Below are 576,716 nucleotides of genomic sequence, written 5' to 3' on the forward strand. Positions count from 1 at the left end.
ACAAACAACAGCAATTAAATTATACAGCTGATCAAAACGTAAACAATTATGTTCTTCATAAGGATAATATGGGAACTTTCAAAGCCACTGGGGCAGAGCCCAAGGGATTTTTTTAAAAATGTAAGGCCAGTTTGCAAATCTACGCGACACGCTCTTTCCAATGAGACGTCAATGGATAAAATCGGTTAAGAAATGGCGGAGGAGTTCAACCGACAAAGTTTCGTGTAGCGTATTAATTATATAGATATATATATGAATTGGGACAGATGGTGTTTTTGGCCTCTGGGTACCTCAAAACGAAAAAGTAAATCGGTCCCGGGTCTAGGTCTTACCATGAGACCTACGGTAATAGCTTATTCCCTATATGGGAAATTCGCTAAAATTAAGCTGCTTGCAAATTACTTTTGTTTCTAAAATCATTGGACAACATTAATATGTTATTTTTCTATAATAAATGTTTTTAGGGATAGCAGGGAAAATGCTTTTACGCACTCAGGTAGCCAACCTGTAGTGTGAGGATTCCTGAATTTATCAGACTACTCACTAAAATCAATATCAATAGTGTTTCTATAATCAATAGCAAGAGTGTAAATTTAAAGGTCTTGAATTTTGGAACGGTCAAAGTGACACTTACTTGCTGTAAGATTTGCCAATTTTAACAAACTCTTTGTAAGTTATTTGTGGATGAAATATTAACAAATTGTGTAGTAATTAACAACAAGGATATATTTGATAAGCTAAACAGGAAAAATATCATAATAAGTTTCATAGAGCAGGCTCGTTTAAAAAAAAGAAGAATGCAAGAAGCATTTCATGTAACAATTGGTAAAAAAAAAGTTGTAGGGTATTTTGAAATACCCTAAAACTAGTGTACCTGTTGCTCGAATTCGAGCAATTGCGAAGCATTACAGGCGACTCAAAGATTATGGAAATACTCACGATCTACACAACAGTTAGATATAATCAAAATCTGTTGTAAATATCTTATCTCTTTTTGTAAAAGTTAATCTTGTTTTTTGAGCGTTTTTAGTGTGAAAAAAACATTATTTCTATTTCTACTACTTGGTTGTGTTCTATGACTTTTTCTATTCTTCCATTGTTTGCAAATCGGTTATTTCAATGATTGCTCAAGAAATGTAGCACAGTGTTAATTGAGTTTAATTTTTAGCCTATATCAAATTGTCCAGGATTTCTCGCTCTTTTCCATTGTAATAATTACACCAACCAAAGTTTCGTCTACAGATACAATATGCCAAAGAATATCACCTACGTACAATCTCCAAGAAGTGGTAAAAAGGCAGAAACCAACCCATACAATAGATATAAGTTAACTCCATAAGAAATAATTTCAAAATCTACTGTGATATTAGGATTTTCCACTGATTTGGTAAAAGAACATTGTATTGCAAAACATGACACGATGCAGAAGAAAATCAATTTTAAAATCAGAAAAATCCATTGCAAATACTGTACTTCATTTTGACAAAGTCAATAAATCACAATTTAAATATTAACAGCTGTTGCATTAAAAGGTAGTGTAGAATTATGCATATGGTCGTAATGTAAACAAATCTGAAGAGGCAACTTTAAAGGCTTCTGGGGCAGAGCCCCAAGGGAATTGACCTCTTTCCTCTTTGTATGGCTCATCTACAGACCAAGACCTTTCTTTAGAGACCCCTACCAAGTTTCTGCGCCCAGTCGTTCTCTCAAATTAGCTGTGACAAAAACCCCGTTTCCCTCCATAAGAATAACATGGGATGGGAATTTAAAGGCCACAGGGGCAGAGCCCCAAGGGAATTCACCATGTTTCTCTTTTGATGGCTCATCTAAAGACCAAGACCTTTCTTTAGACACCTCTACCGAGTTTCTACGCCCAGCCGTTCTCTCAAAATAGCTGTGACAAAGAAAAACAGTTTCAAATTAATATATAGATTGTTGTTTCCGCAATTGTTACACGAAATGATTCTTGCACTTTATACAAGTGGATTTCATAATTATGGACCTGTTCTATCAGGGAAAGAGGCCTTACTACGTATAATCAAAGCATTTGGGTTATTTGTATCTTTTTTTATGTGATATTTAACAATCGGCAATAATTTTTTATTCACCACATTACCCTTAGTTTTAGGATTTGTTTTACCTAACAATTGACATCAAAAATGTTTGTTTCAAAGTAAATATACTTATTAGTAAGCATATTTTTAAAACAATAGGTCTACATGTAATATTTTTATGTGGGCATCGGCACCACTCTTACACCACCCTAGGTAGCTTAAATAAGTGGTTACAGTCTGAGTTAACACAAACGGACTGTTATCAAGTTAAGTGGTAGGCTACAGTTGAATTTCGTTTTCAAATTAAATGGAGGAAAAAACAACCATTTTACGGCATTTTCAAGGAACCAAAATTGTCTCTTCTACATCTTGACCCCGTTGCAAGGCACAGGTATAGCAGCTAGTATACTTATATGTTGTTTGATATTTTGTTATTGTTTTGTAAGACATAAACTGGCTGTACAAACAAGACCACATAACCTTCACTCATTTCCAAGTGTGATGTTTAAAACTACATTATGTTTTGTTTGTTATATTTAATCAGCTTTAGTAATACCCAATGGTATTTGTATTACTACGAGTTATTTAAATGCAATATTTAGAATGATACAATAATATAACGGGGGTTTGTATTATTGTGTACTTATAAAAAGTATTTAAATTTAATTTAAAAAGTATTTAAATTTAATTTCAAAAATCGATGCTGTTGTTTGTATTTTTTTACCATCTAGAAAATATTTTGCTGCACTGCAAGGTATAATAATAATCATCCAACCAAGTTGCATTTATATTATTCTAACATTAACAATGTAATGAAATATATTTATTATTTTACCTAACCCGCCATGTTAAACTTCCCTAAGCGTGATGTATACAACTTCCTTACTTCTCGAGTGATGTAAAGTTGAAAAAAACTCACTCGGTGATGTAATGAAACCCATTTAAATAACATTGAGTGCTTAACTTAAAAAAATATACCTCTATGGAGGCATCGACGTTCAACGCCAGAAATCAGCTGTGCGCTTGAATGTTATTGTTATGCTTTAAAGTTTTTTCCTAACCTAGCTTTTGTTTGTAAAAGAACGTTACTGTTAGACGATAAGTGAAATAGATAATGAAGCATATTGCTCGTAACCTCCTGTATATTGTCGAGTCAGGTAAAATCTTGTACGTTACACGTTGCGCAAGAGCGTGTTTACATCTCTCAGGTGAATTATGCAACTCGCTTCCGCTCGTTGCACAACATTCACCTGCGTGATGTAAAAACGCTCTTACTACACTTGTAATGTAAATAGCTATAAGCATACCATGTGCATTTTGTTGGGAGTTGTAGGAAGAAAATATAAATTAACTTGAAATAATTTGTATATTTTAAATAAACACAATGCGTTGCATAGTTCCTTGTAAAAAATGTACATAAATATTTTTTTACACAAGTCACCTTAAAAATATAATAGATGTGTAAATCACATATCACAAGATTTATAGAAAAGTGCTAAAAATATAAATGTAACAATACTTATAATGGATATATATCTTAGACTATATTACAAGATGACACATTTAACACACAAAACTACTACATATGGTTAGGCTACTTGACACTATATGATGGCAGTAGATTGTTATTTTTACATTTTTACAACGTTGGTAGCATTATTTATACCCATTAAAAACCGTCTAACAATACTTTTTTCAAAAATATCCTCCAAACTTACTTTATACGCTTGATAAAATCTTTTTCCTGTTGACAACAGTTTGTTGAAATGTGTTTTTGAGAGGTGCAAAATGTATTGAATCAGAACGTCAAGTATGAAACAGATCAGGTTGGATGACTACAAAATGTACACCAGTAATAAAACAAAAGTACTGTGTCAGGGAATATACTTGATGTAAAAATAGATAACATCACTCTACTCAACAAACTAAAATTGTAAATTAGTGTGAAAGATCAGTGTTTTTGTGATCTTACCAGACATACACCAACCTTACTGAGCCAATACATTTACATGATACAAAATATTACACGTAAAATAGAATTGATAAGTACAAAACTTGTGGATATCATGAAAAATATGATAAAGACAGTTTTATACAACAAAAACTGAAAACGGAGGAAGTTTGTATGTTATCAACAGGAATACATTTTCTTCATCAAAGTCGCTAAAAAATCAGTCAAAAGTCAGTCTTTTGAATGGACATTCACTCAATTAGGTAAGACCACTTGCGGTGTGCCAAGACAATCACACAACAAGATCACACACAAGCAAATTTACTGCAGAATTTACAAGTTGGATAATTCTATCAATAAGTTATTTTGTTTTGTTTATATTATAGAATACACTCCAATGTAGAACCTCTATTATGAGTTGTTCTTAAAATGTTTTTCATAACTTGATATTTAATCAATTTGGATATAATGTCTGAAGAAAAGAAAAAAAACAAGGCCAGAGAATTATTTAATATTATTTTTTTAATATTGCCTTATGAATTATGTAGATACAGGATACTCACATAACTGTGGATCGTATCAGAGCTTTGTGTACAAATAAATAACTCTTAATAGCATCAGCATGTTTCCATGAATATTGAAAATGGTACCATACCCTATGATTTGATAAAATAGACAAGATTTGCAAATTATATGGTATAAAATTGAATTAAATTAAGTAGTACCATACTTATAGGAAAATCATATTTTAGTCTTGGATTGAGAATTATTTGTTAAAATAATGTTAAAAAGATGTTACCTTAAACCATAAGGAGGATTTTAATGTCTTTTAAAACTAAGAATTTAAACAATTTACTATAAAAATTGTTTTAAAACAAGAAATCAAACAAACTTAATTGACATTAGTATCATACAACCTACTGCTGTTGTAGTAGTAGTTAAATATGTGGTATGAGATCTTTTATTAAATCTAATATTTAGTCAATTTGTATTTTAAGGATAGCTCAGACATCAAAAATCAAAACCTTACATTTTGGTGTAAACTTTAAACAAAATTATCATCTTTGTATACCAGTACTTAAACATAATGATAATAGGCCCTAAAAATAAGTATAAAACATAAATTATATACAACTTTATATTTGATATTAACTTCCAATTGTTTATTTCATAAGACCCTACAAATCACATTGGGCAGTGAATAGGTGCATACACATTGCACTGCTTTCAAAAAAGTAACTGGTTTTAAAAGTTGCTTTTGTAAGTACAAATTTACATTTACATATAACTTAGTATAATGTGATATAGTAAAGCTGTAATACAAAAATTAATAAATAAAGCTAACTTATTAACATATTTCACCTTGGAAGTAGGTGGTAAAATAATATAACAGCACACAAGTAGATATTGAAAGACAAGAAAGAAGCCTTGGAAGAATAGGGACTGTTTTCACCTTTTTGTGTTGTTTCATGCCACTTTTTGCCCCAGAATTTGGGCAGTTTAGTGGGATTCATATCTAGGGTGAAATTTGGACAACCAAACCAAAACGGAGCAGAAGGAATTGGTTGTTCGCTTTCAGCTCGCATTCTTATGTCGTTCAGTCGCCAAAAACCCTTTCCTTTGAAGAAGTATGTTTTTCCTGGTAAAAAAAAGAACAAGACTAGTAAATGTTGTTACAGTTGTTGAATCATATCAAAACAGATAAGATTGAGAATGACTGTCTTGAGTTTCAATGGAGCTAGTTTACTTCTAAAAACTACAGGCTAAACAATTTTCACCGAATATTTGCTTTTGCGCGCAAATAATGCAATTAGTGTCTTTCAACTGCAATCTTCAAAATAATTGATTCACAATCATGAGGAATCTAACTGTTGGAATGTTGGAAGAGAATGTGATGAAAAAAAAAAACAATTTCATGATAGGAATGTTCTAATTCCCCTACGGAACAGCAATGAATCCTGATTATTGATAATGTATCCAAACGTCAATATCAAAACCAATTGAATGTAGTTTCGTGTTGATTTTAATTAATCAAAAGCAGATTTCAGTCGTAGGTTCAAAAGTAGTGTTCTTTAATTCTTTGTTTTAGTTTGACCAATAACATTTATAAAGCTTAAACACCCATAGTGGATCAAATTAACTTTACATCAGAATTTTAACCTAAAAATGAACTTTAATTTGACTATAACTGCAAACTTACCATCTTTCCATTGGAATACTGCATCGAAATGTGAGCCCATCCCCTTCCACATTGTGGTTATTTCTCTTGGGTAGTCCAGCTCTATGTGCTTCTCTTCCTCATCAAACCTAAAACAAAAAAGTATTAATTAAATGCATTTTTAATTGAGCGCAGCGAGAGAACCTCTTACTCGTAGACTATTATGCGTTTTGTAGTACACTAAAGAATAATATCAATTATTATAATATTAATTCCTAGACGACTGAAGCAATCATTTTCAAATTTTGCATGGTGATAATGACTATACCAGTGATATCAAATATCTATATGGCACAACAAAATTCTCCCAGGAATCCGCCCCACGGGGTCTCAAAGTTTCAATGCAATCCTTGTGGAAGCAGTATTTGACACATAAATGACTTTGAACATAAATGAATTTGGCATCAGATAGCTGCTGACTCGAATACAGCTCATCAGGAAATAGGTGATAGAACTATTCTTAACTGTCAACAACTGATATTAGAAGTGAAATGGTGTGGATCATAAACATAAACAAATTATTTCACTAGCTCGAACTTTAAACAAATAACATTAACATAATAGATTGGGTGTTTTTTAAAGTTCCATTTAATTAATAATACAAAAATTACCATACAATAACAAAAATCTGCTAAAAATCTCATCTAAAAATATTGAGGTATTAGGTTATCATTACATCACATCATCCTCTTTTAACTAGCCTTGGTACATCGACCTATAGTTGTCTTGATATAACCACTGGTCGACGTAACCACCCATGGCCACGCCCAATATTGTGTAAAACAACATATTATGAAGTTCTAATGATGTCTGCTTGTATGCAACTACTAGAGACAACCTGGCAGACGACTAGCTTAGATTGTGCCACTAAGACACAGCTTCAGACAGTGACGATGACGATGCATAATGCCATAAGGTTATGTCCAGTGTTTTATAAACCTGATTTTCATTTGATTCAAATTCATTTTTGTTTATTTATGGTATTGAAACCCGAATTTGGTTTAGGTACCACCTATGAACATGGTTTGTGTGCCTTCTAAAAACATCATAATTTTAAAAAGCTTGAAAAATCAGTAAATAATTTGTTGGAGTAAAGGTGGATATTTCTAGTTTGTTATGCTAGATCTTTAGAATAAATTAGAGTTTACTCTAATGTATTTATAATGCCTAACCTCCAGTAGATGTTTCCGCTGTAGAAGTAGGTACGACTGTTGTATCCCCAGACCATCGCAGCATCTATGTGATCCACTGTGGAAGGTAAACCTAGGGACTGCAGTGGACGAGGGTATCCCGTCTCCAGGCGGTTACCATCAAAAACGTACATCTCTCGTCCTGCAGGACAAGTTTTCATGATAAAAATGTAAACCCAAATCCAATTTTGATCAAGTAGTGCTATATAGTCCTCTAACTCGAAACAAAATGGTACAACCCTTGTCGCAGTAAAAAATATGGTTCTTAAGTTATTGCTACCATTGTGTTTTTGGGGAAAAAATTGTATGGGGATAAAATATCATATTTACTTCCACCGCTTACCTATGTTGTTGTTAACAAGCTATTGGGAGAAAGTGTGCCAGATTGATGATAAGTTACCGTTTATTTAAAAAACTATGAATACTTTGTAACCAACCATCTTATAAAATTGTTTTGTGTACAGCTTTGAGGTATGTTGTTTTTGTATTAGATTAATAAACACTATTTTATGATTTTTTGTAGGATAATCTGGAAGTAACCTTGTTCTAAAAATTAAAGCTTTAGAGTATTATTTTTTTATAAATTTGTCTATGTTATGAGGGATTCAGGCAATTTCTCTTACCAACAAAGAAGACGATTTTCTTGTCAAGACGTTCGTAGACGGCATCCACATGAGTCAGGTTCCGAGGCAGTTCCTTCCACAGGTGAGTGATTGGAGCTGGGTATCCTTCCATCAGCCCCTTGTCACCTAGCCTCCACATGTACTGCCACAACAACAACAATTAATATAATATCATACTTCTCACACACACACACACACACACTATCAAATAGTTGAATAAATCAAATGATCCTGCTTAAAAAACCAGCTGATCTTAGCTCATCCTTCACTCGCCTTCGCTTTAAAATATGTGCAGACTAGACCTTGTTTATTTGATTTAGGTGAATCAGGAAATGTTGGTGGCTGTTGTGTTTCCACAAGAAGGATTGGTTAACAAACTAGAAAAGACATAGGATTTCAGATTTTTCAAAGTTTGTTTTTGAGTTTGTTTGGAAGCTGATCCAAGTCAACAATGTTATTATTATGGCAGTGTACAGTTTCATTATTAAAAAAATAGGACTTTTAACAATAGCTTGAATATATTTACACTAAGCTTTTAGCATTTACACACGTTTTCCAAGACTACTAGACAATATTCAATGAGTTTGTTTAAACGTTGATCGATTCGCTAGAACAAAACAATATCACAACCATTAACAATTAGGAGCAATATACAACTTTTATTTGGCCATGGCCATAGGATAAGGTATTATCAAATAGCCCAAAAGAGATTCAGACTAAAAATTAAAACAATAAACTTGAATCCAATTAATATCAGGTTTGTGTTACAGTAGTAGTGCGTTCTCACCCTCTTATTTCAATGTGTCTTATGTTGTCTTGTTTGATTGTTAGAATTTGTAGTGAGCTTGAGAAATAACTAAATAAACAAACTGATCAAACGTACTTCTCCTTTGAAGAAAAAGGTCTCTTTTCTGATAACAGCGACTGCGTCAAAGCTGGTGTCGCAAGTATCAGGTTTGCCAGGTGCAGTGGAGGTAGGGTGGTGGTGTCTGTGGTGCGGTCGGTGTGTCGTAGTGGTACTACTGATTTTGAAGGTTGGTACCGCTGAAGCTGGAGTGGTGGCAGCAGTGTTGGGGGTTTTGGTAGGTCTGTACGGTGGTCTGAAGGGTTGCTGGCCTTCCATATTTGGCTTGTATGTAGGAATTTTAGCCCATCGGTTTTTGGCTCCTGAAAAACATGTCACATTTTCAGAAGTAAATACACTGTGCTGTCATAAATTCTTATTTTGAAACAGGAGTGAATTAGAGAACTTTTGAAAATGGCTACCGGCTTAAACTAACTGGAGTTAAATATAACTTCCAATAAGTTTTGACTACATAAAGATGATACTTACCATAGAGTTGTTGGATGCCTCGTCGATCATCATCAGGTAAGGTGAATGTTCCAACGCTGCTGAGAGTCTGGTACCAAGGGAACATGAGAGAAGTCGGATCACTTGAGTGAGACAAGCCAAGTGAGTGGCCAAACTCATGCACAGCCACCATGAACACATGGGTGCCATCCACTGTAACAATCATCAATGTTCAAAACTGTATTTTGAAAAGTAAAAAGTAGATTTAAAGACATAAGGTTTGCCTAACGACAACCTGAAATTGATTTCATTAAATTCGTTTTGACTGGCCCAACTAGTATCAGAGGAAAACAGATAAAACAATCAGACTGATACTTCCCCTGATAAAAGATAAGTCCACAGACAATTCCACCCACAACATGGTTGGGATAGGATGCTGACTGAGCTTAGCTTTAATTGATAATTAATAAGCTGGATTACAATGATTGCAAAACTCAGAGCCCTGATGTAAAGGAATTAGCCTATTAAAAATTAAAAGATTATTAAATGTATCGCAGATATTAATATCATGAACATCATGATGAAATATTTACCAATCATGCTGAAAGCCACTACTTACACAGTGTTTCTAGCCAAGAAAAATGCATAAAGAATAAATATTTGAGTTTTAAGAGATCATTTACGAAAAAAAAAGATAATGTCATAAAGAGAGTAAAATAATCAGTAGACTCCTTGTGATCATTGGAGAAGGAAATAAATATGTCAACTAATCAAGAAGCAGAAGCAATTCTTATAAACAATTAAAGGCTTTTACACTGTGTGTCTTAGATAAACTATTTTAAGCAACAAATCTTCTTTAACGTTAGAACTAAAAATACTGATGTGGTAACTTTCAATTTTAGTAATTTATCAGATTCACTACCCATAATCGATGTGACTTAGAACGCTTAACAATTAAGGTAAGGACAACTCTAAATGAGTTTTGAGATAACTAAACAAGCACTCTTAATAAAAGGACATATCCATATTTCTGAAGCAAATTCCGGCAATCAATAAGAGAAAATGTAATAGTCAGGTTGGGTAGCAGGAAAATATTTCAGTTCTGGCAGAGAGGCTGCAATTTTAGGTGGTTATAGTATACAAGTTTCTGAACCTAAAACCGCCCAGACCCCAATTTTTAAGGACCTCGGTCGTCCGTAATGACGTCATCAAAATGGCGGCCGTAAGAGGATGCTGGGTCCCCATGAATTGGCTATAACGACCGAATGCCTGAACCGATTTTCATGAAATTTGGCACACAAGTGCTTGAATACATTATGTCGGCCTGGGTTGAAAATGGTCAAGTTTCATCAAGTCATTTCAAAATGGCGGCCATTCAAAACTAAAAAAATTATGAGAAAAATAATTGTGAATTGTTTTATACAGGGTGAGTTTTAAATGAGTTCCCCCCTACTTTTTTATACTTTTCTTAAGATATCAACTCCGAACCACGTCAGATAATTGTAGAGTAGCGATTCCTTCATTTCGACTAGTTTTTATTTTATCCGTTTTTAGTTATCAAGCTTTCTTGATAAAATATAACAATTATTTTGATTTAAAATGTCAATATTTCAAAAACCAAACATGACAATGTAAAACGGATTGCGGCATTGAATTCAACATAAAAAAGTAGTTCAAAATGATGGGTCACAACACCACCTTCATATTTAAAATAATTTATCACATTTCAAAATGGCGGATTCAAGATGGTGGCTGAAAAAAATACATCCGTCATAACCGAGTAAAAATAGGTCAACAATGAATGGTGGTGTCCACTTATCTTTATCTAGCACTATTTTGAGATTATGGCCTTAGTTTGTAAATGCACAATGTTATAATGGACTAAAAATAAAGTTATAAAAAGTTCTCATAACTTTAGAATGGATCAACATTTTTTTAAACGGATTGCAGCATCGTATTCAGCGTAAAGGTTTTGTTTGAAACGGTGGGTCACAATCCCTATCTTTACATTTGAAAAAATAACTTTGTATCCAAAATGGCGGATCCAAGATGGCGGCCAAAAATGTAAACCCAGTCAAAATGAAGTACTTGCTACTCGACAATGATCTGACATGGTTCAAAGTTGATATCTTAAGAAATGTATAAAAAAGTAGGGGGGGAACTCTTTTAAAACTCACCCTGTATAAAACAATTCACAATTATTTTCCTCATAATTTTTTTTAGTTTTGAACAGCCGCCATTTTGAAATGACTTGATGAAACTTGACCATTTTCAACCCAGGCCGACATAATGTATCCAAGCACTTGTGTGCCAAATTTCATGAAAATCGGTCGTTATAGCCAATTCATGGGGACCCAGCATCCTCTTACGGCCGCCATTTTGATGACGTCATTACGGACGACCGAGGTCCTTAAAAATTGGGGTCTGGGCGGTTTTAGGTTCAGAAACTTTTATACTATAACCACCTAAAATTGCAGCCTCTCTGCCAGAACTGAAATATTCTGCCACTATATGCAGCTATACGACCCCACTAGACTGTGTGCTATAACGAAATATAAACAAAATATCTCGAGCTAGGATAAAGCAGGTGGCTGTTGAGGATTCATTTAGAAGTGTCAAAAATTATAACCCTGCTCTACCACACAGGCCGTCAAAGATCCAGTCATTTTCTAATGGAAGTATTGCTACAGTCTTTGTATAAGCTGTTTTAAATGTACCAGCTGATGTAAACATTGCGTATTTGGTTGTTTATTGATTTTAAGGTTCTGTTTTTAGATTAGAATGGTAAAGCAGTGTTGAAACGTATGGTGTTAGGGGAAAACCGCGACTACGAAGGAGAGTATTTAAGAATGGTGCAAAACATTGGGAATGGTTAAGAACTGGAGGTAGTTTCTACGTTTCTTTAGGTTTCTTAAAACTAACAAAAAATATGTGTGTCAATGCTGATGAAAAGATTGAACCCTAACCAGTGACAACGGATTCGATTTTTTAACCCCATATATATATATATATACACGTATTATATATATAGATATATTAAAAACACAACATGATATGTTATCAATTGAATGACAAAAGCAATACCGTTAACAATTTTACCTACAACCGTTTTTTAAAGTAGCCATTTCAGTTCAGTTCTTAGAATTGAAAAGTTTCTCATAACAGCAATGTTTACTTTCATAACAGCACAGTTTTACTCATAACAACACAAGTAACGGACCAATGAGGTTCAAGGATTGAGAGAGAAGAAGTAAAATTGTAATGATTCAAACTTCAACTAATCAGCTGTTCAGGCCAATTTAATTGTTGAGTGGTGCAGTTAGTGTTTGGTACAATGTTTCACAATGTTGTATCACTGTCAGTGGCAATGAGAGGTTTTAAATGAAAACATAACCTGTCTTAGAAGTTATGAGTATTGATTTTTAGTAATTAAAACACTGTTGTAGGTAAAGTAATGTACATAACTTGCGTAAATAGTGTTAATGACACTACACTCGTAGAAGTTTTTAAGGCACTCACCAAGGCTCGTACCTACTCGTGTCGTTAACACTATCTTTACGCTATCAAACTACTATAATACTTTAAAATGTGGATGAAGAAGCAAATGAATACTTCAGTGTGATCAAAACCATCATCGATGAACCCTCTGAACATTTAGGCGCCTTGGAATGTCAATAACACCCTCAGGAGGAATACTACCTTGGGGTGTTCATGAGTTCATCAGAAACATAAATCTAGGGTTAGGTTTGGAGGGGTGCTTTTGTACACTAATTTTGTTGGACTTAACAAAAGGAGTATGAAATGATAAAGAATAACTGGGTGACTATGCTAATGTGGTTGTTATTAGTAATAACCAAGCTCGTCTCAACAGACTCTTGTATGTCTTTTCATATTTTACGAAGAAAATGTTTAGAATTCTAATCAGGTAAGCATTTTTTATCATCATTACCACAAGACCAAAGCTACTTATTTAGTAAACAAGTATTTACTTACAAATAATTATATGTTTGTTGCCTTTAGCAGAGATAAAATTTTGGAATAAATTAAATTATTTTTTGAAAATAACAAGAAAACAATTTTTTTACTTAAGATGTGTTGTACAGAGGCATCTATAGTGACCCAACCAATGACTATCTAAGGTCATTTAATTCTTATAGTTTGTTTATATAATTTTGTTTATAAAATAATATTACAAGAATTTGTTTACATTTGAGCTTTTTAGGGACTTCTGTCCCTGCAAGCCACTAGTGTATGATATAATGTATGTTAGTTGTAAAAAAAAAAAAACTGACATGTCATATGTTTACTGGTGATTTATCACATGAAGGCGATTTCGACAAAACACTACTCCTCCGTTAATAATGGACGGATTTTTACAAATGATGTGTCAAAATTAAGTATTTTTTGTGTAAAAAAACCCGATTCCTGTAAAAAAAGTCCTCAGGCTTTGCGCCACAGGCTATCAAAATCCCAATGTATTCTTATGAAGAAAAGATTTTGTTTAACAGACGAATAATTTTTATTAATTGCATACTAAAACAGCTGTTCATAGTAAACACATGATACACAAAAGAGCGTTCGCTTTCGGTTTCGATAACTGGAGTGGAGTTGATTGATTAAATTTTCTTTGAGTTGACTCTTTTAAGTCATCGGAAATTATGACTGTTATTCGTTTTTAAATATGCCTGTAATACTTCGCAATTGCTCAAATTCGAGCAACAGGTGCACTAGTAATGTAAATTCTGTCTGACAAATAAACATTTCATTTCATAATAGACATTAAAACCATTCACTGTTTTTGAAGCAAGTCAAAGTGATGGATAAAAGAGTTTGAACAAGGACATAGACGGGTGATGCATGCTGTATCTTTAGCTGCTTTACACAACAGACTTGTTTACATTCCACTACAGCCACATGTATTGGAGAACTGCCCCAGTTTGTCTTTGTTCATTTCTGTTACCAACAAATCAAATGAAAGTTATTAGGGCCTTTAAAACTTACTCATGGTAAAAGTCTGTCAGATTATCATTGGAAATCCCAACGTTTTATAAATCAATAATAGTATGAGACTTAATTTTGTATTTTTCCTCAGTTTGAAAATTACGTGATGTTTCTGAAAATAGTTCTGTTTTTCTTATGTTATTCGTGAGAACATACATTGTACAGAGTTCCATAGTAAATAAATAGATACCCGCCCAACAATAGGGGTGTATTATAAGGGTTAGATTAAAATAGAATGATCAATACAATCATACAACAGTCCAGGCAAGTATCAACATACCGTAACACACTACTGCATGGTACATCAAAATAAAAACATGATTCTACAATCATCTTTTCATTTTGATTTACAATGGATTTAGATTATCTTCAAATGTTGGATTTTAGTGGAGGAAATTCACCAACACAGACGATGGTCCAAGCTGGGTTTCGAGATTGGTGGACCTAAATTTTGAGTCCAAAATTATATTTTGGACAGTGCCGTAACAAAAATTTAAATTTTTTCAGTCTCCAAATGGGTTCTGACATAGTAGGTATAGATATTGCATTTATTTCACTCTAAATTACTTCTTGCTTTTCTGGACATTGTTTTTTATTTTTTCCTAACCTTTCCCAAACGGAATTACAGTATAAGGTTCTACTAGACACTTTGTGCCACATTCTTACATTGATGAATCATTTTTCTTGTACAGATATATTTTAACACTTGCCATCCTCTTTGTTCTCATACTCCAGAAGCCAAGTTTCCTCCTCGTCAAAATGGACATCTCCACCCCTCTCCTCCCCAGGGAAGAATGCGTGTGCCAGTATGCGGCCTGGACCATCAAAAGCGTAGCCATCCCCATGCTCTCCCCTGGTCATATGCAAATACATCTGTTACTTGAGATAAGATCAAATAGCCAATACACTGGACGCATGTGACTAACACAAGCAAAAGTCAACGTATAACTGTGTTTGCAAATATAACTCAACAGAACGAGCTGAACACCTGACATGGTCTGCAAACTACGAGTTAAGTTTAGATCTGATACAATTAGGCTTACATGTGACCAATGTTGCCTTATAATAGGGATTGGGAAACAGGACTGTAGATTGGTGGTTCGTATACCTAGTGTAGTGTACAAGCATAGCCTTTTCTATTATATTTTTAAAATAGATAATCAGAACAAGTTTCTGAGAATTGTTCTATCATTAGAATTTCATCAATTTCATTTTAATTTCCTTTATGCATAATTCCCCCTACCTATAGTTACCGTTTTATTATTTCAATTTTCATTAAATATTGTGTAACTATGTACTGTGTGATCATGATATCCTTTGACGTTTAAAGAAGACTTCTTGAAAGTTGAAACTAGTTGCAGCATTATAGCAACATTTGGATTACACTGAAGCAGTTATTTACACAATAAACATATTCTTGTGCCAGCCCACCAAGAATTGCGGCCACCAGTTCATAACTTTTAAAACTAAATAAGGTTGATAAAACCAAGGGATTTTGCTGTATAAATTGGATAGTAATAATATAATTTGTATCATTCAAAGAAGAAAAACATTATCACAAAGCTGCGAGGCTCTGCTCACGAGTCTCCAAAATAAAGCCTATCTATATAATTAATACGCTACATGAAACTTTGTCGGTTGAACTCTTCCGCCATTTCTTAACCGATTTTATCTATTGACGTCTCATTGGAAAGAGTGTGTCGCGTAGATTTGCAAACTGGCCTTACATTTTTGAAAATGCCCCTTGGGCTCTGCCCCAGTGGCTTTGAAAGTTCCCATGTTATCCTTATGAAGAACATAATTGTTTACATTTTGATCAGCTGTATAATTGAATTGCTGTTATTTATGTTTCAATTCAATGAAACGCATTGAGTACATTTATTTACTATTTGAGTTTGTGTAAACATAACCCCCAAGACTGATCGTGTTAGTATGGTTGTATGGGTTGTATCTTAAATTTGTGTATTTATCGTTGTTTTGTGTCGGTATGACGGATCGTGTTAGTATGATTGTAACTTAAATTTGTTCATTTGTGTAGCTATAATTTGTTTATTTGTTGTTTTTTTTTAATGACTCCGACGCGGCGACGCGACGACAACGAAACATAGTCAGGAGGCGTAATCGTGATAACGACCGCAGTTGCAGAACAGTGGCGTAGGCTTGACTCATCACAGTCAGTACCTGACCCTGGACAATCTCAACCACAGACAATATAATACTTTAATGCTTTAATGGTTTATTCCATTGTCTGTGATCTCATCCAACTATTAGGTTACAAATGCGCCCTAACACTACCTCAAAACGACTTTTCGTTCTCAACTGGCCCTATATCAATGACCTGTGTTGTGTACAGCGAGGCATTTTGAGAAGGGGAAAACCGGCCGGAATGCTTTAGGTTTATCAATAACGAAGGTAAACCATCGATGTATAATAAATCTACATTATTATACATCGATAAGTTAAACAGTTATTATATCGAGTTATTATACATCGGTGAGGTAAACATGGTCATGGTCTGAGTTACACACCGGTAATCTTTGAGTGTTGACTCTTTCAAACTCATTGTAAACGTGACCGTTATTCGTTTTAAAAACACGTTTATATTACTTTGCAATTGCTCGAATTCGAGCAACATGTACACTAGTGCAAATTATTTTACTGCTTAACATTTTGAGGAAAGGGTAGGAGAATCTGGAGAATAACAAATCGTTCAAATCAAATTAAATCGTTTATAGAGCCAGAATTAACAATGCACTTCTCAATTGACTATACTCTCTCTACTGTACTTGTAATCTATTAGAAACTGTTTTTCTTTGTCACAGCTATTTTGAGAGAACGGCCGTGCGTAGAAACTCGGTAGAGTTGTCTAAAGAAAAGTCTTGGTCTGCAGATGAGCCATCAAAAGAGAAACATGGTGAATTCCCTTGGGGCTCTGCCCCAGTGGCCTTTGAATTCCCATCCCATGTTATTCTTATGGAGGAAAACAGGGGTTTTGTCACAACTAATTTGAGAGAACGGCTGGGCGTAAAAACTTGGTAGGGGTCTCCAAAGAAAGGTCTTGGTCTGTAGATGAGCCATCAAAAGAGGAACGAGGTAAATTCCCTTGGGGCTCTGTCCCAGAAGCCTTTAAAGTTGCCTCTTCAGATTTGTTTACATTACGGCCATATGCATAATTCCACACTACTTTTTAATGAAACAGCTGTTAATATTTAAATTGTAATTTATTGAATGTTTCAAAATGAAATACAGTATTTGCCATGGGTTTTTCTGATTTTAAAATGGATTTTCTCCTGCACCGTGTCATGTTTTGCAATATAATGTTCTATTACCAAATCAGTGGAAAGTCCTAATATCACAGTAACTCTTAAAATTATTTCTTTTGGAGTTAACTTATATCTATTGTATGGGTTGGTTTCTGCCTTTTAGCGAATTTCCCTACAGGGAAGTAGCTATTACCGTAGGTCTCATGGTAAGACTTAGGCCCGGGACCGATTTACTTTTTCATTTTGATGTCCCCAGAGGCCAAAAACACCATTCGTTCAAATTTTTATATATGTATATATATATATATATACATTATATATATATATATATATATATACATTATATATATAAGTTATATACTTATATATATTTATATACTTATATAAATATATACTTATATATATATATACTTATATATATTTAAATATATATAAGATTTATATATATAAATCTTATATATATATAAGATTTATATATATATGTGTCCGTGAACACGATAACTTGAGTAATTTTGATGAAATTTGGTTTGAAGTTGTAAGGCGGGATAAACTTGAATGAGTTCGCGATCCAGCATGATCGGACGAGTCGCAGTCAGATTGGCACCACGACAGATTGGCACCATGGTGTTTTAGCACCCGGCGTCACATTGGAACCTCGTTGACATGAGGCCATGAAATATCACCCCACGTCAGCTTGGCACCACGACAGATTGGCACCACCCCTTTCTAGAGGTTCCAATCTGTCGTGTACTGTTACGACTGATTGGCACCTCTGCGACCGCCGTCAGCTTGGCACCGCGACAGATTGGCACCACCCCTTTCTCCAGGTTCCAATCTGTCGTGTACTGTTACGACTGATTGGCACCTCTGCGGCCGCCGTCAGCTTGGCACCGCGACAGATTGGCACCACCCCTTTCTTGAATGAGGTTTGAAAATACAACAATGCAGTTTTCTGCGTGCAATATTGAGTGGAGCTGGAATATTAATCCAATCCTTCCCAATGAGTAGTTAAATCTCATTCACGAGGAACAGGTGTAGTATTGACTTTTAGATCAATAGTACACCTGTTCCTCGTGAATGAGATTTAACTACTTGCAGTATTCAAGTAGAGACGGTAAATGTACAAAAAAGATGGTAAGTGGTAACCATTTACCATCTTTTTTGTGTATTTACCGTCTTGTAACAGTATAATCGTAAATATATGTTTTTAATGTTATAAGACGTTTCTTTTATTTACTTTCCATCTAACTAACGTACATAAATTAAACGTTTTATTTTCATTTTAACTAAATCATAATATACAAAAATAAAATAAAACGTTAAAATGTAGTTCTTTAATTTTAAGTCAATCACTTCAACAGTCATTCTGTAGATTCTTGTGTAAACCATATTAATAATACCGCAAAGGGCAAACGTATCAAACTGTTACGACTTCCCGAAAAAAATAATCAAATTTTAAGTTCATTCTAAAAATATTTTAAGTTTTGGAACGGTCAGAGTGAGGCAGAGAATCTGTCAACTATCACTATTCGTCTTGTTTTCCGGGTCTGACTCCTATTGTTGGGGCGTACGTACATCCACGGAAACAAGAGACACTGACTCATAATAAATGTGTTCAGTATAAATATGTATCTTGTACAACTTTTGATGATTTACAAAAACAAATATCATTACGTTCTTAGTCATGATTTTTTGACATTTTACATTAAATTTCTAGCAAATCGGTTGACGTCTGCCTTGACAAGTAAATACTACAGGTAATGTAGTAAACATATTTTAATAACTAACAAACATACATGTTATTACGTTTTCTACAATGAGATTCTGTGAATTTTGATATAAAATTACAAACAAATCTGTTTACTTTTGCAAGTAACAACTAACTACTGATTGATGTTAACAAATCCGGACAGTTATTATTTCTTGTGAAATTATAATTATAGGTTAAAAATAAGAACAAATAATGTTGCTTTTTAAACAATTTTTGTTGTTTGGTTGGAATACTAGAATACTGGAGTGCGGCAAAAGGAAGTAAATGCAGCAATTAGCAACTGTCTGTACTATAATCATAATTTGTTAATTGTACAAACAATTGTAGTGATTTTATTTAACTAATCCTGATTAAAAAAATTGTATTTAACATTCTTTTATGGTTAACTAGCAGTCATACCCGTTCTTCGCAACGGGAAGAGAACGCTAAAGAGAATAATTATGTTCCATAGATTTGTCGTATGTAGATACACTTTTAGAGGTCCGAAAAGTATTAACTGATTAAAGTATCAAAATTGATTTCTTAAATTAATAACCTAAACATACCTCAGGAAAAAAATCCTACTTTGACAGTTCTCATTTTGTATCACAGTTTTTTGTTGCTGCTTGGTTAAAGTTAGCTGTTGTCATCAATTTAAACAATTAATAGTACTGCACCCTGTTGGTAAACCTTATATCTTTTTAATGTTATTTAATATCATAGAACCAACTTGTGTAGTTGAAACAGGTGGCAATAGTTATTTGTGCAACTAGTGAGAAAAGTGAGCAATTGACTCACTCGAGAGAAATCCTTACTCACGAGCCGTAGGCGAGTGAGGAATGGTTTCTCGAGTGAGGCAATTGCACTTTGCACTCGAGTTGCATATTATATTTTTCCTACAGTTACCATGAAACAAATAAATTGGCAAACAAACGTAACATATTTTTACACAGAAGTGATCTTTTAATATGACATTTAATGTGAAGTGACAAAAACAACAGTAGGCTACAACAGCTGACCAGCTGATTTACAGCCAGTGCTGCCAACGTATTTCGCGCACATACGACCTTGTCTGCATGTTGCGCTCACTATTTCGTCCCTTCACGTTGCAAATCTGGAGTGAGACAAAGTAATTAGAGTGAGACAATGTTAACATTGTCTCACTGATGAGTGAATTGGCCACTTTGCTTTATCAAATCAGTGAGAGAACATGAACATTGTTAGGTGACTGTAGGAAAAACTATTTTATTCCTGATTAACTATAGAAACTAGTGTACCTGTTGCTCGAATTCGAGCAATTGCGAAGCATTACAGTCGACTCACAAAGATTATGGAAATACTCACGATCTACACAACAGTTAGATATAATCAAAATCTTTTGTAAATGTCTTATCTTTTCTCAAAAAGCTGATCTTGTTTTTTTAGTGTTTTCTACAAATTTTTCCCTCTCATAGCCGCATTAGGTTGTCTATGATAACGATTATAAATGAAAAAAAACATTATTTATATTTCTTCTGCTTGGTTGTGTTCTATGACTTTTTCTATGTTTCCATTGTTTGCAAATCGGTTGTTTCAATGATTGCTCAAGAAATGTAGAGCAGTGTTAATTCAGTTTTATTTTTAGCCTATATCAAATTGTCCAGGATTTCTCGCTTTTTTCCATTGTAATAATTTCACCAACCCAAGTTTCGTCGACAGATGCAATACGCCAAAGAATATCACCAAGAAGTGGCAGACGATTTACAATCTCCAATTGGTATTTACAATCTCCAAGAAGTGGTAAAAAAAACAGAAACCAAGCCATACAACAGATATAAGTTAACCCCTTAAATTTTAAGAGTTACTGTGATATTAGGATTTTCCACTGATTTGGTAATAGAACATTATATTGCAAAACATGACGCGATGCAGAATAAAATCGATTTTAAAATCAGAAAAAACCCATTGCAAATACTGTACTTCATTTTGAAAAATTCAATAAATCACAATTTAAATATTAACAGCTGTTTCATTAAAAAGTAGTGTAGAATTATGCATATGGTAAACAAATTTGAAGAGGCAACTTTAAAGGCTTCTGGGGCAGAGCCCCAAGGGAATTTACCTCGTTCCTCTTTTGATGGCTCATCTATAGACCAAGACCTTTCTTTAGAGACCCCTACCAAGTTTCTACGCCCAGCCGTTCTCTTAAATTAGCTGGGACAAAAACCCAGTTTTCCTCCATAAGAATAACATGGGATGGGAATTCAAAGGCCACTGGGGCAGAGCCCCAAAGGAATTTACCACGTTCCTCTTTTGATGGCTCATCTACAGACCAAGACCTTTTTTTTAGACACCTCTACCGAGTTTCTACGCCCAGCCGTTCTCTCAATTTAGCTATGACAAAGAAAAACAGTTTCAAATTAATATATAGAATATTTCCTGCTCGTAAAAATTCAAACAAATCCCTTTTCGTAGGGAAGAAATCACAACTACTTCTTGAGTGCAAAAACCGCCAAACATCTGCAAGAAACTCGCCGAATGTGTAATGGCCCTTTTAGACTGATTTTTTCACTACGCTTTTGCTACCAGATAGCATGTTTATAGAATGATTTAACTTATTAAGCATTGTACTTTGAATCAGATGTGGCATTAGTGAATAAGGATTCTTTCATTTCGTACTTCGTGGAATATACCAAATATCACAGTCAGGGCCCACAGTAAAATATGTAACAATTGCTACTAAAGATTTTTGCGTAAGACGAACGTACTATTTGTGGTAATCAACAGCTTGAGCGAACAACTGTTAGTAAGAATAATGTTGCTACCTGGTTGCTACTTACTACTGCACTAAAAGAAAGAATCTTAACTTTTCACGTTAATTTTCGCGGTTTTAATAGCTTAATTGTTATTATACTTTTCCGATGAGCTCGGTTATCTACGGAGGCTTGATCAATTGGGGCTCAGATTATCGTGAGTCTGCATATGCTGTATTGGAGAAACCTAACCTCATGTTCAAATTTAATGTTAGAAAATTCATTATAACACGTACCATACCATATTAACTCAGTGTGTTACTTACAAAAAAAATTATTTCCATATTAAAGTTAATTAAAATCATTGAACCCCCTTTATTGACAGTACAGTGTACAGTACACTTAATACGAGTCCCGTATATCAATTCACTACTGACATAATGTGTGTGCAGCACATTTAATCTAAATCTGGCCTGATGGTTTACCGTAGCTATTATTTCCCTCGTGGTTCAATAACCTGGCTTTAAAGTCGGGGTGTCCTCCCCCCATAACAGGTAGACGGGCAATCCTAATCCCTTGTTGACAAACAACAGTGTCTTTGTTACGGGCGACCACCAGGGACTGCTGGCATCCTCACGCTATTCAAATTACGGGGATTTCTATATTTGAGTCTGCAAGTTATGTGGCATTTCCAACTGTCAATTTGGTCTTCAACATAAACGTTGACATTGACAAACGAGCGGACGTACAGAGAATTTGAGGAAGCCGGAAAACTCCACGCTGGGAGGGTTTCGAATATTTTTTCAAGCACCTTTTATAAGATGATCCTTTTTTGAAATAGGACAAGGCCATAAATAAAAACTAGCGTCAGTGCTGTGACCCTTGAGGCATTTAGGGATCGTTTTTTAATTAATGACAGTTCAGTTAACTACACCACACCATCTGTTTCTCAATCCTAATATTTGTAAAGTATGCCTACTGTTAGGACCAAGCCTTGCTCAGTAGTATTTTGATTTCGACTAGTTTTTGTTATTACTGTTGATCAAGATTCCTTAAATAAAGCGTAGGCCTACTAGGAAAACACATGCGAATTGTTAATGTTAACACGAAAAACAATTAATATAAAACGTATTTTATTGTTATGTTTACAGAAACATTGAGCGAACTGTACATTACAAACTAGATGACCCGGCGAACTTTGTACCCCATAAAAGTAAAAAAAAACCAAATCAACCGGCCACCTTTATAAGTCTTTTAAAAACAATCACAGACAACATAAAACCGCTGAAAATGACATTCAATTACATTACCTGTCAAATGTTTAATCAGCTGTTTCTAAAATATATTAAATTAATCTATGCATATGGTCAAAAACCATCATATTTTTCTTCATACGCATAACATACATATGTGGGGCTTAGTTCTAAATTTGGTACTGAACTGAAGATACATGTGTTAATCGGATTAAAGACGAATCCAACAAATCATAAATCATTAAAAAGATCCAGCCGGTCTCGAGTTACAAACTGTAACACGACATCATGGCATGTAGCCTATATCTAGATGCATACTAAGAAAGTGTTTAAAAGTACAGTATTTTCTCTCAAAGTCCTGATATGAGGCAGAAAATCCATCATAGCGACCACTTTCAATTTCCATAGCTATATATATCTTAATCCACGTAAATTTCACGCCTAAATAACCCCATTTCAGAAGATTTGCATATTCAGTGTAACCATACCTCGAGTTATACATTACCTGATTTTAGAGTTTTGGTTAGGGCAAGCCTACTTGCGTGCAACCGCATCTTGTTTAAAAAAAGGTAAATTAAGTAATAAATTACAGCATCTCAAATATATCACAATTTATCACTCTATAATGCATAAAAAATATCATTTCATTGAAATAATATTAGTTAACTGAATGATAAATTGTCATATCTTAGACAAGCTGTAACTTCTGAATGAAAAAAACCTTTTTTAACCAGGTTAACGCACACCCAACTTCCGAAAAATGACTGCAAGGTTTCATTCAATTGTGCCAAATACTTTAGTAGGTATCAGACGTTTTCCAAATTATAAACTTGAGTTTAATGGCATAATATTAAAAGCCTTGAGGAACTGTAACTTTGATTAGATGGACCATTTACGAAGCGGTTTGTGCTGTTAAAGTTAATGTTATTATCAACGTGTATGCATTAATTGACATTAATTGCATCAAGTATTGACAAGTTTCTGTTTTCAAACATCAGACTAGTAAGTAAAACGAACAGGTGGGCCTATTGAGGGCAGCGGTGCCAATCTGTCGTATACTGCTACGACTGATTGGCACCTCTGCGGCCACCGTCAGCTTGTCACCACGACAGATTGGCACCACTCATTTCTTGAGGTTCCAATCTGTCGTGTACTGTTACGACTGATTGGCACCTCTGCGGCAGCCGTCAGCTTGGCACCACGACAGATTGGCACCACCCCTTTCTCCAGGTTCCAATCTGTCGTGTACTGTTACGACTGATTGGCACCTCTAGGAGCGGTGCCAATCTGTCGCGGTGCCAATCTGACGTGGTGCCAATTAGACGCGTACCCGATCGGACCATGGGAACAGGATTTTATGGGGGGTTTTATGGGGTAAAAATTGGTTTTTCTCACTTTTGACCCTCAAAACACAAAATTTTCCAATTTTTCTCTAAACCTTCTTAAAGAGCTTAAAAAAACAAACAATTCAGTATATCAAAGTGTTTTTGTACGGCTATTGGTTACGGAGAAAACTAAAAAAAATTTAAATTTAAAATTCCCATGTTATTCTTATGGAGAATATTGTAAAATGTTGTAGTTTGTTTGTTTATGGATATCTTTTGATCAAACTTGGCAAATATATTCATTTTATAGCCTACTAAGCAATAATTATTTTACTTAAATATTCATTTTATACTAAGCAATAATTATTTTACTTAAAACACACTATTTATTAGTTTCCTTGTAGCAGCAAACCTAGGTACTCGTTAAACCTAATGTTATTTAAATAGATCAATTGAAAATCAATTCGGCCAAATGGAAATTCGCTTAGACGGCAGGTTTGCCGCGGCGGGGGTATATTTTACCACTTCTTGGAGATTGTACGTAGGTGATATTCGTTGGCATATTGCATCTGTAGACGAAACTTGGGTTGGTGTAATCATTAGAATGGAAAAGGGCGAGAAATCCTAGACAATTTGATATAGGCTAAAAATAAAACTGAATTAACTGTTCTACATTTCTTGAGCTATCATTGAAATAACCGATTTGCAAACAATGGAAACATAGAAAAAGTCATAGAACACAACCAAGTAGAAGAAATAGAAATAATGTGTTTTTTTTTTTTCATTTATAATCGTTATCATAGACAATTCAATGCGGCTATGAGAGGGAAATATTTGTAGAAAACACTAAAAAAACAAGATCAGCTTTTTGAAAAAATATAAGATATTTACAAAAGATTTTGATTATATCTAACTGTTGTTTAGATTGTGAATATTTCCATAATATTTGAGTAGCCTGTAATGCTTCGCAATTGCTTGAATTCGAGCAACAGGTACACTTGTCAATGTGTGAATTGGCCGCAAATCTCACTTCAAGGCTTTTTACATAGACTCAATATTGCTGTTTTAGCGAATTTCCCTACAGGGAAGTAGCTATTACCGTAGGTCTCATGGTAAGACTTAGGCCCGGGACCGATTTACTTTTTCATTTTGGTGTCTCCAGAGGCCAAAAACACCATTCGTTCAAATTTTTATATATGTATATATATATATATATATATATATATATATATATATATATATATATATATATGTGTCCGTGAACACGATAACTTGAGTAATTTTTATCCGATTTTGATGAAATTTGGTTTGAAGGTGTAAGGCAGGATAAACTTGAATGAGTTCGCGTTCCAGCATGATCGGACCATGGGAACAGGGTTTTATGGGGGGTTTTATGGGGTAAAAATTGGTTTTTCTCACTTTTGACCCTCAAAACACAAAATTTCCCAAATTTTCTCTAAACCTTCTTAAAGAGCTTTAAAAAACAAACAATTCAGTATATCAAAGGGTTTTTTACGGTTATTGGTTACGGAGAAAACTAAAAAAAATTGTAAATTTAAAATTCCCATGTTATTCTTATGGAGAATAACACTACTAGAGTTGCTTGTTGTAGTTTGCTTGTTTATGGATATCTTTTGATCAAACTTGGCAAATATATTCATTTTATACTAAGCAATAATTATTTTACTTAAAACACACACTTTATTATTTTCCTTGTAGCAGCAAACCTAGGTACTCGTTAAACCTAATGTTATTTAAATAGATCAATTTAAAATCAATTCAGCCAAATGGAAATTCGCTTAGACGTCAGGTTTGCTGCGGCGGGGGTATTTTGTAACATTATCGGAATGTTAAATTAAAATGCATACCGTATATGTGCATATAAAGGGTGTTCATTTGAAAACTTTCCATATCTGTTGTGTGCAAAGGTAAGGCTTTTTACCCTTGTTTGTTCTCATTTCCCCCTAATTTGGACATGCCAAATCCAATAAAATTATTTTCAATTCCGAAAAATGCCCCAAAAGGGCCCAATTTGGGGGGTAGGGGTGCTTTTTGAGAAATTTTCAAATGTAAACATGGGTTGTGTGATACATCAATTTAAAGGTCTAATCACCCCAACTATTTTGGTGCAATAAAAATTTAATTATCTTTAACCGTATTTACAGGGTGGGTCAAAATGTTTTAAAAAAGGACTTTGAAGTTAAGTACCGTATTACCCGAACTACTGAACGGAACAGCGCCAAATTTCTTTCCAAGCTTATTCTTGATTTACTCTTTAAGATAACTTGTAATAAGGGCATTTTCAGTGTTATTTTCTTTTTTTTTATCTCAAAGTTGAAGAATAAAAGAAAGCTGAAAACTCAAAATTCTTAAATAGCAAGGTATAGCAAATTTCATACCACGTGAAAGGTCCTTTTTTAACAAACATTTTACGTATTTAAGTTTTCTTTCTATCTCTTACCGTTTAAAAATTGCAGTAGAAAAAGTGAATTTTCCATAGTAATATTGTAACTAGTTTTCTAATAAAACAGCCAAAATTCGTCTCTAGACACATTTAATGGTGCATTAACTGAAGGAAACAATTCATAATTATTGATACCCTGATTGACAAACAAGTCATCACGTTTTACTTTGTGAAAAACAAGTCTTATAGCTGATGAGGACAACCTACATGTGGGCCGCTTTCTGTAGTACCATTGACTAGTCAATGGTAGTACTAATTTAAAAAAGTACTATTTTCTGTAGTATCTAATCGAATATGGTGTACACTTAAAAAAAAAAAACTTTAAGTCCCGATAAGACCGGGCTTGGGTTAATAGCCCGGGCTCATTCATAAACCCGGTTTGGTCGGGGTAACAAAAGAGCCCGTTCTGGTTGGGCTAGGATTTTACTTATTGGACAGAACAAAAGTGTTTCAGGATAACTGCAAAGTGTTTAACAATAAATATCCAGGTAAGACCTTAAGTCATAAAGCTGTAAATGATTTAGTTAAGAAATTTCTGAAACTGGCTCAGTTACCAATGAGAAAAGAACAGGATGAAGAGTCCAAGATGAACTGCCACAAGTAAAAGTAGTTGATCAATTTGTAATTAATCATAATACATCGTTGAGCAAAGTGCAATGTGTTTTGTTAGAAAACTAGTTACAATTTTACCATAGGAAATTCAGTTTTTCTACTGCAATTTTTAAACGGTAAGAGATAGAAAGAAAACTTAAATACGTAAAATGTTTGTTAAAAAAGGACCTTTCACGTGGTATGAAATTTGCTATACCTTGCTTTTTAAGAATTTTGAGTTTTCAGCTTTCTTTTATTCTTCAAATTTGAGATTTTTAAAAAATTAGAAAATAACATGGAAAATGCCCTTATTACAAGTTATCTTAAAGAGTAGATCAAGAATAAGCTTGGAAAGAAATTTGGCGCTGTTCCGTTCAGTAGTTCGGGTAATACGGTACTTAACTTCAAAGTCCTTTTTTAAAACATTTTGACCCACCCTGTAAATACGGTTAAAGATAATTAAAGTTTTATTGCACCAAAATAGTCGGGGTGATTAGACCTTTAAATTGATGTATCACACAACCCATGTTTACATTTGAAAATTTCTCAAAAAGCACCCCTACCCCCCAAATTGGGCCCTTTTGGGGTATTTTTCGAAATTGAAAATAATTTTATTGGATTTGGCATGTCCAAATTAGGGGGAAATGAGAACAAACAAGTGTTAAAAGCTTTACCTTTGCACACAACAGATATGGAAAGTTTTCTAATGAACACCCTGTATAGGCCTATAATAAGATTAAAACATATTTAGTCACGCAAAATTTGTTTATTTTTTTCATTAAAACTGCAATGAAATTTGTTTTTATCCGTGTAAACTTGCTGTTCAGAAATATACACAGTTTAACTGACTACCTACTCGATCCCCGTACTTAGGACGGGCTAACACCTTGTTAAAAATAAAGTCATGTTTGAATTATTAAATTTTCATTAAATAACTTTAATTATTTAAAATACCCCCGCTGCTGCAAACCTGCCGACTAAGCGAATATCCATTTATCTAAATTGATTTTCAATTGAATCTATTTAAATAACATTAGGCTTAACGAGTACTTAGGTTTGCTGCTACAGCGAGACAAATAAAGTGTGTTTTTTAGTAAATTATTAATAACTATAGTGTCCCTGTTGCTCGAATTCGAGCAATTGCTAAGTATTACAGGTGTTATTTTAAGATGAATAACAGTCATCATTTCTGATGATTTAAAAAGATTCGAGTCAAAGATTATGGAAATACTCAAGATGTAGGCCTACATAACAGATTATATCATTTTTTCTAGGCTCTCTCGCTTTTTTCCATTGTAATATTGACGCCAACCCAAATTCAAGTAGTAAATATTTCATTTCAAACAAGTCAGTAAATGTTTGTAGCAAACTTATTGACTGTTTACAATTAACATGTGTTCTTCTTCTCACTTTTAATTTCTGTCAACAGCTGGAGTTTCATAAACATTTTTGTTTCCCATGTTAATCTTATGGAGAAATACAAAACTTTAAAGGGCCCCAGGGTCTCACTCTCTAATTATTTACATAAAAAGAAACTTTCCTGCACAACTTCACGTTACGCTCTTTCCAATGACACCAAAAACATGTCAATCGGTTCAGTAGTTTCGGCAGAGTAATTGTCACAAAAAACCTGCTTGCGTATTAAATAAATACTAGAGGTCGTCCAGTGGTCAAAACTCGACCAAAAATATGTAATGTAGACTTCTCTATTTTCACCCCACACTGTAAATAAAACATGTGATTGGAGTTTCTTACATTTGTTTTGATTTTCTGTTTATATTTTGTTGTTATTTCGTCACCAGCATGGCAACCCATAAGATCCATGTTAATTTTTTCAAATTTTTAAACTCATTTTTTGTGCTTATCTTTGAGCCTATTTAAATTTATAAAGGGATTCTGCACACCTACAGGAAAATAGCTTTCCAACGGTATGCGTAGATTTTCCCTACGATTCACACGAGCTGAGAAAAAAGGTTTTAAAGAAACATGCTTGCCTATTAATATATAGATAGATAGATAGATAGATAGATAGATAGAATATAGATATATAGATTTGGTATAAAATAAATAAATTTGCCAAGTTTGATAAAAATATACTGCAATATAAACAAGCAAACTACCAAATTTTACAATATTCTCCATAAAAATAATATGGGAATTTTAAATTTACAATTTTTTGAATTTTCTCCGTTACCAATAACCGTCGAGTTCACGGACGTATATATATATATACATATACAAATTTGAACGAATAGTGTTTTTGGCCTCTGGAGACATAAAAATGAAAAAGTAAATCGGTCCCGGGCCTAGGTCTTACTGTGCCACCTAGCGTAATAGCTTCTTCCCTATAGAGAAATTCGCTAACAAATTGTTTGGAAATGAAGAATGAAGCAACAGTTAAAAATAGCAGTGAGTATAGCACATTACCTGACACCCTCCCCCACATCAAGGTCAAATTAAATAAATTCTAACCCCCTTATGGTTCAACAATAGAAAAGTTGGAAGCACTGTTGGTTTTTAAACTAAACCTGACCCAGATGTTCTCATTCATTTTGGGTTCTAAATTAAAAGTCTCAGCTATATATGTGAGTAAACATGTCTGGAGAACAATTTTTCTATTTTAATAAATCTCTGTACCAATTCATTCAACAGTAAATAAAACTATTGACAAATTTGGTTACCTGTGAAACTTAACAAGGATATCTGCATGGTCTGAGTTGACTTCTCGGAAGGTGAGGTTGGAGTCTCTGGACCACACTGCCAATGCCTGGTGGAGTTCCCGCCTCAACTGACCATGGTCCAGCTCAACATGGCGAGTTCTCAGGCTGAAGTCATACACATGAATATCAGTACAGTAGCTACATAGGCTTGAACCACCATTGCCACTTCAGTGAGGCAAGTTGTATGGTTGTTTTAAGCTGATGAGTACAGAATGAAGGAGTTAGATTGAAGGGAGATGACCTGCAAAACTTTGTTACTATAACTAAGATTAATTGTGTTTTAAGCCAAGACCATTTCACAAAGCCCAATTAACAAGAACTGCCATTTTCTTAACACGAGAACATGAGTCGTACATTTTGTACGTTTAAAAACTAGTTGAAAAAAGGAGTTAGAAGTCAAAGTTTTGATTCTATTTATCAAAAATAACATGCCATTATCGACTCCATAGTGTTCTCATACTTTTTTTAAGGATTATATTATCATAAACTATTCATCTAAACTATTATTTTCTTCAATATAAATTTAATACTTTCTTATTAAATGGCGACCATACAAAGTAGGTATTTTAAGCCAAGTATGAATGGAGAAGAGTGGCGCGATCTTGTAGTCTTGTTAGTGACTAAGGCGACATTCCTTAGACACAGCTGTTAATTAATAGCCCATACAGCTAATGGCAACTTAGGAACCTACAGTTTATAGTGGAATCCGAACCACATTTTTTGCCTTGGTATATAGGAATTGGTCTTTTTAACACGTAGAAATCTAAAGGACAAAAGGATCAACACTAATAATATATAAATACTAAGATTAAACATTGAGATTTTTGTTTGTTAAAATTGTTGGGATACTCCAATGCCAATGGGTTTTTGCACTAATGTGTATAGGGCTTTTACACTAAAACAGAAGATCCTACAGTATTCACAGGCTATGCCATAATAAGACTAATAAACGGTATCAACAATCTGATACATACTTTCTTCCATTTATTTTCTTAACAACCCTTATCATGGGTATGCTAGGAGTAACTATGATATTTTGTGAGCAAATCACAAAAGTTGCAATTACTTTAGAACCATAATTTTTACAACAATGGGGTCTATGATTTTGTTTAGAACTAAAAGTACTACAACATACTAAATTTTTAATTAAAATCAGTTGAGAGTTTATGTTTTTGTTTTTTAATATCCAATTTTCTTGTCAATTTATGGGTTTTTATCGTAAAACCATATACGTTGCAATAGCTTCTGAAACGTTATTTTTTAAGCAATAGGTGTTGTACCCTTTTAGCGAATTTCCTATATAGGGAATAAGCTATTAGACCACAGTACTCATGGTAAGACCTAGACCCGGGGACCGATTTACTTTTTAGTTTTAAGGTCCCTAGAGCCCAAAAACACCATCCGTTCTAATTCATATATACTTATATAATTTGTACAATTTATTTCCAAACCATTTTGTAGAGCTCAAAAAAACAAATAATTTAGTATATTGAAGCGTTGTTATGCGCCTTAATGGTTACGCAGAGAATTACAAATAGATGTAAATTTTAAAATAACATGTTATTCTTATGGAGAATAAATAAACTGTTGTAGTTTGCTTGTTTATGGACATATTTTGATTAAATTGGAAAATGCATTTTTTTAACTATTAACATTTTACAAAACAAAGACTTTTACCCTCTCTGTTGCAGCAAACCTAAGTACGGTACTAGTTAAACTAACGCTATTTAAATATAGGAAATAAATGTGATAATTTTAAGGAGATGTTCTAGTGTAAATCCAATCAGGCAAATGAAAATTCGCTTACTACATTAAACAAAAATGTTTGAACCGTTTTTTTTTTTGTAATTTGATTTTCAGTTGTTTTATTAAACCCTGCCGCAGCATACCTGCAAACTAAGCGAATGTCCATTTATCTGGCTGGATTTCGACTATAATATTCTCTAAAAATTGTCAGAATTACAGTATTTCCTATTTAAATAACATTTGCTGCTACAGGGAAGATATTGAGGTGTGTTTTTTTATTGCGAATGTTGATAGCATAGTATTAAATAAACAACATTTCCAAATTTGGTTAAAATATATCCTTAACCAAGCAAACTACCTACAACAGTTTATTTATTCTCCATAAGAATACCATGGGACTTTAAAATTTAAAAGGTTTTTAATTTTCTACGAAACCGTTGGTTATACAACAACGCTTCAATATACAAAATGATTTAATTTTTTAAGCTCTACAAAATGGTTTGGAGAGAAATTATGAAATTTTGTGTTTTTAGGCTCAAAAAAGTAAACCCCCCCTAAATCCCCATTCCCAGAGTCCGATTATGCTGGTTCGCGAACTCATTTGAATGAACTTAGGTTTACACGTTTGTACCAAATTTAATCAAAATTGGATAATTTTAGCTTGAGTTTTCACGCTAACGGACACACACACACATATTTTATATATATATATATATGTGTGTGTGTGTATGTGTGTGTGTGAATTTGAATGGATCGTTTTTTGGCCTCTGGGGACCTTAAAACGAAAGAGTAAATCGGTCCCAGGTTTCGGTCTTACCATGAGACCTACGATAATAGCTTATTCCCTATATGAGAAATTAGCTAAAAAAATAGGCCTACCATTTAAAATAAAAATTTTAAACAGTGAGAAAATACTGCAGTACCATGGTACCCATGTACCAAATGTGGACTGTACCGTAGCTCTGTAAACATCCGCACACACATATACAGACATTACATCAAAAACCACTTTTATAGGTTAAGGGGGCCCAAAAGGGATAAATCTACCCAAAAACTCAAACTCAACAGTTTTGACGAGAAAAAATACTTTCTCCATATCTACAACTCCTTATTTAATAGGATGTACATGTGAACTTCATGTACATGTTACAGTAAGAAAGCAAACATTTTCATGAAAGGAAAGAAAGTGAATTTAATCTGTTGGATATTATATGTTGCTAGATTTTCTTAGTATATCTTGAGGTAAATCAATCCTTCCTTAGTTATTGTTTTATATTAAATCACAGTTCTGTATATTTATTTTATTTGATAGATAGGCGAAAATTACGTATTATTAAATGTATTAAACTTGTTGAATCTGAAATGATCAAAATCAATAAAGTAGTGTGGTGTTTAAGGATGCTTAAGTCTTTTAGTCTATGCAAGGGGAGTTTTGAAGTTTTATTTTCATTACCAAATGGAAAGTTAATAGGAGACCACACCCTTCCCATATTGATTCCACTATTTTCACTGGTGTATTCTTTAAAATGTCCTTCCATTTCATCTTTTAGAAAAAATTCCTTTATAAATGCATGAATTTGTTGTTTGTTGAAAGTATTTTGGTGAGTGCAAAATATAAAATAAAATCCAAACAGTCAATAATATTTTAATTGAAAAAAAAACACATAACTACAAGTTTATATAACTTTACATCAAGGTATGACAAGTTTATTATAAACAGATATTTAAAAAAGTTGTATTTACATTGTAGGAATTTTAGTGATATTTAATAAGAGGGTTATGTTTTTAACAAATGGTAAGTAAGTAACATAGTTTTATTAAATTTTGCTGATCGTTTAACGTGAAACTTTTAAAGCCACAGTGTGATAATTACCACACTATAATATTTTAACACCCGCCCCAACTGCATCAGTGCCAACACCGCTCTAGGTAGTTCACAACCCCAACTGCATCAGTGCCAACACCGCTCTAGGTAGTTCACAACCCCAACTGCATCAGTGCCAACACCGCACTAGGTAGTTCACAACCCCAACTGCATCAGTGCCAACACCGCTCTAGGTAGTTCACAACCCCAACTGCATCAGTGCCAACACCGCTCTAGGTAGTTCACAACCCCAACTGCATAAGTGCCAACACCGCTCTAGGTAGTTCACAACCCCAACTGCATCAGTGCCAACACCGCTCTAGGTAGTTCACAACCCCAACTGCATAAGTGCCAACACCGCTCTAGGTAGTTCACAACCCCAACTGCATCAGTGCCAACACCACTCTAGGTAGTTCACAACCCCAACTGCATAAGTGCCAACACCGCACTAGGTAGTTCACAACCCCAACTGCATCAGTGCCAACACCGCACTAGGTAGTTCACAACCCCAACTGCATCAGTGCCAACACCGCTCTAGGTAGTTCACAACCCCAACTGCATCAGTGCCAACACCGCTCTAGGTAGTTCACAACCCCAACTGCATCAGTGCCAACACCGCTCTAGGTAGTTCACAACCCCAACTGCATCAGTGCCAACACCGCTCTAGGTAGTTCACAACCCCAACTGCATCAGTGCCAACACCGCTCTAGGTAGTTCACAACCCCAACTGCATCAGTGCCAACACCGCTCTAGGTAGTTCACAACCCCAACTGCATCAGTGCCAACACCGCTCTAGGTAGTTCACAACCCCAACTGCATCAGTGCCAACACCGCTCTAGGTAGTTCACAACCCCAACTGCATCAGTGCCAACACCGCTCTAGGTAGTTCACAACCCCAACTGCATCAGTGCCAACACCGCTCTAGGTAGTTCACAACCCCAACTGCATCAGTGCCAACACCGCTCTAGGTAGTTCACAACCCCAACTGCATCAGTGCCAACACCGCTCTAGGTAGTTCACAACCCCAACTGCATCAGTGCCAACACCGCTCTAGGTAGTTCACAACCCCAACTGCATCAGTGCCAACACCGCTCTAGGTAGTTCACAACCCCAACTGCATCAGTGCCAACACCGCACTAGGTAGTTCACAACCCCAACTGCATCAGTGCCAACACCGCTCTAGGTAGTTCACAACCCCAACTGCATCAGTGCCAACACCGCTCTAGGTAGTTCACAACCCCAACTGCATCAGTGCCAACACCGCTCTAGGTAGTTCACAACCCCAACTGCATCAGTGCCAACACCGCTCTAGGTAGTTCACAACCCCAACTGCATCAGTGCCAACACCGCTCTAGGTAGTTCACAACCCTAAGGAAAGAATTTGATCACACTAAGCGGTCAATTTTGATTCTATAATGAACATGAAGGATGAGTAACTATTTCATACAGCAGATTTAGAGAACAGCATTATCATCCATGTCCTCTTACCTTACCATTGCGAAGCATGAGCAGCTGGTAAAAATAATCTTAAAATACACTTAAAACAACAACACTTAAAATACAGTTTTTAAAATTATGGATACCTTGCAATTATTTGAAACTAATCCATATATAAATCCCAAAGTACCCATGAACTTTTGAGAAAACTAAAAGTCACATCCCCATAAACCATATACTTAACATGTTCGTCATGACGAGAAACCTTGCGCAAAACTATCCATTATTTCATAAATTGCCCTTTAAGGTCGTAATTGCTTTCTAAAGGGAACTTTCCATATACCTAATATTAAAAATACCTCAGCTGTACTTATAAGTTTGTTATTATTTCAATCTATTACCTTATTAAAATCTGGTGTAATTATTTGTTTGTATTACCGTACTGTATTCTGTTTTGTTTATTTTAGTTTAGTTTATTTTAGTCCTGTAATCCAGCTACTAGGAGGTTACGAATTGTGGATGTTTATAGGCATGCACTGTGGATGCGATACTCCCTGGTGTGGATTAACGTCCGCACGAGTGAGTACTACTACTGTCCGCAGTACTATCCTGAAAATTAGACCAATTCGTATATACAAAAATGTGATCTGGATTCCACTATAAACTGTAGGTCCCTTAATTGCCATTAGCTGTATGGGCTATTAATTAACAGCTGTGTCTAAGGAATAAGTCGGCCTTAGTCACTAACAACAACAAGATCGCGCCACTCATCCTACACTCATCTCCATTCATACTTGGCTTAAAATACCTACTTTGTATGGTCACCATTTCATTGAAAAGTATTAAAGTAAAGTAAACGTATTAAAGGGAACTTTCCATATACCTAATGCTAAAAATACTTCAGCTGTACTTATTTGTATGTAATTATTTCAATTTATTACCTTATTAAAATCAGGTGTGATTATTTGTTTGTGTTACTATATTCCACTTTGTTTATTTCAGCTTAACTTAATCGATCAATAGTTTTATCATTGACTAGGTTTTATTAATACTTATGAAGTCAATGGGATGAAGCCCCCTGGATTTCAAACAAATGTCATTTAAAATTGGGAATAGTCTTAAATTTTTAAGGAGATTTTTTAGTGAAACTCCACCCAGGTGGAGGTTCCTTTAATCTGCAGGTTTGTTGAGGCGGGGGTATTTCTAATTTTCTTCTAAGGGAATGTCTAAAACTCTGGTCCTGTAACATCATCATTAAGAAAGAGCTATCTTTCCTGAAATCATTATGAATTAATCATTGAGAAATAGCGATTGAGTCCAGAAACAATTACGGTATTCTCATGATCAACCAGCGATCTTTGGATTTTAACCTGGTCTCTTTATCATTGTCATTAATTATAATATGAAAACACAATGCAGCGTTGCAATCCATTCTGGTTTATATAAGACCGTTTGAAAATCTTGCATTTAAAATTATTAAAACTTTAGATACATGAAGATTGTAATTGTTTATTTAATACAACATTGTTATCAATTTCTTGAAATTACATGCACTAATATTGTGGCAAATTAATGGATAAAGAAAAAAACACTTATTTCTTTACAATATATTTTAAAATTAGCAAGCAGTAAATTTATATAAACATTATGCCTGTATAGAATTATTATTTTACGTCATAGGTTGAGTGATCTAATAATTTCTTGGATTAAGGGTACTTTCCTGTTAAAGGGAACATTCATTATTATCAATAATTGTTTTTTTTCGATATAGCCTATCGATATTTTTTATCCGATATATCAGTACTGTATTAACGAATTGAAACCTATCAGCTGGCAACTACGATAAATAAATATTGTTCAGTATCAGCATACAATTTAAAAAATTATACATATTGAAATAAAATAACTTTTCTAAACTAACTTAACTAACCAAACTAGATGCATCATTTCATTTCAAAATTCCATTTGATATTCCCCATGACCCCACATGTGTTTTCTGCTGTCAATTGGAATTTTGAAATGGTACAGCAAGTTTGGTTAGTTATGTAGTTAGTTTAGAATAGGTTAATTTCTTAATCAATATAATTTTTGCTTAAATCTCTTTTTTATCATTATCTCCCTAACCATTAGGCATACAACAACAGTTCAATATACAAAATTATTAAGCTCTAAAAATTGTCTAGAAAGAAATTGTGAAATTTTATGTTTTTGAGTCAAAAATGGGAAAACCCAATTTTTATCCCGTAAAACCCCCCATAAATCCCTGTTCCTATGGCCCGATTATGCTGGTTCGCGAACTCGTTTGAATAAATGTAGGTTTACACGTTTCTACCAAATTTCATCAAAATCTGATCATTTTTGCTCTAGTTATCTCGCTAACGGACATACCGTATATATATTTATATTATGAATTTGAACGGAGTGTGTTTTTGGCCTCTGGGGATCTCAAAACGAAAAAAGTAAATCGGTCCCGGGTCCAGGGCTTACCATGAGTACTACGGTAATAGCTTATTTCCTATATGGGAAATTCGTCAAAATTATATTGGTGAGAAGTCAATAGCCAATTTTATTCAAAAAGTCAACTTAGGTTGTTTATAAATGCTTAAATCATTTGTTTTTAACAGAGGAAGAAGAATAAGATGATAATTAAATTTAGCAATCAAACCCATTTGATTGGGTTGACCTAACTTATTTATAATTTTTATAGTTGGGAGAATGTTTATAATTTATGGTCTTTATATTAAACTAGCTGGCCCGACAGACGTCGTCCTGTCCTATTGTGGTTTTATGTCACATGCTCGTTCATTTTCAAGATGAGCTCGTTCGCATGGCTCAATCACGTCCTGGTTGAAGTTCGTTCGCTACGCTCACTCACCTTTAGGTTGGAGCTCGTTCGCTGCGCTCACTTGCCTTCAGGTTAGCTCGTTCGCTACGCTAACTCGCCTCCAGGTTGAAGTTCGTTCGCTACGCTCACTCACCTTTTGGTTGCAAATTAGCTGTTCTCATAAATTAAAAATAAATATAGTGCTGCACCCTGTTGGTAAACCTATTAACTTTTTAATGCTATTGAAATTGAACATCACAGAATCAAATTGTTTACTTGCACCAGCTGTTAAGATTCTTTAATTCCATTTAAATATGAGTACTCATAAGGTTAACATGGGAAACTCCAGAGCCACTGGGGCGGAGCCCTATTGACGGATCTGCACCAAACTTCACACAAACCATCCTTGAATAATACTTAATAATGCCTGAAAGTTTCATTACAATCTGTCGAGCGGTTTTGGAGTCCATAAAGGACAAACATACAAATATACAAACATACATTGGATTTTATATATATAGATTAAATTGTTCTCTCCAGGATAAAATGGTTCTGAAAAAAAGGTTACTCATCCACCTGTGTAGCATAATCCAAAGGTTAATTAAGGAACAAGTAAACAAACAAAACTATATGAAAAAATTGTAATAGCTAAATTAAGGCTCCTTCCCTTAGCAGAGGGTTTACAAACAACCAATATCTTCGGGGAAGTTTCTCATCGAGACCTTTTATTTAACATTCATGTATGAAAAGTCTGTGGCTTAAGAGCAACTCAACAGTTCTTGATCCTCATTAGCTTCATATACTGTCTATACTGTAGATGGATAATTTCTTGTAAATCATTGCTCCATTGCATGCACTAATAGTAATAATACTGTTATAATACTGTAACTATAATAGAGGATGGTTCCTAATTGATCGTTGTTCCAGTTTAAGTCATGGTGGAAGGAAAAAACATAGGTGTACTATTTCAAGGCCTCACTAGAAAAAACAGGCCATGCTGCAGGATCCATGACGTCACACTAGTGGATAGATTTCATTGATAAATTCATTGCCATCGCCATTCCCTTGAGGTATATAAACAAGCTGGCTGTTTGTAAGATTTTAATGGTAAGAGTTTAGTACAACTATCCACCACTGTGACGTAGTGTTGCGCTGCCCGTGCTGCAGCATGGCCTGTTTTTTCTAGTGGGGCCTTGGCTATTCCCGTCATATAATGACGTCACTCAGATTGCAAACACCATTTAGGAAAAATTATAAAAACAATAACAATCAAACAAAACAAATATTATGGCAATACAATCAGGTGATTTTTTGTTTGCAATCTGGGTGTCAGCATATGATGGGAATAGCACACCTATGTTTTTCCTTCCACCATGAGTTTAAGTGGTTTAATTCAATGTTCAAATGGTATTGATATGCAACATAAATATCCACCGCGTTTTAAACTGGTACAAGCCAGGTCTACAAATTAGGATTGCCAGTCGATTGAAAATGCACTCATCTGGACAAAAACCAGATGCCATGAAGCTCTCGACGTATACAAAAACGGGCGGGAGCTGCCAACCTAACTTGACAAAAACAGAGAAGCCCCTCATATCAGCTGAACGGGCGCGCCATGCCATGCGATAGCAGTGTTACCACACATACAACATCAACATAACGGGTCAACCTCTCGTCGTGTGTAATACAGTACGTCTTTCTTTTTTTCGTAAAATAAAAATATTTTAGAAAGCGTACATTCCTGATGATTTCAGGATCAGATCCGTAAAACATCACTTCAATAAACTGAGTCATTTTTGTAAGCTCTACTGTACAAGTGGTGTAGTAAGAAATTGCGAAAATCGTTCCTATAGTCCGATCATGCTGGTTTGCGAAATCGTTCGAACCAACAAGTGTTACTAAAAATGTAATAGAATCAGAATCATTTCTTGATCAGCATCGTATCATGCGTTACTACCTGAAAGTACAAAAAAGTCTATAATATTTCAAAAATACGCACAAATATTTATTGTACTTTCAGGGAAATTTAACCAAAATCGGACCATTTTTACTTACGTCACCGTGTCAACGGACACACACGCATAATGTGTAATAGGTATTTCTAAATTTTAACTCGTGGTGTTTTTTGCCTCTGGAGGCATCAAAACGAAAAAGTAAATCGGTTCCGGGTCATACCACCATGAGACCTACGGATTAACGTATAGTCCTACAAAGGAAATTCGCCAGAACTAAAACTTATTTTATTAAGTTACGAATATTTTAGTACTACAGTATATAGTGATGGTGACAAAATGTATAAAAGTTGTAATGCAAGTATGTGAAGCAGAAATAAAATAATGTACGATAATCATATATATTAAAACACTTTTACAAAACTTATGACCACACTACTGTACCGAATTACACGCGGGTAGTACCAATAGAAAGGTTATCTATATGTGCCAGTTTTATTTGTATTTTGAAAATATTTATGTTAATTGGGCCAAAATTTTAAATTAAACTTTTCTTATGGAGATTTAACATGAGGCCAAGTTTTAAGCTTACGACAGCCCTGACCATACTACTAGACGATTAACACGCGGGTTGTACCAAAAGAAAGGTTATCGGTCATATGTGCAGGTTGTATGTATTTGTATTTTCACAATATTTATGTTAATTGGATCAAAAACGGAAATTCAACTTTCTTATAGAGATGTAACATGGGGCCAATTTTATATATTATTATTACAATTTTTTTATACAAGCATTTTTATAGAAATTAGTTTTTTCAGCTCCCACATAACAATTTGGTTTTTTGAACCATTTGGATTTTTTGTGCTCCTCTGCATTGCAGGTAAAATCTATGCATATACTGTTAGAAAGATATTTGTCTGTAGATGTGTAGAATCCCTTTATGAATTAAAATAGGCTCAAAAATAAGCACAAAAAATGAATTTAAATTTTACAAAAATTAACATGGGCCTTATGAGTTGCCATGTTGATAACGAAATAAAACCAAAATAAAAAAAATTAAAACAAAGCTGAAAATAGAGAAGTTTGCACATTGCATACTTTAGGTCGAGTTTTCCACCTCGGGGCGATCTCTAGTATAACGAGTATAACACTGTAGTACTCATAAACGGAATGCACTAATTTTAATGGAAGTTTATAGTTATTTATATAAATAGTTTCTTGTAATTTAATAAAATTCTAAAACTACAGTAACTGGCACAGAGCAGAAAATCCCACGGAGGAGCCAATACGCCTATCTTCACATTCTCTATACCTCTAAAAAAATTCAAAATCATTCGGGAAAACAGACAAAACCATAACAACTAACCCTGGAATCCGTTGTAATGTAAATTTAAATACCAATACGGTTTGTGAGACTATTCGTACAATTCAATTCCTCTCAAATGTAAGACTATCCCAAGTGTGACCCCACCACTATACAGTATTTGGGAGTAGTAGTAGCCCGGTAGGGGACCAAGTCGCCCTAATGCACTTCTTAATTAGTTTAATGACCGCGGCGCCATAGCGCTCTACCGTCGCTCCCGCTCATAGCGGTCGTTTTGGTAATTAATTGCGTGTTTTGTACGTCATATCGCTCTGAGATGACATCCCTGTCAGTCAATTTGAATTTATGACCGTCATTTCGATAAAGACGTATTTCCTTTCGGATCATAACTCAATACTTTGTGAGGCTCGTGTTGCACGACACCATTCACAACAGATTTAGAATCAATGTAGTAGGTTATTGTTAATTAATATTGTTGTAGGTTGAAAGGAGGGTTATTGGGAAACTATTAAATCCTCCAATGGTGAATATTAGTGTGATTCCATAAAGAAAAGGAGCAAAGAATCAAGATTGATGAATCGTACGAGTTTGAACGGATTTCCCTACAGGGTGGCAAAGCAAGACCTAGACCCGGGACCGACTTCCATATTCTGATGTCCCCACAGGTCAGAAACACTATCCGTTAATATCTATATTGTGTGTCTGTGTGTTACTCTTAAAACATGGAAATGCCCAATTTACACTGAAATCAGAGTGTAAAGCTTAAATAACAAATCAATAACATTTTGTATATTGTGGCGTTATTGTAGGTTGTTATGGAAAATATTCCAAAGAATTGTACGTTTGAAATTCTGATGTTATTCTTGTGGAGAAAAAGTAAACTGTATAGGTAGTTTTCTTGTTTATAAGTATACTAGCTGAACCCGGCAGACGTTGTCTTGCCTTTGACTATTTATAATCCCGCGGGCATTGCCCCGTTTAACTTCTTAATTTTCAAGATGATCTCGTTCGCATGGCTCAATCACGTCCTGGTTGAAGTTCGTTCGCTACGCTCACTCACCTTTTGGTTGCAAATTAGCTGTTGTCATAAATGTAAAAGAAATAATAGTGCTGCACCCTGTTGGTAATCCTTGTAACTTTAATGCTATTGAACATCATAGAACAGAACCAACTTGTTTAATTGAAACAGCTGTTAAGATTCATTAATTCCATTTCTCATAAGGTTAACATGGGAAACTCCAGAGCCACTGGGGCGGAGCCGATTGGACGGATCACGAAATTGATGGTGTATAAACCTATTCCATGAAATTCTACACGTATGTACCAAGTTTCGTGGCAATCGGTTCAGCGGTGTCTGAGTTTATCACTGCCAAACAAACAAATATATATATATATATATATATATATATATATATATATATACAAACATCCTCTTTTATACTTATAGATTTTGATCAAATTTTGCAAATTTATTTATTTCATACGATCCCCATTACAATAAATCTATATCTATAAAAGAGGAACTATGTATGTGTGTGTGTATGTATATACGTTATGGACTCCGAAACCGCTCGACAGATTGTAATGAAAATTTCAGGCATTATTAAGCATCTTTCAAGGATGGTTCGAGTAAAGTTTGGTGCAGATCTGTCAAAAGGGCTCTGCCCCAGAGGGTTTTAAGTGGGTCAATGTCAGACTTTTTGATCTACAATGTTTACAAATAAATATAATTTAAAAGCAGATGTTTACTTTCACCAACTGTTTTGTAGGTTTGAATGATTACAACATTCTGTATTAGCATTAGTCATGATTTGAAATAGTGCCACAGTGTTTCTATAGAGTGCAGCACAGAAAACTATTTTACTTTTGAACACGTACAAATGTATTAAACCCCAATCGCAGCACACCTTTGCACTTAACAACGTTTAAATTCTCTAATGTTAAATATTAAAACATAAAAACCTTTATCAAAGTATTATAAACAATAAAAGGGATGACTTTTTAAAATTTATGACAACAGCTAATTTGCAAACAAAAGGTGAGTGAGCGTAGCGAACGAACATCAGCCTGGAGGCGAGTTAGCGTAGCGAACGAGCTAACCTGAAAACAAGTGAGCGCAGCGAACGAGCTCCAACCTAAAGGTGAGTGAGCGAAGCGAACGAACATCAACCGGGACGTGATTGAGCCATGCGAATACTTATGAAGTTAAACGGGGCAAAGCCCGTGGGTACAGCTAGTAATAAGATAAAACAATAAGTAATAAGATTAAATAAATAACAATAAATAATAAATAATAAGATACAATAATAATTGACAATAAATAATTAAATTTAATAATACACTAAATAAATACATTATTTGTAGTACTGTTAACATTTTACAAAAATAAATTTTTGGTAAGGAAATCCTAAGTAGAATACTCATTAAATTTTATTTTATTTTAATATGAGAAAAGTCTGACAATTTAAAGAAAATCATCATTTTAGTAAAAATCCAATGAGTGAAATAATCAAAATCCGCTTATTCTGCAGGTTTGCTGTGGCATGTGGCAGTTGTATCAGTTCGTGCAGGAAGTTGGAATAAAAATTATCAAGTTCTATTCACCTCGGGACCTCGAAGAAGTGATATTATATAACATAATGTGATTTTGTTACTGAGCTTCTTGTTGTAATCTGTAATAACCCCGCCGCAGCAAACCTGCAGACTAAGCGAATTTTAACTTGTCTGATTACATTTTTACTAAAATATTTCCATACATAAGACATATTTATTCCCAATTTAAATAACATTAGATTTAGCGAGTGATTAGGTTTGCTGCTACGGGGAAGGTAAACAGTGTTTTTGACCGAACGTCAATAGTATAGGATGAAATAAATAAATTTGCCAAATTTGATCAAAATATATCCATAAACAAGTCAACTACAACAGTTAGTTTTCATTATCTCCATAAGAATAACATGGGAATTTTAAATTTGCCTTTTTTTGAATTTTCTCCGTAACCCTTAGGCATACAACAATGCTTCAATATACTAAATTAATTCTTATTTTAAGCTCTACAAAATGGTTGGGAAAGAAATTCAAAGATTTTATCTTTTTAGGGTCAAAAAAGGGAAAACCCCATTTTTACCTCATAAAACCCCCCACAAACCTCCGTTCCCATGGTCCGATCATGCTGGTTCGCGAACTCGTTCGAATAAATGTAGGTTTACACGTTTATACCAAATTTCATAAAAATCGGATGATTTTTGTTCGAGTTATCGTGCTAACGGACACACACACACACACACACACACACACACACATATATATATATATATATATATACATATACTAGATGTAACCCGCGGGCTTTGCCCCGTTAAACTTCTTAATTTTCAAGATTATCTCGTTCGCATGGCTCAATCACGTCCTGGTTGAAGTTTGTTCGCTACGCTCACTCACCTTTAGGTTGGAGCTCGTTCGCTGCGCTCACTTGCCTTCAGGTTAGCTCGTTCGCTACGCTAACTCACCTCCAGGTTGAAGTTCGTTCGCTACGCTCACTCACCTTTTGGTTGCAAATTAGCTGTTGTCATAAATGTAAAAGAAATAATAGTGCTGCACCCTGTTGGTAATCCTTGTAACTTTAATGCTATTTGAACATCATAGAACAGAACCAACTTGTTTAATTGAAACAGCTGTTAAGATTCAATAATTCCATTTCTCATAAGGTTAACATGGGAAACTCCAGAGCCACTGGGGCGGAGCCCGAAAGAATTTTTGAAATAAGAATATGCCTATATGTTAATCGGGAATGTGAGCTATCATCATGCCAAATTTCAGCCCAATCCAACCAGTATCTTTCGCGTTCACTTGTCACAAACATACATCCATACATCCAAACTTTCTCATTTATAATATTAGTAGGATATATATATATATATATATATAAAAGATCCTGAAAACATACTTAATACAATGCAAATTCAAAAAGAAAACATAATATTATTATGAAAAAATCTTATATAATAAATCAAAAGAAAAGAACACCTAAACCAACCTATATACTAGATAAAATTCCAAAATCATATGATAATTTACTTATTTATTATTTACATTTCTATTTATTTACTATTTGTTCATAACTTTGATCATGGCCTAAGAGCTGAAACATGTAAGTTTATTCAATAAATTAATAACTTAAAGGGTACTAAATGTTCAATTATTTATCTCATTTATTAATAATATAAATATATACAAACATAAATATATAAAAATATATATATATATATATATATATATATGAATTTGAACGGATGGTGTTTTTGGCCTTCGGGGACCTTAAAACAAAAAAGGAAATCGGTCCCGGGTCCAGGTATTACCATGAGACCTACGGTAATAGCTTATTCCCTATAATAATGGGAAATTCGCTAAAAACTAGACGACATGAACAAATAGGCCTACTATTCACAAATAAACGATGAAATCTTAGTTGAGGACGAAGATCGTGAATCAAGAGTAGTAGGTTGCATAACTTATGCCCAGTTGTATTTATAACTGTGTTTGTACTTAACTATAACACATTCGGTACATTTTCAAGCTTTTACATACGTATAGTAATCTTACTCTATTATAACTTAAAATAACAAACGACTAGAGGCTAAGAGAGTTTGTATTTGTATAGGTCTACATATTTTAATAACAATGTAAGTAAGTTTTCCAAGAATTTTCGCGTGGTATCTTAAAGTTATTCACAGAGATTTTGAGTGTTTCTTCATAATTTCACGCAGATCACCCACAACGATCGCTCAGTTTCCTGGATGGTGTCACCTCGCTATCGAGATCGATTGGTAGCTCACAAAAGGAGGTTGTGATGGAAGGAATTAACACATCACACCCAGATACAACGATCCCTCAGTTTCCTGGACGGTGTCACCTCGCTGTCGAGATCGATTGGTCGCTCACTCAAGGAGGTTGTGATGGAAGGAATTACACATCACACCCAGATACAACGATCGCTCAGTTTCCTGGACGGTGTCTCCTCGCTGTCGAGATCGATTGGTCGCTCACTCAAGGAGGTTGTGATGGAAGGAATTACACATCACACCCAGATACAACGATCGCTCAGTTTCCTGGACGGTGTCTCCTCGCTGTCGAGATCGATTGGTCGCTCACTCAAGGAGGTTGTGATGGAAGGAATTAACACATCACACCCAGATACAACGATCGCTCAGTTTCCTGGACGGTGTCTCCTCGCTGTCGAGATCGATTGGTCGCTCACTCAAGGAGGTTGTGATGGAAGGAATTACACATCACACCAAGATACAACGATCGCTCAGTTTCCTGGACGGTGTCTCCTCGCTGTCGAGATCGATTGGTCGCTCACTCAAGGAGGTTGTGATGGAAGGAATTAACACATCACACCCAGATACAACGATCGCTCAGTTTCCTGGACGGTGTCTCCTCGCTGTCGAGATCGATTGGTCGCTCACTCAAGGAGGTTGTGATGGAAGGAATTACACATCACACCAAGATACAACGATCGCTCAGTTTCCTGGACGGTGTCTCCTCGCTGTCGAGATCGATTGGTCGCTCACTCAAGGAGGTTGTGATGGAAGGAATTAACACATCACACCCAGATACAACGATCGCTCAGTTTCCTGGACGGTGTGTCCTCGCTGTCGAGATCGATTGGTCGCTCACTCAAGGAGGTTGTGATGGAAGGAATTAACACATCACACCCAGATTGAGTGAGTAACCACTTCGTCTCTGTCGTTACAATCTCTCCACTCTTCACTTTCTTCGACCACCACCCCACATGACTACTGTACAAAGTTATCTTATACATGAAAATTGATTACCTGGTTACATAGATAATAATTCACAAAAAAAGTTTACAAACTCCCCCTTTTCAAATTTTAATGGATACAAAGTCTTGTAAAAAATGTAGACTACAACTTAAAGCATAGTTAAGTCTTACTATGATAACAAGTTTTACAGTCAGCATTCTTATTGTGATTGAACATCAAATTGACAACCTAACTATTCGATTATTGAAAATACATTTCAAACACCTAATATTATTAGAAACCCCTATTACGATTTTTGTGTTTACAAAATATCACATTCCTTTCTAAGACATCAATTAAGTAAAAGCTGAAGACTCCGATTAACATTTTTACTTATGGCATACTCAATGCGTGATATACTTACTTAAGTGACAATAGAGTTAACCAATAATATTGAGTGATTACTAATAATGCACAACAACATTTTCACACAGTATACAACTTCAGTTTACAAATATTGCAATTATTTAAGCTTAATTATATAGTGATTGAATGCTTGAACACGGTAAATTATTGATGGTATAGGAATATTACAAGTTGGATGGATCTTAACTCTTACATAAACACGCCATTCAACATGGAAAATGTATTCAAAACAACACAACACATTTTATACATTGAGAAATACAAACCATGTAAAAAATGTATTTGATACATAATAATTTGTACATTAATGTAAGCAACCTCATTGGATTGATTCGAAATAAATTATACAAGTTTGAACAGCTCGGAAGCCACAGTGATCTTGTAAATCTCGTTAATGGAATCTAATGTCTTTCAAAAAGAATTTAAACAACTGACGAATTAGAAAGCTTTCAAGGTCACGCGAATATTCGACGTGTAAATTTTAATTAAGTAATTTGTTTAACATCTGTGAATCTACTGTAAACATCTGTATAATAAAATTGGCTTTAAAAATAATGTAAAGCAAGCACAGCTCCAAACTAGTATAGCTACAGCTATACGTGATTGAAAACAAATTAAAAGCTTGAGGTCAGAACCGAATTCTTACAAGAGCAATGGTACTGCCACAACAGTCTATTTCTAGCGCCAATCTTAACGCAAAACTGAGGGTGGAACAGCGAACCACTGGGGCGTTATTTTTGTCCAACTGTTCAGAAGTCTTCTGACCACGGGCACGGCACAATGAAACAACAGTTGGCTGCATTTGGACCAGCTGAAAGTACCTGATTGTTATATCCGGCAACAATACTTAAAAAATAAGTAAATGTTAGCAATATTTTTATTTATTGTAATTAATTAATAATAATAATTAATTGTTTAAATTATTTAAATTATTATTTATAAAGTTATTTATTGTTAGCAATATTGATTAATTTTTCAAAAATGTTTTAGTAGTGGCTATATTTATAAGGTTTCGACATAGAATTTCAGTTGGGATTAAACTCAAATTTAAAAATACCTCAGAAGAATATCTATCTATCACATTAACATGATGAGCATACATGCATTTCACTCTTATACACAAGTTATAACAGCTAAAATTTGTCTACTTTTCCCCATAACGGTGTAAGCGACTCTAGCAGTTTGTCTCCTGATAAGATGGGTAAACTATTCATAATTTTATCTCCATGGCTAAATTAGTTTACTCCGCCGTGTGTGGAGTATCAACACAGAACCTTAACATGCTTTACAGCTTTCCTTGAAAAGTAGATACGATCCGTGTTCGAAATAAACACACGAGTGAGATTTGTAAATCTATGGAGTACAAATCTTTTAACCATAAACCGAATGGCAATGTGTACATTTAAACCTTTTGAATACCTACTGTACTGGTGTGAGGAAATAAATGGTAACTTGAGCGTTAAAACCTAGTTGTTTTACCCAATGATTAGGCCTAATGATTTAACCTTAGATTTGGTTCTAAACGTATCACATGTTCACAGTTTTATAAGTTTAAGTCTTTACAAACTGTTAATTGCACGAAGGTATTTATTTTGTACGGTATGTAGATAATACTTCGTCGGTAAACAATCAGAAAATTTTATTTTATTTGTTAATTATTCCATCCAATGCCTGGTATTCATTGTTTAAATGAAACAGTACGCCTAAAACATAAAAAATGCTAAGTTTAGGAACTACCTATTTTTTGTAAATGGCAATAGAAGCACCTTTGTCGGGAACCATAAAGATGGAGTTCTGTCTTCATGAAACATTTTACGAACGATAAGAGAAATACTGTATGTAAACAAGGATTGTTCGTAGCAATGCAACTAAAAAACGACCAAAACTTTGGTTAAGGACGCCACTGCACTGTAAGGTTTTGGATTTTTTTTTACCAGAGCGACAACAAAATCTTTGAAATATGATTCTTGAGTGTGGCAAGTATCGTGAAGATACCAGTATATAAAAATATATTTAGTGCTTACCGTCTTCGCAATTAATAGTGGGGAGGCAAATTTAGTAAAATATGTAAAATAACAAAGTTGGCTCACCCCGAAAGGTAACCGGTGAACACTATGCTAGATGATATTGTATAGTAGTAGAGATGATATTTTGACCGGTGTTCACTCTGTATGAGTGGGACTCTATTTTCTGGACGCCATTTTCCAAAATGGCGGATGTCAATGTTTGATCTTTGTATAACTCGAGCAAAAATTATCCGATTTTGATGAAATTTGGTATAAACGTTTAAAATGACAATTATTCAAACGAGTTCGGGAACCAGCATGATCGGACCATGGAAGCGGGGGTTTATGGGGGGTTTATGGGGGATTTTATGGGGTCAAAATGGGATTTTCTTATTTTTTGCACCCAAAGCAAAAAATTTTCCATTTCTCTCTAAACCATTTTAAAGAACTTAAAAAAACAAATAATTAAGTATATTAAAGTTTTTTTGTACCCTTATTGGTTACGGAGAAAATTCAAAAATTGTTAATTTTAAATTCCCATGTTATTCATATGAAGGATATTGTCAACTCTTGTAGTTTGCTTGTTTATGGATATATATTTTGGTCAAACTTGGCAAACCTATTTATTTATACTAAGCTATTAATGTTCTATTAACATTCACACTTCATTAGCCTCCCTGTAGCAGCAAACCTAGGTACTCGTTCAATCTAATGTTAGTTAAATTGAATTAATTTAAAAACCAATCAGGCTAACTGAAATACGCTTAGTCTGCATGTTTGCTGTGACAGGGGTATTTATTCTTGACATTTCTTCCTTATCCTAGTGGTTCAGGAGATATAAGCAGTTAAAGTTGGGGTTTTCCTCCATGATAAATAAATTAATCCGTTTTAACTGCCACCCTAATGTATCCCGTTGGGTCGTTGTACTTTTCTATAATATAAAATTTATCGTCTATTTTTAAATAATGGACCCCAATACAATGTGACATTAAATATATTTTCTTAAATTATAATTTATTATTTACAAATTAAATTATAATTATTAAATATACTTTTTTTTAAATTATAATTAGTTATTTACAATAATATTTCTTTAAACATAGATAATGACATTTCTTCTTATTAAACATGAAAAACACTAGTAAAAGGTTCTTTGTGCACGGTCTAACTCACCTTTTAGTATACATTCAAGAGAATATATATTCAAGAGTTATACTGTTACCTCCTCATCGTCCTTGTTTGAATATATGTTCTTACATTTCTCAAGAGATCATCCACACACTTTGCAGGGTGTCCACAGAAAATTTGTCATTCATTTCCATGACTATCCATGACTATTTACCATCAATTTCCATAACTCACGAACTTTACTTGAAAATTATAATATTCATACACACACGAATAATACTGACTAAACAAGCTATTTCACAGAATATACTGAAATATGTATTAACAGAAAGCAATGGAGTAATACATTTTGCTAAAATATGGCCTTCAAAGTATGGAAGGAAAAAAGAAAGCCCATACTCCGCCGTCCCCATAGCTGGCCAAGTTCTCTATCCTTTGTCATTTTTCAAAAAGCATAAACTAATACAACTGTAATAAATATAATTGTCATACATTTGTGAGAAATCCTGAAAAATGCTTAAATAGTTGGGGTTACGGCCGACAGGAGCATTGAAAAGTTCCCTCAAATCCATCCATCATTGGGGATTTCCCTGACTTTCCATGACCTTTTGCCTATTTCCATTACTTTCAATGACCAGATTTTTTTTCCATGACTTTCCATGACTATCCCTGACTTTCCAGAATGTGGTCACCCTGCTTTGAGAAATGGTAGCTTGTTTACTGTACACACAATTAGATCGAGAACAATCTGTAGTACATCCGCACTGCACGAGCTGTTTGTATGTGGATGTAAACGGATCTTTTAGGTGTAAACGGAAGGGTTTAGTTCATGTCATGTGTAGTTCAATGAAGCATTTGTAGGGGGGAGCATTTCTGGTGTTTTCTTTCCAAACTGTAATTTTCTAAGTTCATTGATTGATTTAAAAGTTTCTGTATTATGGAGAGGACGTGAGTAAATTTGAATAAACAAATCTTCAGCCGATCTGATTGTCAATTGATCTTAACATTAATAACATCAATTAACATCAATTGATTAATAACATTATATTATCTGATAATGTTCCAACTCCATTTTCTGCAAGCAATTTAGGATTTTTCAGATAAACCTCTCATGCAGTCTTCTTGCCTATGCCGTTTGGCTGACTGGTTTTGTTACAACCAGTAGTTATCGAGTGAAAACCAATAATAGATTCTCGCACATCAGTTGGAGAATATTGTATGCACAGGGACAAATATTAGATGATGTTCCTTGTGACATCCATATTTATTTCATCTACGTTAAATTCTTGAAACATGCTCACTAGCAAAACTAGCGAACCTGTATCTTTGAATTGTACAACTATCCGACTGTACCATTATTATTAGCGGCATCTTTTTCATAGAGCAAGATCCTCGTATCTGCTTTTTCGTGGTTTGAAATTAACGGAACCCCAGATGTGGAAGTAGCCTTGTCACATTGTTCGTAGCCACCAGCTGTCACTACAATCTTGCTTGGGTTTACTTTCTTAGAGGATACATCCAGCAAATTTATTTGAGAGGAAGTTAGTTAAAGATTTTTTATTCTCAAGAAGATTTAATAAATCCATTCCAGTTCTGTGGCAAGGGTACGTTTCTATCTCGTATGTCACGTCTTATAAGGGGGTGCTCTTGATTTTGTGTTTGGTCCTAGTCGCAGATTTAATTGAATTATTTTTATAGCTATCAAAAACAACATCAATTCTGATTTGTTTTTAAATTAATTCAATTTAAATGACATTAGGTTTAACGAGTACTTAGGTTTGCTGCTACAGGGAGGCTAATAAAGTGTGAATGTTAGTGGAATATTATTAGTTTAGTATAAATAAAAAAGTTTACCAAGTTTGATCAAAATATATCCATAAACAAACAGACTACAAGAGTTGACAATATCCTCCATAAGAATAACATGGGAATTTTAAATTAACACTTTTTGAATTTTCTCCGTAACCAATAAGGGTACAAAAAAACTTTGACATACTTAATTATTTGTTTTTTTAAGTTCTTTAAAATGGTTTAGAGAGAAATGGAAAATTTTTTGCTGTGGGTGCAAAAAATAAGAAAATCCCATTTTGACCCCATAAAACCCCCCATAAACACTCCATAAACCCCCGCTTCCATGGTCCGATCATGCTGGTTCCCGAACTAGTTCCAATAATTGTCATTTTAAACGTTTATACCAAATTTAATCAAAATCGGATCATTTTTGCTCGAGTTATACAAAGATCAAACATTGACATCCGCCATTTTGGAAAATGGCGTCCAGAAAAGAGGGTCCCACTCACACATAGTGAACACCGGCCAAAATATCATCTCTACTACTATACAATACCATCTAGCATAGTGTTCACCGGTTACCTTTCGGGGTGAGCCAACTTTGGAATTTTGGCCATTCGCCTCCCCACTATAAAGGTGATACTGCACAACAGCCGTTACTAAGATTACTCGATATTCGAAAATGCATCCTGCATCGCTTATTTTTAACCTCGCAAAATGACGTAGGTTCACAATTCGTCCCCACAACACTCATCAGAATGAGGATTTCAGTTTCACACATCCATACACCCCATCGGCCCTGTTTGTCAAGACGGTCGCATAGTGTTTACCGGCCATATAAACAGTCTACCCCACTATAAACAGCACTACGGCCATATGTTTGGTCGCCCATCCATTTATATATTTCCTTAGCACCAGTTCGACAGTTCAGTCTAGACTCACACAAGGCTCTTCTGTGTGAGAGAAGCTGTTTGAAAACTCCGAGGCACTTCTGTTTGAAACGCCGAGCCCTCGAGATCGGAATGATAATAACGGGTGACATTTGGATGGTCGTAGTGATAAGTGATGTGGTGATAAGCTATACAACACTTGGTCACTTGGAGTTATGTCAGGAAACAATATGATGGTAAATAATCTAAAGTTAATTGACTAATTGTCTACGTATACAAAATGAAATAGCCTATACCAAACTGTGATACATCTACGCCATGTTTGCCATTCTGATCCTCATTGCAGAATAATGCAATTATTATTTCAAACTATCGATTTGACAAATAATGTTGTTCTGTAAATACTGTACAACATAGATTTGATAGGTAAAATTGATTTCGGATACTAAAGAATATGTCTTATAGCTTCTCTTAATGTGCGTTACTATTTAAGATAGATTTCTGTTTTTGTTTTTCATAGTAACTTATAGTGGAGAGTAACATAAAAATAAAAATGATGCAATTGTTAACAATAGGTTGGCCTTGCAACATAGAGAAGTTGGACAGTTGGGATGTAAGAATGAAAACTGCGCTATCCTGTTTTCATCAGCATACTCTGTCATCTCTTCAGTGGTTCATTGAACAAAACTATTATAAAACTGCTATTAATAAACGCCTTTATCATGGGAATGGAATGTCTAAAAACTAAAAAAACTAAATGGGAAATTGGGAAAGCTAATTTGTTCCAGATTTAGAAAATCGGAGCTGGAAACTGAAGGGAGGTGTCGTCAGCGAACAGAGATAACTTTGAGGAAGTTATTCGGGAAGAGAGATTGTTAATAAAAAGAAGGAGTTTGTTTGTAATTCTAAATAAAATAACTTCATTTTAAACGCATTGGCCTTTAAACTTCTTAAGAAGGTAAATAAATTACTTTGCTTGTAATATTTAAGGTAGTACAGAGATATATTGTCATATATTGTCAGCAAGACTCCAGATGTGATTTTATACTTCAATGTTTCCTTATGGAGGTTTGTACTCTTTAGGCTAAAGTGAAAATTAAAATGATTAATAAAATAAGTCATCTAAATATTAAATATTATTGCAATCATGGTGTTACATTTATATAGTTTTACACAACCAAATATACTTTTAGAGCTTGCAATATTTGCAAACAATGCAATTTAAATCGTATACAGTGTATTTGTTATATTTTAAGATAAAACACGTCAACACGTTCTATAAAGCTTTACAATCAGTTTCAAGAACTATGGAAACCGGAGTGAAATATAAATGTAAAGCTTGATCGCCATATTGTGAAATCAGGCAACAAAAAGGCTGTTTAAATACGCGGCGAGTTTGAAATATGCACGGGCCCTGAGGTCGGGCTTCAATAATCGAACACTTCTATTGTAGAGAGACTGCCTCATACCGTACCCACAGCGCTGGCATTGCTCTGTTGTAAAATACAGGTATTATGGGCAACAGGCGGTCTACTTTGGACATTACCACAATGCGTTTGATCAACATTATTATTTAATAAATAGGCGCCCACAAGAGAAAAATAATTTAAACAGGCGATACAACAATGTGATGTATAAAAGCTGATGGAACCAATTATTTTCTAGAGTGTACACAGGTTTGCTGCTACCGTACAAGGAAACTAATAAAGCGTTTTTTAGTAAAATATTAATAGCTTAGAATAAAATAAATAAATTTTCCAAGTTTGATCAAAATATATATCCACAAACAAGCAAACTACAACATTTTACAATATTCTCCATAAGAATAACATGGGAATTTTAAATTTAATTTTATTTCCTCCGTTACCAATAACGGGTGTGTTGTACAAAAACACTTTCATATACTAAACTTTATAAAATGTCTAGAGAGAAATTTGGAAATTTTGTGTTTTGAGGGTCAAAAATGAGACCCCGTCCGATCATGCTGGTTCGCGAACTCATTTAAGTTTATCCCGCCTTACACTTTTAATTAAACAAAATTTAATCAAAATCCGACAAAAAATACTAAAGTAATCGCGTTCACGGACATTATATATATACATATATACAAATGTTAAAGAAGTGTGTGATTTTAGCCTCTAGGGACATTAAAATTAAAAAGCAAATCGGTCCCGGGCTAGGTCTTACCGTGCCACCTACGGTAATAGTTGCTTCTCTATAGGGAAATTCACTAAAACAGCCATGTGATTGAACAAAAACTTTGCAATTCAAACAGCCAATCACAGTAATGCAACAATAACATGTACAACTAATCCAACAAATATGCAAACATTGAAACAGATGATAAATCACAAATGTTCTGATAATGGCTATACACATACCTCTGTATTTAAAATTATGCTCATGGACTTTAACTTGGTTAACATACTATTTTAAACAAACGTTGAAAATCCAAAGCTGCGATTTAAACAACATAACTCTTTGTTATGTTTTACTCTTTGCGATTTGTTATAAACTCTTTGAGTTTATAACAAACTGAGTACCCGTCCTTCGTCCGGGGTTGATGTACAGTATGTTTAAATGGTGATTTTTGAAATCTTAAATGAAAAACAGTGTAAAATAAGATTCAATGCCAATAAATGTACACATCAAAAACTTTTAACTTACTAATTTCATAAAAAAAACATTTTCAAACAATAAAACAAATAAAAAACTCAAAGCTTTTACTTACTTTTAAATGATAAAATCAAACATAGACAAACAATAATTTACAACATCTGGATAATAAATATTACGATTTGAATGAAAAGAAACATGTGATCTTGCTTTTAAAAAGCATTACTCACTTAGCATTGATTATAAACATATCTCATTATATACTATGTGAACAAAAACATTAACACTCTTACTACTAAAACAAACAGCAATATACTTAGCCCTACTATTTATAGCTCCTACTAGTACTATTCATGCACCAAAGGCAAGTGCATATACAACTTAGTTTTTTATTGTTGTTTTTAAATTGAAATATATGTATATCAGCTTTGAATTAGAAAATTTAACGTCATTCAAACAATGTTTATGTCGAGGGTAGGTTAAGTTAAGAGGAACTTGGTTGAAAATATACATTTAATGACCATGAAACGCTCGTAAAAAGTTATACATTATTAGAATAGAATGTGAAATCTACAGGAAGTGTCAAAAGTTATAATATAGATAGGTAGTAGCTAGGCCTACCTCTGAATTAGAAAACATTATAACTAATCTATGGGTAGTAATATGAAATTATGATATAAAATTTATGAAAAGGCAAATGGTGTGAACAATATTTCTCTCAAAATGGCAAAAATATACAATTAATTATATCATTGAGATAAAAGTTTCAATTTTTAAGGTGTGTGCCCTACTCTAAACACATGTTAATTGTTCAAAAATGTTAAAATGATTCAAGTAAAAAATTTGAACTTCATAATTTCACTATTTTTTACACCAAAATCTTTCAATACAATTATTTACACTAGCGACATTTTAAATAATTAATTAGGGTTGGATACTGCAACAGATATACAATCTCACTTATTTCATAAAACCAATAATCAATGTTCAACTATAAGAATAAATAACCATGTCACATGATTGTAGAGAATAATATTATATGCCTATTTATAAACCAGCTGTGGAATTGTGAATTAATGTGGCTTGACAGTTCAGCTTGTTAACATTTGGGTGGCATAGCAAATTGCAAACATTGTATGTGTTCTCATGGCAGCCATGGAGACCGATCAATATTTACTTTTAAAATCCTCACCTCAGAACTTTTAAAGCGAAAGGGGCAAAGCCCACGGTCAGTATCGAAGTGTGAATAGTCCTATAAAGGTCCTTGGTATGGTAGCTATATTTTTGTTTTAATTTAAGCCCAGTCAGTTCAGTAGTTTATGCGCCTATTAGTAACAAACATACAGACAGACACCACTAGATTGTTATATAATAGTATAGATAAAGGAGCAAATACTAAGTACACACAAATATTAATCAAACCAAAAAATCGCATTACACAATTAATGCAAATTTGAAACAGTTTAGTTGTCTGTAAAGCTGTAACGTTCAAACGTTTGAGTTTCCTTACGAAAGCATTGGAAGTACTCAAGGTCAATAGCAAGGTGTTGTGAGGAAAGCTATATCATAATACTGTGATTGTGAACCATTCCCCATTACAAGCGTTTAACTACTAGCCTATTGTTTAGCCAAGTGATTTGTGGAACGTGCATTAATGTGTGAGGGCTTGAGATCACCACCATCCAGGACCAGGGCAAGAGAAGGTTGAGAGGATCAAGTGGAAAGCCTGAACTGGGTAGATAGCTTTTTCAGACATGCTGACTTCTAGACAAGGGGCAATACTTGGCTTAACATCTTCGTATGGTCGGCATTATAACTATATAGATAGTATAAAAAAGTATTAATTTTGTATGCTGGGAAACTCTTTTTATGAACAAAAATCTACTAGGAGGAGTTTGAAATATCGACTTTAAACTGGGTGAAAAACTTATCTGTGTCACCATTGGTATCTCAAAATTTCATAAATTGTCGGCATTTTTGAAAATGGCTGACATTTTCTAAAATTGTGGCTAGTTATGATTTCTTATAGAACACATTTTACTCGAATTTCGGACTCAAGGGACCCAAAACCGATACAGTATATCCACCTAAAATTCAAACTCGAAAATATTCACGAAAACAACACCTTCTCCATAATTTTCTATGCGGAGAAAGTAATTATTTTTTTCAAACAATAATGTAGAGCAAAGGCAAAACAATTTTATTTCCCCTTGTTCTAAATTCACTTTCCCTTGCTCTCAATCAGCTCTTTATTTACCCACCACGCGCACATTTCTTTCTAACCATTTATTTGTATACAATTAAAATCTGCTGTTTTCAGTTTTGAACAATCTAAATGCAAGCAATAGGCATCACTGGTCGTAATGAAACGTCTCGTTTATAACTTCAACCAAAAGTGATTTCCCGGCACTTGCTCCTATTATTCCTGTACTCGTCTTCGCCTCGCTAGGCGTTTCCTCACACATAACCTTATCACACATTTTGAAAATTCCACTTTTGGTATTTGTAATTTAAAAAACTATTCTATATGTTTTAACCCTCACACTAGTTAAAATCAAGGTTCCGTAAAGTTGGATTAGTAAAGGATCGCAGGCGAAGGCGTTTTATGTAAACACATTTCGCGCGTTTCTCAAATCCTGTCAAAAATCCGATTTTAATTTAAAACACTTGAAATAAAGGACGGGGTTTATTTGAATCGTCGAGAGGTGAGCATGGAGCGTGGTTGGCGGTAATCAGTTAGAATTGGACTGATTAACTCGCCGGGAAATCAGCGAGCTGCCTAGCGTGACGACTACCGCTTTTCCCCATCAATTCTCCTCAAAACAAAACTACCCCAGTCTGAGCTCTGTTGATATGTTTGAATATCAGAATATACCCACTGACCTTGGACACTAGAAGTAAACTTATCATACTACTGTAAGATCCGGAACATAACTTTTATGGGTTGTATTTCCTTTTGAGATTGATTGCGCTGGTGTCGACTAAAAATGTGTTTGATGTTATTTCAGCAAAACCTCGTTGGAATTTCATTGGTATTCTCGTTGATTGAAATACTAGAGAGAATGTAACCTGTAACTTTTTAAAACTTGCTCTCTTCATTCTGCAATAAAATTATGTAAAATCTGATAAAATGACTAGAAAAAGTAACATTAAGTCGAACTTTACATACTGACGGAAAAGTTTCATAAAGTTCTGTTCTACTGTTGGCAGATCTATGTGAGAATGCGATAAATATTTTGTTCTACCTTTCAGCAATAATATTTTGGTTTTCTAATAGACTAACTGGAATTAGAACTGAGCTGAAAATGTTAACGAGTACAATTAAACTTGTACTATAAAATTTTCTATTAAATCAGAATTGTATCCATGATAAACATCATGAAACCATGTAACAAATAATTGTGAAATCATCAGCCAAACCAGGGGATATGAAAACAATTCATTGCCAATAGGCTATCGAGCATTGAGAATCATCATTCCATAACACTGGCACCAGCGAAGTCAGGAAATTAGTTCGTACAATATCGTATAGATGTTTTGAGCACCGGTACGTAAACCTAAAATTAATAGATTTTTTTTTAATTTAGGATGATTTATACTAAAGGCCAATCTCATTAAATTCACTACATCATGTTGCTACCGTATTTGCAAATGACGTCAAATAAACAAAAAATTTATGTTCTCAAAGTGAACCGAAGCTATTCGAAACCGGAGGTATTGGCGGTAGGCACAATGGGAGGGGGTGAGGGGGTTTGTGATGATGTAATTTGGCCGCATCTGAGGGGGTTCCGAAGCCTACGCGGGGTCCGGCCGGGGAAATTTGATATGAAGCCGCGCCTTGCCATGGAGCATGCTAGAGAGCGTGCTGCATCAACTACAGCGCGAGCCAAAAACTAACCTGTCCCGCTTGCACGGTGGTAGGCTAAAGATGATTACAAGATTATGCAATGGCAATACAGTAGTTAGTTTCTAGTATCAAGAATATTTAACTGTTGATAAAAAACTAACACAATCTTAATCACACTCACTGTACAACATTAACAGAACTTTAAAATGTTTTAAAGGCTTATTTTGTTGTAGGAAGGAGTTGAAGCAAAATAATTTATTTTACAAGTAGGTTGTTAACTAATGTATCAGAATATTCAACTATTGATAGAAATCCATTCGTTCAAATTTATATAAATTTGTGTGTGTGTGTGTCCGTTAGAACGATACATCGAGAAATAATTAATGTTATTTCTACTTGAAATCTTTTGAGTTCTTATTTGTTCGCATTAATTTCTTTTACATTGCGTTCAAACAGCCGTGGCACCTACAGGATTAGGAGACCCCAAGGGTTTCCATGGGGTCTCCTAATCCGTCAGGTGCCACGGCTGTTTGAACGCACTGTAATTTTGAATCAGCAACATACCAACTAAAATAAGACAAACATTACTAAAGATTTACACCAGTATAATATATTTAACATGCATTAGCTTATCAACGAAATTGCATAAATAACAGATGAGTGTAGTCAAAGAAGATGGAGAGAACGTGTGTTTTACGAGAGTTCAAACTGGGTCATACGAGGCGCATGCCTAGAGCATGATGTCATTCATACACAAAACACATGTTACTGCTGCAACATGCGTTTTTAATAATCCGATCGCAATAAAATCTCTGTTCTGGCATCAGGGTGAACGACTGACCCTTGGGAAATGGAAGTCTGTGGCATTTAACAGTCCACTTTTGTTTATAGTTAAACATACCTTTGAACAAATCAAATAATGTTTATTTCAAATTATGTTTATTTCATGAGTTCATAACCAAATCCATTCTTAGCGGTTAACGATTTAAATTTAAATGATACTAGCTGTTACCCACGGGCTACACCCCGTTGACTTCATAAGTATTAATAAAACTATCGATTGGTTAAGTTAAGCTGAAATAAACTAAACAGAATACAGTAATACAAACAAATAATCAAACCTGATTTTAATAAGGTAATAAATTGAAAGAGGTCTAACATACAAATAAGTACAGCTGGGGTATTTTTAACATTATACCGGTATATGGAAAGTTCCCTTTCGAAAGGAATTACGACCTTAAAGGGCAATTTATGAAATAATGGATAGTTTTGCGCAAGGTTTCTCTTCATGACGAACATTTGAAGTATATGGTTCATGGGGGTGTACTTGTAGTCTTCTCAAAAGTTCATGGGTACTTTGGGACTTGTATATATGGATTTTCCTTAATTAACTAACTGATAAATATTTTAATCGCCAATATTTAAATAAAAAATAGTCGAATGAAAATTATTGCAAAATAAGTAAATAAATACACAGCTAGAGACTTTACTTTATCTCCATACCTAAAATTTTGAAATCTATAATCTGACCAATTATGCTCGATTATCGTAAGGTTTCTTCGTAATGTATAACATTTCATTCCAAGACGTCATTATTTTTCTTTCGCCATAACTGTATAAAACACAACAAGTCAATTTCATAATAAAGGGTAACAATTTACCTGAAAATAAAAAGTCTATCCTTGAGCCCAACTCAATCCAAGATGGAACATCGATCTTCCTCAATCCAGAATCTCCTTTTCCTTATGGTCGGGGGAGGGGAGGGGGGGTAGATGTCTGACAGGGCCAATTTTGACCAAACATTCAACATGTGGCAATTCGAACACAGGGGACAGCTGGGAGTGTTTTTTATTCAAACATTTAATACTCAATATTCACTATATAAAGGTGATTCTTTACTTTGCCACAACGAAATAGATATTGTACATTAATGAAATAAATTCTGCAGATTTTATTATTTATTCCAAATAGGTAGACAGCAAAACTTACATTGGTTGTATTAAATAAAAATCAACCACCAAACAAATATTAGTGTATGTTGTGCACATCAGCGGTCAGTTTATCAACTTTGTAAAGTCGGCCTGCCTATTTTAGAATCAAAATACTATCCTCTAAAATATGTTGGAATAACTAAAATGGGAGAACGTTGTTAAATACACAGATATGATTTACATTCCCCACACAGAGATTCGTCGATTTGTCAATTTTTAATTATCAAATGCTTCAAATTGTAAGTAAACTATAGAACAGAACAATTGACTTTTTAGACATGAACGATGGGTTTCATGAACGAAAGGTTAATGAAAATACAAAATTATCCTGAAATTTACTGGACATTGAATTGGATGTACTGTACTTTTTACAATCACACGACGTTGGTATAAAACACATGGTTTAATTTGTATTTAGTAGGCTTACTTCAGCATTAGTCTACTTAGAAAATGTTTTCTGATCAAGCCTATTGTTGTATTAGTTGTATGTTACACTTCAAACTATAAGTGGAACCAAACAAATTGATTTAATGTGATAAAATGTCTGCAATACCTTAATAATATGAAACGTGATAACAGGAAATTATCATCGCAGTAAGATAAATTGGATCTTAACTTATTTAGCCCGAAGAAGATGCCACTCCAAGTCAATAAAAACACAACTATAAGGCAAGTTCGCCAATATCAGATTAAACGAGATCTAATACCCCTTATCTACTTAGTGAACTAAGTATTCACTCAGGTTAAAGCAATAAAATAAAGTAAAATATTTGGAAACAAAATGTTGATATACATGTATTATTTGAATGTGTACGCTTTGTTACAACTCTGTTCTTTGATTTCATATCATATTGTTTAACTAAAAAAAATATATTTTCAAAGAGTGGCGATAGCTTGATATTTATGGAGGGTCAGGTATCATTTCCTGGGTGGAACCCGTCTTTACCTGGCATCACTATCTTGTGATTTATGACTAAGGGTAGGACTTCTTAATCGATTTGGAAGAACTCAGATAGTAATGATCAATACGCCAGAAAAGTAGTTTGTACACCCAATCCGAGTTTCGAAACTCATGTACATTGATATACCTTACCATTCATTTAACAGCTCCGCACTCGTATAGTGTTTGCGTTTAAAATAGTACAAAATCTCTATCTGTAAATATTTATAAATTTACTTATGGCGAAGCACTCTCAGAATGTATAGTACCATTTACCACTGTATCTCGTCTGAATAACCAGTAGTTTGGTGAAACGTAATTCCTACAATTAACAGCAAGATAAATATTTACAGATTTGTATTAGATATGTTGTCTGATATATGACGCCAAAAACAGGCGTTCCCGATAACCTTGCATACAAACATCACAGAACAGAACACACCATGGAACAGTATGTTTATAATCACGAACGCGGTTATACAAATGTCTAGATGGGTCTGGCAGTCCTGTCGACAAAATGTACATCAGAAACATGATAGGCTCATTAAGTAACAACTAAAATTAATCAATCTAATGCGTGATATGCGTATGATTTCACGTAGCCTCTAACACGATAGAATCCTTTTCAACAGTTATAAGATATTTTACATAGTATCTGATTAATTATTTAGTTTTCAAATGTTGGCAACAGCGCTGTGTAAGGCAGTCGGCACCACTGCGGGCCAAACCAAGATGGCGGCCGAGTGACATGTGCTCAGCAGTTTATGATGCGGGCTGGAATATCGTGGTCAATTGTTTTGACCCCAATCACAACATTCTAGAGCTCATCTTCACTCTACAATACTTCCAAGGTTGTATTTCGAGTCCTAAATCCCCCACTTGTACTAATGACAACAATATGTTCGCTTGCTGTAGAGAGTCAGTAGAGGGTTGAATATTGGGAAATGGTCTTATTATGTCTTTAAATATTTTATTTGTATCCCTTGTATGCGATTCAGGTGCAAAGACAACTAATACAAATAGCATTAGTAAAAGCAGCAACAGCAACAAAAGACAAATTCACCGTTTATTATTGGGACAAATTTCCAAATATACCCAAACTCATACACCGGTTGTTTAAGTTATTTGCCTTTCCTACATTTCTGTGTTATTTCAATCTCTTCCATTGTGATTATTACAGACTAAATAATAACCTAAGAGTAACCAACACACTTCCACATAAATAAAACAAAAAATATTGTTCTTGTGGCAATTTTCGGACCATAAAATTAAATATTTGAAAACCACTATTACGATGCGTACAACAAACCTCTTTGTATTCATGTTTGGGATTGGGCTGATTACATTTGGATTGCTCTGTGTACATATACCAACAATTCCGTTGCTTACTCAATGCATTGGGTGTGTTCCCCTTGTGTGTTCTGTGTATAGTATACTGTAGCATGCCGCGTATGTAAACAAAGATTACTTTACTTTGGGGTCTCTCATTTCTTTGATAACTGTGATTATCTTGACTCAGTGTGTGTGTGTGTAAGGTAATTCTTTGTTTATTCTTTACCAACCCGGCAACCCATACAAGAGAAGAATCGTTGTAAACGTTCTCATGGATAAAGGCTGAGAAAACAGCTTCAGTAAGCCAAAAATACAAAATTTAATGAAAATTAATGGAATGATTATATTTCTCGAGTGTAAATTGTTTGACACATAGTTCGTTTATGGTGTAGGGTAAAATTGTTTAATATATCTGAAGGAGATTTAGACTTTACAAAGTTGATAAACTGTCCGCTCATGTGCACAACATACACTAATATTTGTTTAATGGTTGATTTATTTAATACAACCAATGTAAGTTTTCCTGTCTACCTATTTACAATTAAATAATAAAATCTGCAGAATTTATTTCATTAATGTACAATATCTAGTTCGTCGTGGCAAAGTAAAGAATTGCCTTTATGTAGTGAATATTGAACATAAAATTAATAATATGATATTTCAATGAAATGAAATGAAATGAAAAAGTCTTTATTTAAGAGGCGAAGTTAGGACTAGCAAGTCCGCTCTACCACTTAACCTCTAAAACATAAATAAATTATCCACTTTATAAATAAAATTAAATAATCTAAGGTACCATGTTATAAAAATGTTGAAATTAAATTTAAACCCAAAAAGTCCATTCACACAAGCCGCCAACAACCCGCCACACCAGCGCCAGAGACTCATTTACGCCTGCTACTCAAAATCATAGATTTTATCTCTGCCCCATACCTTGCACGGTTCTCTATGGATTTTATATGGTCAGGAAGAAAATTCCACATTCGAATTGCAGATACTAAGAAAGATTTATTAAAAACTGTTGACCGGTGAATTGGTATAGATAAAAGAAGAGAGCCTCACGAGTGGAACGAGTACTGATGTCAGAAATGAAATGGAAGTTATCTGATAAATACTTAGGAATTTTACTGTTGATAATGGAGTGTAGAAGACGGAGGGTGTGAAATTCCTGAAGTTCATTTAGCCTCATTAATGAAAGCAGGTTGAAATATGGAGTCACATGGTCATATCGTCTAAGGCCAAATATGAATCTGATACAGGAATTCTGCGCTCGCTGAAGTCTGCTAGAAACCTCATTAGTCATGTCATTGATCACCACATCACAGTAGTTGAAATGAGTCAAGATGAGAGTTTTTACTAACATGATTTTCAAGTTCAGTGGAAGGTATTCTGCGAAACGTTTGATGGTGTGAATAGCCCCAAAAACCCTGTTACAAGTGGAATTTGCTTGGTCAGACCAATTCAAATGTTTGTTCATTATGAGTCCTAAGTTTCTCACTTTGTCGCAGTAGGTAAGGTCTTTTCCGTCAAAGCTAAGTCGTGGTGCAGTGAGTAAGTTTATTTTAGTCATTAATCTGGGGTAGCCAACAATCATTGCTTGAGTTTTGTCAATGTTGAATTTAAGTCCGTTGTTTGTGGCCCAGTGAGTTATTGATTCAATGTCAATGTTCATGAGTCGCACAGCAGTATCCATCTCGTCTACATTAAAGTGAGAGTAAATCTGTAAGTCGTCAGCATACAGATGGTAGTGTGAGTTAGTGATATGTTCTGTGATGTCATTGATGTAAATTGAGAACAGTAGTGGGCCAAGAACAGATCCTTGAGGAACACCTCTAGTAATCTGCTCCCAAGTAGAACATTTGTCACCAGCTTTGACACACTGCTGACGATCAGATAAATAGGACTCAATCCAGTCAACACAGTTGTCAGAGAAACCAGCCAAGCGCAGTTTCAGGAGTAAAAGAGGATGGTATACGCAGTCGAACGCCTTTGAAAAGTCAAAGAGGGTTAAAATAGTGGCCTGTCTGTTATCCATTGCACGGCGGATGTCATCAGTAATTTTCAACAAAGCAGTGGTAGTGCTATATTTCGCGCGAAACCCAGATTGAAAATCCGATAAGACTTTGTTCTCTTAAAAAAAAAAAAAAAAAACTGAGAATTTATTATGCACTATTCTTTCAAGGCATTTAGAAAGGGCAGGAAGAATGCTGATTGGTCTATAATCAGAAGGGGTATTGGGAGATGAAATTTTCTGAAGTGGGCGAACAATTACTGATTTCCAGATGGAGGGGAAGGGGTTGTGTCCTGATTGCGAACAGTCCAGATTGCGAACAAGGGTAAAATCGTCCAGACTGCGAACACCTCAAAAATGCTGTGGACTACCTGAACATGAGTCGTCCAGACTGCGAACATATATTTTGGAATCTGTAAAGATGGTTTAGTAGCTGTTGTTGAACGTGAGTTTTAATTGCTTGTTGAGTTGGGAATGTGATTGAATGATTGATGTCGTAATGTGTAATGCATATACATGTTATTTCGGATGTAAGATGTATGTAAGTATGGTATTTATTTTAGTTGCTATTTAAATTGCTCGTTGACGATGTTTTTTTAGGTAATTATTGAGTTTGGAATGTGATATTGGCAAATGCATGATATTTCGGCTAATTATGTTAAACTATAGTCAGTTTCTCTTATCTTAATATGTGAGGCTATTTTTGTGAACAAAACTTCTCCGTTATTTCTGGACCGATTTTAACGTTTGAGGTGTCAAATAATTTGTCTCAATTTGTAGTACTGTATTGCATAAAGGTTTTATAACTAAAAAACTCTTACCCTTAAGGGCACGAGACGCTATCAAAGGTCGCATCTTCCCCATAAGAATTACATTGAAAACAAATTTTAAAACAAAAAACAACTGTATATAAAAAGAAACTCACCAGCTTTTTGGGAGTAAATATTGATGTTTGTAATATTTATGAGGTAATAGACAAATCTAAACAGTCAATCAGTTTTGTTGGAAGAACAGACAATTTCTTGAGTTTAAAGGAGAAATGTTGAAAATAGGAGGAGGAGACAATTAATAGGAAATCTTATACGAATAAGAAGAGTAGAGGAGAGGCCTGGTCTCGAAGTAAGGAATCCAGGTACACACTCACTTGGGGAGATGAATCATTTTTGTCAGTTATGCTAAGCAACTTAAAAACATGAAGAATATACAACAGATGTTGTCACAGTGATAAAGTAAACCTACCTAAAGTCCGATCAAATAAATACATGCAAGAAATGTTTACTGGTTAAAAGCTTTAAGTCGGGAAACATTTGTAGAAAACACTAAAAATTAAAGGCCGGGTCCAAAAAAATGCTAAAATACAAGAAGCGTTTATTATTTCAAAGAGCTATTTAATAGCGTGAGTATTACAATTAGTCACATAAGTATTTAGTCGGGTCTTTTAAACTCATCGAAAATTATTACTGTTATTACTGTAGTTTTAAAATAACTTCTGTACCTATAATTCCGGCACCTGACAGTTGCTCGATTTCGAGCAACAGGTACCCTAGTTCATATGAAATGATTGTTTTATTTCTTTTACTCTGAGATTGTTTAGTAGTTGCTTGTTCAAGTCAAACATATTATAGTTAATTTTAAATAAACAGCCAGTAAATACCTATTATCAGAACGAATTTGTGAGTCTGGAAGAATCTGTCTGTTAATAAGGGGCTTTACCTATAATTATACTACGTCTCATAAAGATATGTGTCTTCAAGAACATTCATCCTTTCCATTATGTATATTACCAGTCTTAAGTTGTGATTTAAGCTAAATCATTCTGTTAAGGGTTTCTATGAAAGGGTTGAAAACCCCGACCACTCAAAATGTGTTCGCAATCAGGAATCCTCCCCACCCCACGGACGACCCCCTCCACCTCGTAGACCCAAACATGTTCGCAGTCTGGACTGTTCGCAATCAGGACTGTTCGCAATCAGGAGGACACCGGGGAGGGTAGAGGTTGCTAATGATCTGTTAAATATAATTTAAGGTAGGCTATATAGTCAATGATAATACACATTCGACGAATATCCCTATTTTACGCAACTTATTTTATTATTTTAATTCAACTTATTTTACGCAAACAGACATTTTGAAAAAGTTTATTTTTCCATAATTGTATAAACCTTGTATTTTACATAAATCAATTTTCAATTCATTCAAACTGTAGGAACTGTGCATTTTTGAAATAAATGCGGAGTAAAACGTTTAGTGTGACTCAATAGATTATTACTTCATACTTTATATCACTTCGATGTGCTGGACGTGAAGTAAGTTCTATAAATAGGTTTAGTTGATGCATTTACATATTTTGTTTTTCAATCGCAACGCAGTTGAACAATTTAAATTATTGACATGTAATAAACTGTATTTGTTAGTAAATTGGTTAGTTTCTTAGCCAATATTTTTTTTAACGATTTTATGTACTACCTCCTGGATTGTTGGTAGGTTTTTATTTTTTTTCATGAGTTTAGTTTGCCAATTACTCTACGTTGTAATAGTTAGTAAGAGAACCGACTTTAATGTTGGTAACAAAGATTGTTATCCTTCATTACTTCACAGTTCAACATTGCATTGAGTGTGAAATTTATGTTTGATACTAGTTGTTTAATAACATACGCTTTGCAAGCGTTTCAAAATAATTTCAGTTTTTGGGACCTGCAAATTATATTCTTCTTTTTTTATAAGACGTTAATTAAAAAAGACTACTTTAGGATGTTAACCACAACCGATATGTAGTACAGCTCTTGTGCTTGATTGATATTTATGTTGTTTGATACAACTTTACGGATTAGTGTAGTTCGAATAGTTAAGCAACTGAACTACAATTGTTTGTTGTTCTAACACATTAATGGACGACTTCGGATTACGACATTACGCCTTGGCATTATCAAGAAATAATCCCAATCTAGAACTTTCACTTTTATAATATTCAAATTCGCCAATTAATTATTTGGATTAATTAGGCACTATATACACATTTTAAGGCAAAAACATATCGGAAAGTCTAGAGGAAAAAGCATTTTTTGTTTTGAACAAATCTACGGAAGTAGGAAGTACGAAATTAATAACCACAAAGTAATCAATAGTTATACTTTACACAAACTAAATATAAGTTACATCTGCTTTCTCTTTTTGGACATACTTCATCAACTTTTGTTCGAGTATCACAACAACGGCGTTTTAAACTAAAATAACCCAATGTTCATTAAACAATCTATTTGAATAAATAATTTAGTTTGTTTCAAACTAAACTCCAAGCCGCATCACCACGTAAAATATATTAATGGAACCGAGAGGAAAAAATATTTTCCATTAAGTTTTACATTCTGGCTTCATTGAGAGTACCTGCACGGTGATGAGCAGAAACCCTTTGGTATAACAATCATAAACACGTCGCTTGGTTTCCTAGTTACATGCTTTGGGTTGATTAATGTATTATGTATGTATTTACGTAGGAAAAGCTTATCTAAACACCCTATAAAGCCTTAAAATATATCTCAATATTAATAGTCAATTCGAGTCATAAAATATAACAGACAATTATCTGTTAAACCCCACTAAAATAAAACTCAAACTAAAACTCGTATTGCGATAACAAACTTTAAATTATTAATACTTTTGTTCAACATATATGAGTTAGTATCGTCAAAACATCAAATGTTTCTGGTTAAAATCAATAATTCAATCAACACTACTGTATTTGATGAAATAATTATAAAACCATAATATTTTATGAAATCACCCCTCTCATGGTAGATAAATACATCCTCTTTCCTCTCTACAGTAATTTTAAATCCACAAAATAAAACCAAAGACCGTAATATTGATTCACCCTAAACGCACTTCCTGGAGTGTGAAATTGTGTGAAAGTAAATATAATGAATTTCTAGAGGCTAATAAATAGCGGAAAAGCGATTTAAGTCCCAATAGTTGACTTTCCGTAATATGAACCTTTATCATATTTATGACATATTATCAGCAACAATTTGAATTTTGCTACTTTGATAAAACTAAAACATAAACAGCATTTTTCCCAGTACTAAAAAAACAGTGGATTCCTATATTCTCCCAAAAAATAGTTAGCCTAACTTCACACTAACAAAAATTATAATGATCTGAATACCGTAAGTTCAAACAATTAGGTATGTACCAAACAAGTTTTCCGAAATCATCCCTTTGATAACAATTTACAGAAACAAATCGACATTATTAATTTCACAAAGAGAAAATAAATAAAGTTAAAGTAGAGACTTGCCTAAGGGGCGTGTGAGCTGAGGAGTTAACACGACCGGGTCAACACTTGGTCACCAACTTGCTGTAAACTAGGCGCGCTTCGTGCTATATGGCTGTCAGACATGCGCACTGGGTCTGCGCAACCCCCTCCTCCTACAGCCCCCCTCTAGCCACAGTAAAACCGACATTAAAACCCCCTAAAACCTAAAACCGACACGTTTATGTCATAGTCGCACTTCGTGAACGTATGGGTTTCCGGGGAATTGATTGGCTGGAGGGAATTTGAAATATTTGGTACGAAGACATTTTTTCACTGACAAAAGTGTAGACGTTTTTTTAACTAGAGTAATAAACTTAAGTGTTTTTCATTGCCAATTAATTACAGAGCACTCAAGAAAGGTTAAGGGATGTTTCTCTAGAAAAAAATAGGATTGTGATTATTTTTTACAAAACTACCATTAAAATTACCTGACGAAAATTGGGTGAATATTTAGTATAGACACTGATATACTTCTACTCTGCATATAGTTTATATGCGTGTTAAAAAAAGGTATACCTCACGGAAACGTTTCCATTTGTTAATAGGCCTATGTTGTGTTATTGATTTAGTCATTATTTTACATTTGTATTTCATTGACACATCAGAAGCAACTAATATACGACTCCAACGGAAGGTAAACCAAGATATAAAACAAGAAACACTGTTAATTTTAAGTAACATAAAACTGATAACTTTAAAAACATATTTCGAATATTTGTCTTTTTATATATGTTTTTTATTGTAGTCTAAATTAGGGGCTACGGCCCCTACAGGCCACTAGTTGATGGATAATGCAGCAAGCCAGTTTAAGCAAACCACATGATGTGTATGGGTCAAAGTGTGTTTTTCACCAACCGTGATGTAATTTTTGCTTGTTTTTACCCAAGAAAATCTCAGAGACATACTTTTTTCTTATACAACTTATTACAGTATTATCATTAAATGGAAGTTTTTTTAAGCAAGTAATTATTACAACAAACAGCTTAATTGATTATATTGTTTATACATTATACTAACCTAACCTAACAATTTTCCACGGGGGCAAGACGGGGAAGGTTTATTTGAAGGAGAAGAGTAATTTTAGTTATGAATGTTATTTCATAAATTTTTTAACTGCAGACATTTTTATTTTAAGGAGAAGAATCATTTTTGTTTGTAATGTTTTTTTTTTTGTAACTGCAATACTTTTTATTACATAGTAAAGTGTCAATAATATAAATTGGAGTAATTTGTAATTGTTTATAGGAGTAATTTCTATGTTTTCTGCTAAAACGTAATATAACTATTGACAACTTTATACTTTTTATATTAAAACAAATGTTTTTAAGTTTGTATAGTGTTTATTTGTTTATTTGCCTTCATTTGTAATCGTACCCCATCTTGCCCTCACTGTTGGGAAAGATGGGGTACTTGGTAAACTATACAAAAAAAGGTTTTTTATATATAAGTTTTTAATTGAGACGAGTAAAAATATTTATATAAACTCTATAAATACTGAAGTTTAAGTTGCAATAGCAATTATTTTTATTAATCAATTGGGGAGCTTTCCAAAAATTATTATATGCTTAAGTACCCCATCTTGCCCCACCTTCCCCTAAAAAGAAATGAAAACTTGCAAAAGGATTTGTCATTTGGATTGACAAGTAACTATCGAATTGCTATACTCATTAGAATTACAGTATATTTTAAATACATGGCGTGACCAACGATACAACAACTATATCGTTGGTCGTGACTCATTCAAATGTTGTATATAAATCATGGTTCCATCCCACAGGCCCTCAAAGATTCCAAGCAAATTTTATGCCCAAGACAAAAGCAAATTCTTAGATGACCATTCAAAATAAAAATAAATCTGTTCACATAATAGCACATAAGACTATTACAGGTTTCTTTCAATCGGGGTGCTGTGGCGGATAGTTTAGAACTACAGTATCTTAAACACACGTAATTATTTACAATTCGTCATTTATTGTTTTAAAATCAAAGCTTTTAACTAGCAGACACTTTCCACACCCCCAAAGTAAAATAATCACACACATATTATAAACAACAGAGACGTCGTCTTCAGAAAAGAAAAAATATATAAATTTATACAGAACACAAATTAAATCAAAATTATTCCGTCATCCTAAATACAATACTCGTACATAAATACAATGAGTGTTTGCACGGGAAAATAGTTTGCTAAGTATTTTCCCTTCAAGTATTATTTTTAAAACACGCCCATGTTTGGAAACGGACCGCTGTCAACGGTCAATAGACAGGTAAAACATCCAGGAGCACTCGTGGCCGGTGTTATAAATTTAACATAAATTTAACGTGTGACATTATAAATTTAATCTGTCTCCAAACGCATAAAGGGTTAAGAATTTAATTTAAGTCAATTAATTTAGTTAGATATTAACATTTGACCAAATTCCACTTTATTTCCCTCCTCGTAACATCAAACCTAATAGATAAACTTCATGTTTTTTTTACGGAATCAATCTGACAGGTTCAAGGAAATATTTAAATCCAATCAAGTACATGGAAATTTGCTTAGTCTGCAGGTTTGAGCCAATTCTTTTGAATCTTTGAGCATATTCGTATTCATAAATGATTGTGAAAGTAACATTGTTATTATTGCCCGAGCGTCTCTACTATTCATTTCAAATACGATACTAACGTTTAATAATTCATAATTAAATATTACAGTAATGAATGTTTTCATGCAATACTTTTACAGCTCTTACAGTAAATTATTTGTTGTAAGATACAGAAAAGTATGAACCACAACTCAACAAGGTCCCCTGATAGGCGAGGGTAAACTCCTCTAGTGTAAAGTTAGTACAGAAATAGTGATGATGTTGATGTTGTTTTGATGCTGTATTTACTGCAGCAGCTGATGTTATTTTGATGTTGATTCGACATTGTTTTGTAAACGTTTCACTCAGCTCGCAGTTCTGTTTTAGGACATTTCAAGACGAAAATTTTCAATTTTGTCATCTCCTATTTTAGGATTACTAATCAAAACTCATTATCGTTGATGTTTTATTAAATAAAACATGTGATATAATAAATACTAGTGTCCCTGTTGCTCAAATTCGAGCAATTGCTAAGTAAATATTGGTAGCAAACTGTTATAAATATTATATCTAACTTGATCTTGAATTCATTTATATTTCATTAATCTGCTAGTTAATAAGACCGTAATTGCAGTACCGGTTTGGGTGGCATTTCGAAAGGCTTTTCATAGTTACTTTGAAGAACAACATTGGACTTAATAAGCTGTCATGACAGAATCCTAGGAGAGTATTAAGATATAAGATGACTATGTTTATTAAGCCTGTGGTTATATTGGCTCTATTCATGGAAAAAATAAGCACAATCGGTCAAGTAGTTTTCATGTTGTTGACAAACATTCATATCTATAATATTATTAGTTCCTTCCATCCAAGTCATTAACTTGTAGGAGGATTAGTGATGAGTGAGTCAGTGAGGGCTTTGCATTTTACAGGTACATTATATATATTTTATCATAGATTTTAGCTATAGTTGCAATAATGCAATTTTCGTGTACTTGTAAAATAGATAATCATACTCTTTTGAATATTGAAATACGCCTGTTATTTATATTTCATTTTAACTCTATTAAACAACTGCAGTATGGGAATGGAGTGTCCACCACACTGTAGTCTATTCTCAAAGCTGTTAATTAAAGCTGGATCATTGCAAGAACTGTACAGTGTACACGTGCAGTGCGAGAGGCCGTTGCTCTGTTGTATACAGTATCAGCATATGTAGCTCAGCTGTATACAAGCATGTGTGTGACTTGGTACTTCGGAGAATCACTGACGTATCAGGTCTGCAGCAGTGCTGTAGGCGTCAGAATCCTCCCCTGTAGTGATAAGGGACGCCCAACGCCCAACAGGCGGGCATTCCACTGATAACAGGCTGCTTTGTGATAAGACAATGTGGTTGAGTTGATGAACGACGCCCTAACATGTGTGACATGTCCGTCATATACAAACTTATCACTGTAACATACACAAACCAGTTCATCGTCGAGTGTATGTCAGCAATATATTTGGGCGTAGGGTGAAGTTTAGACTTCACAATGACGAGTTGTTTGTGTTTAGGTGTTAAGAGCTATGTCCTAAGTCCCTGGGTGGCCAAATCAGACGTTCAAGACAAATAAACGTATAAATCACGTAGGTTATCATAGTACGGTTTTCAGTGGAGGGTATTCCATAACAGATAATAATCTTCTCTCCTCGGAACCCTGTCCTATTTTGTTTCCCACATAAGTGGGCATACAACTCAATGCTTGCTAAGTACCACTGGTCACCCTATCACGTAGCTAAACACAATTGGTGAATTACGTGAATTGAACCCGGGGTTCCAGTCCCGCACTCTAACCACTCAACCAGTTCAGTTCTTTTGCACGAATCCCCAGAGTCTTTAGAAAGAATGGGTGTCAAAAGAAAGTTAATTTGGATAATGGTAAAAGTATAAACGATACTGAAGGAGCTGTAGGACGGACACTTAAATACAATATTGAATTCGTGTGACTAAGAAGTGTTGCCCTAAGAAATCAGAAATCTTATAGTATTGTCATGAAAATAGTCTTCATATGACTGAAAAACATTTAGGAAAAAAAGTTTGAACAAAATTATTTAATGAAGTGAATATTTTCTTGAGCTGAAATTCAAACGAAATTCTAATAAAACTAAGTAAATGCGTCTAAAATTTTGTAATTCGACTAATTTCATACCAATCTATTAGCAGAAAACCTGAGTACTCACTACACCTAATGCAATTTAGATGTGGAATAAATCTTCTATCATGTTTAAGGTATAGTTCAGTGGAAATCCGACCTGGCAAATGTAAATTCGCTAAGTCAGTAGGTTTGCTGCGCAGGGGTGTTTTGCTGTTGTCTATCGAAAGCTGTAACTTTTAATGTTTCCAGTTATGAGTTCCCCCATTCGTTAACTAATCTGTTAATGTCTACGTTCTTTCCCATATGAAAAATTTGCCATATCTAAATCCCGAAACATCGTTATTGTTACAAATTTACAATAACGATTCCTTAAAAAATGCCTTTACCGTCCCAAACTTGGCACACAACCTTTACTCAAGTACTTCTGTTCACAACACCATTATTGTTCAGCACGTGCTGCCACAATAGCATGCAGCTATGATATGAATCATACTAGCAGTGTCTGAATCATAAAACGTGTCGTATCGACAGCCAGTCATTTAGATATTCGCTTACTGAGCTAAGACCGCGATAATTACGACTGTTCATAAGTACAGCAAGAGTCTCGATTGAGACAAGGTCAAATAACTTGAAAATAACGTAAACTATTGTATAAAATTAAAATATTGTACCCAAAAAACGTTTATTTAACAATTTCATAATAAACACATTAAGCTCAATAGTATATTTCGTACCTAGGGCCAAAAATGAGGTTTTGCCCGCTCGAGATAGTTTACGACTGTTCATAAGTACAGCAAGAGTCTCGATTGAGACAAGGTCAAATAACTTGAAAATAACGTAAACTATTGTATAAAATTAAAATATTGTACCCAAAAAACGTTTATTTAACAATTTCATAATAAACACATTAAGCTCAATAGTATATTTCGTACCTAGGGCCAAAAATGAGGTTTTGCCCGCTCGAGATAGTTTACGACTGTTCATAAGTACAGCAAGAGTCTCGATTGAGACAAGGTCAAATAACTTGAAAATAACGTAAACTATTGTATAAAATTAAAATATTGTACCCAAAAAACGTTTATTTAACAATTTCATAATAAACACATTAAGCTCAATAGTATATTTCGTACCTAGGGCCAAAAATGAGGTTTTGCCCGCTCGAGATAGTTTTTAAGTTCGAGACGAAGTCGAGCAGAGAGGTATGTATAGGTACAATCACAACAGAGAGGTGTGTATGACGAGTTGACGGACTGTTGTATTTGTTGCACCTGCAGCAAGGCTAGATGGCCGAAGATAAACAACTCCCAACTGTACTTGGATAGCAACCGAGAAGAGTGTGGAGATGAAAATACACAACACAAATTAGCAACTTAACAATCCCTGATATAAAATTGTAGTCATTAATAGAGGAGGAAATATGGAATTCAAGTTTAAGGCTTGATTTCATACTGTTTCAATTTTATATTCACATTCATGTCTATATATCCTATGGTTATGGTCAGGATTGATCGAAGAATAAAAGTGGCCGCTGTCTTTATTCTTTGATATTACGAGAACTATATAATTATTATAACTATTAAATGATAAAGTACCAATTAGTAATAAGTACATTCGTGCTTTTAAACTACAGTACACTCAAACTCGATACGAAATAATGTTAAGCGTTTAAATAAAGTAGCAAGACAAATAAACACGAATTACAGTAATACCAGAATTTGACAGTAGAAAAAATGGTTGTTTTTTAGGTGCTTATATCTAATATTTAAGTTGTTTAATACATTCCTGTAATGCAAAGGTTTAATGTGAGGTTTTAATGTTATTGTTTGAGGATTTTAACGTATGGTTGTTTTAATCAAATTCCTTATTTATGAAAATAAATCCAGCCATTTATTGAGATTGGACGAGTAAACAGGGAAATAAAATGGAACGTTCAGTAAGCGGTTGAAGCTATAACACTTTTCTCGTATAGGGTGTGAGCTCTCAAAGGCATAGATGACATCGATGAAGGTACGACGATTGACACATTACATACAGAAGGTGAAGATATATAACCAAACCGGCGCCGAGCGTCATAAAACTTTAACATACGCAATCTCTTAACCAAATTGGCCTGTTAACCAACGCTTAACACACTGAAAATTCTCATGGTTACATCCGTCATAAAATGTTCAATTCTATTGACTTTTTATGGTTTTCAGAAGTGAGAAAACCCAAATAAAGTCAGCTTTATAGATTTTGAAGTAAAACACCCTGACACCAGTTATGATGCCTTTAAGATATGAGCTTTGGATCATTTGAATATTCAATGTTTTGATTGGAAGTAGCCGTAAACGCCAACGATTACAAACTAAAATTAAATAACTAAACACCCTTGATGTTTTCACTATAATAATAAGGATATTTATATTTTATTAATCAAATCTGCTCAGCTGTCATTGATCATGTGATTATATGTGTAGAATATGTGTTGGTTAAAATATGTTTCGTTCGATTTTATTCAACTCTTTACCACAGCGACCGAAGGGACGTACATTGGTGCGTCCTATAATCTGAATGTGAATATAGGAAGAGTGTGGAATGTTATAAGATTATCTGTGTAGCCTTAGTACTAATAACAGCTCAATTGATGAAAATACGAAATTCATGTAACAAGATAGTTCAGTAATGGCCAAATCAGTTTCCGTACATGAAAATAACTACGGTACTGCGTTCAATAACGATTCTAAAACACCACCTGATGGTACCATTAGTCTGTGCTCGTGGTTGTAACAGCTGTCGTGTGGATGCGGGGAGGTGAGGGGGCTCTTTTCTAAAAACATTAGTTAGTTTTGCTGTCACATAAAATCGCTGTCAGTGTTTATTTGTTTGTTTACCTTTTTAATTGTAAACAGTTCAATGTTTTGTTTGTGATATTCTTAACCTTTTTTCACGTTTCGTTTTTTTTTCTTAATTTAATATACACACACATTTTTCTAATTTTGTACCTTTCATTATCATTATTAGGTGTACAATTTGAGAATCCTTCTAATTATGTTACAAGATGAACATAATAACATAGCATAACAACAACATAATTTAAACAAAAAATCGGAACCTCAAGTCGCAATTGGAAGGCCAAGTTAATAAAGGTGACTATCCTTCTTAGGGATTAGAAGAATGTGACTGCTCCCACCGAGGGAAAACGTGTGAAAACAAACAAAATACCCATAAAATTGCTGAAAAAGACAAAGATTTCACGTCAGTTCTAAACTACACCACAAAAAGGTATGACCTAAGGGCCTAAATTAGTATTTGACGTTAAAATACTGAAATATGAGAAATGTGAAAGAATGAGAATATGTGAGTTGGATCACTTCATGCTGATCGCTCATTTGCTGAAGTAAAGTGATAAGAAGATCGGGATCTTGGATTAGAGGAGAAAATAAGAACACGAGAACGATTTATTTATTAACCACGACCACAGGCCTACTGTCTCGTTGAAATGTGGAGTTCTATCGCTTATGGGTTACTCGTTGACGAGGACGGTTGTAAAATGAGTGGACTTTCCTAATTTACTGATTGTTGCTAAATTTATAACCTTTGTTGTTTGGTTATTTTCACAAGGTCTTAGTATAAATATGTTTGTATACTTAATTAAAGTCTATAATCATCTTATTAACTGGATACTTTATTAATTCATTTACCCATATCCAAATATAACTGAAGGATTATTTGTTGTTCAGATTTCAAAAATATAAACCACTTTGACAAATCTTGTAAAATTGACGACTACTAAAAGACTTCTTTAAGCTTATGACTGATTTTTATCTAACCGTGGCTGTATTATCATAAGCATATAATATCAAACTGAAAATAAATATAAAACACCAGTAAAAGCAAATGTAGGCCTAAATAGTTGAATGATAAAAGTTGATTAACACATTTTAGTTTATTAACTATTTACAAGGTAAGGCCTGTAGGCTATATATTTTAAACGAGGTCTTCAATGTCACTCATATCATCGTCTTCTTCGTCACTGCTGTCGCTGTTTCCTACTGATATGACCATTGATTCCACGAGGTCGTCGATCCGCGGCTCAGCTGAAGCATAATTATTTTCAATAGTTTTTACATGGTCGCACTTGTTTTTCCACTCTGTTGCACCAATAATATCAAATTTTTCCTGTGCCAATGAACGGATGCTCTCGAAGCTACAATTTACGTTTCTGCTAGCTACATAACCTTTTACTTCAGCCCAAATAAGTTCTATTGGGTTTAGATCTGGGTGGTAGGGGGGGAGACGAAGAATAAAATGGTCAGTACCCGTGAGTAGTTCATCAATTTCATATCGAATGAATCTTGGTTTGTTCAGCAGTACAAGCTTGTACAACTCGGGAACCAGCATTTCGTTTGAATATTGTATTCCATGTTTGGTTAGCCAGTCCTTCATTTCTTGTTTACTACTATTTGATGTGGGTGCTTTGTCTAATTACGCATTGTGATAAGGTGCGTTATCTACAACTATCACGGACTTCGGTGGTATGTTCGGCAGAAGTTTCTCTTTCATCCACTTGATCATGGTTTCCTTCCTGACATTGTCGTGATAATCACCCGTGGTGCTCGATGCCTTCCACATCGTCAATGCGTTAGGGACAAAACCAGCTTCACTTCCTGCATGAATCATTATTAGGCGTTGTCCTTTAGAAATGGGTACACGCATTCCCTTGGTTGAGTTGTCAGACCACGATAGACTTGAAACATGGCTTGTTAAAATATATGATTCGTCCATGAAAATAATAGTAAGACCCTCATTTCTGAAACGTTTGACTGCTCTCAAATAAGAAATTCTCTTTTCCCGGATTTCGTTTGTCTCAATCAGCATTTTTCGGTTGTTCTGCGTTTTCCTCCATCTGAATCCAAGCTCCTTCAGAATTCTCCTAAGGCTTGATTTTGATCCTTTGAAATCTATCCGTTTTTTTAGTTCCTCGTGTAGTAAAGAAACTGTTGGTAGTATTTTATGTTGAATGTGGAACTCATACACCAAGCGTCTTATCAAAACCTTATCAAAATCATCCACTCCAGTGACGGGCCTTTTTCTGCTTTCTTTTAACTTACTAGGAGTACAAAAACTTTTGTTGCTATCATCGTCATCATGTATTAGTAGTGCTTTAAGTTCGCCATTAATCTTCGTTATAACTCGCTCCGAGACCCCTGTTGCCACTGCTGTTCGGGCGCGAGCTTTTGCCAAGGGAATGCTTACAGCTTTATCGTCAGCCTCTTTTTTCATAAACTGGTAAACATTGCTTACTATTTCCCGACTCTGTCCGTTCAGCGTCCTACCCTTCAACTTACTTTTCACTCTGTCACACATAATTCTATGTATGCCGAATACGTTAAAACACAGTATTAAACAAAAAACACAGTTAAACTAAACTAATCTTTCCGTTAAACACACTCTGCTATAATAATATTTAGAAAAGAATATAAATATTTACTTTTTTCAATCAGGTGATTCAATTTGAAATTCGATTATTCCAGCTAGAAATTTTATAGACCACTATTGGTGTGAGTGAGACCATAATGGAGTGAGTGAGCCCAAGTTTTATAGAATGGCTAGTAGCGTCAGATCCGCGCGCACAGACTAATGACACTGTCTTACAATGAAGGGAAACTAAAGAGAAAATAATATTGGAACATCTGAGCTAATATTATAAACTGCTGTAAAACTATATTTACAAAAATATTTGCATCGAATTTTAACACGTATGCATATTTTATTAGTATTCTCGGAGAATGATTGAAGGGAATGATTGAAAGTAAATCCCAAGAGAGTGGAAGTGCTAACCAGATTAGAACAGTAAGGATTCAGCAGGGACGCTGAGTCAGGTGCAGGGGCGTCAGCAGCGAGCAGCCCCAGCACACATCTGCTCCACTCAGCACTCAGCAGCTCGTCATGGTGGTTTATGGCGAGTAATATGGGGTAATATGGAATACCAACGTGACCTATTTATATGTATAATGTACAGAAACTATCAGTTAATTTGTCTACCTGTCAATTAAATAATTGTTTATAAACACTCAGCTATCCTTGATCTTTTCTTTAAATAAATGATTCTATATAGACATAAATGATCTTAGAGAAAACTACAGAAGGCACTTCAACTCCAACAAACCCTCTCACCTTGCAACAATTTAAAGATGAAAATACGTTAACAAAAAAATGCGTCGATGGTAATAAAGTAAAAACCTTCTGTAGAATCATTACATTTTTGAACTAACCAAGCGGGCGACAAAGTTAGGTAAGAGTCAATTTTATAAACTGCTTAGCATTTTGTTTAAAGCTTTTATGGATAACCCACAATCCAATGGATAAATAGTGGATATTTCATCACTAGAGGCTAATGTGGATCTTGTAGACCAAGCTCAAGTTTTGCGATCGAGGCGAAGCCGAGGTCGGAAAACGAGTGAGGGTTAATAAGTCAATAAAAATACTTTTTGCCCATGTGATGAAAGATTTTTTCGTAATATTGCATCATTAATTAACAAACTAAGCTAGATAACGAAATAGTATATTTCATTACTAGGACCGAAAGTGGCATTTTCCGTCGCGCGCTCAAGTTTTTGTGTGAGGCGAAGCCGAACACAGGGAACTCCAATTTCACGTGCGAGGCGAAGCCGAGTATGTGAGAGCTATTTTCACGTACGAGGCGAAGCCGAGGACGGGAATAATGGAGCAAGTGCCGGATAATAACTTTCGGTACGAGTTATGAACGATACTTTTCATCACGACGCAAAAATACACAAACACAGATTAACAGACCTCAGTAATATTACAACTATTTTATTTCTTAATTCATTCGATTGAACATCAAAATAAAATAAAATCTTCTAAACGAAAACCTACGTATATTTCTCAATAAATTTGGTTTAAACATGAAAATAAAAGAATAAAACTTCTTTTAACAATACATACAGCTGATTCAAATCATTAAATTAAACCATAACAAAAGACTAGCGCGCGTAGAGAATAAATGGAGAACTAATTGAGAGCGAGGGAAAGTAAATTTAGAGCGAGGGAAAATCAGCTGATCGATTTTCCCTCGCTCTAAATTAGAGCTTGGGAAACGACTACTTTCATTGATGTCAGCTGTTATCGAAAAATAGTTACTTTCGTTACTAAATAAGCAGCTGTTTAGTAAGTGATTGAATACTTTCGATTGTGTTTCTGTACATTACACCATCGATACGACGAACTAAGTGACAAGATTTCAACAATAAGCTAAGACTATAATTCCATAAAAACCATAAACTATAATTAATTTAGATCCATGCGATTGCTACAATTGAAATTTACAACTGTTTACAGTAGTTGATTTTTACTTCCTCGGGACTAAAAGGGTCATTTTTCTCCCTAGGGAGTAAAAATACTACTTGAGACCCTCAACGGATATAAACAAAGCGGCTGTTTTTACTGCAATATGACGGAAATATTTTTTAGGTCATTACATGGGTAGGCTTGAACATTCGCCGGAAACAAAAATGTAATCATCGGGCCATAGAAAAGGGATGTTATATGGTTTTAATCTTTTTCAAAAAATTGTTTTTTCAATGTTTACCCTTAAAACATAAAAATATCAAATTTCCATTGAAACTATCGTGTAGAGCTTGAAGCAATTTACTACAATGAAGCGTTGTAAGATCACACGGGGAAAAATCTTTTAAAAACTGTGGCTTTTGACTTTCCAGCCCTTAAGACATAATCCCAGAATGAAATTATCACCAAGTGAAAACGTTTTTAGCGTTAACTCATAACGCTCACATTGTAATTTTAAATCTTCCAGAGATGGACTTCCCCGAATGTTGCACTCTGCCCACGTATTTCGTGGTTACAGAGCACGGGCTCGGTTACGGATACGGTAAGGTTACGGTTACACTTTTAAAAACATTCTTAGAACTACAACAGAGGAAGCCCGAAAGTTAAACTTGTTAGTGGGTTATCCCAACCGCTAAAGAATGTAACGATCATGTGTAATTTGTCTCATTGACTTCATTGTAATACTAATTTTCGAGAACAGTTTGCACCTAGCCTAGAATAGTTTCTCAGAATTGTCGATACTATGTTAATAAATTAAAACTTTATAAAAAACTCAAAGCGATGGAATGATTAGTAGGTCAATTTGAATATCCACTCATAAGTTGCTTCCAACACGTATTAGCGAGAGATTTTAAAATACAATACAGTTTTAGAAATGAACGCTTCGCAGACTTCACAGAAATTGTAGTTGTGGTAAACTGGCAAAAATATTAACGACATGGTTTTAAAAGTCGTGTTGTGGGTTTCATGTAGAATGGCATATGAAAATTATAGCATCCTAAAACAATACAGGGTTGAAGGAGACCACCGTTTAAATCTCAGAAAATGACTTTGCAGCTTACTAAGTTAGGACAATACAACAGAAAATATGTACAGTGCAGTAGTTGACATTACAATATCAGTTCGTTATTTTTCAAAATGAATTAACTGTCGTTAAAATATCAATAAAGTTGTAAGATGAAAATAAAAACAGGCAAGGAGACAACAAGTCATATTCTTATGCGGTTTGAGACATTATTATCATTGACATTAAGGACTTATATTATTATATTATGGACTACATCCAAAACCAAGCAAAGAGCGATTGCTCAAATCTATCTAGCTATGTAGGGTTATGATTTTACTATAGAATAAACAAACTCCCTACGTCTATTATCCGTATGAATCATGTCAGGACAATTTTAAGGTATGTACCTGTCCGAGGCCTATTTTTAGAGTGCGTTTTCAAGTCGACTATTTATTCCAGGGATGTTTTCGATCCTATAGTTCAGTGGTACTGAGACGATATTTTTAGGGAGAGTCGGGCCAATTTTGGTCGTATTAACCGCCCAAGTAGCTCAGCTTAATTGCGTAATTACAGTACCTCAGCCAGTCCCAATGTAATAGCTGCAAACCAGCCTCACTCTACCTCGCCCTCTAACTCTCTCACGCGATAAACTTGCGTTTTAAACACTAAGAAACGAGTACTTTCTTGCTAATTTTAGTATTCTATCTAGTTTTATTTTCACTGCAATTATTTGGTGAGTTGTATTACGTAATAGGCTTAATTTTAACAGTTGAAGTAATCATAGCTCATAACATGATTATTGGTATGTAATTTAAGTTTGAATAATTTGTTTTTATGTAATCGTTCTGTATATACGGTTACAGTATGCGGTTACACTCTTCTAAATATGTGTAGAACGATGCCAGAATGGTATGAAACGACGAGTATCTTATTGACAACATAATATAGAACCAACAATTCGTACGGGGTTAGAAATTATGAAGATTAATTTGAATAATAATAAATAATTATTTTATCAGCAATTTTTATTTTGTATCGGCAATCGGTATTTGTTTACTTTAGGGGTATCTAACAAATTTTGAAAAAAAATAATGGGGTTTTCTCATCATTTGGCCTATTTTGAACACTTTTTACATTTGGCACTTTTGGGGTAAACGCCTATTTCACCCTGAAAATCACCAAAAAAAGTGCTAAAATCGGAACCGAACTTTTTATACTTTTAATGTGTTTTACTATTATTTACGACATTTTTAACACTTCCCCTCTGGCACATTCTTAGCAACTGCCGTTTTTACTCAGAAAATCAGGATTGAAAAAACATAAAAAACTGCAAAGTGCAGAAAATGCCTGGCCCAACCTCTACCAAACTAAATATAATATAATCTAACCTAATCTAACTTAACCTAACACAACACGACCTATCCTAACATAATCTAACCTTGGTTCAACAAAAAATCCACCATTTTCGGCATATTGCTAACCTAGGGTTAGGGTATGTTAGGTTAGTTAGGTTAGGTTTATATTTAGTTTGATTACTACACTCTACCAAACTAAATATAATCTAACCTGACCCGACGTAACCCATGCTTAGGTTAGCAATATGCCAAAAATGACGGATTTTTTTTAAAAACAAGGTTAGGTTAGGTTAGGTTAGGTTAGATCATATTATATTTAGTTTGGTAGATGAGTGGGCCGGGCATTTTCGGCACTTTGCAGTTTTTTTATTATTTTTCAAACCTGATGTTCTGGGTAAAAACGGCGGTTGCCGAAAAAGTGCCAGATGGTGTTTAAAATGTCCTAAATAATAGTAAAAACACATTACAAGTATAAAAAATGCCGATTATTTTGTACTTTTTGCGATTTTCAAGCGTGATTTTCAGGGTGAAACAGGCGTTTGCCCCAAAAGCGCCAAATGTAAAAAGTATTCAAAATAGGCCAAATAATGAAAAAAAAACCATTTTTTTTTTAATTCTTTAGAAGCTCCTAAAGTAAACAAATATCCAGCAATCTATGTCAAATACCCATTAGCTTGTCAACAACCTCTATCATGGGTAAGCGATGAGAGTAACTATGATATTTAATAGGTAAAATCACAAAAGTTGCATTCACTTTTTAACCGTAATTTTTACAAGAACAGGTCTGATTTTAAATCAAAAACAGATTTGTTCAAAAATCAGATTTTTTCTTATTTTATGGCTTTTTATGGAAAAATGACATAAGTTACAATAACTTTTGAACTGTAATTTTTACAGGAATGGGAAATCTACCAATTTGTTCAGAATTTAAAGGGCTACAACGTAGCCTACTTAATCTTTATCAACATCGTTCGGGCCACTTTCGAGAGAATTCGATTCTTCAGTTATTTTATTACAGACAAATGACGCAGTACCCAAATATCTGCTGAACACTGTCACTTATTGGCTGTGTATAAACGATTTTGAGTAATAAAACATGTTATTTTGCCGAAGGAGATTTTTAAAATCCAATTGGCTGAGGAGCTGTAGGTGGTGGAGGGGGTTGAGGACCCTTTAAACACGAAACAATAGCCGTGAACACCACAAGAGTGCTCCAGCGTCTTTGAAACCCCCGAGGACTTGCCACAGCATCTGATAGTACCTGGGGGAACACTGTTATAGATTTACGCACGGGTGGATTAAACACTTTCAGCTTACAAACCTTCAAGGAAAACGTTTATAGTCAATCATATTAGAAGACACATTTTGATCTATAGAACCCCTTAATTTATTCTTTCCCATCAGCGGATTTTTCTATAGGCAAGTAGCTATCGCCGTATTCTTCTAGTATTTTGGTACGACTGAGCGTGTTTGTGTTAAAGCTCTCATAGGAACCGCCTTAAATCTTTGTTCCAGTGTTATCTATGTTCTAACATTCTTGAATAGGTTTTAGGAGCAGCCCGATGTAATCTTTGAAAGATTTGTGGAAGGGGGTTTGTACATCAAAACTAGTTTTGGGCGTTTTCGCCCAAATTTTAAAAACTAAAAGTTGTTTCTATACTCAAATTAGAATTTAATAATATTTTTATAAATGCTATTTTTTCTAATTTAAACATCATAAAAGGCTCATTAGAGCGGCTAGGTGCTTTGGTTATAGCGTAGCCTGTTCTTTACGGAAACGATTTTGCCCAACGCTGAATCTATTCAAATATAATGATATTATAGCTAATAGCTAGCAATAAATTTAAAATTTGATTTTTTTAACTGTGAAGAAATGTTTATGTTAAAATAACCTACTTGTTTTTTAAAGAATAAATTGAAATCATTGCAATGTCGTTTTCGTAGACATAAAAGCTATATGTAAATGCAGTTTGGGTGGTTTTCCAGGCGTCGGCTCGCCTATAAACCAGTGATGGCTTGTTGTGCGAAGGGGAGGGGGGTTGGCGCCCCAAAGGAGATGACATTTTCAAAATATCACGGGGGGTAATAGACCGGGGGCTTCAGAAAGTTCACGTGGCCGCCCTAACATTTAGCCGTACAATTAATCCACATCGACAGTTTAACCTGGTCTACCCTGCAATGTCCTCGACCTTCCGTATCCAGGTATATTAGTCAGCATAATCCTTCTACCTTCCTCCTCACAATCCACAATTATGCTAAATGTCAACCTTGCTATGTCATGTTACTCCTCTCCTCAGCTTACACATATCTATTAGTGTGTAAATTAATTTTTCAAACAAGCAATGCAAGTTTTGAGTACAATAAAAAATGGTAATAGTGCGTTACCTTCACTCTGTACTATAAAGCTTTATTTTATTAACCGATGATTAATACTTGCAGTATATTACACAACTAAAAAGGTTAAACATCCTTAAAAGTAAATATATTTAAATCTGTTTTTTTTAGTGTCTAGTTGTGGTCACAACTCTGGAGATTAGTACAGTACATTCGTTTTTCAGACTGTCTGTCTGTGATAGAACTTTGTAGATTCCTTATTTCATACCACGTTACCATGAACATTTATACAATCTACCAACGTCTGAATCACCACAGTGTGCTTTGGACATCTTGCTAATCTTGTCGCAAAACACTCTTGTTACATGTTACCGACGGGATGTGTTCTAGACGAAAAGCTCACCGTCTGCGTCTCTCTTGCTTCAAAACAGCCGCTCAATTTTAGGAACTCCGACTACTGTCCGACTACTGATAAGCAAGTTTTGAAGTTATGCCGTCATTGAGTCCTAAGTGTCCACCGGATATTCATATCTCACCACTGTCAGCTATGTGGATGTCAGCACACAGCCGGAAACAGTTATCTAGGAGCTGCAACTCACGGTATGTTGTCTGCTAGTTTCTCCAAACTGTGGGTGAATCGGGTGATACAGTAATGAGCAATGGATGAGTGAAGCATGCTCTTTGCTCAACTGCCTATGCTCGCCGTGCACCATACCATAGTCCGTGGTCTGGTGAATTGATTCCAAGTTAATGCCGTAGTAGCGTACTGTACACAGTTGGTAAAACTCGGCAATCTCATGTATATATATATATATCAGAACAGTTTCGAATTTTAATTTGAAAAGTAAAAGTGTAGTTTAAAATATTTTAAATCCACCAACCACGGTTTTTGCATATTTTTCTTTTTGATTTCCAACTTAAAATCCACACCTGTTTTGTTACAAATGCAGACACTTTTCACACAAGATTTATAAAAAGAAACTGCATAATCAAAACATTAATAATTAAAAAGAAGTTTTACTCAAGAATAGTTATTTGTGTAACTAGTGGTGAAAGTGGCACTTTGCTGCACACGAGAGCAATGTTTACGCACGAGCCGCAGGCGAGTGTGGAATGATCTCGAGTGCTGCAAAGGCCTTTTTCACTCGTGTTACACATTATATTTTTCCTACAGTCACTATAAAGCATATAAATAATTAGTCTTTCAAACACTATGCAACACGTTTTTAGGTTCAGCTGGCAACACAAATGGTGCCCTAGAGAAAGTAGTACCCGCGGTCCATATCACTCCGCTATTTTTCCTCGGCAAGATGTGTGCTCCGCGTTTAAGGAATATAGTTCCGTATCTTTTTGTAATTTGAAGTGGTTTCCGCGCCTAAAAAAATGCTTAAAAGGTATTTTCTTGTTTATTAAGATCGTAGGAAGGTTTTAAAAACGTTTAAAAGAAAAGTCCAGAAAGTTCAGAAATACCGAAACTATAAACACGAAATGACAGGTTAAATCGTAGTTATAATAGTCAATCAGCTGCTCATAGTATAATTATCTTTAAGTGTTGCCAACCTATTTCCAAGAGTACACGGATTACGTGCATAATGGAACCACGCTGTTTTGTGTTGTTTCGTTGGAATCCTGATGTGCGGCAAAGTATAAACCGTACGGCAAAGTATAAACCGTACGGCAAAGTATAAATATGCAGCAATTAGCAGCTTTCTGCACTATAAACAGTACAAGGAAGCCAACTTTGTCGGGTGACTGTAGGAAAAATTATTTTCAAATCTGTTGTTAGACAAAAAAAATCTTAAAAACAATAATAGCACAACATCCTTTACAAAAATAATCTTGATAACGTAATACAGTACTGTAGTATTTTACGCAACGATTGCGTTAAGTTGGTCTCACTTCTACGAGTGTCGTAAAGACTATTAACGCGAGTTGCGTACACTACTTTACCTACGACAGTTTTTTTTATTACTAACAATCTGGTTTTTAGTTACTAACAATCACTACTCATATAATTAACTTCTTAGAGAGGTTATGTTTTCGTTTATTGTCAGTGCCACTGAAAGTGATGCAACGACTTATTGTATAATCAGCTGATTTCATGTAATCACGTATTTGTAAAATTTCGTTAAATAATAAGTTACCTTTTTCAGGGAATAGGTTCTGCTAGCAGCATTCTTACCATAAATAGTGTATCAGGTACAATTAGGGAAATATTGCATTTAATTTTTTTTTGTTTGGACAACTGAATGATTATAGTGAAAGAGTTAATTTGCAGTTAGATCTCAGCATCAAATATTATAGAATATTATAAGCAGTTTGTGCTCTCATTTCCATCTCGTCAACTTCACTTTCACTAAATGACATTTTTAAAACAGTTTAGTCTACCTTCCTTTAACTTCCACCAACTTAGGTTAAGAATTCGCGAGTATCAACAGGAACAAGTAAGATCAACAATTAAAATTGTCAACTGATCAGCTGATCAGCTGATTAGTTGACGTTCGAAGCATTACAATTTTAATTCTTTTCTCTCAATACTTGAACCTCATTGGTCCGTTACCTGTGTTGATATGAGAAAAACTATGCTGATATGAAATGAAACTATGCTGATATGAAAGTAAACAGCTGTTAAGTGAAACTTTTCAATTCTAAGAACTGAACTGACTTAAGTTCAGTTCTTAGAATTGAAAAGTATAAATTTAGTCTAGTAGTAAATAAATAGTAGTAAATAAATCAAGTCTAGTATAAATTTGATATTCATTCAAGTTGTAAACTCTGTTAATAAAAATTGTATTTAAATAAATCAATTTTCTGTTATGTATTTTTAATTAAAACCCAATGGTGCTCGCTCCTTTTGAGCTAACCGGGAACTGCAATTGTACCTTTTTTGATGTCAGGAAATAGTTATTTGTGTAACTAGTGAGCAAAGTGGCACTTTGCTGCACATGAGAGCAACGAATGATCTCGAGTGCAGCAAAGGCCTTTTGCACTCGTGTTACACATTATATTTTTCCTACAGTCATTATAAAGCATATAAATAATTAGCCTTTCAAACACTATACAACACGTTATTAGGTTCAGCTGGCAACACAAATAGGTGACCTAGAGAAAGTAGTACCCGGTCCGTATCACTCCGCTATTTTTCCTCGGCAAGAAATGTGCTCCGCGTTTTGAGAATATAGTTCTTTATGTTTTTGTAATTTGAAGTGGTTTTCGCGCCTAAAAAATGCTTTAAAGGTATTTTCTTGTTTATTAAGATCGTAGGAATGTTTTAAAAACGTTTAAAAGAAAAGTCCAGAAAGTTCAGAAATACTGAAACTATAAACACGAAATGACAGGTTAAATCGTAGTTATAATAGTCAATCAGCTGCTCATAGTTTCATTATCTTTAAGTGTTGCCAACCTATTTCCAAGCGTACACGGATTACGTGCATAATAGAACCACGCTGTTTTTTGTTGTTTCGTTGGAATCCTGATGTGCGGCAAAGTATAAACCGTACGACAAAGTATAAACCGTACGGCAAAGTATAAATATGCAGCAATTAACAGCTTTCTGTACTATAAACAGTACAATGAAGCCAGCTTTGTCGGTTGACTGTAGGATAAAGGTATTTTCTTGTTTATTAAGATCGTAGGAATGTTTAAAAACGTTTAAAAGAAAAGTCCAGAAAGATAGAAATACCAAAAAGAGAACATAAACTATAAACAAGAAATGGCAGGTTAAATGGTAGTTTTAATAGTCAATCAGCTGCTCATAGTATTATTATCTTTAAGTGTTGCCAACCTATTTCCAAGCGTACACGGATTACGTGCATAAGAACCACGCTGTTTTGTGTTATTTCGTTGGAATCCTGATGTGCGCCAAAGTATAAACCGTACGACAAAGTATAAATATGCAGCAATTAGCAGCTTTCTGTACTATAAACGGTACAAGGAAGCCAACTTTGTCGGGTGACCGTAGGAAAAATATTGTTTGTGTAGCGAAAGTAGGCTAATGTTTTTGCCTGGAAAAATCAGCTGATCACTACAGTATTTGTTTTTGGTGTATGGAAATTGACGATTTTCGAAAATATCAGCTGTATGGAAATTGACTATTCTCGAATACAGATTGATGAAAAATCAATTTCTATGCGTTTTGACGGATAAATTCACTTCGTAGAACAAACGAAAAGTCAAAAGTAAGTGGATACACACGGCTCGAAACTTAACTATGTGTACTTAACTATGTGTAGTATGGACATGTAGTTTGTAATCAAAGGTGCTACCATCCTTGAATAATCAAACAGCAAGTACCATAGAAAGTATTTCCAAACACTAACGAATTATTTATTGACATATACTATCAGGTTCAGGTTAAATTAATATTGTTTTACTCATAGCTAATAATGAGACAACAAAAAACGTCGTTGAACTCTCGCTCAATTTCGTACAAATTACAACTAATTCCTAAAACTCTTTTACTTGACCCCGATGTCACACAATAGATATTTAATGTTATTCTAACGCGTTTCAAGTTAGCTATTCATTATTTATTCAGCATCACAATCTTGTGTAATGAAGTTACCCTATCGAGGAGTGAAGCTCGATAAGGGAGGTTTCACAGCGTTAAGGGATGGGATGATGGGGTTGGTAGGGCTGTTAGGTAATGTGTTATTCTTGTATGTGTGATGTCAGGGTGTGGCACTAGTTATAATTATCCAACATGTACATCTTCTTTGTAATCTACAGTCATATACCCTACAAGTTTGTGTGCGCCTGGAAACTTGAAACAAAACATAAACAATTAAACCTTTCGTTATTTATTCAGACAGAACTTTGTCTTTTACTGCCTTTGCTTATCAACTTACAAGTTACATACATCCAATGCAAATACAATGTTTTGTGCAGATTTTTTCAACTAAAATAATTCAATTTAGTAAAATTAGTTCTGATTGGTCAGTGAAGAGATTTTAATTTAATGTAATTTATTGATTTTTTTGATGACTTTTCAACTATATTAACCTAAACGGTTTATATGCTCTTACTCTCTCCATGATTGTATTTTGTGAAAAGTTAATGATAGCTTTTGGGAAATGTGCTATTGAGATTGCCCACTCGTTATATCAGGTTTATTTTACAACAATGCATGCTGTTACACAACGAAATATTCACTTCGTTCAAATTTGCTTTAAATTTGAGCGAATTATTCAATACTTTTACTCCGAAATATTAATGCTAGATTGTGTCGGAGTAACGCCTTGCCGGAACAACGCGAGTGATGTTAAGTGTGAGCCTGTCGGGTCTTGTTACACATTTTTCACCACAATTGACACTGAGTTAGACAAACAAGATGGCGGCGAGATTATTGACATGTCGTTTGTGAGGAGTGATGACGTCGAATCAACAAGTCTACAGTATGTGATGACCGCCCCCGCTCAACACAGTGGTCACATGGCTGTCCGCTGTCCGTGCTTATAATAACTGGTTATTGTATTCACTGAACTGGTAACAAGTTACCATGAATTAATATGTATAATGTGAGACATATTAATTATACTATGCGGAAACCTTTGCCCGAACATTGGAACGAAAGAAGTTATTTTGAAAACTAATTAATTATAGCGTCAGCACTGAATATAGACAAAACTTAGTTGTTATAACCACTTCTGTCTCTAGAGAATAATTGAACGTGCATGGATTTACAAGTTGTCTAATACAAATTGTATTTGGAATCAGGTGTTTGAATATGCTAATTTGATAATTTTTGATTTTTTAGAAGCACCAATAACGCAAATATAGGAATTATTGTCTTCAGCTTTTTCCATAAGTCCAACCAATATATTTACTTACAAAAGAAGGGCACGAATCCCTGCCTTAGATGTGCTACGTGGATCAGTTAATTTTCCAATTAGGTATATCAGCTTTAAGATAATGCAGGTGCTTGTTGTATGTGTTTAAAAAGTTTCCATATAACGCATTGCACCTTGAGGTAGAGACAGCATGTTTCTGCGGCTTGTAGGTGCAAAGTATTGCATCTAGCGATCTAGCCCCCCCGCAACGACATGCGGCGGCCGTCGCATAGCTCTCAACACAGAGTCGCAGGTATCAGCGGCGTACGGCGCATAGCTCTCAACACAGAGTCGCAGGTATCAGCGGCGTACGGCGCATAGCTCTCAACACAGAGTCGCAGGTATCAGCGGCGTACGGCGCATAGCTCTCAACACAGAGTCGCAGGTATCAGCGGCGTACGGCGCATAGCTCTCAACACAGAGTCGCAGGTATCAGCGGCGTACGGCGCATAGCTCTCAACACAGAGTCGCAGGTATCAGCGGCGTACGGCGCATAGCTCTCAACACAGAGTCGCAGGTATCAGCGGCGTACGGCGCATAGCTCTCAACACAGAGTCGCAGGTATCAGCGGCGTACGGCGCATAGCTCTCAACACAGAGTCGCAGGTATCAGCGGCGTACGGCGCATAGCTCTCAACACAGAGTCGCAGGTATCAGCGGCGTACGGCGCATAGCTCTCAACACAGAGTCGCAGGTATCAGCGGCGTACGGCTCCGCACCTACAAAATTGATCGTCTTTGCCATTTAAAAGCGAAATAAAAAACAAGTCCTAGGAATCAAACGGCCATCTTGGATTTATCCATCGATATATTTTCCATGGGCAATGTTAATTTCAAACATTGCTTCGTACGATTAAGTGTCTGCAAAAGATCGTTCCACCTACTTTTGAAATTATATCTGATATTGAAAAGCTAATAATAACAAATATGGTTGGTTTCAAATAATTGTTACCGAAGTTACACATATCCATCATGGAGTTTTACGGCTTCACTCCAAATAATATAGTAAACGGAAAACTACGGAGATAATGAAAATTACCCCAGGATTGCATTAAGTTATCTTTTTATGTCTAACATTTTCGTTCGCCTCGTTCAGCGGGTTAAGTGTCGGTTAACAAATCAATTTGGTTAAGAGATTGTGTATGTTCAAGTTTTATGACGGTCGGCGCCGACCGGACTATATCGTCACCCCCTGTATGTATATCCTGTGTACTGTCCTAGTACCTTTACCAATCTTGTCTTTAAGGCCCTTCTTAAAACCTGACACTCAATAAAAATAAAAATAAAATAAATAAAAAAATAAAAATAATATTTATGTGAGAGTTTTGATAAATGTCAATATACCGATCACAACCGAATGGCTAAACGGAATTGGACGATATTCGTCACAGGGATACATTATTGTTTGGACCCGAGAAACATTTATTAGCTTCCGTTTACCTAAGGGTTTCCTTTTTTTGTTACAAAGCAAAATCATGTTTTATACAGTAGTTCAAAATGGGGTGGGGTTACCCATCTTGGCTTTATAAAATAAATATTATGGTGAAAGTTCAAGAACTAAATAGCTAAATGACAAAATCTTTTGGTATTTGCGTCGCATTGTGTGAAATATATTAATGATCATTATATTTAAATAAACATGTGAGTATTTTAAGGGATCAAAGAAGACATCCCATAAGCAGAGTGTAAGATGTCTACTACTGATTTCTGACAAAACGTTGGTCCTACAGTGATGTAATGAAAAAAATCTCTTCTAAGCCAAACTCAAGGAATGACTTAAATATAGTTTAAATGTTTTTTGAATACAGGATATACAAAAACCAGAGGTTCAATAGTTCAAATCTCACAATTGTCAAATAAAAACGTGTCATATTATATATAATTTCAAAGCTAAATATTTTCGTGGAATCAGAGTTTGACTATTTTTATTAGTTTAAAATTGGCGGCTCGTTATAGGGAAAATGTCTTACTACATGTTATGAATACCCTATTTTTTCTCTTTACAATGCCGATGTCCCTACTATGATTGAAAATTTGCATTGCTTATGGGCTTGAATAGTTACACTGTCAAAACAAAAAAATCTCAAATCGCATCATGTGTCAATCAGCTTATCATTTTAAAGGCATGGCGATTCCAAGTAACTTTCAAATATAAAAATTATCTGAAACTCCTTTATTTTTCGGGGTTTCAACAAAAAAATGTATTCCCCATTTAAAACGCATATTAATTGCTTGCAGTAACGTTTGAATCTCTTTAGGGATTTTGGCACAATCTGTTGAATAATTAAAATAGGTTATAAATGGGAGAACATGTTTTTAGTTGATAACTTGGTAACTTAAAAAATACGGATAACGTTTAAGTTAGCAAGTTGATTGGAATTGCAATACAGTACCATTAAAATGATATGCTTACTATTTTTGAAATGTTTTAGTTTTGTATAATATGTAACAATTTTCAGAAAATAATCTTTTTGGACCTTGTTTGTTATTGTGATATAGCGATATTGAATATCAAAGTGAACCTTAGTTCATAAGGAAAACAAAATTTCAACCAAAGAGTATAGATATTTATTTTTAAGATAAATATACTTACTCTTACTTACTCATGTGTAGCACATTTTGTGTGCTATATTTATAACGCTAGAGTTATAATGGGTCATTCATCAGTGGAGTATTAGCAGCATGTACAGAATTATGAAACAGTATTTTCCTAGCTAATTCGCCTACGCAGCCATATGCCAGCTTACAGTGAGACTGCGGCGTTATCACGTACGAATGTGCTTGTGTACGTATTACGTGTTATTCTGTACGTAAACGTCACGTACGCAACTCCATAGTGTAAACAGTCCGTAGTTTGTACTTCCGACAGGTCATAAATTAAAAAACTTACGTAATTTCACGAACTTGTAAGTTGTTTGAATGAGAATGTGATCAAATGTGTTCTTTGAGTAGGCATCGTGTTTTAACGAAAAGTGTTTCTTTTCACGGGCTAAAATGTGCTGACTTCTCATTCTATTATGGAATATGAAGCCTTTTTTATGTGTGTTAAAAAACTAATTATTATTTATTTCTCGTGTGTAAGGCATTGGCATATTTGTAACAAAATAAAGCCAAACTCCTTTAAGGAAAAGTGGACCAATCCCATTAAATGTTTTTTTTTCATTTTCATAATGTTGTGTTTTTACGGTGTTTTTGCCTAACTCTGAGGCATGTTTTACTATGTGTGCTTTACTCTCTGATTATAATGCCAAGGACTTTGTCTTCTCTTGTGTTACAACCAAAGAGTAGATCGCAGACTGTGATAAACGTATCAGATAGAAACACAGAGTCGACACCAGAGAACTCAAACGTTGCCGGACGTGATACACACGTTTTGTTGCTTTAAATTGTATAATAGGATATTGTCTAGAGGCAGATTAGGTACTTTCCTGTTAAAAGAAACATTCATTATTATCGATGATTTTTCTCGATATATCGATATTTTTATTTTCCGATACATTAAAAATTGACAACAACTAACTGATCTTGTTTAGACTAAAATAGTTTATTATATCATAGATAAAAGGAGATATGGATTAAGAAATGAAACTGTTCTAAGCTAACCTAACATAACCAACCAAACTTGCTGGACCATTTAAAAATTCCGTTTAGGTTTGATAATAGAAAAGGCACAATAAATAAAACACGGAATTTTTAAATGTTATAGCAAGTTTGGTTGGTTATATTATTGTAGGTTATTTTTTTTAGAACAGTTTCATTTCATTATTGTTTGTTGATACTGAACAATATTTATCGCGTAGTTGTCAGCTGATATGTTTCAATTTGTTAATGTTCCCTTCAACAGGAAAGTACCGCAGATTATTACCTGTGCATTTATTTACAACACATTACAGTATCACCAGAGGTAAATCAAAGGGGGGGGGGGCTGGAAGACCACCCCCCTCCCAAAGACGGGGTTTTTGTCAAAATATATTGACATTTATAATTTAAATAAAATAAATGACTTTTAGTTGAACAGTAACAACGTTTTATTTGTTCATATTTCAATATAACGAAATATTGCCGACGCCATGCCAAGTTATTGTTTATTTGGATGTGTATTCTTGTTGCGATTTGAATATTCAACGTAAATATGGCAAGTTTAATTAACTAATTTTTGTGCCTATAAAAATGCCTACCTCAATAATATACGTATACGATCATTTCAAAATCTAAAGCTAAAAACTAGTGGCTGCGCTGCTTGAAAATAATAACCTATCCTAAAATCTTGACATGTTCCGGCGTCTGCTGTTTCCCGCAGTCAGATGCCATAATACTGTAGGCCTACTGCAGTCAGTCAGTGTTACCATTTTATTATACAGGGGAGATGATATAAAAGTAATTAGTTGAATTTAATTACATGTAACTAGATTATTCGTGTTATCAACATTTCAATATTCATTAAGCTTCTTTATAATAATGTGGAATTCTCATAATGCAAAAATACCCCCGCCGCAGCAAAACCCGCAGACAGCGAATTTCCATTTGCCTGATTGAATTTACAATGAAATATCTCCTAAAAAATATCAAATTATTCCCTATCTAAATAGCATTAGATTAACAAGTTCTTAGGTTTGCTGCAACAGGGAGGGTAAACGTGTTTTTTTTGTGTGAAATATAACTTAAAAGTTTAGTAAGAAATAAATGGGTTTTTTTCAAATTTGATCAAAATATGTCCATAAACAGTCGATCTACAACAGTTTATTTATTCTACATATAAATAACATGGGAATATTAATTTTTTCAATTTCCTCAGTAACCATTAGGCGAATAATAACGCTTCAATATTAGTCCAGTCATTGAGTAGTGGAGGTTCAACAAAATTGTTTCAAACGGTTTTTCAACGGATTTCATTACTATTATACCCCCACACAACACAAAAAAAGTCTACCAAAATCTGACTTGGGGAAGTACCTAATATTAGGGTATTTAAATGCATTAAATTAACACATTTTTTTCGGTTTAATTTATATTAAAACGTGTTACCATTGAATTAAATTTATTATATACTATGTAAAAAATAATCCATGTGCTCCGGTATCCCATCTTAAGGGTACGTCCACAATGCACGCTGGTTTTCTGAGTCTGACTGTCGGCGCCGGTAAGTCAGACTCGGCGCGCTTATCATCCCATGCTAGTAAACGTAAGCGGCCATAGTGCACCTGCGCGCCGATGTTCTGCACGCAGGTAGTCTGACTCAGATTTTTACCGGAATGCATTGTTCATTCTGGTTTCAGACAACCTGCTTATATCGGACTGTTGATTTTTGTTTTTGTGTTGAGTGTATAAGTTTTTCATTACATTAACCATGGATATCGACAAATTGCTATCAAACGTTCAACACGTTCCAGCAAATTGCAATAAGCGTATCAAAGTGCATAACTTTTAACAAATATAGTAACATTGTACCTTAAACTTATCTGCAGTTTGAATTAAATTGTTTGTAATATTGAATTTTTACAAAATAAGCAATTTAACTTACGGAAATAAATTTAGTTACTTCAACGGGACATGCTATTTCAAGGTTTTGTGATATTTTCCCCAGTTTTTGGCAAGCTTGTGCTCATTTTTAAGAAGGTGTTCAAGCTCATTCTTAAATATTTAAAAAAAACCTGTTGTCGTCTGCAAGAAGTTAATAATATGTATAAAACCTGTATAAAATATGTATATAATATGTATGTATCAATGTACAGTATCCCTTAAATAGGTCTCAACACAGACAGGTCCGGCTGACAACCTGCTTGCATTATGGCCACCTCATCTGAGTCAGACACTCGGCACCGAAAATCTGAATCTGACTTCCTGCTTACCAGCGTGCATTGTGGCACAGCCACCTCTAATACATACTCTAATGTATTAGAGGTGGCTGTGATTGTGGACGTACCCTTAACGCGACTTTCAAGTTGTATATTTAGTTTTCTGGCCTTTGTAAAATTTAAAATCGACATACCACAACCTATTTCTTAAGGTAAGTTTTTTTTTTAACTTTTCCCTCCATGTAGCGTATTTTGGTGACTTCCATCTTATGACCTTAAATTAGATACAATCATATTTTAAGTTGCATTTTTGGTTTTGCCACCCTTGTAAACATTGAATTCAATATACTATACCCTATATCCAAAGGTAAGTTTTATTTTAGTTTTCTTTTCCATTAATATAGTTTGTCGGCCATTTTGTGGGGTAAAACGAGGTCAAATCATATTTTAAGTTGCAGATTTAGTTTCCCCACCCTTGTAAACATTAAAAACTATATACTACACACTATATCTAGCAAAAATGTTTTAACTATATTTTTTTTAGCAATTATTATTTTTATTTAAATACCCTAATATTAGGTACTTCCCCAAGTCAGATTTTGGTAGACTTTTTTTGTTTAGTGTGGAGGTATAAAAGTAATGAAATCCGTTGAAAAACCTTTTGAAACAATTTTGTTGAACCTCCGCTATATATTTATCTTTAATTGCCGGACTTATATTGTAGATACAAGTAAAAACGTGTATATTCAATGGAAATAGATTCAATTGTTACAATCATTGTTGGAGAGGAAGTGAAGCTAATGCTACCTAGCGGAGTCACGGATAACTAACAGTACAACATCGGTTGGTGGCTGGTGCTGCGCTCTGGAGGGGATTACGTGAACTTCATGTACGTAATAGAAACTAAGAACACTGTGTGAAGTATTTCTAGTCTTACAACAATAATAGAAAATCAAATAAAAATTGTAGGCCTACAATATTTTATAATATGTCTTTAATTCCTTGACCAAAGTCCTGCAATTATAATTGAAGTTATATTTATATATTTTACTAGCTGTGTACCCGTTCTACGCACGGGGATCTTATAATATTCAGTTGAAACCTTCTTATATAACGAACAGCAGTTGGTTTGCATATTTTAAGATATGCTGGCCAAACTATTATACATAGCTTCATTTTATGTTGTTTTTTGTTGTTCCGGATCGGTATGACAATCAATAAAAGGTTAAATTACCTCTGTGTCTGCCGGTCGATCCTATAACGGTAGGCTTACTTTTATTTTTACTATCTGATCTCGTTTGCATGGCTCAATCACGTCCTGGTTGAAGTTCGTTCGCTACGCTCACTCACCTGTATGTTGGAGCTCGTTCGCTGCGCTCACTTTCCTTCAGGTTAGCTCGTTCGCTACGCTCACTTGCCTTCAGGTTAGCTCGTTCGCTACGCTCACTCGCCTCCAGGTTGCAAATTAGCTGTTGTCATAAATGTAAAAGAAATAATAGTGCTAGTGCTGCACCCTGTTGGTAATCCTTGTAACTTTAATGCTATTGAACATCACAGAACAGAACCAACTTGTTTAATTGAAACAGCTGTTAAGATTCAATAATTTCATTTCTCATAAGGTTAACATGGGCTTCCAGAAATTCCACGTCAAAAATCGACAAAAACTTGATTTTCAAGGGTTTACTGTTAAATATCTAACTGTCTCATATTCGATGAAATACGTCTAAAACCATCTCATATATGTATAGTATTTGGAAAATAAGTTTCAGGCGGGACAGTGCTATAGTTATTGAGGAGTAGTTGTAATAAAGTGCGTATTTTAGCGTTACCAAGAGAATGACAGATAGACAGACAGACAGACAGACAGACAGACAGACAGAAATTGAGATAAGGTTTGATTCGGTTTCTCTGACCTATGAAATGTAAAAATAACCAAAAAGTTCATTATTCTAAGCAATGTACAGACAAAACTCTAATTTTATTTATATAGATTAAATTCAATAATTGCATTCCTGTTTCTAATCAATTTTAAAAACCTTAGCAATTTTATTTAAACTAAACGGTTGTAAGTAAATAATTGATGAGTAAGTACTGTAATAACGTAATAAGTTGAATTAATTTTTGGAATAATCTTTTGTCTTGTGATTTTATAATTATTTATTTTAAATTAATTTTCATATACAATGTAAAACAACATCTGTATTAAATACTATTATTAAAAACTACTACTGTACTATCATCCCTAGTATAACATAACGCCCGATGCTTTTCAATCTAGCAATTAAACGTTTACATAAGTATATTCTTCAACAATTTAAAGATTGTTTGTCTTGAAAAGGAAAACATTTAGAATCGTCGACTTTACACGTTAAGAGTCATGTCGAAATGATCTCAGGTAGTTGGAATTTTTACCCTAATTCAGCTTTGTGTATTGGAAACCAAACTACAGTTAACTACAGCCAAATATGTATGTGTCCATTGGATTCCAACATCTGCCAGTTCAGGAAACTGCTGATTACAGCTATTGGGCTGGAAAGAAATTATTTCTGCATTGTCCAATACAGTATAACTTAAGATTCAAACTATTCTATAGTAAATATATATATACCTCCGCCGCAACAAACCTGCAGACTAAGCAACTTGTCTGATTACATTTTTACTAAGATATTTCAACAAATAATAACATTAGATTTAACGAGTGCTTAGGTTTGCTGCTACGGAGAGGGTGAAAAGTGTTTTTTGGCCAAAAGTTAATAGCATAGGATGAAACAAATCAATTACCCAAATTTGATTAACATATATCCATAAATAAGTAAACTACAACAGTTTTAATTTTCCCCTTATGAATAACACAGGAATTTAAAAAATATTTTTTTTTTAATTTTTTCTGTAACCAATCGACATAAAACAGCGCTTCAAGATACTAAATTATTTCTTTTTTTAAGCTCTACAAAATAGTTTGAAAATAAATTGAAAAATGTTATGTTTTAGGGTAAAAAATGGGGAAACCCCATTTTAACACCATAAAGCCCCCTATAAACCCCCATTCGCATGGTCCAATCATGCTGGTTCGCGAACTCGTTTGAATAATGTAGGTTTACACTTTTAAACCAAATTTTATGAAAATCGGACCATTTTTGCGCAAGTTATCGTGCTAACGGACACATATATAATAAATATATATAAATCTTATCTTACTAATATTAATTTGAAAGTTTGTGTGTTTGTTTGTTTGTTTGAAGTTCAATCAAGAATTAACTACTGGACGTATTGGGCTGAAATTTGGCATGATGATAGCTCACATTCCCGATTAACATACAGGCATATTCTTATCTCAAAAATGCTTTTGGGCTCCACCGCTCCGCCCCAGTGGCTCTGTAGTTCCCCATGTTAACATTATTAGTATTCATATTTAAAGGGAATTTAGTCAGCTGTTTCAATGTAAATCTGTATAGAGGCTGAACATCTTATGCGGAGAACTTCAACAAATTTGTTATGGCATTAAATAGTTATTTGTGTAACTAGTGAGCAAAGTGGCACTTTGCTGCACATGAGAGCAACGAATGATCTCGAGTGCAGCAAAGGCCTTTTTCACTCGTGTTACACATTATATTTTTCCTACAGTCACTATAAAGCATTTAAATAATTAGTCTTCCAAACACTATACAACACGTTTTTAGGTTCAGCTGGCAACACAAATGGTGCCCTAGAAAAAGTAGTACCCGCGGTCCGTATCACTCCGCTATTTTTCCTCGGCAAGAAATGTGCTATGTGCTCCGCGTTTTGAGAATATAGTTCCGTATTTGTTTGTAATTTGAAGTGGTTTCCGCGCCTAAAAAAATGCTTTAAATGTATTTTTTTGTTTATTAAGATCGTAGGAATGTTTTAAAAACGTTTAAAAGAAAAGTCCAGAAAGTTCAGAAATACCGAAACTATAAACACGAAATGACAGGTTAAATCGTAGTTATAATAGTCAATCAGCTGCTCGTAGAATTTTTATCTTTAAGTGTTGCCAACCTATTTCCAAGCGTACACGGATTACGTGCGTAATAGAACCACGCTGTTTTGTGTTGTTTCGTTGGAATCCTGATGTGCGGCAAAGTATAAACCGTACGGCAAATTATAAACCGTACGGCAAAGTATAAATATGCAGCAATTAGCAGCTTTCTGTACTATAAACAGTACAAAGAAAGCCAACTTTGTCGGGTGACTGTAGGAAAAAATTGTTGTAGTTTTCTATTTAATGATTTCTCGAAATAACCTAAATAAAATGGGGTGAATAGAAACAACAGGGTGAATAGAAACAAAACTTCAATGAATGATTCACATTTTTATAACTTTGTTATACATTGACTTTATATAAGGGAATTATTTCCCCCCATTATAACCATATCCTATCTACCTGGGAAAAATTAGTTTAGCATATTGGTATCACTGCTTCGGATGTTGGATGATGCGAAACATCATTTGAAAATTTTGGCGAAAAACATTCTTTTCAACACTTTCTCTCTAAGTATGAACCTATTACATGTATTTATGTTAATAACCATTTTTTATATTGTCTTAGGTATCTTAAAACCAAGTGTGTTAATAGATTAGCCTTAGAATAAACTATATTTTTTTACTTTATTTTTAATTTAGGTTATGTCATGATTTTGCAAAACCAGGGTGAATAGAAACACTTTTTTTTTAACCAGTGGTGCAAATAAAGGTTGACCTGAAAACCCCCCAAAAAAGAAAAAAAAATACCAGAGATGAAGATGATTCTACATCAGTCACACTGGATGAAAGTGACAAAGACGAATAATTTGATGAAGAAGAACCAGCATACTTAGCTCAAGACATCAGTGAGTCTTCAAAGTTGTCCCTTCATGATCATGTAATTGTCAAAGTAATGGGGAAAAACAAAACTTGCTATCGTTTATATGTTGCAAAAGTTATTGAATTTGACGAGGAAGGATAAATCGGAAGATTCATCAAGAAAATTGCGCAAACCAACAAGTTCTGAGAGACAGATTAAGAGGCCCTCTTCAAAGTCGATGACGTAGTACGATCGGCTTCCAACTCCCAAGCCGTGTACAAGGGAGTGTTGTATTTTGAGGAAGATTTGTCTGGTTTTACTCTTCATTTAGTTGGTTTCTATGTAAGAGTTTGTTACTCTGATTTCACCCATTGTCATTTATGTTCTCCGATTTGTTTGGATAAGGGTTTATGAAAACGACGTTTTTATACTTCGTACTTATAAATAAATGTGTTAATTAACTTTAAATATTTTTATTTACAACAACCTAAGCTAACAAGCATAAATTTCATGTTTCTATTGCCCCTGGTAAGTGAGGAAAAGCAACAATCATCAATTTAACACAGTGTTTCTATTCACCCCAAAGTGCGGGGTGAATAGAAACAGCCATATTTTATTTGTTTTCTGCTTAATGATTAAAAAGAAAAAAAAATTGAAAACTGGTTTGAGTAGAGGAGTTCAAGACCGAAAATATGAGCTAGTGTTGAAAATTTAAAAATTAAAAATATCGGTTTTACAGAAGCTTAAAAGTCAAAAAGTGTTTCTATTCACCCCATTCTACTACAATCGTTTCTGAGCACAGTTAAGCTATTCACCATGTATACATCTTATATACCGAAAAAAGTTGTATTGTCTAATCCCGAAAATAAACATTTAAAGAAGCATACAGCCATTTGCCGATTTACTAAAAGACAGACACGTTCTTTAGTACGATCGCGTTCATCGTACAATATACAATTTTTCACGCAAATAGAGAATTATAATTAGAAGAGCTTTTTTTAAAAGAAAGCTAAAATATTAGTGCTAGCAGCATATTAACTAAAAGTTCAATATTTAAACATGTTATTCGTGTATTTGACTGCCACATACCTCCAGGTAAGGTCGGTATGGTCCCACCGCGGTCCTGTGTGTATGGCGAACCTTCTCTTCCTTGAACCAGGGTCAGGCAGATCGCTGACTCCACATCGTCGCCTCCTCATCAATCCCCGGGTGGCATTGTCAACCTCCCCCGTCACTGTGATGTTAGCGAACATCTGTAACATGACAGACATTAGTCCAGGGTCCGGAAAATCACTGACTCCACTACCTCCCCATCAATCCCAAGTTGGCATTGTCAACCTCCCCCGTCACTGTGATGTTAGCGAACATCTGTAACATGACAGACACAAGTCCAGGGTCCAACAGATCATAGCCTCCGCCGCCTCCTCATCAACTTGTGGGTGTCATAGTCCACCTCCCTTGTTACTGTGAGGTTAGCGAACGTCTATAACCTGACAGACACAAGTCCAGGGTCCGGAACATCATAGACTTCGCCGCCTCCTAATCAACTTTCGGTGGCATTCTCTGCCTACCTTATTACTGTAATGTTAGAGAACATCTGCATGACAGACCCAAGTCCAGGGTCCCGCATAAAGATTTAGTATGTTGTAGTCCTTTGAATGTTGAACAAAATGGCACAAAACCCATTTTCGTAAAAAGTATGGTTCATAGGTTATTGTAACTTATGTTATTTTCCCATTAAAACCCCCCATTAAATACAAAAAAATCGGATTTTAGAAAAAAACTGGTTTGATTAGTATGTTGTGGTTCATAAAATTCTGAACAAAATTGTACAAATCCCATTTTTGTAAAAATTATGATCCAAAGGTTTTTGTAACTCATGTTATTTTCCCACGCAAACCCCATAAAATAACAAAAATCTGATTTTTTAGGAAAAAAGCCGGTTTTGTTTGAAGTTTATGTATTGTGGTCCTTATAGCTCTAAACAAAATAATGTATCCCCTTCCCCCCATTTCTGTAAAAATTACGGTTCAAAGGTTTTTAGTTACTTTCACTGATTACCCATGATAAAATTTGTTGACAAGCTCATTGAAGAAATTATGTGTCAGATTGCATTATTTAAAATTAACTGTGACACACATTTTTTTCTATAACTATCACATCTTAAAAAAAGTATGCGGACTGGGTGGAAATTGTTAAATAAAGACCTCCGGGTAATGTCGTCGTTTAGAGGCTGACTACAAGGGGTGAGGGGGTGAGCTGGAATTTCCAGATTACCTTCGATTTGCAGGGAATGGAATGCGTAATTTGTTTTTTGCTCCTTTGTGGAAAAGACCGAAATACGTATTTCCGGTTGTTTCTATGTATTTTAAATGTACTTTAAAGAAGTACGTAATTTAGTATACCGTCGTCGTATGAATTCCGTAAAAACTACTTTCAAAGTAACACAAATGTTAAAGAAACTATATTATAAATGGTTGGTAAAAATAATTTATTTCTTTGTCAGAAAATTCTTTTGTATCCATTTTACATGATTCAGAATTGTTAAGGCCTTATCTTTCCAGTATGATTTCTATCATATAATTGCGTAAAGAAATGGAATCAGCAATCTGACACATACTTTGTTTGAACAGTACTTGGTTCCATTACCGGTCATGGTCCAGTATGAAGTGGTATTAATTAACTCTTTAAATTATAACAATTCTGTTTAAATCTTCGAATAAATACTAGGCTTGGCTAATCAAAATCCGTATGGCTCTTTGAAGAGCGATATCTCTAATAAACAGACAGTTTTTATTGTTATGAGAGTCTTTTCTTACTTGATATGTGGACACACAGTTTAAGGTGATCGTCGACAATCGCGACAAGATTATCACATAACTGTTTCTGATAGATGAGATTCATATTCATATTCAGGTCTCAGACCAGGTGGGCCTACCGCTCCTAGAACATGTTACTGAATATACATGTATTTGTAATACATCGACGCTTGTATACTTTATTGAAGATTGGTTAACAAACCACTGAGCAATGGCGGAGTTAATATAGTTGAACGTATGTGCAACCATCGGATCATCATGCACCAAACTCATTCTCCAAAAAAATTAACAAGAAATGTTTTTTATTAACTAAGAAATGTCTGACTTTTGATGCGAAAGTTGCCTCCCTTATGAATTATTTAGCACAATGTTTAGACGCCATTGCTGCTTACATAATTAATACACTTTTCGTGCAAGGACTGTTAATACTTCAAAATAACTCTTTATAATTCGCAGACTTAGGCTTGTTAATAATCTAAATTTCCAATTTCTCTACTTTAAAGTACCGTTACAAATTTCTAAGTGTTATGCTCCACTGCAATACATTGCAATACTCAGCGAAGGCAGGGTGCCTTCAGTGAGTCGTATGTTATACCCGCACTACTGTGATGTACCTGTATTGCGTCTAGTGCCGTTACAAATTTCTAAGTGTTATGCTCCACTGCAATACATTGCAATACTCAGCGAAGGCAGGGTGCCTTCAGTGAGTCGTATGTTATACCCGCACTACTGTGATGTACCTGTATTGCGTCTAGTACCGTTACAAATTTCTAAGTGTTATGCTCCACTGCAATACATTGCAATACTCAGCGAAGGCAGGGTGCCTTCAGTGAGTCGTATGTTATACCCGCACTACTGTGATGTACCTGTATTGCGTCTAGTACCGTTACAAATACTGCAATACATTGCAATACTCAGCGAAGGCAGGGTGCCTTCAGTGAGTCGTATGTTATACCCGCACTACTGCGATGTACCTGTATTGCGTCTTAGTTTACACGGCACTACGAGATATTATTTATCTTTAGAAAAGAGACTATTCAAAAATAATAATTTCATATTAACGACAGCATTTATTTTATATAGCCCTTAGTATTTAAAATTTATTAATTTAAATTAGTTGAATAAACTAATTTCGTATTTCATAATTATACATATAGAGCTTTTGATTATTTTACTTTCGTTTGACACTCGATAATCCACCTAATTAAAGCAAGATGTTTTAAGATGATTAATTGAATTCCAAGGTAATCAAAAAATACTTAAACTAAAATTTCTAATTTGAAAAATTGAATAGACTGCAAAAATAACCTACGATCGAACTTTTGTCCTTACAGAATTGCATGTACTGTCACAACTGGACTAACGCTACGATTCGCTACTTAAGTAGACGAAGTACCATTAAAAAGCCTGCCATTCATTAAAAGCTTATTTAATGAGTTACACTCATAAGATTTATATTGTGTTGGTGTCGACGACAGATTGCCAGAAATCAATTAACAAATCCTATTAGAGGAAAAGTAAATAATCTTCATTTATGCGATTTAATCTTAATTGATATCAGTACAACCTGTAAATTTGTCGCTTGAGAATCGCTCTAAGCTGCAGTGCAGTGCATTTGCCAGGAAATATTTGATAATTCATAAAACGAAAATAAACCAATGCAAAAAAATAGAACCGTAAACATTTTAGTGCTGAAAAACAAATATAACTATGTATTTAAAAAAATGTTCTACCCTATTACAGTTTACTGAATTATGAGAGGTAGGTCTATTACTTTTTAAATTCAATACATGTCTCTTTCGCTCTGATTCAAGTCACTCAGTCGGAGTTGGGAGTCTAGCGAATAAGAACCTACTAGAGGTCGTCCAGTGGTCGATACTCGACCAAAAATATAATGTACAGACATCTTTATTTTCATTCCACACTTTGAATAGAACATGTGATTGGAGTTTCCTTCATTTGTTTTGATTTTCTGTTTATATTTCGTTGTTATTTCGTCACCAGCATGGCAACTCTTAATATTCATGTTAAATTTTTCAAAATTTTAAATTCATTTTTTGTGCTTATTTTTGAGCCTATTTTAATTTATAAAGGGATTCTGCACACCCACAGGAAAATAGCTTTCTAACAGTATGCGTAGATTTTCCCTACGATGCACACCAGCTGAGAAAAAAGGTTTTAAAGAAACATGCTTGCCTATTAATATATAGATAGATACTGTATAATTAAATTGCGTAGACATTATCAGCTATATTGACACAAGCTCAAGTATATCAATGTTCCATGTCCACTCACCTGTAGGTTGCGTATCGCCTCCTTGAGTTGGTCGTCCGTCCTCAGGTTGCCGGTCTCCATGTCCGAGGCGGGCAGATACCCGAAGTTCATCAGGTACCTTAGCTGAAACAAAACAAAACCTCATGAAAAGGCATACAGGGTTAAACAATTAATCCATCAACACAAAATAGAAAATATGATTGTAAGTTTGCAAGTTTGCTCTTGTAAGATTAATCCAAACCGTCCATCTTTACTGGAAGGTCTTTGATTTCTTCGATCTTACTTAGCAGGCTGTCCAGCGGGTTTTCAAATTTACGTGTTTGATCATTGCTTTGCTGGTTTTCAGTAGAGTTGTATTTCGCATGGGCAACAAGAACGATGATGATGTATGGCGATGAGATTAATGTAACTAATGCTACCTCTAGTTGATTTGATCTGACACACAGCATTGAAACAATCTTGTGTAGTTTTCTAGAATCAATAGTGATAGTGACGTGTTTTCACAGTGGTTTTAAAGTTTTCCCCTGGATTTATACCGTCGCAAAGCATGGGCGACCTTGCTGGCAATAATAATAATAATAAATAAATAAATACAGTACAGCACTGTAAAGTGTTGAGTCAGTTGGAATTATCTTAGTATTAGCAATAATCAATGGTATTAGTATATAGACTTTCTTTAATATAGTCGTCTTGCTATACTTTATTTATATATAAGGAAAATTATACAAACTAGACCCAATAATTGGTTACCAGTATATGACGAGCTCTCTCTTTACGTTTGAGTGTGTTTTAGAGAATTTCCCTATAGGGAAGTAGCTATTACCGTAGGTAGCACGGTAAGACCTAGGCCCGGGACCGATTCACTTTTTTTTCATTTTGATGTCCCCAGAGGCCAAAAACACCATTCGTTCAAACTTTTATACATGTATATATGCAATACCATGAACGCGATTACTTGAGTAATTTTTGTCCGATTTTGATGAAATTTTGTTTAAAGTAAGTTGGGATAAACTTGAATGGGTTCGCGAACCAGCATGATCGGTCCATGGAAGCGGGGTTTTATGGGAGTTGTTCTAATTTTAACCCTCAAAACAAAAGATTTCCCAATTTCTCTCTACACCTTTTTAAAGAGCGTAAAAAATAATTCAGTTAAAATTTTTTTTTAAATTGTAAATTTAAAACCCCCATGTTATTCTTATGGAGAATTTGGTCAAATGTTGTAGTTTGCTTGTTTATGGAGATATTTTGATCAAACTAGGCAAATTTATTTATTTTATACTAAGCTATTAATAATTTACTAAAAAACACACTTAATTAGTTTCATTGCAGCAGAAAACCTAGGTACTTGTTAAACCTAATGTTATTTAAATAGATTTAATTGAAAATCAATTCAGACTAATGGAAATTCACTTAGTCGGCAGGTTTGCTGTGGCTGGGGTATTCCTTCTGAAAGCATGAGCTACGCTTTATCAAAATTTAAGTACATTAAAAACAAATAATTACATACAATTAGTTTGCTTAGCAAGCATGAGAAAAGTTAAGATATTTTTATGATTTAGTTGATGTTTAATTGCAAATTATTGTCAGTTTCAAATGTAGTTATAATTGTTGAACAGTTTCATGAAAAGACACTTTCGTCTCATTTTTAAGAAAGCTAACTGAAATTATTAAAAACGTGTGTGTGAGACTAGAATATAGTGTGAATCTACGTAAGGAACATACGTTTTTAGGATTATGAAACAAATACTGTAATAATGTTTAAGTTGCAGCAGTTCATTCTTCGGATGTTATATAGTAAATTATCATATTTATTGAAAATGTATGCCAAAGAGAGCAAGGTACCATAATACAGTATCAATCATATACCGATATACATCAAATAAAGAATTGTTTTGTCTATATGTGGGGTATATCTTTGCTGGGTAATTCTTTTCGGGGTATTTTCATATTCCCTCGCTTCCGTTGGCACCACTGATTCCGGGGAGACGCGCACTGCATATTCATGTGTAGCGGCCAGCCTGATGCGTCTATTGTTGTAGTTTCCGGTGTCACAGGCAGCATTGTTACACGTGATGTCCTAATTTCGCTGTATTGATAAAATAAAAACAACTTTGATACATAAATACTAACTTTCACGTTTTGCATAAGGTTTATTAATAAACCTTTTTGCATTTTTGTCTAAATGATTTCAACCACAAATTTATATTGTTGGTTTAATTTGAAAATGTACGATATTATGGCTCAATTTATGGTAAAAAGAAACATTATCATTTTACAAACATAAACTTTGTTTTTCTATGGTTCTGAAAACTGGTCTACTCTTATTAGTTATTATTCAGTTTTAAAAAGTCTTTGGACAACTAAATCTACTGGACCGATTGTATTAATTGATGGGTCGTTGGAAAGCTCACTCCCTGTAGATTTGCAAATAATTATAAAAGTTTTTTTTTTAGGATTTATGTAAAAAAGTTTAAAAATACAGGTGTTACATACAAAAATATTGATAACAGGGCTTTTCAGATTTTTTATTTGGAGGCAACTTGTAGGAAATGTTATTCTCTTTCAGCATATCACCTTCCAATTTGGTCGATTTCCTCGCCATTTGAAAGCTATTATTTACAAAAAGGTTAAGCTACCTCCGAATTTATAGTGGTGAGAAAATACTGGGTTAGAGACTTTATTCAAGCTTTGTACAACTTAATCTATAGTTCTAATGGACGAGTTAATTTTTTGTCGTTGGGAGCTTAATTCGTGTAGATTTGTAAATAATTATGAAATTTCTACGTTTTTTGTTAGGATTTATGGTGAAAATATAAAAAATACATGTTTTCCATAAAAAAATATAGGTATTGAAAACGGGAGTTTTGGGATCTTTTATTTAGAGGCAACTTTTGGTAGCCTTTATTGAGTATTTTCAAGAAATGCATCATAGTAATTTGTAGGAAATTGTATTCTCTTTCAGAATATCACCTTCCACCATGGTCGATTTCCTCGCCATTTAAAAGTTATTTGCAAAACAGCTAGGCAATCTCCGAATTTATAGTGGTGAGAAAATGTACTGAGTTAGAGATATTTTTGTTAAATTTTGAACAACTGCACCTAAAGTTCTACTGGATCGATTTTGGTAATTAATGGGACGTTTAAATTTGTGTAGATATGCAAATAATTAGGCTATTAAGTTTTATTTTACCCCTATTAAAGATTTACTGTAAAAAGTTCAATCACAAGAATACGTTGTAGGAAATGTTATTCTCCTTCAGAGTATCACCAATATTAAAGGGGTATATTTATTCACTAAAAAAAATATAGAAGTATTGACAGGTGTTAGATTTGTCCTTATTCACTGTCTGTTTGCTTACTTTTTTCCGGAGTTAATCTATTAGTCACATTAACTTCATATTGTTTGTCATTATAGATGTTTACATAACGACAAAGTAATTAGTTTTTATTCTGCCACACAGTTTAATGCAAATATCTGAGAGATTTTCATTAAAATATTTAATAAGTACGATTGAAATTCGCCTACAAAATCCATGGTAAGTGTGGGTAACTGGGTTTTACAGTAGATTTACAGACCCGCATTGTATTCGTGCCGCGTTGCGAAGCATGGGCAGAACAACTAGTCTAATGCCTGTATTATGAGTCTGCTGATTTATTACTTAACTAACCGAAATATAACACAAACATTTTAAAGATCATAATTAATTGTTATAACCATTTTCATAACGTGTTGCAAAATAATTCGAATACATTTGATATTACAGTTTAAAGTAGTTTCGAAACCCTTATACATATAATAAAAAATTTAAAATGCTATTGTAAATGCCTATTTGAAACTTCTTTCATCTATCCAATGTTGGCCTTGAGTTGAATTACAACCGATTAAATATTACAACATTCTAGACTGAAGTTTCTCGCCCGCTTATACAAAGTTGATGAGTCTACACCTCTGCCTGTTTGGTATTAATAGAATTCAGATTGGTAGGTAGAGTAGAGTAGAGTAGTGAGTGATGTCACAACATTGGACGTTATGACCAGGTCCACAATGTTATATAGAGCCTGCGTTTATTTAAACATTACTCTTCTAGCTACGCGATAAGATATATGCATGGCTAGATTCTTTATAGAAGTGACTGATTTGTGTGATAACCATTTACAAAAGATTATCTATAGGACATATAGGTTTAGGAGTGCGAAAATACAATTTGACGGTTTACAGCCTTTATATTTACACAACTGTTCTTCATGTTAAACGTAATATTTCAACATTTACTTGAAACGTAGATAATCATAATTACAACACAAGAAACCGATATAATTTCTGAATAAATAAGCATAAAAATGTACTGTATTAAAAAAATCATCATTCATTGGAATACAATTTTTTAGCAATTACCAATAAAAAATAAAAGATGAAACGAATGACAACAGATGACAATATATTTAAAAATGCTCTAAAATTACATTTAACACAAAATGTTCTTTATAAATTCAATGATTTCTGGGCTAAGCAATAAAATGACTTGGAATTATTTACGCCTTTTAATTGCTATTTCACTGATGTATATTTTTGTTTTATCCTTGAGATGACTGTATTATTTTGTTGTTCTGTTCTTGTGTATCGTATTTGTATTTTTTTGTGTTTATATTTTATGTAATGATGAATTTGATACTATTCTTGTATATACAATATATACTACCTAATGAATAAAGATGTTTTAAATTTAATTTGATGTAATTGAAATATTAATTAATGAAATTCCATTAAGTTGACCATGAAATTACTTTACATATTGATATTGTGTACAGTTAAAACAACATTTACTATTGGCTTAGTCGTTCTAAAATAGCTTGACCTGTAGAATGTTTCTGGATATTACCAAAACAAACATAAAATATTAATAGTATAATACCTTTAAAAGGTGATTAGCCTGGCAATTTGATAACACACATAACAGAACAAAGACATAACAGACATATACACATAACATTCAACAACACACATAACATATCAGTATAAAGAGTAGGCAGTTTGTACAGTTAGGCCTACAGTGTAGGTTGAAACCTATTTTATTATCATAATATTTTTGTTATATTGCATAGAGTACTTGTAGCTACATCATCGGTTACACACTCATCTTTAGCCTTAAGTAGAATATAGTTCCAAATTGAGATTATATTCACCTAAAACATCTATTTATCGTTTAAATATAATTTATTTGTATTCCGTCTTGAAATGAATTGGAAATAAAACAGTATATAGGCAACACAAAAATTAGATAACTAATTATCTTGCTCAATAATTGGGCGTACATTTAATAACACCATATTCCTAAATGAGACAAGAGTTTACTAGGGTGATTCAATGGCTATTTTGGCCACTCCATGGCCCCCTATGACACAACAATATTAATATTAATGACACACCAATTGAAAAACTCTTTAGCATGTGGCGCTGGTGGCGCTTTTCAACTGGTTTCTGCGAACTGCAACAATTGAAGCTACAAAGATGGCGCCTGGTCATCTTCGGCGCCACCTCCGTTTCCGGTTGCTCACCGTTCAAATATAATTGTTTGTCGATAGGTTTTCCCGCACTTGAACGGGGCATTAGAGCTTCCGGTCTAGAGGTGAGGGAATAGAGAGGGGACGTGAGTAACGTGAATTGCTCTATGTTTGCGCTCCGTTGAGCATAACAAACACGAGTAACGTTTAGTGGCTGCTGAGCATAACATTAGGTTATTAATGGGTTTTGACTATTTCATTTTTGAAAAGGTTCATGTTTTTTTCTTATGCTAACATATCCCTGGACTCTTGGTTTTTAAAGTTCATTATTGGTGTTGGTATAATTGTATTTTTCTAAAACCAAGATAACAAGGATAGCTCGGTACACACTGAGCATGATATAAATAATGAAGATGTTGAAGAAATAATCAGTTAGGCGTTGATGACAGTCATAAAATCAGTAATCTCGACATTTGCTATACGTTTTAAATCATTACTACCCTCTACAAAATCTGAAAAGAAAATTGAGCCAAGGGGATTTTTGACATAGAGTTTTTTATTTACATTAAGCCATAATAGCAGCCAGCGCCACTTCGTGTCTTCAAAATCTGTGATATATTTGAATTATTTTCAATTTCCTATTGCTCTGAGTTAAGTTGAAAATTATCTATTTTTTACGTGATAATCACTCATTACTGACTTGTAATTTTTGTTAAGCAACCCCTGAACATAACTTTGTAATTAGTTTTTCCACATACTAATGAAATATACTATGGAAACACAAAATTTAACGTAAGCCATTTTTTTCTTTGCATTTTAAACAAATAAATCCAAGAAATTCTCTTAATAATATAGATTGAAACAATCACAAAGTACAATTTTCTCAATTAAGGTGAATAAATTAATATGCAAACAATTAAAATGCAGTGTCGCAAAACGTATAGCAATGGTATTGCTCAATAAATAAATAAGAAAATTGCTGGAGAAGTAATACTGTCTTCATACCCATATAAAACTTCACATTGTTTCAAAACTAGTTAATTCATTTTGAAATGAATTATAAGAAAAACAGAAGTGTGAATGTTTTGTAATCCATGACATTATTTCTCCATTTTCATCAACCCACAAATCATTAGGGTGGTTGGGGCACACAATAATAATTTGTCTTGCGACAATTGTACAGATTTGAGCTTTCAAATCTCCAAGACAAGTTAAGGCAAATAGAGATTGCTATAGTAGGTCTGTGATTGGAGGAAAATACCACACACGTCACCCCAATGTGTGAGGTATGAAGTAACAATGCTAGATGGTCAAACTTTTTTTGTACTGTATTAGCTTCTAATCACATTTTTATGGCTATGATTTCGATTTGTAAATGAAAACAAGACAGTGTTTTGTGGTATTCATAGCGTTGTGAGTTTTGCTATTGTGTGCGGTCACCCAGATTGACATTAATACTCAAAATCTGGCCATTGCTGTATTGGATAACACATCGAATAAAGTCACTAAAATCTAACTTATTTTAGTATTGTTTATTAGTTAGTGTTGGATAAGTAATAAAATCAATCACTAGCCTGTCCCTATAAAAGGTGCCGTGCTAGCTACAACTGTACAGGCTGCTTTCCACATCACATTAAATAATCAATAATAATTAAACATAATATTTGTTGCTGAGTTTTAAGACCAGAGTATAATTTACACAGAGTATAACTCACAGCGTAGCTCTGTGAGGGATAAGTTACGTACCCTTTTGCAAGAATGAAATCACTGTATCACCCAGTAATAACACATATGGAGGATTTAGTCAACTTAGTGCTTGACAATACATATAATTAGGATCACATAATTATGTAATGTTATATAATTACTACTGAAAATAACATTCAGCAAACGTAAAATGATTTACGTAACAATCATATCGATATATGATCGGCGATTCAGTTCAAATATAGTTAAAATAACTTAATTAAAATCAAATAAATACCCCGGATATTTAACAGTGGGCGACAGCGACTGATGAGTTTTTGGACATTTCTCTATTAGACAATCTAGCTTTCGGCAGCAAATCACAAAAGACAATGTTGTTAATGGGTTGTATTTTGACAATTATGAAAACTTAGTGAGTCAACTATTCAACTTTCAGCTTTCACTGCCATCGCTCTGTTGACAACCAAATGTGTGTTTTGGAATAGCACTAGAAATATGTTTTTTTTTTTTCACAAATGAGTACATCCATCTATTTTGTCTTTGCACCAATATTATTCATATTACATATGACCAACGATTAACTCTTTGTTATAGATTTATCTCCTTATATTATAATATATGGTAGATGAAGTATCATAAATGGTATTCAAAAACACATGGTGGAAGGAAAAAACTGGTGTGCTAAAACCCGTCAGGCTGTCACCCAGATTGCGAACAGAAAATCACCTGATTGTAACCGATTGTAACTACCATATAAGTATATATTTGTTTTGATTTGATTGTTATTGGTTTTTTTTCTGGATACTCGATGGTAAAATGGCGTTTGCAATCTGGGTCAGCATATGACCGGAATAGCACACCACCTATGTTTTTCCTTCCACCAAGCCAAAAACGTATTTTCCATTTCTTGGCAGCTCACAAGACAACTACTGCACTGCTGTACCATAGGAGGGGTAGTGTGTCTTTGTTTGAACATACGTCATACGACGGATCAAACACTAATGAACTACTCAGACAAACAGACAGACAGGCGGACGGACAGTCACAAAGAAAGCGGCCTTGACGGTTTTATCAACAGATGTCTGTCAATTGATGATGTGCATCTCCCGCCAAAAAGTGTTTAGTGTGGCGGGATATACATGCAGCCGACATAGAGAACCACCGATGGGAAATTTGTTGAAAATCAACCCTTAACTTTTTTAAAGTTGGGTACATTAGATATTTTGATAGATATTTTTCCCTATATTCTTTGACTGGGCTAGCTGTTTGCCCTGCTCCTCGCTCGAGTAAATGTTTGCTAAGAACGCTCTGAACGGTCGGGACAGCACGGACAGAAAGTGCGTAGGGGAGTTATAAATATAAATATTTAGCATTGATTTTCGTTCGTGTGCGCGCACTAGGCCGTCAAGGTCGGGACAGGACCATCCGCACCTTCTGCCATCCGAAAGAAAGTTCGGAAAAATATTTTTAGGACATCCCCGATGTGCCGTACCGATGTGTCATCCGCCGATACGGCGCCGTCTGCAGTGGGCGCACGTGTTACGGTTCAGGGTACGGACTTTTTGCCTTTTCATAATGTAATTTTCAGCGCAAATAACTAGGCTGAGACTATGGAGGTATTTATCGTACGTCCGTTCCGCACCGACCGATCCAGTGCACACGGTACACCCTACTAAAAGTGAGGAACGTCCGTATTGGCCGTAAAACCCATGCCATCCCGACCCAGTGCGCGCTTAGCTTAAAATAAATAAAATTATAATCTTTGAAATTTAATATAGCCGATAAAATTGACAATCATTGGATGATGGAAATTAAAAACCAATAAATTGTATACCCTCCCACCCCCTCCTGCCGAGAACATATAAACTCATACTATATATGTATTTCATGCGTATTCATGAAGATCAAAGATGCCATTTTGAAGGCACTGTTGTATTTCATTTAGGTACAGTAAATGTTTAAACAAATTTCACCAATTGGTATTTTGTAATAGCTGATATCACTCTCGTGGTGATAACCGACAGGGAGGAGAACGTTTTTACAAATTAGATTTTCCGTTATTTTACTATGTTTCATGGATGAATCACCAGAAAAAATCATAATAATTCTTTTTGTTAAAACCTGGATATACCATAGGTTAATACATACATACCAAGTTTAATCCAAATCAAACCACAGGTGTGGTCCGTAGCTCTCTATACATATTCATACACACAAACATCACTTCGAAAGCATTTTGTCCAGGAAATCCTTATATATAATTCTGTAAGACAAAATCTTTACCAGAAAATTTTGGACGTCTGGTAAGGCGCAGAAAAGTGGGAGGGGTATTAAATTAAAGGTCTTGACCCCAGGGACTCGGGAAAAATAGCAGAATTTCCATAAAGTTACCAGAAAACGAGATATAACGTAAAATGTTCTCCATAAGAATAGCATTAGAAGCCATTTTCTGCTAATTTTTGTTTACATCATACAGCTGATCGTGATTTATCATCAAGCCAGTACGCAATGATAACATTTGCATTATACTTATTTGCCAGTAAGTTCAGCAATGTACTATATAAAACCAGGGATAACGTTACCTATAATAATTAAGACTTTTTAGTTACGTTATATAGAATATGGAAATATATTATTTTACTGTGAAACTTTTCAAACTTGTGTTTAACAAGAAATAACCACATTGAATAAACTATTAACGAGCTACCTTAATAAACCAGTATTTTTTCACAACCAATTATATGTTTGCTGCCTTTATAGTGTAGCCTTGCTTTAGCAGAGTTAAATCTATGTAGTGATTCGAATGATTTATTGAAAATAACATCAACAAAGACAAACAACAAACTGTTTTTTACACAAAAGATATGGCATATATACAGGGATATCAATTCTGACACATAGATAATATATTTCTTTGTTTGTTTAAATATTAGAATAATTTGTTTTATATTATTGAGCATTTTAGGGACTTATGTCCCTACAAGCCACTAGTAGTATATAATAAACAAATGGTAAAAAAATTATGACCTTAAGAATGGAGACTGGAAGGGTGCAATCCTTTGGTAAAATCATTATGGAAACCGTTTAGCTTACCTTTTTGTAACTGAAATAATGAGTATACTAAATTTCAGCCCTCTAGCTAGTCGGGAGGTTTGAGAATTAGTGATGAATCCATGAATGAGGACTTTCACATGTTTATATGTCTATCAATAACATCGAGTGTGACAAATACTTCAATAGAATCAATAGTGCTAGTATGTCGACGGTCAAGGGTGCAGACTAAACACCAAAATAAACTCTACAATCTTGCCATTGCACCGGAAATTAAGATAAAAGGTCACGCGCAAGCTTGGGTCATTTCGGGTCATTGTTGTTATCACTTCTTATCAAAGTGATAAACCCTTCCTCTCCCCCTGTCTGCTGCTTATCTTTGTTTAATTGACTTTTAGTTCTTGTAAACGCGTCTGCCATTGAAAATACTGTATGTATACATCATGTTTATACAGGAACATTATTTATCAATAAAGTAGAGGAATAACCGTGTTTGTAAGTTCACTTATTGCTATAGCATCGTGCAAAAAGTTTTAAACAGTTGTTTATTAGATAATAATACAACATACCATCAGTGCCTACAAAGCAAAGCTCATCAGCTTCAGCTTCAGTAGCCTTCACAAGAGAATCACGTCAATAAATAAATATCTGATGCTGATGACAGATATTCATTGTGCCAGGGACATGTGACATGATGTATATAGTATAGTCGTTGGTATTTACCACAGTATATGGTATAGTAAAGGCTTTAAACAGTTGTTTATTAGATAATAATACAACATACCATCAGTGCCTACAAAGCAAAGCTCATCAGCTTCAGCTTCAGTAGCCTTCACAAGAGAATCACGTCAATAGATAAATGTGACATGGTGTATATAGTATAGTCGTTGGTATTTACTACAGTCTATGGTATAGCAAAGGCTTTAACAAATATCATATGGAATTTGATTGTGATTCTATGAGTTGTACTGTTTCATTATATCATTTCTATTTCAGTGATTTGAAAGTTTAGTGACAGTTTATCACATTTCTCTTCCTGAATTATCTTACGGAAGACAAGAGTTGCTATAAAAATCAATTGCATTACCTCATGTCGAACATTCAAAAACTAAATTAAAGAGATATTAATATTGTATACCAAAACTGAAATTTGAACACACTACACACTTTCCAATCAAATTCATTTCCTTCAACACACATCCGATAATAGATTATTGTTTTTTTTTTATATTTAACAAAATTTGGAACCGGTTGTAATTTTTCCCATCGGCTCTTCAACATTCATGACCCACCCGCATCACTCCAGACAAACCCCTCTTTCAGTAAAATATCCCGACACCCAATCCTTGTTTTCATTCTGCCCAACTGTCCATCACTCGATGCTGAAGAGCGAAAGATAAGGCAGACAAGGAAGTCCCTCCCAAACATAGTCAAGAATAGACAACAGCTCGAACGACTAAAACATTCCAGATGGCTGGAATCACCTAGCTATTACACTGTTTGAACCGTTCTACCGAGATTGAAATCTTGAGAAGCACGTGGTTTAATGTCTCTTAAAGAAGAGTGATATTGCTGAGGAGTGTGGCTTAGTATCAACAACAAGTGACCAACTACCAAGTAAATCAATCTATACAGGAGAAAATAGTTTCCCTATATGAGTGATTTTTACCATCGACTGTAAATTAAAATGATGTGTTATGGGTTGCCAGGTTAAATTTTCCATCATAATACAATGCAATTCCACTAAAACTTGAATAACTATTTCCAAAACTAGTTGTAAATGAGACTAGAGTTTCCTTTATATTGCTTTTACAATCAAAATCGAACCAGAGTCCGCAACACCTATTTTATTCTCCTTATTCAATGACATAAAAATTAAAGACAGTTTTTTCTCCGTAACTTAATAAGTTACGGAGAAAATAAAAAATAACAATATAATATAATATACATATAATATAATATACAACAACGTGATGACATACCAAATTATTTCTTTTATAAGCTCTACATAGAAATTGCAAAGTTTTATGTTTTGGGGGTTAACATGGTAAAAGCCAATTTGTACCCCATGAATCCCCATTCCAATAGAACGATCATGCTGGTTCGCGAATTAGTTCTATAACATATGTAGGCTTATGCGTTTTTACCAAATTTCATAAAACATCAAATTACTTTTAATTGAGTCTTCGTAGGTACACGCACAGGGTCCGTAAAAACCATTTGTAAATAAACTCACATTACATGTTAAAGGGGATATGGAAGTGAAAATGATAACTTCCTTAACTATCACTAGATCTTTCAAACTCATACCATGTGTTTTATACGCATAAGAATAGGTATAAACCTAGTTAAAAGTAAATCTTTTTGTTAAGTACACCCTTAATATACTGTATATATTTTGTTCAGGTAATTAACTAAACTTCAGTTCTAATTATTGTATTTTAATAATTAAACCATCAGTTTGCAGGGAATAATGCCCTCTAAATATTTAGGTAGAATTATAACTGTATCTTGATTCATTACTTTTTAATGGGTCATTTTGTAATTATAAAAAAAAAATTGGTTTTCTGTGGAAGTAAAACAATCTTTTACTCCATGGTGATACTTATGGTTGAGTTCTGGATCATTTTTTTGTTTATGCAAGCATTTTATTATTATTTATTATATTATTATGTAATTATTACTTCATTATTATATTATTAATATTTATAATAATTATTATTATTGTTATTATTACTGAAATAAGTCAATAACCGGATTTTTCAAAACTATATTTCAGTATTTTTTTTATATAACCTTAACACTAAACAAAAATTTGTTGTTATTTTTGACAAATTTTTCTTATTTTTAGCAATATAAATAATAAATATTAGCCAAATTTAAAAAATCACTTTTTTGAAAAATTCATTATTTTTCACTGCGATATCCTCTTAATCTAAAAATAACAAAATAAAATAGCAGCATTTTAAAATAACATACCAATAGAAATTTGTGAAGTGGCTGTCTAAAATCGATTTAGCTTTAAATTTCTACGTCGATGACGTAAAAAAATTTTAAATTAAAACTTATATTTACTAAGCCATTTATGCCGTAAATTTAATTTAATTTAGTGTTTTAAATTGAAAGTTATTTTCGACACTTGGCCATTGGGTTTGAATTTACATCAAATTTGTAATACGGTTTCCACGTAAAACTGATTTAAACTATACATAAGTATTATTAAATTATAATGGTCCTTGAAGGTATCCTACTGTCATTCTAGTTTTGAAATTACTTAGTAATTTTTACTCGCTGCCAATCTTAAGTTTGATTTATTATAATAATTTAAAACGTTTTTATTAGCTCGCTTTCTTGTCCGGTACAAATTTTGCAATCAATTTTAAACTAACTTCCTGATGAGCTAGAGACTTGAAACTTGAAACATAGCTCACAAATGGATGACAATGCAATATTATATCACTTAATTTTCATATTTCCCTTGGGCTACGCCCCATGGGCTTGTTTTTATTAGCTCGCTTTCCTACAAATTTTAATATCAATTTTAAACAAAGTTACCGATGAGCTAGGGACTTGAAATTTGAAACATGGCTCACAAATGGATGACAATGCAATATTAAATCATTTAATATTCATATTTCCCTTGGGCTACGCCCCATGGGCTTCCAAATTTTACATGTTTACATTTTGAAAGAATGTAGATATATCAATTAATTTAAGTCAGCTGTAAATACTTAAATTTTACAGTTCGAAGAACAGAGGTTAAGAGGTACAGTTTATTCTCCCAAGAGATTCTTTATACAAACACACATTTCAAAATAAAGATAAACAATCTGATTGCAGATTGAAAGGTGTTTGTTAATAATGCCAATTGTTATTTATTTAGTATTCTATAAAGTAAACAATAAATTAAATAGATTGATATATTTATAGTTAGTAGGTAGGCCATACATTAAATCTAATACATAATTATATGAAAAGAAACTCAAATTAACCTTAGATTTCCCACATGCCCCTGTCTTAATCTGATATAGATGCTTGAAATAGATTTAACATCCACACACATTAAAAACTAGAAAATAGAAGATAATTGAAATAAATGAAAACAAAACGTTTTTAAACGCACTAAAAAGTAGAAAATAATTTATAAATATGTGGCGAGTATAAATAATTGTAAGATTTAAAACTAAAAACGTGGGGTGCATGCAATTAAGAATAATACATTAGTTCAATAGGTGAAGGTAATTGTAAATGATCTATTGCATGCACCCCACGTTTTTCGTTTTAAATCTTAAAAGTATTTATACTCTCCACATATTTATAAATTATTTTCTACTTTTTAGTGCGTTTAAAAAGTTTTGTTTTTAAAAAGTTTTTTATTTATGAATTATTTTTTGATGTTTTGGTCCTTCATTATTCCTCAATATAATCAAAATGATAGACAATGTGAGAACTAAGGGCTCTAACGGGTTATGATCAGTAACTAACACATACGTGTTACAATACATGTATGGAATGAATCTCTCGAGACCAACTGGAATTGGATTCTTACTAGTTTTAAAATCTCGAGAATTATTTTGAAGTTTCGCAACTCAACAGCTTTCATCGGGGATACACGAGAGGCTTAAACAAAAGTGTAACAGTAATGTCAGCACCAACTACGGCTGTAAGTTGGAACTTGTACCATTTAACCAACCCGTTCTACAGACCAACAACTACAGTCCGGACCGACGCGACGGTCACTCCATCTTGGGACGGTTTTTGTCCTCATTTGACGTTTACGGACCTCAGTCCAGTCCGATTAGAGTGAAGGAATCCAAAAGAAAGGAGTGTTACTAGACCTATTGTTTCAAATGTCCTTGAATCTAGCGGGCTTTGAACTGTTGCGATAGTGTCATGGCGCAAACTAAAATAAAACCGGTGGACATCTATCTCGTCTTCACCAATACATAAATGTACACAATTTTCACGCTTGTCCATATCGTCATTTACGATAGTATTGCTCTCCATATTCAATTCGATTGGTAAGTATATATACACACAATCGACATTTTACAACAAACTGTAGAGTGTAAAAAAAAATAATAACACAATCTCACAAGCTTTTAATGGAGTTTCTTCTATTTTTATCTTTCAGCTCTACACAAATAAGAAGTTAATAATAAGTAAATATTGAGTACATATATTTGAAGATCTATGTAGCCCTTAAAGCCTCTTAAAAATATTATTGTTCCAATGAAAAAAACAATAGCGTAAGACAAAATAAAATATTAATGTTTTTAATTAATGGACTTGTAACATTGAAAGATTAGTGCCACGCCACAATCATTTGTGAGGACGAATTTATGCTGGAATCCATAGATTGTCAACGTCATCACGTCATCAGATGACATTCCCTTGTGAAGAGTGGAACGCCTGGTGGAGTTCATCTAACTGATTTTGCTGGAATTATATTTACGGATTCTGACATTTTCAGTCAACATCCAGGTTTGGAACCAATATTATCTTGGTTAAAACTGACTTTTACCAAGCAATTACTGGAGGCAATGTTTAAACTAATCCAAGAATTAGTATGGCATACGATAAATTGCTTTACTGTTATTTGTATTTTATTTTACCATAGATTAAAGGAGTAGACACTACTATTTACTGTCTACCCCTAATCGATTATTTTACAGTAAAAATTAAAACAAATCTACAAGGAATATAAGAAACTCCACAATCGTTAACATTGTTTGGCACTTGTAATGTTATCCTATTATAATACTAAAATGCTACAAACTTTAGATACTGCAAGTAGATATCAATTTTATTGTAAAATGTATATTTTTAGCGAATTTCCCTATAGGGAAGTAGCTATTACCGTAGGTCTCATGGTAAGACCTAAGCCCGGGACCGATTTACTTTTTCATTTTGATGTCCCCAGAGGCCAAAAACACCATTCGTTCAAATTTTTATATATCTATATATATATATATATATATATATATATATATATATATATGTGTCCATCCGCACGATAACTTGAGTAATTTTTGTCCGATTTTGATAAAATTTGGTTTGAAGGTGTAAGGCGGGATAAACTTGAATGAGTTCGCGAACCAGCATGATCGGACTATGGGAACGGGGGTTTATGGGGGGTTTTATGGGGTAAAAATAGGTTTTTCCCATTTTTGCCCCTAAAAACACAAAATTTCACAATTTCTTTTTAAACCATTTTGTAGAGCTTAAAAAAACAAATAATTAAGTATATTGAAGCGTTATTATGCGCCTAATTGTTACGGAGAAAATTCAAAAAAATTGTAATTTTAAAATTCCCATGTTATTCTTATGGAGAATAAGTCGACTGTTGTAGTTTGCTTGTTTATGAACATATTTTGATCGATTTTGGAAAATACTTTTATTTCTTACTAAACTATTATCATTTTATAAAAAAATCTTTTTTACCCTCCCTGTTGCAGCAAACCTAAGGTACTTGTTAAACTTATTCTATTTAAATAGGAAATAAATGTGCTATTTTTATGGAGGCATTTTAGTGTAAATCCAATCAGGTCCATGGAAATTCGCTTAGTCTGCAGGTTTGCTGCGGCGGGGGTATTGTATGTATATTTTTTATATTTATCCAGTTATATTTGAGAGCAACATGTTTGTTTCTTCATTTAGGGTAAATTTAACAACGTGTGCCTACTAGGGTAATAGCCAAGGACAAGCAATTATTTCAAACATTTTTGTTGTATTTAGATAACATAGGTTTGAAGTTTGTCAAATAACAATAAATAAACTTTGACAGTTAATTGTGGTCTGTATACACAGAAAAAACATACTACGGTCTTGAACTTGTATTTAGCTGATCCCAAAGTAACACGTATTTATAAGGAAAGTATGTCTAAGCTTTGATTTCCGTTCTGAAGCAGTTCTGACGGTTAATTCAACTATCTTCATGACTGGTCCGTGTTTTGCAAGTGTGTTGCAACAAAATCGCAAAACGCTTGCTACAGGATAGTAACCCGCACCATTGAAGATCGAAATTATTTTCTAGAGATTATTTTGTCAGTGGTCGAACACAGGACTTTTTTCAAGTCAAGACTAGAACAACTATCTATAAAAAAAAACAGTGGAGAGTTTATGACCATTTGTTGACATCGAGTATAGAGAGGAGAGGGGGAAAATTGTGATGCGCCCCTCTATAAAGTTAATTGTCCCAACAGGCGCTACGAGGCGCCACTGAAGTGACCTTTGACCCGCCACGTGGAGGTCATAAAGGTCATTTGGCGCCATTATATTGCAGTTTAGTACTAGTCTTCGACACAGGATTTTCTCTATACTCCCTAGGTGGAAAGTCTAGAGAGTCTGTATACATCTAGGAACACCTACGAGCGGTACCTTTACCGCTAATAATTGAATTATGATTTATATATCTGAAATCAAGAAATAACATTCTGAAAATTACTTATGAATGAAAAACGTACCGTAGTCTGCCTCTTAAAATAATCTATGTTGAAACATTCCAGACCAAGCGAATTTAAGGCTGAAATTTTCATCCAATGAGGTTCATTGTAGAACTTATTTACAAATCAAAGTGCAGTGAAAGCAGGTTCGTTTATATATCTTATTACGACATTTTCCCTGATTTACTATAGAGGGGTTTCGAGTAGGCCCAGCAGCTCATCAACATACTGTACTAAGTTGATTTTAGTTTCATTATATTTGTTATGACATAGTCTACAACTGTTATTTAGCTTTAGGTTAGCATTTTTCATTATTCTGGTTAAAAACATATAAATCCACTTCATTTTGAACTTTTTCACTCGAAAAAAATAAACAGGTTATAGGCATTGAATTAGTTGGCACACCTTGGCGTATGGACGTCTCAGAAACTAATATCGATATAAAGTGAATGCTAATATAGACGCTGTACGCTGTAAACACAAGATGGCTTTTATAACAAATACCCTGAACACATCTTTAATAAGTAGCTCGAATGAGCAAGAAAAGAAGTCGGAAGTAGAGCGAGACCCTTTTGGGCGAAGCTCCAAGGTCCAGAGATCGCCAACATTGAAAGGCGTGAAGACGTCCCCTCCACCTGCATCTTTCAGGTGTACAAAAGACTTGACTTTGGGATCTCCCTGGACAAGTGGAGAAGGAAACGGTGGACCACCCTCTAAGTCTGGTGAAGGGATGCCGGAGGAATCCCTAACAGCAGCGTTAGATTTGGAAGTGTCGGGAATGGTACTTCTGCGTCAGCAATATCTCGACGCAGAAAATGACATTGAAAACCGGCTTCGAAACATGGAGCAGACCATAAAGGCAATGCTTGAAACCTTTAAGACGCAGAGAGGAGTTAACCAAGTGGTTAAAAATGGTATGGCTAAGCTCGAGGACGACCTTGGTTTTGTCTTCGCATGCCGGCTGGTGAGCAAGGCGGCCATGGAAAGGATCGCCGAGAAGGTGGTGTCCCTACCTGACGACAATGCGCGACCTTCCAAGAAACGCAGGAGGCCTACATCAGAAAGCCCTCCAAAAAGAGAAGAGGTTGTTCAGACAGCAAAGCCTAAAGTTAAGGTCAAGGCGACCCAGACTTCTAGGTCCTTCTCTGACGTAGTTGCCGCTCCAGCGAAACCTCAACAGCCACAGCAACCTGCGACACCCATTGAGGGTAGCTCCCGAAAGGGGTCAGTCGTAGAAACACCAATTGGGACTGTGTGGGAAAAGCGCCTTACGAAAAAGGAGAAGAGGAAATTGAGGCACGCGGAAGTCGGCTCCAAGACATATGTGGCAGTGAGGGCGCAGTCGACCGGCGTGGCCCAAGCTGTGCCTGGCTCGGCACTCGCTAAAAAGTCGCGGCCCAAAAAGCCCAGGACTGAGGCAATTTTGGTCAAGCCTCTGGAGGGAAGATCATTCGCCGAAGTCTTGAGTGTTATCAAGGCCAAGGCTAAGCCAGAGCAAACCGACACGGTTGTACGGTCGATTAGACAAACCCGGGACGGGGACGTCCTCCTCGAACTGGGTAAGTCTAAAGATAAAGCCGAATTTGCTGCCGAACTAAAGGCAGCTGTGGAAGGTCAGGGCACCGTTCGTGCTCTCGAACCCAAGACGTCCGTCGAGGTCCGGGATATGGATTGTGTGTCAACGGAGGATGACGTCATTGATGTCCTAAAAAAAGCTGTCCCCGAGCTTGCCGGACAAACGGCTAGTCTGAGGGTGTGGCTCACGAAACCAAACCGGAGTCAACAGCGGATGGCGGTCGCCGAAATGGCAGACGCAAACGCCAGTAAGGTTTTGGCACTCCAGCATTTGAGGGTTGGATGGGAATTGCAGGTTGGGACGGAGGGTGGAAGTAACGAGGGGAATTGCAGGTTGAGACGGAGGGTGGAAGTAACGAGGTGTTTTAAATGCCTTGATTTCGGCCATTCCTCCCGAAACTGCGAAGGGCCCGACCGAGGCAAGAACTGCCTTCGATGCGGGGAGGTGGGTCACACTCGTAGGGACTGTAAAGTTGAGACCTGTTTCCTCTGTAAGGAGAAAGGCCTCAATGATAAGACGCTAAACATATAGCTGGGTCTGGGCAGTGCAGTGCATTTAAAGGCGCACTACAACAAGCGAAAGCCCAACCACGAAGATAAGGATCCTCCAGTGCAATGTAGATCGATCCAGGACGGCTGACGCGCTTCTCAGTCAGCTTGCCCTCGAACACGGTGTTGACGCGCTCTTGGTCAGCGAACAGTACCAGTACCGGGACAGGGACCCATCTCTTTGGTTTCCCGATACACTTGGTACTGCTGCGTTCTGGGTTCGTAATACAGCTAAAGTGCAGGTAAGGAGTCACGCGAAGGGCCGAGGATTCGTTTGGGTCCGGTGCGGGGATGTCACTTACTTTAGTGTATACCTCACCCCCAACGAGGCTATCCGTGACTTTCGTGGAAAGATAGACCGCCTGGAAGAGAGCGTGCGCGATACCGCCGGGCACGTTGTCGTGGCGGGGGATTTCAATGCTTGGGCTGTCGAGTGGGGAATGACTCTCACTAATTCCCGGGGGAAGTACATCCTGGACTTTGCTGCCAGGGCTGGACTTGTTGTCATAAACGAGGGCAACACGCCAACTTTCCAGCGTCCCGGAATGAGGGGAACGATCCCAGACATCACGCTTGCATCTGAGTCCCTCTTGCCGAGGATAAGAGCCTGGAGAGAGGATTATACGGCCAGTGACCACCAGTACATCATTTTTGATGTCATGGATAGTCATCAGAGACAAGCTACCGTGTCTCGGCAGGTGCCCGTTCGGTGGAACACCAAAAAGCTGGACGTGGCCAAATTCACTGAAGTCATACTACGGGGAGAGCCAGTGGTACCTGCTGCATCTGGCGTGGCTCACGCAGAGACATCAGTTACATCATTGATGAGGCTGATAGTCTCGGCCTGCGAAGAGTCAATGCCTTGCAGGAGATCCCGGTGCGATAAGCGACCTGTGTACTGGTGGACAACCGAGATCGCAGAACTACGACGGGCAGCATTGAGAGCCAGACGTCTTGCTACCAGGGCCAGAGAACCTGAAGATAGACGTCTTAAGTCTGACGCTTACAAGGTGGCTAGGAAGTCTCTTCGCCGGGCCATTAACCGGAGCAAACGCAGTTGCTGGGAGAAATTAAGGGACGAGGTCGATTCCGATCCGTGGGGCCTTGGTTACAAGATAGTAACCAAGAAGCTTGGCACCCGCTCTCCACCTTCCGTTAGTCCAGGTCCAGGTGTATATGGCTGTGGCGACTAGCGCCACGTCTTGGGAAGCTCCTGCTCGCTAGGAGCATATACTTCTCGTCTGCTGTGGGTCCAAGCCCTGGTAGCTCAGCTACCTGTAGACGTCAACGTCGTTCTGGGAGTTAGTCGTCGATCCGGGGGCGAAGCTGGGGAACATCCTCAGCGACCAGGTCCCTGATGTGTTCCCACGGAGAAACATCCGCCGTCTCTTCAAGTCTCGCTCGAAGGCCGTCGACGAAGTCTCGGAGAGTTGTCACTGCTGTGGAGTCCCTGATGACGGAGTTCCTCACGTACCAGGGTGAATCTGTCGCCTGCCGAAGAGCCTTGCTCTGGACGACGAGCAGCCTCCGTCTAGCGGTTCTGCAGGTGAGGTGGTACCATGCAGGGGCTGCGTACGTGAGGACAGGCCGAAGCAGGGCCGTGTAGAGTCGGACTCTTGCAGCCGTTGACAACTTCCGTGACCTGAGCAGCGGGCGGATGGCGCCAAGACCTTTCCTGGCGAGGTCGCAGACCCTCTCGACGTGGGGAGTCAGGGTGAGTCGCTGATCCAGCAGGACGCCGAGGTACTTCACCCGGCGCTTCCATGGGATGTCGGCCCCGTCTAGGTGGAGGTGTTGACCATCGTCCTGCCTCCTCGACCTCGTGAAGGAGATGGCCTCACTCTTGTCAGCGTTGACTTTGACTCGCCACTTCGTCAGCCACGGCAGCAACAGGTCCAGCTGTCGCTGGACATACACCCTGGACATCCTCAGGTTGGCGGAGGTGGCAGTGAAGAGCGCATCATCTGCGTAGAGCGATAGCTGCACTCTCGGCGCCAGGGGTATGTCATTGGTGTACCACAGGTAGAGTATCGGCCCGAGAACCGACCCCTGTGGCACACCCGAAGAGACTGGCCGTGGTGTGGAGGTCGCCCGTCCAACGGAGACCCTGAAGCGGCGAGCGGTCAGGTAGCTCTTGATGAGCCTGTAGATCGAGCCGGGTAGAGGGGAGGACGCCAGCTTGTAGAGAAGCCCCTCGTGCCAAACCCGGTCGAAGGCTTTGCTCACGTCGATCAGGACTGAGGTCGAGTGGTGCTTCCGTTCCATCGCTCCAGCGATGGTGTTTAGGACCCGCCGCAGCTGGAGGGTGGTGGAGTGGCCCCGCCTGAAGCCGTACTGCTCAGTCCTGATCGAAGAGAAGAACTCCTCGGGGAATCTCGCCAGGATGATCCGCTCCAGCATCTTGGAGAGCACAGGCAGGAGGGAGATCGGCCTGTGGTTCTCGGGGAAGATGTGGTCCTTGCCGGGCTTGGGGATGAGGATGACGTTCGCCAACTTCCAGGTGTCAGGGAAGTGGGCCAGCCTCACGCAGGAGTTGAAGAGGCAGGTGATCACGACAATCACCCAAGCCGGCAGGTTCTTCAGTGCTGGAGTCCCGAGGGAGTCCGGTCCAGGGGCCTTCTTCGGACGGAGTCGAGCGATGTGGCCCTTCACCTCGCTGACGGTCACGAGGGGGATGTCTTCTTCGTCGGAGTCCGGCTCGTAGGTCTCTACGAAGTCGTCCACAACCTCACAGAAGTCCTCGTCGTAGATGTCTGGGTGTGGGGAAAATTGGTCTTCTAGCGAGTCTGCGAAGGTCTCTGCACGGTCTTCGGGCGAGTAGACGAGCCCGCGTCCCCCATGCAGCGGCCTGTTGTGGGTCTTCGTGCCGCGCAGAGCCTTGGCGATCTTCCAGATGCCGTCATTGGTGTCTGCCTGGCCCTCGACGAAGTCCTCCCACTCCTGGGACCGATGCTCAGCCAGCAGTCGGGAGCACCTCCTGGCCTGCCGGTTGAAGTCCGCCTTCGCTCGAGGGCAGCGGGACTGTTGGTACGCCCTCCTCAGGCGACGTCGCAGGGCGATCTCCTCCCGCAGCCCCTGGGGAAGTGGTGGGGGGGCCCTCGGGTCAACGTCAGAGCTGGCGGCAACCACAGTGTCCTGCAGCAGCGTTGACAGGTCCAGGACTTGCTGGTCGAGCTCCTCTGCCGTCTCAGGTGGCGGGGGAGGCGGTCGAGGGGCGTTGGCCAGGAGGTTGGCGAACTTCGCCCAGTTCACCCTCTTCCTGCGGACCGGAGGGCGGTCGGGGACTCCTCCCTGCGGCAGATCGAAGATCACCGGGACGTGGTCAGAAGAGAGGTCGGAGACGACGAAGACTTCAATCGGGCCATCGAACGAGCCAGCCAGTCCGATGTCCAGGATGTCGGGCGGGTGTCCAGCACGGGAGTAGTGTGTGGGGTCGGCCGGGGCAACCACGTTGATGTGAGGGTGGGCGGTGAGGTAGCGCCTGAGAGCAGCTCCAGTGAAGTTTCCTCTCCTGCAACCCCAGTCCAGGTGTTTGGCATTGAGGTCGCCTGCCAGAAGCGCCGGGGTGTCGGGGGGCAGCAGTTGGTCCAGGAGTCCGGGATCAAGGCGTCTCCCTGGGGGGTTGTAGGCAGAGGAGATTTCCAGCTCTGCACCGTCGTGCTGGAGGGCGATGGTCGTCACCTCGATGCCAGGCGGGAGGTTCCTGACGATCGGTCTGTGGGTGACCCGACGATGAACCAGTATCGCCGAGCCACCACTGGCACGTTGTTGCAGAGGCCTGTCTGTCCGGTGAGTGTAGTAGTTTCGGACGTTGAACCTGTCCCCACCGCGCAGATGCGTCTCCTGGATGAGGGCAACGTCAACGTCCATGTCAGTGAGGAGTTGTGTCAGTTCATGGCGTCTGTCGGCAAGCCCGTCGGCGTTCCACGTGAGGATGCGAAGTCTACGCATGATGTTGGGTCAACTGGTCAACAAGTCGCTCGACGACGACCAACATGCTCCTCAGCGTGGAGATGAGTTGAGCCAGCTCAGACTGCTGCGACGGGCTCTTGGACGACTGGGCCGGGGTTGAGGCCGGCTCGATAGGCTGGGCAGGGCGGCTGGGCTGCGGGGCAGGGCTGCTGGGCTGCGGGGCTGGGCTGCTGGGCTGCCGGGCAGGGCCGCTGGGCTGGCGAGGAGGGACTTCCAGGCGAGGGCGGGGAGTTCGCCTTACTCGAGGGTTCGGGGTCTCAGCCGGGGCGGCGGACCGCTCCACAGGAGGGGTGGGTGTTCGGGGTCTCGGGCCGGGAGCTCTGCCGCGGTTGTCCGGGTTTCGAGGAGCTCGACGACGTCTTCTCCGCTGAGTCCGGAAACCCTCGTCATCGACCTCGGGAGCCCCAGGCGCCTCTTCGTCCACTGGGTCAGGTCTCGGAGTCGGTGGGTCGACCCGGCGCGGTTGACCGCCCGACGGTGCCGTGGACGATTTCGCCGCAGCCGCGTACGAAGCCCGTTGCAGATTCTTGTAGCAAGTGCAGCCCCTGTAGTTGGCAGTGTGGGCCTCACCACAGTTGCAGCACTTCGCCTGGGCTGCTGGCTCCTTGGGGCACTCGGTCGCTGGATGGGTGTCACCGCAGCGGACACAGCGGACCTGGCGGTGGCACTGGCCCGATCCGTGGCCGAAGCCCTGGCAACGGTGGCATTGAATGGGTCCGTTGGGCCGCTTGTACTGCCGTACTTCCACCTTGCAGTAAAAGGCTCGCCTTATTTCATAAACAGTGGACGGCAGGGAGTATCCTTCCGTCCTGCGGATCGTGAGGAGCCAGAGACCAGTCGGCATTCCTCGACGAGTCTTCATCATTTTCACTTCGGATATGTCGAAGTCGTGAAATTCCGCCATAATCTCATCTGGTGCTAGCGTCGGCGGCAGGCCCTTTACCACCACCTTGAGCAGCCGTTCGGTGCGTAGGGCGAAGGTGTGGAACGGTACTCGCTCTTGCTGCAGATACCGCTGGACTGCGCGGAAGTGGGGTACAGTGTCAACCCTGATCCGCAGATTCTTCCCCGTGCATGAGGCATCGAATTGGCCACCAACCAGTTGTCCGATGGCGACGGCGTGGGCAGGCCAGCTCCGCGGCATGTCCAGGAGGATAGGCGGAGGCCGTGGCTCGTTCCGCGCCGGGGCCGGATCATCCTCCATGTCCGAGTCAGCGGTGGTCTGGAAGGTGTCTTGACCGGTTTTGCGGGCCTTCCGCTCGGCAGGAGGAGTCGGAGACGCTCGCCTCTTGTTGGTGGTCTGGTGGCCTTGACAAACGCCGTTTTCTCCAGACGACGGGCAGGGGTTCGCCTGGCAACTGTTCCCCTCGCCGCCAGTGAAGACGAACGGGCCTCCGCCAGGGGTGGCAGTGGCGCACCGTTGGTCGACACCCGCTCGGGTCACCGCAGCAGCGGTCTTCCCCCAGGCACTGATCTCCGTCCCCGTGAGGGGAAGTCCCGGGGGGGTGGAGTTGCTGGGCCGGGCGGCGACAGAGTTAGAGGGCCGGGCGGCGGCTAGGCCGGGGTGAGCTCCGCCGGCGGCTTGAGACATCTGGTGGCCTTTACTAAGGCCGTTTTTCTGGTCCGCGGGTGGTTGTGAATCGAAGCTCCACACAGAAGCTGGGGGTCGGTCCGTGTCCGAAGTCGAGTCCGTGGGCGATTGCAGGGTCGTAGTCGGGCCCGACGCGCGAGGCAGGGCTGCAGAGCCAGAAGGCAAAGCAGCGGGCGCATCGGGGTGGCCTTGTAAAAGGCCGTTTTGCGGCAGGTCGCAGCTCACAGTGAGAAACGTCACCGGAGGGGTCCCTGAAGTTCCGCATGTATCCTCTTCTTCCATCACGAGTTAGAGATGTCCAATCTGTGCTGCGCTCCGAGGTGTTGCTCCTTCGAAGGTTGGCGATCGAATGTGTGTCGTGACCTTCCGTTATGGACGGGGCCTCTATGGAGAGGATCGTAAAGTCCCTTTTCCCGACTCACACACTGCGCCCATTGCGGGAGTTCGGAAGGGTGGACGACGTACCGCTTTTCAGTCTCGAGGAGTTGGAGGCGGCCGTTCTGTCCCTGAAGAACATCAAGGCTCCTGGACCGGATGGGGTACCTGGTGAGGCCCTGAAGAAAGTCTTTTCAATAAATCCACAAATCCTTTTGAGCACGTACAATGCCTGTCTGGCCGAGGGGAAGTTTCCCTTCTGCTGGAAAACAGCTAGGCTTGTGCTCGTGGGGAAGGGAAAAGGAAACCCAGACCTACCCTCCTCTTACAGACCTCTCTGTATGTTGGACACTGCTGGGAAAGTCTTGGAAAAGTTGATCCGTTCCCGACTGAATTCAGCCGTGGTTGCTGCAGGGAATCTATCCCCTCGTCAATACGGCTTCAGGAAGGGACGGTCAACGGTTGACGCTATTGAGGAGGTAAAGCGAGCCGTAATGAGAGCTGAGGAGTTTAACAACTATTCTCGTCGGGTTGTGCTGCTTGTAACACTTGATGTGCGAAACGCATTTAATTCCGCGAGGTGGTGCGATATGCTCGACGCACTGGAGAACACTTTCCACGTCCCGGCATACCTCATGCGCATGATAGAGGACTACCTCCGGTACCGCCTCATCATTTACGACACTACAGAAGGCTCCAGGACGATGGATGTAACTTCTGGTGCTGCTCAAGGATCCATACTGGGCCCGGACCTCTGGAACGTCGCCTACGACAGCCTCTTGAGATCCGAGATGCCTGAGGAAACTGTCCTAGTTGGGTATGCAGATGACGTTGCGGCTTTAATAGCTGCACGTAGCATTGAGCTTGCCCAGCTGAAACTAAATCGAGTCATGCGAACTATTAACGCATGGATGGCAAAACATGGTCTCTCGCTCGCTCTGAGCAAAACTGAGATTGTAATTCTGACTAAAAAGAGGATTGACACCATCGTGCCTTTGATGGTGGGGAACGTTGAAGTCCAAACCACTCGTGCCGCAAAGTACCTTGGGGTCATGGTGGACAGCAAGCTCAGCTGGCGAGACCAGATCACCCGTACGGCGGACAAGGCCGCTAAAATGGTTTCTTCCCTTTGTCGGTTAATGGCCAATGTCGGAGGTCCACGGTCCAGCCGCAGAAGGCTGTTGATGTCCGCGGTCCAGTCCGTGCTCCTGTACGGTGCGGAAGTCTGGGCAGACGCTCTCAATAAGGAGGTATATAGGATGCGGCTCGCCCGAGTGCAGCGTCAAGCAGCACTAAGGGTAGCATCTGCCTATCGAACAGTGTCCGAACCCGCCGTCCTGGTGGTTGCTGGAGTCATCCCCGTCAAACTTTTGGCGGCGGAGAGGAAGGCAATTTATCAGCGCCGTGGGGAGGACCAGGCAAAAATTGAGGAACGCACCCGGACCTTCCAGCTGTGGCAGGAGAGCTGGGAACAGGAGACAAGGGGGCTCTGGACCAGGCGACTGATACAACAGGTCCAACCTTGGGTTAATCGGCGGTGCGGAGAGGTGAACTTCTACCTCACCCAATTTCTGACGGGTCACGGCTTTTTCCGGTCGTACTTGTTCAGGATGGGCAAAGCCGTGTCACCCGATGTTTAATCCGTGTGGGATGTTTAATCCCAAACATGAGCGAATAATTATGAGTAAATGGAGATTAAGACGCCGCGTGAAACACATTTATTTAATTATCAACTTAGGAACAACCGAATAACAGTAAACAACTGTCTCAGAATTTTAATGTGCGATAAAGAGTATTTTGACTACGTTTCGGTCCCGTGTTAAGTCCTTCACTAAACATGGACTTTAAAAAACAATAAAACTGCTGTGCCTATATTTTAAAATGCCTTTTAAAATCTAATAAATCAGTATACTTGCCGAATTATATTTTGTTAAGTGTTAGATGACTGAAGTCTCCTATTATAATTTCAACACATTTTGTAGAGTATTGTATTTCAATTGAGGTGTCAGTAGTGCCACTTTGACACATGAGGAAAAATATCCCCGTCAAAATTGACTGTCCCGAGGCCGTCAATAATGTCCCCAGACCCTGGGGAGGTTTGATTTATTGACAGAGGGAATGACCCCACAGACAAGAAAGGATTTCTTTCATCCCTCACGAAAAATAATCCTAGACGGGTTGACGTTGAAAGGTCTGGAAGGGGTTCATTTGTCTGATTTAAAAAGCACAATATGAGTAATCTATTCTTGATAGCTTAGGTACTTAATCTTGCACATTTAAAATCCTAAATGCATTGCTTGAAATTTTGATTTTTAGCGAATTTCCCATATAGGGAATAAGCTATTACCGTAGTACTCATGGTAAGACCTGGACGCGGGACCGATTTACTTTTTCGTTTTGAGGTCCCTAGAGGCCAAAAAAACCATCCGTTCAAATTCATATATATATATATATATATATATATGTGTCCGTTAGCACGATAACTCTAGCAAAACTCATCCGATTTTGATGAAATTTGGTACAAACGTGTAAACCTACGTTTATTCGAACGAGTTCGCAAACCAGCATGATCGGACTATAGGAACAGGTGTTTATGGGGGGTTTTATGGGGTAAAAATTGGTTTTTCCCATTTTTAACCCTAAAAACTTAAAATTTAACATTTTCTTTTCAAACCATTTTGTAGAGCTTAAAAAACAAATAATTTAGTATATCGAAGCGTTATTATGCGCCTAATGGTTACGGGGAAAATTCCAAAAAACTGTAAATTTAAAATTCCCATGTTATTCTTATGGAGAATAAGTAAACTGTTGTAGTTTGCTTGTTTATGAACATATTTTGATCAAATTTGGAAAATGCATTCATTTCATTCTAAACTATTAACAAAAAAAAACACATTTTTACCCTCCCTGTTGCAGCAAACCTAAGTACTCGTTAAATTAATGTTATTTAAATAGGGAATATGTGATATTTTTAAGGAGACATTTTTGTTTAAATCCAATCAAGCAAATGGAAAATCGCTTAGTATGCAGGTTTGCTGCGGCGGGGTATTGATATATTTTTAGAATAATTTTATAAAATCAAAATAGCTCACACACCGAGAAGAATAAGCGTTAAACAAAATAAGAACTGAGTTTACACTCGAGTTGGGTTGACAAAAACTTGTTATCAATTATAACAACTGTATTAAATGTATCATTTGTGTTTTTAAACTATCCCAGGTATTAAAGTGGTGGAATAGATAAAGTTACATGCAACTTGCCAATATGAGAAAGTAAACAGCAAACTCCAACAGAATCTTCATTCGCTTGAAGCTTCTCACTACCTTTTTTAAGGAGCTGGGCCATAATTGTAGCGCAAGGATATACTTGTGATTTTCGTGTTCTACACTTCCTAAATTGTCAGTTAGGCACACCATTTGCATCATAGCAATATCTAAATACATTAAAACCTGGTAAAACTTTCTTTTGGACTAAATGCTCAAGTTAGTATGGTTACAGGTAACTAACTGAACATCAGGTCACACAACCAGTGATTGCATTTCTCCATTAATTTAATCAGGCTACTAACAGAGAAATATAAACTTAAGGATTTGAAACGATCAATGTTTCCGACTAATACCTTTGGCTGTAAGTTTCCGCCAATTAGAGCCATGTTCGAGTCGTGATCGTTCCCGCCAGTTCGCGGGCTAACAGCTGTTTCGCACATTACTGCCTTCTTGATTATGTGCGTGACCAAGACACCTGCAACCCCTTCCCCAGACTTTGTCTTGCAAAAAGAGGCGTGTTTTAAGAACGAAGAATAAAGCTCTTTTCGGCAAATTCGATTACACAAGTCCTCCGACAATGCCTTGAAAATTATTGGTAGTTTTGTTCACCACCCAAACATATTAAGAGGAATGAGTTTACAGCTTAAATATGCACCCTATTACATGCATTTGTAGTGGTGTCAGTATTTGTGTTTTTAATGGCATATAACATGGGTGTATCAATGGTTAGTTGTACTGTATATAATTCTGTGTTGTAAAAATAGTTGACGAAAGATAAAATCTATTGAATTACATTTTGCGTTTTGCGAAAAATAGTTGTGCTTTTTTATGAATGAACGTTTAATAGGTTTATGTTTATATTACCTACGTTGTTTTGTGTAGTCTATGACAGTGATATGTAATCTTCAATTGAGTTGTACAAAGTAATATTTAATAAATATAAACAAACCGCGTACAATTGATTGAGTTGATCAAATTAAACATCTCAAACAGACTACGATACTGTATTAGACTTTTTGTTTGTAAATAATTTGTATAAGGTCTGGAATTAATGTGTGTCAAATATGAACACGAAAGTATTATTTAGAGTTTTAACCTTCCCAATATCACCTCTCCATCGATGGCAATGTCAGAAGTTAGGCTTCAAGGTCATTGCCAATGCTGTTGGAAAAAGCATGGGTCAAAAATGGATTCTTACGGTGCACCACATATCGAGATGAGGTACTTTAAATTTAATTTTGAAACCGTTTAAGCATCGTATATACAAATTGTAGATACATCTAGAAATTAATATAATTTACATCGATTAACTTTAAGAGCGAAATATTGAAAACCAAGTTATGAACTATAATTTATATCCATGATTTCGATAATACAGTTTTAACTCTCCATGAAAATATGCGTAAGTTTTGTAATTTTGTAATATTCAGAGTAAGTATCAATTTCATTTGTTTGGGTGGGTAAAAATTTGAACCTTGATAACAAGTCTCTCATGGCGATTATCAGATAAGACTTGTTATCAAGGTTTACTTATACAGTAATAGAGGTTTGCAATAACGGTAATGTAAATTTAAGACTGTTTTAGATTGAGACTTGTTATCTAGGGTATTGTTATCATGGTTCCACTGTAGCAACATGATAAATTTGGAACTAATGTTACATTTACTGACAATTTTAGGGGAAATAGTATCAACCATACCAATAAACACACCTACACAGAGCTATCTATACTCTGGATTTCCAAGTATGTAATTTATGCACATCAAAATGTAAAAAAAAATATGAAATGAATAATGGAAAGGTCACAACCACTATGTGTTTCTGTGACGAGAATCTGTTGCAAAATTAAACGTTCCACATGTCTGCAGGAGTTATTGCAAAAGTGATTCATTATGACATATCTCTGATATCGTCAAATTGGGATTTATCGCCGATCGTTAAGTTCATGCTGTACCCTGGTATTAGCGAATTGCCAATAAGGTATTTACCGTAGGTCGGGTCGTTTTGATGTACCCAGAGGCCAAAAACTCAAACATTTCAAATATTCATATACATTTACATCATAAATATAGGTACACAGGGTTGGTGAAAGATCCCGGAACGGACGAATATTAAAAAAAAATAATAGAAATAGAGCTACAAAACTTGGTACAAAGTCATTGAGTATAAGAAACATTTTAAAACATTATTCAGTGATACGCGCTACCTCAAGGGATGCGGCCAACTAGGGGTTAATATTTAATGTAAGCATAGGTTGATAAGCACTAAAATTAAGTTTTTGTTAATAAAATACAACACCGCAATCCTAAACTCAAACGGACAACCTAGTCAAAATGGCAGCTATTCAAAGATAACTTGTGTTTGAACTTTTTAAACTCTTTGAATAGCTGGCATTGATAGCTCACGTAAAAATAATCAATTAAAATAATATATTGGCACAACGTCAACGTATAAACATGCATTAAACGAACTATAAAAAAAACGAACTATAGTTCGCGAGCGGGTGAGGTTCATAACTCCAAGTTTTCATAACTCCAAGTACTTTTAAATACAACATTTCATAACTCCAAGTAAAATTATGTCCAAGTAAATTAAAACCAAAATATCATAAGACCAAGTTTCATAACTCCAAGCGTTCATAACTCCAAGATTCATAAGTCCAAGTTAAAATAAAACCAAGTAAATTAAAATGCAAAATTTCATAACTCCAAACGTACAGATTTGCAAGGACCACAAGTCAAAGTTTCATAACTACAAGGGTTCATAACACCAAGTTTCATAACTCCAAGTGACAATGGGTACAGTCCGTGCAGGAAGCGATAACGTACGCACACACACGCACCCATTACACACACACATGCTGGAAGAGAGTTTCCGATGTTGGCGAGATTATTCGAAGTGGTGCGTTCCCTGTCGCTTTGCACGTTCGTCTAAATTGTAATACAAATAGTGAGAGGATGAAATTTACATATTTAAATTCTGCGTAAACTGATGTTTAATACTATATAAATACAATTTAGTTCGTGCAGATGATTAATGTTTAATAATGGAAAATATGAAAAGGTTGTTCAATGTAAACATGAAAAAGTAAGTGAGCGAGGATTTTTTTTATTTTTTGGTCAGATGAAAACTTTCAGCGAGAAAAGTATAGATAATAAGATGTTCTTCAATTTTTGTTCCAAACATTTTTTCGTAAGACTTTTAGTTTGTCCAATAATCGACTTAGATGACCACCACGAGGTATGAATGAATTAGTTTACGCGCACAGTATTTTAGCAATTGCCGTCTTCCAACAACAATATTAAGGAAATACAGTATAAGTTCACGTTTTAAAATTTCTAAACTATGAAAAATATTTAGTCTTAACTTCTTCAGCTGTATGTACGAAATTTCTAAATTTTTTCTACATAATATTCGTGGTGCACAACGCAAATAAGTCGTAGTGCCTTTTTTCCCACTATTTTTCATCTCCTATTTTCGGAAAAAATTTAAACAGTATTAATCCAGGTTAAGGTTTCATCTTGTAGCATTCATTTGTAAATATAAAATTTGATTATAGTTACAATTACTTGTTCCCTCATAAATCTTTATTCCGTAACAAATATGAGAGTGTATGTTTAGTTAGCAAAGTAAATTGTACGCAAAATGTCTGTAGTGCATAATGGGTTTAATAAAAAAATACCATATTTAAAATTTTAAAAATACTATCTAGATTTGTATGATCCAAACAAGCGGATATAATCTATAGATAGGTCTAAACATTTGGATTTCGAGACTAAATTATCATAGAAATAGGTTTTTGAGTAAATACATCTATACCTAATACCAGATTGTTTTATTTGAGTTAAATAGAAGGTATTTATCATTTAGGTATTATTGAAGTACCTTAATGAGTTAAGTACTTTAATATAAGAATTGATGTCGTCCAGTGGTCAAAACTCGACCACAATCCAAATAAAATATGAACTTATCTATATTCATCCCACGCTGAAAATCAAACATGTGATGATTGTGTACCAGTCTTCAATTTGTTTTGATTTTCTGTATATTTATCGTTGTTATTGCGTCACCAGAATTTTAACTCATAATCCAAATGTTAGTTTTTTGTTTGTGTTAAATTCGTTTTCGTACTTATTTTTCATCAAATTGTCTGTCACAATTATATTTGTTCAATTGGTGTATTTTTTGTTTAGTTGCAATAACGTTAATTATATTTACCTGAGAAAATGCAGAGTTAAAGACCTTCTGTTGTTCAGATGATTTTTGTTTCCCTTAGCATTATATGAATAATAATTAAAAGCCTTCAGGTAAGGGGCTCTTGGATATTTTCATAGGCTATTATTAAAATTGCTTGACTTTTATGAAAACATAGATTAATGTCATTGACGTACCAGATTTATTTGGATTTAGAGGGCTTTCCTCTGCAATGATCACAAAGTTAAGTCCATGTTTCCTAATAAAATTTATAGCACTTCGGCTAACATCCTCGTTCATAGTTTGTAGGAATCTGAATCTTGTAGGTGTTCTTCATTATACAGGCTAATGACGATAGTTAATTCTTTAAAAAAATATTATCTCTATTTCTTCTACTAGGGGGCGTTCTATGACTTTTAATGTTTCAATAATTTGCAAATGGGTTCTTTCAATGATTTATTTTTCAAAGATTTAATTTTTGTAGGACGCTTTTCTTTGAAATGCAGTTTAAATATTGACAGCAATTAAATTATACAGCTGATCAAAATTTAAACAATTATGATCTTCATAAGGATAACATGGGAACCTTCAAAGCCACTGGGGTAGAGCCCAAGAGACTTTTTCAAATCCAGTTCAAGGCCAGTTTGCAAATCTACGCGACAAGCTCTTTCCAATGATACGTCAATGGATAAAATCAGTTAAGAAATGACGGAGGAGTTCAACCGACAAACTTCGTGTTCGCGTATTAATTATATAGATATACGTATCACGTTTCGTTTAGCCTACAGGTAGGAAATGTCGCTCATTACGAAAATCTATATTATTAATACGCTACATGAAACTTTGTCGGTTGAACTCCTCCACCATTTCTTAACCGATTTTATCCATTGAGATCTCATTGGAAAGAGCGTGTCGCGTAGATTTGCAAACTGGCCTTACATTTTTGAAAAAGTCCCTTGGGCTCTGCCCCAGTGGCTTTGAAAGTTCCCATGTTATCCTTATGAAGAACATAATTGTTTACATTTTGGTCAGCTGTTTAATTTAATTGCTGTTATTTATTTTTCAATTCAATGAAACCCATCGAGTACATTTATTTACTATTTGAGTTTGTGTAAACATAACCTCCAAGACGGATTTTGTTAGTATGGTTGTACAGTATCTTAAATTTGTGTATTTATTTATCGTTGTTTTGTGTAGCTATGACGGATCGTGTTAGCACGATTGTAACATTTATCGTTGTTTTGTGTAGCTATCATTTGTTTATTTGTTGTTTTTTTTTTATAACAACACATATAGACATGAGGCGTAATCGTGATAACGACCGCAGCTCACAGAACAGTGGCGAGTATTAGGCTTAACTCATCACAGTCAGCACCTGACCCTGGACAATCTCAACTATTAGGTTACAAATGCCCCCTAACACTACCCCAAAACGACTTTTCGTTCTCAATTGGCCCTCTATAAATGACCTGTGTTGCCTGTACAGCGAGGCATTTTGAGAAGGAGAAAACCGGCCCGAATGCTTTAGGTTTATCAATAACGAAGATAAACATAGTCTGAGTTACACACCGGTAATCTTTGAGTTGACTCTTTTAAATTCGTTGTAAATATGACTGTTATTCGTATTGAAATATCTTCTGTAATATTTGCAATTGCTCGAATTCGAGCAACATGTACACTAGTATATATTAATTCTTTTAATAATGACTCTAGAGAGGAGTTAGAAAATTAAAAGGTGTAGAACAATACAGCTAACAAAAGTGGTCCTGTAACATTTGGTCATAACTTGAACCCATATGACATTATGGATCCTTTCATGTTCTGGAATTGATGGAGAGTTGCGTGGAGGGGCGAGCAGGGGCGTGTGGGACTTTTTTAGTATCCATACTGGCAACCTGCCTGCCGCTTACTTCGAATTGTCAATGTTACCAACATGACGTGGCTTCCGTGCCCCGTCTTCTGAACTGCCCGTTTAAAAAATGTAAATTTAAGTAAGAAAGGCCTATAAATATAAATATAATAAAAAAAATATTAATATAAATATAAATTAAAATATAAATATTGCATATAAATACAATCAAATTAAATGTAAACGGTTATGGCAGTTTACCAAATAAAAATATAGGCATACAGCACATCAAACTTGAGCTTAGAATGTGTTTATCTAAAACACATAGATTTGATAATTTCTACATATACATCTTCAGCACCTAGAGCTTTTAATTTTATCGAGTTTATTGGCAATGTCCTAACACCTAGGTGTGTTTGGGTAATAATCGTATTATTTAAGTTAGAATCATATATAATATCAAGAATCAAGAAGATTTATTGTCATTGAAACACAAAAATACAGTGTATTTACAATCGTCACAACTTAGATCTAAAACATTCAATATGCAATTATGTCATGTGAAATACATTTACAAATATACATACATTGTTATATAAGACTGTTAGAAAAAAATTGTTTAATAGATAATCAAACTTTTTACAGGACCCCAAGTCAGGATATATAATCTGGATATATTATATATACCCAAGTACAAAAATGATATAAGAACAAAACCTCTTACCTCTCTGACCTCATATTGGATTTAGAAAACTGCAAATGTATGAAGTTAGAGCCAGAACACACTAACAGGGGCACAAATATATTTTCTTTATGTTGTTGCAAGGGGAAGGTAAAATTAGCTCCTTATCAACATTCTGAGTTCATGAAAAATCAATAAGCAGTTTAAGTATTAAAAAGGCTTAAATATGATATACACCTTATATTAATTTACACACATGCGTTTCAATATTTCAACATAACTCAAAATAAAGGTCATTGTCATTTATTTACATAAATTTTTATGAAGTACAAATTTTTTCTGTGGACACCTGCATTCCATCTTTTCCACTCATATTGGTTATTCATCGTTTAAAAAGCGTCCTCAGCAATTACTGTTTTGTCGTTTGGCATTCACCCAGCCACAGATGTGTAATTATTATTAATTAATTATTGTCCAATGTTTCACTACATTTAAAAACTTTCTTGGCAATTTATAAAGAGTTTTCGAATATCCATTTATATATGACACAAAACCAATAACAAGGATACAACTGGAAAAAGAATATACATATCTATTTAATATTTATATGTATATATGCGACATTTTCTTTTTGCCACCCTACACAGTGGTGAACACAACGTTGTAGGCTACCAGTTTTTCTTGTCAATGTTGGAAGAAAACCAGTGGCTCTCTAAAGTGATAATCTAACTATTATAATTAATTGTAAGAAAATTGCAATATAATAATAACATCTTAAATATAGTATTACTTTTCAAAATTAATCCAAAGAAAATCAAAATTACTGTGGCAAGTGTCATTTATCTGAATTAACCAGCTGTACATTATTTCAACAATGGACATGGACTTCCAGAACTTCAACCCTTGCCTCTCCACGGATCCTGCCAACTCTTTGCAGTGTTAACATCACTTTATAGGACATTGTGCTTGACTTAAATTAAATTCATCCCAAAGTGTAATCTAAATTTTAAATTGTTTTAAATCAAAAGTATTAGGGACAAGTGCCTTGAAAAGTACCAAATTTTAACCAACCCCTATTTTATTTATTGCATGTGGTACAAAGGTGAAGACAGAGACTCCAAATTGGTAACCATCATCCATCTCGTTTAAATCACTAACTAAGGACAAATCGTCATTGGACATTTTGAATCAGCATAGCCTAATAGGCCCAATTATAACTTAAACTCGTCAAGATCTACATATTTCAAATTTAACCTTTATTCCAAATTTACACACACATATATTATATACAGTACAGCATATGAGTTTGAACGAAGTGTGTATTGTCCTCTGGGGCTCTTAAAATGAAGATAAAAATCGGTTCCGTTCCGGGTTTAGGTCTTACCATGTGATCTACGGTAATAGATTATTCCCTATTATGGGAATTTCGTTAAAAGTCTCAATTAGAGGTGACGGTATCCCTGGTTTTATGTAGTAGTACCTGGGAACCAAGCCATGACAGGGTAGTGGTATTAGTTTATTTCCATTGAACCCCTACATTGAGTAATCTTCAGTGTAATCTTTGCTCAATAGTAACAACTGGTGTTTTCCCCTTTGTACTGCATTCGTTAATTTGCTCGTAAAACCTTGGTGAACATAACAACACACTACAACTTAAAATAGTTCTATTAGTCTATGGTCATGGTTACTTGGAAACCAATGAGGCCAATGTTAAAAATTATGGACTTTCAATTCAATTTTGTTGCGTAGTTAGTTTTTTGCTAGCAGTTTTAACTGCAGTAAACACGTTTTTAGGCCAGATATAAATTATTTATCAAATTAGAAGGAAATCGTATTAGCCGTTTTCGATATATAGAGGATTAACAACCATTAGTAATTGAACGGCGCAAAGCGAAGCTCTTATACTACTCTCCTCTTTTTGTTTTACAAATACCTCCTGAACGGCTGAAGCGATCTACACGAAATTTAGCACGATCATAGTAACCAACCATGGAAATGTATAAATCTTAAATGGTACAAATTGGACCACAGGGCTTTTCCCTACGTGAATTTATTTTTTATTTTTTGAAATTTAACATGGGCCTTATGGGTTCATTGGTTGCTATGACTTTATTTGCAAAATAACACTAAAAAGATAAACAAGAGTTGCCACATATGTTAGTCAAAGAATCGTTTAAAAAGTACATTACCGTATAGGACACAGAAAAAGGGAAGAACAATAAGATTAATATCATTGAGCATAATTTACTACAAAATGAAAACAACCAATAATTATGGTCGCCGGAATAAGGCTGAAACACCTTTGACTTTAAGTAATCTAAATATCCATTACATTTTAACCAAATATAAGCCTACCATTGAGTTATATTTCCATTTAACTTGCAATTCCAAGTAGGCTTTCCATTTCAGTGAACTAGACTTACAATTAAATAATGCAGACTTTGAATAGGTACTGCAATAATTAGGACTTCCATTAATATGAACCGAAGATACCACTGAGTTTAGATGCTGCAAGTAGACATTCCATTGTGTCGTCCCCATCTTAATGATTGATTATTGATTATTGATTGATTATTGATTATTGACGTGAACCAGACGTAACATTGACTTAATATACTGCGAATCGGCACTCCGTTTATGGGAATCAAATTAACCATTTCTTTGGATCCTGCAAGTAGACAATTTATTTATGTGAACGATATGTACCATTGAGTTTGTATACTTCAAGTAAACAATTCGTTTAAGTGAACCCGACGTATCATTGACTTTGAATGCTGCAAATAGGCATCTTATTTATGTGAACCAAATGGACCATTGAAATTGGATACTGCAAGTAAATTTCTCATTTTTGTGAAGCTGGCGTACTATTGATTTAGGATACTGCTACTGCAAATAGACATTTAATTTATGAGAACCAGATGACACATATATACTTTGAGGTAGACAATACATTTAATTGAACCAGACTTGTAATTGACTTTGAATAACGAAATTAGACATTGCATTTATTTGAAACAAAATATATACTAATGAGATTGGATACTGCAAGTATACATTTCATTTACGAGAAACATATGTAACATTGACTTTAGAAATTATTTGATTATTATGTCTGCTATCTGCTCAATGTTGCAAGCAGACAACTGCATTGTACACTTAGTGTAAATTACCTGAAATGTAAAGTTAAAACTGTGAAACACAGGAACGTTTCTCATCCAAAGTCCCCGTGCGATCTATAGTGTTCACTTGGTAATACATGTGTATTACAAAGTATAGGGTGTTTTCAACTCCCCACGTGAGTGTTAACGTTTCGTAAAAAGTACAAGTTCCTGTATAAGGTAATGTTGTTCTTTTTGCGAAAGACTCTAAAAGTAATGAAAGGACATTTTTTATTTTCATTTATTTCGATAACAAACAAGTGTTTTTGACATATAACTAAATTTGTTTGCACAAAACTTGTGTGTATTACGACCCCCCCCCCCCCCTAAAAACTGTTTTTTTAGTAGTACATTTTAGGGAAAAATAATACCTTTACCATTCACAGACATAATATAATCTTTTAAAAATTATATATTTTCCGGGTAGTACATATGCTAGTTATTCAATATCAAACAGTTCAATGACAAAATACATATTTTTTAATACAACAAATGGTTTATATGCAAAACTTGACCAAATACACACACAAACTGCAGTTGGTAAAAGAAATATATTATTTACATTGTATAACTTAAAATAAATAACTCTTTCATATTGGAAACAGTATACAGTAAAATAAAAACAAGCCCATGGGGCGTAGCCCAAGGGAAATATGAAAATTAAATGATATTACATTGCATTGTCTTCCATTTGTGGGCTATGTTTCAAGTTTCAAGTCTCTAGCTCATCGGGAAGTTAGTATAAAATTGATTGCAAAATTTGTACCGGACAAGAAAGCGAGCTAATAAAAACGTTTTAATAAACTTAAATAAAAAAAAATGTTATTTACCAATTATTAGTGTTAATACAATTATAACAAATATGTAATAACGGGGTGTCAAAAACACCCCACGCGAGTACATACGTTAGTAAAACCCGCGCGAGTAGTTAAAGGTTAAAGTACCTTTAGCATAGAAGTAAGAAGTATAGCAATTAATTAATCTGTAAGTATATAACAAAATTACATAATCGTTTGACAGGCGACGGTAGGTATATGGATACAATGATGCGGCAAAGGCTGCTGACAGTATTACAGCGGAGCGGACAGCGCAGGAACTTGTGGCGCTGACTGTACTACACATTCCACTTGGAGATATGAGACTCCACTCAACTTTTGGAGTTATGACACTCTGGTTTAATTTTTACTTGGACTTATGAAACTTTGGAGTTATGATATCTTGGACTTATGAAACTTTGGAGTTATGATCACTTGCACTTATATTTTTCTTGGAGTAATGAAATTATCCCTTTTCGGGTACTTGTAGTTTTGAAACTTTGGATTAAATATAATTTGGAGTTATGATCTCTTGGACTTATGAAACTTTGGAGTTATGATCACTTGGAGTTATGAAACCTTGGAGTTATGAGATGATCCCTATGAGATGATCCCTTCGCGAGCAAGCATGATCGGACTATGGGAACGGATTTGTATGGAATAAAATTGGGGTTTTCTCATTTTTCACAATCAAAACATGAAAGTAAACAATTTATTTCTAAACTATTTTGTAGAGATTGAAAAACATAACATTTATTAAACTGAAGCATTGTTTTAGGTTTAACGATTACGGAAAACATTCCATAAAACTATAAATTTAAAACTTCTAATGTATTCTTATTGAGAATAAAGTAGACTATTTGATTTTGCATGTTCATGAATAGATTCTGATACTGTATATTTTGTTTACTGCTTTATTTCATCCTAACTGTTAACATTTCACTAAAAAAACACATCTTATTACCTTACCTGTAGTAGCAAACCTACTTACTAATTTATTCTAATCTTATTTGAGTAGGGAATAAATATGGAATTTTTAAGGAGATATTCCAAGGGAAATCCAATCAGGCAAATAGATATTTACTAAGTCTGCAGGTTTGCTTCAGCGGGGGTATTTATATTCAAAGGGGATAGCATTTTTGCACTGAAATTAATTTACTGGACTGTAGGCTAGTTTACAAAATGTTAACAGTTTGATAAACTAAGTGTGTAATAAGGTTTTTATTTTGTAAAAATCGGGGTTTTTACTTGTTTTACCCCCAAAACATAAAGTTTTGCTGTTTCTTTCAAAACAGTTTTGTAGAGCTTAAAAAACAATTACAGTATTTTGTATTCTAAAGAGTTTTTGTACGTCTAATGGTTACGTGGAAAAAACTGTAAATTTAAATTCCTCATGTTATTATAATGCATAACCAGTATAAAGCTTAATGGTCTTACCCTTATTTTGCGACAAAATGAGAACTCAGAAGAGAAGGAAGTAGTTCGTTAAGCTACTCACAGAGAAGTTATATAAATTAATTATTTATATCACTTCTCTGTGAGCTACTGTAAAAACAGTTGCACTACCGTACCATTAATTAAAATGAATTGTGTAGAATTACTTGGAATCAAAAATTTTTTTGTTTAGCTCAATCAAATGTGTGGAACAATAAAATTAACGATAGTAATTTTCACAGAAGTAATAATAATACATAAATAAACTTCAATATTGTAAAAATTCGGGGGTTTCTTTTAGTCGCCAGTCGTCATAGAAGCAAACTATTAGCTTTCAAAAACCTCACCTTGAAAAGTGCAATGATGATTTAACAGTGATTTTTAATATGATGTATTGGAATTTATCATTTGTAACATCGTAAGTAAAGTCAGTTGCGTTCTGGTTGTTCAACACTGAGTATATCATTAGGCTTTATATTGACATGACATGGCAAACTACTACTAGCTGATGGATGATAGATATACCCTCAGCTACTAGCTGATCTTAGCAGCCTCGCCCATCTAACATACACAATGTTTCACTTCATACGCGCCCTGGTGTGTTGGCGACGTATTAATTCAATACAACCTTTATCAGCAGCCTATTATTGGACCAAATACGCATTCTTATTGTACTAATATTCATAGATATTTTAATAGTTTAACTTGTTATGTTGTACAACCTGTGTTCACGTGTCACATGACTGACGACCCTGTTCTCCCGGCTACGCTCGTGTTTATCTGTCGTCTGCTGCTGCTCTGTGTTATGTCTACAATTTTAGACTGACAAACAGCCAATTCAAATATTTGGTGTCTTCGGTGATAACAATGGTAAAAAAATTATGTTGAAGCAATCTTGTAGTAGAAGTTATGTTTTTCGGTAATCATATAACTAAATCATATTTTAATGATATGATTCGAAATATTTATCCAGTTGAACATGTTAAATAAACATTACTGTTATTTATATTGAGGTTGCCACTGACTCTTGACACTAAGTTAGACATCCCTTCTACATCGACTATATTTTGCCAATTTTTTAATAGTTCAATTGTCTCTTTTGAGAAACCCCAAGATAGGTACGATATTTTCCAGCAGCACACTTTGTCACAACCTGGATGAAGAATGAAATGTCCTAATATGCGTATCTCAAGTCATGGTGGCACTAAATAAGAAGAGTGGGGAATTGATTTTAACGTCAACTCATCTTGTAGAGAAACCTTTTAAAACTACTACCATAGAAGAAAAACCACTGGTTACAGATATTTTAAACGTCGTCCTCGTAAACAGAGGGGAGATGCATTTCACTTTGTTGCTGCCAATCAGCTGCTAATAAGAGGGTCTAATAGAGTCTAATTTGGTTCGGTGTGGCCAGACCATTCACCCTCCTTCGTTGACTAAAACATCCCTTCACAATTTCGGCCAACGTAGGTGCGCCACTGGTACTTTATGGGTCACCTTAGTTGAAAAAGTGTCAAAGTATTACTTTTTAAAATCCAAGATCAAAAAATAAAAAATGCCCTTTCGTAGGTTTGTAATTAAGCTATTAAACATCTCAGCGGATAGAGCAAACATTTTAAACTAATACGAGACAAATTATAGTGGCATTATTAACGCACAAGAGGCTCGCCAAAAAAACGCAAAACGGTTTCCAATAGGATGATGATAAGTCTACATATATTTACAGCATTAAAGTTAATTGTCTTACTTTTAATTTAAAACTAAATTAAATCAATGCATTTCCAAACAACTTTAGAAAGAATTAGGCCAATTCTCGAACAGCGTCAGCTTATTTATTTTGTGATTTATTAATTCGGAAAAAAATTAAGGTACGCACATAATTAAGGTAATATTATTGATGAAGTAAGGGAATAATAGACACAACAAACGGTTAAATACTCGTAACATAGTGCTAAACGTTTAATTATTTTGCCATGGAGTCTATAACATGCACAAACCAAGTTATATCCCGTACTTCACTTCAATACTCACTACTCAGTAGTTAGCGGTTGTAACTGGCTTGTAAAATACCCAACTCTTGGCAATGACATCACAGGAGACGCGATTTTGAAGGCCGTGACACTTCCGGTCGGGTCAATGTCCTTCCGGCCACAACACGCCATCACAGCTGATATCAGCTTTGTTTATCTCTTGTGTTTCAACCTCTTGACCATTGTTTAATGTAAACAAAAAGAACTATTAGGAAAAGACTATAAATTAAGTAAGTTTAAATAGTCGTTCTTATGGTCTTGTTGGTACGAGAAGTAGTTTATTTCTGATGATGCAGCTGAAATCGTTAGCGACAATAGAATAAGATCAAGACCCAAATAAATCAAGGGTACGCGTACGCTAGAATGTACTGGCTGTATTCCAAAATTCTAATGTAGTACTTCGGGAATTCTCACACCACTGCAGCGTTCAACCAGCATTTTGAAGATCAAGCAAGGTTTCAAATTCCAAAACCTGCACCTTTCAGTAACTTTTACTCTCGAAGACCTTCTTTCAATTACGATTCTCATACAACAGATAAAATTTTTAGAAAATTGGTTAAAACAGTGACAGCTATAAAAAATGACCCCCTCTTTAGACATCAAACTAAAACAAAACAGTTGTAACAAATCAAGGAATCTTGCGTAATCAATCACAGTGTTTCGAAGAGATATGGGTTCGAATATTCTACATTGTACAAACACACACAAATGATTTGGCGCGGTATAGTAGCATAGATAAAAGGAGTAAGAAAGTGTATATAAGATACAGTATGACTATAATGTGTCTTGGATAACATTGAGAACCCCCAACGCGTTTGTGATTAATTACAGAGAATTAATACATTACTTCTGATCTATACATTACTAATAGTACGATATTATTAATGAACGATAATATTATATAGATTTACATTATAATGTTTTATAATGTAAACGATTATAATGATTTACATTATATAAACGATATTATTAATGATTAATGTGTTAATAATTGATTACGTGAAATCCCCTCTCAAACCTACTTAATGGGACACTCGGTATATTTTCAGTGAAGTAAATAAGATCTTATAAATGGTATCAAACATGTAAAATAAATGGCAAATATGATTTCAAACTGCTCAGACAAACTGTATAAAGAGACAAAACCTGCTACTCATTCCCTGTTGTGCGTGTTGGCCCCATCGAAGTACATAACACAACGTTGGCCCGAGTATGACGCAAGCCTTCGGGGTTTCAATCTCATAAGGTTTTGGAATCCATGCCAAATGTTTTGGAGTTTCTTTTTGGTTTTGCAGATTTTTCGTCCCACGTTTCTATATTGCCTATAATAACTCAAGCCAATCCGTGCGTGGTTCCGAGCCCAAGGCCATTCGACAGAATGATATGGTTGTCACCTCAGCTGTAAAATATTGTATTTGGGCTAAATTTATGTATTTTGTGTGTTTGTTACTTCTTTGAGTTTCAAAAATCCTCTAATCTATCATTTATCAAAATTTTATGATCACAATTTCATTCTTTATGACGCAAAAATGTGGCTTTTGTTATCGTTATAAATAGTTGACAGTGATTTATAAACTACTAGTAACAGTACATAACACAAAGGTTGTCGTGGTTAAATACAAAGGTCTCTAGTAAAATAATGGTTATGAAATCCATACACCACTTTAGTCACTAATATTAATGGTACAGTTTAAGCACATAACATTAGAATCACATACTTAACATAATGAACACACTTTAAATACAAATGCAAATTGTTAACAACAAAATTTAATCAAAGAAAAATTAATTAGATAACAATATAACAAAAAGCTGTTGAATTATTAACACATGTTTCGTATGATTAGATTATACATACTAACTGGTAAACCAATTATTACCATCTATAAAAATAATTGGGTTTTCTTTTCCGAGTCGGGTTAGCTCTTCTACCCGACCGATTTTCATAATTTTGGCCAACTAAAGGTATGGACGTACCGCAGATTTACCTTCAAGCATCGGCATTCATTTTGACGTATATTATTAGAATTATTAGAAAAATCTGTATTGTTTCAATATAACATAGAACTGTACAATACAGAAATATTACAGTACACGAAACAATAACCACCAAGATTAATCAACCTGATTTAGTGGAGTTATGCAAAAACTGCCTCACTGTACATTTCTTATGGGAGTTAAATTTGGTTTTTTCGAGTTCCAATGTTTCGCAGGCGGGCGATGGTTTACAGAAGGGCTCTTCTACCCGCCCGATTTTCATAATTTTGGTCTTGAACTTGAAATAAAGATATGCAAGCACATATTTGTCATCAAGCATCATCATTAATTTATCTAATGTATTACTCGACGAAAGCATTTTTTTTTTTCACTTCAATTAAAGATGTATTCCAGCAGTTCTAATTACATTATACATTTTGGTCTAAAAACCTTAAGTGAAATACCAGCTTTCATTTGAGCTATTGATTATTAAGATCGGACTACCTAAAGCACACTGCTGAATCACGAATCAACAATAATTACAATCGTTTTAGTACCTATCTGCAATCAGTGATACGTAACTCTATTTTTATTTAAGCTATTTTATATGTCTTGGTCTTAAATACTACAAAAGCTTTCACTTGAGATATTGATAGTTTTAATCAGTTAAGTTCAAGATACTGTATCGCTCAATCAGAAAATATAAATTGTATTATATCTTGGATATGGAATTTAGTTTTAGATATATTTACTTAATTCTAATTAGGCCTACGTTATTCTATTTGTTTTGACCTAAGAACCTTATAGCCAAACGATCTTGCTTGCAATCTCAACCGTACTTTAATAATTATTTAAAAATCTACACAAATTAGACTATCCAATGACCTATTAATTCGGTTCAGTAGAACTGTAGATTTAATTGTACAAAGCTTAAGAAACAACATTTTTAATTCAGTATTTTCTCACTACTATAAATTTGGAGGTTGCTTAACGTTTTTGCAAATAACTTTGAAATGGCGAGGAAATCGACCAAAGTGGAAGGTGATATTCTGAAAGAGAATAAAATTTCCTACAGATTACCATTATGTATTTCTTGAAATTACTAAATAAAGGCAGCCTAAAGATTGCTACAAATATAAAATTGGAAATATAAACTTGGAAAAAAGGAGTTTTAAATGTATTACTTTTTATTTTTAATTTTTTCACCTCAAATATCTAATATAATAAAACTTTCATAATTATTTGCAAATCTAAACAAATTAGGCTTTTCAACGACCCATTAAGTAACAAAATCAGTCCGGTAGAAGTCTAGATTTAGTTGTACAAAGTTTAACAAAAATATATCTAATTCAGTATTTTCTCGCCACTATAAATTTGGAGATCACTTAGATTATTGCCAATATCTTTTAAATGGAGGGGAAATCGACTAAAGTAAATGTGATATTCTGAAAGAGAATAACATTTTCTACAAATAACTACTATGCATTTCTTGAAAATACTTAATAAAGGCAGCCAAAAGCTATCTACAAATAGAATCTTGAAAACATAAACTTGAAAAAAGCAGTTTTTAATGTATTTTTGTTATTTTTACTTTTTTACCACAAATATTTAATATAATCACAATTTTATAACTATTTGCAAATCTACATGAGTTAGGCTTTCTAATTACCCATTAATTAACAAAATCGGTCCAGTAGAAGTCTAGATTTAGTTGTACAAAGTTTAACCAAAATATCCCAAACTCAATATTTTCTCATTACTATAAATTCGGAGGTTGCTTAGCTTTTTTGCAAATAACTTTTAAATGGTAAGGAAATCGACCTAAGTGGAAGCTGATATTCTGAAAGAGAATAAAATTTCCTACAAATTGATACCATGCACTTCTTGTAAATATTAAAAAATGGCAGCTAAAATTCGCACCCAAATAAAAAGTGTGAAAAACACAGTTTTCAATGTATTTCTTATGGAAAACATGTTTTTTTTAAATTTTGCACCATAAATCATAATTAATAAAATCGGTCCAGTAGAACTCTAGATTTAGTTGTACAAAGATTTTTAAAACTGAATTATATATAGAATAGATGAAGCTTCACAAGTAACATATTGAGCTATTTATTACAAGTTAACAAAAAAGATTTACTTTGGCACCTTTAAAATTTGAGCAGAAATAATATGAATACGGACCATATGAGCCATTAATGATCGGTATGTTTAGTTTCGATATTTCGAAAGATTATAAAGATTTTTGGGTGAAAAGTTTGTTCGGCACGTGCTTGACCATTATATGCTAAACCCTTAAGTTATATTAGGCTAAGTAAACTAAACATTAGGAGAGTCGGTACAAGATTTATCAACAAGTTTCTATACAATTAATGTAGCCTACAGTAGATAGAATACATCAATATCTTAAACAATTACAAAACACCTCTTTAAAAAACTGATACAGTAGAGTAATCATCCGACCTTTCTTATACCATGTGTTTTCTTATCTACCATTTTATCCTACCTTTTCGCTTATCCGACTTTGCCGAAGCCCGTTTAGGTCGTATAATCGAGACTATACCGTAATTACTTTGCTACACAGAATAAACGAACAGGGACAAAAGGGGTTTAGGGCTTGGATGATGATAATCCTATTTGTTGGACAGAGAGCCCCACCCTACCTCATCTTATTACTAACCTTTGCACGAACTTCTAACGTTGAACATCTGATGATGGAATCAACAGGGCGAGAGTTTGTAGTGGTAAGATGTAATAATTTTCATGTTTACATGTGTCTAATACGGACGGATACAATTGGATTGACCTATTGTACTTCAAATTTCAAAATTCAAATTACTATATACATGCCAACTCTATGTAATACATAATCGATGAGTTTATATGAATAATTCTAAACCAGCAAAAGCGGTTATTTTACAGAAAAGCTCTTTACTAATCGAATCATTGTTAAGAAATGTTTCAGTATTTCTTACCATATGCAGCATTATTTTTTTACCATCAATATATTGTTTCATGAATTTTTAAGGAGAGTACTTATGTTTTGAGTGAGTTTATTTTAACTGTAAAGTTTCGTGAGCGAGGTTCAGTTTTACCAAAATATTTCTTATTTATCTGGCTTTTGAAGATTTTATAATCTTATGGGAGAAAAATAAATTATTATAAAGAGGATGATGGTTTTTCCTGAAGTTTTTATTAAACGAGAACGTTTTTTCTTTTGAGGATAACAGATTTTTGTCTAGTTAAAAGTCTCCAGAAGAAACTGGGAGTTTAATGATCATTAGTGTGTTATTTAAACTCCTTGACGTCAAGTTGTCTCATAAAAGTTGGTAAGTTTACTTAAAAAAAAACTAAATTTGTTTGATATACCTCAAATTAAATACATAATCTTATCTTACTAATATTATAAATCTGAAAGTTTGTGAGTTTGTGTGTATGTTTGTGTGTTGCTCAATCACGCATAAACTACTGGACGGATTGGGCTGAAATTTGGCATGATGATAGCTCACATTCCCTAATAACATTTAGGCATATTCTTATCTCAAAAATCCTTTCGGGCTCCGCCCCAGTGGGTCTGTAGTTCCCCATGTTGACCTTATGAGTATCCATTTAATGGGAATTAAAGAATTTAGTCAGCTGTTTCAACTTTACAAGTTGGTTCTAATATGCAATAGCATTAAAAAGTTATAAGGTTTCCCAACAGGGTGCAGCACTATTATTATTTTGTTTGTGCATATATGACAATAGCTAATTTGAACTGAGCAGCAACAAAAAGCTGCGATACACAATGAGAACTGTCAAAGTAGGATTGTTTACAGTTTGTTTTGAGTTTTTAATTTAATGAATAATTTGTGATATTGTGCTAATGTTTGATAGTTTATTTGTTTCTATTGTTTAGGTGCAATGGTAGAACATTATGGCAATGGTAGATGTGTTATACTATATCATACCGTAAATTTATGAACCAAATTTTATCAAACTGTGTCCTCCCCCCATTGCAAACGCAAAGCTTGAGTATAACTGCAATAAGCATTTTATACTTTTATGCCAACCCCGTACGAAGGACGGGTGCTTTGCTAGTTATTCTAAGTAATATTCTATGAATGGTTGATCTTTCAAAGATGCATTACAGTTTATTAGGAAAAATACATATGACATTGTTTAATTTCATTGCCTGAGAGACTGCATGTAATAAAACACGTATTATATATATATATATAGATGTATAACATTTTATAACTTGAACTTGAAGCTGAAGTCGTGTATTAATTAATTTTAAAATCCATTCTTAACATGTTCAATGAATTGAGATAATGTAATTACAGTCTGTAACATATATAACCCGTGTTCAGTAAGTAACAGATATATTTTAGGACCTGTTCGCAAAAAGCCAGCCCCAAAGTTTATCAGGGGTATCGTTTACGCCCTAGGGGATCGCAGGAGGGTCGTTCCGAAATAGACTTATCTCCCTTGTCCTCTGTTGTTTCTCAAAATACCTTTTGGTTTAGTTAGTATCTGGCGAAAAAACTTCAAAAACTACTCAATTTCAGTTGTATGTACTTATAATTAATCAAGCATTGGAAGTAATACACTTTTTTGAAATTGAAATGTCTTTGCACATTTTGCAATGTATGACACTTAAGGTTAACTTAAATTTAAATTTTATTTTTCTGTCCTGCAGAAGTTTATTTTAAATGTGATATGTATGCGGGTTTTATAAGGTTATTAATCGAATTAGTACATTTCGGACTTTTGGGCTTATTAAGCACTTAAACTAGCTCTCCGGTAAGTCCGTAATTTAACTATTCAATCCTGAAAACGTTGAATTCTAAACCTCCATTTTCATCGGGATGTAACTCATCCAACAATAGGTCTACGTAGGATAGAGACCAAATCAGGATATGGGCAGTTTTAAAATACGTACAGAATTTTAGTTGAGGTAAACACACGAAAATGCAGCTTTTAACAAAATACAAATCACTTGAAGTGAGGGAGGTGAGTTTGCCATTTGGTCTTCTGCCAGTATTTGACAAACTGACTGAATTCGGCATACTCCTTGTCAGTCTGGAGCCCACCACATCTATATATATATATATATAAAACGTAAAATATAATACGGTAATACTGTACCCCTTGACAACCAATTGCAAATTGCAAAACAATAGAGCAGGCTGGGAAAACATAGTCCCTTGAATCATAAGTAATCACACTTTTGTATAAAAATACAAAAATTAACCTTATAATGAGTCATAACAGAGTTTCTGGAATAGTGATATAAACATACGGACTTAAAATCCCTAGATCATTCTAAAGGATTGTAATAAACAATCACCATTAAAACTTTAAAATGACAATTTTAGTAGTGTTTCCCTTTGTTTCCATACGAAACTTTTCATCTTGACCCAATAAAACGGAGCTAATGAACAAAGTTTTGACTCGACAGTTTAATTTAAATATCGGTGGGAGCTCTAAAATGTGAAATACAAAATAGTTGTTCTACTTTAAAGTGGCTCGTACTTTTTGATTTCTAAGTAGAATAACCAATGATAATTAGTAAAAACCAAAAGGTTCGGGTGTTGATCGCTCACCAAGTACTTTCATAAGTTACGTAAAAGATTGAGGTGTATATTGTTTGTTTGACTGTCTTCTTATCACCACTTGGATTATCTGAAACTTTACACATATATCACATACTTCCCCAGGATTACTTAACTATTAATCGTTCTAAGGGCTTTAAGTCCGGGGGTCTACAATTCATAAATAGGGCTTTGGGAAGTAAATATTCTGTTTTCGCGGCATACAGAATAACCTCAAATGTGTAATTACTATGTTTTCGTTTCAAAGAAGTTATGCATTTAATTCGCACCGTTATCCGATTAAAATGAAGCAACATGAGTATTCATTTTAACATTGGTGAGTCAATATTTCTTCCGTGGTAAATAGAGATTTAAAATATAAATATAAATAAGAATTAAGCCAAGAATAAAATAATAACACGCAAAACAAAATTAATGTAAGTAAGGTATGGCCAAAGCTAATATTGTATAATAAATTTATTGGTTTTGCTGAATTATATGTTCCTGTTCTATTAGGAAGTAAATAGCTTACGAAGTTTTCGTTTGTGTGTCCATTTAAAAACCTTAAATTTAAACATAATCTTTAATCTAAAACACATGTTCTACAGTAGAAGCCAGGTGATCATACACTACAGCACAGCACTCTACCCAGTGTTTGAACTTCCGTGTTTGATTGACCCATCCCACTCTACACTATATGCCAATTTATGGCCAATTCCGTTGATTGATCATGAATTAGGCGGTCAAAATTGACTGTAACTCCTCATCAGGGCGTCGTGCGTCAATCCGGTCCACTGCTTCACGTGCCGCATTAACTCGTCCTGTGATGGTCGTGACACGTATACGTATGTCATCTGTTTTTCTCTTATCATCACCTCCCCCTCTCCGAGTTTACTTGAGCACAGTGTATTCCACCATTGACTGTTTGTTGTATTAATAGTCAAAGATTCCACATAGTTGCTATAGTTGGCGAATTTTAATAGTTATAGAATATTCTCCCTTATTCATTAAGAAAAATATTAATATTAATTTGCCAGGGTCTTTTAACGCAACCCGAATCAAAAGTAAAGAGAGTCACTTCACTGGTGACTTTTCACTGTTTACAGACAAGAGAAGCTTATAAGTTGGCAAAAAATCCACTACTTCCCCTACTTTATTATGGATCAGCTGATATGCATTGTTACCTTCATGTTTTAGTGTTACAGTGTTGGGTATTTATTGTGAATAAGATTCAACATGTGTTCCTCTATATGTCACCAACATATAGGCATAGAATAACCAACACAAGTAGACTTCTCATCCCATTGTAAATTTTGAAGCTCGTTTTTCATGTCTAGTTCATGTACGCCACACTGGGCGCTAGTGTCGACGAAACTTTGTTTCTATTATTTTAGGGTTAATTTCTTGATTTGTGCTTTACTTTTTGGCTAAATAACTAGGGGACAAGTTATTGTTTATGATTAGATCGTATTATTTGGTTAAACGAGGTTTTAAATGGCTGTAATAACGGGAAACAAATTGTAAACAAAACACGACCTCTACATAAACCGTACATGAACTAACAATAAAATTGTCTTCAGCTGTTCCATAAGGATGAGAAATCTACTAAGGGAGTATGTTTTATCTATGATATAGGTTTTACATTGGCGATGCACATATGCAAAAAATAATCAAATTAATAATATTTACAGTTTATACAATTAGTAGTTTATTAAGGTTATTAGGTACTGGCATCGCACCTGAAAACCTTATTGCAAACATTTCTTTGCTACAAGACAGTATTCTGTTTGAGCTTGCGAAAATGCCATATTGGGTCTCTTCAAGGCCCCACTAGAAAAAAACAGGCCATGCTGCGGCACGGGCAGCGCAACACTACGTCACAGTGGTGGATAGTTGTACTAAAATCTTACCATTGAAATCTTACAAACAGCCAGCTTGTTTATTTACCTAAAACATATGGAAATGGTGGTGGCAATGAAATTCATCCACTAGTGTGACGTCATGAATCCTGCAGCATGGCCTTGTTTTTCTAGTGGGGCCTTGGTCTCATTCCCGATAAATGGCCAATAACACTAAACCATGTATAAAACAATGCTAAAATGTATATCAGCTGATCGGTATGAGTAAAAGTAGTAGAACTGCCAGCTTATGAGCTCGTTTTGTTCCTAAATAGTGAATCTGTACGTGTAATTGAAGTTGCGTTAAAAAACATCCTGTATTTCTGTCCGGTTTCGAATAGTGATTTTTGTTGTTTTGTTAACTATTTATTTCGTGCTATTTCATCGACTTTGTATTTTTAGTTTCTATTTTTGTAAATATTCTTGTAAAATATTGTCCTCTGCTATATTAACCTCAGTAGGTACAAAATGTTAAGTTTAGAGGACACCATCTATTATCAGCATCATCAGCGGACTCAATGGTAAACATTAGGCCTAAACGCAAAATAGGTTTCAGCTGTTACGATAGTATTGGATGGGTGTTTTCACTATTTAAGGACAATAGTTGAAACCTCACATGGATATTGCGGGGTGTTTTATATGAAGACGGATGAAATATCAATCTCAAAAATGCAATTACTGTATACAAAATATTTGGGCGATGTATGAAACGGAAAAGCTTAGCATAAAGCCGAATCGTCTTACATCGGGAATATTTCTAATCAGTGAGTAATCCTTCCCATGAGCCATTGGGAGTTTCCACATCGGCGATGAGCTGGGACTGCACATAAAAATAAAGGTTTAACTGGTGTTTATACGAAGACGGATAAACAAATCAATCTGGAAATGTCGACGGTCTGGATGTATAAAACCATGAGTAGCGCGGTAGCATCATCGCTATGTCCAAGTCAGACCTCCAAGTCACAATAATCAATCTTTTCTCTCTATTCCTCTCACTCTGACACACTGACACACGGGTCTACGAAAGCCAAGGAATGTCCGGTTGAGAGAGATGCAAGATAAAACACACAACTGTTGCATTTAGCTCCCTACTGTCCGTTGCGTATTTAGTTGAATCGTTGGCTAATCATATACCGTAAAGCAGGCCTAGATAAACAGCCAATGCATGCATATATGGTTACTTTTGTTTAACATATCTAAACTGATACTGCATACACAGTTTTAGAACGCACGATTTACATGATCCTTTTCAGTTACAAAATGTTTGGTAAAAAATACTATTTTGATCTTATTATAGTACGTATAATATAGATATAAAATTTAAATTATGCTAAATGAATTTGTAGCAAAGTGTGTTTTTAAACATAAATACAAACCACGAGTTTCTACTGCGGATAAATAATTAAGCCTTCATCGATTTTTGTGTATTTTTTAAAATTCAAAATCTAAGTGAAGCTGTGGATATTTCCTTCTCAAAGCAGACATTTATTCCTGTTTTACATTAAAATAAATGTACACGATAGTGTGTTTCGTAACGAATGCAGTTTGGACATGACGTAATTAAACCAAACATCTCAGTTTGTGTGTCACGTACTGCGGCTGTAGTGCCAATGTGTGAACAACTACTCGCAGGTTTACCTGTATTTAGTTTGATTTGGATTGCACTCAAAAGTTTCAAAATTTTCAGGACTAATAATGAAGTTTCTATTTTTTAGTAAGCATATAAATAATAAAACAAAGTTTAGGTTTTTAATCAATCTAGTATTGAATGAAGTATTAGGTGCAGCTCGTAACGCCTATAACATTTGTACAATGAGTGGTAAGCTGGGTGGTTTTTTAAAGTGCTCGCCTAACAATCAAAAGGCCGCCGGTCCGATCCTGAGAAAAGTCAATAGCTTTTAGAGGGTTCGAAACTGGACCAAGCTATTCATGATCAGAGGGCTTTACATAAATGCTCCTGATAAATGCAACAATTGATCTTAATGTCAGTAACAAAGCTACACAGATCATCCAACACCATTCTACACTTATTCTTCACTCATATTTGGGTTCAAATACGCACCTAGGTGGCATCCCCCATCTCTTTGATTGAATTGTTTAATTGATAATTGATAATTTTACAAAGCTTCAAGACGTAAGAGTCAGATATGAATGTCTTTGACCGTTTGATGGTTAATATAATTTCGGTTAGGCCATTATCTTTGAAAAATAATTTTGAAATTTACCCTCCCCTTTAGATAGTACGCTAAATACTAATTTAACATTCTCAAATATTAGTAATTTGCGTTTAAATTTTATTCTACCAAATCCCGACGCTGCGCTGATGAGTATCCGCGGGTTAAATTGAAAATGGTTAATCGCTTAACCTTCTTAGTTCAACGTTCCGTGTATTGCTCCACTTTAAACCCGTTTAGACATGTTCCAGGCTGCAATGCTTTACATTAATCTATATGTATGTACACTGAAATCAACGCGATACCGTATCTTGAAGTAGTGTGATAACAAACTAACGCTTAACGATTAAAATGAACTGATAACTAAGTGAACTGTTCTTAAAATCTAATCTAATCAAAATAAATAAAGACGATGGGGTAAAATTATTCGTAATTCATCGTTTCGTGTTGAATAATGAATGTAGGTATACTTTGTCTTTCTGTAAAAAATAAAGCTTCAAAGAGTATACATATAGTCACCCTGATCTGATTTAATATTGTATTGAATATATTCCAATTGGTAAACAGCTTATAACATCTAGTTCATAACTAAGAACTACTTACGACTATTACAATGTAAACAGCGGGTCTACGAGTCTAGATAGTATTCCATTATGTTTAGAACACTTAACTGAAAAACTGAACAAAAAGGTATATTTTAATAAACTCTCATTGTTGTAGAGGTGTGATTATTGTAACAAATTCTGTTATAACAATCACACATCTACAACAATAGGTTGATAATATTGTCGGACACAGCGAACACTCGGACAACGCTGATGTAACTGGTTTCAGCTCAATAAATACCAAATTGTTTTAATAATTCACTTTTGATTTTAGTTTAGAGAAATTGAAAGTTTATTAATTTTTGGCTAAGTCATGTCAATTTATAAATGGATAAATAAAAGTCGATTGAGTTTTATTCCGAGTACCGGTAAGTATGCTGATGTGTCATGGTCCTTGGAAAAAACTTAACAGTGACATGTCTACGTTAGCAGTCATAATATTGCCAATATACAACCCTAACAAATTAACCATGATGAGCCAAAATCCACCAGACTATTTAGTTTACTTCGTTAATTTCATTGTAATAATATGGGTCATTGTTATAATTTCACCGGTGGCCGTTAATTTATAATATATTAATCATAATCTACTTAGTTACCTCTGTTCGTACATTGATGACTCAACTTCGTATATAAATTGTATTTCCGATATTTTATTACAATTATTTGTTTTAAAATATACGTAAAAAGTTATTTAAAGTGTAAAAAAGCCGACTAAAAGCAACGCCGCGCTGGCTTCAGAGCTTATTAGAGAGTTGATGGTCAATTCAAGTACTATCAGTGCAATTGGGCCCAAATGGATCCAACAGCCTTGCATTACCTACACGTGTCCAACAATGTCACAACAGAGCGGCATGGGTAAACGTTATGCCTGCCATTTTTACTAATAAAAATTAAACTATTGAACTGAGTCTTTTAACGACTTGGTTTATTATGACAGCTTGCAAAGAGTACGAATTCGAAATTCGTTTGTAATCCATGCTATCAGTACCTTTATGTGGGATTTAAATAGTTGGTTTAGTAACATTAAATTGGCATAGTTCATCGATTTATTGATTGCAAGCAGATTAAAATTATTTTATCTTCTATATACAAAATGTGGGTGTTTGTTTGTGTGAGCTCGATATTAAATTAACTTACATGATACAAAACTAACTTTCGGAAGTGAGTCTTTGGTACAAGAAAAGTTCTTAAAATTGTAGTATTCGTTAGGGACCTACGTCATAAACCACCTAGTCAATTCATAACCACATAGCTATATTGATGATTGGCGGGATTTTAACTCCGCGTCCTATAACACGTTGTTCCTAGGTTGTGCAATAATAAAAACTAGTACAGAGCAAGTAGTAAATATTTACGCAGAACAAACATTGTCCTGTAGCAAACTGCACCGAAAAAATAATTTTAAAAAATACCTTAAGTGTGGCGGGACGAAGCAACAGGCGAAAGCGTCATAGTCTCCATGGCAACGGGAAAAATGAAACTTGTTTGCGCACAATTTAATAAGAGAGCGCCACCGTGCACGTCGAGACGGCGCCGTCCCCCGCGACACCCCCATACGGGGATCGATGCCCCAAACTGTTGCCCTTCTCTCCTTTTTGGGCCCTTAATAATCCCATGATTTTTTCAGTGATGTTCCCTGGCCGTGCTTCCATTTTTTAAGCTGCGTAATTCGACGTATCAATATTTTAAAACTATAAAAAATCAACTGTCCCTCCGTCAGAGTAAGACTATTTATTTTATCTTGTTAAAGGGATGTGGGCGTGGGACATGTTTGATTTGTACTTAAAAAAAAATATCAAGTTTATAACTTGGCGGTCTGAGAGAAAAACACAAATTTGGAACAATTGTGTAAAGATTGAAAACCACGGTGTGATTTTGTAAGATACTGTATGATAGTAGTTTAAAAGTATGGACTACTAAATACCCAAATTTTCCAATAGTAATATTCGCAGCCTAAATGTAGGGAAGCTTCACGCCCAGGCTTTACTGGCCGGCTGTTGGTTACTAACAGAGAGTACATAATATAAATTCATATTATGTGCTCGATGGTTACTACTGAGTAGTTTTCCATACACAGCCTATGTCCAGGTGTATCAATTATCAGAGCAGTGTGTGCAAAAAAATTCAAAAAGTGTTCTTAGAGCTCCTCTCTTCATTTTATGGTAAGGGTCAAACATAAATTATATAATAAAATATATTGTGGAGAAGAAACTGTTTCTGTAGGTATGTGAATATTGTAAGTTTAATGAATTGCGTTTAATGTGTCTGTATGTGTGTTTGTTCTGAGTGGACGCAATAACAACTATTGAACCGACTATTGGTATATGTAAAATTTGTCAAAACAGGAAATCATTTACCTTTGAGAGGACCTTAAATCATTTGTGATACAACGGTAGTTGTTTTACTATAACTTCTTCTACAGTATATTACGAACCGCGTTTTTCTTTGCTGCGTCAGCGTCATCCCATCACGAAACACGTGTAAAACAAATACAAATCAATAAAAAGTCAAATAAATGATCGCTTCAGTGCAATACCTTACTAATTACAGTGAAACATTAAATACGTTTCAACTTATGTAGATTTTGGTAGGCCTACTCCGAAATTGACAAACCTAAAGTTTAAAACTTACCTTGAATCAAATCAGTTTTGGCCAAACTAAGTAAAAGTGATTTACTAGGGATGTCGAGTGTAAGGGATGAGGGTGTGGCCGTTATACGTTACGTGTACAATGTCCTGCGTGTTTTGTACATGGACCTGTGTGAGTGTGAGTGTGGCCACTGACCAGACATCACCATGTCGTCATGAGGTCAGGAAAACCTAGGCTATCAAGTTTTTTTTTTTTAATTTCAACTGTTTTAAAAGAAAAATTATTTGTATAGTAGTATCTAAATCATACTTGTAAACCATAAATAAGTTAAGTAAAAATAAAGTTTGAACTACGTACTTTGTGTTCAAGTACATAGAAACAGTTGCAGTAAGTTATAAAAAAAAATTACCACTCTTAAGGTTGGCTATAAAAGACTTTGTATAACTAACTCATACAGGGTAAAAGTAAATCCCCCCCTCCCTAAATTTTTTAACCATTTGAGATATTTGAAATCAGGTTGCTTTAGATATGAGGGACTACAATAATGATTGTTGGTTTTGAAAATGTTGCCCCTACATTAGGAAAATTCTCATAGGAGTTAGTGGGTGTTGGGGTTAGCTCAAAGTGTTCATATGGGAATTGTATAGCATCACAACAACATGTGATACCTAAGCTGACTTAGGTATCATTTTACTTGTCACAAGGAAACTAAACAGTTGACATAAAGAAAACAAATATCGAACCACTAATAACAAAATGGCACCCTAAAACGATTAAAATCCAACTATCGATGGTGGTAGCTAAAAAGTAACTTGCAACCCTGTGATAACGTTTACACATTTACTGATGAAAATTTGTGCCAAAATCTTAACGAAAATGCAAAATAAATCATGACCTCTTAAATGTATTGCAACTTCAATTCACTAACATCATAAATTAACAACTCCATTGAGCTGAAACAAATAAGAAACATGTGGGGTATTCGTTAACTTCACTAATTTGAGTTTGTGTGGAAAGTTACATGAATGATTACTGGTTTATGCATTATGGTATTTTCAATGTAGAAAGATGGATGTAAATACTCTATTTGCAGGCACCACACAGCGATCTCCCCACGTCTACATGGATATCGGTTTAGCAAAATGTTCGTACATTACGGTTATAATGGCCTCTTGAACAGGAACAATACCGTATCAACAGCAAAACCAATATAGATAAAATTATCATACTGTATTTTACCAACAACAATTTTTAAACAAACAGCCAAGTTGCATTATACATGCGCTAATTACGCATTACCAACACGGTTCCAACAAATAATTCCAAGGTAAAAATTAATAATGCAAGATTTAGTTTTCAATGGCCAAGATCTACCTACACTATAAATTCTGAAGAGTGATTTGCCATAGATTAGGAAACAATACTTGTTTCCAACTTTTGTTTCCTTAGTCTATGGATTTACCTACATCAATCAGGTTAAAATAATCAAAACAGTAGATTATTTAAAATCCATTTTCAATATATATAACCGTTTTGTCTGCCCCTTGTTTACAATCTGACTGTGGTAAGACAATTAATTTATACATGAATAAAGAAAGTTGGTGAGCAACACTGTATCTTTGGAAATGAACTTTAGAAATAATTAAATCGCTAGGGGGCGTAGTTCTTGAGGAAAATACTTTCTTCGTTACCATTCGTAAGTGTACTGGATTATAAGCTTTAAATCACAATAAACTTACAGACATATTTTTAAAGTACTATTAGCAGCAGTAAACATTGAGAATTTTTCATGTTAACTAAGGAACACTTATTGAAGTAAAATAGATAATGTAAAACGATGATAATCATAACCAATTTGAATAACGATACTATTAATCACAGACATGTTAAAATATACCTTTCCCCCATATTGGAACTGTTTTAAATCAAAATATGTTTTCAAAGAGAAAAATTGTCAGCTAATGTCCTCAACTTCAGCTGGTTTTACAACAACTTCTTTAGCCAAGCAATCTGGGTAAATATTATACCAGATAAGCTTTTAACATTATACACGTGTCGGAGATAATATGATGAGTGAAGGCGAGTTCACAGTTCTCTCTCCAGTCTAGACTACACGAGGATTCTTGTGAACTGGATTCATATGCATTATGGAATACATTTAAAATTACGTTTTATAACGGGTGGAAAAAATGTGTGTACAAAATTAATTAGTCAAAAAAGGTATTAGTACTGATGATGGTGATATCATTTGCCGAAATGCATCTCCTGTCAAGGATTACAAGAGGATCGACCGGCGGACACAGGTAATTTAACTTTTTTTGATTGTCTACACCGATCCGGAACAACAACAAAACAACAAAAAATAGTTAGATGAACGAAAATTTTATTTTTGCAAACGCTGCTTCTTATACTCAATGAATTTAAAACGTTAGAATTATATGGACGTTAACGTTCTCTATTATATGGAAAAAGAATTATTAATGGAAATATGTAAGCCTAATAAATAATACAAGCGTTTAACATGTCTGCAAACTAAAACTTCAATACGTAATTAACGCAATTAAAAGATACTTTAATACAAGTTAACATTTCCCTTTTAATTACAGATGATTTAATCAAATTTTAGTATGTTTAGGTGTTTTCAACACAGCGCTACCATTGACAAAAAAATTACAGTCACTGACGATGGCTACTGGACGACACGTGTAGGCCTACTATGTAGATACAATAATCACTATTCTAGAATTCTCTGACAAGTGTGATCTGAACAGTCGGAGTCGGGAGAAGCTGCTGCACCCATACAGTGTAAGATGGCGCCCAAGTGATGTTTATGGTACAGTAATGTCAATAGGTCATTTTTATATTAAACAAACTAAACAGTTTTAATGGGTTTTCGGGGTTATGGTACATTAGATATTGTTCAAAGAAGAACCTCCTGGTTTTTGGATTTGTTAGATTCATAGGTGTATTGGCATTTGAACACTTTTAAACATATTGTAATTTAATGAAAAATAGATTAAATGTTTACTATTTCGACAGACAAAATTTAATTTATCATAAATGTTGTTTTTAATGGTATGTAAGTCTTATTTTAAACAAAATCCGTACGAAGGACGGGTACAATAGCTAGTGTTTACTATTTACACATTTGTTACGTTTCATAAATTCAACAACCGAAATAAAAACCATTGTTTCTTCTGAACACCAACATTATTATAAGAATCTCCAACAAGTAACCCATAAATAGGGTTTAATTACTGCCGTTTTTAAAATAGCCTTTTTAGTTCAGTTCTTAAGAATTGAAAAGATTTAACTTACTTTTCAGTATTGTTTTTGTTTTGTCATTTTACAGTACATGTTTGCACCAATGAATGAGCTCCATGGGTTGAGAGAAAATAAGTAAAATTGTAAAACTTCAAACCTCAACTCATCAGCTGTTAAGGCCTGTTAAGGTCCTTATTTACTTCTTTTACTACGTAAATGACCTACTACAATACAATACCATTAGACTCATTATTGATCTGTTGGGCACATATGTGTAAATCTCATTTCCTTAGCAGGTTTAGAGTTTTGTATTGTTCCGTACCCAGACACAACGTGTATCAGTTATATTATGTACTCTGTGTGGATTATAACTATGTAGAATTTGACTGGATACGGACATCACATGGAAGCGCATCGATATCTAGTGTATTCAGCAATTCTGCAAAGATCTACTTGGCCACCCTTGTTAAGGAAGTTCAGGAGGTTCAGACAATTCCCTCGATCGATTACCAAACTCATCGTAACATTTAATCAATCAACACTCGGTTACATCTACAATGACGTAATACGCTATGTCATATATGTTGCATGGTTATGCACGGACCTGTCATGTGCTTACTTCATACTTCATGTAGAACTAACAAGCGAGGCTAGGGTCACGGAGACAGTTATATGATAGATTTATACATCTCATACACTTCCTGTTGATTCAGAGATAATTTTACAGTTATTTATACGTATATGTGATTTATCTCCATGACTTATTCGTTATCTCTGTTTACTTATCTGTATTTTCATGTACATGCATAAATAAGATTTACCTTCTTAAAACTTATTTCATTTTAATTTAATAACTTATTCCTGCTTGTTAACCAGTTCAGTATGTTTTGTCTGCAAGGTACATTGCATTACGCAAGGACAACCTACTTTATAAGCTATTTAATGCTATATATCACAAAGCATTCATACTATTAACTATTTAAATAAGTAATACGAGCTGTTGGCCCGTTCTACGTACGGGAATCGAGTAGTCCATTAAACTTTATTTAGTTATATCAATATTTATATTCCTAATTCAAGCATAGACAAGCAGTTCAAAATTTATTACAAAGAAAAATCTGCCAAGATGAATCAAAACATGAGATCATTGTAATTTCACAACATTTCCTAAAAAAAATTGAGTAGCAAAAAGAAATTGTCATAAGCTTTCTTTTAAAACCTCGCGAGCTTCGATTCGTATACAGCAATGGTTATAGAATCTTGCTTATTTCCTATAATCAATGACAAAAAACAGAGTAAATAAACTAACCACAATGTTCAATAGAATATGGAATAGTTTTATATTCAACCCAGCTGTGAGTTATAACAAATAACAAATTGTATTGCCCTAAAACAAACTAAGTTTTTGAAGAAGACTGCTCAAAAAACATCTAGTATTTTACTAAGTATATTTAAATAATGTGTCATCCTCTTACCAAATAAATTAACGTATCAGTGATTATAACTTTACACATAATATGAATAAGTCAACCCAACGTATGTAATTTCATTTTTATCAAAATTCTGAATTTGTGTCGCAAACGCTGAATGTTTACAGCTGTTACGTTAAGAAAATGGTATTATAACAAAAGCTAGTCTAAAATGTTTACTTCGGCTGCTAGACTTTTTTTAAATTAAAACTTATTTACTAAAAAACTGAACACCTGAACTAAAATTATGGCTTCAAAATTCCCTAGTTCTCAAAATTATCTTTCTTTTAACACAAAAATTGTGAAAATCCATCAAGTGGTTGATTCAGAATCGTGAAATAAAAAAACCCTGTCACGTTTTAATATACAGGGTGTCCGGTCATAAGTGTTAAATAAAATTTTTCATCAAACTACATGATAATGGCGACATAATGACGCATATTTGAGGTTAGTGCAATTAGTGCATTTTTAACAGAGTAATATAACCTTTTTCATAACAACTACAATAATTTTTGGAAAACTTTAATTTAGTTCCCTAACGGTTGAGGTTGGGAACCTCGAATGTGCGTCATTATGTCGCCATTACCATGTAGTTTGATGCAAAATTTTATTTAACACTTATGACCGGACACCCTGTATATGATAATGATAATGATAATTTTTTATCGATCAAAGGATTTATTATGGTCAGATGTTTTGTTAAATTGTGATTATTGTTGAATTATACATTTTCTCTCATATAGGTTATGGATGTTTCAACATCATGGGTTAGCGGGAAGTGTTCCTGAACGGTAAGTTGTGTGATTTACTTTAAAAATACATACATTTCTTAAATATAAATATAATATATTTCTTATGCCTATATATATTTCTTAAATATTTATATTCTATAAATATATTTCTTAAATATAAGCACATTTCTTATTATTTTAAAGATTTAATATCTTTATCAAAATTCAACTATGTATTTGTGACTATAATTTGTCTTTTGGTATTACTGTATAACCTAAAAGTAAATCACAAGTGTAAAATTTATAAAAAAAAAGAAAACAATTAGTCGGCACAAGCGTTCAAGGCTTACCGGTCATGAGCTACTCATTACACATATTTAAAATTCTAGTGCATTACCAGATGCCTAGCCCTAATAGCCATAGTGAATGGTACCAGAATCTTATTTTAGTATACAAGTCTATCATCTCAAACTTCAATTTTAAAGATTTGGTGATGGTAAAGTGACTTAATTAAATGAAATCTAATATGACGAGAGCTCTAACGAAGTCAAGTAGCCACTGGGTAGTGGGTAGTGGGCAGTGGCTGAAGTGGCATATTGAATATCAAGGGTCGGATAGCCGAAGCTATTATAATTAAGTAGTTTAATCATAAGCGTGGGAACCATATAGTTATCTATTTGATATAAGCTGGATTGAAATGCAATTAATTGTGGTTTCTTGAATCTACTGAAATTTAGACAGGCAAAATATCCATTTATAATTTTAACTAACTCTTTGTTACTTAAAGACCACAATCTAGAGTTGAATATTCTTTGCACATTGCGTTGTATTATATTGCGTTAAAATTAATATAAACATGTTAACAAATATGTGATCTGTGGAGCATATCTCAAACTACCGATACAATTGAAACCTTTGCGTATATATATGTTATAAAGAGGTAAATTAATTGACGGAAAAGGTCCGAAAACTCTCGTCATTTTAAAGTAGGATATGCAATTGAGTAATAACAATTAGTCATTTCATCGTAATTTGTTCACCATTTCTTAGCCTACATCACCGACCACCAGCGACAATGCGAGGCCATCAACTATCATATAAGCATTGTTGACTAACTGTGATCAGTACAACAGTGACCAATGCTGCCAACCTTGCAACTGACATTTCCCTCCAGCGGTGCAGTGGTGCCACCTGTTGCTACAGCTGATCTTTATTTACATCTAAGGTCAGGTCAACGTCAACACCTGGTGTATGACGTCATTCCGTTTATAGCGTAACGTTTTTAGAACTCAGGACAGGACCGATGTTAAAAAGTCCTTATTAATATGGTTAAACAATAAGTAGTTTTTTTTCTATTATTATTTGTTTACAATGGAGTCAATTTAATTTGGTATTTGTGATTTGTTATAATTATTGATTGATTTGTCTGCTTTGTCACGAAATTCATTCTACTGTACTTTTTCAATTTCAATGAGAATTAAGACAGAGTGAAAAATACTTTCCAGTCTTATACTAATCAGGATACGTTTGGTTACGAACAGTCTTAGTTCTATTCTAGTAATTGTGTTTTTTATACATTGAAACGACAACAACACGATAATGTATCCAGGGCAGAGACTACAGTTTTTAGAATTAAAATTAACAAGTATGTAGTAGTAAACCACTAATTTGTATTGTTAATATTCTGATTTATAACGAGTGCCAAAAGTATGAACAAATATACTTCCCATAAGGTATTTTGATTCTTGTTCAATTTGTGTACGGTTAGTTCATAATGTGCTTTTAAAAGGAATTTTTTATATTGTTTCTCTTCTTGGAAAACATTAGCAAACTTTATATGTTATTTACTAACGTTCTTGAGGGGAACCACACACTTGTTTTATGGCAGCATTATGTTAAGGTTGGGTTTCTTAACTTAACTACGAACATCAACATTTATTAAATTAGCTTATTTGCTCAAGTATTTAGTGTGACATCTACCTAGCTTTTTACTTAAAGATCCCTAAATTGCAATACATTTTCAATTTTCAAATGAGCATTAAAACAAATTAAATATTTAAAATATTCTACACACAACAAAATTCAACATTGATGTCCCATCAACGTAGCTGTCATCCCAACCCCTTCGCAGACGTGCTTCCCCCCCCTCACTGGTTTACGGTTATGCTAGACAGATTATTTGTCTAATTAAAACAGACAGTTAAATAAACCGCCATATTTTACTGTGGATATTTACGACGGCGCCCGGGTGTTTGGTCTATAGCGTCAGAGCTGGGGTCGTGCTAGGAGGGTGGGTGGGGTTCGAACTAGCGTACTCACGCGATTTCTATATTTTGAGTTACGACTTTGGCCCAAAGATGGGAAGGGCGGGTGTAACGGTGAGGTCACTGTAGTCGGTGGAGGGGGGGGGGGGGTGATGTATCATGTATATATTATGTCAAACATCACGCTAACAAGTACACTGATGAGGCAAACACCGCGCGTTTGATTATTTAATGCCTCATTTCTATACATATTGTTGCCTTGATACACGCTAGTTCCACCTTTGGGTATTGATTGGTGTTGACATTCCGTTCTGATGTCAAAGCTTTAACCGATGTTATTCAATAAATGGGCGTAGTTGATTTAAGTCGACTGCGCTGATTACTGGTTTTATTGAATCCGCAAACTTTTAAACCAATAAAGGACAACTTATTGGAAGCTAGTATAGCACTTCTTCTAATTTAATAGGTTCTTATTAAACTATATTCAAATTATATATTTTAAAACTGTTATTTCCTGTTTTAGTGTGATGGCCACTGGTTTAAGATCAATTTGTCTGAGCCAAGCGGTAATATGTATTAATTAGGGTCCCTCAAGTGACCTACGTAGTCCAGAGTATACACACAAATCAGCCGCTCTGGTGACTGACCCACGTAGTCCAAGTTATACACACTAATTGATGTACCACGCTATAGCAAATATGTAGTAGACAACACCAGTAGCCTATATACACTATCAATAACACGCTGTCCAGGAACAATGAACATTTTCCATTATCGATCTTCTATTAGTTACCACTTCCCACCCGCACTTCCTGGGCCGGCGATGGAGATGGGGTACAATGTCAAGTCCATTACACACAGATGGCGTCTCCCGCGGTGTGAGTTACATAGAGAGGGTGGCATAACTACGAGGCTTCATAACTACCTAGGTGCCTAGGAGAAATCATGACTGTACGATACCTGTCTGGTATCAGGGTGTTATAGTAGTCGAAACTATGACGTCAATCTTCATAAATCTCAGGTTTGATTCATACGAAGCTGGCATTCTGATAAGATGTAATAATTTAGGAGGCTCATAACTAATAGCACGCATGGAAAACTATAACTTCTTAGCTACGGGGGTTTTCGTAACTATGAGGCTTTAAAACAACATTTCGTGAGTATTATGTTTCTTACGGAAATCACTTCATAGCTATTCAAATAGCTGTGACAGGTAAACAGAAAAATTAAAACCCCCGAATTATAGTGGTGGCTTCAAAACTACGGTTACGAAGTTATCATAACTAAGAGCAACGTAAGTGAACACTACTGTATTAGCATCTGATGATACTTCAAAACCATAAAAAAAGTCTAAACACAAGACCCAATAGTCAACGATTGGTTTTAAGTAAGTTCGTGGATTAAATTTCAATTATTCTATGACCAAAACAATGTTTAAAAGAGTGACGAAGGCCTATGCCAATATTATCTGGTTTAAAAATATTGCATAAGTTTTAATAGAATCTAAGACTTAACTAATAAGCTAAAAATATAATCTAGAAAATACAATTGTTTTCTGTATCTTTGTGAGTGAGTATACAAATGGAAAAGATAAAACACTTAACAAAACTACTCCCTAGAACGCTTTTAGACTTGAACGTTCGCCAAATGAGGTTCTGCGATGCACCTGAGCTCGAGTTCTGTGTAAATCTAATAAAGGTATTAGCAAACGACTTCAATCTAATTTATTAAAAAAAGTCCACAGACGAACATACCCGACAGTAAAAATTTACGGGGTTGGTATGTATACAGTAGCATTTGCTGAAAAGTAACAATATCAGATGCATTCGCAACAAAGTTTTATCGTTGATGTTGGTTCGATCACAAGCGGGAATGACTGTGAACCCAGACGCCTTTATTTGTCACTGGGCTATCAATTAATGATACTATCAAACAAAAGATGGACGTTATATAGCCAGAACTATTGGTTGCATGGTTTGAAAGATCTCTTTAAAACGCAGGAAAATAATACTGGTATTAAAACACACAAAATAAAATAAATTAAGAACTAGTCTAACCTCTATAGTGACATTCAACCTCCTAGACCCAGAACGTGCAGATCACTGACCTACCTAACTAACTAAGCAAGGGCAAAACCTGAATTGTTCATCCCGTGGACCAGCATCAGACAAAAAGGGCGGAAATATACGACGCGTCCCGCATATGTGACGCTTGTATGGTAATTTGGCACCATTGTTGGGAAAAAACTGTGACCAAAATATCACCGCCCCACGGACAGACTGTGTTATTGTTTGGTTTTTTTGTGACTTCGACCTCAACATCAGTAAAGATGAATCATGAAAGGGCTAATCTTCAAGTGGGAAAGATAAAATAGGAATATGTGGGAAAGTTTAAAAAAATATTTAGTTGCAGCATATCCTGTGTTGTCCATGTGTGTTAGTTCATTTTTTGTAAATCATCCTCATTTATTTATTAAATTACTGTCTATATAACATAATACACAACATAAGTTTCATGCTTATTAATACATAACTAGTGTCCCTGTTGCTCGAAATCGAGCAATGGCTAAGTGTTACAGGCATTATTTTAAAACGAATAACATTCTTAATTTTTAATGACTTTAAAAGATGTGACTTAAAGATTATGGAATACTCAAGATGTACATAAACGATCGATAGAATCAACATTTATAAAAGCTGATCTTGTTTTTTTAGTGTTTTCTACAAATAGCCTTACTCATAGCCGCATTAGGTTGTCCATATTAACTATTATAAATATAAAAAAAACACATTATTTATATTTCTTTTCCTTGGTGGTGTTCTTTGACTTTCCTATGTTTCTATAGTTTGCAAATCGGCTCGTTCAACGATTACTAAGAATGCAGCACAGTGTTAATTCAGTTTTCGCTTTAGTATATCAATTTATCCAGGCTCTAGTTTTTTCCATTTCAATATTTACGCCAACCCAAATTCAACTAGTAAATATTTAATTTCAACCAAGTAAGTGCAAAATAACGGTTTCATTAGTAAACTTATTGATTGTTACATATGTTCTTCTTCTCACTTTTAATTCCTGACAACGGCTGGAGTTTCATGACAATATTTGTTTCTCATGTTAATCTTATGGAGAAATACGAATCTTTAAAGGGCCCCAGGGCCTCACCCTCTAATTATTTCCCTAAAAAGAAAGTTTCCTGCACAATTCACGTTGCGCTCTTTCCAATGACACCAAGAACAGCATTTAAATCGGTTCGGTAGTTTCGGAGGAGTAATTGTCACAAAAAACCTGCTTGCGTATTAAATAAGTACTAGTGTCCCTGTAGCTCGAATTCGAGCAATTGCTGAGTATTGCAGAAGACGTTATTTTAAAACGAATAACAGTCATAATTTCTGATGACTTTAAAAGATTCTACTCAAAGATTATGGTAATATTCAAGATGTGCATAACAGATCGATATAACCAAAATTTCTTGTAAATATCTTATCATTTTTCAAAAGCTGATCTTATTTTTCAGTGTTTTCTACAGTTAGCCTTACTCATAGCCGCATTAGGTTGTCCATAATAACGATTATAAATAAAAAAAAAACCATTATGTCTATTACTTCTCCTTGGTGGTGTTCTATGAGTTTCCTGTGTTTCCATGATTTGCAAATTGACTCTTTCAATGATTACTAAGAAATGCAGCACAGTGTTAATTCTGTTTTCTTTTTAGTATATCAATTTATCCAGGCTCTCGCTTTTTTCCATTGTAATATTTACGCCAACCCAAATTCAAATGGTAAATATTTCTTTTTAACCAAGTCAGTAAATCTTTGTAGCAAACTGTTAAATTAGCAAACTTATTGACTGTTACAATTAACATATGTTCTTCTTCTCAATTTTAATTTCTGACAACAGCTAGAGTTTTATAACAATTTTTGTTTCCCATTTTAATCTTATGGAGAAATACGAAACTTTAAAGGGTCCCAGGGCCTCACTCTCTAATTATTTCCCTAAAAAGAAAGTTTCCTGCATAACTTCACGTTACGCTCTTTCCAATGACGCCAAACACATATCAATCGGTTCAGTAGTTTCGGAGGAGTAATTGTCACAAAAACCTTTCTTGCGTATTAAATAACTATAGATAGATATAGATATAGATATAGATAATATAAAAAGCCGACGTATAAAATAAATCCCTTATATGAAGTTACACAAATTCATACGCAAAGCTGAACTGATCACAGTTCTAGAAATTCGCTCAACAAAGAAAATTCAATGAAAGCTATTGGTCAATGATCTTGACCTCTGAAATATATCAAGTCGATCAAATCCAAGAAAAATACTACCAAACATAAACAGTTAAAGTAAATCTGTTATCATATGCAATTTCCGGGTAATCAACACTGATAAGTATGTTCAGCAGAAAACTGCGCTGCAAGTGCATCAAGTGACCTTAGGCAATTATTATCCTTCGGAGCACATGAAAAGAGCCCGAAATTTTAATCCCCAAAAAGGTTCACTAATCTTAAGCATGGAAAGAGCCCGGGTCTCCACAGGTACCTGAGGAGGAGGACGCTTAACTCGTGTTCTGCAATTGTGTTGTGTTTGGTTGGGTTAGGTTAGGTTAGGTTAGGTTAGTTTAGTTTAGGTTAGGTTAGGTAAACAGACTATATCTTTTAGTAATGTAAATATCTTTTAATAATCTATATTTTAATAATGTATCTTTTAACAGTGTATCTTTTAATATCTATATAATTAATACGCTACATGAAACTTTGTCGGTTGAACTCCTCCGCCATTTCTTAACCGATTTTATCCATTGACGTCTCATTGGAAAGAGCGTGTCGCGTAGATTTGCAAACTGACCTTACATTTTTGAAAAAGTCCCTTGGGCTCTGCCCCAGTGGCTGTTAAAGTTCCCATGTTATCCTTATGAAGAATATGATTGTTTACATTTTGATCAGCTGTATATTTTAATTGCTGTTATTTTTCATTTCAAAGTCTTTTAACCTCATCGGAAATTATGGTGACTTTTATTTGTTTATTTCTTAACCGATTTTATCCATTGACGTCTCATTGGAAAGAGCGTATCGCGTAGATTTGCAAACTGGTCTTACATTTTTGAAAAAAGTTGGGCTCTGCCCCAGAGGCTTTGAAAGTTCCCATGTTATCCTTATGAAGAACATAATTGTTTACATTTTGATCAGCTGTAAATTGCTGTTATTTATTTATCAATTCAATAAAACGCATTGCGTACATTTATTTATACTAGTTGCTCTACCCGTGCTTCGCTACGGGGTGAGAATACAGAAAAGAATAATTCGGTTTTACTTTGAGATACTATAATATACTATAAGAAACAGTTACAACACACTTACCAGGAAACATATAGGCAAAGGCTCAATCCTGCTTATTGATTATTTAAATGAAGATCTCTCAATGTATTACAATACTATCATTTTATATAGTGTATAGCATTTAAAATATATATGCTAAAGTATAATTCATTAACCACATGGCACCAAGAAACTATTCTCCTTGTAAACAAAATTAAATTAAATAACAGAACAGCATTTCTGACAACAGCTGGAGTTTCATAACAATGTTTGTTTCCCATGTTAATCTTATGGAGGAATATGAAACTTTAAAGGGCCCCAGGGCCTCATTCTTTAATTATTTAGCTAAAAAGAAAGTTTCCTGCACAACTTCATGTTACGCTCTTTCCAATGACACCAAAATCATGTCAATCGGTTCAGTAGTTTCGGAGGAGTAATTGTCACAAAAAACTTGCTTGCGTATTAAATAAGTATAGATTTGAGTTTGTGTAAACATAATCCCCAAGACGGATCGTGTTTGTATCTTAAATGTGTGTATTTATCGTTGTTTTGTGTCGGTAAGACGGATCGTGTTAGCACAATTGTAACTTAAATTTGTGCATTTAGCGTTGTTTTGTGTAGCTATAATTTGTTTATTTGTTGTTTTTTTTCTTTTAAATGCCTCCGACGCGTCGACAACGAAACATAGAGAGGAGGCGTAATCGTGAGAACGACCGCAGCTACAGAACAGTGACGCGTAATAGGCTTACCTCATCACAGTCAGCACCTGACCCTGGACAATCTCAACTACAGTATTAGATTACAAATGCGCCCTAACACTACCCCAAAACGACTTTTCGTTCTCAATTGGCCCTCTATCAATGACCTGTGTTGCCTGTACAGCGAGGCATTTTGAGAAGGAGAAAACCGGCCAGAATGCTTTAGGGTTATCAATAACGAAGATAAACATGGTCTGAGTTAACACACCTGTAATCTTTGAGTTGACTCTTTTAAACTCATTGTAAATATGACTGTTATTCGTTTTGAAATAACTCATGTAATACTTTGCAATTGCTCGAATTCGAGCAACATGTACACTAGTTGTAAATAAATTCATGTATTTCAACTGTGTTATTGGTTCTTTCTCCTTTGAAGACTCGTTTTGAAAGTTCTAGGAAGAGCCCGGACTCTTTTCGCACCGTCCTGGGAGGGACCTTGGAGGTCCGGGCGCTTTTCAAGCGTCTGCCTGAGTTTTTGGGCTCTTTTCATGTGCGCCCTTATCCTTTGTGTCAGAAAAGGAAAAGCAGGGTTACATGATAGAGTCACGGCCAGGCAACGTCCAGAAACAGCTTGGAAACGGACAAAGGCAACGAAAAGAAACGGGTCATTAATTGAAAAAGAACCATTTATGCTTATTTTCATGCCGATTTGATTGTATTTTGAATGCACACTTTTCGTTCAATTTATGTTATTCTGGACTATAACTTAATTTTACGATGCGTGTTTCCAAAAAATGTCCATCCTTCAGTGTGTGTGTGTAAGGTAAAGTTTTGGAGGGAGGTGCAGCAACAGGTAGAGTGTAAGTAAGGTACGGGATCAATACTAGGGTCTGAGTCACACAATTACAGTGTTTATATCCCTCAGTGTGTGTGTAAGGTAAAGTTTTGGAGGGAGGTGTAGCAACAGGTAGAGTGTAAGTAAGGTACGGGATCAATACTAGGGTCTGAGTCACACAGTTACAGTGTTTATATGCATCAGTGTGTGTGTGTAAGGTAAAGTTTTGGAGGGAGGTACAGCAACAGGTAGAGTGTAAGTAAGGTACGGGATCAATACTAGGGTCTGAGTCACACAATTACCGTGTTTATATGCATCAGTGTGTGTGTGTAAGGTAAAGTTTTGGAGGGAGGTGCAGCAACAGGTAGAGTGTAAGTAAGGTACGGGATCAATACTAGGGTCTGAGTCACACAATTACAGTGTTTATATCCCTCAGTGTGTGTGTGTGTAAGGTAAAGTTTTGGAGGGAGGTGCAGCAACAGGTAGAGTGTAAGTAAGGTACGGGATCAATACTAGGGTATGAGTCACACAATTACAGTGTTTATATCCCTCAGTGTGTGTGTAAGGTAAAGTTTTGGAGGGAGGTGCAGCAACAGGTAGAGTGTAAGTAAGGTACGGGATCAATACTAGGGTCTGAGTCACACAATTACAGTGTTTATATCCCTCAGGGTGTGTGTGTAAGGTAAAGTTTTGGAGGGAGGTGCAGCAACAGGTAGAGTGTAAGTAAGGTACGGGATCAATACTAGGGTCTGAGTCACACAATTACAGTGTTTATATCCCTCAGGGTGTGTGTGTAAGGTAAAGTTTTGGAGGGAGGTGCAGCAACATGTAGAGTGTAAGTAAGGTACGGGATCAATACTAGGGTCTGAGTCACACAATTACAGTGTTTATATCCCTCAGTGTGTGTGTGTAAGGTAAAGTTTTGGAGGGAGGTGCAGCAACAGGTAGAGTGTAAGTAAGGTACGCTATCAATACTAGGGTCTGAGTCACACAATTACAGTGTTTATATCCCTCAGGGTGTGTGTGTAAGGTAAAGTTTTGGAGGGAGGTACAGCAACAGGTAGAGTGTAAGTAAGGTACGGGATCAATACTAGGGTCTGAGTCACACGATTACAGTGTTTATATCCCTCAGTGTGTGTGTGTAAGGTAAAGTTTTGGAGGGAGGTGCAGCAACAGGTAGAGTGTAAGTAAGGTACGGGATCAATACTAGGGTATGAGTCACACAATTACAGTGTTTATATCCCTCAGTGTGTGTGTAAGGTAAAGTTTTGGAGGGAGGTGCAGCAACAGGTAGAGTGTAAGTAAGGTACGGGATCAATACTAGGGTCTGAGTCACACAATTACAGTGTTTATATCCCTCAGGGTGTGTGTGTGTAAGGTAAAGTTTTGGAGGGAGGTGCAACAACAGGTAGAGTGTAAGTAAGGTACGGGATCAATACTAGGGTCTGAGTCACACAATTACAGTGTTTATATCCCTCAGGGTGTGTGTGTGTAAGGTAAAGTTTTGGAGGGAGGTGCAGCAACAGGTAGAGTGTAAGTAAGGTACGGGATCAATACTAGGGTATGAGTCACACAATTACAATGTTTATATCCCTCAGGGTGTGTGTAAGGTAAAGTTTTGGAGGGAGGTGCAGCAACAGGTAGAGTGTAAGTAAGGTACGGGATCAATACTAGGGTCTGAGTCACACAATTACAGTGTTTATATCCCTCAGGGTGTGTGTGTGTAAGGTAAAGTTTTGGAGGGAGGTGCAACAACAGGTAGAGTGTAAGTAAGGTACGGGATCAATACTAGGGTCTGAGTCACACAATTACAGTGTTTATATCCCTCAGGGTGTGTGTGTGTAAGGTAAAGTTTTGGAGGGAGGTGCAGCAACAGGTAGAGTGTAAGTAAGGTACGGGATCAATACTAGGGTATGAGTCACACAATTACAATGTTTATATCCCTCAGGGTGTGTGTAAGGTAAAGTTTTGGAGGGAGGTGCAGCAACAGGTAGAGTGTAAGTAAGGTACGGGATCAATACTAGGGTCTGAGTCACACAATTACAGTGTTTATATCCCTCAGTGTGTGTGTGTAAGGTAAAGTTTTGGAGGGAGGTGCAGCAACAGGTAGAGTGTAAGTAAGGTACGGGATCAATACTAGGGTCTGAGTCACACAATTACAGTGTTTATATCCCTCAGGGTGTGTGTGTAAGGTAAAGTTTTGGAGGGAGGTGCAGCAACAGGTAGAGTGTAAGTAAGGTACGGGATCAATACTAGGGTCTGAGTCACACCATTACAGTGTTTATATCCCTCAGGGTGTGTGTAAGGTAAAGTTTTGGAGGGAGGTGCAGCAACAGGTAGAGTGTAAGTAAGATACGGGATCAATACTAGGGTCTGAGTCACACAATTACAGTGTTTATATCCCTCAGTGTGTGTGTGTAAGGTAAAGTTTTGGAGGGAGGTGCAGCAACAGGTAGAGTGTAAGTAAGGTACGGGATCAATACTAGGGTCTGAGTCACACAATTACAGTGTTTATATCCCTCAGGGTGTGTGTGTAAGGTAAAGTTTTGGAGGGAGGTGGAGCAACAGGTAGAGTGTAAGTAAGGTACGGGATCAATACTAGGGTCTGAGTCACACAATTACAGTGTTTATATCCCTCAGGGTGTGTGTAAGGTAAAGTTTTGGAGGGAGGTGCAGCAACAGGTAGAGTGTAAGTAAGGTACGGGATCAATACTAGGGTCTGAGTCACACAATTACAGTGTTTATATCCCTCAGTGTGTGTGTGTAAGGTAAAGTTTTGGAGGGAGGTGCAGCAACAGGTAGAGTGTAAGTAAGGTACGGGATCAATACTAGGGTCTGAGTCACACAATTACAGTGTTTATATCCCTCAGGGTGTGTGTGTAAGGTAAAGTTTTGGAGGGAGGTGCAACAACAGGTAGAGTGTAAGTAAGGTACGGGATCAATACTAGGGTCTGAGTCACACAATTACAGTGTTTATATCCCTCAGGGTGTGTGTAAGGTAAAGTTTTGGAGGGAGGTGCAGCAACAGGTAGAGTGTAAGTAAGGTACGGGATCAATACTAGGGTCTGAGTCACACAATTACAGTGTTTATATCCCTCAGTGTGTGTGTAAGGTAAAGTTTTGGAGGGAGGTGCAGCAACAGGTAGAGTGTAAGTAAGGTACGGGATCAATACTAGGGTCTGAGTCACACAATTACCGTGTTTATATCCCTCAGTGTGTGTGTAAGGTAAAGTTTTGGAGGGAGGTGCAGCAACAGGTAGAGTGTAAGTAAGGTACGGGATCAATACTAGGGTCTGAGTCACACAATTACAGTGTTTATATCCCTCAGGGTGTGTGTGTAAGGTAAAGTTTTGGAGGGAGGTGCAGCAACAGGTAGAATGTAAGTAAGGTACGGGATCAATACTAGGGTCTGAGTCACACAATTACAGTGTTTATCCTGTTAGACTGATGACTGATGACTAATGACTCAATGTGGTGTCTTGCGTGAGAAAATACAAAATAAATAATAACATGATTTTATGAAAATTGCTGATACTTTTTACACTCAATTTAACAATAACTTATTTTCGTTGACCATCTGAAACGGAGACAGAGTATGTTTCGTATGTAAAATTACCAAGGGAATACAAAATAGTAGCCTAGAAAAAAGCCAGAGCGAAAGTAGCTTACACACACTTAATGATGTAAAATAAAAATAAAAAATAAAAACTTAACATTTTGTTTTACCAAGAATTATGACTTTTGAGTTTTTACCTTAGGTCCATGATTTATTGCGTTGTAAGGTTATAAATATGTAGTCATGTCTACAAAGTTTTCATGAATTGAAGCAATTTCACGTTATAGAGCTTATTTATGCGTTTAAAATCTTCAGCTTAGCTTTGCTATTGGTTTGATAGATTTTAAAATTGCACTATGATAGAAATGTAAAACTTGTAATAATGTTTACGTTGACGCATAATGTTCTTTATTATTAAACAAATTATTTTGAGGTAGTTCGAGCCTGATGGATGGCATCTTCAGAAAGTGACTGGTTCGATCCCCGTCACATCCACAAAAATGTGAAGGGTTTACCTTACTTACACTGTATTTTCTTTCAACTTCTGGTTCTTTTGTACATAATGAGACTGGCACATGCACTACAGCATATAATAAACGTTAAACTAAAAAATATTTAAAATTGTTTTGACGAACTTTTTATTTGTTGTTATTTAGTTCTAATAAAAGTAAAAACAATAAAATATAATTAGTTTACAGTAAAGGCTGCTGATACAGTACTACGAATTATAAGTACATAAATAAAATAGAGAACACAACAACTGACAATGCAACTACAACAACTCAACCTTATTTCATACAAAGCTTTCGACAAGTAATCTTTGCCAACGGAGTCTGGCTTAACTTTAACAAATTACATTAAATTGACTAAAGTTAGAAAATTAATAAACTACATTACTTTCCAATGTATCGCCGTAGAATGATTACATGTATGTATGAGAGGCCGGTTTCCCTATTAGGTTATGGCTTTTAGAAAGTCACAGATGGTTGTGCAAAATATCACATTACTAGGCATTGGTGTGAACGATTAAAACAGCTGGTTAGCAAAACAAATATTTTGTAAGCTATTTAAATTTGATTTCTTATACAGTTCACTTACAACTTGTTTCAAAGTTTGGGTATTCTGTGTTCTTTTATCAGGGAAATTTGTCAGATCCGGCGTAGAAAAATCTCAAATAATCTTAAAATAAGTTAAATCAAGTTTACAAGTATTACAGAATATCTTAGTGGGGAGTTATCGAGTTATTTTTAAGTTTTAATCCAATAATAATAACTGTAAAGAGCATAAACATTTGACATACAAATTAATAAGTAAAATGAAGGAACCGTTATAAATTGAGCATTTGTCCATGGTTTTTTGTATGAAACAATAGGGTGTCTCAACATGATGCTCATTATATGATTGTGTCAAATATAATCTAATCAAATTCATAAGATGCCCAATTTAAATAAACCTGAACAGAAAAATCCTGATTTACTGTAATGAATTACACGTTTTGGCAAATTAAATTTCCACAATCTGATTTGGGACGAGAACATTTTATTTCCCTAGTTGTAACCTTTTATTTGAACATAATACTTGTTTTTCAATTTAAAGACATAGATTGGAAATGTATGCCATAACAAAATGTTCGTCGTGGCAAAACTGAAATTAATAACGTTACTGCAATTAATATACCAACAGTAATTTATACGTTTTAAAGTACAAAATGAAGTAAAATAAAATTATTTTCCTACAGTTAACTGACAAAGTAACACAGCTCATTGCTGCATTTACTTACTTTTGTCGCACTCATTTTACTTTACCACACTCATTTCTAGCCTCACTCCAGTATTCCAACAAAACAACACAAAACAGTGCGCTTTCATTAGGCACGAAATACGAGTATGCTTGAAAATTATTTCGCAACACTAGAAGATAGTACGACTACGATCAGCTGGTGCAGTGTTTCCCATTTCGTTCTACGCTTGGATTTAACCTAACCTAAAACGTGTTAGTGCTTGAAAGTCTAATTTTTATGCTTTGTAGTAACTGTACAATATAATAAGTAAAGCGAGTGCAAAGTGCAAATTTGCTCACTATTTACACAAATCACTATTTACTGGAGTAAACCTAAGAGAAATATTCCAAACAGAAACTCTCCTCCCATGTTTCTTGTTAGCCGCATTAATTTCTCGATCCTCCCCTCTAAAACTGTCCCTAATTGGGCCCTCCACCACAAATAGGCTTCGTATTGTACTCGGGACAATTTAAATAACCAAGAGACAAATTACCGCGTAATACGCTTGTCGGAATTCGAATTGCAAATCAGCTGGAACTAGAACTACAGTATGACAAACGTGAACGTGAGGGCCGAGCGGGGCAAACGGAGTACTCGGATCTTGTGGATAGCTACATAGGTTTCGCTAAAATGTGTATAATTAATTATTGTAGTTTGTTTTATATACAATTGAAGTTAAAGATAAAATGTTTTCCTTAATTTCCTAAAATTATCAATAAGACCCAATTTTGAAAAGAACTATAGTTTAGAGAGGAAAATGTTTAAATCATATATTTTTACGTGTTTAAAATCCATAAACTACAGTGTACACAAATAATATAATTGATGCCCATTTAATAATAAAACATGGTTGCCGCTTTAAAATTGTTTCATATTCAACAACAAATCCAACAGGAAAGATTCAAATCCATAATCTACACATATAATGAATGATGTGTCAAATATCATGTAACTAATGTAGTCATATATCATGTGTCAGACGCTTATTTATAAGCAGGACTACAGGACTGAATACGATGGATAGGTGTATTTGTGTACTTATGTTTACGATAAACGGCAATTCCATATATCTACGTGCAATCCAAGACGAGCTCAAAAATTTAGACCAATGCTATTTGGCGGTAAACTTCACGTGTCTAGACAGTTCTGTACTTCCGGCGACTCTAAGGTCAAGGTCAAGTTAACAGATGTTCTTTACTCTAACATCTTTTTGAAATTGAAATGTTCCTTCCCATCCACTAAACACTTCTTTTGTGTAGTGACCTCTTGGTGACCTTTACAGATGTTACAACAATAGTTTCAAAATCAGCTGATAACACAGTAGCCGACGCCTCTTATCGTTATCACTACCGTACTTCCGCAGCTCAGTTCATTCATAAAGATCCAGTGGCAACGAGGAAATTGTAACTATATGCATTTCTTCATATTTTTTTCATAATAATTTAGGTTAATAGTTTATTAAATGGGTTTTCTTAGACGTAAACAGGTATTTTGCTTGATTGCACTGCATGTATATACACAAGTATACACAATTGCTCCACTGACCAGAACATCTTCTTAATGATGAGCAAAGGATTTTTTTTGTAACTACAATAAACTTTTCCAAAAACTTTTCCAGTATACTTAAAATATGGCCAAAAAGAAATATATTTTTGACATAAACAATCAAACAAGAATTGAAACTTAAAACTCTCAAGGAGTTACAAGATAAATAAAACACATAAAAGAACAGTCAATAATAAGGCAAATTGTTTTTCATTCATTAACTAGCTTGTAGCCGTGAGGGTAAAGACATAAATATCCTACAACATGAGAAATACACATTGAATTGCAATGTAAACGAAAATGTGACACAACTGTATGCTTGGCTGTTTCCTAATATTTCAATCTCCTCATTTATTGCTGACTATGCGTTTAGTTTTGTTAGCGATTTTCTTACCGTTATCCATAGTCCAGAAATTACCCTAAACCGCTTTCTTTTCAGCGTCTACAACAGTTAGTTTATAGGCCTACTTTGAAAATTCAAACAAACAAATAATAGTGCTGCTTTTATTTCCCTATTTTTACTTCATCGATGTTACCTACTGTGTCAGTATCAGTACGTAATCTACTGTAGACATGTGGATAGCGGAGCGTTCAGAATACAATACAGTATTGAAATCATATATTTTTAACTCACCTAAGGAATGGCATATTTTACCAAATAAACCATTTAAATACTCGCACAACACTTCCGTGTAGTTCATCACGGAGAATCTGACTCAGGTCATAATTATAGCGAAAAGGCCGAGTCACATGAAAACCCGCGTGACCGGGGCTGCATGTGAATCAACCTGTGTGTAAATATGTGTTGACGGCAGTCATAACAGTTTTGGTTTAAAAACTGAAGGAAGGAAATAACTCTGCATTGTGAAATTTGCTGTGTAGCAATTATGCTGTGTGGTTTCATTCGCCATGTAAAAATATTTTACAAATTTGTTAATTCTCTTAACCTCAATGTGCCCATTTTTACATTCCATAGTATAAGGAGAAAGTGGCCTAGTGTTTCCGTAAAAACTTCCGAGTTTTAGTTTTTGGTGGAAATATTTGTTTTGGATCGCCCTGAACCTAAAAAAGTTATCTTTGAAGTAATGACTGTGTGTGTACATATCTGTGTCTGAATGTGCACAGAGCAGCAAACTACACATTAGTCCGGTTTTGTAGAAATTTGGTATGTGGGTACTAATCCATGGTATCTCTAGGAACTGTTACATTTTAATTTTTGACGGTTGCTGTGAAAATACGGTTTAAAGGCTATTGCAATTTTCGTGATTTTACCCATAAAATGCTATAGTTACTGAAAAGGATTAGGCTACCTGTTATAAGGGTTGTTCACAAGCTAATGGGAGAAAATATGAGTGAGTTTGATGATACATTTATTTTTATATTTTTTATTACACCATATCAAGTCATAAAATAACAATTTTATAGGTATATCAGGATAACCCTTTTATTTAGTATATGTACCCTTCCCTAAAAACACAATTCCCTAATTAATTAACCCCGACATATAATAATGTGACAACGATAAGTAATTGAACAAAGATGCATATAATCAACTTTCAAGAGGTGTAAGTCTGCAAAGACCACTCTTAAAGTTTTTATTCCCGTTAATAAAATGTGGTTCTCGCAAGAACGAGTGCTATCCCATATAGTACCACGGCTCTACTGATTGTATTGTAGGGGACATGTGCTGCTAGTTTGTCGGTAGTCAAAAACCAAACTACTCTGTGCTATTCAACACAGCTGACCCTGATAATTTAATTAGGTATTTAATAAAGACTCTGAATAAAGAAACAGCTGATTTAAGTCATTAAAAAAACTACACATGGCATCTCACGTTATGCTTCATTCTACACGCATCCTCAACCTTTACTTATTTTAAGGTTGATTAATTAACTATGCCAAATTGCATCCCCATCTCGATTGGTAATGTATGTGTAACATAGTGTAATTGTTGTTTAATCTATAAATACTTTTAGTACACAAGCAGGTTTTTTGTGACAATTACTCCTCCGAAACTACTTAACTGATTGACATGTTTTTGGTGTCATTGGAAAGAGCGTAACGTGAAGTTGTGCAGGAAACACTTTCTTGGTTGAAATAAAATATTTACTATTTGAATTTGGGTTGGTGTAAATATTACAATGTAAAAAATCGAGAGAGCCTGGATAAATTGATATACTAAAAAGAAAACTAAATTAACACTGTGCTGCATTTCTTAGTAATCATTTGAAAGAGCAGATTTGCTAACAATGGAAACATAGGAAAGTCATAGAATACCACCAAGGAGAAGAAATAGAAATAATGTTTTTTTAGAATTTATAATCGTTATTATGGAAGAATCAATCTGTTATGTACATCTTGAGTATTTCCATAATCTCTGAGTTGAATCTTTTAAAGTCATTAGAAGTTATGACTGTTATTCGTTTTAAAATAACGCCTGCAATACAAAGCAATTGCTCGAGTTCGAGCAACAGGTCCACTAGTATGATTTATCGAGCCTCGGATATAAGATTGACACAGTATTCTTATCTCGAGTTCCCTGACTGACAGACGGTCAAGCAAGATAGGTCCATAGGGAGGGGTCACTAAAAAACAATACGTCGGGGCGCCCGGAAATGGGGCTCACACACGAGTGACGAGGGCTCCACGTGGGCTCACTTGGACCCCAACATTATCAACACTGATTATACAAAGACGCTTTAACCAATATTTTTGTCATTATTTCAACATTTAAGATTTTCATTTCCAAAGTAGTGAAAGATTAATTACACTACGAGGATTAACCAATACTAATTGGTTTAAATTTTGAGATGTATAACATTTTGTACTAGTTTAAAAAGATGCCTATAACTTTAGTTTTGATTAATTTTTATGTGCAGGCTAGCCTAAATATAAAATGCGATTTTCAACGAGTGCTGACATTTGAAATGTTTGGCTAGTTCGTAAATGTATACATTCTTTAAAAGCTTAATTTTATAGTTCATGTTAAGTTTTGTTAACTCTGCCTCTGACAAAAAGTATTTAAACCGTCCGGAACAACTACACTGCAGAAGATACACTGCAGTTTATATCGTCACTGGCGAATCAAGCTGATTATTAATAGACCATTATTTCTAAAAGTTGTATGCTATAAGACAGATTTGTAATCTTAATTCACTGACCAGTCAGAAGTGATAAGAAGTAGGCCTATACTGCTACTGACCTTGCAGTTTATAGGGAATATTGCAGCACGGTCAGCATTAGAGTCAAGGGCTTGAAAGCTTGAAACAATGATTATAAATCCAAATCAGGAACAAAGAAAACGTTGTAAGCTGTGTTTGGGCATTGGTTGCAATATCTTAACTGACACAATGTTATTATATTTTATGTCTTCCTGAAAGTGATTTTAATGTAATTATTTTTTTCGCAACACTACTTTATTTTAATGGACTTTCCCCGCATGGAATTAGTCCAGGAAATCGTTGTTTGCCGCCTTCTTCAAAAGGTATTTCATTACGTACTACCAATACTAGCATTGATTTTTTGATACTCAAAGGTACTCTTGCTGCTACTATACGATAATCTAATGCATTTTTATGACAGCTGATTATGATTAGCATATTTTTGGTTAATAAGCATCTTAGCTATTTCTTAAACATAACTATTATTATCAACGTAACCAAATTTACAAACTAAATCACAAGAAATAAAATTTCCTTTGGCATATAAATATCCTATCCGTAACATAAAATAGGGAAATAATCTAATTAAAAAACGCTTGAACGATTTGATTACAAGTTTGTTATAGTACTTTCGACTCTAAATAAAACGGCACAACCGTATCTTTTGCCGTAAAAATTACGGTTCAAAAGATATTGATTTTTTGTGATTTTCCCCATAGTACATCATAGATAATTCCACCATTGACTATGTGTGTAGTCAAAGTAGTCTATCTAGTAAAGGTCTATAGTCAATGCTTCCTCCGCTTACAATGTAAGGGTTGATGACAAGGTGGGAGAAAATATCTGTCTGATTGTTGATACCGTTGATTTTATTGCCAGGTTGGGTTTTAGTAGCAAAGGCGAAAAATATCGTACGTCGCTCGTCGTAAGTGTTTGCCGTAGCCTACTCGTATACTGTAGTAAGTAAATAAAGTAATCCCGCACTCGTTCGGTACCTGTTTCCCGTACTAGTAACCCTTAAGAGTCTACACTAAGTTTGTTTTTAATTGATTTAACATATCTTACACGTATAATAGAATTTCTACCTCATTAGTTTATTGAGTAAAATACAGAAAAATAACATTCAAAATGGTCAAAATAGAAATATGCACCTAATGAAATTTTAAGCTATTTAAGATTTTCCGCAAGAATATTCTAACGTGTTATTTGTTTTGAAAACCTTAGATTCTCCACATATATGTAGTAAAGACAAGTTGGAGTTTTCTTTGTATTACCACACTACATATCATTAAAGTGGATTTGTGATAGTAGGGAGTCTACCTTTAATAATATAAATATGAATGTACTGTATACAAATCGTGTTTGTGCTGAATATGTAGTATTTTTAAAAGCCGTATCTGTAGATATCCGACGTGAGTTCGGGCTGTCTTCCTAGTTACCTTGATATCCCAGAGGTGCTCAGTTTTCTTTAATATTCCAGAAGTCGGGTTTTCTTCTCCCTAACACTCTCTTGATATACCAAAGGTCAGCTCATGCTCTTCCGCAACGTGTCTATGGTATTGATTTGTGCGGTTACCCCATATTCCTATACCTACATATAAAGGTGAGATGGTTTAGTTCTCTCTGGATAACCTAATATATTTCCTGTATAACCCAAGGTGAATTTGTGTTCCCTCTCCGTATTTCTCAGTGGTAAGCTTGTGTTATTCCCCGTTACCAAGAAGATTTGTGTTGTTTTTCCTGTTCCTCTGGTGTGCGTTTCCCCAGACTCCCGACACTCAGAAGGTTTGCGTTTCCCAATTTCCCCCAAACTGATAAGATTTGCATTCCCCCCATATCCCCTGTACTCAGAAGGTTGGTTTAGGTTGTTTCCCCAGTTCCAGCGGGGGCGACGGCCGCTTCACTTTGTTCTATTTCCGCATCCTAGTCGCTGCCAAATCCATCTTCCAGCATCCGCAATAAACCCATATGTTTGTCTCCTTGGTTAACTGCTCATCAGCCAACCCCGTACCATTTCGCAACAGGCGCTCAGCGCTCGTCAAGAATTCAAGGTTTTGATCCTATTGGTGTGTTTATGCCTGGGCATTATTGTTAACCCAAGCGCAAACCTTCACTGAATACATATTTTGTTTATCAATCAATGCATATTAACTTAAGTACGGTAGTTAGTCCTGTTTCGTTTGGTTTGCAATCAACACATTCTAGAATCTACACAATATATATAACTAATAATACATAGGCTTCCCGTACTCAACAAGGTTGACATTGTACCTTTTTTCTAATCAAACGTTGTACGGGATGTTCGCTATAACACTGTGGAAGTCAATCTATAAATGGACATTTTAAATGATAGCAAATTCCAAGCAATGAAAAGTATTTTGTGTTTTAACTAGAAGATGAAATTGAAAAGTTGAAACATTCAAGTTGAATTGATTTCTACAGACTGGAAGCCATTTTAATCCACTTGAGTATAATAATAGGATTAAAATCAGGAAGCCTTACGCTGATTATTGCGAACTGCGCTTCAATCTTCTTGGAATGTTTTGCATGTCTAATTTATTACAGTATTAAATACAATGATTAATATGAATAAGAACGCAGCGACACATCGCAGTGCTAAAATGGGCTTATTTATATCTTCGACTATATATGTAGCCTATATACAATTATATATACATGAATTTTACTTGTTGACTACTTACATATGTCAGAAACATCAATCCAATCTGACCCAGTGAGCATTTAGTTTAATGTTGTGTCTAACATGTCATGTAACATGACGTTATTTTGTGTTAAATTTGTGTGGACGACTCATGGTGATTCTCAGATACCCTAATTAAGTAAAACAACATACACCACATAATAATTTTTGTGAACTATAGAAAGATAACAAGGTTAATGTGGTTTTATAAAACTCTGATTTAATTTTAAAGAAATTAAAAACATAACACCGGGTACCGCTTCCATTACTTTGACAATTTCTAGTAGATGCTAGAAAAAATGCATTATACTTGTGAGAGAAATGGAAGCATGACTACTTTGTAAACTGTGAGAAAAATTACACATTTCCCGTTTTGGCGTTATTTTGTATAAGTCCAATCACAGAAAACGTAGAGTAGTACGTTTTCTGTGGTCCAATGTCCAAAAGCGAACCCATTGATTTAGCAGTTTACCCTACATCACTTAAATAAAATCCATTAACTATATAATGTGTATGTTAAACATTATACAAAACACTTACCGTATTATCTGAAAATGGTATCCTTCTTCTACTAGGGGCAGCTACCACTCCACAAAAACAAACCACCACCACCAACCACCCTGTCCTATATTTCGTCTGCATCCTCGACCTTTTGGCAGCACTGATTCCGTTAAAGCGTTACTTCCGCTAATACTACCGGAACTCGGAAACACACCTAGGGATTTCCATGTTACATCCAAGTTGTCGCGTCATGGGGTTTACCGAAAATAATGCATCATTCAAAGAGTATATTTTTTACAATTTAAAGAGTTTGAAACATTAAAAATAAATTATAAATTACAGTAGAAAGTATATAAGTTTGTTTCCAACCAGACAGTACGAACACATGGGTCGAGACCACTGCGGACGGTCGGGCGTAGTTGTCTCTGCGACCGCCCAAGTGATACTAACCGTCAGCCGTCAACGGCGTCAACCGATCGCGCAGTGATGCCAGAGAATTACACCGCGGGACAACACGAAACGACTCTCGCACCGCCCAGTGCGTAGAGAAGAGATTAGGTACCTACACTTTTTCTAGTTCTTCTGAGTCACTGACTTACCAAAATCGCTTATCTTCTTTACTTAGGAAAGATTTAATACACAGTATTATCTTTTGGCTCTTTGTTAAACTAAAGTAAGAGAGTTTTATTAGGTCAATATTATGTTAAGCTGAAAAAAGAAAGGATATTGTTGAAATGCCAATAAATTAAATGTGCTTCAGGTTTTGTGCTTATTAAATCCTACAGCTTATTTTTATTGTTAAAATAGGTATGCCATTTTAACCGCTTTTAAAATAATTATAGTTTGTGCCGGCATAGAATTTGTATTCTTATAGCTCAAAATAGTGTGATGTAATGGTAGTACAACAGGTACAACAAGCATAGACGAAAGAACAATTATTTTTTTTAATTTCAGATTTTTAATGATAACCTGTGTGATAGTCTGCATCTTCAAGTGGCCACCAAACAACCACCGGGTCGTGGGATTTCCATATGTCAAATTCCATAGGTCATTCGTGGTATTGAACTTAAGAAGTTTTTTGCCACCCTTAGCTCTAGCCACTGCAACAGCCGCCTAGTGATCATAATATGCTCATAATATTGCTTGAAAGGTACAAACTGATATAAAAGTAATACCGTATAGTGATTGATGGATCACTAGTCTACAGATTTCACTTCGTATTAGTATTATTTATGTAAGAGGAATAAATTTATGAAGGAAATCGTTTTTACAAAATGTTGAAAAAAGTCAGTTGAAGTATAATAAAACACTAAGCTATGATTACAAGATGATTTTAATTACTCTAATAATGTTGAATTCAAAATGATTAATTTACAGTAGTATGGAATTCAACATTTAGAATACATTTCATTCCTAACGATCTAGTCACAGTTTAAGGATTCTCCAGCATCTAGAGGCCTGGAATCCCGAGTAGATTTAACACCTTCTTTAATTAGAGAATGGTGGAATTTCACCGAATTGAAGAGTAAGAACAGCTGAAGTAAACTGGACGCCATGAAGATCATCAAGTATGCCAATGCTTCTACTCCAGAAACATTGGTGAATAGTGTGTGAACATTGCTCAGACCGATAGGAATATTCTCAATCAAATCCATGGATATCCATCCTAAAGCCAATGTTACCAATGCTACAGTCACTAGATTCACACGGTTAGTACGTTCAGGATCTCCGTCGGTGAATTTATCTTTCTGCGCGTTCCCTTTTCCCTGCAAGGCGTTGATAACAATAGCAGTAAGAAGGCTGATGGAGGCAATGCCTGACAGTATGTGGGACCAGCGATCAGGATTCACGTCCATCAGGATTACAGCAGCCATCACGTTTATTTCGCTGTACTTGTAATGATCCCTGACTCTTCCGAAAGGACGTTTGCTTGAAGTTGACCCATCCGTTCTCACCACCATTTGGCTGTGTGCTAAATTGTAGTAGATGAAACAAAGACACAACCTAAACATACTCAAGAGCAACACTTTCCAAGGAAATTTTGATTCTTTTTCTTCGAGGATGGGTTGGAATTTTGACGGGGTGTCTCCGATTTCAAGTTGAGGTTTGGTTTCCATCACTAGTTCGTTCATTTGGCCACAAAATCACTAAAATATTTTAAGTATATTGCTAGAATTTAAAAATGAAAATATAGGCTATAATTATTTTTGTTATCACATGATGTATTTTTACCGTATATATTATGACAGTATATGACAGCTGATAAATAGTTTGAAAAATTGAAGATTTCCACAGTCTTAAAAAAATGAACTATAGATACAATCATTGACTAATCTATAAAATACTATGACCTTTAACCATCAATACAACTTATTTCAGTATCCAATAGTCAATGCTATGACGTTCAATGTCAGCCCAATTTCAGAATAAAAATAGCTTCAGTCAACAACAAATGGAGCTGTTCAATAATATTGAACTATTCCTAACTGGAAGGGTAATGTTTAGGTAACTAAAAATTCGTGTATGTAACCACTAAAGTCGTAGCATGAAAACCTAAAAAGAAAATATAACTTGTGTAGTATATTTCCAGCCAGAGAGCCAGGAGAGGCTCTCTCTTCTAGGTTCTCTTTGAGTTTACTACTGGCTACAGCAGGCCAACCAACAACAGAGGGTTGCCATACTGTACTTTTAAATTCAAAGTTTAAAAACTAGGCTGAAGAGAGCTATAGGTACCTCAGTGTGGGCTCTCCGCCAACTGACATTTCACGATACCGGTACCTACTAGGAATAGCTTGTAATCACTAATACATCGAGGAAAGCACTTTAATTCTCAATTTATTGTATATTTTAAAGGGTTAAAACAGCCATTTTACAATGAAATTAGTTTTCGTTTTTAACCTCTTACACTTAGCGTTAAAGATGTTCTGTTATTCGACATAAGCTATAACGCTTCGTCTGAGAATTGCATATACTGTGCGATAAATAACTGAACTACCAGCAGCTTTGTATACCCTTTATATGTCAGCTAAGATATAAGTGAAAAGTGGTTTACTGTAATATTATCCTTATACATAGTACTGTTTTATACAAAACTCAGAGTTAACTTGTTTACATCCTGCTCTTATGACCTGCTCAAACTATAATTTTCAGTTGAAATTCCTTGTTAGTGTCAAATATATTTTAGTTTCCCTCCATTAGAAATGGCTTAAGTTATTAGTGTAACAATGACAAAAGAAAAATTACTTGCTCTTTGGCGCTATAATTTGTAATACACACATAATATGTACAAGTACAACGGATTTTATCCGGCATTCTACCTATAAATGTTTTTCAAACCCTTGTAGACTTAAGCCTAATAGGAAAATAGAAATAGAGTCACAGTCGATACAATGGCGGGTTTCTTTCATTCGAGCAACACTCGGAGAATATATAGGGAAGATACAATCACCAGTGGTGTAGTCGTAAATGTTCCAGTGCGGTAAGACTTGCCTTTTAGTATAAAATACCCTCGCCACAGCAAACCTATACGCGAAATTTCCATTTACCAGTATTGGCTTTTAAATTAAATATATTTAAATAACATTAAATTATACAAGTACCTAGGTTTGCTGCTACAGGGAGGGTAATAAAGTGTGTCTTTAGTGAAATATAAATAGCTTAGTAAAAATAAATAAATTTGCCAATTTTGATAAAAATATATCCATAAACAAGCAAACTACAACAGATTAATTATTCTCCATAACAATGACATGGGAATTTTAAATTTTTTACAATTTATTCAATTTTCTCCGTAACCAAAAAACGCGGAAAAACAATTAAATTTACTAAATTATTAGTTTTTTAATGCTCTTTGAAATGGTGTAAAGAGAAATTGGGTATTTTTATGTTTTGAGGGCCTAAAAATAAGAACCCCCAATTTTTCCCCCATAAAACCCCCTATAACGTTCCCATTGTCCGATCATGAGTTTTTAGGTAAGTTCATATTTAGCGTTCGTAGAGTGTTCCTTCATATTTTTAGTATTAATTTCATGTTGTTTACCAAATAATAGGATCCATTGATACATATTATGTAAACCTAACTACCAAATCTAACCTAAAATATGAAGTCATATTTAGTCGACATTGGCGTACTTAATTGTGACAAGACTTGAAACACACACCAAAATCAGATTCAGATTAAATAATATGAAAAGACTAGACTACTAGTATTGTTACTCATATAATCTAAAGTCAATGGCAACGTCATGTTTCTACGACGATGAACAGCTTCGGTTTGTTCATCGATGGTTACACATCAATCATACTAATATTATAAATGTGAAAGATTGTGTGTTTGTTTGTTTGTTTGTTTGAAGTTCAATCACGCATTTACTACTGGTCGGATTGTGTTGAAATTTGGTATGATGATAGCTCACATTCCGGATTAATATATAGACATATTCTTACCTCAAAAATCCTTTCGGGCTCCGCCCCAGCGGCTCTAGAGTTTCCCATGTTAACCTTATGAGTATTCATATTTAAAAGGAATTAAATGATTTGGCCAGCTGTTTCAACTACACAATTTGTTTCTATGATATTCAATAGCATTAAAAGGTATACCTTTAATGCGTATACGGTTTACCAACAGGGTGCAGCACCATTAGTTCTTTATACATTTATTTTTTGACAACAGCTAATATGAACCAAGCAGCAACAAAAACCTGATTGTGAGAACTTTACTTCTTTCTATTGTTTTGGTGAAGTGGTAGAACATTATGGCTATGGTAGATGTTCTATATACTATAGTATACCGTAGATTATACTAAACCAAATTTTCTCAAACCGTGTCCTCTCTCATTGCAAATGCAATGCACGAGTATTTAACTACAATAAGCATTGTATACCAACCCCGTACGAAGGACGGGTACTCAGCTAGTACGTCATATACCTTAGATTAATTGATCAACAGCCTACCCCAATGCCACCATTGATATTGAATAGTCCAACTTGTTCTGATGTGTTTTATGTAGGTGTTATTTGAGTGCTCTAATGTCGACTTGCTGTTTCTTTCTTATTTCCAAGTGGATGTTGTGGCTTGTGAATTTTTTTCTATAATAATACACGTCAAATACTACGTTGCTTAAAAGTATATTAGGTTAGAGTGGTTTTAATGTTGATTGAATAGCAAGAAACAAAATATTAGATGTTAAACGCCCTATATCTAACCGGTCGGGACTAACCTTATTTAATTTCCTTCATCCAACCCATTAAGACAATACATCTTTAAGCAAGTATGTTTAACCTATGGTGCTATCAAGTCCCAACACTTGTACAGATGTCAACATTGAGCTGTTGTGACTTGGTGTAAGTATAAAGTACAATGTTACAATGGACAATGAAGTGGGCAGGTCAGTGTCAAATGAGTCAGTCAGTCAATTGCCCAATGCCCCCCCCCCCCTTAACATTTGTGTGGTCCAAAGTGACCAGTGAGTTTGATACTTTTACTCTTAGTAAAGAAATAAAATTCAGTTAACTACAGTTAAAACTGCCTCTTTTTACTCTGTATTATTGAGAAGCAACGTAAAGATTATGTGAGTACGCTTACACTCCTCTTCATATGACAAAAACATCTAAGAAGTTTCCCAACAATTTTCCACACAATGTATTTTGAACGTTACAAATCGTCAATGGTTACAATTGGAACTACTGTGTGTGCGTAGTGATTCCTGTTTAACAAAGCCATACCACAATTCCTGAGAAAACTGGTATAAACATTATTGTTATGGTTAAAGTTGTTGTGGTTGGATGAGTTTTCGTAGTAGGTAAAGCTGTTGCGGTTGGATTAGTTGTCGTGGTAGGTAAAGTTGATGCGCTTGGATGAGTTGTCGTGGTGATAAAGTTGTTGCGGTTTGATTAGTTGTTGTCGTAGGTGAAGCTGTTGCGGTTGAGAAGGTTTTGTGGTTGGTAAAGTTGTTGCGGTTGGTTGAGTTTTCGTGGTAAGTAAAGTTGTTGCGGTTGGATGTGATCTCGTGGTGGGTAAAGCTGTTTGTTGGCTGTTGTGGTTGGATGAGTTGGTGTGGTAAGACATTCTCCCTTTACCTGTGTCTTATATTTAGCTCAGGTAGCCCAAGTCCCACCAGCTCATGTCAGACGTCAACGAAAGGTGTCTTATCGTCACCTGCTTATCACTTCTTATCAGAGAGCTGCAGGTGTGTTATCACGTCCTTCCATTGTAAACATCCTGTTGATGACGCGGTCGTTTAGTAAACTAGTTCATCAACTCTAGATCGGGCTAGGTACTATCATAGATAAAAGGAGTATAGACATGAGTATGTCTACTTCTTTTAATCTATGGTACTATGTTGGACTTTTAAGAGTAGACCTACCTAATAATAAATGAGTGAAAGATGAAAATGTTGTATACCGATTGGTGCCTGTAAAAAATTTGGTTTAGTAACCAATTCAACTATTCAAAATGTCTACTCCTTTAATCTATGTCAAAACTAACAACCCACCAGTATAACAGCACCCAATTTTCGCTTGAATTATAATCCTACAGTATTCACGTAGCATAAATCCAAAGATATGAAACCCAGTGAAAGGTTTGAAATTCCGTGACAGTAACCTACTATCAGAAGGATGATCGGGAAATTCCACAGCAAAATGAAACGAACCGATTATTTTTTGTGAAAGGCTGCGTAATCGGATATAACTCATGTTTTGGTATCATAGTCATAACTGATTCACTATATTCAGTGAGTACTAGACGAATGATTCATTTAATTGAGGGGAATCCTTGTTAGAACTGGTTTCACTCGATGAATACTAGCGCCACCTTGCGTTGCCGGAAGAAATGACCTCGTTCCTTATACGACGAATGGTTTGGAATGAATTGATATTATATAGTGGCACTGAGTTATATAGCAGGGTAAGTTAGTGATTACACTGTTCTTAATAAAAAAAGTCACTGGTTCGCTCCTGAGTAGTCAGCAGCTGTTCAATGTTTCTAAAATTGATTCATCCTTATATACAGGGTGTTTCCGAATTGTCTGGACATATTTTGTGGACTTGTTCCCTGGGCTAACACAAACATAAAACACCATATAACTATGGGTCTAAAGTGCCTAGATTTCTGTCTGTCGGTCTGTTTGTGATTTTTATACATTATTTTATATCTTGGGCATTTTTCAAGATAGAGATTTAAAATTCGTTATGAATGTGTAGTTCTGAAAGTAAAAAGAACTATGAAAATTTCGTTCCAATATCTCAAGCTGTTTCAATATGGCGGCCATTTAAAATCTTTAATTTCATGAAACCCGTAAATATTAAGAACACCTTTTACCTTACCGAAAAGATAGACAATTTTAATACATATCAAATATGGTAGTCCTATTAAATTGCTTAACCAAATGTAGAAAAAAAACTGACAACTCAGTTATTTTTCATCCGATTTTAACAAACAAGGCCTCATTTGATTTGTATTAAAATTTTCTATCTTTTCGGTAAGGTAAAAGATTTTCTTAATATTTACGGTTTTCATGAAATTAAAGAATTTAAATGGCCGCCATATTGAAACAGCTTGAGATATTGAAACGAAATTTTCATAATTCTTTTTACTTTCAGAACTACACATTCATAACGAATTTTAAATCTCTATCTTGAAAAATGTCCAAGATATAACATAATGTATAAAAATCACAAACAGACCGACAGACAGAAATCTAGGCACTTTAGACCCATACTTTATGGTATTTTATGTTTGTCTTAGCCCAGGGAACAAGTCCACAAAATATGTCTCTGATGAATAACTCCTTACTAAGTCATTCTTGATATAAATTTCCTTAGCTAAGCAACACAGTTAAGTGTACAAGATGTTTGGCTACAGAATTGAATTGTATAAACAATCAAATGTTTAGTGGTGTCCTTGAAATATTATCAATAGTTCACGAGCTGAGTAAAATTATCGTATAGCAGTAGATTTTCGCCTCTTACAGTGAGTGCTGATGTTGGTTACGGATTTCTATCATAAGTACAATTTTTAACGAAGCCCAACGGAGTGAAAACACAAATGATAAGAAAGCATCATTTTACTTTACATCCATCATAGTATTGACAAATTAATAAAGAAAATATAATTTTGACAGTAGCATACTTTGTAAGTACCTACCTCATTTGACTGTTTTAATAAAAATTAAAATTTTTACAGTCAGACAGTAAATGCCTAAACATTAATATTTAGTAATTTATAAAACGATCCCATAGGAAAATAACTGTATGCAAATTCACATTTCATCAATCTAACATTGCTCACGAAACAACAGTTCAAGATCTCTTCCGGTGATGAAGATTTGTAACAAATCAAATGCCGATGATTCACAAACAGCTGTTCAACAATGGAAAGCTGTTTCATCGTGTTATAGTAACAGCTGTTTGAGCTCATTAGTATAAGATATGATTATTTATGGAAATACAAGAAGTGCGTTGTGCAGCGGATGATTTGCAAGACAGTTTGTATTTCTAGAGTTCTGTGGCGTAAATAATAACACGGCTTCCGCATTCGTGTTCGTGTTTGTATCGCTATTGGTCACAGTTTTTATTTATAAATCGGCTTATGAAGCGCTTTGTGGATAAAATATGGAAGTAAATAATATCTTTAACAGGGAAATGTCATACTAAATTGTACGAGAGTGTACGTGTCGAATAACCTTTGCTGTTGTATAGGTTATAGTGGAAATTCATCCAACATAACATCTTACATTTACATCTTACATATTACAAAAGAACTTAGGAATATTACTACATATACGTTCAGTAATATTGAAGAGCTCAATAAGCTCTAGCTAAATCGTAACAATCCTGTTTACATTTCTTCTAATTCAAATAAGAATTATCAGCAAACTTTAATTTGTAATGTCTTCTTTTTTGTTGGGCCTCTAACAATATTCATCCTACATCATGTTAAATAACAAACTGCGCTTAACAACGCATGTCACGACATGAAAAATGTTGAGTCTTGAGTAAAATTAGTATGTACGTAAATTTTTGCAGTTTGTGGGTAAATTTAAAATACAGTATCCAACTTGATTACGTACAAGCTAGAGAACCATGATACATGAGAATATAACACTTATCAATTATCAATCATTGAGATGGGGACGCTCATATTTTTTTAGAAATCTTATACAGTAGACGGTCCATTTTTTTCCGAGATGATGGTTTAAACATTCCCGCACTGGAAATTTATGACTACTCCACTTTTTATGGAAAAATTTCCATTCAAATCAAAATATCAACAAATTGAAGAATTTATAGGGGGAGAAAGTAAAAATGGATGTACAGTAATGAAGTTGAATTGCACAGTACTGTAGAGTGGGATGATGTAAATGATGAATTGTCATACTTTTAACCAACCTAAAATAATTATAAGACGATCTATTGTAAAATATAGTTTCTTTTATCAAAAGTCACCGAGCAAAAAACTAAAGGAGAAAAACTAATTTTCACAACAAAGTATTCTGCGGATGGCTGTTTCAACTATGTTTTATTTCAAACAAAAAAAGGTCACAGCTGTAAAGCTCGGGTGTTTACTTCAGTATACAAAACTCAGTGCTAGTGATATATGATATACAGGATTGTGAGACTATTATTAGCAGATTGAGCAACTGAAGCACCCCAGATTGAGGTGCAGTCAGCTAACCACACTAAAAAAAGGCCTATCTCTCGAGTATATTGGATTTTCTGGGGGTTTTACACAGGTAGCCAAAGAAACGGCGTACAGACGTTTTACAGCGGAACAGACTAGTGCCGATTATGGCAAAGAGACGCATTAACTGAAATTGAGTATTGTAGAGATTGAGTAGAGATTTCCCGATTGCTGGACTAATTTTCAATTAGTTAAATGCCAGGAGCTGGGGGCTGAGGGTACAGTTGCCCCCTGCTGGGGAGACGTCAGCACCACCCTCTGGAGCTTTGTGTGTCTGTCTATCTGCATATCGTTCCTTGATTAAAGCCCCTGGAGTGAACCCTGCTGTTACTGTATTTCCTGGTTTGGATCCAGACAAATGCAAAATACCCCTTCCTGGATCCTGAATTCATTTCATTGCCAATTTCCTTTAGGTTAGGTTCCTAGATGATTCAACAGCTTTTGAGGGTAAACCCTCAGTTTTGTACTAAATAAAAGAATATGAGAAATATTTTGAAGGGAATTTTAATTCAATTTGTATATTGAAGTATACTTCCAAGAATGATTGTTCGAATTCAAATACAGAATTTTAATGACATTTTCTTTTTTATCAACTTATCTCACAGAAGTATTTTTTAAAATTCTTAACATAAAAAAATTGTTTAATTTTATTCGAATGACGAACGTGTCATTTCAGTCACAAAAAATGCATTGATCTAATGTGGTAAGTAATTTAATAATTAACAAAGGGAGTACACACAAAATTAGCAGTCCTACAGTCTCCACCTTAGAGTGGAATCCTATACTCTAATACGAGCAATGTTTGCTTGTATGTATGTATGCTTGCTTGCTTGCTTGCAAACAAGATCTCGAAAACGGCTCCGACGATTTTCTTCAAATGTTGTAAATAGTTTATTTCTGGCCTAAAAACGAGTTTACTGCAGTTAGAACTGCCAACAAAAATCTAATTACGTAGAAAAATGAAACTGAAAATCACATTTTTTTTACATTAGTCTTATGGGTTGCTAGGTAACCGTGTTGGCTGAATTAAATAACAAGAAAAAGTAAACAAAAGACTTGAAGTTGTAGCATGTGTTCATAATAAGCCAACTACCCACAGTATACTAGCAAATTACAAATACAGTACAAAAGGAAAAACATCACTTGTTAATATTTATCAAAGATTATACTAAAGATTACTCGATACATTGTAGTCAAGGGTAGCAGTGCGAAGTCTGGAATCTGTTTATGAATAATAGATTAAGATAAGTAGTTATGGAAGGAGATGATTTTATGGAGAATTGAAATGAAATTGAAAATTTTCATATATGTGTATTTGTGATTGTATATGTATGTGTTATTGAAAGTTGAGGGTTGATGTTTGTTATTGTTATTGAAAGTGTAAGAGAGAAATGAAAGTGAGAGAGAGATCTGCAATCCTAAATAGCTATGGGAAGGGAAGGAAACAGGTCCACGACGTAGGAAGTGGTGAAGGAAGTAGTAAAGGCAATCATAAAATAATATGGGAATGGAGGGAAACAGGTCCGTGGCGTAGGAAGTGATGAAGGAAGTAGTAAAGGCGTGCAGTCCGGAGTGTGGGGACTGTTTATGACGATAAGATTAGGGTATCTGCAATCCTAAAATGCCATGGGAAGGGAGGGAAACGGGTCCGCGACGTAGGATGTGGTAAAGGAAGTAGTCAAGGCGAGTAGCCCGGAGTGTGGGAACTGTTTATGTTGATTAGATTAAGGTATCTGCAATCCTAAAAATGCTATGGGAAGGAAGGAAAACAGGTCCGCGACGTAGGAAGTGGTGAAGGAAGTAGTCAAAGCGAGCTGTCCGGAGTGTGGGAACTGTTTATGACGATTAGATAAGGGTATGGGCAATCCTAAAATGTTATGGGAAGGGAGGGAAACAGGTCCGTGACGTAGGAAGTGGTGAAGGAAGTAGTTAAGGCGAGCTGTCTGGAGCGTGGGAACTGTTTATGATGATTAGATTAAGGTATTTGCAACCCTAAAATGCTATGGGAAGGGAGGAAAACAGGTCCACGACGTAGGAAGTGGTGAAGGAAGTAGTCAAGGCGAGTAGTCCGGAGTGTGGGAACTGTTTATGACGATTAGATTAAGGTATTTGCAATCCTAAAATGCTACGGGAAGGGAGGGAAAGAGGTCCGCGACGTAGGAAGTGGTGAAGGAAGTAGTCAAGGCGAGTAGTCCGGAGTGTGGGAACTGTTTATGACGATTAGATTAAGGTATTTGCAATCCTAAAATGCTACGGGAAGGGAGGGAAAGAGGTCCGCGACGTAGGAAGTGGTGAAGGAAGTAGTCAAGGCGAGTAGTCCGGAGTGTGGGAACTGTTTATGACGATTAGATTAAGGTATTTGCAATCCTTAAATGCTACGGGAAGGGAGGAAAACAGGTCCACTACGTTGGAAGTGGTGAAGGAAGTAGTTAAGGCGAGCTGTCCGGAGTGTGGGATCTGTTAATAACGATTAGTTTAAGGTATCTACAATCCTAAAGTGCTATGGGAATGCAGGGAAACAGGTCCATGACGTAGGAAATGGTGTAGGACGTAGTAAAGGTGAACCGTGTGGAGTTTGGGAATGGATTTATGTATCACTAGACTGCTTTCAGAGTGAACTAATGATTTTCCCCGAGCAAAGCTCGGTCCCCAGGTACTTTGATTAAATTACTTACGTTTTATTTTAGCAAGCCAACGTGGGGAATTCATTAATTTATTATCCAGTGATTAATCTATTTAGGAAGCAGAGGTTGGTATCACTGGTTATCACGACGTGGGTGGGTTTCCTGGGAACTAGCAGGACTGCAGCATGCAGGGAGATAACACTTATCACTCTGTATCTCTTCCCCATCTACTGTAGTATAAGTCGCGGACCTGGGAAAACTGCAAAAGAATCAAAAGATATTACAAAGTTTAAAGTTATCAATTTCGGTTTACATCTCGTTTTACTGTTGTCAGCACTGCAGCATGCAGGGAGATAACACTTATCACTCTGTATCTCTTCCCCACCTACGCTAGTATTAGTCGCGGACCTGGGAAAACTGCAAAAGATACTACAATGTTATCAATTTCGGTTTACATCTCGTTTTACTGTTGTCAGCACTGCAGCATGCAGGGAGACAACACTTATCACTCTGTATCTCTTCCCCACCTACGCTAGTATTAGTCGCGGACCTGGGAAAACTGCAAAAGATACTACAATGTTATCAATTTCGGTTTACATCTCGTTTTACTGTTGTCAGCACTGCAGCATGCAGGGAGATAACACTTATCACTCTGTATCTCTTCCCCACCTACGCTAGTATTAGTCGCGGACCTGGAAAAACTGCAAAAGATACTACAATGTTATCAATTTCGGTTTACATCTCGTTTTACTGTTGTCAGCACTGCAGCATGCAGGGAGACAACACTTATCACTCTGTATCTCTTCCCCACCTACGCTAGTATTAGTCGCGGACCTGGAAAAACTGCAAAAGATACTACAATGTTATCAATTTCGGTTTACATCTCGTTTTACTGTTGTCAGCACTGCAGCATGCAGGGAGACAACACTTATCACTCTGTATCTCTTCCCCACCTACGCTAGTATTAGTCGCGGACCTGGAAAAACTGCAAAAGATACTACAATGTTATCAATTTTGGTTTACATATCGTTTTACTGTTGGCAGCACTGCAGCATGCAGGGAGATAACACTTATCACTCTGTATCTCTTCCCCACCTACGCTAGTATTAGTCGCGGACCTGGAAAAACTGCAAAAGATACTACAATGTTATCAATGTTGGTTTACATATCGTTTTACTGTTGGCAGCACTGCAGCATGCAGGGAGACAACACTTATCACTCTGTATCTCTTCCCCACCTACGCTAGTATTAGTCGCGGACCTGGGAAAACTGCAAAAGATACTACAATGTTATCAATTTCGGTTTACATATCGTTTTACTGTTGTCAGCACTGCAGCATGCAGGGAGATAACACTTATCACTCTGTATCTCTTCCCCACCTACGCTAGTATTAGTCGCGGACCTGGGAAAACTGCAAAAGATACTACAATGTTATCAATTTCGGTTTACATATCGTTTTACTGTTGTCAGCACTGCAGCATGCAGGGAGATAACACTTATCACTCTGTATCTCTTCCCCACCTACGCTAGTATTAGTCGCGGACCTGGGAAAACTGCAAAAGATACTACAATGTTATCAATTTCGGTTTACATATCGTTTTACTGTTGGCAGCACTGCAGTATGGAGCACAACAATTATCACTCTGTATCTCTTCCCCACCTACGCTAGTATTAGTCGCGGACCTGGAAAAACTGCAAAAGATACTACAATGTTATCAATTTTGGTTTACATATCGTTTTACTGTTGTCAGCACTGCAGCATGCAGGGAGACAACACTTATCACTCTGTATCTCTTCCCCACCTACGCTAGTATTAGTCGCGGACCTGGAAAAACTGCAAAAGATACTACAATGTTATCAATTTTGGTTTACATCTCGTTTTACTGTTGTCAGCACTGCAGCATGCAGGGAGACAACAATTATCAATATGCATATCTTCCCCTTCCTACTGCAGGTTACAGCCATCGAGATAGTTGTGTTATATACTTCGATGTTTAAAGCGGTCCAAGCACATTTAAGTTTTTTGGATATGCCGGTATGCGAACTCGTCTCTCCCTCATCAGGCAGTGAGTCAACATGCAGATCGTAATGTTCTACGACATCAAGCACTGCGAGTTCAACCTATTCAAGATGTTTTTTATTCACATTTATTCTAAATGGATATTAACTGAGGAGAAAAGGATTCGTTGAGTGTGTTTCAGTCTGTTTTTAGATCGCTGCCGTGGATAGAATTGGTTTTGAGCATTTTCAATGGCAGCGAAATGTCAGAATAGAAAAATGTAACTAGTTCGGCAGATATTAGTGTGTAATTTCAAAATGGTTTGTAAAAATTTGTAAGTTTGCTGGAACATATTTATTCGCATTAAAAATATTGAATGTATATTACTGTATTTGTGCACATCACTGAAACGTACGAGATACTAGTATTTAAAACAATAATAGACATACGAATATTTTTTTTCTCATCAAATCATCACAGTCTTGAATTTGAATTTAATTTTGGTACATTTAAGTTTTTTTTTAATTGATTAAGACTGTCTTATAGATATAAAATCAAAATATTATTTCAGATTTAAGTTTATATTAAATAAAACTATTGCCTAATTTTGGGCTGCACTTTAGTTTACGTCCTCCTACACTCATTCCTATGAATAAATTGATCAATATATCGATTATTTCATTCGATATATCAAATTTGGTTACTTAGGTTAACCTAACCTAACTAACCGATTGAAATAATCGATGTATCGAATAATCTATATATCGACATTTTTCATTCGAATGAGTGTAGGACGTAAACTAAAGTGCAGCCAAACACTGACTTTCAAGTATAAAATCAAATCATTATTGCAGATTCGAAGGAGTATAATGCAAATGCTAAGAAAAAAACCTACGTTTAGTAAGTTTAAATTACTAAATATCAAGTGTTAATTTTTCACAAGCATAAGTATCATAAATTTGATCAATACAGTAACTTTTGAAATATAGATCCAACGTATTAATTTATGGCAACAATGCTGTGTTTTTCGTGAACATTATTACTCATAAAACGAAGTTGTGAATTTCTGCTTTAAAATATCCGCGGTGTTCTATGGCTTGTGAGGTAGCTGATTATTGTACAATTAAAGTTTGTTTTTCTCGTCACATTCCATAATAAAACGAGCCAATAAAAGACCGGAAGAACACACGCCACGTGATCATCGTTTTAAACACTGAAGTGACCACTTCCGGCAAACGAAATCTCACATGCATCTACATGTTCATTGTTCATGGTGTACTTATGGTTGCTTTGCGCAGTTAAGAAATTCGTCAAATATAATCTATGACAGTTTACACTTAACACTAATCTCTTACAATTATTAACTATAAACTATTAACATTTTACAGTTTGTTATATATATCTAAACACTTATTTAAAAAAATTAAATGTTAAGACCCCCTCTTTGAAGCAAACATTCAGGCTATGCAAAGGACTCTACCTTCTTGTAGCCAAAACATTGAGCTCGTGGCCTCGTGTAGTAGTTTGAAAAAAGCATGACCAAAAGAGGCACTGTTCAATATACTTCAAAATAGATTTAAAAAAACCAATAGGATTTCGGGAAGACAGATAAAGTGCCGAGATATCAAGTATGTTATTTTGTAATTAAAAATTGCTGCTGTTGGTCCAAATAGGTGAGATTGAGATATATACTTATAATCTACAGATATACTTACATCACTATCCGGAATTTAATGCCATGACACTAGAGAAAATACATGCATAATCATTATCACAGATTAAAAAGTAGACAGAAATAATATACTATACAGAATACACATAATCATGACTGTTCTGCCAGGTGTGCACCATGTGTACTGGAGGCTTCAGCTGATATTGACCCATAGGTTGTGTGGCAATTACGTATATGATAAAAATATCAAGTTATGGTATACGTGTGTGAATTATCGTATAGTATATTTATAAGCACATTATTATTGTATAAGGTGGACATTTTACGAAAAGGTTATAACTAGAGTTCACAAATACTAGAACAGACACGGTATGGATAAAAAAAATATTAAAACATAATGTTAAAGGCCCGATGGTAAAAACTATTTTACATAGAACTGACTAAATTATATGGTTTTAGGTACACACCCTTATATGTTTAGTCATATTGCAACATTATTTAACAAACTAAATTAATCTTAAGAATAATTCAAATACTGTTCATGTAAAGATAACCTCTAAAAACTACTTCCAGCTTGTTTTCAATTTTGCTAATGCAAATAAGCAGCCGTTGAGTAAGTTATTCGATCATTCCGTCTGTTACGATTGTCTTACTTTATATTATACTATCGATATGTTGAACTTGCCCTTGGTATGGTACAGCGATTGCAGCACATAGTGGTGAGTAGAAACAGAAAGTGACACTTTGGAAATAAAGTATCCAAGCATCCCTAAACCTCTGTTACTAACACAACAAAATCTAAACGATCTTCCGACATAGCAGCAACATCCATCATCACCCACTGCAGATGTGATTATTTGGCGGCAGTATTTTTTTTTAATCAATACGTATTTAATACTAGTGTTTTTTATACCTATGCACTTAGCCCTTCTCCGGTTAAATTTTATTTCTTGTTATGAAATTAGCTTTACTGTGATATGCTACAAGTGACGGTTTTTTATTCCATAAAAATTTATTTTTGAAAATGTGCAAATGCCCATTGTTTAAAATTTTCAAACAGCAACAACAACATATGTCAAGTGGCACATCATTTTATAGGTCTTTTAATTATTAACAAATTTGTAGTTTACATTTACTTCGTATCTCTTTTAGTTTTTGTAGTAGTTTACAAATTTTCAAAAATATATTTTTTTAATTTTATTGTTTCAAAAAACTGTTAAAAAAACCACAACCCACAAACAACACAGTAACACAACAGAGTAAAGCTAATTTCTTAACAAGTAATACAATTCAACCGGAGAAGGTCTAAGTGGATTTGTATAGGAAACACAGAGTATTAAAACAATATTGATTTTTCCCAAAAACACTGCCGCCATTTTGAAACGGAAAAAGATAAATAATTTCGGTTTTTGCCAAAATGTTTTTCTATAGGCCCTACAATACCTTTAAAATATGTATATTTGAAATTTCGTGATTCGAACTAGCGACCCTCAGTTTTTGGCACACTCTGTATCGGAAAAAACGGTTATTTATATGTCAGCTTCTCATATACAATCAGCTTGTCATATACAATATTTTTACGTTATTTTCCTTGGGGTGAATTTAGCATTTCATCCTCGTGCGTTAAGCAGTTTTTCCGCAATCAATTTGAGACATTTTACTTGGGACACCCTGTATTGTAATAGTAAAATTTAAATACACACGCTTAAGTACATATAGACTACATACACTGGTTAAGGCTAAATCCAATGACAAAAATAATTATAACGTACACCAAAATATATTTCAACTAGGTATTTCAAAATCTTGGAAGGAAGCTACTTTTCTAAAAAAAAATTGGCTTGAGAATTCTATTTCTACGAATTATTTTGAAACAACGATATTTCAACTATTGTAATAGCAATCCTTTACCGGCTAAAATTGCAATGACATGTTACTCAATATTAAATTAATGTTATTGAATAATAATTATTAATGAATAGATCAAGTAACATGTACAGTATTGGTTGAAGTATTTGAAATGCTAATTATAATTACTGTGCTTAAACATTGATAGTTATAGTTTATGCAGCATCAAGTTTAATTTAATAAACTGTATTATGTATTTTAATTTTTCATTATACTTCGTACATTTTAGCAAATTGCTAAATATTTTGTTATAAAGACTTTCTACATCGCCTGAATTCAGTACCGATGGCAATACATGGGAATAACAGAGCTGCGGTTTGCCTAGACCTTTCATGCAGGAGTCACCTATATCTAACATTATATCTGTAACCGTGCAAATCATTGATCTTCTGCAAGCCTTCTTAAACAACTCAAATTTGATACGAGATTGTCAAAAATGTAATCCATAAATATAATTTTGAACACGCAAAACAATACAAGTAGTCATGTATGTCTACGGTTTGGTGATAGAAAATTGTACCTTACTTCATAGCCCATTAATACCGTACCACAGGCAATAGCCCATTAATTGTTCTATATTCTGTGTATTTGTGTCCGTTTTAGGTGGTTATAGTATACAAGTTTCTGAACCTAAAACCGCCCAGACCCTAGTTTTTAAGGACCTCGGTCATCCGTAATGACGTCATCAAGATGGCAGCCGTAAGAGGATGCTGGGCCGCTATGAATTGGCCATAATGACCGAATGCCTGAACCGATTTTTAGTTTAATTGAATTAGTTTTAGTTTACTTGAATGTAAAAATGAAAAAAAATGTTTTTTCCGAGCATAATTTTGGTAACTAATTTTGGATTAAATTTGAACACGTTATAATAATAAAATACTCCCACCTTATCAAATCTGCAGACTTAGCGAATTTCCATTTACCAGATTGGGTTTTTAATACAATATACTGTAACCTTAAACATATCACATTTTCCCTGTTTAAATAAAACCATATAAGACTTGCGAACTTGGCGTACGTAATTTAGCGCAATCCAGACACAGGAGAAGAAGGACTTTTTATCGATCTTTTTATATCTGCCACTGCCGGGTATTTTAGTTTTGTTGATAAAACGGTAAAAGTGATTGTTTGTGATTCGGTTAGTGATTCTTCTTTGACTAATCGAATTTAACCTAAACTAGCTGTTACCCACGGGCTTCACCCCGTTTCTATTGATTGGTTAAGTTAAGCTGAAATAAACAAAACAGAATACAGTAATACAAACAAATAATCACACCTGAGTTGTTGTAATAAATTGAAAGAATAACAAACAAATAAGTACAGCTGAGGTTTTTAACATTAGGTACATGAAAAGTTCCCTTTAGAAAGGAATTACGGCCTTAAAGGGCAATTTATGAAATAATGGAGTTTTGCGCTAGGTTACTCGTCATGACGAACATTTTAAGTATGTGGTTTATGGGGTGTGACTTGTAGTTTTCTCTAAAGTTTACGGGTACTTTTGGATTTATATATGGATGACCCTTTCGGATTCAAATTGATTTTCGATATAGGCTAGTAAAATATTGATTTTGGTTGATTTTAAAATATGGCACCACGTGTGGGTATCAAAGTGAACGTGAGCCAGGAGTATCCAGGTGTGCTATAGTGTATCCCTGCATTAACATTTAACGAAAACATCACTATTTTAAAACAGTAATACATCATCAAGAATAATCACAAAAAAACAGGTCCATTAATAACGTTTGTAAGAGAATGCCTAAAAAATGTAGCCTAAATTCTACCAGAGAGCACAGAATTCCGATGTTTACTCTTCTTTAATTAAATTAGAAAGAACATTTACTCGTCATCAAGGCACTCTATGGTAACCGGACAGTAAACTCAACCAAAAACAAGCTTGAAATTAATCAACAGTGAAACAAAACAAGTACTGTAGTATAGAAGTCATAGGTTGGTGCTAACCTACACACACCTATCACGTACTGTAGTAGTTTATGCAACCCAACGTGCGATTGTGATTTTAATTACTGTAGGCTAGTTCAGTAGTTGCAAACGTAACGCCAGTTTCATATATGCTTTTCCTACAACAGGTGTACAGGCTAAAAATCCCAGTGTGTATTTCATTGTACAGTTTTAAGCCCTTGTAGAGCACGACCGCCAATACTCTACCAAGCATTTGGTCAGGCGAATAGTGGTTATATTTAAATGTAATTTTAATCACAATACAGTTCTAGGCTAGAGGGGTACCTCAGCCAATCGTCAGTGTCAGAAGGATGTCGGGAAAGCTGCAACTTGTTGCAAAACACGATTATTGGTTGTAAAGCACACTTGTTCTACAAAGTATTTTATTGTTTTCCATGTCATTTTTTAACATGAACAAACCAATTAGTAGAATTTGTTATATAACACAAGTTTATAAATCAAGTTGTACAGTGTTAACGCGACTGTAGTAATCTGACTTTTTTGGTAAGCCAAAAAGGAAAGAGCTGAGCTGAGCTTAACACAGTAGGTACCGGTAGTTAAAATATTACACTAAACTATAACTAAAAGGGTACTATCAAGGTTTATACAATTTCCTCGTTGTTTCGACCAAAATTCCGTTCCCAGATTTCCCGGTTGTGGCAAGGCTAGATAACATCAACAATTAGCAAGCAATAAACAAGTTGTTGAACTATGTAAATGTAGCAGATAACATCACAACAGACAAGATGTATACGTCCTGCTTCGGTGAACGACTCTGAATCCCTCCTCTCTCAGCAAACCTAGGTATTTGGAGGATTGATATTATTCCGACTCGAATTCTTAGTATTCTTAGTTGAACTGCAGTATCTCAGACCCTACATCAACACTAACCAAATGCCAGTTTCTTCTGAAGTACGAGTCTTTGTTAGGGGTTGGCTATGATTTAATATGGCGATTTTATGATTGTAAACAACTGTTAACTTAATTGAAAACAAACAAAATTTAACCGTAAAATGTAATCTAAACTAAAGAGAACCATTCGATTGACATGAGTTTGATATCAGTTCATGAGACATCAAAACAAGTTATAGATTTGATAATAGGATGCCAAATATTCTTGTTGGAGTATAATCGTATAATTCAATCCAACTATTAAACCTACTTGTTTGGTTTAAAACAATGCTTCAGAGTAACTATATCTAGACCCCCACAAAGACTTTCAAATGACAAAATTGTTAGAGTCATGCCCATGGTCACAGACTGGAGAGTAAAAGGTGTACTCTCCAATCTGTGTCCATAGTTAAAAGTGTTGACACATTGATTGTAAGGATATTCCTCTTTTATTTTTAATCTCAGTAAGTATAAAACCAGATAAAACTCAGAGGAAAACAACTTGAGAAAAGAACATTTTATTCTGTGATGTAAGTAAAGCTTCACTATTCTCTGTTTACTTCTTTCTGTGTAGGCTGGTGCCGATCGACCAATAGATGAGCAAAATATTTTTTTTTTGTCAAAAAGACTTTGAAAATTATTGCCTGATTGTATAGGACTAGTCAGCCTTTTTGTTTAAGTTTTCAAACTAACAAAGAAAATGTATGCCCTTTTTATTAGTTCTTTTGACGTTCTTCAGCACAAAGCTAGTTGCTTTAGTGTTTAGGTATCATTTTTTGGCAAAATGTAAAGAACATACCTAGGGTTAGGATAGAGAGATAAAATATAGAAGAGCACAAGCACGCATGGGCGTCCATCGATATAGGCAAGAGGGGGTCGTTCCCCGCCCTCTTTGAGACCTACCAGGGTGGCTGCCATACAGATAGAGAATTCCGGGAAGTTTGCGTAAATTGATTGGATCAGGAACGTGTGGAAATTTTGAACTCGCACTGGTAAACTCTAATTTAGTCACGGTGAAATTGTGATCGTCATCCGTGGGCACCGTGAATTAGTATACAGTGTTTAATAAACACCTTCCGATTTTGCGGCAAAATAAAGAAGATCTTTCTTGGTCACGGTAAGATCGAGAACATCTTCCGTGGTCATGGTAAGTTCGAAAACATCTTCCGTGGTCACGACAAGATCAAGAACATTATCCGTGGTCAAGGCAAGATTGAGAACCTCTTCCGTAGTCATGGCAAAATCGAGAACATCTTCCGTGGTCACGACAAGATCAAGAACATTATCCGTGGTCAAGGCAAGATCAAGAACATTATCCGTGGTCACGACAAGATCAAGAACATTATCCGTGGTCAAGGCAAGATCGAGAACCTCTTCCGTGGTCATGGCAAGATCGAGAACATCTTCCGTGGTCATGGCAAGATCGAGAACATCTTCCGTGGTCACGACAAGATCAAGAACATTATCCGTGGTCAAGACAAGATCGATAACCTCTTCCGTGGTCATGGCAAGATCGAGAACATCTTCCGTGGTCATGGCAAGATCGAGAACATTATCCGTGGTCAAGGCAAGATCGAGAACCTGTTCCGTGGTCATGGAAAGATCGATAACCTCTTCCGTGGCGTGGCAAGATCGAGAACCTCTTTCGTGGTCACGACAAGATCAAGAACATTATCCGTGGTCACGACAAGATCAAGAACATTATCCGTGGTCAAGGCAAAATCGAGAACCTCTTCCGTGGTCATGGCAAGATCGAGAACATCTTCCGTGGTCATGGCAAGATCGAGAACATCTTCCGTGGTCATGGCAAGATCGAGAACATCTTCCGTGGTCATGGCAAGATCGAGAACCTCTTCCGTGGTCATGGCAAGATCGAGAAAATCTTCCGTGGTCATGACAAGATCAAGAACATTATCCGTGGTCAAGGCAAGATCGAGAACCTCTTCCGTGGTCATGGCAAGATCGAGAACATCTTCCGTGGTCACGACAAGATCAAGAACATTATCCGTGGTCATGGCAAAATCAAAAACCTCTTCCGTGGCCATGGCAAGTTCGAGAACATCTTCCGTGGTCACGACAAGATCAAGAACATTATCCGTGGTCAAGGCAAGATCGAGAACCTCTTCCGTGGTCATGGTAAGATCGAGAACCTCTTCCGCGGTCATGGCAAGATCGAGAACATCTTCCGTGGTCATGGCTAGATCAAGAACATCTTCCGTGGTCATGGCAAGATCGAGAACCTCTTCCGCGGTCATGGCAAGATCGAGAACCTCTTCCGTGGTCACGGCAAGATCGAGAACATCTTCCGTGGTCATGGCAAGATCGAGAACATCTTCCGTGGTCAAGGCAAGATCGAGAACACCTTCCGCGGTCATGGCAAGATCGAGAACCTCTTCCGTGGCCATGGCAAAATCGAGTACATCTTCCGTGGTCTCGATTGAGAAGAAGAAATTCAATTCAAGAAATTGATTGGATCAGGAACGTGTGGAAATTTTGAACTCGCACTGGTAAACCCTAATTTAGTCACGGTGAAATTGTGATCGTCATCCGTGGGCACCGTGAATTAGTATACAGTGTTTAATAAACACCTTCCGATTTTGCGGCAAAATAAAGAAGATCTTTCTTGGTCACGGCAAGATCGAGAACATCTTCCGTGGTCATGGTAAGTTCGAAAACATCTTCCGTGGTCACGACAAGATCAAGAACATTATACGTGGTCATGGCAAGATCGAGAATATCTTCCGTGGTCATGGCAAGATCGAGAACATCTTCCGTGGTCATGGCAAAATCGAGAACATCTTCCGTGGTTATGGCAAGATCAAGAACATCTTCCGTGGTCATGGTAAAATCGACAACATCTTCCGTGGTCATGGCAAAATCGACAACATCTTCCGTGGTCATGGCAAGATCGAAGATCGAGAACATCTTCCGTGGTCATGGCAAGATCGAGAATATCTTCCGTAGTCATGGTCATAAATCATGAATATAATCCGCGATATCGGCTAAATCGTAAACATCTTCGACGGTCACGGTAAAACCAAGAACATCTTCCGCGATCACGACAAACTTGATAACATCCTCAGTAGTCACCGTAGTCACGGCGAAATCATGAACGTCTTCCCCGGACCCCCGGTAAGTTTGAAATCAAGAACATCGTCCATGATCACGGTGAATCGTTAAAATCTTCCGCGATCAAGGCAAAATTTAGAATATCTTTAAAAGCCACGACGAAATCATTATCGTCTTCCGCAGCCACGGTAAAATCCAGAACATCATCCGCGGTCTTGCAAAAATCACGCACATCTTCCAAGGTAAAAAAATCTTGGATATCTTCCGCAGTCACGGGACATCATCGTCGCCCACGATCACGATCAAATCTTAAATTTTAGATTGCGCATCTTCGTAAATGCTCTCTACGATCGCGAAAATTTGCTCTCGGTTCGGCCCGACTTCATTCAAGCTTCGCTTAATAATCATTTTCTGCTCGTACGGATCTCACGTGCCAACCATTCATTGGTCCAACCATGGTGGAAGTCCAACCACACCCGAAAATATGGAGTTCCCGGACCCTCAGATGCGGAGCCATGGCATAAGGTGTATTATAAGATACACTTGGGGACTAGGAATCACGAACGGGAAAACCAGGTTTTTCTGTCGGAAAATCTGGAAAATTACTGAACTTTGTCTAGGAGTTCTACAAAACATAACCTTATTTTTTCAGATTGTGGAGTAAAAAACAAAAAAGTTAAACAATTTAGACTATGCTAGTGTCCACAGTAGTAAGTATTCCAATTTTAAAAACAATGCAACAAAAATATAAATTGACAAAGCATATTTTGGATTAATTGAGTGAAGAACCAAAAATTTGGATCGATATTTTAATCATTTTCCAAACTACCCCAAGACCAGAATTTTACCGGGGTTTATTCCGTACCCCACCCCCATGCAAACACGATTAACTAAAATAACAATTAATAATAGTACAAAAAAAAATGAAAAATAGATTTAATGTGCATTGTTGAAATAATACGTTGTACTGTTAAAAATATTGCAAAATGTTAAACATTGTTCTCTACAAGCCGTGAAACCGGAGTTAGAGTAGTGTGCTCGATCAGTTAAGTGATTTATCACTCCAAGGGCAATAACATTGATGTATTTCCTGTGTTTTATACAAAACCAAAATAATAAATGTCGCCTCAGTCTTCTTTACATTCCAAATAGATATAATACAGTAGTTATTTTTTGTAGTAGTTATTGTACTTTTAATAGTACTAGAGGTCATCCAGTGGTCGAAAACTCGACCGAAAATATGTAATGTAATAAATATTATCAGCAATCTGACACATACTTTCTCCCATTAGCTTGTCAACAGCTTTTTTTGGGTAAGTGATGGGAGTCTATGATATTTTATAGGGAAAATCACAAAGGCTACAATAACTTTTGAACCGTAATTTTTACGGAAAGGGGGGTTATACCATTTTGTTAAGAATTAAAGGTCTATAACATACTTAAGTCTTATCAAAATCGTTAGGGCCATTTTTGAGAAAATTCGATTTTTTTGCTAATTTTTAGGTTTTATGAAAAAATCACTATTAAAAATAAAAATTGAAAAAAAATGAAAAAAAACACCTGGAGATACCATAGATTAGTACCTAGATACAAAATTTTATTAAAATCGGACCACATGTGTGGTCTGTAGCTATGTACACATCCACACATACAGACACACACACGCAGACATCACTTCGATGTTCGATACTCACTTTTTTGGTCCAGGAGGGGGCCCAAAACGTGCCAAAATGGATATATCCACTCAAAACTCAAACACGAAAATTTTGACAAAAACAATACTTTCTCTATATACTATTATGGGGAGGAAGTAAAAAATAATTCTCTATTTTCACCCCACGCTGTAAATAAAGCATGTGATCGGAATTCGTTTTGCTTTTCCGATTACATATGGCCGATATTAACTTTAGAAATTTTCAATTTTTATTTTATTTTGTGTCTTTTTACTCCAGTGGCATTTTTAACGTTTTGAAAGGGAACGGTCCAAACCCTGGTCTTGTTACTATCTAACGTCGACCTTTTTGTTAGATAGCATCATTAATTCATAGCCCAATGACAAATGGCATCTGGGTCTGGAAACCCTTTCGAATGGATTCGAACCAGCGACCTTCTGATTTGAAGGTGAGCACTATAACCACTCGGTTGCCCAGACAATCAAACAAATTTTTTGTGCTCTTCTTTTAGCCTATTTTAATTTATAAAGGAATTTTGCACATCTACAGGAAAATATATCTCTAACAGTATGCGTAGATTTACCTTGCGATGCACACGAGCTGAGAAAAAAGGCTAAAGAAACGTGCTTGCCCATTAATATATAGATTATAAGTAAATTTTATAATTATTTGCAATTTTCCATTGATTATTTTGCAATTTTTACACAAAACTTTTCCAAACAAAATACAATAAATTAAACATTAATAGTTGTTGTTTTTAAATTAATTATTTTAAATTATCATTAAGTTCTTGTGAATCTTATTTTATTTTGACCTGGGCAATGCCGGGTTTCGCTTATGGTAGAATAGATAAATTAATATTCAACTAATTATTCGCACAAAGCATAACGGAAAAGCAACGAAATTGCAATACTGTAATTAGCCTACTATTCTCAGTTGAAAGTAGGTAAATTTAATTTGGGAATGTTGGTAAGACAGCGGCTGGGTTGGTAGCCCTGTTTAACCGCGGCACGGGCACAGACAGCCGACGTGAGCCGAGCCGTCACTTCAACAGCTGATTTCGGCGCCAACACAAAGAGTTCACCCCCGGTGAGTAAACAACGATCATTACATTTAATTACCATAAGTTAGTAATCATCGCCATGACAATATTGTACATTTTAAGTATTCGTTCTGTAACATCTTGTTAACAAATTACTGTAGTATACTATACAAGTAGGTTATATTTTCAAAAGGTTTTGTACCTAAAATTGTACAAAAGAAATATTCAAACACTACTGTAAACTTTAGTGAAGCAGTCTACAGTATATTCTTCTACATAACCTAGCCTTCGTCTTCGTGTTAACTACACTGCAATGTGTTAGTGCCATAACTCGTCTCTAAGAACGGTGACACTACAAGTGCATTAGCCTACTTTTTATTAAAATATGTTGATTCGATTTCGACCAATATAATTATTCATGATGCCTCAACATTTTGATTCAACCCTAAAAAATCCCTAGCAAGGGAATCTAATAAAAAATTGAATTCTTAATAAATCCACTACTAACTACTAAGTCGTGGCTCAGTGATTTACGAGTCAAATTTCTTTCTCAGTAGATAAATCGAACTTTTGAACAGGATTTTGGCATTCTAATTTTGGCTAGGAGGGTGCTTTATCAGAACGATGAAGTTTTATTTACTTTTGTACGAACACAAACACTAGAAATGTAATTAAGTTACTATAATAAATTTTGTACCGATATGTTAGGGAAAGACACGACTTTATTATTCAAATCAAATCAGAGTTTCTTTCTTCAAAACTCGAACTGTGGATCACATTTAGTGATTTAGTTAAAAAAAACTAATTTCTATATTTTTGTTGTTGTACTAGGAGTAGAATCATTAAGCATCATCATCCAGTCCTCTGGAGATCAAATAATGCACCCTCGTCATTGCATTGATTATAGCGACACAACTGTTTACCTCACAGTCTTTCTAGTAATTAATTTCAAATATGAATGGTATACCTTAGTTGATAAATTTAGTTTGGTTCAGTAGTTTTTGAATTCTCTCGGAACAGTTATAGGACTACAGACTGAAACCACCAGCGATATTTTACGTATATTATTAGACATACACATTTCGGGAGTATTGTAGATAACCAACTAACCATTGTCTTTATGTCCTGTGTCAGGTTCATATTTTGCGCTGGTAAGTTTATGTCCCTCGATAGATTTTTGCTGACATTTCTATCACGATTGGTAAAAAATAAGTTTCCACATCGTGATTCCAAGTTGTGAAACTCTTGTGTAGGCCTAATATTCGTGAAGGGCTTGAGTTGGGAAGAACTATAAATCACCAAAATATCTGCAACAATCCTTCAAATGGCAAACACTTATCTTCACCAACAATGAACATCAAACAGGATATGATGATAATGCTACATAGTAGAAAATGCACTGCTGCCTAAAAATAAAAATATAAAACTACCATTACCTTTGTGGTTGATAGAAAAAGATGCAATGGTAGGCTAATGATTTAGCATCAACTTTCATAATGTTTTAGAAACAACACTTATTTTTGTGAGGCATATTCTGCCGATAGCTCAACGATGGGTTCGTTCCTATCCTAAACTGGCTAAACATTGAAAAGGGAAATATGATTTTCACTTCACAGTACCTATCTCGATATTCCAAAATGCTACTAATAATAAGTGGATTTCTGCTTGTAGGTCTAAGCGTTATGTTACAGAGGAGCCGATTGAAAAAATAATTAAAAAATAAGTAATCGCAGGTTTCTGAATTAGTTGTGTGGATTGTTTTACAACTGGCATGAAAGTACGATTTAAAAAGTCTAAAATTTATATTAGGCTACAAAATGTTAACTGGTTGATACACTTGTATTCAAAGGCATGACCTTCAGCATCAATGACGTATACATTACTACTAGGCCTATACTCAGCCATATGTGTGTATTTTACAGTTGTTTCTACGTTATCACATTTTAAACCAGAGGTATATCGTTGAATTTGCAAAGCTATCCAACGAATATCAGTAGGCCTAAATTAATTTTTAATACACGTCAAAAATGTAATCAAATTAGCCTAGACTTTTTCGCCAATATAAACTACAATTTCTGTTTAACTCAAATTAATAAATGGTTAACTTGTTTTATTTTATAATCCTATATAACTTTACCGGTACAAACAGTTGAAGAACTGCGTAGCTTTCCCCTCGCCGTCTTCATCTTTATCTCTGTGTATTCCAATTTAAAACCCTTGGCGTCGGACGGACTAGACTAGACTGGAAGGACTTAAGAAGTAGGGAGAACAGTAAAAGTTCATTCCAGTAATTGCCCAGCTGTTATTGTGCAGACATCAACAATCAACAGGGTTACCAACATAAGTTTTTTCCTAAATCTTCAATAATTCAATAACCTAACCAACCAAACTTGCTGATGGTGAAAAAATCGCATGAACGTTTACTAATCGAATCGATAGTTACAATCGATATTGGCGTGGCCCAGTTAAGAAACTGTACCCATCCTTTATTCTAGATTATAATTAAATAATAGGATAATTCAATGATAGGAAATATCATAATACAGACTCTGATTATTACCTAGTAGCGGATTACCCAAATATCAATTTAATTTTAAACCATTCTGTAGAGCTTAAAACAAATAATTTGGTAAATTGAACCGTACTTGTAGACTACTTTGTGGTTAAGGGTAAAATAAAAAAAAACTAAATTTAAAACCCCTTTGTTATTTTTAAGGAGAATAAGTAAACTGTTGTAGTTAGCTTGTTTATGGATATATTTTAATCACATTTTGTAAAATTATTTTTTTTCTATGCTAAGATTTTACTTATAAACACACTTTATTACCTCCCCTGTAGCAGAAAACCTAACTACTCAGTTACCGTAACCTAAATTTAAAAATTAAATAGGGAATAAATCTTACATTATTAAGGAAGTATTTGAGTAAAAATCCAAAGCATATGGAATTTGCTCAGTCTGCAGATTTGCTGCGATCGGGTTATGTTTCAATCAATTTCATTTCTTAGCAATAAAATAATTAATTGTTGTCAAAAAATTATTCAGGACAAGAATAATCAACAAAATATAAATATAACATAAATAATTCAAACATTTTATATTTTCATCATACGAAAGATTACACATTTTTTTTTTTTAACTTTATTTAATTTACAATCTGTTCAAGTTGAACAATAAGCAAATGATATAAATAGTAATACAAAAATAACTTGAAGAACATGAGCTAGTGATTGACCACCGTCAACACTAGCAAACAAAGAGAATTTTGATAACACTTAGCCGAATCTGAATGGTAGGTCCAATATCGTATGTCGCTTCAGTCTGTAAATGGTGTTGTGATTGTCCAATAAATTAAGTGCAAGATGATTTGAATGATTTTCCAATTTTATAATGTATTTTTCACTATATTTTGTAATTTCTTCTTTTACTGTTCGAATTTGAAGATCATTGTGAAGTGTTCTGTTGGTAACAAACCAAGGAGCGTTGACAATTTTACGTAATAATTTTGATTGGTAACGTTGAATAATTTCAATGTTTGAGGTACTTGCTGATCCCCAAAGCTGAATACCATAAGTCCAAATTGGTTTTAAAACTGTTTTGTACAGTAACAATTTATTTTGTGTACTGAGTTTTGATTTAGATCCAAGAAGCCAATTAAGTTTAGTTGTTTTTAAATTTAGTTGTTGCCTTTTAGTCCAGATATGTGCCTTCCAATTAAGCTTTGCATCTAAGTGCATGCCCAAGTATTTTATTTCCGTTACTTGAGGGAGGTGAATATTGTTCATGGATACTGGAGGACATGTAGCCTGATTTAAGGTAAAAGTAATGTGTGCTGATTTATTTTCATTAATTTTGAACCTCCATGTTTTAAACCAATGAGAAATTTCATCCAAGTTTAGCTGTAAATTTGCTGTAGCTTGAGCTGGATTGTCGTGGACAGATAAAATCGCCGTGTCATCCGCAAATGTAGCAACCATAGTGTTTACACTTTCTGGTAGGTCCGATGTATAGAGAATATACAAGTATGGTCCAAGCACGCTTCCTTGGGGGATTCCTGATTCTATAGGGTAAAGGTCAGTTAAGTAATTTTGATGTTTAATTTGGAAAGTTCTGTTGGTAAGATATGATTTTAAAATAGGAAAAACTGAATGGGGTAGTAACTTCTTAATTTTGAATAGTAAGCCAGAGTGCCATACTTTGTCAAATGCCTGACTGACATCAAGGAAAGCAGCAGAACAAAATTGTTTGTTTTCCAAACAGTTTCGAATTGTATGAACAACCCTATGGACCTGCTCCACGGTGCCATGTCTCCGTCTAAACCCGAATTGGTGTCCTGGAATGACGTCGTCTTCTTCAAAAAGAGCTTGTAGTCTTTTGAGGAACAATTTCTCAAACAACTTGGACACTATTGGCAAGAGACTTATAGGTCTGTAGGAAGTGATTTCATGAGGAGGTTTTCCTGGTTTTGGTATAACAATTAATTGGGCTTTCTTAAATTGAGTTGGTATGTGGTCTAGTCTCAATATAGAATTAAAGAGAAATGCAATAAAAATCATCCCTTTCCTTGGCAGTTCTTTTAACATTTTCCCAGTGATAGAATCGTAACCAGGAGATTTTTTCGGATTTAGCGATTTGTCAATGGTTGCCTTAATTTCTGTAGGTCTGAATTTTTCCAGAGGACATTACATGTATGTGTAATCTTTGATCATGCTATGCTGTAACTACAGCTGTACCCAGCAACAGTTTGTGGTCGCCCTAGGAACTGCATGTTTGTTTGCCTATGAAGAGTTCATCACCCAGCTGGGATAACATATATTTTTAAAAATGTCGATAACCTTTGTTGTTGATATATTTATAAATTGACTTGAGTAGTTTGTATATGATATTTAAATAGCATGCTATTAATGTATTAGCCCCATCTCCATGTTTAAAGATGTGAAACAACACGGATAAGTTGAATCTAATTATATCTGAACATATCGACTTAAACTAACCATTCTTTCTTGCTTATACCTAATACAGTAGGCTCTCATGTTATCAACTCGCAGGAGTGTGGTCGCTGCATCTGACACTGACAGCTTACAGGATTGTTTGCCCTTTTCTCACACATTCTGTGTCCGTTTGGGACAATAACAACACTTAAACTAAGAGACTATTCGCGCTAAAAAGAGCCATCAGATTAATTTTAAATCATAATTACAGACAGTCTTGAGGATCTGTATTCCGTTCTGATAATATCCTGACATTTCCATGGATTTTTATTTTAGAACATTGGTACCTTTTAAAAATATTTACAGTGAGTTTTGTCCTGTATACATTGGTTGGTAATGGAACTCTGAATCTAATTTCAAGGCTATGTATTTTGTAGAATTTGCAAGATATATAAGAAACTACGTATAGACACTTCAACCAAGAACTGGATTTTTACTAGTATCAACTATAAATTATTCTAATTTAACCATGGTGGTTCAAATTAAGCCACCGGACCAACAGTCTAAAGTAGACTAGACTCATTTTAGTTCTTCAATCAATCTTATTGTCACTTCCTTGTTCTGATGTCGGATCAGTCCAGGTCTAGCACAGTTAACAACACTGCAGCAGCAGCAGTCTGGTTTAGTCCTGTAACGGTTGGGCAGCGTTCAGAGGAGAGGTCAACTTGAGCTCAGCAACAGAAACAAGGAAGGAGTCTTTATCTGTTTCAGGACACCCACAAATGTCTAGAATCAAGATATGAACATAAAATACAATAGCACAGTTTTACTAACGGTACTCATTAGAACAGAAAACTACATTTAACATAAACAAATGACCACTGTCAGAAGGAAAACCTGTTGTAATCACAGTATATTTATATGGAACTCACAAAACGTCCAACAAGATGTTACGGTTATTTGAGTTTATGACCTTTGACAATTGATACAACGAGACATATTCCATTTCCATATTAAAGTTGTGGCTAATTTTTAATCAAAGACCATCAATCTAGAGTGTGTGGTGAACAGATTTTTTAATTTACATTAATGCATTTACTTTTTCATACATGGCTACTAAACAATATACATTTCTCTTATACAATTTCTATCCGTCGTTGATTATAATTTTTCACACTGAACTTAATTATAAAAATAAAATCACAAGCAGAGTTTAATAATAACTAGACATAAAATACAGGGTGGTCATAAATTATTGGACACATTTTAAGATTAAATAAACAAATAACGAAGCAACTTAGAAACATGGGAATTGTTTCATAAAATAGAAAATTCAAAACAGTTTTATACAGCAACTTCAAAACAATAATTATAAAAATTAGTGCACCTGTTTCTCGAATTCGAGCAATTGCAAACTATTGCAGGTTGTTATTTCAAAACGAATTACAGTCATAATTTATGATGACTTAAAAGAGTAAACTGAAAGAAAATGTAATCAATCCAGTTATCGAAACTGAAAGCGAACTCACTCTGAAAACAAACGCTCTTGTGTGTATCATGTGTTTACTATAAACAGCTGTAATTAATACAAATTATTCGTCTGTTTGAGTACACAAAATATTTTCTTCATAATAAAGAAATACACTGGGATTTTGATAGCCTGAGGGGCAAAGTCCGAGGACTTTTATTACAGGAGTAGTGACAATAGAAGAATATGACGGCACTTGGGGCATGTTTTCCCATAAGAAATAACATGGGATCATTTTTTGGCCACTAAAACCAAAAATCCTGATCCCATGTTATTCTTATGGGAAAAAACATGGGGATCATTTTTTGGCCACTAAAACCAAAAATCCTGATCTTTGCCTAAATATCCCTATATAATTGTCAAACCTTATTTCTTACTTATTCCCTATAAATATATTCTATATTAAGCTAAAAAAGCTATTTCTTATATTTATTGACCCTTACAAGTGTAAATGTAGAGTAGTGACAATAGAAGAATATGACGGCACTTGGGGCACGTTTTTCCCATGTTATTCTTATGGGGATTATTTTTGGCCACTTTTTTTAAGACCCTGATCTTTGCCTATACAAGCCTATATAAATGTTCAATACCATTGTACAACTCTATTACTATTTCAAATCCACATCCATTCACAAAATCATCAACTTGACAGTGCGAGGTTTGTACGCGAACTCGGGCGCGCTCCCGGCTCATGGTGCGCTCCCCTGGACATCCTTAGTGGAAATCCATGAGTTCTGGCTACTTGGGAACCCAAGCCATTTGACATACAACGAATCACCCTTTCTCCTAATTACCTTCTCTATCAAATACATGTCCTTATACTTGGTCTTTAACAACTCCTCTGTATAGAAGCCTCCCCTGATTATATTATCATTTTCATCTTTCAAGATATAAGTCACAGGCTTTGTATTCTTAACTTCTGCTATTGTAAATAGTTCCCCTGTCCAATTTGGAGTATAACCTTTACTAAAAACATGTTTATACTTGGAAATCCTCACACTATCACCTACCTTATATCTTGGCTTTTTAACTTGCACTACTTTAGAAGTCAACCTTTCATGCACATATTTACTATTCTTAATATTCACTTGGTTAGGCTTCATTCCTATAGATCTATGCACTTTATTATTATATTTTCGAATTAACTTTGGAAGTAAATCTAACCATTTATAACTTCCCTGAGCACTAAATTCCCTATATAACCAATTCTTTAAAGTTCTCTGGAACCTCTCCACAATTGCAGCCTTAGTTGTAGAAAAAGTGTGATAGTGATTAATATTTAAGTTGTTCATTAGTTTGCTAAAATATTGATTAAAAAATTCTTTTCCATTGTCAGATTGAATGTTTTTAACCCCCTTTGGTAGAATGGTTTTAATGGCTTCTGTAACCACTAACCCTGTCTTATTCTTTAGTGGAGCAGCATAAGCTTTTTTAGAAAATGTATCTATTAAAGTTAAAATATATTTATTGCCAGAATTTTCTCTAGCATAGTTTTGCATATCAATTAAATCTATTTGTATGGTTTCGTTTATACCCAATACTTTAAAAGACCTTCTAATGAAATTCTTTCTTGCAGGCTTATGAAGTTCGTATGCAATTTCATTCATTTTTTATAACATCATCCTTTCCTGTAACTCTAAATACATCACCATTAGCCCCAATCAATAGATTATCTTCCATTCTTTTAAATACATAGTTTTCTGGTATATATGGTCTATTATCTATATACTTAAATCCACTCAAAGATGTGGGGTCAGCAACTAATAAATCAGGATTATATTCCATCAAATTAAAAATTTTTTCTCCATATACAAATTTTGATCCATCGTAATGCATAGCTTGTGACATTAGACAAATATCATCTGAATGTTCCCCCTCTGGTAGATTCCTTATAAATTGTTTTTTGGCATCCCAACATTTTTCTTTTTTATCAAAAGTTATAGTCTGTTCTTTTATAACACAGTCAGTTTCATCAATGGCAGGTTTAACACGTACTAACCTTTTATTATAAAAACTCCAATAGCCTGCTTCCATTTTTGGAACTTGTGAAACATTCACAGCATCTTTACTATCTGTACCTTCCATCAAATTGCTAAGTTTCTGTTTCTTAGCATTCCAAACGCCATTCTCTGATTCTAAAAATTCATAATTATTATCATCTTGTATAAATTTACCATCTTCTTTTCGTATTAAAGTCTGTCGTAAAGTGGGCACATCATCCAAACTTTCACCCTTTTCTACATTAGTAATTTTCCGTTTCTTAGCATTCCAAACACCATTCTCTGATTCTAAAAATTCATAATTATTATTGTCTTGTACAAATGTACCACCATCTGTTCGTATTAAAGTATGTTGTAAAGTGGGCACATCATCTAAACTTTCACCCTTTTCCACATTAGTAATTTTCTGTTTTTTAGCATTCCAATTTTTATTCTTAGATTCTAAAAACTCATATTTAGTTTTACCTTGTAAAAAGACATCACCTTTTCTAGTTAATGTCTGTCCCAAAGTTGATACATCATCTACAAACTCCCCATCACATTACCAATTTTACGGTTTAAACCATTCCAACTATCGTCTTGTAAATTTAAAGTAGGTTCACTACTAGCCCTGGGTTCTGCAGGCTTATTATATGGATTATATAAACGATAAAATTTGTCTATAAACATATTTTTATTTAATAAATAATACCACTTTCTCTCAATTCCTCAACAATGGAATCTATTTCATTATCCACTCCTGAGTTACCAGCTTGGCGACTTAGCCAAAGGAGTCTTAACCTATCTACAAGCTCATTAGGATCATCCCAATAAATATAGTCTATTTTATTACCAGTCACTTGTCTCAAACCTTCACCAACAGATTTAAATAGAGGTTTAATTATATTAAGATATTTAGTATGTCTATTACTTGAAATTGGTACACCATCTTTGTAACTCTTTAAATGTCCATTTGTAGCTTCCAAAATCTCTTTATAATTTTGCAAATCAGCCTGAGTATAGTTCTCAGGTTCTTTTAAAGTTAACAATTCCCATAAACCTTTTGTCCCCTTGTAGGTTTTATTTGCAACTGTAACATCATCATTGGCAATATCAACTTCCTTATTTCCAATAAAAAATGTATTTGCTTCTCGTCTAATACCATATGTAGTGTCTGTCATACTACTTTTACTGAGGTAATTTCCTAAATAGTCTGACGCTAAAAGACCAAAATCTAATTTCTGTGGAGTGGATGGTTGTAATGGTTGTAATGGCTGTAATCTTGGTATCATTGATATTCTAGATGGAGTCATTGGGAGTATCTCCATTTGAGGCCTCTCTGTTTTACCAATAGATGTGATTTTTTTTTAATTCTTGTAATGGCTCTATTAAAGGTTGGAATGTTTGGAACCTCTCTTCAGCCTCTAGAAACTTGCCACGTTTTAAAGCTCTATATTTCTCTCGTATTTGATTTGCAGAGTCAACCAATTCTTGTTGAATGTTTTTCATCTTTTATTTACATTTTATTTATCTCATTTGACAAAGGATTGTACTTAAACACTTTATCATGTATTATCAAACAATATGCAGATGTATTTGCTGGCACATTTTCTGCAGTTTCAATCTCTAATTTAATATCAACAATTCCTTCCTTCACTGTTTCGTTCTGTCTAGAACAGTCTATTACAATTAGTGGATATTTCTTCATAAACTCAGCCCTACTAATCATAGGATCTGGGATAGTATTATAGTAAGTCTCTCTAAACCTCATAAACATCTCATAAGCTTTAGAGACATCTTCATTTTCAAAGTCGAGATTTAAATCACTATAAGGATAATATTCAGAGTTTAGAAATACTTTGAGATTTTTTAATTTACAGTGATCAAATTCATCAGTTCTTTTTCGTGCACTATTATCCCTAGCTGTTTGGAAACCAAATATAATATACCTAGGCTTCTCCAAACTTGAAGATGTCTTTACTGACCATGTATGTCTTGTAGTATTGGGATATGATGGAAGTTCATGCAGCTCTAAACTTCTAAATGCAATTTGCAAATTTTTATTTTGCAATAACATCTTTTGTAATTGTAACTTCTCTCCATCTGATGGTATCATATGTGGCATTACCCATTGAATTGAATTAAGTGTAATTTTGGGAATCGTATCAGCAGTGCCACTGGCTGGGGCACTAGTGGTTGTTAATATACAATTTAAATCATTTTTCGATCTTTTCAACACCAATTCTTGTTTGACATTTACTAATACCTTATTAAAATCCTCGAATACACCCATTAACAGCTCTAATGGCAAACATGTACTAAACTTGCCACCTTTATGGAACTCTTTTAAATTCGTGTCAGAATCAAATGCTACATTTGACAATTTAGTAGTTTTATTGTAAGAGCTCAATATTTTCATAAGACTAGAAATTCCTGGGTTTCTTACAATGTCTATTTCTTTACCTGCAACTTCGTATCTAATTTCATCAGATAAGAACGCAAATGCATTATTTATAAAATGACCTTTATCATGATTTTCAATTTCTCCCTTAATATACAGATAACTCCTACATGGCAGAGTTAGCAAATCTTGATTATTAATACATATTCGAATTTCATCAGAATTATTTATTGGCAAAGTATTGTGGGGAACATAGGAGTGATTTGTAATTTTAACCACACTATCGTTGAATTGGGATTTCCCTGTAACGTCTAGAAAATCTTCCATTTTTATTAATAGAAAATTTTAACTTTAGTCCTATTGATTTTAGGAACCTAGCATTTTGTACACTTATGGATAAATTCTTATAAATTCTCATATCTTTTTTATATGACAAGTAATTGTAGTTTCTTCTCCGTTAAAGTCAATTGCCTTGTCGTGCTGATCGGCAAATGTAATACTGACAACATCTAAACTTCTCTTATTTACAGGAAAATATATAATATTTCTTGGAACTTCGATAATTTTGTAGCCAGGAGGAGCTTCTGGATAAAAGCTATGTATGGTGTGTGATTTGTTTCCGTTTAAATAGGACCCGTTTGCAATATTACATTTTACTCTAATCACATTTACATTATTAATGTTTATTTTATTTGTAGATTCAAACTGAACACCAGGAGTAGAAACACCTTTAAATCCCAATAAAACAGATCCTAAACATGGTTTTGTAAAATCAAATACATGGCTAGAAAGTAATGTTGCTTTCATAGTTTTATTATTAGCTGTAAGGAAAAAGTCTGGAATTTGTTTTTGAATTTCCTTTGCAAGCTCAACCACCTCATATGTCCCTTCAGAAATTTCTATTGTAACTGGAGCTTTGTGGTCATAATAGAAAACATCATCACCTTCTCCAATGGTTAATTTGTTGCCTTTAAGTTGATTTAATTTTGGAATAAGCCCTTTGAATAAAAGTTTAACTTTAGTATTAATTAATGCTTCTCCATTTTTATGTATTATAACTTTAAGTTTACCATCTAATAACTGGTTTAAATCATCAACTAAGATCTCTCCCTTTGGTAATGTTTTTTTCTCTACTTTGTAATATGTTAAAGTATTTAGTGGTTTTTTAACATTAAATATAGAATTATAACTTTGAAAATCTACTAATCCAATTACATAATCATCATTTAATTCTATGGGAGGAAAGAACACTGACTTTAGCTCTGGCTCTGTACCCGAAAATGTTATAGTAAATGAATCCATTTTTATAAACAAAAATTTTTTATGAATGATAAACATAAAATTCCACAAATAGAACTATTTAAATCTTGTATTTGATCGGTTGTATAGAATATTTTATATCCCTCAAAATATTTAATTACTTCTTTTGGAGGTTGGATTCCAAATGGGTCAAAATAAATTACAATATCTTTATTTTTACGATATGCTGTCCAATGTGTGCCAGATGAACTGTCTAAATTAACTATTCCGCACTCTTTTACTCTTGGTGTTAGATTTTTTAGCTCGTTTTTTAGGTACACCCCCCTGAAGTGAGGCACGTCTTTTGCGGCCTCTAACAGCTGGTAGTTGTCCATCTTTTTTATTAAATTTTAATCCCATTCCCATTTTTGCTTTTGCCTTCATTAAATTTGTCACCGCGTAAGCAGCAGCTCTTTCAGCAAGACTTGCGTCATTCGCCGTTACTCTAGTCCAAGCTAAGTCTGCTAATCTCATGTCTGATTTGTTCCGAGCAGCAGTATCGGGATTATTCATGTAGAATATGTCATGCTCTTTACAGTAAGAGTCTAGTTTATTTTTTGGAGGTACATTTTTAGCTAAATTCTCACGAATATTCGTTCCAGGTCCACAGTATTGATATGATGGTATGTGAAGTGGAAATGGAAGGTTATTTATAAGAGTATTCAATAACCCTCGACCCCTATAAGGCTTTAGGAATAAACCTTTGCCCTTTTTACATGTTTTCTTATTATCATTTTTTACCATTTTTATTATATAAAAAATGTCTTTTATTCAACAAAAACATAAATTTAAAATAGTACATACTAAGGAAAATATACCAAAGAAGTTGGGTCTATTTCCTACCAATATTCGATGTGTTATTTGTGGTCCAAGTGGAAGTGGGAAGACGGTTGTAATTTACAATTTAATTGTAAGAAAGGAAGGATTAAAATTTACAAACTTATATTTAATATCTAAATCTTTAGAACAAGAAAAATATAAAAAATAATTGAAATATTTAATTTGTGTGACGAAGTGAAATTACACACGTTTACTGACTGTGAAATCACACCAAATGATGTAAAATCACAGTCAGTTGTTGTATTTGATGACATAAATAGTCCAAATATTACACAATTTTTCTCAATGGGTCGACATAAAAATATTAACTGTTTTTACTTGTGTCAATCTTACAGCAAAGTACACAAACATTTACGTGATAATGTTAATTTCCTAATATTATTCAAACAAGATGATTTAAATTTAAAACATGTATATCGCAACCATGTTGGCAATGACTTTTCATTTGACCAATTTAAAAATCTCTGCCACCAATGTTGGGATAAAACTAAATATGGCTTTTTCGTAATAGACAAAGAAAGGTCAAAGAATAATGGCAAATATAGATTTATGTTTGACCAATTCTATCAAGAGGATAGTAAGGGTAAATAAATAAAAGACTTTTTTTATCATTTGTATTTAATTTATATCTACACATACAATTTATGTTTGATCAATTTTATAATGACCAAGAGCAAGAGTATTCATGTTCATATTTTATAGAGTGTGGTAGATATTTTTTTACAGTGTTCATAACATATTAAAATCATGAATTAAACAATAATGTGATTTAGGACCTTCTTGTAATAATAATAAATCTATATGAGTATTACTACTATCTAGCTTGGTTGTTTTTAATGGATATATACATTTCTGGTCTTCAACTCCAAATACATTGACACTTATATTATTCTGTCTTTCGAATTTATCTATGTCAGATATTTTTACGGGATATTTTATATTTGTCATATTTAACTGTGTTTCATAGGGTGTATAGTTAGATACTCGTTCAGCATGTTCGTTAAAGTTCCTTGGATATAAAGCTGCTAAAACTGACCAAAGGAAGAATTTATTATCTGTGTTTTTTATATTTAGAACTGCTTTTGTCAACTTAATACTTTTTGGTGTGGGGATATATGACTTTGGAGTTAAGGGCTTATACTTGTAAACATGCAACTGCCAATATTTAGTATGGTCATATATCCATCCACTGCCTTGGGCTTGATATTTATGAATCGATGTGTCAATCTTTAAAAGTGCATTTTCAATTTGAGATTTTAAATCTCGCTTCTCAATAGTTAAGGTAGTAAGGCTTCTGAAATCCGCTATACATTCTTTTTCATTAACTAATTTTCCATTTTGATCCATTGAATATTTAAAAATTTAATTCTCCTTACTAAAGTCCATTTTATTGGGAGAGAACAAGACTTAAGAGTATTTTCAAGGTCAGCTCTAATCGACTCACCAATAAATTTAATCACTGTGTATATGGACAATTATTGCAAAAATTTCTATGTCTTCTAAAATGACCGACAACATTTTTCTTACAAAAACTACAACTCTTGTGATTTTGTAATATATGTGATTTTAGAGCCATGTGGCTATCACATATAAAATCACAAACTTCACACAGTTTCACCTTCATTTGATGCATTACCTTATAGTGGCGAATCAGGTTGCTTTTGTTGGAGAGCGACACGGAGCAGTGTTGACATGACGGCTTCATGTTTAGGAATGAGGTCTCGGGCTAATGCCACCACTATATATAGACTTTTAGAAATTTTCAATTTTTTTTTTTAATTTATAAAATTTTAGAAACTACTTCAACAAATCCAGGACTCGATCAAGAGCTACCACTAGAGACAAGAAGAGAGACCCATAGGAGCAGCATTTCACAGCCCCACCACTAGAGGCAAGAAGCAGGAGCGCGCCGTGAGTTGGGAGCATGCCCACGCCATGAGCCGGGAGCGCGCCCGAGTTCGCGTACAAACCTCGACTGTCAAGTTGATGATTTTGCGAATGGATGTGGATTTGAAATAGTAATGGAGTTGTACAATGGTATTGAACATTTATATAGGCTTGTATAGGCAAAGATCAGGGTCTTAAAAAAAGTGGCCAAAAATAATCCCCATAAGAATAACATGGGAAAAATGTGCCCCAAGTGCCGTCATATTCTTCTATTGTCACTACTCTACATTTACACTTGTAAGGGTCAATAAATATAAGAAATAGCTTTTTTAGCTTAATATAGAATATATTTATAGGGAATAAGTAAGAAATAAGGTTTGACAATTATATAGGGATATTTAGGCAAAGATCAGGATTTTTGGTTTTAGTGGCCAAAAAATGATCCCCATGTTTTTTCCCATAAGAATAACATGGGATCAGGATTTTTTGGTTTTAGTGGCCAAAAAATGATCCCATGTTATTTCTTATGGGAAAACGTGCCCCAAGTGCCGTCATATTCTTCTATTGACACTACTTACAGGAATTAGTGAAAGGGGGCGTCTACACAACAAATACTTAATTTTGACACGTCGTTTGTAAAAATCCGTCCATTATTAACGGAGGAGTAGTGTTTCGTAGAAATCACCTTCACGTATTATATATAAGGATAGTCTATTATATTTTAAAGGCAGCGAGTAGTTTAAAACGAAAATCTAACCTCTCAGAGAAGTTGTAAGTAGAGATTGTTATAAGCAAGTCCTATAGTCGGTTTGAAAATATAGTGGATTGTGACCGTTTTCTTACTGTTGGGTTAGTTTAGGGTAGTAATGACGAAATATATAGTACACGCCACTCGCCCAAAATGTATTTACCGGACTAGGTACCGGTAATCCTGTCCAGCCATACTCGTCCGGTAAACACCTTTTTCCGAACTATACTCCGTTCACAAAATTTAGCCGGATTAAGGTGAAGAAATCTATCCCCTCTACTTTATCGTAACTTAAAAATAATAGCTCATCAGCTGAGGTTTGCCCACGATTACTAGAAAGGTTTGCCATAACGTCAATAAGCTGCAGCATAAATTAGCAAAAAATCAGTGTGGGAACTTACCCTAGAACCGCCTAAATATTGTGGATATTACCTAAGGGAGTATGTTTTATCTATGATATTACACACCCATAATTGATTATGGAAGCAAATCTCAGATTTACCTTACTGCTTACTGTTAATGAATATCACTTTGGTTCATGAATTTACAATCAACTGTGTGACAGAATCAAAATGTTAATTCAGGACAGATAATATAAACGGTATCAGTAAACTGACACATACTTTCTCCCATAGGCCTTAGCTTGTAAACGACCTTTATCATGGGTAAGCAGTGGGAGTATATGATATTCTATAAGGATAAAATCACAAAAGTTGCAATAACTTTTGAACCGTTAATTGTTACAGCAATGGGAGGTTGCATTATTTTTCATTGGAAATATAAGTACCACAACACATTATTTTAATCAAAACCGGCTTTTTTCCTAAAATCCGATATTTTGTTATTTTATGGGGTTTTTGTGGGAAACAACATAACATAAGTTACAATAACTTTTGAACCGTACTTTTTACGGAAATGAGATTTGTACAATTATGCTCAAAATATTAAGGACCATAACATACTAATTTTAATCATAACCGGCCTTTTTCTAAAATCAATTTTTTTGTTTTTATGGGATTTCTAAGGGAAAATAACATAAGTTACAATAACTTTAGAACCGTAATTTTTACGCAAATGAAATTTGTACCATTTTGTTCAGAATTTAAAGGACTAAAACATACTAATTTTTTTTCAAAATCGTTCGGGATATTTTCGAAACAAATTTTCCAGTTATTTTATGGGTTTTATGGAAAATACCATCAAAATAAAAAATTGGAAAAAATAAAAAACCTTGGGATATAAATGGATTAGTACCTACCAAATTTCATTGAAATCGTAAACCACTTTTTGGATTAAGGGGGACCCAAAACGAATATATCCACTCAAACTTAAAAATTTTAACGAAACCAATACTTTCTCCATATAGAGGGTAAAAGTGATCGAAAACGACCCCCCCCCCCACAAATTAATATGCATTAATACCCACTCAAAACTCAAACTCGAAAATTTTCACGAAAACAATATTTTTTCCATATAGAAAGTAAAAATTGTGTTTATTTTATTTTATAGTTTGTTAGTTTTTACACATTGTATTTTAAATTAATAGGTACTGCAGAGGAAGATATTGTCCTTTATTGTCAATTTAGTAAAACTTATAACCAGTTCCTTGGTAAGGAATGAGTAGGCCTATGTTTCCAAACACATCCAGCTGATTGTTAAACATAAACAATTGTTAAACATCTGTTGTAACCATAGCGTGCCAACTAACGGACACATAATAACTTCAAGGTTACCGGTACTGTGATTAATATCTTCTTGGTTAGATAACTTAAGATAATTTCCAATCTCATATAACTTACTGTTCAGATAGAAGATTGAATCAAAGGAATTGGTTGTATTTTTTTAGTGGTATGTTTGTAAATGAAAGAATACTAGTAATACTCTCTCTATAAAGGAAAAAACAACCTGCCAAGATAGTTTAGGAAACTGATAAACATTTGATGGAATCGTAAAATATCAATTTTACCTTTTTAAATAACTAGTTTAATGAGAAGGCCTACTTAGGTTTGCAGCTACAGAGTAGGTAGTAGAGTCATTTTTAAGCGAGTAGGATTTTAGCGAATTGTTTGTATTTTTACATTTAATTACCAATTGACATTACCAAATGACATGGGGAGAATAACTTTAAATGAACAGTTTTTAAAATTTTCTTCCAAACAACGCTTCAATGATCACTATTTGTTTTTTAAGCTGTACAAAATGGTTTGGAAATAAATAGCAAAATGTAATGTGTTTAAAATCGAAACAAAAAATTAACCCAATTTGTTCCGACCTTAGTTTCTACGCATTGCATTTTGTTTCATTATATTGATTATCTTGACGTTTATTACACAATGTAAAATTGTCAAAAATCAATACATAAATTATTATTAGTATTATGCTGTTCCACAAACTAATCCAAATAAACACAGTTTACTACTTACCGAATATCGTCAAAAATCAGATTATTTTTGCTCGATTTATCGTGAAAAATTAATATACATTAATCCAAACAGATGCTGTTTTGGCCACTAGGGACCTAAGTACACCAGCCGCAGCAAACCTGCAGACTAAGCGAATTTCAACTTGTCTGATTACATATTTACTAAAATATTTCCATAAATAAGACATATTTATTCCCAATTTAAATAACATTAGATTTAACGAGTGCTTAGGTTTGCTGCTACGGGGAAGGTAAACAGTGTTTTTTGACCAAACATCAATAGTATAGGATGAAATAAATAAATTTGTCATATTTGATCAACATATTATATCCTTAAACAAGCAAACTACAACAATTTTAATTTTATCCATAAGAATAACATAAGAATTTTAAATTTGCAATTTTTGAATTTTCTCCCTAACCATTAGGCATACAACAATGCTACAATATACTAAATTATTTCTTTTTTTAAGCTCTAAAAAATAGTTCTGAAAGAAATTCCAAAATTTTATGATTTATATTTATATATATATATATATATATAAATACAACATATATATATATATATAAATATAAATATATATATATATATATATATTTATACATGAATTTGAACGGATGGTGTTTTTAGCCTCTGGGGACCTTAAAACGAGAAAGTAAATCTGTCCCGGGTCTAGTTCTTACCATGAGACCTGCGGTAATATTCCCTATATGGGAAATACGCTATAAAACTGAATTTGAGGACGACAGAACCTGCAGAGTTGTGGGAATCTAAGTTGTTATGGTTATAGGACCAGTGGAGTTGACATGGCAAGACCAGGTCATTGAAGTAACAGTACCAGAATCAGAAATCTGCTAGGATTCAACCACTAGTGACTTATAGATCAAGTTACCATAAATAATTCTACAGAACTACTGTTAAATCTCAACAAATTCTAAATCTAAGACACACTTTATTTGAAAGTGATTGAGATTTCTAATTACAGTATGACCACAATTTTTTTGCAAATTATTCGAGTCACATTTTTCACTTTCTCCTCCTATACATAGTTTGAGGGTTGTTAATTAAATAAGGATTGTTTGTCCATAGCTTCTTAGTTCGAGAAGATTCAAAACTACTTACTATTTAATTTAAACAATCAAATGCTATTAGGTGCATCAATCCTCTTCATTGAAGGATTTGTGAATTGATTTGAAGAGTCTTCAGATCAATTCACAAATCCTTCAATCTTCACACACAAACATCAGCTGTTACAAACTTTATAAGTATCGCTGTGCCTAATCAATCAACTAACAGTGCTTTGAAATATTAAAGAAATGATATCCATACAGTACTAATGTTGGAAATTATTAATTTAGCTCATAAGTAATAATGCCAATAAGGCAATAATGTAATAATGCAAATGAAATAATAAAGAAATCTTTCTTTGTAGTATCTTTAATACATATATTTGATTTACAAATTAAATTAGCCATTAAAAGAGACAAACAAAACTATAATATGATTATCAAAACATCAAGGATAAAAAATTAATAGTAAATACAGTATATGTTATATTACATCTCTGCTTATTGTACACTACATAACATCAACACACAACATAATACAGTATATGTTATATTACATCTCTGCTTATTGTACACTACAAAAACATCAACACACAACATAATACAGTATATGTTATATTACATCTCTGCTTATTGTACACTACATAACATCAACACACAACATAATACAGTATATGTGAACCAGTTCAAGACACCATGGACCATTTTTAGAAACAAAAGCAAAATTTGTACAACTTAGTTCAATGATTTTTCCTTGGTTCAATTTAATCATTGGTGTAGCAAAACAAAAACACTAAATTCATTGAAATGTAATAAAGTAAATGTGTACTGCAAGCTATGTTAAGGTTAAATAAGAATATTTACAAACATCAGGGCAACTAGTATAATTAAGTTCAAAGTAAAGCTTTAACGCATGAATGTTCTCTAGAATAATTTTAGTAAAAAAATCGTCTATTTTTCTAGAAAAATATTCAGGTAGGCAAATGTAACTTAAGAGTATAATTTTTCCAGTTAAAATGCGGTGGGTTTGGCTGCTATGTGCGTTTCTTGTCTCTGCAGAAGGAGCACATGCCCAGACACTCACATTTGAGGGTGACTTTGAGATGGAACCGGAGAACAACACTACAGAGACAAGTCAAGGAGCTGTGAAAAGCAACGAGAGTGTAGATGAAACATCAACGGCGCGAACAGAAAGGACTCCAATCAAACTGCCCACAGGAGGGGTTCTATATCCTAGAGCATCCGAGAACAGAGATGTCAAGTCTCTCGATGGATTTTGGCACTTCAAACTGGACTCGATGGATCAAGAAGGCCTCAAGGAGCAGTGGTTTGACAAGGATATAAGCCAGGTGAGTGTATGATACTGGACCTAGAACCTAGCAGCTATTGGTATAAGCCATCTAAAATTCCGCCTGCGAACAAACTTGAAAGCACTCAGGTTGCTACGTCATAGTGAAGTCTGTTTTGCTCTCTGCTAAAATTCCATCAACATGATATTCACACTAGGTTAAATATCTGGGTTGAATCATGGTTGCCAAAGTAATCCTCGGTCTTGAAGTTGTCGCTTCTATATAAGAGGTTGTCATAAAATCTTCAAAACATAAAAACCAAAAACAAACACAACACTTCATAGTTGTTTTGTAAAAATGTTTGTTTTTGTGTGGGTTTTACAATAGGACATGAAACTTACTTGCAGTATCTAAAGTCAAAGACATTTAGTCAATATTATTTTCTGACAGATCAAAGCTAGGTAACTAACTAGTTTGTATGATGATGAGAGACATAAAAGCTGTTGTAAATGTTTCATTGACTTAACCATCAAGCTTAAGCTACGGTACTGTATTTGATAATATCTGGCTATGACAGCATTTGCTTCTGTGTAGCAAGCCATGTAGATGTCACGAAACAAAATGTTCTGAAGGTTGTTCTGTATTTGACTTGCTAATCAGTGAAAAACGATTCATTACTAACGATTGTTGAAAGTGCAATGTTACAAAGTTGCTTGAGTTATGATAATGATATCAAACTTTTAACGCATATTGTCACCAAATCATATTTTAGATTTTGGTACTGTTTCAGCACTACAATAAAAGTGAAACTGAAACATTTATATGTCGATTTTAGCATTTCCTACTGCCTCTGCCCTATTTTTTTGCAATGAAAAAGTATTAAAAATTTTGTCCTAGGCCTATATACATTTTTGGATTTGGAAAATGGTTTGAATTGCCACAATAAATGACAAAAGAAAGAAATTTTCCACCCTCAGATTTTGATTGTATCAAAGAATTAAAGCTTATATCTTTTAAAACTCATATTAAAAAACACATTCAACTTTTTCAGACCAGAACTTTGTCACTTTAGTAATTGGGCTAGTAATTACTGTACTCATAGATAAATTTACAACAATATAGTTCATTAGTAAGTCAAGCAAAGCAAACTATTATACTGTGATATCTCTAAATTGATCTTGCTTCTATTGTTTTGTCTCAGTTAGCAGGAATTAAAAGCTCAGGAGTTCCACAATTAAAGCGTTAGCTTACTGCTGATCACATTATAAAAATAAAAACAACAAAAAAGATGAATGTTAACTTATAGACAAGTAAACCCTATAGTCCAGTAAATATGTCAGAAAATACGGGGTTGCTGTGCCAAAGGTCGGGTAGTTTTGATTTTTGCATATGTTGTTAGTGTTGGGCCCATAACATAAAATCCAAGTTTTCCATGGCGGGCCACGGGACGCCCCACTTGTTAACAAAATGCCAAAAATTTGACCATCTATTGTTTTTCATTCTATCTTGCATTCAGTTGGTTTTGCTGAAAATATTACTTTATTAAATTAAAGGAGGATAAATTTGTGACAGTTTATAAGCACAACACCAAGTATATGTAGTGTAAATAATGGCCGAAATACAGATCTTAAAACTAAACTAACTAAAATCAATTTAGTCCAAGCAAATTAAAAACAGACACAGGGATCATTACAAAAATTTCAAGAAAATATTTTATCGTTGTATTTTGTAGTGTTGGGTGTGCATAGTTACATACTAAATGTTGGCCAAAACCCCATAAAATATTATATAAATTAGCGTATTTTCTCAATATTGGGCCAATTTTCAAAACAGGTTACCACATGCATATTTATAGGCTGCACTTTACTTTAGGTTCTACATTCATTCGAATAAAAATATCGATTATTCGATTGTTTCATTCGATATATCGTTTGGTTAGTTAGGTTAGGTTAACCTTACCTAACTAACCAAACGATATATCGAATGAAACAATCGATTAATCGATATATCGATCGATATTTTCATTTGAATGAGTGTAGGACCTAAAGTAAAGTGCAGCCCTTTATTTCAATAGGGGACCTGTTTTTGGCCGCCATATTGAATATAAATAAATTTTTTAAATAATGTATAGTAGTGATAGTTTTGTAATGCATCTTTATAAACTCTAGATTCTCACTCTGATTTCAATGCCAAAGCCTGTTTTTAAATACGGTACATAGTATTTTCTTTTGTTTTAAAGATATATTTCAGCAAAATCTCTCTCCCATACATTTCTTAAGGGCATTCCCGTACTTTGAAAATTGTTTAATTTTGTTTTTTATATCTCCAGTTCTTATTAATGCTTGCAGTTTGTTCTAGCCATATCAATAGGAATAAAATAAACGAGGTGTTAGCCCGTCCTACGTACGGGAATTCAGTAGTCAGTTAAAACCGTGTACAATTCAGATCAGCTAGTTTACACATATAAAGACGTTTCTTGCAGTTTTAATGTGAAAAATTATCTTGTAAACAAATGTTGTGTGACCAAATTTGTTTTTATTCCATCATAGAAAAAATTATCGGATTAAAATGCATATCGTATAGGCGATATGCATTTTAATCCGATAATTTTACAATAAAACAGCAATTCTGCAATTTTTACAATGTGAAAAGCGTTGAAGTGCGATTTGCAGCCAATTCGCACAGACGCACACTGATTATAATAGTAGTCCTGATTATTCTTGATCTTATTTTTATGACATCAATATTTCCGGGCCTAATACAAACAAAGTTAAAGCAGACAAACATTAATTGTAAACAAAAAGCTACCATGAAGAATTAAAACATGTAAACATTATTGTTATTTTTCTAATCTTTCCTTGAAAAGTGGAGCAGTCAAATAATTTACGCCACACTACATTATTTTGACGAACTTCCCACGCAAGGATTTAGTCCAGAAAACAGCTGTTTGCCGCCAGCTTATTCAAATGGGGTTTCATTGCGTACTACTGTACTGTAATGAGTTTTACCGGACACCAATCAGCTTATTATACTGTATTTAGGTGGCAATGAATGGTTATAAACAAAAACATAACCTCTCTTAGAGGTTATGACTAGTGATTTTTAGTCCTTTAGTTGGTGGAAATATATAAGGATTTGTACAGATTTATTAGTATGGCGTAAACTATCGTACGTAACTCGTCCAAAATGTGTTTACCGGTAAACACTTATTTTCAGGACTAGTAACGTTATATACTATTGCATTTATCCTTTTTTATTAAGACTCGTGTACAGAGCCTGGATTTGTACTGTGGTTTAATTAATTTTGGTCAAAACTATTTTAAACTGTGGTCTAATTATCTCTACTAATCTTAATTATTTCCTATAATCAATGACAAAATAAGAGTAAATAAAATAACATCATAGTTCCATAGTTTATATTTAACCAGCTGTAGTTAAAACAAATTATATTGCTCTAAAACAAATCGAAGATTACAAAGATCGCTTTAAAAAATAATTTGAACATCCTAGTATTTTACTATGTATATTTAATTAATCTGTCATCCTCTTACAGAAGAATTGAACGTACAATGATTAGCATTACACTTAGTATAAATAAGTCAACCCTAAGTATGTCTTTACATTTTTATCCAAATGCTGAATTTGTGACACAAAAGCTGAATGTTTACAGCTGTTATGTTAAGCAAATTTATTATTATTATTACGAGCTGTTGGCCCGTCCTACGTACGGGAATTGAGTGTTCAACTAAAACTGAAGTTATATCAATGTTTCCATTTTAGCGAATTTCCCTATAGGGAAGTAGCTATTACCGTAGGTGGCACGGTAAGACCTAGACCCGGGACCGATTTACTTTTTCATTTTGATGTCCCCAGAGGCCAAAAACACCATTCGTTCAAATTTTTATATATGTATATATATATAGACTTATGAATGGTTATAAACAAAAACATATAGTGATTTTTAGTCCTTTAGTTGGTGGAAATATATAAGGATTTGTACAGATTTATTAGTATGGCGTAAACTATCAAGGAACATCTACAAGCATTGAAATCAAAAAATCAGACATCAATGAAGTCGAACTTCGCCGACCATATAATGAACACAGACCACAGTTATAAAAACATGAAAGACAATCTAACTATTTTAGAATTTGAAAAAGAACGTGAGAAACTTAATGTGAAAGAAGAGCTAAATATTTATATACACAACAAAAAGGACCCCAACAACATACTCAACACAATGATTCCAAAATTAAACCAACCTATCTACGATAAAATTGAAAAACTAAGGAAAGAAAGAAAAACATTCATATAGTATAATGAAAAAAATTAATACCAAAATGTATTAAGATTTAGTTAACATATTTTATTATTTTTACATATGATTATATTTTTAATTTTGTTAGTTTAAAGAATGAGGTTATGGTAAAAATGACTTGACAATGGACTTAGTTCCGAAACATGTCGTCATGAAAAATAAAATAATTACTAAAAGGGTACTTTGTTATATATGTTTTAATTTTAATATATATATATATATATATATACGTCCGTGAACGCGATAACTTGAGTAATTTTTGTCCGATTTTGATGAAATTTGGTTTAAAGGTGTAAAGCGGGATAAACTTGAATGAGTTCGCGAACCAGCATGATCGGACCATGGGAACGGGGCTTTACGGGGGGTTTTATGGGGTAAAAATTGGTTTTTCTCACTTTTGACCCTCAAAACACAAAATTTCCCAATTTCTTGTTAGACCTTTTTAAAGAGCTTAAAAAAACAAATAATTTAGTATATAAAAGAATTTTTGTTCGATTATTAGTAACGGAGAAAATTAAAAAAATTGTAAATTTAAAATTCCCATGTTATTCTTATGGGGAATATTGTCAAATGTTGTAGTTTGCTTGTTAATGGATATATTTTGATCAAACTTGGCAAATTTATTTATTTTGTACTATGCTATCAATATTTTACTCAAAAACACACTTTATTAGTTTCCTTGTAGCAGCAAACCTAGGTACTCGTTAAACCTAAATGTTATTAAAATATATTTAACTGAAAATCAATTCAGACAAATGGAAATTCGCTTAGTCGGCAGGTTTGCTGCGGCGGGGGTATTTAATCCAACAAAGTTCAAGTGGTTAAACATTTACTGAAAACAAAAAAGCTGCCAAGATGAATTAAAACATGTAAACATTATTATTTTCCTATTCTTTCCTCAAATAGTCGAACAGACAAATAATTTGCATAACCTTTCCTTTCAAAACACTTTGTATACATCAGTGGTTATAGAATCTTACTTATTTCCTATAAACAATGGCAAAATCACAGAATTATAAACTAACCTGATAGAAGAATATTTTTATATTCAACCAGCTGTTAGTTAAAACAAATTATATTGCACTAAAACAAATCAAAGATCTCTTTACAAGATAATTTGAACGTCCTAGTATTTTACTGTGTATATTTAATAAATCTGTCATCCTTTTACCGAAGAATTTAACGTATCAATGATCAGCATTACACATAGTATAAATAAGTCAACCCTTAGTATGTCTTTTAATTTGTTCCAAATGCTGAATTTGTGTTTCAAAAACTGTATGTTTACAGCTGTTATGTTAAGCAACTTATTTTATGCCAAAAGCTAGTTTAGAATCTTAGCGTTGGCTGCTAGACTTTTTAAAAATTAAAACTTAATTTCTAAAAAACTGGGATCCTAAACTAAAATTATATGGCTTCGACATTCCCTAGTTCTCAAAATTATCTTTCTTTCAACACAAAAATCATGAAAATCCGTCGAGTGGTTGATTCAGAATCGTGAAATAAAAAAACACTGTTTCGTTTTAATATTATAGATTATTTATTTTATGCCAAAAGCTAGTTTAGAATCTTAGCGTCGGCTGCTAGACTTTTTAAAAATCAAAAATTAATTTCTAAAAAACTGGGAGCTGGGACCCTAAACTAAAATTATGGCTTCGACATTCCCTAGTTCTCAAAATTATCTTTCTTTCAACACAAAAATCATGAAAATCCGTCAAGTGGTTGCTTCAGAATCGTGAAATAAAAAAAACACTGTTTCGTTTCAATATTATAGATAGATGTAATAAAATAAATGAAATAAATGTATTGACTGGTTAATGCATTGAGTTGCATTGACCAGAGCAGTTACACCTGAGCATGCTGGACTAAAGCCCATTTTAATCACTGGAAGAAGTTTTCCATTCCTTATAAAACCCATCTCCAATTAGTTGGACCCATGTAATGGTGTCGGAGGTAGTCTTTCGCGCTTTACAAACATATTCAGTGATTTAAGGGCTTATATTTGAGCTATTGATAATTGAAATCAGACAAGCTAGAGACCAGCTACTGTCATAAAAATGATGTAAAAAGTTGGAAGAAATTATTTTTTATTTAATTGTTAGCTAATGGTACAAACAATAATAGTAAAAGTTGACAAAAACGGGACAATATTAGAGGCAATAACACTATATATCTAAGAGTTCTATTTAGACGTTCGCTACTGGAGTACAAAATTTGTTCATTCTTATGGACCAGCTACGCACATATTATGTGACGGCTGGTTTCTACCCTTAGACTGCCGTCGCTTATAATCAACAGCTTGTCACATTAAAATAGACCGATATCGCATGTTTGCGTCGGTGTTCCAATGTTATCAAAACGCTTATATCTTTGTAAGGGTCTATTTGAAGGCACTGAATTCTCTGCAGTGGTATACAGGCATGTGTGACGCACAACTGCGTCGCTTGGTTTGTGGATATGATGATTGGTAACATCATATGATAGTTGGAAAAACTGGTCTTTACTTTGCTGCATCACTGTATGTATGTATGCTGCATTATCCCATGTAGCTTTCATATTTGTTCAATTTTAAACAGTTCTTCAAAAATCTTTTTTTTTATTTACTTTCACATAAAACATATAAACAAAAATGAACTGTCATTGTAAATGAAACTACTTTTAAAATTATTAGTAAATTATTCGTATTACGCTGATTGTATAGTTACAATGGACACAGTTTTCCCTTTAGATGTCAATTTTAAAGGGAGTTTTCCTGGTTTTCTTCATCTGAAACCAGCTCTATAGTTGTATTTTCACAGTTATCAATCTGACATTGACATTTTCCACAAGCTCAGGTGCACTCGAGTCCAAGTCTTTACAGCTGCATCGCATTGAGTTGCATTGACCAGAGCAGTTACACCTGAGCATGCTGGACTAAAGCCCATTTTAATCACTGGAAGAAGTTTTCCATTCCTTAAAAAACCCATCTCCAATTATCAATTATCAATTATCAATTATCAATCTTTGAGATGGGGACGCCACCTAGGTGGAATTAGTTGGACCCATGTAATGGTGTCGGAGGCATTCTTTCGCGCTTTACAAATGTATCTGCAGTTGATACTTTTCTGCAGAGGATGTCATGTTATAGTGACAAAAATACTCAGTTTGTCCTCAGTAAACTGACTTTCTATTAGCTGTTTGAGAAACAATGGAAATTTCACACACTTCAACATTCAACTTAATTAATTCAATAAATTCAGCTGTAAAAGCATACAGGGTGAATAAAAAGTCAAGACCCCCCCATCTAATATTTTTCCAAGTAAATATATAGAGATATCCTTTTGGGGGTCGTGCAATCTTAGCAGGAAGTTTCATTTTGTGATTTTGAAATTCATGAGTGTCCCCCCAAAAGGGGGTCTAGGGGGGTAACTCAAATATTTTAAATGTAAACCCCCTTCAAGTGACACCTCATTTTAAAGTGTTTACACAAACTTAAAGAATGGTAAAAACTAGAGGTCGCTATCTCTTCTCTATCCAAAATGGTAGCCCGTCAAATGTTGTGGAAAATCAATGGTAAAATTAGTTCGTAATGGTAATATTGGCTACCATTTTGGATAGAGAAGAGATAGCGAACTCTGGTTTTCACCATTCTTTAAGTTTTTGTAAACACTTCAAAATGAGGTGTCACTAAATGGGGGTTTACATTTAAAATTTTTGAGTGTCCCCCCCCCCCAAAAGGAGGGATTGGGGGGCAACTAAAAATTTTTAATGTAAACCCCCATTTAGTGACACCTCATTTTGAAGTGTTTACAAAAACTTAAAGAATGGTGAAAACCAGAGTTCGCTATCTCTTCTCTATCCAAAATGGTAGCCAATATTACCATTACGAACTAATTTTACCATTGATTTTCCACAACATTTGACGGGCTACCATTTTGGATAGAGAAGAGATAGCGACCTCTAGTTTTTACCATTCTTTAAGTTTGTGTAAACACTTTAAAATGAGGTGTCACTTGAAGGGGGTTTACATTTAAAATATTTGAGTTACCCCCCTAGACCCCCTTTTGGGGGGACACTCATGAATTTCAAAATCACAAAATGAAACTTCCTGCTAAGATTGCACGACCCCCAAAAGGATATCTCTATATATTTACTTGGAAAAATATTAGATGGGGGGGTCTTGACTTTTTATTCACCCTGTATAGACCAGCTGCAACAAACATAGTAGTTATCATTGACAGTTTAGAATATTTTTTGTAAAACCTCTAAATAAAATTTATAAGTAAAATTAGTAATCCACAGCTAAAATTTATACTTTGACATATTGTTTAAGACTATAAAGAGTTTGGGGAGTTATTTAGAATTGGGAGTCTTTAATTAATTACATCTTTAACTGCAGACAAATTTTGTAATAAAAATAATTTAATGTTAGATGAAGGTCCATGCCTAATTTTAAATTTGTCAGTTTTTATTTAAATATTAATAAAATTAAAGCCAAACATTTGCTGAGTTATTTGAGATCCGTAAGAACTTGGTGAGGTTTTAAAACCCCGATATATAAATCTTTTAATTCAAACTTATTTCTGAAAAGTTAAATTTAATATTGTGTTAGGGTTTGTAGCTTGTCTCTTACCTGTCCATTTTTAACTATCAATATTTCAAATGAAAGCCCTTACATCACTGAATATCGTAAGGCTATAACATACTGCAAGTGTTAATAAAAATTGAGATATAAGAAAAATAATCTTTAAAAAATTTAAATTAAATATAAAAAGTACAAAACATCCATATGAAATGTATGGGGGAGAGTTTTCGTTTGAATATATCTTTAAAACCAAAAAGGATATTTCAAAACAGATTTCATCATTGAAATCAGCGACAAAATCTAGTTTATAATGATGTGTCACAACATTATCATTATTAAAAATTGTATTATTGTATAATCGTACTATTAAAAACTTGTATTTTTATCCAATATGGTGGATCCAAGATGGTGGCCAAAAATGCGTTCCCTGTTGAAATGAAGCACTGAACACAAAAACCCAAAAATATCGGCGGAGGTCCAAAGTAAATTTCTTGAAAAATAGGCATAAACATGCATGTAGCCTTTTTTCAAAATGTGCCCAATGTTTGGAAAAGCCCCCTATTTAAATAGTATTTTAGAAGGTTTCCCTTGGACCGATTTTGGCCAACTTTTAGTATGTAAAACTCTTCACACCCAACACACTACAAAATAAACCATTAAAAGTTTTCTTGCAATTTTTGTAACGATCCCTGTGTCTGTTTTTTAGTTTGCTTAGATAAGTTGGTTTGAGTTAATTTATTTTGATGCAAAGGTCTGTATTTCGGCCATTATTTACTCTACATACTTGGTGTTGAGCTTAAACTGTTACAAATTTATTCTCATTTAATTTAATAAAGAAATTTTTCAGTAAAACCAACTGTTCGCGAGATAGAGAGAAAAACCATAGGAATGGTCAAATTTTTACATTTCGTTAACAAGTGGGACGCCCCGTGACGCGCCATGGTACCTCGGTGGAAAACTTGGATTTTATGTTATGGGCCCAACACTAACAACATATATCCAATTATCAAAACCACCCTACCTTTTGCATACAAAAATGTCTTATTTTACTGGACTACCATACTACCAAAGGTGACTAAAACCTATACCTTTAACTATTGATAGCCACTTCCCTTGAGGGACAGAATTTAACTAAATTACTGCATTAAGTTTCTCACCTTGGTCCTTGTAAATGACTCTGCAAATTCATTTCCGGGAACCTTTCTTTTGATTATACCTTGCAGCCAAATACTTTCATTTTGACAACTGCATTGTCATGCTGTCAGGAATGTTTTTATGTTACACCATGCTGATTATTTCTCAATTTTTTTTTAAAGGTGGGACAAAATTATTGGCTCTTTTTGTTTTGTAAAGAAAAAATTTAAATAGCTCACTAAATGGCAACAATTAGCTAAACAAGTTGCATATGTAGATGAAAAATAATATCATCCCTCCAATGCTCAAGGCTCCATTTTTTTAGCTGGACCACAGCACAGTCAATAGTGTTTTGGGATTTGAATCTCTAAGTACAAATGTTTAAACTTTAAACACCTACCAATCCTGATGCTGCATGTTTTGATCTTTCGCTTCATATGCTATGACACAACTGTCTTTGGAAAAGGAGAAATTAAGATGTATAATAAGAGAAAAATAAGAGGGTTGGTGAAGAATAGGGTGGAAAATTCATATCTCCTGTATGTATCAGTCATTTTTTTAACTCAAGCCAAATAAGTTCAATTCAATGTATCCAATACTTTTGGATGTATGTTATACTGTTGTTTTATACAGTATTGTTGATTAGTAGTTATACATTATACTCTGATCTTTTCTGTTGAATGTAAAGATGCCAGGGGCTACTTTGATGCCTGTGCCGAGCAGCTATAATGACATCACAACTCTAGCCTCCGTGCGGGACCATGTCGGGATGGTTTGGTATCAGCGGACGTTCTACATACCACAGTTTTGGAAACAAGACCAACGTGTTTGGCTGAGATTTGGGAGCGCTCACTACTACGCACAAGTGGTACGTTTATGATTTATTTTTCTACTTTAGAAAAATACAGTATTTTACATGTAGCCTAGTGCGTTTAGTGTATATAGTCGCACTGAGAGGATTCCCAAATGCATCTGGGTTAAGTGGTTCAGTACAAGAAGGAGGGTCTACTTACACTGAGATAGCAGGATGGAGTAAAGGTGGATCGGGTGCTGGGATGGAGAGAAAAGGCTTTTGTTTGAGGAGGCTGGAAATAGATTAAAGGAAGACAGGGTGAAGTCTGAAGAGGTGCTTGTAGAAGAATAGGAAGATTAAAATTATGTACAAATAAATCATTCAAAATGTTAACGGTTATTTATACAGACAGGAACAGGGTCAAAAGGTAATATGATAAAAAATTACTAGGTGGCGTTCACAGAGGCATCCACAAAATTGAGCGGAGTCATCAAGGGTTCATATTATATTGTTTTTGTCATACTGCAGTAAATAATGCATGCATTGCGGGTCTAAAGTAGCATTTTTATTCTTTTGATTGTAAACAATTGCATGTATCGAAAATATGTATTTATTCGTGCTTCGTAATAATTTTAACCTACAGTCTACAGTCTCTTCCATAGCTTTTTAGCATTGTAGATACATTCATCCATTCCCACACTCAACACTGCTCACCTTTACTACTTCCATCACCACCCACTACGTCGTGGACCTATTTTCCTCCCTTACTATAGCATTTTAGGATTGTAGATACCTTAATCTAATCGTCATAAACAGTTTCCACACTCCGGACTGCTTGCCTTTACTACTTCCTTCACCACTTCCTACGTCACGGACCTGTTTCCCTCCCTTCCCATAGCATCATAGGATTGCAAATACCTTAATCTAATGGCTATAAACTGATCCAATACCCCAAACAGCTCGACTTTACTACTTCCTTCACCGCTTCCTATGTCGCGGACATGTTTCCTTCTCTTCCAATAGCATTTTAGGATTGCAGATACCTTAATCTAATCGTCATAAACAGTTCCCACACTCTGGACAGCTTGCCTTGACTACTTCCTTCACCACTTCCTACGTCGCGGACCGGGTTTCCTCCCTTCCCATAGAATTTTAGGAATGCAGATACCTAAATCTAATCGTCAAAGACAGTTTCCACACTCCAGGCTGCTCACCTTTACTACTTTCTTCACCACTTCCTACGTCACGGACCTCAAGCTAGTGTCGTCATTTGATTGTATTTATGATCCATACCGTTTCTGTTCTAATATCTGTGGAATAATGCTATCAGCTATTTCTTTATCTACTGCATTCAAAAGTCAACAGCTGATCATATGTCTTTGTTTATGTGTCAAATACTGCTTCCATAAGGATTACATTGAAACCTTGAGACCCAGTGGGGCGGATTCCTGAGAGACTTTTTTAACGCCATATAGATATTGGCACGCACCGATATGGTCTTTATCACCATGCAAAATTTGAAAACAATTGATTCAGCCGTCTAGGAGGAGTTTGCGTATTACGAAATGCATAGGAGTCGATGTATAAGAGCTTCGCTCGCTCCGCTCAATAATATAACTGATACCAACTAAAACGATGCTACTGCAGGATTTAAATCTAAAGGTTACACACCCAAAAATGGGGTTCCAGAGAATTTGGCAACAAATTGCTCTCTTTTAGCGAATTTCCCTATAGGGAAGTAGCTATTACCGTAGGTCTCATGGTAAGACTTAGGCCCGGGACCGATTTACTTTTTCATTTTGGTGTCCCCAGAGGCCAAAAACACCATTCGTTCAAATTTTTATATATGTATATATATATATATAGGTATATATATAGATTTATATATATATATATGTGTCCGTGAACACGATAACTTGAGTAATTTTTATCCGATTTTGATGAAATTTGGTTTGAAGGTGTAAGGCGGGATAAACTTGAATGAGTTCGCGATCCAGCATGATCGGATCATGGCAACAGGGTTTTATGGGGGGTTTTATGGGGTAAAAATAGGTTTTTCTCACTTTTGACCCTCAATACACAAAATTTCCCAATTTTTCTCTAAACCTTCTTAAAGAGCTTAAAAAAACAAACAATTCAGTATATCAAAGTGTTTTTGTACAGTTATTGGTTACGGAGAAAACTACAAAAATGGTAAATTTAAAATTCCCATGTTATTCTTATGGAGAATATTGTAAAATGTTGTAGTTTGCTTGTTTATGGATATCTTTTGATCAAACTTGGCAAATATATTAATTTTATTCTAAGCAATAATTATTTTACTTAAAACATGTACTTAATTAGTTTCCTTGTAGCAGCAAACCTAGGTACTCGTTAAACCTAATGTTATTTAAATAGATCAATTGAAAATCAATTCAGCCAAATGGAAATTCGCTTAGACGGCAGGTTTGCTGCGGCGGGGGTATTTGATCCTATGATACTGTTTCCCTGTAAAGGGTGATTTGGAGGTATGCATTAAAGTTGCAATGTTGCATAGTGATCAACTGGACACCGCAACACAGTGAAACAGCATTATACAAGAATTCCCACCAATCAAAAGTGGTAAATTCTTCCTTAAATACAATGTTGATTTTATGTTAACTGAGTATCATGGGAGAACAGCTGCTATAATTTGTTCAACACCAACAAACAAAACAATAATCCAAACTCGTTGATAAACTTTACATGAATCTCCATGATGCAATAAGAGTTTGAGCAGGAAAGGAAGATATATATATATTGGTTGGCAGGTACTTTAACCTGAATCTTTTGAGGTAGTTTTCACAATCTATACATAGTGGCTACTTAGGTTCAATGGAAATTGATTGTCAACCAGAAAAACCTGACCTCATCCACCCAAATTTGCGTTAAATAAAATTAAATCCTAAATAATGATGTTTTATCTATTTTCACAGTTTAAGATTGAAGTCTAATGCTTTCATGTGTATTAATGCGAGTAACTATAATTTTTTTTCGCTTCTGAGCGCCGCATATATGCGACGCCGCGGTCATTGCCAAAGACCGAGGTATACATTTGAATCTTACACATAGACCGGCTGTCACTTGGTTAACAGTACACAAAGACCACGGGCGAAAACCTGTTTTGTATTATCAAAATGTCACTGGGAAACTCTCCCTACCAAACATTAAAGTTGATGAATAAATAAAGGAGGAGTTGCATTCACACAAAACCATACTCTAACATGTATAAGTAGATTATCTTTGATACATATTATGAAAGATTGTTGCATCACATATGAGACTCGTAGTCATCATATATATTACAGGGGTTTTTTTTTATTTCACGATTCTAAATCAACCACTTGACTGATTTTCATAACTTTTGTGTTGAAAGAAAGATAATTTTGAGAACTAGGGAATGTCGAAGCCAAAATTTTAGTTAAGGGTTTCAGTTTTTTAGAAATTAAGTTTTAAATGTTAAAAAGTCTAGCAGCCGATGCTAACATTCTACTCTATCTCTTGGTATAAAACCATTTGCTTAACGTAAACAGCTGTAAACGTTCAGCGTTTTCAACACAAATTCAGCATTTGGATGATAATGAAATGACATACGTAGAATTGACTTATTTATACTATGTGTCTTTCTTTATGCTATAATCATTGATACGTTCATTTATTCGTAGGACGGGCCAACAGCTCGTTTTGATTATTTGACGACGATTACCAAGTAGACATTAAAATGTCTTAAGATTCAAGAAAATTCTTTAAGTAACATGAATCTCATTTTGAGTGTTACCTCAGTATTCTCCTTCCAACCAGATATACTTTACTAATACTAGAATAATTTTACTACAATTTCTGTTTCAGTGGGTAAACAGTAAGAAAGTTTTTGAACATGAAATCGGTCACTTACCATTCCAAGGGGAGATAACAGATGTTGTCAACTTTGGTGGTGAAAACAACATCACTGTAGCTGTAGACAACGTTCTCAGTTCAACAACAATTCCACAAGGGAATTTGCATGTAATTAACACGTAAGTGAACATGTAATGTAATTAATTATATGTTGTTCAAGGAAGAGATTGAGATGATTGTGCAATTTAGTTTTAAGTCTAGTTTTATATCTTAAATATTATGTTACCTCCTGAGGCAAAGAAAATAACCATGGTTAAACATTGTTGTGACTCAAAATAAACAGAGTTGAGCTGATTTCATATCGTACTCGTACTACCATTAAGCCATCCCTTGGAAACTGGGAGTTGAGCTAGTCTAGTGATAGAGTGTGGGACTTGGGTCGCTGAGGTCCCGGGTTCAAATCCCACCAAATCACCAATGGGTTTTATCTAAGTAATAATACCGCAACCCCTAGGTCTAGCCTGAAGTAATGTGAAAAACAATCCCGCCGTCCTGGGACCCCTAGGAGAAATGGGTTATTTGGATCAAATTAAACTTATGTGAGAATGGGTCAGTTTGAAATTACTAACATTCTCTCAATTAACCCAGAAATCAGAAATAAGATCCAAAATGATTTCATAAGGAAAATTTTCATCAGAATATAGACCACAGCAACTAGGATAATCTGCTGTTATTTTTTATCTGAGATTAAGGCTTAGTAAGAAAGTTAAACAATATAAACTAAATTTATTTCTAGAACGAATGGACCAAAGACTTTCCAACAATACAGTTTTGATTTCTTCAACTATGCTGGGATTCATCGGCCAGTTTATTTGTATACAACCCCCAAAGCCTACATCGATGATGTTCTTTTGACCACAGAATTTCAAAATGGCAAAGGTAAGTATTTTAATGTCTATGTCTTTTCCATACTGAAGATTCTGTATAAAAAATGAGTATGCATGCCAGAGAAGAATGGCTTCTCTTTACCATTGAAATAATATCTCTAATAATATAATAATAATAATCTCTCGGTTAATATCTCTCGGTTTTCAACTGGCTGGTAAAACTAGAAGTCCTATCTGAACTCACTACAGAATAGACTGGCTGGGTAGCCAAGTGGTAATTGTGCTCGCCTAACAATCTAAAGTTCACCGGTTCGATCATTTTTCACTAACAAAGCTACACAGATAATTTCACACTATTCTAAACTCGTCCTTTTTGGTCTTCCCCTGAGTCTCAATTAATTCTTCCTTTCCACCATTCCTTTCAGGATGTTTTTCAGGTATGATCCTTCTTCTCTTCTTAGTACGTGTCCATATAACCTAAGTCTCCTGCTTCTTATTTCTCCCACAATGCCCGCTTCTTTATACAACTCTCTTAATTTCTGGTTATACCTTACACTCCATTCACTGTTGTGTTGTGTGTGTTGGGCCAACAACTTTTCTTAATATCTTATTTTCAAACACTATTATTTTTCTTTCTTATTTTTACTAAGTATCCAGGTTTCTGAGGCATATAGAAGTACTGGTTGAACGTTGGGTCAAAAACTCACCCAGGAAAAAGCAAATGTTCGGAAACAACAACACAATGCCTCCAAAATATAGGTTCTACTATCCTTAAATTATTACTGAAATACATTTGTTCCAGTGTACGTCAATTACAACCTGTTCTACAAGGGAGCTCCAGAGAAGTCCTCAGTAAACATTACTGTGACAGTGATCAGTAGGGAGGGAGAGAGGTCGTACGAGTCAGCCATGATAGAAGATGGACCAGGGAATGTGTCTGGTGCTGTTGAGATACAAAACCCAAAACTCTGGTGGCCTTACCTAATGGCATCAGACCCGGGATATCTGTATACTGTAGAGGTGAGGTTGTATGCATGAAGGGTCTCAAAAGTAGGACAACATAATATGTTAAATGCAGGGGTGCCCAGAGGGGGGAAGGGCAGGAGAGCAATTGCGCCACTGGGATTTTTATGGGAGGGGGATTTTTTACATATTGATTATTGCCATTGATGCTTTTTAAAGGATTTTTTAACCATCCCTGACAAGGATTTTTTAAATAATTTTTTAATTTGGGTTATATAATTATTACCAATTATTGCAACATAATTATAAAGTTATTCATAATTTAAATTTTTCCCTCAAAACAACATGATGTCTCCCCAATTGCAAAAGAAGCTAATAATATCGTCAAGATTGTGAGATATGATGATAATGTCTTAGCGACCACAGGGCATTGTCAAGATATTGCTGCAATCAAGTGAGTTGATTATTTATCATATCTCCACAAACGTGGGAAAATATTGAGTTTGATTGCTGCTTTGGTGTTGTAAGGAAGCCAAGTTGGCTAAGTTGGTGGCTAAGGCCGGGGCCACACTCATCTTATCTCGCTGAATTTTTTCCACGGGCGTTACCCGTGGGTTTGAGAGATACATTACGGTATATGGGGCAGGCCACACTAGAGTAAAAACGTCCGTGAATGCGTTTGTCAAATGGAATTGCACGTGTATTCTCTGCTAACATTCCACGGGCGTTGCACGTAAAACTAGTCGCGGGGCATTGCGGCTTATGGGAGTGAACACACTCATCTTATCTCGCTGAATTTTTTCCACGGACGTTTCTAGTTTTAACCTGACTGATTTACTGTACAGTGAGCGTGGAGGGGGGGGGGAGCCTGAACAAGGACACGGATGATTTTTATTGCCAGTGTGGCATGCTCTATCAGTCTCACTGGTTTGTCCAAAAAACCTATCTCGTAAGACTAGTGTGGCCACGGTCAAACTCTTCTACGTGCGTCGCACGTGAAAACGGAAAAAACAGTCTCGCTGGTTAAAAATTACAAGTGTGGCCCCGGCTTAAGATGGGGGGATGGGCACCTGGTTAAATGTGATTGTGTGTAAAATGGAAGGAAGGTTGGATTCTTATTTCTTTGGAAATAAAAAAAACTGTAAAAAAGGCACTTGAAACCAATTGCAAAACAAAACTTAATGAAATTGTGTTGCTGTATTCATAAAATAATAAGAGGGTTGAATAGTTTGCCATTTGAAATGAGCAGCAGTTAAAACTGGTTGATCTTATTACAGTTAGAGCCCCTCTTTACCGACCTTGCATTAACTGATAATGATACTATCCTCCCTCGCTCGTTAAATGTTACAGTTTGTTTTTTAATTTTCCAGTTAAAACTAACTGTGATGAATTCAAGCATAACAGACGTCTATAGGCAGCCGTTTGGACTTCGAAGTCTCAAGTGGGACCAAAACTCTGTTTACATCAATGAAAAGCCAATCTACATCAGAGGTTTTGGGCGGCATGAAGATTCTGATGTAAGCCTACTTCCAGTGAAGACGATTGTGGGATGTAGTTATTCAACTTATTCTAGGCTACAACACTATTCGATCAAAAATTAATTTGTACAAAATAACAACCAAATTAAAGTTGCCAGTGTTTCAGCTTCCTGTTAGTAATTAGTTTTAAATAAAAACATCTTTGTTAACTCAAAATCAGCCATGTTAGTAACACTAGAGTGCAACTTCAGTTGAAAACTGCTTCAGTTGGATTTCAAGAAATTTAACCGACCACAATAATTTGATCATTAAGAGTCAGTAGCGTGTGTTTAATTTTAAATCTTTCTAAGAATCCTTGATGCAGGCCTATGCTGTCCACTAAATTTTTAAAAACTAAAAATCTATATCTGGAACATTCATTTTAAAGCGATTTGTCTATCATGAGGCTGTGGATGCATACTTTCTACAATTACTTGGGTTCTGCCATTTACTGCTTTGATGTAATGTTGAACTTAGTTTTGATGCCGAAAAAGCCACACATTTAAGCTCCCTAAAAACAAAGTTTTGCGGGAAAAGTTGCAAATGTATCATAAAACTGGGGGTACAAAGGTGATTGAATATGTGATTAAATGCATCATGTTTCTCAGATTCGAGGCAAAGGGCTGGACCTCCCAACGAGTATGAGAGATCACAACCTCCTGCGATGGATTGGAGCCAACGCCTACCGGACATCACACTACCCTTACGCTGAGGAGATAATGGACTTGGCCGAGCAGATGGGCTTTATGATAATAGACGAAGTCCCCAGCGTCGACACTGAGTGAGTGAATGACAGCTGTAGGCCTACTTTATAATTACTCCCCGGAACATGAAATTTTGAGTTCAGTTTTTCTCAGTAAACCTAGATAAGTGTCTAAAACATTTTTGTTTATTTATTGTAGTGTGTCTAATAGAACTATTGATTACTCGGGCTCATGCCTAGCATCCTAGGACAAAATAATAGAACTATTAAAAGAATCATGTACCTCTTGCCCATTAACGGTGCAATATGGAGTCCCTCAGGGATAACTTATAGGCCCGTTAATGTTCCTTTGTTTCCTTAAGGGTACCATCTGGAGTCACTTTGGGGCAGACACACAAAAATATTTGTTTATGCAGATGACACAAATGTGGTTGTCTCTGCAGACACTGAAAATAATATTGCAATATCATCCCATATTGGCTTATCATTAATTAAATACTTTTGCAAAAAGTATCTAATTTGCAAAAATCTAAACAAGTTTTGTAAATCATTAAATAATTTTTTATTGATTCAGTATTTTACTTCAAGTTTTTTTTTTGTATGTGAAATCACTTCCAGACAAAAACATCATTAACTCCATTGATTGTTCTGTTTTCTTTTACTTCAATTTGCATTGACTTGTTTAATTAGCTATACTTTTTGTCTAGAGGAAATCAATAGGTAACATGAAAGTTAATTTTTACATATTTTTTGTTTTATTTATATTGCAAGTAAAATTAGTAGACTCCACTGTAATTTATCACTAGTACTATTAAGAAAACTAATGTGACAATATTTCTTGTACCAAATTGTATGGTTAACGAAATAAAGATGACATGTTGGTGATGATAATGAAGATCTGAAATATTTTAAATATTACTTAAAACAACCCTGTACTACCAGTACTTAAGCACAGTAAAGTATTTAATACAAGAGGTTCTACCCGTGAATTCACGGGTGTACAGAAGCCACAATTAAATTAATTTAAATCAACGTTGACTTTAAACTTCATTTAAAGGGCCCAAGTTCGAGAAATTATTGTCATCTAAAGGGTGTTAAAAGCAGTGGAACCTTCATACCTTACGTCTTAAGGTGGCCGAGGTGGGTACGGTTGTACCTGAACTCGCCCCTATCTTTCACGACGTCTTAAATATACTTTTCAATGAACTGGCGACCTATTATAAAGACCTCTGATCCGTGACAACCTTCTTAGAACGAACAACATACATGGTTTGTTAATCTCATATTCTTCGTGTTTCGAACACATTTAATCACTCACTTGTATCAAACAGCTAGAAATAGCTTCAGAGTCCATTCACCGCACCTGTTTTAAGAACATAAAAGTAAATAATAAAATAATTGACCAGCTGTTGTTCACTAAATTAATCGAATAACCTTAACTTCCAAAACACGCAAGGCGTAGCCCTTTGGAAATCAGCTTGTGGGGCAGATCCCTTAGGGAGTTCGTCCATATCAATACTTTTTGGCAAATCTACACTCTCTACGCTTCATTTTGATTTACCATATGCCTATATTTTTATTTGGTAAATGGCCTTAACCGTTTACATAAAATTTGATTGTATCACTTTAATAATATAATAGATAACGTGTTACTGTAGGCCTACTTAACTATGACTTATCACTTAAAACCTGCTACACCAACATAGACGGACCACAGACAAACAATACCATAAAACAGTGGTGGTTTCAAGGGGTGAGCTACAGAGACTAAAGCCCTCCCATCTGACCCTGGAAAAATACATTTTAAGATACATTTCGTTCTAAAAATTTAAAGGAGGTTTTATAGGCACATTTCTAGACATTAAAATGGCTTTAGAAAATCACCAAACAGCTTTAAAATATTAAATTTTCCAGGTAGGACCCAGCGCACAATCTACAGTACTCATGTATTACTCATGTTGCAGGAATTACTCACAGACATTGTTAGACAAGCACAAGATGGCTATGGCTGAGCTGATAAACCGAGATAAAAACAGAGCAAGTGTGATCATGTGGTCTGTGGCTAATGAGCCTAGGACTTCTGAACCTCAGGCAGGGCCTTATTTCGGGTAAGAAATAACTAATGGGAGATATAACTTGTTTTTTATTACTATAAAAACAAACTAAAATGAGTTAGAAAATAATCTGTTAATGTGAAATTTTCTGACTTGGATAAAGATTGCTATTATCGATACGGTACACCAAACTACAGTTTAGTTTTATCATTGAAATAAAATTAAAAATTATTTATTTACTCAGGTAAAGTTAGGGTGACATGGCTTTTTCTTACCTGCGATCTTTGGATACCCTGGTTGACATCTTATCCATAAGGACAAGCTCTAACAATTGGTTTTTTTTTTTAATTCAATTAACATGTTTGAATGATCCTCCCACAGAGGGTGCTACTCTGCTACTGTTAAAATGATATTTTTTCTCTTAGTTTTCAACACTGCAGCAGTTGAAGGGACTTAATAATTCCATACTTTACATTATGCCACCATTTCAGTTTGGCTTGGTTGAACAATTGGTGTTTTTGAGATAAATCAGTAGCTGGCAGCAGTTTTTTGTTAAATACTCAATTCAAATCAGTGGCATATCCAGGGAAGGGGCCCAAGGGGGCCTGCCCCCCCCCCCATCTTTTTATTTTATATTAGGGATGTGTTGATGTTTCCGTGACCGCAGGAGACGATGATGATGCCTGATGGCTTCGAAAGATGATCTGAATTTTGACACGATTACAGAATAAAATTATGTTGTTTCCATTACCGCTGGGGATATTTGTTATACCGCAGGAGAAAATATGGACGTGGCAAATGATAAACAATTTTGATTGTGATAATTACAGAACCACAAAGACGACAATGATGTTTTCTTAACCACAAAAAATGATCAGAATATCGCGGCAATCTTGGAAGACAATTTCCACATGGCCGTGGGGGACCAGAGATATTCGTGATTTGGCCGGGATTGCAGGAGACGTCGATAATGTTTTTGTGACCGCGGGAGACAATGATCGTGATTCCGAAGGTGAGGAAGATATTTAGGAGTTTGCAGTGATCCCAAAAGACAACGATAGTCTCCACCACCGGGGGAGATCATCACGATATTAAATTGATTTTGGCTTGATCGAAAATCTCATGCTTGCACACCTCTAGTTATAATAGGAGTCACATGTGTGAAGTTACAAAAGCCTGCCTCGTCTTCAAATTTGAGGTCTGAAAGTAGGTTCTGGCTGTAGTATCTACCTTCCTCAAGCACTCGTCATGTAGACCACCTTCTCTTCCTTGGTAGAGTAGGCATAATTCAGGAATACAAAATACCCACGGGCCAAAAGTATGTCTTCTTCACAAGGCATCGCTAGAAGCACTGACTGTGTGGTTATTCTGGTGTGGACGCAAAACAAGTAACTAACAAGCATCGGATATAATGTTTCTAAACTGTTTACAGACTCCAAAAGTAGTATACATACAGTTTGCAAACAATCTACATACAGTCTGCAAACAAAATCTGCCGGTGTGGACAAGGCTTCAGGATAATAATAATGTTTTCTTGTAACTTGTTCATAAAGATTTCACTGAACAGTTAAAGGTTACCAGTGGTATTAAACCGATACCATAATAATATTCTCTACATTAGAACCTTCAGAGCTGTTACACACTGCGTTTTAGCACCTTAAAATAACAAAATTTCCTACCCTTACCAATCCTGGGAGTATTCCATATCCCCTCTCCCCCGGTTTGGGCCCCCCAATCGAAATCCTGGCTACGCCACTGGTTCAACTATATCCAGGTTTAAAAATTAAAAACAATGACCACTGCTTAACATTTCATTAGAGTGTCTAGTTCTTGGTAGTGTATCCATAGCCAAAGGTATAGTATTAAAAAATATACTGATAAGATGAATATCAGGCGAAAAAATGTTGCACCCCTCAAAATCCTACTGTATTCAAGCATACTTTTCCTATAGCAGAGTATAATATAATAAGATGTGTTAAAATTACATTGAGCATGGAAAAAGTGAAATGTTTAAATGTATTAATCAATACAAGTGCTCAAAACTAATAGAAAGTAGGCCTACCTACTTTTAAAGATGTAATATAAATAATTTACCAGTGTTTTTATAGATTTTGGCAAAAAAGATAATTTGTCAGTAATTGATGGAGAAGTATCAGTCAATACTTTATTACTTTCTCTATAATTCCCAGGATAAAAGTCAAATGATTTCAAAAATACAGTTGTTCTAGAGTGTTAATGTAATTTCATGCATGAGTTTCGGAATATTTGATAAAACTGCATGCAAAGTTTTTGTGGTTTGTAAAAAAATGTTTGCTATATTGGAGTGTTTTTTAAGCTTACATTTCACAAAGAGTGAAGGTTCAATATCATTTTGGATTTAGTTGGTAACAAGATAGAAAGGCATTTATTTACTTAGGCGGATAAAACTGCATGCTACAACAACAATGATAAATTGACTGCAATCATAGCGTAAATTTACTCACTGTTCTTTATTTAAAAATTATTTTATTCAATAAACTTAAATCCTACTTAGCTTGACATTATAACCATGATGTGGGTTACATTAAATCCACATGGAAACCATGGAGGAAAGAATGTGTCACGGCTTTATCCAAGAGGTTAGTTTTTATCTTAGACATGATTATCGGCCATGATCCATCAAAATTGGCTTCATACAAGTTTCATGAAACTAACATAGCTACCCATATTCTGCACTAATTCTGCTTGTGAATGAATTGCTTCTAGGTCTGTAGTTAGTTTCACACGCACACTGGATAAAACTCGTCCGATAACTGCCGTTCTTAACCGCTGGTATACGGTTGATAAGGCTGTAAGTTGATTCATCAATATTCTTCTATCCTCTTTCTGTCCATAAACGTTAATAACTTTTAAATTAACATAATAAAATAGGTTTTTACAAATAGGTTAATTACCTTTAATAGTATGTGATACTGATAATACCTGTTTCAATCAACAGAATTAATTCCTATTTAGTGCTTTAGATGTAATTTTAGCCAGTCTTCATAAAATTGGTTTACTTTCCCCTCTCTCTGCATCTGAAATTATATTTTTAACTTGTTCGCTACCGAGCGTCGCGTATATGTGACACCCCGATCATTGCCACGGACCGAAATATACAGTTTAATCTTACAGATAGACTGGCTGTCACTTGGCTAACAGTACATGCAGACCACGGGAGAAAACCTGTTAACAGGTTCAGTCCCAGCCGGCACACTCCTCTGTATATAACGTCTCTCATCACGTGGGAGTGAGTGTGTTAGCAGGTTCAGTCCCAGCCGGCACACTCCTCTGTATATAACGTCTCTCATCACGTTCGCGAACTCATTTATGTTTATCCCGCCTTACACATTCAAACCAAATTTCATCAAAATCGGACAAAAATTACTCAAGTCATCGTGTTCACAGACATATATATATATATACAAAAATTTGAACCAATGGTGTGTTTGGCCTCTGGGGAGAGCAAAATGAAAAAGTAAATCGGTCCCGGGCCTAGGTCTTACCGTGCCATTTACGGTAATAGCTACTTCCCTATTGGGAAATTCGCTAGAATCACTATGCATGCATTTTTTCTTTCTTAAAGATTGTATGTAAAACTTTATTTAAATTTGCAAAGCTTACAGTATGTGATAGAAACACTAACTTATTGCTTAACATTAAACTGAGATATGCTTTGGGTTACGTACTTGCTACTAATACAACAAATCATTAACGACTAATTACAGTCATAACTATTTAACTCAATTGGCTTACACCGAATTAAAATTTTTAGAGAAGTGGTGAAATTTGTGAAATCCATTGACCATTTACGACCAGTCACAGCTGTGATTGCAACCCCCAATAGCAAAGACGAAGCAGTAAGTATATCAGAACTTATGTTTCTTGTTACTAACAAGAGGTTATACCATCATAACAATCACGTACACTAAGGGATGGTGTGAGTAATTAAATGTAGGACCTAGAAATATTACAGTAATAATACAAATACTGTAGTTCTACTTATGATTAGCTCAGTTAGCATATTCATTTTTTGTGACATAAATAGACAATTTCTTTCATAATTGCTTTTGCTGTAGGTGTTTGTGTTGGATAGCATAGACTAGCCAACACAAGTAGACTTCCCATCCCATTGTAAATTTTGAAGCTTGTTTTTTGTGTCTAGATCATGTCCGGCAACACTGGTGGCTAGTGTCGACGAAATTTTGTTTCTATTATTTTTATTTATTTTATTTCTGAGTTAATTTCATGGTTTGTACTGACTCTTTGTAACTATTGGTTATAGCTAGAGGATGAGTCAATTGTTTATGATTATGATTATATCGTTTTATTTGGTTAAACGGGGTTTTAAATGACTGAAATAACAAGAAACAAATTCTAAACAAAACACAACATCTACAGTGCACCGGGCAGAACTTACGTTAAAGTTGGCTTCAGCTGTTCCATAAGGATGGGAAATCTACTGAGGGAGTATGTTTTATCTATGCTTTTAGTTAAAAATCATAAACTTTTATGACAAACTACTTAATTAATACATAACTACATTAATAGATACTTATCTTCAACAGGGAAATGAAGACCCACTAATTGAACTATATTGTCAATTATAAGAGTTTCTATAGTCAAAATCATAATAAATCTATACTTATTTAATAATATTTAATCCGCAAGCAGGGTTTTTGTGACAATTACTCCTCCGAAACTACTGGACCGATTGACATGTTTTTGGTGTCATTGGAAAGAGCATAATGTGTAGTTGTGCAGGGAAAGTTCCCTTTCTTTTTATGGAAATAATTAGATAGGGAGGCCCTGGGTCATTAAGAACAAAACTTACACTCACAGTTTATGTGATTTTTACAGACTTTTTATAACCAATTTTTATAATTACTGACATTTTTAAAATATTTTTTTCAGTCACTGTAGGTCACCTATAAAACTGCTTTGAATTTGCTATTTAATGAAACAATTCCCATGTTTCTAAGTTAATTGCTTGGTTATTTATGTATTTAATCTGTATGGTTTTCATGTTAGTAGTTTCAGCTGTAACACTCCCTTAGTGAGTGGGTTGGTTAGAATAGGTATTCTATTAAGTTTACACAAGGCCTATATTTTGACTTGACTTAGTACCAATTCTGAGTACTTTTCAAATGCATAGTTTTGTTTTGCTCAGGGCCAGTGGATGGATGTGATTTGCTTCAACCGCTACAACGGCTGGTACTCTGAGCCTGGGCGTTGGCAGACTATACAGCTGGCAGTGGAGACAGAGGCCAACAATTGGCATGAAAAACACAACAAACCCGTCATCATGTCTGAATACGGGGCCGACACTTATGAAGGACTGCATAATGTGAGTGAGATATGCTAATGATTTTAGATTTCTTTTTATCCACGCTTAAAATACAGAGTGTCCGTAAAATAATCATTAGGTTTTAATGAAATATATATCAATTATTTTTTATCCCACGACACTGTGTGACCCACAGTAAGAGAATTTTTCTAAGTTTTATAATGATATGTTCATTTGTTGCAAATTTCCCATCTAGGGAATAAGCTATTACCGTAGTATACACTGTACTCATGGTAAGACCTGGACTCGGGACCAATTTTGAGTTCCCTAGAAGCCAAAAACTCTATCCGTTGAAATTCATACATATATATTTATGTGTCCGTTAGCGAGGTGAGTTTTAATTGTCCCCCCCCAACTTTTTTCTACATTTTTTCAAATGTCAATCCCAGACCACTTCCAAACATTATTGGATAGTAAGTTCTTCATTTTGACAAGGTGGTCGTTTCCGCCCGCCATCTTGGATTCGCCATATTGGATGCAAAATATTTTTTATAATGTAAAGGTGGGGTTGTGACCCATTTTTTCGAACTAGATTTTTACCCTGATTACAATGCCACAAACCGTTTTTAAAAATCTTGATCCATTCAAAAGATATGGGAGCTTTTAAAAACTTTTTGTTTTTTATTATCATATTTTGATTTTGAAATATTGACATTCTTATCAAAAAAGTTTAAATATTTCACAAAAAAAACTTGACAAAAAAAATTGATTGCGGCATTGAGTAATTTGAAAAAAAGTAATTCGAAATGATGGGTCAAAACCCCCCCTTCACATTTAAAATAATTTATCACATTTCAAAATGGCGGATCCAAGATGGCGGCCAAAAAATAACATCCCTCATATCCAAGTGAAAATATGTCTACAATGACTGGTGGTGTATACTTATCTTTATCTAGCACTATATTGAGATTATGGTCTTAAGGCTAGTACTCACTAGGACACCCGGTCGCTTATCTACCGGCGACCTGGTTGACGAGCGACTAAGTTGATGATTGAACGTTTTATTGCCGGGGGGTACACACTAGGATACCTAGCACTTTCAACCAAGCTGGAAATCAAAATTTGGTGGGGATGGACTGTGTTTGGTTCTGGAATCTAGTTGCACTGACCTGTGTGTTGTGACAACATGCCCACCTACGAAGAAGAGATTGCTGCCGCAGTTATAATTCTAATTAATTTCAGTAACCATAGAAGAAGGAATACATTGTTCAAAAGATTTTGGGCTAAAGAGTGGCTTCAACGCAGACTCAGTTACAGCCACATGGCACTTCTACGAACTTTGCGAGATGATAATCCTCAGGATTACAAGAATTATTTGAGGATGTCAGACGACAATTTCCGTCACACTTTGCCATTGGTGACGCCTCATATTGGAAAAAAAGCTAGCTTGAAAGAGACCACGTTTAGCACTAGCACTGTTTAGTTTTGACAGTTGACACAAACAGTGTACTGCGCATGCGCTAGCCGTCTTTAGTTGATCAACTTGGTCGCTGAAGCGTACACACTCTAGTTTTTTGAGAAATCTGATTGCCCGGCGATAAAATGGTTGATCGGAAACCCCCAGGTTTTCGATACATGTCCGAAAACCAAAAAGTTGCCTGGCAACCTACAAATCGCCGTCAATCAAATTGACAGACACGTACACACACGGCGATATTTGTGCAATTTGGTCGCTCGTCAACCAGATCGCCGGTTGATAAGCGACCGGGTGTCCTAGTGAGTACTAGCCTTTAGTTTTGTAAATGCACAATGTTAAAATGGGCTAAAAATACAGTTTTTAAAAGCCCTCATAACTTTTGAATGGATAAAAAGATTTTTTTAACGGTTTGTGGTATTGTAATCAGGGTAAAAATCTAGTTCAAAATATTGGGACACAACCCCACCTTTTACATTAGAAAACAATACTTTGCATCCAATATGGCGAATTCAAGATGGCGGCTAGAAATGACCACCTTGTCAAAATGAAGTACTCACTTGGAAGTGGTCTGGGATTGATATTTGAAAAAATGAAGAAAAAAGTTGGGGGGGGAGCAATTAAAACTCACCCTGTATATACAGGGTGAGGCAGTGAAACGGCACGATTACGATACCAGCTGACAAGGAATTGAGGGCTATTAGAGCACAGTGGAAATGGCCATAGCCGTCTAGACAAGTGGAAATTTCAGTAGCCATGGAGCGTTGGACGAGTGCACAACACACGTTTGCTGGAAAGCCATATTTATAAAACCGTGTATATAATGGTTTGTGTTCAGCACACTTTTTGTTGTGAGTTCAGTCTAATGCAGCGGGCTCCCGTGCCATCAAGGAAAGCTACCCTCCTTTGGGTAAATAACTTTGAAGCCGCTGCTAGCACGATAAAGCGCTATAAAATGATTGCAGACTTTATGGAAACGCTAAAAACCGTCATGGGGTTCATAATTAAAAAATATGTGCAAAACCTAATACGCCATTTTACTGACACTGTATTAAACAATATTTTTATTTTTAAGGTGAAACATTAATTTTCACTCATGTACTTAGGATTTATGATAAAACAACTATCTTTTTCTTCTAAATAAATTATTCATGATTTTTTTTAAATCGTGCCGTTCCACTGCCTCACCCTGTATTTATATGTGTCCGTTAGCGTCATAACTCAAGCAAAAATTATCTGATTTTTATGAAATTTGGTACAAATGTGTAAACCTACTTTTATTCGAACGAGTTTGTGAACCGGCATGATCGTACTACGGGAACATGGTCTTAAGGGGTAAAAATTTGTTTTCCCCATTTTTGACCCTAAAAACAAAAAATGTAGCAACTTCTTTCCAAACCATTTTGTGGAGCTTAAAAAACAAATAATGTAGTATATTGAAGCGTTATTATGCTACCGTACGCCTAATGGCTACTGAGAAAATTGTAAACTGTCGTAGTTTGCTCGTTTATGAGCATATTTTGATAAAATTAGGAAAATGTATTCATTACATACTACGCTAGGCCTATTAACATTTTACATAAAATACCTTTCTACCCTCCCTGTTGCAGCAAACCTTAGTACTCGCTAAAATATTGCCTTTCAAATAGGGAATAAATGTCATATTTGTAAGGAGACATTTTAGTATAAATCCAATCAGGCAAATGGAAATTTGCTTAGTCTGCAGGTTTGCTGCGGCAGGGGTATTGTTTACTTTCATTAGCTGTTTTCAAAATGACGAAGAAAATATCCTTCTTTGTGTTAAGATATGATAACAGTGTTTCTAACTAACTGTAACTGGTGTTGCATATCCGGACATTTATGAGCAATGGTTGTGTTCCTAACTTGAAGAGGGCATGGAAGACTTTATGTTCCACCATGACGTGGCTTCGCCTCATTGGCTCTGCAACGTCCGAAGCTTTTTAATTATGAAACTCTCTGATGGTTTGGTTGGCCGCTGTGCTGAGGATGAGCTCTCCTAAGGTGGCCACCCCATTTCCCGGACCTTACTGTATGTGATTTCGTTCTCTAGGGTTATGGAGAGGGACATCATGCCATTAGCTCAACCCCTGCCAGAGCTCCGAGAAAGGATTAAAGTTGCAGTGACAACAGTAAGCCAGGATATGCATACCAACGTTTCAAAGGGCCAGGGCCGGATTTAGCATTTTGGCGCCCCTAGGCCCAAATAATTTTCCACCCCTAGTCTGGCCACAGTTATCATGCCCATTTGTCTAAGTTAATTGCTTGAATACCACTTCTGGTCGGAATTTTATCATTGCAAGTTTTTTGAAGAATTGACTCATTTTCATTAATAAAGTGCAGTCTTGTACACTTTTAGAAATTTTATGCTTTTATTAAATGCTCACATTTGTGGGACTCAAACAATACAACTCAACCCACCGAGCATTCCTGCAAAAAACATGGCCATTGATTCCAATTTCAGGCCCAAAAACATTAACTCCATTAAGTACGTGATACCATAGATTAAACATACTCCTTTAGTAGATTTGTCATCATTATGGACTAGCTTAAAACAATTCTTGTTATTTAAACTTAGTTTATCCTAAATAAAACGACGTAATTATAAACAATAGGTCGTCTCCTGGTTCTATTACAAGAAATTAAAAAACACACATCATAGAACTAACCCTAAAATAATAGAAACAAAAGTATGTCAAAACTGGTCAAAATTAACGTCTAGTGTTACCAACGTGAACTAGACATGAAAAAAAAAATTGAATTAACAATGTGATAGCTAGTTGACTTGAGTTATATTTAATCTATGGTGGTACTGCATCTAGGTTATATTTCCAAAGCAAAACAGAGCAATATTCCGGCCAACCATATCGATTATTAGGTCTGAGGAGAAAATTACAGCATTAATGGTGCTTTGGAAGTAGGGATGGACGAGATTGGATTTTTAGTTCGAGACGAGACGAGATTTTTTATTTCTCATAAAATTTCGAGACGAGATCGAGACGGGATTTCCCTTCTCATACACAACGGGAAATGCACTTTCAAAATTTTTACCTGATTTTGTAACATTGTTAGATGACTGTTTAAATACAAAAATAATGATAATAGGCAAGAATATTTACAATCTTTTATTAAAAAACATCAGCATAACATTTTTTTATTAATCACGCCTAACTTATTAAAAATGCCTACGATTAGGAAACATAGTGATATCAGTTAGGATAGAGTTCAACTTATCCTAAAATAAAATAAGTCATAAAATAAAAGCAGTATTAATTTTTATAAAATAGTTACTTGTTTTGACTTTTTATAGTAATAAAACATTCCTCACACTGCTTACACTTTACAAAACTTCTCAAATGTTATTAAAGTAATATTATTAAAATAATTAAAGTAATATTTACATTTAAAGAATTAATTAAATAAGAACGCCTTCACAAAGGAAACGCAACTACAACACGCTCTATTGCGGGTATTGCATTGACTTTCTGCAGGCGTTTTTATTTATTTTTTTTTTTTTATTCCCGTCTCGGTAAAAATCTCGGCCAAAAAGAAATCTCGTCTCGTGTAACGAGATTTAAAATTTCCCGAAAATTTCCCGAAATTTCGAGACTTGACCATCCCTATTTGGAAGGTATTGAATTTATCGAAAACCTGTTGCAAACTGAGATTAATATTTTTTCGTTAATTTTAATTAAAGATAAATTGATCATTTTTTTTTATATATTCAACACAACGTATTACATATTTTAACTTGATCCTGCAGATTGTTGTAAACTAATCAAAAGATTAGTCAATAACTTTTGTTTTGTGAGTTATTAGTTTTGTGTGTTTTGTGGTAACAGTGTCTAGCACGCATGCACCCCTAATCACTCCGATCAGTAGCACCGAGCCAACATAGTGGCAATACGATGCGTACCGCTCGGGCGCTCGACAACATCTCTACAGCCTACTCCCGTACCAATGTTCGTTACCAATATGTTGTAACGAAATTGATGCGTAATTCTGAAAAATAGTTTGAATCTTCGAACATTAATTTCTTCCTATATAAACTTCAGAATCAGAATGCTTTATTAGCCAGAGTTTTTTTTTCACGACTATGACTATTTATTTTTATTTTTTAATATTTAAAAAATATGTATTCCTCTCGGCCTTGCGCCCTCTGGGAGCTTGCGCCCATAGGCCCGGGCCTACCGGGCCTATTGGGAAATCCGGCCCTGCAAAGGGCACAGTTGCAACACAGATTGCAAATAAAATGGACAGCATATTGAGCAACTTTAGTGATATCAAACAAAACTTTAGAGCCTTTTGTCTCTTTCAATCCATGCAATTGGTTGTAGCATTCGTGTCTGTAAGATCATTAAAGTATTTTAAAACTCTATGAATACTTTATGGACACCCGGTATTTTGAACTGTACATTTTGTGATTAATAATACCCCTGCCGCAAGAAACCTGCAGACTAATGGAAAAATCTGATTGAATTTTACTAAAAACTGTCAGATTTTTTTCCCTATTTAAATAACATTAGATTTAAAGAGTAGGTCTGATACCTATCTAGGTTTGCATGTACAGAGAAGGAAAAAGTTTAGTATGACGCAAAAAAATTTGGCAAATTCGATCAAACTGTAACCATTAACCAGGCCCGGTCTGGCTCCATTGGATGCCCTCGGCTAGATGGTGATTTGAGGAGGCCCCCCACCAGAAATAAAGCAAGGAACATGGGGTCCTCTCACGGCAACAATAGTTAGCAGTTAGCCTATGTTTGCTGCATGCCGCAGGTGCAGTAAAGGGACCTAAGGTGGTTTTAAATGCTATAATTATTTAATAATTTGGATTAAATTAATAATTACTACATTTCTATCAAATAAAAATCACTGAATTTATAAATCTAGGCCTAATTCCAAGGTATCAATCAATTAAAATTTGATATAAAATTTGTATTTCTATTCACCTCTATAGCTGCAATAAAATTCAAAGGCATAGGCTGGTTAGCCCGAATACCTATCTCGTAAGACGAGTGTGGTCATGGTCAAACTGTTCCTTGTGCGTCGCACGTGAAAACGGAAAAAACAGTCTCGCGGGTTAAAAATTACAAGTGTGGCCCCGGCCTTACATAATGAGCTGCAGGCAAAGATTCCTGACTATTGTCCCTGTGACTATTGTTCACTGACTATTGTTCAGTATTTTGGAAAAACAATCAACAATCAACAAACAAAAAAAAACAATCAGTTTTAGCCTATGTAAAATCAATATAAACAGTATTTTTTAAACTTTAGTACAGTAGGCTGTGTTATGCAATTATTTTTTACCTATTAATAATACCTATTATAATTATTAAACTTAATATATACGTTTATGTTTTTCAACTAATACTCTTCAACTAGGACTCTTCAGTGTCCTCTCCGTTGCGAAGCACGATTACAGCAGCTAGTTTAAACAAAATTACCTCTGGTTGCAGTTGCCCGAGTACATCTGGACTGAAGAGTATCAGAAGAGGGTGTTTTCTGAACATTTCAAAGCTTTTGACAACCTAAGGAAGAAAGGATGGTTTATGGGAGAAATGATTTGGAACTTTGCAGACTTCAAGACGGATCAGTGTAAGTTTTTCTTACAGTTTTTGTAGCAAATTCAAATGTACTAAAATGTACCAATACTCACCAGAGCCTACTTTTTGTATTATTCACCAAATAACCATTTTTAAAATCTGTTATAAATTGTTACGGGTATTTTTCTGACATTAATATTAAAGTTCAGCGTTTCATCATGATATTTTACTGAAATTTGCAACATCTCCAGAGAGCTGCAACACTATGCAAAACAAGTCCCTAGGTGTACAGAATGTACAGTTATATACTTATATACTGTCATGTGGGGGTTGTTTATTCAAAGATTATGAATTGATAACATAACAGATTTTCATGATTGTTCTTTTGAAATAAAGATAACTAGTGGCTTATAGGGACATAAGTCCCTAAAAAGTTCAAATGTAAAATAACTTATTGCGATTCCGGTATAAAAAAAAATCAGAATAACAATACAGTAGAACCCCGGTTAACCGAAATAAAGGGGGGAGAGCCATTTCGGATAACCAATTTTTCGGTTAACCCGTCATATGCTAAATTTTCCAAATATTTACAAGATATTTTGATTATACCGAGCTGTATGGTCATCGTGAGTAGTTCCATTAAGCACTATTATCTTTGAGTTTACTACTTTAAAATAATCGGAAAATACGACTGTTGTTAGTTTTTAAATTCCTGTAATACTTTGCAATTGCTCGAATTCTAGCAACATGTGTACACTAGTATTACATATTTTAGCCCTGTATTATTTTATGGAACCGTTTCGGTTAACCGGGGTTCTACTGTATCTATGTGTCAGGATAGGTATCCCTATGTACACCATAGATTTGTGTAAAAAACAGTTTGTTGTCCGTCTTTGTTTGCTTTATTTGTTGATGTTATTTTCAATAAATAATTTGAATCACTGCAGAGGTTTAACATGAAAAGGCAGCAAACACATTGTTTGTGAATAAACACTGGTTTACTAAGGTAGCTTTGGTCTTATTGTTAATGAGGATAAATAAAAGCTTCCCTGGTTGGAATTTTAGAAATTATTGTCTTCCTCAAATAAATATGAAAAAGCAAATATACGTGTTTTGAGATAAGCTCATTTCCTGGTCAAAACCGCTAAATTATCCCAGTTTTTATTTCTAAGTTTATACTCCTTTTGTTAAGATTTAACTAAGGGCGGGTCCAGGGCTAATTTTCGGAGGGGGCCATTCTATCGAGGATGTGGGGTTATTCCAATTCTAGGCCAGCATGGCCACAACCTCCAGGGGATTTGGGATACCCCCCATTGTGGGAGGGGGGTCAGGGGTCCTCCCCCGGAAGTTTTGGAAAGTTATACTTACAAAGTCGACATTTTAAGCACTCTGACGAAGAAAAAGTTTAATCTCTTGATTCTCTTGTAATCTGAAAGGGAGAGTTTAAATGCAAAACTTCCTTAAACCATTGATAAACATTTTTCTGTTCTTACCGGCCCTGTAATTTCACCTATCTATTTTTAAATGTTTTGTTTCATGATGTCGACGCGCATTGTATTCCTTTAACAATGATTGTTTCAGATAATAAAAAAGTTCCTCGCTTACTACATTTTTGACGTTTTTAGTGCTGTTAAAAATCGACCATCAATCTTAATTTGCCTAAATAAACTATAAAAAAATATGTTAAGGTTCAAACTAAGTACACAGTAATAAGCGCTGTCTAAAAATATATAAATTTGAAATCTTTATGTTAAAAAATAAGTGTAGCAAAGGTATGTTTGTGTAAAAGAGAGAGGTCCATACGACCCGCCGGTGGGCACGGCCCGTTTTTCCACCACACAGCACGCCAGTATCCAGAGGAGTATTAGATTAAGCGTACTCCGTATTAAGTTATAGATGGTATCTGTACATTTCCCAGCCAGGCGGGTGAGCGTGCGACACTGCAACATTGATGATGTATACACTCGAACGCACATGTCTACATGAGTGATTACTCTGTAGAAACGACAGTGTGGTAGTCAGGTAGACATCGGCAACGTCGCACTCGTAGTACTGTAATGGCGGTTGCTCAATCATGAGTCTAGACTAACCTAACTTAGAAAACAGCTAAGCAAAGCTTAAGCCTTAAACGCTTCCATTACTTACCATTATAATTTTGTCATGTGCTTGTGCTTCAGTGGAGGGATGCATATATGTTGAATCTTGTAAAACTGTGTTACTTAAAAAAAAAAACGTAACAAAACAAATACTCAACTAACTACTGAGCCGCATTTTTTTTTATAGTGGGTAGTAGTATGTACTGTATGACTGACGCACTGACGTGAGGAAGGCATAGGATGGTGGGAAACGGGGATGTGCGCGGCAATTTTTAAGTAAATTTTTCAAATTATAAAGCTTGAAAAAAATTTAAAAAACCTGATTCTTGGGGGGGGGGGGCATGGCCCCCTCTCTGGAACCGCCACTGGGTTTAACAACATTAGTGTAAATGTAAAGTAAAGGCATCCCATTGACCAAACTTAACCCTAGATTTGTTTCTGATCAACATAAAACTGTACTGTAAGTTTACGTGGTGGTATCCCTCCTAAAGGTGCGATTGACTTTACATATGCTATCTAAATAGGCCTAATCATCGGCTGATTCCTACTTATTTTGGGACTGGGTTCCATTACCCAGTTAACGAAACCAATCATGAAATTAATTTTCATCGGCATCTTCGAAGTCCATCTTTTTGGTTACTTTTAAGAAACGGAAACTACCTCTAGGTTTTACTATTATATTGCCCCCTTCACCACCGTGCATGCTAGGCTATATTATTTGAATCTTTTCTGCTTGGAGCAACAGGCAGTACCTGGTTAAAATATCCTCCAAACAATATTGTTTTTCCGCCCATTGGAACTTGTCATAGTACTTACTTAATGAACAAATATATTGCCTGTACGAACCTATTTCATCTTTATTCCCAGGTTGTTTTCTAAGAGTGACCGTTGAGGTTATTCCACTTCATACAACATTATTTTGATTAACCCTTTCGGTGCTATGGAACGATATATCAATCCTCGTCTTTTACCCGCAGACTGCTATGGAACAATATCGTTCCTTGTCTTTTACCCGCAGACTGTTATGGAACAATATATCGTTGTTGCATTTTTTTTTACGGCATTATTTATTAATATTTTATTATGTTACTTGCGGCAAATGAATGCTGAATAAATGTCCTTTTAGGGAAATATTATTTTGCACTTCATCATTACACTTTGAAATGGTACAAACTCTTGGTTGAATCTAGGAAAGCAGTAATAATGAAATGGCACGTTTATTTATATTATTTAAATACCTTGCTGGATCTAAGATTTGCCGATCTGTGTTTATCTATCCTGGGGAGGGGTTGACGCCTTGCTAGGCAGGGGGCATCAGCTTGTCCCTGCAAGAGCCATAGGTTGGAGACCCCTGGTAAATATAAAATTCCAAGCCTGCCAACAGACAGTTTTTGCCGAATGCGGTTAACACAGGAGCAGTTAAGAGTGAGTAGCTCGAGTGACCATGTCCAGTGTCACATCGTGATGATACTAATGGAAAACATGGCATAAAAAAATAGCAGTAACCTTTATCTAAATGTGTAATGGTAGCCTACTGTACATTCATTTGATGAGTTTTATATCTGTTCATTATAGTGGTCTCCCTTGCAGTAAATACATGACTGGATAGCCATGAATAGCATTTTTATCAACAGTGGTACTGATCTGAAGTAGGGGGAAAAGGTTTATACGTTTTAACTATTAAAGAATATAGTGCATAATCGTAATGTATCTTTTTAAGTTAAATTTGATTTTTTATTTTCAGCCATTACTCGAGTGGGAGGAAACAAGAAGGGTGTTTTCACACGTCAAAGACAACCCAAGTCAGCTGCGTTTTATGTCAGAAGACGAAACTTCAAACTTGCTGCCTTGCTGGATGGAGCACCCCAGCCTGACGATTTGGAGTTGTATTTTGCACCAAGTCATAGAGATGAATTATGAAGGAAATTTGATCACAGCATACCTTGAATGACCGCAATAAAGAGTTTCAATTAATTGTTAAAAGATAAAAGACATTTTGTAATGTCACATTAGTCAGGGCCGGTTCTAGGAATTTTTCAGAGTTAAGCCAACACCCGAATCAGCGCCACTTAGAATCCCCCCCCACCACCCCACCCTCAACCCATGAACATTACTTAACTCTATTTGTGAATTTTTTCCCAAAGATTTTGGGAAGAACTTTTTTGTAAGTTTAGGTTAGAAGAATACTTGCAATAAAAGACTGTTTATTATTCCCAGGAATTTAACATTTTTACACTTTTACTCATCGTATAAACTTTAGCAAAACCAAGGCTACACTAAAAAAACAGGCCGTAATGCTCGTCAAGCATGACGACACGATAGAAGACGGCAATGACGTAATATTTGCCGTTTGTGATGAGCTGCTTGTTTTAATCTTTCCTTGGAAAATAAATAAATAAATACCTACGTCATTGCCGTCTTCTATCGTGACGTCATGCTTGACGAGCATCACGGCCTAAGTTAACAATTTATTTCTAAATGTGAAAAAAATTTTTACGCCACACTACACTATTTTGACGAACTTCCCACACAAGGATTTAGTCCAGAAAACGGCTGTTTGCCGCCAGCTTAATCAAATGGGATTTCTTTGCGTACTACTGTACTATAATGAGTTTTACCGGACACCAATCAGCTGATTACACTGTATTTGGGTGACAATGAGTGGTTATAAACAAAAACATAACCTCTCTTAAAGGTTATGACTAGTGATTTTTAGTCCTTTAGTTGGTGGTAATATGTACGGATTTGTACAGATTTAGTAGTGTGGCGTAAACTATCGTACGTAACTTGTCCAAAATGTGTTAACCGGACTCGTATGGTAATCCCGTACTCGACCCGCACGGCAACGACCACACTCGTCCGGTAAACACTTATTTTCAGGACTAGTAACGTAATATACCATTACAGGATAACTTGGATACGATATAAGTTAAAGCCTATTACAATGAAAAACAGGTGTAGATAGATGACAAGAGAGGAATTTTTAATTGAACACATTAAACATGAAGAAAACATGAAAAACCAAATTTATTACCTTTACAAAAAGAATACAAAATTATCAATTTGAACAGTTCAAAAGCTCTTAGCAGTTAAAAATTAATTTTCATAGCTTTGATCTTGGCAAATTCTTTAATTTCAGAGTTGGTATCAATCTGGTTCAGAGCATCAGAATGTGGTTCAGAACATGAGTCATGAAATAAAACCCACAGGCGCCGCGCTGTAGTACGCTGCCTACTGCCGACTGCCGAGCGTCAGAGCTCACTACAAATCGAAACTACAAATGGCATTAAGTCCTTATGAGTTGTAGTGCTGTACAAATATACGCATTTTTCATATGCTGTTGGTACAAACAGAATAAATGCCTTAATTGTTAATTGTTGCTTTGAATACTTGAACTCTGAGCGAAAATTAACAAAATTACGTTGTTCACTAATAAAAAATTTTACCGTTGGCGCCCAGCGCCAATTTTTTGTGGCGCCATATGCGGCCGCTTAGTTCGCGTATGGGTTAAACCGGCCCTGACATTAGTTCTGTTGTGTGAAAATTATATTGTTAAGAAGATATATATACTTAAAGTTAAACATAAGTACAATAATATCCATTAGGCCTGTTATGCTTAGGCAGTGTAGGTAAGTCTGTCGTAGTGTCATACTTGTTTTCTGTGAAAACACCATTTATACTTTTAACTTATAATTTTTCTACATTTATTCAAAATAAACGTTGTGTAATCAACAGGGTCGGGTGTATTGTTTTGTTCCTACCATTTTATTTTACTGAATTCTGCAGCTCAGTGGCTTAGTGATATAATCAAATTTATGATGAGCCAGGCATTGTCGGTTAGGAAACAATCCGTCTGTACTACTTTACCACTAAAGCCACCATTGGTTTGTTTATGTGATATATACTAAAACAGCATTTTTACCAGTATTTAAATTGCTGCACGGAAAATTGGTCAATGGAGGCAACATAAAAAAATACCACTAAAAACTTGAGACTGTCAATTTTTCTTAGGTACTCCACTCTAGAAGAGTCTTAAAATAAGCAACAAGCCATGTTAAAAAAGAAAAGCAGAGGGATATTTATTTAGTATGGAAAACACAATTTGAACTCATAAAAAATACAATAAATCAAATTTATAAGGTTTATTTTTGCATGTGAAAGTTAGGTAAATAAGAACAAATGTATTGTACTGCAGTTTATATCAGTTACCAGTAGCAAAAGCATTAGGTTGACATTTCTACTTTACATTTTAAAGAAAAGGTAAAGAAAAAAATTACAGTATTAACATGATAATAATAGGTCCATAACAAAACATTATACAAATTATTGGAAAACAAAAAATCTGCAAAAAAATTAAATATTGTTAAAAGTAAAAATATAACTATTTAACAAATAATTAACTATTATTATTTGCTTTGTTCTACAATTGAGGTATAGTTCCCAGCCTGTATACAATATAAAACTGGTCCATTTTAACCTAATTAATGTTTTGTCATACCAAATGAGTAAAAACACTACCGTCCATAAGGGTGCATTTGGTTTCCAGCTTTGATGTTGGTCTTGATTGCACTGGGGGCTTTACCCATGGGTCCCATTCCGGGTTGGTTGGGGTTCATACTACCCGGGGGTCCAACAGGAGCGACCATCATCCCCCCTGGGACGTTCTGCTGAACACCCTGGGGCACCAGGGGCTTGAGTCCCTTCCCCATGGCTATGGCAGCCACCAGGGCGTGTGTGTCAGCCATGGAGGATGTCTGCGCAGTTGCTCCCCTAGCTCCCCCTTCACTCTCCCACTCCTCTCTCATCTTACTCACCAACTCCCACACGTGTCCTACAACTTTGGTGTAAGTCGCCACTTGTTTCTGATACTGCTCCATCGTCATCGCAACCGCCTTTTGTTCCAGCACATGCATTTTGTGTTCAATTTCTGGATCAAGTTTAGTTCTTAAATAGTCCGGTACAATAGCGTGTGAAAAGGCTGGAATCCTCCCTTCTGTCATTCGAACCAGTTCTTCGTCTCTTTCCGGTGTGAGGTGAAGTGGCAGCACCGTCAGGTTACGTAAAGGCGGAGACTTGTCGTGAGCTAACATCTTTGACAATGCCGTAAGTTGGCCTGAGATTAACGCAAAGTTGTCCAAAAACTGAGGCCAGTTCATTGTCTCGTATTCGTTTTCAAGTTTGGCGACCATAGAGCCAATGGCATATTTGAGGTCATTTACACGCAAAATGATTGCGTCTAAAGCGACTTCCAACTGCTTTTCTTCTCGCTGCATATTTGTTTTTCTAAATTAAGTTCAATAAACTTGAGTAACACAATTTACTGACTAGATTCTTCAGCAGGTTCAACAATTTTTAGACATTCATCAGTAAATTCAACAAATATAGGCTCCAACATTGCTTGTTGCATTGCAGCAGCTGGATTAACAGACTTGTCGATCGCTACTAGCATGTCTCTCAGATGCCGATTACACAAGATGTTCTTAAGTTCTTGGTTTTGTTCTAAAAAAAGAAATACATTAAATTAAAGTTTAAAAATATTCTATCTTTATACTTTTTGCCAAAGAATGATGTAGGAAACTTTGGTTTGAAACAAAAATGAGTTAAAGATGATAATGTATAGACCTACTGTACATTTTGATGATATCTATTTCATGCCCCCAACAATAGTAGAAGCAAATTTGGATTAGCAACCTGTGTGATCTTACTAGAGCAGGCAGCCTAACCAATAAAAACCAGTTTAAAGAATATCTATGGACTATTTTAAACCAATAAAAGGCTAATGTACCTGTTAAGCTATATGTTTTTATATTAGCAAGAGCTTAATAACTGTAACCTAATGTTCTTGTTATTTGATGTTACAATCCAAGTATGATATGTCATTTAATTTGACTAAGTACATAAACCTGATCCATAATGTTTCAAGTACAGGCTACCATTAGTGGTCAATATACATACCAAGTGCATGTGTAGCAACATTGGTTAACTAACATTTGCGTTTGAATAATAGTAAAAAATCTATAAGTAGCACTATTTCAATTCAATTCAATTTCTATTAGCTGGTTCATATTGCAAAGAGAAACAAAAAAGAGGTGGTGTTTGTGTTTTGGTTAGTAATAATTACAATATTGAATTAAGGCCTGATCTTGGAAACTTTACGGTTGACTCTTATTTTGAGTGTTGTGGTGATCAGATCATGCACCCTATTGAATTAATTGTGTTTTGTGTCTACAGACCTACTGTGTATACCAAAATTGTGTATGATATATTTTTTTCTAGCTTGCGTTCTCTTTTACAACATTCTATTCTTAAGAATCCTAAATCCTTTATTATACTTGCAGGAGATTTTAACATTAACATTTTGAAAATAGTTCTCAATCTGAAGAGTTCTTTCAACATTAAATTCTTTCAATCTTTTTACAACTATAAAGGTACCCACTTGCGTTTCAAATGTTTCTAGTACATGTATCGATAATATTATAACTAATTTAAAACCTAATTTATGTTTGCCTTCTGTTGTACAAAATGGTTTATCTGATCACTTTACTCAGTGTCTTCAAGTGAATTGTGGATGTATTAGCCTACTAAGAAACATATAGAACCTGTGGTTAACAAAAAAAACAATATACGTAAGACATTTTTCTAAGGTTAATATTTCCAATTTTGTCAATGCTTTAAAATTGGAGGATTGGTCTTGCTTCTTTCAGAAATTGTATGTAATATCTGATGTAAATACTATTTATAAGGTTTTTTTACATATTTTCAAACTATATTTTGATGCGTCTTTTCCATTAGTAAAGGCTAAAAATAGTCTTAACCGGAATAAAGATAAAGGTTTGCTGACAAGTGGGATTAAAAGATCTAGTAAACATAAACGGGAACTTTTTGAGCTCAGCAAAAAATCCACAAAATCTGCATTTTTAAAACTAGTTAAAAAGTACCGCAAAGTGCTCAGTAAATGTATAAAAACTGCTAAAATATTACATAATAAAAATAAAACTAAAAAAATCATTTAACAAGACCAAAACTGCTTGGCAAATAGTAAAAACAGAAACAAATACTTCTGCCAGTAAAATAGATAAATTTCCTTTTTAATCCGAATCCGCAAACATACAAAATCAGTTAAATCATGTTAACAAATTCTTTACAGAAACCTGCAAACTTCTAAATGTTAATTCTGATCCTGAAAGCTCAATAACATTTTCAATACAAGTGGTCCAACTTAATTCCATGTTAATATCATTAAAAACTACAGATCCTCAAGAAATTCAGCAAATAATTAACGACTTAAAACCCTCTAAATCGTGTGGATGGGATGAAATATCACCCTTTAGCTTAAAACAATGTTCATCTTATATTTCAATCCGACTTGCTCAACTTTATACATGTGTGTTTCCGGATGTACTAAAGCTCTCAAACGTGATACCAGTTATAAATAAAGGCAATCCAAAAGAACTAACTAAATATTGGCCCATTTCATTACCGCCAACATTCTCCAAAATTTTTGAAAAGATTGTTTTTAATAGGTTGTGTATATACACCTATACATTTTTGCACCAAACATGTATTTTGAATACAAATCCCTACATAAAAAGACTAAACAAATAAAAATAGATAAATAAATAAAATGTTAGATTTGTTTTTGCAAAACAATACACTCAGACTGCTTGGAGCCTTAGTGCCGTAATATTTCCTGTGAACTATATTTTGTATCAAAAGTAGGCCTACTGTACTTCCCACCAACAATCAGCTGTATTTGTTTGTTTTCTAAAGCAGAGGTGCCTACAGGGCAGTGGCGCAAGTGCACCATTGGGATTTTTGGGGGGAATTTTAAGAGTGTTGGTACTTTTTTTTCTGGGTTGGGTAAAGGGACTGTCCCAAATTCTCTATAATGAGCATGGACATTTCTTCAATTCAAAATAACCCAACTATCTATAGTGTCAATTTTATTATAAATTATTACAATTTATAAATGTTCCCAAAAAACATTATGTATTGACAGTCACCTAGCATTTATATTTTTGTTTTTTTGTATTTCGAAAATCCCTTCAATTTTGGTTTTGATGTGGGAGGGTGTCAGGTGGCTATTTCTTTAGGCAGGGTGCACACTGGAGAAACCCGTTTCAGGAAACCGATTTCATGAAACGAGAAACTTTAGTTGCTCGCAACAGTCACAACAGATAGATTAGTTTAACACAGGGCAGTGCACACTGCGTTGCATGAAACTGTAATTTCATTTGTTTCTTGCAACTGGTATACATGAAATCCAAAAAACAGATTTCGTATAGGCTTCAGTTTCACGTTTCTATTGGTTTTATTGACTTCCTTAATGTATTGTTATTTTTCCTCAGCACTCAGAGCTAACCTCCGGTTGGTGTCCTTCTTTGTTATTAGTGGGCTAAGTAATTCCACCAAACGTTCAAAAAGAGGCTTTGGCATTCTAAAATATCAAAAAATTTGACAGGATCACTGCATAATTAATTAGCTACAATGTAAGTACTGTGTTGACCATCCCTAATCAACAGGTGAACCCAATACTTCCTTCTTTTAGTTTCCTTTACCACCACCAATATAGTCACATAATCATCATCCGAATTCATATCACAAAACTGATGGAATCCCGCTTCTTCTGTGTGCATTTGTTAAAGAAATGGTTTCCTTGAAACCAATTCAATGAAACCAGTTTCCTGAAACGGGTTTCTCCAGTGTGCACCCTGCCTTAGTTAGGAGGGTTAAAGAAAGGGGCAGTGTGAAATGGGGAGGGCCGCTTTGAGTCCTGACCTTGAGGGTCGCTTTGAGGGGATGGGCACCTCTCTTCTAAAGCATCCAAGAACACATTAGAAATAGTATTTAAACAAAAACTTATACTAATGTTAGTAGGCCTAATAACTAGGGGTCTCAATCCCAGGATCCTGAATCCCCTAGATTTTTGATACCTAGAAATCCCGGGACTAACGTATTTTAATCCCGGGTTTAACGGGATTGCAAAACATATGTTTATATTTATTTTTTGTGAATTTGAGGAGTTTTACTTCTGGAAAATAAATCAAAAATACGTCCAATAACACTTGATACACAATATACTGTTTATTATTATGACGATAAATATATATATGAAATATGGTATAAACTGTGATATATTTTGATTGGACAATTTAATTATCATCAAACTCAATAGGCGAACGTAGTGTAAATATATTATGTTTCATGTTTTTAGACAAATTGTATTTACTTTCTGTAAATGTTATTAGTTAGAAGTTAATTACAGTACGCCTACTGGTTATTTTGAGTTTTACTTTTGTCATTTAACGCAAACAACGCAATTGATGTGGTAAACATAACATAGCAATAGGTAATTAAAGTATTATTTTCTTAACCCTCCGAGTGTTATTTGTCGATGCTTCGACACATAACACACTTTGTGTAGTGTTTTGTGTCGATGCATCGACTCAACAAACACTGTTTACGGCGAAGGCTCTATGACTGACAAAATCGGATTGAACTGGATCGAGTTAGGTATCGTTTTATTTGGCAGATTCAGAGCTTTCTCCGGAGGTCTGTCTCTAAGCGCTTTTCATTTTAGTTCCGAAAATATTGTAGCAGACAGCTGACGTGCGTATTTGTAAACAGCTTGGTTAACCTCGCACCGATGACTGATGTGTTTTATTACGTTTATCATTGTTTTAGTGTTAAAAATCAAAAGTAGTGATATACGTGGTGCATTATAAGAAGATTTAAGTGATTTTGAAGGCCTGGTTGATGATCCTGAAGAAGTAGGTAGTGATATTGATGTAAATTATCAGCCAGATTCCTAGCTATGGTTAGGCTATGCATTCTTAGCTAAACGCTATGTACTGAAATCTGTTTTTTGCCCACAACTTATTTATTTGCAAATCTACTTCCTTATATTATTATATATTTGTAATCCTCATAAAATTTAGAACAAAGTGGCTATTTTCAAATATTTATAGGCCTATAATTTATACAATTTCATTGAGCGCGAACTTATTTTTTTGTTGAAAATTTTCCAAAATATTTTTTTTCACCTAAAAATTGTTTTGAAACAAATGTTCCTTATGCTTTATGTATAATATTGAAGCCCATGATTTTCCAAACAAAATGGTATATAGAACAGTATAATTAACATTGTTTTCAAGCTTCTCAGATCCGTTTTAATAAAACCTTGCAAATGAGCAAAAGATAGGCAGACATTAAGGCCAAAACAAGGGACACTCGGAGTAATACCCCTACCATAAGGCCTAAAAATTAACTATAAACGCACCAATATTATTTCATTTTAAGATTGCTTTTTTATTTTCTATAACTTTATCTTTGTATTTAATTTTAAGTATGGTGAATACATTTTGTACAATCCTAAATTAAGATTTGTATACACTAGGTACTATATAAGTCCTACACTACTACATAAGCAGATGGTTTATTGTTTATCACCCTAAATTGTTTTATTGCTGTCAGTCAACATAACATTTTAACGCTGCAACCAGTGGCGTAACAGCATTGCCCGGGTGCCGAGGGGGCCTGCGAACCGGTGAGCGGGAAAGGGCAATCGGAAACCGGTGAGCAGAGAGGCCCGCGAGACGAGTGGAGCCAAAAAATTGGAGTTCATTCTTATTGAAATTAATTATTAATCATTTAATAATTGTATTAAACAAGTAATAACATTAATGTTATTAATATCTTTATCTTGTCGTCGGTTAACTTTGATAGGGCTATTCAGTGGTAATGACCTAAGGTAACAAGTTGGTTAACAAAATTTTAAAACAGTTTGATCATCTAGCAGAGGACAAACACCTATCGGATCCTGAACTTTATTTTAAAACATTTGTATGTCATGGAACTTTAGATACCGTAATAAATCAAAGCACTTAAATATTTGAGGGGAAAGAATGTATGTTATCTGTTCTCACCCCGGAGATTTTATCGTGTCTACAGACGAACAGTTGAATGTGAAATCAACAGAACTAGCAGCTGAACACAACGAGGATTTCACTTTAGATTTTCTTCACTAACTGCTCACTTTGAAAGCAAAAATGTCAACAAAGAAATAAGTAAAAGAAATTTGTGAACTTTTATTAATTAATTGAATATTATTCTGTTGCTTGCGGCGTCCCAGATGGTAGGACTATATATACATTTTGTTTTCATTGCCTGTACTGTTGCATCAGCTGAAAGGTCGTTTTCGAGGTTAAAGTTGATTAAACACTATATTCGAACTTCGAAGTGCCATGTCTCAAGAAAGGCTTAGTGGGCTAAGTATACTAAGTAAAGAGAGTGAAGCAGCAAGAGTGATTTGATTTTAAAGAGGTTATAAAAGCATTTGCTATTGCTTCACAAAATTCAGTAAGAATGAGCAAATTCAAGTGAAGAACATTTTGAATAGGCCTAGTCGTTAAAAAATGATTGTTTCACCTTGTTTTAATCATGATTAATTTTGGTATCAAACATCAATCAAGTTATTTGTTAAGTCCAAGAAGTTATTAATTTTTATAGTGTATATTACAGTAGAACGTCGATTATCCGAATTAATTGGGGATTGGGGTGTTCGGATAACTGATTTATCGGATAATCGGTCATTGACGGGAAAAATACGGGGAACGGGAAATGACGGGAAGGGATAGCGACCGGCGGCGATTTGCCGATTTCGCGTCTGTGGATACCTACTGTACAATAATATATATTTGATTAGTTAACATCCAGATTTATTTTTACAATACAGCAACAAACATGCACAACAGTACTTAGAACTGGACTATCAGAATGTGTACAGAAAGAAATTTAATAAAAAAAGTCCAAAATAGATTTTTGCTTTAGTCCAGACACTTGTTTTTTTGCTGCTAAGTCTCGCAGTCGTTTTAAAGACAGCAATTGAACAGAATCACATTCTTCTTGCTGCTCTAACCACAGCATTGCAGTCTCTAGGCAGCGAAAAGCTTCATCGTGGGATGGGCCGTTTTCATTAACGAGGTCGATGTCATAATCCTCTTCTTCATCGTCATCACCGTTCTCTTGGACGTGAGCTATGATTTCATCGTCCGACATCACTTCATATCCAGGGTCATCTACATCACATTCAAACCACTCTTGAATATGGTCTTGATCACAATCTTCAAATTCTGGAGATTGGTTTATGAGGCCAACCAGTTCTGACACAAATTGGGTCGGGGGCTCTTCAGGTGTAGGAGCAGCCTCAGTTGGGCAAAGCTTATTCCAAGCTTTCTTCAGTGTGGTCTCCTTGACGCAGTCCCATGCTTCTGCAGCCATATAAACAGCATCCTTCATGTTTATTGCTTTATAGAGCTGAAGAATGGGTTTGTCTTCTTCTTGCCCAAGCAGAACCATCCGTAACAATGCTTTTCCGTAGTAACGTTTAAAGCTTTCAATTACCCCTTGGTCCATCGGTTGGAGAACTGAGGTTACATTTGGAGGCAAAAAAATCACCTTGAACTTGCCATTTTTTCTGTCGAGGTCCATCGAGGAAGGATGACTTGGAGCATTATCGATAATTAGTAAAACATTTCCAGAGCTCCCAGTTGCGATGTGTTGCTTTTTCACCTCCGGTATAGATACGGTATCACACCATTCAACAAAAATGCTTGTGTCCATCCATGAGTTCTTTTGGTTTTTGTAGGTGACTGGTAATTTTACAATTCCCTTAAAGCACCTCGGGTTCTTAGATTTCCCTATGATAAGCAAAGGTAGCCTATGAATTCCAGTTCCAGTTTTATTAGCGCACACCATTGCAGTGATGCGGGCCTTTCTTGCCTTAAAACCAGGAGATGACATCTCTTTCTTAGAAAGTAAGGACTTTGTTGGCATTTTCTTTCAATATAGGCCTGTTTCGTCTGCATTATAGACATTGTTATCTTCGTAGCCTTCCTCACTGAGCAAACTTGCAAACGAATCTTTGAATTTTTCTCCTGCTTCAGTGTCAGCAGACAGCTTTTCCCCTTGAATATCCAACTCCCTAATACCATGCCTAGATTTAAAACGTTTCAACCAGCCGGTTGATGCCTTAAAGTCAGCGTTACCACCAAGTATCTCATTCATTTCTACGGCTTTTTCACAAATCAAAGGGCCACTTATTGATTGACCTTGTCCACGTACCTGCATAAACCAAGTGTACACTGCGGTGTCAAAGTCTTGGTTTTCCGCCATTTTCATGGTTTTTCTATGTAGGCTCCCATCTTCACTGTCGAGTACACACGCAAATTTTGTGATAGATTCACTTTTCTTTTTAATGTCAGATATCGTCACATTTTCAACTCCATTTTCCCGAGCTAAACTCGATCCACTAGCACCTCTTTTTAACTGCTCCAATATCTTAAGTTTATCAGAAACACTAAGCACTACGCGTTTACGTTTGGACGACATAGTCAGTGTAGAATGAAACAGTACAATAGAAACCCGTACGAACTGTCACTGTCGAATGCTCACAGGCGACTGAGACTTGAGACGGAGACTGAGTCAGTGGGAGTAGGAGTGGCGCGCACGGCCATAGCGCATGACAATTTCGTCACGTAGGCGCGCCACGCCGATTATATTGATTTTTGCTTCTTTCTTCCTTTCGGTTAACCGACGATTCGGATGACCGGGCTTCGGATAATCGACGTTCTACTGTATTTAACATTTTCTATTAGCAAATAATTATTTTACATTTTAGTTTTGCCCTATAATATAAAATGTGTTTGGTTGAACACAATATTTTGCTACTCTACTGACTTTGTGTGATAGCCTATTTCTTATTTTACCTCACAATTCATCAATGCTTAAGGCTTATTTGTTATGAAGGTCAAATAAAAATTGCCATATTTTAGCCTGTGATAAAAGTACGTAATTTTTTTAATCAACCAACCATTAGTGTATATGAGTTAATAATAACCACTGATAAAAACTAACCGAATAAATAATTTATGAAATGTGTTAAAATTAAATACTAAACCTCCTTTACATAAAAAACATTCTGAGACAAATTAAAAATAAGCCATTTTAATTTAATTTTAAAACTATTTATTTAGGCCTACAACTATTAATATTGATATGGGTAATGATATAACATTTTTATCATACCATGACTGAAATACTTAACACGTCCTTTTATAAAAAAACATTAGGTACCCTTAATTTATTTAATAGTCAATTTATGATGCAACAACTATTTGATCACTATACCGAGGTGGTCCAAAAAACCGCAGTGGTGAGGGGGAAGGGTGTTTGATTATGTTGTATCGATGGGCTAAAAATAACTCATGGGAGGGGGGCCCAAAAAGTAAGTTTGAAGGGAGGCCCAAAAAAATAAAAGTTTGCAGGGGGGCCCAAAAAAATCTGCTACGCCACTGGCTGCAACTCATGATTCTTCCCACATTATCTTTTTATCTTTAAATTTGGATTTATTTAGTTTCCAATTAGCGTGACATGTACCACATGCAAGTGCAGTTGCTCGTCATTTTGTTAATGTGTTTATTTAATTAAAGAGCATTTCATTTATACACTATAGGCCTAAGTTAGAAAGACAGATGATGAGAGTTCTGTGTAGTGATATATCTTTACTTAGAACACGGCAAAATTGCACAGTGTAACACTGTTAAGGCCAGTTTAAAACATTAGAGGACTCAACTAGGGGACTTCACGCTCATTTAAAATGGCTAAACAGTTAAAATCATAAAATAATATAATCCCCGGATTGATCCCGGGAATCCCGGGATCAGCTGAGACGAACCCCGAAATCGGATTGAAGGCCTGGGATTGAGACCCCTAGTAATAACACAACAACTATATTCATATTGATATTTTTATGACATGGACAACATAATAGTAGCCTCCTCTAATTCAAGGCCCCACCAAGACAAAAGTGGCAACACCGCAGACGGGCAACAAAAAGTGCAAGGCTATAAAATGTAATTAATGTAAAAAATGTGATTAATTACATTTTATATAATCACATTTTTTACACTGTAGGCCTACCTCAGTTATTACTTTCATTTTATGTCTTAACATTTTTATTCATATTTAAAAGACATATTCATATTCTTTAGACAATACTATTAATTTAGTTGACATTGTACTCATTATGGAACTTTTCCATGACACAAAGCCAATGGGTTTACCAACTCTCATTCAACTCATAGCAATACTAAAAATTTTATTTGTTTATTTTTAAAGCAAATAATCTAGTTATCATGTGTTAAACAATTGCATGGAGACAAAGCAGTGAAATATTAAATTAAATTATTTGTTACCTCAGTCCAATCTTTATAATAGCATGTTTTTTTTTGCATGTAAAATTAGTTGAATTATTATCCATTATTTAATTGAGATGCAAGGGCTGCTAGTAAGGTCCATTAGTTATTTAATTTATTACACCAAAATACTAGGCTATTATTTTAATTTAATCCATTCCATAAGAATTTTATTAATTTATTTCCAAAAGACATTTATGTATTTTAATGTATTGAGGTAAAACAAGGAATTATAGTAAACATTTTGTGTATTAACTCTTATAATATCTCATTCTAGTAATTTTAAATAGTTTGATTTGTAAGGTTTGAATAAGAATTGCATCATTTAATTTCATTTATGTAAATATTTAATTTTAAGTTATTAGGATAGGCACGGGCAGGAGGGCCTATGCGGGACGATGATTGGCAACACAGATGAAAATACACCTTTTGAATACGATTCTTGCTTGGAGCTGGATAATGTTTTTGAAAGCGAAAGATTTTTCAATGAAACCCCAATAAATAGTAGTCTTAAAATATTTCACACAAACATAAGAAGTTTCTCAAAAAATTTTGACGATTTATCAGTGTATTTACAGTCTTTGAATGCTAATCTAGATATCATCGTCTTATCAGAGTGTTGGTTGAGCGGGGGGGAGGTGGGTCACTTGGACGGGTTTGACTGTACAATGACAGATACACAAAACAACAAAAATGACGGAGTCATTGTTTTCATCAACAAACGTCTGTCTGCTACAGTAACTCAAGTTAACATCAACAGAGTTTTTGGTATTTCTTTGGAATTCAGTCTTTTTAATAAAATATTCAATCTGTTAGCTGTTTACAGGACGTTTGATAGTGAAATTGATCATTTTATAAATGGTTTGGAATGCTATTATAATCGCATAAGTAAAGATACTAACTGTATCTTTTTGGGTGATATAAACATCGACTTACACAAAACTGATGCAATAACGGATCTTTACTTAAACACTTTACTAGGTGCTGGACTAGTCCAGTGCATCGACAAGCCGACCAGAGTGACACACAACACATCTACTTGTATTGACCACATTTTTGTCTGTTTTCATGATATGAGACGAGTCAAATCTGCTGTCATACAATCTCACATCACTGACCATTACAGCACTGCTCTTAAAATCACTAACACCATTCAGTCGCCTACAGGAACTGGAACTGACACTCTGCCACAGAACCAATTTCGCACCTACATTGATCACGCTTCACTAACTGAACATATTACAAAAACTGACTGGAGTCCTATCATGAGTAATCACGAGGTTAATCAGTGCACAGCATGTTTTTGTTCGACATTGAGTAACTGTATCGAAGCCTCAACAAAAACAATTAAAAATCACTCAACAAGATTTAAAAAAATAAAGCCTTGGATTACCGTAGACCTCATTAAATTAATTCGAAAACGAGACAAGTTAAGTAAAAAGATCAAAACCCAACCTTTTAATATATTACTTCTAGATAGATTCAGGGCCCTGCGCCTATCTTTAAATCAAAACATCAAACTCGCAAAGAAAAATTATTATAGGGGTATAATTTCAGAATCTAACAGGGATCCAAAATTATTTTGGGGCATAGTTAGTGAAATATCGGGCAGGAATTGCTCTAAGGACCATTTTCCATTTGAAAAAGTGTTACCTGGTTCTTCGAATAATGCGAACATGAAGACTAAAATAGCTAATGATTTTAATAAGTTCTTTACATCAGTGGGTTCTAAATTGGCCAACTCAATCAATTCAGCTGGGGCTCCAGTCGTAAACGACGCTGACTTCTCACTCGACACGAATTTCACATTCAACACGGTCACACACGCTGACATAGAACGTTACGTCCAGGGTCTGCGCGGAGGGTCTGCACCTGGCCATGATGGTATCTCGGCCTTTGTTCTTAAAGAAAACATCCACTCTCTATGTGCTCCTCTTCTGCACATTGTCAATCTTAGCCTGACATCTGGTATATTCCCAAACGAGCTGAAATTGGCCAAGATCATTCCATTGCACAAATCCAATGATTTCACAGACATGAATAACTATCGTCCGATTTCTTTGTTAAGTGTAATCGCTAAGCTATTAGAGAAAATATCTAAAGACCAACTTGTTTTTTACCTCCACCAGTGCAATATATTAAGTGAAAATCAGTATGGTTTCAGGAGTGACAAAAACATATCTGATGCTTTATTCGATATTAATAAATGCATTAACGAGGCAATTTATGGCAACAAACGAAGTATGTTAATATTTTTAGACTTGAAAAAAGCTTTTGACTCAGTGGACAGAAGTCGATTGTTGCGTAAACTTGAGCTTGTAGGGGTGCGCGGCACCTCGCTCGCTTGGTTCAGCAGCTACCTCTCTGATAGGCTACAAACTGTCGCACTTGGTGAAGTGTCAAGCGATGTTTTGCCAGTGGAGTATGGTGTGGTCCAGGGTTCGACCCTTGGTCCTGTTTTGTTCCTCCTTTATATTAATAATATTTCTAAAATTCAAACAGAAGGAAAATTAACATTATTTGCTGATGATACTCTAATATTTGTAACCGGATCATCCTGGGAGGAGGTTAAAAACAAGGCTGAATCAGACCTCTGTTTGCTAAAAAAATGGCTTGACCAAAATGTATTGTCTCTTAATATATCTAAAACCAAATTCATGCCAATTTCATTACGTAAGATAACCGAATACAAACTTGAAAACCTATCTATTCATGTCTGTGGAAATCATTCCAATAACTCTTGTTCTTGTAGCAAAATTGAAAAAGTTGATTCATACAAATATCTTGGTATTGTTTTTGATTCAAAGATGAAGTGGTCGGAACATGTTGAATATCTAACAAATAAATTACGCAAATATATTTATGCATTTAGGCAACTTAGTGATATACTCGAAGAGCAAGAAATTAAAATAGCATACTATGCATATGTTCAATCTTTGTTATCTTTTGGAATTATTGCTTTTGGTGGTGCTTACAAAACTATCTTGCAACCTGTTTTTGTTGTACAGAAAACAATACTTAAAGTTGCTTTTAAAAAACACTTTAGATATTCAACTGACGACCTTTTTGTAGAAACGGGAGTTTTGACAGTCAGACAGTTATTTTTAAAATTTATTTTAGTTCACATGTACAAAAACTTTGATAATATTTTTATAAAAATTACTCATCCCCACAATACGCGCTTTTCTCGAAATGTTGGTATAAATGTTCCACAAACTTTAAAATCATTTTCACATACGAATTGCTTTCACTTAACCCAAATCATTTATCGTAACATGTGTAACAGATATCAAAATGTCAACATTTTAAATTCACCCTCTCTCTCTCTATTTAAGAAGCATGTTGTGGGGTGGCTTGTTGGACTGAGTACAGAGGACACCAAGGCCGTTATCGCGTTGGGCGGACCTGACCGTTGACCCTACACAATCACTGATACAACACCTTCACTGACTGACCAACACACCACACTCCACCTCTCCTCTCCAATCTTCACCAGATTTTTATAAATTTTCTCAGTTTTGTACAAAGAGTTTTTTATCGTCAATTTAATTCACAGAAGAAAACTAAACATTCAGTTTCAAGCAAGAAAATTTTTTAAAATTTAGAATTATACGAATTATTTTTTGTTTTCCTATACATTTTTCTACCTCCCATCTAAATTAACCTTTTTCGCAACTCGAGTCTACGCACAGGCCCTGCCTATGTAGACTTTTTCCTTTGTTATAGAAGGTATTTTTTTTTGCACATTTTTCGTTTTATTTCTACAGAATATAATTTTTCTTTTGTTATCCAGTTAGTAATGTTTGCTGTATTATATTTAAGTAAAAAAAAATACAATGTAATTATATGTATATAATTTATGGGAAATAAAATATTATTTCATTCATTCATTCATTCACTAAAACTTACCGAGCAATTGCAGTTTCTCCAAAGGCACAGTGTCTTCAGTTGGAAAATAATAAAGATTTGATTGTTTGTCGTTAACTACTGCAGGAGGTTTGACTTCAGGAACACAATCTTCAGCTTTGTGGTTCTTCCAACAAGCTAATGAGCAACTAGAACAAATATACACATCTAAGGTAAATGTACGAGTAGTTTACAGCAAGCTAGTAGTTGAGAATTCACAGATCTAACTCTAATAGTAAGAGTTCATGTTTAACTTCCTTTGTGTTCAATATCTAAAAACAAACTTCAGATGTTTTCCTCAATTTTTATTGCAACATACCCTTTGGTCAGCTCTGTGTTTGAAATGTTGTGGAGGTACAAAGTTCACCATACCTGTTGAAGACTCTCATCTTATGATTTCTTCTGGATTTGGATAAGTTGCAATGTTGATAACAACTTCATTTAAAACATAATTTTAATTTACTTTATTTAAGTCTCCTTACTTGATTTAGGCCTATATTATATATGTGTAAATTATGTATAATTATGAATATAGATGTTATTTCAACTTACTTTTTTAACTTTAGATTAATAGGTAGCCTAATGATTTCCAGGCCTGTCATCTACTGGTACAGAAAACACAAGATTGTTTCAGATTTTGGCACAGTCAATGTGTAAACTTTTTGTGATAGAATACCTTTAAGGTGCATTTTCCTCTAACTTAAGTAACTTTGCTGCGTGCTACCCGGTTAAGCTAAAGAACGCAGCGTAATCAGGAATAGCGTGGTTAAAATAGGACGCAGCTCAAAAGTGTTTCCCTAGAAATCTGACAAAAAGTTGCGTCACTAGCAAATTTGTGGTTCCACAGTAGCATTTACAGACTTTCCTGTTAAAGGGAACATTCATTATTATCGATAATTTGTTTAAATTATCGATATTTTTGTTTTCCTTTACGATTTATATTCCTTCTGATTAGCCTACAAATTGACAACTGATCTTGTTTAGGCAAAAATAATATAAGTTATAGCCTGGCCTAGTTCATCACAGTCGTAGAAACTGGAGAATCGTCAGTTTCTTCTTTTTTAACTTCTTATGATAGCCCTATGTGGCAGTTGTAGTCTCCATAGAATTCTTTGATGGTGTAGTGTGGTCTTTGGAGGAGATAATTTTTTAGCGCAAAAGTGAATTTTTGTGTGTTGTTTATTGTTTTGAGATGTTGTGGCAGTAGGTTTTAGAGTTTTGCTCCCATTGCAGCGGGGGTTTTGTTGGTTTTGTTTAGTTGTACTTCTTTTAGTTGACTGTCACTGGCACTTTCCCATGCAATTAAGCAGAATTTCAGGTGTGAAGCGAAGATTCCATGGTAAGCCATCTTAGTAGTTTCTTCGTTAGTTAATTCCTCTGAGTTTTCTAAGGGCATAGATAGCTGATGAGAGTTTTTGCTGGAACTTTTCCAAGTGGGGGTGCCAGTTTAGTTGCTGGTCAAGAGTGATGCCAAGGAATTTGGTTGTGGGGTTGGCATTTGTTGTGTGCATGTCTTCTTCAGCTGAGGGTATGTTGGGATGAATTTCATGCAGACAATTTTAGATTCGTTGATTCGGAGATTAAGGCTATTGCAAATTTCTTTTGCTGTGTCTACTGTTGTTTTCTGTTAGATTGGGTGTTGGCATGCCCAGGACTAAAATGGATGTGTCGTCAGTAAACTTATACGTTTATTATCTGCTGGTAGGAGGGTGGGGAAGGTGTCTATTTAGATCAGAAAGAGTAGGGGTCCCAGTAATGAAACTTGGGGGATACCCTGAGTGATGGTTTGCAATTTTGATCTAGATTTGGTAATTAAGTTTCCAGTTTGGTGTTCAATTTCAATGAGTTGTTGTCTATTGTGGAGGTAGCTTTTTATCCAGTCTAGAGCTTTGTTGTTTATGTTCAGGGCTGATATTTTTTGGAGAAGTAGGTTATGGTCTAGGCTGTCAAACACTTTTTGGAGATCTAAAAATATGCCGTTTGCTGTTTTCTATCCTCCCATATATTGGTTATGGTGTTGCACAGTTGAGCCAGAGCAGTATTTATGGATTTCTTTTCCCTGAAGCCGTGTTGGTTGTCACTTATTAGGTGGATGTTTTCCAGGAAGGTTATTATTTGGAAGTTGATTATTTTTTTTAGAGATTTGGATAGGGCCGGTAGTATTGAAAATGGTCTATAGTTTTTAGTTAGGGTGGTATCTCCTTTCTTGAATTTGGGGTAGACCAGAGCTTGTTTCATGGCTTGTGGAACTGTGGCTTGTATTATGGAAATGTTGATCATATTTGTCAAGGGAGGAATTAGTTCGTTCTTGCAATGCTTTAGGATTTTGTTTGGGATTTCGTCCAGTCCGCACAAGGATTTTGGGGGAAGGATTTTGAAAAGTTTATTGAGTTCATGTTGGGTGATTGTTTTAAAGGCAGATAGATGTGGTTAGAAATACCTATGGCCTATGGATTAAGAAATGAAACTGTTCTAAACTAATCTAACATAACTAACTAAACTTGATGTACCATTTAAAAATTCCATTTGATAACAGAAAAGGCAGGCCCATGTGGGGAGTATCAAACATAATTTTGAAATGTTACAATGAGTTTGGTTAGTTGTGTTAATAATAGGCTTAAGTTAGTTTAGAACAGATTCATTTCTTCAATATAAGTTGACAATATTTTTTTAATAGTTTGTTGATACTGAACAATATTTATTTTTAGTAGGTGTTCAAGTAAGTTATGTTTCAGTTTGTTAAACAAAAAATAAAATATCCACATATCGAAAAAAATCATTGATAATAATGAATTGTTCCCTTGAGCAGGAAAGTACCACGTTTTGCTATGGTCGAGAATGAAATGTCTCGTTTCGGGCTATATGTTAATGATCTGCAGGATATCACGCTCAAAGCAACTTCAAATAAATAGTTTTCTTCAAAAAAATACCAAATTAAAACCTTGGATAACCGCTGGCCTTGCAAAATCAATTTGTGTTAGGGACAAAATTATAGTCCGTCCGTTTGGCTATGATACCCAGCCGATTATGAACCTTCTCGGAACTCGACTCACCCTTCAGACCTGCTCGCCAGGCTGGCCGTTGATAAAAAGTTTACCTACCTACTGTCACAGTCCCACACATCTGTAGGCCTAACTTTTTTTATTTTAACTTAAAATAAATTGTTCTTTGTATATTGGAGTTCTACATGAAATTTCAAAACTAATGAAGCCAAACACGAACTAATAACGTATTTAGTAATAAATCGCGGATAACACGAGAGCGAACACTCACCGGCAACAACAAACAATGGCGAATACAAGACAGCTAACAGACTGTAGCAGTAATGACTCACTTCCGTCGTCTACATGCGAGCATACAGAAATAACCCTGAGTGCAGGGCTGCCACTCTCTGAATCAATATTTCTTCCTCTTCAAAATGACATACTATATGACTAGTAATAATAAATTACACTGTATGTAATTTGTATTTTCCACATCGTCATCTGACGACCATTGGCCATTTGTTAAAAATTTTGAAAACAGCTGTTTTCATAAAATCGTACCGGTTGTGCAATCAATATTTCATTCTAAATATTACTACCACAATGAAGATAAAATAAATGGCTATTCAGTGGTAGGCCTACCACCCGCAACATCCCACGACGAAAATTACCCGAGCAGGGTAATGCCAAACAAGACGTGTTTTGCCAGTTCCAAAGTGTCGGCTGCAAAAGTCGTGCCGCGCCAAAAATTCATTTGATTTCTAATCGTCATGACATTGTTATATACCTGCTACAGGGTTTGTTTATGTAATAAAATGAAAGTTCAGAATGTGATCTTTCGAATGGTAGCCTATATATATTATTCTCATCTGAGTTGATTATAACGTGTTTTTTTTACCGCTAAAAAAATTTCGGCCCACATCATCACCAGACGACTTTGGCCATTCTAAGCATCAACGTCAGATCGTCACCAGACGACGATCGGCCACTGCTAGGGTTAAATTAGAGCAATCATATTTGGTGGAATTCTTTGGACTTTCATTTCAGGTGTTTCTCCTCGGGGTATGAATTAAGTCTGATATTTATACGAGGTTCTTTCCACTAAAGACTGATTATAACTCGTTCCCCACGCACAGGCTTTGCCTATGTGGGGAAGTTCCATTAGGCTACTATTTAGAATACTGTTTTCTTTGTTTTGTAATTTTTTTTGCATGGAATAAATTAGGTTTGATTTGATTTGATCGACAAGTAAGATGTGGACTACGCCCTAGGTAGCTCTAAACTGTCCAAAAGTAAAAAATCAATGAGGGTGATTTAAGATTTTAGAGGGTGATATTGTGGCTATGGTTCTTGCTCCTTAGACCATGATTGAAAATATTAGGAAAATAGATTGCCTATTTTAGGTTAACTAAAGATCAGTTCCTATTTTTTTAATTTTACACTTTGATGAGGTATTAAATTACCACTTTTTTGTAGACAATTTTAGGCTACTATGAACAAAATTATTATTATTAATTTATTCCCTAAGGTTTTATTTCTATAACAGTTAAAGTAAAAGTCTACAAATTCGGTTTAATTTATTGCTGCCCGAGGGTCCTTCAGGCAGCACATTAATTCCTTTCCCAATGGGTTAACTTAAGTGTTTTGTAGTTAGGTTGGATTAGGAAGGTAAAGTTCAGGTTATATTGAACTGACTCATTAATTTATGCTACCTCCAGACTGTTTTTTGTACAATTGAAATAATAGGTGAAAAACAATGAAATAACAGGCTATCAAAAATGCTTGCAAGCAAATGCATATGCTTGGAACTGATGTTTCCACTCCACAAACCTTCCTCCTTTTTAAGTGATAGTCGCCGCTAGAACTTGGACTTGCCCAAACCACAAATCTAAATAGGCCTAAATTTAATTTAACCAGGCCTAAGTACCTAATTATTATTAAGAAGCTTGATATTAGGTATTTATCTAATCGTACGGCCACTTAGGAATCTCTCCGACAAAAACTGATTGCATTTTTGGAATCAGCGTGAATAAAACTGTACAAGTAGACATATTTAAAAATTATACAGAGGATACGCGACTGGTAACCGGACGTGGATAAGGCGTCCGGCAGTGATGTCACCAGTTTGTGGAGGCCCGGAACGCCATTACCACAACGATACGATGTATACAGCCATCAGTGTTCTTGGTGTAGGCCTAGTGGATAGAGTGCAGGCTGATATGAAAGACCTGGTTTGAATCCCATTGGTAGACTTCCCTTTTTGTCTTAACCCTCCGAGTGTCATGCGTCGCTGCAGCGACTCACGAACACTGTTTACGGCGAAGGCTCTATGACTGACAAAATCGGATTGAACTGGATCGAGTTTGGTATCGTTCTTTTCATTATATTCTAAGCTTTCTCCAGAGGTCTGTCTCTAAGCGCTTTATGTTCTCCGAGCCGATCGTAATTGTAGCAGACAGCTGACGTGCGTATTTGTAAACAGGTTAGTTAACCTCGGACCGATGACTGATGTGTTTTATTATGTTTATCGTTGTTTTAGTGTTAAAAATCAAAAGTAGTGATATACGTGGTGCATTATAAGAAGATTTAAGTGATTTTGAAGGGCTGGTTGATGATCCTGAAGAAGTAGGTAGTGATATTGATGTAAATTATCAGCCAGATTCCTAGCTATGGTTAGGCTATGCATTCTTAGCTAAACGCTATGTACAGAAATCTGTTTTTTGCCCATAACTTATTTATTTGCAAATCTACTTCCTTATATTATTATATACCCTTGTAATCCTCATAAAATTTAGAACAAAGTGGCTATTTTCAAATATTTATAGGCCTATAATTTATACAATTTCATTGAGCGCGAACTTATTTTTTTTTCAATTTTTCCAAAATAGTTTTTATTTTTACAAAAAAAATTTTTTTGAAACAAATATTCCTTAGGTTTTATGTACATGATATTGAAGCCCATGATTTTCCAAACAAAATGGTATATAGAACAGTAGAATTAACATTGTTTTAAGCTTTTCAGATCCGTTTTAATAAAACCTTGCAAATGCGCCAAAAATAGGCGGACATTAAGGCCTAAACTATGGACACTCGGAGGGTTAAAGATCTTGCTTTGAATGCCATTTCTTCCTTCATTTGATTTTTTCAATTCTTAAGCAAGTTGGATTGGTTAGGTTAAAGGCTAAACTCGACAGTAGCTACCGGCATAGACAAAAAGAATGAAATATAGACTGTCAGCCGTGCTGCGGTTGCCATGGTTACCATAGGTTCCGGCGCACACCGCTGTAATTTACGTAGCGCGTACGCCGTAACTACCGTGGTGCTCCAAGCGGTGTGCGCCAGAATCTATGGTAACCGCAGCACAGCTGACGGTCTGTATTTAATTCTTTTGTCAATGCTACCGGACGCCTATGACAGTAACTAACGGACGCATATCCTCTGTGTAAAAATAAAGTTACTTTTTACCCAGTGTAGCCTAGATATAGCCTACGGAACAATTACCTGCCTAGGATTATAAAGATTGATTTGAGTTAAAATATTATGATGTAGGCCCTACAGTAGCCTAGGCCAGGTAAAGAATGCTGGCAATCATTCTAATGCTAACCTTTACACTTTTATCTAGGCCTAAAGCTTAAAACTAGGCAAATCATTTGGTCGAATAACATGACAATAACTTACAACAAAATAGAACTATACTGACCTACACTAATTCCTTATCATTCTAGATACTTACTACGGAATTCTACATTTAGGACACTTATACTTAGAAACAATCTTCTCTGGGCATACTGAACAATTCATATTAAATTATTAGTTACCCTACCATCTCCAAGCATTCACGGAGTTATCAGATTTATTTAGGTTACCGTCATACAAGCACTGTTTGAAATTACTTTAAATTAATATCGACAGCAAAGCTTACTATGTTATTAATTATATTTAAGTATACAAATTATTAGCATTCATTCAATTTCAATGCAGGCATATAACATAACATAACCTAAAAAAATGAATGGAAATACAATTTTTGGAAATGGATGGAAGATTGAATTTGAAGATGGTATTTACTCAGGGGAGGTATAGATCAAGATGCATGGAGTAAAAGAGGTGGGCCAGACAGAGCGGACTGCGCTCGATGACGTCACTGCAGTCCCGGCCGCGGCTGCCTCGCCGCTAGATACATGCTAAACGCACAAACCTACTTTTTCAGACACGATTTAAGCTGGTTTGGAGGAAGCATTTCTCGTTTATGACTCAAATATCATTGTGTACTAAATAATGATTTTTATGATTTTGAACTAACATGAATTGTGAACAGTTTGACAATAGTAAATAACCAATTAGGCCTGTATGTTGCATAGAAAGCGATGAAATGCGGGAGTCTACCGATTCAGTTGGAATAATAAATACACTTTAGAATAATTTTAGAATAAGATATAACAATCCCCTTTTCCAGGTTAGTTAATAAAATATATGTTTAGCACTAGGTAAAAAAGTTGCCTGTTTAAAAGTTACTTCAACTGCTTTTTGGTATTAGTTATAAATGAAACGCCATCCTTTTTCATTTTTAATTTCTTCTTTTTCTATTAAATTTAATGTTAAACTTATTTGGGTTTGTTGATACAAAAAAAAAACAACAACCAATTATATAATATTTTATATGAGAATCATAAATGTTGCTTACAAATCAAAGTCAACTACGATACTGCAAACTATTTTACAGGAATTAAATAGACCACAAAAATCTGTTTGGATAGATGGCATTGACCAAAGAATACTCTCAGAGAATACTAATGATTTCCCCCGAGAAAAATATTAATTACTTTTGTAGGCCTATATACATATATTTCATTTTAGACTTTATTATTTTCGTGTTAAGAGGATTTTCTCTTTTATGTAAGTGCACGTTTGTTCGGTGTTTTTATACGAGTTTACTTTCTGAAAACTTTACTTTACTTTCTGAGATAAAAATGCTAGATATGCGGTTTGCTCTAGCTATATTTAATGACGGTTACCTATGACTAAAACTCAATCCGACATAAGAGTCATATTTTATTCGCCAAAAAAAAAATACGCTTTGTCTTTATTGAAAGGTGCAAAAGAAACGATTTTTGGATTTCAAAAATTTGTATATTTGTTTATTTTGAAGATGTTTAAAGGAATTAATTTAATGATTATTGGGTTTGGGGAATGTTAAACATTCGTGAGCCCAGAATCAAACTTGTATCTTCTGAAAACAGTATTATCGCAGTGATGCGAAGGAATGCTTGACAAAACGAAAATTCAGAAAACTTTACCCGGGAAACAAAAAAAATTTGCAATCTACACCGTAATGTAGGCTAAATGAAAATTGAGAGTTTGGAAAAGGAATTTTTTAAATTGAAAATTAAATATATAAAATGCTTTGATGAATAAATGGTCCTGTGAAGAAAGTTAAGACATTATCTCATACGCCATAAAGTTAATTGTTTACCACTAGACCATTTTGAGCTATTTGTTCAAAGAAGAACAGTAGAGTTTAATGATATTGAAGTTTTTTAAACAGGCAAAAACAAATGAACGGCAACGAAAAATAAAAAATAATCAACTATAGACATACCACGAACAAAACAACCTGCGCAGAAACGAAAAGATCACGTGGTTCGCGCCGGTAGGTGTGGCGTACCATTCAAACCTGCGCGGCTCGAAACGGCCCAGGGTTCTTTTGTTTCTGGTATTACTATAAGAAACGTCATCGTCGCAGTACTAAATTTAAGAGTAAGTAAAAGATTTCGAGAACTCTAATAACGCAATGTATGTTTATATCTGATTGCATGTCCAATGGTGAGAGATACACCTTGTAAATAAAGTGTTTTATTTAAAATGTGTTTTCTTTCCATTCATAAAAATATAAACCTCCATTCCTAATTACACTAATCTAATGATGATTGTACATTACCAAAAGCTACTTTTATTTGGTATATCTGTATAGTGAAAAATGTTTGTTTGATTTAATTAATAATTTTAAAAATTCCAAGGGTACCTATCTAATTTAGTTACTAATATATTCATGAACCAGTTAAGTAGGCTATCCTTAAAATATATACATCATAAAATTAGATGCTATTTACCGGATCAGAGTATAATATATAATAATTTTATATCCTTAGTGATATAACAACAATTGCAGAAATGGACATCAATTTAATCAACAATTGCTCTAATATTTTAGTAGTAATATAATGAGGAATAACATATTAATATATTGAAACCCAAGCAAAACCAATTTTAACAATTGCGTAGTACAAACTGGCGTAAACAACGCAATATAACATCTAAAAGTGTTGTGTACGGGCTGTGAGTAGTGGCTCGAGGACTGCAGTGACGTCACTGCCTCAGTCCGATAGGCGAGGGGGGGAGAGGGGCGCGCTCTGTCTGGCCCACCTCTTTTACTCCATGCATCTTGGGTATAGATGAGCTTACGATGACAGCTGTGGGCTTCTCATTAGCTGAGGGAACACCATCACCATTACCATATCTATGCCATTACCGTAACAATACGAATTTTTACTATCGGCCTCGGTGGTCTAGTGGTCAGCGTACCCGACTGGTGCGCTGAGGGTTCCGTGTTCGAATCCTGCTTAACTTTTTGACTAAGATTTTTTTATTATCAGCAAGTTTGGTTGGTTTGGTTTGGTTATGACAGTTTAATTTTATTATAAAGTCATTATAAAATTTTAATTGAGCAATTTCTAGTTTTATTTAATGAACAGAATTATTTTTTCTATTAATAAACTTTTTTATATTATTTCATTATCAGCAAGTTTGGTTAGTTCGGTTAGGTTATGATAGTAGTTTTATAATAACAAATTATAAAATTGAATTTGAGGCATTTATAATTTTATTTTATGAACAGAACTATTTTTGCGATTAGTAAACCTTCATTGCCAAAATGCTCTCTACTACAGCGCTGTTCACGGAGGAATTTTGAACTAATGCCTCAATCATACCTCCCCTAAGTCAGACCCTTTGAAGATACCCTATTTTATTTTCTGATTGAGCGATACAGTATCTTGAACTTAACTGATTAAAACTATCAATATCTCAAGTGAAAGCCTTTGAAGTATTTTAAGACCAAGACATATAAAATAACTTAAATAAAAATTGAGTTACTTATCTATCATTGAATGCAGATAGGTGCTAAAAACGATTGTAATTATTGTTGTATTCATAGCTGTCATGTGAGCTATTGATTATTAAGATCCGACTACCTAAAGCACATTGCTGAATCACGAATTATCATAATTCGTGATTCAGCAATGTGCTTTAGGTATAGTTGGATCCTAATAATCAATAGCTCACATGACAGCTGGTATTTCACTTAAGGTTTTTAGACCAAAATGTATAACGTAATTAGAACTGCTGGAATATAAATCTTTAATTGAAGTGAACAAAAATTCTTTCGTCAAGTAATACATTAGATAAATTAATGATGATTCTTGATGACAAGTATGTGCTTGCATATCCTTATTTCAAGACCAAAATTATGAAAATCGGGTGGGTATAAGAGCCCTCCTGTAAACCATCGCCCGCCTGCGAAACATTGAACTAAAAAAAACAAATTTAACTCCCATAAGAAATGTACAGTGAGGCAGTTTGTGCATACAGTAGCTCGAAACATGCGTCAAAATGAATGCCGATGCTTGATGGCATATCTGCGGTACGTCCATACCTTTAGTTTAAGGCCAAAATTATTAAAATCGGTCGTATAGAAGAGCTAACCCGACTCGGAAAAGAAAAACCAATTATTTTTATAGATGGTAATAATTGGTTTACCAGTATGCATAATCCAAACATACGAAACCTGTGTTAATAATCAGCTTATTGTTATATTGTTATCTAATTAATTTTTCTTTGATTAAATGTTGTTGTTAACAATTTGCATTTGTATTTTAAGTGTGTTCATTATGTTAAGTGTGTGATTCTAACGTTATGTGCTTAAACTGTACCATTCATATTAGTGAGTAAAGTGGTGTATGGATTTCATAACCAGACCGTTTGTATTTTTAAAACCACAACGGGCACTGTTGCTAGTATGCAATAATATACTTTCGTGAGAAGAACTATCGATTGTATAGGGCCCGGAAAGAATCTGGTGATAGTCGAAAATTAGTTTTTGGAAGATCAAAGTCCACCTAAAAACTCGATTTCGTAATCTTCTTAACATATGACCAGAATTTGTATGTACTTAAGAATACATCATCACTTAAATTAAAATATACTGTTTGATTTATTATTAGGTAAGTTTTTATGTTAAACTTTATTTGACTTAATTTGGTTTGGCAAATTAGTTTGTGCAGTATAATAAATTTAGTTAATAATGTAGCACTGAATTACTGTAGGTACAGAAAATAATTCCGAAATTGGAATATTGTAAATGTTTACCATATTTTGTCACTATATTTTTGCATGATGGAAGGAAAATACGTGGATCTGAAAAGACAAAACAGGTGTGCTATTCCCGCCATATTCCTCTGTCACCCAGATTTCATTTCACAAATTAGGAAAAATATAAAAACAATAAAATAATAGTTATTTTCCTACAGTTAATGTACATGTTCTCTCACTGATTTGAGAAAACAAAGTGGCCAATTCGCTCATCAGTGAGACAATGTTAACATTGTCTCACTCTAATTACTTTGTTTCACTCCAGATTTGCAACGTGAATGCACGAAATAGTGAGCGCGTAACATGCAGACAAGGTCGTATGCGCACTGGCTGTAAATCAGCTGGTCAGCTGTTGTACTGTTGTATCATTAAATGTCATATTAAAAGTTCACTTCTGTGTAAAGATATGTCACGTTTCTTACCAATTTATTTGTTTTTTGGTAACTGTAGGAAAAATATAATGTGCAACTCGAGTGCAAAGTGCAATTGCCTCACTCGAGAAACCATTCCTCACTCGGGGCGCTGCTTTTGGGTTTGCACAGGGCGCCACTGACCCTTAACGCGGCCCTGCACTCGCCTACGGCTCGTGAGTAAGTATTTCTCTCGAGTGAGTCAATTGCTCCCTGGTTTACACGGGTCGCGTATGTCAGACGAGTTATTCGGCCCAGTTCGTCCGGTACTTGACTGGAGTGTCTACACGCATTCCTATTTCAATTATTTCAAACAGAGACAGTGTAGGCACAGAGAAGTAATTTTTATTATTTCACTTATGGTTTAGGGTATTCTGAATACCGTAATTGTTGTTTGAGTTTAAAAATGGCCCTTCAAGAGTTTAATACTGAAGATAGATTATTATCTATATATATAAAAGGCAAAGCCCTCACTGACTCACTCATCACTAATTCTCCCACTTCCCATTTACCTAGGAAGCTGAAATTTGGCACACTGATTCTTTAGGCATTAAATAGGAAAACTAAGCTATTTTTATTCTGATCGGACTCTCGGGCTCCGCCCCAGTGGCTCTGGAGTTTCCCATGTTAACCTTATGAGTACTCATATTTAAATGGAATTAATGAATCTTAACAGCTGTTTCAATTAAACAAGTTGGTTCTGTTCTATGATGTGCAATTAGCATTTAAGTTACAAGGATTACCAACAGGCTGCAGCACACTATTATTTTTTTAAATTTATGACTACAGACATCTTATTTGCAACCAAAAGGTGAGTGAGCGTAGCGAACGAACTTCAACCTGGAGGCGAGTTAGCGTAGCAAACGAGCTAACCTGAAGACAAGTGAGCGCAGCGAACGAGCTCCAACCTAAAGGTGAGTGAGCGTAGCGAACGAACTTCAACCAGGACGTGATTGAGCCATGCGAATGAGCTCACTCATGAAGTAAAACGGGGCAAAGCCCGCGGATACAGCTAGTAATATATAAAACTGAATCACCACTTAAATTCAGAGGTTGCTTAAAAGCTTTTTTTGCAAAATAACGGTGATGAAATAGACCAAAGTGAAAGGTGAAATTCTGAAAGATAAAAAGATTTGTCACAAATTACCTACTATACTGTATTTCTTTAAAATCTAAATATATAAAAGGCAAAGCCCTCACTGACTGACTGACTGACTGACTCACTCATCACTAATTCTCCCACTTCCCATTTACCTAGGAGGCTGAAATTCGGTACACCGATTCTTTGGGCATTGAATAGGAAAACTAAGTAGTTTTTATTCTGATCGGGCTTTCAGGCTCCGCCCCAGTGGCTCTGGAGTTTCCCATGTTAACCTTATGATTTTTCATATTTAAAAGGAATTAATGGATCTTAACAGCTGTTTCAATTAAACAAGTTGGTTCTGTTCTATGATGTTCAATAGCATTAAAGTTACAAGGATTACCAGCAACAGGGTGCAGCACTATTTTTTTTTAAATTTATGACAACAGCTAATTTGCAACCAAAAGGTGAGTGAGCATAGCGAACGAACTTCAACCTGGAGGCAAGTTAGCATAGCGATCGAGCTAACCTGAAGGCAAGTAAGCGCAGCGAACGAGCTCCAACCTAATGTAGGACGTGATTGAGCCATGCAAATTCTTATGAAGTTATACGGGGCAAAGCCCGCGGGTACAGCTAGTAATATATAAAGGCAGCCAAAAGTTGCCTCCAAATTAAAAATTTGAAAACACCGTTTTCAATGTGTTCATTGCATAGAACACATTTTTAGGGAGTGAGCTTTCTAACGACCCATTGATAAATAAAATCGGTCCAGTAGAGCTGTAGATCTTGTACAACAATTTTGAAAACTGAAATTTCTAAAAGAGTAGATTTACGAGACAATGCAACACAATACTGTGTTCAACTTGTACTTGTACAAAATCACTTGTACTGTTCAAATAAACCATTGAGCATTGAGGGTGAGATAGGCCTACACTACTCACTGAACTAGCCTCAATACTTATCGTCGTTTTTTGATCGACTCACTCAGCGACCACAAAAAATAAATTCTGTGGTCGCTGGACTCACTTGATATCAGTAAACAGGTGTTTTGCGGGCAAATCGTGGTGGTGGGGGTAGCTACTGGGCCGAGCAACTCGGTTTTCAACTAAATCACTCGACTCGCTCTCAACTGACCTCTTTTTATCAACTCGCCCGTTGCTCGACTCGCCTGCATGTCCACACCATGCGAGTTAAAGAGCGAGTGGCAACTCGCACACTTGACTCGCCCACCGTACTTGACCCGTGTAAGTCAATAAGTCAATAAGTCATTTATTTGCCAAATTAACAAATACAATTTGCATTAGCTATGTCAATATAATTCAATACAATATACTGAATACAAATCAGCAACTTAAGATGCATACCCTTATACAATAAATAAAATTAAAGGAAAATAAATCTTTAACCGCCAGCCAGAAATTCACGGACGCTGTAGCAGCATTTGGAAAGCAACAAGGACTTAATTTTTCTCTTGAATCGAAGGTGGTCTTTCTCCAACTTGAGATCAATGGGTAGGCTATTGAAAAGTTTAATTCCGTTGTACAAGAGGTGACGTTTAAAAAAGGACGTGGAATGTTTGGGAATTGAACAGTTGATCGTGGAGCGCAAGGGATAAATGAAGGAGTGAGAGTCGACTTGAAACCTGGAAAGGTTTTGCCTGACAAATGACAGCGTCTCAAGGATATAGATGGAGGGAAAGGTTAAAATTCCAGATGAACTGAAAACCTCCTTGCAAGAATGGCGACGTGGGAGAGAGAAAATGGTTCTTACTGCGTTCTTCTGAAGCCTAAACAAGAAAAGTGTTCTTTGATTTTCAGCACCCCAAATCGGCAGAGCATATGAAAGAAAAGGATATATCAACCCATAGTAGGCTGAAAGAAGGACATCAGTATTAGCAGTTCTGGATAAAGTACGCAGGACGAAGAGGCCTCTACTAACCCTGCCCATGACGTAGTCAACATGTTGATAAAACTTTAGATGTTGATCTAGGTACAACCCAAGAAATTTCACTGATTCTGTTGGCTGAACCAACGTTTGATTCAAGAGAATTGATAAAGAAGAGTCATGGATTGAACGGTTCGAGATACGGAAATTAAAAAACTGGGTTTTTGATGTATTTATTTTCAACCTGTTGACGTCAAACCACTGAATGAGCTTGTTGGCTTCAATGTAGGTTCTTTGTTCAAGTTCAGCTAAAGAAGGACTAGCGAGTGTCAAAGAGGTGTCGTCTGCAAACAAGCAGACCTTGGCGTTTGTGCATGAGGGAAGGTCGTTGATAAACAGAAGAAACAGAATTGGACCGAGGACAGACCCCTGAGGTACCCCCCTTATGACTGGAGCCACGGAGGACCTGAAATGCCTCACACATCCATCACTATCGGTAGCTGGTATCTCAACGACCTGTTTCCTTCCTTTAAGAAAGGTTGAAAACCAATCCAAGGTCACACCTCTGACGCCCAATGCTTCGAGTTTATTCAGCAGCAGGTCATGGTCAACCAAGTCAAAAGCTTTACTTAGGTCGAAGAACACGCCCGAAGAATGGTTTTTGGCGTCCAGTTGCATGACTATGTTGTTGACCAAGGAGAAAATTGCACTTGAGGTGCTTCTGCTCTTTACAAATCCATGCTGATCTTCGAAGAGGGTTTTGTTGACCAACAAAAAGTTCCACAGCCTGGTCAAAACTGCTTTCTCATAGATTTTTGACAAAGAGGATAGGATTGAAATTGGCCTATAGTTGCTACATTCCTTACGGCTTCCTGATTTGAAGACTGGCCTAACAACTGCTAATTTTAGAGCACTTGGGAAATGTCCGTGAACAAAAGAATGGTTGATAAGGATGGACAAAGGACTTGCCAGTAGATCGGAAACCTCCTTTAAGCGAACAGGTGAGATTTCATCTTCCCCCGATGTCTTCTTGTTTGCCAGTTCTTGGATAATTCCCTTTATCTCAGTGTCAGATGTTGGATAGAGGAACAGCGAGTCTCTAACTACTGGTAACTGCATCGGATCAGAACGCATGGAATCGGTTGAAGTACCAGAGGTTTGTGTGATTTCGATAAAGTAAGAGTTGAACAATTCCGAAATCTCCTGAGGCTGTCTGGCAATTTTGCCATCGTTTTTTACCAAGCTAATGTCGTTTGGCATTCCCTTATTAGGTGCTTTATTACTATTGATTATATCCCATATTGCCTTTGACTTATTTCCCGAAGAATTAATTTTCTTCAGAATCTCACAGGATTTTCGATCTTTTATAGCCTTGCGATAATATTTTTTGAGGTTATTATAATATTGCCTCAGAGGATGTTCAGAATCGAAATTCTTTGTCGTATTGTACAGATCAAAGAGTTTGTCCTTGATCATCATCAAATCGTTGCTCAAGGAAAGTTTCTTTTGACAAGGTTCTTTTATCTTTTTTGTTATTTTTTGAAAGGATATATCAAACAGGTATTTTAGTTGATCGTAGAAGCCCTCAAATTTTTCGTCAAGATCATCTGTAGCCAGCATATCTGTCCAAGTCTCCTTAGAAAGAAGGTGCCTGAAGACCATCTTATTACAGTCATTAAATTGCCTGTAGACTATAGTTTTCCCACCTGGAGGTTTCCTACGTTTAGGAAAAGGTATTTTAACAGTTTGCGCGTAGTGATCCGATAGTGTCGAGATGACTACCTCACTTTCAAGGCTAATACAGTTTGTGAAAATGTGATCGATTAAAGTTTTGGAATGAAGTGCTTCTCTGGTGAAGCTTCTGACTATGTTGGATAAACCGTGTGAAGTCATGATAGCTAAGTACTTCCGAACAAGGAAGGACTCCTTTGCCAGGTCAATGTTCATATCACCCATGACTATAACTGTATCGTGGCCTTCCTCTAGTGTATCCAGTAAATCTGATATGCGATCAAAGAATTCATCATAATGAGTACAAGGTGGTCTGTACACTGCGACAATCAGATATTTCTCAGAGGGATTAAGGATAACCGATGTAGCTGCAAACTCACAGATGCCTTCTTCACAAAACTGTTCGCAGCTGAGAGCTTTACATTCTACATTTCCTCTGCTCCATATACCAACTCCACCTCCATTCATGTTAGATCTACAGAATGATGCAATATGGACGAAGTTATGAATGCGCAGATCCTCTATCTGGAATGTCTTCAGGGCGTGTTCTGTTAGACACAGAATGTCTGGCTGTTCATCTTCAATAAATATTTCCAACTCATCTACTTTACTGAAGAGACCTCTAATGTTCTGGTGGATAATTTTTTGAGAGTGAATGCCTACGCACTCAAAATCCCCCTTAGGAAGTGACCCCAGGGGACGCCCACTGGTCTGCGTGCCTCCCCTAAAAAATGGCTATTTGTGATTGTGCGACTTTTAGAAGAGTGGTAATACCGGGATGTGGAACTACTTAGAGAATTTTCAGACACATGGGCAGATTTAGGGGATTTAGTTGACTTGTATAGCTGATTTTCAAATAGCATTGATGTGATACTTGGAACAGGGCCTGATACAGGATGAGATACCTTGGGCACGATGGGATTGTGTATGTATTTTGTAAGGAGCTCCGCAACCAACGCTTTACCTTTAGAGTTAAAGTGGAGTCCTTTTTTTGTGTAATTGGGGCGGGTCAAGGATGTTACTGGGACAAAGGATACGTTCTTGTAGGATGAGGTTAAGGATTGGATTTTATGATTGATTGTAGAAGTTACTTGATTCAAATCGGGGAAATCGTATCTGGTAGGCAGACCGACTACGAGAACACTCGGTGTAGACACACTTTTTAAAATTTCATCAAGGGACTTATCAAAGTTGCTACAGCATCCGTTCACATTAACATTATTAGTACCTCCTATTATCACAATGAAATCACTTGAATCAAGGCACTTTGACCTTTCTTTTACCCCCTCTAGGACCTGTTCCATTTTTACCCCAGGTTTTACAAAGCCGTCTACGTTGTACAAGTTGTTCAGTTTACACTGTAGAATACCTGAGAGGTGACGTCCGTGACTATCACTAAAAATTTTGACAACAGACTTAGATTTAGTATAATTAGATTTAACATGCTTTATACTAGACACTTTCTTAAGCACAGGAGATTTTGGGGACTTAAGTCTAGGGCTTCCAGGTTTTGGTTTGCAACTTGTCACCTTATTGGGCAAAGGTAGGGAAGAGTGAGAAGTTTTGTCAGGAACAGGCAAGAGATCATCACCTGAGGGTGCCAGGGAAGAAAACTTGTTGCTAGTACCAACGGCAGATGGTGCAGGAGGGTATTTCTGAGAGGTAATGTTTTGTTTGCTTTTTTTGTGGTGAACTATATGTCACTGATTAGAATCTACTCGTTTTAAAGTCAAGGATAAGGGTTTTCTGGAATCACTAGTTACAAGTTGACTGGCGGTATTTTCAGGCAAAGAAACAATATCATTACCATCTACTACATAGCCATCAGAAAAAGTTTGAAACCAACTAGCAAAACTAGTTTCACTTTTTGTAGACGTTGAACAATAGCAGTTTAGTATTATCTTAGCATTCAAAATTAGATTGAGCGCACATTCAAAATTGTTATTCTGCTTAGGACAGGGGACAGAATGGAAATTCTCTTTAGTGATACTTAACTTACTAGATAAACGCAATGCATGTTTCTCATTTAAGTTATTTAAAGAGTCCAAGTGGAAAGCTTCTTTACTTGCAATATTAACAAATAATATACTCCAATGAGAGCCATGACCAGATTTGTTAGAGTCAATTTTGTTATTCCATTCTAGACTTTCATTGTTATTGACACATAACAAAGCATATTTAAAAGAGTCAAAATTAAGATCACTCAGCTGTCCCATAACAACATCAAAAGAACCATGCTTCAAAAGCTCACTGGTACTAGGGCCCGCAAATAGGGCTTTGGATAGTTTGGCTTTACTGGATTCGTTGAAAGATGAGAAATATGCTTGGACAATTGAGTCGTCCAACCACTTGTCATTAATCACCATCTTCAAACGATCAGCGAGACTTTGAAGCTTTTCAATATCTGAAGATAACCCAGCTTTAGCTTTCAAAGCATCATTCAGCTTGTTGGCTAGTACTTGCAAGGACTTCTCCTTTTCAGATAACATTTCTTTGATGGAATTGTTTGTGTCAGAAGGACACTCAACTGAGTCAGACAAAGTGTCTTCATGAGAAAGAGCTGTCTTAAGGACTTCATTTTCATTCTTAGCCTGAAGTAAAGAGGCTCTTAAGCTCTCAATATTACTTTGACAAGAGTTTAAATCCCTAGTCAGTGACACGCACTTTTCATTAAAAAACCAGGCTTTACTCACTAGTTGCACAAATAATAACTAAACACCATGGTGGAAGAAGGCAATGCAATCAGGTGATTTTTTGTTTGCAATCTGGGTGAAGTCAGCCACGGCCACCTTACCTTTATAGTAGTTTACGCAAAAGGCTCGTACCTTAAATTTTCTACTCGTGTCGTTAACACTATTTACGCGAGTTACGTACACTACTTTACCTTACTAAAAAATTGTTTTAATTACTAAAAATCACTACTCACAACTTCTAAGAGAGGTTATGTTTTTGTTTATAACCTCTAATTGCCACTGACAGTGATGCAACGGAACTTTGTATTTGTATCAAATACTAATTGCAACAATCAACAATTAAATTGGCCTGAACAGCTGATTAGTTGAATTTCGAATCATTACAATTTTGCTTCTCCTCTCTTAATCCTTGAACCTCATTGGTCCGTTACCCGTGTTGTTATGAGTAAAACTATGCTGTTATGAAAGTAAACAATGCTGTTATGAGATACTTTTCAATTCTAAGAACTCTACTGAAACGGCTACTTTAAAAAACGGTCGTAGGTAAACTAGTAAACAAAGAAAAGTAAAAACAATTAGCAGAGTTAAAGGTGGCCGTGAGTCAGAACATGACGGGAATAGCACACCTATATGTTTTTTCTGATTCTACTATAAAAACTGTTAGATGCCATTTTTTGTTCTAAGGACGCTAGGCACGAGCCTGGGATTGTTTTTAACATTACTTCAGGCTAGACCTAGGGGTTGCGACATTATCACTTAGATAAAATCCATTGGTGACTTGGCGGGGTTCGAACCCGGGACCTCAGGGACTGAAGTCCCGCGCTCTAACCACTACGCCAGCTCGCTCCCCAAAGTTGCCATTAGCTGTATGGGCTATTAATTAACAGCTAAATAATATTTTGTATTGAGTATATTCTGTCGTTATAACTAGTATGATGATGTCTCTTGTAATGTTAGTCTGTAACTATTTACTGTATCCATTTATTTGTTTATTCTGCTTGTTCATGCATGTATTATTTTGTAATGAGTCGGATCATTCAATGCAATTTGAAACCTATTTTTTCTAGTCTTGTGTATTAATTAACAGCTGTGTCTAAGGAATGTCGGCCTTAGTCACTAACAAGACTACAAGATTGCGTCACTCATCCTGCTCTCATCTCCATTCACACGTGGCTTAAAATACCTACTATGTATGGTCGCCTGGTCGCCATTTCATTGAACAGTATTAGCAGTATGTAGGCTATATTGTGCCATGTAATTGCAATTCTTGTATTTACGTTTGCAAACCATCTTGCTTTGATACATATTGTTTAATGGAATTTGCCGTAGGAATAAATAAATAAATAGAACATTTTAAAGAGCTAAAAAAAAAAACAATTAATTTAGTATACCAAAGTTTTTTGTACCGTTATTTGTTACGGAGAAAATTCAAAAATTGCAAATTTAAAATTCCCATATGTTAATTCTTATAGAGACAATTGTAAAATGTTGTAGTTTGCTTGTTTATGGAAATATTTAGATCAAACTTGGCAAATTTATTTATTTTATACTAATCTACTAATATTTTACTAAAAAACACACTTTTATTAGCCTTCCTGTAGCAGTAAACCTAGGTAGGGTACTCGTTAAACTTAATATTATTTAAATATATTTAATTTAAAATCAATTCAGTCAAATAGAAATTCGCTTAGTCTGCAGGTTTGCTGAAGGGTATTACCTTCCTCCATTATATATATTTTTTAAACATCGCATATGTGTGTAAACATAGATAGGATAAATGAAGTAAAACATATGAAATAAATAAATAAATAAATAAACATAAACAAACAACATTGTTTTATTGCTCAATAATATTGAGGTTACTCCTAAATTTGGCTAAGGTAAGATATATTTTAGAATTAATTTTATTTAATTGATCCATAGCACCATATTCTACTAACATATACAGTACCGTATATTTTCATTAAGTCTATAATGGTAGTATGGTGTAATTTATGATCGGATAAGTAATGTGTACATTTTTATATCAGTGTGTGGTTGCAAATGCTTACTAGGTGGCAGCTTCCACAAAATTGAACGAGTTATCAGAGAGAGGTGTAGCAGATGAGTTATCCTATATTGTCATTGGCCCACACCAGCAAGCTTTATAATTATTTTGATCCTCCATTTAAATGGAGACAGTATTTTGTGGTGATATACACTATTGGGGCGATAATAATAAATAAAAATAAATGGTTTCCAATGAAGGGAAGTCAAATGGTGATGACATAATTATTTTATCTCCCAAAAAGAAATTAAATAACGAAATTTGACTATTACTAAGGAATAAATTACAGTTCACAGTTACTACGCCATATCATGCTATGACCTGGACCAAGGCCTATTTACTTTCAGTTTTGAGGTCCCCACATGCCAAAAACACAATTCGTTCAAATGTATGTTAGCACGATAACTAGATCAAATGAATTCCTAACTTGATACAATTTAATATAAACATGTTAAATTACATTTATTTGAACAAGCTCACGAACCAGCGTGATATCAGCATGATTTCCGACTGTGGGGACGGAGGTTTGGGGTAACTGATGGGTTTCCCATTGTGTTGAACCTTGTAAAACATACAATCATAGATAAAAGGAGTATATAGACATATTATGTCTACTTCTTTTAATACAATTTTGTGATTTGTTTCTAAACCATTGTGTAGGGATTGAATAAACAGTTCGAAGCATTACAATTTTACTTCTTTTCTGTTTTCTCTAAATTCTTGAACCTCTATGGTCCTTTATAGTAAAACAACAATATGCGGTAAAGTGACTCTTTTCAATTCTAAGAACTTAGTTGAAAAAGTAGCTATAGGCCTACAATAGAGTGTGGCCTAGGCTCCCTGGACTGAAACATCACAAAACTAACTAAAAGGCTACCAGGCTAATTGGTTATTTTAATTTTTAGAATCAAAAACTTTTACCTTACAACACTCACATTGTTTACTTTCTTTTGCAGCATGAGTGTAGTAGTAACAGACCAATGGAGTGGGGTTCAATTAAGTATTGAGAGGAAAAAAGTAAAATTAATGCTTCAAAGCCAGGACCGAACTTGCCTATGGGAGCCCCCCCCCTTTGCACAGTAGTTTTTCATAATAAGTTAAAAAAATTAATTAGGCACTTACCATAATGGCCTCTATCGTTTAGCATAGTTGAAAATTACGAACTACTATTACAATACCGATAGTTTCGTAATTATTACGAAACTATTACGAATATAGGAAATCACCGCGATCACAAGAAATGACAGCCGTTGCCACGTTCGTCGGAAATCATCAACAATTTTGCCGCGATTGAAATATGATCCCAGATAATGGCCGCATTCGCAAAAGATTGTTACGAGTATTGAGATCATGGTGGATGTTGCCGCGATCGTGTAAGAGACTTACGTTACTGTAATTCTGGCACTGCCACGATCACAGGCATCACGAATTACGCCGAGATCCCAAAAAATAACAGAATTTGAACAAATCGCTAGAGACGATCGCGGCAAAACCCGCTCTGTAAAATCATCACAGGTGTTGTCCGATTGCCGTGGTTGTGTAAAACAAAGGGATTCACATGGTCGCTTGGAAGATCAACAAATGTAGCCGCGATCAGAAGACATTATCACACATATGTTGCCGTGACCAAGAGAAATTTTTGCGAATTTGGCTGTGATCGTAAGTGTAATGATTACGGAACTGCTGTGATCGCGGGGAATCATCAGTCACGGATTGTTGAGACGATTGAAAGAAATCCCCCCCACATATTTTGGGGCAATTTTTATATAAGAGCACCAACACAGCTATCCAAAGGCCCCCTTCACACTGGGCCACCATGGTGGCGACACCGGTGGCGACACAATGGTGGCTACGTTACATTAGCATTGATTTAAATGGGACATCTTCACACTAGTTGAGCTTTGGTGGCGCGTCTGGCCGCGCGACCAGAAATGCGGTGGCTCGGGGTTGCGAGTTTCAAAGACACCAATTTTGGTGGCGCCACCACGTCACACTACCAGTGGGCATTACTCAGTATACTAATTTACTAATCGTTTGAAGTTGTTAAGGTAATAAATATGGGGAAACGATTTGAATGATATAACAAAATTTATACTCTATTTCATTAACATCTTTTTGTCGTTGCAATGTATTGAGTCAAGGTATTACAGTGTTACATATTAATAAATGGTATATTAACTATGTTTTTATTTAATTTTCCACAACGTTAGTAGCAGTTTCTCTTCTGGGGATATGCTGCCCCACAGTCCCGTAGATTGTCCTGATATTTATTTGATCTTTCAGACGTCCCAGAAGCTCATCAAAACTTAAAACACTCATTATTGAGTAAGTGTGAAACGTGTCAGGGTTATTTCTAAGGTATTGGTAGTGAATGGAAAAAAGTCCTTCTGGTACTTATCTCTCATAAAAACGGATGAACCAAAAAACTACGTTTTTTTTCTTATGTTTTTGCAATTAAAAAAATATACGCTAAGCACCTGCCTCTTTGACGTCCAACTGTGAGCTTTGTGGCTGCAGCTGCACTGGTGGCTGAGCTGGTGGTCCATGCGCATTTTGACTGGCCACCAGTGTCACCACCATGGTGGCCCAGTGTGAATAGGCCCAAAATCGCGAGAAATCATCGCGGATGTTGCTGTAACCAGGGAACGCAACACGGTTGTTGCCGCCAGTGTTATAGAATAAATTAAACTTTCAAAGTTGTTGCATTCTGACTTATTAAAGTATCTTAATTAATTAATGTTAGTTATTTTTACATGTATTTAATCTGTATTGCCACAGATTAAAGAAGTTCTACGGTATCTATGGTATTATATAGTGAAAAATAAATTTCAAATAATCCTTATAGGCCTACTTTGTGCTATTTTTTTGACTGAATTTTTTAATTATTCGTTGCAAAGGATATTACAATTTAATCTTTGACTATTGATACAATTAGACTTCAGTATCCAATAGTCAATGGTTTAATCATAGATAGATAAAACATACCCCCTTGTGTTGGATAGTCTAGTCTATGAATTAATGCAGTATTACAAAGGTATTTGAAAGATACCTGCTTATGTGGTAATTGAATTTTAATAAATACAGTTACAACTATAAAATCGTACAATGAAAATATTTTGACAGTTAAAATCTTATATGTAAAATTACTTTATACAAAATACAGCATACTGATATTCTAACAGGTTTAAAAATCATTTCACCATTACATTGTTTATAACAGTTAAAATCAGTGTGCATGTAAGACACATTATATCCTACTTCCTACTAATATTATAAATGAGAAAGTTTGGATGTATGGATGTATTGATGTATGGATGTATGTTTGTGACAAGTGAACGCGAAAAATACTGGTCGGATTGGGCTGAAATTTGGCATGATGATAGCTCACATTCCCGATTAACATATAGGCATATTCTTATTTTAAAAATCCTTTCGGGCTCCGCCCCAGTGGCTCTGGAGTTTCCCATGTTAACCTTATGAGAAATGGAATTATTAAATCTTAACAGCTGTTTCAATTAAACAAGTTGGTTCTGTTCTATGATGTCCAATAGCATTAAAGTTACAAGGAATACCAACAGGGTGCAGCACTATTATTTCTTTTACATGACAACAGCTAATTTGCAACCAAAATGTGAGTGAGCGTAGCGAACTATCTTCAACCTGGAGGCGAGTTAGCGTAGCGAACGAGCTAACCTGAAGGCAAGTGAGCGTAGCGAACGAGCTCCAACCTAAAGGTGAGTGAGCGTAGCGAACGAGCTCCAACCTAAAGGTGAGTGAGCGTAGCGAACAAACTTCAACCAGGACGTGATTGAGCCATGCGAACGAGATAATCTTGAAAATTAAGAAGTTAAACGGGGCAAAGCCCGCGGGTTACAGCTAGTTGTGTATATAATCGTATATTATTTGCCGGGGACCTCTGAAGCCCCAAGTCCGGGCCTGTTCAAAGCCAACCACTAATAACTATACCAATTTAATTGTTGACCTGCCGACTTCCTAGAAACTCACACATTGTTTCCTAAACCTTAAAACCAAACAAAGCAACTTGCTAGAGCTAACCAAAACCACGAGTTGCAGGAATGTTTATTGAAAGATTTTGAAAATGTCAGATTATAGTTTCATAGTGAAATATGACATAGTAATAGGGGCTCAAACCCATGTTATTATCTCTAACCACCTAAATCAAAGAAATTTTACAGAACAAATATATGTATGTACCTATTTAAAACTGTTAGTTGATTATCCTTCACTAATAGTTAATAATTTAAGAGATGTTTTAATTTGGTTTAAGTTTTGATTGAAATGTTGTAATTAAACTCTGTTTCAATGCATTCAGTATGCCAATTGAATATGCAGTGTTGGTCTACTTGTAGCCTATACCTGAGACAGTACTTAAAAGAATGCTGTTAGTACTTATTCCCTGAAAAAGGTAACAGAAAGAGACGGTACCTACATAAGTAATGAATTTTTACAAACATAAATTTAAAAAAATCATCGTAGGTATAGGTAAAGTTACTGAAATATTGATACTCCAAACCTTTCTATAAATATATTTAGATAGTGTATAGATTCTGTACTAAATCTTTTCATAAACACATTAAAAGCCACTTCTAAAAGTGACAGATGATTTTCTACATGGATTTACTTAGAGCAGTTCATTGACCATAAATCACAAAATTGTAAAATTTGAAGCTATTTTCTTACTGACTTAGGTATTTAAAACACTCTTTTGTTCTAGTTATGTCTTCAGCATCATCATCAGCATCACAAGATTCAGAGGAATTTGAAAAATCTATAGCTGAAGATTTGGTTGTTACCAAATATAAAATGGCAGGCCAAATTGTAAACAGAGTCCTAAGACAAATTGTGGAGATATGTAAAATTGGGGCATCAGTCAGGAACATTTGTACCTCCGGAGATAAATTGATATTGGAGGAAACCGGAAAAGTGTTTAAGAGCAGTGGTAAGAAAGTGAAGAAGGGGATTGCGTTTCCAACTTGCTTATCAGTAAATAACTGTATAGCCAACTTCAGTCCTCTCTCTGATCAGCCAGACTATGTTTTGAACGAGGGAGATGTTGTGAAGGTGGAACTGGGGGCGCACATTGACGGATTCATGGCATCAACTGGGCACACACATGTTATAGCATCTACACCAAACAATAAGGTCAGCGGAAAGAGAGCGGATGTGATGCTGGCTGCACATTATGCTTCTCAAGCAGCTCTGAAGCTCTTTAAGCCTGGCAATAAAGCTTCCCAGGTAACTGATGCTGTTCAGAGTGTCGCTATAGAGTTTGGTTGTAATCCCATCAAGAACACTGGAAGCTCAAGGTTAAAACAGTTCAAAATTGAACAAGCTTTCATCCAAAACCCAACTGAAGTGGATAAACCAGAACTTGAAGATTTTGAGTTTTCACTGTATGACGTTTACAACGTGCGTATTTGTATGAGTTCAGGAGAAGGAGTCGGTAGACAGATTGGCACCAAAGAGACACTGTACAGAAAGACAGACGAGAAGTACCAACTGAAATTGAGAGCTTCCAGGATGTTTTATTCAGAAGTTTCGCACAAGTATGGAAATATGCCTTTTAATCTGAGGAGTTTTGAGGATTACAAATCTGCAAAATTAGGCATAAACGAGTGTGTCAACCACAAATTACTTGAAGTGTTTCCGGTGCTTTATGAGAAACCAAACGAATATGTGTCTCATTTTGGTTTTACCGTGCTATTAATGCCTACAGGGCCGCATAGAATAACTGGACTGCTCTTTGAATTGGATTTATATGAATCTGAGTATAAAATTAAAAATCCTCAATTGAAAACACTTCTGAATACATCAGCCAATCAGAAAAATAGAAAAAAGAAAACTAAAACTCTGAACCAGAGCAGCACGCTTTTGGGATGTATATCTTGAATAGTTACCGGTACTGATGAAATAGAAGAGACTATATGTATAGAAAGAACATCTGTAACTGTTGATTACATTATTACTCTCCATTTTGTTAAGTAGGTGCCATCTTATTTTTGTTATACAATAAATTGTGGATCTATTGTTGTTTTGCAGTTTTGGAACAAAAAAAGAGGGGTTCACAATTAGGACACAACCAGAGTCAGTACTACAATGTCTATGTAAGTCTTTTCATATGTGCGTTTGTGAAGGATACGTGTAGAATGAAAGAGTAATCAATTATGAATTTATTAACTGATTGATTATTGGTGTATGATTTGATTAATAATAATGGTCACCGGTAACATATTGTTAAATTAGATTTTTCAGGATATAATGGAAAATCAAAGTGTAAAACAATAACAAACATTTAATTGGTTTTTCTATTTAAAAGAATTTAAAACAGAAAAGCATACAACATTGTCCTTAAATATACACATAAATATAAATTATTATTCAGTATGTTTTATTGATTGGCAAAACTTATACACTTTCAATTTAAATAATACAGTAGACCTACATTTACAAAAACGCAAATGTACAAATAAGTGTTTTTTTTTTTTAAAGTACACAGGTAAATTAAGCCTTTGAATAGATGAATGACAAATTTTGAATGGATACAGGATATTATTGTAAATAAAATATTGTGTAATTTTTGTTATTAGGACTACATTTAAAAAGTTATGACTAAAAACATGTTATGGAAAGTTTATTTGAATGATCTGTTAGCAGCAAACAACCAATATTTAGCCATAAACATTAAGATTGTAACATGTTAAAGCAGTAGATGTCGAAAACCATCCATCCTTTTAAAATAAGGACAAACTTTTATTTCAACAACAAATTGATCAAAACCTTAACAGATCAGAGGTGAAAAGTGTGCAGTTCTTTCTGTTAAAATAATAACTTCGGGGGAGCGAGCTGGCCCCCCCCCCCACATAGTGGTTAGAGCGCGGGACTTCAGTCCCTGGTTCGATCCCCGCCTAGTCACCAATGGATTTTATCTAAGTGATAATGCCGCAACCCCTAGGTCTAGCCTGATGTAATGTGAAAAACAATCCCAGGCTCGTGCCTAGCGTCCTAGGACAAAAAAAGAATATAATAACTTCAGGTTAAATTTGATGTCAAGTTGACTAAAATATATCCAATTTACTCAGTTGTGAATTAGAGAAAAAACCTTGTCAAAACAATCTAGTGCCGACTTGTTCTATTCAAACACAAACATAACTATGACTTTTCCATGGGTTTATAAATCATAGGGTTTACAAATTAGTGAGAGGTTGGCTGCTGATATTAGCAGTAAAAAAAAAAAAAAAAACTATCTAATCCATCTTCTATATATATAAAAGGCAAAGACCTCACTGACTCACTCACTCATCACTAATTCTTTTACTTCCCATTTACCTAGGAGGCTGAAATTTGTTACACTGATTCTTTAGGCATTAAATAGGAAAACTAAGTTGTTTTTATTCTGATCGGACTCTCGGTCTCCCCCCAGTGGCTCTGGAGTTTCCCATGTTAACCTAATGAGTACTCATATTTAAATGGAATTAAGGAATCTTTAACAGCTGTTTAAAATAAACAAGTCGGTTCTGTTCTATGATGTTCAATAGCATTAAAGTTACAAGGATTACCAACAGGGTGCAGCACTATTATTTTTTTTTATTTATGACAACAGCAAATTTGCAACCAAAAGGTGAGTGAGCGTAGAGAACGAACTTCAACCTGGAGGCGAGTTAGCGTAGCGAACGAACTTCAAGCAGGACGTGATTGAGCCATGCGAACGAGCTCACTTATGAAGTTAAACAGGGCAAAGCCCGCGGGTACAGCTAGTATCTTATATACTAAAAAACTTTTGCAAAACTTACAAAAATAAGCACAAAATATTAATTTAAAAAAATTAACATGGGCCTTATGGGTTGTGGTAACAAAATAACAAAATACAAAGAGAAAATCAAAGCAAATGGACGAAATTCCAATCACATATTTTATTTATAGCGTGGGTTGAAAATAGAGTTTGTACAATACATATTTTTGGTAGAGTTTCTCTAAAATGTACTCTTGTTTTTTTTGTTGTTAAAAAATTTGAGTTTCACTGGCACTGCAAAACACTTTTATAAAGGTTCAATGAATTTGAAAGTCAACTTTACAACAGTACAGCAGCTACACTATTTGTTGTGATTTTTAAGATATTTATTTTACTGAAACTAAACCACAGGATATTATTTAATGAGTGGGGGATTTCAATATCGAAAGAACAATAATTTGTTATCCTATTTCATCTATTGTAAGGGAATCTGCATTCTTCTGTATGATTATTTATGATAAAGAATAATGATCAGAAAGTTATATTAGTTTTAAGCATGTTTTTCATCTCCTAAAAGAATTTTTGATTATATCGGAAAATAGGATGGGCACATTTCTAGAAAACGACAATGTTGTTTTAAACAGGAAACAGGAAAATGATATGTTGTCAGGCTTGATTAAGGAGTTACTGTAGGTAAAGAAATGACTTTTGAAAAACATATGGAGGAAATGTGCAAAAAAATGAAAGGAGTCTTCGCAAAATTAATAGAACAGACCAGAGCCAATAGAGGCAGGACTGGGAAGAATTTGATGACGCTGTACAAAGGGTACTGAGCCAGCAATGCTGTAGGGATGTGAGTTTTTGGGTAAGGATGCTGGGAAGATAAGATTGAACAGGAAACTTATGAGTATGCAAAGAAGAGTTTGATTGAAAGTAGGGAAATTATACAACCCAGTATCGCATGATATTATTAGGGTTTTACCGGAGCCATACTACTTGACCTGCTCATTGAAGAAAGGATTAGAATTTTGGAAGACAAGGAGGCTGGTAGGACTACATCGAAAATCAAGAGTGCCAGAAGAGAGGAGACATTAGATGAGTGGCAAATGCGCTGGAAGCAGAGTGAGGAATAAAGGTAAACGTTCGGATATATGCCAAACATCAGAAGGAAGCTTGAACATGATTGGGAGATGGGTCATTATTAAACACCGTTTTGTCACTGAACATACTTTCGTATGGTCGCCATTTCAAAGAAAAGAATTTAAAAGTATGGACAATTTTAAGATGAATTTGTGAAGTATTGGTGTCCACTTCAGGAGGCAAATAGGAGAGAACAGGAAGAAGTCTTGGATAGGAAAGGTCTAGAGTGGAGAAAATCAAACTTGATGAAAGACATGGAAACAATTGAGACCTTCAGGAAAGTAGGCTTTTAAATTGAAAAAAAGAAAGAAACAAAAACAATGAAAGAAAAGGAATGAAAGCATTCCCGTTAAGGGGAGGGAAAAGGTTAGACTGAATCAAAATGATCCGTATTGCTCAGGGCGGTAGGGGGAAGGGAGTCATTGTGCTGTTAGGGTTTTGGACACATAAGGTGTGTCTGGACGAGGATTGAAAGTGGCCGAAGCCCGAGAAGAAAAAAATATTTTTTACCGAATGTGGCCTGGAAAATAAGTCCCAGACTTATGCCAGGGGTGGTGGTGGGAACGAGGGGCCTTGGCTTAATCATTTAGGTTATCGTCCGTTAATCAGAAGAGAATCTCTTACTGACTTTCACAAAAAAACTGCAAAAACGGGCTTGTAAACTACAAACTCACTCAGGCCTTTTACCATCTTTAGCTTTACAACAAAAACAAGATACCCAAAAACGCAGAATAGATAAAGATCAATATTCAATATAATACAAATCCTTCTTCTCCTATGTCTAGATTGTGCACGATTTCAAGCACCAGGTTCGCTAGTTTAGCCATAAACATCTGATCTTAGTCAGGAAATTTTGGTTTCTGATATTAACAAAAATATATACATAAGCTTGGACGTAATTACAAACTGTAACGGTTTTCAAATTTCCCTCTTGTTTTTAGGCATGCATCCACCGCAAGTGATTTCATAAATTGTCTAAAAAATGTTTTAATAATAATGTGTTAAATAATCTCATGGGCCATGAAGAATTTATCTCCTAGCGTTTTATACTTATGGACATTGTACAGTAACATATAATACTACAATAATAATTTAAAATTTTCTAGAAAGATTTCGTGCTATACTCTATTTTGTTTTACAGGAAACTAAAAGTGTAAATTGTAATTTCTAAGTTTCCATCAGCATTTTATTCAGTTTCTTCAAATACAAGTCTATCTCTCATAAGAAAAATGAATCCTACTGTGTTTGTGTTAATCAGGGTGTCCAGAGACACACTTACACCACTAGGAGTTTTTGGGAGGGGGGGGGGGAATTTTATATTTACAATTTTCATTGATGGTCTGTAAGGTATTATAATCAGTAATCCTAAACAATTTTCTGTTAAATTCGTACACACTACTAACACTTGCAACACAATTTCGGCTTTTCATAATTTGATTAAGACATAGATTTTATTGGTAACTTGAAATAAATATATAACAGACTAAATAGAAAATAACCAAGGAGGTTACATTAAATTTGACTAGAGACTATAAATAAATCAATAGGTCTAAATAATAAAATAATTGACAAAATACAATGGCGATAGACCATGCACTGACTAGACCTACTATTAGAACTTACATAGGACTAGGCTATACAAATTTAAAATTTGCTTAAAGTTTGTCGCAACAAAATGATGTCTTTGCGATTGCAAAGGATGCTTTTCAATCAATCAATCAATCAATCAATTATCAATTAGTTAAGATGGGGACGCCACTATGTGAGTATTTTAACCCAAATATGAGTGTAGGATGAGTGTAGGATGAGTGGCGCGATCTTGTAGTCTTGTTAGTGACTAAGGCCGACATGTTCCTTAGACACAGCTGTTAATTAATAGCCCAAACAGCTAATGGCAACTAAGGGACCTACAGTTTATAGTGGAATCCGAACCACATTTATCCTTGTAATTTACGAATTGGTCTAATTATCAGGATAGTACTGCGGATAGTCGTAGTACTCACTAGTGCGGACGTTAATCCACACCAGGGAGCATCGCATCCACAGTGCATCCCTATAAATATCCACAATTCGTGACCTCCTAGTAGCTGGATTACAGGACGACGCCACCCGTCCCAAATGCTACACTACAGTCATTATCATTATCCTATTGTGTCCCTAAATGTAAGCCAAAACCCCACAATAAAGTTTTAATTCTTTAATCGCAAATGCGATGATGATGTCTTCAACACCATGGGCCATTGTCAAATATTGCCACAATTATGAGAGACGATGATGATGTCTTTGTGACAAGATGTTGCCACAATTACGGGAAAGGATAATGATGTCCTCGCGGCCTCAGGGGAATGTAGAGATGTTGCCGTTGTCACAGTATTCACTGTTGTGAAGTGAGAGATGCTCTCAATTTCACCACGATGACAATGAATACACACCTTATAAGATATATTTATAAGGTCTGTATTCATTGGGGGATGATCTGGATAGGGCCGAAATCACGGATTACTTTCATGAAGACATATTATGATGTGGGCATAGAGACAACCACAGTTTTTAAAGGGCAAACAGAGAAAAATAGTTTGATTTCTCCAGTTCCATAGTGGCTAACTGATCTTGCTTTTGTCTGTTTGTGGCTAGAGTATTTAATAATTTCTGGTTTGGGTGAAGAGATCCTCCCAAATTCTCTGCGGCTGGCCACTCCAATAGGAGAGACATATTATAGCATGCACTGCAATCCTGTCAGTGTGGACGTAGTTTTCAGATAGCAGCAAACTAAAGTGTTCACAGGCCCTCAGTATTGCCAAATGGAGGGAAAAAGCAGGGGTTTATTAACCAGATGAACCACAAAAATACCGCAAAAAAAGAATCTTGCACAGTTTTGAGGTTAGAATCTTTCCACAATGCTACACTACAGTCATTATCATTATCCTATTGTGTCCCTAAATGTAAGCCAAAACCCCACAATACACTGTTCAAAAATGACTGACACGATAACATACAAAAATGAGTGATACGAAAACGAATTGCACCAAAATGACCTATGAAACTGGCACTACATGTGGTGACAATAACCACTTTCCCTGCCGATTGCTGAGCTCACACCAAGGCAATGTTACTGAGGGGAGCGCAGAATTACATTTATAGTGCTCAGGCACTACAATTATAGTAACCAGTAGCAAATTAGTTCATAAGCATAATCATATCATCATTTCAATATCAAGACTTTTTCTTTGTCCCCATAGTTTACTATCTATAGGAAAACAAATGTTCATAATAAACATTTCATATTGACAGATGAGCTGTTTTTTTATAAAAGGCTATTACTGTAGGTCTCATGGTAGGACACAGGACCGATTTACTTTTTGTTTTGAAGTCACTAGATGCCTAAAACACCATCCGTTCAAATTCAGATATACACACATATACTTCATTTTGTTTAAATTAAGCCTCCGAATCAAGGCTTAATAGTTTTGGCCATTTTTACGTTTTTTGTGTATGTACGAGGTTTAGTGAAGTCAACCATGATAACACGACTCTACATAGCTGTATGAAACAGTTCCCATGGGAATTTGTCAGAACGGATGTTCTGGAGGAAACAAGATAGTCCAACTAGCGATAAGATAACCTTACTCCATGCGAACCTACCACACACATATTTTTCAGAACATCATTTATCTTCCAACAGATCAGTGGCAATTATTCATTGCGCTTTACTGTATTATTGATTATCATTGTTTCGTCTCAAGTCTAATATTGTTTTTTGTGCTTGTGAGCTGCGAATGTTTTGTGCGTCTGTTGTGCGGTAATCCTGTCTAAACCATGACCAATGAATCATAAAAAACTTTAAGGTAGGTTTTGTACCGAAAGGGCTTAGTGAGTCTCTACCTTAACATTTTAGAAGACATGCCACTGAAAATTAACATTCTCGATGCAATGTGGATGACCAGCAAAGCTTGGAACAACATCTCCGAAAATACCATCGCTAATTGCTTTAAGAAATGTGGCTTTAAAGTCTCTCAAGAAACTACGGATGACCCAGACATTGACATTATGCCAGCACCACTGACAGAAGTAGAAGACGTAAGTCCAGCAGATTGGCGGCAAGTTACCGTGTCACTCAATGTCAAAGGATTGGAGTTTGAAGAGTTTGTGACCTTGGACGACAATGTGGAGATTTGTGTAAAACTAAAAGATTCAGACATTGTTGAATAAATTCTTGAAAACCAGGGTGAAGTCGAGGGACCAGGATCAGACGAGGACAAAGCTGATGAAGACAGTGTTGATCTACCGGGCCCGTCGTGCAAAGACGCACGTAACGCTGTAAAAGTATTGAAGTGTTTTTCTAAAAGAAGAACGATCTACCCATATGTGAAATTGTTGTTAAATCGATAACTGTAAATGATAGTGCCTTGGACTAGCTACGTAAGTAAGGCAAAGCAAACTAAAATAAATGACTTTTTTGTCTGGTAGCCTAATGTATGTACAGTACTGTATTATTGTACGATTCAACAATTTAAACTATATTGTTTTTTATTGTAATTAAATTTTATTTTATAACCTATTTCAAATGGTCACACAATATTATTAGTTCTTCACTATATCATTATGATTTGAATGCAATTATGTGTTTGCATAAGCTCTGAAATACTCATTATAAAGATGCTCAGTGCTTTTAATAACCTTGATGACACGGCTACAGGTCAAAATGACCTTAATAACACAACTCTCACCAAGACGAGCACCTCGATAACACATTTATTTTTCTAAACCCCTTAGGACACTTCTTATCGAGGTTCTACTGTATTATTAAATCCTTGAAATGTTATTTTTGGCGTGGGAAAGGTGCTGTAAGAAAAGGGGAGGGGAGATTTGTGCTTCTGGCCTTAAAGGGATGGGCACCTCTGGCGTTAATAAAGGTTCTGTATTTATAATACGAGCATGAATGGTTTTGGACACCTAGTACATAATATAATGTTCTTATTATAGAATCAACAATACATTTATATGCAAAATGCCTCATTATAAATAATTATAGCTATATTAAAACATAAATATATACTTGCTTCCCAATCATTGAATGTCAATATGTATGTATAGTTAGTTTTATTAAAGGGATATAATATTATAAAACTTTAGGATAACTAACTCTAAAAGCAGCCTATCACTTTGAGCATCTTCAGGAGTTATACATAGCAATCGTATAATCCTCTACAGTAAAATTGTTTTCAATCATTAGGTGCTTTGCTTGGATCTTATTATTTTTGCAAACTTTACCAATTCACATAAATCGTTATCAACATATGGAAGATCTGATAGACAAGAGATAAAAGTCTTATAAAATGCAAGTAGGCAAACATTGCAGTACAACTCCATTACATACTCGCGAATAACATCAAATTCAACTATTTCAAACACAATTATACAACCTTAACATAGTAATAAGTGCTTGAAATATATGACGTGTGCATTGAACTGATTATTTAAAACTTGTATAAATTTGTCACAACATCTATATATCTTACTCCCACGACACCGACTTGCAGGTTACAAAAATACACCATGTAATAGGGATACTCTTACTGTTTGATAACTTGCTAATTGGACAGCCATTATTATTTTTGTCACTGCTACTCTATAGAATATCACAGGTGATAATGTTTTCATCTTCAAAAAATTAAATAATTTTTTAAAATCTTAATTCATTTCAACCTTAAAACTGGTTTTACATAACACTAAGTTTTTTACATTTACATTCTGTTATCTACTCACAAAACTTAAGACAGCCATGAAACATCTCTCAGGAAAAAAAATTCTATTTTATTCTGAGCATAAATTTACAACTGGTCCGTCTTTCATACTTGCAAATTTTCGTTATTTACAATAGACTCCCGATAATGAGTGGCTTAGTGATGCAAATCTGACCTAAAATACCAATGAAATTACTAATATTGAACTTGAATGCATAGTTAAGGTTTAATACAGGTTTTGGTGATAATGAAACGTTTTAAATGAAGGAGAATGGATACTTTTTTTTCACACACTTCTACTTACAAAAGAAATAATATTGGATAGCGTATGCATAGGCATAGTAATAACAAAAATTAAAATACACACAAAACGTAAATATAATCATTATTTATCAATACTCGGTGAAGTAAACTTTTGCAATTAATTCTAAAGTGAGATGATGGGTTAGGTTAGGTCGTCACTGGTCAACGTACATTTTACTTGCATTTGTTTTATTTTGATATTTTGCAATTATGGTTGATCCATTTGTTGATGATCAGGAGTCTACTATACTAAATTTGTTTGTGTTGAAACATGATTTTCTGACTTGCTCATTACTAATTTCTAATTTCTTATTTACCTTGTTAAAACTCATAAACAGTATTATTTCTCTAATGTTGTAGGTATTATGTTTTATAGAATAGGTAAATTGATTCATATCAACATTTAATTTATAATGGTTTAAATACCTGCATTCAGTAATCCAATATGCTGCTTGTGGCAACTATAGTTTCAGTTGCCACAAGCAGCATATTGGATTACTGAATGCAGGTATTTAAACCATTATAAATATTCAAACGTAATCCGGAGGCTAACAACTCATAAAAATGAAATCAACATTTAATTTTCAAATTGTTCAGCTATTGGATGACCCATGCACTCACTAGATTAACTTTTTCCAAACATAAGTTTAACAATTTTGTTTTAATTCCTCATACATAGGCTAATAACAAAATACCACTATTATCAAGTTAGGTCTTCAACAAATTCGTAGCTGAAATATATCTCATTACTTTCATTCTCATACTTATTAAATTTTGAAATATTTTCCAGACATTTTAAATAAATGCTGATAAAAAGGACTTGATTTGATGTGGAATGCATCAGTGTAACTTAGTTATGGGTCCTCTTCTATTTCTTGCAAAAAAATATATTCCGATAATTGGCTCGAAGAAATTAAAATCATTACTAAATATGACTTCCAAATGACTGTGGTAAATGGAATACATGAAAGAGAGAAGGAGTGTACCTTGCCGGTAGTTTGGGAGTTGAGGGTTTTGTAACCTCAGGATAATGTTGTGGTTATAGAACCTCAATATTTAATAATCAAGCTCTGATACCGTAACATTCATAAATACAAAAACCATAGTTTCGAATACTTGGGTCAAGTTTGAATAAGGGATTATGTGTAACAAGTTTAAATATAAATAAACATTATTCATTTATTGGTGTAACGTAAACATATGTCAACATTCTAAGCTCCAGCACCGTTGACTGTTGGATACTTATATCAATAGTCAAAGCTAGCACACATAGAGCAAATTGTTTGCAAACTAGTTGCTCTGCCCGTGCTTCGCTACGGGGTGAGAATGCAGAGAAGAATAATTCGGGTTTACTTTGATAATATACTATGAGAAACAGTTACAACACACTTACCAGGAAACATACGGTATAGGCAAAAGCTCAATCCTGCTTATTGATTATTTAAATTAAGATCTCTTAATGTATTACAGTAATATCATTTTATATATTGTATAGCAATTAAAATATATGCAAAAGTATAATCCATTGACCATATGGCACCAAGAAACAATTCTCCTTGTAAACAAATTAAATTAAATAGCAGAACAGCACTTCTGACAACAGCTGTAGTTTCATAACAATGTTTGTTTCCCATGTTAATCTTATGGAGAAATACAAAACTTTAAAGGGCCCCAGGGCCTCACTCTCTAATTATTTCCCTAAAAAGAAAGTTTCCTGCACAACTTCACGTTACGCTCTTTCCAATGACACCAAAAACATGTCAATCGGTTCAGTAGTTTCGGAGGAGTAATTGTCACAAAAATCCTGCTTGCGTATTAAATAAGTATAATAGATTAACTCGAAAAACACAATTGTTTTGTTGTTTTGTATCCTCAACAATGTATAGTTGTACCTACTTTATGTGACAATTTCAGATCAGTTTCAAAACTGTTTCACTCAACCTTGAAACTCTTTTTCCCAGATAACTCAGCACCTCTACAATGTACATTATCTGAGCTTATGGGACTCTACTGTACTAGCTCACTGTATACTGGCCTAAGAGATGTCTGTTCCGTTAAATACTACTGCTTATATCAGTAAAATTTCCCATAATTTACACTTCCTAACAATGTAAGGTGAAAACTAAAAGAATAAATACTCATAACAAACAAAGTAATAATGTAAGGTAACTACAGTATAATATAGTATTAAAGGCCGATACTGGTACGTAACTTGGGAACCACTAACAATTCTAACAATATATTTGACACTATACATTTGTACGACAGAAAATACAAATTTGGCACCAACCTCTAAGTGTTGCAAAATGGAAATAAAAGTATTTTTAATTTGTTAAACAAATTAAACAAAACGCTGTATTTAAATCTTTGGCACCAAATTCTAACGGTTTTAAAATTAAAATTATTCTTCTCAAATTGGCTTGTTAAATAAAATACACTTAAATAAAAAATCACATTATAAAACTTAAACTATATAAAAAAACTTTTTTGTAAACAATAAATAATATATGTTACAATGAAATTCTTGTTCTTAACTATGATATCAACATTAGTTAACATTACAACAGTTATGATGGAATGTAAGGAACACACAAACAATCATGTAAACAAAGCAACATACCGTAGTACAACAAGATAAGTATAATTATTGCGTAGCATTTAACAACTTGTGAAAACTATTGCTTACTTAAACCATAATAAGTTACAAAGCGACTAGATTAGTTATTGGTATAGAGTACAGCCCTTAGAGAACACGATTTACGTTACTTTTGAAGTACTGAAACCTCAGATACGCGAAGTTTAGTTGGCACATCAGTTAAATGGAAAATCAGCAAACCAATTTTCATTGTATTCATCATTACTCCCCAGTTAAGTTAATTTTTTTCTTTAGAATTTTTCTCCCGTCTGTATTTTCATCATTATAAGATATCAATTAATCAATATTTTTAGTAATATAATAAAAATATAACTGATCAAACCATTCAGTAGTTTGTAAACTCACTTTCATGATTCTTGCAAAAATGTGTACATAGCTTCATTGAACAAGTTGACTCTCATCTTTAAAAAGTTGCACTAATAGAGCTTTTTATTCAATCATTTCCCGGTAATCTTTCAAAACATCAATTATAAAAAAAATATTTTCTAGTTCAATCCCTGTACGTAAAATCACAATAGTCCAAATTCCTTTTCCTTACGTTTCATCCACAAAATGTTCTAATTTGAGCGTGTTGCTTTAACACAGCCTTAGCTATTTGCCAGATTTTCCATTTACCTGACGTGGCAACCTCACTTTGGCGGAATGCTAACCCTTGAAGTATTGAGGGAACTCGTTGGATATCTCCCGAACAAGAGCTTGATCATTATGAGAGGCCGATGTATCTTCACAGAATATCCTGGTGAAGCACTTCTGCAGATCTGAGAGGCGATGCTTGTATTCACAGTAGTTGCTGTTGCGCAGAACCATTCGGCACAGTTTCAGATACTCCGAGCGGCGCTACAAACATTCAGTACATGCTAAGTTTAGTAATCAAATCGTTTATGGTTAGTTGTGGCAAAATAAAGTTTTCTTGGAAAAAATCAATTCTCAAAAAAGGGGCCAGGTCAACTTTCCACTGTCTTTTTACCATGGGATACAAGGAAAAATTTAGGGGCTGTCTTTTGTGTTTTGTAATGCAATGTAACAAAACAACAAGAGTAAACCCAAAATCTGCTAGAGAGATAACATGTATTTTTTTATAGGACTTAAACAATTATTTATTAAAATCATTATTAAAAAATACAGGGTTATTCAAAATGAATGACCCAGTTTTAACGCTTTATAACTTTTAAACTATTTAACTTACCGCTATAAAATACACATCAAACGAAAAAGCAACTCAAAGAGTTTACGCCTTCCAAAGACACATCATTTAACAAAATCAATTCAACAGAACTGTAGATTTAACTGTACAAAGTTAAAAAGTATCTCCAACTTTTTTTACCACTACAAATTTGGAGGTTACTTGACGTTTTTGCAAATAACTTTTAAATGGTGAGGAAATCGACCTAAATGGAAGGTATTATTCCGAAAGAGAATAAAATTTTCTACAATCTACTATTAAGCATTTTTTGAAAATACTCAAAAAAGATACCAAAAATTGCCTCAAAATGAAAAAAAATTGAAAATCCCCGTCTTTAATGTAGACAATAAACATAGCAAACATTAAATTTCACACTTTTTTATTTTAAGCCAAATTTAGGCTACATTTATTGAGTATTTTCAAGATATGCGTAATAGTAGATTGTAGGAAATTTTATTCTATTTCGGAATATTACCGTCCACTTTGGTCGATTTCCTCACCATTTAAAAGTTATTTGCAAAAACGTTAAGTAACCTCCAAATTTCTAGTGGTAAAAAAAGTTGGAGATTACTTTTTAACTTTGTACAATTAAATCTACAGTTCTGTTGGATCGATTTTGTTAAATGATGTGTCTTTGGAAGGCATAAACTCTTTGAGTTGCTTTTTCGTTTGATGTGTATTTTATAGCGGTAAGTTTAATAGTATAAAAATTATAAAGCATTAAAAATGGGTCCATCATTTAGAATAACCCTGTATTACTTATTAGCTTTATTAGTAGGGCCTACAGCAAAAATATGTTTATATAGTGATAGTGCTATAAAAAAAAATTAATGACTGTAACTCTTCCTTTTACAGAAAGTTTCATACAGTTGTACCTATTAAAAATTCAAATCAATGGTTTCTGGAAGTCACAAATGATTACCCATTGTATTTTCAGATACAACTTGTATCTTTCTATTCTTTTTATCTTTGTATTGTTCTTTGTATCTTATTTGAACTTAGAGGGAGGATACTGGAGTTTGAAATAACTCTATTGAAAATCTACAATCACACAGTAATATAGCCTATTAGGCAAATTTTTACTTATGAAACTTGTTTTCACATTCAAACAGTTCAATATTAATTAATAAAAGAATCTCGTTACTTCCGTTATTAAACATTAATGTGGTATTTTAGCTGATTTTTTTAATGGAATGGATTTAGTTACCCACCAAATCTCCTGGAGACAGATCAGTCAGCTGTCTAACAACGATGTCAATCAACACTTTGATGTCATTGGTGTAAAAGAGAGCTGCGGTTTTGTCTGAGCTGAACAAATCATAGAACATCTTGAACATTGGATTTTTCGCAGACGGTGAAGATGTGTACGTTCTAAGTGGGTCTTCTGTAATGTTGAGACAGTCCAATTAGCAATGTGTGGGTGGTAAAATGTATTTATAATACATCTCAATGATTGATATTTGATATTGGCTCAGAACACCTGACGATGACCTATGACTATGACACAACAGTAATCTGTACATAGGTACTGATTAAAAAAATGGTTCTGCTGACCAGGTTAGTTTTGGTAAGTTGGTCAAATACTCCCTGCGCTCTTTGAATCAAATGCATGGAACAATTCAGCCTGAGAATCAGCATTTGAATGTCCATTTTTCTGCAGTGTGTGAAGTAGTTTTTTTTTTAGAAAATATATACTGTATTAATGTACAAGTGAGCGTTTGATAAGGCATTTTTTAGGATTTTTGTAAAAGACAACGGTTCAAAACTGAATCTTGTAGCTATCTAACTTCATTTTCAAAAATTTATTTGGTCTCTGAATTACTGTTTTATATGTAAAATGGGTTACGTTACCTCCTAATAATATTATAAGTGAGAAAGTTTAGATGTATGGATGTATGGATGTCACAAGTAAACGCGAACAATACTAACATATAGACAGGGTCATTCCACGCCAAATCATCCAGCCAAAAGTAAACTTGTCACCCAAGGTTTTCTGATTTCAATAAAATTTTGCATAGATAATATATACATATAGATAAGAAGAAATCCAACATTTTATCTCATTCTGACCAAGGGCTTCAGAGATACGGCCATTTTAAGTTTCACACAAATTCAGTTTCCGAGGCTTATTTTTGCGCTAAACTGAATATTCTCGTCTTTCTATGTAAAAAGGACAATTTTGAAGACATGGGCTTCAAATTTTACTTATATATCCAAAATTTAATGCAGAATCATATTACACAAGTGAAATGATAACTGTTATCTATTATCACCCAAAAAAAATTCCTGAATACAAATAATTAGATTTTTCCGAAATCAGAACATTCAGTTACAAAAGGTTTCAAACAAAAATGTCTCTCCAGATAAACCTATAAAACTATATATCACTGGAAAGAGGATAAAATTATCTTTCAAATGGTATAATAACATGAGTGGGGTTATGAGTATTAACATTGTTATCACACGTGAAAGTCAAGTATTAAATTTGATTAAGCTAAGAATTTCATTTGATGCCGAATATGTATGATGAACTTAAATAATACAAAAGGTTCATCAATTTAATATATGTTTGTACAAATTACTAGAAATCTAAAAATATGAAACAAAATATTGGGTCCTTAAGTTGTTATTTTTGTATGAATTAAATTTTTACTTATAAAAAGCCCTAACTAAATCGTCCTATATCCTACATTACTTTTACCATTGAGTATAAACCTAACTAGAGAGTCCACTCAATGGGGCAAAGCATTACCCGTGCAGCGCCAGGCTGAGCAGCGTCGGCGGCCCGAACTACGCGACCTTCGGTAATGCAGTACATCAAGTTGCTAGTGCGCTCTACCAGTAACCATGCAAGACGCAACTCATACCGCTGCTGCGGTCTCGCTGTCGGCTTTGCGAATAATTCAAGCGTGCTCCTTGCGAAACCAATATGGTTTAAAAACTTACTTCTATGACGATAAACATTTTATTCTAAACTACTCGTATAGAGTAATTTATTTTATAATGCGTAATGTTTACACTTTACATGAATGTACCTTTGTTGTAAGATTGGACATTACTTATTCACGCCTCTGAGAAAGTCTGTAAGCATGCTATTGCTGTAAAATTTCATAATAAACCTTTTTTTAAATAACATTTCCCTTTGAGTTAGTGAATAGGGATACTTAATATTTCCATTTGATTGATAAATGTTATGAAATTATATATTTCCGCCATGTTTCAAAGTTCAAATAAAGCTTTCCCACTTTTTATGTGTCATTTCAAATTCGAATATCTGTATTCTGCTTAGAAACAAATTCAGATAGTTACAATATCCTAACTTTACTCTTTTACTATAATCGACGACAATGTATTAATTTACTGAAAATATTTATTGTCAATGTCATTTAAAATAGAATCAACAAGCGTAGGCATAATAAAAAATACCCCTCAATAATAACTAACCAACAGTGTATTTAATGCATGACGTAAATTTGCATGTTCGTTCATACACATGTATGTATTTTTAAACTACTAATTTAAAATGTGTATGGACCAATGACATTTTTCCAACATGTACTATATGTTACCGTGCTACTTTTTGAAACACACTTAATACTTCTACACTTTCTCCTAAACGTCACAGGTCGCAGGCAGTGTGGCACTACTTGACAACTTAACACGCCCTATTGGATCGTGTTTGTGTCATAAAATGGGTTTTCTGCCTATGGGTGCGCCTTTTATAACCCTAAGCCCTCCCTCCGAACTAGTCAACTAGTCAGTATTTTGAGAAGGGGCATTGAGAACAGTCGTTGTCTTTAATCAGTGTATACGTTAACTGTGATATAGGTGAACGATATTATTTATTTATTAGCTCTTTAAAGTTAGTTCCCGTTATTATTGACTTCCTGAGTAGTAGGCCTACTATTTGTTTTCGAAAATGAAATTTTTATAACAGTCTGTAAGAAATTTTCTACAATGTCCTCGCAAAAAAAAAAAAAAAACAGGGTGATAAGTGTGTTTTTTCTAGATGCAATGCTACTAAAAGAGACAACCAAGACCGAGTATTTTTTAAGTTTCCAGTAGGTAATCCGGAAGTGTGCTCACAATGGATTTTAAACTGCGGAAATGAGAGTTTGTCTGAGTTACCGGAATCTCTGTTAAGACGCCGAACAGTGTGCGATCGTCACTTCGAACGTTCATGTTTCACTAGTGACATGAGAACACGCCTGGAAAAACACGCGATTCCGACGTTAAGTGGCAATAGGAATACCAGCGATGCCTCAGCACCCGTGTCGTCCACACCAACGCAATGGACACATGGACAATGGACACCAACTCCAAGACACAATGGACACATCGACACAATTCATGCATTCATGTGAAGAATGCAGCCGAGAGCTTACAACAGGTGCCCAGCTCAGTGACGAAAATGAGCTGCTGATTCTTCACAGGAGTTATTCCACAAAAGATGGAACGAGCCATCTGACTGCTCCATCCAAGGAAATGGCATCCGTAACAGACGTCATGCTTTTTTCTTTTAAAGAAAACTTTCAAAAAATAAAGCATATAGTAGGGGTCAAGTCATCCTTGATGTCTTCAATCAAAAAGGACATTATGAAGAAACATAGAGAATGGCTAAAACTAAAGTCTACTTGCAGGGATCATCGCGACTTCGTAGTCAACTTCCTTGTGCGTTTGAAAATTATAAAAACTGTGCTGTAGACGTCCGTAGCTTAAGAATGGTCCGCTACGGAAAATCTACTACAAAATCAGTACCACATCAACGTAAACTAAAAAATGAGCAGCACTTGTAAATTTGTTCAAGAGCTTCTTGTCATACACGCATATCTCAAAACTACTTAACTATAGATCAATGAATGAAGGCCAATAACTATTTTGTATTATTTATTACTTGAGTATCTTTTGCACATTGGTGCATCTTGTAAACTATTTTTAATTCACGACATTCGTTTATTTAATCACTCAGCTGGTCTCATTATTTCTTTAATATCGCGACTATTCTATGGTGTAAATTATAGTATTTTTCCCATGACATATGTTTAGTAAGCTGTTTTGTTTTCCTTATTTAGTTTACTGTATACCTTGTAAACTTTAGGTACTTTAGGCGTACTGCATTACCATTGACTACCACGACCCAAGCGTCAGCGGCCCGAACTACGTCGTCAAAAGCGGTACCAACTAACAGTATAGCGGTGGGCTCTCTAGGTTATGTCTATACTCAATGCTTTTACCTAAATAAAGGCTTATAATAGCTTTACAAGCAATTACAATTACATTTAATGCAAAATTTATAAGTTTACCACTCTCAATAACAAATAAAAAAATATGCATTATTAATTTTTATAGATCAAACTTCAATATTAAGTTATGTGTTAAAAAATAAAAATAAAATTGTATGACATATTTAATACACAATCAATGTTTGTAACCAGAGTTTATACCAGTGAATGTGACCAGTGTCTGTGTGTTTGTCACTCCTGTGATGACATGAAACATGAAACATTCAAGTCTAAACATGAAAGGCTTGTTTCACATCTATCCGGCATGCCGTTAAACTGACTTTTAGCCGGCACTGGCATGGGTGCACCTTTCACGTTACGCCGACACCGGCACTCTGACAGTTGTACTCCAGCTTGTGAAACTTGTGTGTCGTAGGGATAGAAATGGAACGTAACAGAGCAATTGCAATGATACTTTGAAATTACTTTTATTGAAACTGTATTTATATTTGTATTTTTTTTTTATTTCATTCACTTTGAGTTTGAGTAAAATTTAATTCAATGTTGTGTAATAAAAAATAAATAAAAAAATAAATACAATTTAGTAAAAATTCAATTTAGGCTAATTCAATTCTGCTCTTGAACTAAATTAACAAGAACAAGTAGTTCAATGTCTATTTCCGACTTGACCAAAACTTTGCGAACAATGAGGCTTAACCAAAAGTAATACTCAAATAACTACAAACAACTGAACAAAAGAACACTTGGTGTACCCGACAGACAGCAGGTGCCGGTTATATGTGAACAGTCACATTGGGCCGCTACACCCACTACTCCTGCCGGCTTGTTTACCCGACACCGGCAGCCGGCCTTCGCCGAGGGGGTGCCCGGCATCCCTCGGGCGGTACTTTCCTGTTAAAGGGAACATCCATTATTATCGATGATTTTTTTCTCGATATATCGATCTTTTTGTTTTCCGATCCATTACAAATTGACAACAAGAAATGAAACTGTTCTAAGCTAACCTAACATAACCAACCATACTTGCTGTACCATTTAAAAATTCCCTTTGGATTTGAATATAAAAGGCAAGATTTAAACGCGGAATTTGTAAATGTTACAGCAAGTTTGGTTAGTTATGTTAGGTTATTTATTTTAGAACAGTTTCATTTCATTAATGTTTGTTGATACTGAACAATATCTTTCGTCATTGTCAGCTGATTTGTTTCAATTTCTTAATATCGAGAAAAAAATCATCGATAATAATGAATGTTCCCTTTAACAGGAAAGTACCCCTCGGGCAAGTGATTAACTGACCACGACACATTCTATTTATAATAATTACTATTTTTAAAAATTAGTAAATTAGTTAAATAAATTGAATTTTTGCTTAACGTGTTCTTGATGTGTTAAATATGTATATTTATATTAGATTAAGAAATGTCATTGTATTTTTATTTATTTATATTTAAGTTTGTCAGGTTAAGTGTAAGAGAGGGCCATGTGGCCCTAACTTTGCCTGGTAAAATAAAGAATTTTTCATTTCATTTCATGCCGTGCATATGTGAACAGTCCCATATACTTCTTCACCCCATTGCCGGTTAAACGTTAAAAAATTTTTATCATGGAAGGTATTGCTGCACCAAGTCAAGTGAGAACTAATTTGATTTGTACAGTAGGTAAACTGTCAGACTCTCCTTGTGAAAATTTTACTTTAACACAAGAAAAAAATGTTCATTTTATTTTTGAAAATTTTTCAAATGAAGAACTAGAAACATTAAAGTGGCACACAAATAATCAATATAATAAAATGATTCAATTTGTGCTCATCATTTTTGTTACTTTTTGAAACATAAAAAAAATTCATGCTGTGACCCATTTAAAAAAAAAAACATGTGGTATCCTTGACAAAGATTTAAGAGTAATTTCTTTAGAGAAGGTAAAAGAAATTAAAGAACTTAAAGACATAACTTAAGTGCTAGGAAAGCTTTTGTGCAGCAATTGTAGAAAGTTATTGAATGTTGTAAACACTGGTTCAAAAAATGAAGAAAATTCTGCATTTCATGATAGTGACGAAGATATTGACAAAGAGTTTACAAAAAAATTACAATAAATTTACTACAAAAATAGGATGTATTTGGTTTTGTTTTACGTTTCAATCAAGTTGTTTTCTTTTGACTTTGACGTATAATAAAAATCTTAATACAACAAACCCCACTCTTATTTTTATAACATTTGAAAGATAATTTTAAACACAAACACACCAATACACACAGACACTGGTCACATTCACTGGTATAAACTCTGGTTACAAACATTGATTGTGTATTAAATGTCATAAAATTTTATTTTTATTTTTTTAACACAATATAATTTAATATTGAAGTTTGATCTATAAAAATTAATAATACATATTTTTGATTTGTTATTGAGAGTGGTAAGCTTATAAATTTTGCATTAAATGTAATTGTAATTGCTTGTAAAGCTATTATAAGCCTTTATTTAGGTAAAAGTAATGTAGGATATAGGACGATTTAGTTGGGGCTTTTTATTTAAGTAAAAATTGAATTCATACAAAAATAACAACTTAAGGACCCAATATTTTGTTTCATACTTTTAGATTTCTAGTCATTTGTACAAACATATATTAAATTGATGAACCTTTTGTATTATTTAAGTTCATCATAAATATTCGGCATCAAATGAAATTCTTAGTTTAATCAAATTTAATTTTTGACTTTCACGTGTGATAACAATGTTAATACTCATAACCCCACTCATGTTATTATACCATTTGAAAGATAATTTTATCCTCTTTCCAGTGATATATAGTTTTATAGTTTTATGTTTATCTGGAGAGAGATTTTTGTTTAAAACCTTTTGTAACTGAATGTTCTGATTTCGAAAAAATCAAATTATTTGTATTTAGGAAATTTTTTTTGGGTGATAATAGGTAATAGTTCAATTTCAATTGTATTTTCAATTGTAATTTCAATTGTAATTTCAATTGTATTATATGATTCTGCATTAAATTTTGGATATATGAGTCAAATTTGAGGCCTCTAGCTTAAAAATTGTCCATTCTACATAGAAAGATGAGAATACATGCACGCTCCCCTAGCGTCAAATTGGACATCGGAAACTAAATTCGCTCAAAACTTCAAATAGCCATATCTCTGAAACCGTTTGACATAATGAACTGAAATTTTGGATTTTATCCTATCTAAATGTCTAAATTATGTGTACAAATTTTCATGAAAAACTAGAGGGTGACAGCCCCTGGATGACTTGATATGGAATGGCCCATAGACATATTCTTATCTCAAAAATCCTTTTACCACCAACCAGTGAGTGGTAGTAAAATTGTAAAAAAATTCTTATTAAATCTGTAAGTTTAATACCATCAACAAATGTTATGTCATTAAGGGCAATTACGTCTTTTCTTGAACCTCTAAAAGCACTAAACCAGAACTCACCCTCTCGGTTAAGTATCAGAAGGATCTTCTCTGTGAACACCTTGGCGTTGTGTCTTCTTGCTAAAGCCTCCAGGACAAGGTTGGTACTGGAGTGGAAGGGGAATTGCAAGTTGTAGGCAAGCACAACACGCAGGAACGTGTCGGGGATGACATCGTCCGAGTCTGTCTCTGGAGGCTCCTCGATGAATGCCAGAAGAAACGTCACAAACTCAAGTCCTACATGTTCTGTGGCATTGAGTGGTTGTTAGTACAGTGAATCATGAGATAAGGTAAATAGGGAGTGATTATGTTCTAAAGATTTAGGATATATGAGGCAGGTGAAGGAGATTTCATTTTATCTAAAAAAAGCAATACTTACAATTTGGCGACTGACTATGTGTGGAGTGGTTGAAATCAAAGAAATTAAAAATCAAGGATTTGAGTATTTGTTGTACGGTAGTTTATTAATGAGAGCAAAATATCGGTATCAAGAATCTATCGTCTCATGTCGATACAAGATAATAGTGACGTTTTTATAATCAAGGAAGATGAATTTGGCAGGATTCGTAAAATTTCCATTTACCGTTGATGTTGTTATTCTAATATATAACACCAACTCTGTAATTCCCCCCAACTTTCCTAACAACAACCTGAGACAATCCTGTCCAAGCAGTGAGCTAAATTCATAATAGGCCTAGTGTGTATATGTGTGTGCACATAAATATATGTTTTGTACATAATTGTAAATAGACTAGTGATATGTGATGTAAATATATGTGGCAAAACTGCATAGTTGGCCATCATGACAGTACCCATTTTGTAAACTCTACCACTCTCTCTACACTTGACAAAGTCCCCCAGGGGACGAAATATTGTGTGCACAGTGCCTCTTCTGTATGTTCTATTTGGCCTACCTACACTTTAAGGAAAGCTAGCTGCTTTCCTCCTTATTCCACAATTGAAAATCCTGGCCTTGAGCCTTTCCTTGAACAAAACTAATTTTGCTAGATATCAGTGTGAGTCAATATATCAGTTGAAAACAATACCATGTTGAAAAGCAACAAGCAGATAACCCAGAGTGTACTACAGTTCACAGACAAAGGCCCAGTTAATGTTATATATTCAGCCCAACCAGAGAGGGTCCGGTAGATGTTGTATACACTCACCTCCATTCATACTTGGATTAAAATATCTACTTTGTATGGTCGCCATTTCATTGATAAGTATTAAAAAGTAAAGTATAACAAGTTTTCCTACACTTACCTAACAATGTACATATTCTCTCACTGATTTGAGAAAGCAAAGTGGCCAATTCGCTCATCAGTGAGACAATGTTAACATTGTCTCACTCTAATTACTTTGTCTCACTCCAGATTTGCAACGTGAAGGCACGTTTCTTTACAAATTTATTTGTTTTATGGCACGATTACTAGAAAAATAATGGTATGGTCATAAACATAAACAAATAACATTTTTGGCCCGAAAATAAACATTATTTAACATTGCTTAAATGGAACTGCCAAAACATATGTTCAATGCTATTAGTATACGATTGGGCCAACAATGTCATTTGTTTATGTTTATGATCCATACCGGTATTTTTCTAGTATTCGCGGTTTTATGGTAACTGTAGGAAAAATATAATGTGCAACTCGAGTGCAAAGTGCAATCGCCTTACTCGAGAAACCATTCCCAGGACCAGTAAGGATTTCTCTCGAGTGAGGCAATTGCTCACTAGTTGCACAAATAACTATTATCTTACCCAGGTGAGTGACAGGCATGTTTTCCCCCGTGGAAAATATCCTTGTGAGCAAGGCAGAAGAGTTGGTGAGTCTGTCAATGTTTCGTGTGTTGCTCATCATGTCTCTGCGGAAGAGTAACTTATGTCAGAAAGGTATATAAAAATACAGAAAAAGAAAATGAATTAGGTATCAACTATCAATTTTTTGAGATGGGAACGTCACCTAGGTGCATATTTTAACAAAACTATGAGTGTAGAATGGTGTGAGATGATCTGTGTAGCTTTGTTATGATCAGGCAGGATCATCAATTTTTTTTTTATCAGGAACATCTGGATCCAGTTTTGAGCCATGAAAAAGCTACTGACTTGTCTTAGGCTGATCAAACTGGTGACCTTTTGAATAATAGGCAAGCACTTTAACCACACAGCTACCCAGCCAGTCAATCAAGGCATTTGCATAATTGCTCATTTTATTTCCTTTTGAAAAAAAAAATACAAGGTATTTCAAAATATATTTTGGTGTATGAATCCTTTATAAGTAATGGTCTTCACACTAAGTTTACAGTTATTGTACATTTTACAACATGGGAAGAACATAATTTGTTATGGGGTAAAAACCAAGATGATATTTTTGTAGTTTTGTTTCCAAATATTGATTAGTATCTCAGAAAAAAATACACAACAGCTGCTCAAACAATGCTGCCCAAAAAGTACGGGGAGTCCAGTAGTAGTGACTGCTCAAACACTCAATTCAGCTATGGGGTTAGATCAGGTGATTTTAGTGGGCATTCTAAACATAATTTATATATAGGCGATGAAATTTAACCAATAAAACCTTGTTGTACCAGCAACGCATAACCAAATGATGGTCAAATGAACAAATATTTTAAGTGGTTCTATATTTTTAAATACTAATAGGTAATTAAAACTGTAAGAAAATAATAATTACAATTGTGGAGTGCTCCAACCCAATTTTAATTTCCAAACATTCTGCTAGATTTAATTGCTACAGTTGTAATTGAGAACTTATCTTTAACATTGGCTGCATGGTTATTGAAATGCAATAGTTATTTGTGTAACTAGTGAGCAAAGTGGCACTTTGCTGCACACGATAGCAATGTTTACGAGGAATGATCTCGAGTGCAGCAAAGGCCTTTTGCACTTGTGTTACACATTATATTTTTCCTACAGTCACTATAAAGCATATAAATAATTATTCTTTCAAACACTATACAACACGTGTTTAGGTTCAGCTGGCAACACAAATAGGTGCCCTAGAGAAAGTAGTCACCGGTCCGTATCACTCCGCTATTTTTTCCTCGGCAAGCAATGTGCTCCGCCACTTGAGAAAATAGTACTATAATTTTTTGTAATTTGCAGTAGTTTCTGCACCTAAAAAATGCTTTAAAGGTATTTTCTTGTTTATTAAGATCGTAGGAATATTTTAAAAACGTTTAAAAGAAAACTCCAGAAAGTTCAGAAATACCGAAAAGTGAAAAGAGAACATAAACTATAAACAGGAAATGACAGGTTAAATCGTAGTTATAATAGTCAATCAGCTGCTCATAGTATTATTTTTCTTTAAGTGTTGCCAACCTATTTCCAAGCGTACACTGATTACGTGCATAATAGAACCACACTGTTTTGTGTTGTTTCGTTGGAATCCTGATGTGCGCCAAAGTATTTAAACCGTACGACAAAGTGTAAACCGTACGACAAAGTATAAATATGCAGCAATTAGCAGCTTTCTGTACTATAAACAGTACAAGGAAGCCAACTTTGTCGGGTTGCTATAGGAAAAATATTTTTCTGGGCACTAAAATGGTGACAACTTTTCCCACAAACTGTCAACAAACTTTTCAGATGAATAAGACCACCAATCAAAATAATGTTCCAAACTAGTTTCAACACTTGTGAGTACTTTTTGAAGCTAGTTTATTAGCTGTTAGTGACTATTAACTTATACACAGATCTGAAAGCCATTAAGTGTGATGTAGATTTTAGTTACATTGTTGAGTGACTCATTGCTTTAACACACCTGGCAAGTTCCATAGGCAGAACAGAGTTGAGAAGAATGGGAATGACTGGAGGATGAACAGAACACATGAGACAGAATGCTTGGATCAGCAACTGTCTGATAGGCCAACGCACCTAAAAACACTTCCAACCTTAGAAAACAGAAATATACCCTATCATACATAAAATATGCAGTGATGGTATGTAAGAGGTAGACCATGAAAAGTAAAGGTGGAGACATGCATGCATAGTTTGACTTTTAGCCGTTATTTGAACAAAAGAATTCAAGCCTAATATGTACTGTATCCCTCTAGTTGGAAATAAGACCCATGCATGTAGAATGGACATCACAACTACACTTGTCAGTGCAACATGTTAGTCAATTCAGAAACCATGTCAGTGATTGGCATTGGCCAGACAAAACAAGGGCTGCTATGACATCAATGTGACAATAGTACTCTCAGAGATTCAAGGTACCAACCTCCATTTGATAGTATTGCAGCAGTGTGCAGACTTCATCATAACCATTCATGGACAGCACTCTTCTGCATATAACTGGGTCTGCATTTTCCTGATCACAAAAATAGTTTCAATAAACAATAATACATTAACAATTGTGAAATAAAAATCTATGTAAACTATGGCTTACAATGGGTTATATCAATGATTGAGTACAATCTGTGTGGTTTAGTAGCTAGCTCATCTGTCAAATCTGCCAACTTACTTACTTATAAAGCGGATCTTTTGTAATACAGTATATCGATATGAACATTTGTTCTGAGATTCCAATTTCTCCATTTATGTGCGTAAGTGTTTAGTTCAATAGACAAACAATTTTAACTAGGGATGGACGAGATAGGATTTTTAGTTCGAGGCGAGACGAGACGGGATATTTTATTTCTCATAACATTTTGAGACGAGATCGAGACGGGATTTACCTTCTCATACACATTGGGAAATGCACATTGGACATTTTAACTTGATTTTGTTACATTTTTAAATACTTACTGATTTATGATAGGTGACTGGTAAAATTCAAAATAATAATAGGCAAGAATATTTAAAATCTTAAAAAACATCAGTACCGTATAAGAAAACAAATATTATTTAGGCCTACCTTATTAAAAATAACTATTGCGCATAGGAAACATGGTGATATCAGTTAGGATATGGTTCAACTTTGATTAATACAAAATTTTTTAGTCTTCTAGTTAGGTAACAATTTTTCAGTCTTGTGTTATTTTTAGAATGATTTTGGAGTGACTTGTTTTGGCTATGTTTAAAGAAGTAAAACATGTCTCATACAGCTTAAACTTAACAAAACTTCTCATCATTTACTATGTAAAAAAAATTATAAACATGCACATTAAGTATAAGTTAAGTATAAGCAATATTTACATGTAAAGAATTAATTAAATAACGCTTTCGCAAAGGAAACGGAACAACAACACGCTTCTCTATTGCGGGTATTGCATTGACTTTCTGCAGGCATTTTTCACAGTTTTTTTTTATAATCTCGTCTAAAAAAATCTCGGTCAAAATCAAATCTTGTCTCGTAGAACAAGATTTGAAATTTCCCAAAATTTCAAGACCCGTACATCCCTAATTTTAACTTTTAGGCATTTCAAAAGTAATAAGATAGCTGTGAATCACAACTCCCATTTGGCACTCACTCCAAAGTATGTTCAGTCCAACTGTATTGGTACTCAGCTACCTAAGGTGAGAGTTTAAGATTAAATAGGTGGTCTACAATAAATAGGTATCATTGGTAAATGAATGCAAAAAAAAAACTATGATGTTTTATAAAACTCTTTTAGCAAATTTACTTATAGGAAAGTAGCAATTACAGTAGTAGATAACTTAGATAAGGTGTAGGGCGGGATCAACTTGAATGAGTTCGCAATGATCGGACTATGGAAGCGGCGTGTTATGTGGTAAAAATTGGTTTTTCTAAATTTTGACCCTAAAAATATAAAATTTCCCATTTTTCCTCTAAACCTTTTTAAACATCTTAAAAAAACAAATAATTTAATTTTGCATATTGGAATGTTCTTACAGCTTTTGGTTATCTACAGAGAAAATTCAATAAATTGTTAATTTAAAATTCCCATGTTATTCTTATGGAGAATAAGTAAACTGTAGTAGTTTGCTTGTTTATATTGTTGAAATTTTGATCAAACTTGGTATTTCTATAATAAGCTATGAATATTTGACTAAAAATGACACTTTATTACCCTCCCTGTAGCAGCAAACCTAGGGTAGTTAAATCCAATGTTTTTTAAATAGATTTAGTTGAAAATCCAATCAGGTAAATGGAAATTCACTGGGTCTGATGGTTTGCTGCGACAGGGGTATATATTATCAATTTTTTTTATAAAAAGAGGTTGACAGCCTTTTAGAATCTAGCATTTGCCTGTCACATAGGCCCTGAGCATGTGCGTGATTGTATCCTGCCAAGCAAGGGATGATCAGGTACATTAGAAGGGTAACTGTACTGATAAAAAGTAGCAGCAGATACCAGGATCCGGGCCCACGACAATGCTGCCATAGATCCAAAGTCTGCTGCCCTGACTGAGCCACCGACTGACAAAATAATTAAGGTAATCATTATTTTCTATGTATTTGATTAACACGTTAGGTATAGGTAAAAATTATACAAGTTCAAGTGAAATAATTCAGATTTCTATAATTTGGAGTTCAGTTTAAAAAAAGCCTCTTAGGCTTATATTATGGGAAATTCCCTAAAAAGTAAATTAAAAAATCATGATACTACATCAGGTGATGCCAGTCGGACATTAACTTAGTGTGCATGGGCGGGGAGAGTATCGCTTGAGTGGATTGCTCGATCCCACACATTTGGCAATCTCTGAATTGCCGGGAATTTGGTGGATTGCCAGGAAAAACCAACAATCAGGTAGTCGCCGGCAATCCGATCAAAAAACGCCCATACAATGGGCAATATGGTCGCCGGCGATCTAATCGCTGGGCGACCAAATTGCCTAATGTATCAAGGGGCTATCTTATCTTCCCTGTAGCAGCAAATTAGCAAACGTAAGTATTCATTAAAACTAATGATATTTAAATAGGTAATACATTTTAAAATTTTAAATAAATAATTTAGTGGAATCCCAGCCAGGTAAATAGAAATTAGCTTAGTCTGCAGGCTGGGGTATTTAATTTCTTGACAGTAAGTCAACCACATAACTGACGTCTTTGACCATTGTTTTTTTGTGTTTATGTGTAAACTCTGTATCAATAGTAAATTATTTCAATAAAGCATTATCATTCTATTCTATTGCTTTTAAAATGGCATTTAAAAACAAGGTCATGTCACAATAGCATACACATACCAGAATGGATATGAGTTCATGGAGATACTCTGATATAACTGCTTCATCCTCATACAGTTCCCAAGACCTACAGGAAAACAAATAGTTGAATAACATTATAACTACAGGGTGAATAAACCAAAAGAACTGAAACACATTAGACTTTTAGTTCAGTTGGTGTAAATTTCACTTGGGTTCACAAGATGTTTCTAAAGGTATGACATTCTCAGTGTTTTACGGTACTACTATTTCTTTGTAGGCCTAATAACTGTAACAAGATTTATTCTTTACATTCCAAAATAGAAAAAAAAATGTTTGAGTAATTAGATTGTTGTAAACTGAATCATCTATTTGGATAAAACACTCACTTTATGAGCCTACTTTTACTGAGGTTACTAACTAAAGAGAGATGTCTGATTCAAATTGGCTCACTGACTCATTTAAACTGGCACTCTACAGAGAGGAATAAATAATATTATTTAATATGGCTGATAACAAAAACATAAAACATAAACATTAGGGTATCCTATTTGATTTAAACTTGTTGTAGCCGGTTTAAAAACTCAATTTGTCCACTTAACTGAACAGTGCACGAGCCAGCCCAAGCTTGAACGGTATGTCCCTTAACAAACCACCTCAAACCGCTGAACGAACCGCTGAACGAACCACTGACAAGCTGTTCTCATGATACATATCAATACGAGCCAATGCTCAACGTCACAAGGAGTTTCAACGAACCACGCGTCGTGGGATTGAGGCTTAAGGGTTTTCTGATGAAGTACAGTACATTCAAAGGTTGATATATGAGTTGGAGTTGACTTACCTTTGCTGGGCATCCTCCTTGCAGCTGACTAGTTCTTGCAGCACCAGTCTCAGTCGTTGAGCATCATGAGTCTTATCAATCACTGCAGCAGGCATGCTCAGATCTGCACATTCACAACGCTTAATTAGCATGACTGGTACTATTTTAATCACAAAAAACTCCTTACAAAACTACCCTATTTAAAAAAAGGTTGCGTAAAAATTCCATTAAGATCGTTTTTAAGTCGCTATGTATTGTTGAAACATATATTTTTCAAATATTTTACTTTCTATTGTGGTACCGTAAGTAACCCTTAACCTCAAAATCTAAGGACATCCATGTTATGTGATGTTCTCGTGCACATTAGTTATTTGTGTAACTAGTGGGCAAAGTGGCACTTTGCTGCACATGAGAGCAATCGGCGAGTGCGGAATGATCTCGAGTGCAGCAAAGGCCTTTTGCACTGGTGTTACACATTATATTTTTCCTACAGTCACTATAAAGCATATAAATAATTAGTCTTTCAAACACTATACAACACATTTTTAGGTTCAGCTGGGAACATAAATAGTTGCACTAGAGAAAGTAGTCACCGGTCCGTATCACTCCGCTATTTTTCCTCGGCAAGAAATGTGCTCCGCGTTTTCAGAATATAGTACCGTATGTTTTTGTAATTTGAAGTGGTTTCCGCGCCTAAAAAAATTCTTTAAAGTTATTTTCTTGTTTATTAAGATCGTAGGAATGTTTTAAAAACGTTTAAAAGAAAAGTCCAGAAATTTCAGAAATACTGAAACTATAAACACGAAATGACAGGTTAAATCGTAGTTATAATAGTCAATCAGCTGCTCATAGTATTATTATCTTTAAGTGTTGCCAACCTATTTTCAAGCGTAGACGGGTTACGTGCATAATAGAACCACGCTGTTTTGTGTTGTTTCGTTGGAATCCTGATGTGCAGCAAAGTATAAACCGTACGACAAAGTATAAACCGTACGCCAAAGTATAAATATGCAGCAATTAGCAGTTTTCTGTACTATAAACAGTACAAGGAAGCCAACTTTGTCGGGTGACTGTAGGAAAAGGGAGTTTCCTGGGTTAATCAGGAGTGTACTGTAGCTATACCATGTTGTAATGCATATAGACAGGGTGTCCACCAGGCCAACCAGAAACAATTCATCAGTAATTCCAGGTAGTTCAGGTCGTACTTATTTACCTTTTTACCAATTTCTGCAATGCTGTTTTAGTGTTATTTTAGTTATCGAAAAAAAAAAACTTTCTCAGTTAAAGGAACAAAATGTGTACTGTAATATTGCCTGACACAAGCAAGTTAAGTTTTAAGATCTTCTAAACACATTAAATAAATTAAAGGAAAATGAAGATGTAAAAACAAATATCAAAATAAAACTTTATTATAACTAGAGGTGTGCGATCTTGAAATTTTCGCCCAAGCCTAACTCGAGGTAATATCGTGATCATCTACGACTGTCATAGAGACACCATCATCCTCTTCCACCATCACTGAGAAATCCTGGATATCTTCCTCAGTAACGGAATTATCAACAATATCTTCCATGGCCGTGACATAATCCTAATATTGTTCAGCGGTAACTGCCCATCATAATCATTTCCCGCAGTCACAGAAACGTTATCATCGTCTTCCGAGATCGTGGCCTAATTTTAATCATTTTCCTTGTGTGTAGACATCACCATCAGCCCACAGGCACAAAAACGTCATTGTCGTCACGCGCAATCGCAGCAAAATCACTAACGTACATCCCACTGCCATTTGGACATCATTATCATCTCCCACGGTCATGGAATATACTCCGCGAAACGTGTGAGTCGTCATGCCACATGGGCGATCGTGGTAAATAAATAAAAAATTCCTGGTATAAATATAAAAATAATCCCCTTTTTTCCGGGTTAAAAAAATCAAGCATAATTCCCAGGTTGGGGGACGCCCTAATAGAATGCTCAGCCAATTTGCAGAATAAAGTTGAGTTACTTACCTCCTGCCAGCAGTGTTTGTATTGCTGAGAGGTGAGGGCTAGAGGGGGAGGGTAGAAGGTCCAGCAGACCTCGCAGTACTACATTGATAGCGACTTTGGACAGATCATAGTTGAGATGTGTAGCCTTCCTCACCTACACAAATATCACTCTAAAAAATCACATTGTAAAATAGTTCTCAGTTGAGTGAGTATGTCACAGATTGTGCTAGTGTCTAAAATCAGTAATTTAGGCATACATTAACGCAATCTGTCTGTGACTCACTTCAACTTTGTCCATTTTGATTAAAAAACTGGCAACAACTAAAACATGAGGATGGAACCTACCTTTCTTGACACAAAAATGTTTTATATATATATTGTTTGGTTTGGTATCACTTTACTTCTGATGAAAAATAGGCTTACAAGCTAGAAATATGTTTGTATACATCCGTAAAAATTATAATTTCTTTATGAAAGGTAATGAAAAACCATGGTTCTAAATGACACAAATAATTGACCCATTAAAATATTTATAAGCACATGAGAAAATCCTTACCTCCTGAACAAGGCTATAGATTGTCTCTGGGTCGTGGCCTAGAATCTGCCCGTTTGGACAGCTTGGTAACTCATCCCTTGGCTCTCCGGTGGTGTTAGTGCCACTGACAAGATTGTTGGTTTCTGAGGTTGCAGACCTGACTGGCTTTTTGGGAGCGTCTCGCTTCTTGCTCTTTGGTAAAGTTGCGTTTTTGCCCAGCTAGAATTATAATTTGCTTATGAATGATACTTAAATACCCTGCCGCAGCACACCTGCAGACTAAGCAAATTCCCATTTACCTGATTGGATTTTCAATTAAATCTATTTAAATAAGATTAGGTAGGTTTAACATGTCCTCCGTGTAACCTGCGTCGGTTTGTCCCGTATTCAATGTGGCCGGCCTATCTTAAATGTATTTGTAACTTTTGTTTTTAAATGTGTAAATTTTATGTGTCGTCGACCTGCATGTATACATTGATGAAGACTTACGTCGGATATTTGACCATATTCAATATGATGTTTTAAATAAGGATTTGATAGTGGGTCTTTGTACCCGAAACTAGTCATCCATAGAGTAAGTTAAGACTGAAGACGGAACAAGGTACGTAACCTATTATATATAACCTCATTGTCCAAGAAAAATATCTAGAAAATTTTATAAATAATTGTGATTCTTTAGTCTAATGTGTAGAAATTTGTTTTATAATTATAACTATTTACTATTGGCTTGTAGGGACATAAGTCCCTAAAAAGCTCAAATGTAAAACAAATTATTGTATAATATTCAAACAAACTCAAAATAAAATTATCTATGTGCCAAGATAGATATACCAGTACAACATATCTTTTGGTAAAACAGTTTGTTGTTTGTCTATGAACCAAAAAACCTTAATATTAACCTTAGTCTTTAATATTGTAGTTGTTGATGTTACTTTCAATAAACAATTTGAATGCCTCCAGAGGTTTAACTCTGCTAAAGGCAGCAAACATGTTTGAGAATAAATATTGGTTTCCTAAGGTAGCTTTGGTCTTTTGCTTGATTATGATGAAAAGGCTTCCCTGATTGAAGTAATTGGAAATTAATTGTCTTGCATTAATATGAAAAGGCAAGTAAAGGTGTGTTGAGATAAGCTTAGTTCTTGGTCAAAACCCAGGACTACTAACATAGAAGGGCTAGCTAGTCCTTTGAAGTGAACGTGTGCTCCCTGATGCTGCCCCGCTCACCTCGCGCGCCCTTACCTCTCCCCATTCCATCACTGTGACGTAGCAGCGGGCGCTGCCGCCAGACACTGCCATTGTAACACATGCTTCTACGCTTGTAGTTTTCTTCCATTTATAACGTTTTTTTCATAGAAATAGTGTATTGTTTGGTTATGATATTATTTAGCACGTAAAAGTAGTGTCATATTATGTATTTTAAAAGAGTTTTTTACACTATGGTGGGCTGCAGTGTCGCAATTTGTAGGAACCGCTCTAAGAAAACTAAAGGTGTAGTGTATCACGTTTTCCCAAAAAATCAAAGTTTGAAAGATGTGTGGGTACAGAAGTGTAAGAGAGCTGATGTTTCCGATCCCAAAAATGGTAGAGTGTGTAGTAAACATTCTTTCGAAAGTGATTATTTAGACGATTAAAAAAACCGACTTCTCAGATTACCAAAAAGAAAAATACTGAAAATAGTGCTGTCGAATTTGCTAATTTAGAATATAAAAAGGTAGGTGATTGTTTTAATGAAAGAAAAATAAGGCAAGAAAAAAGAGGAATTAGAAAATCTGCTCTTGAAACATTAAAAGCTCTTAGCCCAAACAAAAGTAACCTGCGTAAAATAATCAATACGCCAATTACAAGCCCAAACAAAAGTATAGAATCAATAAATGTGAAAATCTGATCCCTTTCAATGATTTAAACTTGTTAACACGTTCAGTGCTGACTACATCAATTGATATAGTCCCAAAAATGGTAGAGTGTGTAGTAAACATTCTTTCGAAAGTGATTATTTAGACGATTAAAAAAACCGACTTCTCAGATTACCAAAAAGAAAAATACTGAAAATAGTGCTGTCGAATTTGCTAATTTAGAATATAAATACCCCCGCCGCAGCAAACCTGCCGACTAAGCGAATTTCCATTTGTCTGAATTGATTTCCAGTTAAATATATTTTAATAACATTAGGTTTAACGAGTACCTAGGTTTGCTGCTACAAGGAAACTAATAAAGTGTGTTTTTGAGTAAAATATTGATAGCTTAGTACAAAATAAATAAATTTGCCAAGTTTGATCAAAATATATCCATAAACAAGCAAACTAAGTACACAACATTTGACAATATTCTCCATAAGAATAATATGGGAATTTTAAATATACAATTTTTTTAATTTTCTCCGTTACTAATAATTGAACAAAAATACTTTTATATACTAAATTATTTGTTTTTTTTAAGCTCTTTAAAAAAGTCTAAAGAGAAATTAAAAATTTTGTATTTTGAGGGTCAAAAGTGAGAAAAACCAATTTTTACCCCATAAAACCCCCCGTAAAGCCCCGTTCCCATGGTCCGATCGTGCTGGTTCGCGAACTCATTCAAGTTTATCCCGCTTTACACCTTTAAACCAAATTTCATCAAAATCGGACAAAAATTACTCAAGTTATCGCGTTCACGGACGTATATATATATATATACTAGCTGAGTACCCGTCCTTCGTACGGGGTTGGCATATAAGTATAAAATACTTATTGCAGTTATACTGAAGCCTTGCGTTCGCAATGAGGGTGGACAAAGTTTGATAAAATTTGCTTCTTTAAATTTACAGTATTCTATAGTATTACACATCTACCATGGCCATAATGTTCTACCACTTCACCTAAACAATGTATAAAATAAATTATCAAAAATTAAAAAAAAATTAAAATTGAATGAATAATTAATTTCAATGAATAATTAACAACAGAAATATAACTGTAAACAATCCTACTTTGACAGTTCTCATTGCGAATCAAAGTTTTTTTGTTGCTGCTTAGTTAAAATTAGCTGTTTTCATAAATGCATTAAAATATAGTGCTGCACCCTGTTGGTAAATCTTATAACTTTTTAATGCTTTTGCATATCATAGAACCAACTTTTTAAGTTGAAACAGCTGACTAAATATGATTTAATTCTCTTTAAATATGAATAGGTACTCATAAGGTTAACATGGGTAACTACAGAGCCACTGGGGCGGAGCCCGAAAGGATTTTTGTGATAAGAATATGCCTATATGTTAATCGGGAATGTGAGCTATCATCATGCCAAATTTCAGCCCAATCCGTCCAGTAGTTAAGGCGTGATTGAACTTCAAACAAACAAACAAACAAACAAACAAACAAACAAACACACAAACTTTCACATTTATAATATTAGTAAGATATATATATATATAAGTCTATATATATATACATATATAAAAATTTGAACGAATGGTGTTTTTGGCCTCTGGGGACATCAAAATGAAAAAGTAAATCGGTCCCGGGTCTAGGTCTTACCGTGCCACCTACGGTAATAGCTACTTCCCTATAGGGCAATTCGCTAAAAGGTAGGTGATTGTTTTAATGAAAGAAAAATAAGGCAAGAAAAAAGAGGAATTAGAAAATCTGCTCTTGAAACATTAAAAGCTCTTAGCCCAAACAAAAGTAACCTGCGTAAAATAATCAATACGCCAATTACAAGCCCAAACAAAAGTATAGAATCAATAAATGTGAAAATCTGATCTCTTTCAATGATTTAAACTTGTTAACACGTTCAGTGCTGACTACATCAATTGATATAGTCGCGCAACGAGCGGCCTACATCAATTGATGTAGTTGCGCAACCCCCACCACATTAGTTCAGTATGAGCTCAGCCATTGCCGGAGAACGTTAAAATCGTTGCTAGCCTGTAGCTTAGAATGTGAGCTTTATTTTGGTGTAGGTTGGTACTAAAATTTCCTGTAAAATCCCGTCTGACATTGCTTTTGTCCCGGTTTCGGGGATTTTCTCTCTTTAAGCCATATTACAAAGCCACTGACTAGTGATCTAGGCAGTGCTGCTACCTTTGGGTGTTTTACAATCGCCGCTGCTCTTTTGTTATTTGTCAGATTGAAATATTTGAATGCCAATTGCGTTCGCTGTTACGGTACCGCGCCATTGGCGAGCGCCTGTTGGAATGCTGTGTACTGAACGTGAAAAGTTATATGACCTTATGAAAAGTTTTATGACACAAGACAACTATTTTTCTTTGACCAAAATTAAATTATTTAGTGTTGTAAGTTATGCGTTATAAGGGACATTTTATTTAAAAATATATTATTAAAAACTGAGGTGAGTGTAAGCATCATCACTCTAAGTAAGTTAAGCTAAACAGATAGTTTAGGCTACAAATCCATAGTTGTTGAATTTTATTTATATATTATCACAATTTATTGTAAATATGTTAGAGCAGATCAATTGAATAAGTTTCTTAGTTAATTATTTGTTAACTAGTCTACTATTTCTATGAATATCACCTATTGTCATTATTAATTTCTGTATAAAACTTGAAAAAATATATTATTATTTTATCGTATAGGTAACTGTTAATAAATACGTTATAAAAAAACGATATAGTCATAAATCTAAATTTTAAGAACAAAATTCACGACAGAGCAAGCGCAAAAACAAGTATGAGACACTGTAGGCCTACTTCTGCGTGGGACAGCGCCCGTGGCTCGAGGGGAGGGGGGCTGGAATTACTTTTCGAGCGCTAGTGGGTTAGCCCTTCTATGTTAGTAGTCCTAGTCAAAACCGCTAAATTAGCACCCAGACCCAGTTAGGGTTATACTCCTTTTGTAAAGGTCTAACAAAATTAAGTGTAAAGTAAAGGTATCCCATTGGCCAAACTTAACCCTAGATTTGTTTCTGATCAACATTAAAACACTACTATTAGCCTAGTGTAAGTTGATGTGGTGGTATTCCTCCTAACGGTGCGGTTGACTTTACATATTCTAACTATTTTGCGACTGGTTAGGGTTCCATTACCCAGTTATCGAAACCAATCACGAAATTACTTTTCATCAGCATCTTCGACATGCATATTTTTGGTTATTTGCAAGAAACAAGACTATTTCTACTAGTGTAGTGTCTACTCTTCCTTCTGGTCTTTACTAGAGATCATATTAAAGTCACTTATTACTAACTAAATATTTTACATATGTTGATTTTAGTATTGTTAATGTTTGTTTTTGTAAACAGTTCAGTTTTACATTGATCTAAATAAAAAAAAACTTGAATTCAATACAACTATTAATTTTATCATTTACTTTATCGGTGACCCCTTATAAGACAACATGAACAATCAAGATTTGTATACCCAAGAAATAGCCAACTTGTCTTTAAAAGTTCCTTAATTCAGGAAACCTGACCCAAAAATTTGGTTCGTTTGAATTGAAGCTCAATTTTGAAGATCATGAATCATCTCAGATCAAGCCAAGTTTTCGACACGGTGGTGAGCTCTATTGACGGTGATATTCTATCTCAAGTCTGCTGAGATTGTCACGGATCCACCAGCAGAAAACAAATAGCTATAAAAAATAAATAAATTTCCTTGTTTGATAAAAAAGACACAAAGAAAATACAAACCCTTCTGACAGGAATGGAACTTGGGGACCAAAAAACCCTCGCAGCTTCTTAGTAGGATGAGGTCACTGGTTTAGAATAAGGCGAGTGATGATTTTCTAAAAGCGCTTTGGTTGAAACAACTACCAATCAATGCTCAAACTACTCTTTCAATTTGTGATGAAAACTTATTTAAACTTTCGGAGATGGCTGACAAAATTATTGATATCACAATTAATAATCTGAATTCCACTACCTGTGTTTCTTCCATTGAAACACACGATTCACATAATATAACTAAATCTTAAAAAACAAGTATCAGAATTGTCTAATTAAATTCAATCCATTTACAAAAACAACCTAAATCAATCCAAGACAACACGGACACAAGGAAATCTTCTCCACAACAGTCTTCGTGTTACTATCACTTTAATTTAGGTGGTCGTGCTTGCAAATGCACACCTCACTGTTTGTTATCTCATTTACCATTGGAACAGGAAAACTCCAGCCCCCAGGTTCTTCGGCGACACGACCGAAGGGGGCAGAACTGAGTTGCCTATTTGTTCATGATAAACAATCATTGTCCACGAGAAGTTTGTTCTCGTGGACACTGGAGCAGATTTTTCTGTAATTCCAGCTACTGTTAAAGAAAAAAATCACCCACAGAAATTTGAACTTGTTACTGCTAATACAGTAGTATCAAAATTAAAACATATGGCCAAAGACAGCTTCTGATTGGTTTAGGACTAAACAAACTTTTCAAATGTAATTTTATAGTAGCCGATGTTAACAAACCTATATTGGGTATTGATTTTTAATCACATTTTAATCTTATTATCGACGCCAAGAAAAACAGGCTCATTGATGGTGTACTACAAAACATTCCCCAGGAAATGTTTTCAAAACGTAACTCTTCGGTCCTGTGATATTGGATCATATGTATAATATTCTATTCTATATTGTCTTGTTAAAAGCATATGGTTTATGTTTTGGTTATGATGTTTGTTTTTAGTGTTGAGATGGCAATAAGGTAAAATTGTTCTTTCTTTTACTAGTTTGTTTTATTCTTTTGTGAATATACTACATTGGCGACGAGGATGTCTAGAAAGAAGCAGAAGAGTGACAGGGAAGTTGATGATGAGTCTCACAGTGAGTTGGAGAGGAAAATGGAGAAGTTTGTCTTTGAGAAATACAAATGTGAAGAAACAGCAGAAGAGTATATTGAACATTTTCAACGTGTTTGTCGGGTGAAAGGGTTGGGGGGTTCAGATGAGCGTAGTAAGGAGGCGAGAAAAGACTTACTACTGGCTTATGTGGGAAGTGAACCACTCCAGAAGATGCAAAATTATTTCATCCCGAAGAACCTTGATTCTTGTTCATATGAAGAAATGAAGACTGCATTTTTCACACTGTATGGTCCAAACCAAACGATTTTTGCTGCCCGTTTTGAGTTTGAAAGAGCTGTTAGGAATGAAAGTGAGTCCTTCACAGAATATTTCACCCGGTTAAAGAAACTAAGCAAACACTGTCGGTATGGCCAAGGCTTGGATGAACGGATCCGGGATCGTTTCATCGCAGGGGTGTTCAATGAACAATTTGAAGTGGAAGTAAGGCATCGTTGGCCGGATGGTGTAGAGACCGGTGGCAGTGTTGTCACGGCAGAGAGAGTGTTCCAGCTGGCCAGGTCGATGGAGCGTGCCAGAAACGAGGTGAATGCCAATACTACATCGAACGTATGTTTTGTCAAGAAGCGGCAAACAACTGGTCAAGTGAATGGATGTGAGAACTGTGGCAGATATAAATGTGTCAAGGAGAAATGTCCAGCAAAAGGCCAGGAGTGTCTCAAATGCCGGAAGATAGGACATTTTGCTAGGGTGTGCAAAAGGAAGTTTGTCAGTAAAATTGACACGAAGTATTCCGATGGTGAGCACAGTTCAGATGGGGAGGAATCTGGTCTTCATGCTCTTAAGAAGATTTCAAACAGAGCTCCACGTGCCTCAATAAGAGTGAATGTTAATGGACTGCCCTGCCTTATGGAATTCGATTCTGGTGCTAGAATTTCTACAATTGGGCAGACATTATGGAAGAAACTCGGTAAGCCCCAGGTTAAACCTCTCTCCGGGTTGACAGGCTATGGTCAAACACCGTTAGCATGTTTAGGCAAATGCTATGTGTCAGTGTGTTTGAATGGGGAAACTAGGAAATTACCAGTGGCAGTAATAGAAAAAGATGACATTCCATTGTTTGGACTTCCGTGGATGGTATCATTTGGAATGAAACTTCCACCTGAAGTTAGTGTAAAATCAAACAATGTAACAAATGATGATGTGAATATTACGGAAGAGGAAGCCCAATCATTGGTGAAGGAATTTGATAGTGTTTTCTCTGATGGATTGGGTAAAATTGAAGGAGTAAAGGCTAGAATACATGTCAAGAAGGATTTTCCACCAATTGCACTGAAAGCCAGAAGAGTACCCTTTCCTTTGAAAAATTCCGTAGAGAATGAGCTGAACCGACTAGTGGAGTGCGGAGTCTTAGAGAAGGTTGATCCAAGTGAAACAGCAATAGTCTGGTCAACGCCTACTGTAAATGTCAACAAAGGAGGTGGTAGGGTTAGGATTTGTGGAGACTTCAGGGTTACCGTGAACAAGGCGATTGTGCCTGAAGCTTATCAGATGCCTACTTTTGCTGATTTGACAAACAAAATTGCTGGAGGTCGATTATTTACTGTAATTGATTTGAAAGATGCATTTTCTAAATGGCCAGAGATATCAATGGTTAGATCTATTACGGCTGCCAGTACAGTGAACAAGTTACGGGAATGGTTTTCTCGCCATGGAGTTCCTAAAATGATAGTCACTGACAATGGGACACAGTTTACGTCAGAGCTATTTGAGAAGTTTTGCAAGGATAACGCGATAAAACATGTCTGCAGTACACCATATCATCCGAAGACGAATGGCCAAGTTGAACGGTTCATCAAAACATTCAAGTCAAGATATTTGTCCAGCAAAGGTGACAGGCAAGATCAAACACAAAGGTTGGTGAAGCTATTGTTTGCCTACAGAAACACACCACAAAAATCTACGAGCAAGCCTCCATCTGAACTGTTCTTCGGCAAAAGACTTCGATCTCCATTGGACAATTTGAAGCCTACGGTGAAAGACGTGATAGCAGAATCAGTTTTTAAACAAAAGGAGTATCACGATGGCAAAAGTAGACATAGGGAATTTTCTGAGGGGGAAGAAGTCTGGGTGCAGAGAGAAATAGGTGCCGGCTGGAATCCAGGAGTGATTGCATCAAGAACTGGTGAGCTATCATACCAAGTCAGGGTTGGTGGACTTCTGAAGCGAAAACACGCAGACCAGCTACGTAAGAGAAGCGGAGCTTTATCTGAAGGGGGAGAAGTGTGATATTGGATCATATGTATAATATTCTATTCTATATTGTCTTGTTAAAAGCATATGGTTTATGTTTTGGTTATGATGTTTGTTTTTAGTGTTGAGATGGCAATAAGATAAAATTGTTCTTTCTTTTACTAGTTTGTTTTATTCTTTTGTGAATATACTACAGGTCCTCTCTTTAAGTACAAGTAATCCATTCAATTCCTTATTGGCACAATTTCCTGATTTATTAAGACCTAGTCCTACAAACAAATTTTTTTTTAAATATTAAGTTGAACATTATATTGAAACTACAGGAACTCCAGTTAAAGCCCTACCCCGTTGTTTACCTTTGGATGAACTCCAAGCTACATAACATGAATTTCAGTTCAAGTCGCAAGAAGGACTATGTCGACCTTCTAGCAGTTGCTGGGCGAGTCCTCTTCATCTTGTTCAAAAGAAAAATGGAGACTGAAAACCATGTGGCGATTACAGAAAACTAATTCAAGCTACAATTCCTGATGAGTATCCTTAGCCATTTCTAACCGATTGCACAAATTTTTTACATGGCACAAACATATTTTCCAGAATTGACTTAGTCTGAGCTTATCAACAGATACCTGTCTGCCAAGAAGATATTGAAAAAACTGTATCACCACTCCATTTGGATTATTTGAGTTCCTGTATATGACATTTGGCTTACGAAATGCCGCTCAAACGTTCCAAAGGTTCATTAATCAAGTACTATTAGGTTTAGATTTTGTATTTTTTTACCTTGATGACGTTTTAATTGCATCAAAGGATGAACCAGATCACATAATTCACCTTATGGCACTTTTCAAAAGACTTGATCACTACGGTGTATGTATCAATGTTGAAAAATGTATTTTTGGCGCCAAGTCATTGGAATTTCTAGGCCATGAAGTCAGTATTGGCGGTCTAAAACCACTCCAAGCAAAAGTAAAATCAATAGTATATTTTTCTGCCTCCACTTCAGCATCTGCATTAAGATTTTTAGGCATGGTCTTCAACTGTTACAACCGTTTCATCCCACGATGTGCTCAACTACAAAAACCATTGAATCATATATTAAATAGCCACAAGAAGAACAGCTCAAACCCTTTAGCTTGGTGTGAGGAGGCTCCAAAGAGTGTTGATAATTTAAAAGATGCCTTATGCAAATCAACAATGTTGGCTCAACCTGATCCAAATGCCAATTTGACATTAACAACCGATGCCTCTGATGCCTGTACTTCAATGGGCGCAGTCCTTCATCAATAAGTCAATGGTGTTTAGACTCCATAATGTTTCTGTTGTAATTCTTTATCTATATATTAATAGAAAAGCATGTTTCTTTAAAACCTTTTTCATCTTAGGAAAAATCTACGCATACTGTTAGAAAGATATTTTCCAGTAGAAGTGCAGAATCCCTTTAAAAATTAAAATTGGCTCAAATATAAGCACAAAAAATGGATTTAAAATTAAAAAAAAATAACATGGGCTTTATGGGTTGCCAGGCTGGTGACGAAATAACAACGAAATATAAACAGAAAATCAAAACGAATGGAAGAAATTACAATCACATGTTTTATTTACAGCGTGGGGTGCAAATAGAGATTAGAGAAGCCTGTACATTTACATTCCATCCTCATGTCAAAGTTGTAATCAGTTTTTTTATTAAGTTCGTCGTAGTTGATGTGAACTACCAACAGATTGCGCTGATCTAAATGTCTAATTTATGTCAAATACACAATGTTTTTACCAAAAGTAAAATTTATGGAATGACTTATTATGAGCTATAGTAACTGACCCATCAACTTTGTCAGCAACAAAAAATAAGGTAGAAAATAGAATTTAAGACACGCATTCGGTGACTGGCTCACAAAACTACATGGTTTTTTAATAAAAAAAAATTGTAACAGCTGGTCCATATAGATGTGATGACTACTTCCATATCCAATAGTCAATACGTGTACATTACATGTTTTTGGTCGAGTTTTCGACCACTAGTAAATAATAAAAGCTAAATGAGATAAAAAGTGTATTATTACATTAACACAAAGAATGGAAACTAACATAAACAATAACAATTCAAAGAATAAAGATCATGATCAACTGGTAATTAAAATGCAGTCTTTTAGAAATTATAACAATCTTTCCCACATAAGTTTAAACTCACACATAAGCCTCGAGGTAATTTGGCGGTTGCCGAACACGTTTTGATCTGAGGTGGTGATTCATCTTCAATTCTGACTTCATCGGGAATCTGGATGTCACATTCAGGATGCTGAGCCTCCAATACTGGTTTTTGGCAGTCGTGGAACGTCGAGGTGATTGATCTTCATTTCTGACTTCATCAGGATGTCACATTCAGGATGCTGAGCCTTCACTACTGGTATTTGGCCAGTCGTGAAACGTCGTTGCAGCGTATGACCCGGCTATTGTAGAACCACTGATTATAGAACATTGTATGAATGATGGTATCCCTGGAATATTGAACCCAACAGTACGTCCTTTAATATCATCTGACTGTTGATTAGTGGAGCGCCTTTGATTATCTTCTCTCCGTTGATTTGTCGTTTTAGGCGGTACTCTCGTTCTTATGAGTTGATTGATAAGCGTTCAGAGTCAAGCTTTACCATGTAATGTAGAGAGCCCAGTTTGGAACCATCCAATAGGTTCCAAATACCCAGATCTCAACATTTCCAGAGTAAAGGCGAACTTGGGCTCTATCTCCTACTCTCATCGATCTTACATGGTTTGTAAGCCTAACTTCTTTTCTTAATTTTCCTTCTTTGGAATAGGAAATATGGAATCCAGCTCTATTCTAAATCTTCTGTGCAAATAAAGTTCTGCTGGGCTTTTCACACAGGCATGTGGTGTGGCTCTGTAGCGTAGAAGCATTTTCCTGACCTTTTCTGAAAAAGTGCTCTTTTCACTTGCCATTGATTTTCAATGTTTCTTTTGGCCAATCCATTTGTAGCTGGATGACCTGGGGCAATGCATTTTCGGGTAATGCCATGATCAATGCTTTGATTACATCACTTGTGAAAATTGATGCATTATCGGTGACCAATGAATTCGGGTAGCCATGGAATGAAAATGAAAATACTTCTTGAAGTGTGTGTATTGTCGTTTCAGTTGTAGGAGAATGAGTCATTACTCGGACCTCTCCCAATTTTGACTTGGCATCAATGGCAACTAGAAAATTATGACCCTCGAAAGGACCTGCATAGACTATATGTAGACATTCCCAATTAGAGTGAGGCTGGTCCCACGGGTGTACTAGCATCTTCGGGGGGTTGTTATAGAGCTTAGCACAGATTTCAGAAGATCTAATTAGGTCTTCTATGTCATGGTCCATCCCTTCCCAGTACACATACCGCCTTTCAAGTTGTTTCATTTTCGTTATACCGATATGTGATGTGTCGTATGAAGTTCTCTCGAAATTGAACTTTTAAGGCTCTGTGTAGATTTTTTGTATATAATGTCGTTCTATTCACTGTCGAGCTAGACAAAAAAATTTGTAAAATTCAATCACCTCTAACAAAACCACCCATGGCCCGTTCTCAATGTTGTTAACCAGCATTGCAGAACAGCCAGTACTTGAAATTACACAATTTTAAAACTAAAAAGCCTATTGAAAATTCATTTACATGAACTAGGCTTACATATTTAAATGTGGTAAAGTATCAAACAAAGTAGCCTACTCACATTGGAAAATATATCCGTGTTATGTTGAGTGTGAGAGTTGGAGGCGAAGGCGAGAGCACTACTGCACCGGGGCGTAGATGGACTTGAGGATACTCTTTGTGGCGGCACAGGTGATCTACAATAGTAGAAATAATATATATAGGCTAAAACATGGAAGTGACAATGCTGAGAGATCAACATGGTATGTTAAGGCAGGTCAACTACTATGACTAATCCATAACTAGGCCTATAATTTTATTTTTAGACAAATTTTAACCACTGACAAATAGACCTATAGGAAAGTTCACAGTACCGGTAAATAATAAAAAAAATGGTAAAAAAATTAACATAACCAAAATGTGTCTAAATTACTCATTGCATTGTATGTATGTATAATGAAGAAAGCGGGATGATAATATTAATGATCAATCTTTATGCTGAAATCAGCAAAACACAGTTTATTGTTTTAGATGTTGAGTTTAGATTAGGCAATGCTAATGCACCACAATATTAGCCTGCATACATTAATCTAAGTTATTATTATTTTGTCTTCAACCTGGAAAATTGGTTGCTGTTTTAGTTAATACTACGGTAGCGAACCTGGTGCATGTCAATCTAGACATAGGAGAAGAAGGATTTGTATTGATTTTTTTTATTTGGCGTTTTCTGGTTTCTTGGTTTGTTGTTAAACGTGAGATGGTAAAAGGCCCAATTGAGTTCGAAGTTTATGTGACGTTTTAGCAGTTATTTTTGTGAAAGTCAGTAAAAGATTCTCTTTTGATTCCTCTGGCTTAAGTCTGTGACTTATTCGGGACCGCGCCGAACTTGGACAACGACACACGCGGACACACGGAGTCCACCCCTGGACAGCTTAAAAACTTGTCCAGGTTCGTCGTTTGCATGCAACGTTAAACTTGGACACATTTGAATGTGTCCAGTTTCGTCGTGTTGTGCAGCGCCACCCCTGGACAACTTAAAAACCTGTCCAGGTTCGTCGTTTGCATGCAACGTTAAACTTGGACACATTTGAATGTGTCCATATTCGTCGTGTCGTGCAACGCCACCCCTGGACAAATAATAAATGTGTCCAGGCTCGTCGTTTGCGTGCAACGTTAAGCTTGGACACATTTGAATGTGTCCAGTCTCGTCGTGTCGTGCAACGACGAATATGGACATTTGTCTTAAGTCTCTTGTTTTGGGACCTGACTGTACATTCTACCTGTCAAAGTCCATTGTTTGGGATTTCGACCAAGGCCCCACTAGAAAAACACGCCATGCTGAAGGTTCATGACGTCACACTAGTGGATAGATTCACTGCAATATCCCATATGTTTTAGGCAGGGCCGGATTTCCCAATAGGCCCGGTAGGCCCGGGCCTATGGGCGCAAGCTCCCAGAGGGCGCACGGCCGAGAGGAAAAATATTTTTTTAATATCCATAAAAATAGCCATAGCTTCCCAGGTAACACGTAAGCTTACGGCAAGCCTTGTCAAAGGCTTGTCTGGAAAGGCCTTTTTATATCAACTTGTGCCAGACTTGTGGCACGCTTGTGAAGAAGGCTTACGGGGAACAGCTTGGGGCCAATTCGTGGAAGGTGTATCACGACAAGCAACGTAGTTGTAATTTTCAACCACCGCAGCGCTAGCGGCGCTAGTCAGTCTACTACACAACAACAAAACAACCGCCATTTTATTTGTGTTTGTTTGGCCGTCTGGCGTCTGCGCTTGTTCTTTCTTGTTTTCGGTTAAGTGTTTTAGTGTTTATTTTTCCTTAAGTTTTGAGTTTATATTTCGCGTTAAGTTTAAATTTTTAAGTTTATAAAGTTTGTATACAGCCCTATGTAAATTTATAAGTGCTTTTGGTTAATTAGTAGTTTTCCTCGGTGATAACTTTGAAACCTACTGCGATTTTCAGGTGAGTAGAATAACCTAGATTTAGCAGTAAGTTAATCAGTAATTTTAAATAAGTTAAAGCAGCCAACTTAACTTAAGTTTATAAGTTATTAATATAATGATTTAAGCATCAACCGTTTGATTTAGAGCCTGGGCCTAGTCTAGACATAACTCACAAAAGTCTTACCGGTACCTAGCTAAAAGGCCTGCCCTAGGCTATTTGATTTATGATTTATGTACATCAGATGTACATTTATCACATCTTATACCTTCTTAACTTTTTTAAAATCTGTTTTCACTTGATCACTTGAAAAATTGGCAGTCAATTTAGTGTTTGTTAAAAACTTTTCCAGGAAATGTTTTAATAATGATTCATTATTGGTAGCCCAATAAACCTGAGGGCTGATATAAATTTTAGGCCTACTTTATTTTTTTTTTTAACTGCAGCACATTTTATTCTGTCACAAAGTGTCAAAACACCTAGTAATTTGCTATTGGGAATGTTCATGTTCATTTGTTATGTTAGCGTCCCATAATAACTTAAGCTACTTAGCTAACCTAACTCATGTGTTAATTAGCACCTCGACTGTAGGCTGCTAGCCTTGATAGACTCTACTAAGTCAATCAAAAGGACTAGGCTAAACATAGGCCTACCCTCCCTGGGTACTTACAGTTTCACATAGAGCCGTCTGCAATAAGTTTTTGGATGAGTAAGGATAAAAGTTAACTTAGGCCTAAGTTACTTATTATCAAAATGATGATGTGCGTATTCTTTTCTCGCACAATAGACTTTGCCCTCGTGGCAAGCTTAGCACTTTTCGGACGAAATAAGTAAATACAGTGGAACCTTGATAACAAGTAACAAGACCCACGATAACAAGTCACCCTTGATAACAAGTCTCATTTTTAAATCCCCTAGAATTTATTTTACCCCTAATCACATGTTATTGCAAACCTCGATAATAAGACAACCTTGATAACAAGTCTTATTTTATAATCCCCTTGAGAGCCTTTTTATCAAGGTTCTCCTGTAATTCTTACTTAGCCTATAATTTTTTTCGGAACATTCCAAAAAATGTTCTAGCATCGAAACGGTTAAACGTCACTTTGCTTTAGATCAAGTTATGTAGGCCTAAAGATTATTGTCTCCCGCGGTCACATAAAAATCCTGAATACCCCCTACAGTAACGGAACATCATTATCGCCTTTCTCCATTTGTGGAAAATCTTGACATTAGGTAGGGCTACATATATTATAAAAATAGGCTATGTGCCGGAGCGAGCTTTTGTATATAGTTTGCTTGTTTGTAGATATATTATGTTGATCAAATTTAGCAACTTTATTTAGTCTATTTCACCTTAATATTAACATTTGCTCAAAAAAACATATTTTTGCATTCCCCATGGTAGAAAACCTAAGTACTAGCATAGACAAAAAGAATTAAATATAAAAAGACCGTCAGCTGTGCTGCAGTTACCATAGGTTCTGGCGCACACCGCTGGGAGCGCTATGCAGTTACGGCCTACGCACTACGTAACTACATGGCGCTCCCATCATTGTGTGCCAGAACCTATGGTAACCACTGCACGGCTGACAGTCTATATTTAATTCTTTTTGTCTATGTTACTAGTTAGATCTAACTTTATTCAAAATATGCTTTATGGAAATCTTTAAGCATAAATCCAGTTTAAGACGAATTGATAGTCTGCAGGTTTGCTGCTTCAGGTGTATTTTTGCTCTGGTACTTTACTCATTTTGTATGTTTAGTGCACCTTTTTCTGATTTATAGATGCTGTCAGGAGAAAACATTGAGAAACATCGGCTGAGAATATGAAGAACTCAATCAAGAAGTGGCTGCAGCAAGCCACACCCAGATTGATGAAGAGGTATTTTTTCCTATTTCAATTTACGGTACCGTACTTATTTCTTTGTGATAAGAAATTATTATGAGTAAAGGGCGTTTATAAAAAAACTCCTCATTTACTAGCACCCGTCACCATAGCAACATTTTCCGTAAGGCATTGCAGCTCTAGATTTTTTCAAATTTTATGTGCCACAGTGTTGCCAACTAATGCTGACCAAAAATTTACAATTGGTTGGTACAATGAGTTGAACTGTTATTAAGGAATTAACTTCATATTTCCAATCTGTTCAGATATGTATTTGAAAACCCCAAGAGTTCTATTGACACCCTGTATTTAGGTTGCCATTGGAAACTGTACAAAGTTCTTCTGTTAGTTTGGATATTGTACTTAGTAAAAATGCCATTTAGATTATTCTAACTCTATTAAAAACATTAGCCATACCTATAAAACATTAATAGAACCAGCTAAATTCAGGGTTTATTTAACCTTTTTACCTCACATTTGCCTGTCCACATGGGCCTCAGGTTTGTGCATGGAAAGTTTATTTCAGCACTAGTCTAGTCAATTAGATTTGAATTTCAGTTATATATTGAGTTAAGACCCCACTGAGTGTGAAAAAAACCACATGTAGCCTATATGTAGAGTGGTATTGTATGCAACAATTGTTTTTTACCTTTAATGTCTCATTTCTTGCGAAATCGGCATCGTAGACTATCTTGAACGCGCGGCAAAGTCAGTTTACCGAGTAAGATAGAGTAGTGCGGCCGCGCAAAGCTCATTTCGGTGGCAAAATTCCAAGCTGACTATTCTCCATGACTGAGCATTTCGCTTCTTAGGCCCGGTTCACACGAGCAACTTATCTAGCTAACTAGGCTGTAACTAGGTAAGCCCGAATGGGTAGCGGACCAAAGGATACACCGGTTCACACGAGCGACATGTCAACGGACTAGGTCGTAGGTGTGACGTAAATGAATGTGCATCGATAAACGATGTTTTTAATACATCGATGTTTTCAATACATCAATATTTTCGATACGTTGACATATTTCTGGAAATATTTGATGTTTTTGCGTCAATGGTAAGTGAATTTTTTTTTTACATTGATGTTTTGGACAATAACGATGTTTTAAACAATTATCGAATCATTTCTAAACTAAATTTGCATTGGAATCACCCAACAAACTATCATTTAAACTATTATAAAGTTTGGTTGAAAAAACATCATTGTTTAGAGTGTATAGGGTCAATATAAAATTATATTATAAACCTATTAATCGGTTACAAATTTATATTTAGTTTATTCCTATATTTGGACTTGTAATACTAATAATAGGCCTATAAAGATAATTGTTCCAAAGAAACGGTTGTTGCTTCATTGATTCAATACAAATATCGATATCAATGTTACTCGGATCCATCACTGGCGACAATGAGAACAAAGGGAAGAATGCGAGCTGCAGCGTGACGACCGATCGCTCGTGTGAAAGCTCCCATAGGGGCCATACTGCTAAGCCGCTAGAGCGGGCGACTGGGTTGCTGCCATGAGTGACTTGGAAGCGGGGCCCGACAATAGTTTGGGACACCAAGCTCGAACGCGGCTCGCTAGTCGTCGCCCTACGCTTGTGTGAACGGTTCCATTTAATCCTGTAGTCCTCTACCCAGTCGGGCTTACCTAGTCACAGCCTAGTCAGCTAGATAAGTCGCTTGTGTGAACCGGGCCTAAAATGGTAGTATTCATTAGTCTTAAACCGTCTCTAATATTAACATCACCCATTCCTGTCTCAAATTTCCCAGTCATCTGTTTTATTAGTTAATGATACTAGATCTAGTATAAATTAATGATATTCTATTTTTTTCTATATTTTAATATCATCAGCTGATTGGTTAATTATTTATTGTTTTCTGTTGTGAGTCAGTTGTCCAATTTATTGTTTCGTTTTAGCGTTTGTACTTTTTACAATGTTCAAATATATTTCTAAAACGTTTAAAATTTATTGAATTTTTACTTGAACTCCTTTAAAAAGTCAAACATAGGTACTTTTAAAATGTTTTGAAGCTAATCCCTGAAAGCTATAACATCTAATAAAGGTTTAAACCTACAGTACCGGTATGAAATTTTTCAAGTGTCATGGAAAAAGGTATAGTGATATAGACTTTATAAACTGTAAAAAGCCTCTATTTTCTCATTTCAGTCCGACCAAAATTAAATTTATTTGGAAACCTAAGTAAAGATATATTAAATTTGGAACACCATGCCCATAGTTGTTTTGCAAATAATTGGCTCACACACAAAGCAATATTTGAAACATTTATCTCATCATAGGAATAATAAATATTTTCAGATCTAAAGGAAATTATAATCCATAAATTTGGCAAAGTCACATAATTTATTGAGGGAATACATGTATGGCAACTTAAAAAAAAACTACAAAACATCAATTTTATTGAGACAACAACATATTTTTAATTTCTGTTTTTCAGGTCTAACAGACAGCAAGCAACACCCGCTGCTGAAGAGTGTTCTGATGACTGAATACTGTACGAATTTTAATTTAAACCTGTGTAAATATTTTCAGAATATAAAATGTTAAGTGCACTTTTACTTTGTTTGATTTCCATTGTCAAAACTCCTCTGATTAAGATAATTTCTCAATTAGTTTGAAATCAACTGTAGGTATAGGAATAAATTTGTTTCATTTTTTGTCATTACAGCTTAGTAAAGCTATGTAACTAATACAGTACTGTGTTAGGTCTATTATATGGAGTCAATTTAAATTCAACCGAGGAGTTAGCTCTGTTTAGCATTTCCTCTAATAACATTCAAGTTTTTCTATTAGAGGCATTTATATTAAATTTGCTTTGAGTAAAAATTAAACTACTGATTTAGTTCTGAAAGCTGTATTTAGGGCACATTAGACTTCTGATAACAAGTCTGATATTGCCCTACTTTACCTTACAAAGCTATCTTACGGTTAGTTTGTAGGCATTTGACAAAAATAATTTTTAAGTAAAATACCTTTTTGAAACCCATAGCCTACATTTCTTAAAATGATTGTATTCTACCATGAAATGAACAGTTGTCATAAAACATATTTATTTATTGCTCAGTGCTTTATTTTGGCTTTTAGTTAGTAATTAGTTACTTTTATTTTCAAACAGGATCCAACACATTTATCTCTAATTAGCCTACAGTCCCAAGTCTATTTTTAAAACCTATCATTCTCTATCTGGCAAAGTAAAAAGTTTTGTTGGCCAAACAAAATTTAATTTATTTTACATACATTACTATGAAACATAAACATAATGTGCTTCATTTTTATCTGAGCTATATTTTCAATGATTTATTAATTTGTTTTATGGAACAAAATATATCTGTTACAGTTTCTAAGTTCTAATAAAAGGCCTGTGATAAGTTTAAACAGAAGGCCTGTGACAAGTTTGAACAGAAGGTTTGTGTCAAGTTTAAACATAAGGTGTGTGGCTAGTTTAACCAGAAGGCATGTGGCAAGTTTAATCAGAAGGCCTTTGACAAATTTGTATAGAAGGCCTGTGACAAGTTTAATCAGAAGGCCTGTGGCAAGCTTGTCTGATGGGAACTAGGAGGTTTGCTACAAGCTTGCCCCAAGTGTACAAGCTTGCCGTTATACACTTGTAGCAAGTTTAAAGGTTTGACAAAAAAGGTTTGTGACAAACCTTTCTCAAGCTTTTTTTGTTACCTGGGTTAACATATATATAAAGTTGATATAAAAAAAAACTCTTGCCAATAAAGCATTATAATTTTTAAATTCATTAGAAGAAATAACCGTTAGAAAATATAAACAGTTTTTCAACATTACGCATCAATTTCGTTACAACATTGATAACGAACATTGGTTATACGGGAGTAGGCTGTAGGGATGTTGTCGAGCGCCCGAGCGGTACGCATCGTATTGCCACTGTACTCTTTGCACTGCCACTATGCTGGCTCGGCGTCACTGATCGGAGTGATTAGGGGCGTATGCGTGTTAGACACCGTTACCACCCTTACCTCACAAAAAGAAAATGTATTAACTAATCTTTTGATCAGTTTACAGCAACCTGCAGGGTCAAGTTAAAATATATAATACGTTTTGAATATTTAAAATATGATAAGTTTATCTTTAAAATTCAATAACGAAAAAAATATCTGAGTTTGCAAGAGGTTTTAGAAAAATTAAATCCCCTCCAAAGCACCATTTGATGTCATTTTCTCCTCAGCTCAGGCCAGAGGATAATTATGGTTGGCCGGACTATTGCTTTGCAAATATAATCTGAATGCAGCACCACCATAGATTAACCATAAACTCAAGTCGACTTGTTATCATATTGTTAATCCTAAATATAGTTTTTCATGTCTAGTTCATATATGTTGGTCACACTGGAAGTTAGTTTTGACGTAATTTTGTTTCTATTATTGTCTATTATTCTATGTTGTCGTTGTGAGAGTTTTAGTTTCTTGTAATATAACCAGGGGACGACCTATTGTTTATGATTAGATTGTTTTATTTTGGACAAACTAGGTTTAAATAACATATAACTTAAATAAAAAGTATTGTTTTCAGCTAATCCCTAAGGATGACAAATCTACTAAAGGCCTATGTTTAATCTATGGTATCACGTACTTGTTATGGAGTTCATGTTTTGGGGCCCGAAATTGGAATCAATGGACATGCTTTTTTTGCAGAAATGCTCTGTGGGTTGGATTGTTTTGTTTCAGTCCCACAAGCGTGAGCATTTGCTAAAAGCATAAAATTGCCTAAAGTGTTTAAGACGGCATTTTGTTAAGGCTAACCAAGACAATTCTTAAAAAAACTTGCAATGATAAAATTCCGACGAGGAGTGGTGTTCAAACAATTAACATAGGCCTTTAGGCACGATATAGTTTTTAGTTTTTAATAAAGGTTTGTAGGAAAGAAACTGTGACCAGAACAGGGGGCGGAAGAAATATTTGGGCCTAGGGGCGCCAAAATGCTAAATCCGGCCCTGGTTTTAGGTAATAAAGCTGTCTGTTTTCAGATTTTACGGTTACATTTTCGTACAACTATCCACCACTGTGACGTAGTGTTGCACATAGTCGGTATTTTTGCATACATAAAAGCTTGTGTTGCTTAGTCTATGATAAAAGTAAACGAATATTTTCTGTTCCCTACGGACGGAAAAACTAACACTTGCTCGGAAAACAACACATGTGTGTAGTATTAGTCTACTTTTTAATCAGTGAATAGCAAGACAACTAAATCGCTGAACGTTAATATTTCGTGATTGGTGACTGGTGCATGTCTGGAACCGCCTTAAGGATAAAGAAAATGCATCCCTCAGGCTTTTGTTTTGCGTTGTCCATGTTCGTCGCCAATCTTTCAAATCAGTTGAACTATACTTTTTCTGTTTTCATAGCTTAGTATTTTTTTAATTTTCCGGATATTATGGATTAAAAAATGAATTAAATAATCATGGCAGTATTAATAAGATTACATATACGTCTAACGTTGCCAATCGTAATATAGTTTCGGACGACTATTTCAAAATATCTGTTTGGTTTTCAAGCCTCTTCATTTCACATAAAATTATTTTTGATTGGAATGTGTGTATTAAGACCAGACTTTCTATTTATTAGCATGTAAATATTGTACATGTTGTCCATACATAACTAATATGAAACGTAGCTTCTATCTTCAAACGTGACTTAATAAAAAATAAATAGTAGTTCAGGTTTATTTAAAAAGTATCGGTGCTATTTGCACATTTTCACACATTTTGTGTGACTGCACAAAAACGAGTCATTCGTATTTCGTTCATCTCAAGTAATTGAAAACCATTGTAGGCCTAAATAAACTCGCATTATTGACACAGTAAAAATTACCAACATAAAAATTCTGCATTTAAAAATGGCATCATTACAGTATTATCATTTTTAAAGCTACACCATATTATAGGCCTGAGACTAGATGTTATAACGGTTAATCACATATTATATAGTTTATTGGCCTATATTTAACATCGGATTTCCTCTACCAATTAGACGCATCATAAAGTTTTGTGTTAGGCCAAAAAAGGTTACGTTCATTCAAAACTAATGAATTCCACTCACTGATAATAGATCTACTGTTAGAAATAAGTATTTTTGTATACATAAAACTGCAAATAAACACTCCGAAGACTCTAAGATGTGATTTTCTGCTGTATAATGTATTTTCTAATGCTGATTTTAAGGACTTGCAAAAAAAAATGTCATGGTCTTTACTTTGTGCTCTTGAGTCTGGAGCATATTTATGCAAGGTTAGTTTTCTTACTGAATCTCATTAAAAATATGTCTAACAAAAATAAAACAATCATGTTTAAGGTAAACTAAACTATTAATCTGGAACTCTAGTTAACCTATAAAACATATACCTTGTTTTACGTGTAAATCATGTTTATTTAAAACTAGCTAAGTACCCGTTAACGCACGGCGATAGTGTAGTCCTCACCATTGAACACTTTATCCAATTTGACATTTTCATTAACAAAAGTGCTCTTGACTTTTTCGTGAAACACTGAGTAATAAAGACATTAATGCGTCACAAACAGACATACACACGAAAATGCAGAATTTAATTAGTTAGGGAATTTTCTACGGTTTAACCATAGCAAAGTACATATAAAATCAGTAAGCGCCGTCAATGAGTGGAAACCTAATTTGCGTAAGCTAGTGACGACAATGATTTTAAAAAATGTAAGTTTCCCAGCCCTAAACAACACTGTTTCAAAGTTTTTCCTGGTTATCAAAAATCAGGAACGTAAACAACATAATGTAAACATATCAGTGACAGCTATATTTACAAAGTAGTGAGGCCATATTTTAATGGCTAAAGACACTCACGCCAACCCCGTGAATACATAAAAATGATTTAAAGTAGTGAGGCCATATTGTATTGGCTAAAGACACTCACGCCAACCCCGTGAATACATAACAATGATTTAAAGTAGTGAGGCCATATTTTAATGGCTAAAGACACTCACGCCAACCCCGTGAATACATAAACATGATTTAAAGTAGTGAGGCCATATTTTAGTGGTTAAAGACACTCACGCCAATCCTGTGAATACATTAAAATGATTTGAATCTTGATTTTATGTACTCTCGTTTTTCCGGAGATGGCCGCGTAAAATGCCTTCTGGGCCGTGACAGACAGACAGAAATTGAGATAAGACTTGTTTCGGCTACATTAATGTATAACACGTTAAAGTAACCAAAAAAATATACAATTCAGAGAAAACTATAATTTTATTTATATAGATTTGTCAGTATTATTTGATCTGTGATCATCAGACCAATGTCTTTCCTCTCTACTATGTTTATTTAGTATATTGGCTCGATTGTAAAGGTATGGTATGATTAATAGTTTTATTTACTTTTACGTCATTTTGTAACCATCATGGCTACCCACAAGGTCAATGTTACAATTTAAAAACGTTGAGTTACTTTTACATTATATAGGCATTATTAGAAATTGAGATTGTTTCGTTCAAAACTTTCCAAACGTTTGTCGGAAAAGCTTGGTAAGTTTGGTAAAAATATGTTTAGCCGTTATTGAGTGTGATAGTGTTACAAAGTTTTACATTGAAGCCGATCCCAAAGAGCTTGGCTTCGCTCCGCTCAGTTATTAGAATCGAACTAGTAAACCTCTGGTTTACATGAATCCTGTATACAAAATAATAATTTCATCCTAATATTATCGGTTCACTTTATATAGATTATCAGGTTATTGTTTATTGACCAAAATCATCAAAATATATTACATTGTTAAGACTGACTGACTAATAATGCACTCTCATTTAGATTTTTACCCGCGAGTCTGTGACATGAGTTAGATATCTACCGATTGTACTGGTACATTTAGATGAGACTACTAGCATAGATGAAGTACTAGTATGTTTCAGAAAGCTGTACTAACTAATATGTAAAATTGGCAACTAAATGAATTTTTCTAAAAGTATTTTCAAAACACTGATTGTAAATAAATTATAACGCAAGGATAAAATTGAAAGTTGATATGAAGAACATTACTCTAAACAGGTCACCATTTGTTTTCAGATGACGTATTATCTCGTTACACCATGGTATTTGTTAAGTGACGTTTGCAGTAAAATTTCATCAAAATCGGATAATTTTTGTTCGAGTTATCGTGCTGACGGACACATATATATATATATAAATATATGCATTACATGCATTATTAAAAACTAAGTACCCTTTTAGCGAATTTCCCATATAGGGAATAAGCTATTACCGTAGTACTCATGGTAAGACCTGGACGTGGGACCGATTTTTTTTTTTCGTTTTGAGGTCCCTAGAGGCCAAAAACACCATCCGTTCAAATTCATATATATATATATATATATTTATATATTTATATATATATATATATATATATCTTTATAGACTGCAGGATAACACTACCTACCGCATTGGATTGCAGGATATTACTCCCCGCGAGGTAGCAAAGTTTGGTAGCGTTATGCCTGCATTTCAAACACTTGGAAGCCGGGATAACACTACCTAGCACTCAGATTGCAGTATATCACTACCTCACTCCAATTTTATTGTTTTTCACCATATCACTACTTGCAGGCTTAACACTACCCAGTGATACCAACTCCTAAAATCTTTTAGACGCTAATATGCTTTGTTTGTTTTGTCTAACTTATTGATTATGATAAAACGGCAATTTTTAAGTGACAAATTTATCCTAAACAGTTCAAGATGTTGAATTACCGGTACTGAATTACAAAACATAAAATTATTTAGTTCTCGAATATTGAGTTTAATTTTAGACATATTTGTTCAATTCTAATCACGTTATACTATTTTTTATCAAAAACGTTTAGTTAAATACCAGCTTTTATTTTAGTGGTAGACTATTATGATCGAATGTATCTAAAGCACGCTGCAGAAGCATGACCAACAAAAAAAGCTATTTATCATTGATTGATAGTTAAACTATTTTAATTGAAACATTAACGTCAATTTTGACGGGTCACCTAGTACTTTTAATAAAAAAAAAAACATTGAAATAAACTGTAAATTTATAAAACTAGAAAATCTTAGCAAAAGTTAAAATTGTGAACGGTAACGGCTCTTTTTCCGTAGCCATATACCATTCTGAATACACGATTAAAGGTTATACATCTATATTGTTATTATTGTATGTCTTTATTATTATTAGTTATATAGAAATCGGTGTATTACGTGACAGGTACGACAAAACTTGTGTGACATAAGGTCGGCGCGTCTTTCGCCTAAGTATTATATGGTCAACATAACATATTTTGAATTAATCAATCAATAATTTGAATTATGTCCATTAAATATATGACCTTTTGTTACCCACAGTTTTTATTATTTTTCGACTATTTGCCAGGCTATTTACAAATAATTTGAAAACATATCAACATTTAATTTTTTCAGTCGAGTTTAATGAAGATTTTTAAAATAGTTAAACGGTTCTTAGTCCAATTATTTGAAGTTACACTAAAAATATAGACGAGCTGATTATTATTTTAGATAGTTATGTATATCAATTTGATATAATTGCTTTAACTGAGTCTTGGGTGGATGAATCAAGTGGGAATGTGAGTATGGATGGTTATAACGTGTTTATGAACAAAGAAAGTAGAAATCGTAATGATGGTGTGATTGTTTGTGAAAAAGTATTTTTCTGCGTGCATGGAGGAGGTTGGTATTATGTTTTGTTTGGTATTAAGGTTGGTAAATGTTTTGAGCAACATGTGTTAAAGCATAGACAAAAAGGACTAAATAAAGACCGTCAGCTGTGCTGCGGTTACCATAGACACAACACTGGGAGCCTGGGAGCACCATGTATGTACGCGCTACGTAACTACGCGGCGCTCCAAGCGGTGTGCGCCAGAACCTATGGTAACCATGGTAATCACAGCAAGGCTGACAGTCTATATTTAATTATTTTTGTATATGGTTAAAGTAGAGGTAACATTTGGCAGTGCGCGGCTTTCCCTGTTATCGGTGTACAGGAGTCCGTCTAGTGATCTACAGTATTTCCATTTATCGACGACCTTGAAGCCTACTTAGGTTAATAGGGTATAGGAAACACTGGCTGGTCGAACGTCTGGTCGGCGACATTAATTGCTGCATTTTGCCAAAAAAAAGCTAACAATATCTCACACCACTACGTGAATGTTTTATATGGTTCCGGGTTTATTAGTTGTATCGATGTGCCAACCAGAGTTACAGAAGAAACAGAAGGCTATCTGGATCATTTTTTCACCGACTGTAAAAATAATAACTTCATTAAATCTGCTATTATAAAACGTGCTCTAACAGATCATTTTTTCATGGCTGCACAAATACAAGGTCCGAAAGATTTCTCAAAAGCTACTTCAGATTTACAAGCCAAAATAGAGAAAAATTTTTTAAATTTTTCTGTTGGAACCCGCCTTATCTTTGATACGGCCTGGTCTGTTATGTTCAATAAGGTACAAGAAATTATTTCAATGTTAAATTCTTAATAATAATAGGTATTTACCTTTGTCTACAGCTCAAACTGTTGTAACTTAAGTTACGGCCATAACTTGAATTTACATCGTTTCAATCCGAGTTATAATGCCGAAACGGCCGTAACCCAAGTTACAACAGTTTGAGCTGTAGACAAAAGTAAATATTTATTTTTAATTATCATCACAGCTCAGGGGCAAAAACATAGATTTTAAATTCATAACCTTTAGAACAACGCATATCTTTGCACTCGGGCCCTGTCAAAAATAGGTATTGCCTTTTTAGTCAAAAATACTACGAAGTAGTTTGCAATCAGAGCCAAAATAAGCTTTCCCCTACAAAAACGTTACGGTATTGAATTTTTTTAAACTGCAAATGCTAAAGCAAGAGCTTCCTTTTATAAAATAATAGTGGTTTAGTTACCTTTACCTTCGTACTATATTTGTCTTACCAGTTCAGGGGCAAGCCACAACAATGAGTAAGCTTCCTTTTCTATAATTTGTGAATAGCTTCGCTCAGCTGTTGAGAATGTGCGTGACTGATACGCTATCAGGTTCTCTACTCCATCTGGTAAGACAACACGGGTCCCAGGCCTACTGAGCTAGCGTCTACGGACAATTAGCTAGAAAGGTAAACTGTTGTCATAAAGAGCCTAAGTTCAGGGCCTTTTACCTTGTCAAAAGTCTCAATACAACATTCTCATAAAATTAAAGGATGTGTGTACTTCATAAGCAGGTCGTAAATTATGACGTAATGTAGTGGAACTAATATGAAATGACATATGGCTTCGACATAAGCTCCTAAAACGCTCAAAAGTAAAACAAATAATTGTAATATTTAAACAAACTCGGAATCAAATTGAAATTATCTATGTGACAGGGTAGATATCTCAGTACAGTAGAACATATCTTTTGTGTAAAAAAACAGTTTGTTGTTCGTCTTTGTTTGCTTTTGTTGATATTATTTTCAACTAGCTGTGTGCCCGTCCTACGTACGGGAATCTTGTAGTAGGTTTGAACCTTCTTATATTCAGAACAGGAGTTTGTTTGCATAAGGCTAGGCGCACACTAGCGATTATTTTGAGGCGACTATTTCATCGGCCGATCTGTGCAATATGTACTCGTATTTGAATGGAAGCGCGCACACAGGCGATCGAGAAATACGCCAATTTTAAAATCTGGGTTTTGCCACAGATTCGTAGGCAATGCGATTGTCGCCCGAAAATCTGTAACGTACAGGTTCTTGTTATCAGTCCGCGCCAAATCGGCCAGTCGCTTGTTGTTCTCCACAGGAGTCAGTGAACTTCAGTGTGAGTTGTGTTGTTTTCTTTGCTAAAAAAGCCACAGCTGTTATAATACAAACTGAAACATTAAATTACCATTTTGGTACTTTCCTGTTAAAGGGAACATTCATTATTATCGATGATTTTTTTTCTCGATGTATCGATGTTTTTGTTTTCCGATCCATTACAAATTGACAACAACTAACTGATCTTGTTTAGGCTAAAATAGTCTATTATATGGATTAAGAAATGAAACTGTTCTAAGCTAACCTAACATAACCAACCAAACTTGCTGTACCATTTAAAAAAAATCGTTTGGGTTTGAATATAAAAGGCAAGTTATAAACACGGAGTTTTTAAATGTTACAGCAAGTTTGGTTAGTTATGTTAGGTTTATTTTTTTATAACAGTTTCATTTCATTAATGTTTGTTGATACCACGTTGATACTGAACAACATTTTTCGTAGTTGTCAGCTGATATGTTTCAATTTGTTAATATCGATACATCGAGAAAAAAAATCATCGATAATAATGAATGTTCCCTTTAACAGGAAAGTACCGACATTTTATAGTAAAGAAGTTTTCACCACACTATGATGTTTTTGGCTGTATTACATACGTTAATTGGTGGCTGAAAGTTACGTTTTGCTGGCGATGCCAGCTGTCATCGTAAATTGGGGACCGAGCAGGTTTTTGCAGGCCGGGCCGCAAAATCAGCTGTCCGCTTACTTACTTAAAACATGAATGCATTTTAAATACACAATCAAAATCCATGGCATTGCAATATAATTGTGTTATTGTCACCGTTGCCTAGCAACTATTTATTTTTATTTTTGCTGATTCCTCAAATTATTTCTTCACATAACCTTAAAGTTGTAGTTGTGTTGACTATCAGTGTGCATTATTATAGTGGTGAATTAATAGTGGTAATATGGTATAGTGTGGTGAAAAATAGCGTTCGTACCACGGACCGAAATGGTTTTGCAGCTCTCGATCGATTTAAGTTCTCGACTTCGTCTCGAACTTAAAAACTATCTCGTGCCGGCAAAACCTTATTTTCGGCCCTTGGTACGAAATATACTATTTTACTGTCATCACGTGAAGTGTATAGTTTATAAAACTGTCGATTTAAAAGTCTCTGACTTACTATCGGATGCACCCAATATTTAAGTTGTCTTTTTTTCTAATTAGAAGAGTACAAACACAGGTTAATTCTACAAAGTCCATTTTAGGATAGCTTAAACAACGCACTCAAAAAATCCATTTCTGGACTAAAAAATCGCCACGTGTGTGCCTAGACATAAATCAATGGCGATTTATTTTTGGCCGATTTTTTTATCGGCCGATCAAAAATCGACCGTGTGCGCCAGGCCGAGTGCATTTTTTCAGATATGCTGGCAAAACTATTACTGTATGGGAAGACATATAAACCTTCGCAAATACAATATCTGACAGTTTCGAGCCAAAATGAATGTTTCGAAATTAAATGTCACCCAATCGTGTTAGTCCATATTTCATATGAGGCATAGCCCAACACTGGTTAAACGTAGTTAAAAAACTACCTCAACCTCACTACTGCACACTTTATTCGGGTTGAAATTTTCACTAACAAAGTTGCTCTTGTCTTTTCCACGAGACACTTAGAAATAAGGAAATTAATGCAATATACATACACACACAAATACATAATTGAATTTGGGGATTTGCTACGATTTAACCAAAGCAAACTACAAACAAAATAATTATTTGAAAGTTTTGATAGAGTCATCAAATTTTATGATAATCTTATTAAGGCCTGATCAATCAGTAAAATTTGTATAAATCCGTTAGCAAATATATAAATAAGTAAATAAATACTCAGTCCACAAAACATTGATACGTTAACAACGCAAAGCTTTAAAAATTCATGATGGTTTGCTAAAAAAAATCGTTCACTGATGTTTTATCATTTTTACAGCATTAACTAATATTTTGGATACCAGACAGAAAACGCAAATATCATACTGTAAGACATCAATTAAATTTAATAAGAAATAAGTTGCAGCACTAACGATAACTACACTTTAGTGATGTGTGTGTACGTAAAAATGATTCTTGCTTCTACCACCGGTTCTAAGGAAAAGTATCAGTACCAAAAACCAACGTGTACAGTTAAGAAAATAACTATAGTACTTACGACCAATTCAAACTGTCCTTGTAATCAAACTGGTGTTAATCCGTGTTAATGGTGTTAATAGGTGTTAATCCATTGGCAAATATATAGGCCTAAATACACAGGTCAAAAACCAATGAAACGTTAACAACCTAAAGCTTTCAAAATTCATGATGGTTTGCTCAAAAATCTTTCACTTGATGTGGTATCAGTACCGAAGTTATTAATCTCTCTTGGTTTTGGATTTTTAAGTTTTCGAAAATCAAAGCTATTTTCCAATAAAAGTATTATTTGTAAGCAACTTTTGATGTTCACATATTAATGACAGTTTGAAGAAACCACCTTTATCCAAACAAAGGTTTCTTATTTAAAATGTTACGTAATCTCTAAACTATGATCGGTATTTCTAGAAAACATTCGGAGGAAATGTGACAAAAAACAAATCTAGGGTTTTGTACGTTTGTAGTTTTACTTCCTACGTGGGAAGGCCATGTATTCTAGGGAAAAGTACCGATATCGTTGTCGAAATGGAAATGTAGTTGTGAATAATTAGGCCTACGTAGGGCCTACCCAGGAGATGGGCAATGGGCCAAGATTTGCGGTATGGTCCAGCAATTACAGCACAAAGAAGTAAGTAGAAACCAAAAGGGACACATTGGAAAAGCAAGTTTAGCTACTTCTGTAAGTTAACCCTCTGTTACAATCACAGCGAAATCAGAAAGATCTTCCAAGATCGCAGCATCATCCACGATCACCCACTGTCCTTGAAGCGCCGTCAATGAGTGGAAACCTTTTTTGGAAGCTATTGGTGACGAGTATTAAAAAAATATAAGTTTCCCAGCACTATACAACAATGATTCGTGGTCTTTTCCCCCGTTATAAAAACTCAAGAACAATCGTTGCACTTGTGATTAATTAAACCGGTTAAGTAAGGCACAACGTTTTTAATCACACTTGGATGTGCTTACAAAAGTTGATCGGGAATGGTTTAGGCGAGGTGCTAGGTGCAGTTGAGTATACATGAAAAGAGTCCGAGATTTTTACTTTTGATTTTGGTAATGGGGGCTTAGATGAGTGTAAAAACCCATGTCGTCACCTCCAGGGGTGGTCGACAAGTTAAGGGTGGGGGCGCAAAGTTGCGAAAAACGTTAATCGGCAAAGCGCTTTTAACTCCCTTGATATTGAATGTAAGTAAAAGGTTAATTTAAATTGACTTTTTATTTTATTATTGGGGGCCTAGGTGAGTGTAAAAACCCAGGTCGTAGTTACCAGGGGTTCAAGTTTTAAGTCTCTATCAAGTTTCTAAATCGTTACGAAACAAACACATATGTAAATCACTTCCAAGCTTATTATGAATAACATGGGAAACTGTTATAGCCTCGTAATAGTGTTAGAATCTTTCAAATGTTGACATTAAATCTACTTTCAAGGCTTACACTAATTCAGTTACTGTTATACATTGAGTGAAATTATACATATTTTGAGCATTTAGCATTGTTGGGAAGACACGTTCTAACTTCAAAGGGGGGTATATCCGTTACAGTGTAAGTTTGTCAGTTCATATCGTACTTCTGTGCCAATGAATAACCCTCTATCATAGGTTTGGCAAATTGTTTGTGGGATTACTGATAAAGCTGGAATTCCTTGACATGGATGGATTCCTTGTCAGTTAGTTGTCTCAGTCTTATTAATTTTCGAATATTTTTCCAATGATTTGAAAACATGTATGACAATAATTTCATGAACCTATGATGATATGTCTAGAATAATATGATAACATATAGGCTAAAGTGGCGGAAAAGGCAGACACCAACCCGTAAAATAGATATAAGATCGTTCTGTAAGAAATAATTGCAATAGTTTCTGTGATAAAAGGATTTTTCACTGATTTTGTAATGGAACGTTATATTGCAAAACATAACATGATACAGTAGGAAATCTATATATTTAATACGCGACATGAAACTTTGTGAACAATAAGGCTTTTTTGTTTTAAGATTTAACCCCCCATATTATATACCAAAATGTTCGTCTAGGTGTGTAGATGTGCAAACTGGCTTTAGATTTTCGAAATACATCTGTTTAAGGGCGTGGGCTGCCCTCAAAGTTCCTTCCATAAGGATAACATTGTGATCGATTTGAATGTTTTTATATTCTAAAACAGATGTCAATACGTTAGTTTAAAAAAAATTAAATCCCAGCTGTTTTGTTTGGTTTTGAAATGTAAACAGTTTGCATGTTTTTAAAAATAAATTAGAAACCCGGCAAAGAAATGTTACCTTTAGGTCACGACGGGAGAAAAGTTATATTTTATATTTAAGTTATATTTAAACATTATATTTTCGTTTAAACATGCCAAGGACCCGACGACAAAGAAATATTGCCGGTCGGACACGGCGAGTCAACATACGGCAAGCAATGCAAAACGTAAAGGGCCCAGACGAGGAGCTGGAACAGTTAGTGGCAACGTGTACTTTTTGTATACAAGATACTTAGAATATAACTGTAACCATCACTTAAGTATTAGTATCTATCCTCACCATTAAGTTAGTAAATTTTTGTTACGGTATTGATAATAATGCAATTAGTTTGGAATTAATAAAATTAAGTAGTATATTATTTTTCTCTATAACGATCTAGGCTATTTTGTTGTTAGCAGCATAACGGTATAGGAGTATTTCTAATCTTTTTATTTATTCTAATTATTTTCAAACATTCCTAAATAGGTCTGTTAGTCAGATAAAAAAATTTAAAATCAACACAGTAATCTAAGTTCCCTACATTTTTGGATGTTGTGCATTTTTCCCATTTTTTCCATAGAATTCTATATTTGTAGAATATTTAGATATCGCAATCGTCCGCGATTGTGCATATCTCAAATGACCTGATTCCGTATCCGAAATATTTCAAAACTGATGTGACCGATAAGTTTTATCTAAACCATAGAATGTTAAAATAAAATAGAGTAGAGTAGACTTTCTGTTAGATTTCTTTTGTTTTGTTTTTAATATTTTGCTATCAATGTTTATTTCTAGCTTTATTTTAATCCCTTGTGTGTAGTAATGTATAACGGCTTGGCGCGTGTCAGACAGCTAACATGGACGGAGACGATGACATACTTGGTATTGACAGCTACAGGAACAATGATTGTATGGAGTTTGATAATTATAGACAATTTTCGGATTTATTTACCTTAGAACCCTCTGAGGGGTTTTTAAAAGTTATTCATTTCAATATTCGCAGTTATAATAAAAATATAGATAATGTATTAATTCTTCTTGAAGACTTGAAAGTAAAATTTGACTTAATTGTACTTACTGAAGCGTGGTTGGAATGTGGAAACAATTTGACAGATTTGGAGGGATATGATTTGTACTCAACTGAAATACATTGGAACAGAAACGACGGTGTAATTGTGTATTGTAAAACTGAACTTGGAGTAACATCACAACAGATATCAATGGGTGAGGCGACGGGATTACAATTAGACTTTTACACTGATAACAGACACTTTAATGTAGTAGCCATATACCGTAGTCCATCTATGAACTATCATTCATTCGTAACTGATCTAAACAACTACTATAGCAATGTTAATAAACACACTACTTACTTTTACGTTGGTGACATCAATATTGACATTTTACATAGTTGTCAAAATGTTTTTGAAAAAGACTATTACTTAAACATACTTTACAGTGTTGGCTTTACTGATTACATAAACAAACCGACAAGAGTAACTGAACGATCTGAGACCTGTATTGACCATTTATTTGTAAATCACTTTGATTATTCCGCAATAAGTTCATGCATACTTAAAACAGATGTTACTGACCACTATGCTATTGTTGCTAAACTTGAATACTGTTCTTCTAAAAATCTACACACAAAAACAGATGACAACGAAACAATCACTTACACAGACCAGAAATTGCTACAAGAGCTGATTGAGCGTCAGCCATGGGACCATGTTCTGGCTCTGCAGGATGTTAATCTCTGCTGCGATGCATTTATTAGTACTTTTGACCATCTTAAATGCCAAGCGACGAAGTCTAAATATAAAACCAGTAGGCATAAGAAACTAAAGCCTTGGATCACAACCAATCTAATTCGTGGGATACGTGAACGTGATAAATTAAGTAAACGTGTAAAAACGCACCCTTTCGACGAAAACTTAAAAGTCAACTACCGTAATTATCGTAATTGGCTAAACCGAGAAATCAAGTCAGCAAAAATTTCCTATTACAAGCACAAAATTCTCGAATCAACTGGACGGCCAAAATAATTTTGGAATATAGTAAATGAAATAAGTGGTATAAAGAAAATTCGTGAAAAATTTCCATTAAGTCTTTTTTATGAGAAATCCGATAAGGACGGTATAAAAAAAGTAGCAAACTCGTTTAATAACTTTTTTACAAATGTAGGTAGGAATCTTGCTCAACGCATACCGCAACTGGCTGGACCTCCGCTGATTGACGATTCAGCGTTCAGAGTCAGACATGAGTTCCGGCTAGAGCCGGTCACCGACAGCCAACTTGAGTGGTGCATTAGGGATTTGCGTGGTGGATCTGCTCCTGGTATAGATGGAATTTCGGCGATTTTATTACAAAATAATATTCCGGCACTGATACCTCCACTCAAACACCTAGTTAATCTAAGCATTCTCTCAGGACAATTTCCTGACCGTTTTAAGATAGCGAAAATAGTTCCTTTGTATAAATCTGGCACAAAGCAAGAGTTAAACAATTATCGCCCAATATCCCTGTTGAATGTTATGTCTAAGATTTTAGAAAAATGTGTCAAAATACAATTGCACTGTTATTTGGAAGATAATAATTTGTTATCAGAATGCCAGTATGGTTTTAGGAAGAGTAAAAATACTAGTGATGCTCTCTTCGCTATGAATAAATATATTTCGGAGTGTATTAACGGAAATGAAAAAGCATTGACTGTGTTCATTGACCTTGCAAAGGCATTTGATTCCATTGATAGAAATATTCTTTTAAATAAAATGGAATGCATCGGAATTCGTGGTTTGGCCCTAAAATGGTTTAGTAGTTATTTGAATAAACGAAGCCAGTTAGTTTCTATTAACAACAATTTTAGCGATATACGTGAAATAGACTATGGAGTTGTCCAGGGCAGTACGCTGGGACCATCCCTTTTTTTAATTTACATAAATAATTTAGACAAACTTCCAATCACAGGAAAGCTCTTTTTATTTGCCGACGACACTGCAGTTATATTCAAAGGTAATACTTGGGACCAAACATTCAATGTAGCGCAAACAGATATGTTCCTTATTCAAAAATGGTTCTCCCAAAATGTATTATCAATGAATGTTTTAAAAACAAAATATATGCCAATTTTCCTCAGACAAAGTAGTAAGCCTCCCACCAACCTCAGACTAGTGATGCATGTTTGTGGAGATCCAGGTGTCTCTACCTGTGGTTGTTTACATTTGGAGAGAGTAGATCATTACAAGTACTTGGGAGTGATATTGGATAGTAGGTTAAGATGGGAACCCCATATTGAATATTTAAAGACAAAACTTAGGAAATTAATTTATGTTTTTAGAAACGTTCGCGAAATTCTTAACATCAATGAAATAAAAATGTTATACTATGCATTTGTCCAATCAGTACTTCAATATGGAATTATAGTATGGGGAGGAGCTAGTAGCAATATTTTAAAGCCTCTGTTTGTCATACAAAAACTAATTATTAAAATAGCTTTTCAATTCAACAGGCGATTCCCTACAAATGTATTATTCAAAAACACTCAATTACTTTCGGTGCGTCAACTTTTTATCAAAACTTTACTTGTATATACCTACTCTAATCAAGATTTGATAGTGACGCCAGTCACACATAACTATTCCACCAGAGGAGCTGTAAATGTAGGTATGCAGGTACCCCGAGTTTTCAAGTCTGCAAACCTTACTAATGCTTTTTATATTGCGAATTTTTTGTATAGGAATATACCATCAGAGATTAGAGATCTACAGGTATCTCTTCCAGTTTATAAACGTTCGGTAAGCAGTTGGCTGTCGGAGATTGGGCTCGATCAGTCTGAGACACTTATCGGTTCAGTATACAATACCTAACAATAATTATACACAAGTACAACAAACAATATTTAGCGTACATATATCAGTAACTGCAACTCCATTCACTCGACTACCTTTTATTTAGCATTAACTGTTCCTGTAGCTGTCTCATAGCTTAGTTGTAAATAGTATTTTGATTAATTTAGTTTTAATTTTTTAAGAATATTTCTAATTTGTAATAGAGCTCGTCCCGCGCACAGGTCTTTTACGGCCTATGCGGGACTATTGTTCGTATTTTGTACATGTATATATTGTAAACATTTTTGGAAATAAAGCAGATTTTGATTTGATTTGATTTGATTTGTACTTACAAAATTACACTGACAAATACAACAATTCAGCAGCATTCACTTGGCGAGATGGTATTAAAATGTCAGAAATGTGGTGCGCTACATTTTCAAGAAGAACAAAGAGGACGAGGCGAAGCTTTTTCATTCTGCTGCCATAAAGGAAAAGTGAAGATACCGCCATACCAAGAAATCTATTATATCCAGAGCCTACTTAATAAAGCAAATAATTTGAGGAGAAACTACAAAGAGAACATTAGATCGTACAACTCTTCGCTCGCAATGGTCAGCACTCGAGCTAAAATTGAAGAACATAACGATGGAGGGACTTTCATGTATAAGGTAAACGACACAATTTATCACTCAATTGGCACCTTTCAACCGTCAGAAGGGGAGCATCCCGCATGTGCCAAAGTTTGTATCCACGGACGTCAAGAAAGAATGCTAAACAAAGCTAATGGCTCTTGCAGCACTGAACTCATGCATATTTTGAGCTCCGTCCTGCAAAATAATCCTACTGAACAGCAAAAAGAACTTAGAATGCATACAGCCAACGATCGAGCTCAAGACCAACGATACAACGACGCAACTTCTAACGTCGTTGCTATAATATCCTAATTTATTATTCGTGCGAATTCGCACTGGTTCACCTAGTCAATTTTAAAATCATAAAATAACATTGCAAATACTTCTTTTAAATAAATAATATTCTTATAAATACTCTTTCTTCAAACGAAGGAGGACTTACGACGTCGACTACGCCTCGAGACAACTGTGAAACACACTTCACAGAATACAAAAGGTAATTCGAGCTATTAACAAACATATATTGGAAAACTGCATGACTCTTACTACCTGAGAACGAATATGAGGGACAAATGCTGGTACGCAAAAACGTCATAATTATGATTTTTTACGGCAACTTCCAATAACCAAAATCGGTCCAGTACATTAAGTTAACATTGTTCCAGTACACTGTGATACAGTTTCCAATTAGATTGTGCGTGATGGTGTGCAAGAAATTAAGAAACTCGTTTACCAACCTGGCGTGACTTATACATGGCTAGGCGCAAAGACGAATAAGGAGGACTGACAACGTCGACTACGCCTCGAGACATTTTTTGAAAGTGCACGAAACTAACTACAGTTGGATAGCAATATAAGCTTTGGGAAGAGGGGAATCTGAAGTTCGCAGAACACTTGTCACCTGAGATTTGTGCTAGTGTATGGATATCAGACGGAGTGGAGAAAGCTGAATTTTTATAACACCTCACAAATGAAAAAGGATGGGTAACTGCCAAAGGCAACTGTGGAACAATGTGAATCTTTCACCCAATAAAAAACAACCCGGCGCAGCAAACCTGCAGACTAAGTGAATTTAAACTTGTCTGATTACATTTTTACAAAAATATTTCCATAAATAAGACATATGTATTCCCAATTTAAATATCATTAGATTTAACGAGTGCTTAGGTTTGCTGCTACGGGGAAAGTAAAACGTTTTTTTGGCCTTATGTTAATAGTATAAGATGAAATAAATAAATTTGTAATTTTTTAATATATATCCAAAAACAAGTAAACTACAACAGTTTTTATTTTCTCCTTAAAAATAACATGAGAATTTTAAATTACACTTTTTTTTATTTTCCTCGTGACCTCTAGGCATACAAAAGCGGTTCAATATACTAAACTATTTATTTTTTAATCTCTACCAAATGGTTTGGAAATAAATTGCTAAAAGATTTGTTTTTAGGGTCAACAATGGGGAAAACTCATTTTTACCCCCAAAAAACGCCCCCTAACCCCCCATTTCCATGGTCTGATTATGCTGCTTCGTGATCTCGTTTGAATAAACGTAGTTTTAAACGTTTGTACCAAATTTCGTTATAATTGGATAATTTTTACTCGAGTTATCGCGCTATATGAATTTGAAGGGATGTTGTTTTTGCCCTCTGGGGGCATCAAAATGAAAAAGCAAATCGGTCCCTGGTTTAGTTGTTACCATGAGACCTACGGTAATTGCTTATTCCCTATATGGGGAATTCGCTAAAAGGTAATATAAGTTAATAAATGCATTTAGTGGAAAACTGCAGGACTCATATGACCTGAGTGACAGGCGATAAATCAGGGGCATGTTTGCGGGACTATCTATACTATTATATAAAAATCTAATTTTAATTTAATTTTTTTTTATTTCCAAAATATAAACAATACAATAAACAGATATAATTAAAAAGAAATATATTTTTCCGCATAGGCGTAAGCCCGTGTGCGGAAAAAGAGTTCTAAATCTGCTACCTATCTGGTATATTGTGGATAACAGTGATTTTTATTGTCTAATTAAAACATTTACTACATTTCTTAAAAATAATTATATATTACATAAAAACATAATTTAAAAGTTAATATGTACAAAATTAGGACACAATAACACAATTAATTTAGAGTAGAATTTCCTAATGTAACCAAAGATTAAAATAAGCAACTAATGGTGTCTGTCTGTATGTGTATTACTAATAGATGCAAAAACTACTGAACCAACTGGGCTTAAATTTTACAAAAATATAGCTACCATACCAAGGACCATTATTAGTCCGGTGGCTTAGTGAAATTACCGTTACATGGCGGATAAAAGCACCAAATTTGGCATGAAGGTACCTTAGGGTATACTAATAAATTTTAGCCTAGGAGCCCTTTTGAAATTTTAAATATTTCCACACACGGCATCAAAATCCAAAATGGCCGACAAATACGACAAAAACTACCTTTAAAACAATCCATTCCCCTGTTAACTCTAGAATATAACTTAAATCCAACCAAGACTCTACAATACAAACCGGAGACATACTAAATTATATGAAAGAAATCTTATGTGTGTCTGTGTGTGAGTGGGTGGGGGTATGTGTGTGAGTATTTATGTAACGAAACCTGTACTGGACATTGCGCAAAAATGGTCAAACCAATTTACTGAAAATTTAGTGTGGACTTTGTTAGTATCATATGTCAACATTTAGATTTGTTTCCTTGTATTTATCTATTTATAGAATTTTATTTTGTTTATTTTTACAATTTTCATCTATTTTTGTTTTTGTTTTAGATCTGTAGATCTACAGAGTTAGGCAAAAGTATGGAACCCCCCAGTTAACTTTTTAACGCGTTGCAGTAGGAAACCCAAACTCGGCATATATTTACAAAATAAAAAATTGCACTTTTTCATCAAAGTTACAACTTTGCCCCAGCCCCCAGAATGGGGTATTTTGGGGGCAGCCCCAAATTTTCAAACTTAAACACCCATCATGTGACCACTCATTTTAAAAGGTTCATCAAGAGAAGTTGAATGGTGCAAACCAGAGGTCAATATCGCACCCGTAATCAAAATGGTAGCCATTTTAATTTACGATGAGCAAGCAAAAGATAAAGTCTAGACACCTCCAGTTAACTTTATAACGTGTGGCAGGGGGAAAACCAAACTCGGCACATGTTTACTAAATAAAAAGATATCACTTTTTCATTACAGTTAGAACTTGTACCCGGCTCCCAAAATGTGGTATTCGGGGGCAGTCCCAATTTTTCAAATGTCATGTGACCACTCATTTTAAAAGGTTCATCAAGAGAAGTTGAATGGTGCAAACCAGAGGTCAATATCCCACTCCAAATCGAAATGGCAGCCATTTTAATTTTTTAATATGAGCAAGCAAAAGATAAAGTCTTGACAATCCCAGTAACTTAAAAAATTTAATATTTTAATACTGGCGTTTAAACACACTGACATTTAAGGCGCATTGTATAGCGACAAGAGGTAAAGTCCCAGCGAGGAGTAATATCATCAGGAAGCTCACCAGCAGATGCTGGGGTGCTAACCCTAATGTCCTCAGAACCTCAGCTTTAGCGCTCAGTGTGTCGGCTGCGGAGTACGCTGTACCAGTATGGAATGCATCGTCAAATGAAAAAAAGGTTGACATTGCAGTCAATGACATGGCTCGGATTGTAACTGGGTCTTTGAAACCAACCCCAGTACACAAACTCTATCCTATCGTAGGGATCGCCCCTCCATCAATCCGACATGATGTCGCTGCCGACGCAGAAAGGACTAAGCAAGAGACAGACCCTCGTCACCCATTACACGGTCACCAACCTGCAGAGCGACGGCTTCGGTCCAGAAAGAGCTTTTTATCACGGACACGAGTCCTGGATGGATCACTCTCAATCAATCGGGTGGCAAGGTGGGAGGCCACGTTGACTAACACTTCCTTACCAGCCAGGGAGGAACTGGCTCCTGGTGGAGGCCTTCATTACACGGTATGGAACACCCTAAATCGAATTAGGGTCGAGGTACCAAAATGCAAGACAAACATGCAGAAATGGGGTCTCTTATCAGACGAAGAAAGCATCTTGTGCGCGTGTGGTGCTGTTCAGAATCCTGGCCATCTACTGATCTGCCCACGCGTAGACCAGTCTTGCACATTAGATGATCTTTTACAAGCGAATGACAAAGCCATATCGGTACCTATTTTTTGGAAATGCGAAGTCTGATTTCCGGGCACGGAAAGTAAGTAAGTAGTATAAGGGGGGCGATATTGACTTCTAGTTTGTGCCATTTAATTTGCCTTAAAAAACCCCTTTAAAATTAGGGGTCACATGACGTTTGAAAAATTGGGACTGCCCCCAAATACCCCATTTTGGGAGCCGGGTACAAGTTCTAACTGTAATGAAAAAGTGATATCTTTTTATTTAGTAAACATGTGCCGAGTTTGGTTTTCCCCCTGCCACACGTTATAAAGTTAACTGGAGGTGTCTAGACTTTATCTTTTGCTTGCTCATCGTAAATTAAAATGGCTACCATTTTGATTACGGGTGCGATATTGACCTCTGGTTTGCACCATTCAACTCCTCTTGATGAACCTTTTAAAATGAGTGGTCACATGATGGGTGTTTAAGTTTGAAAATTTGGGGCTGCCCCCAAAATACCCCATTCTGGGGGCTGGGGCAAAGTTGTAACTTTGATGAAAAAGTGCAATTTTTTATTTTGTAAATATATGCCGAGTTTGGGTTTCCTAATGCAACGCGTTAAAAAGTTAACTGGGGGGTTCCATACTTTTGCCTAACTCTGTAGATCTACAGATCTAAAACAAAAACAAAAATAGATGAAAATTGTAAATATAAACAAAATAAAATTCTATAAATAGATAAATACAAGGAAGCAAATCTAAATGTTGACATATGATACTAACAAAGTCCACACTAAATTTTCAGTAAATTGGTTTGACCATTTTTGCGCAATGTCCAGTACAGGTTTCGTTACATAAATACTCACACACATACCCCCACCCACTCACACACAGACACACATAAGATTTCTTTCATATAATTTAGTATGTCTCCGGTTTGTATTGTAGAGTCTTGGTTGGATTTAAGTTATATTTTAGAGTTAACAGGGGAATGGATTGTTTTAAAAGTGGTTTTTGTCGTATTTGTCGGCCATTTTGGATTTTGGTGCCGTGTGTGGAAATATTTAAAATTTCAAAAGGGCTCCTAGGCTAAAATTTATTAGTATACCCTAAGGTACCTTCATGCCAAATTTGGTGCTTTTATCCACCAGGTAACGGTATTCGTAAACTAAAGCCCTAAGCCACCGGACTATATAGGGCTATTCACATTTCGATACTGACTGTAGGCTTTGCCCCTGTGGCTTTAAAATTTCTGAGGTGAACATTTTAAAAGTAAATATTGATTGGTCTCCATGGCTGTGATGAGAACACTAACAATGTTTGTTTACATTTGCTTTGCCATTTAAATATAAACAAGAACTGCTAAACTGCATACATCAATTTCAGACAGCTGATACAAAGAAATTAAATATAATATTTTCCATAAATATGAGGTAGGTTTATTTTAATCTAACCTTTTATCATGGATTATTTATTCTCTGTATCAACTCCGGCTCTGCTTTGGATTTTTTAAAGCGTCTTAAGTTAATAATCCTAAGTGAAAATAATGTTATTGATATGTTTTCATGGAAACAGTATGAAAATTACAATGTATAAATGTTTTGTATGAATTTGGAGGCTACTTTAAATAAATTCTAACTGCTTCACATGCGTTAGATTAACTTAACATAACTTGCACATCACCACATTGTTTTTTATATGCATATTTAGGTAAATTAAGTTATTGTGTTTTGCTAAACCTATGCTTAAATTAAACTAAAGAATATCATCAATAACTAAATTGTCGTTGATTTTTGTTTTCTAAAATCTATTGTACATGTGTAACTATATTTAATTATCAAATGGTAATACAAAATACTCTTATTTTATCTTAACATAGCTTTTAGTTCACATTTACTTTATTTGATACATTTATTATTTGTGTTTTGCCACACTACTGATTAAATTAAACCAAGGAAAATCCTATACTCTAATACGAGCAAGGTTTGCTTGTATGTATGTATTTTGTATGCTTGCACCAAGATCTCGAAAACGGCTCCGACGATTTTCTTCAAATGTTGTATATAGTTTATTTCTGGCCTAAAAACGAGTTTACTGCAATTAGAACTGTCAACAAAAATCTAATTACGTAGAAAAATGAAACTGAAAATCTCATTTTTTAAATATTAGTCTTATGGGTTGCTAGGTAACCATGTTGGCTGAATAAAATAACAAGGAAAAAGTAAACAAAAGACTTGTAATTTGTCTATCCACAGTATACTAGCAAAACAAAATACAGTAAAAAAGGAAAAACATCAGTTGTTACTATTGAGCAAAGATTATACTGAAGATTACTCGATTCTATGGTCAAGGGTAGCAGTGTGGAGTGTGGGAACTGTTTATGACAATTAGGTTAAGGTATCTACAATCCTAAAATGCTATGGGAAGGGAGGGAAACAGGTCCATGACGTAGGAAATGGTGTAGGAAGTAGTAATGCTAGCAGTGCAGAGTGTGGGAACTATCTGTGGCATTTATGTATCTGCAATTCTAAAATGGTATATGGAAGGAGGGCAAACAGGTCCACGACGTAGGGAGTGGTGAAGTAAGTAATGAAGGTGAGCAGTGTGGAGATTGGGAGTGGATTAATGTATCTGCAATACTTTTCAGAGTAAACTAATAATTTTCCCCGAGCAAAGCTCGGTCCCCAGGTACTATCATAAAACTAAGCAGTACAGTGTTCTTTTATTTCTAAAATCAATTAAATATCTGTTAGGGTACTATGTTTTCTTAATGGTAAGTGTGAAAATGTAAAGGCAATGGCCGCTGGAACTGATTAAAAGAAATGGTTTGTATATTAAGTTGTTTGTTGATATTTTTGTATAGTAGAATCAGAGATGCAATGAAACATATACTGTATTTATTTGCTATTACATTTTTTAGTCCTTGATGCTTTGATAACGATATTAGTTTTGTCTGCTGTCTTTAGTTCTAAATTATTTGTTTGAAATTTTTTATAGCACCTATAGATATAGTTTCTTTAATATTTCAAAAGACTGTATTGATAAGGCACAGCAATATTTCTAAAGTTTATAACAGCTGACTTAGTTTTGCTAATGATTTATTGTGAGTAAAAAAACTGAAGATGAAAGGATTTGTGATTATAAAGAAGAGTTTAATATAAAGATACTAGCTGACCCGGCGAACTTCGTATCGCCTAAGTTATAGGTTTCCCCTAAGACAGACCGATGGAAAGAAAGTACCGTTACGTTTAATTTTCAAGATGATCTCGTTCGCATCGCTCAATCACGTCCTGGTTGAAGTTCGTTCGCTACGCTCACTCACCTTTGGGTTGGAGCTCGTTCGCTACGCTCACTCACCTTTAGGTTGGAGCTCGTTCGCTGCGCTCACTTGCCTTCAGGTTAGCTCGTTCGCTACGCTAACTCGCCTCCAGGTTGAAGTTCGTTCGCTACGCTCACTCACCTTTTGGTTGCAAATTAGCTGTTGTCATAAATGTAAAAGAAATAATAGTGCTGCACCCTGTTGGTAATCCTTGTAACTTTAATGCTATTGAACATCATAGAACAGAACCAACTTGTTTAATTGAAACAGCTGTTAAGATTCATTAATTCCATTACTCATAAGGTTAACATGGGAAACTCCAGAGCCACTGGGGCGGAGCCCTTTTAAGAATTTCGAAACGGGAAATAGTTTACGTCCGATTCGCATACCTACAGAATTTACACACCAAATTTCATAACGATCGGTGAAGTCGTTCCGGAGGAGTTTGCAGACAAACACTGTGACACGAGAATATTATATATTAGATTTAAATTTAATAATTAGTATTTTTGAAACTTCAAAATTGAAATTTAAAATGTCAATAATAAATTAAAAGATGTGTAATTAAGGGAGAAAAGCTTAATGCTAGTACATTGATATGCTTATTAACATGTATAGATATTATACTAAAGACGGAGGCTATACTATAATCAAGGCTAGATGGCTCCGGTACTAAATAAGCAATGGAATAAGAACTACAGAGGAGAAACCCTATTGCACAAAGATGTTGTGAGGACACAGAATTACACCCCCTTGAATGTATTGGATTTATTTTGGAAATTCATTCTCCAAGTGTGTTAGAATGCCTATTTTGTAAAACACAACACTCTTAAAAGGACAACTAAAAGTTTTACCTATGTACAAGGGTGTTAAGAAAACTTCCCTCTTATTAATAAAAGAACGGCAATTGTTCTCTTATCAGCACTGTATTTGAATGCTGTCCACTTAACATCCTAGGGTAAATCTATGTACACAGTGTGATTGAAAAGTCCCAGGACGAGGTAATATATTTTGTTGACCTTTATAAAGAAAGGAATGACACTTTGTAAATCAATTATAACTATAAATGTCTACCTTTTTCGAGCTATTATTTCATTTTTCCATCTTAAGGAGGGCGGCCTATTAGGAGTAAGTCAAAATCCTCAAATTGAAGCATGGATCATGTTTGGTATAAAATTATAGGTCTTATTTATTAAAGCGCCATGCCGCAAGCCCGAACTCAAACGAAAAACCAAGTAAAAAATGGCAGCCATTCAAAAACGTCCTTAATCTGCCTTTTTGAATCTTTGAACGGCTACCATTTTTATTGTAAGCTCAAATTTGTGGCATTGTATTTTACTAATAACCGTCCTGAATCAGCAGATTTTTTAAAATCTTTTTAATCATTACTAGAGGTCGTCCAGTGGTCGAAACTCGACCAAAAATATTCAATGTACAGACATCTCTATTTTTACACCACACTGTGAATAAAACATGTGATTGGAGTTTCTTCCATTTGTTTTCATTTTCTGCTTATATTTCGTCGTTATATCGTCACCCCACATGTCAACCCATAAGAAACATGTAAGTTTTTCAACATTTTAAATTCATTTTCTGTGCCTATTTTTGAGCCTATTTTAATTTATAAAGGCATTCTGCACATCTAAAGGAAAATATCTTTCCAACAGTATGCGTAGATTTTCCCTGCGATGCACTCGAGCTGAAAAAAGGGTTTAAAGAAAAATGCTTGCCTATTAATATAATATAGATTTGATTTTCTTCGTTTTGTTCTATCTACAGCCTAAAATGAACATTTTCGAAAGTTTGAAAATGTCAAAATCGGATTCCTCACATACTAAAACATACATTTTGACATACAGATCAATAGGGTTCGACATAATAACAAACTGTATATTGTCATAATAGTCGCGCTCAACATAATAATTGTTATTGACCTTATGGCTACATTATCGATCATAGTTGTAATAACCATTATGAATCAGCATTATTTGGTTTAGGGGTTGAGACTTTTATATTTATATTTCACCACAAAAAGATTTTTAAAATTAATAATTAAGTTTCTCCGAGTTTTCAACTCTACAGCCTAAACGGTACATTTTCGAAAGTTTGAAATTGTCAAAATCGGATTCCTCACATACTAAAACATACATTTTGACATACAGATCAATAGGGTTCGACATAATAACAAACTGTATATTGTCATAATAGTCGCGCTCATAATAATAATTTTTATTGACCTTATGGCCACATTATCGATCATAGTTGTAATAACCATTATGAATCAGCATTATTTGGTTTAGGGTTTGAGTATATTATATTTATATTTCACCACAAAAAGATTTTTAAAATTAATAATTAAGTTTCTCCGAGTTTTCAAGTCTACAGCCTAAACGGTACATTTTCGAAAGTTTGAAATTGTCAAAATCGGATTCCTCACATAATAAAACATACATTTTGACATACAGATCAATAGGGCTCGACATAATAACAAACTGTATATTGTCATAATAGTCGCGCTCATAATAATAATTTTTATTGACCTTATGGCCACATTATCGATCATAGTTGTAATAACCATTATGAATCAGCATTATTTGGTTTAGGGTTTGAGTATATTATATTTATATTTCACCACAAAAAGATTTTTAAAATTAATAATTAAGTTTCTCCGAGTTTTCAACTCTACAGCCTAAACGGTACATTTTCGAAAGTTTGAAAATGTCAAAATCGGATTCCTTACCTACTAAAACATACAATTTGACATACGGATCAATATATTTTTACAATCCGTTCTTTAGTAAAAACCTGTATATTGTCATAATCGTCCTGTGAATTATAATACTTTGGGTTGACCTTATGGAAAGTAAATAAATATACGTCTTTTACGCTCTTTTTTATTTACGCTTATACTGTTACTCACAAGACGATAAATATACAAAAGGGGGTAAGTGGTGATCGATTTCGATTGTACACTCCAATCATCATCAGACCCAATAGGCGAATGACAAGAATCTTGAATGGCGTCCCTATTTATACCCTATTGGCTACCGGAAACACCGGCCAATACATTTTTATAAGTACAACTGGAATCGAAATTTACTTGTTCATTAATCAACGTATTTCAATGTTTACATTTTTCCTTATAAATATACAATCTTCCCAAGCATTCATCACATATCCCTTCTTACAATTCTTTAAATACATAGATTATCCTCCATTTTTCCTATTGAGTGTCTATTTTGTAACAGGTGTTGTGCGACGTTTGATATTTCTGGTTTGTTGTTCCTCCATACAGATATGTGTTCTTTTCGTCTTTCTTGCGATGTCCTCTATTGTCTTGGTTCGAAATCCATTAACTTGAGCTATCTTCCTTATGGCTTATCTTCTTAGTTGACCTTATGTCTAAATTTTTGGTCATAGTTGTAATAAACATTATGAATCGGCATATTTAGGGGTTTTAGTTGAGAATGTCATATTTAAAAAAAAAGAATAAATAAACAAATTTAAATATTTATTACCGATTTTACTGGCAAGCTCGAATTGAATCCAGACCTCACTGTGCATTTGTTTTAATTATTAAACAAAATAATGGTAGTAGTTAGAGTTTCGTTTAGATAGTAGTTTAAATAAAGCTTTCGCAGACATATAGTCTAAAACTATTGTAAAGTACAATACTAGTGGGTTTTTACAAACAAGAGAGATAATAGAGCTCGTGATTTATCAATGATTTTCATTTCTCATCGTTTGTGTTTGCTTTAAAGGAAAAATGAATAGAATAAAGCTCAAGGCTGTAGCAAGCATAACTATATGATACTATTAAATGGATATCATACAAATATAAAAATTTAGTCATCGATACTTTTGCCTATTTACTACATTGGTATTGTTTGAAAAATACCATTAAAGTACTATATTAGTACTGTAAAGGAGTGTCGTAGATAGACCTTCGTCAATAGGGCTACTGGAGGGCTCCCCAGGGATTTTTTTAAATTAACCATTAATAGACCTTGACTGTAATAACACATAGACACACGTATCCATATAGTCACGAACAAGGGGATTTTAATAGTATATTTTGTACCTAGGGCCGAAAATAAGGTTTTGCCTGCTCGAGATGGTTTTTAAGTTCGAGACGAAGTCAAGAACTTAAATCGATCGAGAGCTGCAAAACCATTTCGGTCTGTGGTACGAACGCTATTTTTCACCCCACTATACCCTATTACCACTATTCACCACTATAATAATGCACACTGATAGTCAACACAACTACAACTTTAAGGTTATGTGAAGAAATAATTTGAGGAATCAGCAAAAATAAAAATAAATAGTTGCTAGGCAACGGTGACAATAATACAATTCTATTGCAATGCTATGGATTTTAAAATATGTATTTAAAATGCACTAGTGTACATGTTGCTCGAATTCGAGCAATTATAAAGTATTACAGGATTTGCAAACCAATAACAATCATACTTAGCTATCAACATTTCAACAAAACACACCTACCTTCTCTATAGCAGCAAACCTAAGAACTCATAATAAAGTTAACTTAATGTTATTTAAATAGGAAAGAAATGACTATTTTCAGGGAATATCTTTGTATAAATTTAGCCAGGTAAATGGAAATTCGCTTAGTCTGAAGGTTTGCGGATACGCAATTTTAATAACAGCAATGATCGAAGAATCTGAATTATTACTTATATCCATGAATTTATTTAACAATTATTTCCTGTAAAATATTATTACAGCAGTTCAAAAATATTGAAACAAACTCGATCAACAAATGATGTAACTGAAAGAATTCCATACTAATGACATTAACATATAGTTTGACAGTTCCATTAAATCAATGTTAAATGTTTACATTCGGGCATAGACAAAAATGGTTCGGGCGAGTGACATATTTTATTAATGTTTATGATCCCTACCGTTCCTGTTCTAATAATCATGCAGTATTTAATATGTTTGGACCAGCTGTGTGGAATTGTGAAATAAAAATTAATTTGACAGTTAGTTCTGCTTGTTTACATTTTAAAATTTTGTGGGTTTGTTCTTTGTTACTATGGATAGCATCAATACATATTTCACTTTTAATTTCTGACAACAGCTGGAGTTCCATAACAAATTTTGTTTCCCATGGTAATCTTATGGATAAATACGAAACTTTAAAGGACCCCAGGGCCTCACTCTCTAATTATTTCATTAAAAAGAAAGTTTCCTGCACAACTTCACGTTACGCTCTTTCCAATGACACCAAAAACATGTCAATCGGTTCAGTAGTTTTGGAGGAGTAATTGTCACAAAAAACCTGCTTGCGTATTAAATAAGTATAGATATAGATTCATGTTTTAAGTTAGGAAGCGGACAGGTGATTTTGCGGCCCCAGGCTGTAAAACCCCGAAACGGCACACGGAAGATTTCTCAGGTGCCGTTTGACGTCACTAACTGCTGACGTCACTTTGAGGGAACACCAATACAGCAACGATACGATTTGAGCCATCGGCCTCGGTGGTGCAGTGGATAGCGATGCGGGCTGATAATCCGAAGGTTCCGGGCTCGAATCCCGCCGGCGGCACTAACTTTTTGTCATCAATTTTTTCATATCAGCAAGTTAGGTTGGTTTGGTTAGGTTATGACAGTTTAATTTTATAATTAAAAAATTAAAAAAAATTGAATTTTAGGCAATTATAATTTTATTTTATGAACAAAACTATTTTTTAGATTAGTAAGCCTTTATTTGATTTTTCCATTATCAGCACGTTTGGTTAGTTTGTTTAGGTTATGACAGTTTAATTTAATAATAGAAAATTATAAAATTGTCCGTTTCTTCAGACGCAGCAGTTAGTGACGTCAGCAGTTAGTGACCTCAAACGGCACCTGAGAAATCTTCCGTGTGCCCCACCGGCAAAACCCTGGTTGGTCCCCAAATTACGATGACAGCTGGCATGGCCAGCAAAACGTAACTTTCAGCCACCAATTAACGTATGTAATAAAGCCAAAAACATCATAGTGTGGTGAAAAATTATAAACAGTCCAAATATCGGAACATTCTTAAAGTTTTGTAGTCGCTGCTTCAACCTAATCCCCTAAAATATTTATCTAAAATGCATTTTTATGCTTTTTATTTGTTTGTGTATTTTATGTTTTGTGTGTTATTTTTGAAACTATTTCTGTTGAATATAAAAAAAGAGCTAACTCCGTATTATCTTAGTGATTCTTAAAAAAATGTCATAGCAGTATAAAAAGTTGAATGAAACCGTAAAACCCTAGGCTAAATTATTACATTTAATGAAAGTTTATTTGTAGCAAAGTAACAAACACGAACGCACTACTAACACCAGACGACTGACACTACTTGAAGACCGGACCAAGCGTAGTGCGAGTGAGGGAAGTAGAAGGAGTGGTTTATAAGGCTGGTTTTATGCACCGCGACAGTCGCGAGTCGCGAGTCGCGCCACGTCTTGCGGCTGACAAAAATGTCACGCGACAGCGACACTTTTTTGTCGCGTAAACTCACATCCGGTGGTGGGGGAATTAAAGAAATCAGTCTGTTCTCAATCCAATGTTGTGTGTTGTGTTTTGATGTAGAAGTGATTATTAAGTTGTTTAAATATAGACCCTGTAGTGTTGTACACGTTAATGACAAAACCCCAGTTATTTAAACAACACATACAATTTACAGTTGGAATTGGGTCAACCCTCTCTAAAAAATGTCATTACATAATATAATGATGTAATTTATATTACAAATAAAGAGTAAAGAACTCATTTTTATACTAATTATTAACATTAATCAATATAAATATATGGAGAATATACCACATGGAGTATGAAAAATACTACTGTCGCGCCGCGACTGTCGCGGTGCATAAACGTGCCCATTTGATCCAATAGAACTTGAACCGCGCGCGACACATTTTTTGAAGCTGCGATTCTAAAACCTGTCGCGGGTATTTAGAGTCGCTCCGCGGCAGTTTGTCGCTGTCGCGGTGCATAAATGCTCCCATTTAACTCAATAGAACTTGAGTCGCGCCGCGACACGCGACTGTCGCGGTGCATAAAACCAGCCTAAGCTGTTGACTGTTCGGTGACTCGAGTGCGTTTGGCGCGCAAATAGCTTACGGGTACCGGTTATTGGCAGTGCTGGGGATATATGTGAGTGAGGGTGAGGAGCAATACACAAATGGTTTCACAAAAGTGCCCTGGTCAACCCCTTCACCTATAACCCAACCAGATTCAGTCGCGCATAGGAACTTTGGCTACTGCCACTGGTATAGCATTTTTTGTGGTACCAGTTATCGATAAACAAAATAGTATACTTACAATAAACAAGCTTAATTAAATAGAAGTAAAAAAAGATAAAATATTTTCTTTCAAAACATGTGTATAATGGTGGTGGTACAGTATATAAGCCGGGTGGTTTGTACTGTACCGGCTCACTCCTTGCTTTGCTGTATACGATCCACGAACGGGTGGTTAGTCTATGTGTGCAAATGCAAGGTTAAAAGAGGCCGTCAACACTTAAAAAATAATAAAAAAGTGACATACTTTTAAAACAAATTTCAGGAAGGATTTTTCACCTCCTATATGTTGAAGATGGTGTTGTACCTACGCCACTGTGGTAAAGTATGAAATTTATTTAAGAATTTTGTTTGTAAAATTTTGCTAAAAAGTTATCTTGTAAAACTTACTTGTAAAAAGTAATTTATACGTGTATTATCGGTATTATACAACATACGAAAGGTGACAGTGGATTGGGCCGTTCAGTATTTTTATTACAATAGGGGTAACCGTCATGAAGTGAAATGTTAATGTAGTACAGAGTTTAGTAAAAAATCTATGCGTGTTAACAGTAACAGTTTTGGTGAAAACGACTCTTTGACATATAAAAAAACTAACAGTAAACCGTATATCGATCCTTATTTACTCCACGCAAAAACTACGCGGATTAAGGATCACCCTACTAAAACAAAGTTTCTACTTCCAATTTTATCATTTGTAATCGTTAGTAATTATTGAAGAATATATTTACCTCAGAAAACATAATATGTTACACCGAGTAGTAACTATGTTACATATACCTTTTGTACATCGAGTTAAAAGTCGTCCAAAAACCGAAAGTTAAATCACAGAATAAATATATATTCACAGTAGGCCTATAAATAACTTGACGTTAATGTTTAGTGCTACGTAACCAGTCGAAATGTTAGCAGATCATCCACTAGTACATGTATACATATTGTCACTTCTTGTGTAATTTAAAACAGATTCTAAGCAATGCGTTCACCTACGATGAAACGGGTAAAAATTGGGTTTTCTCACTTTTGACCCTCAAAACACAAAATTTCCCAATTTTTCTCTAAACTTTCCTTAAGAGCTTAAAAAAAAAACAATTCAGTATATCAAAGTGTTTTTGTACGGTTATTGGTTACGGAGAAAACTAAAAAAATTTAAATTTTAAATCCCCATGTTATTCTTATGGAGAATATTGTAAAATGTTGTAGTTTGCTTGTTTATGGATATCTTTTGATCAAACTTGGCAAATATATTCATTTTATACTAAGCAATAATTATTTTACTTAAAACACACACTTTATTAGTTTCCTTGTAGCAGAAAACCTAGGTACTCGTTAAACCTAATTTTATTTAAATAGATCAATTGAAAAGCAATTCAGCCAAATGGAAATTCGCTTAGACAGCAGGTTAGCTGCGGCGGGGGTATTTACTTATCCTACATTCATTTGAAATTAATCACTAAACGGAGTTAATAACGGCAATGTAAAACTAAGATTAGTTTTATTTGGTAAATTACGTGGCTTTTATCATTTGCACTTTGGGATTTTATATTTCATTTAACCAGTTGCATTATGAGAATTTTAAATTATAACAATTGAAACAATTGGTTAATAATAATAAGTTTTGGGAAATCGTATGTTATTTCATTCACTATGGGATACAGAAGAACTATTGTATTAATAGTCAAAGGTCATATGCGAGATATAATAACGAGACAAAGTCCATACATAATGGAAATTGTATAAATGAACATAAAACTTCACAAAACGTAAGTCTATAATTTAGGTAATACGAAAATTTAAAGAATAAAATAACAGTAAATAAAGAAGATGTGAGATGACAGTGGGGTTTAATTCAACAGTTGGCAACACGTATTTTAGGTAGTACTATCCTGTATTCCGTATCAACTGGAGTAGAATCGACGTAAGGCTCGAGTAAATACGGAGTGAGGGATACTGCTACCCGGCCTCGAACGCCGGAAGTGGCGCGGAGGGGGGACGGCCGGTAGTGATATCACTGAATCTAAATATCAAGTAGCATTATCCCTCCGTACATCGTTATATATATATATATATATATATATATATATATATATATATATATATGTGTCCGTCAGCACGATAACTCGAGCAAAAATGATCCGATTTTGATGAAATTTGGTACAAACATGTAAAAGTACGTTTATTTGAACGAGTTCGCGGTCCAGCATGATCGGACCATGGGAACGGGGGTTTACGGGGGGTTTTATGGGGTAAAAATAGGTTTTTCCCATTTTTGACCCAAAAAACATAAAATTTAGCAATTTCTTTCCAAACCATTTTGTAGAGCTTAAAAAAACAAATAATTTAGTATATTGAAGGGTTATTATGCGCCTAATGGTTACGGAGAAAATTCCAAAAATTTGTAAATTTAAAATTCCCATGTTATTCTTATGGAGAATAAGTAAACTGTTGTAGTTTGCTTGTTTGTGAACATATTTTGATCAAATTTGGAAAATGTTTTTATTTCTTACTAACTATTCACATTTTACAAAAAAAACAGTTTTACCCTCCCTGATGCAGCAAACCTAGAAAGTTACTTGTTAAACTAATTCTATTTAAATCAAGAATAAATGTTATATTTTTAAGTAGACATTTCAGTGTAAATCCAATCGCTTAGTCTGCAGGTTTGCTGCGGCGGGGGTATTTTAATTCATTTTATTTAACAACGACTAGTTTCAATATGCCTAGATGTAATTTTGCAGAACATTTAATACAAACAGACCATGAATACAAAAGCATTCACGAAAATTTAAAAATCCTTGAATATGAAAAAGACAAATCAAAATTACATGTTAAAGAAGATTTTTACATTTACAAAAACTATAAACAACACCCAGAAAATTTACTAAACACAATGAACACCAACAAATCCAATCCAATATTTGAAAAAATCCTGCAGTTAAATTCAGAGAGAAAATTATTATATATAGTATAAAGACCATTTAAAACAGAAGAAATCTAAAGTCATCAAAACCTATGAAATCATATGATTGTATTTATTATTTAGATAAAATGTTTATTGTATTTGTTAGATATAAAAACAACATGACTATGACATAATCGTCGAAACTAGTCGTTGTTAAATAAAATGAATTAAAAAAGGGTACTTAGTTTTTAATAATGCATTTATATATCAAAATAGTAGCCCTAATCACTACAGTTTTCTTAATATATATATATATATAGGCTATATGAATTTGAACTGATGGTGTTTTTGGCCTCTGGGGACATCAAAATGAAAAAGTAAATCGGTCCCGAGTCCAGGTCTTACCATGAGACCTACGGTAATAGCTTATTCCCTATATGAGAAATTCGCTAAAACTCGTTAAACTAATGTTATAGTAATAGGGAATAAATATTTCATTTTTAAGGAGATATTTTATTGACAACAAAGTGAGACTAAAGTAAAGTAGCTTTTAGTCTGCAGGTTCGTTGTGGCGGGTGTAGTTATAGTTCCGTAACGGTTTTGCAAAGTATTACCCGTAGTGGATTCACTAACGATCTCAAATACACGCCTGATATGTTGTCATTGTGTATCACCGCTATTTTGCTGCTTTGTTCAAATAATCCTCAAACGAATGAGTTTTATTATTTCAACCTATGTAGGTACCATATGTGATCGTAGGATACGATAGACTGCACATTGTGAAACAGGTTTAGTCGAGCAGGATCCATTTACACATACCGTAATTAAATAATCCATAACAATTTGACTGCTCTATTATTGCAGTTGTTTCGCCACGAAAACGTTAAAATCTAAGGCATCTGTTTGCTTCATTTTGTTAGTTTATCCACGTGAGAGGTTGACGACTGATACGTTCAATCATTGAAAAACCAAGGACAAACCCCCAGACAAAAACACTCCACATATTTCATTTCTATAAACCATTAACAAATTTTGATTTCAGCCGCAGCTCCATATTGCAAATGTATGTTTTGAAGATTCAAATGTGCCAAAAACAATGGACAGCTAATTACTATTGAAGGGTACTAAAAATCACTTAAATATGGCAGTTTTAAAATGAGCCTTAATTAACTTTTATACGACAATTAGCAATACGTATATTGAACAAAAGCTGTAGATTTGAACCATCCATTTGGGACACGGTGTATCCAGGTCCCATAGGTTTTATTTTTTTATTAATATCCAGCAAACATTTACAACGACCAAATAAACATGCAATTACATTTCCGAATTTATAATGTCCAATGTGTTTCGCGGACTATGAGTCACTACAACACGTGTATTAGTAACAGTGTGTTCAAAAGAAGCCTTGTAACAAAAAGGCGTATTCACGGAATTTCTGTTTTAGGAAGCTCATTCAGAGTTTACCAACCGAGCGAGACTGAGAATTTGATGAGCCTGGTGTACAGTCTGTTCAAAAACTAAGAGTGTCCAGGTTCGTCGTTTGCGTGCAACGTTACCCTTGGACACTTTTGAATGTGTCCAGTTTCGTCGTGTCGTGCAACGCCACCCCTGGACAACTTGAAAACTTGTCCAGGTTCGTCGTTTGCATGCAACGTTAAACTTGGACACATTTGAATGTGTCCAGTTTCGTCGTGTCGTGCAGCGCCACCCCTGGACCACTTAAAAACCTGTCCAGGTTCGTCGTTTGCATGCAACGTTAAACTTGGACACATTTGAATGTGTCCATATTCGTCGTGTCGTGCAACGCCACCCCTGGACAACTTATAAATGTGTCCAGGTTTGTCGTTTGCGTGCAACGTTAAGCTTGGACACATTTGAATGTGTCCATGTTCGTCGTTGTCTGCTTTTATCGTTGTCTGATGGAGGCGGTGTCTGCTTTTAACGTAGTCCACGTTTAACGTTGTCCAACTTCGACATCGTCCCACTTATTCGCCAGGCTTATCCCCTGAGAAAAATCTTATTTCTTCTTAGGCTTCGGACACTTTCAATCCTCGTCTAGACACACTGTGTCCAAAACCCTAAGAGCATGGCTCCCTTTCAAAAGTATATATTTTGCTCAAATTGACTCTCATCTTTCATTCGGTTTAGCATTATATGTGTCAACTAAAAATAAAAATTTGGATAGCATTCTGAAGCGGCAAAAAGAGGGGCTATCAGAATTATCCTTAAGCTTAAAGGAGATGATTCGGCAAAAGAACATTTTAATAAATTACAAATTTTTACAGTTTATGGGCAATATATTTATGAAACAATTCTTATCGCCAAAAAAATGAATCTGAGCAAGTAATAAATTCAGTGAATCAGTGCATTCTTATAATTTCAGGAGGAGAAGGAAGTTTGTCCAGCTTCACAAATTAACATTCTTTAGAGAAAAAAAAAAACGCTCATAAGCTGGTAACAATTTTCTAAAATTAGTCAATGAATTCATAAAAAAAGAAACAAACCTATCTAAATTCAAGGAAATTCTAAAAAAGCATATAATAAATCTAGCATTATATTATTTTGATAAGTTTTCCAACTCCCATACATAGAAATAGTATTTTTATTTTAAGTATTCTGACACTATTCACTGTTCTTTCAAATTAAGGAACGCGGCAGCGTTCCGCCCCGCCAAGTCCCCCAGCGGTACACAGCTGCTGCAGTGTATATATACATGACGTGACAAAGTGGCTTTTTTACTCGTCTATAGCTCTGAAGAAACAAAAGCTATTAAAATAATTGTTCATCCACTGGATAGGGGCAATCATTCTTGGCAAAATAAAAAAAAGAATTTAAAAAAAGGTTGTGTTTGAGCCAAGAAAAACTAGTTTGAAAATTCACAAATTTTCCGTGTTCTCCTTCTTCTCCTTAAATGTTGACGGACCTACAGCCCAAACCACTGGCTCAATTTTAATGTTTTTTATGTTGTTTGAAAGCCCTTAGCGTGTAGATGTGCCTTTTGAGGGTCACAAGTCGCGCGTTGACCCATAAACCCTTGGCAAGCCCTCAAAGTACGATTTTGGCCCATTTAAATAACATGGGATTAAAATCAAAACAAAAGAAGGATCAGCTGCGATTAAATCTCAATTAATTTAAAATGTTAGAGAAATTCATAGGATCAGCTGAAAAATTATTTTAAAACTTTTATAAAGTATTTTTTTCAGGTATACCGAATGATTTGAGCTACTTACTATATAAAATTACTTAGAGCAGTGATATTCCCCGATACTTTCCATTGAAAAATGCAGTGTACCGATGGTACACTGGTACAGCAGCTCGTCATTTTTAACAGTTTAATACTACTTATCAAAACATATGAAACCTAGGAACTTGAAACTTAGTACTAGTACTAAGGTTAGTTTTAACATTGTTTCTTCATAATATTGCCAAAATTTATTTAACTAAATAAGGTTAGTTTTATGTTTTGATACACTAAAACAAATAAAACAATCGGGAAAATTCGTCTACGTATGTTAAACAAGCAAAAAAGTGAATGTAAAAAGTGATATGTAAATTTAGGATAAAAATGAGTTTTTCAATATTTGTTTTGCCTTATGCTATTTCTAACAAACCTAATCTGTTTGATTACATTTTTACTTCTCTAATAAGGGCTCAATTTACACTAGTCTTTAGATATACGGGTTTAATTATCGGAACACTTATGTAACACCAATGCATTTTATGTGTAGTTGTGCCCTGGTCTATATAAGAGAAAAGAGGATTTTTATTTTAACTGTTAATTTTCTACAAAAATAAATACAATCTAACAAAAAACCACTAAGTGGTAACACTTCCCCCGCCAAGTCAGCAACCCAAAAAAGACAATAAATCACCACTTTTCCGCCAAGTAAAACAATGTAATGTATGTAAGTTTGGCCACTTGGCGGCAGACTTTTGCTTGATCACTTTAAAAAATACCATAAAATTAGTTTCATTGAGCAAGTATCTCTCCCAATAGTACATTGCTAGATGAGAGCTTATTTTACAAAATTTGACCTTATTTGTGTCACATTTCATAAAATCATAATAGTGATGGTTTTATATTTACTGATTACCTCGAAATTATTATACTTAGTTGGACTAATTAATTAGAGAAGTTGATTTGTGAAATTATCCACCAACGTAACTTTAATGAAAAAAAAACAAGCAAAAGTCTGCCGCCAAGTTGCCAAACTTACATACATTACATTGTTTTACTTGGCGGAAAAGTGGTGATTTATTGTCTTTTTTGGGTTGCTGACTTGGCGGGGGAAGTGTTACCACTTAGTGGTTTTTTGTTAGATTTATATAAGTTTTCTACAAAAAATGTCCTGGGATAGTTTTAAATATTTCAAATAATAAAAAACATAGAGCTACACAGCTTGGTATAAAGTTACTGTGCATTAAAATCGTTTTAACACATTATTCAGTGATATGCTACCCTATTCTCCTTATACTTATACTTTACTTTTATACTTTTCTTTAAGGGGGACGGCCTGCTAGGAGTCAGAAGAAAATCTTAAGTGGTAAGTAAAGGTTGATATATGCACAGCACATGAAATTATGACCTTTACTAGTTAAATACAATGCTGTAACTTTTTAACTTCAACAAACGACCAAATAAAAAATGCCAGCCCCCGTTCAAAGATTTCTTGAATTTTTAAAAAAATATTTAACCATCCTGGGGATTTTTTTTCTACCCTGTATACTTACAATAAGAGTTTCCTCTGTTACGGTACATCCCTTTTCCAGTTGTCCTACTAAGCCATGCAAATGGCAGCGCGACTATAATAGTCGCAGTGGGTGGTTTCTGTTGTGGCAGCAACTATAATAGTCGCGTTTTGCAAGGTTTTGGTTACTTGGATAAAAATGATTGTAAAATGGAATCATTTTTATACCTTTAGAAAGATAAGATTCTAAACTTTGGCTAATGGTGTTTTTGGCTTCTGGGAACATTTAAACAAAAAAGTATATCAGTCCAGGGTCTAGGTTTTACTATGAGACCTATGGTACCTAGTAATGTATCCTTATTTATAAATTTGCAAAACTATACTTTAATAGCCTAAGATATATTTTTTGGGCCATTAAGTTATCAAAAGATTCAATAGAAATAGTTATATCAATAGGTACAGTAGTTGTAAAGTTTTAAGCATATTGTAATTCGTAAAATGGTCAAGTTCCCATGGTTAATCTACAAACTTCCATGATCTTTAGGCCTATTAGAGAGTTACAGTGATATCAGCTAAAAATATAAAAATGTGACATGAATAATACGAAAAAACCTACCGGGAATCTCTGGGAGCAATGCGCATTGCTAAATGGTGTCTACGTTTCTTCAACTCGTTTATTAAATCTTGCCGTCTCGAGCTGCTTTGGACTTGGTTTTCTTTCTCCAATGCCTTTATACATTTAATTAAGAAGTCTAGTACACATTTTGACCCAACCTGAAAAGCAAGATTAAAAGTAATTCCCAATTAGTTTTTATTAAAAACACTTATTACAAAGGGAAGTACCCTACAACCTCTTAATAATCAATATATATTAATATTCCAAAGCCATTGGAATTTTACATTTCATAGTTTTTAAGGGCAGTGATCCAAATTTGGATGAAATTGTAACTATCTAACAACAACCTTTTGTCTACTAATTAAATTGATGACAAATGGATCCTGAATTTAGAATCCACTATCCACTCAGGACTGAACCAGTATCCTTCAGATGTGAAGGACAGTTAACTTGGATTACGCAGGCTAGATATCAACACAAATAAAAACACTTCATAATTAAGTAGGCTAACAAAAACTAAAAACATAAATTAAATCGAATAGCAGTTGATAGCAAAAAGCCTAGGTTAAGTTTAGTTTTACTTAAAGTGTTCCTTGTTAACTGTAATTATTGATTTTTATCTCACCTCTACAGTCTGGACATAATTATTAGGCACGTAACCAACTTGGCCGGTGACACTGATTACGTGCCACCAATTTCTCTGCTTGTTGACGCTAGGATGCAAGACAAAGAAGTCCCCCTTGCTGAAATTGATTGTCTGGGGAATTGTGGACTCAAAGTCATACATCGCTCTGAGCATCTCTGTTTCTAAAAATGAATTACAGCTTTTAAGAATGAAAGTACATATATAGAATCCATAAAATATATATTATTGTCCTATGTTTTGCTATTAAATTTTTACTATTAGACCTACACATTGTAGGCCTACCATTAGGCCTAGCCTACACAAATAAAAATCTACAAAGTCTGTAGATTTATCTCTTTATACAATTGCACAACATATCAACTTGTTTTCATAAATGTTGTCTTGTTTGTTAATATCATAAACTAAAGCCTGGTTCACATGTGCTAGGCTGTGACTAGGTTACAGGCTACAGGGTTGTCGTAGTGAACCACAAGATCAAATGGAGCTGTTCACACAAGTTTACGGCCGGGGTGGTAGAGCCTTTTATTACAAACTATCAACAGGGTTCGCTTCCTAGCCAAGTGATACAACTTGCCGGGATTAGCTAGAGTCACTGGTTCTATAGTAATACCAGAAACAAAAGAACCCTGGGCCGTTTCGAGCCACGCAGGTTTGAAGGGTAAGCCACACCTACCGGCACGAACCACGTGATCTTTTCGTTTCTGCGCAGGTTGTTTTGTTCGTAGTATGGCTATAGCAGCGTAGCAGTATATAGCCTTCACATGTGCAGTTGGTCGTCATGCTACAGCTCGCATACATTAGGCCTACTTACTTGCCTTTATTCATGCTCATTCGTTTACGTCTCGCCGGGGATCTAGTCGGTGGAGTTGTTGCTCGTATGAACTGGTATATTGCAGCAGGGTTGCCACCCGTCCCGATTTTGATTCTTTATGCCCGTATATAAGCCTATGTTAATCGGGAGTAGGGGGGCCAAGTTCTGATTTTTCCCTAACCTCAAGTCACAGCCTTGAAACTAGACGTGTCGCTCGTGTGAACCTGGCCTAAGCTAAATTATAATCCAAACTGAACTAAGCTAACCAAAATAATGAAATGAAATAACAATTGAAGATGTAGGTCTAATATGGTTGTTAGATGTTAAGAAGTATTGAAACCTAACGTCTTTGACATTTCAACCCATATTTTCTAGATATTGGATTCAAATCCTTGATATGCTAGGATTTATGGGGTCATTTGTCTAAGTTAAGTTCCATTTCAATCAGAAATACAATTTCGCTAGGCTAACCAACTTGGTCAAATTAGGTTAAGGTATGAACAAGAAATTTACTCAGTCTACAATATAATAGGCTAAAAACCTAAGAGACAGGTAAATGAAATGAAATACATGCAACTCAATAGCACTTACAATAAATTTTAGGGCTAGTAAAATAAAAGGTTACCGTTTTGAAACTTCTCAGCCTCTACATGATGTCCACTGTTTTCATGTGATTTATTTGACATAGTGTAATGATGGAGATTGAAATAAAATAATATTGCTTTGCTAAAATAAAGTAGAATGTTAACATCAAAAATTTTGCACCCAACCCTTCGGTCCATTCATTGTTAGTACAATTTAGAACTTCTAAATTTAATAGGGCTCTCTCCCTAAAACCTAATACCTCAAGCTCAAGAAGAGCAAATCGAAACTCGAAGAAAGCAGAAAGCTAGAAACGGCAAAAACAAAAACCACGCAAAAACAGACAGCTAGTGGCTGCTAAGATTGGTAGTATAAACAATCATCAGCTCATCAGCTGTTTCTATTCAATCTGTCAAATGAGCCACAGCCTTTGCGATACTGTAACTCTACGTTTGTTGTTTATATACCTTTTAGTCAAGATACTGTATAAAACCAAAGTTAAGTATCTTTTGTATTAATTGCATCCAAATATAAATCACAAAGTACCTATGAAATTAAAAAAAAAAAAAAAAACTAAAAGTCACACCCCCATAAGCCATGTACTTAAATTTATCCATGTTTGCCTCCTGGATTGATAATGAGTAATAATAATAGGTTAAATACCTTATATTTACGTCCTCAATCCAAGTCGTCTTTTTATAATGACTATAGTTTCGGGGCCAACAGCCCCATTGTCAAATTTTCTGTCTTGTTTTGTTAAATTACTGTTAATAGCATTAGTCATCGATCGTTGAAGTTCACATATATACATACACTGACACACGAAACATTTATATTTACACGTAACATACTCTATGATAAAGTTGGTTCTATGATATAAAAAAGCATAAAAAAGTTATAAGAATTACAAACAACAGGGTGCAGCAGTTTATTTTTTTAACCGACTTCCCCACTACCAACAAAAGGAGGAGGTTCTCAATTTTTTTGTGGCGATGTTTTTTTTCTATGTATGTTCACCAATTTCTCTGTGATTCTTTTACCGATCAGTAAAATAACCAGGAGAGTTTCTATTTGGTACCTTATATATTATGTTTAAGTATAATATTTGTTTCCGTGAAAAATTCTGAAAACCTTAAATATTCAACATTTATTTTGCTTACATTTGTGCAGATTGTTGACATTTGTGCAGAGAAGGCAATAATAGCTATTTACATTACAAGTGTAGTAAGAGCGTTTTTACATCACGCAAGTGAATGTTGTGCAACGAGCGTAAGCGAGTTGCATAATTCACCTAAGTGATGTAAACACGCTCTTGCGTAACGTGTAACGTACAAGATTTTACCTGACCCGACAATATACACGGGGCTACGTACAATATTTTTCACTATCCATTTCACTCATCTTCTAAGAGTAACGTTCTTTTACAAACAAAAGCTAGGTTAGGAAAATACTTTAAAGCATAACAATAACATTCAAGCGCACAGCTGATTTCTAGCGTTGAACGTCGTTGGCTCCATAGAGGTATAATTTTTAAGTTATCCACTCAATGTTATTTAAATGGGTTTCATTACATCACCGAGTGAGTTTTTTGATACTTTACATCACTCGAGAAGTAAGGAAGTTGTATACATCACGCTTAGGATAGGGAAGTTTAACATGGTGGGTTAGGTAAATAATAATAACATTCCTACAGCTGTTAGTTGAAACCATTTAAATGAAGCTACAGACAATTCTTCATGAAACAGTTGATTCATATTGATCAATAAACTATTTCTTAACATGGAGCCTAAATGAATTACATTGAGAAAGATGCATTTTGTTTTGGTTACTATAAAAAATGTATTTCAACGTTTGACCTGATTTGTGTATACAGTAATTCTGTTTTGAGTATTGAATATTCTGACTTACAAAAACATATATGTTTCAGTGAATAGCTGTATGATATTGACAAATAAAGGTGTATTGTGAAAACCAAAGCATTCGCAAAACAGGTCTAAATATAAATTAAATGCAATTATTCCTTACAGACAGTGCATATTCGTCAATTGTCTTAAAAGTGTTACATATTTTAATTACTAAACATGCAATTGCAGATGTGGAATGTTTATTGATATTCTCTACCCAGTTACTATATCATATCAATACTATTATGCCTGCTTCGGAAAGTCCTAGAGGAAGATGATTTGCAATTTCGACTAGGCTATATCTTGATCAAACAAAACCACCTACATGGCTTGCACCACTTTTAGCTGAACCAATCTTTCATACACATATTTCATTTGCAGATGTGGAATGTTTATTAATATTCTCTACCCAGTTACTATAACATGTCAATACTATTATCCCTGCTTCGGAAAGTCCTAGAGGAAGATGATTTGCAATTTCGACTAGGCTATATCTTGAGCAAACAAAACCCCCTACGTGACTTACACCACTTTTAGCTGAACCAATCTTTCATATAATATTTTCCAAAGGTACTATACGTGTTAACGACCAATTTTCCACTTTTGAGAGATTTTTTAGTGCTGGTAGCTGAGGAATAACTTTCATATTGTTCCAAAAGGCTTTGAGACGTTACTGTATTTCTTTTTATAATGTAGAAGTACACCGATTGCAGGAAACGATGATGTCTGTCTGACATTTCAATGTATCTAGAAAAGACAATTAGTGTTTCATTAGGCCTAATGTAATGGACAACTCTTTCTTTCTCAAGGAATATCTAAAAATGTTTATTTTCATACCCATTGATTATGTAACCTGAACAGGTGATTCAAGCAGTTTTAAAATAATGATAGTTCTGTGGCACTTTTGATTGTTTCAAACATTTTTGCTTATAAAAAATCCTCAAGTAATTAATATATAAAAAATTATACAGTCACTAAAAATCATGAAATAATTTATTTTTGTAAAAAAAATACAACCGACTTCAAACGCTCTAAAAAGAATGAAATAATTTCAATAAAGTAAACTTTTGTATTAGGCAAGCTCACGTATTTCAAGTCGGCGCGGCTCAAAGTGCAAATGTGATTGAAATTAAATATTGTGTGTGTATTTTAAAAATCAATAAATTGTAGCTGGATAACATAAATATATACAAAACATACTGAACTGTTTTGTTTATATATTAAAGGAAATATTTTCTTGTATTTAATGTTTACTTCAGAATAAATACATTATGAAAATAACACAGTACAAAAATGTTCTATATGAATAGGAAAATAATTTAGTTCGATATTATGATAGGGAAAAGAAGCTAGTTTAGTATTAAAACGTTACTTTTCCAAGTTAGAAACATTTAAATGCGTTATAATCTTTTTAAAGATACTCGTTAATACCACTACGTCTACAATGCCGATCTCTGATTACGGTAATAAAATAACACTTAACGCATAACTATGAAAAAGACATGCAGATTAACACCTTTAGTTATAGATAGTCACCTGCAATATGGACACCCTCTTTCAATTTTGTATCAAAAATCATCATAGAGCTGCGCCGACTTAAAATATACGTGAGCTTGCCTAATACAAAAGTTTACTTTATTGAAATTATTTCATTCTTTTTAGAGCGTTTGAAGTCGGTTGTATTTTTTTACAAAAATAAATTATTGCATTTATGTAAAATACATTTGAACTAAGCAGCAACAAAAAACTGTGATACGCAATGAGAACTGTTAAAGTAGGATTGTTTACAGTTATGTTTATGTTTTTAATGTCATGAATAGTTTTGTGATTTTTTTGCGATTTTTTATAATTTATTTGTCTTTATTGTTTAGGGGAAGTGGTAGAACATTATGGCTATGGTAGATATGTAATAGTATACCGCCAATTTAAAGAAGCAATTTTTTTCAAACTTTGTCCTCCCCCATTGCAAACGCAAAGCTTGAGTATAACTGCAATAAGCATTTTAAACTTAATATGCCAACCCCGTACGAAGGACGGGTAGGTCCTACTCTGCTAGTAAGGTAATAAATTGAAAGAATAAAAACAAATAATTACAGATGAGGTATTTTTAACATTTTTAAAGGTATATACCAGACAGCACGTAAGCTTCATTCAAGCCTTGAATTACGCTTGCACCTCCTTGAAATGGCAGATTTGAATTTTCACATTAGATTCAAAGTCGAATCAAGTGTAATGTTATATTACCCACAGCTCCGTGTAACACACTTATATTTTACTAGCTGGCCCGACAGACGTTCGTTCTGTCCTAATGTGGTTTTATGTCAAATGCTCGTTCATTTTCAAGATGACCTCGTTCGCATGGCTCAATCACGTCCTGATTGTAAATCGTTCACTACGCTAACTCACCTTCAGGTTGGAGCTCGTTCGCTGCGCTCACTTGCCTTCAGGTTAGCTCGTTCGCTACGCTAACTCACCTCCAGGTTGAAGTTCGTTCGCTACGTTCACTTAGCCTACCTTTTGGTTGCAAATTAGCTGTTGTCATAAATTAAAAAAAAAAAATAGTGCTGCACCCTGTTGGTAAACCGATTAAATTTGAATGCTATTGAACATCACAGAATCAAATTCTTTAGTTGAACCAGCTGTTAAGATTAATTTAATTCCATTTAAATATGAATATTCATAAGGTTAACATGGGAAACTCCAGAGCCACTGAGGCGGAGCCCTTATTTGGATGGATATGCGCCAAACTTTACACAAACCATCCTTGAATAATGCTTAATAATACCTGAAAGTTTCATTACAATCTGTCGAGCGGTTTCGGAGTCTATAAAGGACAAACAAACAAACAAACAAACATACATTGGATTTTTATATAGATTTACAAAATTTGTTAGGTTTTTGTGTGCAGCAAATCGACCAATAAATATTTATTTTTATGGGCATATTGGGTATCAATTTAAAGCTCTTATCCTCTAGATGTGCCTTTTCCAGGTTTGGATGATATCCCGTGAATACCCTTCGTCCTATAGGCTTTTACAATTTCAGTGTTTGAGCTGAATTCTGATGTAAATGATCTGCACTTTTTCCAGTTTACATTTGTTTACATAAGAAACAGATGGTCATGATATAATTTTGTTTACCCACCCAAAAATGGGGGTATCTTAATACTTATAATACTTTTCAATGAAATGGCAACAATACAAAGTAGTATTTTTAGCCAAGTATGAATGGAGATGAGTGTAGGATGAGTGGCGCGATCTTGTAGTCTTATGTTAGTGACTGGCCGACTTATTCCTCAGACACAGCTGTTAACTAATAGCCCATACAGCTAATGGCAACTAAGTTTGGACTAAGTAATGGACCTACAGTTTATAGTGGATTCCGAACCCCATTCTTGTCTTGGTACAGTATATACGTCGTCTAATTTTCAGGATAGTACTGCGGATGGATAGTATTAAGTACTCACTCGTACACTCATCGTTGGTGGTGATTTACTGAATTCAAGTTAAATATTGTAATGTTATTTGTTTAAAATGTAAAGAAGAAAATGACTTAAGGTAGATTTTGTGTTTTCATAGCATGTTTCAATAACATTTGGAAAAACTAATTACAAAGTTATTTTCAAGGTTTGCTTGAAAAAATTACAAGTTAGTGATAAGCTAATGATAATCACGTAAAAATAGACAATTTTCAACTTCTCAGAGCAATAGAAAATTATAAATTAATTTAAATATATATCACGGATTTTGAAGTGACGAAGTGACACTTTTTGCTGCTTGTTTCCATTAGTTACATAAACGTTTAGTTAAGTCTTTGAACAAAATATACCTATCCAATATTCCTTGGAGTTATATTCGCAAAGCGATCAACTTTGATGATTTTTATGTACGGTTTTGAAAGTTGAAGAAGATTGGAAGTTTGGAGATTAGTCTAAAGCCACAGCATAGATTCTAGTGGTCTGGTTTTGAAAGTTCAGCTAACTTCTGACCACAACCTTTGCCTCGGTGTCGTCAATGGTTCGTTGTTTGGTTTTACTTTACAAACACTCTACATTATTTTTTGTTGCTGACACATTTGTTTCTTAACTCCGAATTTTCCTCATTATACATAACACGATGTTGACACATTAACCATATTATTGCTGCAATACTGTAAAGACGCTTACTCAAACATTACAACGACTCTATTAGGAAAATAGTCTTATTAACTCTCATGGAATTTAATAAAAGGAGGAATATTAAATATCGCAATGCAAACATCTGTCTTCATCCAAGATGTATAACTTCTGACATTCTTACTAAAAGGAATCACAAAACGTATCAAGATCAAGAAACCCGATTTCGATGTATCAGAAGGAGGATTCCTGATTGCGAACACATTTTGAGTGGTAGGGGTTTTCAACCCTTTCAAAGAAACCCTTAACAGAATAATTTAGCCTGAATCACAACTTAAGACTGGTAATATACTCGTACGTAATGGAGCAGGACGAATGACGTATCAGGATGAACTCAGCTTCGTCTGGAACACACTGGTGATCTGTAGCTCTAACTTTAACATTTTCTCTGGTAACAATTTTTCCCTTAAATATTATGGATCTCTCCTTCAATAACAACCACGTCACTTCCCAGTTCTTATTCTCTCAAAACGTCCTGTAAGTATATCCTTTTTTAAATGACACTCTGGTTCCCTCTCTCCGTTTCAATGAACTCAATTGAAATAGTAATAACTATCGCCCTTTACTTTAACTTCTAATAACACTATCACCACAAACCTACTATTTCACCACAGTCTAGCGAACGAACTGAACTTGCCTATACTTACTTTTACTCCCATGAACATGGATACCCTAGGTAGTATTTGGCCTCACCAACAAGTTGCCTCCATCTCTCCCTGTTATCTGAATCTTCTTTCATTCCTCTCAATCTTAGCAAATCTTTCTCCACCTGGTCCTTCCATCGATTCTTGGGTCTTCCTCGGGGTCTTCTTCCTGCTGGGTTTTGTCTCCAAACTTCTTTTATTAGTCTGCCATCTTGCCTCCTCCATACATGGCCAGCCCACCTTAGACTTCTGCTCTTTGCTTCTCCTACCATGTCTGGGGAATGGTATATGTCCCTTATTTCTTGGTTGTGCGTAATTCTCCATCAATTCCCTCTCTAACAAGGTCCAAATATTTTTCTCAAAACTCTATTTTCAAATGTAATCAACTTCTTTTCTGTTTGTTTGTCTATAAACCATGTCTCTGCTCCATAAAACAGGATTGGTCTCATAATAGTCTTGTATACTATTAATTTTGTTTTATGTGACAGTAATTTTGATTTAAAAATATTGTTTAATGCATACATGCTTCTATTTGCCAAATTATTTATTCTATTTCGAATTTCTATTAATTCATTACTTATTGAATATACTATTGAACCCAGGTATTTGAACCCTTCAACTTTTTCGAATTTATGGTTTAACACTTCAAAAGTTTCTCTACCATTGTTTCCCCGGCCAAAATATACCAACTTAGTTTTTTAATCGTTTATTTCTAATCCTATTGATCGAGTTTTGTATATCATACCTGAATCATGAGTCATCAGCCCATCCCTCACGTTCAACAACAGTGACTAAACCATCTTTACAGATCCTAAAATATTTGTTCGCAATCTGGACTGTTCACAATTAGGACACAACCAGAGTCAGTACTACAATGTCTATGTAAGTCTTTTCATATGTGCGTGTGTAAACATGTTTTTGTTATTATTTTTATAACCTCACTTTCAGTATGCAGTTATTAAACTTGGAGTTTCGGTTTATAAACACACGATTTTGATCAAGGAATGTGTATTTGTTAACTTATTTTTGAAAGGTTTTAGTTTTCCTGCAAAGTGATCTGAAGGAAAGTGGTAATTGAGTTTAAGTTTGAGTATGGAATGTGAAATAATACCCATAGTAGGGAACGGAAACTTATTGTTTTGATCAATATAATTTATTCTCTACGACCACCAGAATAATCATGGGGAAATCCGCTTGCAAGTTGTACATATAATTGCTAATGAGTGGGAAACATACAAACATTTTATAGTAGGTGACGAATCTTACTCAAGATCAGTGTTAGACGTTCAGTGGTACCAAACTTTACCTTCTCGAGATGGCGAGTACGCTGGGATACGTGTAACTACAATATATCAGTGATTTTTTTTTTCAAGTACACAGGGAAGTTGCTTGAGAAACTGTGACTTACCATTCGGTTCTGGCGAAGAAGTATGTGGCTTGATGTTTAATGGCAATGTTGACTCGGGTCATTATAGCGTATCATTAACCCCAGGGTGTGAAAAGTACCCTACAAAAAGAAAAAGAAAAGGTTATCATTAACCGGGCGTAAAGAGACATACCGAACGAAAAAAATGTAGAGAACCATCGAACTAAAAAGGTAAAGAGCAGTGTTGGTGTTAAATGTGCTCTGGAAGTCCCTACAAAAAAATACCAACTCTTTTGAATTGGGGTCGTTAGATTGGATTTGTCACTACTTCAAATCTATGAATTTCGAGTCAGAACAGACTAACTGGGACACAAAAATGTTTTAGTTTTCCTGCAAAGTGATCTGAAGGAAAGTGGTAATTGAGTTTAAATTTGAGTATGGAATGTGAAATAATACCCATAGTAGGGGACGGAAACTTATTGTTTTGATCAATATAATTTATTCTCTATAGCGACAAGAACAATCATAGGGAAATCCGCTTGCAAGTTGTACAGATAATTGCTAATGATTGGTAAACATACAAACATTTTATCGTAAGTGATTAATCTTACTCAAGATCAGTGTTCGGGGTCCAAATTTTACCTTCTCGAGATGGCGAGTACGCTGGGATATTTGGAACTACAATTTATCAGTGAACTATACCCTAACTATATTTTTTTCGAGTAGGCCTACACAGGGAAGTTGCTTGAGAAACTGTGACTTACGATTTCGGTTCTGGCGAAGAAGTATCTGACTTGATGTTTAATGGCAATGTTGACTCGGGTCATTATAGCTTTATAAAACTTTATCATTAACCCCAGGATGTGAAAAGTACAAAAAGAAAAAGAAAAGGTAATCATTAACCGGGCGTAAAGAGACATACAGAACGAAAAAAACATGTAGAGAACCATCGAACTAAAAAGGTAAAGAGCAGTGATGGTGTTAAATGTGCTCTGGAAGTCCCTTCTAAAAAAATACCATTTTTTTTTAATTGGGGTCGTTAGATTGGATTTGTCAGTACTGCAAATCTATGAATTTTGAGTCAGAATAGACTAACTGGGACACAAATATTTTTTCCTTACGTTGTCACAAGGGGAAGGTAAAATAAACTCCTTATCAACATTTTGAGTTTATGGAAAATCTTATCAACAGCGACTATAAAAAAAGTATTAAGGGTCAAAAGAGACAAAAAATTATTTGAGTAAAATATAATACAAATCTGCATTTGACATGGCCAGTTCTAAGTCTCACTTGAATCAACATCTTTCTGGTAGTGGTAGTCTACATAGTTTTAAAATCCACGACTCCTTTTCCATCAAATTGGACCGTTAACACCCTCTAACATTGAACAAAGTATGCCAACTTTATATATACGACGTAAACACAGCCTTTACTCACAGTATGGGTCAAAGATTCTTGAAAGGCGACCAACTGCTGATGCGTGATTTACATGTAGGCTAAGTGACTATCTTTATTCCATACAACAAATGTAATGAAAACAAACGACAAATATAGTAATATAGGCTACTTGAGCAAATTATCTAAATAGCATAAATAGATGCTTATTAGGTTATCAGCATTGCCCAGTTCGTATACTATTTATTTTTCAAATGAAACTCGAATTAATATAAAACATTCATTCGGTTAAAATAATATATCGGTTTGATTAACATAAAATAGTTTATACAGGCAAACTATCAGTTCTATTTCATAAAAAAAATTAAACAACCCCTAAATAAAATACAAAGATAAACAGGATTTGTTAATTATTATTTCTTTTATTGCTGACAATATTCCCGTGGCGGAGCACGGGCGGTTAACTAGTAGTAAGTAATTTTACCTACGACAGTTTTTTTAAAGTAGCCATTTCAGTTTAGTTCCTAGAATTGAGTTTCACATAACAGCATTGTTTACTTACATAACTACATATACCAGCATAGTTTTAATTAACAACACGGGCAACGGACCAATGAAGTTGAATGATTGAGAGAGAAAAAGTAAAATTGTAATCTTTCGAACTTTAGCCAATCAGCTGTTTACCAATTTCATTGCTAACGATTGGGTCAATTTGATTGCCCTCGTAGAAGTTTTTAAGACACTTGCCAATAGCAGTGACAAATTAATTGTCCTAAAAAATGAGATCGTGATATTAACAAAAAAACGGATTGACACCATCGTGCCGTTGAGGGTAGGGGCCGTCGAAGTCCAGACCGTTCGTTCTGCCAAGTACCTTGGGATTATGGTGGACAGCAAGCTTAGCTGGCGGGATCAGATTTTCCGTACGGCGGACAAGGCCGCTAGGGTGGTCTCCTCTCTTAGCCGGTTGATGGCCAATGTCGGAGGGCCTCGGTCCAGCCGTAGAAGGCTGTTAATGTCTTTTGTCCAGTCTGTACTCTTGTACGGTGCTGAGGTGTGGGCAGACGCTCTCAATAAGGAGGTATATAGGATGCGGCTCGCCCGAGTGCAGCGTCAGGCAGCACAATCGATCTCTAGAGATCGATGGGCAGCACTAAGAGTTGCATCCGCCTACCGAACAGTGTCCGAACCCGCCGTCCTGGTGGTTGCTGGAGTCATCCCCGTCAAACTTTGGCGGCGGAGAGAAAAGCAATTTATCAGCGCCGTGGGGAGGACCAGGCACGAACAGAGGAACGCACCCGCACCTACCAGCTGTGGCAGGGGAGCTGGGAATAGGAGACTCGGGGACGCTGGACCAGGCGACTGATACAGCAAGTCCAACCTTGGGTTAATCGGCAGTGCGGAGAGGTGGACTTTTACCTCACCCAATTTCTGACGGGTCACGGATTTTTCCGGTCGTACCTGTTCAAGATGGGCAAAGACGTGTCGCCCGATTGCATATACTGCCCAGGCATTCCCGATGACGTGGAACATACCTTTTTTCACTGCCAGCGATGGGATAGGCCCCGCCTGGAGGCTCAACAGTTAGTAGGACTGCTGTCAGTGGACACGGTCATACCGATGATGACGGAGGTTGAGGACAATTGGACCTGTGTGTCACATTACATCCAGGGTATTCTCCTCGCCAAGAAGCTCGACCTTGACCGGGATGCGGTGTAGGTCTAAGTATCTAAATGAAGTATCTAAATGCTAAAAACGGTGAGAGCCCTGAGGGCTTATGTCACATGTTGGCCTGACTTGAAGTAATGTGACAAATAATTCCAGGTCTGTGTCCAACAGAGTAGAGGGGGTTTTTTAGTGAGTGGTCTGTGATAGATTCAGGAGTCTCACACTACAGGCTGGCTACCTGTGTGCGTAAAAGCATTTTCCCTCATCTCCCTTAAAAAAAGTACCGTAGTTAAATTTTCTACTCGTGTCGTTAACACTATCACGCGATCGTTGCGTAAACTTCTATTTACTGACAGTGCTCAAAAAAGCGCTCTATATCTTAAGAATACTCTATAGTCGGGACCACGTAAGTTTGCATTTGGTGACAGCCAATCAATAGACATGAGATGATTAATTAGTTTATTGCATGGATTTCCACTGGGGTGAAATTGGTCTAACGCAATTTCTCCGTACAAGTTTGCCACTAAACCCTACATACTTTTCCAATATATATTTATATAACCTACGGTATATTAACTAAGGTCAAACCAAAAAAATGTTCTATTCATGGAAAATAAATTGTGTTTCTGCCCAGAAACGTCGGAACTCCCCTAAACAAACAATAAAATATGTTGCAGCTTGAGATATATCTCAAGCAAGACTGAATCGTCTATTTCGACAGCTTGTTATATCGAAGCAGTGGACCGTGCGATGATGAGGTTATCAATAAGAAGAAGGTTCTTTCAAGTCTGAGAAGGAAATGGTGCTTGAGAAACGGACCTCAAAAAGGTCGTCAGTTTAGCATCATTAATTTTAAAACGATGATTTCATTTTTTGAGTTTCTAGCATACTACAGTTATTAACAAATTATACATTCCTTTACTTAAAATTCTGATGAAACATAAAAGTATTTCAAACCATGTGCTTTAGGTACAAAAATTATGTATGTTTAAAGGCATTGATTAAATGCTTCGGTGTACACTAATAAAGTTGCAGTCTTTTGTATTTCCTTTTTGACTACATCAACAGCTGTAAATGTATCCTAAATAAACCAAGAAAAGGTAAACAATCTCTAATTGTTAGACCTATTTGAAAATTTAAGTTAGACACATTAGTTTTCAAAATTCTTTGTTGTAAAAATTACTTGTTAACTAAATTATTACTGACGTTTGAGCATCGTATAAATCCAGTCTTCACTCATAATGGAATACAATGTAAGTTTTGTGAATATCCTTTTTACAACTATAATTAATTATGATAGTATTTGTGATTTACTAGTCCCTTTTACACAGTCATAACAACGGGCTACTTAGTGAAGTCGTAGAAACTTGTAATGTAACGTTTAAAGTTTATATTTTAAACAAAAGATTATTTTGAAGTAAATTAAATTATTGTTTTCCTATTCAAATAAAAGGGTGAGTTTTTTTTATCCATTCATGTCCTCTTAAACAATACGTATAGCCATAGACTAACCAACGTATGTTTTATCTATGGTACAGCCCAGTCAATTAAGGGGTTCATTCGCAACTAATTATGGGAAAGCTGGATTTTCCCTGATGATAGACCATGATGAGAGGCACATTTTCTCAAAAGTCCCCACTTCTCCTTCTTGTGCTTTCCCCCCCACCCCCCTAAACTTCCCATTTGCAAGCTTTCGCTATAACGCGCATATCTCTGTTGCTGTTCGTCCAAAATTGTTTTTTTTTGTTATGTTTGTCTATGTCATGTGATGTGTGTTATGTTTGTACTAAAATACTGTAAGTTTTATCGTAAAACTAATAATATTTAAAGGACCACAAAGCGATTAACTTATGAGTTCGCAGTTTTTTTCTGTAAATCTTTATATAGCATAATAATAACAAAATATTGTTCTCTAAATGTTGCAGCAAATAAAGTTAACTTTAAAATGATAACATTGGTGTATTGGTATTGAGTAATATGAGGCCCAAAGTAAAGGAGTCCTGCAAGCAAAGGGAATGCGCGCGCCTGGTTTCGCCATGCTGGAGTTGTTCTCTTGGCTTGCCCCGTTACGTGCTAATTAGCTAGCGCCTTTTCTCTCATAGGCCTACCGTTAAATGATTCTAGGCCTACATACAGGGTGGCTGAAAAGTAACTTGCACCCCCCTTAACTTTTCAACCTTTTGAGATATTTGAAATCAGTTTGCCGCAACCTTCTTAGATATGAAGGGCTACAAATGATGGTTAATTTTGGAAATATTTCCATTAGCATTAGCAGCGGGGGTAGGTGGTAGCTTAAAATTTTCAAACGGCAGTATAGACGAGTTTGGTATCATTTTATAGGTCTTGATGAAACTAAACAATCGACATAAAGAAAACCAAAATCGAACTATTAATAACAAAATGGTTCCCTAAAACGTTTCAAATCCAAATAATAATGAGGGTGGCTGAAAATTAACTAGCACCCCCTCCCCTCTCTTAATTTGTTTAACTATTTGGAATGGGTGAAATCGGTTTGCGGCATTCTGTTTACATATAAGGGGCTACAATAATAATAAACAGTTTTGAAAATTTTGCAATTAGGGGTAGTTGTGATGGTGGGGGAACCCAAAATTTTTTAATAGGATGTATGGTTGAGTTTTGTATCATTTTACAGGTCTTGACAAAACTAAACAATCTATATATTAAAAAATATCGGTTTTTCTTTTCCGAGTCCATCCGCCTCTTCTACCCGACCGAGTTTCATGATTTTGGTCTCAAATTAAAATATGCACGCGTAGATTTGCTATCAAGCATCGGCATCCATTTATCTGACGTATTACTCGAGTTATGCACAAACGTAATTTGCTCCCTGTACATTTCTTATGGGAGATAAATTTGGTTTTTCTTTTCCGAGTCCGTTCGGCTCTTCTACCCTACCGATTTTCATAATTTTGGTCTTAAATTAAATGTATGCACGCGTAAATTTTCCATCAAGCATCAGCATTCATTTATCTACAGTATTACTTGACCAAAAAACATAAATTAGATTTTTTTTTAATTGTTACTTCAGTTGAAGATATATTTCATAAGTTATAATTACGTAATCCTATATGTTTTGGTCTAAGAACCTTCAGTGAAATACCAGCTTTCATTTGAGCCCTTGATTATTTAGATCGGACGTACCTGAAGCGCGCTGCTGAATTCCAAACATAAAAAAATGTAATTATTTTGGGATTTACCGACGACCAGTGAGTTCGTTTGGCTCTTCTACCCGACCGATTTTAATGATTGAGGTCTCAAATTGAAGGAATGCACTCACAGATTTGCCATCAAGCATTGACATATATTTATCTATAATCCCACTCTGCTTATACGTAAACGAAATTTGCTCCCCGTGTATTTCTTATGGGAGTTAAATTTGGTTTTTCTTTGCCGAGTTCGTTTGGCGCTTCTACCCGACCTATTTTCTTGATAGAGGTCTCAAATTGAAGGTATGCACGCACGAATTTCACATCAATCATCGGCATATCTATCTTCTAATATATAAAATTCTCGTGTCACAGTGTTTGTCTGCAAACTCCTCCGGAACGACTTCACCGATCGTTATGAAATTTGGTGTGTAAATTCTGTAGGTATGCGAATCGGACGTAAACTATTTCCCGTTTCGAAATTCTTAAAAGGGCTCCACCCCAGTGGCTCTGGAGTTTCCCATGTTAACCTTATGAGAAATGGAATTAATGAATCTTAACAGCTGTTTCAATTAAACAAGTTGGTTCTGTTCTATGATGTTCAATAGCATTAAAGTTACAAGGATTACCAACAGGGTGCAGCACTATTATTTCTTTTACATTTATGACAACAGCTAATTTGCAACCAAAAGGTGAGTGAGCGTAGCGAACGAACTTCAACCTGGAGGCGAGTTAGCGTAGCGAACGAGCTAACCTGAAGGCAAGTGAGCGCAGCGAACGAGCTCCAACCTAAAGGTGAGTGAGCGTAGCGAACGAGCTCCAACCCAAAGGTGAGTGAGCGTAGCGAACGAACTTCAACCTGGAGGCGAGTTAGCGTAGCGAACGAGCTAACCTGAAGGCAAGTGAGCGCAGCGAACGAGCTCCAACCCAAAGGTGAGTGAGCGTAGCGAACGAACTTCAACCAGGACGTGATTGAGCGATGCGAACGAGATCATCTTGAAAATTAAACGTAACGGTACTTTCTTTCCATCGGTCTGTCTTAGGGGAAACCTATAACTTAGGCGATACGAAGTTCGCCGGGTCAGCTAGTATTTATATATAATCCCAGTCGGCTATCAGTACATATTATTAAAAATGTGTATTTAAAAAGTTGTTATGGAAAATGTCCAATAATGATAGATTAGGATTAGGGTATAATACTTGGTTATCAGGATTACTCGTCTATTAGAGAATCGATATTCTCATTGGAAGGTGGAACATTGAAACAAGACAAACCGTTGCAATTCTCGCACATTGGTGAACAGGTCATTCCTGATTTTCTGCATCCGCAGTAAGGACCACATGGAGTATTGCACGGGTCGCCGGAATTTTATCCCCCTGGAATTTTACCCCTTGGGCAAAGCTGACGTCACTATGACGTAGGAACCTGAGTGGCCAAAAGTTTGTTCGCGGCCGGGATTTTACCCCCGCGGATTTTGAAGTCTAATGAAAATAGCCAGAGCGTGATTTACGGAAATTTACGCGGAATTTTACCCCCTGTCCATATAACTAGCGTTTAGACAACTAAAGATGTACGGGCCGGATTTTTACCCCGGGATTTTTATCCCCGGAATTTTACCCCCGGATTTTTACCCCCCTCCCGAATTTTACCCCCGGATTTTTACCCTCAGATTTTTACCCTCCGGAATTTTACCCCCTGGCCGATTTTAGAAATTTAATGATTGATTTTCTTATTTCTGTTTTTAATTAATTGTAAACATTTCATTATTTAGTAGCCTATCTTTATTTATTTATTTTTTAATGAAATGTTCGAAACAATTATCATTAAGTTGATTGTTTATACGTCATATTTACCAGCTGTTGACTTCAAAAATCGAATCCTAATACTAGAATCTCAAAATTAAAATTAAAAACTTGTTCGATTAGTTAATGTTACAAATAAATTAATATACAGTAAGCTACTTAATAATAAAATGTTTACTATAAAATTAAAACAGAATGAAGATAATTAATCATTCTCACTAATTTATATATCTGGCCAGGGGGTAAAATTCCGGGGGTAAAAATCCGGGGGTAAAATTCCGGGGGTAAAATTCCGTGGATAAAAATCCGGGTCGTACATTCTAGGTTTTTATAATTTGATGTGTTCTGGTTAAATTCACAACCGTGAAAATATATGTTTAATTCAGCGTTTAATCCACCGAGCTGATGTCGCGAAACTTAAAAGTTCGCGGCCGGAATTTTACTCCCTGGTTTGTGACGTCACGTTTGCCCAGGGGGTAAAATTCCAGGGGGATAAAAATCCGCTACCCCTATTGCACTTGCATGACACAAGCCGGATAAGTTTTCGCTCAACAGGTGCGCTTAAACTATTTGTATTTTCAGAGCGTTCATGACGCCATCCCCATTCAGTAGGGTGAAGGTGTGTAACCACCACTGTACCTGAAGATTTACTCTCAAGAGATGTATAATGAGAGATCTACACAACGACTCTTGATAGCCTTACTATTGATTGAACTAGCATTTAAAACTCTTGTGATTAAGTTTTGACAGTCGACAACAAATCAGTTTACCATGATAATCTTCTAGCTGGGGCAACATAACAGCTGTAACAAGAGAGAATGCATTTCCATTCACATCGGCCAAGCGGGAGTCCAGATGGGCAACTCCACTTGGGAGCTCTACTGCCTGGAACATGGTATCGACAGGGATGGGCGTCTTATGTCGAACATAGATGATGCCACTGGGGACTCGACCAGATCTGGCTGTGAAACGTTCTTCTCTTTGTCAGAGAGTCACAGGTTCGTTCCTCGCGCCATCCTCGCTGATTTGGAACCTACTGTTATTGGTGAGTAAAATCTGTTCCAGAGATAGGCTTAGCTTACTTTTGTAATGTTGGATAGGATATAATATTGCCAATTTAGTAAATGTTTTCTTGAGTTGTGTAGGTATCAAACTATCCCAGTTCAAGTAAATATGTTATCAAATGTGGTAATTATGTCTATTGTCCATGCAAAATCTGTAATGTTTGTAATCAATTATTCTTTATTCTACTATTTTATAAGTAGGCCTACAAGTGGAGCCTTGCTATTTCGAGCAATAGGTACTGTTGACTTGATCAATTTAATGATTTCAAGTACCTTTGAAAATATCACCTACTTGCAGGTTCCTATCAAGCTCACTATAATTTATAAACTATCATTTCAACCTATGATTAATATCATAACATAAATTTTTGTATTCAAGGTTTTTGAAACAATGCATAAACTCATTCGTTCTAGCCGTAGGCCTACTATTTCGAGCAGTAGACACTGTAAATGTACGATTATTGATGTAGTTTGACTGAATTCGAGATTACTACCTCATGGGTCTCCGGTGACATATTGTTATTCAGACTCTATGAGTTTTGAACAGCCCTGATCCAAAGCTATAGTCATCTATCTATACAGGGTGAATTTTAAATGAGTTCCCCCCTACTTTTTTCTACATTTCTAAAGATATCATCTCCGGACCACGTCAGATCATTGTTGAGTAGTAAGAACTTCATTTTGACTGGGTATACATTTTTGGCCGCCATCTTGGATCCACCATATTGGATACCAAATTTTTCTTTCAAAAGTAAAGGTAGGGTTGTGACCCTTTATTTCAAACTAGAATTTTACGCTGATTACAATGCCGCAATTAGTTTTTAAAAATCTTGATCCGTTCTAAAGTTATGAGGACTTTTTATAACTTTATTTTTAGCGCATTTTAACATTGTGCATTTACAAACTAAGACCATAATCTCAAAATAGTGCTAGATAAAGATAAGTATACACCACCATTCATTGTCGACATAATTTCACTTGGTTATGACGCATGTAGTTTTTTCAGCCGCCATCTTGGATCCGCCATTTTGAAATGAGATCAATTTATTTAAATATGAAGGTGGTGTTGCGACCTATCATTTTGAACTACTTTTTTATACTGGACTCAATACCGCAATCCGTTTTTGGTTATCAAGCTGTCTTGATGAAATATTAAAATACTCTTATTTAAAATTTCAATATTTCAAAAACCAAAGATGCAAATGAAAAACGGATTGCGGCATTGAGTTCAGCATAAAAAAGTAGCTCAAAATGATGGGTCACAACACCACCTTCATATTTAAATAAATTGATCTCATTTCAAAATGGCGGATCCAAGATGGCGGCTGAAAAAACTACATGCGTCATAACCCAGTGAAAATATGTTGACAATGAATGGTGGTGTATACTTATCTTTATCTAGCACTATTTTGAGATTATGGTCTTAGTTTGTAAATGCACAATGTTAAAATGCGCTAAAAATAAAGTTATAAAAAGTCCTCATAACTTTAGAACGGATTAAGATTTTTTAAAACTAATTGCGGCATTGTAATCAGCGTAAAATTCTAGTTTGAAATAAAGGGTCACAACCTTACCTTTACATTTGAAAAAAAAACTTTGTATCCAATATGGCAGATCCAAGATGGCGGCCAAAAATTTATACCCAGTCAAAATGAAGTACTTACTACTCAACAATGATCTGACGTGTTCCGGAGATGATATCATGAGAAATGTAGAAAAAAGTAGGGGGGGAACTCATTTAAAATTCACCCTGTATAATTAATACGCTACATGAAACTTTGTCGGTTGAACTCCTCCGCCATTTCTTAACCGATTTTATCCATTGACGTCTCATTGGAAAGAGCGTGTCGCATAGATTTGCAAACTGGCCTTACATTTTTAAAAAAGTCCCTTGGGCTCTGCCCCAGTGGCTTTGAAAGTTCCCATGTTATCCTTATGGAGAACTTAGTTGTTTACATTTTGATCAGCTGTATAATTTAATTGCTGTTATTTATTTTTCAATTCAAAGTCTTTTAACCCTTTGCACTCGTTATTAGTACTTTGAGACAGGACCACACGCTTGGGTTAGTATTTTAAACCGATTACGAACGCAAGATAAGCGTTGAATGTAGTGAGATTATATGTATTGTTAGTTCACTGGCCTACTAAGATGAACAGTTTCTGTATCCAGGGCCATTTATTTGAAACTTGGTCCAATTTCGAAGCATCAAAAAGCTCCTGAAATTTGCTCAGCTACCCGATCTGTTGTAGACGAGGTGCGGACGGGGCCTTACAAGGGGTTGTACCATCCAGAGCAGTTGCTGAGTGCTAAGGAGGATGCGGCTAGCAACTTCGCGCGTTGCTACTACTCCATGGGTGGACCCATGGAGAGGGCCATCATGCAGCGCATCAGTAAGGTAACGGAGGACTGTGACGGTCTACAAGGGTTCTTTGTCTATCACTCTCTTGGTGGAGGCACCGGCGCGGGCCTGACCGCTCTGCTGCTGGAACAATTGGCTTGCGAATACCCGAAGAAAAGTCGACTAGAGTTCCTGGTCTACCCGTCACCGAAGGTATGTAGAACTGAATTAAAATGCACGTTCACTCTAATTATTTTTTCGTGTGATGTTTTTCTTTGAAATAAGTATATTATCCAAATGCTGTTTTTCAAGGATACCTGTGAAAACTGGTATGGTCTCAATGCGAATAGAAAAAAATAAATATTTGTAGAGCTTGCAAGTTCTGCTAATTATTAGACCGACATGTCATCCAAGTGGCTTTACTAGCAAAGCATTTAGGATTTAGATATGTACACAGAATATGACATTTCCTTCACATTATTCAAATTCAAATGATTCAAATGATTTATTTGGCCATTCAGTTCATATACAGGACAATAGGCTACGTCAACAATACAATAAATAATAAATAACATGCCAAGCTTCTTCTAGCATTCTTGACTGACAAAATTAAATTAAAAGCTGAAAAAAAAACACATGCAGGATCTCAAAAACATGCAAAGCAATGCATGCAACTAAAAATACAAATAAAATGAAAACCACATGCTGCAAGCCATGCAAGGCAGAGAAAAATAAATAAATTTACATTTTTGTAATACCTCTACTGGACTACTGTGGGTTCAACCCAATAGTAACAAGCTGTGCATTCCAAAACTCTTTAATGGAATAGAATGGATTGGCAAGCATCCAAGCTTTTAGTGTGGTCGCAAACTTGTTCGGTAAGAGTTGTCTTACAGTTATGGGTAAGGCATTGTAGAACCTTATTCCTGCAACAGGAAAGCAGTTGAGAGTTAAATCTAGTCTAACTCTATCTCTAAAAATATTTTCATTGTTCCTAGTGCTATATTGTGAGTGGTGCACCTAGTCCAACTGTTCTAGTTGTGTCTATTAATGTGAAATACACACACAGGTCAGCAGCTCAGTAGTGGAGCCCTACAACAGTGTCCTGATGACACACAAGTGTATGGACAATGCGGACTGTTCCTTCATAGTAGACAACGAGGCCCTCTACGACATCTGCATGGAGAAACTGGACATTGAGAGGCCGACCTATGTGAACCTCAACCGTGTCATTGGTCAGGTCAGTCTGAGTATGAGTAAAGTAGTCATCCGAGGGTAGTGTAGAGATTCTATGCTAGAAGTAATAAATGCAATTTTCAATGTGCTTATGAACACTGAGCTTTTTCAGTATACGTAAACGCATTTTTATCTCCTCCTGATACAGTGTGTAAATTAAGTCTTAAAACAAATCTGTATTTTTAAAACCCAAATATTGAAATATTATATTTGTGGCAATAATTGTCCTTTTGAAATGAGAGACACACAATTTTTTATTGAAATTGGATTATAATTGAAGAATAAAAGTGTACATGACTAAAAGAAATTGTTTTTCGGAAACAACAAAAGTAGGCTACTTCCTTCAAGTAGGACCTTGGGCATGCTAAATCTATCTTAACTAACTACTTAATTTAACGCAGTAAAACTTAAAAATATTTTTTCATACATATTTTTATTGGTATCTACGTGTTTAGGAAAGTCTGTTCTACAAAACTAATTAAAAAAATACAAAAATTTAAATATTTGATAGCGGACCCTCTCACGATTAGTAGTAGGACCTCCGGGCATGTTAAATTAAGCTGCAAGAGTTAATAGAAGTCGCTGTAAAATTTAGAAATATTTTTTCTTTCTTATATAGGCCTATGTTATTTGAAATAAGTCTGCTCTACCAAAATAAATAATAAAAAATTTAAAAAAAAATCATATTTGACTGCTGTCTTACAAGAATCAACATTGTCTTAAGAGGATACAAACCCTTTAAAAATATATAAATATATGTTTAAAAATAACGCAATAATAGATTATCAACTTTGGTACAGTGTAACTAACTGTTCAATCGTACCTATGTGAGGGGGTTCCAAAATTAGCGTGTTAAATTGAATAAACGATATTATGTAATAAAATAGCCTACTATATTTTTGAAACCCCATACGTTAGGAACACTTTCAGTTTTGTGTTGTATTTTTTAACCTTACATATATTAAATATGAGAAAAATCCACAATCCAAGGTTACCTCTCTCCTTTTGGACATGTTGGATATCGACTATTAACGTTGGTTTCGGTAGTTAAATGGCAACATAAGGCGTCGATTAAAACCTACTTACCTATTTTTTTGAATATAAAATTAGTAAATACCAACATGTCGGGCATTTCGTAATTTGTTGTGAAATAAATTAACTATGGGTGAGTTGCAAAGTAAAGTTACTATTCCTAAAAATTGATAAGCAGATGATGGTGATGTGATGGCGAAATGCAGTTTCTTGTATGCTTCTACATTTCCATATAAACCAGAATACATTGTTACGATCATTAATGATGCGCTTTTCGGCTGTAAGTCAGCCTTTTATGATGTTTAACACTGCTAAACGAGCTTTATATATCTTCGCAAAGTTTCTAACTGCAATGAAAACACCCTTAATCTGGATAACGATCTGCAGAGAACTCGTTTTACAAAGCATTTATGGGTGTTCTACGTCAGTTTAGATCGTGTTTTACAGGGCCTTCAGACAATTTCAAAACATCAGGTCCCTTTTTGTATAGTTTTTACTATAGTTAACTGTTTTAGTGAACTTCTATTTATTAGGGGAGTAGATTAATATTACCACAATCTTTATTGTAAGGGTAGGTTTGGGACTGATCTACCTTCCAGTTTAAGAGTCCCCGGGATCAAAATTTACACATCGTTCGAATCAGTTTTTATTATACTTTTTCGTATATGCGTTGTGTAAAAGTTGATTGATTTCGACGAAAGTAAGATTTATGTTTCAACAACATTATTTATTGAATTATTTTGCAAACTAGAACCAGCCAGACACTAGAATCTTTAAATAAGGGTATTCATGATGGGGTGGTTTTGTATTTCACAAACAGGAATTTAATTGTTTGTAGTAGTTTTAGCGAATTTCCCTACCAAGAAGAAGTTATTTAAAACTTACATAACTAGAAAATACTTTCCCACCAATCGAACTTTGTAAAAAAGTTTTAAGTTATGGTATAACTTACGCTAATTGTTGCCTCCAATTTTTTGTTACCTAATAACCTCAACTGTTTGGCATTAAGAATTTACTCTGCTTGTTTACACAATCTGGAATTTATAATTTTTAGATAAACTTGCATAACAATACATCGTGGGTTCCTCAATGTCCACATATTTATGATATATTTATGATATAACTGATCTAATGTCATATCATACGCGTATCTAAGTGTAAATTAAAATGTTCTTCTTTTAAAAACTTTTCCACAGGTTACCTGTAATAATCACAAAAGTCACTGGAGATTATCTCAGTTTGAATGTCTATTCTACAGTTTTTTTAGTCTATAAACTATTTCTAATGTTTGCAATTACTTAGTACTTTTATTTAATTCATCCGTAATAAATACCTGAACATGACCTAAATATGATGTTTCAGACGGTATCAGCTGTTACGGCTTCCATGCGGTTTGACGGAGCTTTGAATGTGGACATGAACGAGTTTCAGACCAACCTCGTTCCGTTCCCCAGGATCCACTTTCCTCTCATCTCCTACGCACCGATCATCTCCAAGAGTCGTTCCTTCCACGAACAGTTCTCTGTCGCAGACATAACAGCCTCCTGCTTCGATACTTCTAATCAGCTGGTGAAATGCGACCCCAAGAAGGGCAAATACATGGCGTGCTGCCTGCTCTACCGAGGTGACGTGGCTCCCAAAGATGTCAACTGTGCGATCGCGATGATGAAAAATAAAAAGACCGTTAGTTTCGTGGACTGGTGCCCAACAGGGTTCAAGGTAGGTTTGATGTTATTATAATCAAATAAATAAAGGATGTTAATGGGCGTATTTGAAACCAAATAAGAGAGTAGGGGGAAATTAGAATAACGACAGATAATAGCTGTATAGCGTTTAATTTCAACAATAGTGTAGGGAATGGCTTAGTTCGTTTCCTCTCCCCTTCAAATAAGAAGGGCGCTCTTTCAATTCCAAGCGAGGTTGTTTTTAGACGTAGATGCTAATTGTATCTTTAAATAGTAAACACAGCTGATGCTGGGCAAGTGGTAAACTAATTGATGGCAAGATAAAGTAAATTAGAACGAGGAAAGAGCTGCTGATCGTTTTTCTCTTGATCTAATCAGAGCTTGGAAAGCGATCATTTTCTTTGACTTCAGCTGCCATTGGAATTGGTTAGTTTATATACGGATTGAAACATAGATACATACATTATATATATCCATACATACATTATATACGGATTGAAACATAGTGTTAGTAGTCCGAAACAACCACAGTTAACATAATTATGTTAATAAAACTGTTTTTTAGTCCGTATCTATAAAAAGTATTACTTCTTCACAACATTAAATAACTCCGTGATTAGCATTTTATGTTTGGTGTTAGATTTATAAAAGATATATTTAGCAATTAGATTTATAAAATACGTCTCTAAACACTATTTGATGCATCTACTCTTATACTGTAAACATTTACAAAATGATGGATATAAAATGTGCAAATATTACAATGGTAATTTATGTCGACCAGTCACGCAGCCCTGTTTGTATATTTACCGTCTCATAATTACTGTATTTACAATTCGAGTGTAAACATATTTACAAAACAAAAAGGGGGAAGTTGTAGGCTAATTGATATAATTTGTATTATTCACATTACCCTTAAGTTAGTTAAATGTAAACAGCATTGCATCAGTTTAGATCAGTACAAGTTAAAGTTATGTTTAAGAAAAATACATTTGTAAAAGTTTAGATCGAAAAAAAAATGTATATCGAGGTTTTTGGACGGAAATTCGTAATGAAGAAAAATTAAGGAAATTTAGCTACTGTACTACTACTACTGTTGGCCCAAATATTAGAAACAACCAATTAGGCCTAGCTTGTTTTCATTATGGTGACAACACATAGCCTATGATGTTTTTTTAATTATTATTTTGTTTAAGGTCGGGATCAATTACCAAACACCCTCAATGCCCTTGGACGGCGACCTTTCCAGCACCAAGAGAGCGGTGTGTATGCTGTCAAACACCACGGCTATTGTTGAGGCTTGGAAAAAGATCGACAGAAAGTTTGACTTGATGTGGGCGAAGAAAGCTTTCGTACATTGGTACAGGAACGCCGGAATGGAGGAAGCTGAGTTCCTTGAAGCTAGAAACGATCTCGCTGTTTTGGAATTAGATTATCTGGAAGTGAACAAAACATTTGACGACTTCGATTATAGTAGCGTTGAACACTGATGTCCCGTCTCCCATGAAATACATGAGTGGTAATTAATTGTGATATATTGGTCCATAAAAAGAAAAATATTTATGATACGTGTTAATTAGTTTTGTAGACGTTAAATGTAATTGAATACAACGCTTAACAAATTAAAAAACCTGGTGTCCATTTTCTTGGGGGTTTTTGTATATAGGGATGTACTACGAAAAGGTAAATATTTCCCCCTGCTGACTAATGACGGCGAATACCATGGACTGAAAATCGTAATTTGAAACGCATTTTACTGATTCCCTTTATAATAGTTATTAAGTAGAGCACAGCATTGACTATTGGATACGAAGAAGACATCCCATCCGATCAGCTGTCGCCAATTTTTTACTAAAAAAGAATGTAGTTGTGTGAGCCAATCACAGATAGCACTAGTGTCTAAAACTCTATTTTGTACCTTATTTTTCGTTACTAACATAGTTGCTGGGAGACAACAGTTGCTATAGCTCATAAAAAGTCATTTTGTCAGTTTGACTTGAAAAAAAAAAACCATCATGTAATTGGCATAAATCAGTAATTTAGATCAGCTCAATCTGTAGGTGGCTCACATCAACTAAGACAAATTTTATTAAGAAACTGACTACAACCATTGACTATTGGATACAGATTGTTGTATTAATAGTCAAAGCTACAATTTAAACATGGAGATGGAATGTCTAGTTAGCCTGCACCAGCTAGCGGCTTAGCCCGCCAGGATAAAGCCGTAAATGTCATGCAACGTAAGAAATAAAAAGTATATTAAATGTAAACCAAAAGAGGTAACACAACTGAATGCTTAGCAGTTTCCAGTTTTTTAACTTTAAATTTGTATTGTGGCATATGCATTTAAGCTCTTATGGTATTCCTAACAGTTAGTTATCCGTACCATTCTTAAGTTCACCTAAAGCTATTACCCTTTACTTATGTTCTGTGTTTTCAGTATCTACGGCTATTTATATTTTGAAAATTCAAACAAACAAAATAATAGTGCTACACGCCGTTGTTAAACCTTCTAACTATTGAATTCTACTCAACATCATAGAACCCAACTTATTTGTTTAGTTGAAATAGCAGCTGTCATGATTCTTTTCCTACATTCACCTGACAAAGTGACCTTCCTTGCACTGATTATAGCTTAGAAATATGCTAATTGCTACATCCACTCTCTATTGCCGCACAGTTTTTTTTGCCTGACACCAGTATTCCAACCAAACAACACAAAACAGCGTGCTTTTATTAGGCACGTAATACGTGTACGCTTTTAAATAAGTTGGCAACACTTAAAGATATTACTACTACGATCAGCTGGTGCAGCGTTTTCCATTTAATCCAATGTTTAGATTTAACCTAACCTAAAAAAGTGTTGTACAGTCTTTGAAAGACTAATTATTTATATGTTTATTAATAGTAACTGTAGAAGAAATAAAATGTGCAACGCGAGTGCAAAGTGTGCCACTTCACACACTAATTGCACAAATATCTGTTGTAGTCCAGGCAATGAAGATAGCGGAAAAAATCATGTACTTTTAAATTGAGTCCACGCCAATCCCTGGAAAAAAGATTTGAAAAATCACCTGTTAATGACCCTTTACTCAATTTACAAAACATTATCTGTAAAAATGATAAACTAAGTGTGAAGAATTATAATTTGAGAATATTACAAAATAATATTTTCTTCTACTTTCCACAAACAAAGTTTTGTGAAAAATATATTATTACAATGTAAGACAATTATTTAACAAATTATCAATCAGTATTCAAAACTTAAAATTAAAAGTATACAAAACAAAATTAAAAGAAATGCTCACTGAAGATCCAATCTAATTTAAGACTTCCATGAAAAAATGTATAAAAAAGTAATAATAAAGAGTTTAAATTAAAACTAAACCTTAGAATGTATTAATTGTAAAGTCAATACAATAAAGTATTATTGTATGAGCCAAATTTGGTACCGTTGTAGGGGAAGGGTCCCTAAACAACGTACTGGTGGGAGTGGAGCTAAGGGGACTTCGGGGCTCTAAAGGTCCCTTTATTAGGTTTTCGTTATTAAGTAAAAATTTATGGCCTTCAGAAAAAAAAAACCGTTGTCCTATTTTTAAAGATTTTACGTACATTTATCTACAAAAAAGATACCAACTATTTGCTAGGATTATTACTTTTTGAGATATGGAGGAGATAACATGGAAATTAGTATTTTAAATTTATTTTTATTACTAATAATGTGTTTTAATGATTAATAAAACACGACCAGTCCAAATTAATAACATCATGTCAATATTGTAATGTTATATCTATAACCTCACCACAGCAAACCTGAAGACTAAGCAAATTTCCAATTACCGGTACCTATTTGGATTTTCACAAAATATTTCATTGAAATTGTCAGAACTATTCCCTATTTAAATAACGTAACATTTTATGAATGATCAAATACTTAGATTAAATTAAATTTTATTATTATAACAGATAATTGGTTTCTTTGTCTATGTTATCTATATAAATAAAATAAGAGTTTTGTCTGTACATTGCTCAGAATCATACATTTTTAGGTTATTTTTACGTTTTATACATTAAAGAAGCCGAAACAAGTCTCATCTAAATTTCTGTCTGTCTGTCTGTCTGTCTGTCTGTCTGTCTGTCTGTCTGTCTGTCTGTCTGTCTGACACACTCAAGATGGCATTTTACGCAATCTTCTCCAGGAAAACGAGAGTACCTATCAAGACCCAAGTCATTTTAATGTATTCACTGGATTGGCGAGAGTGTCTTTAGCCATTAAAATATGGTCTCACTACTTTGTAATTAAAATTACGGCCGTTCAAAAATGCAGTTTTGTGCGATTTTTGTCAAGTTTTCTTCCAATTTGTATCACATAATCATCTATGAAACAACGAACAGCTGTTCGGATCAAGATTATTTTTTCTAGCTGTCACTGAAATGTTTATAAATGTTGTTTACAAACACCACAACCATTTCCGATCACGTTTTGAAGGCAAATCCCATCCAAGTGAGATTAAAAACGTTTTTATTACATAAAGGATTTAATTAATCGCAAGTGGAATAATATAGTGTAGCCGTAAATTAAATAACTAGGCATCATCCAGGTCAGGAACCAGAAATATGTGTATAAAATTGTTTTGGAGTTTTGATAACCAGAAAGAAGACATTGAATCAAGATTGAATCAGTGTTGTATACGGCTGGGAAACTTAAATTTACTAATGACCGTCGCCAATAGCTTAGAAACAATTTTCCACTCATTGACGGCTCTTCAATGGCGGTTGTGTAAAGTGTAAAGCAAAAAATTACTACTGCAGTAGGTGATTGTAACAGAGGTTTACGGATGATGCTGAACTCGATTTTCCAATGTGTCACTTTCTGTTCCTACCATTGACTATATAAAGTCAATAGTTCCTACTCACCGTGTGATGCAATCGCTGGACCATACAGCCAATAGGCCCATAGCCCTTCTCTTGGGTACGCGTGGTACGTATGCTTACCCAATTATTTATAACAACCCCTTCGACAACGATCCTTGATACCGGTACTTTTCCATAGAATACACGGCCTACCTAGGTACTTAAGAAATAAAATTATAAACATCCAAAAACCCAACGTTGTGTGATTTTTGTCACATTTCCTTATAATGTTAATATATATACCAGCAACCATTGTTTAGAGAATACGTAATCTATTAAATAACAGAAAGTTATGTTGTATAAGGTTTTTTTTCAAACTGACACCGATAAGTTTACATTAAGAGTTGTGTACAAATAAAGCAATTAATGGGAAATAACTTTGATTGTCGATAACTTTTTACGAGAAAATCCAAAACCAAGAGATCAATAACCTTGATTAACGCATATAATTGGTCGGCTGTACTACAGTTCTTAACTGTAAACGTTGGTTTTTGGTACGGTACTGGTTCTTTTCCTTTTAACCTTTAGTAGCAGCAAGAATCATTTTTACGTACCAACACATCACAGTAATTTAGAAATTAGTTATCGTTGGTGTTGCACCTTATTTATTACAGGCGTAGGCCTATTCAATTTAATTGATGTCTTAACTGTATAATTTTTGCTTTTTCTGTCTGGATTCCAAAATGTTATGCTAAGAAAACTATAACGCATTTTAGTAAAACATTTATTCAGCAAACCATCATGAATTGTTCAAACACTTGAACGTTGTTTATGTATCAATAGTTCGTGGCCTATTTTGGTAATTTTTATTACAAATTACCAATCTAAATCGTCTATAGTAGGCCTACTGTACTTCATTTCATATAGCAAACCGATTCAGATAGCATTTCGACAGAATTTCGAGTCATCTCCGGTCCAAGCAAATATAAATTGTTATGATCAAATTTTATGGCATTAACAAAGATTTCAAGTACTAATTTTATATGTACCTTTTTATGCTTAAAGCGTAGCAGATTCCCTAATTAAGTTCGGTATTTTTGTGTGTATGTATGATGGTAACGCATTAATGTCCTTGTTTCTCAATGTTTCACGGAAAGGACAAGAGCGCCTTGATAATGAAAATGTCAACCCGAATAAAGTGTTAAATTAAGAGGTTGAGGTAGTAAGTACCTTAAATACTTTTAACCATTATGTTATAGTCCTTTAAATTCTGAACAAAATTGTAGAAATCCCATTTCCGTATATTTACTCTCACCGCTTACACATAATAAAGGTTGTTGACAAACTTATGGGAGAAAGTATGTGTCAGAATGCTGATACCGTTTATTTAGTTTAATCATTGGATATAACATATGGACCAACAAGATCCGGGTGACATTTAATTGAGAATCATTAGTTTTGGCTTGAAACTGTCAGATACTGTATTTGCGAAGGAATAGTTTTGTCAGCATATCTGAAAGTATGCAAATCAACTGCTGTGCTTTATATAAGAAGGTTTTAACTGACTATCATAAGATCCCCGTGCGTAGAACGGGCACACAGCTAGTTATTAATAAATTACTTAGATTAATTTGCTGTTACTGGGAAGGTAATAAAAGGAGTTTTTTTATGTTAATAGTGTAGTCTTCTATATATTTAAAATCCAATGTATGTTTGTATGTATGTATGTTTGTTTGTATGTATGTTTGTTTGTTTGTTTGTCCTTTATGGACTACGATACCGCTCGACAGATTGTAATGAAACTTTCAGGCATTATTAAGCATTATTCAAGGATGGTTTGTGTGAAGTTTGGTGCAGATCTGTCAAAAGGGTTCCACCCCAGTGGCTCCGGAGTTGCTTATCTTAACCTTATGAGTACTCATATTTAAATGGAATTAAACAATCTTAACAGCTGGTTCAACTAAACAATTTGATTTTGTGATGTTCAATAGCATTAAAATGTTAATATGTTTACCAACAGGGTGCAGCACTATTATTTTTTAAATTTATGACAACAGCTAATTTGCAACCATAAGGTGAGTGAGCGTAGCGAAAGAACTTCAACTGGAGGCAAGTTAGCGTAGCGAACGAGCTAAACCTGAAGGCAAGTGAGCGCAGCGAACGAGCTCCAACCTAAAGGGAGTAAGCGTAGCAAACGAACTTCCGCCAGGACGTGATTGAGCGATGCAAACATTTGGGCATGACGACGTCTGTCGGGCCAGCTAGTCACTTATAATAGATCGAATCCATTGGTGATTGGGGACCGAAGTCCCGAGCTCTAACCTCTAGACCAGCTCGCTTCCCGTTAGACTCATTAAAATTGGTAAGATATAAAAACAACTTTAGGCTCTTAGATATACAATTGCTGTTGAAACTTTTAAAAGTACAATTGTTGGAGAGGCAAATTGGACCGAAGACAAAGGAATCTCATTTGTCTACTTTGGGTTGAAAACTTCCTTTGTTCCTTTGAACAAACTTCCGGTTTTTATTTCGTTAACCTCATTTGCTGATTCAAAGAAAATACATTATTCTTTTTATAATTTTAATAGGCCTAATTCAAGAGAAAAGGTCCCTTAAAATATTTACATTTGATTTATTTTTGGTGGTAAGAAAGTTTAGAGTACACGTAATATTACAAAACAATGTTAATTACCTTGCATTTAAAATAATAGTTTAATTGGCACTACTAAACCGTACTTTACAAGCCCATGCCTTACAATTAGAGCAAAGAAACCTATAAATGATATAATTTAAGAAATATTTTTAAATCTGTACCTTTAATTATGTAAAATATTTCAGGGATTCCCTTTTAATTTAGTTTATCAATGTTTATACCAGGAAGGATGTGGAGTAGATTTATTTTTTCCATTCTGTATGTTTTTTGAAGTGCTAAATCAGAATCTGAGGTTCGTTAACAAAAATTCAAGCCGCGAAATTTACAAAAATGAGAAAAATGTGGAAAAATTGTATATTTTTTTGCTTATAATTTAAAAATGATCAATTTCCCTTAAACTGGCTACATATATATTATTAAAATTGAAGTACACAAACGTTGCTACAAAATGTACTCTTAAAGGCCATGCCACATCGAACTCGCCGTGGTTGGCATGAAGTTAAAAAAAATCGGTCACCATTTTAACAAAAAATGGGACAAGTCACACAGCACTACCGTCTCGACCCCTTGCTGAGCGATTTTTGGCGGTGCAGAACTCATTGGGGGGTAGGAAATACTATCTGACAGGGAAACAAATATTACTTCATCCATTTTCAATAATATATGGATGTTTACTGTTATACAATAAAACTGTTGCTATAAGAAATAGTTATTTGTGAGCAATTGCCTCACTCGAGAAATATCCGTAGAGAAATAGCCGTAGGCAAGTGAGGAATAGTTTCTCGAGTAAGGCGATTGCACTTTGCACTCGAGTTGCACATTATATTTTTCCTACAGAAATTGGTAAAGAAACGTGCCTTCATGTTGCAAACCTGGAGTGAGACAAATTATTTAGAGTGAGACAATGAGTTTAAGTAAAGAACTAGCCTACATTGCGAACTTATTCTGTGTGTGCTATGTTAGTTTTACATACTGTATTAGAAGTATTCATGCAATAATTTATGATTAATCTGTTTTATGACTTTTTTATTGAATTATTCTACTAGTAAGAAAGAATAGAAATTTCTTATCCAGATTTTTAAAATCATTTTATAATTATTTTAATTTAACCATCAGATCGGCAAATCCGCACACACCATCAATGGGGAACTTTCTCTACTTGATTTTTATACCTAATAGAAGGCAACAATGGAATAAAAAATCTGGCTTTAATTATTTCCTAATTTGATGAAAATGTTAGCTTTATTTCCTGGACTAATAAATGTGTGTTGTTTTAAAATACAATTCAAAAATTAACAGCTGTTTCATTAAAAAGTATTATCCACATTGCCAAAATGTAAACAAATCTGTGGAGGGATCTTTAAAGGCTTCTGGGGCAGAGCACTAAGGGAATTTACTTCATTTTTCTATTGATTACTCATCTACAGACCAAGACCTTTCTTTGGACACCTCTACTAAGTTTCTACGCCAAACAGTTCTCTCAAATTAGTGGAGACAAAATTTCCAATTTAATATTTAGATTCCCCCATGCTAATCTTATGGGAGAAAACCCAACTTTGATGGGAGATCCTGCCCAAACTAATAAAGATTTCAACAATGAAAAACACTTTGCAAAACTATAGATTAGGACCATTTTTTTGACACTTTAATAATCAAAATCGGTCCAAAAATGAGGGAGGAGTTCTGTTTACAAAAATCGGCTCAGCGTGTTATATATATAGATTTTTGCTAGTTTCTTAAATTATTTCTTCACACAACCATAAAGTTGTACTTGTGTTGAATATTATTGTGCATTATTATTGTGGTGAATAGTGGTAGGCCTAATAGATTATAGTGTGCTGATAAATAGTGTTCCGTACCGGGGACCGAAATGTTTTTACATGTCTCGATCGTTTTAAGTTCTCGTCTTCGTCCCAAACTTAAAATATATCTCGAGCCGGCAAAACCTAATTTTCCGCCCTAGGTACGAAATATACTATTTCGCTACACTACTATAAAATGACCTGTGTTCTTTAGATGTCTATAACCTGCGAAAATTCATCTTTACATTGTTTACAACGAAAAACAATGTAAACCATGCGAAACTAATGTCTACTATCTTTTTTGGGTTTGTCGACGTAATAAATAAAGATTTGTAGGTAACTGTTTGTCAACTGTTTAAATATTAAACAACCAAAGTAAATATTCACTTCGAATTGAAAGCATAACCTAAAAAAATGGTATGAGTGTTGTAATGTTCCCAGCTACTATAAAGAAATAACTGGAAGTGGGAGGGTTACGGATGTATTGGCCAGTCAGTGAGGGAGGGTTTTGACTTTAAAGGAAATATACTGTAAATAACAACAAACAGAATATGTTTCAAATAATTTTTATTACCTATTCAGTTATAATAAATATTTGGTGGTCTACAGTGACACCATTAGTTTAATTCTTTCTGGACTACGTGGATATGAAATGTAACTACAGAGAAGTAAAATGTAACTAAGAAACCTAAGTGCGTAAAACACTAAAACCTACAATGTAAGTTACAGCAGTAAAGTGGTCAACTGTGACACTAATTGTTCAATTCTATCTGTACTACATGGCCACCAAATGTAACTAAGAAACCAAAGTGAGTCGTACACTAAAACCTACGATGTTAGTTACAGCAGTGAAGTGTTCCTCATGACACTAATGGTTCCATTCTTTCTGTACTACATGGCCACCAAATGTAACTAAGAAACCAAGATGTGTCGTACACTAAAACCTACGATGTTAGTTACAGCAGTGAAGTGTTCCTCATGACACTAATGGTTCCATTCTTTCAGTACTACATGGCCATTAGAAATCTCTGTCATTCATTAGAAATCTTTTGTTATATAGTAGAAACTTTGACATATATAGTAGAAATTATACATCATTACCTTACTAATATCCAAAATTGTCATCATTAAATACTAGCTGTTACCCACGGGCTTCACCCCGTTTGGCTTTATAAGTATTAATAAAACTATTGATTGGTTAAGTTTAGCTGAAATAAACAAAGCAGAATACAGTTATACAAACAAATAAGCACACCTGGTTTTAATACGTTAATAAATTGAAAGAATCCTACTAATCCTACTAATATTATAAATGAGAAAGTTTGGATGTATGGATGTATGTTTGTGACAAGTAAACGCGAAGAATACTGGTCAGATCGGGCTGAAATTTGGTGTGATGATTTGGTGACATTCCCGATTAAAATATAGACACATTCTTATCTCAAAAGTCCTTTCGGACTCCGCCTCAGTGGCTCTGGAGTTTTCCATGTTAACCTTATGAGTAATCATATTTAAAGAAAGTTGTCAGCTGTTTCAATTATACAAGTTGGTTCTATGATTTAAATAGCAGTAAAACGTTATAAGGCTTAATAACAGGGTGCAGCACTATTATATTTTTTGCATTTATGACAACAGCTAATTAGAACCAACTAGCAACAAAATGTTGTGGTACACAATTAGAACTTTAATTTTTTCTATGATTTAGTTACAGTGATATAACATAAGGGCTATGGTAGATGTGAGCTATACTATAGGATACCGTATAAATTAAAAGACCAAATTTTCTTAACCCGTGTCCTCTCCCATAACTGCAATAAGCATTTTATACTTATATGCCAGCCCCGTACGAAGGACGGGTACTCTGCTAGTAAAATAATATAAATAAGTACAGCTGAGGTATTTTTAACATTAGGTATATGGAAAGTTCCCTTTAGAAAGAAATTACGACCTTAAAGGGCAATTTATGAAATACTGGATTGTTGGGGCAGACTTTAGACACATATCTCGGCACGAACTGCAACTAACCTCCAGCGGTCATGTATCACCATAGATAAAAGGAGTAGACTCCTTTTATCCTGTCTATACTCCTTTTATCTATGGTATCACTAAAGCTGCCATATCTCAGTTAATATTCGTCTAATCCTAACAAATAAGGTGTCAATCGATTTGTAAATAAATTGCCTAAAAAAAGGTATTCTTATAAAATATTTTGTCAAAACAACGGTTTTTAAGTTATTAAAGAAAAAAAAATTAAATGGTCGCCATTTTGTTTTGTGAATTTGAAATATTTTCCTATTTTTTTGTAGCTTTATCTAGTTATCATAAATGTTTGTGAAAAGTTTAAATTTCCTACGTCGAACCATTATGAAGGAAAAAATTAATTAGTGAAAATAACAAAATGGCGGCTATGTGAGTAACTAATGACTTCCGGACAATTTAAATATGATATTTAGATGTAATTTCTACCCAGGAACAATGCCCTAAAATATTGGTAGGGAGTTGTAATGCTTCATAATGTAAAATATATTTAGTTTTGTCATTTAAATTTGGTATTAATTTGCTATTCATTTTCTCTGGCGCTAATGGATAGTCATTATGTCGATCATGTAACGATTTATTATATTTAAAATCAACTTCTAAAATGCATCCAAACTCAATTTTGATTATTTTTCTAGTCTATCTCATTCGTCCAACAAAATCCATCCACGGACAGTGGCTCGCACATTGGTGTGGAGTAATAGCGAGTTGATCTAAAAATATTAAATACACACTCTCTTGATTGGGGTCATAGTTTTCACCCATGTATCTATTATTGGATTTTGCATAACGCGTGAAAATCATACTAACCCCTCTAATTGCTCGCAAACGCAAACGAATGATAGAATAAATATAATTAATTTCCACTTGATAAATAGCAAACTATCTTTATATTATGGTTATTAGAAAGGATTTATTTCTATTTCACACTCATTGTAAAACTTACAACTAATTGTTCCGGAACAATATTACTTGTTAAAATTTTTTTAAATGTTGATAAATATAAAACATTTACTACAGAGGCACACAAATAAATTGATAAATAATGAAAACATGATAATTCGTAGAGATTCGAACATACACACGATTTTTGTGTTCAAATTTCACAAACCGAGTCGGAGTCACAAACGTAACAAATAAAAACATTTTTCATCACTCCTTAACGAAAGTAACTATTTTCGATAACAGCTGACATCAATGAAAGTAGTCGTTTCCCAAGCTCTAATTTAGGGCGAGGGAAAATCGATCAGCTGATTTTCCCTCGCTCTAAATTTACTTTCCCTCGCTCTCAATTAGTTCTCCATTTTATTCACTACGCGCCCTAGTGTTTTGTTACGGTTTAATTTAATGATTTTAATCAGCTGTATGTATTTTTAAAAGTTGTGTTATTATTTTATTTTGATGTTTGAACAAAATTTATTGAGAAATATACGTAGGTTTCTTTTTAGAAGATTTTATTTTATTTTGGTGTTCAATCAAATTTATTGAGAAATAAAATTTTTTTAATATTACTGAGGTCTGCTATTCTGTGTTTGTGTATTTTTGCGTCGTGATGAAAAGTATCGTTCATAACTCGTACCGAAAGTTACTATCCGGCACTTGCTCCATTATTCCCGTCCTCGGCTTCGCCTCGTACGTGAAAATAGCTCTCACAAACTCGGCTTCGCCTCGCACGTGAAATTGGGGTTCCCTGTGTTCGGCTTCGCCTCACACAAAAACTTGAGCGCGCAACGGAAAATGCCACTTTCGGTCCTAGTAATAAAATATACTATTTTAAGGCCACGATTAAATTTTATATTTTTTTATTAACCAGCTCATACTTCTTTTGCTCAAGTATGTTTGATCCATCCTTATTCAAATTATGTAGTTCTAAGAACATTGTTGATAGTTAAAATTGTTTTAGACCATAATAAAGAAGCTTCAAATTGCAGTTATCAAAATAGTATAGGCCTAAACTCAATGTATTGTGACCTGCAGAAAGAACCAACAGTTTTGACAAAAACAATAAATTGATTTGTGTTTCGTGTAATGGTTTCTTGAATGCGTGCTAAATAATTAATTCGTGCTTATCGTAGTCCGTTGCGATGTTACTGTACTTCGTTTACTTGCTTTCTTTACATCTTGCCAACTCATAAAGATTATCGAGGTTTCTCTGAATATGACTTTTGTAATTAAGAATTTATGGTAGTAACGTTTCAAACGATTTTGCCAATCAGTAGGTTTTGTTTGTATTCTTTTTAGCCGTTAGCCTTTTACTACATTAATTTACCTTCATTCAGGTACAAACCTGACCATTAAGAAAGACATTAAGATGATTAGCTCAGTTATTACTGTTATTGTTAGGGTTGTTTTTGCCAGTCTCTAATTGAAATTACTACTTTCCTGAAGTTAGAGTCATCTTCAATTATTTATTTTATGTCAACAAAAGTGATGTTCATACCATAAATGACACTAAGTTCTTTCCTTAACGGAACATTGTCTTACAATATCTGTGTAGTTCTTGGGTGAATGTTTTTCCCCAGTATCAAATTCGTATAGGATAGACATAAGTTAGTTAATCTCCTGTGACGTTGTATAATATTCCAAGGACAGAATCTTTAGAGCTAGTGTAGTCAAGTGTTAATATCTGGACGTCAACTTTATAAACTCAAAGCGATAATCTGGAAAAGTTATTTTTCAAAACTTAATTTTAGGAGTTAGTCACAATTTACATAGTAGATAGTAACCGTATCAGTAGAGTAACTTTAATTATTTTGGTGTTTCAAAACCTACTAAGTTAATGACGTCATGACCGGCCTCGGCCTCCTCGATTACAATATCCGGTTAATGAGGACCATTGGACTCTGGCCTCTAGACAGGCCCTCAAAGCCTCTTCTAGTGGTCAACTATGTCTACACGACTCTCCTGGTGTCCTCTCTGGCTGTTGTCTCTGTTTGTCAGATCGTAGAGATATTCTTTTCTCCCAACATCGCTGCCATGGCTTCTGCCATAGATCTAGCCACTCTCACCGCATCTGCACTATTTAAGATGATATACATCCAGTACTACCACCATCATTTCCAAAGATTGGTGGATAAAGTAGATGCTACTTTTGTTGAACGAGATTCCTTCGATGGATCGTTCTGCATATTCAATTGGGTGAAATACTCAAAGATTGTGATAATCGCTTACGTGACCTTAGGTGGCCCAACTCTTTTCGTCGTGGGAGCAATCTTCCCTTACATAATTCCCCAACACTTTCAGAGATACCAGACCGACGTAGAAGACTACAAATATCTGGCTCACCCCTACAGGAAGAGAATGTTCCCTTTTAACTGTTGGTTCCCGTTCGATGTCACTTGGTCACCACTTTACGAAATTGTCTACGTGTTCGAGACTTTGTCTTTGGTGGCCTCGGGACAAATATATCTCGTTAGTGACTCGTTGTTCTTTATGATCATCTATTTAGTATGTGGGCAGCTGGAGCTCATGAAGAGATCTTACAAATCAATGGAAGATAATGTGGCACCGAACACAATGGTACATTACCTTACAGAAGATGGCTATGAGGATTCTACCGGTGAGTATTGAACCTACATAACTGATTACTTCCGTTAAATATTTAACAAGCATGAAGTTAGGAAAACTAAACAATGAAGAATTCCTTAAACCTAATCACGTACCCTTACAAAATTCACTTTAATTGATGTTTGACCTCTTCCAACCACCGGTTACTTTTAGTGCTTGACTGTTTAACCTACATCGAAAACATTGTAGACGTTTTAAATTTAATCCCATTGATGTTGTAATCGAGTTGTAAGAAGAGTAGTGGTAACGTTACGATTTTGTATTTCATTTTAAGCCTAAAAATAACCATCGGAGATTTGTTCGTCTCATACATTTAAAATGAGCATAAAACTTATATTTTTTTAAATTAAATGGAAATTTTCTTTGTTAGGATGAATATTAACGCTTCGAGTCTGAGATAATGAAATAAGTATAGACCTATACATTAGAATTGCAATGTTATTGTTTCATGATTATAATGCTGCTATTTTTCAGCAATATCTCTTATATCTCCACATATTTTGGGAACCAAATTAAATGAAATGGAAAAAGAAGCAGCTACTAAACGAAATGTAAAGTCTTACGTTGATTTTCATTGCAAACTTATTGAGTAAGTATCAATAATATTTTTTTATACAGCCGTCTGTTTAAATACCACTAGTGTATCTGTTGCTCGAATTCGAGCAATTGCGAAGCATTACAGGTGACTCAAAGATTATGGAAATACTCACGATCTACACAACAGTTAGATATAATCAAAATCTTTTGTAAATATCTTATCTTTTTTTCAAAAAGCTGATCTTGTTTTTTTAGTGTTTTTAGTGTAAAAAAACATTATTTCTATTTCTTTTGCTTGGTTGTGTTCCATGACTTTTTCTATGTTTCCATTGTTTGCAAATAAGTTATTTCAATGATTGCTCAAGAAATGTAGCACACTGTTAATTCAGTTTCATTTTTAGCCTATATCAAATTGTCCAGGATTTTTCGCTCTTTTCCATTGTAATTAATACACCAACCCAAGTTTCGTCTACATATGCAATATGCCAAAGAATATCACCTACGTACAATCTCCAAGAAGTGGTAAAAAAAGGCAGAAACCTACCCATACAATAGATATAAGTTAACTCCATAAGAAATAATTTTAAAAGTTACTGTGATTAGGATTTTCCACTGATTTGGTAATAGAACATTATATTGCAAAACATGACACGATGCAGAACAAAATCAATTTTAAAATCAGAAAAATCCATTGCAAATACTGTACTTCATTTTGACAAATTCAATAAATCACAATTTAAATATTAACAGCTGTTGCATTAAAAAGTAGTGAAGAATTATGCATATGGTCGTAATGTAAACAAATCTGAAGAGGCAACTTCAAAGGCTTCTGGGGCAGAGCCCCAAGGGAATTTACCTCTTTCCTCTTTTGATGGCTCATCTACAGACCCCTACCAAGTTTCTACACCAAGCCGTTCTCTCAAATTAGCTGTGACAAAAACCTTGTTTTCCTCCATAAGAATAACATGGGATGGGAATTTTAAGGCCACGGGGGCAGAGCCCCAAGGGAATTCACCATGTTTCTCTTTTGATGGTTCATCTACAGACCAAGACCTTTCTTTAGACACCTCTACTGAGTTTCTACGCCCAGCCGTTCTCTCAAAATAGCTGTGACAAAGAAAAACAGTTTCAAATTAATATATAGATTAAAAATGTATGTGTCTGTATGTTTTTGTCTGTTATCGATTCAGCAAAATTAAATCTCTAGATTTAGTAATTTTTTACATTGAAAGTTTTCTGGGTTTTTTATTACAAAGTGCTCTGCTTCCGTAGTCTTTCAAAGTTACCATGTTCAGATTTTTATGAACTTTTGATTCGTTTCTATTGAAAAAGTATGTTAATGGCTACAACAGGATTACTATAAGTATATCGTTTTGAAACATGTTTCAGAGGCAATTAAAACTCTATAATTTGTGATAAGCAAATATATTATGATTAAACACAATGGTTGGTGGGGAGTAAAGTATATACACAGTCCTTGGAAAAAACGTGAATGCGATGAAAACCCCCTTTACTAAAATAATACCATCGTATTATTAGATCATTACAATTTTATTTTTATCTTTTTGTTTATTGTATCCAGTTTAATTACACATGATCCAAAACCATTATGGTTCCTTGTTATTCTCGGCTGATTTGAAAATAATGAATTTCATATTGTGGGTTCCAGGATTATGAAGGATCTAGATACCTTACTTCGGTCGTTGGTGGTGGTAGACTTTATCCATGCGGTGGTTTCGCTTAGTTTTGCAACCTTTCAAGCATTTGTGAGTATACATTTATATGAAAATAAGATTTTTAAAATATTTATGAATGTTTTAACAAGTTTATTTACCAACTCAAATTAGTTTTTATCAGAGGACTGAAAAATCAGAAGACGAATCTCCTATGTTACTCATCTTAAAGAATTGTTATGGAAAATCTAAATATTTCCAAGTAAAACTAAGGTAAAATATAGTATACAGTATCCCTTAAAAAACAGAAAGGAAGTAGTAAGCTATCACGCAAATAACCAACCCTTTATACAAGGGGTCGAATAAACGAATAGACGCAAACCATAATATTAAAAGTTCAAATTGAGTAAATTTAATTCTTTCTTAACAAAGTTTTTCATATTACTACTTTGATGAAAGTTGTATGAACCATTTCGCTATAGGTTAAAATTACATATATGTATTACTACGACTATATGAAATTTTAAATTCTACTAACAATATACCACTTGTTTTTAGACATTAATTACCTGGCCTGAAACATTGCAAATGCTTCTGTTCATTGCTGTTAGTGTGACTCATCAGTTCCTGAACAACTTCTTTGCAGAAATACTCATACAAAAGGTAGGTATCACTCTTTAGTTTATGTTATACATGTATAGAGACACATTTTCTGAATTCCAACGGTTTATTTGCGTTCACAATGTTATTTAGACAATGCAAGAGTCACAAAATCAGTGTTCTCTTTATTCTTAAGATATTAGGATAAATGTATAAAAAAAACTAAATACTTTCTTAGTAGCCTATGTACGACCAACTAAGTGAGTATTTCTTTTGTGATTATTATAGTATTTAGAGCAAATTTGTATGAAAAATAGATGGACTAACCTAAATTTTGAAGTATGTATATTATCTGCAAAGTAGATACTTTTAATTTTAAGCAGACTCAAGTTTACCAATGTTGCCCCAACGTGCAGCAGCTGAGCGTGGCGGAGGCAGTGTACGGCACACCCTGGATGGAGAGCACAAGCCTTCACCAGACATTGGTATACATGACTCTGAACCAGGCAAATCATCCAACTAGAATCAGCGGCTGGAAGATGTATCACTTGGGACTTAGCACGTTTGTGGACGTAAGTGTTGAGATCGGGCGCCTGAGTGTTAGCATTTTATACAGCTTGATACATCGATCAACTTAATATTTTAAACTCTTAATACTATTGTTATTAGAAGATAAATAATCGGCCCCATGCCAGAAAACAACTGTAGAGTCATTCAAAACGATTTCCAAAATATGTATGTAATCTTGCTGAGAGAGTGGTCTTTGTAAAAACCTTGTGTTTTTTGTGGCCATAAAAATAATGGCTGAATTTTTATCCTAGGTTTTACGAGCTGCTGAATTGATCACTTTTGCTCTCTTGTTTGACAGTACTGAACTACTGAAAAAGTAAAAAGAAAGTTTTTAATTACCAATCAATAAACAAATGTAATTATTGTAAACCTGCTAAGTTTTCTTATTGAATATTTAATGTACAGCAATTTACATGTTTTATGATTTTTTTCAGTTTATGAAACTCTTGGGCTCCTACGCCCTTGTGATTCAGTCTCTACAAGTCAACGAAGAGGGGTAGATGCAATACGTTCAAGTGCAAAATTTAAATTCATATTGTATTTTACTTATTTGTAAAGTATTGCGTAAATTAATATTGCATGTTTCTGGGATGAGCACTGGTTTCAAACCAGTAGCCCTACTTTGAGTTTTAACAGCAATGTTGTAACTATTCCAACTCCTTAAGCTAAAAAGATTAACTTAGTTTTTAAAATTTTTAGCTACTTTATAAACCCGTCACTTTCAGTGGACAATGGATATTAAGCTAAAATATCAATTCTAACTTTCTTTCATAGTAATATCAGAGAATATTAGAATAGCTTTACCGAGGCTTAGCAATCGTGTATGGCCATAAAATAAAATACCCCCGCCACAGCAAACCTGCAGACTAAGCGAATTTCAACTCGTCTGATTACATTTTTACTAAAAATATTTCCATAAATAAGACATATTATTCCCTATTTAAATAACATTAGATTTAACGAGTGCTTAGGTTTGCTGCTACGGGGAAGGTAAAAAGTGTTTTTTGACCATACGTTAATAGTATAGGATGAAATAAATAAATTTGCCAAATTTTATCAATATATACCCATAAACAAGTAAACTACAACAATTTTCATTTTCTCCATAAGAATAACATGGGAATTTTTAATTACACTATTTTTGAATTTTCTCCGTGACCGTTAGGCATACAACAGCGCTTCAATATACTAAATTATTTTTTTTTTAAGCTCTACAAAACGGTTTAGAAAGAAATCGCAACATTTTTTGTTTTTAGGCTCAAAAATGGGAAAAACCCATTTATACCCCATAAAACCCCCCATAAACCCCCGTTCCCATGGGGCGATTATGCTGGATCGCATACACGCGATCTAGGTTTACACGTTTGTACCAAATTTTATCAAAATCGGATCATTTTTGCTCGAGTTATCGCGCTAACGGACACATATATATATACTGTATATGAATTTGAACGGATGGTGTTTTTGGCCTCTAGGGACCTCAAAATGAAAAATGAAATCGGTCTCGGGTCCAGGTCTTACCATGAGTACTACGGTAATAGCTTATTATCGCTAAAAGCTAGGATTGTTATATCTTCGTTTATAAACAGTCATAGTTTCAACATTAGTAACATTGCCTGAGAACCGAGCTTTGCTCGGGGAAAATCATTCATTGAGAGCAGTCTTTGGTCAATGCATTTATTAAAATTGTCTTTTGCATTCGAAGACCACAGGCCAAAAACGTGTTAAGTCACACTTTTGATATTTTATAGGAGAGCGTTTTTAGTACTTTAATCTTGTATGGACTTTACTACACTGTCCCTAGGTTTATGAGAAAAATTATACATGGGCTATATTGTATCTGAATATGTTTGCATTGTTTGGAAATTTAAATAAAACTGCATTAATACTAAAAGAAATATTAAAAATATTAACACTATTTACATGTCAAAAACGTGTCAAGTCCATTCTTTACACGCTAAAAGCACAATATTATAGCACGATATAGTTGTGAGACTATGGTTAACCTAATTCCTGTCTATTATTTCTTGTTCTTTTTCTGGCCCTTTTTCCCCATTTTCCTTCTTCTTCTCTTTTTCCTTTTCCACTTTTTTCTCATTTTTCTCCTTTACGTTGCTGTAAACTAGCGTTGTAAAAAATGTCTTCCTTTTCCCCGCAGAACTGTTTTAGTACTTGGAGATCGCCATATTTATCTTAAGAAATTGGCAACAATTCTGAAAACATACAAAAACATTACCTAACTTTATATTTTGCATTGGTGGCCCTAACAAAGTTCCAGTAGCAGGTAACTTACCTTGGTAAGCCTGGTCTGGGTAGAGGAATTCAGTACGTTTTCTGTGGCTTAGATCAGGCACCAGTAGTGTGATGCATGCAATTCGACGTCTGATATCTGAAGAAAACCATGGTCCATGGAAGGTAGGTCTATAAAACACTCTCGTTTCATCTCTTAATACTTTTGCTTCCCGGATGGGACGAGTGGCAAATGGGCACTTTTCTATGAACAGCTATTTCAAAGAAAGTACTCCAATCACGGATCATATATTGTTCTACTGGAATGACCTTGAATGGAGATGGATTTGAACTTGCTGACAGAAAAACGATGTCCCACTTATCTGGTGTCTCAACTGTAGTTTTTTTGTTCACTAAAGATATATTTTTATCACATTCTAAATAAGAATGTCTCCTTGATGGGAATGTTATCAAAACTGCGTCAAATCGTTTGATGTGATGGACCAAGTAGTAGGCCTACAAATATAAAAACAACAGGTAATTTTAATTTTGTCCAGAACAAGAGTCACAAAATATTTCGCATTGGCTGCTCCAGCCAACTGAGGAAATGACTGAGACAGATTGTGCAAGTGACAGAGCGAGACAGGACCAACGATATAAACAACTAAACAACTATTCAGTCCTTATTTACTTATTTATTGTCCTTATTTGCAAATTTAAAATTCTCTTGTTATTTTTACGGAGAATAAAGTTAACAGTTGTAGTTTGCTTGTTCTTGGGTATGTTTATCAAATTTGGCAAATTTATTTATTTCACCCTATACTATTAAAATTTGAACGAAAAAACACTTTTTACCTTCCCCATAGCAGCTAACCTATGTAGGCTACTCGTTAAATCTAATGTTTTTATGGGGAATAAATATGTCTTGTTTATGGTATTATTTTAGAAAAAAATAATTAATTGATTTGTTATTCGCTTAGTCTGCTGGTTCGCTGCAGTAGGGGTATATTTGATTTTATTTTATTTATAAAAGAAGGAGCTATTTACCAATCACATTTAAATTCAAAATCAAAACAGTCTTTGACATAACTTGATCAAAATCATATGAAAATACCATACATATTTGTTAAAACATAAACTTGTTATACTTAGCTTCTACCAATAAAATATAATATATATATTTATTTTAATGGTAGGCATGATTCGTCAGAAATTCATTTTAACGCACATTCGCTTATTGGATTCGTTAAAAAAAGATGTTTTATGTTCCTGTACTGAGGAGAGAATTGTGTGTTTTACATTACTTTAAAAAAGGTAGGGCAATAATCCTGTTTTTATCCTTATATTACTAATCAGTACGTCATATTGGTAGTAACAAGTATGTCAATGATATTATTAAAAAAAATCTATTTAAACACCAATTACTTAACAAGGACTAATAACATCAGTGTTATCAGCGTTCTTAAAGGTTTCAGATTATTTGCGTTTTTATAGTTATTCTAGTTAGAAGACCATAACTAATATGTTTAAACTATTCAACTATTTATAAAAGATTTTTATAAATCCGTCACATAAGATCATTTATACCCAAACAACAATCTCATGTTGGGTGTTATCAAATAAGTACACACCATTCTACATAAGGGAACTATACGAATAGATAGAATGCTAAGAAGGTACATATTCTTTCAAATGGTTTGGGAGGTTGAAGGTAAGTGTTTGGTAAGTATTGGATTTAGGTAATGATGGGTTCATAAAACCCAATATTCTCGGGAAGAAACTCTGCTCCTAATCTTTTGTATGGAGGATCTTCTAGATTATAGTGCTGCACAAAGGGAGACTATTCTGTCGATTATCAGCTCCACGTTATAAAACCCAACCTTTAAACAGGCTGCTTCACAAATGACTGATAGTGTTTAATAATGTCCGTCACCATTATATTCCTATTATTTTATATATCAATGAAATAATTACCTATAAACTACACTATAGTAAAAAAGATAGCTTAATGAACGAAACTTTTTACTCTTCTCCGAACAAAAACACTCAAACAAACTACTTTCCAAAGATCTGCTCAAAGCACAGGAATGTAAGCATCCAGATGGGGGATTTTCAATGTCATTGAAATCAGTCAACATTGATTGAAGATTCCTTGTTAGACTATTTTTATACCTTAAAAAATAATCTAGTACAATGAAGCGTTGTTGTACTCCTGGTGGTACAGTAAAAATTCCCAACATAAATATGATTTGAATTACGTATGTTATTTGTGTGGAGGAAAATCAACTATTGTAGTTTGCTTGTTTGGAATTTATTATTTTGGTCAAATGTGATGTTTTATTTCATACTATGCAACATTGAAATACCCCCCCCCCGCAGCAATCCTGCAGACTAAGCGAATTTCCATTTGCCTGATTTGGATTTACACTAAAATATATCACAATTATTCCCTATTTAAATAGAATTAGTTTAACGAGTACTTAGGTTTGCTGCAACAGGGAGGGTAAAAAAGTGTTTTTGTTGTAAAATGTAAAAAGCTTAGTAAAAAAATTAATGTATTTTCAAAATTACATAAAAATATGTTCATTAACAAGCAAACTACAGCAGTTGAATATTCCCTATAAGAATAACATGGGAATTTTAAATTTACATTTTTTTGAATTTTCTCCGTAACCATTAGGCGCAAAATAACGCTTCAAAATAATAAATTATTTGTTTTTTTAAGCTGTACAAAATGGTTTGGAAAGAAATTGTGAAATTTTGTGTTTTTAGGGTCGAAAATGGGAAAAACCTATTTTTACCCCATAAAACCCCCCATAAACCCCCGTTCCCATGGTCTGATCATGCTGGTTCGCGAACTCGTTCGAATAAACGTAGGTTTACACGTTTGTACCAAGAAATCACTACGAAAATTATGTCCTTTTTGACCTTTTTTTGAACACTCTGTACATTACATAAATGTTACCAAAAATCCAAAACAAAACCAAAATAAGTAAAAAATCCAAACAACCCCAAACAAAATTGCCGCATTTTAGTCATTTTCCCACCGTGCTGAAACATATTGGTAATGGATAACCCGATCGGGTTCTGGTGGTCTGTGTGTAACCCGGCTTATCGTATATTGCATCTACAGTACTGCGCCATGTGCAGCCGAATCACTCTTTGTGATGCCGAGCTGTTTGTATTGCTGTATAAAATACTCCAGCTCCATCAAAAAGTTTAATATTAAACTATTTCTAATTAGTTAAGTTAATATTGTTGATAGGTACATTTATTGAAATTTAATCTTATTTTACTCCTTTTTCATGTCAGATTTCAAAAAGCACTATTTAAACATACATCAACCCCGTACGAAGGACGGGTCCTCTGCTAGTACTATCTATCTATATATTAATAGGCAAGCATGTTTCTTTAAAACCTTTTTTCTCAGCTCGTGTGCATCGTAGGGAAAATCTACGCATACCGTTAGAAAGCTATTTTCCTGTAGGTGTGCAGAATCCCTTTATAAATTAAAATAGGCTCAAAGATAAGCACAAAAAATGAGTTTAAAAATTTGAAAAAATTAACATGGATCATATAGGTTGCTATGCTGGTGACGAAATAACAACGAAATATAAACAGAAAATCAAAACAAATGGAAGAAACTCCAATCACATGTTTTATTTACAGTGTGAGGTTAAAATAGAGAAATCTGTACATTACATATTTTTGGTCGAGTTTCGACCACTGGACGACCTCTAGTTATAAAAAAGAGGTGGTTGCTGTATGTGTGTATGGGAAAAGTAAACTCGAAAAATACTGGTCGGATTGGGCTGAAATTTGGCATGATGATAGCTCACATTCCCGATTAACATATAGGCATATTCTTATTTCAAAAATCCTTTCGGGCTCCGCCCCAGTGGCTCTGGAGTTTCCCATGTTAACCTTATGAGAAATGGAATTATTGAATCTTAACAGCTGTTTCAATTATACAAGTTGGTTCTGTTCTATGATGTTCAATAGCATTAAAGTTACAAGGATTACCAACAGGGTGCAGCACTATTATTTCTTTTACATTTATGACAACAGCTAATTTGCAACCAAAAGGTGAGTGAGCGTAGCGAACGAACTTCAACCTGGAGGCGAGTTAGCGTAGCGAACGAGCTAACCTGAAGGCAAGTGAGCGCAGCGAACGAGCTCCAACCGAAAGGTGAGTGAGCGTAGCGAACGAGCTCCAACCTAAAGGTGAGTGAGCGTAGCGAACAAACTTCAACCAGGACGTGATTGAGCCATGCGAACGAGATAATCTTGAAAATTAAGAAGTTAAACGGGGCAAAGCCCGCGGGTTACAGCTAGTTATAATATAAAAGTAATATCGTAAATCATATATATTGGTGGTTCACACAATACAAAAGGTACAAGTTTTTTCAGAAGTAATTTAAACAGAAAATTATGATAAAGACGATGTTTGTTTCGTTGAACGAAGAAGCTTTGGGAAGAGTATGAAACATTATTCTCCTTTTATTTTTAAACATTGAACCGTTTCTGGAGTTTGGCAATTTACATAGGCTATTTCTATGTAAGTAGCGTAAAGGTAAAGTAAAGGTAAAGTGTTTCTTCTAAATTATACCTTGTGTTCAGGTTTTTATAAATTCCACCAATAAATGCATTTGATAGTTTATAAAAAATTCATAAAAGCAAATCCATAATTTGTATTCAGGACGAACAATTAACATGTACGATTTTAGTTATAAAATGTATCCTTTTCCATTTAAAATGATATTTATTGTGTGTTATATATTGATTCACATAAAAAGTTCATTAAAAGCTTTTCTTGATTTAGCTTTTGCTTTTTTCTCAATATACATACATGCATACGATAAGTAATCCTTTCAATTATTACTATCTGAATGAATTGTTAGTGTCAATAACTATTAACACCAAAAACTAATCTTTTATTCCAACTAAATATAAATAAACATAAACTGCTTAGTATAACCTATGAGAGTAAACCTTCGTACTAATAATAAAAGTTGACTCAGGTCGTATTTCAGAACTAAATTGGCTGAAGTTTATTAATCAAGAAGTGAGCTTGGGCATCCAATTATTATAACAGCGAATACTAATTATACTCAAATTACTTTTTTAATTTAAATAAACCTACTTGGAACTTATTGCAGGATATTAAATCTTCTAGATATAACTTAACTAGATAACTATAAATGCATGGCTACATTACGTGTATACATATGTTGATAGTACCTTAGGGCTCTCGTATAGATTTAAGTGGAGGAGGTTCTCAAATATTGGAAAAGTTTTCCTCACCTGGAAATATAATTTTTTTCAGTGTAGATGGATCTAAAACTTAAAGTGAACTCATTTAATCAACAGTTTAACTCAGTTAATTTCACATAGGTACCAAACGCTACAGGCAAATACATTAAATATAGTATTGATTTTTGCTGCTGGGTTTAGATTGTCTCACTAGATACAACAATGTAATAATCGCACAAGATAAGTGGACGATAGTGATAATACAGACTTTACTACGCTAACAGAAATATTGAAACTTAAGATAGAGAGCTTTCTAGCAAAATAGAGTTGTAAGTATTAAAAGTATTAAAGTATATTGAGTATTATGTGAAAAGAAAAATGTTGGCTGCAAATGAGGTAGTTTCCGAAAGCATTGTTCAATATTTTATTATGTAAGAAAAGAAAACAGAACTTGTCTTTCACTGTCAATCTGGGGGAGACATATTTCTCAGAAGATGAATCTGCCAACGTCTTGACACATGAAGATGGATATTCACAAAACATGTTATTTAAATGTATTGAATATTTTATTAAGAGAAATAGAAGATAAATATTTATCATGTAACGAAAGTAAATCAATGTAACAGGCCAGATGAATAACACAAAAATATGTTTAACGTTTGTTGTTTAATATGTTTGTCTCTGTTAGAATTGCGTTTCGATATATTTGATACGTTTATTTGAGTTGTCGACAAATATTTTTTTTTACAAAAAAAAATTAATAAATGATTCTTTAAAATGTTAGAACAAAACTGGATTTAATAATCATAGAAGAAACAAAATGTAAACATTTTTCACCACACTATGATTTTTTTGGCTGTATTACATACATTAATTGGTGGCTGAAAGTTACGTTTTGCTGGCCATGCCAGCTGTCATCGTAATTTGGGGACCGAGCAGGTTTTTACAGGCCGGGGCCGCAAAATCAGCTGTCCGCTTACTTACTTAAAACATGCAAAATCCATAGCATTGCAATAGAATTGTGTTATTGTCACCGTTGCCTAGCAACTATTTATTTTTATTTTTGCTGATTCCTCAAATTATTTCTTCACGTAACGTTAAAGTTGTAGTTGTGTTGACCATCAGTGTGCATTATTATAGTGGTGAATAGTGGTAATAGAGTATAGTGTGGTGAAAAATAGCGTTCGTACCACGGACCGAAATGGTTTTGCAGCTCTCGATCGATTTAAGTTCTCGACTTCGTCTCGAACTTAAAAACTATCTCGAGCCAGCAAAACCTCATTTTCGGCCCTAGGTACGAAATATACTATAACAGATGTTTTAGATAATTGTTCATATTATAAATTATAAGCCAGGTATAATTGAAAATTACAGTCTTCCCCTCTAAAAAGAGAACAACAGGTAACACAGAACAACAGAAGAACAACAGGAGGAATTGGTCTTGGTGTGGAAAACTCATAACTGATACTTGTGTGGTGTAGGCAATTGGCTTTAGTTGTTTTTTTTCACTGGAGCAGGTGTATAGCTTAATAGCTTACTGGAGTCGTTGAATAGTAGTAGGTTTTGTCTGGAACTGGAGTAGAGTATTCAAAATGAACAGGAGCGGGAGTTAAAAACTGAACAGGAGGGAAATCAACTAGGGGTTTTAGAATTGACGTGGTCGATTTGTAACCGTTGGAAACTGCTGTTGGAGCTGGAATGGAATACTTGTAGCTCACTGTCGGGGTGGAAGGAGTTAAGTACACACTGGGCGGAGGTAAGTATTCATAGCTAACTGCAGGCACTGTTTTTGAATACTTGAGAGTCTTCAGTGGAGTTGGAGTAGAATGTTGAAAGTGGGGTGCAGTAATGTACCGGACTGGTTTCAGTGGTACAATCGGTGTTTTGAGAAATTTCGGCACTACAGGTTTCACAGCTGGGTAAGAGTACTCGTAGCAGACAGCCGAGGCTGGTGGTTTGTAAGTTACTGGTGTCAATGGCATTTCGTAGGTTATTAGTTGATCTGGAACTGCAGAGTAGCCGTAGCTCACAGGTTTGACAGGGGGTGGTGGAGGAGGCAAAGAGCAAGTTACAGCAGGCTTCAATGGTGGAGGAGCTAGGGTGGAAGTGGATAGTTGAGAATCTAAGGGAATTTTCAGTTTTTGCAACCAAATGGATTAATAATGTTATCCACAACAAACAAGTTCAGGTTTGTAAATTTGTTGTTGTACCATACCTCAACTTTGGGGACAACCAGAAGTTTAAAGATTTCACCGGTAACTGTTTTAAGTGTAGTCGCTGTTGGCTGAAGAGTTCTGTTGGGGCAAACTTTTTGAAGGTCTTTGTTATTGATTATAGTTACTGGACTCCCAGTGTCGATTTCAAAGGTAAGCTTACCATTTTCAATGTTCAGTGTTGTCATGAATTTTTCCGTTGGTGAAGTAGTGGACTCAATACGGACAGGAACAATTCTTCTAATATAAAACTCATCATGTTCTATGTATTCTTGAATTATGGTATTTACCTTGCGATGATTTGATTTTGTATTCTAATATGCAAACTTTAGAGATATGACCACGCTTGTGGCATAAACTACGAAATAAGGTGTTAATGTCCCTGTCGCACGATTTTGCCAAGTGGTTACTCTCACCACAACGCACACATAGTCCTGCGATTCCAAGGCGCTCATAAAACTTCTTTTGATTATTTTGACTTTGTTTTGTTGATGTGTTACCGGTATCACAATCATAGTTTTTTGTACAAAAAACTTTTGAAACTTTATTTATCGAATCAGTTCCATGAAATGTTTTGCAACCCTTTTTTGATGCTTCAAGAGTCAGAGCCTGTTCATACGCACCTTCAAACGTCATTTCTGGATGCTGAAGAATCTTTCCACTGATTGTTTCATCTCGTAATCCTCGAATGAATTGTGCACGTAAAAAACAAATCGACCACTGAAGAATCACAAGAAGGGCAGTTGAAATTGCATGTGAATGTAAGTCTTCTTAGTGCAGCTACAAACTCAGATATGGACTCTGTCGGACTTTGAACACGTGGTAGAAAAGTATGTTGTTGCACAAAAACATTGGGGTTTGGACATAAATGTTTTTCAACTATTTTAATCAATTCGTCGTAGCCTTTGTTTGATGGTAGGTCTGGAGATACAAGACTTTCTAGTAGTTGATAATGTTTTGGCCCAATACAATTGATCAATATTCTTGCTTTGATTTGTTGTGTTGTCTTCATCCTCGTTTCCTGTAATGTTTTTCAAATGAAAGTAATTTTCAAGTCGTTGTCTATATGAATTGAAATCTTCAGGATTTTCATCAAATGAATCAAAATTGAATGATGTGATTACGTTCTAGGGTGTTGAAGGTTTTGGATTCTGTGCATGGGTTTGTGTGATTTCATTAAACTTGTTCAAAAGTATAGCCTGTTGTTGAACAAACGTTGATAAAATTGTTGAAAGGTCTTCAGTCATGATAGTATTAGTCCAGGAAAACTAAAGTTAATGTAGCTTTATCCGAGGAAAAATTGCAACAGAAGCTTTTAAATCTTTTTTTTACTAAAAAAATACTGCTTTATAACATATCCAAAATCAGACAAAATCCAACCACGGGAAATCCCCAAAAAATCACTTTCAAAATGGTGGACACTGTGTAAAATACCGCAACTCAAAATATAGTTTAGTATATAATTTTTAGAATTATTTTTTTTTTCAATACTATTTAACATAATATATATTTTCAAAATATTAGAAACTGTGAGTTGGCAACTCTGTTTTAATATGCTGCTTGTATTGCTATTGCAAAACAGCTGTTATTGTTGTTTTTAGTTTATTTATTTTTAGCCCTGTTTCAATTTGTGTTATTGTAAGCAACCATTTTAAAACTTTGTGAGATACAGTTGTGATTCTTTTTTTGTATATTAACTAGTTTGTTATTTTATTAATATGTAGGATAAATTATAATCATGGAAGTTGACAATGACATTGTTGATGTGTGTGTGATATGCAATCAGAAATTATATATTGTAGGAGACAGTGTAAAGCTTTCAGAAAAGGGGGCAAATAGCATAAATGAAGCAAGCAGATTCCGAAAAAGCAATGTATTTGCAGCTTCCGGTGCAAGTGTTCATATATTGTGTCGAAAAACATTTACCGATAAAAAGAATATTGGCATTTTAAAACGGAAGGGTAGATGTGAAGAAGTAAAAAGAAAAAGTGTGCGCTTGATTGACGGCCCGGTTTCAAATACTACTCACTGTTTGTTTTGTGGAATGTTTGTCGACTTCTCATCTAAACATAAGCAGAAGACCGAAAGTGTGAAAGTAAGAACCACACAGTTTGTTGAAGCCATACAAAAAATGCTGTGAACAACGCTGTCATGAATGGTCATTTAATGTACGCGGTAGGTTGGCATACTGCTCAGAAGACCTTTTGTCTGCAGGGCGTGTCTACCATCAATCATGCAGTACCAATTTTCGTAGTTGGAGAAATATTCCCAAAGAATACTGCACTAACAAGATACCTTCAGAAAAAGGGCGGCCAGCTAATGAAGAATAGTACTTTCTTCGTACTTGTGAATTTTTTTAGCAAAATGATGAAGAGCAGATGGTTATTGGGGACCTAATTTCTAAAATGGAAGAATATCTTCAGGGTGGGCAGAGCCGTGCTTATGACCGTAAGTACATGAAGATAAAGCTTTTGGAATACTATGGAGAAAACATTATAATATCTGGTAGTGTAGGGAAATCAGACATAGTAACGTTACGTGATACAGCTAATGGTATTCTTCGAAGTTACCATAAAAATGCATCACATTCTAGTGATATTGAATTGCAGAAAATTCAGTTAATAGAAGCTGCTGCCAAAATAATTAAAAGTGACGTCAAATCACTTACCAATACTAGCGTCGATGAGTACCCATCACCTAATGAACTAACAGTTGAAAATGCATTGAATTTCATTCCTAATACATTAAAATTGTTGTTATCAAAATTGTTTAATGGAAAGGATACGTCAGTGAAAATTGGTTCTGTGGGTCAGTCCATCATGCAATCTATCCGCCCTAGAGCATTACTATGTCCTTTACAAATTGGTCTGTCTGTTCAGCTTCATCATAATTAATTAATCACCTTAATAGATCAAGGTGCCTTATCGACTCTCCACACAATCTTGGATTTTGTTCATCATACGCAGAAGTATCTAGATTTGAAAAAATGCAGCGGTTTCAGGTTCTTGTGTTTCTTTTAATGTTGCTGAAGACACAACCCTTTTGCTAGCAGCAGACAATGTGGATCACAATATTTGTACTTTAGATGGTAAGAATACCTTTCATGGTATGGGCATGATTGCGGCAATTACTCCAAAAATCACGACCTACCCTACTGTGAAAAGGGATAATGTTGGTGATATTGTCATGAAAAACTTGGGCAAAGTTGACATTTTGGAATACAAACATGCTAAAACCATGTTGGGAAACATATTATTCTGTAAACTTCCAATATTACCAAATGCTCCGCTAAATAAACTCAGTCTAATGTGGCAGATCTCGACATCACAAAAACCAGGTCCAAGTTGGTCTGGAGCTATGCAGATAAGGCATTCAAAATCTGACGTTACACACCCAGGGAAATCTTCCATTTCATTTCTTCCTATAATTGATATGACAGCAGGAGACATGAGTTGTATATTTTCTACACTAACATACCTTAACAAATTAGCATACAACCATGATTTTCCATGTGTAGTTACTTTTGATCAGCCCTTGTTTTAGAAAGCTTCTCAAATCATAAACACTCAAAACGAGCTTCAAGACATTACTTTAATGCTTGGAACATTCCATACGCTGATGAATGTATTGGGCGCAATCGGCACTCTTATGAATGGTTCAGGACTATTTGAAATTCTTGATGAAATCTATGGATCGAATACTGTGGTACATATGATAACTGGAAAATCTGTTTCTAGGGCGATAAGAGGACATATGATTGTAGATGCAGCCCTTAGTACCTTAATAGTGTCAGAGGTTTTTCCTCCCAATGAAGATGGAACATCCCAAGAATTTGTCCAGAAAGCTTGTGACATACTCGACGGTATTATGACCGGTCAAAAAACAATAAAGGACATTGAGCAAAGTGATGTGTTATCTTTAATTGACACTGCTTTGGAGACAAAGAAAAATCATTTACAATCCTCCTCGAGAACTAGTAAACTGTGGTTGAAATAGGTATCAGCGTATGATTATGACTGTACGAATGTTGATAGAAGCAGACAGAACTAACTCATGGGATCTACATTTGTATGCTATGCGTGAGATTCTACTGATAGTTGCAGCAGCAGGTCATGTAAATTATCTCAAATCACTTTACTTGTACTTGCAAAACATATTTAATCTTTCGTCTAAAAACGCAAAAGTACACAAATTATAGAGGGAAAATTTGTAATACGGAGAAGTGATCAATTATGGGGTGGACTTGGATCACATCTTGTGATAGAACAAGTGTTGATGCCTTCTCTGAAAAGTAGAGGAGGTCTTACTAGAGGAAGTGGGCTAACAGAAAATCTAAGATCTACATGGTTGTTTTCGATGCCTATCTGTTCAACTTACAACTTGGCTATGCAGGAGTATGCATATGTTATTATGGATGATCCTGATCCTACGCTACGGAATATTGTGACAGGCGTAACAGCTGGCGTAGAAGTACATATTGATGAGTTCCGCCATTATGGTACAAATATTATTTCCAAAATGGTAGGAAACGACGTATTCAGGTATTCTGCTAAAAGGTCAGATAAAGTAACAACTTTGGGATCACCAGCTAGTATTAGTGGTAAAGAAAGTTCTGAACCAGTGATAGACCCAACCCTCCTCTTCCAAAGAATGATGACTGTTGCCACTTATAACCTGGAACCTTATGAACCTGGAAGATGTCATGCGCCATGGACTTTGTGCGTATCCTGCAACACTATTTGAATCTAAAGTTTATATGACACAGTGGTTTTATCAATAATTTATCATTTTCGTAGAGGAAAGAAATTTAATAATGAAATTAGCATCGTCTTCTAGGGGCAGAGTATGTCTAATGGTATGTCGAAATCGAATTCTGGAGCTGAATATATATAATTCTTATTATTCCGTGCAACTATATTGTAAGTGCTTATTATTTTATAAGAAAACATTTTTTGATAAGCTGTACACGGTTTTCAACTATCCATAGTTCTTGTTATACTTAAGAACCATATTATCTATTTGAGCTACAAAAAACCTAGTTCCTGTTGGTGATTTAAAATACTGCCGATCAAGTTTGAAATTCATCCGATTATTGTTATTTAAAGAAAATGTGTGAAAACAATTAATGAAATGTTTTCCATGTCTAAAAAAATAACTCAAATAGGCCTACAACCAAAAGATCGAGATTTTTGGTCAGATTCAGTAAGTTTCACTCAGAGGAGATTATATTTTGTGTCCAAGCCCCAATCGGATTATTTGCCACAGAACTCCCGACTTGTCATTTAGTGCGTTTAGAAGTAAAAAGTAAATACACTAACACATGTTTTTGTGACCATCCTAATTGTAACTTTTGTTTGTTTTATCGTTTTAGAAATTTATTATAATACTTTTATACCTATTTATATATAAATACAAGAATCGTGCGCAAATTGAGCATTTTAATAGGGTTGGAATCTTGTTTCCGAGAAAAACGCATATTACAATTGTCTTTTACTTTTCAAGGCTATGTTTGTCTTAGACAGCTCAGGTGAATACAACTAATAATTACAATAAAATAAATTTAGTTGACACCTACACAATAAAGAGTGACCTACCTCCATCAGTTTAGAGAGTTATCAAATAGAAGTCCATTTAAAATCCATTTTCATAAACTGATTCGTCTCTTGCTTACAGTCGGACTGTGGTTAAACATTTAGTTAAGATATCAGCTGCTAAATTAAGATTCCCATTTTAACCTGTATAATGAAAGTTGGTCAGTTTACTGAATCTCGGAAAGTGAGCTCTAAAAATTAATCAAACTTAACAAGGTGAGGCCCTAAAATAAATTACCTTTTTAGTTACCATTCGCATCTCCGCCAGGTTATTAGCTTTAACATGACACCTCAATCGTTAAAGATTGGTAAGGTAGGATGGCTAGAAAAGTGATGTTACAGAGACACCCCTTATTGCGTTAAGTATATTGATAGATAGATTAAAACAGAAAACTGAGTATTCGATTTATGCTAAAACGTAAAAAAACTCAAAATCAATAATAGACAAAATAATGTCTGTCACAGGGAATGTTACAATTGTGTATAAAACAAGGCTGGCGTTATAGATGACTCATCTGGTTGTAATCTCCTCTGAGTGAAACTTACTGAATCTGACCCAAAATCTCGATCTTTTGGTTGTAGGCCTATTTGAGTTATTTTTTTTAGACATGGAAAACATTTCATTAATTGTTTTCACACATTTTCTTTAAATAACAATAATCGGATGAATTTCAAAGTTGATCGGCAGTATTTTAAATACGGTTAATATTAACTATGGGATATATAATTGGTTTTTCCCATTGTTGAAAAAAAATAACCTTTTCTTTCCAAACCATTTTGTAGAGCTTAAAAAACTAAATAATTTAGCATACTGAAGTGTTATTGTGCCCCTAATGGTTACGGAGAAAATTCAAAAAAATTATAAATTTAAAATTCCTATGTCATTCTTTTAGAGAATAAGTAAACTGATGTATTTTTCTTATTTACTAACGTATTTTGATTAAATTTTGAAAATGCATTTATTTCTTACTAAACCATTAATATTTTACAAAAAACCGCCTTTTTTACCCTCCCTGTTGCAGCAAATCTAAGTACTCGTTAAACTAATTCTATTTTAATAGGAAATAAATTTGATATTTTGAGGGAGACATTTTAGTATAAATCCTATCAGGCAAATGGATATTCGCTTGGTCTGCAGGTTTGCTGTGGCGGGGATATTATAAATAGCCTCCTGTCTTATAATTAGGTGATAGAGTTTCAATATGAATAGTTGTTTTCTTGTTGCTATGTTTTTGTTTTACAAGTTCACCTTATTACGGTTTTGTTCTAAAATAAAATGAATACTATTTAATATAATTGATAAAGTAAATACATTTCAAGAAAAAGGGTCGCAAAACAAAGGATATTTTTTTACAACATGAACCAAAAACATTACCAATTCGTGCGCAATAATGGTTTGTAAAATAGTAAAACACTTTTTAAAGTATATTATTTGGTATATTTATTGGTTTCTACGTTTTCAACTTTTAGAAAAAAAATAACACAAACAAAACATGTTATTAACAAAACAAAAAAAAATTTATAGTAAAGAAAAAATAAATTAAAACAATGTTTTCCTTCAGTTTACTTATTATTTTTGTTTAAATACCCCTGGTCTTAATTAATAGGTGTTAGGGTTTCTCAAAGTTGAGAAAGTGATCGTTATGCAAAGCTAGATTTTACAACACTTTTGATCCAGCAATACCAATCCACATACAATGACGGCGTTTTTTATAAATAAATAAATATAAATAAATAGGCCTATTCAATTTTTTCTTTTAATAATGTGAAATTCTATTAGGTGAATAATATGGTTTTTGATTAGGTTAGGTAAAATTTGCAATGCTTAGTTAAGGTTAGATTATTGTTTATGGCTTGAATGATTCATGTTGATTCTTACAAATATCTTTAAGAATTGAAGTAAGGTTTAGCTTAAAGGTTTGTGATATTAATATTTTATTTAAAATTAACAATTCTCTCAAATAGAGATGATTCTTAGTTGGCATTAATGAACATGTAGATCCTGTAGATCAGTTACCATGACCAAGGTAGGGTCTAATAGAATTCCATTGACAAGTTTAGGCTTTTATTGGATTTCATTGATGTCTTTGGACACTGATGTAGACATCCCATTTACATAAATCTGCTGTAACCCGTTACTAGTTTTCCTACTTCTACTTGCTAATTCACTTGAAAAAAAGGCTTTTCCCCTTCAGTCCCTTGTACCACAACATACGTGTTACAAATAAGTTCTTGCCTATAAAATATTACTAAACTTTACATACCTCGTCTTGCAGTTCAAATATAGTGTTTGAAGTCCACCATATTTGAACTGCAAGACGAGGTATGTAAAGTTTAGTCTATACTACGCAGTTCAGGGGCTACAAAATGGAATTTAATATAAAATATTGGTATAGTCATAAAATATTACTATATAGTTATATTTGAAAGTATAGTTATGTGTATGTATGTAGCTATTAATATAGTTATGCATATATAATATATAGTTATAGTTATAGTTATGTAAGTATAGTTATGTCTTGGCGCCAATACTATATTTACAATTTATAACTAGCCTAAATTTAGCATGACATCACGATGTCCATATGATCTCTATATTAAAATTCCTCAAATCCCATTTGGTCATGTAAACGAAGAATTTGTCAAGTTTGTATTGTACTAAACAAATGTATAGTTCATTTAACAGTCTTTCGTTCACGTTTTTAGTAGTATTAATTATGAAACCATTTCAATTTACAGCATTTACAACTCATGATTATATTTTTAACAGTAAATGTAACTGTCATCGTTAGAATAATAATATTAATCTACATATTACATATTATGTATATTTAATTCTAAAGGAAGGGGTTTATCAGCTAACTGATTTAAAATGAATAATGGTAAAACGATTAACACATTAGGCTACTTTGAAATGGTGACCATACGAAAGTAGGTATTTTAAGCCAAGTATGAACGGAGATAAGTGTCTTGATCTTGCAGTCTTGTTAGTAATATAGCTTTCTTAAGATAACATTCCGCCTAAATCTAACACCGTAAAAATGAAATTTCCAGTATCTATTGGAATATTTGATGTAACAATCTTATTAGTCAGAGGTTTTAATCTGGAATTCAACTTAGTTTACTTAAAAATAGGTTTTGATTGAATGTAATTTTTAATCAGTTAGGGCCTACTACAGTTTTACAGGTCGACAGAGGTAAGGGACAAAGGCGAATTAAGTCAACAGACATTAAGAGGTTAACCACCCCAGACATAGTGGTTCATGTGGTAAATTGGGTCTACGTCTTTCTCTTCAAATATCTAATTACTTTGAAATTGCTAGAGAGAGTTTGTTTAAATACATATTATCTCCATAGTTGATTTAATGAATTAAGCTATTTATGGAAATTAAATTCTAAGTTTATCCCTACATGTTTTACTATACATCCTTACATATATTTTTAGTTAGTTACTATGTTGGTTTTAAAAATTGGATTAATGAAAGTAGATAATAATAATAGTAGATAATAAATTCAACGATTTAAATTTATTTTCTTTACTCCTCATTCAATCTCAATATTTTACGTTCCTTTTCCTTATTCTTTGGCTTTCGTGATAGCAGATCACCTCTTCAAGGAAATAATAAGTTTCTGAAATGCTTAGAGCCCTTATGTATGTTTTTTCAATGTTCTTTGAACGCATTCAAACATTCCGTAGGGTACTCTATACATAAAAGAACCTTAAAATGCAGCGACAAGTTTTTTAAATCTTTTTTCCAAGTTGTTTAGAAGAACAGTTCTCTCACTTGTTCTGTCACTTAGTGACTGCAACTCTCATATTTTTGTTGCAGTTCACAGCTAACCCATTTCACAGATTTTATTTTTGCTTTCGGTATCTCTGAGTGAGTTAATTTTTAATAGTTTATATTTATAGAAACAAACTCTTTATCATTAGAAAGGGAAAGTGTCACGTAGAGTAATCCTTACAATTTTTACATGTCAAAAGATTAAGGTTTTAATAATTGAGTGGAGCGAAGCGAAGGTCTTTGAGATCAACTTCAATGCAATCTTTATAACACTTCATCTGAATAACGGCTGAACATATTTTAGCCAAACTTACGAAGGTTGTTTTGTCAAATGTTTAGATGGTTTAGACGTAATCAATTTCAATTTTTGATAATTCCTATATAACTTTAAAGTTTTTTTTTTTTTTTTTACTTTATAGTTAATATACTCAAAGTTTTAAATTTTAACATTGGTCTTATAGGTTGCCATCCATGATGGTTACAAAATAACAACGTAAATGTAAACAAAACAAAGAATCATAGCATATGTTCAAATCAAGCCAAAGGAAAAAAAAGTAAAGTAAACATAGCACAAAGGAAAAAAATTTGATGATGACAACTGATTAAATAATACAGAGGAAGTCTTAGATTTACATTTAAGTCGCAATATGAAAACGACCACTGATCGAATAGGTACAGTCATAGATAAATCATACTTTCTTAGGAACAGTATTTAACAGATTTGATTTACCTAGCTAAATAAGGTTATAACAATAACATTTTATCTATAACTATTCGTAGGTGAATCACATGGATCAATCTCATAGATGGCGAACTTAAACAGGTCCACGACGTAGGAAGTGGTGAAGGAAGTAGTAAAGGCAAGAAGTGCGGAGTTTGGGAAACGTTTGTGGCAGTTACGTTAATGTATCTGCAATACTAAAAACTTATGGGAAGGGAGGGAAACAGGTCCAAGACGTAGGAAATAGTGAAGGAAATGGTAAAGGCGAACACTCCGGAGGGTGGGAACCGCTTGTGGCAGATATTAATGTATTTGCAATAACAGGTCCACAACGTTGGAAATGGTGAGGGAAGTAGCAAAGGCTGGCAGTGCGAAGTGTGGGAACCGTTTGTGGCAGTTACAGTAATGTATCTGCAATACTATGATGCTATGGGAAGGAAGGAAAACAGGTCCATGACGTAGGAAGTGGTGAAGGAAGTAGTAAAGGCTAGGAGTGTGGTGTGTGGGATCCGTCTATGGCAGTTAGATTAATGTATCTGCAATCTTAAAACGCTCTATGAAGGGAGCGAAACAGGTCCACGTCATAGGAAGTGGTGAAGGAAGTAGTAAAGGCTAAAGGTGCTGAGTGTGGAAACCTTTTGTGGCAGTTAGATTAATATATCCGTATCAGCAATCCTAAAATGCTATGGGAAGGAAGGGAAAAAGGTACATGACTTAGAAAGCGATGACGGAAGTAGGACAGGCCAGGTGTGTGGGAACCGTCTGTGGCAGTTAGATTAATATGTATCTGCAATCTTAAAATGCTCTATGAAGGGAGGGAAACAGGTCCACGACGTAGGAAGTGGTGAAAAAAGTAGTATAGGTTAGCAGTGCAGAGTGTGGGAACATTTATATTTTGTATTATATCTATAAACATTTTTTCATTTATTACTTTATAAACCGTGAAACATGATTGCTCCGCTCAACTGGCTTTCACTGATCTGAAAGCAATCCTAGTATGTATAGGTAGGCTAATATGTATCTTGTATAGCGGAATAGGAGATTAGTTGTCTACTTGTCAGTGTGTCTGTGTGTTCGGGTCGCGAAAACTCAAGAACCGTTCCACTAATATCGTTCAAATTTTGCACAAATAATTATGACACCACTGGAAGGTTCCCATTATAATTCTAGGTGATTCCGCACAGTAGTAATTATAAAACCCTAAATAGCATTTTTTAATTTGTCCCATAAGAATAACATTATAAGCTACAGTTCTTCTTATTTTTATTTGTTTACATTTTACGACCAATAATTTTTTTGTTTACTTTAGACAAGGAGTAAATTTCCTCTAAACTCTTTCATTCATGGAGTAAACAGTTTGATGTCTAGGAATATATGAAAATATAATTTTACAACTTCCGGAATAATAAATTGAAACGAAGTTGAACTTTTACAATATTAGTTGGCAGTTATATACAGGATTGAAACTGACCTTTGCATAAAAAGTATGTATATATTTATTAATTTATAGCTGTAAATAGCCAACCAAACCGGATTTACTCATTGTACTTGAAGTTGAAAGTTGTTTGTCATATCATCGTGACGCTCGACGAGGTTAGCCAAAGCGAAACTATTGTTATTTTGTTATCAATTATTTAGTAGTTCTACTTTACCCAGGTTAAATAACTTAAACCGTGTTTGGTTTTAATTGAAATATCTTTATTATATACAAACCCACAGGGAAGGGCACTTGTAAGTGTTAAACAATTTTTAATTTACTTCTAGGCTACATTATGTTTAGCTAGGATCATATTATATCCCTAGGCATAGTCCTGGTATTCCTTGCTCGCTGGATGAAATATACGTTTGATATGGCCTGTTTTATTGGCTATTTATCGTATTGGATAGAATTTTTATACGATATACCTTAATATCGGTTGTGTGTATTTATTATGAACATTATAAGCCTAGGATCTTATTAAGAAGACCCTTTTACACTGTGTTGTGGCAGTTAGGTTGAGTTAGATTAGTTCAGTTTGGCTTCGTTTAGTTTATGATAGGCCTAATAATAAATAAGGAAACATTTCTAAAACACACGTAAAATAAACCACAAACTTTTTCAAATACTTCGGTTAGTTAATGGACAAAAAGTTATGATTGTTGTTATCTAAGATTTTGTGGATTTGCCAATACAAATAACATTGTGTTCACCGATACAGTGGTGTGCGGGAGTACTTGCTCATTGTTGCGTTCACGTTCACTCATCATGTTACGCGCAGAATATAGGCTAGTCAAATTAAGGAAAAACATCAAACTAATTGGAAAAGAAACAAAGTAAGGTTTTTTAGATGCAGAATGGTGTCCCGAACAACATATCAAAAGTCTACCAAAATCCACGCGGGGGAAGTCCGCCATATTGGCCGCCATCTTTAATTTTTCAAAAAATCTGAGACTTATGAGTATTATGGCTCTTGAACGACCAAATATCAACCGAATAAGGCAAACAAAGTGTCTATTTAATATAGAATTAAACCAGCTTTTTGATTATGTATAACATGTAGACATTTGACAAGCCAAAATTTAGCAAATCCTAAAAAACCTTCAAAATAAACGGATTTTTAAATATTTTTTCTCTTTACTCCCCTGAAACTAAATAATTACTCAATTTAACAATTGATCAAATCAATAATATTTTTAAAAACATTCTAAGAGGTTTATAATAATTTATATATTTACAAATATATCATCAAAATTGTTTTAGCCAAACTTCAGTGAACCGGCTTTCTCATACTATGAACACTCAGTTCTTTTGCTGTTTATAGGTAGTCATAAATAATGGTTGTTAGAACTAAAGAGCTAATATATAAGTTTACTAAAACACATAATATAGTTTAACAATTGACAAAAATAAATATTAACACGGGTTTCTTAAGTCGAAGTTGTTTATATCAGTAAATAAAAAAAATACCGGCACTTGAAAAAAAAATAACCCAGTAATATTGTTATAAAAAGCAAGGTCTACCTTGAAGGTCTACCATGAAATGGGGTAGTAGGATTCTTTTTTTATGTTGTTTGTAATAATACCGAGATGCTAATTCCAAATTTTAGACCTCGGCGACCTTCCGGATCACCTCCAAAAAGCTTAAAAATCGGCGGAATTTCGCACTATTTTTACGTTTGTGTGATTTTGACCCTGAAGCATCATTTTTTCATAAAGAACAACCGTAATCATTTTTAAGTACATTAAATTACCTATAATTTAAGATCAAAACGGTTATTACAGACCTAATAGTTTTCAAGATATGACTCAGCAAACAATGGCCAAAACTATAAAATTTTGAACTTTTTTAAAGTTTGGCTAACGTTAACCGTAAAGCATAACTTTCTCATATTTTGTCATTAAAACAACCATAATTACTTTAAAACAACTTAAAATTACCCACAATATAAGACTAAAATGGTATAGGCCTAACACATTGAGAGATATGACTCTTCTAGGTTCATAAAATCTTCCATATTTTCATGAATATATACATGGATATCTACTATAATCTATTCACTTCATATAATACAGAATACTTTACAATTATCAACGTATGAACTACATTTAATACTTTACTATTATCAACGTATGAACTACATATAATACTTTACTATTATCAACGTATGAACTTATCAATCTCTTCTAATATATTCATGAAATCGTTATTAATTTAATGTCGATTAATATATTTGTTCAATTAGTTTTTTCCATATCTTTTTTTACTGTAAAAAAAACCCTACTCTCCTTATATTATTACTTCGATAAAACCAAAAACTCAGTTGTACAAATACTTTACTAACATACTCTCTTACCGCAACTGTAAAAAAAGATTTTTTTTATAAGGGGTTCTTTAAGGTGGAGCTTGAAATTAACTTGCCAACATCCTCGATTCATATAACGTATTATTGACTATTTCACTGACTGCTTTGTTACAAGTTAACTCTAATCTACTAATGACGACTAACAACTAACAACTAGGGGGCCTGGGGGCGGAGCCCCCCTCAAATATGACCTCCTCAAATATATTCGTGAAATTGTTTTGATATAACCATTGACTTTATATAACCTAATATAGACTGTTTCACTGACTGCTTTGTTACCCGCTTTGTTACAACTGAACTACTATCTACTAATGACGACTAACAGCTAGGGGGCAGCCCCCAGCGAGCCAAAGGCGAGTCTGTAGAATATAAGTGCTGAGTTTGAGGAGTAGGCCTACTGCAATGTTAAGGCACATACAACTGAGTAGCATGTAGAAATGAGACCCTTACGAGTCACTCGAGTTGAAGCGAATATAGAGAAGCTGTGTGACTTCGTCACGTCACCCTCCATTCCCTAAAACTGGCGTTATAATGTTCTTAAGCAGTGGAATTGTTAGAGGGAACCTGTCAATGGCTAGAGATATTGACAAGGAAGCGATGTTAAGAGTTTTATGAGAAAAATATGAATAAGTCAGATACAAAAGGAAGAATAGAGTAGTATATCTTTCTTCTGAAGTTAATACTATGACTAATGGCAATATAAAGGTGACTATTGGCCCCCTCACATTGTTTCACAGGTTATGTGTCCTGAAGCAGTCGGATGAAGATTTAAAGCACCTTGTCTCAATTGATTGAAAAACTAAATTATATTGCACACATCCAAACGTCTCAAGTTAGTCATACAAGTCAATCTTCAACTGATACCCCCAAAAGACGAGTTCATGTCCAAAGGTACAAGAATCACCTAATCACAGACACCATCGCCCTCGGTGTTCTCCAACCGGCTCACGCGACAATACAAATACAATAAATACCGTTCTACACAGGTCTGTGTTCTATCCACGAGAACCATTTATAGTAACAATGTGCGTGTGTGTTTATGTAGATAGATACGATGGATTTGTTTCCATTTTACAGTAACAGTTTTTTTATAAAACAATCTAATGTTGAAATGAAATAAATTTGTTCATTTCTTATTATGGTTCTTTTATAAAATTTTACCAAATTGAATAGCTTGAAACTTAAAATACAATCATTTATGGATGGTTTTAGGAACCTTGAAGAGGCATATCTCTCAAAGGGTTAGGACTATAATCACCATTTTATTCTTAAATTGTGAGTAATTTAATGTTGTTTTAATGTAATTATGGCTGTTTTAATGAAAAATAATAAAAAAATTATGCTTTGAGGTTAACGTAGCCAAACTTTAAACAAGTTCAAAATTTTATAATTTTAGCCGTTGTTTGCTGGGTCATATCTTGAAAACTATTAGGCCTGTATTAAACATTTTGGTCTTAAACGATAGGTAATTTAATGTACTTAAAAAATGATTATGGTTGATCTATATGAAAAAGTGATGTTTCAGGGTCAAAATCACACAACGTAAAAATAGTGCGAAATTCCGCCGATTTTTAAGCTTTTTGGAGGTGATCTGGAAGGTCGCCGAGGTCTAAAATTTGGATTTAGCATCTCGGTATTATTACAAACAACATAAAAGAAGAAACCTACTACCCCATTTCATGGTAGACCTTCAAGGTAGACCTTTGATTTTTATAACAAGGTTACTGGGTTATAAGTGCCGATATTTTATTTTATTTACTGATATAAACAACATCGACTTAAAAAACCCGTGTTAATATTTTTTGTCAATTGTTAAACTACATTATTATGTGTTTTAGTAAACTTACATATTAGCTTTTTAGTTCATTCAACCATTCTTTATGACTGACTACCTATAAACAGCAAAACAACTGAGTTTTCATAGTGTGAGAAAGCCGGTTCACTGAAGTTTGGCTAAAACAATTTTGATGATATATTTGTAAATATATATATATATTATTATAAACCTCTTAGAATGTTTTTAAAATATTATTGATTTGATCAATTGTTAAATTAAGTAATTATTTAGTTTCAGGGGAGTAAAGAGAAAAAATATTTTAAAATCCCTTTATTTTGAAGTTTTTTTAGGATTTGCTAAATTTTGGCTTGCCAAATGTCTACATGTTATACATAATCAAAAAGCTGGTTTAATTTTATATTAAATAGACACTTTGTTTGCCTTATTCGGTTGATATTTGGTCGTTCAAGAGCCATCATACTCATAAGTCTCAGAATTTTTGAAAAATCAAAGATGGCGGCCAATATGGCGGACTTCCCCCTCGTGGATTTTGGTAGACTTTTGATATGTTGTTCGGGACACCATTCCGCATCTAAAAAACCTTACTTTGTTTATTTTACAATTAGTTTGATGTTAAACCTTTTTTACCCTTAATTTGACTAGCCTAATAAGCGTACTTCTAGTATTAAATAGTTTATTTTTCTATACCATTACCACCATCCTATCTGTTAATGTGCAGACATGTTCAGACAAGTAAGTGGAAATGTTTTTCAATCAAATAAAATGTATTTGCAGGTGATATGTAACATACTAGGTTTTTCTAGCATACCTAAGGTTTCTTGGAACGAAGAACATTCAACGAAAGTTTGAGGAAGTATTTCCCTTACAAAACAGCAAATTCAATTGAATAATACAGTACTCATATTTAAAAGCAAATAAAAACCTCGTACGCTTATGTGTTGGCATCCGCATTGATCTTATGTAATACAATCGATTATTACATTCTTATCTCAGGGTTTTGGTCAGTGTATTCAAAACGTATCAAGTTAGATAGAAGAAGTTCTTCTATTGACCCATCAGTATGAATATAGCTCAAAATAATGTACATGTGGGTATAAACATCCGGGTAAATGTTAATTAGGGCAACGCGTTTGAAAGCATGACAGTTCAAAGGAGTGCTTAAGGGGCTTTTCCTCCTTTGGCTCTTAAATTAATAAGAAATTTATATTGAGCATCCTTTTGGAGAAAGTAGTCCTAACAAGTTATGTAACAAGTTTGAAAGAATGGTTTGAATAGTAATCGTTACACTGATTTAAACCTAAGTTTAATTTATGTGATAGATACACTTTTTAGCGAATTTCCCTATATAGGGAAGTAGCTATTACCGTAGGTGACACGGTAAGACCTAGGCCCGGGACCGATTTACTTTTTTATTTTGATGTCCCCAAAGGCCAAAAACACCATTCGTTCACATTTTTATATATGTATATATATATATATTTAATATATATATATATATATATACGTCCGTGAACGCGATAACTTGAGCAATTTTTGTCCGATTTTGATGATATTTGATGTAAAGGTGTAAGGCGGGATAGACTTGAATGAGTTTGTGAACCAGCATGATCAGACCATGAGAAGGGGGTTTTACGGGGGGTTTTATGGGGTAAAAATGGTTTTTCTCATTTTTGACCCTCAAAACAAAAAATTTCCTAGTTTCTCTCTAGACCTTTTTAAAGAGCTTAAAAAAAACAAATAATTTGGTGTATCAAAATGTTTTTGTACGGTTATTGGTAACGGAGAAATTTAAAAAATTGTAAATTTAATGTAAAATTCCCATACTATTCTTATGGAGAATATTGTAAAATGTTGTAGTTTGTGCTTGATTATGGATATATTTTGATCAAACTTGGCAAATTTATTTATTTTATACCAAGCTATTAATATTATACAAAAAAATATACTTTATTAGTTTCCTTGTTGCAGAAAACCTAGGTACTCATTAAACCTAATGTTATTTAAAAAGGATTAGTTGAAAATGAATTCAGACAAATGGAAATTCGCTTAGTCGGCAGGTATGCTGCGGCGAGGGTATTTATTTCATCACCCTTAACATTCAAGTTAAATTTTTAGAGCTGCTCAAGTGATTATTTTAAAACAATAGTTATTTGTGTAACTAGTGGGTAAAGTGGCACTTTGCTGCACACGAGAGCAATGTTTACGCACGAGCCGATTGTGGAATGATCTCGAGTGCAGCAAAGGCCTTTTGCACTCGTGTTACACATTATATTTGTCCTACAGTCACTATAAAGCATATAAATAATTAGTCTTTCAAACACTATACAACACGTTTTTAGTTTTAGCTGGCAACACAAATAGGTGCCCTAGAGAAAGTAGTACCCGCGGTCCGTATCATTCCGCTATTTTTCCTCGGCAAGAAATGTGCTCCGCATTTTGAGAATATAGTTCCGTATGTTTTTGTAATTTGAAGTGGTTTCCGTGCCTAAAAATGCTTTAAAGGTATTTTCTTGTTTATTAAGATCGTAGGAATGTTTTAAAAACGTTTAAAAGAAAAGTCCAGAAAGTTCAGAAATACCGAAACTATAAACACGAAATGACAGGTTAAATCGTAGTTATAATAGTCAATCAGCTGCTCATTGTATTATTATCTTTAAGTGTTGCCAACCTATTTCCAAGCGTACACGGATTACGTGCATAATAGAACCACGCTGTTTTGTGTTGTTTCGTTGGAATCCTGATGTACGGCAAAGTATAAACCGTACGACAAAGTATGAACCGTACGGCAAAGTATAAATATGCAGCAATTAGCAGTTTTCTGTACTATAAACAGTACAAGGAAGCCAACTTTGTCGGGTGACTGTAGGAAAAGTAACTTTTGTTCAACTTGACCTAGAAGTTCAAGAGGAAAGTTAAACGTTCCAGTTTAATTTCGCAACTTGATACGAGTGGCTTTGTTAAAACGTGTTTTGAACATTCACACAATGCATTCTTGACAATAACTTGAAGGTAGTATATGAGGATACCTTTCTTCAGCTTTCAGTGATTAACTTGTCGTTTGCGTTTTCCTTGAATTCACAGGAGTAGTGTTTTAAGGTTTTTTCAAAAATCCCAAGAATTGAATGAAGTGGGCAACACTTCAACGTACTAGCAATGCAAAATGCAAAACTAAGACCTCATAAGCGGTATTATTTAAGAAATTAACTTAAATTTCTTGGTGTTTTTTACGTTATAACATACTTCTTATTGCTATAAATTATGTATAATTAGTGAACTCGAAATACAATAACAATATCTTTGAGAAAATAATAGAGAAATATTTATTAAACTACCTTTACAGTTATATAGAAAACAATAACCTATTGAGTAGAAAACAGTTTGGCTTTAGAAAGAATCGCAGTACAGAGCACGCCCTAAAAGAATTTTCAAATACTGTAGTGTCTTGATTAATACCTGCCATGGATTAGGCTTATTTATTGATTTTTCTAAGGCCTTCGATATGATAGAGCAATGAAAAATAGTCTTAGCTCTCCAAACGCTAGGTGTGAGGGGCCCCTACTTCAAATTATTCAATAGTTACCTTAAAAACAGAACATTTGTAGAGAAGGTTATGAATCAATTTAGCAATGAAAAGGAGATAAAATACGGTGTGCCTCAAGGGAGCCCAATTGGACCATTACTTTTTATTATATACTTAAATGATCTACTAAATAGGATAACCAACTGTGATGTATGGGCATATGCTGATGATATCCTTATCTTCTCAGGCCATAAAAATTTTAAAACTGCAGTAAAAAACTTGCAAGATGATTTTAACCTACAAGGGGACTGTGACTGCCTATCTTATATAATGTTATCTATATGTCACATATCTAGAGAACTATGACAGGTAGAGCCTTAATTTTTTTTTTATTTTAAAGGCCATATGTTTATCTAGTTCCTCCTAGAAGATTAAAAAAAAATATTTACACCAAGGGTTTTTTTTTTAATTTTCAAAAAATTACAATTTTTTTCATAGAAATTTAGTACAAAAAATTTTTTTTTGTGACTCGTGGGTGTAATAAATCAAAATCCTTCTGGGAGGAACTAGTATATTAGGTATAAAATATGTGGTAAAAATTTGGATACTCTAGTCCTACAGATAGCTGAGAAAAGTGACATCAAAGTTATAAAAAGCTAACTTACGGGAATCGCAGAAAACGTAGGCCCATCTGAAAGAGTCTGAGCAGTTAGTAGTTCCCAGCACAATACGAGGGATTGTCTGGGTCTTCATTTTCCTCAAATAATTCTTCTAGCTGCTTCCTTTTTAGAGCTCTGCTATTTCTTATTTTCTTCGCTATTTCTTGTACTTTTTTTCTGCTTCGTTGATCCGAATAATATCAATCTTTTTCATAGCGTTCACAAAATGCTTTCCCGGACGAAGGCCCAAAGCTTCCACCACTCGAATTTTACTTGATGAGCCATCATTGAAACTACTCACTGCTGAGTATACACCATATTTGAGTGTAGGTAGGGTAACAAATGACCTCTTGGGGATTATGGACCATATGACGTTGTTTAGCGACTCATTTTGGTTTTGAGTTTTGCCTGCCAAGCATCGTTCGAGCAACTTTGGGTCAGACAAATCTGTGAATATAGGTTTTATGAAGGTCATAACTTCTTCAGGAAGGTGAAAGTGGTCCTTATGATGGTAACTTTGCTTTGTGAGAACACTCAAGTTATATTTACACCACGTGTCTTTATCGCGAGGGCAAAGATGGTGCATAGGATTCTTATCCGAGGACATAGTGTGATAAAAAACGGCCCATATAGCATTACTCATGGCTTCCACGCTTTGAACATTCCTCCTGATAGCCAAGCCGTAATATGTTTGCAGTTTTTGCATATTACTCTGGCTAAGACGACCCTTACCACCTAAACCCTTGCCATCCGGTAGCTCTGTTTTCGCAGTTTTAATTTTTAGATTCATAAGCCGCTTGCCCATCCTCTTCTGCACATGTCCTATGCACTCTAGTTTATTAAAATCAACATCATCACCATACACTTTATCTTCCTTCACAGTATCAAACGCCTTTGAATCGCCGTCCCCCAAAAAGTTCACGTACCTGGCTCCATTCACTTCTTCAGACCGGCGAAAAATTTCCAACGCCCCATGCACCTCCATACCTCCGCTTGTGCCAAGGTAGTTTGCTGCACAGGATGTCTCATGATTGTTTATTTGTCTATTTTTACAAATACAGAACTTAGACATCACTGAAACATCAAGGACTTTGCTAGTGTCAGCCGACGTTACCGACAAAACCCCATTTAGCGAGGTATGTCCCCTCTTTTGCCACGTTCCGTCCACGGCCACAGTCAAATCAGGCCCACCATTTAGTAAAATAGCTTCCTTAGCAGCATTTCTCATACTCTTCTTGGTAACTTCTTCAACTTTACTCAACAATAAAGCTCCATGCTTTTGGTACTTGGTAGGTGGAGGGGGCAAATTCATACATCCAAGGAAAGTTAGCCCTGCCGTATAACCTTTGCCTATTTGTCGTAAACCATGTACGAGACGAAGGTTTAGGTCATAATAGGACACTGTCTTTTCATTTATTGTTTCTTCTACCTTTATACAGTTCAAAATGTCTTTATTTGTTTCACAATTAGTGCAAAAAACTTTCAGTCGCATAGCTAAGCCTTCAATGGCACTCTTTTTCATCGACAGACTGTGGAAACACTTTTTACAGACAGCAATTTCACTGATTTCATTAAAAACTTGTTGTACATCGACTATATCAAATTCCATATCTTCTCCAGAACATAATTTGTAGTAATCTAAGTCGCTACTAACCTTAAACTTCCTATTTGAACTTGGAGGAGTCATAGGCCTAGGACTAGATACTAAATCTTCAGAGGTTACAGTTTCCACTGAAGACCTACCTTCTAATGCTTTATGAGGAATACTTCTCTTCTGTTGTGGTATCCTTTTATACACTCGATGTCTAGAACCTATTTTCTTTTTATTTCCCATATTATATAAAGAAAACAAACTACAATCACTAAAACGAACAATCTCTACTGAATCTTATACTATTCAAAATGTTTACAAACACATTATTCAAAATGTTTACAAACACAGCATGTAATCACTGAAAGCAGAAGACATATGATTTTCACACAGCCAAAGCAGCAAACACAATAAAACAGGTTAGCCAACCCTCAAAGTAAAATCACTGCTTGAGATTAATATTACCCATACATATAAAAGTGTTTGGCTAGCTTTCAAGATAACTAAACAATTTTTTGTTGCTATGAGACCGGGGAAAAACATTTTCTTTTATTTTTTTTACTAACTTCCAGTCAAGCTGGAAAAAAAATAATTATACCGTTGTAATCAGAAGATTTTAATTAATAATAAAATAACAAAAAATAAAAATGTCAATTTTTGATAATTTTTACGGTCACAGTCCCCAGATGGACACATGACAATGGTTTGATTATCAATGAGAAAAAACGTGCTTGCACTTTCACCCCAGAAATATAAAACTAGATGGGAATGTCATGATAAAGTACCATGACTGTGACTGTATGCAGGGTGTAACAGAATGCAATTGTAATTACATAAAGGTCACAGTTAGCACAAACATTTAGGCCTTACAGTTGATAATAAACTGACTTGGAAAGAGCATGTAGCTGTGCTGAGTAAAAAACTAGGCCCATGTACAGGACTGATGTATAATCTAGAAAATAAAATTACAACAGAGGTAAAAATAGCTGTTTACAAATCATTGTTTGAATCAGTAATGAGATATGGCATAAATGTGTGAGGAACTGCTGCTAATAGCCAGTTAAAAATAATAAATAGCCTACAAAAAGGATGCTTAAGGGCATTGGGTCTTAGAAGGGACCATATTAACCACATTGATACTAAATATAATATAGGTAAATTACTTACTCCAAAGGGAATTTTCACATACAATATTTTAATTCAATATCATGGAAACTGCGTTTATAAAACCAAAATTCAAAGACCAGTACATACGAGGAATACTATAAAATACAGAACACCGATACCCAATACTTCATATGGGCAGAGACTTGCAGAGTATTTAGTACCATACCTATTTAATAGGCTACCAACAAGGATACAAGGTATTGAGAATTATAAGGCCTACAAAATAGCAGTCTATGAATGGCTTACAAGCAGTGAGACAGACTTACCTTAAATCCCCCAGCCTAAAAATACGATTCTAGGCCAAAGTGGCATTTAACTACATATAACACAACATACACAAACATAGACACTTTACATACACATAACTTTGCCTCTTACACTAGCCTAGAACACAAACCACACAATTGACTACATACAACTTTGTTAGCTGGCACTATTACTACAATCCAAAACATAAACCAATCCCACAATATTAAGGCCACAATACACAAAAATACATTTTCAGGGTAGAATAGGGAAAAGAAAGCTTTAAGCTAATAAAATTTTAATTTTTTCTGCTTATGAACAAATGTGCATTTTTAGTGTAAGGATATGTTCAACCAACAAACGAACTAACACGACTCAAGCTTGTCGAGCAACTCTTTTTTTCTCTCGACACTCACTCACTCCACTACCACCACCACACGACATAAACTCACAAATCCAAAGACAACAAAAGATTGCAATTTAGGTGAATGCCGTTGGTTATATGAACTTTCACTCCTACCTTTTATTTGTTATTGTTTATTTGTTACACTTCTTTTTAACGCTTTTAGAATTAAGTTTAGCTGCAAAATTACTCTTGCTATTAATAGGTGCCTGCCACAAACCACCTTAGAACTAGAATTATGAAAACTAGTTTCCATAATTCTTTGTACTTAGAAAACAAAACTAAAGAAAAAAGAGAAAAATATGTAAACTTTGTTTGTCATTTTTTTGTATCTATTGGTCCTCGTCGACAAGTTTTGTAAACTTGGCGAGGCCATGCTTGTAATATACTAAATAAATATATTTGAATTTGCGTTTTGAATTTGAATATCTGAAGACCTTTAAACAATCATAATAATATAAAGATTAAATAAATCATCTAAAATTAATTAAGTATTTTGAACTAGAGCTGGAGGCATTCATTTTCAAATAAAACGATCGACTCGTTTAACGTTAAAATTCAATACATTACACACGAATGGTTACGAGATAAAAATGTTTAAACCGCTGATTTTGGCAATTTATTTTGGGTGAGAGGAATGAATACAGATTTAGCTGAAGTTCTAACATTACAACCTCTGACATGTGAAATTGCGTTCATTTCGAGCGGCAATGTTTAACAGGTTTATTATTGCTAAAAAGACTTGATCATTATCGAGCTATAACTACAGCGTTGACAGGGCGCGTGAACATAAGAAAATGAAAAATAAATAAAAGATGTGAAATAATGATGATATAACCGTTAATATCATTCATCATACCAAACGGGTGCGACCAAATACCTACTTCATCAGTTTGTTTGAAAAGCTTCACAACAGACAGTAGTGAATGTGTTAAAGGTTACAAAAAGTAACCTTCAGGATGATATATATTTTAAGTAAATATATTGACTTATTTACAGTGACATTTTCCATGTTTGATGAATATAATTTGTTAAATAAAGTTATTTTATTCCTTTCTTTACTAAAATAAACCGTAAACGAACATAAATACTTAGTTGCAAATGTAACCATATTCTTATAGTATATTGTTGTAATTCATGTAAACTATAATTAATTGGTCAGGTAAATCATAAAATCTCATAAAATTAATTAGACATCCAAGTTTAGCTGATAGCCAAAACCCTACAATTCTTGATGATCCTATACTAAAATACGAGCCATGTCTGTTTGTCTGTCTATCTGTCTTTAGTATGTATCTCGAAATCCAGCGGAAGGATTTTCACTAAATTTTGGAATTAGGGACTTAGAGTCCTAAAAACGTGATTGGTGGCAGCCACCACCTCATGATAAATCGTATTTCGCTACACAACTCTCAAAAAATCAATATTGGCCTTATGGGTTGCTAAGTAACTATGTTGGTTGGACAAAAGAAGTAAACAAAAGTCTTATAACCTCTAACAATCTCTAACATGTGTTTACAACAAGCCATCCAAACTATACTAGCAAATTGTAAAGTTTGTTTTTTTAGTAAAATATTAATAGCTTAGTCTAAAATAAATAAATTTTCCAAGTTTGATCAAAATATATCAAAAATCAGAAAACTACAACATTTTACAATATTTCCCATAAGAATAACATGAGAGTTTTATAATTCACAATCTTTGAATTTTCTCCGTTAACATTAACCATACAGAAACACTTTCATATACTAAATTATTTCTTTTTTTAATCTCTTTAAAAAGATGTAAAGTGTTTTGAGGGTCAAAAATAAGAAAACCCATTTTTTACCCCATAAAACCTTGTTCCATGGTCTGATCATGCTGGTCCGCGAACTCATTCGTGTTTATCCAGCCTTACACCTCAAAATTTCATCGAAACCGGACAAAAATTTTCATGTTATCGCGTTCGAGGACGATATGTATATTGTATATACATGTATAACAATTTGAACGAATGGTGTTTTGGCCTCTGGGGACATCGAAATGAGAAAGTAAATCGGTCCTGGACCTAGGTCTTACCGTGCTACCTACGGTAATAGCTACTTCTCTATAAGGAAATTCGCTATATTCAACAATTCAGTATATCAAAGTGTTTTTCTATAGTTATTGGTTACGGAGAAAACTAAAATATTTTAAATTTTAGATTCCCATGCTATTCTTAAGGAGAATATTGTAAAATGTGGTTTCCTTGTTTCTGGATATATTTTGACTAAACTTGGCAAATATAATTGCTTTTATACTAAGCTATAATTATTTTACTTAAAAACACACTTTATTAGTTTCATTGTAGCAGCAAGCCTAGGTACTCGTTAAACCTAATATTATTCAAATAGATCAATTGAAAATCAATCCAGCCAAATGGAAATTCGCGGCATGTTTGTTGCGGCGGGGGTTTTTATTCACTTAAGTGGTAATATTAATATATTTCAAAAACAAACAATGGATGGGTAACTATTTAATTTCATATACCTCATAAAAAATCATGTTCATTAGAGGATCTTTTTCAGTAACCACTCGTCAAGAAATATGTTTTCTTAAAATTATTATTAAAGAACCTATCTATAATTTCCAATTCAAAGATATTAAGAAACTGAAAGTACAAAAAAATATGTCAAAAACATAAGAAAAACTAAAGAACCACCTTATTCTCTTCCCGTAACGAAACACGGGTATAACAGTAAGTTACAACTACATAAGTAGTAGCCTCCTCCTACTTGTAAAAAGAAAGAAATATTTGTATGCACACCAAATATACATATTGAATTATATAATATGTGAGTAATATTTTACTACAAATGTATGAATAAAATCAGGTCCATTAATAATAAACAACGATAGACTTTTATCTGGTTACTCGCCCTCACCTTACCTTTACAAATGATATAACCCACCCGTATATAATTTGAAAGAGTTTTTGTCAGCCATAGATAAGCAAATCCGAGTGTTAAATTTGGAAATACAAACTTATATTTCTTCCTAAATATACGCATGAAAATTTTACCAACTTTATGTAGATGTGTAACATAACAGTGCTGTTTACCCCATCACCTTGAATTTTGATATTGCAAGACAAGTTGTAAGTAATGTTCACCGGTAAATATTTAAGATTGAAAAATGATATGATATTTCTGAGACGGAGTTATGTTGGTAAAATGCTACGTCCGTCCACCTCGTTAACGATCCAGACGAGGACATGTTCAATGGCAGAGCTCAGGAGAACGTCCTCAGGATATGAAAGGGTGAGAGATTGTATAGATCCACCCTTGAATACCTTCCCTTTTATACTCATCTATTATAGATTAAATTTGCATCCTCTTATGTTTTATAAGCTTTTGGGCATTTCACGATTATTTACAAATCAATAAATGATCTTTACGAGCCCATATAACATAGAACAAAATGAACTATTTGATAGTTAAACATTATGCAGTCATCAGTCACCAAAATGGTAGAGGCTGTCACTATTTAGGTTGGATTCTTAGTCATTTAAAAGGTAGAACTGTGTTGCAGAAAATTTGATACACCACCCCAGAGGGTTTAAGCTTTAATTGTAAATGCATGTCCCTGAAAATATAAATAATTTATTAGCTTATTTACTTTCCTGCACTGGGAAAAATATGTAACTATTTGAATAACTCCAATAATAATCATCCCTACAACACATTGTCTTAATTTAGAGTAGGTAAAAATAATAATAAAGCTTGAAGAGTGTCAATGGCGAATTAAAACAATTCCCTGATGATTTCAATTAATTTTGTGGACGCCTCCACGAACACCACCTAGTTTCATTACACCATTGACTTGTCAAAGATTACACCCACTATCCTAGTTTACTCTATAGTACCTAGGGACCGAGCTTTGCTCGGGGAAAATCATTAGTTTACTCTGAAAACAGTCTCAGTATTGCAGATACATAAATCCATTCCCAAAACTCCACACTGCTCGCCTTTACTTATTCCTTCAGCACTCCCGACGTCGTGGACCTGTTATTTTTTCTTCCCATTGCATGTTAGGATTGCAGATACATTAATGTAATTGCCACAGACAGTTCCCACACTCTGCACTGCTAGCCTTACTACTTCCTTCACCACTTCCTACGTTACGGACCTGTTTCCCTCCCTTCCCATAGCTTTTTAGGTTTGCGGATACCCTAATCTTATCGTCACAAACAGTTCCCACACTCTGGACTGCTCACCTTTACTACTTCCTTCATCACTTCCTACGTCACGGACCTGTTTCCCTCCCTTCCCATAGCATTTTAGGATTGCCAATACCCTTATCTAATCTTCACAAACGGTTCCCACGCTCCGGACTACTCGCCTTGACTACTTCTTTCACCACTTCCTACGTCGCGGACCTGTTTCCCTCCCTTCCCATAGAATTTTAGGATTGCAGATACCCTAATGTTATCGTAAAAAACAGTTCCCACACTCCAGACAGCTTGCCTTTACTACTTCCATCATCACTTCCTACGTCACGGACCTGTTTCCCTCCTTTCCCATAGCATTTTATGATTGCAAATACCTTAATCCAATCATCATAAACAGTTCCCACACTCCAGACAGCTCGCCTTGACTACTTCCTTCACCACTTCCTACGTCGCGGACCTGTTTCCCTCCCTTCCCATAGCATTTTATGATTGCAAGTACCTTAATCTAATTGTCATAAACAGATCCAACACCCCAGACAACTTTCCTTTACTACTTCCTTCACCACTTCCTACGCCACAGACCTGTTTCCTTCCCTTCCTATAGCATTTTAGGATTGCAGATTACCTTAATCTAATCGTCATAAACAGATCCCGCATTTCGTACTGCTAGCCTTTACTAGGCCTACAATGTATCGAGCAATCTTCAGTATAATCTTTGCTCAATAGTAACAAGTGATGATTTCCCTTTTGTACTGTATTTGTAATTTGCTAGTATACTGTGGGTAGTTGGCTTATAATGAACACATGCTTCAACTTCAAGTCGTTTGTTTACTTTTTACTTGTTATTTAATTTAACCAACATATTTACTTAGCAACCCGTAAGACTAATGTTAAAAAAATGTGACTTTCAGTTTCGTTTTTCTACGTAATTAGATTTTTGTTGGCAGTTCTAACTGCATGAAACTCGTTGTTAGGCCAAAAATAAACTATTTTCAAAATTTGAAGAAAATCGTCGGAGCCGTTTTCGAGATCTTTCTGCAAGCAAGCAAGCAAGCATACATACAAGCAATCATTGCTCGTATTAGAGTATAGGATTTTGCTCATACGTTTTCAAACCTAACATAATGTTTATGAATTCCTATCGAACAATTTAAAGTGTTATAAAATTCATGTAAACTAAACAAAACTAGTTTCTTTTTATGTATTCATATCTTTCAAAATGAGTTTCCTATTAAATTATAGCCTGATTTGTTTTCTAAGGCTGCAAACTAGGAGTCAGAAGAAAAAATCAAAAGTAAGCACAGGTTTATATGCACATAAAATTAAAGATATTTTATTAGAATGCCGCAGTTTTGAGTGCAAAAGGACAACTAGCTCTGTAGACTTACCCTTAAAAATCTATAAAATCTTGGATTCTACGTTATTCTGATGCCATTTTATTACAGCCTACTCAATTGATTATATAATTGTCAGTAATTACTGTCTCATATGTATTTGTATTGCAACCTCTACAATACTCTTGTAACAGTAACAGCTTGGGCTTATGTTTATTCACATGTACCATTGCCTATATACCATATAGTTATGGTATATAGTCAATGCATGTACTAACGTTGTATAGTGGTCATTAATAATAGTTAAGTTCATTAGTGAAGGGACTGTAGCCCTATATCCCCGAGTTGATTGTAACAGTATGTACTACAATCAGATGAATCCAGCATTGCTTGATAAACAATTTGTAACATTCCTTAAAACGAAAATTATTTGGCGGATTATTAATTTTTATTATTATTTTTGTAGTTATAAAGTTTAGTCATAGACTAAAATGAAGAAGGGAATTTTTAATAGCTTTAATGGTATATTTATAGATATATTATAAATGTATGATGAGAGGAAATTATTCAATATGTCTGATTGATTCTTTATCAAAATACTAGCTGCTATACCCGCGCTTCGTAACGGAGATGACACTTAAGAAAAAAATTGTATCTTTAAATCTGTTATATAAAATAGCTATCCACATGATTTTGAATTCAGGAACAAAATTCAATAACTGTGCCTCTTAGATGAAAAACATCTTTCTTAACAGCTAGGCTAACTTATTAGGCTACCTAGTACGAATTGTATGAGTCGCTGATGCATGTATGAAAATACTGTATCAATATAATTAAATTTTCAAATGATACGCTTACTTAAACGAATATTTAGTTGAAAATATACTTAAGTACCGTAATACTTTTTCTTTGAAATGGCGACCATACAAAAGTAGGTATTTTAAGCCAAGTATGAATGGAGACGAGTGTAGTATGAGTGGCGCGATCTTGTAGTCTTGTTAGTGACTAAGGCCGGCATATTCCTTAGACACAGCTGTTAATTAATAGCCCATACAGCCAATGGCAACTAAGGTACTTACAGTTTATAGTGGTATCCGAACTACATTTTAGCCTTGGTATTAACGAATTGGTCTAATTATCAGGACAGCACTGCACATAGTCATAGTACTCACTAGTGCGGACGTTAATCCACAGCAGGAAGTATCGCATCCACAGTGCATGCCTTTAAATATACACAATTCATGACCTCCTAGTAGCTGGATTACAGGACGACACCACCGTCCCAGTCTTGCGTAGACTCCAAGTAGTTTTAGTATCCTAAATAATATTAGAAAATAATTTAAGTAACCTCTGAACCGACAAAAATTTAGGTATAAATAATTGGAATTTTTTTTTGTAAATTGAATGAAAACACAAATAAGTAAGTAAAAGTAAGTTAAAAAGTGTACGTAAGTAAACGAGTTACTTAAATGATTAAAATGTGCATTGATAGTACATCTCATCACAGTACATCAGTACATCAGTAGTACATCAGTACATCATATGTAGCATACATATCTTAGTTTTAAAAACATTCATCTATTTTAAATACTAATCGAGACATGTATTAATCAGTTAAATGTTAAAACAAAACTTACCATTAATTCCAAAACTTTATAAGGATCCTTTTGTTTCCATGGAAATATTTCAATAAAACTATTCTTATCTAATAACGTTTCTTGAAACCCCCATACTCAGCTCATGTCCATTGCAGGGAATATCTATGCATACTGTTAGAAAGATATTTTCCTATATATGTCCAGAATCCCTTTATAAAAAAATAGGCTAAAAAATTAGAAAAAAATATTTAAAAATGAACAAAGGACTTATGGGTTGTCATTATGGTGAAATAGCAATGAAATATAAACAGAAAATCAAAATAAATGGAAGAAATTCCAATCCCATGTTTTATTTACAGCATGGGGTTAAAATAGAGATGGCTGTGAATTACATATTATTTTTGAAGAGGTTTGTTGAAAGTAGGGAAATCATACAACACAGTATGGATTTTAGAAGACAAGGAGGCAGGTAGGACTACGCATCGGAAAGCAAGAGTGCCAGAAGAGAGGAGACATTAGATGAGTGGCAAATAATTTGCTGGGAACAGAGTGAGGAATAAAGGTAAACGTTCAACAAAGGTAAAAAATATGCCAACATCAGAAATAGACTGGAACAAGATTGGGATTATAAAATGCAGTTTGTCACAGGACATTGAGAATGTTTGTGGAAATTTAACCTGGTGGAAGAGAAAGTATGTAGATGCGGAGAAATAAAGTATATACGAATAGTGTACGTCTCAATAAAGTATACGAATAGTGTTTTTTGCCTCTGGGGATATCAAAATGAAAAAGCTAATCGGTTCCGGTTAGATCTTACTATGCTACCTACGGTAATAGCTCTTCCCTATAGGAAAATTCGCTAAAACATTTTCTGATGGGTTAATCTAATTAGTAACCAAAGTAATGTGACAAACGGTTATTAAGCAAAGCTGCGGAATAGTTTATGAGCTCGTACATAGGGCCACAATTAACTCTGGGACATGCATATATCTTTAATGAACTTAACTATTATTTATGTCTCCTATCCTGCGTTAATATATGAGATAAGCATAAGCCCTAGGGCATATGTGTTATGGGCAGGATAAAAAAGAAATAAAATTAATTATTTTAAAGCATAAATCTATAGTATGACATGTTAACAAAGACAATTTTTTAGATTTGAGACAGAAGTTGGTATGTCTGATGAGCTCAAAAATAGTTTATTTTAGGCACAATAGATGTTAACATTACTGATTAGTTGTTAAGCTTTTACTCTATACTAATCTAATCATGTCTTCCTAAGAGGTGGATGGAGCCATTTAGGAAGAGTAATAATTGAAAAGTGTTAAAACTGAGTTCCAGGCACGATCGAGTATTTTATTAGGCCTAATTGGAACTCAGACTGACAAAACTTGGGTCATATTATTTGTAATTTTAAAGTACTGTACTATAAATAAAAATTGCAAAAAAATATTTGGAATTTTTTGTGAAAAATAAAAACACATTCTTATTTTTTTGTTAGAGAAACACATTTTTCTCATAATTAAATCTAAATAGACGTTAGGGTTTTTATTATATTAAGAATTTGCTATTATTATTATTACATTAAGTATTTGTAGGTAAATATTTATCGGTTTGTATTTATAGCCAATATGCTTGGGGAGGAACCATCCTGCTCCTGATCCTTTGTATGGAGTATCATCTGGATCATCCTTTAGTACAAAAGTAACCTCTATTGTTGATTATCAGACCTGGAAGAATGTTCAATGAAGGTTGATGAAAAACTAACATTCTTAAATACTGATTTGTCTAATGCTATATTATTACTTAGCACAATCGGGAAAATTTATAATATGGAAATTTAAAAATACTTTTAAACTACTACCAATGATAAAGCTTTAATCTATGCTATTACCACCTACTTCCAAAATTGATTCTTATACCTTTATGTGCTACATTTTGATTTTGTAGCTGTAAAATTTGCTTTCGCAAATTATTCATACATAAGTATTACAGCTATGAAACTTAACTTTTTCAACTCATAACAAAAAGACATAGAACTATTCTACTAAGTTCAACACAAAGCAGGAATGTAAGCATTCAGACGGAGGATTTGTAATTATCGGTGGTGAGATTGCCGCTTTCTCTATTGACAGACTGAGCCGATAGCAACATAAATCATCAGCTGAGAGCCTAACTAAACTTTGGACTGCTCCGGCCCACAGTGTACATAACATGCTTGCAATAGTCTCTAAATATTTAGTTGCGTACCTGTACCTTTGCGCTATCATCTGAGATATCACAGAAATAAATATTTACATTAATAACGGGACTTATGTGTAACAGATTCCCTATTTATACTATGTGCTTTTGAGCTTACAACTACATATTTACCTGCATTGGCACTTTCCTGTACTTATTTAATACATTTAGACAGTTTTAAAGAATTATTTGTTACTACCTACAACATTAAGCACCCGGTGAGCGAATTTACCCATAGGGAAGTAGCTATTACCATAGGTGGCATGGGGGGTTTTATGGGGTAAACATTGGATTTTCCAATTTTTGAACCTCAAAGCATAAAATTTCCTGAATTCTCTCTCCACTATTTTGAAGAGCTTAAAAACAAATATTTATTATATTTAAGTGTTTTTGTGTGGTTATTGGTTACGAATAAGAATCAAAATATAACAAAATTTAAAATTCCCATGTTTTCTTATAATGGAATTTAAGTAAACTGTTGTAGTTTGCTTGTTTATGAATCATGTGGGACACTAATATCGCCAATCTGATTCCTTTGTTAAATTTCGGATACATGTTAATCAAATATGGAAAATTTATTTATTCCAGCCTATCCTTTTAACATATTGGTTGAAAGAAACACTGTTTACCTTCCCCATAGCAGCAAACCTTATTACCCGTTAAACTAATGTTATTTAAATGGGAAATATACAGGGTGGCTGAAACCCCCTCTTAACTTTTGGACCTTTTGAGATATTTGGAATTAGTTTGCGGCAACCTTCTTTGAAAAGAGGGGCTAAAATAACTATGGTCAATTTTGATTTTTTTTTTTTGGATAGTGAGGGTAGGGGGGTAGCTCAAAAATTTTAAATGACAAGTATAGTCGAGTTTGGTATCATTTACAGGTCTTGACGAAACATAACAATTGACATAAAGAAGACCAAAATCGGCCCACTAATAACATAATAGCGCTCTAAAACGTTTCTAATCCAAATAACCATGAGGGTGGCTCAAAAATTAACCTGCACCCCCTTTAACTTTTTTACTATTTGAGATATTTGAAATCGGTTTGAGGCTACTTGTTTAAATATGAAGGGCCACAATAATTGTGGTCAGTTTTGAAAATTTTGCCCTTAGGGGTAGCGGGGGTAGGGGGTAGCTCAAAATTTTCAAATAGCAAGTATAGTCGAGTTTGGTATCGTTTTGCAGGTCTTGACGAAACATAACAATTACGTAAAGAAAATTGAAATCGGACCATTAATAACAAAACTGCTGCTAAAAATGATTAAGACAATGGTCATTAAAAGTAATTTTGAACTGCCATTTTGTTATTTATGGTCCGATTTCTATTTTATTTATGTTAATTGTTATGTTTCGTCAAGACCTGCAAAATGATACCAAACTTGACTATATTTGCTATTTAAGATTTTGAGCTACCCCTACCCCCGCTACCGCTAAGGGCAAAATTTTCAAAACTGACCAGAATTATTGTGGCCCTTCATATCCAAAAAAGTTGCCGCAAACCGATTTCAAATATCTCAAATAGTAAAAAAGTTAAAGGGGGTGCAAGTTAATTTTCAGCCACCCTCATGGTTATTTGGATTTGAAACGTTTTAGGGCGCCATTTTGTTATTAGTACCCCGATTTTGGTTTTCTTTATGTCAATTGTTATGTTTCGTCAAGACCTGTGATGAAATGATACCAAACTCGACTATACTTGTCACTTGAAAATTTTGAGCTACCCCCTACCCCCACTACCACTAAGGGCAAAATTTTCAAAATTTACCATAATTATTGTATTCTCTCATTTCAAAGAAGGTTGCCGCAAACCAATTTCAAATATCTCAAAAGGTCCAAAAGTTAAGGGGGGGTGCAAGTTACTTTTCAGTCACCCTGTATATGTCTTGTTTATGTTTTTTTTATGTATGAATCCAATGAAACAAATTGAAATTCGCTAAGTCTGCAAGTTTGCTATGGAGGGGTATTTTATTTCCTATTTAAATCTTCCTACAAATCCATGAACACATTTAACAGCAAATTTAAAAAAAAATCACACTTCTATGGCTTTTTAAATTTAGGTTCTGTTTTTAAATTGTTAGTGCATCAAATATCAAAACTCAGATAACATTAAAAAATAAATAATTGCAAAGATGAAAAATAATTCCAAATATAAATTATAACTATATAAGGTCATACCGGCCATCCACTGGTCGAAAACTCAACCAAAAATATGTAACATAATTCTCTATTTTCACTCCACGCTGTAAATAAAACATATGATTGGAATTTCTTTAATTTGTTTTGATTTTCTGTTTATATTTTGTTGTATTTCGTTACCAACATGGTAACCCGTATGGCTCATGTTAATTGTTTTAATTTTTAAATAATTTTTGTCCTTTTTTGAGCCTATTTAAATTTATAAATAGATTTTGCACATCTACAGACATATATCAAACAGAATACGTAGATTTTTCCTGCTAAGCACACGATTTGAGAAAAAATATTTTCAAGAAACATGCTTACCTATAATATATAGATAATGTATGACGAAGAATATCACGTTAAAATGTTTACCACAAACCAAATAACTTTAAAACATTTTAACGTTATTCACAGCTTCTTAAAAAACCTGGAACCGAAACGTTCTTTTCTATTATCTAAAGTACGTTAAGAATAATTATTAAAGTTCAAAGATTCTACTAAAAAGTTAAACATTAAGCTAATTATATACATATACGTGCAAATTTAAAGCAATCAAATCTTAATTAATTGGCGCATTATAGCTATTTTCGCCACCATGCTGGTAATGGATAACATATTGGTAATGGATAACCCAATCGGGCTCTGGTGGTCTGTGCTCGATATATCGTATATTGCATCTGCAGCTCTGTGCCATGTGCAGCCGTATCACACCTTGTGATAGGTATCGAGATGATTTTGTCATGCCCTGACCTGCTTGTTTGACTAAATAAAATAGGTACTTATTCATTTTGAAGAAAATGTAGTATGGAAAAACACTTAATTAAATTATATTGCTTATATAACAAAATTTAGTTATAATAGTGTTCTTCTATATTTGGTTATGAAACGGAATTTAAAATTTAACTACTATTTTTTAAGGAAAATTGTACAAATTAATGTGTAAGCACATTTGTATTAAAACATTTTGGAATAGGCAATACAATGGCCATTTTGCTTGATCAAAATAAACAGTTAGTTTATAAAAGATTAACGAAGACCGTTACTTACGTTTCTGACTCTCATACGTAATCGTGAGTTTTATCAACTGTATATATATATATATATATATATATATATATATATATATATATATACAGGGTGGTAAAAAAGTCCCTGGACAGTTAAATATTTTAAAAAATAATGCAGATAGAGCTACAATACTTGGTACAAAGTTACAAGGCATAAAATTCTATTTTAACACATATTCAGTGATCCAATAACTCTTCAGGGGGACGGCCCACAAGGAGTCGGAAGAAAATCTTAAATGGAAGCATAGGTCAATATGCACATCAAATTAAAGGTATTTTTTAGTAGAATACAATGCCGCAAAACGCACTTCAAAAGGTTGATCCTGCGCAAAATGGCAGATGTTCAAAGATTTCTTGAATCCGCCATTTTGAATCTTTGAACGACTGTCATTTTTTACTCAGTCATTATTTTGAGCTTGAATTTACGGCATCGTAATCTACTAGTGAAGACCTTTAATTTGATGTGCATATCGATTGCAATTTTCTGCTTACGTTAACAATTTTCTTCCGATTCCTAGGGCTGTGCCCCCTGAGAAGTAAGCGTATAATAGCAATGTAAATTAAATGAATCTTTGAACAACTGTCATTTTGCGCAGGGTCAACCTTTTTAAGTGCGGTTTGCGGCATTGTATTCTACTAAAAAAGACCTTTAATTCGATGTGCATACTGACCGATGCTTCTATTTAAGATTTTCTTCCGACTCCTTGTGGGCCGTCCCCCTGAAGAGTTATTGGATCACTGAATATGTGTTAAAATAGAGTTTTATTCCCTGTAACTTTGTACCAAGTATTGTAGCTCTATCTGCATTATTTTTTAAAATATTTAACTGTCCAGGGACTTTTTTACCACCCTGTATATATATATATATATATGAATTTCCAGGGATTTGATACTAAATGTAAATTAAAAATATGATTTAATCATGGGCAAAATGATTACAGGGTGGGGCAGCACAAATTCCTTTCTTAAAAACTTAATAACACACATTCTATGAGTCAGAAAAATGTTATTTGGTTTTTACAATGTAAGAACATACCTAAAGTTTTGATTTACGTAGTTTTGAAGAGTAAATAAATCATGTTGGTGACGTCCCCCATTAATTTGTTGGAAATTTTGGACATTGAGTATACCGATTTCTGGTGTTTGTCATTACCCTTTCAAGCATAGCAGGCGTTATGTTAGCAATTTCTTCCTGGATGTTGTTATTTAAATCTTGAAGGGTCCTTGGAACGATTCACATAAACACGGGACTTAAACAAACCTTATAGAAATAAATCGCAAGTGGACAAATTGGGAGAGCAAGCCGCTCATTGTCAATCGCCCCGAATTGAAATGAGGCGTTCTGGGAAGTGTTCTCTCGAAACAGCCATCGATGATCTTGCGATATGTGCCGTTGCACCATCTTACTGGAACCAAATTTCCCCAAATCCAACTCTAACCGTGGGAAAATTCCTTGAACATGTTTACATGCCGGGCCGAATTCACTGTCACTGCGACTTCATTTTCCTCAAAGAATCAGGTCCCGATAGTTAAAGTTGAGGAAATTGCACATCACATTGTCACTTTAGGTGAACGTAAAGGCCTTTTCACGCGATTCTCGAGGATTGCTGTAGGCCCAGTAGCGCATTTTGTTTATTCACGGAAAATTGTTGTTTATTCAATTGTGGGTACACAAATGAAAGTGAGCTTCATAAAAAAAAAAAAAAAAAAAAAAAAAAAAAAAACACACAATAGCGTTCTCAGAAACGATATCCAGAAGAACATCACAAGTGTTCCACGTTCTGACAGTTCGAGCACAATCACCATCTTGTATGGATAGAAGTGTAGGTCTTCATGGAGAACTCTCCTCATAGAATGATTTGTTGGATGTTAGTTTTTTTGTAAATTTTGCTAGTTTGTAAGCAGTGTATTACTATACTTTTTACTTGAAAAAATTTATTATTTTGAATATAATAAATACCCCACCGCAGCAAACCTGCGGACATTTATTCCTTATTTAAATAGAATTATTTCAACAAGTACTTAGGTTTGCTGCAACAGGCAGGGTTAAAAAGTGTTTTTGTTGTTAAATGTTAATAGTTTAGTAAGAAATGAGTGTAGGTATTTTCCAAATTCGACCAAAACATGTTCATAAACAAGCAAACTACAACAGTTGACTTTTTCTCCATTACAAATAACATGGGAATTTTAAATTTCCAATTTTTTTGAATCTTCTCCATAACTATTAGGCGCACAATAACGCTTCAATGATATACTAAATTATATGTTTTTTTAAGTTATACAAAATGGTTTGGAAAGGAATTGTGAAATTTTGAGTTTTTAGGGTCAAAAATTGGAAAAACCATAAACCTCCCATAAACCCCTATCATGCTGGTTCGCGAACTCGTTTGAATAAATGTAGGTTTACAAGTTTATACAAAATTTCATTAAAATCGGATCATTTTTGCTCGAGTTATCACGCTAACGGTCACACGCACGCGCATACACACACACACACACACCCACACACACACATACATATATATATGAATTTGAACGGATGGTGTTTTTGGCCTCTAGGGACCTCAAAACGAAAAAAGTAAATCGGGCCCGGGTACAGGTCTTACCATGAGTACTACGGTAATAGCTTATTCCCTATATGGGAAATTCACTAAAACCAAATATTGTCAGCAAGACAAATTTAACGATTTAAGGGTTATACTGTGTAAATATACTGCATATTAGGCCTACTTTATTACACAACACTATATAACCCGTTGCTTGAAATCGAGCAAAACTGCAATTTGTAATAAAAGAATAAAGAACGAAAACATAAACAGCTAGATACCAATCAAAAAGTCACTCTTAAGTTGGTCAAAGACTTAAAAAATTGTTTTAAACAATTATTAGTTAATTCCTTATTAGTTTAAGAGCCAAAGGAGGGAAGCTCCATGAGTCTTCTTTGAACTGCCATGCTATCAAAAGCGTCGCCCTAATTAATATTTACCAAAATGTATCAACTTAAATATACTTTCATCCATTGATTTGGACTCTATGCTATATAATCTATTTATAATCTAGTTATGTATAAGTCTGTATACGTTTTACTTCAATCACGGAATTGACACCACAACACACCTGTATACTAACGGTATAGCTAAGCCCTGCTTCCTAGGCTACCCAAGGTGTCATGGGCCACGGAGAAAATAAATATTAAGGTGGTATGTAGATACTGTAAAAACCAGTGTGTGTGAATCGGCCACCAATCTCACATCAAGGCTTTTTAAATTGACGCGATTGCAATTTTATTGTTAAATTATCGGATTTAAAATGCATATCATATAGTTCAGAACGTGTATTTATCCGAGTAAACTAGCTGTTCTGAATTATATTTAGTTTTAAATGACCCATACGTTGGACGGGCCAATAGCTCGTTTGAATAATAAAAAAACATACACTTTATTAAATTACTTAAAAACGTAAGGCAAGTAAGAGTGTTTAAATAATGGTATAACATCCTTGTTACTAAGATCAGCTTGTCTTTTAGCCGGACTCATTAATTAAAAGCCCCATTAATTACCAAGGACAGTTAGTTGAGCCAACTTTTAAACTAATGAAAATCGACATGACAAAATAATATAATAAAGGGAAATAAAACTGAAAATTTATATCAGTTCGATTATGGATTAGTTCTAGTTCATTTGTATAGATACATAAAATTAGGGAGTGTTGGAGCAATATTTTTTAAAATCTTAATTAAGTCAACTTTCTCAGTTTAAAATCATATGTATTTTACTAAATCCATATAATTTGGATTAAATAGAGATTAAGACATAATATCAACATTATACCATGATGTTGAGGTTGAGGTGAGGCTTAGGTTAAGATAACTATTAGAAACATTTTTCAGGGTTGTTTATTATTGCTACAAGTGCGTATCAATGATGTTCTAATCAATAAATGGTTATTCTAGTTTACCAAGCTACAAATCTTAAACTAGTCTCCTTATCTTTCTTTTCTGCTTTCGTCCGCATGCAACGACTGAAGAACGAGAAAGTAAGAGGCAAGTAGCTTCATAAACTGTAAACAAAACAATTGTTTTCATTAACAAATCCATGCAGGAGTATAATCCATGGATTTTTAAAATTCTAAATTGAATACATTGGTTTATCTGTTTTAATTTTTTTTAAATAATCTCAAATAAAAAGGAAACTGTGAACAGTCTGAAGTAAATTAGTAAGTGAAAAATTAAGTTTCTAAGTGGTATTGACAAGCACTTTGTAAACGATTTGTACCGCAATTAACAAGCATGGAGTATCCTTGTACATAAATAACGTTTTTGCAAAGATTATTATACCTTAAAATCTAACAAAGAAATATATGAAGGTTATTATTGGGTTGTTGACAAGATGTTTTATTGTGTAATCTACGAGTACAATAGATATGAGTATGTTTTAGCACTCCTATTGATAGATAACTTCACATAATACATGTAAAAAACTGAAGCAACCACACATTATTTTGAGAACACACATCATGGGTATTCTACTGCAAAAATTTGATGATTTATGCATCTAATTCATGGAAATCATCAATTGTTTGATGATTATCATAACCCAGGTCTAGCACTTACTAACAAGAAAGTGATCAGTATGAGGTATTTCATCCAGTATGGTCGGGTGGTTATCCTAATCCTGTTCTACTACTTATGTCCACGAATGTGCTCAGTTTCCGGTGGTTCATCCTCCAGCCGCTGAGTCTGGTCGGGTGATTAGCCTGAACCAGTTCTACTACTTACCTCCACGAATGTGCTCAGTTTCAGGTGGTACATCCTCCAGCCGCTGAGTCTGGTCGGGTGATTAGCCTGAACCAGTTCTACTACTTACCTCCACGAATGTGCCAAGATTTAGGTGGTACATTCTTCAGCCGCTGAGTCTGGTCGGGTGATTAGCCTGAACCAGATCTACTACTTACCTTCACGAATGTGCCAAGATTTAGGTGGTTTATTCTTCAGCCGCTGAGCCTGGTCGGGTGATTAGCCTGAACCAGATCTACTACTTACCTTCACGAATGTGCTCAGTTTCAGGTGGTACATTCTCCATCCGCTGAGTCTGGTCGGGTGATTAGCCTGAACCAGATCTACTACTTACCTCCACGAATGTGCCAAGATTTAGGTGGTACATTCTTCAGCCGCTGAGCCTGGTCGGGTGATTAGCCTGAACCAGATCTACTACTTACCTTCACGAATGTGCTCAGTTTCAGGTGGTACATTCTCCATCCGCTGAGTCTGGTCGGGTGATTAGCCTGAACCAGATCTACTACTTACCTTCACGAATGTGCTCAGTTTCAGGTGGTACATTCTCCATCCGCTGAGTCTGGTCGGGTGATTAGCCTGAACCAGTTCTACTACTTACCTCCACGAATGTGCCAAGATTTAGGTGGTACATTCTTCAGCCGCTGAGCCTGGTCGGGTGATTAGCCTGAACCAGATCTACTACTTACCTTCACGAATGTGCTCAGTTTCAGGTGGTTTATTCTTCAGCCGCTGAGCCTGGTCGGGTGATTAGCCTGAACCAGATCTACTACTTACCTTCACGAATGTGCTCAGTTTCAGGTGGTACATTCTCCATCCGCTGAGTCTGGTCGGGTGATTAGCCTGAACCAGATCTACTACTTACCTCCACGAATGTGCCAAGATTTAGGTGGTACATTCTTCAGCCGCTGAGCCTGGTCGGGTGATTAGCCTGAACCAGATCTACTACTTACCTTCACGAATGTGCTCAGTTTCAGGTGGTACATTCTCCATCCGCTGAGTCTGGTCGGGTGATTAGCCTGAACCAGTTCTACTACTTACCTCCACGAATGTGCCAAGATTTAGGTGGTACATTCTTCAGCCGCTGAGCCTGGTCGGGTGATTAGCCTGAACCAGATCTACTACTTACCTCCACGAATGTGCCAAGATTTAGGTGGTTTATTCTTCAGCCGCTGAGCCTGGTCGGGTGATTAGCCTGAACCAGATCTACTACTTACCTTCACGAATGTGCTCAGTTTCAGGTAGTACATTCTCCATCCGCTGAGTCTGGTCGGGTGATTAGCCTGAACCAGATCTACTACTTACCTCCACGAATGTGCCAAGATTTAGGTGGTACATTCTTCAGCCGCTGAGCCTGGTCGGGTGATTAGCCTGAACCAGATCTACTACTTACCTCCACGAATGTGCTCAGTTTCAGGTGGTACATTCTCCATCCGCTGAGTCTGGTCGGGTGATTAGCCTGAACCAGATCTACTACTTACCTCCACGAATGTGCTCAGATTCAGGTGGTACATTCTTCAGCCGCTGAGCCTGGTCGGGTGATTAGCCTGAACCAGATCTACTACTTACCTCCACGAATGTGCTCAGATTCAGGTGGTACATTCTTCAGCCGCTGAGCCTGGTCGGGTGATTAGCCTGAACCAGATCTACTACTTACCTCTACGAATGTGCTCAGTTTCAGGTGGTACATTGTCCAGTCGCTGAGTCTGGTCGGGTGATTAGCCTGAACCAGTTCTACTACTTACCTCCACGAATGTGCTCAGATTTAGGTGGTTTATTCTTCAGCCGCTGAGCCTGGTCGGGTGATTAGCCTGAACCAGATCTACTACTTACCTCCACGAATGTGCTCAGTTTCAGGTGGTACATTCTCCAGCCGCTGAGTCTGGTCGGGTGATTGGCCTGGTTTAGTGTCATGTACACCGCCATCTTCTGTAGATCTGAACCTTCAACCCACGGTATCTCGTACACCGCGTCCGATACGCTCAGCTGCTGCTCAGAGAAAAAATACTTATGTGTTTTCAAAATAAATTCATCCAGTGGCAATAATAGCTCATGAAATTGTAGTACTGACTGTAAATTAAGAAAGTAAAAGGTGTTTCCTTAGCACAGGAAAACATAAATGCTTTATTATAACCAACTGCCAGTGCACCATTTGCTCTGTCTTAAGTAGTTATTTTAAGCCTTAAGTATATCGGTTATCTTAAAGCTACGTTTCATAGTACCATCAACTCTCAAACAATCATTGATAACTTATCCATATCATCCTTACAGAGGAAATGTCACCACGTATGGTCGCCATTTCAGATAAAAGTCTTAAAGTATTAAAAAACTATCGTGGTAAATTAATACTGTAACCAATTAAAGCTCAATTTGCATCTCTCTTTTGAGCAAGCAGTGTTTAAATGGTGATGTAACAAAGTAGTATTTTATAAATGTTACTTGCTGCACTTAAATGTTCATTTTAGTGAATTTCCCATAGGGAATACAACCTAACCTGCTGACTGAGGATTTCTCCGAAGTAGTTATTTAAGAACTGGTGCAGAATGCAGACTCCGATGAAAATACACATTTGGAACCATTCAAAAAGAGTGTTTGATGTCTGAAACGACAATAAATAAGTTTTAAACAATTATAACTGTTCTCTTACTTAAATTTACCTAAACAACTAACTACTCAGTCATTAAATTTTGAGATAGAAGACACATGTTCTTACTTAGTTAGTTAAATGAGCAGCGTATGTATAAATGAAAATATTATATTTCATCACTAAGGTGAAAAGTTGCAACCTAAATCGATGTTTTGAACTGAATTCAAGAATAAGCTACAACGGATTAAATCAATTAATTTATATTTTATAGTTTAAATACAACCATGGCTTTCAAAAACTGACTTTTACTCACTAGGGACTAAACCTACTTTTTTATCCATAGGGAGAGTTTAAGAGATACAACGCATGTATTAGAATGGCTGTTTTTGCTGCAACATGATGAAAACCTCTTTTTCCCCATACTACAGCAAGAACAGTAGTGTTTTTAGTGAATTTCCCTATAGGGAAGTAGTATATTCTCACTATGTAATATACAACTGATATTTAGATGGTACATTCTCCAGCTGCTGAGCCTGGTCGGGTGATTATCCTGAACTAGTGTTTTCAAGATATAAAATAGCATGGGAAGTAAATTACCACGTTATTCTTATGGAGAATATTGTCAAATGTTGTAGTTTGCTGGTTTATGGATATATTTTGATTAAACTTGGCTAATTTATTTATTTAATACTAAGCTATTAATATCATACTAAAAATAAAACTTTATTAGTTTCCTTGTAGCAGCACATCTAGTGTTATCGAAATAGATTTAATTGAAATTCAATTCAGACAAATGGAAATTCGCTAAGCCTGCAGGTTTGCTGCGGTGGTGGTATTAAACATGTTATCGGGTTCTTCAAAATAGCATTTTTACTCAGTAGGATGTAAAACCTCTTTTTAGTCTCTATTGAGTAAAAATTAGCTGTTGTAAATTTCGGTTGTAGCAATCGCATGGATTGAAAATATTTAATTGGTTTTAGATTATTGTTGTATTCTTTTAATAGTTCAACATTTTGATAGTATAATGTATAGTAACACAATCGTAATACACGAAAAGATTGAATCATTTACTAAAGAACTGCTGATTTACATTGCAGAAATAAAAACAAGCTGGATGTCGTTTTGAGAGGTTTTTTTATATTAAAAGTATGTTCATGCATTAGTTTGTATGTCGTAGATTGTAACATACTGCCTAGGATCGGTAAGTTCTTTAGCCACGATCATTGGTAAAACCCCCATCAAGAGCACCAGAGTCTAGATTAAAACCATCAAAAATATTATTAACGCGTTTCGAGTAAAATACAAACGATGCTGCATCGAATATCTAATCCTATAAGGATATCATATAAGAGTCGTATCAACCTTAAAGCCACATGTAGTAAATTCTGAATTATATTTAGTGTCTAAGTGTTTAACCTCTCATTATGCTTTGCTTTGTTTCTTTTTAGCGAATTTCCCTATAGGGAAGTAGCTATTACCGTAGGTGGCACGGTAAGACCTCGACCCGGGACCGATTTACTTTTTCATTTTGATGTCCCCAGAGGCCAAAAACACTATTCGTTCAAATTTTTATATATGTATATATATATAGACTTATATATATATATATATATATATATATATACGTCCGTGAACGCGATAACTTGAGTAATTTTTGTCCGATTTTGATGAAATTTGGTTTAAAGGTGTAAAGCGGGATAAACTTGAATGAGTTCGCGAACCAGCACGATCGGACCATGGGAACGGGGCTTTACGGGGGGTTTTATGGGGTAAAAATTGGTTTTTCTCACTTTTGACCCTCAAAACACAAAATTTCCCAATTTCTCTTTAAAACTTTTTAAAGAGCTTAAAAAACAAATAATTTAGTATATAAAAGTATTTTTGTTCGATTATTAGTAACGGAGAAAATTAAAAAAATTGTAAATTTACAATTCCCATGTTATTCTTATGGAGAATATTGTCAAATGTTGTAGTTTGCTTGTTTATGAATATATTTTGATAAAACTTGGCAAATTTATTTATTTTGTACTAAGCTATCAATATTTTACTCAAAAACACACTTTACTAGTTTCCTTGTAGCAGCAAACCTAGGTACTCGTTAAACCTAATGTTATTAAAATATATTTAACTGAAAATCAATTCAGACAAATGGAAATTCGCTTAGTCGGCAGGTTTGCTGCGGCGGGGGTATTTTTAATTTTGGGTTTCCTTCAATAACATAGTTATAGGATGTTGAGGATGATTTAAGATTTTTAGAATCTATTAATGAATCTAATTTTCAAAAACAAATTGTAAACTAAATAATTATTTTTTATCTATGCTAGCTATAAACGAAACCCATCTTTATTTTTTATACTATTGAAAATTTTATTTTCTTAGAGACATAGATAGAATAGTTATCTGGAAAATGGGGGAATGCACGGGCTTACAAAGGTCATAGAGTATTACATTACTGGAAATTATCTTTATTGTATCTAACATTTTCTGTATCCATAAGCCCCTGGGCCCTAATTTTATCAGGGAAGTACTCCCTTTCTTAAAATACTCCCCAATCAACCATATAGATTACCATATTACATACGCTATTGTTGATGATTGTATATTATCCAGTGATAAATTCCCAAATTTGTGCATATCTGCCATTTAAATACTCACAATAGTCTGCAGCATCGCGAAGGACAATGATATTACAGCGTGTCCAAAGTCTACAATCACCATCGAGCGAAGGAGAGAGTCGATATCTCTGATTATCCTGTAACAGATTAAATATCCCGATATACAGGGTGTCCATAAAAACGTTTCTGGACTTTGAGATATGAATCCTCATACCAAAATAAAGAAAAAACTTTATAATGGAGGTTTCACCGAAAAATACATTCTCAGGATATCCTCCATTTTGTTTTTTAATACATAAAATTTTTTATCATTTAAGTTTTTCAACTTTCGGTATGTTTATTATAGCTTAATAGACCTATGTTAAGAAAAAAATAAGTTACTGTAGTTCAATTTGAAATTTCAAAATGGTGGATATTTTAGTTGTTATAACTTAATTTTTTAATGACTATTTATATGAAAAAAATTCAGGAACACTTTTATTTAGCATTTTAAACCCCCTGTTAAATGACATCAAGATAAAAAAGATCAAATGACAAACAACAGAAATATCACTTCGTTTAGTTATTAAATACTGCTAAATGAGGTTAATTAGCCTTATTTACACCAAAAACCGTTATATTTAAGTTATTTGACATTCGATCTTTTTGATCTTGGTGTCATTTATAGGGAATTTTAAATCTATCTATACATCTATACTATTGAAGAGGTGATGTCTGTCTGTCTGTGAGCGTGTGTTTGTATGAGATAAACTCAAAAACTTCTGAACCGACTGGGCTCAAATTGGACAAAAATAAAGCTACAGCTCCAAGGATACATATACGTAACTATTCCCGCCTCGATATTGTCCTAGAACTCTGACCCGGAGGTTTTCAAAGTTATGAGGTGAGAGTTTTAAAAGTAAATATTGATTGGTCTCCATGGTAACTCACAATTTCTTTACAAAAATTTGACTTACGGAATTATATATATAGATATTGATTGGTCTCCATGGTAACAAAGAACTGTAATTGATTATGGAAATAAAAAAAAAAATTCTATAACCGTTGCTGTGTCAACCCAGGCTCAGCTTTCGATTTATTAAAGTGTCCAAGTTATGAAAATAATGTTGTTGATATATTTTCATGTAAACAGTAGAACATTTACAATTTAGGTTACACGTTATGAATATATTTGGTGGCTTTTTGTTTATAAACTAGAACAACTTAACTTAAGTGTTTGGATTAGGCGGTATAGTACATCTTCCCATTGCGAAGCACGGATACAACAGCTAGTGCTAAATAAAAGTATACTTGACACGTTTTCATAAAATTGGCAATCTTTTTGTTACTTAAGTTATAAAATTTAATTAGCCACCATTTTGGAAAAATTGACCAAATATTTTATTTCCATTGACATAAGGCTCTTAAACCTTTAATATACATAAAAGTTTCATAAAGGTCGGTTGAAAAATTTCAAATATAAAAAGGCTTATGTATAAGAAACTAAATGGCGGGTATCTGGTCAAATATACATTTTCGTACAAACCTTAACATCCACTTTTTTCTTCCATTGGGTATAAGGAACCTTATCCTAAAGTCCAGTGACGTTTTTTTATGAACAAACTGTATATTAATCCCAATATCCACATTTGAAATCAATAATCCAAACGCAAAAAACTATAGCATAAATCGGTCGGGTTGGAAACTGTCCATCTATAAATAGCCACGGCCAATCTAATCTTTCAGGAGTAAATATGAAGCTAATGTAAATATGGAGCTTTTGGGAGTAAATATTAATCAACCTCAAAGGATTAAAATTAAAAACCACAATTCTTTATATGATTAATTGTTTTATTTTATACGTAAAAAATATTTACATGCTGTATGTTATGTAAATGAAATCACATTATATGAACATCGAAAAGATTGTATGAGGCAGTTGATTTAGGATATATAATTGTAAATAGTAATATTCTGTCATTCAGCTGGTTGGATTAAGGCAATGATAAAGCTATAAAACAAGGTGCCACTCGAGTATTGTTCCTATAACCAATTGTACTTTAAATTAATCAAAAGGTTCTTTAGCATTTATTTATTATAGCCTAGTGAAACTTAAGGAGAGTTTAAGGTGAATAAGGGTGGTAGTACCTTTAAATCTAAATCATAGCCTCCACTTACATATTAGTGGAGGTATATGCCTAAATGCGCGTTTCTTCATAGTTTCAATGCATACAGTCTTACTGTTGGATTTGCCGATGTTTGTAAACTAAGCTGTGTAGTCAACCATGTAAGGCTTATTACATTACGTCAAGTATTGGTAAACTATAGATGTTCACCATTACATCTACGTATCATCGTGTTTGCCATCATTTGTACTACCTAAAACTTACTCAAGGAGAGATCTTAAAATACGTTTACTTACTGAATCAGTTCGCAATGAAAGTTGACACATTTAATCACAGCTTCGTCCATCTCAGTCTGAATGTTCTTATTTTTGAAACCCATTTTCCATAAGCTTTCATATCCAATAGGAGGTGCTAAAATGTTAGAAGAGCCACTATTACTTTCATCGTAGTTGCTAGTGTGTAATCTACTGAATGGTTTTAAAAAGTTGTCTATGCCTAATGTGAAAATTGCAGATGGCGCTAGTAGTTCCAGTTTCTACATGAAGCCATTAGTAGGCCTAATTACACGAGGGGTAAGAGACAAAAGGGCAACCTGAGATTTAAAAGAGACGTACTGCACTAAAAAGGACGCACCAATCGTCAGGTGGATTACTGAAGATTATGCTGGATACGAGCTGGATACTATTACCTATCCAGCTCTGAGGATGGTGTATCAAGCGAATAAGAACCCAAAGGGGACCGGTATCGTCATCAGGCAAGACCCGACCCATCGTCCTTTGGGGTTCAATTCTAGGTCTACTACTTTTCACTATTTACATCAATGACATTAGTACTACAATTCACTATGTAAAGTTTAATTTTTATGCTCGAAACTTTCAAATCTACTCTCATTCAATACAATTAATTTTCTTAAACATGTTTTGGGCTTATTTTTAATACTGTACATGGTGTTTCTGGTCTCCACATTAGGATAAAAAACGAAAACAGTCCCGGGTCCAGATCTTACCGTACCACTTACGGTAATAGCTGCTTTTATTTATGGAATATTTGTTACAAGAAAATTCGAAGAATTTTAAATCTGTGCGTGAAAGATGCGCAATGAATACTCTGGCTCGTTCACGCTGCGCATTCCTAATCACAGGACAATTAATCATTATCTAATCGTATTAAATCATTTGTAGTGACCGCATGCCTTCTATGGAACTCGCTACCTTATATAATTCAATCCATAGAAAACCGATCCCGAATGATGGTGGGTGGCGCTGAAAGGATATTACCTTTACCGCATGGTCGTATCTTGGTGGGATACCGTGCATTAATTCTGGGTGCAGCAGAGCGTATATGTGTGTGACTGTATATTAGGGAAGCGAAATAAATTCAAGCTATGTTATTAGACTTATTTCGTTTTATTAAAAAACTTTGTTGTTCTTATTTTGTTGATGTTATGTAATTATTGTTAGTTTTTTTTAGATGTTAACAAGTTCACCTCAATGTAGAAGAATTTTTGAACCATTTTAATTTTATTTAACTAACCCTATTTAAAGATCTAAATCCAAAGATAAAACATAACACCATAAAACATAAAATATAACACCCTTGTGCCCCCTGATGATGGCTCTATTTTAGAGCTATTGTTGTCATATACAATTTTTGTTTGGCTTTTAGCAGGCATAGAATTCAGATATTTCGAATAATATTATTTATTGTTAAAAACATAGCTTCGTAATACATATTTATTAGAAATTGGCTATACTACAACACAACAATAAAACATATATAACACATTTATGTTACTTACTGTTAAAATGGTTATCCCCATTTTCTAGAAGGGTTTTCAGCTTTGAGGTTTTAATTTTGTCTTGTAGCCCTCTGAAAGAAACCTTTAGCAGTTGGAGTTGACCGCAGGTAAGATATATGATCATGAAGAAAAATGAATCGCTGACCAGATAGAGATGGCCTGATCCTAAAAGTGGAATGAGCTCGAGTAGGTAAACTATTTCGTAAAGTGGTGACCAAGTAACGTCAAAAGGGAACCAACAGTTGAAAGGTAGCTTTTTCTGACTATCAAACAGGCCATCGCCAACCCCCCAGGGATCTGTAGTGTTAATGAGTCCCGAATTGTCAAAAGCTTTCAATTCCTTTATAGTTCCTTCTAAGATTTTGTTTCTCTTTAGAATTTTACTGTTTGAATTACTTTGTAAAAGATTAAATATAGCCATCAAATACGGTTGAATACCAAACGTGACCAAAAGCATAGGTGCGCCCATTGATACATAGAACACTATATACTTTTTGGAGTTCTTTATCCAGTCATTTATGTCAAACTGACCACAGAAAAAGTCGGTTTTTACAAACGTAGAGTTGATTTTGTCGACTAGCTCCTGGAAATGTTGGCGGTAGTATATGAGGTAGACCATCTTGAACAGTGCAGATGCGGTAAGAGTGGCTAGATCCACGGCGGAGGCCATGGAAGTTATGTTAGGTGACACAAATATCTCTATTATCTGACACACGGAGACTACAACCAGGGAGACAACCAGTAATGTCGTGTACACATAGTTGACCACTAGAAGTGGCCTCGAAGGCCTGTCTAGAGGCCAGAGTCCGATGGTCCTCATTAACCGGATATTGTAATCGAGGAGGCCGAGGCCAGTCATGACGTCACTCAGTCAGGGGGTTTCCAACTAGTAGGTTATAAAAAAAACCTTGAAACTAGCAAAGCAGTAAGCAAGGGTGTAAACTAAAATTGTGGTTTAGTCAAGAGATATATAACAAAAGTAAATATCCTGTATGCTATTTTATACAAAAAAATAATACCAAGTCTTGATGTGTGCAAGAATAACTAGACTCTTGAACTGAAGTCTTGGTTGTAACAAATGCTGAAAATTCATCGGAAATCACCGAAGCAAAATGAATTTTTTACCATGATGTCGTCAGTTTTATTCGCAGAACATATCCCATTCACTAATCGTATATAAATTACCTTTCATGTTTTAATATTTTATACAGTGCATGGATAATACAATTGAATTCCACTAAATTTGTATATTTTCTTTTAACATGAATTAAACGTAAACTGAAATGATATATTTGACTTGTTTGTTCATTGCATTCAGTTTATATACTTAATTGTCTAGATGTTGTTATTTAAGAGATGATTGGCTTTACTTTGATGTTAGAAATACTGCTTCAGGCAAGTTTTTTGCGAATAGATTATTCCTTAGCAAAATTAGATAAATACATTTAATAAAACGGTGTTGAGGTCTCGAAAAGAACTTATATATTTCAATAGTTTGTTTTAGGTTGGAACATACAAACGTATATTTCCGAAACATAGAAAATAATCATAAAAATTAAGAGACCTGTTAGTTTCATATGGCTTAATCCTGATGGAAATTTAAAGTAAACATAAAGCAAAATTAATAAGTTACGTAACATGTAAACAATAAATCAAATCTGCCTTCTTTGCAGGGAAAGTTTCAGCTTATGTGGTACATAAGTTACTCTACATAAGTTGTTTAGTATGTCGTAATATTGTTTGGAGACAAACTTTCACATGTCACATCCAGCTAATAGACAAATCCGATTCCCAGCTGTTGCTTGCAAGTTTAGCTCTTTGTAACGAACTCGGGAATGGCTGGCTTTGTAGTAATGACTCATTGAATTCCCTGCAACAATGCGCAAATAGCATAACAGTAGATTACTAATTAGTACTGCTTAGTATTAGTATTAATATTAGTTCGGGAGAATATATTGTAGTGTCATTCTTCGTATGTATTTGCATTTAAGATAAAGATAAAACATGTACCTACACAACTTATACTTCGTGTGAATGGAACGTCTACAGCCGCATCAAAATTAATCGATCAAACTTAAACATAAATAAGTTATAACAAGGTACTGGCAATGACAAATACTTGCTACACTCTATATCATTACCAAAATCACATGTTCTTTTACACTGTCTATAATTTTACTTTCTAGAAGTAAAGTTTACTGAAGGCTGAAATTATACTCGTAGCGTCAAATATAAGTAGGAGGGAAAATCGATTAAAACTCCCTCTGTTTTTTTTTTTTTTTTTTTTTTTTTTTTTTTTTTTTTTACCCCCAGTGCTGCAAATCTGCAGACTAAGCAAATTTATATTTTCTCAATTGAGTTTTTACAAAAATATTTTCCTAAAAACATGTCATTCATTTTCCCTATTATAAAATATTAGGTCCAACGAGGTAACAGGTATTAAAAAAGTAATACTTTGATCCTAAAACCCGATCCGTGGTTCACACGGTGAGTCGGTGTAAACCTACGTTTTTTCAAACGTTTTCTTGAACTAGCGTGATCGGACTATAGGAACGGGGTTATATGGAGGAATTTATGGGTTAAAATTTTGGTTTTCCCATTTTTGAAATTCAAAACATAATTTTTTTTTATTTCTCTTAAAACTATTTTGAAGAGCTTAAATAAATTAAAAATTTAGTGTATTGAAGTGTTTTTGTGCCATTATTGGTGACGGATGAAATTCAAAAAGTTTTAAATTTAAAATGCCCATGTTATTCTTATGGAGAATATTAAACTGTTGAAGTTTGCTTGTTTATGGGTATATTTTTCATCAAACTTGCCAAATTTATTTATTTTATACTAATCTATTAATATTTTACAAAAAAAAAAAATAATACACTTTATTACCCTCCCTGTAGCATACAAACCTAGCTACACGTTTAATCTTAATGTTTTACAAGTAGATCTAATTGAAAATCAAATCAGGCAAATGGAAATTCGCTTAGTCTGCAGGTTTGCTACGGGTGGGGTATTATTTAAATTTCTTACGAGGTACAAAAAAAGGAATATTAGCCAGACATTCTCTGCCTGAAGATGTGCTACTTTTTAAAGCACGAAACAGCTGCAGCCGTCATACTATCAAGGATCGCCTTAACAGATAACAGGTATTCTAAAACACTTCAGGACATATTGGTGTTGTCATAAAAAAAGGTGTGCTAAAGATCAACCTTTTGTATTAACTGTTGCTACCATTTATTGAGAAGATAGTTAAGCTAGAAAATATTTAAATAAACGGGCCATCTAAAAAAGCGTTTCGTCTTATAAAATGTGTTACAGCATGGAAAAATATATCTGGTTTCTATCATACCTCATAGGGTAATAAACTAAACCTAATAGCAGCATCATTATCTCAAACTTTGAAGTTTTGATTTACTACTCGAATACCTTAACAACTAATCGATTTTGTGAACCTTGATAATTTATAATAGGCTTCACTATAACTCCAATACAATATATCAGTCTAGTGAACACGTGTATTTGAGATAATCACAGCCTTTGACAACGATCCGTTTGATGATATTTGAAACTCTACGGCTTCGTTATGAAATAAAGTGTTTGGTTGAAAGTTTAGGATTTCTTTTTTCTGATCATCTATATGTAGGCTACTCAATAAACTATTTAACGAAAGAAAAACGACAACCACAAACTTACTTCTTAGTTATTTTTGATATACGTGTTTAGCCAGTTAAACTTATAAAACTTATATATAAAACATGAAAATAGTTGTTATTAATTTACAAATGCTTTCTTTGACATTCAAGATTTCTTTTGTAGACATACTAATACTATTAACTACACTAACTCTAATAAGGTTAACAATTCTTGACACCAAGTTTAACTGACTATAAACGTATATCAAAAATAACTAAGTAACCTTGCGATTGTCGTTTTTCTTTCGTTAAATAGTTTAATGAGTAGCCTACGTATAGATGATCAGACAAAAGAAATCCTAAACTTTCAACCAAACACTTTATTCCATAACGAAGCCGTAGAGTTTCAAATATCATCAAACGGATCGTTGTCAAAGGCTGTGATTATCTCAAATAGACGTGTTCACTAGACTGATATATTGTATTGGAGTTATAGTGAAGCCCATTATAAATTATCAAGGTTCACAAAATCGATTGGTTGTTAAGGTATTCGAGTAGTAAATCAAAACTTCAAAGTTTGAGATTATGATGCTGCTATTAGGTTTAGTTTATTACCCTATGAGGTATGATAGAAACCAGATATATTTTTCCACCATTATCACGTATTTTAACCTTTTTACAATATTATATTTTTCCATGCTGTAACACATTTAATAAGATGAAACGCTTTTTTTGATGACCCGTTTATTTAAATATTTTCTAACTTAACCATCTCCTAAATAAATAGTAGCAACAGTTAATACAAAAGGTTGATCTTTAGCACACCTTTTTTTATGACAACACCACTAATAATGTTTGAAGTGTTTTAGAATACCTGTTTTCTGTCAGGACGATCCTTGATAGTATGACGGCTGCAGCTGTTTCGTGCTTTAAAAAGTAGCACACCTTCATGCAGAGAATGTCTGGCCAATGTTCCTTTTTTGTACCTCTTAAGAAATTTAAATAATACCCCACCCATAGCAAACCTGCAGACTAAGCGAATTTCCATTTGCCTGATTTTATTTTCAATTAGATCTACTTATAAAACATTAAGATTAAACGAGTAGCTAGGTTTGTATGCTACAGGGAGGGTAATAAAGTTAATTTTTATTAATTTTTTATTGTAAAATATTAATAGATTAGTATAAAATAAATAAATTTGGCAAGTTTGATGAAAAATATACCCATAAACAAGCAAACTTCAACAGTTTAATATTCTCCATAAGAATAACATGGGCATTTTAAATTTAAAACTTTTTGAATTTCATCCGTCACCAATAATGGCACAAAAACACTTCAATATACTAAATTTTTAATTTATTTAAGCTCTTCAAAATAGTTTTGAGAGAAATTAAAAAAATTTATGTTTTGAATTTCAAAAATGGGAAAACCCAAATTTTAACCCATAATTCCTCAATATTAGGGACCCCTGGCGGTACAACGTCACTCTGTGACAAGCGAATATACAAACTGTAACCTAACGTGCCTATTACGAGTATATCTATAGAAATGGTAGTATGAGATATAAAGCTAGCCCCTGACACGACAGTTGGTGTCAATATTTTTACGACTCAAATACATCTCTGGGTGTCTTTGATAAAACCGTGGTCACGATTATAAATGAAGGTTAAGTATGCTGGCATGACGCTTGATATTTCTATATCAGAGATAACGAGTGACATAACGTATCTCCCCAAAAGAAAAGGATCAGTATACAGATTAATGTGTGGTGTGTGGAGCAATCGACCAACGAGACACTTGATATGTCAATATCAGAGTCATCATAACTTCTCTCGTGACGCACTGATAGGTGAGTAGGTGACCCTCATGAACATGTAAACTGTGCAGGAGTAAATATGAAGCACCCTTCAAACGTTAGATGTGAAATACTCACATGCGAAGGAAATATTTTAACAAAATACTTTTAAAATGTCGTTGTTTATCCTTAATTTAAATATATAAATGATTAACAGATATCTTTATTAAGTGGTCAAAGAATCCTAAAAATAATTTTTTAACTTTCATGGTGGCCCACGATACTTTAAATTATAGGCTTGAATTGTGCATTTTTTTCATTTATAACATTATCTTTAATTATTTTTATTGCACATATTAAGAATGTGTTGTAATTTTTATGGTAATTATTATGGGCATTAATAGAATGGCGATATATTTTGTCTCGTAGGCCTGAAGGCTAACACCTGATTACACCGATAGTCGAAAAAAACTTGGATCCCAATCTATCAACAGACATTTAGTGCTGGATTGCACCGATGGTAAAAAATCAGCCTTCCCTGCGCTCTCTTACCCATCAAAGTTCATTAGAACCTTGGCCCACGATGCATTTAAACGTACCAACGTCTTGTTTTCTCTTACACCTGGGTTCAGCTGTCTTGTTGCGAACGTGATTGATTTAAAAATATTTATCACATCAATTCAGATTATTTTGAAGAAATTCTAAGCCAATTTCTTATAGATTCATATAAACAACATGGCAATGCATATTATACTAATCCATACGATAGCCCTTAATAGTAAGTTTTGAATTATTCCAAAAATCCAAAATTCCAAATTTTCCAAAGTTATTTCTCTTTCATTTTGTATCAAGGTGAAGTTAAAATATAAAATTAGCCTTGATTTCCAAAGTTAATGGTTTTTGTGATTTTTTGTAATAAAAACGCTGACTTAAAAACCCGTCTATAAACATGAGACACTTAATTGCAAACATACTTAAACATTTTTTTATTACATAATACTTAAACATATATCTGTAGTTGTAAAAATAAGCTCTTGAGAACATATTTCTATACAAATCGACAAATAGAGATTCGGTAATACTGACTTCTTATACACACAGCGTTGTCGTATAGCATACCTATGAAACTTATTGCTCTTACTATTAGTTATGCGTTGAGTAATTAAAATGCCGATTCTACACTTTGGTCCACAGGTGATCAAAGTCCCCAAGCTGATTTCCATGGAAGAAATGTTCATCGTTATGTCATACCAATGAATAAGTAGCCTATGTAGTTTATTTGTAAAAGTACAAAATTTAGTTTTAAGAAAATGAGAAAGTTCATAGTAGACCAAGAATTTGCTGACTTGAAATTTGATTTGCTAATCTTAATAATGACAATTGGGTGAAACCATAGAGAAAAACACCAAATTAGATTATTTAATGATCATGCGTAATGACTTAATGGCTTAATTAGTGACTTGCTCCATCACATTTAGTACTTGCGTCATTAAGTCTACATTTGTTATACAAATACTATTTTTAATATCTTAAATTTTTCGAAGTATGTTGTGGTAAATAGAAAAACTTGCGTACAAAAATTGTATTCACAAAAACAAATTAAATACATTGTGAACGATTCATTATTTAGTGTTATGCCACAAAACATTGTAGTCTTCTGAAACACCCGACACATATCTTTTAAACTCAAATGAAAACAATATTACCATTTCCAAATAAATAATAATTTGTATTTTTTTATTGAGTTTAATTATTTAATGAGTTATATATTTATTGTATTAAGATATACTCGTATTAATATCGTCAGGATTTTCAGTTTTATTTTATTCGTCTGTGTGATCCGTTCCAAACCAATGTTTCACAAAAGCTTTATCAATAACATATTATTACGATCTAACTTAGGTTCTAACTTGAGGATAGTTTTACATCGAATTGTAAAATTAGTGTAAACTCAATTAAACTTGTTAATTATATTGAAATTACTATTAATCATAATTTTTTGACATGATGACAGGCAAAATTGTAGTTTTACTAACAAATACTAGCCCTTATACTTAAAATGCAAATTAATTAAAATTTAGTAAAGCTGCAATTGATAGTATAATAGATTACATTAAATCGTTGTAAACTAGAACGAATTTTTATTGAGTAGTTTCGGTGCAAAAGGAACGAGCTCGACACCCGGCACATCCACACCACGATGCGTAGACCGCTTTCCGCAGAAGCGTTTGAATACTTCCTCCTTTGAATTATCCAGTAAAAATGTCACCGGCGTAGACAACAAGAAAAAGAGAGAAAGATATTCTAACGGACTTTGACAAGTTGAAGCTGTTTCAAACTGAAGCTGCATTGTTTTGTTTGCCTTTGTACGAAGCAAGTTTTGTTCATTTCACAAGTTTCAATGGTATTTCCAATCTCTTGTTTACCGGTTCAATAGGGAAACTCAAAAAATCTACTTTCTGGGGTTTGTCAAATATTAGAGAAAACGCTAAGGATTGTAAATTTAATAATAAGGAAATACAAACTTTGAAAATTTAGTAATACATAGCTTTAGAACAGTAGGTAACAGAAAAGTATAAAATAGACCAATATCGTTCTATGAAATGGCGACCATACAAAGTAGGTATTTTATGCCAAGTATGAATGGAGATGAGTGTAATATGAGTGGCGCACAGTTTATAATGGAATCCGAACCACATTTTTGCATTGGTAATTACGAATTGGTCTAATTATCAGGATAGTACTGCGGATAGTCGTAGTACTCACCCGTGCGGACGTTAATCCACAACAGGGAGTATCGCATCCACAGTGCATGCCTATAAATATCCACAATTCGTGACTTTCTAGTAGCTGGATTACAGGATGACACCACCCGTCCCAGTCATTATTGAATTATTAAAATAATGAAAGAGAATTAATTTTGGAAAATTTGGAATTTTGATATAACTTACTTTTGTGGGCTATCGTATGGATTAGTATAATATGCATTGCCATGTTGTTTATATAAATCGATTATTGTCTTAGAATTTCTTCAATTCTAAATTTTTGGGAATACAATTTTTGTACGCAAGTTTTTCTATTTACCACAACATACTTCGACAAATTTAAGATATTAAAAATAGTATAAAAATATAATGTTTTACAGTATTGTACAGATTTTGCTTCCAAAGGAGTGAAAGTGAATCTACTATCTTACCTAACACTACAAACAAGGGAACATTCCTTTGTTTGTTCAACTACCTATCTACCAAGCAAAATATGCAACCCTTAAAGAAGATATATGTAAAAATAACACATTGGGATCAAAATAAAAAAGTCTGTTACATTTATTAGTGAAATTGTGATCAAACGATTGTAAATCTACACGTTAATTATTTCTTTGAAAGCTATGTATTACTACATTTTCAAAGTTTGTATTTCCTTATTATTAAATTTACAAACCTTAGCGTTTTCTCTAATATTTGACAAACCCCAGAAAGTAGATTTTTTGAGTTTCCCTATTGAACCGGTAAACAAGAGATTGGAAATACCATTGAAACTTGTGAAATGAACAAAACTTGCTTCGTACAAAGGCAAACAAAACAATGCAGCTTCAGTTTGAAACAGCTTCAACTTGTCAAAGTCCGTTAGAATATCTTTCTCTCTTTTTCTTGTTGTCTACGCCGGTGACATTTTTACTGGATAATTCAAAGGAGGAAGTATTCAAACGCTTCTGCGGAAAGCGGTCTACGCATCGTGGTGTGGATGTGCCGGGTGTCGAGCTCGTTCCTTTTGCACCGAAACTACTCAATAAAAATTCGTTCTAGTTTACAACGATTTAATGTAATCTATTATACTATCAATTGCAGCTTTACTAAATTTTAATTAATTTGCATTTTAAGTATAAGGGCTAGTATTTGTTAGTAAAACTACAATTTTGCCTGTCATCATGTCAAAAATTTATGATTAATAGTAATTTCAATATAATTAACAAGTTTAATTGAGTTTACACTAATTTTACAATTCGATGTAAAACTATCCTCAAGTTAGAACCTAAGTTAGATCATAATAATATGTTATTGATAAAGCTTTTGTGAAACATTGGTTTGGAACGGATCACACAGACGAATAAAATAAAACTGAAAATCCTGACGATATTAATACGAGTATATCTTAATACAATAAATATATAACTCATTAAATAATTAAACTCAATAAAAAAATACAAATTATTATTTATTTGGAAATGGTAATATTGTTTTCATTTGAGTTTAAAAGATATGTGTCGGGTGTTTCAGAAGACTACAATGTTTTGTGGCATAACACTAAATAATGAATCGTCCATAATGTATTTACTTTCTTTTTGGGAATACAATTTTTGTACGCAAGTTTTTCTATTTACCACAACATACTTAGAAAAATTTAAGATATTAAAAATAGTATTTGTGTAACAAATGTAGACTTAATGACGCAAGTACTAAATTTGATGGCGTAAGTCACTAATTAAGTCATTAAGTCATTACGCATGATCATTAAATAAACTAATTTGGTGTTTTTCTCTATGGTTTCACCCAACTGGCATTATTAAGATTAGCAAATCAAATTTCAGTCAGCAAATTCTTGGTCTATTATGAACTTTCTCATATTCTTAAAACTAAATTTTGTACTTTTACAAATAAACTACATACTTATTCATTGGCATGACATAACGATAGACATTTCTTCCATTGAAATCAGCATGGGGAATTTAATAACCTGTGGACCAAAGTGTAGTATTAGCATTTTAAATACTCAACGCATAACGAATAGTAAGAGCAATAAGTTTCATAGTTATGCTATACGACAACGCTGTGTGTAAGAAGTCAGTATTACCGAATCTCTATTTGTCGATTTATATACAAATATGTTCTCAAGAGTTTTTTTTACAACTACAGATATATGTTTAAGTATTATCTAATTAAAAAATGTTTAAGTATGTTTGCAATTAAGTGTCTCATGTGTATAGAAGATTTTTTTTAAGTCAGCGTTTTTATTACAAAAAATCACGAAAAACCTTAACTTTGGAAATTAAGGCTAATTTTATATTTGAACTTCACCTTGATACGAAATGAAAGAGAATTAATTTAGGAAATTTTGGAAAATTTGGAATTTTGGAATAATACAAAACTTACTATTGTGGGCTATCATATGGCTTAGTATAATATGGATAGCCATGTCGTTTGTAAGAACCGATTATTAGTTTAGAATTTCTTCAAATTAATCTGAATTGATATGATCAATATTTTAAAGTCAATCACGTTGTCAACAAGACAACTGAACACCTACCTCCCTGCTTGTTTCTCCATTAGGTGAAAGAAAAAACAATACGTTGGTAAGTTTAAATGCAACGTAGGCCGAGGTTCTAATGAACATTGATGTGTAAGAGAGCGCAGCGAAGGTAGATTTTTGACCATAGGTGCAATCCAGCACTAAATGTCTGTTGATAGATTGGGATCCAAGTTTTTTTCGACTATCGGTGTAATCAGGTGTTAGCCTTCAGGCCTACGAGACAAAATATATCGCCATTCTATTAATGCCCATAATAATTACCATAAAAATTACAACACATTCTTAATATGTGCAATAAAAATAATTAAAGATAATGTTATAAATGAAAAAAATGCACAATTCAAGCCTATAATTTAAAGTATCGTGGGCCACCATGAAAGTTAAAAAATTATTTTTAGGATTCTTTGACCACTTAATAAAGATATCTGTTAATCATTTATATATTTAAATTAAGGATAAACAACGACATTTTAAAAGTATTTTGTTAAAATATTTCCTTCGCATGTGAGTATTTCACATCTAACGTTTGAAGGGTGCTTCATATTTACTCCTGCACAGTTTACATGTTCATGAGGGTCACCTACTCACCTATCAGTGCGTCACGAGAGAAGTTATGATGACTCTGATATTGACATATCAAGTGTCTCGTTGGTCGATTGCTCCACACACCACACATTAATCTGTATACTGATCCTTTTCTTTTGGGGAGATACGTTATGTCACTCGTTATCTCTGATATAGAAATATCAAGCGTCATGCCAGCACACTTAACCTTCATTTATAATCGTGACCACGGTTTTATCAAAGACACCCAGAGATGTATTTGAGTCGTAAAAATATTGACACCAACTGTCGTGTCAGGGGCTAGCTTTATATCTCATACTACCATTTCTATAGATATACTCGTAATAGGCACGTTAGGTTACAGTTTGTATATTCGCTTGTCACAGAGTGACGTTGTACCGCCAGGGGTCCCTAATATTGAGAATTAACCGTCGCGTTAGTAACATGCTCCATATCTCACTCACAAGCCTGTTTACACATGTCACTTTTATTTAGTTCATGGACATTCACTTTTGTCTTTAAAAATTTCTTTGTAACAAGAAAACCGGGAAACTATTCCATGGTTATTTTTTAATCCTACCAGATTTTAATTATTGTACGTAAGTTAGGTAATTATGTACTTAACTGTTAACTTTTATGTATGTAAATTCCCCCCTCCTGTGAGAAAAGACGAGAAATTTAGAGAATATAAGAAATTTATCATATAAACTCAAGTAGCAGAACTATAATCCCCCCCCCCCCCTAATATTACCCTAATATTTGTGTATTAGGGATCTTAGTCTAATGGTCTGATTGATAAACTTATGTATACCTGTAAGATATTTTAAGGATTTTAAAATCTCTAAACTCATGATAGTAATCAAACTACACGAGTTATTTAATACATAACATAACTTAGGTTTAAATCAGCTGGGTGTGGTAATTTAATATGTCGTCATGCCGTCCACAAAACAGTGGATTTTAGTTCTCTAAATCGTTTCCAAATTATAGTTTTCGGGTAACTTCAAATGGAGAACATAAACAATATATGATATTTTATTCTATTCGCTAATCTCAAAATTGTAGTAGTAAGTTACATTATGGAAACGCTGCTAATCATGCAATATTTTAAGCTATGTTTGTAAACAACATAAATTTAAATATTGTTGACGACTTTGAGGTGTACCCATCGATGTATACAGAAGTTATCAGGAATACTAGAAAAATACCGTTATGGACCATAAACATAAACAAACGACGTTTTTGGCCCGAAAGTAAACAAACCCTTTACTAATAGCCTTAATTAACATATGGTTTTGTCTAATTTCGGGCCAAAAACGTCATTTGTTTATGTTTATGATCCATACCGGGTCCTTTTTAGTATTTGTGGAAGTTATTATACTCTACAGGGAGTTATTATACATCGATGGTATAACCTCAAATTATGTGGTCTAATTTTGTAACGATTAGAAGGTTATTTCCACAGTATGATGAAAATAGTTGTTCATCTCACGGAGCAAAAGTGTCTTCTTGGTACTTAATCGTAATTAATAAAAAAATCCCAATCTCGGCTGCCCCTAAATTTTAAAACACGATTTCGTTCCAAAAAGAGCAACTAACTTTCGCTCCTAGCGAAAACTACCATTACATGTTTTATTTATTCTTTTGATACATTGAGGGCTGCTTTCCTCAATTTCGCTTGGTATGTATTTTAATGTCTTGACTTGTTAAGACAAAACCCGTTTCAATTTTATACGTGAGATTAAACCTATTGAGATTAAAACTTTCCCCATCATATTTTGACTGAGATTAATCTAACCGAAATTTCAAAGAGATTAACACTGCCAATTTTACATAACTTTTGTCATCTGTTAGGCTACATGTAGGCTATTTAGGTTACTTGCTTGTTTCATTTACATTCAAGTAATCATAACGTGCTTCATTAAAAATTATTCAACTTTGAAATGGAAACGAAAAAAGTAGAAGAGTGTGTGGAGGGTTAAAGTCTTGAAGAGAGGAAAAACGTTAAAGAATCTGCCAGTTGATTGTATTAGCTTATGATTGTTAATATTAAATCATTTTATATATTTAGCTATTATATTAGATCTGGCTCTGGGTGGGGGGGCGTGGTCATTTTTTCGCGATGAACAACTTTTTATGATTGTGCTACTTTTGGATCACTGGATATTAATTATGTCAATCAAAACAAAAGATCTCGTTAACTTGGTTAAATAAAGGCTTATCACAATTTAAATTAACAATTAAATGGTAAAAATCCTTCCTGTATGGTTGACCTATAATATGAACACATGAATGGAGGTTAGAAGGCAGATTTGTGTTGTGTTTATTTCCTGATTTAAAAGTTACCTGGTTGGTTGTGTATATATTTTGTACGATTGGTAAGTTTTGGGATATACACAGATGCAATTACACACAACGTTTAAAGTAACAATATTCAGGGCTAAATCATTACTAATGCATTTAAAACTGAATGGTATTATTATATTTTAACCCATAAAAGTTTATGCTAAAATACTGGGATTATAAAACATTGAACACGAGGATTCGTATACTCTTATACATTTAAATTAAATCAATTGATTTGATCGAAGTGGTCTAGTCATGTTAAAGAGAGATCAAACTATAACTTAATTCAATCTAACTTAATCCAAATGACGAATCTTGAGAAATCTTACTATAATAGCTGATATGAAGAAAACAAATACTGATTTTCCTGCAATGTGACAAAATAATTAATTAAATTCGTTTGAGCATGTGGAAGTTTTAACAAGGTTCTGTTTTCTCTGAGGTCAAATTACGCGTTCAACGCAACACCAACCACCATCGGTTATTGATTGATTATCGTTGTTTTTGTGTGTTCAGTTTTTTCAGTAATCATTTTTTGTTCTTCACATGAATTCACACTTTAATTGACGAGTATTGTTTTTTTTTAAATTACCAATCGTGCTGGTATAGTACCAGGATAAAATTGTGTAGGAAACAAAATAAAGTTTAATACTTTTATGTTCTCGGTAAGAAGTAAAACTGTTCCTTCAACACTAGGATAAATTTCACAACAAATGTCGCAATGAAAATAAGAGTCATTTAACTAAACCCCTTATGAATTGAGCACAGGTCAAAAAGGCTTTGAATTGTGCAGTAAAAGTGTTGACCACCTTCTACTAATTCCCCGACTACAAATTTTCTATAAATTTCTTCTAAATTTTAAATTAAATTCTTCTACAAATTTTCCCCGACTTAAAAATAGCCGAATAAAGTTGCCCATGTTTATATTCACCATTGATAATGTGGCCTACCCGATACCACCATTGTCGCCGATATAACTAAATATATCAGTCACTTTTCTCTTTACTCAAGTTAGTACTACTCCTATATCCTATATCTGTTCCAGCAAAATTTGCTTTTATTAATTGACATTCTTTTGGTTGGTTGCTGTAATAACGTCAATAATTATGTTTACTTGAGAATATTCAGAGTAAAAAGGCTTGATGTTGTTCAAGTTTTTTTTGTTTCCCTAAACTGTGAATAATTAAATCAGTCAACGAATGTCCTGGTAAAGTTTTTTTGTATGTTGTCCTTTTCTCCTAAACTCACTTGATTTAATTAGTGATACCTTTAAAAAAAAAAAAAATGCTTTGTATCAATAGGCAACAGTTTTTATGATGATCATGTATTATTTCCTATGAAACAAACAGATTCAAAGTAGATTTTGTTATTTGTTAAGGTAACCGGAAAGAATGTGGTGGATGTACTACAATGTACAATTGTATTAAGGTTATTACGTTTATAACAAAAACATCAAGTACTCAGTGAGTACAGCAATTATGTTACATTACATTTATAATAAAGAAAATCATTCGAACATTCGAGAACCAAGTAGGAATTTCTGCAGCGTTGCAAATTTTAACAATCCGATTGTGGCCTGAACACAGAAACTAAGCTTTTCCCAGAGAAGAGGCTTAATTTATTGAATCTGGCCCACAACATTTATCTTACAGCTGTTTCCATGATACGCGATATTGACCAAAAATAATTATGTTACATAAAATGCTTACACAGCCTGGTTCTCAACAACAATATTACAACCATTTCCATTATAAACTCTCTCGCAGTTTTACACAAAGGTACATTAGTTTCTAGAAAAGAGGCTTACTCAATCGCACGAACAAGATTAATGTTACATTCGTTCCTATGTTACAGTTATTGCTAGCGTAAATAATGCTTATTCAACATACTCAGCTCATTTATATAAGAGTAGTATGTAGAGACTTCACACTAAACTTAGTTACTAAACTTCTTCTTTTGTTCTCATTATAAAAACTTAATTTTGGCTATTTTAAATATCATTTGAAGTCATTTATCCTACGAATATCTGAAAATAATATGTTGTAGGTGAAGAACAAAATATATCCATTATGGTAAAAGCCGAAATAAAACTTTAAAATCGATCGTTACTAAAAATGTGATGATAATACAATTTCTAGATTCAATACATATTTATATAAAGTCTATTTCCCTAACTACTTAAATATATATGGTACCAATCAATCTTATACATGTAAACGCATGCTGTTACATTACAGCTATATGACCAGGAGGCACATTGAATGCCATAAACATCACATTTTGACTAGTGTTATTGAACAGTGATGTCAAACCAAGGTAAAATGTCAGGAGAAAGGAGAATATATTGTGGACATGAGACAAGCTACATGTGTTCAGTTGAGCAGTGTAGATATGCGAGGTTTTACTTAGCCTACAGAAAAAAAATATAAAAAAGCATATTAGCAATTTGTTGAATCTTTTCTCTCTTGCTATATTTTTGTAAAAAAAGACCAATTTCCATGATATAGTAGATGAACTTGCTTCATTTCTCACACAAAAAACCTCTTAATGTAACCTTCCTTCCGAGAGTTGATACATCGGTTGATGACTGATATTGACTGCTGAATTAGCTTGCAAGTTGCCTATTTCCCATCAACCTCAAACATCTGTCTACTGATATAGGCATATCACAGTCACTTGATGACTCTAGTGCCAACAATTTGGAACTGTCAGATGTATTTGTGACAATCAAAACTTGATATCGATATGTCAATTGCAAAGTTCGTACCTTGCCCCTTACCATCATGTAACGTTCATGATAACACTACATAGTTGTTTGGTGTTAATTCACATAAAATATAGTCTAACTATTGTACATCCAGTTCTGCTTTTACTAATAATTGTCCAGTCAAGAAAAGGTTTAACCCCCGAAAAAATCCGAAAGTTTTAAAACTTTGCACACTTATTTCTAGGTACCTAGGGAAGTCCCTATAAATATGAGGTGAGCTCTAGTGGCAATTAGCGAAAGCAGGGCACCTTTTTTGGTTTTTGGCTAAAATCTCGAGAACCGTTGGTTGGAGTTAAAAGTGGCTACATACCAAATGAAAGATCGTATAAATTTTTAACAAAAATGACATATCAACTTTAGTTTTATTCCTAATGGTTACCGATTTATAAGCCTTAAAATTTTGCGTTTTTTCTCAAACTGTTGGGGGGCGAACAATCATGGTGCAAACTAAAGTACAGACGGTAAAAAAACGCAAATTTTAGCGCCTTATAACTCGGTAGCCATTATATTATTAGGAATAAAATAAAAGTGTAAATATATTTTTTGTTGGAAAATCAATATTTTATTGAGTATACGGTAACTTATAGGTCCGACAAACTGATCTCGAGATTTTAGCTAAAACCAAATAAGGGCCATGTTTACGATAATTGCCGCTATAGCTCGCCTCTTATTTATGGGGACTTTTGGTATAATCTTCCCAAGGTACCTAGAAAAAAGTGTGCCAAGTTTGAAATCTTTCGGATTTTTTCGGAGGTTGGGTCTTTTGTTTATATATTTTGACTGGACTATAAATTTCGTAATTTAGCCCAAACGTTTTCATTTATTTATCCCTTCAAGTTGTATTTTTACAACAGTTTATGATTCTGATTTGAACGATTTAGTTTAATCCTTCTTACCATCTAGTTTCTACCATCTCCGGAAATTGAATGTTTGAAGGAATTAAAGTTTGTTTAGTAAAAAAAATATTTTAATAGTCTATCAAACCTTAAAATGCACTTTTGATAATTCAATGGTTCAGCGATTAGTGACCTGTTTCGTAAACATCTTTCTTAATAGATTGGAGTCCGAAAAATATATTATATTATAGTATATAATATTTAATATTTTAGTAAATATTTCTTAATATTTTAGCTTTAAGAATTAACATAACAACAATATTACAAAAACTTATTAAAATAATAATTTAGTTTGAACAATTATTTTATATCAATACATTATGTTTATACAGGGTGTCCCGGAACTCTCTACCAATATTTTAGGGCATTGCTCCCGGGTAAGAAACATAGCTAAATATCATATTTAAATTGTCCGGAAGTCCTTAGTTACTCACACAGCCGCCATTTTGTTTTTTTCAGTTATTAAATTTTTTCTAAAGGATGGTTAACGATGGAGGATGGATACGAAATGGAAACTTTGCACTAACATTTATGACAACTAGACAAAGCTACCAAAAAATTTTGAAGATTTTTCAAATTCATAAAACAAAATGGCGGCCGTTTAAAATTTTGTTTCTTAAATAACTCAAAAACCGTTGATTTTACAAAAGTTTTAAACGGCCGCCATTTTGTTTTATGAATTTGAAAATTCTTCATAATTTTTTGGTAGCTTTGTCTAGTTGTCATAAATGTTTGTGCAAAGTTTCCATTTCGTATGTTTAACCATTCTTAAAAAAAAATAATAACTGAAAAAAAAACAAAATGGCGGCTGTGTGAGTAACAAAGGACTTCCGGACAATTTAAATATGATATTTAGGTATGTTTCTTACCCAGGAGCAATGCCCTAAAATATTGGTAGAGAGTTCCGGGACACCCTGTATATAGGCCTAATTATATAAGCGAATAATAATTATTATGTGTTAATATTGTGTATACAATTTAGAATACGTAAATTACTATTTATGGGGATTTTAATGCTTCATGTTTTCAATCCATGTGTTCCATCTGTCTAAATACTCAAATGGTAAATGACAGGTGTTTAGCCGAGTTCCAGCAACATATGTAATGAGAGGCGTCACATTGAGTTGTAATATTTATGTATGTATTGTTGTTTAACGTATAATATGCTACATTGGAGGACAGATGACATATATTTATATCTTAACAAATTATGTAAGTTAAAAAATTGACTGTTAATTCCCTCCTAAAATTCTTTACAGTAATTAAAAGGTACGAACTAGTCTGTAATTCCAACTAAATGTGATATAGTGTAATATTCAGTCATTGTTAACATTTGACTAATATTCTTATTTATTATTGTTTTTAAAATTATTGTTATTTATGATTTCAGTAAAGCTTAAGACACCATGACAACTGATCATTTCGTTTCAAAATATCATGCAAATAACACTGATATACTGGATCGCTGAATGTTAAGTTCTGGAACGTCAATCTAAACACAGCTGTCGAGTCACATGGGTCAATTAAAGGCTCATCAACATTGTTTTATTCATTCATTGAATCAAATGCCGTTAATAAAAAAATTGAAATAAATTAGTAAGAATGTTGACTTATCTTGTACTTGTCTTAAACACAAAGGTCCTCAGGTTGGTCTTCGGAAATATATTTGGAATATCTGAGAAGGCATTGATTATTAGTTTGTCTACATTCTTCAAATCATGATATTTAATGGCAGAGGCTATTCGCACGTCAGACGTGCGTCGCTACCGTGCACGTCTGTTCCAAATGTCGCCATATTACGTTCCTAATCCAGTTACTTTTATAATTGTTTAGGAATAGGTTGCACACAAAGAAAACCTAGTATTAGGAACAGTATCTATAAACCGCATTAGCCGAAATTGATGGAATAAACTTCACGTTTTCCGCCCGCAACTTAATACTGATTATGAATTTTATAATTATAAAATTAAACTGTCATAACCTTACCAAACTAACCAGAATTGCAGCTGATAATGGAAAAAAATCGAATGTTTACTGACCGTGTCTATGTTTACTAATCGAAAACAAAGTTATGTTCATAAAATACAATTATAAATGCCTCAAATTCAATTAAATTTTTTAGATAATAAAATTAAACTATCATAACCTAACCAAACTAACCAAACTTGTCGATAATGAAAAAATTGAATGAAGCTCTAATCGAAAAAATAACTTAGTTCTGTTCATAAAATAAAACTATAAATAGCTTAAATTTAATTTTATAATGTTTTAATTGTAAAATTAAACCGTCATAACCTAACCAAACCAAACAAACTTACTGATAGTGAAAAAATCTTAGACAAAAGTTTGTATGACCTGCGGGATTCGGACCCGACACCATCAGATTATCGGTCCGGCACGCTAACCACTAGACCACCGAGGCCGATGTCGTATGACCGTATCGCTGCGGTGATGGTGTTCGAGAGCCAATAGAATTGTGGACAAAGTAACTACTCCCTTTGCAATATTTTGTAATACAAGAACTGGAACTGCAACGAGAACGGGTTGAGACGTCATTTTGACGTGCGAATAGTCACTTTGTTCTTTAATTCACCTATCCATTAATTTAATTCCGTAAGGAATATTGTTCAAACTACACACAACCACAAAGAACAAATACGGCAATTATATCAACAGGAAAATTTGCTTGCAAAAATTTTAAAATGAAGACAGTTCTCTAACTTTTTACAAATCTGGATTAACTGCATTTTTGATTCCGGAGCAATGACGTTAGGTTCCATGAGATATTTTTTACTAGTAAAGATAGTTGACAAACGCTTTAACTTCACTTTAATTACATTATTTTTATGTTTATAGTCTCGATTACAAATAGACTAACTATGTTTAGTTAGGTAATGCCTACAGTGCTTACTAAATCGTTAGAATCGTTCAAATTGTTTAAGTAAAAAGAATTCATATCCACTTTGGCCTAAATTATTCATGAATATACTTACGATGAAAAACCTTATAGAAATAAAAATCACCCATTAAAACAATAAGTAAACACTTTACTTAATTTACAGATTAGCATATCTTGTATGATTTTCATTTGAATATAATAGTTGAGCCATGAATCGATGAAAGATTTCTAATAAGTCATCAGGATTAACTAAATTAATCTACATTTGATTTAATTACAGCATGTCAATCATGATAAATATGTGGTTCTGTTTACTAATATTGCAGACAAAATAAGAAGGTCTTGCTAACTACATGATAACTCTATTTACTGTTAGAACACTAATTAGTCTAATGCAATGTGGTTTTCCTTGTACAGTTAGAGAAACTTACCTAATTTCAATCGCCACAGAGCGTTTATAGCCATTAAAATATCCCTTCTCGTTCAAAATTAACTACAATGCATAACTTTTATCTTCTATTATTAGGTAAAAACTTGAAAATTTAAGACAATGAACAAGTGTTTATCGAAATTGTTTTTCAGACTGAATCGCTGTCTGGACATGTGAGGTTTTAAAACGTAAAATCAAACATTTAAGCATCATAGACACATAAAGTAAATATTTAATTCTGTTGGCTATGATTTAAGATAACTAATAATAGATTAATAAGCCGGTTTTTTAGTTTGACATTATAAACTAACCGGTATAATAATCTTACTTTGATAGGTTTTTTTACAACTTTTGTCAGTAATAATTTATGATTATTTAAGTAGTAATCATAATGATGAAAAAGACCGTTTGGTTCTAATTGTGTGTAAACTGTGGAGCAACTACTAGACAACATCTGTAAGGGCCAAGTTAGATAGTTAATCTACCATGTTAACCACAGAGGTTGCAACTGTTTCACAGATGGTTGATTTTACATTCCACTTAAACTAATGTACTCAGTGAGGTGATTTTATTTTTTGAATTTTAAAGAAATAATCTAATTAGTAATTTTAACTACTAAAATTATTGATCTTTTTTAAAGTAGTTTTCATAATTTTTATCCCTCTTTAAACTTGTAACGTCTAACAACCATATTTTTGTAGATTATGATGCAAACTAACTCCAAATTAATAACAATCTAAAGTGACTTATTTTAAACAAAAAATATATAATGGATCCTGTTAGCAAGCAGTAAAGAAAATATTAGTAAACATTTAGCTTACTCTATTTACAAATAATTTGTTATGAAATTTTCTGCACCACTCTGGTCCACCGTACCCAGCGTGGTACTATTGTGAGTAACGGACGCTTTAAAATGAGCTAACACTACAAAGGCTGCACAAAATGAATATGTATACAATTACGATTTAACCTGGAGTGATGGTTTGCACATTCAGGCTATGCAGGTTTGCCACCTATCAGCTTTAATGCCCAATGACGACTGTTTAAATAGACTTATATCCTTACATTAATTTTATAAATATATAACTTTTTACTTCAGTGAAGTTGGTTTAAACAACCATTACCAGTTTGGGTTTCGAAATACTGTGCAATAATACTGAAATAATGCATAACTGTATAATAGGATAGAAATATGTAATAAAAAAGGGTGTCCGTAATATATTATTTCAAATACTATAGTTAAAATTTGCTTACTTTCAATGCAAGTCAAAATAGTTTAAATATTTTCCCTAGCCATTTTAATTTCACACAATTTATTTATCCTCATACATATTGAATTTCAAACTAACTTTATATCAACACAGTTAGCTCTGACTGTTGAAGATAACAATGCAATCGTTCATCAAGGACAAGTAGGGCTACAATTAACTCTGTGAGGTACAGTTCCACCACTAATGAAGCCAGGACTAGCCTTTGGTGGTACGGGGCACAGTGCAAACATTAGAGCCGGGACCCATTTTACTAAAGAAGTTCTTCCTACAGTACCAACGACCTAACAAGCATGAGTGTATTAGTGTCATATTTTTATCCTCTCCACTTAATCACCATCTAGACGCTCATATAGGTTGTTTATACAGTAATAAAGAATGACTTTATTTACAGGTTTGGTACAGTAATTTTTCTTTGTATTCTTATGCCATGGACATAGTTTTTCAAACTATTATCCTAGCTAGAGTGTCCTAGCATGAAAAAGTAGTTTGTGGAACCTGTCCAGTTACCATCCGAAATGGTCTCTCACGATCGCAGAAAGATTTTGAAATAATGATGATTTCACAATGTCTCGGTAAAACCTGTCCTAAGCTCCTGAAGTGGTAGCAACTGCGGTATTTACCTAACATTGGTAACATCCGACATCATCTCTCGCGACCATGGCAACATCGCAATCATGCTCTGCGATCACAGTTTTTAACTTGAAATGGCGGCGTGAACTTAGGATGAACGGCAATTATTTACACAAACTTCAGAGACGTTTTGACATTTTTACGTGGTTTGCCCCAACCAAGAACGCAGAGGCGCGAGGCCGTGTGCGTTCGCACCTTCCGCACATAAGCTTGGCTCTGTATATGAACTTACGGCTGGTTATGATATACGGCTTTGACATACGACAACACATCAGGTCAACCCTTACGTTTAACATTCATAGGGTAGGTAACACTAAAAAAAATGTGTTAAACGTAAAACTAATAAAATAAATCATCATACACTTTAACAGAAAATTATAATTAAATGCTTCAAAAGTCAAACGGGCACAAAATCAATACTTAACGAAATAGTTTGTAGAAAGTTGAATATCAGATTTGAATGGTTAAATTATAAGGACTAGACCAATGTACAGAGAATTAGGTGATTTTTTGCAGTAAAATAGAAAATAATATTTTCTTACAAAAATTTTAAGGTGGCTTAGGTACCAAATGGCATCCGTAATAGTACAAGAGAAACTATAAAATGTGCTATAACTGGGTTAATACTGTAAATTAATTTAATCAAACATGTCATGTCGAAAATTAAAAAGTAACATTCCTAAAATATGTTTAGATTTTTCTCGCGCATTTAAACTAATATACTTATTAAAGGCAAATACCACTCACGCGCTCACTGATCTCAAAAACCAGACTCCATAATAACTCAGGAATTGAAATAGGCTCTATATGTGCATTAAGAAGCGTTTTAAGAAATTACATCATGGCTCTGCCCCAGTGGCCTTTACAGTTCCAATGCTATCCTTATTGAGAAAAGATTTCTTTACATTTCCTTGGATTAGTATTTTTGAATTTCACACTAATTACTAATTGAACACCTAGTTGTATTGGTTGATATGAAAATATATACATTATTTTGTGGCTTTAAAAATAGACACTTTTTCGTAAAACTAGCCATTTCTTAGCAATTTCAATTAAAAAATTAAATTGGCCACCGTTTTCAAAATGTTTAATTGGATTAAGATAAAACATTTTTCTGATGTGGGTCTTTTTTACTTTAACATACATACCAAGTTTCATAATGATTGGTTGTAAAACTTCAAAGATAAAATTGTGAATGTAAAAACACAAATTGGCAGATATCTGGTTAACAAAGCAATTTTGGAACAATTTTATTCTTGATTTTCTCTTTATCTTGATCCATAGAACGATTTCGCGGAGTTTGGCTGTTTACTCACGGGACACCCTGTATAGGCTAAGTATTCGCTTTTATGATTTGTTTAGTAGAGAGATATGTATGCATTTTATCGAGTGCTAATAATTCCTTTTACTGGGTATTTGAGAACAGCCACTTTTATTTGTTTTAATCTTGCCTTGTAAAAATGTTGTAGACCCTCACAGTAGACCTATTAACACTATTCAAGGGGTGAATAATTGTTTAGGGTTTTTGAGGGTTATCAGAACCACAATAAAACATCGTGCATGGATTTTACGTTATTTTAAGATACATAATACTTATTTATATAGTTATGTTAGAACTGAAAAGGCACTATTAGAAAATAAGGTTTAAGCGTGTGAAGGGGACACAGCGGGAATAGTTTTCTGGCCAAAAACATTACGTGAAGCTCCTGGTAGAAGGACAGTTAATATTGTAAATGAAGAAGTTCTAGTTTAATAATAAGTCGAATAGGAGAATATTACAATCATGTGCGTAGGTAATGGTTAACAAGTTAGTACATGAATGAAGTGAGTTAGGTAGTATCATTTATTTAAAATTTACGTCTGACATACAAATCTGACTTTGTACATTTGTATAGACCATACTGTAGTTTATAGTTTTACTTTAATATTACGTGTATATTCTTTACATATTGATTTTTAAGTTAGCTACTTGATGATCCCTTTAGAATGTGGTGTAAACGGCCACAAAAGGTCGGACCACATCAAAGCTTTGAAACCTTCTAAATCTCTGAAAACGGGCATTAAAATATACATGTGAACAAATTTTGTCTCTAAATGGAATTATGGAATAATTTTATTTCTATCCAGGATGAGAGAACTTCCCTTCTGCGGTAAATTTAAAACATTAACTCATTTTTACTCATACGGGATATAACTTTATTTCACTCCAATTCTATCCTAATTGTGAGATAATCTAGTTGATACAAAATGATTAATTGTTTTACTCAGCATAAAACAATCGAAATACTAATTTATTTTAATCAACGTAAGTATTATACATGCATTAATTACCATGTTATAATTTGGTTTAAAATAAAACTACAATTAAAGAATATCTTACTTGGACGTTCTTGTATATATTTTCTCGTAGGGTTTCCTATGCAAATTTCAAAGCCTTATATTTGCATGTCAAGTTACACAATTTTTATTTTACATATTATTAATGGCATAGTAAATATACAGGAGATATTGAAACCTATAACCCGTAAAATTATCAATAACCATTCAATTGTAAAAAAAAAATTAATTTGTTATTATAGTAATATGATTTTTTCTTAAGCACAATTAGTAGATTTTTTATTTATAAAATTGATTTTATATGGATCGTGCCAATTGAGACATACTCATTTCAAATTAAAGATTGAAAATAGTGGATACAGAAACATTGAGAATCTCTCACAGTTGATGCGTCCTCTTGAGCTCTGCAGGAGGATATTGAGATCAGATGTAGGCCCCACATACACGTAACGGCCTGTGAAAGGAGGGTCCCCATACACGTAACGGCCTGTGAAAGGAGGGTCCCCATACACGTAACGGCCTGTGAAAGGAGGGTCCCCATACACGCAACGATTCGCCAGCCGGCCGGACTAAATATTCCCCGCCTAGTGTGAAGTCAGTTAGCGTTTTGTTGCTGCTGTGAACAGTGCTGTAGTGTGACATGTCATCCAAAATGGAGAATTAATTCCAGCAACTTGCTATGATCTGCATATATTAAGTCCCTGTTGTGGCATGCCTTTGTTTTGACCCTCCACAGACATTCATGCTTTCAGCATTCTTCTATGAAGTCTAGCACATGCTGATTACTCCACGTAGCCATATTAGTATTTAGATCACAAACTCTATATACACTAGGCACTGTTACTGAACAATACAAAACACTCGATATACGGCACAACACAAAGACTGAGCAGAAAATAAAGTTAGGTTATGTCAATGACCATGCCTAACCTCAAAATGAACGGGAATAAAAAATAATGCAACTATTGTCGGTCTTCCGATGGCCTGCCGGCGACCACACGTACCGATCGATCAGGATTTATCAATTTCTGGCGGTTACAGGCGTACGCTTTATCTAACATAAATGTTTCTAGTACTGTATATAATATAGTTTTGATGAATGGGGTTTTCTATACTGATAAGAATTTTTCACTGAAATACTTACAAATCACAGCAGCCTAAAGTATTAATAGCTGATTTCCCTTCAACGATAATATGTTAAGTATTATAGCAGCCAAAAGCTATGAATATACGGACATTCATAATTATTAAGGAAACAGGATTGAACTCACCAACCATAAACATATTTGGAAATGAGAACCTACCAAACTAAGTATGGGAACATGAAAATACCCCCTATTCAATAAGAAATGAACAAACTCTACAAAAGAAATAAAATAAATGGTTTTCGACAGTAGAAACAAGAATGGACATAAAACGTAGAATTACAACAAAAAACATTGAACAAAGAAAGTCACAACTTTAAAAGAATCCATACATATTAGGTAAGATTTGATATATTAAACATTTTATAAAGTGCAATTTAAACTCGTTCTCATGTTATAAAAATGTATTCAGGATCCCTAATTAAAACCATAATATGTTCTGTTGTTTTCAAGACAGGATTCTCAGGTGGAGAACTGACAATGCGAGTTTGTTAAAAGGAGAGGGTGGAGATATTTTAACGGTCTTTGACAAGTTGAAGCTGTTTAGAGAGGAGTTGCATTGTTTTGAGCCTCGGTGCCAAGTCAGTTCTGCTCATTTTACAAGCTTTTCCTTGACTTTTAGCGTTTGAACAACAGATTTTGTACTTTGTTGAAAATAAACCTCAATAAAAAACACTGCGCTAAATATATCATTCTCAAATGTAAAAGTGTACTTTAGATTTTAAGATCGAATTTAAAAATATTATAACAAGTATTAGGCTCTCTTATTAATTTTAGAGTTGAAGAGAGAAGTTGCCGGTAAATCTAGTTGGCCCTTTTATTGTAAAAAAGATAACAGGGCCTGGGATGTAGGGGTATAGAGTTTGTTATACTAGTCAAGTACATAATTTAAGATTTTTAGGTACTGTACTATTACCTGTTTACATGAAATATTAATACTTTATATGACTAGTATACATGACTAGTTTACATGACTTTATAAGGTCTTTACACAAAGGAGGATGTAAAACAAATAAAAAAAGAAGTCCCAGTAAAATCTGAAATGTTAACATTTTTACTAAAAACTGATATCCAAATACAAGTACCTAAAAGAATTTTCAATAATTTTCATCGTAAGGATTTTGATGTCTGCACCCTTGATGGTTTTAGTGATATCCATTATTTGTAAACTTTTCCTCGTTCAGTGTTGAAAATAACCCAATTGTAACTAGATTAATATCACACCCCGGCGTGACAAAGTGCGAGGTTTTGGCAGTTTTGTGGGTTTCTGTTCTCTCAGAGGTGACACTGTATCCCAGGACCGACCACCAATTATTCGTGGTTCATTCGGGTTCATTAATCCTCTCTGTGTTCTTTTGTACTAATGTCCCTTGTACACGGATTATAAGTTTGTTTGCCATGGACATTATGTTTATGATGATAGTATTACTCTTTAAACGTAACGTAGGCTTATCTCAATTTAAACTTAATTAAATTTATACTTTGTGGTTGGCTGGCCAGGATTTGCTTTTTAATTATTAAAATATATAAGACTTACCATCTTGAAACAATCCGGTTTTTGTACTCAGTGTACAGCTGTTTCGGCTTAATCAAGCCATCTTCAGCACTTTCTTTCTTCTAGAGGTCAATTCATAATAAATAAAGCGAACATTCTGGTTCTTGTCAACTTTTTACAATACATTTTACACAACACAAAAAATGAAACATAAAATTTGGTAGGCCTACTTACTGTCGCGACATAACCTCACTTTTTTCTTCACTTTGGAACTTCACTTTGGAAAAAGGTTAGAGAGTCCTGGGACACCCTGTATAAAATCTTACTTAATTTTTCACTTTTGGTGACACCTCTGAAAGTTTGGTGCTACTAAAGTATTTTTCTTGGACTATATTTAATCCGTATGATGACGGATAAGAGTTTTTGACGTAGGTTTTTACATCAATAATTTAAACGCAGTATAAAACGGGTAACAGTTATACAAAAACTCAGCCAATTAACACAATGGCAGCTTGGTAGCTTGAAATCAACAGTTACTGTACTCTTTCTGCAAAAAAGCTCATAGATAACTAGAACACTTCTATTGACAATGGCATGTCACGATGTTGAACACAACCGTCACAACCGTGCTACACAACTGACGTTTCGACGAATCATACATGTCATACATCATACGTCATGTCGGTTGATCATCCAATCTTTCATCAGGCCTGATTCTGAAACGGAGAATCTTTCAATGTATCCTAATGTAGTCAAACAATTAAAAATTAGGGAATATGAAATTTATTACTTTCCAACTTTGTATAATTGCTTCGTTACACTGGTTTATTTTCCTATTTTATATATATTATTTAACTAAAGTATGACCTTCTGTATTTATGAGAATCAACTAGTCGTTTTAATAGTGTTCAGTCTTTAAACAAATTTATAGGGCATATTTTGTAGGAGCATGTTACTTTGAAATCACCTTATGCACATTTCAGTATTGCTGCTTTAGTTTTATTAATCATTCGTACAATGATTTTTCAATGGTATTTAAATTGAATAAAAAGTCTACTAGTTTTCTTAACAATTTTTGTCTCAAAACAATGTTTTTAGTTGTAACTAATAATGACCTTGAAAGATAGATTAAATGAAGTAAAACTTTTAAACAACGGGCCCATGATAGACTATCTTAACAGGTTGTATCTCTTTAAACTAGAACTTTTTTGAACATTGAACTTTTTCATTGTACATTGGGTTAAAATAACAGAACCACATTGGAGAAAAGTGGTTAGAATCAAGTTAAAATTTAAATCAGTTTGAATAAATAATCTGCTAGCGTGCAAATTACTTGGAGTTCAGAGTACGACTGCTTAGGCTACTTACTAGTTGGTGATGAATTAACCAAATGAAAAGCTAGAATCAGTTTTTTGAACAATTATGTAGATAAATTTCATTAAAACCCAAAATAGTTATAAGTTAAAATAATAGAGAGAGCGGTTTTATTTTATACTGTATTCGGTATAAATGTTTTTTTACTTGAGTAAAACCTTTAACTATCAACACAACTTTGTATACTTTACTTCAGTATCCAATAGTCAATGATAAAACCCTATTACAAAAATAAATAAAATCTTGAATATCAGGGTTATTTGTAACAGGGGCTAAAACCTTTTTGATCTCACTTAAATATTTGGATAAGAAGGATTTAGCTTATGCGAGTTTATTTCTCATTAATGAGCTTAAGAGTTTAGAATATCATCAAACGGATCGCTGTCAAAGGTTTGTTGTTAATCTCACACGCATCGGCTGAACTGATATTGGTTTAATATGAAAACTGTCGACAAATATGTTAAGCAAGGGGATTCGTTTGGCTTAAGCGACCAAGTGTTTTAATATGTTAATTTAAAATGCTGGCTTTGATCATTTCACAATAATAATTTACTAAAAAAATAATGTTTAAATATTATTATTGAAAAACGGTAAGATTGATTGTATTGTATAAAAAAACTAAACAAAAAACTAGCAAATAGATGCTGTCAGAAAGATGAATACTAAAATGCTTTGTTTTCTCTGCAAATATTTAAAGATTAGTCAATAAATATCATAGATTTGTACAAAGCGAACATACCAGTTTCTATTTGTTAATGTAAAAATGAGGAAACACAGAATTCTTCCTACAGTCAAAGTTGGCTTCCTTGTACTGATTATAGTACAGAAAGCTGCTAATTGTAGCATTTACTTACTTTTCCACACACTTTTTACTTTTTCACAAATCAGTATTCCAACCAAACAACTCAAAACAGCATGCTTTTATTATGCAAGGAATCCGTGTACGCTTGTAAATAGGTTGGCAACACTTGAAGATACTACGACTACGATCAGCTGGTCCAGCGTTTCCCATTTCGTCAATTTTTTTGATTTAACCTAACCTAAAAACGTGTTGCACAGTGTTTGACAAAGTATTATTTATATGCTTTATATTAATTGTAGGAAAATATAATGTGTAATGCGAGTGCAAACTGCCTGTGCTGCATTCGGGAAACTTTCCACACTTGCCTCGGAACCCTACGGCTTGTGCGTAAACATTTCTCCCGAGTGGAGAAAAGTGCCACTTCACCCACTAGTTACACAAATGACTATGGAATTGATGAGACAACAGCTTTAATACTGACAAAGTTCAGCGAGTCTTTTTACCGTTTTATCGAGCCTATCAAAGCCAGCCGATAATCTCACTTTTAAGTTTGGTTTTAATATTTTTTGTTGTATTTTATTGTACCTTTAAAATTAGAGATACTTCCCTGCCCCGAATGATATCGATTATGACAAGTTCTGTGTGCCGTATTATACTGTTTTGTCACTGATAATATCGTTACGTTACACTGGATGGTTAAAAATAGGTTGACATTTATGTTCTAAAAAATTGCGAAATGGTGAAATACTATTTTATATTTTAGATCTCAAAAGCTGATAAGATTTTAGTCACTTAATTTATTTCAAATGTGATAAAGAATATCGCCCTAAGGTATTACATCATTTAGGATACAATGTAAAGTCAGCCATCTGTGGAACAGTTACAACCTCTGTGGTTAACATGGTAAATTAACTGGGGTGGCGGAATTGTACCCCCCTGGAATTGTACCCCCCGCATGTTAGTGACGTCACGATGACGTCTCGTTTTCTCGATGAAATTGGCATGTACGGGGTGGAATTGTACCCCCTCATAAAACTTTGATATTGTTATGCACGAGTGGTTCGATTAAATCCACTGGTATCTAACAACTGTACGGACCGGAATTGTACCCCCCTGGAATTGTACCCCCCCAGTTGGAACTCACGTTTATTTGGCCAGTGTACGGGGTGGAATTGTACCCCCCTGGAATTGTACCCCCCGTCAGTCTAGCCCTTCTTCTAGGACCGGAATTGTACCCCCCTGGAATTGTACCCCCTGGTGACCGCAGAAGAAAATGTACGGCCCGGAATTGTACACCCTGGAATTGTATCCCCCCTTTGACTCAGGAGCTTGTCTATTGTGATTACCAAGTAAAATCAAAACAATATTTATGTTTTAAATTATAGGCGAATCACACGAAAGTGAACTGACCCAAGTTACCCGACACCTAATGAATTGCTTGTTAGGATATTCTAACAAACTGCAAATTAAAAGCCATTCCGAGTAACGTGCGAGAGGACTAACGGACTTCTTTGTACGCTATTCATTCATATTTTCTTCACCTTCCCAAGTACTAACTGTTCATGGGTTAGCTTACATTCCCCTAAGGTTAAAACTTTGAAAAACTGTGAAATACTTTGTACCAGATGCCTACAACTCAATTTTACAACAGGTATTTCGTTCACCTTTGTCAGTAATAGCTGTTCATAATTTGTTACCAAATGAACAATAATGCATATTATGTTTGAATAAACAAAAATGAAATTCATTAACTTCTTTCCACGGTCATATAATAAATTACGTTGAAAAGAGTGAAGTGAACAAATAACCATTCTCATAGCATATTTATTATATACAAACTAGTTTAGCTTAGTTATTAGGCCTATGTGCGGTAATCAAAATAAGGTAAGTACCTATAACAAATCTATATAACTAAGCCGAAATTCACTGCTTGCGACTCCTCTTGAAAACAAAGTTTGTTAGGATTTGCACTGCTTGTATCGTTAATAAGTGTGTTGCATCGAAAATAAATCAATACTATAATACGAGTAACATTTGCGCACAATGATTTCGAAAACGGCTCCTATGATTTCCTCTAAATTGTTAGGAAAATCTTAGTTTCGGGATAAAAAAAGATATCCATGCTTGCCTCTGTTCTGAAAAAAAAAATGGTTTTTTATTAAAAAATTAAAATTAATTTCAATGTATTTAACATTGGTTATATGGAAAGGTAGAAGACAGATTTATGAAAATGTAAATAAATGAATTGAATCATTTGCTTGTGACAAACCATCTACAGTACAGTGGCAAATTACTAAATACAGTTTTCAGCTTTAAAATAGCTGCGACATCTATACTGGTAGCGTCATTGTAGCGAGGGAAGTCACTTCTTTTGTCTCTTACTATGCACATAAAAATCTAAATTGACTCCTCGGAGCTCTCGTCCCTACAATTTTCTGCCACAGTTTTAAAAGATTGGGCGAATGGTTTGGCATTGTGACCCTATTTCCCGCAAATTTGTTCATTGCATTTTTTGTTTGAATTTTTTTACATGCGCTGTTGGGTTCCAGTGACCCAACGTCGTACTTTTAGATCTGTGCGTATTCAAGATCATGATCTTCTTGTTGAGGAATTATATTACCTACTCGGTGGTAAAACTTGTCATGGATCTTGAAATTGTAGATCCCTGTGTGACCCTCTCGTCAAAACGCCCCATGGGCTTCCAAAGTTTCAATGTTTACATTTTGAAAGAATGTAAATAGTAAAAATTATTAATTGAAGTCAGCTGTAAATACTATAATTTGACAGTTCAAACAGCAGAGGTTAAGGGGTACAGGTTCTGCTCCCAAGATTCTAAATGTTTATGATTTGACAATAGTTTGATTAAAATATTTATAAAATATACTTATTTTCATGGAAACAGAAATATCATTACAATGTATACATGTTTTGGAATAATTTTGATATGGTAGCTTTTTGTTTCTTTACTCAATGTTTTAAATAATGATGTAAATTAATGCAAATACATACACGTTCTGAACTATGGAACGATTTAAAATAATAACTGTTATGTAAGTTGTTGATTTATATTTAAATTCATGAAATTTGTGCCCTGATTAACAATAATAGTGGCTGGCTTTCTAACACAAGGTAATACAAGTTTCCATTAGTTTATTTTTGCTTATTATTGTGATATATGCACACTGATCTGCAGGTAAAGATTGAACTTTAAAAAAACTCTGTAGCTACGGTAAAACATATCAATTATAAGTGAAATCAATATAAACCGTTTTTTGTTGCTTTACTACAAACAGTGAGCTTTTGTGTTGTGCGATTATTTTGCCTTATTTACTTTATATGTACGTTTTTCAACTAAATAAATGTTTAAGTAGGGTTATCATTTGAAAATTGAATCGTATGGGTACATTATTTCCATAAATGCATCAGCGCCTCATATAATTCGTACTAGGTAGCGTTATTATATAAGTTAGCCTAGCCTTAAATAAAGATATTTTTCAAACTAAGAGTTTCAGTTAAGTTATGTTCCTGAAACCAAAGGGGAATGTTTAACTATTTTATATAACAGAATTCAAGATCAATTTTTTTCGCTTCAGTGTCCCCGCCGTTGCGAAGCACGGGACAACAGCTAGTAAAAATATAAAATTACTGCTTTGCCCTGGAAGTAATAAGTCCTGCAGTCTGTGGTTAAACTTAAAAACTATTTCAAACTACGTCCATATGTTTAGTTGTAAACAAAGGGAATTGAGTTTGATGGTTTGATATAATGTCAACAGATAGCGCCACCGTTCCCAAACTTTAGCCCTTAACTGTACTTAAGTGACGCTCTTTCATAATATTCTTAGGGGTATTTGCACATCTACGTGAAAATACCTTTAATTTGGCACCTCAAACGTTAAAATCCGTCAAGCCGTTATCGAGTTATGACTGTGAAAAGAAAACTGCTTGCGTATTAATATATAGATTGATAAAATATCCATATGGTCCGAGGCGAAGTAAAGTGGCGAAGCAAAATTTTCGGATAATATCTTCATTATTATGGTTCCTTAGTACAATCGCTATTTTCTGTACAGGATTGAAGATTCAAAATATGTCACTGCAGAAGGCATTCACTACTATTTTAATTTTCATAATACCAATTAAGATAATTGAAAGACGTTTGAAGATGTCATTTACAGCGGGAGGGGGTACAATTCCAGCCCGTACACAAGCCAAGCTAGATGTCCAAGAGGGGGGTACAGTTCCGGGGGGTACAATTCCACCCCGTACACATTTGGCTATCTGATGGGGGGTACAATTCCAGGGGGGTACAATTCCACCCCGTACATAAATATTTTTATGTTGGCAGGGGGTACAATTCCGGGGGGTACAGTTCCAGGGGGTACAATTCCGGGCCGTACATCTCCAGGTTTATCTAATATCTAATATAACTATCCGGTACACTGATCACTTGCCCAAATTAAATAGATTAGATTTCGTTAAAATCAAAGTGTACGGGGTGGAATTGTACCCCCCATAGGCGTGACGTCAAAATGACGTCAACGATTGCCGGGGGGTACAATTCCAGGGGGGTACAATTCCGGCGACCCAATTAACTGTCTAACTTGGTCCTTACAGATGTTGCCTAGTTGTTGCTTCACAGTACACAATTAATTCAGAAATATTGATCTATTTGTTAATTGTTGTAGTCAGTTGGAATCAATTTTCTAGGGACAGATTAAATTTAATCAAAATCGTCTATTTCATAAGTACTGCAATGAAATAGGATTATGAATCTACACTATTGAAGCTTCAAATATTACTTCCCAACTAAACTGTTATGGGCATACCCTGTTTAAACACTGCCAAAACACCGGCAAACACATATTTTCAGGACTAGTAACGTAATATACTATTTCTGAAGATTTACTTATAAGGATAAATAAATAAGCAAATATTACAACATGCATGTATTAATTTACCAATAGTTTTTTTGAACTCATTTGTGTGTTATGAGCTCATATTTTTATTACTGCATCTGAGACTATGTTTTAGGTAGGGAGAAACGTAATAAGCAACAATAGGAGTACCCACGGATATTAAAACAGAAACATTATGGGCAATTAAACAAATGATATCACTGGCCTGAAAGTCAAGCTGGTTTGAAAGTGCAATTTAAATATTAATAAAATCATGATTACTTTCGGGTCAGTGACATCATTTGTTTATTTTTATGATCCATACCGTTACTGTTCTAAAATTCGTGGGAACACTAATATTGGTTATGCATTTATCTTGCTACATAGATTATGGGTATAATAAGCAGAAATCTTTTTGTTTAAGCATACAAGCCACGTTATACAGGGTGGTAAAAAAGTCCCTGGACAGTTAAATATTTTTAAAAAATAATGCAGATAGAGCTATAATACTTGGTACAAAGTTACAGGGCATAAAACTCTATTTAAACACATATTCAGTGATCCAATAACTCTTCAGGGGGACGGCCCACAAGGAGTCGGAAGAAAATCTTAAATAGAAGCATAGGTCAATATGCACATCAAATTAAAGGTCTTTTTTGGTAGAATACAATGCCATAAACCGCACTTCAAAAGGTTGATCCTGTGCAAAGTGACAGTTGTTCAAAGATTCATTTAATTTACATTGCTATTATACGCTTTCTCTTCAGGGGGCACACCCCTAGGAATCGGAAGAAAATTGTTAACGTAAGAATAGGTCGATATGCATATCAAATTAAAGGTCTTCACTAGTAGATTACGATGCCGTAAATTCAAGCTCAAAAGAATGCCTGAGTAAAAAATGGCAGTCGTTTAAAGATTCAAAATGGCGGATTCAAGAAATCTTTGAACATCTGCCATTTTGCGCAGGATCAACCTTTTGAAGTGCGGTTTGCGGCATTGTATTCTACTAAAAAAGACCTTTAATTCGATGTGCATATTGACCTATGCTTCCGTTTAAGATTTTCTTCCAACTCCTTGTGGGCCGTCCCCCTGAAGAGTTATTGGATCACTGAATATGTGTTAAAATAGAGTTTTATGCCCTGTAACTTTGTACCAAGTATTGTAGCTCTATCTGCATTTGTTTTTAAAATACTTAACTGTCCAGGGACTTTTTTACCACCCTGTATATTTAATAAAATAGCCATAATATGTTACCTACACTTCTCATGATATCTGTATATTACATGTGACATACTGTATTAAGTACCCTTTTTTAAGAAATTTAACCTTGGGCTCGGAGCAATAACTAAAATGTAAGTTAGTACATTAACCCGTTTGGATTTTTCTTATTCCATATGCCTAATTCAATCATTAGAAACTCGACGCTATATTCAGATAGTTTAAGGTTCGTAAATAAATCCCAATTTATATGATACGAGTTAGTATCATGAATCTATACTTTAGTTAAAGGTGAAATATATTAGATATATGCAAGTAATCAAAATTTGCTTATTGTTGTTTATTTTAGTTTGAAATCGGTTACTACAATCCTTTTGCATTATATATTTACGAGGAACCAACTCCTGTTGGAGGAAGCCGCTGTGGCTATGTAAATGTGACGTGTAATATCCTGCCTGAGAAACACCTAAATCTCAGGATCTCAATATCCTCCTGCAGAGCTCAAGAGGACGCTTCAACTGTGAGAGATTCTACGATCTTCCTGTACCTACATTTGCCCACAAAACAAAACAAAACATCCAATATAAATACATTGATACACATAAGGTTCTTATACTCTATATGAAGATTATTAACAGCAATAAATTAAGTTCATTTTCATTTATATTTTCCAATCTTTAAGAACCTCTAACTCACATTATTTTTAAAGCCTAGCTCTTTTAATTACTATAAATAAAACAAAAGTTCCAATAAATCTTCTCTTAGTATCCCAGCACAGTGAAAACAGCCAATAATCTGGATAATGGCATTGAGTGTTGTTAAGTAAAGTTCTCTTTTGATTTTTCACCATATTACAGTTGATGGTTATGTAAAATACACTATAGTTCAAACTAAGCACCATTTTCAATTTTGCATAGTTAAAAGGTCTATGTATGAGAAAAAAGTGTTTTTTGCAGCATCACACAATGTTGATTGCTTAAATAAGCCAAGAGGTTTTTTTATTCTGAAAATATCTCACAATAAAACATTCATTGTAGCGTATCAGTAGTCAAGGATAAGCCTAAACTGGAACACAAAATACATTTGGCAGAAATAATTACTTAAAAATAAAAATAATTTTTTTTAAATTGAATACTATACGAGTGTAACTCCCCTCACTGCCCTCTGGGTATCCACACTAAATTGAGATCATATTGAATTGTTATACAGCCAAATTGAAAACCGGTTAACAATTAATAATTCCAGTTCTCAGAACATCGGTAAGTATTTTGGTTTGAATTACATAACACGCATTTGAAAAACTGTATTATAAGAGTAAATTAATAATGAATTAATTACTTAAAAAGACCACAAGTGTGAAGCATTTGTACCTAATTTATCTTTCGTACAACTAAATTTCCATTGGAAGGAATTTACTCAAAGTTTTATTAAATCGATAATATCAAAACGGCACCAAAATTGCCATAGGTTTCTATTGTAATCTAGCAACAGATCATCTCTTTTTATGATCGAAAGAGTTTTGTATAAATAAACACATACTATAACAGCTATAACGTTACAAAGAATCACACAGGACGATATTTTATCCTTGAGACTCAATAGCACACATAGGATATGTGCCTAGAACTTTTCTATTGAGGCTTAGTTCGCTAATCAAAGAGTGTAAGGGTTGTTTAATTTACCAGCTCTGGGATCCTTTAGAAGCAACTTCCACCTCATTAACTTGGGTTTTATCCGTCCTTAAGCCTTCTCTCAATCAGTGTTCAATCACGTTTTCATTATGCACTGATAAGATTTAGAGGTTAGCGAACCGAAAAATTTACAATATGTTTTTTTCTGTTCCCTATTTGAAGTTACCTGAAAACAATTATTTTGCTGATGATTTAGAGAATTAAAAACGGCTGCTTTCCGGACATTATGATGAAATAGTAGTTTTCGTTACTAGTCCCTAATGTAGGCCTTTTGGGACGATATCGTGTTTAACGGACGTGGCTTTGCCGAATCCAGAAATGCGATTAAGTCACAAAAAAAATTTTAGGACGAGTTACGAACAATATTTTTCATTACATTGACAGATATTATAGCAGAAAATACATAATACTACTCCAAAATACAGTAACACTGAATGCATTAGGTTATGTAAGAAACAAACAAAGTTTGTTTATATTATATTGTTGAAGCATTTCAAAGGATCACAACAGCTGATTTGTTTTTGAGGTTAGCTTTGACATTAACATATGATTTGAGTCCGTACAATTTTACTAACTAGTCCGTAAAAAGCTATCTTTAGGGACTGAAAACGATCCGTAGGATAGCTGTTTTTGAGACAGTGTAATGAAAACGATATTTTGTATTCTGGATAATGTTTTTATTTTATCTTACAAAGACGAATTGTTATTTTGGTGATCTGTGAATGTTAGTGATAGGAAGGAACAACAACCTCGCTGGGTTCCCAAAGGGTTCTCATTGAAGTCGATCCAACTCATTTGATTTGACCTAAGTTAGGAAATCGAGATAATAACTCACTCTACAAAGATTTAATCTGGCTTATATTCTTTTATCTCGGTCTTTGGTTTGTCAACGAGTGGTTTTACTAATTTTACTTGTCTTGATCAACCATTAAAAGAACAGTAATTTTTTAAATAAAAATTACATAGGTAATCTAGTTTAGCTGTTGAACCAGCTTTAGTTTTTGTTTTAATTTAGTAAATAAAAGTTGATCTTTTAAGATACCGTAACATATTTTTCTGAAACCAGACGGTTTGTCGAAGAGAACATATATAAATGTGCACAGACTAATCTTGAAAGATCTGTTCTCTTGGTTTTTTTATTGTTCGTAGTTCATTGGGACGTATACATATAAGTTAAAATAGTTGACGATTATTTGTCCTTTAAGTTTACCTCAATTAAATATTGGTGCGTATCAAGAAATCTATGTTTAGCAGCAGCATATGCAATCGGTGACTCAATTTTACATTAGTTTTTAATTGTAAAAACGGCTAAATAGTTAATTATGAGAACGTAATGATGTCTACCTCACTATGGCGTAGAAACAAATACATAATCATAAATCCACCTGCATATTATTATAAAATCCTAAAAGGAACAAATCTTCATTATTTGCTCTTAACAGTAACTAGAAACTTTAAATACAGTCATTATAGTAAATAGTTTTTGAGGTATGCAATATGTTGTAAAATATGGGTCTGCATTTAATTTTTAAAATACAAGAAACATTTATACCCAAGATTAAGAGGTGAAATTATAAAAATACTCAATATATAACAATACTTAGCACCCATAAGTCTACATCATTGTTCAAAACGGTGATATTACAAAAAAAATCTGCTCAGGTTTTATATTTCCTTTAACCTCTAGGGACTAAATTTTGGTGAATTTATGGTGTAATTCAATTTTACGGTACAGTATAATGGAACTGACTACCGGTGCTCAATAAACATAATAGCTATGGTTATTGTTATGTACCTTTTATGCAGATGTAGTTATATTTTGTTTTAATATTTTAATGATGGATTCAAAAGTCATACCTTTGGAATTTAGAAACATTGTAATTCCAAACGTTATTTTTTAATATAGTAGGTCTATATTATCGAATATTTGCTAGATTTATTTAACTCATACATCGAGATTAGTCTGTTGTAACACCAAGTTTTAGTAAAATAAAATATAATAACTTACGGTGTAACATTTTACTTACCTTTGGTTTTCCCAGTTGTCTGCTTAATAACATCAAAATTTTTCACACACGAACTTAACAGTCACAAAAACTAATTTCACCTCATATTAGATTACTTTAAGATTAGAAACAAGCATTATAATAATAATGCTACATTATTATTGCCACACAAAAAGTTCCACCATCAAAATATAATTAAATTAGAGTTATATTTAATACTTTTAGTGGTTTGAGGTATACGTCTTAGTTTATATCAAGTATGGCTTGTTAACGAGACAGGTGAAATGTATTGTTTTGTTGCCACGTTGGTATTCATAACTTAGGCTATTTTAAAGCAGGCTGATTATTATTTACTATGCAAGAACTCAATTGTCCCAAGTTTTAAAATAATTATACCTATAACTGAAATAGCTGATGCGCGAGTAAAGACAGCGGTGAACGATTATGACGTTTATATAACCATCAAATGATGATTATTGAAGTTTAATTGATTTAACAATTGTTTTAAAACTCTGATTATGTTTTAAGATTGTTAGAAATATTTATAAATGTTATATAGATTTATTTTATCATTTAATCTTTATATGATGATAAACCTGTAATCCCTTTTAAAGATTTACGCTTTTCATCTACTTTCCGATTTGATTTGTCTTTTTCTACTCAAGAATTCAATTTAGGTAAACTCAATTGTTTTATGGTACCGTAGAACTAACAAGCGACTTATGTGAATTTAATCCAAATGCATGTCGCTTGTATAAAGAATTATCCATGGAGTGTTAAACTCTTTTAGATGTATTCTGAACATACTGGTTTTATTTGATTTCTATTTTGTTAATTTAAACCCAGCAAACTAAAAGAGTAAAAAAAATAAAACATACAAACGAGAACAGTAAGCCATAAATTTCAATCGATTAAACAAAAAATAACGAAATGGTAACAACTCCAAAAAATTCCAACTTGCTTAGATATGGTTGACGATGAGGTATTTTCAGCAAAGAACTGTTTCTGTATAGTTGAAGTTTGTAAACATTTGCTCCAAGTAAAACCTAAAACCACGGCCTTTGAAATTAGGTCAGACTCAAGAAGTGTGTGACGGGTTTTCTATTTAGCTGATTTTCCTAAGCAAATATGATCCAACTGCCTTCTTCTTCATTCAGGTGAGTGTGTTCAATAATATTCTAGCATCACGTTTACATGTAGGTTTTTCTCAAGTCCGTTGTTCTAAACAAATCGTGACATATAGTAATAATTTTAAATTTAGAAGACCAGCATGAAGCATGAAGACTAGCATGAATATACGTCTAGTAGCTTTTGTTACATGAGCGGCAAAACTGGTCATAATTAACTAAGGTCGAGGCAATATGGTTACAGCTCTAATGAAGGCTTTAAATATGAATGGCTTACTACACGAGGTTGCCATCTAACATTGTGTGGTCCTGGTCACTCAGGGTGAGGAAAATTGTTTCGTAAAATGTTTAACAAAGGAGGAAAAAAAATACTTTTCAGTGTACAGGGATCTGATGTTGTATGTTACGTTAAACAAAATCCGTGTATACAACTTATCATCTCCATAAAGTATATTTATTGTAAAATACACTTTACACTACTATATTTCCTTAAAGTATTTATTGTGATTAACTTATTTAAGCTGAACTTAAGTGTTAACTTAGCTATTAGCTTTTATGTTATTTAAAGTTTTTACAATCAGATTTAGTCAATAAATGTAAAAGAGAGTATAGTTTTATTATTATTCAAAATCAACGCTTTATAACCTTTAACCTCTCGAGAGAAGGATTCTTGTCTTTAAGATAGGCCATGAATGTTTTTTATAAATAATGTTAAGTTTCGTTATCTATGTATCTATAGTTTTAGGTAACACTGAGAATTACCAGGTGATCGAGTTTCTTTTGACCAATTAGAAGTTTAAGAGAGAACTATCCTTGACCCAGGTAAATTTAATTGACCCTGTAACGTAACAAAGAATTATTTAAAACTCAATATATTTTCATTCAGAGAATTTATTTCAGTGTGTCAATTAAATAAAATGTTTCTTTAAATGGACTTTAAATTAAATGTTTAGTAAAATAGAATCGATATTCCCATTTAATGAGTTTGTCCTACCTCTTTGTCTCTTTAAAAAGTAAGGGTTTCATGATTATAATTATAATCGTTTCCCATTTCATTCAATAATTGGATTTAATCTTAATAAAATAAAATAAATTGTGAATAGTAATAGATACTCTAAAAATAAGCTACAATTCACTTCAAGCTTGTACACAGTTTTCACTCAATTATTGTTATTCATTACGCGAGAAACCTATTTCTTATAAAAAATATAAAAGAAGGAAAACATAGGGAAACATATTTTAGTTCAGCAATGAAATCGGCCCTGTTTTGTGATTAGGAATCAATTAATGTACAATGGTGGACTAATAGTGTTACAATATAAACAACAGAATTAAAATCAATACCTTACATTTTTACTCCTTCTTAGGTTGAAATTATCGGATCAGGCTGTTGAGGAACCAATACTTTTCTCGAGTGAGGCAAAGAAGCATGTTCAGGCATATGTTTATGTAAAAAATAGGTTAGTTTTATTTTTATTGACTATAATATGTAATAAATTAAATAGTTAGTAGACAATATATTTGGCTAAGGATGTTTGTTTTTACTTCTAAATAGTAATATTACATTAGTATACATGTACTAACCAGTACTAAACAGTACTATACAGTACTATACAGTTTGACATAACCAGTATAAAAAAAATTAATATAATTAAAATTACATTTCATGTACGAAATCTATGTAAAGTATAATATATCTAAGTATATATGTAAGTTAAGTATATACAAGTATTATATCTTAAAAATGAAAATTCTAACAATTCTTGAAGATAGCTTTTTAGCAATACTAACTTAAAATAGCATGGTTTAGTATGCTTGATGCGTAGTGTAGCACAGTTTTGGTTTTATCGAGGTCTGTTCTCTCCAAGGTCGAATTGCAGCACAACCGACCATCGTTGGCTATTGATTCTCCTATTTTTCAAGTTCAATGTTTTAATAAACACTCTTGGTTACTCCTATGAGATTTATTTGACAATTAGTTATGGTTATCCATTAGTAGTGTTATCCCAGTATTGTGTGAAAAAAATAGATAGTGATCAGCCTAAAAACCCTTTATTATTATTATCATCAAAAAATGTCAGACAAGAATCACTCCCATGAAATTATTTCTTCAAAATCACTAAAACAGAAAAAGAATTATACGTGAAATCGTGCAATTCATCAAAGACCAATATTTTTGATTACAACAGAACAAATGATAGTAAACCGTGGCTAGCATACTTCTGATAAATATTTCCAATGGTTATTTTAAATAAAGTGCTGAAAATTATTACAATAGTGGTTTTCGTATAAAAATATCTACTTTTGTTTGTAAACTAAGGTACGATTTTGACTTTTTGTAAATTAAAACACCGATTAAGGAGCTTCTCCTCGTTGGCACTTTAACTAATAAGAAATAAACAGAGAGTTCGGTCAAGCAGAAAGCTGCTTTATAGGTCTAGTTGGGATATTAAAAGAATATTGTAGTAATTAACAACCGGGTTTTTCTTCAAACCCAATGAAGTTGTTATCAAAATAAATTATCGTAACATTTACTTTGCAAATAATAGTTTTATGAATATTTTAAAGAAAACATTTTCCGCATCTAAGGTAAAGAGTTTGATGTAATAAAATTGTTGATAAATAAAATTAATAATCGTCCAATTTACGGCACTTATGTTAAATTACATTATTTTATACTTACAAAAGATTATACTAACGTTTAGAGAATTGAACCAAGTAGGAAGTTCTGCAGCGTTGCAGTTTCCAACAATCCGATTGTGGGTTGAACACAGAATCTAAGCTTTTCCCAGAGAAGAGGCTTAATTGAATCTTGCCCACAACATTTATCTTACAGCTAGTTTCATAGTACAGCACGTTCTTTTGGTCCAAACTAATTATTGTACACATTTATACTACAAAGACTTGCGCAATCTGGTTTTCAGCAATAATCTTACAAACATTTACGTTATAAACGCTCACGCAAAACCCAGTCTTGTTACATTAGTTTCTATAGAAGAGGCTTATTCAATCGTACGAACACGATTACTGTTAAAGTTGTTACTAGAAAAGATGATTATCCAAACGACCTAGCACATTCATATAATAGTAGTTTATAGAGACAATTTCCTTGACAATTAAACTTAGTTAGGCTAATGAACAGCATTGATTTTCCTAATTATAAACACATGGACGTATTTCTATACAACTAACACATTTAACTATCAACCTTCATGCTTCAAGTTATTATGTATTTATTACTCTATCTTTATACCAGGATCACCGTAAGACGCAATGAATGCCATGAATAACGTTCGACTTCGACTACGAAATAAAACAGTGTTTTAATTACGACGACTGTTTATAACAGCAATGAGATGAGTCCTGTCAAAAGAGTTACCGCTGATAAGGTTAGACATCCCATCTATATGGAACAGCCATTGCCATTTTTTTGTGAAATAAGAACATAGTTATGTGAGCCAGTCACAGAATGCGCTAGGGTATAAAATTCTATTTTCTACCTTATTTCTTTGTTGCTGGCCAATTTGATGGGTCTTAACAGTTTCTATAGCTCACAATAAGTCATTCCATTGGTTTGACTTTGCTAAAAAGTCTTTGTATTCGACAGATAATAGTGATTTAGATCGGCGCAATCTATCAGTGTCTCACATCAACTACGACGATTGTGAATAACAACTTGAACATGGCGAAGGAATGTCTAACTGTCGCATTTATTTGTAACTTACTTCGACCTGATGACTACGTCGCTGATGCAATAACAGTGGGATTACCCTAAGAATTTAAATAAGTAAGAAAAAATACTTTTATACATATGCATACGTTCACCTGACAAAGTGGGCTTTCGATTAATCGCACTGATTAAGGACTGATTATAGTACAGAGTGCTGCTAACTGCTGCATTTACTTACTTACATTGCCGCACACATTTTACCTTGTCGCAGAGTTTTTACTTTTTCGCACACCAGTATCCCAACGAAACAACACAAAACAGCGTGCTTTTATTATGCACGTAATCCGTGTACGCTTGGTAACAGTTTGGCAACACTAGAGGACTAAGTTTGACTTAGGGGAGGTACGAATGAGGCATTAGTTCAAAATTTCTCCGTGAACAGCGCTGTAGTAGAGAGCACTTTGGCAATGAAGGTTTACTAATCTCAAAAATTGTTCTGTTCATAAAATAAAATTATAAATGCCTCAAATTCAATTTTATGATTTTTTTATTATAAAATTAAACCATCATAACCTAACCGAACTAACCAAACTTGCTGATAATGAAATAATATAACAAAAGTTTAGTATAATAAATAATAATTATGTTTATTAAATAAAACTAGAAATTGCTCAATTAAAATTTTATAATGACTTAATAATAAAATTAAACTGTTATAACCGAACCAAAACAACCAAACTTCCAATAAATCTTCTCTTAGCATCCCAGCACAGTGAAAACAGCCAATAATCTGGATAATGGCATTGAGTGTTGTTAAGTAAAGTTCTCTTTTGATTTTTCACTATATTACAGTTGATGGTTATGTAAAATACACTATAGTTCAAACTAAGCACCATTTTCAATTTTGCATAGTTAAAAGGTCTATGTATGAGAAAAAAGTGTTTTTTGCAGCAGCACACAATGTTGATTGCTTAAATAAGCCAAGAGGTTTTTTTATTCTGAAAATATCTCACAATAAAACATTCATTGTAGCGTATCAGTAGTCAAGGATAAGCCTAAACTGGAACACAAAATACATTTGGCAGAAATAATTACTTAAAAATAAAAATAATTTTTTTTAAATTGAATATTATACGAGTGTAACTCCCCCCACTGCCCTCTGGGTATCCACACTAAATTGAGATCATATTGAATTGTTATACAGCCAAATTGAAAACCGGTTAACAATTAATAATTCCAGTTCTCAGAACATCGGTAAGTATTTTGGTTTGAATTACATAACACGCATTTGAAAAACTGTATTATAAGAGTAAATTAATAATGAATTAATTACTTAAAAAGACCACAAGTGTGAAGCATTTGTACCTAATTTATCTTTCGTACAACTAAATTTCCATTGGAAGGAATTTACTCAAAGTTTTATTAAATCGATAATATCAAAACGGCACCAAAATTGCCATAGGTTTCTATTGTAATCTAGCAACAGATCATCTTGAGTGAGTCGGTGGCTCAGTCGGTAGCGTCGCGGACTTCGGGCCCAAGGCAGCGATGTCGTGGGTTCGGATCCTGGTCACCGCCGATAACATTTTATCAGTACAGTTCACCTTTGTACTGTACCGGCTCACTCCTTGCTTTGCTGTAAACGATCCACGCACGGGCGCTTAGTCTATGTGGACGGGCAAATGCAAGGTTAAAAGAGGCCGCCAACCTCTTTAAAAAAAAAAAAAAAAAAAAAAATCTCTTTTTATGATCGAAAGAGTTTTGTATAAATAAACACATACTATAACAGCTATAACGTTACAAAGAATCACACAGGACGATATTTTATCCTTGAGACTCAATAGCACACATAGGATATGTGCCTAGAACTTTTCTATTGAGGCTTAGTTCGCTAATCAAAGAGTGTAAGGGTTGTTTAATTTACCAGCTCTGGGATCCTTTAGAAGCAACTTCCACCTCATTAACTTGGGTTTTATCCGTCCTTAAGCCTTCTCTCAATCAGTGTGTACGGAACAATTAGCCGAAATACACCAACTTGTTCAGAAAACCCCTCATATTGTATTGCAAAAAGACACAATTTTAAGTTTCAGGTTTTTGTGGAGGGGAGGGTCAAAGTTTAAAACTCGGTTGTGTTTAAGGTATTTAGGAAAAAAAACTGGCAAAAAAATTAACACAAATTTAAAATAAAGTTTAATAAAAAAAAACTAGTATTAAAAATGTTTAAATAAACATGTAGTAGATGCATATACAAATGTGTAGCACATTATGGTGCAAAATACTTTAATTAAAAATAATATACGAGAGATTTCAAACAAGAATGGTCCTCTCGGTAATCTTCCTAAAGTAAACGGTTGCAGAGTTTTAAAAAATGTGCACTTTGTAAGGTGCACATTTTTTAATAGCCTACTTTTAACGCTTTAAAATCTATAACATTTTTACTATGGAATAGTAGTTTCCATCACTAGGAGCCAAAGTCGCTTTTTTGGTACGCAATTGTGTTTTAAGGAAAAATGATTAAGTACCAAAAAGACACTTTTGCTCAGTGTGATGAACAACTATTTCCATCATACTGTGGAAATAACCTTCTAATCTTTACAAAAGTATACCACATCATTTGAGGTTATACAAAGTACTCATCAATGTTTACATTTCTGTTTTTTACAAACATAACTCTAAATATCGTGTGTTCAATCACGTTTTCATTATGCACTGATAAGATTTAGAGGTTAGCGAACCGAAAAATTTACAATATGTTTTTTTCTGTTCCCTATTTGAAGTTACCTGAAAACAATTATTTTGCTGATGATTTAGAGAATTAAAAACGGCTGCTTTCCGGACATTATGATGAAATAGTAGTTTTCGTTACTAGTCCCTAATGTAGGCCTTTTGGGACGATATCGTGTTTAACGGACGTGGCTTTGCCGAATCCAGAAATGCGATTAAGTCACAAAAAAAATTTTAGGACGAGTTACGAACAATATTTTTCATTACATTGACAGATATTATAGCAGAAAATACATAATACTACTCCAAAATACAGTAACACTGAATGCATTAGGTTATGTAAGAAACAAACAAAGTTTGTTTATATTATATTGTTGAAGCATTTCAAAGGATCACAACAGCTGATTTGTTTTTGAGGTTAGCTTTGACATTAACATATGATTTGAGTCCGTACAATTTTACTAACTAGTCCGTAAAAAGCTATCTTTAGGGACTGAAAACGATCCGTAGGATAGCTGTTTTTGAGACAGTGTAATGAAAACGATATTTTGTATTCTGGATAATGTTTTTATTTTATCTTACAAAGACGAATTGTTATTTTGGTGATCTGTGAATGTTAGTGATAGGAAGGAACAACAACCTCGCTGGGTTCCCAAAGGGTTCTCATTGAAGTCGATCCAACTCATTTGATTTGACCTAAGTTAGGAAATCGAGATAATAACTCACTCTACAAAGATTTAATCTGGCTTATATTCTTTTATCTCGGTCTTTGGTTTGTCAACGAGTGGTTTTACTAATTTTACTTGTCTTGATCAACCATTAAAAGAACAGTAATTTTTTAAATAAAAATTACATAGGTAATCTAGTTTAGCTGTTGAACCATCTTTAGTTTTTGTTTTAATTTAGTAAATAAAAGTTGATCTTTTAAGATACCGTAACATATTTTTCTGAAACCAGACGGTTTGTCGAAGAGAACATATATAAATGTGCACAGACTAATCTTGAAAGATCTGTTCTCTTGGTTTTTTTATTGTTCGTAGTTCATTGGGACGTATACATATAAGTTAAAATAGTTGACGATTATTTGTCCTTTAAGTTTACCTCAATTAAATATTGGTGCGTATCAAGAAATCTATGTTTAGCAGCAGCATATGCAATCGGTGACTCAATTTCACATTAGTTTTTAATTGTAAAAACGGCTAAATAGTTAATTATGAGAACGTAATGATGTCTACCTCACTATGGCGTGTCTTCATTCATGATTACTACTGTCAGAATTAATTTAATTTTACATACTTTGTAATATATTTTGTTTTGATCTTGTGTAATCTTAGTATTACACAGAAAATGAATTACCCAGCCTGTTTATCAATGGCAGATAATCTAGATTAGAAACAAATACATAATCATAAATCCACCTGCATATTATTATAAAATCCTAAAAGGAACAAATCTTCAATATTTGCTCTTAACAGTAACTAGAAACTTTAAATACAGTCATTATAGTAAATAGTTTTTGAGGTATGCAATATGTTGTAAAATATGGGTCTGCATTTAATTTTTAAAATACAAGAAACATTTATACCCAAGATTAAGAGGTGAAATTATAAAAATACTCAATATATAATAATACTTAGCACCCATAAGTCTACATCATTGTTCAAAACGGTGATATTACAAAAAAAATCTGCTCAGGTTTTATATTTCCTTTAACCTCTAGGGACTAAATTTTGGTGAATTTATGGTGTAATTCAATTTTACGGTACAGTATAATGGAACTGACTACTGGTGCTCAATAAACATAATAGCTATGGTTATTGTTATGTACCTTTTATGCAGATGTAGTTATATTTTGTTTTAATATTTTAATGATGGATTCAAAAGTCATACCTTTGGAATTTAGAAACATTGTAATTCCAAACGTTATTTTTTAATATAGTAGGTCTATATTATCGAATATTTGCTAGATTTATTTAACTCATACATCGAGATTAGTCTGTTGTAACACCAAGTTTTAGTAAAATAAAATATAATAACTTACGGTGTAACATTTTACTTACCTTTGGTTTTCCCAGTTGTCTGCTTAATAACATCAAAGTTTTTCACACACGAACTTAACAGTCACAAAAACTAATTTCACCTCATATTAGATTACTTTAAGATTAGAAACAAGCATTATAATAATAATGCTACATTATTATTGCCACACAAAAAGTTCCACCATCAAAATATAATTAAATTAGAGTTATATTTAATACTTTTAGTGGTTTGAGGTATACGTCTTAGTTTATATCAAGTATGGCTTGTTAACGAGACAGGTGAAATGTATTGTTTTGTTGCCACGTTGGTATTTATAACTTAGGCTATTTTAAAGCAGGCTGATTATTATTTACTATGCAAGAACTCAATTGTCCCAAGTTTTAAAATAATTATACCTATAACTGAAATAGCTGATGCGCGAGTAAAGACAGCGATGAACGATTATGACGTTTATATAACCTAACCATCAAATGATGATTATTGAAGTTTAATTGATTTAACAATTGTTTTAAAACTCTGATTATGTTTTAAGATTGTTACAAATATTTATAAATGTTATATAGATTTATTTTATCATTTAATCTTTATATGATGATAAACCTGTAATCCCTTTTAAAGATTTACGCTTTTCATCTACTTTCCGATTTGATTTGTCTTTTTCTACTCAAGAATTCAATTTAGGTAAACTCAATTGTTTTATGGTACCGTAGAACTAACAAGCGACTTATGTGAATTTAATCCAAATGCATGTCGCTTGTATAAAGAATTATCCATGGAGTGTTAAGCTCTTTTAGATGTATTCTGAACATACTGGTTTTATTTGATTTCTATTTTGTTAATTTAAACCCAGCAAACTAATAGAGTAAAAAAAATAAAACATACAAACGAGAACAGTAAGCCATAAATTTCAATCGATTAAACAAAAAATAACGAAATGGTAACAACTCCAAAAAATTCCAACTTGCTTAGATATGGTTGACGATGAGGTATTTTCAGCAAAGAACTGTTTCTGTATAGTTGAAGTTTGTAAACATTTGCTCCAAGTAAAACCTAAAACCACGGCCTTTGAAATTAGGTCAGACTCAAGAAGTGTGTGACGGGTTTTCTATTTAGCTGATTTTCCTAAGCAAATATGATCCAACTGCCTTCTTCTTCATTCAGGTGAGTGTTTTCAATAATATTCTAGCATAACGTTTACATGTAGGTTTTTCTCAAGTCCGTTGTTCTAAACAAATCGTGACATATAGTAATAATTTTAAATTTAGAAGACCAGCATGAAGCATGAAGACTAGCATACGTCGAGTAGCTTTTGTTACATGAGCGGCAAAACTGGTCATAATTAACTAAGGTCGAGGCAATATGGTTACAGCTCTAATGAAGGCTTTAATTATTAATGGCTTACTACACGAGGTTGCCATCTAACATTGTGTGGTCCTGGTCACTCAGGGCGAGGAAAATTGTTTCGTAAAATGTTTAACAAAGGAGGAAAAAAAATACTTTTCAGTGTACAGGGATCTGATGTTGTATGTTACGTTAAACAAAATCCGTGTATACAACTTATCATCTCCATAAAGTATATTTATTGTAAAATACACTTTACACTACTATATTTCCTTAAAGTATTTATTGTGATTAACTTATTTAAGCTGAACTTAAGTGTTAACTTAGCTATTAGCTTTTATGTTATTTAAAGTTTTACAATCAGATTTAGTCAATAAATGTAAAAGAGAGTATAGTTTTATTATTATTCAAAATCAACGCTTTATAACCTTTAACCTCTCGAGAGAAGGATTCTTGTCTTTAAGATAGGCCATGAATGTTTTTTTTAAATAATGTTAAGTTTCGTTATCTATGTATCTATAGTTTTAGGTAACACTGAGAATTACCAGGTGATCGAGTTTCTTTTGACCAATTAGAAGTTTAAGAGAGAACTATCCTTGACCCAGGTAAATTTAATTGACCCTGTAACGTTACAAAGAATGATTTAAAACTCAATATATTTTCATTCAGAGATCAGTGTGTCAATTAAATAAAATGTTTCTTTAAATGGACTTTAAATTAAATGTTTAGTAAAATAGAATCGATATTCCCATTTAATGAGTTTGTCCTACCTCTTTGTCTCTTTAAAAAGTAAGGGTTTCATGATTATAATTATAATCGTTTCCCATTTCATTCAATAATTGGATTTAATCTTAATAAAATAAAATAAATTGTGAATAGTAATAGATACTCTAAAAATAAGCTACAATTCACTTCAAGCTTGTACACAGTTTTCACTCAATTATTGTTATTCATTACGCGAGAAACCTATTTCTTATAAAAAATATAAAAGAAGGAAAACATAGGGAAACATATTTTAGTTCAGCAATGAAATCGGCCCTGTTTTGTGATTAGGAATCAATTAATGTACAATGGTGGACTAATAGTGTTACAATATAAACAACAGAATTAAAATCAATACCTTACATTTTTACTCCTTCTTAGGTTGAAATTATCGGATCAGGCTGTTGAGGAACCAATACTTTTCTCGAGTGAGGCAAAGAAGCATGTTCAGGCATATGTTTATGTAAAAAATAGGTTAGTTTTATTTTTATTGACTATAATATGTAATAAATTAAATAGTTAGTAGACAATATATTTGGCTAAGGATGTTTGTTTTTACTTCTAAATAGTAATATTACATTAGTATACATGTACTAACCAGTACTAAACAGTACTATACAGTACTATACAGTTTGACATAACCAGTATAAAAAAAATTAATATAATTAAAATTACATTTCATGTACGAAATCTATGTAAAGTATAATATATCTAAGTATATATGTAAGTTAAGTATATACAAGTATTATATCTTAAAAATGAAAATTCTAACAATTCTTGAAGATAGCTTTTTAGCAATACTAACTTAAAATAGCATGGTTTAGTATGCTTGATGCGTAGTGTAGCACAGTTTTGGTTTTATCGAGGTCTGTTCTCTCCAAGGTCGAATTGCAACACAACCGACCATCGTTGGCTATTGATTCTCTTAACTATTTTTCAAGTTCAATGTTTTAATAAACACTCTTGGTTACTCCTATGAGATTTATTTGACAATTAGTTATGGTTATCCATTAGTAGTGTTATCCCAGTATTGTGTGAAAAAAATAGATAGTGATCAGCCTAAAAACCCTTTATTATTATTATCATCAAAAAATGTCAGACAAGAATCACTCCCATGAAATTATTTCTTCAAGATCACTAAAACAGAAAAAGAATTATACGTGAAATCGTGCAATTCATCAAAGACCAATATTTTTGATTACAACAGAACAAACGATAGTAAACCGTCGCTAGCATACTTCTGATAAATATTTCCCATGGTTATTTTAAATAAAGTGCTGAAAATTATTACAATAGTGGTTATCGTATGAAAATAAAAAGTTTTCTTAGTAAACTAAGGTACGCTTTTGACTGTAAATTTAAAGACCTGATTAAGGAGCTTCTCCTCGTTGGCACTTTAACTAATAATAAGAAATTAATGGAGAGTTCGGTTTAGCAGAAAGCTTCTTTATAGGTCTAGTTGGGATATTAAAAGAATATCGTAGTAATTAACAACCGGGTTTTCCATAAAACCCAATGAAATTATTTTAAAAATAAATTATTGTAACATTTGCTTTGGAAATAATGGTTTTTTGAATATTTTAAAGCTATCACTTTCCGCATCTAAGGTCAAGAGTCTGATAAAATAAAATTGTTAATAAATAACATTAATAATCGTCCAATTTACGGCACTTATGTTAAATTACATTATTTTATACTTACAAAAGATTATACTAACGTTTAGAGAATTAAACCAAGTAGGAAGTTCTGCAGCGTTGCAGTTTCCAACAATCCGATTGTGGGTTGAACACAGAATCTAAGCTTTTCCCAGAGAAGAGGCTTAATTGAATCTTGCCCACAACATTTATCTTACAGCTAGTTACATAGTACAGTACTTTCTTTTGGTCCAAACTAATTATTGTACATATTTATACTACAAAGAATTGCGCAATCTGGTTTTCAACAATAATCTTACAAACATTTACATTATAAACGCTCACGCAAAACCCAGTCTTGTTACATTAGTTTCTATAGAAGAGGCTTACTCAATCGTACGAACACGATTAATGTTACAGTAGTTACTAGAAAATATGATTATCCAAACGACCTACACATTCAAATACTAGTAGTTCATAGAGACGATTTACATAGCAATTAAACTTAGTAAGCCTACTGAACCGCTGATAAGGTTAGACATCCCATCATATGGAAAAACCATCGTCATTTTTTTGTTAAATAAGAACATAGTTATGTGAGCCAGTCACAGAATGCGCTAGGGTATAAAATTCTATTTTCTACCTTATTTCTTTGTTGCTGGCCAATTTGATGGGTCTTAACAGTTTCTATAGCTCATAATAAGTCATTCTATTAGTTCGACGTTGTTAAATAAAAAGTCTTTGTATTCGACAGATATTAGTGATTTTCATCGGTGCAATCTGTCGGTGGCTCACATCAACTACGACGATTGTGATTAACAACTTAAACACGGTGAAGGATTGAAAACATTGGTAAGAACTAAGTGAATAAATCTTTGCACCTTTTGTAGAAACATCTCTCTGCCCCCCCCCCACCCCCTCTCAGTGTTACGATCATATCTATAACTATAAGTAAGAATTAGTAGATATTGCTTTATTTCCCAGCCCAAACAATCCTATCTATGTGACTTTCCTCGTCACAATTGTTGACAATTAATTGGGCTGACTGCTACTGATATGTCTACTGTCGCATTTGCTTGTAACTTACTTCGAACTGACCACTAGGTCGCTGATGCAATATCAGTGGGATTGCAAGAAAAAATACTTTTCCTACAGTCACCCGACAAAGTTGGCTTCCTTGTACTGTTTATAGTACAGAAAGCTGCTAATTGCTGCATATTTATACTTTGCCGTACGGTTTATACTTTGCCGCACGGTTTATACTTTGCCGCACATCAGGATTCCAACGAAACAACACAAAACAGCGTGGTTCTATTATGCACGTAATCCGTGTACGCTTGGAAATAGGTTGGCAAAACTTAAAGATAATAATACTATGAGCAGCTGATTGACTATTATAACTACGATTTAACCTGTCATTTCGTGTTTATAGTTTAGGTATTTCTGAACTTTCTGGACTTTTAATTTAAACGTTTTAAAAACATTCCTACGATCTTAATAAACAAGAAAATACCTTTAAAGCGTTTTTTTAGGCGCGGAAACCACTTCAAATTACAAAAACATACGGAACTATATTCTCAAAACGCGGAGTACATTTCTTGCCGAGGAAAAATAGCGGAGTGATACAGACCGCGGGTACTACTTTCTCTAGGGCACCTATTTGTGTTGCCAGCTGAACCTAAAAACGTGTTGTATAGTGTTTGAAAGACTAATTATTTATATGCTTTATAGTGACTGTAGGAAAAATATAATGTGTAACACGAGTGAAAAAGGCCTTTGCTGCACTCGAGATCATTCCGCACTCGCCTGCGGCTCGTGCGTAAACATTGCTCTCGTGTGCAGCAAAGTGCCACTTTCACCACTAGTTACACAAATAACTATTTCCTAAGTTCACCCGACAAAGTGAGCTTAAGATTAATCGCACTGATTAAGCACTGATTATAGTACAGAGTGCTGCTAATTGCTGCATTTACTTACATTGCCGCACACATTTTACTTTGTCGCATATGTTTTACTTTGTCGCACACCAGTATTCCAACCAAACATCACAAACAGCGTGCTTTTATTATGCACGTAATCCGTGTACGCTTGGTAACAGTTTGGCAACACTAAAGATACTACGACTACGATCAGCTGGTACAGCGTTTCCCATTTCGTTCAATAATTGGATTTAATCTAACATAAAAAACGTGTTGTTAAGTGTTTGAAAGACTAATTTAAAATTAAAACTAATTAAACTAATTTAAAATATGATTTAGTAACTGTAGGGAAAATATAACGTGTAACACAAATGTGCCACTTCACCCACTAGTTACACAAATAACTATTCCTTGCCGTTTAGTGTAAAAAAAAAAAAACTATCTTTGGCGTTTGTTGGAAATACGCCTCAATTTCTTAGTATAGCAAATTTGTTAAATATAGTGCTCTACAATGTAGATCCAAAGGTCAAGGGTTGAACGTATAATTATCAAGTAATTAGGTGTCTATCTCGCTTTAGAATTTGAAGAGAGAACTAACTTTGCCCACGGTAAATCGAATTTTCCCCTTTTATTGTATGAGGGAGGATTAAATAGGTCTACTGGCTTTACTGGAGTAAAGTAATTTCTTTGTTACGTTAATGTATTAGCAAAATCTATATTACCTATTGGATAATCATTTTATAGAGCCCTTTTAAAATTAAACAAGTAAATAAAACAATGAATTACAACAACAAAATTTACAGTTTGAAATTGTCAAGCTAAAATGTTTAATATTTGTGTGGTGATCATGAAAACACACTTTTCATTATAAATATACATAATCGTATACATAAAAGTAATAAACATATACATATACATAAACACATACACATATACAAATAACACTTAACACATACAAGTAAACACATCATATACATAAACATAAAAAAGTCATAAGTAAACCTCTAAATGGGGTTCCTTGTAAATAGCCTAGATTCCTATATACTGTAGATGTCTGAAACTTAATAGACATATTTTTTGTTACAGGTACTGTTTAAACCAGCCAACTATTGAACTGTACAGTCAGTCATCGTAGAAAGTGAAACTAATAAAGAGAGAGTTCCAATAAACAAATGAAATCCTTAAAATTAAATATATTTAGAACTAAGTTCCTAAAAAGTAAAAGTAATAATTTTTATGTCATAAGCTTAGTTTAAGGCTTCATCCCTTATTGCTTTTATAGTATTATTAATTGTTTGTCAATTTATCTCCGTTCGTACAGCAAATTACCAAGTGATAACCAGATCAATTCTCACCCATGTGTGACACAAAGCGTGAGGTTTTGGTAGTTTTGTGTGTTAAATTGTGCAAATTATTGACTGTTTATTCTCTTTTGTGTTATTTTTAAGTATAATGTCCCCTGTACACAAATTGTGATTGTTTGCCATTAGGATATTTTCTCGCGTTGTTATTACTGCCCAATCTTTATGAAAGAGTTATAGGCATTCAGTTTCAACAACCTGAATTACTTTAGAAGATGGTTAGAAGGTGATACCGTTCTTATAATTACTAATAAAATTGCTTTAAAAATGAGAATTATTACTGTAGAATTTTATAAACTTATAAGCTTAAAAAAATTGGGGACTCTTAATAATTGGGCAAACGATTAAGTGTAAAACCCATTAATGATGTAACATACAACATAAAACACGCATATTTAATGCATACGTGGCAGATCAAACAAACCTTGCGTAGTTAAAAATAATTTTTCCATGGCAAAAAACCACAGGCCTACTGATACTACGGTACAACACTGTATGTTCTAAAGTGTTGAATTCATAAGCAATATCAAATATAGTGGGGGTTCGAATAGTAGGTTGTGGATAGGAATATATTTTATAATTCCAGCGAAAAATATTCTTTAAAAATATAAGATCCGATTTGTTTGTGTGAAATGTTATTCATCAATTGTATGGCAATCGTGAAAACATACTACTACTCTATTGGTTCTATTACATTGACGAAGAATTATTACATTTAAATAAGAGTACGTTGACGAATAAGAAATTAAATGATGGTTGAAAGGATACATAAATATGAAAACATAACCAATCAACAAAAAGTTAGCCTGGTAACTTGAATTCAACAATTACTTTACTTTCCCTACAACAAAAAGACGTTGATAACTAGGACATTCCCATTGACAATGACATGTCACGTTGTTGAACGTTACAACAGTGCTACACAACTGACGTATCAACGAATGATTCCTCTGTGTCATACATCATACGTCATGTTGGTGGATCGTCCAATCTGTCATTAGACCTGACTCGTAGAGGGAGTTTCTTTCACAATGCAACTTAATGCAGCTAGCGAATTGACAATTAATACAGATTATATAAAATATACTTTTACGTTTAGCTTACTCGCTTTCTTACTTACACTTATTACTTACGCTTATTACTTATTTGTCGGGTCATCAGCAGTTTTATAATGAATTAGTATTCATCTGAAAAAAAAAGGTTTATTAGATGATAATGTGTTTGAATCAGTGACTACAGAATTAAAACTGTGGTCACTAGTTCGAATAGTGCACAGTCAGGCACACATATTTTGAGGGCCTATTTTAAAAGATTACGTTACATTTATGTTACATTAATCTTGTAGACATTTGAACATTAATTTAGCTTCTTAAGAACATTAAAAAGGAAGCTTTTGACGTAATTTAATCTTTGGAGTTAACTTTTTCTAACTATGCAGTAGCTTGGAACCTCATTCAAGAGAGGTATAACAACAAAACATTAATTGTTCAAAAACATATTCACTCTCTGTTCAATCTATCAAAGTTAGAAAAAGAATCTGTCCAATCTTTAAGAGAGCTGATCAACAGTTCCAACAAGCACATTCGTGCATTGAATGCACTTGGAGAACCCACTGACAAATGGGATACTCTACTTATTCATTTGATTTCTTCCAAATTTGATCCTATCACATTCAGGAATTGGCAAGATAATCTTAAGCCTAATAGCTTTCCAACAATGCAAGCCCTAAATGGTTTCTTAAATCATAGGTTTCATATACTTGACTCTATTCATTACAATAACATTAAGCCTTTAGTTGCTCCACTGCCTAAACATAATGATGTTAACTTTGTCAAACATAAACCTACTTCTGCTTCTGGGTTTCAAAACAAGTCATGGTCATCACGACAGCCATGCTTGTCATCTTCAGAACCTAAATGTGAACTGTGCCAGTCCTCACATTTTTTATTTCAATGTGAACAATTTCACAACCTAGCAATACCTGATAGAATAAACAAGGAGCTTAAATTTGTGTAACAACTGTCTGAAATGTCACAAAACTAATCAGTGTAAAAGTAAGAGTGTTTGCAAATCTTGTGGAAAAAGACACAACA

At 34.6% G+C, this 576,716-nt stretch overlaps 10 protein-coding genes and 1 long non-coding RNA gene across 13 annotated transcripts; 5 read left to right on the forward strand and 6 right to left on the reverse strand.

The window, feature by feature from the left end:
- Nucleotides 1-3,411: 3,411 nt before the first annotated feature.
- Nucleotides 3,412-195,163, reverse strand: LOC129004503 (matrix metalloproteinase-2-like). The gene is made up of 11 exons (XM_054433114.1): nucleotides 194,774-195,163; nucleotides 108,916-109,017; nucleotides 104,891-105,054; nucleotides 30,388-30,531; nucleotides 15,039-15,181; nucleotides 9,370-9,540; nucleotides 8,920-9,203; nucleotides 8,037-8,178; nucleotides 7,396-7,555; nucleotides 6,206-6,312; nucleotides 3,412-5,644 (listed from the first exon to the last, which is right to left on the reverse strand). The coding sequence occupies exons 1-11, from the start codon at nucleotides 194,873-194,875 to the stop codon at nucleotides 5,364-5,366; spliced, it is 1,800 nt and encodes a 599-aa protein (XP_054289089.1). The 5' UTR covers nucleotides 194,876-195,163; the 3' UTR covers nucleotides 3,412-5,363.
- A 26,059-nt stretch (nucleotides 195,164-221,222) lies between these two features.
- LOC129004483 (beta-glucuronidase) lies at nucleotides 221,223-280,602 on the forward strand. 3 transcript variants are annotated; one of them, XM_054433088.1, is made up of 13 exons: nucleotides 221,223-221,300; nucleotides 241,366-241,703; nucleotides 252,348-252,527; nucleotides 256,320-256,486; nucleotides 257,104-257,246; nucleotides 257,997-258,214; nucleotides 259,528-259,674; nucleotides 260,283-260,455; nucleotides 262,342-262,485; nucleotides 265,177-265,261; nucleotides 267,620-267,796; nucleotides 274,685-274,823; nucleotides 278,612-280,602. In XM_054433088.1, the coding sequence occupies exons 2-13, from the start codon at nucleotides 241,371-241,373 to the stop codon at nucleotides 278,785-278,787; spliced, it is 2,082 nt and encodes a 693-aa protein (XP_054289063.1). In that variant the 5' UTR covers nucleotides 221,223-221,300; nucleotides 241,366-241,370; the 3' UTR covers nucleotides 278,788-280,602. The 3 variants fall into 3 exon arrangements, with proteins under 3 accessions (XP_054289063.1, XP_054289070.1, XP_054289077.1); XM_054433095.1 differs by lacking the exon at nucleotides 265,177-265,261 and adding an exon at nucleotides 266,225-266,309; XM_054433102.1 differs by having other exon boundaries at nucleotides 221,255-221,300; nucleotides 241,414-241,703.
- A 383-nt stretch (nucleotides 280,603-280,985) lies between these two features.
- On the reverse strand, nucleotides 280,986-282,140 carry LOC129004510 (mediator of RNA polymerase II transcription subunit 8). The gene has a single exon (XM_054433125.1). It carries the CDS (start codon nucleotides 282,138-282,140, stop codon nucleotides 281,382-281,384), a length of 759 nt encoding a protein of 252 aa, XP_054289100.1. The 3' UTR covers nucleotides 280,986-281,381.
- A 44-nt stretch (nucleotides 282,141-282,184) lies between these two features.
- LOC129004518 (zinc finger HIT domain-containing protein 3) lies at nucleotides 282,185-303,014 on the reverse strand. Its single transcript, XM_054433136.1, has 3 exons — nucleotides 302,745-303,014; nucleotides 296,031-296,176; nucleotides 282,185-282,366 (listed from the first exon to the last, which is right to left on the reverse strand). The coding sequence occupies exons 1-3, from the start codon at nucleotides 302,810-302,812 to the stop codon at nucleotides 282,185-282,187; spliced, it is 396 nt and encodes a 131-aa protein (XP_054289111.1). The 5' UTR covers nucleotides 302,813-303,014.
- A 14,047-nt stretch (nucleotides 303,015-317,061) lies between these two features.
- LOC128982121 (proliferation-associated protein 2G4-like) lies at nucleotides 317,062-323,335 on the forward strand. The gene is made up of 2 exons (XM_054401174.1): nucleotides 317,062-317,117; nucleotides 322,020-323,335. The coding sequence occupies exon 2, from the start codon at nucleotides 322,022-322,024 to the stop codon at nucleotides 323,192-323,194; it is 1,173 nt and encodes a 390-aa protein (XP_054257149.1). The 5' UTR covers nucleotides 317,062-317,117; nucleotides 322,020-322,021; the 3' UTR covers nucleotides 323,195-323,335.
- A 312-nt stretch (nucleotides 323,336-323,647) lies between these two features.
- On the reverse strand, nucleotides 323,648-417,531 carry LOC129004530 (NCK-interacting protein with SH3 domain). The gene is made up of 15 exons (XM_054433138.1): nucleotides 417,296-417,531; nucleotides 415,839-416,020; nucleotides 415,214-415,371; nucleotides 367,844-367,958; nucleotides 355,170-355,367; nucleotides 354,635-354,767; nucleotides 352,647-352,749; nucleotides 351,845-351,911; nucleotides 348,976-349,065; nucleotides 348,517-348,629; nucleotides 346,500-346,603; nucleotides 344,759-344,983; nucleotides 337,272-337,444; nucleotides 335,528-335,714; nucleotides 323,648-332,093 (listed from the first exon to the last, which is right to left on the reverse strand). Exons 1-15 carry the CDS (start codon nucleotides 417,450-417,452, stop codon nucleotides 332,047-332,049), a joined length of 2,052 nt encoding a protein of 683 aa, XP_054289113.1. The 5' UTR covers nucleotides 417,453-417,531; the 3' UTR covers nucleotides 323,648-332,046.
- On the forward strand, nucleotides 369,535-374,164 carry LOC129004546 (uncharacterized). The gene is made up of 3 exons (XR_008491742.1): nucleotides 369,535-369,735; nucleotides 371,503-371,599; nucleotides 374,060-374,164. It is a non-coding gene; the product is annotated as an uncharacterized LOC129004546 (long non-coding RNA).
- An 11,983-nt stretch (nucleotides 417,532-429,514) lies between the features above and the next one.
- LOC129004557 (tubulin alpha-4 chain-like) lies at nucleotides 429,515-442,359 on the forward strand. Its single transcript, XM_054433139.1, has 6 exons — nucleotides 429,515-429,656; nucleotides 434,160-434,418; nucleotides 436,688-436,989; nucleotides 437,846-438,016; nucleotides 440,407-440,763; nucleotides 441,926-442,359. The coding sequence occupies exons 1-6, from the start codon at nucleotides 429,645-429,647 to the stop codon at nucleotides 442,217-442,219; spliced, it is 1,395 nt and encodes a 464-aa protein (XP_054289114.1). The 5' UTR covers nucleotides 429,515-429,644; the 3' UTR covers nucleotides 442,220-442,359.
- Nucleotides 442,360-454,862: 12,503 nt separating this feature from the next.
- Nucleotides 454,863-459,522, forward strand: LOC128994949 (odorant receptor 43a-like). Its single transcript, XM_054419804.1, has 6 exons — nucleotides 454,863-455,634; nucleotides 456,117-456,231; nucleotides 457,849-457,945; nucleotides 458,411-458,515; nucleotides 458,869-459,024; nucleotides 459,457-459,522. Exons 1-6 carry the CDS (start codon nucleotides 454,863-454,865, stop codon nucleotides 459,520-459,522), a joined length of 1,311 nt encoding a protein of 436 aa, XP_054275779.1.
- An 8,508-nt stretch (nucleotides 459,523-468,030) lies between these two features.
- Nucleotides 468,031-469,353, reverse strand: LOC128994959 (uncharacterized). Its single transcript, XM_054419815.1, has 2 exons — nucleotides 469,341-469,353; nucleotides 468,031-468,626 (listed from the first exon to the last, which is right to left on the reverse strand). Exons 1-2 carry the CDS (start codon nucleotides 469,351-469,353, stop codon nucleotides 468,031-468,033), a joined length of 609 nt encoding a protein of 202 aa, XP_054275790.1.
- A 39,282-nt stretch (nucleotides 469,354-508,635) lies between these two features.
- Nucleotides 508,636-519,407, reverse strand: LOC128994966 (uncharacterized). The gene is made up of 5 exons (XM_054419828.1): nucleotides 519,040-519,407; nucleotides 514,686-514,782; nucleotides 511,938-512,042; nucleotides 511,277-511,432; nucleotides 508,636-508,710 (listed from the first exon to the last, which is right to left on the reverse strand). The coding sequence occupies exons 1-5, from the start codon at nucleotides 519,405-519,407 to the stop codon at nucleotides 508,636-508,638; spliced, it is 801 nt and encodes a 266-aa protein (XP_054275803.1).
- Between the last annotated feature and the right edge of the window lie 57,309 nt (nucleotides 519,408-576,716).

The sequence above is a fragment of the Macrosteles quadrilineatus genome, unplaced genomic scaffold (genome assembly GCF_028750875.1).
Source record: "Macrosteles quadrilineatus isolate MER2022 unplaced genomic scaffold, UCM_ALF_1.0 Scaffold_1__1_contigs__length_201487025, whole genome shotgun sequence".
NCBI classification, from domain to species: domain Eukaryota; kingdom Metazoa; phylum Arthropoda; class Insecta; order Hemiptera; family Cicadellidae; genus Macrosteles; species Macrosteles quadrilineatus.

Coding starts and splice junctions, on each gene's coding strand:
- LOC129004503 (XM_054433114.1), bottom strand. CDS start 194,875: ATGCAGACGAAATATAGGACAGGGTGGTTGGTGGTGGTGGTTTGTTTT. Junction 8,179..8,919: donor CCTTTTTCTTCAAAGGAGAA/GTACGTTTGATC, acceptor TTGTTGTGGCAG/TACATGTGGAGGCTAGGTGA. Junction 7,556..8,036: donor GAAAATCGTCTTCTTTGTTG/GTAAGAGAAATT, acceptor CTTGTCCTGCAG/GACGAGAGATGTACGTTTTT.
- LOC129004483 (XM_054433088.1), top strand. CDS start 241,371: ATGCGGTGGGTTTGGCTGCTATGTGCGTTTCTTGTCTCTGCAGAAGGA. Junction 252,528..256,319: donor CTCACTACTACGCACAAGTG/GTACGTTTATGA, acceptor TTTCTGTTTCAG/TGGGTAAACAGTAAGAAAGT. Junction 267,797..274,684: donor CTTATGAAGGACTGCATAAT/GTGAGTGAGATA, acceptor CTCTGGTTGCAG/TTGCCCGAGTACATCTGGAC.
- LOC129004510 (XM_054433125.1), bottom strand. CDS start 282,140: ATGCAGCGAGAAGAAAAGCAGTTGGAAGTCGCTTTAGACGCAATCATT.
- LOC129004518 (XM_054433136.1), bottom strand. CDS start 302,812: ATGAATTGTTCAGTATGCCCAGAGAAGATTGTTTCTAAGTATAAGTGT. Junction 296,177..302,744: donor CCTAAATGTAGAATTCCGTA/GTAAGTATCTAG, acceptor TATTTGTTCTAG/TTGCTCATTAGCTTGTTGGA. Junction 282,367..296,030: donor GGAGAAACTGCAATTGCTCG/GTAAGTTTTAGT, acceptor TTCTTTTTTTAG/AACAAAACCAAGAACTTAAG.
- LOC128982121 (XM_054401174.1), top strand. CDS start 322,022: ATGTCTTCAGCATCATCATCAGCATCACAAGATTCAGAGGAATTTGAA.
- LOC129004530 (XM_054433138.1), bottom strand. CDS start 417,452: ATGGACCGAAGGGTTGGGTGCAAAATTTTTGATGTTAACATTCTACTT. Junction 346,604..348,516: donor CTGCCTATGGAACTTGCCAG/GTGTGTTAAAGC, acceptor ACTCTTCCGCAG/AGACATGATGAGCAACACAC. Junction 332,094..335,527: donor GTTCCCTCAATACTTCAAGG/GTTAGCATTCCG, acceptor TTGGTATTTTAG/GTCAGATTTGCATCACTAAG.
- LOC129004557 (XM_054433139.1), top strand. Junction 438,017..440,406: donor TCAACCGTGTCATTGGTCAG/GTCAGTCTGAGT, acceptor ATGATGTTTCAG/ACGGTATCAGCTGTTACGGC. Junction 440,764..441,925: donor GGTGCCCAACAGGGTTCAAG/GTAGGTTTGATG, acceptor ATTTTGTTTAAG/GTCGGGATCAATTACCAAAC.
- LOC128994949 (XM_054419804.1), top strand. CDS start 454,863: ATGACCGGCCTCGGCCTCCTCGATTACAATATCCGGTTAATGAGGACC. Junction 456,232..457,848: donor TTTCATTGCAAACTTATTGA/GTAAGTATCAAT, acceptor TGTGGGTTCCAG/GATTATGAAGGATCTAGATA. Junction 458,516..458,868: donor CAGAAATACTCATACAAAAG/GTAGGTATCACT, acceptor CCCAACGTGCAG/CAGCTGAGCGTGGCGGAGGC.
- LOC128994966 (XM_054419828.1), bottom strand. CDS start 519,407: ATGACTGGCCTCGGCCTCCTCGATTACAATATCCGGTTAATGAGGACC. Junction 514,783..519,039: donor TGGATAAAGAACTCCAAAAA/GTATATAGTGTT, acceptor AATCTGTTACAG/GATAATCAGAGATATCGACT. Junction 512,043..514,685: donor TCGCGATGCTGCAGACTATT/GTGAGTATTTAA, acceptor TTGTCGTTTCAG/ACATCAAACACTCTTTTTGA.